This window comes from Enoplosus armatus, chromosome 16, assembly GCF_043641665.1.
Source record: "Enoplosus armatus isolate fEnoArm2 chromosome 16, fEnoArm2.hap1, whole genome shotgun sequence".
NCBI classification, from domain to species: Eukaryota; Metazoa; Chordata; class Actinopteri; order Centrarchiformes; family Enoplosidae; genus Enoplosus; species Enoplosus armatus.
The window spans coordinates 15,544,280-16,113,213 of record NC_092195.1 but is presented as its reverse complement, the minus strand read 5'-3'; the positions used below and the strand labels follow the sequence as shown (position 1 = coordinate 16,113,213).

Here is a 568,934-nt window from a genome sequence, read left to right as displayed (position 1 = left end):
AAAAAAAAATGCCTTTGTAGTTTTGATGAAGCTCTTTGGTCTTCATATTAACGCTGTTAACGGTCAATGTAAATGTTCTCCCTTCAGGTTACAATGTTTATTATTTGCTCTCACATCCATTTTTCAGTCAAACGTGAGCGTTTCATTATGTCTTGTTTATTTGTTTGTTCTCTTCTCAGTGTAGCCTTTGTTTTTTTTTTGTCGACAGCGTTTTATTTTCATACCAGGTCTTCAAAAGATAAAGTAAGTGTGTCAGGGCTCGAGAAAAATCACAAATCTCACTTCTGTTTTATGTCTCGCCGAACTTCTTTTCTATTGAAATGCATTCTCGTTCACGTTGCACATTCACTGCTTTTGCTTCCCACTGCTGTCGTGCAGCTTTGCGTGTATGTAGGGTGTTTTTGGGGTGAAGTTTCTTCTCCGTGGCTTGTGGTGTTTATGGCCCATAGCCACCTCCTTCCCCCAATGTGTCCCTGTAGTTTACTGACTGCCCCCAAACTCTGCTAGCACCCTTACATCTCCTCCCCCTCTCACACCTTCTTTTTAATCAGATTGGAGCACGTCCAGTTGAGTTGTCAGCCCCCCACCCCCACTCACTCTCTTTTTCAGCTGTGTGAAGCCACCCGGGTAGCCTGGTGTTGTTGTCCGTGTCCCAGTGTTGATGCTTTAGGCCCAGAGATCTGCTCACTGAAGGCCTGCTACTGCTTTGGACACAAATACACCAGGCCAGGGCCGAATCCCCACATGCAGAGCACATACCTCTGCAGCAAAAACCACCAGAGCCCCCCTCTAGAAATCTAGTTTCTCTCAGAGGGATTGATGAATAAGGCTGCACAGAAAATGTAAGACTCCAGTGTTACGTCTGAATAGTCTTTGACAAGACACTCACGTTGAGGGCTATTCATGTTTTTTTAGTGGTCAGCACAGGCATTTCAAAAGAGCTTCTGTTGAGAGATGAGGTTGTTTACTAGGTTTAAAACCTACACAGGGTGTTTGTTTTGATGCCATTTTGCATCCTAGAAAGAGTTTAAAAGGCCACAAAATGGCTGATGCAAAATAGCCACGTAGCTACATCAAATGAAAACGTTAGGGTACGGTCAAAAGTTACTGTCTCTCTCCTTTATTTTAACATTACATCTACATTAACTTGCTCTAAAGAGACACGTGTTTTGTCTGGCAGGTTTGTGAAGTTGCCTTTTTCAGCTGTACAGTAACGTGAAGTAGATGCTGTCACATCGTCTAAACTCCTAACATCACCCACGTGAGGCTGTTCATCCCTCTACCCCCCCCCCACCCCCCCGTTCTCTTCTTTAAGTCCCCCTGTGATCCTTTGGTTGTCCACTTCCATCCTCTTCTCCCCGTCTCTGTTGTCCACTCTTGTCATAGAACTTAAGGTACTGAACTATACTGAAAAACCCAAAGACTCACAGTATTTCTACTCCCACCATCCTCTCATACCCACCCCCTCCACCATGGCCACATCATGTTGTTTCCTCTTTCTCTTTTTCTTCACTTTTTTTTTTCTCTCTCTCTCTATTAGAGACCTGACCTTTGAGTCCAATTGCTTATTAGTATATGAAAAGATATATAAATATATATAAATGTATATTCACAAATGTTTTAAACCTTCAAAGTGCCTACCATTTGGAAATGTACTTGCTCAAGATGAGCATGTGGCGGGTGTGTACACAAAGGAGGGGTGTAAACGACTTGACTGGCATTCTGTGAGCATGGATGACTGTAATGGTAACTTTTTTTTAGTCTTACAAAAGCTGACAGTATTGTACCTATAAGTTGAAACAACACTACTGAATAAACATTGTGGCCTAATATCCAATTGTTTCTGCCATCTTGTTTTACAATCATTTGTTTTTTTCCTCCCTGATGTATCACATTTTTAATCAATTAAATGCAGGTGAAAATTAATTGCCAACACTTCTGCATTTTTGCTTGATAAATGACTTAATCCATCATACAAACATTAATTCGTAGCAGCCTCTCAAATGTGAGGGTTTGCTGCTATTGCCTCTTAGATAATTGTAAACTGAATATCTTTGGATTTTGAACTGTTGGTCAAACAGAAAACAGTTTCAACTCACTAGTTTTACACTCTAATGTGACTCAGAGTAGATTTACCCTTCAACCATTTCTGTAATTGGTCCTTCAATATATAAAATACTTACACTTAAACATTTAGACATTTTGGGAAATTCAGTTATTTACTTTTTTGCTGAGAGATGAAGATCAGTATCACTCGAGTGTGCGTTAAGTATAGCTGAAGCCAGGCTTAGCTTAGCTTAGCATAGAGACTGGAAACGGGGAAACAGCTAGCTTGGCTCTTTCCAAATTAATAAAAAAACAAAAAACTGATACAACATGTTCATTTGCTAGGTGGCAAATAAGAGGAGTGCTTTGCATTTAGTTTGCATATTTTCAGTTTTTCTATAAATACCTTTGAGAAAGGATTTCTGGGACATGTTAGAGGGTGTTTCTTTTTTGTTTTTGTCTTTGTATTATGGTTCATTAAAAGCTTTTTTACATTTTTACTTTTCTGTTGGTGTACATGTTAGACAAACAAACTACAACATGTTAATTATGCTTTAGAGATACTGGTAGGTAACATTTTTTTAACGTTGGACAGCTGGCTGCTTCCAGTCTGTATGCTAAGATAAGATAATCGCCTCCTCGCTCCAGCTCCATACTTAACGGACAGAGATGAGAGTGGTATCAGTCTTCTCATCTAATACTTGAAAATGCAGTCTCTTTTCAGTATTACTATCAATTAGTGTGCAGGTCGTGCTGTTCTGGTGTAATTATGGAGAGTTTGTGACTTTAAGTTCACATGTTTTCTTTTTAATTATAAATACATTTTGAGCAAAGATTCCTCCTGGGATCTATTACCAAGTGTTTTGGTCCAAAAGAGTTGAGAGCAGACGCCGTGCTTCACGGCTCATTAACTACTGTAAAAAACGTCTCCAACAAAGTGCTCATTTGGCTAATTATTCAAAGGTAAGCCTTTTCTTACTATGTTTACCCTAAAGCCAAAAACACCCCACAGCAAAGCTGCCCTCAAAAAAAGGGCATCTCTCTATCTATAAATAGAATCCAGAACATTTAAAATGTAGGGCTGCTTTTAATACTCTGCAGCACATTTGCTCCCTTAACATTACTTAAAGTCTAAGGGGATTATCAACGTGCAGATGAGTAATCTTTATGTGGTAATGTGCTCCACCATATCATTTTAGTGCCCTAATCTCACCCTGTTACAGAGGGAGATTAGAGTAACGGTGGGGATTAATCCCGCAAAGGATTGCACATCTTGAGTGGTGCCATGAGTGGAATGAGAAACCAGTGAGGCTGACATGAAGCTCTGACAAAACTTTCAAGGGGGAAAGTTTATTCTCATTAACTGGTTTATTCATTCTGAGTTATCACATAAAACACACCAGGGCTTGTACCCATAATGCACTGATAGAGCCGATGTGTTTATCCCTCTCTAGAGTTGCAACGCTGCTCGTTTAGAAAAGAAAAGAGAACATGCATAGAATATCAACTCTTTTTGGACATTTGATCCACGCTGACTTGTGATCTTACAAGCTGCTTCATCACAATGGGGTTATTCATACTCAAAAAAAAAATAATCCCAGAAAGACCTTCATGTATGCAAAAACCACCTTGTGATGTTCTCTTTGAAGATGAGAAAGGAGGAGAGGAACTGAACATGCATGCATCGGTGCATATTCCAAAAGTATGTGTGTCTGCATGAGTGTGTTAGCGTGCCATACTGGTTGTGTCCAGTCTCCACTTGTATCTAACCTGGGGGGAGGCCGATCATGGGGGACAGGATAAAGCTACCTCTGGTTCTTGATATGTTGTTTTAAGTGAATACTCCTCTTTCTACTCTTTTCTAAGGAATCGGGTCAGTATGTTCTAATACGGTATGTGATATTTGCCCAGAGGCAGTTTGTACGAGACATCCCACCAGGATAGAATCCATTTGGGGGGGGGTGCAGCGGGGAACCAATAGGAGAAGCCATTTATATCGAAGCTGATGCAGTAACCAACATTTCCCAATCTGTCTGCTCCACTCTGTGCAGCTATGTTGTAAGTGTTTACCCTTTTAGTCACCAGTTTGTGTCAAAGTGCAACCAGGATTTATATGCTGTTTGTGTTTTGTTTGGGTTAATGTAAGGGGTCAGTACGTGTTTATGTCAGGAGAGAGGACATAAATGTAAACCACATGTAGTCAAAGATAAAGGTGGATGGCTTTTAGACTACTATATAACCTTCTTTTTCTTTCTTACACTCTTTTGCTCATTTTCTATCTTTCCCTTTGTCTCTTTTTTTCTTTCTCTGCCTTTGTAGCTGCAGAGCTAATTCAGTAAAGCTGCCGGCCATCAACTGGTAGTCAGCGCCAAACCATGCAGAAACGTCAAGGAAATGGCGTCCAAGGTAAACAGGCTGTCAGGCCTCATAAGAGCTCATGGCTGGAGACTAAGCCTGGGCCCGACTAGGGTGGACACGTAGCACCTCACTGACCCAAACACAGTACAGCAGCACAGCAAGCAGACACAACACTGCACTGCATCAGGCCAACGCACAAGCCAAAGCCTGGCAAATACTGTGATAATTACAGTATGATGAAGCTCAAGTCTTAGCTCAAGCTTCAACCTCAAATCTATATTCTTGCCTGGCGTTGGTCATAGCTGTCATTGCCACAAGCCTCAGTCTCAACTCTACCAGCTGCAGACATTCCTGCACGGTGCTTTACAGCTTCAAACGAAGATTTTGCTCCGACTCCTGTAGCTGAAATGAGGCATCTATAGGTATCAAAACCAGGCACGTAAATAGAAAAGTAGAAAAAAACCCAATAAGATTTAACTTCCTGTATGAGGCACAATAAGTTATATGTATCTGCATCTCACAGTGGAGACAGAAAACACATCACTAGCACTAGAGGAAAAGTCAGGGGATCACCAAAGTCGGTAGGACTCGTCCTGTAGGGATCAGGAATGTCTGTACGAAATTTCATGGCAATCGATCCAATCAGTCTGATCAAAAGTGGTGGACTGACATTGCCTTCCATAGACCATGGTTAGCTTGCTAAAACTGCAAAATCTAATATTGAACGTCTGTGCAGCACATGCTGACACTATATAGACGCAGGAGTGCCATCACCCAGTGTCACTGGAATCAGAAGCAGAGGAAAAACCCAAACCTCCTCAGTGGAGGTACATGTTGTAGCCATTTCAGCACAGCATCTGAAACAGTTACTGTCAAAACAGTTAGTGTAAATAGGTTTTCACAAATACAGGTACAGGTTATGGAGGTGTAATTATCACATTAACATTTCAAAACTGGAAGATGAATGATTGGATAGCAGCCTGTTTAGTGTGGGAAATAATTACTTGGGACAGATGGGATCAGTTGAAAGTGAAGGAACCTGCATGGGATGGGACAAAATTGGCAGGAGTGGGATGGGAAGAAATAATCAGATCTATTATATATTCATTTATTTAATTTGGTTACTTCTGCTGTAAAGACACTTGGCATTGACAACCTCTGTTTCTGTCCTGCCTGAGTAAATAAAATAACTGCTCTGTGGTTGAATGCCTTACTGGATTTAAGGTTTGACTGCAGGTCAAAGGGGACAAATGAGATAACTGCATGAATAGTATTTGCTCAGCTTTCCAAAAAGCAAAGCAGTCTCAGCAAGTAGTGTAATTCACCCCTGCGAGGGAGGTGAGCTCAGCTGAGTACTTCTTAGGATCAGAGGTTTTAGTGCTCAAAGATGCTTAGGAGGTCAATCACGTCTAAATGTTGCCGCTACAATGTGTTGAATTTGTACCAATTTTGTGTGGGCTTAATCTCCATCTACTTTATTATCATTCCACTTTTTAAAAGCTCTGAGTCATGTATAAAAGAAGTAATTGGGTCTTGAGGTTTTAAAGCTTAATGATGCTTTTTACATTAGTCAGGTAAGCATGAAGTAATTATGCAATAATTTTGCTGGGTTTGGATGATCCACCAGGGAATTTGAGCAATTTTAATTCCTCGGTTGAAAGTATAAACAGAGCTGGTCAAGGTTAGGAGTGCAACGCCCGGCTGCTATCGTAAGTTGGTTGTTGAGTTTGTTTCAAACATTAAGCTATTAAGCCATCACTGCTGCATAAAGAACAGCACATTTGGGACGGAAGAAGAATGTAATGACTACTACTAACTCATTCTGATGATGAGAAAAGAGGCTTTCCAGCACTGTTAGCAAAACGAAAGCTAATATGATGCAGAAATCAATCAAAAGCTATAAAATGACTGTGTTTGTGACTCTACCTTCTCTCGGAAACGTGATTCTTACTTTTGTTTATGGAAATATGTATGTGGTGACGGATTCTACAACAATAAAGGCTTTTTTGTCTGTTTCACAGTTATTTACACAAGACAGAATTGATTTTTCTCTCCCTCGTAATAGAACACAGACAACTTAATCTTCTTTAATGAGCACACTTTTCAAAGAGCAGAATTACATCTTGATTCAGTTTCATCCAATTATTGGTCCACTTTCATGTAGGTCAGTTTAATTTGACAGGCTAGATAAAGGTTTGAAGGAACAAGGTAATATTGTGAGCTCACAAGATTGGCCTCATGCCCTCTTTTTACGTAGAATTTAAGTTTTTTTTTAGCTTATTCACTAAAATAAAAACTGATTTCAGCCATGTCACAGTCAATTAAATTTCATTGATTACACTGATTTATTTTAATGACCTCATATTGTGTTGCCTCAAGACACTGAATTAGCTTTTTGATGAGAAGTAATGAGATTCTTAAGATCAATTTATCAAGGTGGGCACGCAGAGCATATTGTACATAACAGTATGTTTCACCCCAAAGGATGACCAGTCCCTAACTCTGACAAAACATGTTGTACTTGCTTATTCAAACATAGCAGAAGTAGTCTTGTACCATTTACCACAAACCTGCAGAAGATACAACTGAGGACATAAATCATGGCACTCATTATTTCTTCAAGAAGACATTGTGAATGAAAATGAACAAGACGAGGAGTCTACAGCTCTGTGAGGCTGTATTTAGGCACAGCAGTGCTTTGAGCTAAATGCTAATATCAACATGCTTACACGCTCACAACGTCAAAGCTAACATGCTGATGTTTAGCGGATGTAAAGTATATCATGTTTGCCATCTTTTTAGCGTATATGCATGCTAACATTGCTAATTATCATTAAACACAAATACAGCTGAGGCTGATGGGAATGTCATTAGTGTTGCAGCAATTTGGTCATAAACCAAAGTATTTGAGAAAGTACATTTTTGACCTGAGGGGTGATGTGAATACCAAATTTCAGACCAATTCATCCAATAGTTGTCGAAACATTTCACTCAAAACCACACACTTATGGTGGCGCTAAAAGTCAGATCATCATAAAGTCATTAAGATACATGGGACCATGAATGTCTTTAACAAATTCTGTGACAATCAATTTAATAGTTGTTGAGATATTTCACTCTGGACCAAAGTGGTGGACCAACCAACAGACCGACACCATCTCTAGAGTCACGCTGCTAGCATGGCAAAAAATATTAGCTTTCTGAAACCACCAGAAACAAAAGGTGATCCCTATAAAACTGTTGAATTACTGGGGGGACAATGCATGTTACAAAACTCTGACTGGTACAATTTAGAAATGGCTAATATAACCTTCCACAAACACGACAAACTCAATTTAGAGAAACGACAAGCGGCTCACTTTGCCACTTAATCACAGAGTTTCTTGATTAAATGCTGTCTGATAATGAATGCCAATGTGCCAACTTGCGTCGCCTTGATAGGGTTTGGAAATCATTTCATTCCCCTAGCACCCTCATATGAACACACACCAACACACACACGTACACACTTCCCATTGCTAGACTTCTCATCTTCCCTGACTATAGCCTGCAACTTGATATTACCATCGTTTCATTTAAATGCAGCCCCCTCATTGGAGGTCCATTGAGGGAAAATGGGAGTTTTGTTTTTGATTAGAGCGCCCGTGATGGGAACGTTTATAACCATTATATACTAATTAGATCTGAAGCTATGGGGAGGGAAAGTCACATGGATTTGTGCTCAGAGCCCATGGGAACGCTCCATTGGAATACATTGGACTGGAATACTTATTTTGGTGATGGTTTGAATTATGGTATTCCAGGCCCTGTAACATAGACTGCATCTGCACTCATTCACTTTTCACTACATTGAGTATTGTGGGTAGTATGCAGTACAGTGAATAGAGAATGATTTCAGACATATCCATATTGTCAAGGCTGAAGAGGAGAAGTTGAGTTTTGACATTGAAAAATGCAGATTAAGTTTGTAATGAAACACCTATACATTTCAATGAGAAGGTTCAGTCAAGTCACAAACATGCTGACCCCATCTTTTTTATTGTTTGATTATATATTCATCACAGAAAGAGGATACTTTTCAGCCACTGAACTCCGGCAGACCTTTCCGAAGACCTGGCTTTGCACTGCTGCTTTGTTCTTGTAATCATTGAAGCGCTGTATGATGAAAGCCTCATATCTCCAAATAAATCATCTTTCCAGGATGTTAAAACCAGGGGGGTAAGGAAGGGGATGTGTCTTTGATGTCAAATCTGTATGGATAAAAGCAGGAGATGATGTACACTGGTGTAATAGCCAGAGAAAATATTTATTAATGCTTAATGTTGGAGAAACCATCCTGACAACAGCAGTTGGTGGCAGCTGGGCTCCGGAAAAGTCCCGTCACATTAATCTGCTGGTGATGGATGCAGTGATGCGTGGCCGACACTGCAAGCCACTTCTGTGAGGCAAGGATGATTTTGGTGAGGACAGACTGGACAGATCATTAACAGTCAGGGCTCCCCCTGACTGTTAACGATCTGTCCAGTCATTCCTGTGGTTAAAAGCTGCAGAGAACCTGTGGAGCCGCTGGGCCTCAACGATGCTGTGCTCTCTAAAGGTCTTTCATATCTCAAGCATTCAAATCACAGCATCAGACGTCATGTTCAGACATAGACTATCACCTGACGAGCAACGGCTCCATCCTGGCATAATCGCCCAGATCTGTAGTCAGAGTCCGTAGAAGTGGAGCTGCACAAGAACCCACCCTTGGTAGTGGACTCATTCAGAATATGCAAAAAGTGACGTTTTTGCTTTTGCACCTCACAAGGAAAACACAACCCTGTGTTTTTTATAAGCCACCCTAGCATAGCTCCAGGGATAGCAATCCTTTTATCCACCACAGGTCCATCACTTAAGTCCATTGCATTTCCTCTTGCGCCACCATATGGTTCACATTTCTGGTTTTGACTGAAATACAAAATTTGGTAGAGACAATCATGTCCCCTCTTAGGATAAATTCCAATAACTTTTGCGATCCCTTGGCATTTCATCCAGTGCCATCATCAGGTCAAAATCTTAACTTGTCCAGTACTTTGGTTTATTGCCAAATACCTGCAAAACTAATGGCATTCAATGCTAACTAGTACATTCTAGCATGCTTTATGCAAAACTAAGATGGTGAACATGAAACGTGCTAACCATTGCCAACTTAACATGGTCATTGTGAGTTAGCATGCTGACATTAGCATTTAGCTCAAAGTACCGCTGTGGCGTGGTTCAGCATCAAAGAGCTTGCACAGAAACCTCAGTTGAAAACCTCAGACTGGTCCCTGAACTCACACACTCCTTGGCTCTGTATATAAAACTGATCAAATCTTTTAATCAAAATTCTTACCTGAAGCAACTGTTATGGATTACATCAATATTATATGTCGACAACAGCTTTGATGCCAGCGTCGCTGTACTTCTGACAACAAGCGCTTGAATCGTATACCCAGACTGCTACTGATGTGACAGCCTGAGCAAACATTCAAGCAGTGATAAAAAAAAAAAAAAGGCTCCTGGCAATTCAGCTATATCATTCTCTCATTAGATTTTGTCTTTGGTTTTACAGCTCTCTGTCACTGCTTCTATCATGGCTACTGATGCATTTTCATCATTTGTGACAGACAGCGTCTCTGTCTGCAAAGGGAACTTGTTTTTTTGTTATTCCGCCTGACAGATGTCCACGCCTGCACGTCCAGTCAGAGCAAAATGACACTCTCTGTTTTTCTTTGATTCACTATCTGTAGAATGAAGTGTCTCTCAGGGGGATGCACTATATGTGTAGTCTTCATCCGGCTAATGATCAGCTGTGCTGCTCCGTGAATTTTTCCTCAGTGTATATTTCATCATGACATTGATTGGACCTGATGTGTCTGAATGCAGTGATCAAACGTATCAGCAGCACCAAACACATATCATATTATCATATCAAGCTGCTCATGTATGCAAATCCAAAAACAGGTGTTTATTAATTTAGTCAGAATTTTGAAGCATTTGAATGATTAACTAACATTATACGCAGTACTTTTTTGGGATGTTTTATGTGAAACGCATTGACAAATTTCACAGTTCTTAAGTCCTGAGATTGACTTTTTGGGAACACCACATTTTCATGTGACAGCTGATAAGTTATGTGACACATCACCCTGCCGCGGCAGGCTTCAAACACTGTGAAGCATTCGCTTCTGTTTCTATTCTGATTCTTCACTCAAGCCTGTGCACACCTTTTCATCCGTCTCTGACTGAACCATTCAAGCTGCAAAGAAGAAGAGCAAGACAACATCGCTGATTGAGCTTGAGCAACAACAAAAGAAGATAGATTCTAAGAAAAGACATTGCCCATTCGACTCAACCGACGTGGCTTTCTGTTGCCTGCATGGCTGATCTTTCTCCCTTTGTGTCCTTTTGTCTCCTCGTTCTTCTTCTCTTTCACTCGCTTCTCTACCTGCTGTTTTTAATGGCTGAGTGGAGGCAGCGAAGAAAGAGAGAGTGAGTGAGACAGACAGTGAAGAAAAGAAGGATGAGGAGGATGAGGATGGAGGGGAGAGAGAGGGGAGGGAGGGCTCCCGTCTCCAGGCAAGGCTTTAATGAAGAGCCTTTGAAGTTTGCTGTGATTGAGCAGCACCCGTGTCCTCTTCAAAAGGGACCAGCACCTCTCCGAAGACATGCCGTCGTCTCCTCTCCCTTCCCATTTTCCATGTCTCCCTCTTGATTTCCTTCCTTTTGTCTCTGTCAATTCCATGTGAGATCTTCGGCTCCTCTTTCTCCTCTTCCCTGCATCTGCCTCCTTTTACTCACCTCCCCTTTCACCAACCCCCTTCACCTCCTGTCCTCCTCTGTGATCAGGACATGGATCATGTCTCTACTTAACTAACCGTGGTGGTCCCATCCCGTTAGCTTCAGGACTTTGAAGCCCCAGCAGTCACGGGCAGGGGGGTTGGTGGGGGGTGTATGGAAAGAAGAAATAATTGTGTGTCGTGTCAGTGGTGCTTGCATGTGTGCTTCGCTGTGGTTGCCAACGTACATATATCGATATGCACACACAGTCAGGAACACACATGCATGCCCCCAGCATTCAGGAACAGATAGCGATTCCCCCCCATCATCCCCCGGCACTGATACTACTCTGTTATCTCAACAAAGTGGCTCCGTGGGCGATTTCGCTGCTGTCCACCCATCAATCCAACCAACCCTCCTACGCTCTTCCTCTTCCTCCCCTTCTTCCTGCAGGTCATCCTCTTCTCTAGCTTTCTTTTTTTGCAGTGCCTCTCCATTTACCCCTCCCCCAGCTATAACACTCCACAGTGGTGGGCTCCTGCCACATACAGTCTAAGACTCCTGCCTGGAGCAATTTATTAAGGCCATGTGTTATCAAAAGGAAGCTATACTGTGTGTGCACATAGTTTGCATTTGAACGACGGAGGAGAAGTGAACTTCAGATTGCAATACTTTCTGAGTGTGACGTAAACTCTTATTATGTGATATAGTCAATGTTTGACATGTATTAGCTCATGTACTCCAAGTAAAATGTAAAAGTAACAAACCATATGGCCAACGGTATCTGTCCTCGTGTTTTTTGTCTGGGGCTGTTTTTCATTGTTTGGGATTGGCCCCTTAGCTACAGTTAAGGGAAGTCTTAATGCTTAAGCAAACAATAATTATATTTCGGAAGTTTGTGGCAACAATTTGGGGAAGTCTTTTTCCTGTTTCAACATGACATGATATGTGTGAGTGTGTGTGTGTCCAAAGTGAGGTCCATAAAGAAATAGTTTTTTGAATATGATGTGTGTGACTGACCTCACTAATGCTCTTGTGGCTGAATCGGAGCAAATCAGTGTCACATAAGTAAAAGTAGCAATGCCACACCATAAAAATATTCCATTACAAGTCAAAGTCCTGCATTCAAAGTGTATTATATGCATGTATTATGCATTATAAGTATTATAAGCAAAATGTACCATTTAAGTATCAAAAGTAAAAGTACTCATTATGCAGAATGGCCCCTGTCAGTGTTACATTATTATATTATTGGATCAATATTATTGATGTATTATAATTGTATGTAAGTGGGACTTAAATGTTGTAGTTGGTCGAGTTGGAGTTAATTTTAACTACTTTATACACTGTTGGGTTGTTTAATCTATATCAGTGTATCATATTTCATAAACTGATGCCATGTTTTGTTTTTAAAATATTAATCTGAAAAGTAACAAGTAACTATAGCTAGCATAAAAAGGAAATACTCAAGTAAAGTACAAATATCTTAGTTACTTCGTTTCATTCCACCACTGGAAACAACGAATGTAAACATTTGAAAACCTTTAAATTCAATCGATTTCACATCAATCTGTTCTGCCACATGCCATTAGTTTAAAATATGACTTTAATTACATTATGACAGCATTTGACTTGCAGTCATGTGCCGTTGTGTTTGTTGGGGCCGAGGCTGGCATGCGTGAATTCAACTCTGGATTTCATGGAGCGGACAGGAGGCCAGGGACGGTCAGTCAGCCACTGGCAAGCTTAGTCTGTGTGATTACAGCCCCCTTCTCATCCAGGCCCTGTTTTTGCGGCGTGGCCAGCGAGAGATTAATGGGTTGAAAGAAAACATTAGCGCAGCGCTATGGTTCACGCTCACCTCTCTGCTTCTGTCTGCTTGAGCGTGCCGCCCTCGCCCTTTTCTCCCCTCTCCTACTCTCTCTTTTACGCTGAGTTCAGAAACACTGCGTACATTTGTCTTTTCATGTGAAGAGGATCTTTGAAGGACGTCTTAATCACAACCGCTCCAGATCTTACTACTTAATTTGATGCTAATCCTGCTATTTGACATGGAGTTTTGCATACATCATACTCAAATCAAACCAATAAAAAACCTGTTTTGCTTTCTACAGAAAAAAACACAACAAATCATTGAAGTACAGGGAGTGAAAGCTGAAGCGAAAGATTTTTGTAATGTTCCCTCTCTTCTCAATCAGCTGCTCAGCGAGGCAGTTGTCTGAGGTTTTGAGTCCTGCCGTGCTGCCTCATGCCTGGAGAACAACTTTGATTGTTAACCCATAAATGATTCACTGAGTCATATTTTTAGGCTGTAGCCATTTTGAATGATGTATTTGTCAAGTGAGCTGTTCACTATGTGTCCATATTCGACTTGGCATGAATATGTCGACCAATGAGATTTTCGCTTTCAAAATCCTTTGAAATATTTAGTTCACTGCCTTAGTTTTGTGGATGTCTAATACTTTAGAAGGCACGGGGGGGTTTAAAATAAAGGATTTGAATTATATTATTGTTGTTTGTAGTTTGTTGAAACTATAGTTGATGGATGTCAACCTTAAATTAATTTGGTGTTCATTTTGATGTACTTATTAGGTGAAAATTGCAATTAATTTAAATATATTTATTAGTCTGCATTTTTTGTAATGACTTACCATGTCAGTACTAGTAATTTGATTAGTGCAATATTAGTGGGGTAAGCCACTAAAAGTTAGCCTAGCTTACTAGCCTACCTTCCAAGTGGAATGCAAAGTTAGAAGCACAATACGTCCTCCTAAATGTTGCAAAGGGTTAGAAACGCTCTCTAACGGTACATGACCAACACTTTTTGGCCTTGTTGACAAAAGGCTGGAAAATGCCTTTTGTGAATATTGGCAGCCTTTAGACTAGGCTTTGACATGCTGTAAGACAGGAGAGCACCATGGAAGTTTCAGCAAATCTTGCATTTGTTCCTAGCTTTAAACTTTTCAGTGCAAATGATGTTTCTTCGTCGCTTTTTCTTCTTTTTCTACTCAGAGTAGTAAACATCAGAGTAATGGACAATTTACGGGAGAAATCTACAAAAGGTAAGACGACTTGGGAAACACCATTTCTCCAAAGCTCACCACAAAGGACCGAATGATTGAACTGTTCCTTGTTTAGTTTCCCACGCGGGAGCCAGTATGTGGGCGCTAATGTACCTGTCACCAGAACTATGGACCACACTGAAGTCAGACGTCAAAGAGAGGACTTTCAGCACAAACAACACAATTACCTGCCTCGCACACATGCACACACTCCTGACATGTGTAGACCTGTAAGATAAAGTGAAGCCATGCAATCACATTTTACGATGAATGGATGTCTGGGTGAGAACAAGAATATAAACAAAAAGGTGGGTTTTCTTGTTTGGAGCTTCATATAGACTCTGAAAAAGGCAGGTGTTACATTTTACATCCATGCAGGGAAACAGCCTTTTGTACGCCATTTAAAGATAGAGTTTGCAGCAGGGTCTCCATGTCAAAGGCTTTATGTTGCAATGAGAGATTGATGATTAGTGTCAGAGGGAGGGTCACTGAACCTCTCCTGTCCAAACAGAGGCTGTGGCTTTTAACTTTTCTGTGTCCTCATTCTGTCTCTTCAGTTTTACAAACCTGCGCCCCATTTCCTGATATTTGATTATGATTGAAGTGATTGTAGAATTTTCTCCACAGTGTCATTTTCAGCTTGATGATTGGATGTTTCTTGCTGAAATATAACGAAATGTAATGAAAGTGACACACTGAAGCAAAGGAAGGCGTTGAGTGACGTTGTGTGAGGGGCACACACACACACACACACACACACACACACACACACACACACACACACACACCCCATGTACACTCACAGGCACTGCTGTTTTCCTGTTTTGACTTATTGCTTTGCGATGCACTTTTCACCTCCAAAACATCATGAAAAATAAATACGTCCACCTCTTGCGCAAGACCGAGACTGCTGATAATCCAGAGAGCCGAAGATGGGCCCTGCACATTTCTCTTCTCATTGGAGTATAATAGTCATTTTTCGCAACAATTACTCTGAAGAGCAGCAGTTGTTGTATGCAATGACACGTTTCATAAAAAAGAGGAATGAGAGTTGAATGTGCTCCTGGCTTCTCTATTGCTAGTAATTCAGATATGTCATAGAGTCGCACGCTTTTTAATGGAACTTTTCTGTGTTTTCAGGTACCGAGCGCTTCTCTATTTATGATAATGCATTTCTGAGCTCCCCAGTTCTCTTATTACCCGAAGTTAGTGGTAACGACTGACTGTAAATCACATTTGTAGTGTGGGAAAGAGTGGGTGTTAGAATGTGAATAATCTTTTATTCCTCCACTTCCGTGAAAATATGAATATCTCTTCTTTCATTTCACAGGAACATCAGATAATCTTCTAAAGCCCTGCCTCCCTCTTTGTCTCTTCCCCTGCCTCTCATTCCTTCTCCCTCTTCTTTGTAAAATCAAGACAGAATGAGGAAGTCTAATACTCATCACATGAATCTATATTAGGATACCAAGTTGTTCAAAGAAAAGATCACCGCTATAGAGACCTCTCACTTGTCATGTCAGCCTTTTATTGGCAGCAGATTGCGCAGCATAGTTCAGGATATAAAAGACAAACAGAGGAATCCTAGATTGTTTTCCAAGCACTTAAATCACAGCATTTGAGATAGAAATTTCATTTTTTTTTATCAACTCATAATGTTTGAGGAATGCCACCATAGATGGATGAGGGAGGTAATAATGTTGCAATATCTATTTGTGCGTATATTGAAAACATCTCTCAGTAGGCTATAATACCGAGTTCACTATAAGTACAGACTGCTGACTGACTGGTTTACCATAATTCTTCCAGCAGCAGCCTGAGCTGTTAGGGTGAGAGGAGCTACTGGTATGGTATCACAGCAATGCGATTAATAATTTGGTGGTTGCACTACAGCTGTTTCCTCACCAGCGATGTTCACAATACTCACGAGATCTCACCAAAAGGCAAGCGACAAACAGCAGCATGCAACATCACGCAGCCCTCTTATCATTATTTTTATCTTACCAACGGATTAAATGACTTAAATGTAATGTGAAAGGAGCCACTGGTAGTGACAAACCCACTCACCAGCTCCCCTCGGCTGTACGGAGCGTTTTAGTTTATCTTTCAGCTCATTGTTTTGGTTTTCTGGCCCACAAATTTACTGTTTTGGTTCACTCTCCCCGCTCTCATAGTGTTGCTTTTTCCAGCAAAAAAAAAGCTCTTAAAACCCACTGTATGCTACCTGCCCAGCACCAAACAGCAGACTCCAAATGAATGCTAATGTGGCCAAAAAAAATCCATTATTGCATGTTTTTGTAGTATTTGTCACTATTTGCTGTGTTAGCCTTGCTGTGAAGTCTAGTAAGTCTGCTGCAGTAACACACAGGACAATTTACATCCACAATGTTTTCCAGTGTTGTATCTGAAATTAAGAATCCCATGGTATCGTAGTGCTGAAGTCACTTCACACAATGACCAATCTGAGCTCCACCTTTCTGTTCATGTTATGTTTGGGCCTAGTCACAGATTACAGTTTATTTTTGTTCAAGAATTGCTGAAGTGGTTATGTTTGGATCATGACTCCACCCTGAGTCATAACACCAAATCAACCCCCCCCCCCCCCCCCCCACTCCCACTGCCCTCACACCCAACTAACTATACCCTTCTTAGAGAAAATTGCATTTCTTGCAAAGGCACTTAGAGAAAACCACTCCCTTGTAAAGTTCTAGTGGTTGCATGGAACTGCTTATAAAAACAGACAGTGGCCTATTAGCACCAAATTAGGCTTTTACACAGTGTTATGAAATGGGAGGCCGTTCACCCACTTAGTTTCGACAAGCTGAAGTTTAGAGACAGGTAAACGGTGGTCACAGAACATACTGGTGGACGTACTGAAATGTGTTCCTTTTTATTTTCACTCCTCTTCACCTTCATGTCTCGTCTCTCTGGTGCCATCTCCATGGTTTTTGATTAATTGATATTCATCACCACCCACGGCCTTGCTTTTGCTCTTGATGGCCACCCTTGACTCGTCCAACTTATACACATGAGGACAGCCTTGTAACTATAGCGTACTGTCAAACTGTGCCTGTGAAAATCTAACTCCACAGGAAAAATGGTAAAAACATTCCCAGAGACAAAATTCTGTTTATTATTATTTTTCTCTGTGTGTGAAGACAAACTGAATCTCCCATGGCAATGGCAGACTCTGCCACTAACAATGACAACTATTACATAGACATTACTGAAGGTAAACACACTGAATGGCAATTGCTGAAAAAATGTAGTTTGATTTCATGAAAGTGTCAAGGATTATAACTTTAATGGCTCAATGAGAGAAACGCATTACTCGATAAGATGGATATTTATCTGCAGTGCAGTTTTTAGGGAGTAAAATAAAATAAATCTGCATATTTCTTACCCTGCCTCCTCCTGGTATTGGACAAATCTGTCACAGGTACTTTGATCTCTCAAACAAACACAACCTTCAACCTGTTTGCTTTCAAAGAGACTCCTGCTGTTAGAACACCAACACCAATGCACTTTAACCTTCAATCCAGTATTAATGCACCAACAAACCAGCAGGATCAAAGTACTTGCTACATGCTGGTTTTTATAACAAACCAAAAAAATAAAACTGCATATTTATTAGTCTGTCTAATTTGTCTTGTTGCTTCTAGACGTACCTGTCTCTCTATTTTTTCTTATCCAGGCTACCTTACGCATTTCAACCAACTGTCTGAGGCTCACTGCTGAGAGTCAGGCCTCGTATGTACACACATAGACGAGGAGTGTGGTTTTATTGTTATCAGAGTGGGGTAAACTGCCTAGGGAGCAGAAAGACTCCTTTGTTTCTCCTCTAGACAAGAGATGTGGGTGCGCCATCACTTGAAACACTCCTTGTCTAGGCTGCACACCCAACAGACCCTAATAAAGCTCTCGGGTTTTGTATTACATCCAATCAACATACCATGAGGGTGTGCTTCAGACACACTTGTGTGGACCAGAGGACAGAGGATGAGTCTGGGTTTCTGTTTCTAGTTTAAAACGGAGGTTCCACTCAAATGAATCTGTGTTTCTGCGTCAGAGCTTCGTGTTTGCAGAGTGAGATTACCATCTGAGGGAATGTGCCGTAAACTATATACATGCAATACACCTCCTATGGTAAATGCTATGGCTGCATTTACTGGAAGAGAAGCGTGATAATGGTTTGTGGTCGAGGAGGTGTCAGACTGTGCACCAGTTTACGTGATCTATCTGCATACTTTCACGTAAAGCACAGCTGTGTTTTCACATCGGGTAAGTAGGGAAGACTTTGAGTGTGTAATTGAGAATCGCTGGTATTCATGACTGTATGCAAGGATGGGATACACATTAATCAAGATAAACACACACACACACACACACACAGATCTCTGTGGACTTGCAGCATTTTTTAATCACTGCTGTGTGACAGGCAGGGCAAGGGCAGCAGATTTGTGACATGTGTTATGTCACACAGAGACGCTTTCTAATGAGGACGGATGTGATCTCACTTTGGATCAAATGGAAATATACACGACTAATGAAGTCTGACATCAGCTAAATCAAATCTGTGTGGTTATTTTTGTGCTTCACAGGTAGCAACACAGGATGCCCTTAAAGTTCTCTACAATACCTTTATTTACTAACTTCAACTGATTTTCCAATACTGAAAGTTTTTCTGTCTTTCTCAGTCTAAGGGGAAAAGGCACTTTGAGTCCTTTTAGTACTAATGCCAATACATTTATGAGTACATTTGAGTGTTTTTGGTGTATTTTCTGGCTGACAAGTGGACAAATCTTCACTGCAGCTGCATTAGAACTTGCTACTGTAGCACAAAATACAGTACTGTGCAAATGTGAAATACTGTAGGAGTGTTAAATGTCAAGTTTTAGTCTCAGCTCCTTTGAATCAAAGAACGCATGCTTCACAGTGTTAGAGAGGAAGAGGAAGTATATCATACTAGTTCATCATAGCAGTCATTCTAAGAAATGTGGCTTAAAAGTAACTTTAAGTAGAAGAAGGTGAGGTGGGTTGAGGGAAAGTGGATACACCAAGAAACTTCATCAAATACGTTCTAAAATAACTCCTAGAACATACTAAACCTCTAAAAATTGCAGACACATAGCAGTGTGGGTGTACTGGAGAAAGGAGTTTTTGTCTAATAGTTTGGTCTAATACAGCTGTTAGAGCATGAATATATGAATGATGTGATTACATTAATTGGTGCTTGTATTGTCAGCCAAGAGGTGTGAAGCCACAAACAATCAGTAGCAAATTGTGGAGAATGTCTCTTTTATGTGTTTCATCACGCTCCTCCATACAGATGAATTTAATAAAAAATACACAACCCTGTCTCCCAGAAATTATAAAACTAATTTGCAACAGCTAATAAGTTTTGAAGGAAACATAATGTAGACTGGATTATGTTTTCTTTTAACATAATGAGGAAATGTTGCCGGGCAAGTCGCAAAAATATTGATACTGAACGCATCAGTAAAATATTCACTGACAACGTATTTCATTTCTGCCAAAATATCTAATCTCCCAAAACAATATCTGCCACCACTTCATGTTTATGCTGAGGCACTCTTGGTTAAAGCTAGGGAAATATCTTGGTTTAATACAGAAGAAGTCTGCAGTGACTTGAGACACAACGTGTTCATTATCATTTAACTGACACCACGAACTTTCCCTGACCTCAACCAAAGTGCTTTTGTTGCCTAAATCTAACCACACACAGAACTCTGGATAGAAACACTTCATTCACTCAGAAAACATTGCTTCTGAACATAATCCAGGCAGTGATTACATTTAGCAATTTAGTATAAATAAATATGAAGGTAAATGTAATTTCTAGGAGACAGGGTTGCAATACAGTGATTAAAAACATTGGGCCATTCATCTTTGTCACCAAGACTTTGTTGTTTTTGCTGAATAGTGGCCATCAAGTGACAATTAAGGGATAATGCCAAATGCTTAGACGTTTAACAGTAGCACAAGTAGAGAAGGGTCATTAAGTCAGCAAACTGACACAGTTAGTCTCAGTACAGTCAGTTTCACAGAAATAGCTAAGCTAACATTGGCTAACATTAGCCCTCATAAGCTTCTGGTCATACCAGACCAAATAAGACTGTAGCAGCAAAACCTTGTAGTGTATTTCAGTGAGCAAGGGTGCGTTTTATTGCTCATCAATTCAACTTTTCATTTGTACAAGAAAGACCATGTTATTACCTCTTCCAAAAGATGCACAGTCACGCTTTAAAGCCACCAGGCAAAACGCTAACCTGGACTTGCTCCAGTCGAGAACACAGTGGTTGTATGAGGCAGCTAGTATTAAACGATGAAGCAGGGCATTGCTAAGAAGGAGCATGTGTACGCAGACGTTTTAACTGGATAAATACAGGTTAGAGGTACTTTTTCCCCCCCGTCAGCATGCTGCCTATCCATTCCAGCATTTACCACAAAAGTGCCGTTTTCGATCAAGACTTGTTTTAAGGCTTGCAGACACATCTTTGTTTTAACTACTGGTTTGGCTCATGAATTCGTTGTGCTTTAAAATATTTCTGCATAAGATCATTAAAAGACTGTTTTATAAAGTCATGAATGTTCACAGTTAAAATGTTTACTTCATTCAGACTTAGTACACTGAGTACTATCGGCCCCTTCCAATCCAAACAAAAAAGAAAAGAAGCCAGTGTTGTTAAGACAGTTACCCAGACGTGCGGCTTTGCTCTGCTGTAACAGTGCTTATTTACTTCTGCTGTTTGCCATAGAAATGACAGCGTCGACAGTGCTTTGCTGAACAAGTTTTGTAAAAGATGAAAAAAAAAAAGTGCTCATCTGGAATTCTGGAAAAGATGGGTTTTAAGTAGTTTCATAAAAGCAGCCGAAGCAAAGCATCATGGTTGCTCAGTAGGTTAAGGAGCAAACCGTGTATCTGCGATGTTCAATTCATAAAAAAATAAAGTGAAAACGGCAGCTGGAGCCAAGAATAAATCGTATCCCAAGAGGGTAGCTTTTACCCCTGCTGCTGCCAAAGAGAAGTGATGGGTGGACAGTCACAAAGTCAGTACTAACCAGTTCTAATTAAAGTGTAACAAGAATATATGACTATTTCTTTGTCATGCTTGTGATCCATTTTCTGTTTATTTAAAGATCGGTGTAGATGATACATTTGTTTAAAGTCAATAAATGCATTGAGAACACGACTTGTTTGTCACTTATTAAAGCGAGTCAGAGATGCATTGAAGGAGTCAAAGGAACATTTAGTGTTTCAGTCCTTAAAAAAAGATGGACAGACATACTTGGCGGAGCAGCAGGATGCAGCTGATGCAGCACACATGCACACACACAATCTGCAAATGAACAATAAAAACACTCGAGCAAAAATTCACACACACACACACACACACATACACAACCTCTCATAACCCCTTTGCCTGGCTCAATTCCACCCACACACGCACAGTTATACAGCAACAGGCGTGATTAGAGCAGGATGTATGGGGCTGAGCCCAGCTGTGGTGAGCCAGCCAGTGGATGTGGCATATCAGTCTCTCAGCCCGCTAAATGAAAACTAAATGAAAGGCTCTCAGATGGTGTGAGCGTTGCGTAAGCGAGGCACCGAGCAAGGTCCCGGGGTAAGCTGATTACGTGGCAGACTCATATTCATTTCCACATCCCTTAAAGAGCAGAGCGGCGTGGCTTAGCGAGATCCCGTTCTTCCCTGCTCTAGCTCCCAATTTGCTCCTCTCCTCTCCTCTCTTTGTTCCCTATCTTCCTCCATTTCTTCCCTTTTTTAACCATTAGTGTGTGTGTGTGTGTGTGTGTGTGTGGTCAGCATGTTTCTACGTGTGTGTGCCATAAATGATCTCCTCTCACATGCTTCCCCTGACCGCAGGAGTCAAAAGGCGAGTGCTAAATCTGCTTTAGATGGCTGCGGCAACACGGCTAACAAACATGTGCCACTGGCAAAATACACACACGTGGTTGTGCATATATGTTCATGCACACACACACACACATAAGCGCAATACTTCACATGACTTAGTCTAATGTAATGTACACACCAAGGCTTAGCAGCTGTGAAGGTGAAAGCGACAGGACAGCTGGGGATGTTATCCAATTGTCAGCGTGTGTCCTGTATGTCACCGTGTACATGCTTGTGTGGTTAGTTCAACAGTAGCCGTGCTGTCAGGAGGTCAGAGTTGACATCACAGGAGGAGTGTTAGCAGTCTAGGAAAGTGTCAGAGCTCAAGGTGACTTGGTAATAGTTGTTTTTGTCCATGCGAAGAGGGAGAAGGAAGACGGGCTGATGGGAGAGGGAGGCTGTGACTGGAAATGATCTTTAACAGGTGGCAACACTTCATCTGTCCTTTCCTCTCATTAAAGGATAGGCCAGTGTCATGTATGTCATGTGTATTCCTGTGTGTGTGTGTGTGTGTGTGTGTGTGTGTGTGTGTGTGCAACACAGGGTCTGTTATTGTACAGCTAATCCTCTGCTGAGAGGCCACAGAGTGTAAACGGAACAACTGTGCTCACCATGTGACAGACTCACAGGACCAAGGAAACACCAGCGCTTCCTGGTTTACATTTAACAGTGGATGGTTTAGGAACAATGCCTCCATTTTGAGCACAAGGGGCAAATTGTCTTTACGAGCAGTTGGTCTCACTACATGGACCACCAGTAAAAATCTTCATATGTGCACACATTAGAAGAAGAAAACAGAATCTTTGAAAGCATTTTTGTGCTGATGTTATATATGTATATTCATTTTTTTTGTTCAAGCTGGTTGATATTTAACAACAATACTCTCTCATTGTGCCATCAGGCTCATTCATGTCTCCCAATCCCCTCAGCAGCACTTCATATCTATAATAGAGAGAAGCGCTATCATCCCAGCAGTATAACACCCTGTGACACCCAGATGGTTATGCAATACTCAATTTATTTCAAGCATTTCCTCCAGTTTTATAATGTTATGGTACAGTGAGCAGGGTGCTCCTAATACTGTAGTTCCTCTACAGCTGCAACCACACTGTATCCTGTGCAGAGTGAATGAACATAAAGAAAACAACTCTATTGTCCCACGGATTAAGACAATAAACACAGTAGAAACAGTAAGTAAAAACCTTAACACAATAAAAATAAACTCAACTTGCAAAAGAAATCATCAGCCATATTTCAGTATACGTGCAAACGTTGATACAACGTAATGAAATCTCCTGGATTGGGGGCATTTTGTGCTATTTGTTTGTTATATTGATTGCTCATGGTACAAAGCATGGGTGTCAAATTTATTATTTCTCAGGGGGTGCCTCACATAGTAAGCCTGTGATAATTAAAGAAAATAAAAGATATCGCAGGTGACAGGAATCAAAAGAGATGAGAGTGTTACATGACATGAGAAAAACTACAAATTGGCAACAATACAAATAATCTTACTCTGTGGCCGTCCTGGAAGTTTGCGTGCCACACTGGCGTTGTAACTTCTAGAAACATCACTGTATGAAACCACTGATTGGTCAAAAACTAAAGGGGGCTGGATTTGAGAATAACAAAGTCAAAGTTGAACGAGGAAGTCGGCGTGTAAACTGTGATGGATATTTACAACGTATAGAGCACAGTCTGCAACAAGTGAGTCCACTAAGGCAGCATCTATTGACCCTGCTGATTGGCCATCCTGAACAGATTTCGCCTTGGCCCCAAAAAGGCTGGGGTCGGCCCTGGCAGTGTCACAGTAACTGCCCTTCATCCTCACGTACAGATTCACACCAAGCTATTACCACTGCCCAGGTCTAGTTCTGGGCCATCGGTGTCCATAGCAACTGGAGAAAATAAGTTACTTATTATAGGATGGGGGCTCAGCTGGCCGGTGGTTTTCAATGAGATTTGTCGTGTCCTCTTCCAAACAGGTCGACAGCTCACAAGGTACATGGAGTCAGAGGTTGAGGTTGTCAGGTTTAAGGAGTGAAAGAGTTCTTTTGTTCTATTTGAGGATTTTATTGTTTCCTGATGCTCAATCCAAAGAGGAGGCTTAATTATTTCAGTGGTGGTTAGCTAATTTTGACTTTTTAATTTTGTTTATGTCCTTATGAGACGGCCCAAAATCAGAGATATGAGAGCTGGCTATCAAACAGTATCGTTTTCCACAAGATGGTGTCAGAAAATCTAAACCAAGAGACACAAAAATAAGCTAATTTGACTGGCGCCCTGCATAGCCATGCGTTTTCCTTTAAACAAGCAGGCACAGTACAGTAGCACACAAGTCCAAACCAAAGTAAATCCTAGTCACCAAGAGGGTTGGCGGGAAAACTAAGCAGCAGCTGGAAGCTTTTCTACTGAGATGTTAGATTGTTCTGACATCCTATACTGTATTTTGTTGTCTTGTAGCTTGAAAAGTTTTTATTTCAAAGGAATAGTTTGACATTTCCTTTCTTGGCGAGAGTTAGATGCAAAGACACTCTCAAACATGGCGTTACAGTTGCTGTAAGAGTCAATTAGCTTAGCTTAGCAAGTGTGGAGGCAGGTGGAAACAGTTGGCTCTCTCCAAAGTTAAAAAAAATACACCAGTGCCTCTCAAGCTCACTCATAACATACAATACTTTTAATATATTTCTGCCAGAGTACAAATACAAATACTACTGTATAATAAAGCATACATATTACTGCGTTTATGCTTTGTAACAAATAGCTTTTCTAATAGTTAATAAATACTTTATTAATACGTTAAAAAGGACCAACTTCTGGGTTACCAGGTTATGAAAAATCCTTTTGACTGTTTGACCAAAATCTATTTATTAACAACTTATTAACATTTACAACTACACACTTGATGGATTGAAAACCCTTTATTAATGACTTTCTAGCGTTCATAACTTCAGAATTGATGGCTATTAGAATGTGAGAAAGAGTTTTTATAGGGCTGCATTATTACCTTAACCCCACCCAGAAGGTGTTAATCCATGGTTTATAATGGCTCTCTTAAGCAGTAATTAATGATTTAATAACATTAATAAAGACATTTACAAACCCTTTATAAAGGATGACGTATAAGAAATATTTTGCCGTCTCAAAAATACAAATATGAACCTCTCTGAGCACCCCCAGTGCTACATACTTTTCATGTCTGTGTGCTTTGTTCTAACCACCTCGACTGAGTGACACTTCAAATGGCTTCACAGACTCCGAGAGAGTGAAGACAGGAGGGGGGAAGTCGTCTGGTAGCAGCTGCGGGTGGAGATTGAGAGATAGCGTTGCAGATCGTCAAATTCCTCCCCTATTCCCCTCCTGTGCTCTGAAGCACATCTGCGTGGAGGCCAGCAAGCTGGGACCTCAACAATGGAGGACATTCAGTGGCTCAGATAAACTCCTCTCCTGCTCCCACCATGTACCACCATCACCGCTGTTATCTCAACACACTCCCTCGCCTCCTCCTCCATCTTCATGCTCCTATAGTTTTCTCCTCCCGCTTCCTCTGTCCTCCGAATCTCACCACCACCTCTGTATCGCCGCTGCTGTTCCCCCTCAACCCTTGATAAAGTACTGCCTGCCCTCCCCTTCACCACAGTCACCCCTGTTATCGCCCTGCTGTTAAACTGCACCATGAGGGCATTACCAGATGTGACATGCTGCAGCAGCACTTTCTCTTCAATGCTGCATTCATTTTTATTTTGCCATAGTATCATTTTGTGCAGCCAATCTTTCTTTCTTACTTATATTAATAATAACATAAAAACAATCAGAAAATATTTATTCTACATAATTATAGTTATATTTAAGTCCACATTTTGGGGTATTTTTAGAATAAGATTCCAAAGAAAGTATTTTAAAATTAAAAAGTTGCTCCTGGTTCTTACAGATCTCCTTACATGTATAATTTAAATCTCTAAATCATCGTTTGTCTTCTGTCCCTTTGTAAATGGACTTCTAGGCTTTATTTTAGAAGCTTTGATAAGTGTTGAAGTTTGTAAAGAAAGATAATATTTGCTAGTTGACCCACTTTTCACCATTTCTTTACTCAAAAGAGGAATATAATCATTAAACCGGCTACAATCACTACAGAGCTTCATAGCATCTTTCAGCTCATTGTTTTGGTTTTCAGGCCCACAACTTTACTATTTTGGTTCACTGTCTTTCATAGTGTTGTCTTGGTCGCAGCAGGCAGCTGCTTCCTGCCCGACACCAAACGGCACACAGACAAAGAGCCACATATCTCTCTCAAGAGTTGGTAGAGACCAAAAACAGAGCTAAAAGAAGAGTGAATATTGGACTTTACATTAATCGGGTGGACAGAAACACGACTCCAAATGATTGTCTGCTGGATGTGTAAATAGGCAACTGTTTGCTAACACGTTAGCCATCTCAATTTAAAAAGATGACAATAGGTCAGTTTTGTGTTTTTGTTGTGTTAGGTTTGGTAGGTTTTGTGGTAGGTTTGATGCTTTGTAAAAGTGCAACGCCATGACATTTTGATATTTACAGTAATATTTAATATTTAAAGGTTGTATTAAATAAAGAACTTGCATAGTATACAGTATTTTCTCCCTCCTTTAAACTAAAACTTTGACCATAAATCTACCTCAGTCATTCCATTACTGCCCCAAATTTCCGGCAACTAATCCCATTAATTGTTGACTGTTTGTCAGCAGTGCACACATTGAACTCATAGCTAAATGTTTATAGATGTAGGATATGGACTGTCACACAGCACCAAGCTTTAGGACATGACCATTGTGTTTGTTCTGTTCCATTAGAGCAATTAAAAACAGCCAATCAGAGTGGCTGTAGCTTCATTACCCAAATGCTGGATTACATGTATCAGCATCAAAACTGTAATAAACTGAATCCTCCCCATAATGAGCACATTAATCCACACCCCCTCCCCCATCTCCCCTCTCTCTGTTTGCAGTGATAAACCTGTAGAAATACATATAACAGCCAGCCATCAACTGGCAATTAGAATTTAATCATGGGATCTTCCGTATAGACTGCAAACTCCCTTGAAACAATTTCCCTAGGTTTGACTTGTTTAACATTTGAATTAATGCAGCAGGGAAACAGACATAATCCGTCCGATAATCCTGCCTATAGGTTAACAACCATTTAATCCTGGAGGGTGGCTCGGTGTTGTGGCTGCAGGTTATGGAAATTCACTCTCTGGGGAAGAAGCAGGTACAGTAGATCTTAAATGTTACGTTTTGTTATTTTAATAACGTGTCTAGCCAGCTGTCAGCCCCACATACCAACAGCTCTGTTGGTTGGACCTGATTTGAATTAATTACTAACTATTTTATTGTATGTAATCTCAAAACCGTAAATGTTAATGTAGGAAAATTAATTGTGAGATGGAAAATAATGGACAGACCTATTACTAAATGTAATAACGAAAGTCAAATTTGAAAGCTCTTGAATTTTTCAATTCAACTTCGTATTTAAAAGACAAAAGAAGAAAAACAGTTATTTTACTCTAGAGTATCATTAAACTCACATTTAATTAATCAATTCATATAGTTTCATTTATCTTTTCTATTTATTGCTACTTCATTATAATTAAATACTAAAAAAAAGTACGTCATCATTCTGGTGTTACACTCTGGTGTTACACTACCATGGTAGCAATGCCACACATCTTTCTTTATACAGATGTGTTGTTGCAATTGTAATTTGCTTGTTAGCACAGATTGTGACAGCAGAGACAAACATTTAAAGGTTATTTTTACTAACACGACAGGCTGACAATAGACGGACAAGTACGACAGGCTTTTAAACAAATCTAAACAGACAATTTGAGTGACAACAGGGACCAACCAGGTGTGTGCAGCTAATATATTTTCCTTCTTTATCCTCTGCATCTAGTTGTGTATGCTGTATATACTACATGCAGGTGGGCGTGCTGCGACAAACGCTCCTAATCACCAGGCACATCATTAACAGAAGTGTGCCATTTCCACCATCCTCACATAAGAGTGCGGAAATGAGCCAGATATAGACATACAGTGCAACGATGGAGCACACTCGCATTCAGTATTAGATGCAGGGCTGATGGAAACACATAAACAAGCTGCTGATTTCTCTTTATTGTGATAAGTTCAACAACAAATGTTACCGCACAAAACACAAATTTCACAGAGGGAGGGGGTATTTGATCGTAACTCCTAACAACACAGTAGTTTTGTGCAGGTAAATAGAGCTGTTTTTTTGAGCCAATTTGCTCCTCGACTCGGAGAGAATCAGAGCAATGCAATTACTCCATTAGGCCCAACTGGCTAACAAAGGCCATACCCTTGAACACGGGGATGGAGAATGATGTTTCCTATTAGTAGTGCTGTTGTCTCAGGGCCTATTATGCTGCTCCCATGACAACCTCAGGTTTACCCTGCAAATTATTATGTGGTTTATGGAACGAAATACATGTTTTTGTCCTCTGTTTAGACAGCAATGAACACCAATCTGTGTCACACACAAGGAATAATGATGTGTGTTGTGTGTGCTAAAGTAACGGAGTTTGTTTGGAACAAACTTACAAGCCAGCGCTATTAGATTAGCAATAACAGAATGCTAACTGGATAATGAGAAAACAGTGAATCGCCCACATTATGACCCTCAGTGGCATGGCCACTAACAATCCAAGAACTTACAGTACTGTTAGGGTGAAGCATGTGATTGAATCAGCCGTGTGTGAGTTAAATGTTCTATCTGCACAAAAGCTAAGCCACAGACCCTCACCCCCACACATTGTTTGAGTGTATTCGCATGTTTTTTTCTGTGGTGTTTTGCAGGTTTACCTTCGCTCGAAAGTTTTGATGTTGGTTAAAACTTTTGTTTATGCTGGAGATGAAGGGAGGCTGCCTAAATCCTCTCCAACTCTCCTTGCCACTACAGATCCACAGTTTTTCACATTTCTCTCCACAGATGTCATCCAAAATAGAAGAAAATGAATGAAAATATAAAGACAAGACTAAGATTCTACAGCAATGCTAGCGGTTCTGTGAGGCTGTGCTTACCCTCAGCGGTGCTTTGAGCTAAATGTTAACTTTAGCAATCTAACGTGCACACAATGACAATGCTAACATGCTGGTGTTTAGCAGTTATAATGTATACCATGTTCATGGCATATTAGCATGCTAACATATGCTAATTAGCGCTGAACACAACAGCTGAGGCTGATGGGAATGTCATTTTTGAAGGTATTTCACTGAAAACCAAATGCTGTGCGAGTATGAGCTTATGTGAGTCTCACATATGGCGTTCTTGTTATATATCTAATGCCTTCAAATCAAAGCCAGTAGCCCTGAATATTCCTAGCAGGGGTCGTCAGGTAATGACAGCACCTTTCTTATACACATAGATCTAACACTTCCCCTCCTCTTCCTCCCTTTAATCCTTTCATCCTCCCCTCTCCTGCGTTCATCTGACTCTGATCTTCATGCTTATCTTATTCAGGGGGGTCGCTGAGCGATGGGGCCCTTTTGTGGAATGGACGGATCTGAAGATAAAAGGCGAGTTTAAAATGCCGGTGACTCAGCCGAGGCGCTATCAAATAAATTGGGACGACACCTCTCCGGTCCCATCAGACGCTACCTGCTTCCTTTCGATTCCTGGATCAGATGAGTGAGCGACCACTAACGCAGGTGTGATGTTTCTTTCCTCGCAATCCTCACAATGATTCATGTAGTTTAACTCTCTTGCTCGCTCTCAGCCATCCATCTGGGTTTTTTTTTCTCTCGACCTCTCTCCTTTAATCAGCTCTTGGTGCTCTTATTTAGAGTAAGTGATTGCCTGTAATGTGCTCTGGCTCTGAGAGACCAGAGCCCAGGTCCTCATTGAAAACCATAGATCTTCTCCCACCACTATCGCTAGCTCTCTAGGTGTGAGTGATGATCTCCATATGCCCAGGCTTACCCCTATTCTCACCAGTAAGGCTCTGTGTATTAGTCATGCCTGCATGCCATTATCATCATGTGTCAAGTACACACCTGGTATGTGTGTGTGTGTGTGTGTGTGTGTGTGTGTGTGCCCTGCTGCTGCAACGCTACTCGAGCTGGCGCCTCACCACATCACTGCCTCACCTTCTTAGTCATGTTAGCTTTTTGCCACAGCTGCTCACTGGTTGTTTACACTGACCTTGTCTGCACCTCTCAACTCACCTGGGCTGTATTTCCTGCCACACGCAGAAACCGTATCTGTCTAAATGTCACAGTTCCACACTTAGATAGCGAGGGCTGAGAGGAAAAACATAGAATACACCAGGCGCTACATGTACACACATATACTCTATAAAACAATGTTTGCTTTAGGTGTTGATTCAACTTCATAATCATGTTGGAGGATGCAATGCAGTTTGAACTGTATTGCATTATAATGTAAAGTGGTTCTAATATTTTGTCCACCACATTCATATCAATGAGGGTAGACATCATGAAGACAGGATGTATTTCAGTTTTAGCTCAGTGTACCTAATAAAATGGAAACATACAGTTCTTTTAGATAGAACGGATATATATACATGGCTTTGAGTCCTTTTGCAGTGATACTCCCCACAATTCTGTCTTTTGAGCATCAAACACAAGTTTGCTGTAAAAAAGGTTGTATTTTGCTTCTTCAAATGGTCATCATCTTATGGATAAATGTACGTAGAAACTACTGAAGCCACTCCTGTTTTCCTGCTGTCCATGTCACTGTCTATCTGTACTTGTTCCAAACAGTCTTATTGTCACAAAATATGGCTAAAGAGACTCAATACAGACAGTTCTCTGCTTTACATCAGGTACAAATGGCTAGCATGCATGCATATATGAGATATAGGTATAGCAGTTCATGTACAAGGGTGCACACATACAGCTGCACATCAATTTATTTACAAAATATATCGATGATAACGCTGATTTGTTATATTCAGATCTATATGTAAATAAATGGAAATATGTGTGTGGAAATACGTTTTACAATATCTCAAATATATGTAAAGTGGCAATCATTTGTGTATTATGCAAAGTAATATTTTAAGTGCACAATATTTGACAACACATTGCAAATGTTTCATTACGCATGTCAATATATTGTATTATTAATATAGACATATTTTGTTATATGCTGTAAGGGAATTTATCCACTTTACCAGTGATTCTCAGCGCAGAGGATTCAAGGGGTCACAAGATAAATCTCAGGGTTGTAAGTCGGTTGATGGGATAGGAAAGCAGAAAAAAAAAAATCACTTATGCTACACAAAATCATGTTTATTTTTTAAGATATAATCTTTTCTTTCCTTACTGGATAATTTTACCTTTTCATTTAAAAAAAATAATAAAACAGGGGGAGAAATCACTCTGGTTGTCCTGGTCATAACCTGTAGAAATATAGAACAAATGATACTGTGTCACAGGTGGGCATTGCTTCATTTATGGGTTCACAAGCCTAAAAAGGTAGAGGAACAACTGCACTATACAATGCAGTGCTCTGTTACATATGAGCGTCTCATGTGCTAGAAGCATTAGTGAGTATGTCCAAATTTAATGAAAGTTTTATTTGGCAAGACAGATGCAGGCTTCTATTAAAAGACACTTCTTGTTAAACTTAGCATTTCTCCTTTTTAAAAGGGTTATGTAATAGGTAACATGTTCTGACTTGTGCTATGGAACGCTGGTTTTAATTGGTCGATGTTAAACGTATTCTCTTACAAAAATAACATAATAACACTAGTAATATGTGATACTAAAAAAACATTCACATACTTGCTTTAGCACAAGGCACTGGCAGGGATTCAACATCTTGCTCAATGATACTTAAGATGAGAGGTTCAGTACTTCTAAATCACAACACAACCCTGCTGCCTGTTTTATCACTTATCATAAAGAGTCATGGAGATTCCTCTTGCTTTATGACTGCAGACTAAACGTGACTGACCAAAGACACTCAGGGCTGAAAGAAGTGAGTTTTTGACTTTCTTATAACCCAGCATTGTCTGAGAATTTCAGCAGGAAGAGGATTGTCACTGTCTAGTCAAGTCAAGTCACTTATTTATACAGGGCACTTGGGAGCAAACCCAGAGTGATCTCTAGTCGAGGCAGATGAGTTAGAATCTGCTTCAATACAGGTATACATGATTAAAAGGAATAATACATTAATGTTACATATTGTATTACATACATAATGTAATACAATAATACAGAGAAGGCAAGACTAAAATCAAAAAAACATCTAAAAACAACAAAAATGATGAAATCAGAATGAAAGTAATAAAATAGGAAATTAGGAGAAATTGAATAAAACCAAACAACAGATTAAAACGCAGTAAGAGGACGTAAGAAATTATGGTAAGAGTGGACTTTAAAACCATGGGGCAACCTCAGACTGAACTAAAGGCAAGATAAAAGGGGTCTTTAAATTTGTCAATGGAGGAGCAGGTTAATGTGGGCCAGGAGACTATTCCAGAGCACCCTTTGGTTTTGAGGCATGAGTGAGGGACTGAGGGGAGCTGATGTGAGGATGACCTAAGTGATCTAGATGATCTTAACAGTGCGTCTGAGTGTGTCACTGTCACAGGCCAAACAATTTCTTGCTCTCTGAAAGCTTTATACTCCGCTGCTTCAGACATCACAGGCCTCTGACACTCACGGCTGTGGCTCTATTTTGTCAGACGCTCCCAACAAGTAGCGCCAGAGTGGCAGTCTCCACACCGACACACGAAAAATATGAACTTCTGCTGAGGTGAACCAGCCTGAGAAGGAGAGACGAAGAGAGAAACTGGGAGGGAGGGAGGGAGGGAGGGAGCAGCAAAAGGAAAAATAGGATGCAAAGCGTTAGAGACAAGGGAACGGTTTTCACCAGACACAAGCGGGAGAATAACGCAAGAAGAAAGCATTAGGATAGAGGCTCATGAGCAGGAAGAGGATTGTATTAAATAATTTCCCCCTTGCCAATATTTCACAAGGCTTCCAGACTCCAGATACTGCGGCCGCTTTTTCAATTTCTTCGTGGCAGCATTGCTTTACCTTAATGCCCAGACTCCTTTTCAGAATGCTGTACATTTAACTTAAAGACCTGTACCTACTACACATATAAACACACATACACATTTCAGGACACACACATGTACACATTTGCAGGCAGTTTAAAGAACTGGGTTGTGTATCTTCAAGTTATTAAAACCAGAGTATGTGTTTGGTGGAAGGCCAACCAGTGGACGTTTATAGGATCAATCAGAGCGCAGAATGGCATCTACAGCTAATAAGCAGTGAAACACATGCACACATGGTCACACAAAACACATACGCACATGTCTGCATGTACACGCACACACTCATAGAAATGTGAAATTTAAGCCAGTACCACCACACCCTGAGAATGTGCAGCACTACACTCCCTGCCAGAGACCGCATTTAATGAGACTGCAAGGGACCACTAGCTGAAGAGAGTCTACCTAGAGGCAGCAAGCACGCACGCACACCCACACACACACACACACACACACACACACACACACACACACACACACTCACACACTCATTAAGGGTGTATATAGGTCCTCCAATGGGTAATTACTCTGAGCTGTATGCATATCACTATAGAAACACTTGTGCACAGAGGTACTGCAAAGTATTCTGCTACAGAATTCACAGAGCAGGTGGGTACATAGTGTATAATACTATCAACGCAGAGCTAAACCATCTAAACAAGAACATGAAGCTGCACTCACAAGCCCCACAAACACATGTGCTTTATATTATTCTAAAGGGAAACTGTATAGTGCTGTTATATGACAGTGGTAACAAATCATTTTTGTGCATGGTATGCGTAAATATGCCTTTGTCCAGCAGCATGTCTGTTTGTATGTCTGTGTTTACATCTTTGCAGTAAAATACATCATATGTGTATGTATGCGCATGTACTGTATATGTCTGCACATCTGTTAGTAAGTGGAGATGTGTTTGCAGCTGTAAAGAGGTTTGTACTCCAGGGTGGGTTCACCCAAACTGCTTGGAGGTATTTTCCTACCAAAGAAAATAGTCCCTATGGAAATTAATGTGTTTATTATTCCAAAATAACACATACTACAACACTGCATACTAATTCTGAGCAGCTTTTGAGTCTGTGGTTTCTTTTGTCACTGGAAAAGTGACAAAATAAAGTATACTCAAAACAGTAAGTTTTCCCATAAAAAAACTGTTGCTATTCCCCCACAGTGCAATGCTCAGAGGAAATGGAGGAGATGCTCACAGCTGCAAAAAATCAAATAACTAACATTTTTGGAAAAGGAGAAGAGAAGGGGTAAAGGAGGGTTCAGGATAGAAATATGGGAGCAATTGTGGTGGCTGTCAAACGAGGAGGAGGAGAAAGAGGAAGTTAATTGAATAGAGAGGAAAGAAGAAGAAGAAGAAGAAGAAGAAGAAGAAGAAGAAGAAGAAGAAGAAGAAGAGGCATGGCTCATCTCAAGCTCTCCCTCATTCAGTCAGCTTCTGGACTCCTCTACAAGCTGCAGATTGTATTTGTATCATTTGTTTCAACACCGTCACACCATCTTTAGCCTCCATGTGCTGTTAACGTCGCTCAGAACAAACTGACTGGATGTTTCTTGCCAAAATTCTCGCTGGAGTTAGGTCATCACCTTCATATATGGGGGCTAACTTTTTTTTTTTATCAAAGAACCAGATAATTTTTTTAACACAGTTGTTAATCTTTTGCACTGATGATTCAACTAGAGGCATTTCATACTGATCCAAGCCGTGGAGGTGTTCTGTCAGTCACTTAACTTTGTCTATGGAGAAAGTGAATGGGTCTCTAACTTCTGTAACCAGGGGCAACTGAAACCACTGCTGCTATGACAACTACAGTATCACTGCCCAATCCTCACACCACTGTCACTGTCACGGTAAAAGTATCATTAGGTGTACTTTTGAGCTTTTTCTTCCTCATTTCCCGCTCGTCGTCATCCCTCTTGCTACATCTTATCTTTGTCGTAACTCACCCGACATTAATTCCTCCTTCTCCCCTCTGTCTTTATTCTGGGATTTTAAATTCCAGCCCCTCAAGTCATCCTGGGGCTTGGGCAGTCAGCCAGGACAGTGAACAGTGTTTAAATCTGTCTATTCTCTTCCTGAAGAAGCTGTCAGCTGGATCTGCAGATGGAGAGAGAGAGAGAGAGAGAGCAATAAGCAGTGCAGAGGGGTTCACAGCGGTAGGACAAATGACAATGAGTCAGGAAATGGCTTTGTATACAGCCAGTATTATTCATAAAGAACTTAAATTGTTTGGATCTTGAATATTCATATACCTGCAACTAAATCTGCAGCGTGGGGGCTTTTAAGAGGCACTGAATGTATGTGGAAGATAAAGCATTAGAGATGCTCTGGAAAAAAACAAAGCATTACAGCAAAACTGCTTTATGTGTATGCATTCTCATGAGATCATTACAGACACCGCTGCTTAGTTAAAGATGCATTCATGGGTATTATACATGTATAGTGGCTAGGACAAAGAGAATATGAAGCCTTTTCAGTATGAATGCTCTGTAAAAGGGTAAAGTTACAACCCAGATGGCAAAGGAAGAACGGGCTAATAACTTTCCAGTCACAACTGCTCCTTTCCCAAAGGATTTTATAATAGAGCGAGAGGTTCCAGGCCGCTACGGAAAACCTAAACCGATCTATTACTTAGCTTGCAGGTCTTGTGGTCAGCTAAGCCAGGGGGCTGAAGGCACGGTGTTGTGCCAATAGGTCTCAGGTCTGACAGGCTCTCTGCTGGGTATCCGTGTCATTTGCTCACTGCATCGCTCTCTCATTTTGTGCATTCTGTCACGCTCCTTGTTTTTTCCCTCCCTCACTCTGTGTTTAATATTGTGGCTTTTGGGCCTCTGCTGCTGTTGCGGTTCATAGATGGCTCCTGCTGATATTTATCATGCCGTGGTTTCACTGTCTCTCTCTTCATTGCCTTGATGAATGGGTAGTTCACTGTAACCCGATGACCGTCTCCTCCCTGCATACCAGAATAATAACATGTATATGGAGGAAATGTAGACAGGTCACTGGGGCTGTGACCCGCTGTCTGCTCGGGGTCGCGACCTCTGTGTGACTTCATCTAAACATAACTCATGGTGGCGCCTTGGGAAACAAGAGGTTACTGGATTTGCGGTGGCACATCTTCAGACGGTGAATGAAAGTATCTGTAGTAGATGGTATTTTTAACCAAAACGCCCCAAAATAACTTACAAATCATTGCAACATGGAAGTTGGGCCTGACTACAAAAGCCGTTTGTGGCAACATCCTGAAACTTTTATGAGGCAAAATATTTTTCACTCTTTGAAGAAGACAGCCTCAGTAACTCATTGTATCATTATTTTTCTCAGCAGACACTAGAGGAATATCATTGTGTGGCTGACTGATCTGTCATCATATTAAATCATTGTTAATAATGATGCCTTTAACCAATTTACCCTCAAATAACCCCATCTTTAAAGACCGACTAATGACTCATTCATGTCTATTAGTCCTTCCTGTGCTGTGACTGATGATGACCCAGGCTCCGAGTGTCTCTTTGGCTCCAGCCAGTTTGAACTCTGACCTCTGTGACATCATTGTTGACACTGTGTCGGTACCAGCTGCTAGTAGAAATATTTATATAATCACCTGCAATTAGATGATTTTGGTTCTATTTGACCAAGAGAGAGACGGACTAAGACGGAGTGCAGAATGAGTTGCGTCTGTCCTCATGATGTATTACTCAGTGTCTGTCATATATTTTTAAACAGTATATGAGATGGATAGCTTTATCTATGTATCATGAATATTCGTCAGTCATATTCGTATTGTGATAAACTTTCCTGTAATATCAGCATACAGCATAAGGCCACGTTCAGACCAACTTCCTACAAAACTACATCCGCCAACCGCATCACCGCACAGAAGGAAGCGCGCATCTACTCATGGACAAGAGGCTTGTGCTCCTGACAGCGCAGGATGTAAACATTAATGGCGTCCTCCTTGGCTGTGCTATAACGTTAACTAGCTCAGGTGAGCAGGCGAGTAGATGCACGCTTCCTTCTGTGTGGTGATACGGTTGCCGGGTGTAGTTTGGTATCATTAATATGATTAGTGCAGTTTTAACCATATAGGTGCAGCATATAAGGAAACACAGTTTATGGGTTCTTTGGGAAGGCACTGAAAAATTACCCATTTTGTTGTTTAAGTATAACGACTTCAAGAAAAAGGTTGCAAGTCCTGTCAGTGTTAAGTGGAGAACACGTAGAAAGCATTTCTTAAATAAAAGAAGAAGTCTTCCTACACTTAAGTGTACCATCTATAGTTTTGTCAAGTGATACACCATCTACATTTCCCAATTCAAAGTTCACATTAACCTGAAAGATAAGCGTGTTATCATCTCTTCCTAGAAGCACACAGATCTGATTCCAGCTGCCCTCACAGCCTTTTTTCTCCATGTCTTTCCATTTGCATTTTTACTGGAATACCCATTGAAGTAACTGTCCACAACTGTCAAATTCAATTGATTCCATTTACAAGGACTTATTGGAGCACATAATAAAAACAGTGAAAACCATCATCATTACCAGCTTTTGCTCAACATTTATTCTTTCTTACCCTAGCTATTTAACAACCATGACGGTTTTATTACCATCCCTGCACTGTAATAGACGTCTCATTGTTAAGAAGCCACGGGGCCTTGGGCTAGTGGGCTGGTTTAAAGATGGATCTGGTCGATGTGTGCTGTTAATATAATCTTCTAACGTGCGTCTGTGAAAATGTCACCGTGGCCTGGAGGCGCACTGTGTGTTCTCACCGCCAGTGTGCACCTACAGGTAGGAATAGACATCAATGGGAGTAAACTATATTTTTAGGTATATATATATATTCATTTTGCCAGCTAAGGGCTGCTGTCTACATGTAAAATGTAATAGCATCATCAAAAAATAAGTGGAATGTGATTTATTGGCAAATGTATTAAAGATTTTCATCTGTCTCTTTGTTCTCTGTTGAAACATGATATAATGACTCCCTCCATAAGTCCCATTCTCAAAGAGCATATTGCTTCGAGCAGTTTGCTATCCTTCAATGCACTCAGCAGAGGAAAACTAGGATACATGCTAGCTAAATGTGTCGTTGCCCTTGACAAACGGTGAGACATGAGGGGTAGCCTTAGAGAATACGAGTATGACAACTCTTTATCGATCTGTGCTGTTTTTGCTGCTAACTTGTGCAGTGAGGCAAATTCTCAGAATAGATCAGGTGACTTGTCCTGAACAAAATCCATTCACCACCTTGTCCTCGCTGCAACTTTCACCTTTCTTTCAAGAGTTTTGTAGGAGGTTTTGTTAGGTCCACTGTCAACAGTCAGTTATGTCAACTTATGACTTTGGGCAAAATATCCTTTTCTCTTTTATTGTGTTTCAGTTCGATTATTCTCTCATTTTGCCTGTGGTGTCTAATATTTTCTATTTTACAGAGAGCCATATTTCTACAATGAACGTGCGTTTCATGGAAATCCAATAGACAATAAAGAGTCCTGGATTTGAAATGGTCTAGTCTTTGCACCGGTGTCTCTGGGTATAACAGAAATACCAGATGCAGCCAAGTATGCAGTCAGTGCCTCACGCAATGTCAAATGTTGGGGCGTGCTGCTACCGTCCCATGAGACACTGGACAGTCGACTCAGTACAGAACAACAGGTCAGAGTACATTTTGTATGTGTGTGAAAGAGTAGACGGTTTGTGTGTGAGGTCACGTGGATTCAGGTATGTGTGTGTGTGTGTGTGTGTGTGTGTGTGTAGCTTGCAGGAAGCATGCAAAAACATACAGAAGCAATATTGTAAAGGCATGGGGTGGAATCTAAAATCTAAAGCATCAATGCAGCATGTTTCCAAGAAAAAAACCTTCAAGTAATTCAATAGTAAGTTAAGAGAATATCAATTTATGCGGCATACATGGGAAATATATTAGGATGGCTGCTTTGTTGCTGAAGTTATGAAACGTTGCTTCTTTAATACATTTTGTGCTGACGCTGCAGGATTCCACTACTTTGTCCATAAATTTCACTCTACTCAGGTGTGCATTACATTACTATATATACACATTTGGCATCAAAATAACTTACTCTAGTTAACCACAAGGACTAAGATATTAAGTGTGCCACAACAAAACACCCACAGGAATAGTTTGTCATTTTGGGGAATACAATTATTTGCTTTCTTGTCGAGAGTTAGAGGAGAAGATCAATACCAGTCTCATTCGTGTGGGCCAAGTATGGAGCTGAAATCAGGATGTGGTTAGCTTAGCTTAGCATAAAGACTAGAAGCAGGTGGGAACAGCTAGCCTAACTCTGCCCAAAGTTTAAAAATGCACCTACCTATCAAATCTAAAGCTAACTAATGTGTTATATCTGTACACAAACAGAAATGTAAAAATAACAGTTTTTGATTTTACGAGGAGTAACTATTTCTTGTGGTCAGCGTCTTCCTGGAGTCTTGTTGTCACAGTGAAGTTGCCAGGCAACCGGTGGAGACTTAATACCAAACATACCACACAGAAATTAGAGAGGTATCGACCGTCTCTATCTAATCTAAAGGAGCAAGTGTGCCTCAAATGAAGCGCTTGTCAGATTGACAAATAGCTTCTGAAACTCCGCACACACCTTTCTGACACTGGGAATGTGGGACTACATCTCACAATTTTTGTGTCTTTCCAAAGCTGACAATTCCACAAGCTTGCCCACTGACAGCAACTGGCCAGGTGTGCAGAGGTGAGAAAGTAGGGCAGGGGTTGAATTTCACTCTCGAGCTCTATTTTTTCCGTCTTCACACAACTATATCCATGACTTTTTGTGTGTACAACAGAGCACAACGCTATGAATGCCTCCAAGGAGAGGCTGCCCAAAAGTGTGTGCCGTTATAGACAATTTGAACAACTGATTGCACCTCGCCCCTCTCTATGACAGCAGTGTGTGGCCTTTCGGAGCAGCAATAAACACTGTGGACGGATGACACAGTTTGAACTACTTCGATCATACCTTGGCGTCAACTCTCAGCAAGAAAACATGTTTCCAAAATGTCAAGATTCCTTTTATATTGAAGTAAGACAGGTATCTTGAGAAGGTTTCATCCTCAGTGTATTTCATGATCTTAAAACATCGACCCACTAGATTACTGGGCTAGAAACCAATTACTACATACATAAAGTACTTAAAAGTCACACTGTAATGATATTAAGTGCTAGTTTGTTTGCTTAAGATCGTCATATGGTCCCTTTTAAAACAATCAGATAGTTTCACATCTACTAAGGGGATATTAAGTGTGATGTTTGTTAACCAGACAGAGTCAAGTACAATTTCTGGGTGGTTATTCCCAGTCTGATCCTTGTTATTTCAGGGCTGTCCTGATGTCAAACCGAATCACTGAATCCTCTTTGATCTGGGTTCTGTGAAGCCGCCCATATGGCTTAACATTCAGAGGGTATATTTACCTTTCCAAGTGAGGTGAAAAAAATGTCCTCATTAATAATAGTGGATTGTTTTGTCTCTGAGCGGCCTGCCTGCCGTTGGTTGGCTGCTGGTTGCTGAATACAGAGAAGTGCATCAACCCAGAATAGGCCATGATAGGCCAGCGGTAGCGCATTTAGCAACCCTGCTAATCTGAATATCAGACACAAACATTCAGCTTGCATAAGTAGCGGCATGAAAGCTGCTTATGTTTTGAAAGAGAAGGGGTGAGTGGGATTGAAATGGAAAAGGTGTGTTTTGTGTGTGAGCACGCATGTGTGCATACCTGTGTGTTTGCATACGTGCGTATCAGTGTCCCTGCACAGCTGAGGGAAGGGGAGATTTGCAGGATTGAATTTCACCAGTTGAACTCGCCAGTGTAATACGTTTTGGTGAGTGAGGTAAATCACACGGAGGGGTGACTGCTGTCAGGAAGGTGACACTTCGAACAGCACCAAGGGTCATGAGGGAGAGTGAAGAGGCCTGAACACACTGTCTCTCTCAGCTGTTTCATACATGATCATTGTTTTTTTTTTTCTGTGAACTCAAAAGTCATTGCCCCGTAATGTATGCTCTGTAATCCCCTCGGAAGCAGCACAGGACCTCCTGTCTAATCTCCCAGACCCATGACTCATCGACTTACCGCCTCACTACAAGGCAGCTTTTTATTATCAGATTTTTTCCCTTCTCCGTGTGCGCAATGGGAAGCTTAATGCGTCTTATTTGATTAAAATGTATTTATATTAGTGCAGCACTGAGAGAAAAGGAGATACTGAATCTATGAATTTCAATACGGAGAACCCCCAACTGATCTGTGAGCTGCAGCCACATGCCACGGCGGGATATAGGCTTATTGCAGTGGGAGGGGTTGGTTTAAGAGTTCACCGCATGGAGGTATTGTTCTCAAGCCTTACAATTGGCTTTTGTGTTTTCATTACACTAAGATGAGGTGGTCTTCAGAGGGTGTGTGTGTCGTGTCTGAGGGTGGCGCTGCTGTCATTTCAAAAAGCTCGAATTTCAGACATGAAAAGTGACACAGCCCTTCAAATGACGAGCGTGTTTCATAACCCTTGGTATCAGTAATCCCATTTTGAGTGTCTTAACGTTGAAAAAAGAGTTAATCTTAATATATAACCACACTCTTAAGATTTTGACACTGCACTTAGCTTCAGGCTAAGAAAGCTTTCACACTGGCACAATCCTGGCACATTCCAAGTGGGCTAACCCTGACTTTAGTCTAGGACTTGCAGGCCCTGCTCCAGAGCAAAGTTAGCCCAGCGTTTATTAGGATATCCCCTGAAAATCGACTAAATACTGGCCTAAAAGGTGCCAGTGTGAAAAGGGGCTAAGACTATGCAGTGTGAAAAGCCTAACAGTGTAATAGTGCTTGGATTCACAACAGCTGTAAAATGAATGAATCAAGCAAAAACATGTCAAAACATATGCAAACCAACTCCTGATTGGTGGAGACCAAACCTGACTTTAAAACTTTATAGCAGCTTCATAGCCTACAGATGAAGGTCTGGTTGGTAGCAGACTTTCTTGTAATGAGAGGTGTATGATTGTCTTATTGTGTACACTTTGCTTTGCCCGCCAGCTGATATTCTAGGGATGTTTAAGTGTTCAGATAGAGGATTAAGATATTGTTCAAGTCAGTATTTTGTGTGTGTCCATGTGTGTGTGTGTGTTGTCACAGTACGATGGCCCTGAAAAGGAGGATGTCTGTTACAGTGGACCTGTCATAAGAAAGCAGAACTTCAGACACAACATGTCTGCTTCCAGCACCCTTACACGACCCAGTGCACAGTGTGGTGCAGGTGTGTGTCTGTGTGTGTGGCAAATTGTTTGACTGTCACTTTATGTGTGTGTGTGTGTGTGCTTGAAATGGGAATTTATTTGAGTCCCCTGGGTACTGATTGGTTTCCTTTGTCTGATCCTTCAGACCCCATGGGAGCTCAAAGGCTTTAAAGTTTAACTTGACTGTTTCTTACACACACACACACTTGTCCATTATTGCTGTATAGATCTGCCATATGCCTCTTCCTCCAATCGACACCACAAAAAAGGGATCCCAAGGGGCCCCGAGTCTGTCTCTCTGTTCATTCACTCCATGTCTGACATCGATAAAATGACCTGCAGCCACTCAAACACACCTTTCTGTCATTTCCAATTTCCTGCCAGCTTACTGATAGAGCGCAGATGAGAAGGAGTACTGTATGAAGACCAATGTGCTCTGTGGCTTGCAAAATACTGGGCGTGAAAGCAGCTGATTCAAGATCACATTATGTGTTCATGGATAATTTTTTAACTAAACTAAGTTATTATTGGATCCATTTGGGTGGTGATACAGGCATGTTGATATTATGACAGCAAGATAGTTGGTATGAATGTGACACCTCTGAAAATACCCTGAAAATACCCTTTTACAGTATATTAAACTCAAAACACTGCAGGCAGGAAGGACATCGTTACCAGGTAAACAGAACAGGTAACAAGGCACAGGTGGAGGATCTAAACTGCTGAGCAGCAGAGAAGTGACAAAGCGCCTGGTGAGGCCAATGGGAACTTCATAAAACACACTTGAACCCAGGCTGGTGGTCTAAAGGCCCGGAGGCTTGGGGAAAGGCTGGGCGCAAGAAATTCACACACAAGGATTTTATGCACAAGGGAACCGGACAACAGAGGCTGTAAGGACAAGGGCAGAAGACTTGTCTACAGAGACTGCAGACTGGAAACTAGCCGTTAGAGATAGCGCTCTGGATGCACTGGGATGTTTCGCCACATACTGACCTTATTAAGCGGATTGGGTATCGGACATGGCGTGACCAACCCACAGTAAATACACTTTCTTTGTCAATGTCAATATAAACTTCAGTGTTTCAACAGTAACACTGGATTTTTATGTTAAGGGGTTAGGGTGTGGCGACAGACCCTACATATGTGGGCGTCAAAGGTACGCCAGCTACAGAGATACCATGTGGGGGCCTGCAAGAACTGTGATTGGCTGATTGTGCTTCCTCCTGCAAGTTTCTGATGTTGTTTAGAATGAAGACAATGTGAATGAAGTCAAGGAAAGACTGTAGTCTTCTTCTTTTCAGTAACACATATCTAATAAAGCCATCTCCACTGCAAACCTTCTGCCAATCTATCACATAATATACATGAATAAATGTAAAACACAGCAATTGCTCAGGAGTAGGGTCCTATTCAGTAATGAGGCAAGGTGAAATAGAAGTTACCTGGATGTAATTCCCATTATTTAAGGATGAGTGTAGCCCACCATCGCTGTATCACAGTGAGCAGTCACTGTGGGGAATAAATTAAAGCACAATACAGCCGGATCACGTAGGAATTATCCATCTGGTGATGCTGTGGTGCTATCAAATGAAATCCTGAACTATTGACTCTCGTTAACCCCCTGCGCCAAACATACATTCATTCAGTCACATGGACCCCATAAAAATGAGATATACAGATTTTAAATTTAGGGGAAATGGAGAGTGCTGGTAGCGAATCAGTAGCCCATATCAGTAGATACGCTGAGCTGACGTATTGGAATCGGTATAGGGAGTGAAAAAGATAGATTGTGTGTATCCCTAACACAGGCAAAGGGCTGGGAGACAAGGAAGCGCTCATCCAGAGTTTAACTGCTCAGAAAGTGGAAGGTAACTCAAAAGTGCTGGAAGGCTCCAGCAAGGAACTGGAAGACACCAGTGAAGCAGTGGGAGACAAAAGATCTGGAGCAGAGACTGGTGAAGCCATTTCAGCCAGCAAGCAACTTCACAAGCCAGGACCTGAAGACACGAGCCGGGAGACACAGAGTCTGCAGGGTCCATTTTTGCCTGGAGGGTTATTCCTTTTAAAAAGGTACCATAAAAGTGCACACATTTTACCTGAGCGATGGTACTGGTTTTGTATCTGTAAAATGATTATGACTGACAGCCGCTTGCAACGCTCACATGATGGAGAGTCGAGATGCTGGCGTCTGGCATTTTCCACGCTGGGCTGACAGCGCGGGTATATTAGTTTTAGCAGCTTTTCCTTCCGTTTGATCAAAAGCCATCGGTGAGAGCAGATGGAAGGGGAGAGGAAGAAGAGAGAGGGAAGCAGGCGGAGAGAGGAAGAAAAAGAAACACTGCAGTAATATTTTGAGAGCCGTGGTGAAAATATATATCAGCATAAATAGACAGCAATTTGTTGAGATTCATGCAGGTAAGCAGTGAGAGGCTCAGCTGCTGCTTGTCCTGGCAGGAGGACTGAGCTCGGTTTGGCAGGTGCACCGAAGACACAGAGAGCTAAAAAATAGTGAAAAGTGTTTGGCTTCTTTTTTTTTTTTTTTTTGAGGGAACAGCTAAAATTCATAACAGGAATCCTATTATGTTATCAGTGTTGTATAACGTCTACGACGGCATTCCACTGACAGGTGGGTAATCTCACGAAAAGTGTTTTGACAGTCCATCAAACCACAAACACCGGCTGGAGTCTGATCCTTTCGGCTTCATTTTGAATGTCTTTCTGTTTTGATTTTAATCTATTATATGAAAGCCCCCCCCCACCAGCACCACTACCACACACAAACATACACACAAATGTACAAGCTCTCCACATTCACACACACACACACACACACACACAAAACACTCGTATTCCCACCGCTGCACACTCTGCCTCCTTCTTCCTCTCCCTCTCACCAAGAGCCCCTTTTCCGCACTTTTTTTTATTGCTATCCTCCCCTGGCAGGGCCACACCAGATGATTCGTCCATCTCCTAGAGAAGCAATCACCTCAGCACTGCTGCAGCAAACTCTGCCCTCAGATGAATGACACAGAAGTAGTAACAAGAAAAATCCACACAGGCTTCATTACTACAGCTGTAGTAGGAGCATTTCACCTCCACTGCTTTAGGCTTTTTTGAGATTTTACTCTTTTTGGTAAAATAGGCAAATGGGCCTCTGATTATTTGAAAAGAAGCAACCCTGGATTCTTGATGTTACTGAGCTACAGTTTCTCTTAAAAAAGGCTTTGCTCTTGTGTAGGGATGCACCAATCTGAATTTTCTCCTGATACGGATTCCAATACCCAAACTCTTTAATACCAGTGCTCTCTTTTGTCCTAAATCTAAAATCGGTACGACACCTCCTCGCTACACGGAACCTGTTGGTATTATACTAATGTAACATGAGGCTATAACCGTAACACGTCACTTCTTTACTTCCAGCGAGATGTTCACACACCAACAGACCTTTGTGCATCATGAGATTGCGGAGTGCAGGACATAATTCAACTTCAAATACATAGCGGTTTGTGCTGGTGTTGTGTACAAATACAGACCTCCCAAACAGGGCCAAGCCACGCCAACGTTAATGGTGATCCGAGCATCTACTTGATACTAAGATGAACCCTAATTAGAGTGATATGATAATGACATAATAACGATTGGATCAATAATATTAAAACTTAACTCTACAGCAGTACATAACAGTGCAGACTTTTTCCAACTGAAACTAAAAGTGTATATATTGTGCTATCATACATTTACAGCCTCTCAGTCAGTGGAGGCCTTTGATAATTAACTACTCAGTGTAATGTAATTAGAAAAACCATTAAAAGTGAGTGACAAAAAAGGTAGTTCTTTCTTTGTTATGCGTGTTCACATCAGCCTCATTCTTTCTCTTCTCCCTCACACACAAACCACCCACTCGCTCATTTTAAGCATGGTCTCTATAAGGCTTTAAATAGCTCTCTCTTTCACTGGTTCATCACTTAAGGATACAATGTGCACGAGGTCCAGTGAGCACGCTGAATGATGGCATATTTGCCTGTGTCTCTCCTTTCTCTGCCGGAGTTTGAAGTGGCTCTCCTCCTGGGCCACGTTTGCATCGTCTCTGTTGTGGCCAAGGTAGATTAATCATTAATCAGTCCTCCCTCTGTCCCAGCCCATCTGTGTGGGCTCATCCTCAACTGAAAAGACCCTCACCATCCCTCCACTCTTCTATTCTTTGTTGGGACTTCTGTGTTGCAGTTTTTGTTTCATGCTACAAACAATGTCTTTAATCCTCTTTGGATTGTGGACATTTTGTTTCAAGGGCAGAAAATGTTGCAAGATTAAATAAATACATTTACTTTACACCAGAGACAGGACGCAGGACACAAACCTATTTTACTGTAATCTTGTTTGAAAACATTTGACATTTGCATAAGTGTTTACCTCAGACTGTGATTAATGAAAACTCTTAAACTGGGATTTACTGCTACAAAGTCTAATAATCCAATTATCCCAGCCAGTAATGCGTGCATATCTATTTTTCCCACACTTATATGTTTTATTTCAACTCTTGTAAGCCTCTATTTTAAAATCTATCCAATAGCAAGTTGGCATTGAATTCATTTAAATCACAACCTCGCAGTCCTTGACATTGGTGTTCTTGATTTTCTGTAGTTTATATGAACAGTTTGTAGCACTTGTGGCACAAGGAAAAGCCAAAATCACAGTCTAATCAGCACTAAATTACAGTCTGTCATCAGCTAGAGTGTCATTTTCTGGTTTTACTCATTAACCATGTGGTGTTCGTCGAGTTGGCCCTCAGAGGCCATGCAGATTGGGGGAGCACAGCTGCTTTTCACATTCTCATTTCTCTAAGACTGTTGACTTCATTTCCTGCAGGCCTCGCAACAGGACACTTTTGTCTGCTTTTTCACTCCTCTGGTTTTCTATTCCTTCTCTTTTCCTCACTTGTTCTCTCTGAGTGTTTGTTTCTCTCTGCGTGTCTCTTGCTGTGTCTATTTTTCTGACTTTTACTCACTGTTGTTTCTACCCTTCTTTCTCAACTCCTCTCCCCTCTCTGCTATGACCTGTTGGTGGCCCAACCTGAACTTCCCAAATCTCCCGTGTCCACCAGCAAACAAAATACTCAGTCACAGCCAAATTTATCAAAATGAAAACTGAATATAAAGAAGCGTTTGATGAGATTCTATCTCCGTAACTAAGCATGGCAAATTACTTTTTGATTAAAATATGATCCACATTCCTTTGAGCAAACCATGACTTAACCTACTTTATTTTCTTCAGGTCACTGCTGATGCCAGATTTGAACTTTTATTTGCTTCTATTGGTGCGAGTGCACTGTAGCTGCGAAAGTACAGTAGTAAGGTTATTAAGGTTATTAAATATTAAACTTCTGACCTCACAGAAGTGCATGTGTGTGTGTGGCCCCTGCTTTAGCTATTTAAATGACTTTTTGAAAAGCAAGTGGTTCAACAGCAGGTCAACCTCGAAGAGACATAGGGTGATTTATGGTGTCTGCAGGAGGGAGGAGGAGGAAGGAGGAAGGGGTGAGGGTGGGAAGGGCATCTAACACCCCATCCAGAATGGGATGTTTTGGCAGCCTGCATGTTTGGTGCCCCTGCCGTGACAAACTGTGTTGACGCCATGGATAAAAAATAGGCCAAGGTGCTTTCAGGAACATGGAAGTGTGGAAAAAACATTTTACAGAGGGGGGGTCCTTTTTTGTTTTACCACGTCCACCCTTTCCTCTTCTCATATACGACAATAAAGGTTTACTTCTAAACAAGTCTTCATCACATGAGCAGCTGATTTAAAAATTATTGAGATACACAAGCCATTACACACCTACATTTAATTGCTTTAAACTGAGGAAAAAGACTCTGATAAGCTGATTGTTTTATTGGATGGCATTACGATGACAGCCATGACCAGTCAGGTTCACAGCCCCCCTACTGTTCCCTCCTACACTCATGCATTTCTCCCTTTCATCTCGGGCCTCGCTTTAATCACAATCACCCCTGATTTCCTCTCCACTTCCTCTTTTTTTTTTCTCTGTGTCTGGCCCACTCTTGTACTCGTATATCTGTCATGCCGGGGTCTATTAGTTGTGACATTCAGTACAGAAAGCGTAATATTGTCTGTGAAGAGACCCTACTGCCGCCCATGCACTCCGCAGTGAGTGAGCACGGAGTTAGTTTGGGTGACAGTCGAGATGTCAGAGAAGCTTCTGTAAAGAGGAGTCCTTTGTGGGGAGACATGGATGGAAAAAATGAGGAGAAAAAAAAGATGAAATACAGCAGTTCTGTTTTTAAAAGGCAACAGGGTGTTTGTGTTGCAGCTCTTACTTTGCTTGTCATCCAATTAAACCTGTTGCAGTGAAGCTAAAATGGCTGCACACACACACTATTTTATTGCCAGGTGAAACTGTTACCTAGCTAACGGACCCAACTGACAAAACTACTAACAGTAATATTTACATTTACAAAAGATTAGCAGTTTATTGTTAGTTTAATATTTCTTTTGTCCACTTTAAATTGTGCTTTTTGGAAGTTATAGTTACAGTTTTCTGATGCTACAGTAACTTCCTGTTGACATAGTTGATTGCTCTTGATTGGACAGCAGTACAGACGCTTCCTAGGTCTTTACCAGCTGAGACATTTCTTAAGTTTTAGTGGTGCATCCCATTCTAGTAAATCACTAGTTTGAAACTATATTTTTAGGCACAAACGTGCTGATGGATTAACAACCCAATCCTGATGAGGAAAATGACCAAGTCTCATCAGCTAAACTTCACCAAAACTTTATTCTTTAATGTGCACTTAGGAAATGTATTGCTATTTCATCTAAAAAGTAAAAAGAAAGAAAAAGAAAACATCTCATTTCACAGTGATAAACACAGCTGCTCTGCAAAACGAGTAAGCAGTTTTTGCATATTTTCCCAAATTAAAATCCTGTTGACTCACTTTTGGTCCAAACCATTTCCCTAAAAACACAATGAATATATCAGAGTATATTTAGCGCATAAATATTTAGATTCATTTTGGTCTTCACCCGTGGTCCTGTTTACCCTGTATTTTTGTTTTCCTCTCTGGATGCATCAGCTCAGTGCTTTTCCTATGGGTCTAGTGTTTGATGTGGAGTAAAAGGCTCCAGGAGTTTATGAATGAATATTTTAAAAAGGGATTCAGCGAGGCGGCGGGGCACAAAATGGTTCCTCTGTCCTCTCTACAAGCCAGTCAGTCATCCTGCCGCAAGCCCAACTCTGGTATCTCATAAAAGCAAAGCTGCATCACTCTGCTGGGAAGGGGAGTTGAGTACAGGAAAAGTCCTGTGTATATACTGTATGTGTTTTCAAGAGAGAGAGAGTTGAGGGAGAGAGCTGACAGACAGAAAGAGTGTGAGACAGAAAACAGAGATGCAGGTTGTGAGAAAAAGGGCGAAGGAAAACATGTGGGCAAGAGTTTCTAAAATGGGAACCTGTGCTGTATGAACCTGTAGGTTGTTACATCCATGTGTTGATCAGTACAGAGCCACAATCAGATAGCTGTCAGAGATGTTGATGTAAAGATGACTAAGTCTCCTCTCCACTTAAAACAACCATATGAATAGGAAAATTAGAAAGAAAATTAACATACATAACATTGTTTCAGAAGTCCCCTACAGAAAACTGGCAGTTACTTTTTGTGTGAGAGTGTCAGAGACTGCAGCTGTAAAACATGGTTAAATATACTGGATTTCCATATTCTTTGTATCTGTGATTGGTTATGTGCTACTTTTATATTATAAAACTGGGGTCCAATTAGCAGGTTTCCATCCAAATGTAGTGCAAAGTTTAACATATTCTTTCCTCAAAATCAACAAAAGAAAATATATTTGTTTATATTTGTTCATGCAGAGCCCACAGAAGACACAAAATCATGAAATATATCTTTATTTGGTGTAATAAAATCAGTGGGGTCTGTGAGACCACAAACAACGAGGAAGTAAAGCCAATCTCAACAAAACTCAAGGGTTACAATATGTCGTAAACTTGTTTGAGGGTACACTGACTTCATTCAAAGTCCATGTTTTCTGTGCTCCCTGTTGCATAAGCACTTATTGTTAGCCAATCCTGTGTTCAGTGTAAGCTCAAAAACTATATCTACATGCAATGTGATCTCTGCTTTCGTCTCCGATTTTGGCCGCAGTGCTGAAATTCCTCTTTGTCTGGTTCTAACCAGTAATTTTCTGTTGGTATGGAAGAGGAGAGAGGGAGGTCATGGCGGTGGGGTGCTGTAATTCAAGTTGCATAAGACTTTGTCTGTGTCTTTTTCCATGTCCCGTACGGCTACAGTGATAACATCAGAGGGGCGGTTGTGGGATTGTATGAGGGGGCCAACTGGTTTGGGTGGAGGAGTGAACAGCAGCTGGCTTGAACTCTTCAGATGCAAAATGTATCAAAGATTACGATAAAGAAAATCACAGTTTAAATTGGGACATTATGTCTTCTTCAGTAAGTGAGGTTTGGGCCTTGTTAGCACAGATTATTGTGACAAAGGTATTTTTGATGTTGGTGGAGATCAGCAAAAACAAGTGCTTATACGCTCCCTTCCACTGCTGCTGCAAAGATTATCTTGGGGGAAATCCCATCCCTTACATCATTTTGTGCCAAATGTCCTGAGATTGAGTTGAGTCTGGGAATGCCAACATCTCTGAAAGCATCGCCTCAGACATCTCGGGAGAGGCCACGGCTGTCGAGTGGGCAGGTGTGATAAACATATAATACAGGAATGCTACTTTTTCAGAGGAACCTTGCTGGTTCTGTGTCATGATTTGGGAGTGATGTAATATGTTATTCTTTGTCCTCACTGACGCATATACAATATATGTTTGTTAACACAGACTGTCTCTGGTATGTTTAGTCCAGACTGATGAAAACTGTCTGTGGTAGGCCGACTCTTTGCAGTGGACTTTAATGCCTCACGTGGCTTCTGTCTCACTGCATACATACACACATATGTAAACACACCATTTGTGTATTCCTAAAATTTTAACTTTCTATCAGAATGTCATAGCCAAGGCGAAGTCTGTGGTTTACAGTACAATGGTGCATTTTAAATTAGCAGAGTATATAAATGTCTTTATGGGAGTCGCTGGTCAATACCCTGTGGCAACATTTTGAGGCTAAATCAATAGGCAGCATGACCTTCAGCATGGACAGGGGTTGGCAAAAAGGACAAAATCAATATTATATAATATATAGTGTAATGAAAAAAATGCTACTGGACAAAATATGTTGTAAAATCTGATGTAAAAAAATATTACCTGTATGTAAATTTACTGAGAATCAAACATTTTAATGTGTTTATTAATCCTAACACACTGCGGCAAATCCATTATTCATGAGTCCACCATGTAAAATTGTAATCTGTGACACTTTTGATGGATTTTTACAGCTTCAAGATACAAATGAAGTCCAGGGTGTATGATAAAAATAAGAATAATAAGCGAGCCCAGTAATGTCTACTGAGATGCGGGGCAAGTTGCTCCCAGTTGCTCATGTGAAGCTGCTCAGTGACCAAGAGAAGTCTGGTCAACCTGCAGCTCTTTGCTGTGAATGTAAGTGTATCAAACATAATGAAAAGAGCACAACTGAAGAGCACTGTGCATGCTCAGTGAAGTAAATAGCAAAAGTTAAGTCAAGTCCCAAATAGCCCAATGCCACAAATCACAAATTTGCCTGAAGGGGCTTTAAAACCTGTACAGCATATGACACCCTCTATCCTTAGAGCCTTGATTCAGATAGAGCCCTTAACAAAACAAGACAGACCTGGAACAATGTCTGTTCTCCAGGTATGGAACATATTTGGCAGCAATCTGTTGCCTGTTTCCAACCCTACATGTGGAAAGAGTGATAAATCATCTTTTAAACAGGTAAAATACTCCGCTTTTAATATTCACTCTAGTCAGATGATTCTTCTCAGATGTGCTTTAATACCACATGCCTTATATTTTTTGCTACTTCACATTATTTATGGTCATATCAATATCATGGGTCATGATGGTTTTCATTCTGAGGTACATCATCTCCACAACTTTCTTACTGAATTCCTACTGTAAAGTCTGTAAGAAAGTGACAGGAAAATGCTTTTGTGTTAAAATGTTAAATCATAGCTTCATCAACTTCCAGCAGGTCCAAAAGTTTCAGCCTATCTATTCACTGGCACCTTTTCTCCTGGTTTTCATTTGAGAGCACTTGAGGTAGATGGTGTTTTTCCTCTTAGTCTTTCTAAAACAGCCTTTTAAAGACCTGCTGATTTCCCTTAAATGTTTGTTGATTAAGAAAACAGGAAGGCAGGCATGCCTTGGTTCATTAGTTACCTGGTGAGTAAGGCTTTAGGTACGCACCACCCGGGGGCACCTCTCATTTCAAACATACACAACTCAGTACTGTAAACACATGCTTGCACACAGTGTAGTAAAGAAGCAGCAAAACACACACAGATGCATGCTTATGTCTATTAAGGATGCACATAAACAATAGATGAATTCACAAGCTTGGAGTACTTCATACAGAGTATTCCCAAACACACACACACACACACACACACACACACACACACACACACACACACACACACACACACAGGGGTGTGATCTGCCAGGCAAGGCCGTGAAACCCTGCTATGTGAGAAAACACCTCGCAAAGCAAACAGAACCTCACAAGGCAACCGCTTGTTTCAAGGCCAGAACCCGGGGCAGCGCTCCTCACATCTCTGTGAGAAGAGAAGAAGGAGGCAAGGGAGGAGAGAAGAGAGCGAGTGATCAGATGAGACCAGACTAGACACGATAGGAGGCACGACAAACATGTTGAGGGAGCAAGGACCAAGGCAAGAAAAGAGGAAAATAATATGAGAGGACCAGGACGACTGAGGACAAGGGTTCTCAGAGAGGTGGCTTGAAAAGTATTGAGTAGTAGAAAGGTAAGATGAAAATGGTGAATTATTGACAGGATAGAGAATATACTATAAACTATGCAGTATATACATATATTTATACATTTTTTTAGCCAAAACCAAAAACACAAAGTGTTTCAAAAGTATAAGGAAAGAATTAAACAGTGCGTTTATCTGCTCTATAAGCTGCAATCGTTAGCATGTCCAGCTAACTAGCTTTACACTTTCACGTTAGTCCGAAATCAAGGACCCATTGATTCAAAAATCCTGAGTGGGAACGTAAAATCTGCCACTGTTAACATCGAAAATCAGTGCAGGAACAGAAAGCTTTACAGTCGTAGCAACGGTAACTTAAAGGGACGAGGTTTAGCAAACAGTCAGCTGCTAATAGCCACATAAAAACTACCCAGTAAACTTCACAACGAGAAAATGTACATGGAGCAAGGTTTACTGTAAGTCAGGCTGCATCTACTCTGCTGCAGCTCTGGACAGTTCCCACCAAGTATTTGGCATTTCCTTTTTGAATTCTTTGAGGTGACTATGCAACGGGGGCCCCAAATCTTGCTATGCTTTCTGCAGAGACAACAATGAGCCACGATGTCTGGAATTCAACATTCAACAGAATATTTTTTTCACCCCCTTTCTGTCTCTCTCTCTCTCAAATGGCTTCCATTTTCCCTCAAGCAGAAGCAGACTGTTTTGAGAAATGTGAGCTTGTTATGCTTTATGATCTGCAATCTGGTGTCTTATTGACACGTTGCCTCCTCTGCCACAAGAGAGCCCTTCAATAACATACTTCGACGTCCCATGCAGCCTCACACGTAAAAGGGAAAAGGTTGGTCGAGGATGTGGATGTATTTTCAGGCCTGCCTGGTTCTTCTAAAGAGGCTACTTTAGGACGGTTTCCAGCTCAGCTCATTCTGGATTACTGGTATTCCCCTCTATAGATGTGAGTCTTGCTCTGAAATTTGTCCATAAAGGCTGCCAACCTTTGTAATGACTGCTCTGGTGCCAGGGAAATTTGAACACGAGTAGTCTCTCAGACAAAGCCAATCTTTTGTTTTTGCAGCCAGTAAAATACCCAGATGTACAGTAATGACATTAATTCTCTAGTCGCTTATGTTTGTGAAGGAGCCTTTTTTTTTTTCTAAAGTTCTTGTTGAGTTTGATGCTAAATTGCTTTTCTCTCTAAACTGTGATAATTGTTTCCGACACTTTTTCCAGTCTGAAAATCTTTACTCTGATTGGATGCCCAGTGCCCGGTCTCTGCTCTGTTATGTTATACATTTTGGGTTGCTGTGACACCTGGCATCCGGCTTACGGGATTGGTTGTTTATGTTGGCTATGGGAGACCTGCCAGCTAAAAGGTCCTGGAGACCAGCTGTAATGAAATGCTATACTGAATATTTCCCCTCAAAATCAAACCAACATCAATAGCATTTATCAAACATCTAGAAATCCCTCCTCTGTGTTGCTATGCATTGTAGATGTTTGCTTTACTGGCAAGCAGAACTGGCAAACACATCGCTCATAGAGACATGTTTGTAATGTCTGTGTTGTTGATGATGTGCATTAAACATGTTCTCACACTTTGCATCCAGTTTTCACAGCTTCCTGTGTTCCCTATCTGTTCTGTCTCTCCCTAAGCATCTGTTAACCATCAGTGAAACACCACTTCAAAAGCTATAAACTGGGATGAATAAATAGTAATCAAAGTACAGAACAGCAAAAGAAAGGAACACTTCCTTACCCTCTTTACGGTGTTTTTAGGACATATGACTATGTATCGTTATTAAAACTTAAACACAAGGTCAAGTCATTTGTCTTGTGAACAAATGCCACGTTGTATTTGGTGTGTCATTAATGTTTGTGTGTATGAGTTTGTGTGACAACAACATGTAACCAAGACCATATCATCTTATGCCACTAAGGACCTTCAGCTTCTGCAACACACCCCACTCTCATTGAGATCCAAAAACACAGATTATCTCTGGCATTCCACATCTGGAAGCAGTTGAGGGCCGAGGAACCGCTTCTTCTGAGAAATATACAAATATGTAGGACAAAGTGCACATGAATGGAGGGGATGTGGCTCCTTACTGTATGTCACTGTAACTGTGTCCTGATGGGCTTTGAGGTTTGGGCTATAAATATGTATTAGACTTCTTGCTTCATCGTTAGGAACCATCTACAAACACAGCACAGTATATTTGTTGTTATGTGTGTGTTTACGTTTAGGTTAGCTTAGCATAAAGACTGGAAACAGGTGGAAACAGCTAGCCTGGTTCTGTCCAAAGATAACAAAATCTGCCTACCGGCACCTTTGAAGCCGCACAAAAACTGAAGAGGAGTCTCCGGTGGTTGCCTGGCAACCTCAAGGTAACGAGAAGACTCCAGGAAGTCACTGCTCCTGGCCAAGAAATAGCACGGCATCGCAGTAAAACCACAACTTGTCATTACACAATAGCTTTTGTACAAACAAAGGAACAAAAGTTAGTGAACTTCAGAGGTGCTGGTAGGCGGACTTTGTTTCCTTTGGATGGAGCCAGGCAAGCTGTTTCACCTGTTTCCAGTCTTTATGGTAACCAGCTCCTGCATGAAGCTTCATATTTAGCACACACACATGAAAGTGGTATAAATCTTGTCATCTAACTCTTGGCAAGAAAGCGAATAATTCCCATTCCTTTAACAACAGCATGACACAGTAACATCTGATATTTTGACCTGTTTTGACCACATGCACATGCTGAGCTGAATCATCAGCTGTAGCGGCTCCTGATGACTGGGCTAAAACAACACCACATCCGGAGGTTCAAAACAGGCTCATGACCTTTTGTCAGATTGTCCTTTTTTATGATGATTTATTCCTCCATGAATGAAATTACATGTGCAGCATCAGCCAGAGGGGACGGACTAAGACCATATCCATTTCTTCACGTCATACCTGCTTTATGTATGTAATTATAAATTTTAACTGTGCTTAGTAAGCCTCTGCAATCATTCACTCTCAGCTCACAGAACCCAGTCCTCCGAGACAAAAGCTATTTCTGGAATGCAAAGAAAATTGCAGGTTTTTATAAAAGAGTAAGTGTGTGAAGTCAAGTGAAGAGACAAAATGTTCTGACAGGAACCTCTGTGGTTATTATACATAATGGACCAGCATATTCACAAAAACACACCTGCATGAATATACACACACACACACACACACACACACACACACACACACACAATATTCAAACATTTGTGGATTCATTAACACCCTCCCATACATGTGAATTTTCATGCCACGTGCGTATGCTCTCTGGAGTGTGATGTGTGGCTGAAAGCATTTTTTTTTCCATGTGAGATGATTCATGTGAGCACACAGCATGGTGATCACCAGTTAGTTGCTGTGCATCAATCAATTAAGAGAAGCTGTCAAAGCCCCATAATGGTTTTAATATGCCGCTTCCTCCACTGGCTCACTGACTCGGCTGGGTAATTGCAACATAATTACTCAGAGTCGTCTTAGGTAGCCTAGATCTCTACCTGGTTAAGTCAGAGCCTGAATATAAATGCGTGGAAAGTTAGTTTCAGGTGGCTCGTTTGAAAGCAAAGCACTTCTCTGGGGAGGTGCCGCCGCAATACATAATAAAACTGAATTGATAAAGTGATGATTAGTATTACACCTGCAGGAGGAAGAGACTGAAATCAGAGAAATGCTTTATATGTTGCTGACAGATGTTAGATCTGAGATCGTAGCGTTATGAGGCACAGGTTGTTCATAGAAGAAGTATTCAGATCCTATACTTAAGTATAAGTAAGTAAAAGTACTAATGCCACACTGTAAAAAAACAGTACAGAAGTACAGAAAAGTGGCCCCTGGTGATCGTTCTACTATATATTCTTATTTTACTGTTGGTGAAGCTAATTTTTAAAATATTTTATAGCATATAGGTCTGCAATTTTCATTATGGCTTAATCTGCTGATTATCTTCTCGATTGATTGTTTTTTAAACTTGAGAAAGATAATGACAAATGCCCAACATAATAACCCATAGTGACACCTTCACAACCAACAGTACAAACCTCAAAATTATTCAGTTTAATGTAATGCAAGATGAGGAAAAGCAGCATATCCTCACATCTGAGTTTGGCATTATTGCACAATAAAAGTGATTAATCAGTTATCAAAATAGTTGCCAGTTTTTGATTAATAGACTCCAATTTTATAAACTGTTGGGTATTTTAATCAGTATAATGCATCATATTTTATAAACTCTGCATATGCTTTGTATATAAAATGTTGTACAGTAAATGTAGTGATACTTCCCTCTGAAATGTAGTGAGTAGAAGTATAAAGCGGCATTAAATGGTGATGGGAGAAGTATTCAGATCCTAAGTAGCAATACTGCAATATAAAAACACTCAATTACAAGTAGAAGTAAAATGTTATCAGGAAATTGACTTAAAATATCAAAAGTGAAAGTACTCAGAACGCAGAAAAAGGCTGATATACTGGTGACCGATATTATTACTATTACTAATATTACTGATGTATTAATGTGTTAGCAGCATTTTACTGTTGTAGCTGGCCAAAGAGGAGCTAATTGTAAATATTGTGTATACTGTTGGGTAGTTTAATCTATATAATCTTATTTCATAAGATCATCATATGTTTTATATACATTGGCCTCTGAGTTGTAGTGGAGTAAAAGAATAAAGTTATATTAAAGCAATACAGTTCATATTCAAGCAAAGTACAATTAGCTCAAAAATACATTGCAAACAGATCGTAATAAGCCAATTAATGCAGTTTTGGTTGACAAAATCTAAAAGCCAAGCCTAATTTACCTCACATTATCAACAGGATAACACTGCATGCTGAAATATTCAGAGCGAGTGAGTCACAGCCTTCAAAATCTAATAAGATGAGGCTTCGCGTGTAGCAATACGTTGACATTCAATTCAGCTGTATTTGCCTTTCAAATGAGCCTATTGATAGTTTGAAAGTCACAACAGTCACAACCCAGCTGTGCCAGTTGGAAGTGACAATAGCGTGGTTTTCGCTGCAGAGTAAAAAGCACCAAGCAGGGGCAAACCTTTGTCCCTTTCGTGCAATCCCGTCTCTTCCATCTGCTTTACTTTTATCATTCTTCTTTCAACTTGTTGTCAACAGATATGATTCATCGGGAGGGCGAGGATAAACAAATGTCACCCCTAGTCGCCTTGTTTCCAGCGAGTTCGGGCCCAGTAGGCCCTGTTGGTGCTGCCAATTAGCGCTGCCTGTCCTCGTTTGGTACCAACAGTGGTACCCACATTCAAGGCCCCTTAGTCTCTCAGCTAATTAAAGTCATTCATCAGTAATATTCCTAAATCAACTGTTTCCTCTTTCCTATTTGAGACCTAATTGGAAGCATGTGCACTCAACCCAAAGGCCTCCTTTTAACCCCTGACACTTCAAGAATGCGTCTGTTGCGGTCATTGATTTTCCTTTGCTGGTTTTCTTTCTTTATTCTTGTAGCCAACGAGAATGTGCGACTGAGAAACGTTGTCGTTTCGGATTCTGTCTGTGTTTAGTGGATCGCGTTGTAGATGTGGTTTTGATGCTTTTGAGGGAGTTATCTTAGCGGTATCAGCATATGCGTATGTCAGAGTACGGGTCTCTATGACAATACATAACGGTCAGGCTCCACAGCCGACCCCTTGCTTCATGCTAAGAGGGTTGAGCTTGGGTCACGGCATCTGGTAAAGGGAGTGATATTTCACCTGAAGCAGCAGCAGAAACTGTCTCTCTACATGGACGTCTGACAGAAAACATTGACAGGACAAATACATCTGTCTGCAGAAGAGTTGCTCTTGAAATGCAAAGTGCTTTTTTTTGTGATTTCACACCAATTTCATCATCATGATAGTGCCTTCTACAAATTCTCTCTGACACAGACACTTTACTTTGATTTGATATTCCTTGTTTACAACTTTATATTCTATATTACACACATTATTAGAAACATCTCGGGAAGATTCAAGCATCCAGGGATGAAACAATCTTGTGTGTGTGTATTAACTAACTCCTGCATACTGGCACTATAAATCTCAGATGTATTGTACACTGTGATTTACACTGTGATTGTAAACACTCAAACTATACTGTGAGAACACTGTAATTGCTTTTGAAGTGAAATTATTGTGTAATTTCTTTTACATATTTCTTGGCTGTTCAAGCTCCTTTGTTATTCAAATGGCGTCCTCCATTTTAGACAAATTGTCTCCTGCCTGACTTCAAGTAACAAAGCAAGCTGCAGCTTCAAGCCCATTACCAACAAAGACAATAGTTTGGAGTGGTATTGCAAACTTCAGAGACTCGATAATACACTCTTTTCTTTTACAGTCCCGGACCCGACAAGGGTTTTCCCTTTGCCTGCTGCAGTAAACAATGACTTTGGTGTTAATCTACAAAGACTGCTTGCCTGTGAACTTGCTTTAATCATTAATGTCACTCCATTTCAGTGGATCTGCAGGTTGTTATGAAATTTAGCATCCAAGTCTGTTGCATTTTCTCCCTGCCTCGCAAAAAACAACACAAAACAAAACAGGCGTAAAACTCCATTTGGATGTGAGATCATTTCAAAGACAAATGGTGTGATATTTTCCAGGGTGTTCATTGGTTGAATGGAGCGATGGCTATAACTGAGGCGCTGGAGGTTGATGTTTTCACGCGGAAAACAAAATATGCATAGGAAACAATCGGAGGAGAAAGGCTTGGAGGGAGATTGATTTCTTAGCCACCATTTCTGATCCATTAAGCTTTACCTATCCTTTTCACTCCTGATCCGCCTTTCCTCACACACCTGCTTCCTTACGGGACATTAGTTGTGTTCAAAGGGGAGATAAGACACACTGCCTCTCAGCCTCTGTTGGTCAAAACATCCATCTTGCGCCTATAGCTGCTCCGTGAACGGCGAGCTACTGTACCTGTGCAGATTACTGTTCATAGGTGGTGATTATAAGTTTTGCTCAGACAGTAAAGTGAAAGGTAATGCAATGACAGAGAGAGAAAGAGAGAGATTATTATGGTTAGTCTACGCAAGCGCTGCCTTCTGCCTCTGCACAGTAACATTCAATTTGCAGCAACAGAAGATGTTACACAAGGGGCTCGGCTTTATCAAAGAACACTGGAGCTATTGTGATGCAGTCATAACCACGATGCACTAGTCTTTACAAAGCACTGAGCCTGTTTCTCTGGGTGTAAAATAGAAGTCTATATACAATATTAATACAGACAAATGAAACTTCGCAATAAATTACTGTTTTAAGACAGACTTTGTGAACCTTTCTTTTAGCAATACATGCAGTTTTTCATAGTTCACAATCTGCGTCTCACATAAAACAACACTACAGTTTTGAACTGACCTCTGAAGAACTGAATTGTCAACTAAATATCACATTAAGTGTCTCTGCATCATGAGGGTCTACTTGTGACCCGTGCCCCTTTATGCTTATAGAGTTATTTCCTTGTTGTTTTTGTGCATGTGTTGTCATACGTTTGGAGACATTTCCCACTTATTTACAACTGGTGTAAAAGCAATTTGTCTTGCCTTGTGACTCTCTGTTAAACAGCAACAAATACTGCTAAATGCTACATTTGACTCACTTGTGAAGCTGTCTGTAACTGTGATTTTCAGTAGTCACCACCTGAATTGCTGGAGGTGCTTCAGTCGCAAAGTTATCTCATGTAGGAGCAGGGAAGTGTCTCATCTCATCATGTCTCATGACTTGTGCTAATCAAACATAGCCGCAGGGCATTTAATGGGATATTTCCTTGACAGCAGTACAATCAACAGCTTCAAAATGAACACGACAGGTAAAAAAAAAAAAGAAACATCATGAGCAAATTTCCACCTACTGCAGAGCCATGGTGTTGCATTATGAAGAATTTCTGTCATTTCGAGTGCCCGGTGTGCCAATTGCCATTTAGCCTAGGTCAGCGGTGAGTCTGATGTGTACGGATGTCAAAGGTCTTGTGAAGGCGCTTGACCACAGTGGCCTCTGCTGGGTGGCAAGGGTAGAGCATGCAGTGGTAGAGATCAATGATTTAAGTGTGGAGGAATACAGCTGTGATATTTATTCAAGAATGGGCTGATGATCGCTAATTAGCTTAATCCTGTATTAAACTATGTGCTCATGCTTGTGCTTACCTTAAAATAATGAATCACACTCAGCCAACTGTTGTGGTGGATTATAATTGACATGGATGGATCCCAACTGCTTGCTGGGAGCGGCTGTGGGATGCATCTGTCCTGCCTTTGCACAGCTGCCGGAGGGCGATGACAGCGATGTTTGGCTTTTTAATTGAACTGGAATGTGGAAGTGTTTGCAAGATTAAATCAGAAGTCAGTCATGAATGAAGCTCATCAAATTATACCTGAAATGTTTGGGAATCAAGAATACTCTCTTATGCGGTTTTGTCATGGAGAGCAATACTAAATTAAAATCAACATGAATTAGCATCTCTGAGACAACACACTGAGAATAGAAGCTGAGAGCAAGAGGAGAGCTCTCAGTGTGTCCCGACAAACATTACAAGAAAAGAAAAACAAACAGTGAGAGCACACCCAGATGTACCTAATATCTATAAAAGAACTCTTACTGTTTGAAGGCAAGCTTTATGACAATATGGAAACACTTTTTATATTAGTAAATGTCAACCACAAACAGAGAACAAATGAAACTGGTGTTAAAAGCAAAACTCTCACAACAACAAACGCCATTGTCTGAGAGCAGAGCATACAGCCTGCACATACAGTAAGGGATGTTTTCCCATAAACTGCTCCCAAAGACCTCAGTAAAGCTATTTTCACTCTGTTTAAAATTAGCCAAGCTCTGATATAAATCAAGTAATTGCTAACAGAGTCCCATGATGTAATTTTAGCTTTGATCTCCAAGAAGCAGAGATCAGCCATTAAAGTGGAATAAAATGATACCATTTAATTCATCTCTATTGAGTGGCCCGATGCCTTCCTAAGTCAAGAGTGTGTGGAGCTGTTCCATGTTTAAAGAAGTGCATTTTATGTGGTAATTGAAAGGCTTTTATGTCACAAAGTGTTTGGGTCCAAAGCTAGCGCTGAGGGATTAAGCCTGACTCTGACAGAGCAATACACAGAGAAGACATGAAAGTGTTTCTTGGATCGTAAATGATAACTTTAATCTTTGAGCCAAATTTTCCGCAACAACCTACAGATAGACGGGGCTTATGTGTCATCAATACAGTTTTGGCAGATTGTATTACTGTATTGCAACACAAAAAAATACTTGTGTGCATGAGTGACAGTTAAATCAAGATGCCAGCATGAAACTGCTTTTGGTACGTCGTCTTGTTACAGTTGCACATTAAATGGGATTAGAGAGGAAGCTTTTGCTTGGGGGACAACTAAATCTGGAACGAAATGAGGGAAAAAAATACATTTATCATACTTTAAAATGTGCTTTTCTTTGCTTTAAATCAAATTCTGTTACCCGAAGACATCTTGATTGTGCTGTTCCTTCTGTCCCTGATGGAATTTCCTATCAAGTCATCTAAGTATGAAAAAAGTATAACCTTTGAATAAATGGCGAAACAATTCCCATGAGAGCAGAGAAGGCTTAGAGAGCTGCCAAACCCACCAACTAAACCAGAAAACCAACATCACCCTCCGTCACTGCCATGTCATGACATCATCCTGCTTCCTCTCTCCTGGTGTCCCTGTGGTCTGGACTCCTAATTCTCTGGCTCGAATACTGATGCTCTCTAAAGGGCTGGGCGACTTAATCCAACGCTGAGAGACAAGAAAATAATAGCGCTCGGCTTCAGTGAGGCCCCGTTTCTCTCTCGGTCTCTCTGCAGCGTGTCAACGTGAATTTTCTCTCTCGGAAGAGTGCTGAGATACAACCTGACATTACCAGCTCGGATTCCCCTTAAATTAGATAGAGTTAGTTTGCTTTGGCTGCACTCGACGCTCCACAAAAACCTGGACACTGTATAAACTCCAGAAATGTCACTAATGACAGACACATGGCACTGAAATATAACCCCCGAGCTAGAGATAATCACTGTCATTTAGTGTTTGAGCAAATTAGTGTGGGCCATTAACGCTGAAACCAGTACAGACCTACATCAGTAGTAAGGGATCGGGTTAGTAAATAATACTTCTAGATATGCATCTGCTTTTATTACCTCCATTTAGGACAAACAACAGTTCAATTAGTGCAACAGTACATACTTTTTGGCCATCGTTTCATATCAGATTGTTAATAAATCCCCAGGTTAGTCAAACATATTTGGGAGAGAAAAGAAAGGCAAAAGGTGAAATTTACATGCCTTTTTTCACAGCTGATATTCTAAATTGTCAAGGCAGGAAAAGCTCAAGTGGAGCTAATAGCATCATGCAACAAGCCTGGGACCCAGCTGTAATTATACTTAATGCTATTGAATACACCTGTTTTTCCTCCTCACATGTCAAGATGTCAAAAAGTAGCATTACTTTTGATATAAGAAGCATTTTTGAGTGGTAGACATTTAAAGCCATTTTAAGCAACAAAAGAAAAAAAGGGGAAAAAACTACTATATAATCACTTCATTAACCAAGGGCCAAGCACTGTAATTCGGGGTTACGACAGAGAGAATAAAAGAGGAGGGAGGGTAAAGGAGAGTAGGGACAGCCGGGTTAGAGAATGAATTTGAGTGCTCAGGATAATAAAGTTAATTGTAACACTTAACCCCGCAATGAAAATAAAAAGGAGACTTACAGTAAGTAATGAATGCAGCCTGCTCTCCACAAACGAGCCATTCAGAGCACTTTTCACCACTGCAAAACCCAGTATTATCATTATCATTCCTTAATCTTCATTTCATACTTAATCGTTTTTACCTTTTACCTTCCATGGTTTTTGATCCATTTAACAGCATTTGTTCAAACAATTTGTCTCCCACCGACTCTGCTGTGCTCCCGTGCAACTGCCAGAATCAAACCCACGTTTTTTGATCCATGTGAGCTCCCTTACTCGACAGTTTCAGGAAGTAGCTCCGCTCTCACAACAAACGCCGTGTAACGCAGTTTTCTTACCTAATTCTGACTCATTTTATGAAATTGCTAACTAAATCATGGCATAACACGGGATCCTTTCATTGTGCAGACAGTCCGCGATATGGTCAAAGTGTACTACCGGGACAACTTGTACTTTATTTGAACCACTTTGCTAACGTTTGTTGCAGGCTATCAAGTTAGCCAAAACAGCTAACGTCACAGTAACTTCATGGATAAAAACTCAAAGCAAGACTGAGACAAAGGCGACTTTAAATGTGCTTTCAGGCCGTCGTGAAAGTGGAAGAGTGTTCACACATAGAGGTGGGTAAATAAACTAAAGGCTAGTTGCTTATTTACTATATTGTGTCTTTAATTTTCTGCAACAAATCATATTTACGTTAATTAGGACCTGTTTTGTAAATTAATTTGTATTCCATTCATCCCAAGATAAATCTCAAGGGGTTGTGAGAAAAATATATGAAAATATGATGTCACTCAAAATAATAATGATAGTCTTGAGAATTACAAGAAACTTTTATGTCTTCAAATCTTTGTAAAGCACTCAAACTAAACACCATGAGTTGGCCTACGCCTGTAGACTTCTGCAATCTGTGATAAGGGGTCACAAGTAGACAATTCGTTTAAGGGGTTATAAGCCAAAAGACTGCGAACCACCATCTTAGCGCAATTTAAGTCATCTTGAAAGTAGAGGAGAAGAACATTACTCTGTCAACCAAAGACAAAAGAAGAGAGCAGGGATGTGTGTCGAAGTCCAGCAAGCACAAAAAGAGTTTGCACACTCACATTTATCAAATCGTCCTTTAATTATAGAGAGGAGCTAAACGCAAAGACCTTCCGACTACATCGTCTTGAGCGTGAGATGGCTTTGTAGCTTCAGGATTGAGTCTTAACTTTGTGAGCTGTCACTAATGGTGTTTGTCAGTCAATTCATTACTAGCAGGTGTATCAAGTTACTACCTCTGGGGAGATGGGTGTCTTCAGAGTTGCCTTAGCATTGGTTTTTGGAAACAAGCAATTTGATAATATAAGCTTTGGAAAGTAGTGGTAATGTACAATAGTTTTGTCACTATTATCTGACATTTTATAGACTAAATGACGAATCGGTTAATAATCAGCGTATGATCTGATAATGTAAATAATCATTAGTTGCATCCTAAATAGCATATGAACAAATTCTTAAGATCATTAGCATCAGTATGGTTAAAAACACCCAGAGTCCAAGTTACTCTGACATGTTTAGGCACACAAGAGGTGTCAGTTTGCCAATTTGATACATAGGTAATATTTAACTTTTCTTTATATTACCAATACAGGACTATGCCACGCTTGCAGTCCGGTGTTTGGAAGCATTTCACCCCGGCTATCAAAGATGGGAGGGAAACTTTCATGTGCAACTACTGTTCAAAGACATACACAAAGAATGCTACCAAGATGCAGATGCATTTGGATAAATGTAAGGAGTACTCTGTGGTCTCGCAGCAGTCACCGGGCCCAGACGGGAGCTCCTCTGCCTCCATTCCTGTCCCCTCCTTCTCGTTCTTACCATCTGCCATTCCTGAGGGACGGTTCCTCATCGATTCAGTGGATCAGCGCAGCCAGGCGTATGCTGACGAGTGCCTGGCGAGAGCTGTGTATGCCACTTCCTCACCCCTCACTCTCACGGACAATATTTATTGGAAACGATTTTTCAGCGTTCTCCGGCCTGCTTACTGTCCGCCCACCAGAGAGGCTTTGTCCTCTCATCTCTTAGACTGTGAGTGTGACAGAGTACAAAGCCAGGTTCATGAGGCTATAGGGAAAGCAGACTGTGTCACCATCATCTGCAGTGGCTGGTCTAACATAAAAGAAACTGGAACTATCATTTATATGTTTGCAACTCCTGTGCCACTGTTCTACAAATGTACAAAGACAAAGGGGCAGACGCACAGCAGCACGTTTATTGCTGAGGAACTGAAAGATATTATAAATGAAGTGGGACCACAAAAGGTCTTTGCTGTTGTTACTGATGACGCCCCGGAAATGACAGCAGCTTGGGCTCAAATAGAGGAAGCCTTCCCGCACATATCCGCTATCGGCTGCACAGCATGTGGCGTGAAGCAGCTCTTTGATGACGTAATTGCACAGCCATCAGTGAAGGCTCTGTGCAGGAGGGCTGAGCAGGTGGTGAGGTATGTTAGAGAGCGAAAAATATTGGCAGGGACCTTTAGATGCTGGCAGACGACAAAGCTAAGAAAGCACACTGCTAATGGGACAACATTGGCGCTGCCTATTAGCTCTGACTGGACTAGTGTGGTTAACATGTTCAGCAGCCTCCTGGAGGGTCAGAACTCTCTACAACAGATGGCCATCTCACCCACACTGGATGTTGAAGCGTCCATCAGGACCACAGTACAGGATGCAGCATTTTGGAAAGGGTTAAGCAGCAGTCGAAACCTGCTCTACGTGATTGGGAATCATATAGATTACATGAAAAGAGAAGATACTGTACTCTCTGGTGTTGTTGACATGTTCAGTCAGTTAAGATACCACATTGAAGCTTCGCTGTCTGGGTCTGTGTTGCACAGTGCTGAACAGAAAGCCGTCATTGCATCATTAGACAGGTGTCAGGAGTTTTGCGTGAAGCCCATCCACGCAGCAGCATACATGCTGGATCCAAAGCATGTTGGACAGCAGACACTCTCTGGGGAGCAGATAAACAGTGCTTACTATGCAATATCCAATCTGTCACACCATCTAAATCTCGATGAGGGTAAAGTGCTTGGCAGCTTTGCCAGATTCTCAGCCAAGCAGGGACTATGGAAGGGTGCCGGGATATGGAGCTCGTGCCAGCACGTGTCTGCATCCACCTGGTGGAAAGGGCTGTGTTCTTCTGAGCCGCTTTCCGCTGTGGCCTCTGCTATACTCCAGATCCCACCGACAACAGGTGCATGCGAGAGCGTACGGTCAAGCTTTTGCAATACAGAGGTGCCAGGTTCTCTCTCAGCCGACAGGTTGCAAAAACTGGTCGCAGTACAGGCGAATCTCAACCTTTTAGAGCCAAGCGATTCTGAGTATGCGCCGCTGGAGAGTGAGGAGGAGAAGAAAGTTTCATTTCAATCTGAGACTCAATAGTAAGACCACAGAAAGACAGACAGCTTATTAGGTTAAATGTAAAGTTCATATGAAATGTATGGAGTTAGTCTTAACTTTCTCAGCTATGATTGCACTGCGCTCACATTCCTCTCTTCACTCCAACGCCTGTGGAAAAATGAAATTCATCAGGAGTTACAGAATCTGATGCCTTCATGTGTTTAAGTCATATATGCATACTCATGTAGTAAGTTTTATTACAGTTTCAAACAGTATATTAACTTTATTAATGATTTAATCACAATATAAAATATTAACAGACTAACAAAAGGTCTAAATCATCTCTAAAGTGTTTACATGGTGTAAATAAAACCATTGTATTTATTGAAGATAAACCTTGTTCCGAGTTTATACTCGTGTGTCAAGAAAAAGTGTGCTCCTATAGTATTAAAGGAATAGTTTAACACTTTGGGAAATACATTTATTCACTTTCTTGCCAAGAGTTAGTTGATAGGTTTGATAGCACACTCATAATCGTCTGTTAAATATATATGGCTATAGCCAACAGCAAGTTATCTTAGAACTTTCTTGGCCGGGAGAATTCATAGTCCCACACATAACCCCACATAACGTTGTTGTTTTTACATTTACCTTTACTACCTTCTGAGAGAGCCAGGCTAGCTGTTTCCAGTCTTTTGCTAAGCTAACCGGCTGCTGTTGGGCTATAGCCCTGTATTCACCAGGCAGATATGAGATGAGTGGTATTGATCTTCTTATCTAACACTCATCAAGAAAGCATATAAGTGTATTTACCAAAATGTCAAACTATTGCTTCAAGGAACAAATAATTCCCATTTATCAGTCCTGGGGTTGTAATACAACCCACATGTAAGCTGTTAAATAAATTAAAATTGAAATAAAAGGGAAAAACTCCAACTTTAGAACTTCATCAAAGATTTAATGACACATGAAATATAGTCTTAGCTTGTAAGAATGTTAAAAAGCACAGCATCACAAAGAGCTGCTGTGGCGAATCACTGAGGCATAGTGTGTTTTCACATTTCTCACACACACTCTCTTGTCAGCCTCTCCGCCATGTTGTGCTGGTGGTTTGGCGCAGTGGTGGCAGGTTCTGAGGGGAGATCTGGGCCTTGTAAATACTAGCATTATTAATCTTAATAGGAATGAGCCAGTACGGCTCTGGAGGTGTCTCTGCCTCGAAGGCAGCAGACCTGCCGTAAATCTCAGAGACTCTGTTCTCTACTGCGTCGGTCAGTAAATCTATCACGGCCTACATCTTCCCTCCCTCTCTCTCACAGTTTGCTTCACTCTGCTGCCCGTCGTCTGGTCTACGAAGGGATTGTGTAGGCAGTGACAACAGATGTGTGGGCAATAATTAGAGTGATGGTACGCATCATTTTACAGAAGAAGAGGGCCGTTGTCATGATGTGTGCTGTTCATGACAGATGGCAGTGCGTTGGTTGGTTTTAATGTTGCCCTGTGTGAGTTAGTCATACTAGACAGAATGCATGAAATTACTGTTGTGATTGTTTCTCACTCAGGTCGTGGTTTCATCCTTGTTTCATCATTTGTTGCAGGCCTGGATTATCAAGGTCCTGTTTGTTATCAGCCCAAGGAGAGTTTCTGTTAGTTTGCAACAATGTCTGACAGTATAATGCAGTTCAAAACAACACAGCTAATTAGTACTTAAAAGATAAGTCTGGCGTTGTTTTATATTGTCCTTAATGTCAACAAATCCCATAAATCCACGACCAAAATCAACTAGCTGTGGGTCTGTCTTTCAATACTTTGTGATGTCCTTACCCGGTGGCACTCAGCCCCATGCCCATAAGTACCTGCTGAAGATATAAATCTTTAAAAACAGGTCACAAGTATATACAGCTGGGCACTATAGATTTCAGCATACGTTACACAAATAGGAGTAGGGGAATGGTCGAGGACTATTTTCTGCCATGGAATAATACACTTGGTGTGCTAGTGAGCAGCAGGACGTGTATGTGGGATTGACTCAAAATAAACTAGTCCCCGCGTTCATTGTAATGTCACCCAGTGTACAGAGGAATAAGCTATATCAGGCTTTGGCAATGGCTTCGCAGGCAGAATAGAAAATATCAATGAAATCCAAATAAAATCTAGAATATTACCAGCATTACCCTTTAAAAGTTACTGAAGAGATGCAAAAAGAATTAACCATTGTAAGCTTTACAAAGTCAGCATTTGTATTGCGTTATATTTTGCAAATGTTGATGGTATCCGTCAACCTGTAGAGGTAAACAAGACTAAAATCTACAGTCATGATATAAAGCGGAAATTAAAAGTGATAGTCCACTACTGAAGAAACGCATGCTCTCAACAGTATTGGCTAGATCCTACATACACACACAAGCACAAGAATCTCAGAAGGTGGTCTGGCAACAATAGCTAACAATGGAAAACATTGTCTTTCCCTGAGGGAGTTGTGATTGGGATACTGATTGAGCTGTCTGAATTCCCTATCAAAGTCTCTACAGCACATTAACCACCAATTCCCGGTAGAGTATGACAGCAGATTCAGATGTCTCTCTTCACTCTGGACATGTTCAACTGCAGAGGGGCACCATGCAATTTGTTTGTAGTTCTGGGTTGTAAAGCACAGTGCGAGGTTAGCTATACTTATTATGGTCCAATAATTAATGTCAGATGAGTTCGAGTGTAATCTTGTAATCTAATCAGGTGCACAAAGTATGACTGCTCTAACAGCTGGTGCCAATCCAACTGTAACTCCTCCGTCAAGGACCGATAGTATTATCTTGGCCTGGAACAATGGCTGGCTTTAGCAGTGACTGTGTGTATGAGACAGAGAGGGCAAGCGGGGAACTGGTGGGCTGCGTACACTGCAAACAAAAGCCAGCTTGTCTGAGGATGATTGAGAGGAAAAAGTTGTATTTTTACACTAGTATCAATGGCTGAAGGACCTGAATATAAAACCTTGAGAGGAAAGGTACGGCATGAGATCAACAAGTCTTTCGCTGCTCACTCTCCAGGTAGCAAATGCTGTAGCTTGCACACTTGTTAAATGTTTAAAGTGTGTAAAAAATGCATGCAGACACTTCTTTTGATAGCTCGAGTGAAAAAAGTGTGTTTTGGGGCGTATGTACTTGTTCAGCTTGTCCACTTAGATTTACAGTATAGCTCAACTGCTATGTGAACAGTTGTCACTGGGACTACCAAGAAAGAAATAGTGACTCTGAAAACTGTTGACAGCCTGTGGATTATCCAGAGCAAAAGGTGGATGGTTTCTTGAAAGAGACATGCTCATGATTTTTTTAAAAGGAGTTCAATGTTATAGGAAAGACATTTATTTGTTTTCTTTCTCAGAGTTTGATGCGAATATCAATACCCCTCTCACATCTGTATGCTAATTATAAGCTTGCCAGGAAGCAATCATCTTAGCTTTTGAGGTGAAGCTGGGAACGGTATGATTAGCCTCAATACTTAACCCACAGACATAAGATTGGAATTTACTTATTTATTTAAGAAGGTGAATGAGCACATTTTCTAACATTTAGGAACTATTCTTTTAAATAAAATGTTTGGGTTATTGGTAGAAATCCTAGAGGTGGTATCTTCAAACCCTTTTATATACTGGGTGAACCAACCTGTTAATTAATCCCAAATCATTCAATCCATCCTATTTAGGGAAAGTGTTGAGCCATTCTTCAGTGTCTTCAGTACCAATTCCAGTTCACAGGGTCAAGGGCCATGGCATACATACCTTTTGTCATGTAAGGAAATCCACTTGTGGGTAACATGCAAACTCCACACAGAAAGGACCAGGGTGGAGATTTGAAGTCAGGGCCGTCCTGTTGTAGGGGGCCAGTGCTGCCCACTGCGCCACCCTACCGCCCAGTTAGTTAGTCTAATAGATTGTGTCTGATTCTGAAATGCAGACATTTCTGACCTTGATATAAATTTCAATTCGCTGTAGATTCCTGTGTGACTCTGCGGTGGGTACAGCCAAGCTTCAAATTGCCTCCTCCACTTCCCCCGTCTCATCGAGCCCAAAGTGGTCGACCAACTGCGTCAGTAGGCCGAGGCTTTATTTAGAGATGGCCATTGTGTCAGACTGTTTGGCCATGTAAGCGTTGCTAACGTTCAACCTACTGTAATAACAGACCGGCAATAATTTGTGCCTAGAGCCTCCCATCATTTTCTCATTCCTCAGACCAACACCAGCCCACCCATCAACCCACTGCCCTCCAACCCCCGTCTGAAAAACAAAAACAACAGATGGGCTGTGCCAAGGAGAGTCTGACTGCTCCTGGCCATTACCACAGTAAGGAGCCGGAGGGGTGGTGGGAGGGTAGAGCTGCTTGGGTTGCAGATATGTAAAGTAACCTGGTGGCAAGGAGAGTCTGGGCTGTTCCCCCTTGCATGTCTTGTTCTTGCTGCTCTCAGCACCTCATAATGCTTTTATAATTACATTCCAACCCAGCTGAATCATGATTAGTTGATCACAGCATTTTTTTCTTTGGGAGCAGCAGCTACTTTAAACTTGTACATCAAACATCAGGTAGGCTAGTGGTGGAAGAAGTACTCAGATCCTTTACTTGTGTAAAAGTACCAATACTACAATGTAAAAAGTAAGTAAGTAAAAGTCATGCATTCATAATCCTACTTCAGTAAAAGCACAGATGTTTTATTAGCTAAATTAGCTTAAAGTATCAAAAGTAAAAGTACTACTGTCAGTTGTACTTTACTTCATTAATGCTCACGCATCAATGTGTAGGAAGCATTTTACTCTTGTAATCAAGATGCAGCCAGTTTTAACTACTTTATGCACAGTTGTTTAGTCCAGTGGATCCCTACCTGAGGCTCTGTCCCCCTCCAGAGGGTCAAGATAAATCTTCTAAGAAGATTGATAGGGTGGAAAAGAATTAAAAAAAAAGGGGTTAGGGGTTAAATTCTCTTGTCTTTGTTTTTTGTTAAATATTAGAGAGTTTTACATCTTTGGGCGTTGGAACAGTTATTCAAATGAAGCAATTTGAGGTACTTTGGAGGGTGATGGTGGACCTGCCGACAACTCATAGACATCTAAAATGTGACAAGGGGTCCCAAGCCAAACAAATTGGGAAAAGGTATCCTCAAACTAACCAGTAACTTCAGCTGTCAGATAAATGTTGACATTTCTCTGAAATGTTGTGGAATAGAAGTATAAAGTAGCACAAAGTTAAGTACCAGTACCTCAAAATTGTACTTCGGTACAGTACTTGAGTGAATGTACTTGTGTGCCACCGAGGCTAACCCTGTCTATTTACTGGAAATTTAAAGGCAGTAGGCAGCCAACCGAAGAGGTTGATTACTGTCTTTATAGTACTTAAGCATTTATATCGATTATAGATGTTCATGATTATGTCATGGTGAAATATGAAAACAGTTGGCTTGTGAAAACACTCCACCAGAACTGAGTCTGCTGTAGGTATATTACATAATTATATGTTTCAACCACTTGCATCAAGCAACATCTGGATTCTAAGAAGACGTTAAAACGTGTTGTTGTCTGGAATTGGTTTGTTGCTATGAGCTGGTGTGTGATGTTGGTTTGCATGGTGTTGTGCCTCACGAGGACATATCACTTGGTAGGAACTGGCATCACACACAACCTCATTTTATTCCAGCAAACATTGGCTTTAGCTGGAAGCCCAGGGACTTATCTGGGATGAGAAATGGCATGAAATAACCCAAAAAGTAATGGCTCTGTCGGGGATGATGCCATTTGCACTACATAGGAGGTCTATCTATTTCATCATCCAAAAGTCATTTTGCTTGGGGTAATAGCAAGGAGTTCTTATCAGACAAGGTTGTAAAAAATGGTAAAAGATGGGAGGAGAACATGAAACAAAGCCTGTTCAAGACAGAGTATATCTTAGACTCAGCTGCTCAAACACTCTCTGTGCTTTCCCACCATTGGGAGACTGAAAATAACCTGGAATTTTCTCACCTGGATAGAAAGTGTCACAGTGGAAATACCTATTTAACCAAGAGGGAGAAAAGAGCCATGTGACACGTCATCTTCATTATAGATGTGAGAGAGATCTGTGTAGAAGGCAGGCCTTGAACCTGCCTTGCTATTGTCATCATCTCCTGGGGGTGTTTTCATCCCTTGTCTCTCTATCTCATGCTTACACTCCATATCCCTGCCGTCTCCCCCGTCCCTTTTATCCCCATTCTCCATCTCGTGTGCTCACTCAACAACATCCGAGGATTCAGAAAAGAAATCAAAGTACAGGTATGAAGGAAAGCTGGTGACTTCCACATTTCTCGTCTCTCCGCCCTCCTATAAAGACCAAAGGTCGGGGGCTCCTTTGAATCAAACAGGTCTTTTGTTTCTATCCAGGAGATGAAGTGAGCGAACTGAGTCGGGCCCGAGCTGCTCTTGGAACGTGTTGCTGCTCTCCTCGAGCGGCAGAAACCTTGTTGGTGCCAAGTACGCAGCTCTAACTGCTACCAGATGTACAATTATAACCACTTACAACCACCAAGGCCCTTTTGGTGGGCAAAGAAAAGAGGGAGATAAAGTACTTGGCAAAATAAAGAACATTCTGCAGAAATATTTATCTGTTTCAGCTTTAAACTGTTTTTTTAATATGGGTATTTTATTGTTTCTAAGACGCAGATTTTGTGTTCTGAGCCACATAAACCACTACAGAAGTTAGTATGTTTAATAAGCTAATTATAGCCCAAACGCACACACTGAATAAGAGAGGGTGTATTGATTTTCATCCAGCTCATTATTGAGGCCAACTGAATAAGCCAGATTCTTTCCTCTGTTCCAAAAGTGGGGTGAAAAAAAATCTGAAATAGATTACTAACCAGTTTTATTTGTCTCTTTTTGGGGACATAATGTCCACTCAAGTTGACATATAGTTTCCTGAGCCGTGCCAGGAGGCATACAACCTCATCCATCGTGTCAAAATGATTTTACTTGCCTTCGTTGTAATGAGTTCATGAGGTTTTACAACGAGATGGGGCAACGGAGATAGAGAGAATGAGAAGCATCTGTTTCACATGTTTTCGGAAAGTCCCCTTTTCCTTCATATTCTCCATTTCTTGAATGTTTTCCATCAACCCCACGAGCCTCTCATCATTTAGACATGGTATGTCGGACATGTCGATATGTTGACACTTAGCTACCCCCCCCCCCCCCCCCCCCCCCTTAGTTACTGTTGCTATGCCTGTCAAGCTTTCTGTCCTAGCATGACAAAGATAACAGTGGCAGATATGCCACTCGAACATTCTTGGTAATTTGGCAGAATGAGATAACTCAAGGCAACACTGCCTCTGCACGTTTCCCTATCACCTTATATGTTATTACAGACAACCTGTGAGGTCCACACTGAATCATCCACTGACTTTTTATACCTGTGGCAACAAATGCTTAGGGTGAGTCAATGTTATTAGGCAAAGGAAGAATACACATAAATCATCTTTTTGTGACAAAGAATCTTTCACAGCACTTCATGCAGCAAGATATAATGTAGTTTTATGGCAGTGCTGTGGATACTGTCATCTTCATTCAGATTATTTTGGCACACAGCTTGAGTTTAGAAAATTCAGCATGAGTCCAGCATGTCTGTATTTCTTACAGCACTTTCCAGCATTTTGACATGTCCAAAGTCTGCCTGCATAACAATACACGTCTGTAAAAAGATGGAAAATAATTCAACCTCTTGCTGAGCGATCACTGCTGCAATGCCGCAATACCTTTTCAATGGAATGAATGCGCTGTCTGTTGGCCACAGAGTAAAATACATACAGGCAATAATCACCCCAGCTACAGAAAGTGAGGCTATGCAAGCAAATAAAAAGCTGACTCGGCCAGACTGTGGCTCACAGGTGTGCGACAGTGTATATAAAAGGTGGACAGCGTGTTATTACAGGTGTGTAACCACATATTGACGTACCCCCCCACCCCACCCCCTCCTCTGCTGACAGGGTGTTATATGGTTCAGTCTCCTCTGACCCTGAAGGTTGGGTGAGCACACTGCAACCAGTCACTGTAACCTAAGCACTGCAGAGTAGGACATTATGATTTAGCCTCAGCTTTGTGGTTAGGAATGTAATGACTGAAAGGGGCTCAGGGGGTTGGTGCATGATCCTAAATCACTACACTGAGGGGTGTGATAAATATGAATGAAGGCTCAGTCATTTAAGGCCCCCAAACAGGAAGAAGACCATTCTACAAGTTCAACATTTTACAACTTTCTTATTGATCTTTTGTCTGAGAAGAAAAGAAAGAAAATGCAAAGCTCCCTTATTAGAAGTAGCCAACTCTTTGTGGTCTTCGCACTGCTGATTTAAAGCAATAATTGAGGTGAGGGGTTCCAGTCATCAGGTGGCTCATAAAGCCCAGCCAAAGTGATGAGCGAGTGATTGTCTTCCTGGGTGGAAAGAGTACAAAATGTATTGCCAAGAAGATGTACAAGTGCTGTTATCTTGACTTTGTAGTTTACATGAGATAAGAAATAAGTAATAAAAAGTAATAAGTCTTAAATTGAAGATTTAACCCACTATATATAAAGAGACCAGATGAGAACATTGTTTGCAGGTTATGCGAGTGTACTTTTCAGATATACGTTGTATTAACACTTAATTAAACTCAACACAAACTCAGAAATAGTACACTTTTACATGGACTGCACTGTGTAAAATAATTTTGTGGCAGACTAGAGTCTATAATATCTATAGTAAGACTTGACTTGATGCGATCTAAAAAGGTTAAAAAGGAATTTTTCATTTCATCTCGACTTCAAGAATTAGGAGAAGATTGAATTAATTAAAAAAAAAAATGCATTGAACAACAAATAAATTTGGGGAGAAAAGTGAAAAACGCTGAACATCAAATGAGAAAAATTATCCTTTTAAGGAGACAATGTGGGATATTCTTATATTTTATGTAAATTAGTCCTGACTAAAGAGGTCATTGTGAGTCAGGTTTCTAGCTCAAAACCGTTTTTCCAACCAAAATTTGTGGCACAGATGAAACCTTTGCACCATTGCTGTTTGTTTTTCTTTTACATGTTGCTGTAGACCCATTCAAAACTGCATTTGTGGATCCTATGTGCCTTATTGTTACAGCAATACAATACAGTACTGAAAATCATTGGTCAAAAAAATGCTGTTGGAGCTGTTTGTGTAAATCCAAACTCCACAGGGTTAACGAGAGGACGTGAGTTCATCTGTGACATTTGCAGACTATTATCTGCATGAGTCTCCGCAATCTAAATTCTCTTTTTTTCTGAGTCCAATCTGGAAGGAAAATAATCCTTCCAACTGACACTTGTCTCACCAGGCAGGACTAAGAACAAGTATGTGCCACTGAATATTCAAACTTGGAAATGTCGAGTGTTTCTGGTGCCATGTTCCAATATTGTTATGACTCACATTTATGGGTAAGGAATAACAAGTGTGTAGTTCCAAGGGGATTTTTCCGCTCTAAGTGAAAGTGACATGAAGGATTGGGTTTTTTTTCACAGCTTGATCCATTTGATCACTCCTCACTAAAATGAATACATTATATATTATCTCAAATAAATATAAATATCAGTGATTCTTGGAGCTATCGCCAACATCTACAGCCCCCTCTTTCTGGTATCGGCAACCAAACATGTTTAGTATCAGGTTGAAATCGTTTATTCACAGTTTTGTGACTGATCATTTTTTAAACTAATCAACATGCCCGGCTAACTATCTTATTACGTAGTTGTCGAGTGTTACTTCCAAGGCCAGGGAGCACATAGTTAACTAACTAGATTAGTTTGCAGGGTTACAGGTTACCTTAAAAAAGCCCCGTTCATGACTAGTACATCCACATCCGCCCATGTAGTAATTCCTCAGTGCGTGAAAGCAGGTCCTGGTTTCTGTCAGAGTTAGCAGCTCTGTCCCATTAGATTTGGGGAAGATAACACCCCAGCAACCCCAGCCAACATTATCGAACAAACACATTGTTTAGTCCTCATCCTAAAAGCCTTTTCACGTAACGTTAAAAATGAAAACATACTGTTTAAAAAAACAAACAAGTAAGCTAAGCAGACAAATGGGGCTGTGTTAGGACAAAATCACAGTCTAATCTTATCTTATTTTCCCGTTCTCTACATCATCAACTGGTGAGGATGTTTTTGCCTGCGACTTGTAGCTTTAGCCTTAGTCTTTTAGCATTATATTTGGTATGTAGCCATCAAGTGCATATTAAATAACTCTTTTACAGTCTCTTTTTTTCTTCTAGTCGGCTGGAAACATTTCAAAGTCAACTGGTGACGTGAAGCCAGTGTTAGCTTCATTAGCTAACGAGTGACAGCTGTCAATTCAGCCGGCTAGAAAGGAAAACTTATGAATACAATGTTAAACTGCGTCACTAAATTTGTCATATGTCTCATCATATATATATATGATGCTTTATTTTGACACAATGCCTAGTTTTGTGAGAAACTCTTTATTTATTTATGTTTTACTTTTAGCTGAAAAAGCTTCTTTTTGCACCTTTTTGATGGAATATATCTCGAAATGCATATACTATCTAGTAGCAGAGCTGTGGAGGCAGTGACACAGAACCTTTTCTGGTGACAACCCTTCATCCACCTTTTATGCTCCCTGTAAAGCTTATCTGATTTCTCTCTGCCTCTGTCCTGTACGTTTCTAGCAGGAATCAAATTTCCATTGATTCTGCACCTCCTGTGACATGCTGTGGTAATATGAATTTCAGGAAATCTATGTGGTGAGATATGAGGCAGGAATGATCATATGAGCCACTTTCTCATTTGGAATTCATAGAAAACGTTAACTCACATTGTCAGCTCCCTCTTAATCCCTCCAGGATTTTTGTCAATATACGAATATCAGATTTAATGCCATATTTTCCAACTTGCTGTGGGAAGTTACATAACATTCAGCAATATTTAGAATGACTGATGACCAGTAGTAACGTAACAAAGTACATTTACTCAAGTACCATACTCAAGTACAAACTTGAGTACCATTTGAGTATTATATCAATACTCCATAATTTAAGTTACTAGTTAGTTTACATACAAATCATATGAAGAGCTTATAAAATATGATGCTTTGTTATAGATTAGTAGAGCTGAAACAACTTTTGTTAATGTTTTCATTTGTCATGATTTTTTTCAAATCAAATTATTATTATTGCATGAGTAATAATAATCTAATGATATGTAATAGTATAACACTCACAGGTGGCATTTTTCTTTATTGAGTACTTTAACTTTAAATACTATGATTTTATACTTTTACTTCTGTTTACTTCCTCCACCACTACTTTGCCTTTGTGACCAATAAACCATGTTGACATTTAAGATTCAACCATAGAAATAAAGCGGATAAAAGACGCTTCATAAAGATTTTATACATTTAAAGTCTCCTTCAGCTTCTCAGCTAAGAAAGGATGTTATTTCAGTGACACATTTCTCAAAATCCAGCGGCCTTGTAGTTTGTCCTGCAGTACGTCATGTTAGCCTCTTTCAGCGTGTGTGGTTTTTCATGCTAAGAAAGAGCACATTCACACGCTGCCCTACAGGTGCGCCGTCAAGAGTAAAAACTTTGTCAGTTTACAGAACATGTTTTATAGAACTGGAAGGGGGACAATAAAAACCAAAGCAGGGCTGGACTGGAAATAAACAGCGCCACATACCACTGTGATAATAACTTACTGTACCAAAATCATAGTATACTTAGACTGGTCTGCTTTCTCTCTCACTGTCTCAGCTGTGTAGACAGTAAGTGGGATGTTTTTCTTCCAGCCCTGGGGTTACCTTGGCAACCCAGAAGAAAGAAACATGCTCGGAGGCTATGCAAACTGAGGCGTAGGCCGAGTCATGTCTTTTACAGGCTGCAGGGTCCATCTCTGAGCCAGCCGACCCAGTCAGCCATCCAGCCAGCCACATGTCAGGAGACACGGGCACCAGCCAATCCTTCTTTCCAGTAAGGGCTTTCAAACAGAGACCTGCCACTGCTCAGGTCCTCAGACAGACAGAGAAAATGAATGTGAAGCATCAAATCTCTGGAGGACCCAGCTGGCTACATACATTATGACAAATCCTACGCCCCCATGGCTCTCTGGTTTAACAACTCTGATGTTATTTGACTTTCATTCAAAGCCATAGAGGATAATTGAAAACAGAGATGGCAATATCAGGAGTAACTTTCCCATCAGAGACAGCTTTTAAAGAAAGTTTCGTCTGCCATACAAGTCTGAATACACAAGACTTGTGATGACATGTAGTTTCAGTATTACTCTTTTGGCATGTAGTCCTTTTGAAATTGTCCCCTTCAGAGGTCTGAAATGACAAGACTGGCATTATTCCTTATTCTTCTTTTTGTGGACACAGCTCATGAAAAGAGCAACATGTTGGTTCATCTCTCAGCCCCAACCAACATTCAAAGATCCAAAGACTTAAATTCTTAAAAACAGATCACAAGAATATCGTTTTCTTTTTTTTAAACAATGGTCAAGTCCTTTCCTAAAACATCTGGAAACTGTAGTTTTTAGCAAATGTTACTCAAACAGGAGTAAATAGTGCATTTATTAGGGACTATTTTTATCTGCCCAGATGAATAAACATTTGATATTTATCCTTATAAAGAAACATATCATCCAGTGCCTCCCACGATTGAATTCACCAAATAACATTAGCTACAGTAGCTGTGTGGGTAGTCGACCAACCCTAATGGAAAGTTCGCAAGTTACCGCTAAGTTAGCTAACATTACTTTGGGCTAAAACTTTAATACTTTTCCTCGTCCATGAATGAAGATTTCTGCCTGAGTCATGTTAGATAGATAGATTTTTTTTGGCAATGAAAACACTACTTCATGACGTCAAACTACGTCTTTTGTTATTGTTTTGATTGAAACAGACCTACCTGCAGAAATTACATACAGTGCGTTTAAATTCCTTAGTTTAGAGTGATAAAAATGACACCACGTTTATTTTCCAGTAAGAGTGCAGTCAGTGAAATCTTTAATCACATCTTTGAACATTAAACACAGATTTCCTTTAAGGTTTTAAGGTTTTGTATGAATAACAGCCGATCAGCTGCTCACCATGAAATCTCCACCAGCTTTGATTTATAATTCCTTGATCCTTCTCTGTCCCAGAAATCAACTTTCCCTCCTGATTGGCGTTTCCTAATGACGCATATTCACCAAGGCAATGGCTGATGATGGCGTTCTCCACCTGTTGCACTCGTTAATGATAATTGCGTCTCTTTTTTCTTTACTCATCTTTTAAATAAGCCACCAAGGCTTTCTTTCCTCCATGATCCTAATTTCATTTCACCCCCCCTCAGAGCTATTTAAGAAGGCGCTTGAGACTGACATTTCTCTACGATGTCACTTTACCCCCATCCCACCCTCCACTGCCTCGCCACTCTCTTAACCACTATCCAAATGGGATGCCAGCGCTCATGCATTTTTAACAAGAGCAGAGGGATATGCTTGTTGGAAGTTCTACTGCTGTTTGTGTGTGTGTGTGTGTGTGTGTGTGTGTGTGTGTGTGTGTGTGTGTGTGTACTGCATATTCATGTGTGTGCCTGTGCATGTGAGTGCTGCTCATACTTGTTTGTAGAGGAGAAACGCTGATAAAAAGGACCAAAGAGCAGTATCGACTGAATGCGCTATTTTGGATTCAGTCAAGGTCCTTTTTGGACGGTAATGTTGCCTTGCAGCTCACTATATGAGTGAGGATGTGTATGAAAGTTGAATAAGCCACACATGACATTCACAACAACCTATGTGTCAAATCATCCTGACCTCATCACTATAAAATAAACGTGTGTCTGTACAAGAAAACATACTTGTTTACTGTGTGTCCTTGTGAGGTCATCTTGCCTTATGTCATCCTCTCCTGAATTGTCATGGAGCAAATCGCTGTGTGCTGGAAATGGAGAGCAAAGGATGAGCTTTTAGTGAAGAAAACCTGTGTCGTTTCACAGAGAACAGACCTGCAGATGTCCTAAAAAATAAATTGGTGCCTTTATTCTGCTGTCAATGTCATCTTCACCCACAAAAGCTCGCAGGAGATGTGCTGCATCTTCGAAACATCAGCCCACAGTGGTTATGAGAAATATCATTTGAAGTTAGTAAAGTCTGGACCCCGTCTACGCTGAATACAACCTTTTTAGATTAAATATGAAAGAAAAAGATGCATTACTGATGAACATTTCTACAGAGGTCATATGGTAAAAATAAAATATTGATGTGTGAATTGCTAAACTGTGTGCTTGGATTAATAAACAGCGTGCACAGGGTTTTCCAGGATATTTATCTGGCATTCAGAATAATAATTGTAATTCTGAAGAAAAATGTAAAACAATATTAAGTAATGTAATATAGTATTTAAGTGTCATACCAGATCAATATCTGGTGTCAGAAAATACTACAATATCCTGCATTGTACACTTGGTCTCTGTTTATAAATATCGCCTTTCATATAATGATTAAGTATTCAAAATTTAAACAGGACTAATTTGTCTAATTTGACTATTTGTGTCAAATATACACTGTACGCTGCTCTGAGTGCCTGATTGGTAATTACAGTATGTATAGTTTATGTGCAGCATTCAGGATGCATTTTATGATATTATCACTATTTTTCTGACACCACTTATTAATCTGTGTGTTCATTTAGTGGGTATAAAACTTAAGTAACAAATGACCTTCCCTTAGAACTGTTTTACCCTCCACTCCCGTTTATTCAGAGGTCAGAGGTTCATATTGGAAGGTCCTAAGTATTCCTCAAACAAAGTGCATGTTGGATTGTCTAACAATCTCTGAAACTCCCTTTTCGATGGCAAAATAATGGCAAAATTGAGATTTGCGTTCGACAATGTAATTTTCCGAAACAGACAATCATACCCACTTTACACAACATTTTTCCTTTTCGCTTGCCTTTGAGTGAGGCACAGGTATAAATACCTTCAAAAATGGTCAATTCACGTGCTGTACAACCTAGTTTGTTGAGGCTTTTATCGTTCCCATGAACCCATTTTAACAGAATTCACTTACAAATAATTAAAAAATATTAAATTATATTAATTATATTAATAAATCCGTGCACGTTTTTTCAATCCATGCAGAATTTTATTTTATGTTATATGACCCCTTAATAAGATTAATATACAGAAGTAGTCAACAGCTAAAGTAAACTTTGACGTGGCAATTTTGTAATCCCATTCTACAACCCATCCATCCATTCATTATCTATAACTGCTTATCCTTAGCAGGTCGTTGGGGGGGGGGGTACACCCTGAACAGGTCGCCAGTCAATCACAGGGTTGACACACAGAGACTGACAACCATTCAAGCTCACAGTCACTATATTTCTGTTAAATATCTACAAATGATTTCTCTAATGGAGACGAGTAAACTTTAACTTTTTGCTGCTATTAAAGCTGGTGGTCCACTGGGTTCATCGGGACCACGTCCATTAGATCAAAGCCATTTATTCTGGCAGACAATTCATTAGATAGCAGAAAGCAATCAGACTGTCTATCTGTAATTAACAGTAATCTCTCTGATTGCCTCCACACCATTAAATACCACACCAATATGTGGGCCTTGTATTCCCATTATGCACTGCTTAATTAAAAATGCAAATTAAGCTCCTTCTAATTACACATTAACTGACATGGAACTGGACAAAGCAATATGTGTGTGTGTGTGTGTGTGTGTGTGTGTGTGTGTGTGCATGTATGATGGGTATGTGTGTGGGTGTGCATGGGAATGCTATAGGAAGGTGAGTAATCAAACTAATGGTTTGACTCGTGAGTTGTGTGGTTTTATGAAAATCAAATTGCAATTAATGAAACTTTGTTAATGTCAGTCAAACTTTAAAGGGTGAAATGAATTCCTTTGCTGAGTGTGTCAACGGTGAACATTAACATATCAAGTGCTTACAATTCTGTTGAAGCAGTCCATCCACTGTAATGTGTGTTGAGAGAAATTGCTAAACCTAAACGGATCTAATAAGTCAGTCAAAATGCCCTGAGGTGCACCCTGTAGCAGGAAGCTACATATTGTTTTTGGTCAGTAAAAACCTGCAAAACAACTTTTCTATTTCTAAAATATAAAAATATGATGTGTAAATATGAGATGTGTGGGTGTGGAGGATTTGGAGTAGCTGACTAACAAAAATAAAGTAACAAGTAACTGACTGCTTTTGCCATTGAGTAATTCAAGTAATGTCATATGCAATGTAATATGTAAACACTGTAGAAGATCAAGATTGATAGGGTCATTTTGAGTTTTTCCACGCACATCAACCACATCAAATTTAAAGTAAAGGCCTACAGTAAAAAGGAAAAAAAAGGGTCCCTTCAGAATATAGACGACGTGATGTGAAATGGCAAAACAGAAGAGATCCACATATGTGCAGATGTAGTGATACACTGATCACTTGAATTTAAAACATGCAATCTCTCCACTGCTTGGTTATATGGAAATGATTCAAGAGGAAGTCGAGGCTTTGGGATGCTCATCAAATGTAGTGAGAGATGTCAGCACTGCCAAACTGACCACATCATTGTTAACGCTGGCTAAATATTACTTTATATAAAGGATAAAGGAGGAGTTGTCCGAGGGAAAAATAGACATATGTATCGCATGTCATGATTAGAATTGGGACCAAGGTTTTTGCATAAAACAGGAAAATGTTAGAGGAGGACATGGTGGTTCATCTTGAGGTTAAAATTGATTTAGAGATGGACAAGTGGAAACTTTAACTCACCCTGCAGCCAAACTTCACCACGTTTCCTTTAAATCAGACATGACAGGTTAGACAGCCGTCACTGGAAAAATAAGTGATGCAAGGAATAAGACAGAAAAAGGTAAGTGGTGAGAAGTGTTAGGAAGTACTGGTAGGAAAAGAGGAAAGAGAAGATGGGACGCACTCCCTTTGCTCCGTGGGTAGTCACATGTGTGCTGATCGTTCGGCAGATCTCTCATTGTCAGAACTCGCCTCAGTTGGACGACCTCCAGCTTACACGGGCCTGTGGGCTGCGGCGCTCCGCTGTCTCTGCGTAGGCCCGGTTTCCTATTTCTCATGGAAACAACAGGGTTCTAGTCTACCATGGGAATTTGCTTGGACTGCAAACATCTCCTATTTAACCTACACTCAGAGAGATGGATTTGGTTTTCTGAGAAAATCAAGCCCCTTCATAGGTATTCATGGAATTTAATTCTCTCGGCCATGCTCGCTTAGCCTCTCTTTCTTGTTATTGTTGAGGAGATTTTGCCGGCGTGTATTCGGTCTATTATCATTGCTATTCTCTGCCGTGTCATTATAGGCTTTCAGATCCACTCTGTCAAATGTGTTTGCCTGATTTTCACTTTTCATTCCGCTGCTGTCTAAAAGCCAAGCGGGAGAAAATGTTCATCTTTGTGTTTCAAATATTCATTTATTAAATCCTGATTTGTGTCTTATCCCGAAATGGAAATGATCCATCCAAGTGCTGAAGCAGGAAGGGGTCCTGTCACCTCAGCATGCATCATAACATGCCATAATGGAGCTGAAACCTTTGATGTAAAGAGATCAACTTTAGGGACTGTAACAAACTCATAAATGTGCCTCAACAATCTTCTGACAAGGAAAATAATTGACAAGGCTGCAATAAGGAACTAAAGGCAGCAGATTTGCCCGAGGCAAAGCTTTTAAGTATAGCGTTACATATTGAACAACTACTGCCTATCCCCCTGCTGATCTCAAACTTAGAAGTGCTTTCAGTCTGTTGAACTGGTTTGAACTCATCAAGTAATTGTTGTTTAGGGAACCACACTGAATGGATTTTTAAACTACTGTACTATACGCTGTGCAGTATTGAATTGAACTCAAATAGGGTCAGTTAAAGTCAACTCTAATTTACATCCGCTGTCTTTTGAAAAGATCTGAATTGTATTGAACCAACTTAGGAAAACTTAAATGCACTACAATACTACTTTGCAGCCCTGTGCTGAACCACATGACCCTGCCCACTGCACAGAACTGACTGTAGAGAAGCTGTGTAAAGGAGCATCCCTGTGAGTTCTGTTAGTCAGCACAGGTCAGGTCATCGTGTAATGGGAAAGAGCTGGATAAAACTAGGCCACTCTACTGGGATGTAATTTAGCACCGCAGTTTTTGAAAATGGAGGCTAAAGTATTCCTTAGTTAACTTGAAGAAGCCCACCTTCTCTGCTACCCACTAAACCTGTCGACCAGAAGACTTTGATCTCTGCCAGTCAACAACTCGGGACAGCACAAGTCCTGTGCCAGTGTCTGCCTCTGTTGGCGGGGGAAACCTCAGTCCTCTCTCATGTGGCTGTCTGCCCCTCAGCCCAGCCTGTCTGTTTTCAAACCCACCAGACACAAGATGGAGCGAGGCACAAGAGGCGCTCAGTGCAGCCTGCCTGAAAGCCCATGCTCGGCACAGGCATCCCATCAAAGCTCTGGGAACGCCGTGCTCCAAGCTAAGTCAACTTGGCTGCGTCTGAGCTCAAATATTTGAGCAGCGCTCGACAGCCCGGGTGCCACTGGCAGAGCATCACAGGATCTCGCGTCCAAAACAAAAATTTGGGGGCAGAGTGGAGGGGTGGAGAAGTGGGTGGAGAGGGGGTCTGAATGTTGGGAATGTGCATAACGCATGTTTATACACACAAGTGTCTTCAGTTTCTCTCCTCCCTATTCCAAACGTATCGGAGGGACTTTGATAAAGTTTAACATTGAGGAAGAATTTGGACAGTCTATATTTACTCATCTAGTTTCTCTACAGAAGTTATATTAGTTATATAATTATAATAGTTTTTGATTGACAGGCCAATTTGGATAATTGCAACAAACAGTCGTGAGTTCCTTTCATAAAAGTTTTCATCATTTTAAAATCATAAAGTACCATATACCCTTCAAAGGCAAATTACTGTAACTAAATATTGGTCCCAATTGAGTGAAGACCTGAATCTGTCTTTCTTTTTGTTTTACTACATAAAAATGATTATGCCTCAGAAATGTATAATTTCTGTGAAGACATTTCTGTTGACTTAACAGTAAACAGAGCTAAAAGTTCTGTTGCACTTCCTGCTCTTTCTGTCGTAAAGGAACAAGCCTACTAGACAGCTAAAGCAAGGGAGCTATATCAAGCAAAAGCTAGCTGGTGAGAATAGCCACAACTAGCCTTAGAGAAACTGGTAAATTACACTCATGTGATTTGGTGTGGTTAATCAACCTATAAATCACATACTTAAATGTATGAAATTGTAAATTAATTCATTATATTGACTTCAATATAAATTTTGGCAGTAGATGGACACACACCTATGGACCGTAAACAATAAAAGTACCGCTTAGTACCGAGGCAGACACTGGCACAGGACTTGTGCTGTCCCGAGTTGTTGACTGGCAGAGATCAAAGTCTTCTGGTCAACAGGTTTAGTGGGTAGCAGAGAAGGTGGGCTTCTTCAAGGTAACTAAGGAATACTTTAGCCTCCATTTTCAAAAACTGCAGTGCTAAATTACATCCCTATTTTCTCTCTCAAATGGACAAGAAAGCTAAAAGAATACATTCTGTTTGTAGATAGATACTCCATTTTCAAGCATTCCCTGAAGATTATCCACACGTGCAGTATCTGCATTTTTAGGTATCATGTGGGTTCTATGGCGATGACTTTTAGAGGTAAAATAATCAGCCTAAAAGGCAAAAAATTAAGGTTTTACAACCATTCTATAACATCAGCAGTTTGCCAAGCAGCTTGAAAACTTTAAACCATTTTCCTTGACTTCACTGCTTTTGTATTTTCTTCTTTCTGCCTCCATAGAGCAGCATACTACCACGTGTCATGCGGCAGAGTAACTAAATGATGTTATGGAAAGGCATAGTAGACTAAATGCGAATCTTTTTCTGCTCTCTCTATTTCTGTAGACAAATAAATAACACACACACACACACATATGTATGTCTGTAAAGATATAAAATGGTGCTGCTTTTAATAGTTGCTCTGTCTTTTCTCCAAGCTCCAGCAACAACGCAGAAAACATATATCAACTCACTACTGTCACCTTACCGAGCCTGCTGCGAATGCTTTATGCTTCATACTAAAATATTAGGCCCAAAGGGTGTGTGTGTATGGTGAGGCAAGTTCACATTAACTCTCATCTATTCAGATATCACGTTTCAGGTTTGGCATTTATAAAACCCATAATAGAGGAGGCCAATGGCTCTACAGAAGAGTAACAAGGCTGTAACATTAGACTATTGTGTTCCTTCTCCTCCAAAACAGTAAAATAGCCTGTTTTATTCACAATCACATTGCTGGAGGCAGGGTATAGATTTATTCTCTCACCCGTTGTGCCACAGAAACAGGTAAATCTAAAATGTCACTCTCCTCCAAGCATCACCGCAGTGTTGTCACCAACTCACCTGCCGCCCTTGGGAACATCAAACTCACAGAAAAAGCTTTTTATATGCAGATGCTTTTTGCTATTATTCTGCATTTTAATGTGATGTATATTGTCCTCCTCTACAACTGAATGCAAATTAGAAAACATCTGATAGTCACCATATTCTATATGACACTAGGATTAAACAGCAGACTTCCCATATGTTGTTAACATCTTGAGCTTACTTCTTCATATATACTTATCTGTGTATGAGTTATATACAGCATGTGTATACGGATTAGGATGTATGTCATGTTTTTATGTTGAATACTCTAGTGCCATCTAGTGGTTAAGAGATGTAATGGACAAAATCACCTCTCTTAACACACACACACACACACACACACACACACACACACACATCTTTACACACACAAATGTATATACAAAAAATGTCCTCACATATCCCTGTTTGTTCCCACTCATACTGTCTGGTTTGTGTCCAACAGTTCACCAAGGGATATTTTGGGACCTTTTGGGCCTCAGCTCCCCTCTTATGGAGGGTTAGACAGGACACAGGCAGCCTAAACATCAGCACCACCTCTCTGGTGGTGCAGCCTCACAGGACTATGGGACATAAACAAACCAGAGACCTGTCCCTCAGGAGTGAAGTGAGAAGTTTCCTTCAATTCTACTGGGACATGAAGGGGAGAGAGAGATGGATGGAGTGCATTTGGACCATTAAAACCTAGAAAATAAATCATTATTGGACTTAACAGTGACAACCTAATCCTCTGTCTCCACTCTAACATCAGCCCAGCCGTCTCTCTTGAGATACGCAGACACTGGATTTAATAGTCTGTTAGTGTTGACCTTGGATTAATTTGTCTCTCTTTTCAATCACAGTGATCTCAGAAAAACATAATGAAACATAATGTTCTGTATCAAAAATATTACATGAAACTCTTAAAAAATACATATTTTAAAATGATCTGCACCTTGATAAGACAGTCAGGCCAGTTTTCTCAACATCTCCAAAGCGTATCTGTTGAAAGATGATCTTATTTGACAAGATTAAAATCGGACATCAAATTGGCTCAATACAATGGATATGGTTGGATTTACAGTGTAGAGACTATGCAATCAAGTGCTGTCTTTAAAGCAGCTATAATCAATATTTTTCAATTTAATTAACAATGGATCAAATGACTACTCGTATGTGAAAGGGGTCACTCGTAATGATCACTCGACTCTGCGCCTCCTTTTTTTTCTTCACAGCCATGTTGGGTGAACCATGCAGGACTCATTTCGCCCTAAGGTTCAAAATGGCAACAATTTCTGCTGTGGATGTAAACACCCTAAAATTAGAGCTGAGAGTCAGTGTTTTAACCTCATTTTCCACTTCAAATCTAATGTGCTGCAGTACAGAGCCAAAACAAACTGTCCTAATACTTATGGGCTGCAGTGTAAGTAGATAGGGTATTTGTGGAGCGAGTAAAGCAAAGTAAATCCCTCAATAATGCAGCTGCTTCCTCTAATAAACAACATACGGAGGTAGATATTTCCTGCCCTGCGGAGATGCTATGACCATAAACTGTACATACAAATACAAGTTCCTACACACACACACACACACACACACACACACACACACAAGTGTATTTCAAATATGATATATGAACCTTGGCACAAGAATAGTAAAGATATTGTAGCGTAAATCCCTCAACAGTGCAGCGACTTCCCATAATGCCCAAAACATAGAGAGAGACAGCCACAGGCTTTTTATACATACACACACTTCTTCCTATGCACATGCACACACACGTACACACTTGCACAAAAAGTTAATGCCCCTAATAGCCCCACATTTACAGCACACACCCTGCAGCATAGCCCCCTGGGCTGCTGAGTGATGAGCCCTCCTCTAGACAGCGTGTCTGGGACTTGACTCCCGAAGCTGTGACAGAGTTCACAGCTGTGTGTGTGTGTGTGTGTGTGTGTGTGTGTGTGTGCGTTCACTGATCATAAACCCACTTTCTCACTCAAACACACCGAGCCCACACAACCGTTATATCGCCGTTCAAAATATTTTGTGATTTTAACAGATTTTACTGAACTCAGCGAGATGATACATTGATTATGTTGTCGGTTTACTTTATGTTCACTTTGACAGGATTCATGAAGAGAAGTGGAGCTCTAGCTCTAGTGTGACGAGTAGAGGACTGTTTGACTGTGTACAGTGATTTCAGCTTTGTTACCATTTACTTTTTCTGTCCAACAGGTGGCAGTCATGCTTTATTCTGCTTATATCCTTTAACTCTTTTAAGAAACACTAGACCTACATTTATAGCAAATTGCCATGATGAGAACACTATTATTAATCTGGAGACACACACTTTCATTTTAAAAAGTGAAGTGTTATTCTTCTTTTGTGTTTTACTTCTAACTGCTACTTCGCCATATGGGAAGTAGTTTATTTTTACTTGTAACCACATATTCATTTATGGTTCCAAATGCTCATTACCAGAATGAACAATCTCCCCAAACAAATGATGCAGTGACTGATGTTAAATATTCCCCTGTGTCAGCTCATATCCTACTTGTAATCTTTTCCGCAGCTCTGATAAATCAGAAAATCAGAGAGTTGTTGCATTTAAACTGACACTATTCCCAGTGCAAAGATTTACAATTCAGCTCCACGTTCCCTTTTCTTATGATAGATATGGAATTCCCAAACAGACGGATAGAGAGAGAGGAGGAAAAAGATAAGGCATGCAGTTGGATGATTTATGGACTTGACTACTTTTACGGGCTCATGTAGCGTTGGTGGGCCAGCTGAAGAATCGTAACCCAATTCCTGCAATAACTGAAAGAAATCAAACATTCCAGCATCTCCTTTTGCTGACGTTCACAGAGACCCCTCCAAGGATTTCTCCCTGCTATCAGCAGCACTTTCTTTGTCTCTTTGTGTAGATGATATAGGCCTAATAAATACTTTCCAACGTCCTCTATCTTGTCCCAGTCCCACCCCAGGGGCAGCAGCTATCAGAGGCCTTCATGACCCACCTGCCCCAAGGGTCTGTTGGACCATAGCTGGAATACACAGACTCCTTTGATCCCCGCCACAGAGCACTCAGACGCTGTTAACTTCAGATTAGATTCCCTCACAATTTGCATAATGCCTCCTTTAGTCATTAACAGAACAGACAGAGACTCAGGGGGAAAGGAGCCGTCAGCCTGCACAGCAACTGCAACATTTTTTAAACTGCACAAAGGACAATAATCCTGGTGTCATTTAGAAATCACAGCTCATGCTGTGTGTAATTAGTTTTTTAATGTGGACTTATTTTAATGTTTTTCCTTTAACTATGAATGACATTGCAGTGACTTCAATTTCTTCCCTTAGCTGTCAACAGTAATTGACATGTAATGCTCAAAGAGAGGCAAAATTAAATTATGATTTAACTAAAACTTTGACAGAACTAAATTAATATCGATGTTGGATTTATGTTAGATTATCTACAGCACTTTAGGCCATTTGAAAGTGAGATGGATTCTGCATTTCATGCTAAACAAATGGAAACTTTTGATGGGAGGGAAATGAGCCTTGACATCTCCAAGTATACTAACTGAAGTGAAGTTTACAGCAAGGAAAATGTAAATGTAAGACAACCAAATGTAGTTTACTTTAAAGGAACAGTTGGAAATGTTGAGAAATATTCTCATATGCTTTATTGCCGAGAGTTAGATGAGAAGATTGATAGCACTCTCATGGTTGTGCATAATTGAGATACAGCCCAGAGTCAATTAGCTTAGTGTGGTATAAAGACTTGAAACCGGGTACAGCAGCTAGCATATTTCCCAAAATGTCAAATTAGTCTGAGTCTATCTCAGGGATGACGTTTAGGGAGTCTGCCTCAGTCCAGGTGGCACTGTGCTCAAGTATCTCCCAAGTAAACCATGGTTCAGACGTAAAGTAGCCTCTGTCTGCTCTGTGGCCCTGTGCACCGCTATCAGTTGTCTGGTCTGTTTTCTAAACCATCCCATCTGACACACACACACACACACACACACACACACGCAGACGCACCCCTCTGACCTCCTCTGTCGCGTGCCTGGAAACTGATAAATTAGGGGTGCTGGACACCGCAGGCTTGAGTTACCTCTGACGTTCACTCTGGTTTTGGTGCCTACATCCATCGCTACGAATACACACCTACCAACCACACCCATACACACACACACACACACACACACACACACACACACACACGCACACACACACACACACACAATGCAGTAGAAATGTGTGTGTGTGATAGTTTTGCCCTGCAACCATTACATCATTTGAAATAGAGAATCCTCTCTCTCTTTCTGTGTTTGTGTAATTCTATAATCAGTAATCTCTGGAGGGCGGGAACAGTGTTTCTAATCAGACTCAGGTCTGTAGTCGTACAGCCTATAGATCTGACCCACTATAGCTGACCTACTACAGCAGTTGAGGTTCTGTCCACAGCTGCTTTCACAAAAAAATCTGTTTCCCATTGAAAAGCATTGCTTTTAGTCAAGAGAAAGTTGGTGTGAACAAATTGGGACTGCTAACTGCATGTAAACCCACTTGACCACTGAGAGGTGAACTGGTAAGCTGTTTAGCGTTTGTTGTCATTGACAAGAGCGTGAATTTAAAAAAAGAAATCTGGTTAAAAGCGATTCACTGAAACATTATGACAAGGTGGCCTTTAAGGGCAAACACTAACAGAATAGTTCAACGTTTTGGGAAATGTGATCACTTTCATGCACAGTATTTCCCAAAATGTCGAACTATTCCTTTAAATAGTCAATTAAGTAATGCTTTATTACCCTCAAGGCCGCATTCGTTTTCCCCATTTTTGTAGAATGTTAGGAACATAAGTTAAATGTAAGTTAAAAGTCTGCATTTTCAGCATCTTTACCCTTGAAAATACTGTAAGAATATATATTTCCCATTTCTTCCTAATGGATTTATCAGCTATGTATGTTTAACATGTACACTCGAGCTCCAGGGTTGAAGTCGGTGTGGTTCAGTGGTATTTTTGGATGCCGTGTTTTATAGCTGCTATGTTTCCATCAGTGATGACAGATATGGAGTCAGTGATTGAATGAGCACGAAACCCCGTGTTTCACCTCTCTCTCAAACACACAGACACACAACCAAATTGTCAATGTTACTTTAACACAAGTGTTAAAAGTCAGCAGTACGCCAGTGTTTCTGCTAGTTCACACCCATTAGAGTTGATTTAACATGGTTGCTAGTTTGCTGCCTCGGACCCCCATCCGCTCTTTAAGTGGACAAATAACCCTCCAATCAGCACTTGAAATAACTGTAACTAAAAATCAACACTTATTAAGAGTAGAACATTTGCCGTGCACAGGCCGTCTTACACATACTTACACTGCACTTCACAAATCATTCGGCTGATTATGAGCTGCTGAAATTCTTCAGTAATATATTCCAAGACACTTGTTCAAAGAAGCTTAAATCATAGACAGCGACTCTCTGGGCCCTATTAAATTATGCTGCTCAGTGGAAAGTTATTCCTTCACCAGGGGAAAGATGAAATGTCGCTCTGTCCATCCTGTCTTTATCAGAACCCCGGGCAGCATTTTCTACAGGTGCTGCTGTGAAGATGGGGCTGTTACAGTGTCACGTGATGACAGAGCTCCTGTAAAAAGCCCCGTTCATCTATTTATAATATTGTGTAGTTTGAACCTGGCGTAATATTTTGCTAATGCGGCATTCTCAGTGACTGTTCAATTACTGTTGCTAATGTTAATTGTTACATGTTTTAATGTTTTTACTTTTACTCTGGTGGGCTCTATGTATAGTAGATTAATGACTATGTTGTACTTCCTTAACATTGATCTTTCACTGGTGATACTTTGCTTCTTGCTGTCAACTAATTTGACAGCTCTTCTATAATTTTTGTTTTGTTTTCAGTTTCAAAATTGCTTCTAGTAAAGACTTCAAAGCCTGTTGTCCTCAACCTATACTGGAGGTGTGTTTAGCTTGCTGCATAGCTGTGCACCTACACGCATAGTGAGGGCAGAAGACAGATGGTATACAAGCACACACATGGACAGTACATGCAGAACAGGCTCACCAAACAGAAGGTGGTGGAGACAAACACCAGGACTCCCAGCACAGTATAGCTGCTCGTTCTGCTGCTTTTCTTTTATTATATAACAGTGGCTAGGGGCCCAACATCCAAGGGGATACAGAGGACGTGTCCTCAACCACAGTTAAGGCCACTATTTTGAATTGTCTCCATGGGGGAAACACATCTGTGCATTCATTGACTATAGTGGATGTCAAATTTAATCAATTCAATCAGAGAATGGGAATAGCTTAAGACAAAATTTGAATTAATATGACACTCTTGAGCAACATTCAAGGCATTAATTCATCTTTTACTAAGACAACATCTAATTAATTGATGTAAAATAATAATGGAGGAGCGTTGTAAGTTTATTAATTGCCAGAAAAAGACTCCTCATCACTTACGTCAACACAGGAGGTTGATCTCACAGTGTGATCTCTCCAAAAGGAACTATAGTTTGTGTAAATCATTCTGTTAAGGATGAAGCTCTTTGCTGATCTGACTTCATTTCTGTGTCAAGATTTAGCTGCACACTCTATTACAGTTGTACAATGAGCTCCAAGACCCTTTCAGTACTAAACTATGTGCTTATTGTTCGGAGGCTTGAATGCAACTTCAGAGGTGCAAATAGGGGTGAAATTGCTGTTGCTTCAGTTTGGCTGCCAATGGTGAAAGAAAGGATTAGAACATTTTTTATGCCTTGATGAAAGCTGAAGTTTTTCAGTCTAAAAAAAGCTGATTTACCAAGTCAAAATAGTTCAGTTAATTACGATGCTGAATATCATGTGTACTCTTAAAGCGCTCCAACCAGCTTTGAATTACTGAAAACATTACTCACAGTTCTATCATTGCAAGCCATCTGATTTTAAACCAAACCAACGCTAATGACAATGAGATTTGCAACTTTCTTCAGTGCTAACAATGTGAGTCACAACGACAATATTTTAAAACATGATGCCAGAATTTAAAAGTGGCCTTCAAAGGGATGACAAATCACCTACAAGATCTAAGACAGCACACTTTTTCCTCTTTTCCCCTCTAAATGTCCACGCACAAGTCTGGAACTCATTTCAGTCTCATTTTCAGATAAGGACATGAGTAGCACTTTTCGTGACACTCTGCAGAACGCAGGTTTGAGCCGGTCACACAAAGAGCCCATTCAACTACCAGGGCAGAAATATCCTTTCAACGCAGATGCCATCTCTCCAGCCATGTGTGGGACACTCAAGAGAGACGTGGCAATAATAAGCTTGGAAACTTTTTTTGGCAGCTCACAGCCAGACACAGCTCAGGTATGTGTGGTCAACAGAAGAGGGAATAAAACACAACACTGAAATGAAATGAAGCAGCTCTCTGGACTAAACCGCTAAATTGAGGTCAGATTTATTAAGGGCCACTCAAGGGAACGTGTCGGTTTTCCGATTAATCACATTTACTCATGGTTACATGCGCAGACACACACCATGTTGGCAGAGTCAAGGGACTGTTCTGCAATTAGAGTGAAAATCTTTTGCTAAACCTCTTTTCATCGATCACACTGACACCAAATGAGCTTATTGGCCCGAGTTCAGCTTTTCCTGTCACATTAGAGATGTCAAGTAGACAGTTGTGTGCATCCCAATGCCAAATCAAATACATCATTGCATAGGTGGAGTGTGGCATAGTGCAGTGGGCTCATATCAAGGCTTGTGCAACAAATTGACCATAATACCAAGCAGCTGTGAAAGCGATTGTATAATTACAGATAAACACAGACATCTCAGGATCTCCCAAAGCAACACACACACAGAAGGGTGGTCTGTTAACACAACGTGACTTCCTAGATAAATTAGGAGAAATTGGTCATTGAAGTCTATTATTTGGGAAATAAAAAGGAAGCCCGTCTTAATGAAACATGATGGCTGATAGTGTGTTTTTTATTTACTTTATTTTTATTGTAACCACTGAGAAATTAGTTCCTATGTCCCCACAGGTGCAATTCAAACTGATGAGGATGTTGCGGAGGAGGTCCACTGGTCTCAGTTCTACATGAGGCATAAAACCGGGACTATATCAATATTTGAGAATCAATTAATCTGCAGTGTTGGGATCAGAGTAGATAGGGGTCTGGCCCCCAGTTGTTTCCGACCTGTCGGAATAGGTTCCATGTGCTGCCCAGATCCGCTGCACCGTACAGCTGTCAGTGGTTGGTAAAAATAGAGGGTGTAAGAGAATGAAAAGACAGTCACGCTGCTCTGTCCTGACACCTTTCAGCAGATATGAAACACAATTAATAGAGTGGTTCTTCCATACACTTGGCAGTGTGTGGGTATAATCTCCTGTCACCTCAGCGACACCAGGCCTCCAGGAGGGGGGGCTTTACAGTGGATTAGGCCAAACCCCTTCCACTTATTTTGAGCACAAATGCATTGACACACAGACAGCCTTTCCTAACACACTCATCACAAGTTATAAGAATAGAATAGAAAAAGTAACAGAAAGTAATGGAGTACAGTGGTGGAAAGCAGCAGTAATGGTACTTTAATAGAGAGCTGATATCAATTTGGTCGTCCTGCCTTCAGTGGACAGACCAGTCCTGTACTTGCTAGCTTGGTGCGGGGTGGCATTGTGAGAAGGTGGTATCTGCTGCCAAAAAAGGACAAGTCTCTTACTTACATGTTGTGTCTTCTTAGCTAAAGTAATCCACTGGCTGTATTCAGAATTACCCTGCTTTGTTCAGAGTTGTAGCTTCACTGTGAGGATGGGACTTCATGTAGTCACTGTAGGCTGGCTGCTTGTTAAACCACATGTTGAATACAGAAGATGTGACGTGGGCGAAGAGGCTTAGAAGTTGTTTGACGGAGCTAAGCTGAGTGGTGACAATAAAGTAATGAGTAATGTCACTAATTATTTTTGCTTTTGAGTCATTAAAGTAATGTAATTACTTTTTAATGAGTCATATGTAGCCATTTGTCAAGTAACTTGCTCAACACTGGAGGAAAGTTACGAAGTAATCAAGTACAGTGTTTAAGTACAAATCTGATGTACTTGTATAATTGTACTTATTATATTGCTAAGACATTTAGTATTTAACATTTTTTCAGATATAGTTACTTGTTACCTTTCAGATTAACATTTTACATACGAAATGTATAAAAGTGTATTAAGTAGTTGTACTGTATTGCATCCTTAATAATACACGTATTACTCATAGAGGCCATACTGCATAATGAGTACTTTTGAGACTTTGAGTATATTTTGTTGCTAATATAGCTGTACTTTTCCATAAGGGTTAGGGGACTTTTACTTGTAACTGAGTATTTTAAGTATACTTTTGCTTAAGTAAATCTGAATATTTACCCTTAATAGAACAGAATAGCAAATCAAACTGAACTGTTCCTTATCTGAGATGTTTATTTTGCTTTTGAGATAAAGTTTGTTCACTCTATAATCACACAGTTCGCCCACAGCGCCATTGAGACTGCACATTATCACCACCACAAAGACCAGTGCCAGCATTGGATCACAGTTCTCAGTTTCCAGGCAGAAGCTGGATTGCATCTGGCCGTTTATCCAGCTCCAAGGTGACAGTGAGGCTGTGGTGATATCACAAGAGGGTGCTAGTCACCACACACCACATCAGTGAAACACTGCCTGCACTTTCAGGGAGCTTAGTTACACAACAGATACACACTCCAACACTTAATTATGGAAATGAGTCTGAATAATTGCAGAATTCAATGTCAAAGTCAATTTAGTTCAGTCTACATCTAGTTTACAGTTCACACATCAGTTTAAAATTCACTGTGAAATTTTTTATATTTTTGAACCATGATCCATTTTTGGTCATTTTTAAAAAATACATCCATATATGCACTTTGAAAATACTGCCATGGCTGAAAAAGATGCTCCAGATAGAAATCTGTGGTTGTGACAGTGAAAGTTATGTCAACATATTTGGGGGTTTATTTGCAGGAAGATTATCAGTTATGATTCCACTTGCCCTTATATCACTGGGAATGTAATTTATTATACACACTGCTGTATTTCATTGTTATGAAATGTACTTATACATCTCTCTTAATTTTGTTTATAATGTACTACATTAGATTTCTACCGTACTGTGTGTAGCACGAGCCCAGAGCATGCTAAACCCAACTGCTAACAAATAAGCTCCAATAAAATACTAAACATGTACTTATGCTTGTTGCTTAGCATTATGCGTGTTACATGTTAGAAAGGGCTTCCAATTACCACAGCAAATGCCTCTGTGATGAAATTGGTTGTGAGTAATTTGTTGAGCACACCACAATATGTGACTTTGCTGACGTTAACTTGATTATTTTCATGAGTCACATAGCTTCTTATGACATTTGTGTGGTGTAGCTCGCTAACCAGAAGTTAGTTAAATTATTTCTTTCTTTGTTTTAGTACATAGAGAGAGTGCAACACAACGTCTACATTAGCACAAACTTTACAAACAGAAACCATCTGCCTTTGTGAATGACACTTTGAGCATTGACCCCAGGTTAAACTGTACTTGACATGATGAATAGTTGTGTACTTGCTGTTGTTAATCAGTGGTTCTCTAACTATTTTCTGCTGGAATCCAAGCCACTGGGTTAGAGTGCAGCAGACTCATTTAACAAAGATAAAGATCTAGTCCTGGTTCTTAATGTGAGTCGACATTAGCTTGCATTAGTCTTTGTCTTTGCCAGCAGCCTTGTCAGGTTAACATCTGCACTGGCTTGATGCCTATTTCTTCTGAATAATTTTAGGGCTTTTTCTTGTTGTTGAGAATTTATCCCACTTCCCTACATCAAAGTATGATGATATTTTGGAATTACATTACATTCAGATGAAGCTGTTATAGGAAACTAGCTCTATAATGGCTTTCTTAAGTGTATAGGTGATTTTACACATGCAGAGATGAGAGCCAACTGAATTTTACATCTTTATTTTTAGATTGAGTTTCTCTCACACACAAGACACCACTGGGGGCCAAATCTTTCAAATCAGTTCCAGCCTGAGAGCTCATCCTCACGTCGCCAGCCCTCCTGCCACAGTGCCAAATGTGCATGCGTATGTGTGTTTGCGTGGTGTGTGTTAGAGGGACAGATATCAAAAATAACACACATTAATATAATCTCCTTCCCACTCCATCCTGCAAATGTTGTGCTCTGAGGCAGAGCTACTGAGACAACTGGTGCCAGACATTTTCCTCATCTTAGTCTTTACATCTTTGTAATCTTTTGGGGGCACTTAGAGAAACGATCACAACTTCACGGAAAGTCTTGCTTTCATTTGCTTGGGCAGTTATAAACCAAGTCCTTTTTTTCGTTTGCTCATTATGAAACAAACTCCAGGCTACCCTTGTTAGGAAGACAAAACAAGGCAACAGCTTGTACGCTCAAATGTATGTTCTCAGTGGCACTAAACTGCAGATATTAAACCACCTCCTGATTGCTGAAAAACAGCATCCAGTATACACAGACACCTGCCCAATGTGCATATTCTGCTCTTCTTTTTTTCCTCTGGTGGTGTTATTTATAGGTCTTTGACCCTTGGCTCCCCTCTCTTATAGATTGGACACTGACTGCTTTTCCCAGCTGCTTGTTCTTGCTGCATGCTCTTTATCTGTTTGCCCTTCACCTTCTTCACAAATGGTGCTAATGTTACTCCTCTGGGGCTTGAAGGTAAAGAACTAATAGAATGGAGCTGATTGATCGGGTTCATTGATTTTGAGACAAAATCACTAACTGCATTTGTTTTAAGTGAACCAAATCTTTACATGTTTGGCTATTTTCCTATTAAGATTTTCTGTGTACACTGTTGATCTTCAAGAGGTAAGTGTGGTGTGAGAATGTTAAAAGTAGCAGCGTCACATTAACAAAGTGTTGCAAATTTTAAATCTTCAGTGTCGCAGGCTAAACCTTTATTGAGGGTTGATCTCAATAAGTCAACACAAGTCATCCAACGCAGCTTTGGCAAACACGCTTATGTGTTAGGGATGAATGTGATGAATAATTAATATTATTGACATTTAAACAAGACTAAAATTCTACAGCGATGCTAGCGTCTTACATGTTAATGTTTAGTAGGTATAATGTTTAAAATGTTAGCACATGTTAGCATGCTTACTTTTGCCAATTAGCCCTAAACACAAAGTGCAGCTGAGACTGAAGTTTTACGTTAGTTTTGTTTGTATTTAGTCATAAACCAAAGTTTTGGACAAATTGAAATTTTGACCTGATGATTGTCATACACTATACAAAAGGTTACCAAAGGGATCAGAATTCATCCCAAGGAGAACATGAATGTTTGTACCATATTGTACCAAATAATGGCAATTTATCCAACAGTTGCTGAGACATTTCACTCAAAACCACAAATGTCAACCACATGGTGGCGCTAGAGAAAAAGTCAGGGGATCACCAAAGTTATTAGGATTTATCCTCTAGGGACCATGAATGTCTGCACCTAATTTCATGGAAATCTATCCAATAATTGTTGAGATATTTCAGTGATGACCAAAGTGGCGGACTGACAGACCAATTCAGATCAAGACCAGATCAATTCACCGACACCGCTATCGATATCCCCAGACCCACGCCACTAACCACTTGAGACAAGCGTGCAAAGAGGATGGCAGGACGGAGAAATTTGATTGAAACTAGCTTTCTTAGGAATTACAACATGGAACACAGGTTCTATCTGTATGGTTTAACCCGTGGCTGCAGTCTTATGTTAATGGGTTCAACATGGTCGAAACACATACACAAGAACAGCTTCATATATGACAACAATATTACACTCATATTACCTCAACTACAGTATAACATTCAATGAAGTACCAATTAGAGTAATGGGAAGAAAACATTATGTACTTCTCAACATTTTTTGCGTAGTATGTATTTGTGGCATGAACAGATCATTTTCCATTTAAGGAAAATCATTTCTAATGAGTAAAATGCAATAAAATCTGATAGGGAATAATGGCCAAAGCCACAAAAAACGTGACAGATTTATTTTCTTACTAGAAATTACACTGAACAGAAACAGTAAAATTTGATTGAAGAGGATTTGAGGTTGGACCCAAGTAGCAGTCACAGGGAAAGGTGAGCAGTCATTGTTGGTTATGGCTACAATTATAAAATATAACAACCAACGAATACCAAGAAGCAGCACTACATTTGCACAAAAAACCTCTATGCAGAATTTCCATGGCATATGCTGGAAGTCAGAAATACAAATTCCAAGTGTGATCTAACAAAGCTTTACACAATATTCTTAGCTTTTCACCTCTTTCTGTGAAGTGAATGTTTAGCCTTTAGTCATTTTAGATGTTTTTGAAACTTGCACAATACTAACAAAAGCATGCCAGTTTCCCACAAACTAACTTAAATGTTTGAGTGAAGAGCTACATTCTGAGCTCGAGGAGCCAAAATGGAGAGAGCTACGATTTGTCAGGCTTTTGTCATTTTCTGCTAGTTGATGGTTTTGCTCTTTTTAAATCACAGTGATGACCACATAATTCCTCAGAGGTCAAGAGCTCCATTGTAACTATGTCTCTGTCCAGCAAAGGTACACACTGACGAGACAATGAGTCATTCATTAAAGTCTCTTTTCATGCTGTAACCCCCAGAAGAACATTACATTACTAAAATCAAAAGCATATTCTGCATCAAAGGTAGAAAGGACAGCTGATTTATGATCTTAGGAGACGTTCTTGGTGTGGTTTTGCCAAGGACCTCGGTCATCACCCTCTCAAGTTGGCCCACCCTGCTGCAGCATCTTAAGAGTACTACAGTCATCACTGGCAACTTAGGGATTTACACCTATCTTCCTCCTCCTCTTCTGTTTGGACATCCAGCAGAGGAAGGTGCTTGTCAGAGAATTGAAAAGTGGCATTGACAGGCCAACTGCGGACTTTTTAATACAAACCTAGAGAGGCCATCATTTTGGGCCAATCTCCATGCGTGGAGAGCTTTTCTGGCAACCAGAGCGCAGCATATGAAGGTGTTTAGTACAAAACGTCTCCCTCACCATGGCAGGGGAAGCAGTGGGGAGGAAGAAATAAAAAAAGAGCTAGCATGTTAAAAGTTGCAGGGGTTTGATGTAGTGTTGAAAGCCTGGCTGGTTTCCAGTGTCCTGTGTGGTGTTGTGTGACATACAAGCTACGGCTCATATAAAAGGTTCGGCCTCACACATTCGTTGTTAATTATCTGTTTGGAGGGTCCGGGTGGATGCATATGTATTCTACGTTCTCAGATAGACCACAGAAATCGTGGAATCTGGCATCATTAAGAAGACTTATGACAAATATTGTGCGGCCAAATAACGTGATTCCTCTAAGTGTAAGAATATTTCTCTGTTTCACAATGTTTTTATCAAAAAATGGTGCCATCACAGTTTTTGACTCTCCAATTCCCAGTGTTCTTCAGTAACCAATGCTTAGGATAGAAATATTTGAAAAAATACAGTTTTTAATTTTTTTTTTCGGACAAGACAAAAGGTTATCATTGGTTTTAGCAGCCACGAACTCTGACAGATGCATTTTTGAGACACCAAAGCAGACGAACTGCTTTGTTTTTTTGCGTCAAATAAAACTTTGTGCGGTCAAATGTAAGTGAGGTTTGAAAAAGATAAACACACAAACTGGCCAGAAAGGATCTTTTGAGCATTTTAGAATGTTTCTGTTTTGGAGGGAAAGCTATGAAACCTTTGACCTTGCATGCAGCAATGTCAGTCAAGTCATTTTCATGACCCCAATTTGTTAGTTGATTAATTATAAAAACACAATACTTGATCAATACTGACTCCTACTAAAACTCTTCATTATAAAAGCAACTGTGGAATTTACTTTAGGAGCAGCAGCATTGAAGAAACACTTTCCCATCCACAAGAACCTGGGGTGTGGTCAAGTCAAAGTCTTCAAATAAAAGATCTTCAAAACCACATTTTGGCTGCTGCATATTAAATCTTCTGTGAGCTCAACCTTTATCTTTCTACAGAAACATGCTTTACTTCAATCTGTTGGCCTCTGACCATCGGCCATCGCCCAGCAGAGCTCTGAAAAACGTATCCCAGAGAAAAAGTATCTGAAGCGTGACGATAAGATATCACCAAACCACACTATTTATCACTAATTCATCAAAGCCATAGCATTTCAGATTAACACATTTTTCTTCGGTATTTAAAATTAAGATTAATGAATTTATCAGTGTTAAAAAACATTCCACATGAATCCGACTCGGTAATGATTTGTCATGGCCAATGAGAATTCCCGATTCTGATTGGTTGGAAGGTGTGGATCAATTTTTAGCAAAAGGACAGTATAATCAGACACCTGATCATGTCTTAAAAGTCGTATGTATTCTGAAAGGCATTTTACTTTTACTACTTTTTACCAGTTTATTACAAGTTTTACTTACTTACTATGATGGAGGTGTTTTCCTTTACCTGTCACTGATGACAGATAAAGGGACAAAAAGCATCCTCACTCGTCAAGTTGACTTTTGAGACTTTTGGGGTGGTGATGGAATAGACAGCGGCTGATATGTCCCCTCCTGTTCTTTAAGTAAATGAACAGTTTTATTTTTAATTTGTAGTTGCACCTTCCATTATTGTAATGGATTTTGCAGGTAGTTCTTAGCCTCTGTGTCGTCCATTATAATCACGGTACATACTACTTGTTGGCTATAATAATCCTTTACTTGTTCAACAGGTCCAGGACCTTTCATGCGACATTATTACTGAATGACACAGTTTAAATAATTATTGCACTCTATGTAGCTTGGGAGTAAAGGAATAAATATTAGTATATAATATTAGTAAGGAATTAGTGACTTATAACTAGTACTTCACTCAGCGTAGAGTGTGCAGTGGCTAGCAGGGAATGAGCCACAGCTGTCTGCCAATCTGAGAAAAGTGGGAAGCCCTGTGCACCTCCAGGCCCCGATTCTGTCAACTGTTAGACCACTAGGAGCAACAAACAGAACCAGAGAGATCGGCAAGTTGGTCAAACCCCGTGTCACAGGGGTCATGTACCATGTGGTGGTGCTTTTGCTCCCCATTTGCTAAATTAGTTTCAATTTATTTTTACTTGGTAATAGCGGCTTTAAAGCGTGACAAGTTCATAGACACATACTCAAATAAGCGCTAAGGACCCTCACTGGTGCGTCCTGGAGGCGAGGCAAGAGGGCCAGTCATTGATTGTGTTTAGTGTTGGCCTGCTGACCCATACAACAAAGTGACGTGATGTAAACCATTGGTGCGCTTCTGGCTTTATTTGACGTGACAGACCTCTGGTAAACATATACATAGCATGGCCAAGTTTACACCACTTCTCCGCCTTGTAACTAATTTCCTGACGTGAAATTGATCAGGTCACATTATCAGTCATGTGAGCACAAATTACTCTGATTTAAAGGAATCAATTCATCAATCGTGACGTTTTAATGAGACATTTGTTTCTGATCAGCAGCGAAGGAATTCACCTCCAAGAAGCAACTCAAGTGTTTCACTGCGTAAAGTGTGTAGGGGGGACATGAAGGTCTGGTTTGTAGCACAGTCAATGTTTCTGACAGATCACTGAAACTTACCCGCCCAAATCACCAGGTGAATAACTGCCAGTTTGCAATGAGACATGTTAGACACGCTCTCTTGCTATTTGAGTTTTAATAGGCAGCTAATAGCCCTGCTTTCTGTGAGGTGTTTAAGGTCCACGCTACACTCTGTCACTCACTCCCTTGACCTCATTGTGTTTCTAATGGTTGAGGCAAGCGTCGCCAGACACTGACGCAATGATGCCTCACAGGCCGTTTCCATATTCAGAGAACCTGTGGACAAGGGTTCTCTGCCTCCCTAGGTGGAAATTCTCATTCTCTTTTTTTCTCCCCCTGTCTTTATGATTTAAGTCTATAAACGTCTCTAGTTATCAGTGGGTCTTGTCAGGCAAAGCAAGAGGTGCTATCAACATTGGTGATATGTGTTATTTATTTATTCATATCACTTTGACATTACACACGATCCCACGCACTGAGAGAAGTACTGCATAAGATCAACTCTGTAGCATGAGACAAAAATGAATTGCTTTGGCTCTGTGACATTTCACTTTATGAGTGTGCATAGGGATGTGGTCATATCTGTTGGGTGCTGTTTTCCATATGGTTGTCATAAAAATATGATCTTATAAGCTCAAAACATATCCTTTCAGAGTGTTATAAATCAAATTTTGGCACAGTAGCAGGCTTGGCACCAGTCAGCAGAAAATTACTGCAGCGCTATCGCAGCTTAAATGTGTGGTCACCAGCTGATATTTGTGCAAAAAGACAGATAACCACCCTAAATGGTAAAAGAATGTAATATCCTATTATCTTCTTAGTTAATGTTTTGGTGTTGAATCTCCATCAAGAGCTATAGAAAATGTCCTTTTTGAGGCAGATCAACTTCATGTGCCTCTTTAACTGCAATGAGTTTGACAATCGACTTCATGAAATGTTGACATTTTAATCCATTTTTCACAAGGTTCAATCGAGATATGCCAGAAAATGTGGATGGATGTCTATCTATTTTTTTCCTTCATTTTGGCCACAGTGAACTTGTGTCATAGCAACAATACAGTCTGGAGACAAAAAAAAAGAAAACACTTTGAAAATAACTTTGTGTTACATGGAGGGGTCGTCAATGTGGTGAAAGGCAATGAGAAAACAAAAGCAATTCCTTCAAATTACCACAGGAATGCATGACTTGATGTGAAAATGAGCAAAAGGTCAAAATCAGCAATTATTCCAGTGACAACAGACGCAGTTTATTTTCACTCACAGTCTCCGTGTGGTGACATGTCTTCATTATGAGAACCAATACAAACACAGAGACTTGATGACACTTCCACATATGATCATATGGAAATACGTATTTCATATGAAAATATTTTCATAGCGCATTGCATTCATCAAACTTAGTGTAACCTAAGGTAAGTCAATGAGTCTGAGGTGGTGATAGCACATTGTGCAGCAGTTCACCTGGTCGGGTGATGACAAGTATGCCTCACTTTGATTCAATCTTTTTCTTAAAGACATTGGTGGTAGATGTCTAATATGAACTAATATTATGAAAATAAATGTAAAATGTTGGCAGCAAAGACCAAAAAGAATTTGAAGGTAGAAACTTTACTACAACTTCTGCATATTCGATCAAGTACACTGATGAACCGGATGACAGACTGCACGGGCAGCCCAACACTGAGTGGTATCACCATGTGGTACCTACCATCAGCAGGGAAAAAGCAGCTGATTAATGTCAGGGCTGCAGAGAATGAAAATATGAGAGTCACTTTGTGTTGTCATCAGGTGATTCAGATACAGTAGATGTGTGGGTAAAATTGAAAACAGACCATTTCGTGGGTCTGTAGAAGAGACAAAGAGAAGATGGGAGAGACAGAGAGATGCTTTTTTCAGACAAAGTGCATCACTGTACATAAAACAGACTGAGAAAAACAAATTACAGGAATAGAATCAACAAAAATAGAATGTAAAATAAAATCTAAGCTGTACACAGTGTGAAACATGAGGAGATATTAAACTTGAAAATGTAAAATTATTGACAGGCATATTAGGGGAAAAATGTTTCAGAGGGCGATTTTATTAATGCTGAGCTTCTCATACTGGTCCTTCCAGAGCCAAGGTGCCATGACAGAGAAAGCATGGTTGCCTCTACTTTCTCCTGCCTCCTTTCTTTACGAGGACCTCAGGTTGTGCATTGGTTGGTATGGCGATGAAAGAGACAACATTTTGGTCATGGACCTTTGCCTGTGTTGACAGTGTTTCTCTTGCTTGATTTCATTTTCCTACGCACCTGTCTACCAAGTGTACATTAGACAACAGCTTTGGTTTATACCAGTTAAAAGACCACTGCAGTAGTCCAGAAGCATGAAACTTAGGGCATGTATGACAATCAATGAGCATTAAAGCCGATCTAATCTTGGAAATATTTGTTAGATGATAAAAACAGGAGTGGACATGCCTGATAATATGGTTTTCCAAATTTAGGCTAGAGGCAAAAAGCACACAACAAGCAAAATCCGAGTGTCATCAGCTTAACAATGAAAAGCAATGCCATGCCTACATATAATGTGACCAAAATAGGGGATAGCCGATCTGAGTATTGCTTGACCAAAAACAGATGAGGGTTGATGGTAAACAGATGCAGATGCTTCTGTTGGTGTAAAAGTTAACCAACGTTAACATGATTGGTCCCATGGGGCTTGGTGGCCATGTGCAGTTGATTTCTTTTATTTTCAAAGCAAATATTTACGACTTCAGCACATGAAATATGACAACTGCCAAAGTTTTAAAGTTTATGTCTGACTTTTTCTCACAATAGTCAACTTATTTGTTTGTCATTGCCCTGCCATGCATACCGGTTAATTAAAACAAAACAAACAACAAGGATTCAAAAAAGACGGAAGCATTTTTGATGCTTTATGTGCCTTAAACACTAATGATTACTTAATAACAATAATAACCTGTAAAACAAAAATCCATTGCAAATGTTCTTTTCTGTGAGCCGAAGGTGTGCTTGCACCTTTGTGACTTCCCGTAGTATGCTGGCTAACATCAATTTCCCTCCGTGCATGTTTCTTCATGGATTATTTAAACAATTGGTGATTGATTTCACAGACCTTCAGCTGCATTTAGTCACACAATTTAAAGGAACTTTAACCCTTTTTTCTGGAATGTAACAAATCAAAAACCGGTGTTCACCGCTGTGTTTGCTGCAAGTAAGCTGCATTAAGTTTTTATCGTTTTATCACTCCTAGATAACACAGGTTTGAAGATGGATGTTGTATCAAGAACAGTATCGTAACGATCCGTCTTCTCCCAAGAGTCTCTGTATATTATGCTCCACTTGACACTGCAAAGACTTTGTAAGCATTCTTTGGCTCTCAGCAAACTAACCTTCTGTCCATTAAAGGATTACCATTGTGACAGAATCGACAAAACCCTGCTCTGTCTGGTGTTGGCAGTATAATATTTCATAATATTCACAGAGCTGTGAGAAGGTGTAGGTGGACAGTGAAGCACACAGACCAACCCTTGTTCATCAGACCTCTTATCAGATTCCCTACCCTCCATCCTTCATACAGTACGTTAGGAGTGGGCTCTGAGGTGAAGCTGGAGGTTTAAGCAGCCCCTTTCTCATTTATCTCGGATTCATAGACTGCCATGCATCACCCCAAAAGAAAGAAGACAAAGACACAGAGGACTATAAAACACAGGAAGTGTATGTGTGGCAAATTGCGTGTGACATCCATTTTCAACACCGCTTTACTTCCCATGTGTGTGAGTCATTGAATGTGATAGGCAACATGCAATTGAATAGACCAAAGGCAGGGAGTCTTAAGTGGATGTATTTATTGCTCTCACATGTATGATCTCATACAACACACACCTACACACTGACTCAATATGTGTTGTTGATTCTACAGGCAGGTTAAGTCAAGAAAATAACCACGCGCTGATGTCATACTCTTGTTCCCATGTCAGGAGGAGCGACTGGCCCCATTACCACAGAAGAAAATGCAACATGACAAATGGCAGCAAGCTGGCTGCACATGATGAAGAGAGCAAACCACGCTTGCCAGTGGTGAAATTAGCAGAGTAAGTAAGAACATATAGATCGGCTTACTGTGTCTCTTCTAATGTATGACACTGGACAATGTAGCCTATCCGAGGCCAACAAAAAGGGTCTCCATCAGCGACATCATGATTAATGTCAAACAGTGGTCCAAGTAGCCAGGCTAAATTAGTTATCGCTAATTAGAGCTGCATTGCTGCCTCATACCGGGAGCAGATTAGGTTCCATCATTTCATAATGTTGTGGAGCGCTGACAAACACCAAGGCAAGAGGGCCACGCGAGAAAAGCATGTTTCTGTTTATGACCAATATCTGATTGTGTAACCCTACACATCTTGTGAAGGAAACATGGTGATATCAGCAGTCATCGGCTTGCATCAGGTGTCGGCTTGCTGTTGTCTATAATGTTAGACAAGAAGAGGACGGAGACTGTACACAGAGAATATTAGCTAAAGGCTGAGGAATGTGATGGGTGAGGGTCCTATAGTTACTGACTTAAGCTGGGAACAGACCTTGTGATTATTAAAACATAGACTAGACACCCTATACAAAAGAACTGGTTTCTACAAATATACACAGATCTTTTACCCTGAAGTCAGTCTGAAAAATATCACATGTTGAACAACTGAGTAAATACATAAGACACCATACAAGATGACAGACTATGATCAGAGTCGTCTTACTAATAAAAGGAACATTCAGGTATATTTCAACCTGATGTACTTTCAGTAAATGTGGCCTTTGTGACTCTATGGGTTAACTTTGCTCAGAAAGACCAAGTTTTTGTCATCATCATCAACAGAAATCCACTGAAACAGTTTGCCTTGATAATTTATGTTCCAATTATTATGGAAATTGAAAAGACATTGGGGGAAAAGTGCTGAGATGGTGGAGGTGTTTTATTGTCATTTCTCCTGGTATGTTATGTCAGTGGTCATGGTTACAGTAGTAAAAATGACAAAAGTCTTAAGTCGAGATCCACATGTACCTGCTGCACCAGACTTGGTTCTTATGCTTCATAATGCGTGTAGATGGGTACGATTGTAAGTTATATATGTCTATTCTCGTCAGTGTGTCTGTGAGTATCAGTCTGAGACACTTATCAATAAGAGACTTCTGACTGAGAGATTAAGCGAGCAGCATGTCTACTGATCCTACATATACATTGTGTGTGTGTGTCTTTTGACTGTTGTTTTTGCATGTCTCAGTATTTTTGTGTTCTGCAGACCTACATTGTTCAGTGTTTACTCAGCTCTCTATATTAATGGTACCCAGAGTACCATTGCAGATACCCGAGTCTAGCCAAACCCTCTTCTGACCTTTGCAACAACCAAACATTGCAGCAGCAAAGGTCAATTTTGTTTGTGCATTTGTTTTCACATGGGGTTGCTTTTGATTACGAATTGAAAGCAGGGTTCAAGTGACATCATATAAACTTGATTGTGACAAATTTGATCCCAGTGATTTTGAAATTGACTCCACTGTACACAATAGAGACAAACTAAACAAAAATGCACAATGTGTGGCAGGTCATGAAGGGCCTTTGGAAGCATGAGGGTGAGAAGTTGGAAAAGGGCACATCAGAGGGGATCGGTACAATGCAGTGCACAATAATATCCAGAACACCACATAGATTCTGCTATAAAGATAAATTGGTGAAGCACAAAACAAATATGGAGTCTAAACCACAAAAGTTGTTGGAGGCCTAAACTTGAAAATGGACCCAAAGCACTAATCTTTCTTTTTTATTTATTTTTCCCTTTGTCTGTTTCTATTGTTTGCTGATGTTTTGACATTCATTTTGTAGTGCAACCATGGTGCCATGACTCCTACCTTGCTCATGTATTCCTCCCTTTTCCTAACTTCTTGTTCCCTTTGTCTTGCCCACATTGTTGGACAAGTATTGTGAGTGAAAAAAAACTCTCCCCACAATGAAGAACTGGAATAAAAGATTTAACATCATACTGACTGACAGAAACCTCCTTACTTTTCCGTTCACCTCGGCCTGAACTGTGCCTCGCGAGTCGAGGATGGGAGGGATTGAAGTGGGACAAGGATTGGGCATGGCTGCTTCGACAGGAGATAGAGGCCATGCCTGTGGTGAGCACAGACTTGGGAGCCCGGGGGGATAACGAAGAATGACAGCCACCTTGTGCTAATGGCTCCGCGGTGTCACTCTTCCAGTGGTCTCACCCTGATGACATCATTACTCCAGGCAGGCACGTGTCACAGTGGGTTGTTTAGGAAATCCATCAAATCATCTGCTGCTGCAGCAGAATTTAGTCCACTATTGATGACAATGAAACATACCTTTCTAAGAGACTACAGCCACGTTAGCGGCACTGTGACGCTGAACTTACGCACTGCAGTGCTTTGAGCTAAATGCTAACGTCAGCATGCTAACATGCTCACAATGACAATGTTAACATGCTGATGTTAAGCAGGTGTAATGTTTACCGTGAACACCATCACAATTTAGCATATTAGCATGCTAACATTCGCTAGCACTAAACACAAAATACAGCAGAAGCTGACAGGAATTTCTAGTCATAAACGAAAGTACTGGACAAAATTTTGACCTCATGATGGCGCGGGAACAGGAATGTGTGTTCCAAAGTTCATGGCAACTCATCCAATGGTTGATTGATATTGATCTTGATCAGTGTAGACCAAAGTGGTGGACTGACTGACATTGCCATTCCTAGAAACATGCCACCAGAACTGAAACAAAGAATGCTATTTCAGCTAAATGTTCATTGGAGATAGGTCTGCAAGGAATAAAGGGTTTAACTTTTAATTCCATTTTTCAGAGGGCTTCAGTTTAACTCTATACTCAGCTGAGTGTCTACTTTTCCTCTTAATCCTTTTATGTTTGTCTCTACAAGGAAAACCATTGGAGGTTGAGCCTCAGTATTATTTTCCGAAAGGATTTCTGTAAGCAGGCTTAAAAACTGGAGCTTATTATTCTATAGGCTTATTCCAAAGTTGTTGAAGTGGCTTCAGAGAGTAAGCCACCAGTGTAACTCTTTACTCCCTACGCAAGCACCTCAGCACATCCACATCAAAAGCACAAATATATAATTCCTTAACTCTCACCTTTGAGCTGTTGAGTGTGAAAAGTGAAGTCATCACTCTGCAAAATGCTAACAAGGCTATTGTGTGTGAGATTAACGTTCCCTCGAGGCCCCAGCAGACCGGACTGTGGATCTTTCAGAAGGAACTCAGAATATGACAGGTCCGCCCTGAACTCAAAACAGGAGAATAATACACTAGAGTGACCCACATTAGCACTTATATATAAGTCCCTTTGCTGATGACTCAATGGTATAGATGCTGGCACTGGCTCAGTATTACCATGACACTGTGTTTGAGTGTGTGTGTGTGTGTGTGTAAACTTTAATCACCATCACCATGACAGGCGGTGAAGCTTAGGGACGAAAGAAAAGGTGCCATCAGTGTTTTGGCTCGGTTATACAACCCGTTTAATCAAATTCAAATTTTCCGAGTTGAAAGAAACGGGCAAACACTGAGAGTGCTGAAGCTATTCAAGCATGTCTGAATGAGTTGCTGAGGTTTGTCTTTGGAGTCAAACGGAACGCTTTTGTCTTTTACATCCAGTGACAAATGCTTTTATAACCCACAGTGTGTTTCTTTGTGTCCTGGCCAGAGATAGAAGATTAAAGAGTCAAATTGATTAACGGTAAGTGTCACACATTTTTGAGATGTCAAACAGTGAATACATTTTTTTATATGAATTTCAGGTATTTTTCCAGGGAAATTGGTTTGGTTTCTGAAGTGTGGGGAGACAATGAAGTCTGTCATACCATTATATCCTGCATTGTTTTTACCGATGTTTACTAACTTATACGTGTGCGACGTCTTGCACAATACATAAAAAACAGGGACTCGTTTGCAAAAACATTGCTCCATAGCACTACTAGTGGTCCAAAAATCCACAGGGACCTTTAATAATTGTACCCTCACAAAATAATTGCTGTATTATTAAATCACTCACCATACCTAATACATCTAGTTTTATGTGGGTGGATTTGGCTCAGGAGGAAGAGCAGATTCTCCTCTTCCTCACAGGGCTGGCGGCTCAATCACCAGTTCCTCCTATCGACATGTCGAAGTGTTCTTGGGCAAGACAGTTGTTAATTCAAAACATAGATTGAATTATTATTCAAAGAATGAAAAAGAGCAATAGCCCTGAGTAGGCTCATGTGAGAGTGAGGCTTTTACAAGCTCCACCAATAAGGGGGAATGCATGTAGCCTTACAGGCGAAGCCCAGGGCAATACAAGTCTATAAAGCCCTTGCTGTTACTATAAAGCTCGCTGCTGTAAGTGCATGATAGTACTTGAAAGCAACATTTTTTATCACCTCAGAGCTTCTCTCTTTTGGATTATGGTAACAGGAAAGTAAGAGGACGCTGTTGAAACAGATTTTAGTCAGTAAATCAAGCTGAAACTATAAAAGTCATGCAAACCAAAATAGAATTTTGTCCCCATTCCCCAGAGGAAATTGCGTCCTTGACTTTATTTAACCTGTAAGCAGCCGCAACAACTAAATTAGAAAAAGAAAATGCACAAGTTACACCAGGAGAGACTGGAAAAAGATGTAAAAACTCAGATCTTCTATGTTCCCACATCATATATTCAATTTTAGATTACATGCGGAAGGCAGTGTCACTCAGATTGATGTTGAGTTATACAAAATGTCCTCCCAAACCTTTCACAAGAAAAACACAGGCCAGATTCCCATGAAGTCCAGCTGCCTCGAGGCCTCTCACAACTGACATGACCTGTGCTTGACTGTCATCAGCAAACTGATTATTGCATTTTACTAAACTGGGTGTGCATTGGATATATATGTGGGACAGGAAGTACAGGACAGACAGCATGGGACCTCAAGGGTTTGAAAATGATTGTAGTCTGTACTTGTACTTCAGATCTGACATTACACCACTCAGTTACCAACTCATAAATATAAACAGCTTGCGTTTCCTCACAAGTTCTGCTGCCTGACGCGCACACCCCTGTCTACATCAGTGAAGCTGAGGTGGAGCAAGCAAATAGTTTCAGGTTTCTGGGAATCAGCATCACAAAGAACCTGTCATGGTCACATCTCCACCCTGGTTAAGAAAGCTCAGAAACGGCTGTACTTCTCAAGGAAACTTAAAAGAGCAAAATTGTGCCAAGTTCTCGTCAACTTTTACAGAGGAGCAATAGAAAGCATATTGACTGGAAACATTATAAATTGGCATGGACTGTGCACGGTCCAGGACAGGAGGGCTCTGCAGCGGCTGACTAAAACCACCCAGAACATCATTGGTACCCATCTACCGAGCATCAGTAATATTGGTGAGGTGCTTGCGAAGAGCCCGAAGGATACTAAGAGACAATACCCACCACAGCTACAGCCTGTTCACCCTGCTGCTGTCTGGCAAGTGATAGAGAAGTATTTGGTGCCGTACCACCAGGCTCCAGAGCAGCTTCTTTCCCCAGGTTGTGACTTTTAATATAATACGGAAATACTACTAACGAATGAAATGGTCCTCTTTTACTCCTGTAGGTAGTTAGCTAGTTAGCTGGACAAGCTAACCATAGCAGCTTAGAGCAGATTAACGTATTGTTAAATCCATTCTTTACACTTTTCCTTCTGTATTTTTGGTTGTGGAAAGCCCAAAAAGGTGAGACGTGAAGACATTTCAAAGCTTTACAGGCCTACTGTAACTAATTACAATTGCTAACTATGATTGAATAATTTCTGTTCAGGGGAGGGTGTCTAGCAACCTAGTCAATATATTGTTCACAGAAGACTAAATGTAACACCTCCTCTTCTGATTTATTTTCTACGTCAGTGGGTTTTTTTCTGTAGCTGGTCATAGAAGTGATGTGTAGCTTTAATTTTGCACTCTCAAGGTTGCCCAGACGTGGTGATTATCTCTCACTTAGTTTCCCTTGGACACAGTAACTGGCGCCCAGATTTTAGGACACCGGCAAAGTACGTCAACCAAAGACAAGCGCTCCAAGAGATATTTACACATGCTTTGTGTCTTGGCCAGACTGGTTATTCAAGGGGTTTGTTATCTTGGGTCTCCTTCACGCATTCGTTCACACCGGCCCTCTGCTCCCACACAGAGGGCCCAACTTTTTGTAGCCCCCTGCTATCACTGAATACACACCCTCTATCAAACACACACACATGCACGATCATGCAGACATATACAGTTTAACATGTAAGCATGAGCAGGCAGATGGAGACCGTGTGCATAATGCCGCTCGTGCACATACACCACACACAAATAGGAGCAGGGACATGCACACTCAAGCGCATGCACTGTCACACAGATTTGGATGTTTTGGACTGAAGAGGAATGTTGAAGAGCGGCCAGAATTCAGACAGCTGTGTCTCCCCAAATCAGAGATTTTAAAATGGACTGTCCATAACAAGGACTTGACCTTTGACCCAGAGCCTTTCAGCGCTGTTTCCTCACTCTGCTCCTTCTTCTGGCCTAATGATGAAGACACATTCCTTCTTCCCCTGCTCATTCTTGGATTTCATTTTTGTTCTCTTGAAAACACAGCAGCAGAGGGTGTGTGTGATAGAGACATACTGTACTGTACATAAAATGAATGAAGGTAGGGACTGTGCATGTAATGGAGATATAGTGAGTGGATGAAAGACAGAAAATAAATCTTACTGGGCGAGCTTTTTGCAGTCTTTGCAGAATCTCACACTCAAATTTATTCAGCCTTTTCTGGGCTACAATGATGGAAAAAGAATGAGAAATACTTCATCTTTACAATAAAGTTAGAATTCCTCACTATCGATTTTACACATCAAAGAAAAAAGTTTTATGAAGAGATCCAGAGGGAGCTGTACACAAGCTGATAAATCCCCTCAAGTGATGTTATTGTGATGGATTGCCAATGAAATGAGTATTGGATGCCAATGTCAATTTTAATCATGCTCAATAAATGCCACATCAAATAACATTTCTGTTCTGAACAACTGTTAAATTAAAAATATTAAAATGTCCTTCAATCAGAAAACGTTTGCAGCAAATGAATGCTCGAATCAGCAAAAAACCTTATGTAGTGAACTCTGTGTTTTGCGAGCCGTAAACATGCCTCCTGAGATTAGAGCTGTAACCCCGGCCACCCAACAAATAAGAGAGAGGGAGAGAAACAGCGCATCCAATATGCTGGAGGAGTTTTAGCTTACCCAAAATCATGTCCCTCCTCTCAAAGACAAAAAATATATATATGTCTATAATGTCCATCTCCCTGCCTGTGAATGTAAACTACATGCTTTGTCCTCATTCCCCTTTGTTCTCTTGCGTTGTTCAATTGCAACATTTTTGGAGAAGGCCAAGTTTCAGGTTCGAATTGTTGCAATCTAGGCTAGTTGATATATTGTCCTTAGTTGTATGGGCTTCAAAATTTCATTCAGTATGTGCATGCATCGTTTCCTGCGAATAAAATACCATCCAGCGCGGGAATGACAGACTGACAATGCAAACTCATACATAGAGGTAACTAATGAATGTAAATACATTTGATAGCTGTAACAGAGCCATGAATAATAGCCAATATTGGGGGATGATATAATGAAAATATTAAGGATTAAAACTCGGTGCTTGGAAGATATAAGACCTTCACGTCCATTGAAAAGAGGATGACAAAAAAGATGGTGTGTATAAAGATCTCACTTGTCGTGATGATAGTTTTCTATTGTCAGGGGAGAAAAAAAGTTGAGAATTAGACTATGTGCCTATTTGTAATATAGCACCTGTCATTATACAGTATAGAAGGCAGTTGTGTAGTATCTCAGGAGCAGATAAATTAAACACACACGTTTAGACAAGTTTTTTGAGTCAACACAGGCAGGTCAACCACATGAGCCTCCAGTCAGAGCGCCTGTAAACTGATCCTCATAGTCTAAGCACATCCTCTGTGCTGGGGTCCCTTCTCTGCCAGGCTCACACACACACACACTCACACACACACACACATACACACTCGTCCGTGCACACATACTCACATTCCTCTGCAGGCTCTGCAAGGGGCAGGCGCAGAGTGTGCTGGAAGCTTGGAACTGTTCTTCAGAGTGAGCGTCTCTCTCACTCTCCCCAGTCGTTAAGTCAGAGAGCAGAGGAGGAAGGGAAGGCAGAGAGACCAGGGGAGGTCTGACGACACCATCCCAGCTCACCCGGCACCTATTTTAAATGCACAGACTGATAAATGCAAGAGCACAGTCTGGCTTTGATTCACTGGAGGAACATCAAGATTTATAACCAAGCTGTCACTCAAGCAAGAGATGCGTGCAACTTTTCCTTCCAGGACAAAAACTTAAAGGAGCTTTTGAAACATAGCATGTGTAAGTGTCCACAGTGAAAGTCTGCAGTAGCTTTCAATGCTGGAGGTCCAATGTGAGGATGGATGTCGCATGTTCCAGGCTAACGGTGTTTTTCACTGTTTTCTAATCCAGCTTTAAAGGGAAAATCCAGCCAAACCAAGAAGGAGCAGCTAAAGATACAAGAACTTTATTCATCTGCAACTTTTACCCCAGGCTGATATGATGCTGTGGTACAACTTTGGCCACCACTTGGTCTCCCTGGCAGCACTTCTGGTGATTGTGAGCTGTGGAGGGGGGGAGCAGAGGAGAGGGACGGAGAGCAGCAGCACCAGCAGCACAGGTGGCAGCAGCAGCAGCAGCAGCAGCAGTAGTAGTGGAGGAAGTGGTAGCAATAATTATAACAACAGACGCTTTCATAAGATCCAGCATGGCCAGTGCACGTACACGTTCATCCTACCTGAAGGAGAGGGAGCCAGAGGGGGCTCCTGCAGGGAGGCGAAAGCTGGCAGCCCAACAACGCACAACGGCAACTCTCTCCAAAGAGACGCTCCGCCACCTGAGCCAGACTTTCCCAGCCAGAAGATCCAGCAGCTCGAGCACATTATGGAGAATTATACCCAGTGGCTACAGAAGGTAAGGAGGGTGGTGTGTAGCTTCAATGCAGTGCTAACAAAGTTGGCCAACAGAGTGGAACTACTAAAAGAAAATCACTATTTGAACAATTCGGCTGTTGGTTTGCTTTGATATCATCACATCATGTTTTCTTAACGGTAGATGGAAATAGGAATCCAGTTGACTTTTCCTGTTTTAATTAGATCCCTGTTGGGTATTGAAGCGCATCTCTAACAACCCTGCATGAGACTGGATCAGTTTCTTTTGAAGTGGTCACGCTGTAGTATATTTGTGTTTCCGTGGGTGTGTGGTCTCTGCAGAGTGTCTGTTTGTGGCTTCACAACATAACTTGTTTTGGTTTCTGGATGAGGCTCTCAGACTGAAACAGGGCTGTGTTTGCTGTCTTCTCGTAGCTGACACATTGTTTGTCAAAGTGTTTGTCAGTAGGAGAGTTTATGTGCTTTAGGAGTTTCTGTGTGATGCTTTTGTGACCAGTTTCAAACTGGAATGTCACACAGACACACAGATGTGAACATAAAAAACATGCACAAAGACAGGACTAGAAGGATTACAGTTGTAGATCCTCTGTTAGCTGACAACAGTTCAGCATCCTTGGTCTCATGAAAACCTCTAAAATGTTTGGATAAACTTGATTATATACATTGTGGTCAATCTTTGCAGGAAGGCTGTATTTCTTCAAACAAAGCTTCTATCAGACAACAACAAAATGTATTTAATAATCTGGAAACCTGCTTTGCTGTTATGTTACTGTGTACATTATCTGAATTGAACTCTCTGTTCTGGGTGTCACACAGCTGTCTGATTTTATAGTCTCCATAGACATCTTGGACCGTTGAGTCTCTGGCTGCCGCTCAGTATCCGTCCAGCGAGCACATCTACTTTATCGTACTTTTCCTCTCCGTGTTTTCCTGAGTAAACTACGCTTTGAGTAAATTCCACAGATGTCCATTTGAGTTGTGTAGAGCGTCGGTCATAGAGCAGAGGTAGTTACATGTCAGTCACCCACTGTTCTCCAGTGGGCTGTCTCTTTAATGGCAGGAAGTCAGAGAGAGCCCCCCAGAGACACTCAGAGGAGGAAAAGACAGAGAAAGAGAATGCTCCCTTTATTTATTCAAGTCAAGGACGTGCGAGTATGACTTGAAAATTCAGACTCACATAAAACAAAAAAAACTATAACCTGTTTGATTTTCCAATAGAATAAAACAAACACAATCATTTTTATTGAGCTGATATGATATAAAAAAACATTTATTCCTATTTAATTACTCTTAAACAACCAAATTACAATTTATTTATAGAGCCAGCGAGGTGTTTACTATGTTCAAATATGGTTCTACTGTAATATTAATGAGTTGCAAATTGTGAGGCCATCGCTGATATGGCTTGGCAGGCACTCTGCTTTTCTAAGCTTTGAGACTTTGTGTCTCCAAAGGGAGCGAGACTATCTCTCCGAAATGAATACATGAATCAAATAAACAAACTTCCAAATTCGCCATAACCGGCTCTCCTGCTCCTCCACTTTCCACAATATTGTCGTTCTGAAATAAGATTAGCCGGTCCAATCTGTGATTGATTGCTTAAAGCTAATGATTTATTTTTTGTCTACAAAATAATTTGGCGTAGCACAAAGCAAATACATGCAAATACAGCACTTGATGGATTTGATGGATTACAGTGGAACTGGGGAATTAATCAACCTGAACGTCATCAATATACTCCAAGTCTATTCATTACCAATCAGCGTGTCCTCCCAAAACGGTCTGGGCTGCTCTGCTCTGTGCCTGCTTTCCATTTATACTCACAAAGTAAACTTTTCACTCCTCAGGTTGGAGGAAATCGTCGTTCCTCATCAGTTATCCAGGCGTTGGTCACAGTAGGATACAGCGAGATGTTGAGAGTTTGTAATTAGGGAGGTGAAGTGTTGGAGGCTACACCACCCTCCTGCAAATTCAGATTCTCTTACTGAGCCACAGAGCAGATACAAATATGTCCAAATCCAAATGAAATATTGTACGGGAGGGATTTTGAGTTTACAGGTTAGAAATCTGTGAAATATCAGCTCATCATTGGACTCTATATCAGTGGTTTTATCTCAGTGTAAAGGAGGAATTTACTGTATATGGGGTATGTCAAGGTTTAAGACATGGTGTACTGCAAGTTTTATAGAGCTGCATGTGTAGATTCACCTTTATATAGGCAGAAATAAGAAAAATAAGCAAGATAGGCTGCAAAAAACAGCACTGTTTTTCATTTTAGAGGGCTGAACACCAATATACGCTCATCTAATTAAAGAAATATAAACCCTGCACCTTTTACTGAACAGTTCACTACTTGGGTCTGAAAACCTGTGTGTGTGTTTCTGTAGGGCTCCCAAAAGCGTGTCAAGAAAGGCCAGGGGTGAAATAACACCGGCTTTATCTTTGCTCAGTGGACCTCATCCGTCTGTGATAGTACAAGTGATACTATGAAAACAGAACGGCAGCGTCGGTAGACTGAAGGTTTGACTAATGAGACGGCTAGAGTAACTTTCTCCTCAGATGCACGTGAAAACGTCTGCCATCACCACTAATACTATCATGCTTCTTTCCTGACATGCTGGAGTTTTGCTGGGCCACCGACATTTTTCATTTCAAATAGAACACCTTTTAAAATCCAATATTAAAAGGTTATATTATGTAATAGTGGATTATATTTTAAAATGTGTGATGAACAGAATTCGAACAAAATTACAATCCCTGGATGCATGTCACTGAAAAGAGATCAGCACAAGAAAGGAACTGGAGTGGGCATTTCAGAGGGGACACTTTAACGCACACAGTGGTAATTCAGCCTAATTACACTGCAGGGGGGGGAACATCAGGATGCAGTTAACATTTTTCATTGGACAGAAGATTAAGTGTCCTGGCCAGTCTATCTATCTTAATCACGCCAGCGTTTTTACTGCTTGTCTAAGCGAGAGCCTGCCCTGATGTTGCTCCAGCCAGCCCTGATGAAAGAGAAGGACTGAGGAGACCATTGCAGATAGCAGTCCCTGTGCCTGGGTGCTTGGTCCAGTGTGGGGGGTAGACAGAGAGAGTGATGCAGCAAACAGCTGTTGAGGAAGCATTTTAAGTCTGAGATCTTTCCTTCCTCAACCCAGGGTAGAGTATATGGACCCTGATAACATTCCTGACCAGTCAAAGGTGGCGTGTGTTTGTCCAAGGATTACTTCCTTGGCTTGCCTGCAAGGCGAGGAGCCTCGGACAAGCTAGGCTCTGATCTCAGAGAGAAAATGCAGCCGGAAACAAGCAACTTCACATGTAAAACAACATTAACCATTAGTCTTAATAGAACGTACACAGTGCTTTACAAAATTAAGGCTGAAAACAGGAAAACTAGTAGTAGAGAAATAATCAACGCTGTGCGATTTTGGGCTGTCCCAGACAAAAGCTGTCAGTCGATGGAGATCAATCAAAAATGGTAGTCTTAGACTGTGAGAGAGCTTCGTTGCCAATTCTGACAGTGTAAGAAATATAGGACCAAAAGCCAAAAAATCCAATCTGTTACAACTCATGAACCAAAGCCGACCAATCAGAACACAACATGAAAAAACACAGCATACATTGGCGAGTAAGCATAATGCTAATGCTAAAAACACTTAGCAAAATCTGCATTTCATTTGCATAGAAGAGCCAGCCTCATGGTCATTGCACCATCTGACACGTCTCAAAATGGATATCGTACGGTCTGACACAGATTGCAACCACATCTCTATTAGACCCATCTCACACAGTGTGACATTTAGGCAGGTTGTTCCAAAGTCTAGGAGCCACGATGGCAAAGAATTGTGCACCTTTGGTCTTTTAGACTTTTTAACAACAAGAACAGTTGAATCTCGAATGGCATCAGTCTAGCACTGAAGGAGCAACAAGGTCATTGATGTAACCAGGAGCCAGATTCTAGGAAAGGAAGCAAATAATGCATTTGATAAAATCTTCAAATGGAAACTCACAGGTAGGAGTGGTTATTGTTTGAATTTTTTCAATACTAGTACAGATTCCAAGCCTTTCTATAACTAACTAATATTATCTGATTTCTGAACACAGGCAGTCGTACTGGAGCTTTCCCTAAATTCTAAAATTGAAATTAAAACTTTGAGTATGTGACAGTTTCTGAAACATTTTGGTTCACTTTGAACCTAAGCTTTACTCCCAGGTAGCTAGTGGACTGATGAACAGGTTGGTGTAATATGTCTTTGTTTATAGTGCCAGGTAGTCTAGCTGCTGGGCTTTTGGTGAGTTGTAGGGCAATGAGGATCAGTCTCTTGTTGGAAATATGAGAATGGATGCATTATTTAAGATAAAGAAAAGGTTGTAAAAAGTATATCAAGCACGAATCTCACAGCACATTCTGAGAATATCCTTTCTACTTCTCCAATATTTGTAAGACAACGAAACTTTGGCACAGATAGAAGTTTAGCGAGCCAAATTTTGTTTCTGCTCTTGGGAGTGAAAGTAATAGATCTTCTTTCCCTCCTGGTGGAGACAGTAGAAAGTGGTTGAGAGCAGTGTTTCTTGAGAAGGACGGCCTGTGCCAAACTAAGCTGTTGAACAAAGGGGGTGGGGTGGGGGGCTATCGGCGGTGTCTTATCCCTGTGAAATTCCCATCATTCTGCCTTTCGACGAACATCACTGTCCTGCATAAACAGTGGTTTAAAAGGATATACCGACATGTGGGCAGCAGCTTGTTTCCCTTCCATACTGGGAGTTCATTCGAGAGAGGGTGAATATGTTTCTCTACTTAGTGCTATCAGAGGGCCACACAGCATGCCTGGGGATCCAAGGAGAAACCTATCTATTTTAGGGGTGACCGCCTCTATGAGAGTTTATTTTCACTGATAATGTGGGCCAAAAATAACAATCGGATGATGCAGAAAGGCTAGGAAATGCTCGGAGGAATAAAAAGCTCTTCCTTCCTGACCCCAGAACTTGTAAAAAGGAAACCATGGAAATTGCTGAAATACACTACAATAACAGCTCCCAGAAAAGTTGTCGTAGTTGCACTTGCACTATGACTGAGAGTGATACGGAAACAGAGCTTTCTGCTTAGCATGTCATGGGAATAGGGGGAAAACATTATGGCCATGCCACAGTATTTCCACATGGACGTGAAAATAGAGCTCGACATTGTTAATGTTCCTGATTTTCAGGAAAAGGGGCATTTAGTAGATTTGTCACGCTCAATATGGAAAGCCACTTTGTTTTCAGACCCCCCTTTTTTTCCAGAAATCATATTTCAGTGCAGCCTGTGGCCCCTAGCATGCTGGAAGTTTTGATGTTGGCCAGACAGGTATTGTACACCTACATCTCTTTGGCAATTTCACTGTGTCTTAAATCTGTCTAGTTTACCTTATTGCAGCAATAATGCAAGTATGTGGTTCCTTTTCCATCACTCATTTGAGTGAATCACTCTCTGGTGGGTACTTTATATGGGATTTTTTCTTTTGGTTTTAATTATAAGGTCATACATTTGGCTAAATGCATGCAGGATTTATGATAACCCCTTCTGAAAACACTGTAGCTAGCTTGTAGCTTGGCACCCACTGATGCATCTGCAGAATAAATTGAGAGCCTCCTCTGATAGGTTTGTGTTTCCATGCGCCCTCGGGTATATTCACTCCCCGTAAAGGTGCTAATTTTTCTTCATTTGGTTGCTGGAGGTTTTGTGAATGTGAGTGCTCTGCAGGGTGGAAGTGATCTGCACTTGGAGGCAGCAAAACAAGCTATAAAAATAAAACATATTATTACCTTATAACAGATCGTCATTTTGAGACTTGTCTCTGGCTCCCTGTTGAATGTGAGTCCAATATTTGCTCTCTTTTTAGTTGTGGCGTGGTCTCCACCAACGCCTGAGGGAAATATCTGACTCTTTAGCTGCTAAATGCTCCACACTGTTCACCAGCGAGTCGTTAACTTTGTGTGTCTGCTGTCGTTTGAGCTTTAAGGTGTGTTGAATGTGAGTGCTCTGCAGTGTGTTACACAGGTATGGCAGTGATATTTAGATATTTTACTCTACTGTGGCATTTAAATATTTTCTAATGGCAATGAAACAAGAGCAAAAGTATAAATAATATTATTTTGGGCAGGCAAGTGGAAGTCATTAGTACTGAGAGTGTAAGTTATGGTCAGAAGAGTTGCCAAAAGCACAAGGTTCATGGCTGTATCTGTGCCACTGCTAAGGTTGAGTGATTATGAGCCAAATATGAGATAGTAATAGCTTAGATAGAGCGAAACATTAGACATTATAGTCAATCTGTGTGTGCAGTTAGCGGGCAAGTAATGTGGTGTTATCAAAGCCTGCAGCAAATCACAACTGTGTTTGAACTTGTTACAGTCGCAGAACCGGCTGTTATCTTTGTTGTATTTTTGTTTTATAATGACTCGTGATAAACAGAGCAGATGATAATATTACTCACCCGTATCTGCTGCCATTTATTTTCCTCCAGACTTCAGGTTCATTTGGGTTGTGCGCTGTAAATCAAGGTTTGATGAAGGTCAAGGGACCATCAGCCTTGAAAAACAAAACTATGTTGGAGAATTTGAGCTGCTCGCAATGGATACCGCAGGATGTCTACACAGTGTGAATTTACAATAATGTGTCAGTCACTTTTTTTTAAAGCTGCTTTACTTCCAGGGAAAGATAACACCAAGAAAACACGCAGGTCTTGTATTGCTGATTCTGGCAGGGAGCAGGAGAATAAAAGATCGGGATATACCGCAAGTTGTAATGCTCTTGCTACATGCCTCATTTTATGTTCATCCAATTTTTTAAGTGTAGCTGTTTGATCCCCTTGTATGTGACAATTATTAATCCCAAAGTTAATTCTATAAAGTCTGTGAAGTTGGGAGAAAAATTCCTGAAGCCTCCCCACATGCTGCCTCTGAGGCCGACTCTCCCCGCAGCGTCTCTTTGACTCTCCCCGACAGATGTTGCTTTTTGAGAGGATGTCTTTGTCTGTCAGCGCCGGGGAGCCTTCCAGAGGTTCCTGAGGACAGAACCCGGGTTCACCTTTGTTGGAGTTCAGCCCCGTGGATTGAGTGTTGCTATGGTTTCAAATTGAAGAAACAAAAGAATTACAATCAGATGGTTGAAAGAGATGCTTGAGTCTAAAAAAGAAATAGAATCAAGTAAAGGTGACAAGAGAGAAAAGAGATCGGGATAGAGCGCGAGATACTGGGCGAAAGATAAGTAGTTTTTCCTCCCTCGCAGTGAGGTCCAAACAGATCTTTAAATGACGAATGGTTGGCTCCATTGTTTTTGTTTTGTTCTTGTGGTGGTGGGATAGGAGCCACTCGTTCTTAAAGGCTCCGTGTCAATTCCAGGAGTTACCTCACTTATTTATTTAATCTTTTTTTTTTTTTGTGCTTTGATGTGGGTGAGAGAGGAGAGTCGGCGGGTGAATATCGTGTGATTTATTAACTTACAATTTGAGACAGTCTGGAGCTGTGCAGAACGACAGGCTGATTATAGCCCCGTCTCTGTTTTCTGTGGGTGGTTTGGACAATCGAGCGTGTTAGGTCTCGGTTTATCGGTTCAGTGGGGTGATTGGTGTGACACCTCATTCAGCCTGCTCGCATGCAAACACACAAAAAAAGATAAAGACGCACATACACACACACACACACACACACACACACACACCTTAAATCTGCATATGTGTTTTGAAAACCCACTCCCAACCCTGTCCAGAGTTGTGTTTGCCTCGTCTGAGATCAGAGCCCGGTTTCTCACATTCCACACAATACCAGGGCTGCAGTTGGCACAGAGACTGTGGATGTGAAGGGGAGACAGGGTAAAGTGGGTTACCCCCTGACATTTCTTATCCCAAGTACAGTACAAGTCAAAAGTCCTCATAAAATCATTCACATCGTTGTCCTTTAACCACATTACTTTTCAGCTTTTTGCACTTTTGGTGACACAGCAGGTGATTAGCTGATGGGAAACACCTGCTGCACCACTTGTGTTGCATGCTTTGATAAAGATTCAGACTAAGGATGCACCAATCCCCCTTTTACCTAAACTCAGGGTATTAGCAGGGATCATTCTTCAGTGAATAAGATAACATGAGGCTGTAACACATCACCTCTTATCCAGGCATGCTGTGTGATTGAATTTTATACACCAACATTCTTGTTAAGCAGCTTTTAGAGCCAGTTTTATTAGTAATAGTTATAGTGACCAATAGTCACTCTCCTTTTAGTTCTGTTTTGGTCTCTATCAACTCTTGAGGGAAACATCTGACTATCTTGCGGCCAAATCCATTATGTTCTGCAGCTAGTTGGTAACTTTGTCTTCCTGCTTCCTGTTTGGTGCTGGACAGGTGGTGCACAGTGGGTTTATCAGACAGTTTTCAGTTCCCTTGTTTTAGCTTCAAGGTTCTGTTCAACCCTGTTTAAAAGTGTTATTTTACCATTTAGTTACAAGGTAAAACCTTTTGTAGTAATACATGACATTGTTGTGTTGTGTTTGGCATCCATGGCTGTTGCATCAAGCTGTTCCCTGCAGGGACCCGCTGCACACCCTAAATGATGCAGATCATTTTTAGCAATTGATAATGTGCTCAGTAGTAAAGGAGGCTTGTTCACCTCAAATGGCAAATGTGCCTTCAGGAGAGGGGATGCAAGCATTGTTCCTGACTGATTTCACCATGATGAGAGTAATCTATGTGACCTTGACGGCAACATAAGTCAGACTAACAAAGAAGGATACATGTGTGCATCCTCCAGGAAGTAGTTCAGTATTGTATTTTCACAGTTACATCTTCCTCAAAGTACAAGTGTATCACAGTAGCCGACAGACTAGTATGCTGTATGGTGACCTAACAGGAACTCGCTCATAAATCTGTCATTGATCGAACAGATGGATGTGCTTTCTGGTCTGGGTTTACAACCAAAATACGAAATGCTTACAAATGGTTCTTGATGTTTATTTAAATTGACATGTTTGCAGTGGTTCTGAGATGGAGAGGCTAATCCTCCAGAGGCCTGTGTGTGTGTGTGTGTGTGTATACAGACAAAATCTGTCACACTAAGGTCTGTTTCTGCATATGTGTTAGTGCCTGTGTTTGGATGAAATGACCTTCAGTTTAACTGATGGCCTGTACAGGATCAAATGAGATGTTACTTCTCTGGAGCCGTACAGTCATGAGGTGAAGCTCGGACGGAAAAGAGGCTGTCACATTTCCTCAGTGGCTGTCAAACAGCACTCCTGTAATGAACGTAGATGTATCCATCTTAGTGATGAATAGCACAAGACGTAACATCAAACCAGGAAAACCCTTTTCAGAACAATGTCAGGGTGTCATCCAACAGCGAGTGTACTTACACATTTTTGCTTGAATAAAGTGATTTCCCTTATGTACAATAGTACTCAGCTGAGAGCCCTGGAATGTGAAGAACTGTTGCCGAATAGTTGATAAATCCTCACCTCAAGGTCCATTTCATGGCTGTTCTGGAGTTTTCGACCGTATCACATGATCGTGACAGCAGATGTAGTTTGCTCAGTTGTCATGGAAGTGTAGATTAAAAATTAAAAATTAAGTTTCAAAGTTCGTTCTTGACAGCAGTTGACAAATAAATCTCACCCCAAGGTTCATTTAGTACCTGAAGCTTTTTGCCCAACATGGCCCAGAAGTCCTCAAATTACTCTGAACATCTACAGTTCCAAGACAAGTGAGCAAACTCCATCTGCTGATCTGATGTAGAACATGTGACACGATCAAAAACTCCACTAATCTGACCTTGAGGTGAGATTGGAAAGTTAAGGAAAATGACTTTATTTAGCCAAAATTGGTGTGTACTAAAGCATAATACAATGAGCATTCATTTATTTATATTTCCATATATTCTACCTCCTGAGGTACATGGGGCTACTGGATGAGATTGAGATTGTAAGACTGTTTGTGCTGTGGAGATACGGCTGTGTTCTTAAGTACAGTTGATGTTGCGGTGGTCTGTGGAAATTCCTGTGTGATGTGCTAGGATGTTTTGCTTTGTTGTCTGAACATAATGATTCCAGTTTAGTTGCACTGGTTTTGATCATTTCATCCATCCTCTGCTTTTGACTGTGTTTATATGCACATCTTTTGCACTTCAGTCTAAGAAATGCAAAAATAAACAGAAACCTGGGCACATGAAAGATTATACATCCAGTGCACTGTGTATCCTCCACGCTCTTCTAAATCCTCCTCCTCTTTCCTTCTGTCTTATTTAGCAAATATGCTGTAAATTATCCAAAAATGTATGTCTGACAAATTGTGCTGTCAGATTGCCATGCTTGTTTCAACTAATTTTAGACGCATGACTCACAGATATGTTTATCCTGCAGCTTTTCTAGAAAGAGCTGTATCACAGCAAGCAACAGACAATAAGACAAACAAACATGCAAGTTAGCAGCACTTTCATCCATCATCAGCTGAAGGTCAGGCTGCAGCAAACCTAATGTTGCAGGCTGTGAGCTGCACATTATCTTTAACACCCGCACCTATTTTCCTCCTCTCCTCCAGCCGTGGTGAACCGCAGGTCAGACTGAAGCAGCTCCATGTGGAGACGTTAGTCGGGCTACTGCACCTCGTCTTCCTGCTCACCTCTTTTGTTTAGATTGAGTGTCGGTTCAGTATCACTCAGGGTAAAGGCCCACATGCATACACACACACACACACACACACACTCTCCACACTGCCTTAATGTATCACCATCAGCACTTAAAAGTGCCTCATGCAGCCACTGCTATGATATATAGCCCAGTGTCCGTTAGCCACTTGCCAAAGCAACAGTGGGAGTAGAAAATGACTCTCAAGTAACATAATCTGGACCCGATGCGATAGCGTCAGTCCGTCTTTGGTGATAGAAGCAAAGCAAAGCGGAGATTGTAAGAAGGAAGGGGGGAGAGCACAACACAGAGAGATAGAGAGATATTAAGAGCGGCAGGGAGAGAGAAAGTGAGAAAGACTGTAAAGCTGTGTGGTGATTGTAACCCTGGACGACCACAGCGATGGTTTATAAACTCTGGAGTCCTCACTTAATGGGATGTTAGGATGAAAGATAAACACGAATGTGACGTTGAAGGAAACAACTCCTGTCATTAAATGCCCATTCATTTTGATTAGAAGAGACACCCGGCTTGATAGATAGCGTTGCTGGCACACAAACTCGAACACTGGAACCGCTTTTCCCTGACGTTTTGCCCGACTAGGAGGTTTAATATACAACAGTGTGCGTAGTAATGTTTCTGTCATGGCTGAGCTTAAAACAACACATGTCCTTTTGTATCTATTTCTACAGCTTTTTGGCAGAGGAATCCCCTGCTGTGATGTTTAGAGGGTACACTGGAATGCTATCTCAAATATTTGGATGTAAACGCCTCCTCTGTGGGATGGTGGGTTTGTGGGATCCCTGTGTGCTTCAGTAAATGGGGCAGACTGACATGGCCTGTAGCATTGACACAAAAAAGCCATCGTCAGGGACATTCCTGCCCGGATGTGTCCCTGAGGAAAGATTCCCATGTTGGACAACTTGCGTCACAATAACTACAGACTGCCCTTCTGCTGGTACTCTCTGTTTAAGACCTCTGGATGAATGAGCAGGTCCAAGTTTGTTTGGTTGTTTGGTTTTTGTTACGCATTCCCATGTCTTGGGTGAATGCAAGTACTTCCTCTCCCATACGGCCAGATACGCATAATTAATTGGAGTAATTTTTGGGCCCATTTTGACATTAGAGAGCAGGATGGTAACCAGAGGATTTTTGAAAATATACATTAAGTTGTACTTCACTGTATTTATTTTCATTTAACATGGAAAGAAACCACATGACGTTGTAAACGTTGCATCTGCTTGAGGTACGAGTCAAACATATAAAGTGTTTGAGCCAGGATTGTCTGGGAGGGGGTGAAGAGGGTCCTTTAATACTGTTATAAGGGGTTACTGCTGCGTCCAAGGGGGGCTTGCTATAAAGTTTTCCACTTATAGTGACAAACTGATGGTAAGTCAGCAGGGTTGCGACTTGTTTACCAGATGACAGCCAACAATTTAATTTTGTTGTTTGGTTAACTCACAAAACAGCTCATAAAATCTAAAAAGGAGAAGCATGCTAACAGCTTTGATTGTGCCCTTGATTTTATTGAGGACATTTGGGTGCAGGGAGGTTGGAGGTTTGCTTTATTTTCGCAATGGCGTGCTCTCACTTTCATGCGTTTCTCTACAGAGATTTAAAAGAAACCTCCACATATATGCAATCAGTGACTTCAGTTAAATATGCTGCTACTGGAATCTGGCCAGAGGATAGCCAATTTATCCCCGTCTAGACCAACCCTGAAAATTAATTTCAGGAATAAATTTTGATCGTGAAAACAAGCAAGTGTCCACACCACCGTACCAACGTCAATAAAAGAAAAGCAAACATTTCTGTTGGATGTGTTCACACCCGCTGCGGAGTGCAAAAGAACACAAGTTCAAGGCAAAACATTTTGTCCATCTCTTTAAGCTAAGAGAAAGTTCATTCTTTTCATAACACAATGTCAGAACTTAATTTGTGTGCCTCTTTTGACTTTTGAGATGAACTGGCTTTTATCTCACATATTACAGAAGACGTTCTCTGATTCATCTTGCTCTGAGGCCCGTAGTTAATCACTGAAGGTATGTCTTGTAGACATAACACTGTCAGAGTTCTTGATTTAAAAAGGCCTCTGAAGTTAGAAGCTACATTCATGTAGTGTGATTTCTGCTTGTGATGGTAAAGTGCTCATATAGGAGAAAGCTAAACGTAGATCATCAATGTGAAATTTGTCTGAGGAAAAACATGACGATAATAATAGTAAAAGCAAATTGCCATATTCATGTTTTAGAATATGTAATTTATTTTCCCAAAGGAAACTAAAAACAGAAACAGTACACCCAGTCTCTTTTCATTTCTCATGGCTTTTATATTTTTGGATGTTTGACCTCATCCTAATAAACTTTTAAATCTCAAATTGAACTCAACCAGAGCCACATTTCTGCCAATTTGTGTTTCAAAATCGGGATCTTCACATTTTACTCAGACTTTCTTGAAATCAAGCCTTGTTATTTCATTGTGGTTTTCCATTGTTGTAACTTAAAGTAAATTGGCCGTTTACGAAGCTCATTAGTCATTTGACAAATTCAACGCATCAGAATTTAACATCACATTTTTCACTCTGTTTTCACAGTTTGTGGTTATTGATTTACAAGGCCATGCAGGTTGCACATATTCGACAGAATGAACATGGAAAATCAATCCGGCCTAAAATATTTGCCCTCAGGTTCGACATTTTGTTTTGTCTTTCCATAGAAACAACCAACAAATCAACCAACCTTGAAAACTCCACTATTGGCTCAATATTCTCACTTTCTTTTATCGTCTGCCCTGTTGACAAACCAGTGTGACAGAAAACCTTTGAAGGGTGGAAAATGGTGTGCCTCTGAACCTGCCAAACGATTTTGGGCACCTACAAGTGAACACAAAGATTTATCCAGTGATTTATACAGAGGAACGGTTGGTTTGTTTTCAGGTTGTGTACACAGGGCTCATTATCTCTTTGGAAATGCACAACCGAAACGCAACTGACATCAACACAACAGCATTTTGACAGAAAGGCAAAGGGGAAGAAAAGAAGAAAGAAAACTGCAAAGCAAAAAGAAAGAATAGTCTTGGAGTGGCGGTCGCTGGCAGTAGCTGGTTTGTTTTTCAGATGGCAGCCAGTCTTTCTGGCTGAGAAAAGTACTGGGATCAACAGTATTCGGACAGAGCAACAGAGATGAGGGTGGAGCTGGACCACCCACCTCACTGCAGACCCTAGTTTCTACCCGATATGATGGTCGCTAAGCTACACCCCTCTTACTTACTGTTGCTACGCCTGTCGGCTCTCCAGTCCTTCACAGCACATATACCATCTACAATGATGACGATGGCAAATTTACCACTCTATATATTTTGTAATTTTTTAAATCCTTGATTTCAGGCAGAGTTAGACTAGCTGGCTAACTGGCAACCATTGATTTTGCCAAATGAAAAGAAAATGGATGCTGTCAAATTTTTATCAGTAGCTACCTCTCTAATTAAGCTCCGTGAGTTAGTTGAAAACACTGTCTCTCACTTTGTAATGTTTCCAGCGGACTTGTTTTAAACATAAAGAAGTGACCATGACGTCACCTACTGGTTTGTGGACTACGTTTTGAAGCCTTCAGTTTGGCATTTTTGGCCGTCGCCATCTTGTCGGAACCAGAAGTCGTTGGACAAGACGGTAGCTTACATACTTTTTATTTACACAATTTCTTATGGTGTGTTTGACTGTATCCTTGCATTAGAAAAGGCTGGAGAGTAAAATAACTAATCCAATAAAGAACAGGAACATGACCTGAACCTCTGATAGCGTGCAGGACAGGTTTCCACACAGTGGGAAAATACTACACACTGAATGTGCTAGTTGTGAACAGCTTCTTTTTTTTACATAACCTGTAACCCTACAAGTTAATGTCACATAGTTAGTACACCTTGGCCTTGGAAGTAACACTTGTAACTGGTAGTAAGCCAGTTAGCTACATGCTAATGATTGACCAGATAAATACACTGTTTAATCTATTTCTTATACTTTTGTGTTCGTGTACTCTTGTGTTTTTGGTTTTGGAAAGGCTAAAATAAAGACACCACCCTCCAAACTCGTTTAATGCAGAGATGCTGCCCTATGCACACTGCTTCAACACTTCTCAACATGTTTCAGAGTCAAGTTTAAGATGCTATTTTGTCCACTAAGGCATGGGGGGACGTCTGTTTGTTTCTTATATTTTCATCCGTTTGACGGCCACTCTCTCAAGAAATGTGGCATCAATCGAGTTAACACCTGGATGTTGGCCACCGGGGCGAAGGTCAAAGAGGTCAACTGTGAGTTCAGCCTGAGTTGTTACTCACCTAATCTTGACAGAGTTTAAGACAGAGAGCTTTAAAACAGTTTCAAGGCGGATTTAAAAACAAACAAGCCAGTGACTGAGTAAGACAGCTTTCTAAAATACGTACAGTGGGTGTCCATATCTATAGTGTACAATGCTGGAGAGTGACAGGGCAGTGAGTCAGGCTAACACCTCCTAAAGCCCTACTAGTGAATTATAGGCCCAGGTTTCAAAGAGGGGTGTCGTCGGCATGCGATAAGAAGGCATATGTGTATTTGCTGGCGTGGGTCCCAAGGTGGCTTGAGGTGCTAATTCCCAGGGTGGGTTGCTGTGGGTAACAGCCCCCCATGCTCTTGTCCATTAAAGTGTCCTGAAATGGACCCAGGCTTGAGCGTAAGAGATGCATCCCAGAAGCCAGACCGCCCCAGTAACACCATCACCATCACCTCCCCACACACACACACACACAGCCACAGATAAGCAGACATGTGATAGATCTCCAGCAGTAAGTGTTTTATACAGTCCAGGCCCACCGTTTTCTATCTCTCACAGTGTCTCTCAGCACCACCACTGCTGCTGTTTAGAAAAAGATCAAGACCCCTTTTGGAATGGCTAAATGGGAAATGTCAAAAAAGGGGTAAACATTTGCAGTAATCTGTAACAATGATAGCAGGGAGTATCATCTTGAGGGATTATCTTGTTCTTGGCTCTCAAGCGATGGCAATTTAGCAGCTCCACCATGATGATGTACAGAATATGTATGTTGGGGATCTCAGCTGATGGATTTTGTGCCCTGTTACTGGTGATGCTTTCCATGAAAATGTGCACACGCAGCAGGGCTCATTCAGTAACCTAAACACTTGTCCCTCTGCATCATGAGTAGTCCCTTTGCTCTTAAAATCTGCATCCTGCTTTATGTTGTACAACTAGTCATTTATGCTCTAGACAGCCTAAAGCAGCTTGTTTAGTGATTAACAACCAATTGTACCTCATAAACTCTCTAAACGGACCAGTCTGTACATGCAGTGCACTGCATAGTGAGGGTGCAGTTAAGGTACTAATGGTAGCATCATTAGTAAAGTCACAGGCAGTCCTCATGAAGCCAGACTGTGCCAAACACACTACCTTAAAACCTGTATGCCTGGGTGTAAAGTAGCACTTAGGGAAACATAAACTTGTGTTTATGTGACTCTCACTTAGCAAACAGTGATCTTGTGAAACCAGAGGCTAGATTTAGTAGTTTCTGAAAGCAGAGCCTGGTATTATTGCATCTTCTGGAATGTCTCTGAAAAACAGATTTATTTTTATTCTGATGAAAGTGGAGTTTTATTGAAATTCCTTTCTCTTTTAAAAGTGTGAAATGTTCACGCACAGAGAGGAATTGACAAAAGTTTTCGACTTAAAATTTTAAAGTGAGACTAACTTTTGAAAGAAGAAATAATGCATTCTTTCTTTAACCAATGAAAAGTTAAATTTAGAAGCAATAAAACACACCATTCCTCTCTTCAATACACTTTGGAAAAAAAAACTGGGTTTTTGCAGCTACAGCCTTATTTGGTCTGGTATGACCAGTGGCTTATGGTGGCTGATGTTAGCAAACTTTAGGCAAATATGGCTGTTTAACATAAATTACTGACTTAATTTCCTCACTCCACCTGTGCTAGTGTTGAGGTAGGTGTCATAATTTTCACTTGTGGCCACAGTCGCTGCTGTTACATAGTCTTGCTTTAAAGATGCAGTTTAAAGATAATGTGACCCCTTAATGCCTGAGACCCTGTTTTAAGTGTACTGCGAATTGTTTGAATCTCACGACATTCCTCATACTTTGATGGTTACACCTGACTGAAGGGTTAAGGGTGACCCCCATTTTTTTTGTTTAACCCTCAGTTGGTGGGCTCCATGTAGACGTTTACCAAACCATAAAGCTTTTAATCCAAGTGTACTGCTCTGAAACCTGTTTCTCATCTAATTCCCATTCATGAGAAGAATTTACTAGTATCAGACAAAATTCTCACTTGGTTCTGTCATTTTATTGGCTTTTTGACTCTATCTCTTGATGGAAATGCTTAGAAAACAGCACCATGAACTGAAATAAATTGGTTCCAGTTTCATGTAATCTAAAAATGGTTACAATATATTCTTTAGAAAATCAGTCATTGGCATAAGAACCTCATATCTTAGTAGAAAATAAAGAACTACAACCTCTGCATTCTCATTATGCACCCATATTTATTTCACCATCCTAATCCCATTCCCAAATGACAAAATTAGCATTTCAGTTCTGGCAATGAAGGCAAGTATTTTCTTTCATTGCTGACAATAGTTACAATTGGTAGCGCAGACAGGAATAGCACAGCATTTAACTGGAGTCGAGGTTAGAAGCCATCAAAATAACCCAACACCCACATAGACCTATTTTACGGCTTCCCGAGTGGTGATTTTACATGATTGGGCGTGTTTGTGTAATCTTGCTTCTCCTTGGTACTTTCCATTTATGACCCCCACCAGATCCAGCCATGAGTCAGCCACATTCCCTAAGAGACAAACCATGAAGTGATTGCTGGGCTTAAGTTTCCATCAGCCATCTGTCCCTTCGATACCTTCTCTCTCAAGGTGACTTACACTGTGAAAAGCCTATCGCCATGCTCAAACGGTGGACACAATAATCTCAGCAGATGAGTAAACAGCAAATCTGCTGTTGTAAGATGTAGAAAGCAGTGAGATTTTTTTAAATTGAAGTTCAACCTATGCCTAAAAACAACAGGATGTTAAACCAACCTACACCATCCACAGATTTCAGAGATTTCACATTTCTAGATGGACTGAAAACCATTTCCAAACACAGTCATATTCTATGGTTCATTATCAGGCAGAGCAATCCATCATTACTTGAGCTTTGTGGATTCCAGGCTCGCTGTTTTCTTTCCAACTCCTCGGGCCAGACCATTGGAGGTTGTGTGGAAAGTGACACTTATATCAGCCTTATGTAGTTCACAGTTAGGGGAAGCTGTATTATGCCTGAAATCCGGCCCGAAGAAATGTTACATTTGACTTTAATATCGTTGCCAAGAAAGGATATTACATTGAATAGCTGATTCCACTTGGCAGAGCTCTGTAATGGCTGTTCTGACTGTTTCATTATTTGTCAGCCTGGGATTGATTGAAATGTTACAATTCACCTATTCTTTATGAAAGCAAGAAAATTGCTATTCTTTTTCTCCAAGTGAATATATTATTAGAAGTACCTACAGCACAAATATGATCAAGATGTTATTGTACCGACACATACAGATAGGTTGATTTTTCTGTTCTAACCCTAACCCTAACCAACACGGGTCCAAAACCAATATAAATATTTACTATAAACAGCATAGTGAATAATTTGTCCTTTTTGTGCTGCGCTCATCAACTATTAATTCACTGATCTAATCATTAGATCAAATGTAAATTGAAGGCACTCCAACATATGATTGTCAAGATTGAGCGATAATGCAAAGCCCTGACTAACTGGAGATCTTACCAAACCCTTTACTGACTTGTGTAAATTCACCCAAAAGTATGGCAAACATAAAAGGCAAGCTAGTCTTATGGCTAGTGCAAATTATTTAGCCTGATATTTGTCTATTTGTTTCCACTCAGGCATGTGGCCCTCTCGTATGTGAGTCAAATAGTCACAGTTCAAGCATGCTTTCATAGTTAAGGTTCATGTTAAGGTCCCTTTGACTGGACTGTCAGTGGGAGTAAATCACCCGGCATTAGGACTAACACGATAATGGCAACAGTGTGCCCCTACAGAGGGATGGAAAGATGAATTGAGACTTGTGCTGTCACCAGCTGCTTTCTGTGGAAGTGTCTTGTAAGTCACAATAAAGCGTTTTCCTTCACAGACTACTTTCTCAGCAGTTGAATTCAGCCAACAGCTACAGCACAGGATGGGAACTGTTGCTAAGGACACCAACACATGTGATGTTGTGCTGTTTGACACGAATTTGTGTTGGCTGATGCGTCCCTGAAAAAAAAGCTGTTACAGACCATTGATGAGCCAAAGCAAAACTCTGACAACATCTTTTATAAATCCAGTGGATGAGAATCTCCCCACTGGCCGATTATTGAATCATCTCAGTGTGTGTTCAGACTGTGAGCAACCAGATGAACAAGTGCACACTTAAAATTCAATCAAGTTAGATTTATTTATAAAACAAAAGCATGTCTCCAACCATACACAGACAGGCCATCCTATATCTAACAAGTCAACAATCAAGGGAACAAAATGATGTAACCCTGTACAAATAAGACACAAGGAAACAAAGCACAAGACAGTAAGTACGACTTACTTGGGTTACCTAAACCTCCCTTCCTGAGCCTCAGTAAAGGAAAGAAAAAACCTTCTAAAGTTCAATCGGAAGAAAATGAAATAAAGAATCCAAGCACAATACACAGATGGTCCCTATAGTCAATCCATAAGAGAAATCTTATCAAACATAAACCTCTATCTCCATCTTGTCATTTGTTTGCGTTTGGAGATAAGGATGAAAGAGTTCTTTCCAGACAAGCTTCAGTGAATATCTGTTCATCTCTGCCTCTTCCATCCCAAGCTAACCACCTACATCTGGCTGTGCCTATATTGACTAAACCCATTCTTCGCGTCAGTGCCACTCAAATGATGGGAAAAAAATGTTTGTTTGTGCCTTTCTTCAGATGTACATAAGAAACCCTTTCCAGTGTGTGAGCAAAGGAATTCATACATGAATGGGGAAAACCTACAAGTATATTATCACTTGATGGCTACTACACTATCTGTCCATTCTGCACCATTTGGAAATGATCTAATCCGTTCTCTTCAACCTTTTTTTTTTAAAATCCAGATTGAGAACTACATCAAAGAGAGCATGAAGGTGGAGATGGCTCAACTGCAGCAGAGCGCCGTCCACAACCACACAGCAGCCATGTTGGAAATGGGCACCAACCTTCTTTCTCAGACGGCTGAACAGACACGCAAGCTAACTGACGTTGAGACACAGGTAGCGGCTCAAAAAACACACTCGCGCTAATGCTCTCAAACTCATTTGTCTCCATAAAAAACCGTCCCATTCAATTCTCTCTTTACGTCTTTCTCTTTCACACACTAACGCTGAGAGGATCCATCCTACGCTCCATTAACCCAACTACTTCACGTTCAACTGCCAGAGAACTGTCCAAAGACAACACTGATGCTATATAAATGCCTATCCCCTCTCTGACTTATCTGGCTGAGGTTACTTTTAGTGTTTACATGGAGGGGTTTGAGGAGGAGGTGATGGAAACTTGTGATGTTAACGCTGGGTAATTTTTGCTAAAGCACTAAAAAGATAACTGTTTAAATGCAAATTTAGAAAAAGGTAATCATAGCGGAGATGAATATCTCCTAAGTATTACCGTGTGTTGGGTGAACACTTGACAAAATGAAAACAAAGTTGATGGTTTATATGTGCCTCAAGTGTGCAGAGTGTTTTTTCCTCCAGTGTCTAGAAAGCTTTAAATACAGCCCCGTGCTTTTGGTCTCTCTTCAGGCTTTGGTGCACATGTGCATGATATTAGCTAATATTACTGCAGCTAACATAGTATATATACAGGCATAATTTAATCTTTATTATTTTTTGTATTCTGTGGATCTGTGTATTTCTTATCATGGCAGGTTCTGAATCAGACATCCAGGCTCGAGATCCAGCTGCTGGAAAACTCTCTTTCCACAAACAAGCTGGAGAAAGACTTAATGGTCCAGACCAATGAGATCAGCAAGCTGCATGACAAGAACAGGTAAACAGACAACACTTCAAGCTAACAAAACAATACACACTGGATAGCATCCATACTGCAGCAAATTGGACAAGGATAGACTGAAGGAAATAAAGATGATAAATTCACATACGAGGAGCCAGTCAAAAAGAACTGCTGTTCTCTGCGGGATTGCGTAAACAAAATCAAAAGCTTGCTACCAGCTCTCATTGACTACCATATAATTTGTCCATTTTCCAAAACAATATTCAGTTGCATATACAACAACATAATAGGAGGCTCATATTTTTTGTGATGTTCAGAAAATCAGTCTCATATGCATGAGGCTATGCTTTCCCTGTTGGACCACTGCGCATTGGTTGCAAAATCAGCCAGTTAAAATGTGGCTTTTGGATACATTTCCAAGGCTCCAAATCTTGTTCTTTACAGTGATTGGTCCTGTGGGATTGCGTTAGATGATGTAGTGTTTAAAAGGGTTTGGTCCACATCTCACATTGCAGTATCCATAGAGACTCCATGCAATCACTTAAAAAAAAAAAAGATCACCATTTTCAAGCGTAGTCTCTGGTGATTCTGACTTTCAAGTTATTCTTGAGGCTTTTGGAGATAGATTACTGAGGGCAATTTCCCTGAGCTTGCCCAATTTTGACATTATTCCATCTTGTACGTGTCGTCTCTTCTTTTTCCTTCACTAAATCTACAACAGAGGGAAACATAAGATCAGTTAATGAATTTGATGTCAGCTTATATCATCTTTCAGGCATTAGACTGAACAGTGGTAATGTTTATATACTGAGAAGGCTTATTCATTTACCTCAGATGAGTCTCCAAGATGCATTATAAAGCATATGTTGTGTGGGCAACACATAGCAACCAAACCTACAGACATCATTATTTGTGTTTCTGTCTTACGGAAACTTCTTATATTTGTGTTCCCGTATTGCTCACTGGAAAATAGTTGTGAACTGAGCACATCACCATGTTTTGATTGTAATTCCTTGCAGTGTCCATCACAAAGTAACAGCAGGAAGTAAATGTCTAAAGTGGAGGAATTTTATTAATTTAGATTCAATCGGCTGACCTCTATTCATGATGCCTATATAAAAGATGAAAAAGATACACATTACATAACCAGTAAATCATTGGTAACATCATAATAACAATTTCAAAACAATATTCAATCCATTTAAATCTGTGATAACAAATTTCATTCCAGCAGATTTGGATGCCCTGAAGGATAATAATAATAATAATTAACAACTTCTCCATCTTCCATAACAAACTTTTCCTGACCTTTTTTCCTTTCCCCTCAGCCTCCTGGAGCAGAAGATGCTAGAAATGGAGATGCGACACCGTGAAGAGCTGGAGACGCTGAAGCAGGAGAAGGGAAGTCTTCAGGTCCTGGTGGGGAGGCAGAGCGGGGTTATCGGGGAGCTAGAAGCCCAGCTGAGCCGGGCCACAGGAAACAGCACGGCCCTGCAGAGACAGCAGCAGGAAATGATGGACACCGTCCACAACCTGCTCAACCTCTGCTCCAAAGATGGAGGTAAGTTAACTGGAATAAAAACCTTTCATGCTGTGAGGTTTGGAACTTTTTCAGCAATTCAAAGTGTAAATATGGTTTTATGTAAGAGCACATTATGGCAGCTGTGTGCTTTGGCTATGCTAGCAGCGTGGCTCTAAATTCTGTACTGACATTCATGGTCCCCAGAGGATGACGCCTCCTGACTGTGGTGATCCTCTGAGTTTCTAGCACCACCATGAGATTTACATTTGTGGTTTTGAGTGAAATGTCTCAACTATTGGATGAGTTGCTATGAAGCACAGATATTCAAGTCTCCCCCCAGGACGAATTTTAATAACTTTCGTGATCCCCTGACTTTTTTCTTAGCCCCCACTTAGCCCCCCTTATCCCCCATTCTTTTATTAAGTCAAACTTTTAATTTGTCCAACACTTTATGACCAAATCCCATCAGCCTCAGCTGTAACACACGAAAATAACGAAATTACAAGCTTCTCATTAGCATGTTAGCACTGTCACTGTGAGCATGTTAGCCAGCTGCCGTTAGCATTTAGCTCAGTGCTCTGCTGTGTGTACAGCCTCACAGAGCCGCTAGCATGGCTGTCGACTCTCAGTCTTCTTTCACTTTGAAATCAAGAACATCCACTATGCACCGACTTGGTCCAACCAGGTGAAGAAAGTGTTTATGTTTCAGTGGAGGAAAGCACATGTCAGTCATCTGTTGGTTGGTTATAGACTGGTCCTAATTTTGTCTACCCCCACTTAGTGATGGCCCCAACCCAAGAAAATGCCTGCTGACCCTTGCCAGACCACAACGTGCAAAGCAAAGTTTGTGGATTGGCTGTGCGAGGCTTGAACTGTGAGACAGGACTCTTGTTTTGGATTACTTACTTCCTCTGGTCAGATGTTACTGCTACAACAGCTCTGATTTTACAGTCCTCATGAAATTATGATGACACCAGTTCTATAAACCTTACCCCATACTGGGAGACACAGGGATGCACTGGCTATTAAATTCTGCATCATTGAGAGCAGCATGAAGATAGACACACGGTTCTTATTGTAACCTGGTGTGCTCCTGTTAAAGAGGTTTGGAGCCTCTCATAAACCAGCATGGTGCTCTTTTTTTGCAACAATTGCTTTTCACGCTTTAACTTCATAAAGTCTGCGCCCACGGCTTCACTGAAACGTCAAACATGACTCTGGTTATGAAGTAATAGGCTTATTTTATTCCTCTGAGTCTCTCGCTTCTCTTATTATGAGACCAGGGATTTCCCTTTTAGCCCTATGTTTGACCCCACAGCAATGCAAGCTTTCTTGTTCGGAGTGAACTCATTTACCCCTTTCTCAGCCATTTTAACACCAAACCCACTTGATCCTAACATTGGCCTTAAATCCCATTGGTCACAGGAGATTTGACATGAATGTCTGTGTCAGGGGATTGGTTGCAACCTCATTCCATTTGTAGATTTCCTGAAGAGACGCCTCGAGACCCCACAGAGCTTCCCTGAGGTTTCCCATCAGACAGGAAACAACAAGGGTATGAAGGGATGCAAGAGTCACGAGTGGTTAACCACTGCACATGATTAACACATGCTTTGTGTTTATCATGCTGCTCCCTTTTGTAATTTTAATGTTCCATGCGATAAAGGTCACAAGCGACCTCTGCTCACCCTCCATCTGTTTAGTCTGGATTTGTGTATGTTACATTTAATTACCAGAGGTCTTTTGAGACCATTTTGGCCTGACAGGTCATAATGTTTAATCTCTGCATTCTTCATGTTGAGATGTGTTCTGATGCAACGCTTTTGGCTCTTTATTTACTGGCTTTGTAATCCGCCCAGTTTGATTAAATTCACTATTATATTTTACTTTCCTAGCCTTTATTTTGCCACCATGTCTGCTATTTTCAGTGTCAGTAGGGTCAGCAGAGCAGGGTACCACAGCTTGTCCCCCTGTCTGTGATTGGTGGCTGCCTTAATGAGAGGCGATGGAAATGGAACGCGGCCGCTGCTGCTCTGTGGTTGGTCCTTACCTCTTCCTTGGTGGTGTTGAAGGTTGAGGCGGGCGTGGGGGTCAGAGGTCTCCCCTTTCTTCACCCCAGCCCAAATAAGTCAAACTGTAATAGCCCCTGGGGGAAGCCCCGTCCAAAGGAGGTGAAGGAGTAGGTAGATCTCACTGATCATCCGACCACTGCCCCTGTTTTTCGACAGCATTTAAAACACAGAAGCAGCAGAGTTCTCTTTTTTTCCATGATCAGGGGAGGGCTTTTGTTTGTTTGGGAAACGGATTAGTGTTTTCATTCAAGGGTTAACATTTCATACCATGGCGTCTGCTGGCGTTGTTTTGAAAACTGAGCCTGAGCATTTCCTTTAAAGCATGGACTCAAATCACTTCTGAATTTGCTTTGAGGAAGATGACAGATACTTAGAAAAGGGAGTTTTAAAACTAAATCTCCATTAACATACATTTTTTCCATTTGTCCATGTATTGCTTTTACTAGCATTAAGGTTTCCAGTGTGTTTTCACCCATTGTAGTGCACCGGTTGAGGGTTTTGATGTGGCCAGATGCAGGAGTGGAGCTCTTGTTTAGGTTGTAATCATTACCAAAACCTCATTAGGGTGCAATGAGCCACACACTGTTGTTAACAGTAATTGACCTCAGCTTTGGAACACAAAAAATTCCTGGCTGCCAAATATGATTTTGTTTTACAGTGTTCTATTATCCCACTAAATGAATAACATTCATCATTTTTACAGCTGCTTACTCAGAGTCAAAGAGAGTGGAATCATTTTAAGGTCCCATGCAAAACCTAAAAAAAATGGCATTAGTGGGTTGTAATGCCCCAACACGACATTATGGTAAACCACTTCATTAGACATCACTTAACAATCCAGACTGGATTTTTAAGTGCTGCACATGATTATTTTTATGCTTCACTGACCAGCAGAATGAGTTGACACCTATTGTTGCAAAGACCCTGTAAAGTGTGCAGCTATTGCGAGTTACCTCAGTGACCTTCCTAAAAGTATGAGTACCTCTCACCTTTATTTTCTCACAGGGAATTAGACTATTTTATTATATGTAGCATTTGCACACGTCTGTTAACTGGAGCAATATGTTTTAGAGCCATTTACTAAGGCAGTATATACAAATTCTATCCAATCCTATCAGAGTTGGTAAGTTGCCTTTCACGTCTAAATCAATCCATGAAGACTATAGGGCTACAGTACTTTGTATAGACTGTATAAAGTAGGAAAGCTAGACTGAAAGTGAATCTTTTAGTGTGTAACGTTCTTTTACTACACCGATGTCATGGTAGGGAGGTGGGGATGTATGGTTGGGTGTACAAAGCACAGGACTTTGACACCAGAGACCAGGTTTGACCAGGTTTAGGTTACTAAAACACTTTGTTAAGTGTAGGGAAAGAGTGTGGTTTTGGTTGAATACTGAAAAAGTAAATGCACTCCTCACATGCTCAACTCAGCATTGACTTTTTCAATATTTACCCAAGATCTTTCCTTAACCTTCATCAAGCACTGAGTTGCCTAAACCTAACTATAAATACATTACATACATTTATTTCCTTGATATGTTGACAAAAAACATAATCCAGAGGGCATATGATAATGTAAAGTAATGGTATATGTTGTCATTCTCAGCAGATGTGGTTGCATCAAAACTGAGAAAATGTCAGAGATCAGTGTTTGTTCTTTGCTAAGCAGTATATTAAAGAAGTATGATGTCTATGATTAAACTAATATAACTTGAATCTTGGCACACATTACCCTGAAGTTTTCACACAACCATAATCCTCTTCACGTGTTAAGCAAGGACTACACATCATTGTTGTGAAATGTACTGTGGGAATGTACTGGTATTATATTATAGTGCTTTACATCTTTCATATATGAATACACCAGAGAAATTCATTGGTTCTTGTATGGAATCACTTAAACTCTCAGTGGTATTTGGAGACTGATTATAGTCACATGGGAGCTGTGATGTCTATGGCAGTCCATTTAGCTCCATTACTCACTCGCTTTAGTTCTAGTATTTGGGCTCATTTGGCAAGGGTACTGATTTATGCAAACACCCAAGCCCTGCTGATCTTTTCACATGAACCCCCTACTGAATATGAGTCCCCACTGAACCACAAAATATTTTTCTGTAAATAAATATTGGGACATAAATAATATTTGTAGAGCTGGGCAGCAAGCTGTTCAAGGGAGCCGCTCCTACACTGGAGCATCAAGTCCCTCGGCAGACAGTCTTCTTCCACCAGGGGAGATCTCAAAGGCGATTGTGAAATAATTGTCCACACTGCTACAGATCGAATACCTCTGACGGCGATCTTCCTGGCCTCTAAAATGTGCCCCGCAGTCTGCCTGCTTGGGGTAAATTACCGCCTGACAGGGCCGTTCTTTGTTGTATTAGAGTCTGGGGTGCGAGGGCCCACTCTGTCAACCTGTCACAGCAGGAGATTCTTGTCACTGACACTCAATACTTTGTCAAAATGGTCAGATAGTGCACCCAAATAAGCGGCCTGCTTCCACCGGGATGTTCTACGCTCAAGGAGGGGGGGGATCAAAGCGAAGGGCTAAGGACCGCTGACACATTTCACTTTTCTCTGACATCTTCTTTGACTCAACAATTCCAACAATAAAAACAATGGTGTGAAAACTGAGATGAACCCCTCATATGGGAGGAGAGAGGGAGGAAGAAAGGGGAGTGAAAAAAAAAAGGAAAATCGGAAGGAATTTCCATCAATATAACAAGGGCTTGGAAGGTAAATATAAACCACTTGTTATAACAGGAACTTGAAATTTATAGCTTGTAGTATTTTGTCCTTAGCCCCTTGCTTGGTTTCAAAATAGTGCTGCCATAATTATCCACAGATGGAAATGGATGCAGCTGGTCTGTCAAAGTCTGAGGCTGTCTCGCGGAGTGGGAGATCGTCCAGTCGATGGACTGCTTTTCTCTTGCTAATAAGTTAGTTGCTCTCTGATTTTATCTGGCCGTTACAAGATACTCACAGTGAGACCTCACCGATCAGCTTCTGCCTCAGACTCTGATGTACAGATCCGAAATATGATAAATTGACCTGTTAAGGGTTTGTTTGCAATTTGTGACTTCATAAAACATTATAGTATAGACTCTGATTTCCATACTTGTCTGACACAAGAGGTTGCATGAAGGCTAACAGTTTTTAATAGCATGGACTTTTTTTTATAGTGCTATTCTTGTGTCTGTATCTGGTGTATCAAGTGATTATTTGATCCCGTCTTTTATCACAAAATATTGTAGCTTTAACACTTGACTTTTGGCATCCTGTCAGTCACAGTCCAAATTTGCTCCTCTCCTGTTTCTGACAGACAGCTGACATATGTGGCAACAAACTGTAGTGCAGGTTGTGCAAAACTTACAACATTAAACAGTGAAGCCAATTTGTGTGGAATTAGAACATTTCTGACTTTGGTGTTCCCGGTAGCAATATCAAAAAGACTGCGCAGACAGCAATGCAGTTTTCAACAAACAAAAACTAATCACATAGCAAAATCTACAAATAGTGGCTATAAAAATAGTTGGACATCTTGATGAAAGAGTTGTCGTTTTTTAAGTTTCTGTTTGTGCACAGATTAAATAAACAAGATACAACGAGATAATTAATGAGGTTTAGGTGCTGGTGGGCATATTTTTGTACTTTGGAGAGAGCCATGCTGGCTGTTTCACACTACTTCCAGTCTTTATGCTAAGCTAAGCTAATCGCCTCCTGGCCCCAACGCTAAACTTAACACACTAACATGAGAGTGGTATGGATCTTTTCATTTTACTCTGAGCAAGAAAGTGAATAAGTGTATTTCCCAAAACGTCAAACTCAATCAATTTTCAAAACCCAGTCACTCAAAGGCTGCAAGTATAGATTTACTTGTGTTTTATTTACCTTTGCAGAACTTTATTATAAAATAGTGTAACACTGATTCCATTATTTCTTTCCTGCCCACAGTTGTTCCTAACAGTACAAAGGACGTGGATGAAGAGAAGAAGTTCCGCGACTGTGCCGACCTGTACCAGGCTGGGGTCCATAAGAACGGAGTTTACACCATCCAGATCAACCCTCAGGAGACCAAAAAGGTGGGAAACCACAAGATCCTGCAGCCAGCAGTCCCCAATAATGTGAAAATATCTGCCTTTTCATCACTCCTTGGTCTCTCTTCCATAGTAGGTTTACAGGGTTTCACTGTTTTTTTGATTGATTTGATTGATTTGATTTGAAGCGAGACACGACTCTCTCCAAATGAGCTAAAAAGACCCTCAGCCACTGATGAGTGTAAATGATGAGTGCTAGCTGCTGCAGCTGCTAAATACTGAAAGCTGAAAATACACTTGGCAGGTTTGTTAACACAGGAGTTTAGCAGGGGGGTGAGGTGTGAAACAAGGATGTGAAACAGGACACTGAGCTGATCAAGATGGTGACAATTGTGTGTATGTGTGTGTGACCTCTACACTATGCTTACATACTCTTGATTGATGGGAGTGATGATTTAAAAAGTTAGGAGGTTGGCAGAAGGTTTGAGTGTGTTGATTTCAGTGTCTCAAACTCAAGCTTAGTGCTGCTGCACACTCAGCAGTGTGTCTGTCCCACATTATATAAAGAAGGGGGTCTAGCTAGTGTTACCTGTCTTTCTTTCATGTGTTCTGAGATGTAGTTAGCAATGGCAAATGACTGTGAAACCTCTTAGCACTCAGTGGGTTACCCTGTGATTCGAATCACACTACGGAGCAACATGGAGTCAGGGAGTAATGTAGGCAGTGCTCAAATCAGAAATAGGACAAAGCGAAGGGCTATCAACGTCAACCCCTCAGCTGGTTAACTGCCCATTTGGCTCATGGAGTTGAAGTGATACTACTATATTTAGACAGAGACACAGATATTTCACCAACCAAAATACCAGTAAATATTCACGGCCGCTGGAAAATACTAGTCAGATTCAGTTCAGATCAACTTTAAAGGTCAGCATTGTTTGTATATGTGTGTGTTTTTGTGCATGTATACCATGAATGATGAGCTAGTCTTGGGGAAAATGATTCTGTCCAGGGTACTTCCTTAATTGTACCCAGGCTGTGTTCATGTGTGTTCAGCTGTGCGGGCTGGCTGAGGTGAGAGACCTTCTCCACTCCACCCTGAGGTCTCCTCCTCAAAACAAAGAGCAACACTGCAGATAGTGCGCCAGCCCTGCGTTATCACCTTACACACACTGAGGTCCAAGGTTAAGGGCCATATTACACCCAGGACTGCCACTTTGATCCTGCAGAAACGAGGCCCTCTGATGAGGAACATCTCCGGGGAGTTGGTGAGGGATAAGGAGGCGCTGATTAAGTTTGAGGAGGACACAGATACGTTGCATTCCCGAAGATGATTCATCATGAAAGCTGGGAAAAGGAGTGTCTGCGACCAAATAATTGTCCAAGTGACCCTTCATTGTTTGTTAATGCCGCTGAGAATCACGTTGAATGTTGGAATCATAAGCTTGCTAGTTAAATTACATCTTCTGAAAATGTAAAAAGACCTATGGGTGCTATCAGTGTTCCATTACCTTCATACATATGTTTTCCCACCCTCCCTTGCTCCCTCTTTTCAATTGTGTAGGTGTATTGTAACATGGAAACAGCCGGTGGTGGATGGACGGTCATCCAGCACAGAGAAGACGGCAGCGTGGACTTCCAGAGAACTTGGAAGGAGTACAAGACGGTGAGACAAGACAAATACGCGCACACAGACCCTTGCTCGGCATGCAGACACTTATCCATATCCATTAAAAGCCAGATGATAATGGTGGTCCTTTAAAAACACAAGACAGTGAGTCAACACAAGGACAGAAAAGGGGGAGAATACACTCATCCATATCCATTAAGTCTAAATTACGAAACAGTGCGATGAGAAAAATATCCTGTTTCACACTTCCGCAGGAGGATTATGACAAATAGAGAGCGCATTTTTGGCTTCGATTGAACATGCAGGAAACTAAGAGGCAGGATCCACTGATCCAAGACCACTTGGAAACTAAGGCCAAATATCATTCCTCCTCAGCAAGAGCTCCTCCGTCGTATTAGCAATATTGTCTAGGGTGTCTGAGACTTGCTCCGCTCCACAGCTGAGGCTTCAGTGACATGCTGTTATTCTTCCTCTCTTCCAACAGGAAATTATTACCTAAATGTAAAAACAACACATTTGTTTAGTCTCTATGGCGCTTGTGCCAGCTGTTTCATGTGTTTGTCATCAAGGGGAAATCTATGCATATTTACATTGGGAGTGTTAACATTTTCAACCTAAGCTGTGTTTAGACGGTAAATTGGATTTATTATTGCTGGCAGTTTCATTGCTTGTGTTTTCTGTGCAAGTCACCTGTGTATACCTTCCACTAGCTGTCAGTTTATTGTCGAATGGACTGTGTTCATTCGATCCACTGGAATCTGCTTTCCAGTTTAATTATTTCCCCTCTCTCCACTGCTCCTGATGTACAATGTACCAGTCAATGGGAAAGGATTTCAAAGATTTAAGAAGAAGAAGTTAGATCGAATAAAAGCACTTAGCTGGGACTGAACCCTGGTGAAAGGTTTGAATGGTAAAAAAGAAACAGAGAGTGATGATAAAAGAGAGCAAAAGGGACAAAGAAGAAGATAAAAATATGTGAGGCCTAAAAAGTGAGCACCAATGAGGCAGGCGTGGAAACCCTTCAGCTTTGAACAGGTGCACACATAGAGAGCATGGAGTGCATTACAGTACATGAGGGCACACTCACAAACATACACCTACACCGACATTTACAGTGCTGCTCTAACAGCTTAGCGTTACTGTTCTCAAAAGACTGGAGGTGATCGATGGTGTTTTATTGTGTTATTCATTTTCTCATTCTCGGTCTCCTGAGGCTTGTGCTCACAGATTTAATGTACGTGCGGGATTTGTAAATCTCTCAGTCAAAACTGAGATGCTGTTTCTTTGTGGGACCATGGAGAGAGTTTTGGCAACAGGGATGTAGTGCACACATTCAGATGTGAGCTTAAGTCCATGTAATGTTTGTAATTACATTACCAGGAGACGGCACATCACAGGAGACCACGCAAATATATTCATAACTCACTCTTTCATCTTATCAAATGAAAAAAACATTGAAATAGTCAATAAAAGTATGGATAAAAGCTGAAATAGCTAAAAGTAATGATGAAACTGTTTCAGTGGTTGAATGGATAAATGGTTAAAATGTCCAGCTTCTGCCACATCAGGTAGAACAGAATCCACATTTGTATAATTAATATTGTTAAATAACATTCATAAAACTGTGCTAATGAAGGTTATTCATGAGCTCAGCTGTGAGGGTACGTCAGACAAAAAAGTTCGAGAACTTTTGCAAAACTTGCAGAGTTTTGGACACTTACTGTAATTCTAGTTTATCTTTGTATGTGCAACAATTCCTGAGATTTACAGTTCTCAACATTTACAATCACTTTTTTCCCCAGACAAAGTGAATTTAGCAAGTGTAACTGAAATGCAAACCAAGCGCTGAGTCCAACAAAATGACTAACCATCTCCTCATCTTTTCTGAGCTGAGTGATGTAGATCAGGTTTGCGTGTGAGGGATCGCGAAGCACCGGAACTATACAAAGGGAAACTGTCAACAGGGCTTGACTCCAGAGCCTTTTCTCCAGCCAGGGTTCTTGAGATAAACCGCGATCACAGTAGGAGGCATTGGACCAAGCTGAAAGCCAGTCAGAAGGGAACATCTCATCAGGAGTGAGATCAATTGTAGAGAAAGAGAGAGAAAAAGCAGTAATGGGCCCCAGTCACTTTCTCTTCCACCCACTCGGCAGGACATGCCTAAGACCCGAGGAATGCCCCATATTTACTTTCCCTCTTTCCCATTTCTCATCACCACACACGCTTAGCACAAACACAGACTTCTCCCTGACTTTGCCTCCCTAGCCCACTCCACCCCCACCCCTCTTTTTCCCAATTTTTAATGGAGCGGTCCAGACGATCCTGTCAGAGCTGTAATGTCATCCTGCTTTGTGATATTCCCCTCTGCAATCCGCTGCTCTTGCTGCTGTCAGAAGCACTTTGCCTGTGACCGGAAGCCGCTCTGATCAAACACAAACTTTTGCAGTTGTTTGAAGGAGTGTCCGTGCATGCAGTTTATATTTTGGGAAAGAAGACTTAAGTAATAATGAGTTTAGCATGTGTTACTTGAGTGGAAGACAGAAATGGAAAAAGGTGAGTGACTATTTCAGCTGGTACCAATTTAGGCACTTTTATAGGTTGGTAAGTCTATCCACATGGAGGATCAAGTCAAAAGCATGCTTAAAAAAGCTGCATTAAAATACGGTAACGTACAATGTGAGTAATGTCTGCGGCTTTTTCACTGAGGTCTGGAGAAAGAATGCTGGGATGCTATGAATAAAAAATGTCGGTGGATAAACGACCACATTATTTATTATCAGGAACCGTTTGTTCTGATCTAAATTCTGATTGACAAAAAATAAATCAATAAATAACTTTGAAAATTCCTTCCCATCCATTCCACAATTCTCTAGTGCTGAGATTTTTATCATTCTAGGAAAAGAGAAAAGATAGCAGTGAATAATCACTAGTCTATGATTTACAAAAAGGATCTTCAGTGCTATTTCCACACTGATTATTGTGTTTCTCTTCCTTCCTTGCAGGGTTTTGGGAGCTTGTCTGCAGAGCACTGGTTGGGGAACGAGTATGTTTACCAGTTGACCAGCCAGAAGCAGTATGCCCTCCGTGTAGAGCTGACAGATTGGGATGGACACCAGGCTTTCTCCCTGTATGACCGCTTCCAAATCGGCAGTGAGAAACAAAACTACAGGTAATCATGCTCGTATTGCTACAAGCAGACAAAGGAACACACACAGAGCTTTTCATGGTGGCTGGTCAATATCCTCGGGACTGGATCTGTTTTTGCAGAACTCAGTTTCGGTTTGAACTGCAGTCACATATTTTCGCCACATGTTAAAGTGATACAGACGTCAGGTTGAAAAATGAATAAATGAATAAATGAATCTGCTAATAACATTACACAATAACAAAACATTTTTAACCTTACTAGTAGCAAGGCTCTATCGATGGCAATGTTGGTCAGTCCAGACCAAATATCTCAAATACTATTGGATGACATTTGATACATTCATGTCCCTCTCAGGATGAACTATAATAACTTTGGTGATCCCTTAACCTATTAATATAGCACATCGTTAAAATTTAACAGTTGTCCAACACTTTGATTTATGACCAAATACCTGCAAAATGACATTCCCATCAGCCTCAGCTGTACGTTGTGTTTAGTGCTAATTAACGAACGTCGACATTAAACATTTCACCTGCTAAACAACATCATGCAAACATTGTTATTGTGATCATGTTAGCATTTTGCTCAAAGCACTGCTGTGCCTAAATACATCCTCACAGAGCCGCGTAGCCTGCGTAGTAAAAGCAGCACCAGCTTGAGCCCTCCCTCTGTGTCTACACAGCATGCGTCCGGACAAAGTATTGAGTGCAGGGCATGTTTTGGCAGCAAAATAGACAAAATATCCTTCAGATTGCAGTTGCTGTTACGCAGCCTGTGTAGACAGCTTTATAGATTGAATGGAGACATATTTGTTCCATCAGGCGTTCGTGAGATGGACCACTGAGACTCGTGGCTGAAATGCCTCCTATGTATACAAGCCTTTAGTCTTGTTTTGACTTGTTTTCTCGCCTTGATCATCGCATGTCATTTGTGAAACTGTGTCTTAAGCATATGTCACTAACAAAAAGAAGGAAGGAGGAATGAAGGAAGGAGGAGAGAAATTATAGGAAATAACACTTACATGGAGAGACAAAATGTTCAAACGTGTTAAGATTATAAACATTTCTAGTAACTGTGAGCTTCCCAGACACTTCAATCATGTCGATCCTATTATGCAAGTCTGTGGCGAGGTTTTTGTCTTTCCAAACCAAATGTATCGCTAGTCAGCGTCTCTTCATTACAAACTTTCCTTTGATTGACGCTTTGTCCTTGTGTGTTGCGGAGGCGAAGGTTTCTGTTTTCTTTTGAGGGGGTTAATGATAACAGGCCTCAGACTATGGCAGATGCTTGGCCCTCTCAGATGTGGAAAACTACTGCAAATTCCACAGAGTTCCAAGCAACGGCTGGCTTCAGAGGAGAAGGTCTGACATCTCCAATTCTGCAGTTTCACTGGATGGATGGTTCTCTCTGATAAGAGGTCCCTTCAGTTGCGAAATGTCTGGTGTTTGGCTTTGAATGACGTAATAAGGAATAAGATTCTGTGGCTTTAAAGCCTTTACCTCAACTCTTCCATTGTTTACACCCAAGCTCAGGAAAATAAGTTTTCTCTACAGCAGGGGACCGTTGGCTTGTTGCCATATATCATTTTCAGAATTATCCTGCGATGACAGGGGTTTCACTTTACGGGGTTTCCGTCTTGAGGAGCTTGTACCTGGAGTGGGCTCTGTGGTTTTCTCTTAGGATTGGAGAAATGGATTTCAATCAAGCGGAAGAGATCAAGTCGTTTTTTGCATTGAATTTACCGCAAAGTTTTGTGGGGCCGCAATGTGAGGACAGAGTGAAACTCCATCTCTGGTTACCTTTGGTCTTTACTTCTGGCTCTGGTTTGAATGCACAGGCTTGACATGCTTGTCAACATGGCACACAGATATGTGAAGTGCAGACCTGTTTATTTGTAGGGCAATATGTACTGTGTCTAAGAGAAAGGACTTATCAAAATATTAAACAAAATTAGCTTTTCAACACCATCCAACTCCTTCTGTAACTCTCTCACACACACACACACACACACACACTTAAACACATATTTATATTTGCTTTTATATGATCCCGCACTTGACCTTTTGTTCTTTTGTATTAGGGAAACAATAATTGTTTTTGTCCCGCTGAAGCAGGCAAAGGGCATCCCCGGTCTTTCTAGCCTGTTTTGGATGCAGGCTCATGCTGTTTAGGAGTCCAGTCGACACGCTGATCTCTATAAATAGATTTGTTCTTGAAAAATAGTTGTGGTATGATAATCACACATTGCTCCTCTGAAACAGCGGCCAAAACAAACCAGATGGCCAAGCCTTAAACAAGCCGACGCTGCCACATTCTCTGTTCTTTCTGCTTTGGCACCTCCCCGCTTTTAAATGTCAAACAATCTGCAAGTTCTCCAAATTGCATTTATTGCTCTGAAACACAAGAGATAGCTGTAAGTGATATGGCCTTTCTTTTAGTTGGTTTTGGATTATTATCCGTCATCTGCGGCGGTTTACTGGAATACAGTCTGCGTCAGTGTGAGTCAGACAAACATTTATAAAGACCTCATATGGTATAGTCAATCTGCTTCTGTCTGTCTCTCTGTGTCGCTGTAAGAACATAACACATACACATAGAAGACATAAAGCACATACATAACTGACAAGCACCACTTGGAAACAAGGTAGAATAATTGAATAGTCTAAGTCCAGCAATGCACACGACTCCCCATTTATCATAAACAATACTGAGCGCATTACCAGCCAGGAATTGTTTGTCTTACTGCCAGCTTCTTGGTTTCATATATAAATATATACACACTGTGAAACAGAAATTACTCAACTTGCAGAGAGGGAGGGAGGTGTGCAATTATTCCTTTGTGAAATATAGGGTCCTAATCCTTTAGAAATGAAATCATGTACACCGAATAAATGTCATATTCATTACCGCCACTCTAAGTTTGGACCTGTCATTTATCTTTATTCTGTCATCTAATTCCTGTTGGCTTTGTCCGGCATAATAAAACTGTTATATCAGTACATCAGATGATTGAAACCATTTGAACAATATTTTCAAAATAAGGCATTTCAGTACTTTGGTTCCATTCGGTTGATGTTTTCATTTAAATAGTAAGAATGGAAACCCTTTGAGACTATAATGATATTTATAGCTGTGCAATGTCAGTGTCTGACTGTGATAGTTAAGGAGAGAGAATGCAGTGAATATATTTTGATGGTTATGATAGAAGTGTGTGTGTTTAATGTCCCTGAAAACCCATTTAAGCATCAATAGACAATAGTTTTCCCCCAATTTAATGGTAAAAATCATTATTTCTCTCAGTCAATACCATTAGACTATTAGAGTTTTTGCTTGTGTTGAAGACCTTTTTCAGGAAGCCAATCCTGCCCTCAGAGAGTGTGCTTCCATGAATCATAACGGATAAGGTGATAACTGATTACAGCTTGATGTGGAACGCCACTTCATTTCTGTATTTACTGTGTTTAAAGACATTTTATCCGTGGAGATGAACAGAAAATTAATAGTTTAAGTACTTCTTTTAAAATTTCAATGTTTGCTGGTTTCCTGGTTTCTGTGATAGTAAACTGATTATCTTTGCATTTTGGACTGTTGGTCAGACAAAATCTCACATATTTCAAATATCACAACTTGGGCTGTATGTTTTTTTACTATTTTATAACATTTAATAGGCCAACAAATAATTGATTAATAACAAACAAATAAAGTGCAGATTAATGGATAATGAAAACATCTTTTTTTGGGCTATACATTTTGCCAAAACCTTTTGCACCCATGGACTTTTTGTCTTCAGAACAGTTTGTAGAACAGAAAGATACCCTAACTATTTATCATGCCCAATATCTGCCATGCATTGGACAAAACTCACAGAAAAAATGTTCTTAGAAGTAGAGCATTAGAGCAGGGGCAGATCAAGACGACTACTTCAATGCAATAGCAGCCAAATAAAAGAAGAAATCAAATCACTGGCTACATCTGCACAGTGTATGCTGACATCAGCAATGTTGTTATAATGTTGAAACGAACAAATCTTGTGGACAACACTTTGAGGGGTACATTTAGGTTGACCAGAGCTACAAAGTTCCCACTGAATCACAACCTCATAATATTGTGAAATGATCTTTTTTTTTTCTTCATTGTGAGCAGGGTCACCATAATTGCAGAGGTTACTGTCTCTATAAACAAGAGAAAAAAAGTCCCCTATCATCATAGCTAATTTGGTTGCTGTGATATAGCATGGGTTGCAGAAAGGAAAATAATAACATCAAATATAATTTGATGACTGCAAATATTGCTGTAACGATAGCCATCAGATTCAGTTAATTACCCTCATTTATCAAGGTTTCTTTGATGCAGAAATGAGCTCTGTGCTACATATCAATATGAACAGAAGGGGTAAAGTAGAAGTCAATCTGTATGATACAGAAAGCAAAATAGCAAAGAGACGCAAAAAAAAAAGCTGCGACTAATTAGAGAAATACAGATGGAATGAAAAAAGATGAAATAGTGCTGAGTCAGAGGGAAAACAATGGCAAAGACTGAAGAAAATTACCCGTTACACAAAACAAAATTATGTAACAAGAAAAGACAGAGCCACAAACTGAAGTGAATGATATAAAATGCCGGCTTAGATAAACAGTTTCAAACAGATAAACAGTGATTATTGAGAATAGTCTTGAAGTTATAGAGTATGGGTTTTGATTTATAGGTGGCTTGGTACATTTTCCATGATGCAGTTTTCTTAACAAAGGCTTTGTAGATAGATAAATAAATACCAAGGATTATTATGTCTCCAGCTGAACTTGTCTTATACAATGCAGTAGTGTATATTGTAATTATTTCCAGTAATAAGCCTAAAAATGGTATGGTAAGAGTGAAGGCAATTTTCTGCATTTGTAATTTCTCTATGGCTAATTAAACAGAATTATCAAGTAAAAAATAGTATCATCTGCATAAAGATGTATTTCACAATCATAGATGAAAAAGACAATCATTATTATAAAAGCACAGAAAGTTGAAAATAACCAGGATACTCAAAGTAAGGGCATATAAACTTACTGAATGTTGGCTGGACTCCAGCGGGTTACTTAGTGTAACTTGACTAGAGGCTAATTTAAGAGCTATATAACAAATGTGTGTAATCATGTTTTAATAGTAGACCTGGTCATAGAGTTGTAGGGAAACTAAAGAGGCATTTAGTATAATTGTTATCCTTAATAATGCTCCTAGTTGTTTCAGGAGTTGAGTTTGCCCTGAAATAAAACATTAGTGTTGTTGCAGTATGGGCAGAATAAAAGTATGAAGCATGTTTAATGCACTTTAAACATTAATGCGCATGTGAAGATTTAGTGAAGTACCTTGGGCACCAGAGAGAACCACATACATACATGTACATGTATACATGTACATTCACAGCAGTTAAATATATGCACAGACACAAGTTGAGGTTTACACGGAAAAATGTTTCGTATGCACTTTCAAAGTCTCCCAACTGGAAGAAAAGACTTGCATGTTTATTTTTGAACGAGCCATTACATCTTTATTCAATATCCTTCCTTGTTCGGAAGAGCCAAGTTCTTAAATCCAGTGATTTCTCCATATGGTAATGGCCAGATTTCCCTGTGGAATTAGATAGATCTAGTTTAGATGTTTTTTATGTGAGGATGTAGGAAAGAAATTGGCAGAGGTTTGGTATCCAAAACATGGTGACCCTTCTATTTTCCAAGACTCACACTGAGATAATCTTGGATATCTCAAGTTATGTTTTGAACCGCGTCCCTGGAAGCGTCAGGTTCCACAGTTTCCAATGATAAAGAGACGAAGCATCAAAGCTACAGCCTTCAACACGTTTTGTGACAGAAAGAAAGGCTCAGCAGCATGACTTTAACTGTCTGTTAATAATTTAAAGTTTATCTGTAATCAAAGTTGTAATATGGGATCTTCTTCTGCAGACAATATTGTTGTGTGGCTCTCTGTCACCTTCTCAAATTAAATAGCAGAAAGTCCAAGAAATTAGAATAAAATAAAATAATAAATAAACAAAATAAATTACTGATCACATTCAAAACTATCCCACCTACTAGCTTTGTCCAGAGCTTTCAACCATACCACATGGTCTTCATCAGTGGATGGAGTTCGCTCAGTTGTCATGGAGATGGATATGTTGACTAAAAGTGATATAGATACAATCATATCAGCTACTGAACTCACGTATCAACAGATCCATCTCCATGGCAACTAACCAAACTCCATGTGCCGATAAAGTCCTGCAATGCGGTTGAAGGCTGCAGAAGATACTAGTAAGTATAGCTAACCTATATGCATCTATACATACTGTTTGCATCAGTGTCTCAATGGAGCTATATGACACCCAGAGAGCAGCCAAGCGGGTCTCAGCCAGCCAGGCACTGCTGCGGTCTTGCAGTAGGAAGCGAATCGTTGGTCAAGGTGATTAACCTCTGCAATGGGCCAATCAGACTGCAGTTCAGGAGGCTAACGACTGCCAGGTGTGTAACAGCATGCTCTGGACCCTCAGCTGACTGGGTTGTCGCCTTCATGTATGGAGATGAAAGAAAACAAGCAGGCTGAGCTCGGCTATGTCAGTCAAAAGATGAACAGTGACAGATTTTAAAAGTGCTGTAACCTCTTCCATTAAAGTGTCAAGAAAGATTTTTGTACATTATAGTGATCATTCACACCATTTCAGTATTGTATTTCTGCTGTATTCTTCAAAGAATCACTTGAACTTTGTACAGGGTAGCATACTGTAGATTCCACTGCACACATTGTTTTATGGCTTTCCCCTTACCTCTCCAGAGAAATTATTTCATAAAGTTGCTGTATGACAGCAATATCCTCTGTTCAGAGTAGCACAGTGCATTGTGAAATGGGAAATGTCAGATAAATGTGAGACTGCAAACAGGCGACATGTTAGCAGATTTGAGGCCCCACGCCAATCCCAGCCTGCTCAAGTCTAATGCAACACATCTCTCCTCTGTGTGGGGAAAAAGGAGCACATTTTGTGGAGGAGCAGCTCCAAGGAGTCCTCAACGGTCCCTTCTCTGCTCTAAAAATTAAGTGCATTTCTGCAAATATGAAGGCTGATTCATGTTTTCTGATGTTTTTAAGGCGCTTTCTAGGGAGAACAGCTCGGAGTATGATGTGGCAGGTCTAGCAAAACTCTTTTTCCCTTTTAATATTTCAACTCAAAAGTTTATTTTTGTAATATACATGGTAGATAAGTGATGTTACTCTTATATTTTATGTGGAAGCTCAAACATTAAAACAAAAAATTAATGGAAAGAAGGCTTATAACTAAAAAGTGTGCAACCCTCATTGCCCTTGAAAGAACAGTGTAAATTCTTTAATGTTTTTTATCTGTTTTTAAGATACAGTGGGAGAAAATGTCAATCATTGTAACCTAGTTTTACTTGGAAGTGCTCACAGATAAACATATCATATTCATCTGATTCCTCACCTGACCCTGCTACAACTCATTTCCCATGTACACAGTTTGCAGCTGTAATACTCCAGAGCATAGACTCATTATGACTGAAACTGAATCTGCATCAAAGCTTTAAGGCGTCGGTTCACCCACATCAGTCAAAAAAACATTTTCTTACTTACCCTGAGTGGTATTTAGTCATGCAAATAGTTTTGGTTTTATTCGAAGTTTTGATGTATCTCCATTGGAGACATGTGCAGCCACCCCTAATACAATACGGGTGTGTGGACTGTCATTTGTGGCGCTAAACACATTGGATAATTTAAAATTTACAATGTCCCAGCTACTCAAACTGAAATTTGAAATGTGTTAGGAAATATAAACCAAAATGCAGCTATAATAACTACATATTTTGGTGCACTGCTGGAGCTCATCATATCCCTGTATAAGCTTAGGAATGTTGATACTAGACTGTTTTCTCCTTTTTCCACACACGCTGTGTGGAAAAAGCAGTGTGTCCCTTTACAACATTTGGGATGACTCATCATGGAAAATGGAAGGGCTAACTAGCTTACAATCAGAAAGTGGAAGCTAGTTAGCCAAGCTTGCAATTCTTACTTGGCGTTACTTTTCGCTCATGTTCAACACTTGCTGAGTGCTACTGTCAAGCTAGCAAGCAAGCGTGTTGTGTTCGTCGCACATTATACAGAGGAGGGGGGACTAGCTAGTGTTATGACTCCAGTAAACTTAAAAGTTTGGTATTTGTGATCAGTAGTTGTGCTTTTGAGAAATAGTCTCAGCTTGGTTATCTCAAAAGCTTTGGAAAGCAAAGCTAAAACTATCTGCATGTCAACATACTACCAGGGGTAAATGGGAATATATGTTCATATGTGACTCCTTACTGATTGCATGCACCGTTGCTACTTTGAGTTTCTAAATATGTCGCAAGATCACAAACAAGCCGGCATCTGCAGTGGATATTAGAAGAATTAGATGGCAGGACACCAATCTCCCTCCCAAGAGGTGTCACTGAGTAAAACCTAATAATTCCCCTCAAAGCTCAATATTTTGTTACTAATGAGCCTCGACCAATCGCATTACTAAGTTACAGGAACAATCAGATTAGCATGCATTGCCTGTTAAGTCACAGATATGGCTGAGCAGATCGTCTGTCCCCTGATACACTTCATTAACATCAATTACTAGACGCCATCTCTCTGTCAATCTTCTATGTCTCTCTTGTCTTTTTCTTCTCTCTCATTCTTAGAAACAGGCCTCAGGAAAAATATCTCTTCCTCTTGAGTTCATTACTTGGCCCATTTTTGGATTACCACACTTACCATTGGAGTGCATAATGGATCCTGACAGGAAAAACTGCAGATGTCAGTGGAGTTTGGGGATTGTTGGTCTGGTAAATATGCAGCGCAACTGGTAAACACAGCCGCAGACTATTTAAAGCAGGTTGTCAAAGTGTCACGCTGAAAATCCCTCTTGATGATGTGCCTTGGCGATTCGTCAGCACAACAGAGATCGCAAGAGCTTTGGAGAGTAAATGTGCTGCAAAGTCTGTTCTTTATCAGAGCAGTAGCAGACCTCATCCTAGACACTGCATATTTTATTCCTCAGAATCAGGAGTTAGCTGATAGAAGTCATGCTTCCTGTAAGTGGAGCAGTGCGCTGGGATATGGGTTTACTCTTTACTGGAAAATAGACAGCTGTTGCTTTGTAGACAACGGTTAATGCTTCAGCAGTGTCACAGATGACGTACTGTTCACAGGAACCTGCACATTTATACACACACAAGTGCTTATAATATACTAACAGGCTCTTATCCAAACTCGCCATGTCCAGTGGTCGTTTGGTGCCACTGATTAGACACATGACTCACCCTTACGTTGTAGGATTACCCGTATTGGTTTAGTGGCTTCGTGAATTCCCCATTGTGACCTGCACTCACTGCAGCCATTTACACAGCTGTCCAAATACAGAAGTCTTTCACGTTAAATGACTTTCTTTCCTGGGGAGTCTACCAGTCTCTTACTTTGAGGTATTCAACCTGATGCCTCAGAGCAGCAAGCTTCACTGAGGCAGGAGGTGTGTTCGGAGTGTGTGAAAATATGAAATATTGTTTTTGTATTTGTTACTTTCTCATCGGAAAACCCGAACTGGGTGTAAGGTTCACTACACGCCCATGGTCCCCTGGTGTCCAGAAATGAACTCAGGAAATTGCTTAGAGTGAGAGTGAACCATACTTAATAACAAAGACCTCATTGGCATGGTGCTGCAGTCCTGCGCTTTGGATGTGCAATCTCATCTATTGGGAGAAAGTGAGAGAGCGTGAGAGAGACAAAAGACATCAGAAGAAAAAGGCAAGTGTGCGGCAGATTAGGGAAAGGCGTGTTCTGATGTTAATGGTAAAGCTGTCAAAGGGATGTACTGTCAGATCCGCATGCAGCAATTCTCATTCACACCATGAGTGAGTTCACAGTGGGACACACCCTGGAGGAATCTGCTTCCAAGCTGCATATTAGTTTTCAATGTGTGTGTTGAGCGCTGAGTGTGTGAAGAAATTCAGCTTGGGAGTGACGGCTTATCAGTCCCATAAACATGTATGTTGTAATAAGTGAAAAGATGGCAGGAAAGTTTAATGCTAACTATCTCGTCGCCTCTTACATTGGATGAATAATTCCCAGGTGATGCTCAGCAGCTGTTTAGTTGGTTATCGTATCATTATTCAGTATATACAGACCTGTATGGCTGCATCCTCTATGCATTAACAATAGCGTAGGTTTTCTGTAGCATGTTTAATATATGACGTACAGTAATAGTTTGTGACTTTTTATTGCAAATAGATATGCAGAGAACATCTTCATGTGCACAGATAATTATGCACTTAGTAGTAGTGTACATGCACAGCAGGGACATTTTTGGAGTAAAAGGAAGAACCTGGCTTTAGTCACCGTGGCTGAATAGACAAAGGCAATAGTGCCACCTACAGAAATTCAAACTTTATTAACAAAAAGTTAAAAAAAAAAAGAGAGAGAGATGAATTTGTCAGTTTGCTAGAATGATATACCCTTACTTTTAGGGGATTTAATTTGGTAATTAATAGAAAGGTAATGATTACTTCCTGGTAGCAGTAACGTTACTGCCAAGTAACTTTCAGTATCAGCCAACCAGTAGCATCAGTGCCAGTAGATTAGTGTCTACCCTACAACTGAGTTATTCAGGAACAACTTGGTAACTATTTCGCAGTTCTTGATCATTCTTTGGTAAATGCTGCCTTGTGTGCACCTTGTTGTGATGCAAAAACAGCATGACAATAAAAAACAACAAATCTCACCCTTTTGCATCTCGCTCCCTTTCACACTGTTAAAGTGAGTTGCCTCCTGCATGTTGATCCCCCTTTCTCAGCTTCAGTCGCAACCTGGAACTCCGCCAGTGGGGTTTGTTATACATTCAACATGTTCTGTTTAAGCTGAGCAGCCCCTAAGATGACTAACATATTGTAGATTCTGCACAGTATGCACTCTACAGTTATTGCATGCCTGCAGCCTTCTGACATGCTTTTTAGATATTAAACCCATTAAATTGGGCCTGTGGACTGAGCAGTTGTGTGTATGGTTTCATTAAAGGAATGTAACATCATGAAAAGAATAAGAACAGAAGGAACTGTGTCCTTAAACAGAAGAAGACAAGACCAGGAGAAATATTGCATACTTGGATACCAAAGACTTGAGAGTTTGCCTTACCTGTCCAGCTATGGAAGGATGATAAGTTAAATAGGTTGCTTATTGCTCTTTTACTGTGTATAGCTGTTACAGGTGAGTATTTAATGATTTAGTTTGTTGTTGGTGGTCTAAATTTAACGTACTGCGGACCTGCAGATGGAAATGTGATTCCCAGACATTCCTTACACTACATGTTCTGTCCTCTCCCTGTCTCTCTCTCACTTTCCATCTGTATTTCTTTCATATGCTCTCTCCCCTTCTTTCCGTCTTTATTATATATATTCTTTCGACCCTGTTAATGTTGTTCCAGGTGTTCTACATGTACTCAATCACAACAAAAAATAAATATCTCTCAGGAGACATTTCTTGCAGCATGTTATGTCTTCTTTCTATCTTTATTGCTTATACTGTTCACTCCACTGTACTCCTCTCCCCCTTCCTCCTGATGTGTTTCCATGTCCTGACTCCCTCCTCTTCGTCCTCCGAATGTGTTTCAGGCTGTTCCTGAAAAGCCACAGTGGGACTGCAGGCAGACAGAGCAGTCTAGTAATCCACGGAGCAGACTTCAGCACCAAGGACATGGACAATGACAACTGCATGTGCAAGTGCGCCCTCATGCTCACTGGTGGTAAGTGCAGCCAAACAGAGCATTACAGTGAGGATAATGATACGTTCATGGCACACAAAAAAAGGAGATCTAAATCACCATCACCTCCTGGTCTGAGAATGATTCTTGTTTATTACAACTTGAAGCTTTTCACACTGCATATTTATAGCCACTGGTACCTTTTTAGCCCCACTTTTAGTCGATTTCAGTGGCTAACTGCCAGCAAGCCCTAGGATGAAGTTGGGGTTGAAGTTCAAAAGGGTAAGAAACATTAGTGGTCAGACAGTCAGACCAGTTGTAAACAAGCCAACAGTTTAGCCAGATTATCTAAGCAACTTCATTTGGAGGTCAACCTAAATTGTAGCTGATAATACCTGATTGAGCAGGAGAACTGTGTGCACTAGTGCATTAGTTGCTAAATGCACCAGCTAGTCACTAACGTTGACTGTCTATCATTTGATGCTAGTTAGGTAGAGTATAGTCAGTTTATCTGAGCTTTTTCACTGGAAACAACGCTGATGAGAGGAAAGTAAAGTTGCAGGCTGTAAAACCAAAACAATGAGCTAAAAGATGCTAAAAAAAAGTTCCATAGAGCTGATATGTACAGCGTCAGGCGATATTCTTTTTCTCTTCCAAATAAGTTTAGCTAGCCTGAAAGTTTTTGTAAAGCCTGATTGTTTCTTGCCCCATCAGATTTCTTTCCAGCAATGTCTTCTTGCTCTCAGATCTCAGCGGTTAGAGTACAGTGTTATTATTACCAATAGAAATCAAGGGTAAAACTGTAAAAAGTGCACCAACATGTAATAAACCGGAGTGATCCTTTTAAGCATTCGCCTCTATATGGCACCAGTGAGACAATACAGAGTTGCTTTTATGAGAAAACAACGGCATGATATAACCATTCCAAAAGCTATTTTCTCTGATTGGCTTTATGACCAACCCCATAATGTTCATTGCCCAGTCATTAGTTCGGGTCATTATGATTACAACCTGCTCTTGCAAGACATGCAATGGGCTAACATGGCCACTTATACATCTATCTGCACCTATTAGGCTATATTCTGCGTCCCCTCCCAGTTGCGCTGCGGTTGGAAACAAGCACATTATAAAAATCCCTGGGCGCGGCACCAAGTGTCAGAGAGATTTAAAGTGACTCTGCTTCTCCTGCTGTGTAAGTGGAGCCCAGTGACCCTCGCTGTCACCTCATGGCAGCTCTATTGCTGTGGAGTCCTGACCTGGTCCTGATCAAGCGCAGTGCAAGTGCAGATTTAAGATCAGCATTACCTCTTAGGTCATCGTGAACGCAGTAGGTTAAAGGGAACTGGCATCTGATTGCTGATCAACACCCCTATGCTGCTTGATTCATGACTTGCCTACGGCCAGCCACAAAGGACGGGCATGCCAAAATGTGGCCAAGGCTGGTCCGAACCCAGCACTGTGCTAGCTATAGTGTATACAATATATCATTTGATGTATTCCCTGCATTTATAAGAGCAGGGCTGACATCAAATGATGTAAGTGTCTGGAATATACAAGAGGAAAATATTTCTCTGCTACATTTATGAAGACAACTGTAGCATGCCGTGTTAAGAATCTGGAGGAGGATATAATGTGGATACACACATACTGTAATGTAATGTTTACCCAGCACCAGCACATGCATTAGGAGTAAAGCACTGACAGTAGGAGGTAACGGGGATCCCTCTATCATGAGAACAAACTGCACAACTGAACAAACTGGGACTTTTTTTTTTTTTTTTTTCAAAAGAAGACATCCCCACTGTTTTTACAAGTCAGTAAAAATCTCTGGCCTGGAAACAGAGAATATACTGATCATAAATCCCGAAGGATTGCTGCTGTGCTCACTGAATGTTTATGTGTGTGTCGGCGGTTGTGTGGTCTGCGGTTTATCAACAAGTGAGGGATGGCAAGTAGGACACACTTGCTGTATTCTGCTTGAAAGTGAAAAAAAAACACACTGTCTCAATCAAATAAAACAGCAGGTTGCACAACACACACTTCGTGACATGCTATCACCAAACCCCATCCCATCATAGTATCAACTACAGGACATTAGTACCAGCTTTACCACTGATACTTTCAACTGTGTTTTCCTTATAATTGTGGCTGGTGTCGTAAACTTTAATGTTTTATTTTTTTGGGCCACTTGGGGGCAGCCGCAACAAGCCTGTCATGGCAAACCTATTGCTTATTTACACATCCAGTAGATACCCAACTGGCAAATATAAAATCAGTATTCATTTTACTTTTAGCTCCTTTTTGCTCTCCACCAACTCCTGAGGGAAATATCTGGCTGCTAAAAATGTCTGTCGTTTGGTGGCGGGCAGAAGGGTACAGTGATTTTTTAGAGCTTGCTTGCTGAAAGCAGCTGCTGTGTCTGGAAACTGATGAAAGTGATGAAACGGAGAGAGTGAACAGTAACACTGCAAGCCCTAAAACCAAAACAATGGGCTAAAATGCCCTGCCATGCTGACGGAAACTGCAGAGTTGGGTGATCATTTCCCTGAGGGTTCATCACTACAAGCGATCTCTTTTTCATTACACATAATTTAATTGAATTTCATGTAAAAAGCGGAGCAAGTGCAATTTCATATTCGATTCCCACAGGCGCCAGCATCCTGAAATTATATGCAGTTGTGGAAAAGTAAGGAGGTCAGTTTCCATGCTACTTTGTGTACGTGTCTTGTGCCGATGCAGCAATCAAAGTGAAATATAATCTGTGTGATCCATGCCAGCAACAAGGGCAGAACATCGCTCCTGATTACTGACAGGTCTTGTGAAATGTCATACTGTAGGCCGCAGTGGTATTCAGCTGCCATTTGTCACTGTGTGACTGACACATGCCATGCCTTGCATATGTTCTATATCTGACTGTATCAGTGAGTGTGTGTTTTCTAGTTCAGATATAGACTTGAATGACAGATATTACTAGGATGGAATAGATGTTCTGTGAATCTCTCTCAAATATATAATACTGCTTCTCTGTACTTCTGTGTCTTAGCTGCTGGTACATTTCTTGGTTTAGTCTTTGATGACCCAAGGCAGCGGGTAGGAGTATAGAGGGAGAAACGGTTCCTTATGTATGGAGGTGCTAAACCATTTAGAGCCTTGTAAACAAGCAATACAATTTTAAAATCAATTCTAAAAGACACAGGAAGCCAACATGTGGCTTAAAGCACATCTACCTTTTCTCTAAATACCAGGTATACTACAGGGGGAAATTCTGAAACGTGTCACCTTGAGAGTAGAATAAAAGTTTCCCATGCCATTCACCGCGCTGGAGCTCATGCACATGCGCTCGTCGCTTTAAATAGAAAGAGGTACCGAAAGTGTTTCAGCAACAGGTACTGGCATGCCAGTGAACCCAGTGACAGTAACACATTGAGCAGATAGCAGTGTAAAGGGGTCTGAACCATTGCCACAGCCCTGTGGGAGAGGCCATGGGAAACTTTCAACCTTTAGCAAGGACAAAACCTATGATTGAGGTGACTTAATCAATAACTAACAAACAGCAATACTTACTTAGAGCTGAAAGTCATTGATGCTTTGCAAGTTATTTATTATTGGTAACATACGCTAGAATTGCTCAGCTTTTTAATCAGACTATTTTATGTAGAAAGTAAACTCCTATTTTATATATATTTCTTATTCTCTCTTCAGGTTGGTGGTTTGATGCCTGTGGCCCGTCCAACCTGAACGGCATGTACTTCACCCAAGGACAACACGTAGGGAAGTTGAACGGTATCAAGTGGCACTACTTCAAGGGTCCCAGCTACTCGCTACGAGCCACCGTCATGATGATCCGCCCCCTGGACTTCTCCTAGTCTTTTGAACTTGCGAACTTTTAACTTCCAAACGGCTATGTAGCACATTAGAGGGACACTTCGTATTTTATCCTCTTGTCTCATCTCATTTCGCCGGCCACGGGAGCCATCCAATGAATCTTTTATTCAACCTGGTTCTTCCCCAGAGCAACTGCTATTTCTGTGCTACTGTTGCCTCATAGCCTTTCCCCTCAATGAACTGAACAGCAGCCATGGGGAGGGAGACAGGGCAAGACATGACTCACCTAAACTGATTCCTGTTCCCAAGCAGATTCATAAACTTGACCTTATTTAAGGACAAATGCAGTGAGGTGCGTTATCTCAATTTGTGCACATTTTGAGCATGCTAAAAGGTCAGCGTGTATGAGAACTCAAGCATGATGTCAAAGCACAAATTTCTTAGGGACCTGGGTTGTAATAATATGGAGGACTTGAACTCTTCTGAATGGAAAGCAGCTATCACAGAGCAGCACTGACTCTTAAACTGCAGGACAGAACTTATCTGGCACGCTTTAAGGAGACGAATGAGAGATACAGCTTTTTTATTAAAATGTTGTTCACAGAACGCAGCCCACAAATATTACGATTGTATTATATATATTGTGTTTTTAGTATTATTTTTGTTATCCCAACTGTACACAGTATCCAAAGTGAGATGAAATTGTCTTTTGTACTGTACAGTGTATACTGAATTTCTATCTGTATTATGTATAAAACACACAATTTTAAGGTGACCTTGAAATGCAAAGTGATTGGTAACAGTTATGAGGGTCACTTGCAGTATTTGCTGGCAATTACACACGAGCTGTCTTGACAGAGTGTGATTATTTTTAGAGTTCAAGATGTGAGGTTATTATTGGGTTAGATTCTGGACTGAGATCTATTTGCCTTTGTTATTGGCTGAGAAACGACTAAAACCTGCCAAGGTTCAGATTGTGAGTGATCACCTTACCTTTGCTGAATATGAAAAACAAGGACATTAATTCAGATTCATATAATTAGTGATATATAACAACTACAGCTGTGTGCTCACAGGGAAGAAAATGCATGTTTGCATATACAAGTAATGCGTATTTTCAAAAATACACCGAGATATACAGTATATTTCTGAATGGAATGATAAAGTACAACATCATGATCCCTCCATTTTCACAGAGATGTAAATGCATATATTCAGCTGGTGCCCACATGTACAAAACTCCCAAAGAATGAGGTTTCATCTTAGGAGGAGTTCATCTTACTGTAGAGGACATTATAAAACCCCTTCAAGACCTCTTACCTTGAGACAAAGAGCTACAGTTACATCCAAACTATTTTTCACAGACATCAACAGGACACAGCCTCAGGATCCAGCCAGTTTCTGTTTCTCATCAATGCAGCTCTTGGAAAAAAAAAAGGAGCTGGAGTTGGATATGAAGCATGAAATTAATGATTCCACCAAGTGATCCGTGTGAACACATATTTCATAACTTCTAGCTTCTAACAACAGCATCTACTGCGGAGTGTTTACTAAAGGTACATGTGGTGAGAAGATAGAGTATCTGGGACTTGTAAAACTACAATTGACATGTTTATTAGCATACTAAAATTGTATAATTTAATGTGTGTGTACGTAAAGCTGCTTTCCTGAGGAAAGCTCTTTTTTTCTGTTTTTCCTTCGCCCGAAGTACAATGGTGTTTTGAAGTTGAGCATAAAACATAGAAGTTAAGATAATAACCCTGCAGAAATGTGCCTTTGATAATTCTGCTTTTACCTCATTAAATTCCAGATTTGCAGATTTATTTAAACATCTTTTGTAACATGTGGTCAGTGTTGTGTTGCTAGATTAAATAAAAGAGCATGTGATGCACTAATGTTTTCAATCTGCGTTTAGGCTGCGCTTTTTGTGCCAAATTGATGTGATGATAGACATAGGTTTAAAGTCAGAGTTCCAAAAATTTGGCCCACGTTACGTCCTTCTTTAAGCAGACATGCTTTAACTTCAAAAAGCTTCCTCTCATGATAACATCTTCAGCATCAGTTTAAATCTTCCGATACAAATGCTATACTGCAAGCTTACTGCACAGAAAGACATGAGGTAAATCTCACAGACAGACGGACATGCTTTCTTCAGGACCAAACCAGATGGTGCAAACATTAAGACCCCCTCTCTGCCCAGGAAGTGGAGTGGGTATTGTCTCGAGTGGTGACTCGCTCACTTGCTTGCTAGTGGCAATGACAGATTGCCAAAGTGTCAAAACGATGCTGTCGGGACCTGTAGTGTCTCTTCATAGTTGACATTCCTGGGCCTAATCAGAGGTTAAACAAATTACTGCAGCCTGCAAAGCGCTGCGTGTCCTTCAGCACCTGCACTGACCCGACACCCTCGCTGGAATGTGTTCTATAGAGAGTCTGAAGCAGCGGAGTGTGAAGAGAGTCTGCACAAGCTGGCAAACACCTATGTGGGTCTTAAGCTTTGTCTTTTGTTGGTGTGAGGGCAGGAGGTACCGAGAACCACTTCTAAACGGGGGAGGGGGGGTTTGTCTCTAGTGGACATTCAGGATGTCAAGCAAAGTGGCGTTTCACTTGTCATCTCCACACGTACGCACACACACTTACACAACTACTTACATCCACAGCCACGTCGCTCTGCTGAAAATGGCTCCTTTCCAGTTAACTGAGGAAGAGCTGAGGGGCTGGCGAGGCGATGGGACTCTCCGAGGGAGGTGGGACTCCGAGCTGCATGAAGACGGACAGTGTTGGACCCCAACCAAATCAGATATTACAGAGTACAGTACCTGCAGTATGAACACTCTGGGCCATTGAATCCCCTACTGAGACCACCTGCTCACATGGAAAGGAATAAAAACATTGAGGACATGAAGGAAGGAAGTGAAAATAAAAATAGAGCATCTATCTGTACGCTTTGCTCATTCGCAGATTCAATCATAAAGTTCCTTTAGAATGTGCTCTTAATTCCAGTATTATAAATCCAGTACAAAGAGATTTGCACCAGTACAAACCATTATTATATTACACCTTCGATTGTTGGACTTAAGGGAAGAGAAGTCACAGAAAAAAGATCCACTGTGGTGACCTGAGTGCACAACGGGGGATCCTTCATCCCAGGATGAAGAGACAGAGTCAGACAACAGCAGCGAGACTGATGGAGTGAACTTCAACAGCTCTCAATAATCCTCTTTCATTATGTAACCCTGGTGTATAAATAATGGATTAAAATATGAAATAAGATGAAAGTAACTGAGTTTTAAATAAAGTGAGTGAGGCAAATAGCCAAGTGAGTAAATAGATTGTCATCTTCCACTGGGGATACCTTTTTTCTTCCTGCATGATGTAAAAGGAGATGTAGCTACACTGTTTGTATCTGGTTCACTTGCTACTGACCCGCTCCAAATAGTAGCTGAAGTAGCTAATAAACGGTGTTTCTACAAGACGCAGTCAGGATAACTATCTTGGAATAATGCGTGAACAGAATAACGGGAGCCTGCTTTTGTGAACCCAGTTTTCTTGTTATTGTGTTCTTGTATGTTCATGATATCTCATCTTTTTCTGATTTGTAATCTCATTGAATTTGTTGTTTTTTTCCGATATTGTTTTCACAGTTTCATAATTGCCTCCAGTAAAGAGTTTAAAGGCCGATAATTGCTGTCTTCAACCTTTATTGGAGGTGCGCTCAGCTCGCTGCATAGCTGTGAGATGCACAGCATTGAGAGGGAGGAGAAAAGCCCCATATATTGGCTCTCTGTGCCAGTGACGTAATTTCGCCTGTGTTTTAAATGAATGACTGGGTCTTAAATGTTTTCATGTTCCGCATAACTGGCACAGAATCAACCGCCGATTAAGCAAACATTTTTGAAAAGCTGCCACAGCACAGAATATGGTGCTAAAAGGGCACGAGGGAATGATCTCATAAATTCATCAGATACAAGTCAACCTGAAATCATTACAGTAAATGCTGACATCAATGTGTGAAACTCCATCCCATTCATTCTCTTTTTCACTGCAGTACTGCACTATAATCCCAAACCAACAGTGTGTTCTCTGCAGAATTGTTGAGATTTAGGTTGTATAGTTTTTCTTTAAATGTGCAGAGGAATATAGATTTACAAATCGACAGCAACAAGTTATCTGATCTCTGATTTCTCAAGACTACTAAAAGCCAACTTTCATGTGTTATCTTCTTGACTTGTATAATAAGAACGGTTGCCATTGGTACATATCAGTTATCAAGATTATTGTGGTGGTAATTATAAAGTGATTTTGGGTTGTGCAATGCTGGTTTTGAGCAGAAAGTCCTGTGGTTTGGGAAAATAAATGGAGCAGAATAAGAATGTAAACGTGAGTTGAGGTGAGGGACTCCCTCATCTAGAAAAACTGTAAAGGAGGTTGATGTGATTGATGGTCTGTGGGAGTCAGAATCACACCTGGTGTACACAGAGGGTGTGAAGCAAAGAAAGGCTGCATGCCCCGGCAGGAGCCATTCAAACCAATAACAGCAGAAAGACGTCTCAGTTGGATGAAAAGAGCTTAAACGTATCAGCTGTAACTTTCATGTCTCTTTCGGATGTTAGGCGGCTGAATCAGCCAATGTGGATCCCAGAGAGACTTTAAATCATGATAAGACATCCTGGGAAGTTCAAGTTAAAGATCAATTTCTTGTTTATATAACTCATCCAACGAGGTGCTATTTTATTTGTCTATTCCTGTAACATGTTGGAAAATTAGCACAAAAAAACATGGGAAACCAGCATGGAGGTCATAAAGTAGTAAGTTGGATAAAGAAACAGTGGAAGCACTGAATGCACTGGTCCTATTCTGGGCTTTTGATTTCAGAGCTCAGTGTCCTTAACATTATAAAAGTAGGTGTAACAAGTGAGAAGTGCGTGGCCAATTATTGCTCCAGAGGCTGCAGCGGTCAGAAGTAATGAAGTGTGATTGCTGACTGACGCGATGCAAGCCAAAAGCAACATGTTTTTATAAGATCTCCGGTAACAAGAGCATGTCTCAAAACAAATAGCCCTTATGTTTGACTAACACATTCAATATCTCTAAAAAACAGAAGATCCAGCATGCAAATCACGAAGAATCCTCTTAAAATCAGCCCAATGTGCTCTAATTTTCTCCTTATATTTTATTTATATTTATATTTTATATTTTATATTTTATATTTATATTTATATTTTATATTTATATTTATATTTTATTCTGCTCTTTGTTCAGTTTGTGTTTTGCTTAGTCTGTTTGAAAACTGTGTTTGCATGCGCATCTCAAATAATAATAATAATAAAAGTACAAAGCTTGTTTGCCAAACAAAAATCAACATTTAATTACAGGGAAAAGTTGCTTGCTAATCGTGGGCTAACTACTACCACTAAAATGGCCTTGTAATACCTGAAGAAAGCACATTCATATCCATATTTGGATGAACAGAAGCAAGCTTAGCTTTACCGAAGACCCATTCAATTTCAATATTCAATCATTTCAAATGCTAATATTCCAAGTTGTATGACCAATTTCGAGCAAATCAATCACTTTCTGACCCCTTTTGATTTGAACAAATGTTTTCCTACATGTTAACCTACATGGGCCAATATGAATTGGCATGAGAGAGTGTTAGTTCATGATTTGAGTAACCAGAATGATCAACCATTTAGGAGACAGGGGCCCTCAACATGGACCCATCAGAAATATCAGCATATAAGCATTGTTATTGTGAGCATGATAGCATGCTGATGCTAGCATTTCAAAGCACCACTGAAGAACAGCCTCACAGAGCCTCTAGCACGGCTGTAGACTCTTAATGTTATTTAAAGCCATTGGAAGTTGACAGTGACACAGAAAAAACATTAAATTTAACATTAAACAGTACCATTTCAAGCCTCTACAACTGTAAACACTTGCCACTCTAAAGTGCTCCTGGTTTATCTTTTATCATAGACCTTCCTCTTCTGCTTCCATCCCCTTCATCATGTAAGATATTGTCATGAAAACTGTCACATAAATCCAAACCAGGGAGCTTTAGTTCTCCCTCAGGCTCTAATGGGTTTGTCTGGCCCCAGCAGGGCTCTCTGTCATCCTGTCGGTCCCTCTGCAGGGGACGAGGCTTCCTCTCAGCCTCCTGGCCGGCCGTCCCTGACCCCTGTATTGAGCTAGCTTTAATTTACTGTCTTCCCCATCTTTATTTATCAGGGCCAAGTGGCACAGCCAAACAATACAGCCTCTTCGGAAGGAAGTATTAGTGGATTACATCGTGGTTTACTCTTCATGGGCCAGGACAGATTTGTGCGGCTGGCTTCTTTGTTGAGTTCAGCATTGTGGGAAGGCAAGTATCAAAACTGTAGTTTAGTGTAGTTATTTCACATTATTTGTCAAGAGCCATATGTTTGACAGTTACAGATGTTATTGTTGATCAGTCCGGAAATGAAGAAACATTAAATCCATCAAACTCTGCAGACAAGAAGTGAAAAACATCCTGGTTACAGCTGTTTCATTTAGTCACTTTACTGGTCCTGCAAACAAACTCACTGAATTTAAGCTGCTGCTGCAATCAAGATGATAGTTATGAACATCTCTTACATGCTGGGATGTTGATCTGATCACTGCAACAACAGGATCCCAATTATGTGCAAGATCACCGAGAGGATAACACAAATCACATTCGCATCACATACAGAGGTCAGAGAAACAGCTTGAGAGATCCTCACAGATGCATTCCTGCACAATTAATGCACAATAATAAGGCCGGCCAAGTAAAACAATCTCGGAACGAGCGGTGAAAGGTAAACAAAGCAGCAGCAGTGCAGATTTCGATAAGCACCAGGAAACACAGGTGCATTTTTAAAGACTTGGACCTCCTCTGCCTTCAGTGGGGTCGGCCACCCGGTCTATTTGGCCCAAATCACCAGAGTGGCCTTTAATTTAGGAAATGCACTGACTTCCCACCTGCAGCATATGTGTCTTTTCAGAGACAGAATCAAAACCATCTGAAGACATCGCTCCACAGCTTTGCAAAGTCTGATCGAAATCAGCAGTTAATGCCATTTAAATGGACATAATCATCACTTTTAGTACCCATGGATCCAGTGTTACTTGTTTTGTTTTTTTGACAAGTTTGGTAGTTTGTGTTAATTTTGTGCTGTTTTTTATTCAGTTCATTAGAAAATGCATCTCAGAGCCCCTTAATCCCTCTATTCCTCACTATAAAAAGTTTAATTTAAAAGGGTGAGATAGTGGGATAAAATCTTCTTCTATAACATGATAAGTATGATAAACCATGGGATATAGTGCACATCATTGTGCTCTAATTCAACATACAGTGTGTGTGGCTGCTAATTCATTGGTAGAAATGTTTGCATGTGCTACAGTAAGTAGCGAGCTGAGGAGACCTATTTGTGTGGAGTGTCACAGTGCTTCAACAATGAAATCATAGCAACCTCTAGTGGTAGACTGCCACCCTCACAATCCATACCACACATTTAAATTGTTTAAAATCACTCTAAAATGAAAACAGACATTATCCTTTTAGTGGCTCAATCTATTAAACTATACATCTATTTAACAAATCAAATCAAGTCTTATTAGCCCTACTTCGTGATAAAGAAAAGCTCTCCAGCGGTGTCATTATTAGTGTGAAGTAAGGATGAATGATCCTCTTTTTGCCATAGTCTGAATAAGAGACGCAGACTTAGCTTCCACTGCTATCAAAATTGTTCCAGGTCCCTGCAGATATGCTGTCACATAAAGATACAAGTGGCCTCAGAGGTAATATCCAGCTATACTTGGAAAAGGTAAATTTAGGAAAAGCTCCAGGTGGTGCTCCACAAAAGAAACAGGGTTTGAGGGTTGTCTTGGATGTGACAGATAAACTGTGTGTTCTTAATGTGACTTGTGACTATTATTATTATATAATCCAAAATATATAAACCCTAATGGAGGAAGTATTGTCTTTTTCTTGGGCTTCCTTCACTGACACCACTGCATCCATGTCCTGCTGCGTAAACAAACACCAAAAGAAGTCGGTGGTTTCTTATGTGTTGAGGAAAATGAGGAAGTCCTGTTTTGTGGAATGTTTTTTAAGCTGTTGTGACAACATGTCAGCAGGAGTGTCGTATATATTCATGATCACTAAAACATGATGTTTTAAATCTACATCTACATTAGGAAAAATATACATTGCAACATTATTTTGTGTCTTTTGAATAAAACACTTTGATTTCACTAAAGGACTCTAGCCCACAACAGCTGCAAAAAGCAGTTTCATCCATGTATTATATTTCTATCCTGAACCTGAAACCGCAATGAGCCTGTTTGTCCTTGTGGAGGAGCACTAACCCTCCTCTCAGACCTGCATGTGAAACTGAATATATGAAATCCATCTGGAGACGCTGTTCCACTGTTGTCATGACTGCTTTGAAAAGTCTATTAGAAATCAGCAGATGGTTCATGGCATTTTAATGGACATAATCATCACTTTTAGCATCCATGGATCCAGCGTTATTGTGTTAAATGTGCTAATTTTGTGCAATTTAGTCTTTTATTCAGTTTATCAGACAATGCATCTCAGATGCCTATAATCCATCTATTCTTCACTCTAAAAAGTTTGACTTTAAAGGCAGCCAAATACATCAAAAAGATGACAAACAGGGTGAGATAGTGGGGTGTCAGTTGGTTTGAGAAGATGTCCTGATGCTCGATGAGTCACTTCCACTCTCCATGACAGACTGCTAACAGCTGCAACTTCATGTCTGTGTGCATGTGTGTGTGCCAAGTTCTAGTTATAAATAACCCTCCTCTGCAAACACAAACATGAAAAACCAACAAACATAAAACTACGTTATATATCTTCACATAAAACACAGCTTTTAAAACAGCACTAAATACCTTTATCTAATCACCACTATCTGTCAAACCTCAGTTTTGCTAGTCTCACTATTAATAATGCTAATGTAAGTGAGTGGGTGAATTGTGATCTCACTACCAGCTGCATTGCAAGACTAAACCCCTCCATGCGTAAGCAGGAGATCCTCATCTCCTCCAGGTATCGAGCTCCCTGTTTCCTTTTCTCACCTCAGATTAAGTGTCTCCTTGTGTCTGTGATACTCTCTGTTAAAGTCTTGTCAGCATCTCCTTCAAGTTTTGCATCACAAACTCAACCTGGTGGTCATTTATTTCTTTTTAACTCTTTCTGTCTGAGATACAGTAATTTAAAACTGCATATGGCAGCAGATTCTTCTGATTGAAGTGTAAATTATGGAATTATTTCAGTAGTTAAATCCTCTGGAAGAGATGTGCAGGTAAGATTTTAAAGCTGCATCCTACTCGTGGCGTAATACCTGAGGTTGTCTTAATTTGTTGTTTTCTCTGAATCTGTTCTGTTCATCTCATGCCTCTCTGTAAAGTTGTGGGCAATTGGTCATCATTTCATTTATTTCCTCTCTAGTATTCTTAAAGTGTGGTATTGCTACATGCATGCTACATATGCAGCCACTTTGGCTAAACGTAAATGCTAAAATGTTTACGTAAAGGATCTGAATACCTCACCCACCACTGGGAATGAGTATTGTAGACCATCTAAATTTGTGGGGGTGTTTTCACATGTCTAGAAAAACTGAGGTGAGTAATTGTCAATAAATTTCCTTTGATTACTAAAATGTTGTGTGATTTTTCAACATATGTATTTGCACTTTGCTTGAAGATTCTTTATATCTGTTCAAGCTAGAAAGTTTAACTGGTATGTCTTTGATGGTCTTTGTATCTGTGCATTGGCTGATTAAGCTTAGCAATCCCTGGTCTACTGCCCTATTTACCTCTAGTTACAAGCTCTGCAATCTGTGATGAAACATGAGTCCGTAGGGGTGACCAGTGTCAGGGAAAGATGATCAGGACGGTAGCCTGGGATGACTTGAATACTTTCCACCGTCATTAGAGGGTTTGCTCTCCCCATTTTAGAGCTGTTGCTCCAAGCCTGAGGGTAGGAGGCAACAGAGGGAGGAAAAAGTTACAGAAAGCAAAGATTTGAGCAAAGAGGAGATGAATATGTTCAAGCTAATCTGGCAGCTGTTAAGGAAGATTACTTAGTGGGATAAATTGTGCCTTATTTGACACATTAAATACGCATAATTATGTCTGATAAACAGACCGGCCAAGCTTCCCAAAGGAAACCATCCACCAACAAGAATATCAAGAAGCTCCGCACTATTAGCATGGTGTGCAGCCTGACAAGGGGCTGGCAGCAGTGGGTGACAGAGAACGAGACGAAGCAGGCCAGTGAACCCAGTGGCTGGGCTCCATCTTCACAGGAAGGACCAACAGAGCAACCCAAAAAGACATGGGTCCCAAAGAAGCCTTCTCCCGCTCACACCATGCCAACAGAAGCCTGTCAAAATCATGTAATCAGCTCTGGGGAGGTTCAAAAGACCTTAACTCCTCACAAGGAGAACCAAGATGCATCCGAGACTGAGGAGGTTAAGACCTCAGCTGAGCCAGCGGTTGCATCTTGCATCAAGGTAAAGCAAGTGGTGAAGACGGTGATCAGCGGGGTTCAGGAAAAAGGTGCTGGCATTGGGCTCCTGACTGAGAAGATCAAGAAAGAGTCTCTGCCATCAGGTGATGAGATTGACAGGCTTCTGAAGAAGAGAAGCTCACCTACACGCCGTAGAAAATGCTCAAACATGGTATCATCTCTGACTAAAAGCTGGAAGCAGGTGGAGAAAGAGCAGAAGCTTGGAAAAGCGGGAGGAGGACCAGGACAGGGACACACCTGTGGTGATGACAAAGACGACAGTGGACACCCTGAGGCAGAGAAGGAGAGACTGGGAATAGAGGATGCTCAAACACAAAGGGAAAGCTCTTTGAATGAAGCAGAGCAAAAAGACTCTGAAAGAGACTCTGAGTCAGCTATGAAGATTAAAAGACCCTCAATCCCAACGTGAGTACGATCAGTGTGCTTCATTTTATAGTTGCAGAGGAAGTTGTTGCATTTTAAATTTGGGTTTTAAAATGCTGGAAAACAAGGAACAAAACCATGATTCAATTCTCAGTCCAATGAAAGTACTATCTTTAGTATCTTTACTTCCTTCATTTAATATTTCCTTTTGAAACAGGATAATGCGGTTAGACACTTGACAGAACAATGTTAGGTGTAAATGTCAGTGTTAGTTGTGGAGAGAAAAGCAGCTTGATTTGACAGGATGGGCAGAAAGCCAGGACTGACCCATTTCAGTTCAAGAAGTCTTCCAGGAAGTAAAAGTTTCCTTGAAGATCAAGTGCCTATTCCAACAACAACAAAAACACAATCTAATAGAGATTTCAATGGTTACCTTCTAGTATTACAGGAGTGAAACTCTAAATGACATCAAACTGATCACCAAAGCATAACGTAAACAGCCACGAACACATAGTAACCAGTGTGTGCTGTCATACCTTAAAACATGTGCTTCTTGTTTCTTCCTCACCAGTTTCTGTGCAAAATGTTCCTCCATCTTATCAAAATCCAGATCTGACCAGACAGAAAACTTTGAGCAAACAGGGAGATTTCTTTCTTGGGATAATGAGTTTTGATTCGTGCACTTTAAAGCACAAAAACAACTTGTCATGTTCATAAACTCTCAGTCATTCTGGTCTGTTTTTTACCCCTTATAACCTGTCTATTAGGTCTGCATTTATCCTTAAGGCTGAGTACACAAATCAAGTGCTGCGGCAAAAAAAACACCAGTTCTCGCATTCATTTGAATGTGGGTTGTGAATTTAGGCTGTGGGGACTACAGGGGGCCCAGAAAAACAACATGCAGCAGCCCTGTGGCGAAAAGTTGAAACAGAATCAACTGTAGAGAAACGCAGGAAGAAGAAGTATGTACCACTGTGAAGATGGAAGAGAGACTGATTGCCGCAGTGATGACCTTTCAAGAGCTGTACAACTCTGCCATGAGGGAGTACAAAGACGTTAATCTCTGTGCAGCCACTTCAAGTTGGGATTTCTAGTTAGTATTTCTACTTAGGAAGTGACACTCCCACTCTGCTGCACACCCCTGCGCTAATTGCCGCAGTCCCTGATTTGGTGTGAATTTAGCCTAAGACCAAATAAAAAAGCAACATCTTTGCCCCTTGATCAAAACAGACTCACAGTGTATTGTACTTTTTTATTTATTTGTAATATAATCTGACATCCCTCCCAGGTACCAGAAGGAAGCTGGAGATGCCAACAAGATCAATGCTCTCTCCAAGAAATGCAACGCTGTGGGAAACCTCAAGAGCCGCTGGCAGAACTGGGCCTCAGAGCACACCGTGAACCAGAAACTGAACCCCTTCAGTGAATATTTTGACTATGATTACTCCATGTCGCTCCGCCTCCAAAAGGGCCAAGATGGTTACGGACGCCCCAAGGAGGGTACCCAAACAGCGGAGAGAGCTAAACGCGCCGAGCAACACATCCACCGTGAGATAGACGACATGTGTTATGTGATCAGGACTATGGCTGATCCGGACCCAGACGGAAAGACCCGCGTCACGTTCGGACAGCTGTTTGACAGATATGTTAGGATCTCTGATAAGGTGGTGGGGATTTTGATGAGAGCCAGAAAACATGGGAAGGTGGCGTTTGAAGGGGAGATGCTGTGGCAGGGCCAGGATGATGGAGTGATCATTACTCTGCTGGTGTGATGTTAACACCTGGGTCAAAGTTGTAGTAGAAATCCTCTACTCGCCTGGCATAATGAAACTTGAGAAATAACCCCAGTCATTATCAAGCAGAGCTAAAAGGAGGATTTAAAACGCAATTTGACCTGGGTCTGTTCAGTGGACACTTGCAGAACAATATCAAAGGAACATGGAGCCTGCAAAGCATGGTGGATGAGTCGGTGTGGATTATCCAAGGAATATATTGCTGCTATTTTTGTAGATACTTACAGACTCTTTCTGTCAGTGTTGTGGATATTTGAGTTGTAGCTGTCATGCACATGTTTTGAGAAATCTGCTAAGACTTTCAAGTTTTAATTCAGGGGCTCAGGAGAGATAGAGTTCAAAGAGATTCTAGCTTTTGGCTACTTAAGTTTCCATTCAGAGTTGCTTGCAGATTCTCATACGTTTCTTTTTTGCACTTTCTTTATGGCTTATGTTAATACTTGATTATGTGTTAATGTACCAAATAACCAGCAGCTTTGCAGTATAGTGTAACACAGTAATTCAAACACGGATTGGGTTTCATTGCCTGAAGACCTGCAGCTCAGCATTCATTATACTGTACCAGGCACAATGCAGAGGAACAGAGCCGACCACAGCACTTTTAAATCTCATGGCCTGTTAAGACTGAGCCTGTTATGATTAATGTAAAGGGTGACTATGACTGTCTGGGGGAAAAGAAAAAAACTTTCCTTTTCACATCCAGTTTTTGAGTGTTATGTAGAATTATTGGGGGTTTGTAGTATCATACAGAACCAACGTTAGCAGTTATTTTTAGTGTTTGATTAATAAGGCAAATTGAAGATGCTGTTGGTTTTCTTTTTTAAAGCCATTTCAGCAGAAAGGATGCCATAATAAGGCATACTGTACATTTAAGGTGTTTGCTAGCACTCTCAGTAACGTGCTGTAAAGGTCTCATCTATCTACAGTGAGTCAAAACTAAACTACTGAGTCAAATCCAAGCTATTGGTCAGAGGCCATAGCCATGGGATCATTTGTTGTTTTGTCAAACTATATTCTATTATTAGCAGAACTTTACTGTTTTGTTACAATGATCCAAAGTAGAGGCTGCGTACAGAACAAAGTAGATAAGTAGACAAGATAAAGCATTCTGTTATACAAATAGATGTCTGATTCATAGCTTGTGATCAACAGTTATCTGTTGCAAATTAGAGAAAAAAAGTATTCGAATGTTGATGATCATTTTAAAGGTAGAGAACATAAACAGTTGAGGTAGAAAAAGTATATAACCTATTAAATGCAGTGGTGGAACATAACTAAGTACATTTACTCAATTACTGTACTTAAGAACTTGAATACTTGATTGAATTGGCGTCATCAGTGTTTATCAGCCTCGTAGATATGCATTAGAAGAGACCTGCTACACCTACTAGTAGGTTCAGGGGGCCGTTATCATCCATTCACTTGGTTGATGGCATTATCAGTGTTTATCGGGGCCTCCTCCACCTACTAATAAGTCCAGAAGGCTGAGGTTTAGGCAACAAAACTACTTGGTTAAGATCTGTGCCTGGAGCAGATATGAGGACATCCGTGTCTATCAGATAGACACGGCAGTTGAAAAAAGCTTTTGGTTCACAGGGATGTTACATACTTTTACCTCATTATTTGGCAACTTTGGCAACATTTAGTATGAATATCCAACATTGTAACATTATATATAAATATGACAGAAAATAAGAAAAGCATAATAGGTCCTCTTTAAAGATCCCCTCCATTAAAAAGTTCAGAATCTATAAATATAAATATAAAGTTTTCCTGCTGGGCAACAGATGTCTCCTACTTCACTGTAAAGTCCATTCTCAGTGTATGTGTGCTTCAAGTTTCCACATCACACTTTTGCAAGTTGAATATTGGAGCAGGATTGGCTTCCAAATAATGTAGGCCCACCCCTGAAAATGGGATTTTCAATGAGCACATAGAAGCTTTCCACTTTCAGCAGATGAATGTGAAAACAGCCTTCTAGTGTCAAACTCTGCACATACACTATTCTGCACAGTGAACAAGAAGAAAAAACTTATTTTTGAGTGGAGGGGGACTTTAACTTAGGCTTTGAAGGCAAGGTTTTTACTCCACCATTGATTTAATGATGGTAGAAGCAGAAGAAGCTATTCAAAATAACTGAATACTCACAGATCAAATTAAAGGTCGTGCAGCCTCATGAAGCATCAGTGTGTAGAGCTTGACTTTTCTTTCGTGTATCTCTACATGTGAAGGGGTTTTGTGTCTTTGTTATGCTTGTACAGGCAGTAAATTTGAATACATATATACATATATGCTTGTCTGCACATCATTTTGTAAGGTTTTCTCAGATTGCACGATACATACAATACTTCATTCAAATATTAACATTTACAGTATTCTGCTTTAATACACAGAATTGATAGATTTGGATCATCAATCAATGGATCATAGCTTGAAAGAAAAAAAATAAATGTACAATAAATAAATCCTGATCATTTACTTCAAGTGATAATGGACAGAAGGTCAGAATTTCCCTTTTGATAAATTTCCCCCTCAATAAGTGGTTTCCAGGAAGAATCTTCACAAAAACATTCATGAGAAGAGAAATGGAGATGAGGTATGCTTCCTGCAAGACTTCTGAGCACATGAACCTGTCACACAAGAAATGATGGTGCATTTCCTTCTAGTCATCAGCTTGTGTCACAGATACAGACCTGTCATTACATGAGCGAGAAGAGAAACTGTTATTACAAAAATCATAATTATTAACATGTTTTCTGTTTTACCTGCTGAAGTTATCTTTCGATCACTTTTGAAAACAACAAATCAGACAGGTGAGACAAAATTTGTATTCGCCCAATAATTATTCAAAATTAGATGCAGAGTAAAATAACTTAAGATAGAAATAACTACGGGGAGTTTTTAACTGGTTATGATACTGCTTTGATATGTAGAATTAATAGCATTGGATCATCATTCAATGGATCATAGTCCGTAAGGAAAAAAATCATTGTTTTTTTTAGAGAAAAAAATGACACTAGTACAATAAATAAATTCTGATTATTTACTTCAAGTGATAATGGACAAAAGATCTGAGTTTCCCTTTTGATTATTGATTATTACAAACACGCACATACTGGCTGGTGCAGATAAATGAAGCAAAAGTTGTTTTCAGTCATGTCTCTTCATTATTAAAAAAAAGGCACTTCCCATGCAGCACAACAATTTAATAAGAGTCTAGTACACAATAGATCAGAATTGGCAATTATACGGAGCACTATGCTGTTTGAGGTCTGTGCTTAGTTGTGATGTCTTTTGTTGTATTTGTTTTTGTCTGACAACTGCCACAGACCCAAAGGAATTAGACCCCCAAAGGGTCTTAAATCATGCTTTGTAATACTGTCAGTGTCAACTATAACCCTGGTAACTTTTTCCTTGATTCAAACTGTTACAGTGGCTCCCTTTAGCAGTAGTTGCTGAGTAGAGAGCTCTGGTCCACCAGGGAAGACCTTCCATACCAGGGAAGAGAGAGACTGGTGAAACTGGATGAGCAACCCTGCCAATCCTGACAACAAGTGGAAAGCTGTGAAGCTTTTACAGTATTTGGCAGATGCTGTTTTCCAGATGGACTTGCCCATAAATTATTACCGACCTATAATCTTTAGTCTTCCTGTTTTTTTTCCATCATACTTAATACAAGAAAAGACTTAACTGTGGTGAATTTATGACAGTTTTAGGTTCAGGTTAGGCTCTGGTTTCCAGGAAGAGTCCTCACAAAAACATTCATGAGCGAAGTAAATGGAGACGAGGTATGCACAGATCATCTAAAAAAGATCATCGAAGAGCTACTGCCAGTCACACACATCATGTCGTGATAAGAGCGCAAAGGCAGTTCAGCATGTCTATCAGCGATTAGACTGATTTTTTTTACTTCCTGCAGGACTTCTGAGAACATAAATCAGTCACACAAGAATTTATGATGACATTTGCTTCTTTTAGCGGACAGATCTTGTCTCGTGCTGCAGTAGAATCTGAGAACAGGGAAACCTATGGGGACACTACGATCCTCCCACTTACCGAAAACCCAGACCAAACTGAACAGACAACTGCATACTTGTCTGCATACTGCAAAGTTAGCACTGTTGATTTCCCATACAGACTCAATGATCTGTCTGCATTTATGGGAAAAAAGTATGCTTGTTGTTGGTTATTCAGTCTTTTACTCATGAAACAACGTATTACTTGTCAGGTTCACGTTTGTTATCTACACATGACATTAGCAATGTTTTTTTTCATTTAGATATAATAGCGTTATTATAGTTAAGCATCGAGAAAAGGTTGTCAAGCGTAAAAGAAAAGGGATTAAAAAAAATGTTTTTGTGATTTAGAGGAACAGAAGAGAAGTACATGCAGTTTTCGAACATTTTTAAAAGGGTTTTTACCACCGCCACATGTGCATACACGAGAGCAATGGCAGACTGGTCCTGTCACATTTTCACTGATTGACAGATTATGAAAACCACCATCTTCATAATCATAACATCATTAACTGGCAACATCCGCTTCAAAGACGGCCCAATAAAAAGTTTTTTTTCCCAGAATGCAAATCTACTGTCAACTATAAATCAACTGAATACGGACTTCAGAAGAGTTCACACTGATGCTGAGGCTTCATCAACTCTAATGCACATTCGACCTGTAAGTATGATTTTGTACTTTCCACTGATTTTATTGGCTACCAATTTGTTGAACATTGAACAATTATTAACATGTTAATATTTTCTGCCTTATCTGCTAAAGGTATCTTTTGATCACAGCCGAAACAACACATCAGACAAGTGAGACGTCATTTTTATTTGTCCAGTATTCTACAATAGTTGTTCAAAATTAGATGCAGAATAAAATAACTTTTTTATTTCTTTTCACAGGATGCTTTACGTTATCGTCTTTGCTCTTCTTGCAGCCTCTGCTTTAGTTGAGTGTAAGTGTACATTTAATGCCTCATGAGTCGTGATTTGAAAATAGTACAATTTTAGGGCCCTTTATCTTATGCAGATGCTAATATATGTTTGTAATTTTTGTCAGTAATGTGTCATTTTGAGAATGCACACACAGCGAGGGGAAGACTAGAGTAAACATAAGGAATGAGTCCATCAAAATGAAAATAATAACACATTCTTCTCCTATATGTTTATTGTTCATGTTTACTCTGGAATAAATATACAGCAGTATGTTGGAGAAGAATGTGCAAGGTTCATTCATGTTAACAAGTTAATAAAATGTTTGTGTCTCTTCTTCTTGCAGCTCAGACACAGTACTACTCCTTCTCCCCACCAGTGGGATCAGCAAGTGGCAGGTCGTACACTATCACTGGGGAGGGAAGGATCACAGCTGTACGAGTGTGGGAGGCCTACAATAGCAATATCCGAGGGTAAATATCACATGGAAACTTTTTTATCAAAAGTATTGCAGCACCCGGAGTATAGGACACCAGAGAAGCTGCTTTTGATCCACTGGTGGCTGGAATTTATTGGAACATTATGACCATGAAACATCAGCAGTTCCTTCTTACAACATGTTTGTCCGTCTCCCCTTCATTCATCAGCTTCCAGTTCCGCTATGGCGTCATCTGGTCCCCCGTTGCTGGTTTCAAATACAACGAGGCCAAGGAGATTGAGTTGTTTGAGGGGGAAGCCATCGTCCAGATTTCTGGGAAGTATGCCCACTACCTGCAGTCAGTGGTGTTCACCACCAACAGGGGCCGCTCCCTGCATGTGGGTCAGCCTTATGGACACTCCTTCAACATGTATACCACCAACACCCAGACCGAGCTGCGCTTCATCAGCGGCCGGGTCCACGGGGCCATCACCTCCATCGGGGCTCACTGGGCTATCGTTAATTCAGCTGCAAACAGCACTGCTGAGCACTGAGGAAAGGAGCAAATCTGCCGATCAGTTTTTAAACATAGAAGTCTAATTTTGAAGCACATTGAGTCACCTGTCGTATGAAATGTGCTTTATAAATAAACATGACTTTGGCTTTGATATAATGGTTCTGTAGTAGCCGACATTTTAATCAGTATTTCCATAAATCTCTCCGCTGAAGTACCAACATAGAAATAATTCATATTTTGAGATATTGTCTCCTTTTACATTTTGAACTTTATAATGCCGTAACACTCATCTACTGAGCTGCTGAGAGAACTGCATTAATCTAAAATCGGACTTCTTTTTTCCTCATGCTTTTGTTGGTGAGTCATTTTATTTGTGTCTTTTAATCAGTATCAATATCTTATGTCCTTTTTTCCCCCCTTGGGTTTTACATTATGTTTACCTTGTTTCTATTTCAATCCTGCAATCCACAACATCTGTCATGCACATATCTGCCTCAATGCTTGTATGTGTATACATATACGTCTGTCTTTGTGAAGCAAATTGGTGCAAAACAGAAACTTATCATGTCAATAAACTGTAATGAACTGAAATGAACATTCCCAGAATGATTGACACCATGAAGCACAACAGACATTGAATAAAGTGAAATTAAATGTCTATCTCCACTTCCTGACTCGTTGTGTCAGTAAAAAGAAGAATGCCTACAGGAATAACGTACAGGACAGTAATGTATTTTCAGTAATGTACAAATAACTAAAGGTGACTTTTTGCATCCTATTTGTGCTTGAACATCAGTGGCTCTGAGCTCGAGTTGAGAGCCTCTTAAAATAATCTGAATGAGGCTAACAAGTTAGCTAGTTGTTCACATATTTTAGTACATTTCTGCTTTAAGATTAGCTGGGAGTCATTTATTCTCTATATGCATGTTTAGCTCAGTGAATACAAAACACAAGGTGCATTTACTGGCTAATTCCAGCACAACAGCACATCATTACCAAAAGTCTATAGACCAAGGCTCTCAGGGATTTGAATCCGAGTTTTTTTGTTACTATTACCTTCCATTTTTCTTGAGTTTTGTGTTTTAGAAAAAGAGAAATCCAGCAGGTCATATTTTATGTTGTGTATCATTGTGGAATTTCAGAAAAGCTGAGTAAAGTTGCCACATGTGTGATGGTTTCTTTAAAATAGCCATTGTGATAGGACATAAAATCTGATCTGGTGGTGTAATCATCCATCAACACATATAATTTGTTTTATATGCCTACATAAAGAAGAAGCACCAGATTACACCATTCCCAACTAATACTGGCACAATTTTGTCATTCCAGAGGCTTTTAAGTAAGTAAAGTGGGAATTGTTGTTGACAACTTATTTGACAAATTGATTGCTGCACCAGAGTTATCACTATAACAAGTAGCCTACTGTTACAAACAAATGCTCCTTTTAGGCATCTGTGTACAATCAAAATATGATTTGAAGAGTGGCCGCTTTCTACTAATGTTTTCTACTAATCCCAAATGGTGCTTACTCTTTAAACTTCCTACCCCAAATTATTATCAAACTTAAGTATTTTTTATAAGTAGCTATATTATTTATAAAACCAACAATGTTATTTCATATGATCCGAAGAATACCCCCATTTCCTCATAAGTTGTGTTCCCCCCCGAACACACACACACACACACACACACACACACACACACACACACACACACACACACACACACTTCATGTTGAGAAAACACTCCTTGTTTTTTATATTCACAGCATTTTACTGTACATCACAATTATGTAATAGGAATCTGGTGTGTTTCAGAGCATGTGCCTTTCAGTATTGTGGATTTTTTACAGAGATTGACAAGTTGAGAGCCATTCGTACCAAAACATAAAGACTGAACATATTTGCAACTAAATCTTTCACTTTGGGTGTCTCATTCTCATTCCTAATTTTATGCATAATTGATTTCCACTATTTCCACTATTCAGTTACGGTAAGGGGAAGAGCAACCTCACATTTCTTGACATCACCTCACCAATTATGACCTGATAATTAATAACACAATGTGAAGTTCCTGTTATGGACAGCAGCACATTTGCTGCACCACTTGTTTCCTGTCTTTGTTACTGTAAATATGCAGGTGGGAAACACCCCTAAAAATGTGTTCAGGAATGCATCACAGGGCTATAAAAACACCTGCTGCACAGGTAGAAACAGCACATTGAAAAGAGGTGAAACTGCACACACTGATGTTGAAGCCTAGACAACATTGTTCCAAGCTTTGAAACTTGATCTGTGAGTATGCGCTTATTTTGATCCTTATTTTGTTGATTCATTATAATTTCTAATATGTTGAAAAACAAAGTACCTGATGGTCACAAATACTGAATTTTACAACAATCACATTTCAAAAAACTATTTTTAATGTAATCATCTACAGGTATTTCTTGCTCATTGTGGAAGAAATAAACTAAGACAGGTAAGAATTCATGCTGTTTATTTCTCTAAGATCAACACTGTATATTATAACTCACTAACTGCTGGATAAAAAAAAACAATGTTGGTTAAATATTTCTGTACCATTATCAATTTCTTTCACAGAATGCATTCCATTTTCCTTCTCGCTCTGCTCGCAGCCTGTGCCTTGGCTGAGGGTAAGTGTGCATGCTACATTTATTAGTCAAATTTGTGTTGAAGTTTAACAATCCTTTGAAATATAATGTGCACATGACAAATATATATAAGTAAAATGTAATGCTCAAATATGTTAGCAAATAAACACTCACACAGGCGCAGGCACACTTTAATAAACAAACAGCTAATGATTCATTATAATTGAATGTAATTATTTTTAATGAGATTTTCGAAGCAGAAAAAATACAAAAATAGACTATTTCCTACCAGCCTGTCTACAGACTGGGAAAGTGGGCAGGTTCACTCATGTCTGCATCTTTTGTCCTTGCAGTTCAGCCTCAGCACTACTCCTTCTCCCCGTCAGTGGGGTCAGGAAGTGGCAGCTCTTACAGTATCACTGGAGAAGGCAGAATCACAGCTATCCGCGTGTGGGAGGCCTACAACAACTTCATCTACGGGTAAACATCAAACATACTTAATCTGGTCATTTTCAATGCATTTTAAAGGAAACATAATGCGAACTGGATTACATTTTCTACTGACATAAGGAGGAAATGCTGTTAATCAACATATCAGTTGCAAGAATGTTGACACTGAAGGTATCAGTAAAATCTTCACTGACGTCGTATTTCATTTGTATTTCCACTAAAATGTGCCATCTCAAGATACAATATCCACTCGTAGAAGTAATACAGCATTATCCTTTTTTATGGTTATGGTTAAAATAATCTGGTTTAATACATAATATTTATTAACATTTAACCAAAGAAATTATCTTTTTGAGAGGCTTTGACGAAAGGCTACACAGACGATACCTGTTAGGATCAATTCATTGTTGGTTTTGCTGTTTTCGTGGGATTTATTGATAAACTGACTTTTAAGTGGTGCATGTTTGTATTTCAGTTTAATTCAGAGATGGTGTTTAGGTTAAAACAATGGCTATCAGACAAGCACGTTTTCATGTTACACCACATCACAAGTGTTCAGGTTAGTCAAAAAATATTGATATGGTGTCTACAGCGGCACCTGCAGTTTTTTGTTAGCAAGGGTCATATTAATTGAACTAGTATGATACATCACTTCCCAATAATGATACATTTGTCTTTGTCCCCCTCCTCAGCTTCCAGATACGCTATGGCTTTGTATGGTCCCCCATTGTTGGTTCCAAATCCGGTGAAGCGAAGGAGATGGAATTGTTTGACGGTGAAGCCTTCGTCCAGATTTCTGGGAAGTATGCCCACTACGTGCAGTCAGTGGTGTTCACCACCAACAGGGGCCGCTCGCTGCTTGCAGGCCAGCCAACAGGCCACTCCTTCAATATGTACCCCGCCCACATGCAGGCCGAGCTGCGCTTCATCAGCGGCCGGGTCCACGGAGCCATCACCTCCATCGGGGCTCACTGGGGTGTCGTTGATTCGTCTGACAGCACCTCTGAGCACTGAGAAGGACAGAAGAGGAGACAATAGTTGCTGCCAATTCCTCATCCATTTTGCCAAATCAATTATATGAAAAGTTTATTCCAGAGTTGTGGTTTTCAGTTCTGTGGTGCATGTTGTTTATTATTCAACATTTTGACATCACAAAAGTTTTTTTCAAATTAATTTTGCTGAAAAGACTTTTAATTAAATCAAATTTAGTTCTTTGTTCAAAGCTCAGATGTGTGCATGGATTGGGAGAAATTAAGTATTCCAACTAAAAACCTTTCAAACTTTATTTTAAACTATATATTTCAGCAACCACACAAAGTAACAGAGGGCATTATCTAGTTAAAATATTACCTGACCTCATTCATGTTTTGATTTTTATGTATGTATGAGCATATAGCATACAGAAGACAATGTTTTCACAAACAAATGCAACTGATAATTGGGTTATGATATGTAACTTAGATCTGATGTTGTTCCATCTTGCTCTTGTCCTGGTATGAAATATGTAAGTTTAATAAAAACACATCCTTTCCACATCAAAGCTGCTCACATCGTCATTGTGTTTCATAATACATCACTCATTATGCATTATGTTCTCTTTGGATACATGAAGTTAGAGTACTTTTAGGCTACTTGTATCACTGTATCTCTCAGAGGAGTTAACTGAAATTGTTTGCACTGCTTAAATGAATGAAATTTTGAGGAGAAAAAAATCACTTTTTCTTTTGCCAAGTGTTAAAGGATTGATGCTCCTCCCATGTCTGTCCATTAAGTATGAAGCTGGAGCCAGGAGATGATTAGCTTAGCTTAGGCCGCTATCTAATAACTATCATAACTATTTGTCGATCTGGTTCCTTGTTGTCACAGTGATGTTGAAATCTCAGGAAGTCACTGCACCCAGCTAAGAAACAGTTCAAGCATATCACTCCTCATTTCTGTTTGTTTAAGGATTTAACAGATGAGACATAGAGTATTAATTAGTGAGCTTTAGAGGTGCTGGTAGGCAGAATTTATTAAACTTTGGACAGAGCCAGGCTAGCTGTTTCCCTAAGCTAAGCTAATTGTCTCTTGGCTGCAGCATATAAGCACATTTCCGAATGATCAACCTACTCTTTTAATTTAGTGTGGAGATTTTCTTATTGTGTTTTTGTAAATAGAAAATCTTTAAAAAAGATTTGATCCTCATCATTATCCTGATCAATATGTCAAGGTGACAGTGTGATGGAATATTGATATTACTTTCCAGTGGGATGACCTGAGGTCACAGAGTTCACTGTCTCCATTGTTCTACACCTTTCAAAGACACCTAATTGTAGAACAGAACATTTCTGTTGCAACTGTGTTGTGTTTGTAGACCATTAAAACATCAAAACTTGTAGCACAGATGTGCAACTGTAAAACATTTGTACTTGACTTACTGCACACAATACATTGAAAATACCATTCCTCATAGTACAACATATATTATCTCTGATGTTATAGTTGTCATTTATGCGTCAGGCTGTCTGTTGTTTTAAGTTTTTTTTAATGAGCCTGCGGTTGCACCCGTTAATTAAGTATCTGCTATTTTCACATTGTTGATGATATTGTCAGTATGCCTGAGCTTATGACTCATAACATTTCCCTCTTCAAAAATTCAGAGAAGCAGGAAGATGAAGCACAACCACTCACACACGCATGCATGCACACATATGTTTTGTGAATTCTCAGAAAGATCCATTGGAAAAACCCCTCAGACAGGCCGAGCAGACCTTAAAACAAAAGAAGAAACCAGGAAGAGGATGGAGAAAACACTCCAGCATACCGACAGCCACACCTGTCTGAGCTGATGCACGATCTGCACCACACGGAAGAAGTATGCTGAAATGACAGACTTCCCCATACTGTTGCATGAATGATCTGTTTATCTCTCCAGTATGATGACTATGCCAATCAAACACCATGACACACATATGTGAAGCTGACAGCCAGGCAGATGAGTATGCTGCTCCCTGTGTGACACTCTGTCTCCTACTTGCAATACCTGTACTGCATGTTCTTCTCTTGGAGATACTGTTGTTGTTAACTGACATGCAGATGCTACATATGCTTCCTCCTTTTGCTCACTTCCACTTTCACTTTAATATAATGACCTCACAAAAAATATCACACAATTTACAGACAGAAAGAAAAGTTGCATGTTAAAATTCACACATTGAGTAAGTAATAGCACTCTGCATAAGCTGCTGTATAGCTCCTTTTTTCAGGGAGTAGGATACCAAAAGCATACCAGAGAGGATTTACAAGTCTTTACTGTAACTGTCAGTTTGAAGAGCTGATAATTATGGGATGCACATTTTTTTCACCTTTATTCAGGGGGAATTTAACTCTTGCAATGTTTTCATTTTTATAAACTTAATTAACTGTTTCTTTGTGTTTGTTTGTGTCTCTTCTGTTATGGGAGTATGTTATTTTGTATTACTTGTGAAGCACTTCGTAACTCTGTTATGAAACTGCCCCCACTTCACATACACACACAATCATTCTAAAAATAAGCTACTATATACAGTATATGCACACTACAAACACATATTCCCACCTATTACATCCATATATATACATATAAATAGCCTACATATACACAAACACCCAGCGGCCACCTCTCCAGGAGCCCCTGCACACTCAACAAAGTCCGGCCACTTCAACAAAGTGTCCTCTGCCTACAAGCAGTCCTTACATGCACACATACTAACACGTGTACGTGTAGGTATATGTGTTAGTATGTAAATCAAGTCAGTCAGGTGTAAACATGCATGTGAGAAATGGATATTTGGCCAAAATGTGACACAAACTTAGAATAACTTAGTGTGTGTGCATACTAACACACATACCTACACGTACACCAACATATATTTCTAAGTTATTCTCATTTTGGTCAAATATCCATTTTTCACATGCATGTTTAAACCTGACTGACTTGATTTTATCTCTACTGGAAGTCTAATTCGTAAGTCTCAGTCTAATTCCATGACACTCTAGTTGAATGACCATGTAAGTCCCTAACAAGCATAAAACAATTATTAAAAAACTTGGCCCATTACCTTGTAAGACCGTCTCAGTTTCAGCTGCCTTACCCTATTTTCTACCGTCAACCATTTTAATTCCTCCAATTGGGAAGGGCCAACGTGAGACATGGGGCTATGGTTCAATACCACCCAGTTCATTTTGCGCTTTTTGAAGTTTTGTTTTAATCCCCTTAGGTGTGCTACTGTCGTCAAAGTGAGGCTGTATTAAAACTGAGGCTAACATTTTCAGAATTGGGCCTTATGTGCCAGAAATGAGATTTTCTCTTTCACCTTGGTAATAACTCTTTGTCCCATAATCTCTCCTCTCAGGAATCTTTCCAACTCACAGCCAGAGTATTTAACACTTGTGTCTCCCACTGAAATACTGAGCTCCTCCTTATTTTTTAACCAAATAATAGAGATTAAATTTTCCCAAGGTGTAAAGACAGTTCACTTTCAGACAGTCAGTTAGTGAGTTTTTACAATTCATCACTCAACTCAACCACTTTCTTGTCCTTGTGGGAAAGCTGAGTCGTCCGCATTGATGAAAAAGAATACATTTGCAAACAGATTTCATGTCATTAATGTATAACATAAAGAGCAAAGGACCTAGCACACTTCCCTGAGGTACACCACAGTTGATTTTTCTGGACTCAGATAAAGAGCTGTTAATCCAAAGTCTTTGACACCAGTCAAATGGCACAAAAACTTGGCTTTTTGTAAAGAAACCTTGGCGTGTAGCAAGAGAATTGTGGAAGCTATAAATCAACCTTGATTTATAACAACTGTGTCCATGTTCAAAGGTTAACTGGAAACTTATCGATTTTCTCAAACTTAAGTTACTGTGTGTCTGTGTATGTCTGTGTTTGTGCTTTGGGTCTGTGGGTTGGATGCAGTTTTCTCTTCCTTTCTTTTGCCATTGTTGCATTTTTTGCATTTTAATTATTATATTTGTTTTTTTATTCATTTTATATATGTATATTTCTTCTTATAGAAATGTGCTTATTTGATTACTTGCTGCAAGTTAGATGAGAAGATTGATTCTCTCGAGTCTTGTGGAAATGAAGATACTGCTCCTGACCAAGAAATCCTGCACATAACCACCGTAAATACCACAACTTGTGGGTTTTACACAATTAAACAAATGAGATATAGCGTATTAATTAGTGAGCTTTAGAGGTGCTGGTAGGGGAATTTTGTTACTTTTGAACAGAGTCAGGCTAGCTGCTTCAAGTCTTTGTGCTAAGCTAAGTTAATCAGCTGCTGGCTCCAACTCCATACTGAACAGATCCGGTGAGGATGTTTTTGGTTACTTTGGCCTTGTTTCCTGGAAGAAACTGCTTTTCTCTGGTTATTTACCGTGTGTGTGTGTGTGTGTGTGTGTGTGTGGTTTTGTTGCATTATTTTTTTAAATCTCTGTTTTGCTACTTGTTGCTTTATGCATTTTAATTTAAAGCATTTTGAGTTTAACTTTGGTGAGATGTGCTATATAATTAAAATGATAATGCCTCTCCTTTATTACAGTCATTTTCCACTGGGGCACGCGCAAAGCACTACACACACACACACACACACAGTGTGTGTGTGTGTGTGTGTGTGGGGGGGGGGGTGCTTTCAAACTGCCTTCTCTGCAAAAACTGATATTCCAGAAAATCGCTGAGCCTACACTTCCCAGGATGCTTTGAGGCGCGGCAGCAGCTGTGCGCCCCGGCTTGCCCGCAGCAAAGTGATGATAACACGCCAAACAAGGTACAATGAGAGAGCGTTGAGTTTTACATTCCGCCTGCTCCCTTGCGAGTGATGCCCAAATCTGTGGAGTAGCACAATGGCTGTCGAAGGTAAGGCGCTTCTCCCTGAGCTGTCCACGATGGCATTTCCGCTTTTTTTTGTCTCCTTTTAAAGACAACAGACAATAGTTGTAGTTACCATGATGATAGGAGCTGTGTCTCAACCCAGACACAGTCGGGTCAGCTGTGAGAGCCTGTGATTGGGTGGTGTTGCGGCTTCTGCTCTCTCCGCATTACGTACACTGTCCTGGTCATCTTGTGCTGTTGTTACACTGTACAGCTGAAGTGATTCTCCGCTGGCACACACACACACACACACACACACACACACACACACACACCATAAAGACTCGTGTTAAGGCGCAGCCTCTCTCTGTATTTACATTGTTGCTGCCTGGTCGTAAGCTGTGACAGCACTGGTTAACAGGTCTGAGACCGAGGAGCGTCCGGTTCTTTTGCATGATCATCTCCGGTGTGCCGTGCACCCTGGGCTCCCTGGAGGATACTGTAGCCTCGCAGTGCTGAGATTCACCCACCAGGGACTCTTCTCTGGGAGATTAAATTAGTTTTTTTAGAGAATATTCACCGGGCTGGTCTGTGTTGTGGCGCAACAGAGCGCCGTGCGTGCCCCCCCCCCCAGCCGGTTCCATAAAACCGGTCTGGTTGAGGCTGCTCATCTGGCAGCAGGTGGTGTGACATGTGGACCGGGGAAGTGACTGTCAATAAACAAGACAGTTAAGGTGCTCGCTCCGGACGTTAGAGGTGACAGAAGAGTGACAGTGACAGTCAGTGTCTCGGGATGCTCGGCCAGTCTCCTCACCTTATCGGAGGCATCTTGTGGATCCAGAATCCAATGAGAGGTATGTCGGAGAGGGGGGGCGTCACATGCATGCAGTGGGACTAGCTCTCTCCCTCAAAGGCTTTTCCGGACCAGTACAGTGTGTGTGTTTGCCCACGCAGGTATGACTGGTATGAGACGGTGGCACTCCTGCATTCCTACCCTAGATCAGCCATTACACCTGATATACATTTCCCACACATCCTGTTGTTTGACCTGAACCTGTCTCTCCTGTTCCTCCTCTGAGATTTATAAAAGTGGACTTTTATTGTGGACTGTTGTGTTTGCCAGTCAATATTTATATGCGCTGGCATAGATAGCACAGATTAAACGACAGGGAGAGCTGCATGCAGAGCAGTTAGTGTTGTTCTGCAGCGTGACTTCTCATATTTTCACACGTTAAGGACCCAAAAATAGACACATGTGAAACAGCAAACTCCTGTTTTGCAGAATTGAATCCCAGGGGCTCCCTCTCTTGATATTTCACAGATTTTAGTGCAACATTTGCACTGTGGATGGGGGGCAGATCAGCTTGAGGTGCAAATCCTTTGATCACAGCAGTCAGTCCTCTCTCACTGGGGAAACTCATGCTAAAGTCAAATAAGAAAAATAGCTCCCCTGGAGGTCTCTAGCCCCCACTTTAACAACAACAACAACCTCTTTTAAGATCAGGAAACGTCTAGCTTCTTTATGGTGCTGACCTGCAGGTGTAAAGAGAGATATTGCCACCCGTTTCGAAGCTTGAAATATGTCTTTAATTGTAGACAGTTAGCTCAGCAGCAAGCTATAACACTGCCATCCTTCCAGCCCGGTACAGCTTCATTCATGCATCTCTTGAGATTCGTCTTTCAAAGCAGTAAAAAGAGGAAGACGGGTGCTGAAGCTGCCTGCAGATGCACACTTTGTTCCAGAGCTGAATCCAGTTTTTATCTTCTTTTTTTTTTCATCCCCTTCTCGTCTTTTCTCATCCAGGCTAACCCAGATGAATATTTTAACAGTGTCTCTTTGTTAGATATAATAGTTATGGAGAAACGTACTTCATCTTCTCCTCAACCATGAAATTCCAAAATTATGATACCACGTTATCATTTTCATCTAACAATTTCCTGTTCATATATCTTGCAGAATTATAACCTCTCACAACTATTACTGTAAGATCCCAGAGATAGTGTAATGCACTTTTAGAATACAATTTTTGAAAGTTAAAAAATGTAGTTTCTTTTGTCACTGCTGCAGAAATGCACCCACGTAGCGTGAAATACAACATCAATACAATTTGTGACTTGAGTAGTTCAAGCAGCTATAAGACAACTCAGTGCATTCAATCGTGATTCACTGACTTGTGTCATTGAGAGAGATGAGTTATGAGTCATGTCTCTATCCCTCGAAGCTGCTATAACCAACACGTCTGCTGGAATTAGGTACAAAACCAGAAAAAAGAGAACCTAAACACAGAAGGTCAGATCAGATTTCACTAGAGCAGCCAAAACATCCTATATAGCCACGTACTGTGGCTGAAATACAATACTTTGTATTACTCCCTGAAGACAGTGATGATAGCGCTCTTCCTCAGAGAGAAAAGTAGAATTAAAGTCAGATAGGAAGTACTATACTTCAGATACATTTTTAAGATACTTTACTCCAGTATTTCCATGTTCTGCTACTTTATACTTCAACTCCACTACATTTCAGAGAGATAGGGTTACTTTTCAGATTTAGATTTAACATTAAAAAAAACATACGATGAGCTTGTAGAATACAGGCTTGGGACCCTTCACAATAAAACAGTGTCTGGTTGGGGCCCCCAGTCAAATCCAATATTTCACTAAAAAGCAAAGCTTCAGTCCAAAGTCCCAAATATGAGTATAAAAGTAAAGTAGTAGAACTTTTTCTTCTTTCGTACCCAAATGAATCGAATTTATCTTGTTACCCTTTCAGGGGTCCGACCCCTCGGTCAGGAACCACTGGGCTACACTACTTTACTAGTTCCACCTCCAGCAGCTACAACAGCAAAATACTACTTCAGACATTGATGCATCAGTATTAACAACCTAATAATGTAATACATGATAATATGGGGGCCGTTTCTAAGCAAAACAAGTATTTTTACTTTGATACTTTAAGTACATTTAGCTGTTAATGACTATTTGGACTATTAAATCATATTTTCATCAAGTAAAATCACATTACTTTGTTACAGCTTCTCAATTGAGAAGAATTTCAATGACAGTTTATCATTAAAGCTGAGGGGTTTCTGACAATTTTTTTAGGGGAAAAAAACAATAATTTTCATTACGTTTACACATTTTATAGATTAGAAAAGGAATAGGCCTAATAAGAAATAAACAGCTCTATTAAATTGGTATGTTTAAGCATGTCAGACATCATCCTATTTTTGTTGTGTTCCTATCCCCTTCCCTCTAAGATGATACTCTCTGATTGGTTTGCTCAGTGCATACTGATCTCCATTTCTAAATTTGCCACAGTTAGCTAAAAAGTCCTGGATCTAATTAAAACCGGTTTTGTTTATTTCCCTGCGGTACAAGCAAAGCTGTCCCTGTGGATTCGACAAAGCTCACTGCAGCGCCATCACTTTTAATTTAAGATGAGACGTTTGAGCAAAATCACAACAACTCTGCAGTGTCACTGTTTGCTGTTCCACTGCTCCACCAACCCCTCTAAGACAGAGAATATAGGTCAAGTATTTAATAATTTATAACACATGAGAAGACAATAAGCTCTTTGAGAAACTAGCACTTTGGAGAGTGCCTCCATCCATTTGAGCGTTATTTTGGAGGGCACTTTCACTTGACTGTTTGTGCAAGACGGCAAAAAACTCCCGTAACTTTCTGCAAAGCTCTGAACTGACAACACTTAAAGCTGGCAAGTTCAATCACATTCTATGTAGAGAGAGTGAAAATCCACAACAGCTGCTTTTAGTTCATATTCTGCAACATAATCTGTTTAAGGAGCATTGCTCTTTTGTGCAAGCATCCTTTTTGTGTTTGTAAAATGACTACCCCTTTGCATGTTCTGTTCGGAGCTCAAGTCCAGGCTGGAAATGAAATGCTTGAAGAAGATGTTGTGCTGTTGCATCAGAAAAATGCGTGGCTTTCTCTGACAGAACTCTTTTACCTGCAGGAGGTGTAAGAACAGAGGCAAGAGTCTTGGGGATAGTTGCATCATGAGCATGTTGACAGTGAAGCCCTCTTTGACAGGTCAGTTAGTGAAGGTGTTTCACATTCGAGTAAATAAATATTAGTCTAATCTCAGATACATATACAGATTCATATCACTTTTTATTGCACTAATTAGGCTCGGCATTTTCGTTCCATTTACTTGGCAGAGCCTCCGGGTGGCAAAGCTTCAGGTCATCCTGCCTGGTGTCCTCATCACAGTACTCCAGCGCTGTTGCCTCATAACAGCTGATAAGTCATGACTTAGTGACTGATCTTATATTTAGCCCTAACCATGTTGACTAAGGTTACACTAGAAAAGAACTGGTTTGTTCGAAGTCAAGCGTGTTTATAGCTGATCTGAACGATCACACTCGGAGACGGAGTGAGAAGCCGGCTGTCATGGGTGGCGGAGACACATTTTCAGACAGTTCATCCTGGAAGACATTCATAGTGTTGTACTCGGTTGTACTTGTGAAAAGTGACAGAAATAGTTGAGTAAAAAAGGAAAAAAGAGCAAGAGAGACAAGTTCAGACCCTGGTTCCTTTCTCACCTCCACGCAATCTGGCCAATCACACCTTGACGTGGGTGTGAATGTCAGATTGTCGGTTTCGTAAAGTAACAGGAATGGTCAGACACAGCCAGCAGGTGCAAGTAGATTACCTTGTACCTTGAGTCTTGTAGCATTATGTTCATTCTATTGTTTACTTTGAAAATGTCAGGACAGAGGAGCAAATGATGCCTGCTGGGATAACTCTCCAGGAGAGTTTAAACTGTTGTGCAGTGTCTCTGCATCTGATAAACCTTCAAACTCTGATAAACCTTCAATTCATATTTTATGCACTCATCGGCACCTGCAGCAACATACCCACGCTCACACAGCCCCATTCATTTTTATAACAGTGCTATTTAAAATAATCAATAATATATTTTTTTTTTAAAGGGGGGGGGGGGTCACCTTTATTGGACAGTTGACAGCATAGAGACAAACAGGACACAAGGAGAGGGAGAGAATCAGACCAAGAAAGTTGTGGTATGCGTCTCAATCAGCACACAGTGTTATTTTCAGTCTGAATGAATGCTTATGTCATGTTTATGTTATATTAGACAGGCTATACAAAGGCTACGTGACCTTGGGGCAATAATGAAGGTTTCACATAAACATGTGGCAGAAGCATGTGCATGTGTGTGTAGATACATACACACACATAGTGCTGGACCCCATGTCCAGCCACAGCAGTGTTTACCCCCGTGGCAGAGGTTGTTCATTTCACTCCTTCTCTCTTGCCTCTGTGCGTCAAGCCTCCTTGATATGTCCTGCCCTGCTCTGCCTGCCTGTGCACCCATTCAGAAAACTCATTTCAAATCCATCCCCGGGATCTGGCCCAGGAATAGAATTAGTAGAATAAACATGTTTATTTGAGTCGGTGGAATAGGATTACATCTTAGTCAAGTTAATCAGAATTGCTACGGTGAAGGAGCATCTTCCCAACCTTACTCAGCAGGAATGGGATTAAGATGATGACAGAAGATGTTGCAAATGTCATAGGAGAGCAGTGTTGTGTAATCGTCCCTTGGGTGGACCTACAGCCATCGTTGATGCATCACGCTAAAGTGCTGCTGCGTTGAATTTCGATTGAGAGCTAAGCAGAAAATAAAAATAGAAAAGAAAAGGTAGTAGTGGGCACTGAGTTGTCCTCTAGCAATGTCAACAGTCACATATTAGACTTATACTCTCATCAACAGACTTACTTGCACCTCCTACCTCGTACCTGGAGAGAATCTGTCCAACAAACGTCAGGAGTTCACTCATTACGATCCTGTTGGATCTGTCTCTGGCCTGAGTGCTTCAGCCGGCTCAGCTTACATCACTGTGTCTGACTGTCAGCTTGAGAGAAAAGTATCTGAGGGATGGTAAAGCCAATACAGTCTGCTGCTCTGTTGGATAAACCTGACAGACTCTTTGTTTTCAAGCAACTCTAGTTTGTTCTTTACTTCATTTAACCAGAATATGTGGGAATGGATTCAAGTAAAATACCAAGAAAGTTGACACCAATAAAAACAACACGGCAAAAGGCGCAATAAATGTAATGTTGAGCATATAGCATGAGTAAACTATTGTCACTTCTGTTGTAGATAAAATAAATTCTGTGAAAAGGCTCATTAGTTGATTAAATGATTACTCAATTGACAGAACATGAATGGGCAGCAGTTTTGAAAAATGATTCATTGTTTGTCATTTTTTTAAGCAAAAATGCAAAAACATGTCTGGTTTTTCATATGTGGATATTTTTTTTTCATGTCTTCTCTGAGGGGTGGCCATATGAAATATTGCTCATATCGCCCACCCCTATCTTCTGTGGTTGTAAACTGAATATCTTTTGGTTTTGGACAAATCAAGACATTTTAAGGAAACTGTAATTGGCATTTTCCACCATTGTGAAGACCAAATGATGAGTTTCTTTATCAAAAAAGTCATCCGTAGATTAATCAGTATTGACAATAGTCAGTTGCAGTGGGCTCTAAAGGAATAGTTTTAACATTTTGGGAACTATGCTTAATCTTTCCTTATCAGTTTCTAGTAAACCTCTTGTAGTTTAGACATTTCTCAAGATTGTGTTTGTTTCAATCTTGAGAAATGACTTACATAACTACAGTCCAGAATAGTGACAGCCCAGCGGAGAAGATTAATTCAATTTAAAAGCTCCGGTGTTGGGAGTTGTAGTTATCTCCATATTCATGTCACACCTGCAGTAAGGCCTCTCACTCACCGCGTGAGTGTCACCTGTAGCCTCGGGATGCTTTGTGCTTCGGCTCAATCAACTTGAATTGTAAGCCACTTGCCATTTATATACTTGACACACTTGCACATACTGAGGTCGACTCACAGCGATGAAAGAGGGAAGAGGTGTAGTTTTTCCACATTTAGATCTGATGAATATGCAGATGAGCAACGGCAAAATGGTGAGAGGATTTTAGAGTTATGATGTCTTTGTCTTATGCAAATGCTCTGCAGCATCTGACCTCTATTTAGGGCTTTTTTTTTTAATGCACTGCAACATTAACCTGGCTGACAGTGTGGGTCCTTGTCTGTGTCACCAAACAGGACAGAACAAAATCTACTGTACAGCGTAGCTTTATCGACCTTCATCAAGTATGAGCATCAGGCAGATTCGACTCTAGGGGAAGAGATGAATACTGCTGAATGTTCCAGTCATTCATCGACCATTTCACCATTGTAAAGCACTTCCAGCCTCTCTTCTCTCTCACAAACGACGGCCTTTGTGCTTTTTGTGAATATTCTGCATCATTTGGCTCCCTGTTGTGTGGAGCGCAGAAACTTGGCGGCGTGTCAGCTCCAGTCCCCGGTGACCATGAAGTTATCTGGGCTCTGTTCTGCTGACTGATTGAAGCTGCAGATCTGAGAGAGTTTGTGTGTCACTGAGTGGGCACAGATGGAGGGAGTCAGTGTCAGGTGAAGACAGTCATTATGTGGCGTGGTGTAGCAGCGCCGCAGACCTCTTCTTTTGACATATTTTAAGGTGGAACATGTACAGTGTCCAGTTTTAGACAACAGTAATGCTAATATATATTGGTCCTATAAGGGAATTTATTTATATGCTATATTAGAGGATGTACAGTTGGGAAGGAAGGCCATTCCCAGTTTCACCAATGCCTACAATCACTGCTACCATCATCCATTTTCATGTGTTATTTGTTGACTTTCTCCTATGTGTTTTTTTTTTGTCTTCTAATGTAAAGCTTCCTTGGGTCCCCTGAAAGGCGCTATATAAATGCAAGTTATTATTATTATTATTATTATTCTTCAAGTAGGATATTTACTCTAAGAAGCGCTATGCTAACAAGCTTCGCCCACCACTTACAGCAGTGCCGCATGTGGTCTGAAAACAGCTGGATGGCAGTCTGGAAATACTTTAAAGTGTAGATCAAAAACAGTTTATTGTAATTCTTACAGTGCATGTGTTTCGAGAGTACTTTAAACTTGAAGGCACTTGAAGAAAAACAATGTGAAGGAACATGATGAGCTCAGATCAGCTCTGATAGAAAATCTGCACCGAATCATAATGTTTGTATTAATAATTTGAGGTACAAGGTGGGTGCAGTAATCACTATAGTGTCTTCAGTATATTATCTGAGATGCTGAGATATTGACAAACTTTTATTGCTCAGTAAAACGCAAATGCGTGACTCAGAGGCAAAACAGTGGTCAAAACAAAAACAGGGTTCAGCAAAAGACAGGCAGTCAGCACAGGCAACCGGAACAGAAAGGGCAAGGCAGGCAGGCGAAACGTCCACAAAGACCACTCAAAAGGTCATAATGAGCCAGTCTGGCAGGAACAAGACGGCTGGACTGCTGAAGCTGAGTAGCATAATAGACGATCTGGCAGGGAAAGGAGCAGCTAAATAGAGGCTGAATCCAAACTTTCAGTCCGCACAGTTAACAGCAATATAGATGTGACGATGTACAAAAAATGAATAATAATAATAACAATAATAATGTACAATATGTATTTATTACACTATTTATTTTTAATTTGTAACTGATATAATGAGGTTTGACATTGCACATACAGAAAATGCATATGCTGCATCACTTGGATTTTATGCTCACAATCTGCAAAGTTTGCTTTTCATCCACCTACGATGTGACGTTGTTTGATGTAGGGCTAATATTAGCACTGCTTAGCAGCAGCTGGAAATTTTAATTAATATCCATGGAAACTGTTGAGGTCTGAAGTCCCATCTTAGCAGATTTCATCCCCTCGTGGTCCAGCGCCTTTGACAACGAACACATCGCGGTGCGTTCACGTGTCGGCCATACTACACTGATGTCTAGTAGAGGGGCAGGTACCCAGATGGGTATCCCCCCTCAGTTTTAAATATGGGGACAAAGAAGAACATAGACGTGAATTTTGTGATGATATTTCTACTGTGCCTTCATGCTGATACCGTAATTCTTTTTCCTTCAGTGCTGACATTGAGATACTTTCGTCTGATCATATTTATTGAATCAGCAGTGGAAAAACCATAAATGTGACAGCTGACCAACCAAAAAGAACTTGAAGAACATTTGTGTAACGCAATTGTGAAAATAAGTCTGCAGTTGTTGCAGTTAAAGTTGGTAATGCAAACTTTGCAGCAGGTTTAAAAGACATATAAGATACTATTTCACCAGAGTGATCCTAAACTTTCCACTTCGTCTGCAATAGTTCCTGTTGTGGTTGCCAAATAGAGGAAGTTTGTGTCTCTTTATCAAATATTTATTATACGCTACTCAGCTCTAAATTAAGACTATCTATTTCTGTCGTCCTTTTACTGTCTGCCTTTGAAGCCGAGCACGTTAGCAGCTTTATGCCTGGGCTACATGCTTCACGGCGAGCCAAAGTGAACAGCAGTTATATTTAGCTCATATGTGTTTGTGCTGTAAAGTGGGTCATTTCACTCCGTCTCCTTTCTGGCTCCGTCTCTCTTGACTAATTTTGTCTGTCTTTCTCATTCTCACTTTCTATCCCTCCCTACAACTTTTTTTCGTTTCATCCTCTCTCTCTATTTTCTTTTTTTATCCTCCCTTCACTCTCCGCAGCTGAGAAATGTTCAAAGCTGAGCACATCTGCGCCTGCTTGACACAGGACCAACCAATCATAGCTGATCTAGCCCCGGGGTTGGAGAGGGCAGTCTGTGAAGTTTGAGCACAGTTAACTTTTGATAGGATGTCAGGGTGAATTAAGAGCTCCACAGAGAGTCTAGCTGGCCGGATAACTTGTTACATGACTTTAATAGCCATGCAGCCTATCGTCATTGTCTCAGCAGCAGACATATGAACAGCTAGGCTAACCTCGAGAGCATAGAGGAAAAGTTTAGTAAACAAAAGTGATCTTTTAAGTGATCACTGTTGCTTGTTTGATGCCCCACTGCTTTTATTGTAATTTAGGCAACCAGTACTGTAACTGTGCAGGTTTTTCCTGAATGTCCTGAGATTCTTGTATAGGCTTTGCATGCGTTAATGAATGCGCTAAAGCCAGTAAGCCTAAAAAGACCTTGACAAGAATTCCTCCAGGCCTCATGTCTTGTTAGTTATGGATCATTACATGTATATTACCAGGCTACGCTTATGCAACAGTCTTGAATTTAACCCTTTGTTGCACCAGCCTGCTAAGCTTGCAACCAAGACAAAGCTAACAGTTAAATGAAAACACAGAAAATGAGTTTAAGCCCAGTAATTGGCATTTTACTTCGGTCTGTCTGAACTCTTAGCCCACCAATGAAGCGCTTAGTGGCACAAATTCATTCAAACTTATGCTTCAACAGAGTTGACCCACTGAATGTTGCGTTCAGTGAACGTTACCGGAGATCACCTGTGCCTCGAATCAGATTTCAGAGCCAGCTCATGAATTTTAATGTTGCAGGAAAAGCCTTAAACGACAGGTCTGTTAATGACTCGTGGATCCGTCAGGGTAGCAGACTGATGCCCTACTTATTTCAGCGTTTGAAACAGAAACACCTAAACCATGTTCCACTACCTAGCTGGCAATAACCATGTGCTCTCATTCCCCTGAAAGCAACAACACCCTTTCTGTCTGACACTTAAAATCAGCTCTCAGTAAATTGTAGATGTTGTTGAAGGAAGCAGGAAGCATGTAGATTTCACAGAGCCTTTCTCTCTTAGCAGAACATAACATCTGCTCTTTGTGTCTGCAGCTCCACTTAAGCTCAAGGACGTTCCTCCCACAAAAGTTATTACTGAGGTGTGAATAATACTAAAAAGACCTGCACCTTCTCAACAAATCGTGCATCTCCAATTGGCATTTGTGCTTACTAATGTTAAGGGCTTTTTTTAATACTTACTTTCAGGAAAGAGAGACGTTTTTCTACAAAATCCTGTTTTTTCATTTCGCAAAAGAAGCCAAACTTCTGAAATGTTAAATGTTCTCTAAACACAAGCAGCCTTAAAGGAACTTTGCTTATAAAACAGATTAAAATTAGCAACATTTTATATTCAAATTAGGAATTATCACATTAAAGAATGAAAGATTACAGCTCTGAACAGACATTTGATGCCAGCTTTTGGTGCAAAGTTTTTGATACTCATTGCAATGCACATATTTTGATCACTACTAAAACATATTGTGGAACATATTGAGATTTGATACCCAGCCTTAATGATGTGTGTTTTTCCGTTAATGGTCACCTCCAAAGAGTGCGCTGTTTAGTAAATTAATGAATCATTAGACTCAAACCAAGACCCCCATGTTCTAAAGAGCTTTGAAAAAGACTACACAAGAAAGAAGAGATTATCTGTACACATCTCCTCTTTCTCTTGAATTTAATCTCACTGAGCAGCGAGCTCTTCCTACAGGCTCCTGTCCAAAACACCCTACACTGCAGGCGATGCGCTTCTCTCCCGATCTCTTTCCACCCTTCAAAGATATTCTAATTAGTACTTTAGTAAGCGTGTAACAAGGATCTGACTGTTTCTTCTGTCCCCTACTGATGGAGAAACTCTCTGCAAGGTCCTCAGGGTAGACAGCTGAGCAGACGCACTCTCCTCACACACTCACACACTCTTCTCACACATTCACACATTTTTTCTAATTTGGAGAGCAGAGGACGAACTCAATTGACACCCCACGCAGATTTGCTAGGTTTGCTCACTTTCGTAGAGCGGACTGGGTGAGGATCAGCAACGCATGCAGTGCTAGGGAGACATTTTTTCCCCCAGTTTGTGTGTGCATCTTTGTCTGTGTATATATGTACATGCAGGGTTGTGTACAAGTGCATGTAAGTGTGTGGATGCATGCAAATTTGTGCACGCGTGAGTGTGCGTGAACTGATCGGAGAGAGAGATGACAAATGGAGGAAGCCGACCATCTCTGTGAAAAATATGCCAATCCGCACATTCATTCCTGAACTGCTTAGTTATTTTCAGTGTTGGACTGATTTGTGATTCAGCTCGGAGCCACTGTTAACATATAAAAAGAGTAACAGCTGCGCGGATGACTGAAATGTCGTTTCGCTGCGATCCTGCCAGTTTTGGTGCCAGACCACCTCTTCAAATTCCCAAGAGCGTCTGTTGGCACAGTTGGTTTGGTTTGGGAATGAATACACCCACGTCCTTCCTGTCCTGTGTTGCACGCCTATTAGCGGATTGTGATTAGCGTCAACATTTTGCTAAACGTGCTAGAAGCAGGCGAAAGAACAGAGGTCTCATAGCCGCAGTGCAGAGTTGGTACAATCTCCACAGTCATCTGGCCTGGCTTAGCCTGGCCTCTGTCTCCAGGCTTTGTTTCTGGGTCATACAGTTGATTCTCTTCGCAAACAATTCATTCTGCTCCACTTTGAGAGTCAGCCAAAGAGAAAGAGATCACTATAAGCCTGAGCGCCCACACAGAGCAAACTTCACTTTTGATTATGGACCCACTACTGGTTTCACTTTGAACCAGCTCGGGCTGTGAAACAACCGCAGAAAAACAGCATTTGGCTTCTTCCATTGCTCCAGTTTGAAACATGCCTTTTCTTTCAACTGGGTTTTTGCCAACGGTGCAATTTTGTGGGGAGATAGGGAAACATGTCAGCCCAAATAATTGCATATAAATAATTTCCCTCCCTATATAACCCTATTAAGTGTTTAGTTGAAAGAGTTCACTTGGCCATTCAGTCATCTCATTTACTGAAACCTCGCAACATTTTCTAAGTAACCAAACATAACATAACACAAGCAAACTGGGCTGTTTGGCTGCAACCGAGTTACACAACTGATATTAGACCTTAACCCATTAATGACTTAAATGTGAACGTATCAGGTCCTAACATCGACATAAGCGTTTCTTCTGGCTTCTCACATGGTTTAATTCATCGTTCAAAGGCCAAAGAGATCAAATTATCCCATATTACACAAAAAAACAAACATAAGAAAAAAAGTCAAAAAAACGAAAACCGCTTTGTGTTTTTTCTTTCTTCCTCTCTGGACTACTTCTTCCACCACTGTCTGTGGTTTACTTTACTTCTAGAGTATCTAATGCTGAAATGATTAATTGACAGAAAAAAACAACTATTTTTATCGTTTAAGTCTTTCTTTTTAGCAAAAATGCCAAAAAGAAAATCTCTGGTTGCAGCTTTCCAATGTGAGGATTTGCTGGTTTCCCCTATTTAATATCATTGTAAAATTAATCTGTTTGGGTTTTGGACTGTTGATTGTGTTCAGCAGCACTCATCTGGTCCAGAATGCCAGTGCAATAATACAAGATAAAAAATGATTAAGCAGTATATCCTGATTACGTGCTCCTCCGCACACACACAGACAGTGTGTGACACAGTGTTCATGTCGGCTGATATTTTTCAAATTCGACTGCTTGGTAATGGCTCCTTGTTCGAAAACCATGTACAGCAATTAAGAGAGACAGAGTTATGCAAGACTAGTCCAATTCTTTATTCATCTTCCTCTCAATAATAGGAATGCATTTGGCCGTGCAGAGATGGCGCTGTTCTTTAACGCTTCCACGTGTGCTCCATTCATTTTCTCCTTGTTTTACTGGATCTCATTGAGAGAAAGGAGGCAGACCTCCTCCCTCAGATATCTCTCGTCCCTCGCGATGCTTGCACGGCGCATGTCGGGGAGGAGAGAGGGAAGAATGTAATGCTGCTATTTATAGTAACTGTTGCCGTTAAAAAAAAAAAAAGCATTTCTGTGTCTCCTAGCCCCCCATCCACCCACCCCTCCTCCCTTTAAAGGATAGAGAGAAATGCAACTGTCCTCCCTCTGTGTGCAGTGCTCCTCCACTTTCTTAACCCCTCTCATCATCTTGTCATCCATCTCTCCTTCTGTCCCTTTAGTCTGCTTGCACTATTGTTTAGATGCTTTTAGCAGAGGATGTATAATTCATTTCTCATCCCCGAGGTTATTGCACACCCGTCATGAATTGAGTCAGGGTGAGGAGGAGAGGGGAGAGAGTGAGCTGGGAGGAGAGGAGAGGAGAATAAAGAGGCAGTGAGAGGGAGCGATGCTTCGTGCTACGCATCTCAAGTTGGCTTTGTTTAAAACATGGCCCACTCATGTATATTCTCTCTATGTTCATATCCGGGATGAAAACAGAGCAGGTCTGTTTGTGATATTACTTTTATAATAGAGCACTGCGCTCCGTCCGTCCGTCCACAATTAAACCTGTTAGTCACAGAGTTATTCTGCTAAATGCTCCTTTGCCTCTGGAAAACAAACTTTCATGGTGTGCTGTTTTCATCAGTTCTATAGACCCTTTGCACCTCACCGAGAAAAGTACATAAGTGAGAACATTTTTGTACGGTGGTGGAAGAAGTATTCATCTTTTAAAGGAGAAAAACACTCCAAATACTCTACAAATACAAATAAGTGTAAGTATTATTAGCAAAATGTACTTAATGTATCAAAGTAAAAGTAGTCATTCTGAAGAAAAATGCTCCTTGATTGATATTGCTATATATTATATTATTCAATTTTTAGTACTGATGCATCAGAGCACAAGTAGTTTTACAGTACAGCTACAGTTTGGTAGTTTAGTCCTTTAGTCCAGTGGTCCTCAACCCCCTCCAGTGAGTCACAAGGGGGGTCATGAAACAAATGCCTGCTGCGCTGTATTCATTCCATTATTTTTCTTTAAGTTTTGGGAGGGTTTTTGTGAATTATTGAAGAAGTTTTAGAAGATCTTTGAGCCTCAAACAGAATTTAAATGAAACAGTCTGAGAAGTTCAGTGAGAAATCTTCATCTGAAACGTGCCAACAAGATTGAAAACAACTGGTTTAATCTATTGTATTTTATAAGCGTATCATATGTCCTTTAGGTGTAATCTTAGTCTGAAAAGTAACAAGTAACTATATCTGTCAAATAAATGTAGTAGAGTACAGTAAAAAGTGCAGTATTTCCCTTTTGAAACGTAGAGGAATAGAAGTATAAAGTAACATGAACTAGAAACACTAAAGTTAAGTACAACTACCTCAAAACTGTTCTTAAGTGCAGTACTTTAGTAAATGTAGTTTCCACCACTGTAGTTGTATTTCTCTGTACTTGTATTATTTTGGCATCTTGACAGTCTGCAACTTGCAATGAATTCAGAAGCATAAATTCCTACATTTGAGTCCTCCGACAGAAACCTGGGCAGGGTTCAGTGCTCTCTGACAGTATTTCTAACAAATACTCCTGTGTCCCCAGAATAATCAATGAGAGTGTAGAGAAGTGATTTTTAAAATTGGGCCTGAAACGTTTCCAATACAATTCTGTAGAGGAGGCTGTGATTTAAGGTCATGGGGGAGGACGTTTCTCTGAGAGGTTCGCTTTGAATAAATGCAGCTTGCAGCGCATTTGTTCACTGAATCATATTGAGTTTCTATTTTGTTTCCGAGACGTACAGCATGTCGTCGTCGTCGTAGGAGGAGGAAGAGGAGGAGGGCGGGACCACCTACAATAGCTTTCAGGCTCCTGCTCCTGTTATATGGAATGATGGCACAGATGTTCTTGTCTTGTTCCAATAACTGCAAACTGTGTCAGCTGTAATTGCTCGGTGACAGCGGCCTGACATAAGTCTCTAATTGGCTGTTTTCCTGGGCTTCCTGGGCCTGCCAGCAAACAGACTGAATTTTTATTTTGTTTGGCCGATATATGGCTGCCATCTTTTTAAATCCAAGCCAACACCAATTTGTCCATCAAGGATATCAGGGACATTTAGACATTTATTTATTTATATATCGTAGGCTTTTATACGATTCATTGCCTAAAGTGTTTTGTTATTGGCCTTTAATGTGTGTCAGTGTGTCTTAATCCGTGTATGTCTTGCAGATCTTCTATTCAGTTTTCCAGTTCATTCTCGCTCCCTTGAGACCATTAAGCAAAGCAGAATGCGCAGCCATTAAAAAACCATTGCTCTGACCTTTTAATCCACAGCTGCAGCAGAAGCCGAAGCAGCCTTCAGGTGCGATGAAAAAGGGTCTTTGGCTCCCATTCCACATAAATGAGCCGCCGCCATGTTTTTAGAACAAGTGGGCAGATTGCATGATGAGAAATGGCCTATTTCAGTGACGCCTCACAGCTCTACTGCTAGCTGTCGCTTCTGCGCCTGCATCACAGACTGATGGGACTAAAATAGTGCCTGAGCCTGACACTTCCTATGACAAACAAAAATAAAAATCACTTTGTGGAGGAAATGGTAAAGTGGTGTGGTACAAGTTTATAAGAAGGAATTGAAGCCCTCTGCTGATATGTGACTTTTGTCTTTCATCTCCTGAAAGCTCCAGTTTGTAGTATACAGCCTCCACTGAAACATAATCACCTTTACTTAGATAGGAATTGATTCAGTGGATTTAAGGCCTGTCTTTATTTTTGATTTAGATTTGAACTTGACTGCCGTTTTGTCATAACAAGTAAGAGTTTTCAATGGATTTATAGCTGTAAAAATGCTGATCTTTCGTCAATTTGCTTTTTTTTGCCAATTTTTTTATATTCTAACAAATAAAGTCTGGCTGAAGATGAAACCTGTAGTGTTCAGTTATCAATCCCACAAGTTAAACATCCACATGCAAACATGCTGTATTCAATTTTTATTTCATATGTATGCATGTCAAGCTGTGTTCAGAGTGCATGTTGCATGCTAATTCTGTATAAATTAACGTTATAATGTTCTGAAAGATGTGTGTTGACACCAAAGAAGTGACAAAATACTCAAAGATGATAGTATGCATACTATACAGCAAACTAACGTAGTAATATCTAACAGCAGCTAACATTAGCCACCAACAGCTACTGGTCACACCAGACCAGGTAACACTAAAGCAGCAAAACACTTCAGTGTGCTGAATTGAGCAAGGCTGTTTTATTGCTCATGAAAAGTGTAAGATTAGCCTCCTCAAGTCCCAGTTTTACCAAGTTCATCTCTTTGCACACGCCTGGTATCTTTATTAATATTTGCTGGTGCCATTTGAAGGTTAGATACATATGAGTTCTTGTATATTATCTGCGAAAACAGTACACTCTGTTACAGACTGTATGGTAATAGTATGTAGTAATGAACTGAGACTCAATGGCAACTCACCCACCATGTATCATCATCTGCTGCCATCTAGTGGAATGTTTGTAGCATAGCATTCAGTGTGGGAGGACTTGGGGTGATTCAACATGCTCACAGATTGATATATCATCAGTAGACCTCGTAACATGAAATTATAAAGCAGTTGGAAATCACCTCCAATACGAGATCATTTTGGGATACTTTTCAGCAGATCATATAGTGCAATATTGGAAGCCAGAAGTACTGAAACGCATTTATATTTAAGCTTACAACCTACAACCTGAAGTGATTGGAGTTTAAATACATCTGGATACATAAAATGTATACTTACTAAGCACTAATTGAGTCGTACTGTGCACTATTCTACCTTTACCCATCGCTCATCCAGTCATTTATTTTGCCGTCTTGCCCACACAGCTGTTCACTGCAACCTGAGCCAGAATGGCATCGACCACCAGATGTGCCCGGAGGACGTGACGTCACAGCTGGGGGAAGAGGAGGAGTCGGTGGACGCGGGGGCTGTGCTGCTGGACGACGACAGCCCGAGTTACCACGACGTCAGCCCCCCCATGTACCAGCGCCGCTCGCCTCCACACCGCTCCGTCTCTGAGTCTGAGCTGTCACGGGTAAGATTTAGTTCTTTGGGAAAATTATATGTCAGATTTGTATTTTACATCTTTCAAATTATTTGGATTTCAGTGTTTGTTTGTTTGTTTGTTTGTTTGTTTGTTTGTAGAAAAATTAGATAATCCTGGTGAACATTTTCAGCCCATTCATCCCAGTGTCCCTCTGCCATAGTGTCTGTTGTGATACTATCACTTCAGCAAAAACAGAAATGTTCAAATTCTACGCGCAGGGGATATAAAACGAGATTGCATGAAGAAATCAGGTCAGCAATTGACTCTAGTAGTTAATGTTACACTGAATGGTAATGAGTTCAGTGGTGGACAGTAATGAAGTACATTTAAACACTGTTCTTAAGTGCAATCTGCAAATTCAGATTATGAATACAAAATATAATCAAGAAATACAGTATTATTACAGATTAAGCAATACAGCAGTATATAAAGTAGTTAATAGTAGTCCCACCTTTACCAGCTGCAACATTAAAGTTTAAAGTTACATTAATGCAAAGTATAATCCAATTATATAACAGATTATTAGTTATTTACTTTTGATGCTTCAAGTACATTTTGGGGCTATGACTTTTGTACTTCAAATAAGAGTATTTCTACATTGTTGTATTGATATGTATTTACTTAAGTAACTGTGCTGGTAATTTACCACTGTATGTAGGATGGCCTAAACTTCCCAGTTTGTCTTCAGTTCAATAACAGAAGTCTTTAGTCTGATTAAAGCAGCATTAGGCAGCTGCAATAATGAGCCCAAAGAGTTGGAAATGGTTTTTACTTTGCTTTCAAGTTTGAATCATTTACAGATAACAGTAAAAACATGACATTTATTATCTCAGGATAAACCCCTAGAGATGCATCATCTCGTTTTCAAGGGGGTCTCAAACAAACGCTCACCAAGCAAATAGAAAACAGAACAGTACAAGACACAATAATAATATATTACACAACAATGACAAAACAAACATCCAGCAAACAATGAAAAAAACGAAATAAATAATAACAAGACAAAAAAGAACAAAAGAAAAGATTTAAGAATAGACAAAAGAAAAAGAAAAATGATCAATCTATAAATAAAGGAACACCGATAGCAATACTGAAAACACAGGCAAACAAAACATTTGTAAATAAGCCAAACGATGACAAATAATGGATATTTACAGGTAACTTATTCCAATCAGAAGGAACCCGAAACTTCAAAAAAAAAAATCTTCAGATACAAAGGGGACCATGAACATGATCAGAGCGTCTTAGGGAATAATTTGACGAATGAAGAACAAAAATGTGTTTTAGATAATAAGGATAGTTCAAGTTAATGTATTTAAAAATGAATTGATATCAGTGAAAATGACGTGTTATATCTAGAGGGAGTCACCTGAGTATGTTTAACGTTGTGTACCTACTATAAATCTGCAGAGTTATTATATATAACATTTAGGACAAAGTTTTAGAGGCATTCTGGTAAACAATGTCAATAATAGACTACCATTATTGGTTGTGAAGGCTGTTTCGATACAGAACATCAACACCTGCTATTTTTAAGTCTGCTTTTACCTGTTCAGGTCTTCACCAACTCTGAGGGAAATATCTGGCTAACCACCAGCTAGTCGCTAACATCGTCCGGTTGTCATTTGGCACTGGTTAGATACAATGCGTTTATCAATGTTTGAGTGCTGAAACTTAACCAAAACGGTGAAGTTTGTGGCTGTAAAACCAAAACAATTAGACAAATTTCAATTTGTTCAAAACTTTAGTTTATGATCATAATTTAAGTCTACTCCTATCATCTCCTTTCATCCACCGTTGTGCTTTGTGTTTGGTGCTGACCAGCAAATGTTATCCCGCTAACATGCTAAATTTTGACCATAAACCTGCTAAATATCAACATGTTGGCATTTAGGCTGGAGACACGTTTCCATATTAATCACACATATTGGTCACACTGTGGTGGTATCATTGCTTTTATAAAATCCTTATTTGCTACTAAATATATTCTTTGTGGTGAAATTACAGTATATGCACAAACACGTCCTTGTACTGTAATTTGACTGCTTGCCACACACAAAACAAACCAACCACCCACTTAAATAAGATAATCCCCTGTGTTCCACACATCTTCCTCTTCAGCACAAACAAAGAATTTAACGGGGAATAAACAAGGAAAGACAAGCTGTTGTTTCAGGCTGTGTTTCAACTCTTCCTCAGTGTTTCTGATAATAGATCAAAGGATCCATCATCAGCAATGCAGAATAAATTCCTCACTTCCTCTTCCAGAAATAGGCTGTGGTTGGGACAGTGGGAGGAGACAGGAGTGATCGCTCCTGATGCAAACACACTCTCGTATTCTCTTTTCTCTGTGTAAAATCTGTGGTAATCAGCTGTCAATCAACACAAGTGGAAGAACTTTGAGGAAGACGCAGTCCTCTGTGTAAACCCTGGATGAGCTTTTGAAATACCAGACAGACAGACAGACAGGCCTGGGTTCAATTAGTGCAAACACACACACACACTCACTTAGAGGGAGTGAAGATGCTCTGCTCTTTCTGTATCATGTTATAACTTTAAATTAATCTCCTGATTCGATACTATCGCGATACTTGGGTGCCGATTCTGCAAGTATTGCGATTCAATATTGCGATTTATTGCGATTTTTGTAAGCTTTTTTAACACTCGAAAAAGTTGAATCATACACTTCTAGAGACTGTACATCATGAGTCATATTTCCAGAAACAATGCACACTCAGTCTTTCTGTGTTTTATTTCAGTGGCTATACTGCATATAAAAGTGGTAAATAAAATACTTTTTGAAGTAAACTGCCACATTTAGCTGTTCCTGCGCATAAAGCTGGCGCCATAAGAAAATAATAAATAAATCAAGATGTTAGGCCAAAATTAATAGAGTCCCTGAAAAGCATACAGCACAAAAGTGAGCCTTTAAATGAACATCCTTCACATTGAACATGAAAACTGTCCTTTCAAAACCCTGGACTTGACTGCAAATAAAATGTACAATAGAATCGATACTGAACAGATTTTTTCTCCACCCATATAAGTTAATATATGTATAGTATGTATAGTATCTGTAAACATACTCTCTGTGCTGTGTGGTTTTTGCGGGCGTCCTCATGTAAGTTTATATCCAGGCATCGCTCTGTTTGGAGCAGCAGCTCAGTCTGAATTGCATTAGAGACCTGGAGGACGCTAGCTGAAACAATTTAACTGACTAAGCTTTCAGTCTCAGTGTTGCGTCTCTGGATTGCAGTTAACAATTAGTTTTTTCCTCTTTGGGGGAATTTCAATAAATCAAGCGCATAAAGACTATAATTACATAGAACGGCAATCTATTCTATCATGCAACACAGCCATGGGCTGATGGTATGTATTGTATTAATAAGGGTTTGAGCTTAATTAAGAACTAGATGGGAGGTTTTGCAGCTTTGGACAACAGCAGTTAGAGCGTCTGCGGCTTCAGTAATGTCACATATTTCCAAGAGAAAAGGAATATGTGGGCCTGGTATAATTTTGATTTAAATCAAATCATTCAGATTTGATAGGAAGCACATACCACCTCCTATGATATTGCTTCACTAGCTACCTTATGTAAGGCCAGCCCTAACCCTATTACATTTGATTGGATAACTGTATGCATACCGATGTGCCCCCAAGTTTAAGATGATGAATAATATCTCTGTGTTTGTAAATAGAGTTTTTTCCTCTGCAATTTTGATGATAAACCCACTGTAAAAAGCTATTTAGTATCTCATAGTACCTTACTTTACTTTGCTTTCTACAAAGCAGTACAAATAAACTACATTCTAAAATTGCAAACCTAAATGGTCGGTCTCACAATCAAGTTGTTCTTTAAACTAAGCGAAGTGTTGCTGGAGTTTTGTTTCCCTTCTGAAACCCTTCTGAAGTTGTACCTGAGATCCCTTCTTTGACTCAGGAACTGATCAAACAATAAGTAATCAAGATATCCAGCCTTGAAACAGACATTTGATTCCAGCTTTCAGTTTTAGTTCAGTTTCAGTCCAGACCGAGCCCTATATATAATTCAAAAAGTTTCCTTGGCTTACTGGTGGGAAACTTACTTGTCAGGACTGTTTGAAGGTACTCTTGTTACTCTGCCAAAAATATGCTGAGGACTGTTTTGTTGTAGGAAAATTAAAGCTCATTCATCTGGTTTTCATGTAGAGCACAAGTACCTAGTTAAAGATCCCTCATTAAGCTCTGAATAACTGTGAGGACATAATAAATCCAGACCTTTAGAGCAATATGTACCTGTAGAAAAGCACACTACAGGTCATCTCAGTTCATCATGTCAGCAGTGCCCATTTTTAAATATTAGATTAAAGCTGAATCCTGTGCCCGGCTGGATTTGTAATCGAGCCAAGGCTCAGCCTTATATTAAACATGAGGCGTAAAACAGCCATTTAGACTCAGTGGGTGGCTGTAACATCCATAGCAAATCAGCTCATCTCAGTCGTAATCAATATCAAGCTCAAGGTGAATATATCTTGTTTAGTGTTAACGCACCCTGTAATGCTTTATGGACCCTGCCGAATCCCAAGGTCAGGTCCTGTTGAGGGGTCTTGTGTACTTTCTTTGATGTACTGAACTCTACTGAGGAAAACTGGCACGGCGTGTGAGCAGAGGCTCCTTATGAAGGCTTATTAATCTATCCAGCATAGCGTGTTATTCTCTGTCAGCCATCCTCAGCTCTCTGGACACACACACACACGCACGCACACACATAGACACATAGACATATCTCGGTTTCATCCCCATTCCTGTATGTAACAGATTAATTAATACAGAGAATTTTCATCTCCTGCCAGCTCTGGCCGAGAGAAATAGAGCGAAGCAGAGAGAAAGGAAAGTGAGAGAGAGCATGCCAGAGCTGTTAATTAGCAGTGCAGTGGAGATAGGGCAGACGACACAGGGCTCCGTGTCTCAAACAGCCATTTCACTCAGTCAACATGACACTAATGGCAGTGGCCCTCCTCCTCCTCTCAGCGCTTTTCTGTCCAGTCACACTCAAAAAAAAAAAAAAAAAGAAAGGTGGCTGCAGTGTTTAGTTGTGACACTAGAGGGAAGTGTGTAGCAGGGAATCTTACTGGTGTAATGTAGGCAGGTTCAATATATAAAGTGAAAGAATCACAGTCTAATGCAACCTTGCAGTTTCTCTGGTAGAAAAAAAGTAAGTAGAAACAGAATTGAATTCCTGTGCGATACTTTAAATTTACATACTGACAAGTCAGAGTAAAATGTGTAAAGAATACATAAGATATACTGTATGGAAACACTTATTCTAAACTGCACGTTTAGCATTTATAAGGAGCACATAAACATTGAAGTAATGGTCTTTAATACACTGTAATGTAACTGTATGTACACATAAGGTCTATAAGTGTGTATTGATGTGGACGCATCCAGAATCAGAATCAGAAATACTTTATTGATCCCGGGGGGAAATTAGACATCAATAACCGGATGCTGCTATCTGCTTACAACTACATTATAATGTGATATGAACAATGTATTCTATGTTTATGTATTGCTTATAAATGCTAAATAGGGGGGAGTGAAATTAAGTGTTACCATTGTATGCTACATAGTTCAGTACATATGACTTGAACTATCAGTATTCGAGCACTGAATCACAGTGAAAAGCAGTAAATGCAGTGAGTGTCCAACATTTTGTGTTCATGTTTTTATTTTCGTCCTTTATTACCAGCAGCATTTCCAGTTTTACTCTGCTTTGCTGCAGTTTGCTGGTCTGGAAACCTTCCCCCCCTCCCAGCTTGAAATTATGATATTAAATTTAAAATAAAACTTCTTATTAGTAGAGGTTGTAAGAATATAGCAATACTGCTTTAGTCAAACATTTCAATCATAAAGATGGTGTATAAAACTGCTCAAAGTTCAGTTTCTCACTTTTAATGTGATTTAAATATGAAATGAATAAACAACATACAGAAAAAGTCTGTAGAATGACTAAAATGGCTTTGCAGTGTGACGTCTCATATTGTTGTGTTTTTCAAAACCTGATTGGATGATGAATTGCATTGTGTTGATCAGAGCCATGTTTCATCCAACGAACAATATTGCTCCTAACGAAGGCTGCTAGACAGCTGTAATGGTTCTGAACAAAAGCAACAGCTTGTGCTGTCAAAGAGCTATTGAATATTTGTTTTGCCCCTGTACGCATTTGCTCAATAAATGAACTCTGCCCACATCTTTTGTCTGGGGAAATATCCAGGGTTGCTGTTCAATTGTAGTTATTTTTTTAGGAAGTAAACAAAATCTCTGAAAACCTATGAAGTCCATTTGACGTTACCAGGTCTTTGTGGCCGGTTTAATACTAAATACAGTAAATTATTGTACAATGTCATTATATGCGCTAATTGCTGCTGTAGTTAACATTTTTAATTGAGTGTAAAGCCATTTGACCCTGTAATCAGTTTAACAATCTTGGAACCAAAATGAAAACCACGACATTTAGAAACAACTGCTGCTGTACAAAAACACAACTGCCAAACTCACATGATGCTTTTCAGTGCGTTTAATTCCCAGCTCTTTGTGTATTCAAATACTGTATTCACAAAGGGTAGCCATGTGATTGCCTCTTGATTAATTTAGCTGAGTACATTCATATTGGATCTTTAAATGCTTATCAGTGTTGGCGCAATTACATGCTTCATTATGTAAGTAATAGTTTTTCCACTGTGGTCGTTAAATGTGTGGATGTTTATTCTACTCTCTGGTTCATGTTCGGGTTGTGCGTTTCCCCCCCCAAAGGCTTTATTCCTCGTCTTTTTAATTTTTTGAGGTTGTCCTTGCTCTGTTGCTAAGGTAACGTGAAGAATACTGGGAGCTGTGCGGGGCTTTCAGTTATCAATTAAAGCCAAGGACAGCGACACACTGAATGCATGTTGCCACACATGGATACTGGATGGTTTGTGTGTGTGGGTGTTTGTGTGTCTGGGCTGCACATGTGGATCTATGCATGTATATGTGTGTGTGTGTGTGTGTGTGTCTGTTCCCAGACACGTTGCAGTTAGAAATAAAGCAGGCTTCTCCTCTCACCCCTGTGCTGTCACTCAAATCTCTAATTGGCCCGGAGTCTCTTGAACACAGCTCTTTGAGCATGATTGTACTCCTGTTTTCTTCTCTCTGCCTGTTTTCTCTCCGCCCTTTGGCTCTGCTGGCTGGCTGGCAGGCAGGAAGGCATCGGCTCACCTATTGTACCGGCCCCGGGAACACAGCTATGGGCTAAATCAGTGCAGAATGTAAAACACAGATGGCCATTGACTCACAAATGGGTTCATGGAAAATGAGAGTCTCCTGTGTCAAATTCTGCAGAGTCCACTCCGGCTCTCCCTCTTTATTCCTCTGCCTCATCTGTCAGTCCAGCCATCCTCCACACTCCCAGCCTCCTCTCCTTTCTCTCCTGCTAGTTCTACTCTCCCAAACTCTCCTCTCTCTCGCGTGCTTTCACCACACACACACACACACACACACACACACACACACACACACTCTCCTCTCCCTCTTCCCTCCACTCTGTCCCTCACTCTTTCTCCATCCAGGCCTCCCTTTCTCTTTTGTCGCCTCAGGCTCCTAGTCGGGGTTAATTAGCATTGAGTTGAGCTGTGTTTAATGGTTAATGTGGTGTCTTCCTGCGATACTGTTTCCCTCCCTTCCCTGCAGATTCAGCATCTATCCACACAGGCCGCCAAGCAATCGCATTAAGACCAGTGGCCTCACCTACCTGCCTACCTGTCTGTCACTTTGCCTACCTGCAGGGGATTTAGACCACATGCCAAAATCAGCATGTACACCCCCCCCCCCCCAGAAAAATGTCTCTTTCTCTCAGGGATGCTAGATATAGACTGAGTGGGAAGGAGCGAAGGAGAGACATGGAGAGAGTGGAGGTAGTACCATATAATAAGAAACAGGTGAGAGAGAGGGAGGGGGGATGGGAAAGATGAGAGCTACGGTATGTGGGGAGAGGAAGTGAGAAAGACAATGTGATAGATCTGACAGGGACTGAATTGAATACAGGGGAGAGATGGGGGGTGGGGGTGGGGGGGGGGTGAGCTGAGCTGGGCAAAGCTGAGGAAGCGCTGCCAGTACCTGTTATTCTGCTTTCTCTGGGTGGAGAAGAAATGGGCTTCCATTGCTATGCCTCACCACACGGCAGCCAGAGAGCAGGCTGAAGTGGAGGGGAGTGGATGTGAAATTTTAATCACTCTCTCTCTGTTTGTAATTTTAGGAGGCCCTCAATCAAAATCCAAAGCTTTGCCAGCACTTTCAAGAGCAATCCTTTGGCAGGTTACTGCGCCGCCTAAGTACTTAAAATAGAATCTTGCCACCAGAGTACAGTGCAATACAGATAATGTGCATATGTGTCTACTATTACATGAATTCCAATATAAACTATATAAAATGTTGTACTTTTTTGCAGATGGATGAAAGCTTCACTCTCTGGCCTCAATGCTTGCAACTACATAACTAGTGGTGCTGTAGAGCTACCACTACTTTGGTCAGCATGCCCTTGTATTGTTTATGTCTCAGTCTCTGTTAGTACACACATGCGTACACTCCAGAGTGGAGGGACGTAATACGCTTTTCTGTCAAGTTCAAAAGGCAGTGATGCATAGTGGCAGAAATTTGGGGCCGTTTTTGTTTGATTTTTTTTTCTTCTCTTTTTTTGTGTTTAAATCGGTTAATCAGTCAAGTCAAAAAGTCCAAACATTATCTGGTTCTAGCTTCTTGAATGCTGCTTTTCTCTGTTTTATATCATCGTAAACTGAATCTCACTGGTGTTTGGACTGTTGGTCGGACAAAACAAGACATTAGGAGGTGTCGCCTCAGGCTCTGGGATATTGTGATGGGCATTTTTCTATATTTTCTGATTTCATAGATGACGATTAATCGAGGAAATAACAACAACAACAACAAAACACAAAACCAGGAAACAAATCACAGAGGAGCGGTCTGCAGGATTTTCCCTCCTCTGTATTAGGCGTAGCTCCAGTCTTGTCTGCTTTGTATGATGTTATTTTGTTTTGTTGTTTTGCATTATTTAAAAAAACAAACAAACTTTTGGTGGTAGTAACGTGCTGTTAAAGTCTGTTAATAAAAGCTGCTATAAGTAATTCAGGTTTCAAAACATTTGAAAAAATGACTTTTTGTCTGAGGAAGGAAAATGTATTCAGCATGCTCGTCAGCTCTTAAGGATACAATACAATCAGGGGAGAAAAACTGAATGTAAAGAAAAACATTTATTACATAGGGTACTTATATCACAGGCAGACACAGGCACGGATTAAGCCCGTTATTAATCCCCGACTAACTTTAGAATCGGGCTGAATTTCTGCTTCTTAACTTCACAGCAAAACAGACAAGCCATTTATATACAGTGCATCTTCCCAGCCATCTACTACGGGTCCATATTCTTCTTTTGTCCTTCTCGCTCACCGTGTGCCTTTCTGTTATCGTCAACGTTTTGGGGACACGGCCATCTTGTCAGTGGACAAAACCCATTGCAGGGTGTGCGGTCGATCAAACTGTAAAGTGTGAGCGCAGAAGTCGTTTTGACCATTACGGTGAATAAATAGTGCAGTGTGAGTTAACATACAAGATTGATAAAGTTGTACAGTCACTGCCCAGCTTTAGATAGATATCTTAATATTGACTTTGAGTTATGTGTTTTCTTTTTACTCTTAAAGATTAATACTTTATTGAACCTTGAGGGAAAATCTCACACAGCAGCCAATAAATATTATATAACAAAATCAGTCAGGTGGAAGACATGACTGCAGTGTGGCCCATCAGTGGAAAACAACAACAGTGTGCAGTCCTGACATCAAACGCTCGGACCAAAAAGTGGTAGTCCACAAACAATGCCCGCAGGCTTTAATAATACATGTACATACATAAGGGATCTCTAAACAAGAACAACAACAGAGCCACAGTTCAGCAAGGATGGGACTTCCTCTCTGTTTCAGGACATGTCAAAGTGTGATGAATCTAAAGTGAAAATAGCAGATTATCAAATGATGCTGAATTACAATTTTTGGTCTTTGTCTCAGCCAGGATATGTGAAGCTGTCCAAGCCAGTGGCCCTGTGGACCCAACAGGACGTGTGCAAATGGCTGAAGAAACATTGTCCCAATCAGCACCAGATCTACAGCGACTCCTTCAAACAGCACGACATCACAGGTACTTGCAATGACCTGCACAGTGGCTGTCATGGAAGATCTTCTGACATCCTTTAATCCTGCAGATTAAGTGTTATTTTTCTATAAAACAAAAACAGGATTTGTGCCGTAGATGATTAGTGGTTGATGCTTTCATTTACATTGTTGGAAGTCACCTGACAATCCAATCCAAACTATTTATGATTGCGCAAAGTGAGGGTCAAAATCACTCTATTTATCAGGCGCAGTCATGTTCATAATCGTGACATTGGTACAGACACATCAATGACTTTGAACACAGACATTTCTGTAGACAAAACAATGTTTTCAGATCAAGTTAACGGTGAGAACTTGGAGCAACACGGCTCATCTCCCTGCTGCATTTGTCATTTCTCATCTCGATGAGGCCAGCTCTCATCCATAACATCGCAGGTGCTCTCTGCACCCACTGTCTGCCACCTGCAGCCCTGCCACCCGGCCTACCCGTCTGTCCATCCCTCCCTTCCCACTGTCAGCGTTACCACTGACAACAGTTGCCACGTCAATCATTTCGCTAACGAGGCTCCTCAAGGTCACCCCGGCGCTAACGACACTCCGGTCCGCATAGTAACAGACGACCGTTAATTGCCATGCACTCTACCTCTCAGAGCACGACTGATCACATTAATATGTTTATTTGTTGCTGTCGAGGACCTCCTCGACTCAGTGACTGGCTGGCAAGATAAATCTCTCAGCGGCCGTGATGAGTGGCGTAATGACTCACGCTCCCGTTTTACCCTTTGATGCTTTTTGACTGTTATATGTTTGCAATGCTGCGTTTTGAGATTTAGCATCTTCTGTTTAATGGTCTGAAAATGTTGCTGCTTTGCGGTTCAGATTGCACATGTTTCTCATCAGCAGCGCAGAGGTACAGGAGATAACCCACTGTTCATTGCATGCTTTCCGAACCGCTGCTACAGTTTTGGATCCATCTTCAAGTGGAATTTTTATTTTGTTTTCTTATCATTCAAGGTACAGCACAAGCACTGCTGCCATGACTAATCACTTGTGAAACACGAGTTGTTTTTTAAATGGTATTAATTTGGGTCTTGTGTGCAAAATAAATTATTCGCAGTAATAATTCAGATTAAATACAAGACACATAAAACGAAAAGGATTTACAGAGGCTACCACTGAAAACACTCCTCTTATCACATCCGTGCAGTGTTTATTACATAAAACAGAAATCATGTCAAGTGCAGTCATCCAGTCATTCATTTGGCAGGAATTTCTCATGAGGTCCATATCTAATTAAGGAAAATGGATCTAACTTTAAGATTAAACACCTCAGCCTAATGCATTCTGTTAAAGCCTGTAAATAAATTATATTTTCAGTGATTAAAACATTAGAACGTAGCTTCCTAATGGTGTATTAACTTAATGACCCTTGTTTATTATTAAGGTGTAATGATTTTTACAGGATCATGCAAGAGAAGAAGGGGTTAACCACATATGCATGCACCGGCACAAACAGTGTGCACACTCACGCTTTCCTACTGGCACAATTAGGAGATAATGACATGCGCAAAAACCTGCAAGTAATTCAGTTTGTCTTCACATCGAGCATTAATTAACAGAACCCAATTAAAACAGGCCAAGCCACACCAATTGGGCTTACAAGGCAATTTGCATCCCAATCAATCTTTGAAATATTATGCAGATATTTTTCTGTTCCTACACCCTATTAGAATAAACAAGGGGGGAAACAAATGATGAATGGAATATTGTTGTGGGAAACAATCATGCGTAGACAAACAAACAGCGAGTATGAATACATTTATAAGTGCATGCAGGCGTGCATCTGAGAATATCTATTTGTTCAGTGTGCTTGTCGCACACTAGCTCTGACCCTTGGAAATTGGGATATGTGCAGTTGTGTGTGTGTGTGTGTTCGTGTGTGTATCTGCATGAATAGGCCTGATTCTTGGTTTTCAGAACATTGGATCCTCCAGACCATAGCGTGTCTTTACTGTATTTTCTGTCCAATCCATCCATAACAGAATACTCAGCCCCTATTTTTCGGCTGCCAGCGGTACTCAATCTCACTTGTCTTAGCAATGTAGTCATCCCTTCATAAAGTAGCAAATCTATAAACGGTCTCTATTCCAGATCATAATTCAAACAGGCACTTGTGTCCTCCCTCCTTTGACATAAAACAGCGGCGAGGGAAATGCATTTTACTGCGTATCAGGGCTAGTGCAACATTTTTAACGTCAAATGACTTCAGTATGCAGCAGCTGCCTCCCTGCTAGGCTCCTGTAACCTCAGCCAAAGAAATCAATGTTTCCCATCCTCCCCCCAGCCTCTAACTGCCAAGAAACCCTTTCCCTCCCTCAATCTTCACCTCCTACCCCCAACAGAGACAGCGCCAAATTTGACTTTAACACCCAGCTGCCATTAAAAATGCATTAAAGCATATTAAGGCATAATTAGATATTAGTCCCTAATCCGTTGTAATTACAAGGACGAAGCTCTTTTTGGTGAGAATAGCTTGGTAAGATAAATTAGTTCAACACACAATTTCCGATACCTTTAGATGTAATCGGCGCAAAAGGTGTGATGATATGGGTGATCAAAAGCAAGAGGGTGGAAAAGGAAAAGAGGGTGAGTCACTATTAAGTTATATTTTCTGTCAGAGAAGACCATTACATCACATTGTGGAAACTTGGAGGCAGAATGAGATGCAGCTGTAGAGACTGGCTGCAGGAGCGGCTTTAGAAACTTCTGACTGGGTAAAATGAGCAAAAATGTGTGAAGACTTACATTTAAAGCGCTAAAACTGTACATTATTTATAGTTAATTTCACATTAATTTATCACATTGAATAATGAATGAACAGTGTAGCAACTTTTAATATTTCTTCTAATGAAATAATATCAATAAATAGCTGCTACTCGTAACTTGAAATAGCCCACAGCCACGGACAGATTATGAGACAACGGGTCCCTGGACACGGACACATAAAAGACGCCCAGACTGAAAGAGACACAAAACAAAATCTGGAAATTCTGAAGGTTTGATGAAAACAAGGGACAGCGGAGCAGTGCGAATTGGGACGCGAGCATGCAGAGAATACTACTCCTACCTTCCATCAGTTAGACTGTTTTTTCTCACAGAGGAATACAGATACATGAATAACCAGCCTCATAATATATTCGTTGATGTATAGTGTCATAAGGCCTTCCTCTGAATAATTAATAGCCTGTGATATTAGTGGTTTAATGAAGGGTTGCCTGTATCCAGCGGCTTGCACCATACCACTTCAGTTATTCTAAAGGTCTGCGTAACAGCAGCCCGTGTAGCTCAGTTGTGATGTCCTCGTCCACTGGAAGGTCTCACACTGGGTACAAAATGTATATTTGATGAGGCGCAGAAAAGGACGAAGGGTGACAAACGCCATCTTAAAACCCGACGAGGACACCCCGCAACAAGCCTAAACAGCGTTTGAGTGATGAGACAATGAATTCTGAAGGCACCGCAGATTGCCGCCATAAAAGTGCTGCTGTGTAATAGAGGAATAGGAATATAGTAAACGAGTCAAAGGCACTAACATGGCCGCTCACGAGCCACAAAACGGCTCCATTGGTGGCCATTGTTTTGTGTAATTTCCAAAAGGGAAATTCGAACAGCTCGCTGCTGATGAGCTGTTTGGGGGACAATTTGATCCACAGACAGAAGGAATTGTGGTTAATGATGCCATTTGATAGATGATTATATAGCAATGTGTAATATAAAATTAATTACTGTTCTGCCAATTGTTATGAAAATGCCTTCCTTGCTTTTCCATATGGAGAGTTTGGAAATTAATCTTCAGAGACTGTGAATGACATGCGGTAGAGCTGTTAAATAAAGTGTAGTTTGGCTCATTATACAGTATACATTCTTAGTTTCATTGATATACTGATAAATAACCTGTATCCCTTTTTATCCAAATACTGTCTGTCCCCAGTGAGCCTATCGTAATGACCGTAACAAGAAAATTAGAGATGTACTCAAAGACAACCTATCTCATCACCACTATGCCTCCATGTGATTGCAGTCTCAATCACAGTAATCTTCTGGCGCCATGCTTAGTACGTCTCACTACCCTTTTCACCAGTACGCATCAGCAGCGGCACTCCAGCTAACAAAAGCTAAGACCAGGCAGTGCCTCGGTGCAGCCTGTGGGCATGTGTGCAGTTTACTTTGTTTCTGGTTTTGTTTTTTTGCAGTTTTAACTCTCTGGTGCTGTTGCTGCTCGTAACCACACAGACACTGTAAATCAAGCTCGTTGTAACATGGTAGGATGTGACTGCCTGCATGACAATTATCGGTGTACAAATTGCATTCAGAGTTCAACAGCCAGCCTGCGTTACAAACTGGAGATGTGGAGTTTGAATAATGGGTGTTTAAGCAGCAGCAGCTAACATAATATACTGCTGAGTTTCATTGTTGTTGCACCAGGGTTTTTGGAGCTCGACCCATACTCAGGACTTAAAAGTCAGATATCTTTTGCATTGATTTTAACCATTCTTTTATAATCTGTCTTTTTCAAGTCCCTTCAATTTTATGGAAGTACAATACTTCCTTCAATAAGGGTCTGTTCTGATACTATATATATCATAATATGGCAAATGTATGCAAAATCATATCAAACTGATGTTCATAGAAATAAATTGTGTTCAACAATCTATAGAATATCTATAGATATAGATATAGGGTACTGTATATCCCTTTTACTTATTATCACCACACAATACACAGATACAGTTAACATATCATCATAGAAACATAGTACACACACAGTAGGTGCATGATAATGCATGTCACACTTATATGAGGAGGGGGCGAGAGGGAGGAGTCCTGATAGCTAAAAGAAAGAAAAAAAAATAGGACATTTTAAAGCACAATAAGAAGGAAAATATAAAAAATTAAAATAGAATACAATGAGATATAAATATAGAAATACAGTTGTAGTGCAGTAACAGCTCAGTAATGAGATGCCACAAATTCAATAAAGGACATAAAAGTGCAGTAGAGAAACCCACCAATCAAAGGCACAGGAGAACAGCAGTTCTTAAAGATAACATGACATGATCATTGCATCCCGATATAATTCTGATGAAAGTTGACAAATGAAAATAGTGAATAATCTCCCAGCCGCACTTCTCATTTCACCAGTGATGTGACGTGTCAGTCGACAGTGAACATAAGTCAAGGCTCGCAGGCGGGGATCACGACAGGTTGCTGCAGCGCCCACCTGAGTCATCAGAAAGTCAGTGGCACACAACAAGTGTGCATATTAATTCTTTGTGATCCCTTTAACCTATGACAGCGTGTTAGCTCTCTGAAATCACAGCCAGCAGTCATTCCATAATGACCAGGGACATTCAGAGTGCTCTGTTAACTCAGGACAGCTAGTTAGCTGCGCAGTAAGCCTCGCAGTCCACGGCGTTAGAGTCCCAGTGAGCTGTCTACACTGTGGCTAACCAACAGAGGTGCGGTATAATGATCAGCAAACTGAAATAGATCAGTAGTGGTGAAATCAGCATGAGGCTACTGCTGCTGTGACAAGTGGAGGATTGAGGCAGCTTATTATCTGTGTGTGGGTGTGGGTGTGTGTGTGTGTGTGTGTGTGTGTGTGTGTGTGTGTGTGTGTGTGTGTGTGTGTGTGTGTGTGTGTGTGTGTGTGTGTGTGTGTGTGTGTGTGTGTGTGTGTGTGTCTCTCTCTCTCCCTCTCTGGCTGGCTGCATTAGTTTCATTACTTAGACTGAACCCTGTTCTCTCTAGCATCATAGCTGGCCTCCTCTCCTACAGTCAGATATAGCATTAGCATTGGATCACAGGTGCTTAGTGGCTGCAGTTGCCTTTTAGCTGCAGGGCTACAAGCAACTCTGTGACTGAGACAATCAGTCACCATTTACTTTGAGGACTTCAAGCTGTGAACGCCGTTGAAGAATCTGTCCAGTGCTGCTACAGTCCATGTTTTGTCGTCGTCAGCTGGTTGAATCCAAGGCTGTTATCCCACTTTTATTCTTGAGGGGGATCCTATCGCATATGGCAGCAAAAAGTATACTTACTACCCAGCGCTCAACACTCACATCACTTGTTATTCTGTGCTTGACAGACTGTTGTGCAGGTTTGGAGTGCAGTTTGCCAGATGCAGCTCAGTGACATTCATCCCCAGAGGACACACATATGGGCACACAGCTGCGCGGGAGATTTGAGAAATAGGATTTACCTGAGGAGAAGTAGTCATAGAATACATTCTTGCACCGTATTGCCGGCTTTCAGCACAGCTGCCAAAACATGTCAGGACGGAAAAGTGTGATTTTTGAAGTTAGAGGGAGAGGAGGGTTAATTTGCCGCCTTTGTGCTCCTGTCCTTACCCATGGCTGCCCTGCACACAGCCATGATTGGCGTGGCATTTTAACTGTCAACTGTCTGTTTGTGCATATGCATGTGACCATTTGGCAAATATTTCCCATTTGCACATGTTTTTATATCTGATGGATCTATATATGTGTGTATATTTGGGTGTATGTGTGTGTACAGATGCACTTTAAGCTCCCATTCATCAAAGCTGTGGTTGATGTGCCAGGCTATAGCTGTAGATTAATCTGCCTTAGCTCAACACTGCTGCTCACCCACCACTCATTAATCTTTCCCAGGGACAATTTGTTTGCATGTGTACTCACATCAGTGTGTTTTTGTAAAGTATGTGTACACGCATGTGTGCCCATATTTGGTTTTATGTGTAAAAATACAGCTGGTCATACTTTTTTGTTTTTTTGTATAGCTACGATGTAGCTCTTGCCTAATAACAGAATCCTTGGATATGAATGAGAGAGATGTGCTATAGGTAACTGCCAGAATCAGTTAATAGGTATATAGGTGAAGGAGAGACATGTTCAGTGAGCAGTAGCAGCTCATCTTCCTGGGAGTTATTCGTTATAGAAAGAGGGCAAGAAATTATTTACCTCATTCCAGAGGGGCAGAAAAGTATGGTAGTGAAGACGCTATCTGAATAGGTAGGTGGGATAGGAGAGGAAGAAGGAGAAAAGGAAGGAGGGTGGCTAGTTACAGTATTTTGTGCAGAAAGCAGATAGACAGGAATTTAGCTTGGTTTGAAAGGAGGACAAGGTAGTTTTCCACAAACCTCTTTTATGCACATTTTCAACTTGTACATAAAATAAAACAAAAAAATAAAGAAGTCAAACCCTGAGAAGAAATAGAGAAAATGTGGTAAAGGCTGATGGGAATAGATTTTCTTCCTACACCTTGACATTGAGGTGCCTGCTCCTGCTTCTTCTGCTGTAGAAAAGCATGCAGTTCATTCTGCCGCTCCGAGTCACAAGCCACCACTCCACCACAAAGCCCCCAAAATGAAGAATAGAAAGACCAAGGTTTTCAGGGGTCTATGTAATTACAATATCTCCAGTTTGAGTCCAGACAGGGGGCCTTGGTCCGTGTCACCCCCTCTTTATCACCATAGAGCCTGATAAGAATCATTACAGGGCTATTCATGTAAAAACAGAAATGTCATCTTAGCTGCAATGAAACACCATAATGAATCAGAGTTACTGGTGTTCAGTTAATCAGTAGAAGAAAGAGAGTAAAGCTTAATTTTCTTTTTTACTTTTGCCTTTTTATAAATAAATATCAGTTATATTTATACTGCTGGACTGCAGTCACAGGCTCCCCTTTAATGATGGTAGGAGCAAGAGAATTATGTAATCTTGTCACATATTGGTGAAGTATTCACATGTAAGTTGTTGATGAAAACGTGTGCTGATTTACATTTTATGTAGCCTTTTATTTGAAAAATGTACTCAGAACGTGCAAAGCATTTCAGTGGAAATGGCGGGAGAGAGGGAGCAGTGACAAGAAGACTTTTTTTTTTACTCCATCCATTTACTCTGTGGTCCTGTCACTACAGCCTCTTTTATGACAGAGTATTGATTTGATTCAAAAGAAGTCTTTGTGGCCTCCAAAGACAATACGCTGAACTAAATGCCTGCCTGAACTCCTCTGCTGTTAAGTAAGGAGTGGACAACAGTGTCAAATATATGTGTTGGGTCAGGAGTTAATGATTTCCTGCCATGTCTTCTTTTTGACATTGTCTTTTGTGTTGATCTGCCAAATGAACTGAGGCCTCGCTCCATCCCATCATCGTGCTGGAATCTCGTTGAATTAACCATGCAGCACAACGCCAAGCTGACATAAAATGTTGTTTTCACCACGACACGGCCCAGTCATGGTCTATTTGTCATTGTGATGCCTTTTACAATCGATTCTCTATTCACCTCCAGAAATTCAACATTTCATCCCTCCTTCTCTTACCTCATATATTTCCTCTTGACCAATTTCCTCTTCTGTCCTCATCGTCCTCCTCCTCCTCCATCTCCTCCTCCTCCTCCACTCACGGCCATGCTACCCTGCTCAGTGAATTAATTGTGGTTTGAAAAATTCCCAGCTGAGGCTTGGTGGGATTGTCGAAGCCAATGGCTCAGAACTGCAGGGCAAAGAGAGTGAAAGCTTGGACTTCTTTCAGAAGCTGTTCCACCCTGCTGATACTGCTTCGTCGACCGGAAGGAGCGGCACGCTGGCACCCACCGCTGAGAACTGGCAGTTTGTTTGCAGTCATCGGGGTGCTTCTCATATTCCAGGCATCCGCAGTACTCCACCTGCCCACATTAATACCCTTCTTGTTTTAAGCTGTTTGAGGATATCAGGTCTGATGCATTAAAATCTCCACATGCAGGAAGATAGGAAGGTATTTAGTGAATTAAACATTCATGCTAAATGCTTTTAATGACCAATTCTAAATCATAACTGGAAGGTTTCATTAACCCTAATGTTCTGCATTATGAATTGCTTATAAATTTTGACGCATGACGCAGAAAATGGCGCATTACTTCTGTTTGGACTCTCAGAGACTCCAGCTGTAAAACATGGATGTCGGAAAAGTGACACATTTTATTTGCTTTCTTGCTGAGAGTAAGCAGAGAAGAGGAGTGATACTGCTCAAATGTCTATATGCTAAGTATGAAGCTACAGCAGCCGGCTAACTTACCTTAGCATAAACATTGGAAAGAGGGGGAAACAGCTAACCTGGTTCTGTCCAAAGGTAACAAAATCTGCATAGCAGAACCTCTTGAACTCACTAATTAACATGTTATCACTCATTTGTTTCATTTGTACAAAGACTGAACTGTTCAGGTGGGATTATGCACCTTTCTTGGCTGGTGCCAGTTACTTCCTGGTCCTGGTTAATTAGTTTTGGACAGAACCAGGCTAGCTGTTTCCCTGTGTTCACAGTTTGGCAGCTTCTTATTTAACCTACAGGCATGAGAGAGCCATCAGTCTTCTCATTTAACTTGAGTATTTCCCAAAATGTCAAACTTCTCCTTTAAATACAATGTATTTTCATACAGTCTATACCTGTGATTGGTGTTGACAGTACTTTTCACACAGCACTATCCTCCCATGATGTGATTTTGCAATCACGTTATTATGAGGAAGTGGAGCCAATGTCAACAAAACACAGAGTTAAAGGAAACCCTCTCTCCTCAACATGGATAATGCCTCAATAAATGATGGCAATACAAAGATTATGTGTGAGCCATCTGTTAATCTCCTGGTCAGAGAGCTGTGTTGTATAACTTGTATCTGCCGTTATTTAAGATAGACATTACTGAAGCAGTGAAAAACCTCTGTTGCCATGCCGATCTATCTTTGGTTACAGGATGAGGTGCCAAGTGATGGTTGGTCAATATTTATAGACTCATAACAGCATGTTTTATGTGTACATCGCTTCCGTCAATTTGCAGAAGTCAATTCTCCCTCCTCTCCCCAACTTTCCGCCCTCTGCCTCACCTTTGATTCATCAGTCCACTTTCTCTCTCCACCTCAGTAATCTTTGTCTTTCCATCTTCCCATTTAGTATGCTCCCCTCACTTCTGAGCCTTTATGACTACTTAGCTCCCCAGTGTTTATGTAATGGGTACTTTCAGCGCCATTTTGCCATGAAGCATCTTAACTATGTTTGGCGTTTTACCCCCATCTGGCCGTAGCACAGAGCAAGGAACTTCTTTTCTTAAGGCAGGAGAAAATTGGCCTAACACAGTCAACGTTATACCACGAACACTTAAGGGTACTTAGCTTTCAGAACTGCTCCCTTCTGCGCTGTGGTTGCAAAGTGGTAGTTGGGGCTCGGCGTGCCCTAACGATCTGCAATAGATCGACCAAACAAGTCAGGAAACATGAAATTAAGTTTGCTTTTCCCTCTGTTTCGGTCTTGCTACACTAATGAGAGAAGCTACATATTTGTTAACTTTAACGATCTGACCATAAACAGAAATAGAGGGAAGAAAAAGAGGGCGAAGAACGTGACAGACTTCCATGAGCCTATCAGGACTGATCTTCGCCCGGACTGTGAACCAATCAGAGCCAGCTTCTTGCCCAGGCAGTCATCAGGGCAGAGGACCAAAGGGAGCTCTCGGGGTCTAACCTAATGCCTAGCAATTACCCTGAATTATTATCCTATCTGCTTACCACCCCACATGTTACAAAGGCACTCATAACAAGCGTTAATAATGACACCATACTGTACTCGCGTTTTACCAGCAGCACAAATCCCCCTCATAGAAACTGATTGGATGATTAAATTATGGATTTTATACAAGGTTTTCCAATTAAGGACAGAGCTGTGAGGGATTCTTGCTCAAGGGATATACAGTACCCGATATTTAAATAATACGTGTGCTGTATTTTAGAGGAGTATGCCTCACATTGAGTTGTGTTGGGCTTAATAGAAAATTTCAGACTAATTGACATTCCCATAATGGGCAAAGGCTCTTAAAAACAATTTGTTTTTATGTCAGAAACAATATTGCAGCCTTGAAAAGCTCTCTCTTATCGACATACAATGCACGATTTGTGGAGCTGTAATCTTCCAACCATGTTTGTGTGCGTTTCCTCACTCTGTTCTTGCACTGTAACATAAATGCTTTATCCAACCCTTTTTAGAGTTTCTCCAGCTGTGCATATTGCATCCACACTGGCTTCCTGCTCCTTCTGGCCCTTAACCTTCACTTTTCTTTTCTGTTTAGGGCGGGCTCTGATGAGATTGACAGACAGAAAGCTGGAAAGAATGGGCATCATGCAGGAGGCCCAGAGGCAGCACATCCTGCAGCAGGTCCTGCAGCTTCGCGTCCGGGAGGAAGTCAGGACCCTTCAACTTCTCACACAAGGTAGACTTTTCAGCACCATAAAATATATAAAACACAGTGTACACATTTAACCATAATACTATTCATCTCATTCAGCGTATAATTTGCTCACACAAGCTTCAAAACACTGCAGGTCTTCAGAGCACATACTGTATCTGTGTCTCTCCCGGGTAAAGATTATTCACAAGGAGACCGACACCTCACATTCTGATAAATATTTAAATAATTTGGTGTGCAGCATTTATGTGCATGCCATCTGTAGTCATGGCAATCACTGCATGTTTTAAATCTGGCAGGAAGTGATGAATCAAAAATGATTATGCAACAAGAGTTTCACAAACGTTCTCCTTTGGTGTAAAACAATCAAAGACAGCTTTAAGGGCTGGACACGGCAGGATTTCAAACGCTTGTCGCTTGGCAATCAGAAAACCTGATGCTGTCTAGAGTCGGTGAGATGATGGCAATGAAATACCCAAACACAATATCTGTCTTTATCTCTAGTTCCCAAACGTATATGGGAGAGAAAGCCGAACAAACTGTTAAACCACATATATATACACTCTGCATCACAAACAAGTCATAAGCAAGTCACATGTTTCACCAGCTTCTGCTATCGCCCCACTCTCTTGTTTATCTTTAGGGCAACAGGCTCTGCTCTGCGTGCCCTAATCCTTGTGATACATTAGACACAGTACTTGTCTTTGTCTAACACATAGCCACATTGATCATACTTGTGCTTACTCCCCCCATGCAGCCTTTACATCATGTCATGAGTATGTCATATGTCTTACAGTGTCAATAGTACTATCAAGTACTTTTCCAGTCTTCACCCTTACATGGTTATACATATGTTTCTCAACAATCAGTCTTGGATTATATTTCAATACATTTTCCATTTACAAGTACATGAACATTTTAACAGCTCAATTTCCATAACACGCTGACATTTCACAGTAAAAGCAATTCATTACAATGAAATCACCGCAATCAGATTTTACCCGTAGAGTTCAACTTTGATGAGTTCCAACAAATTTGCACTGTTAACCAATAATAAGTCAACTTTTATTTAGCCTCTTCTGTCGGAGTGAAAACTGTTCCACAAAAGAGCAAATGGTTTGCAGACAGTTATGAGAGGAGTCAACAGTGCAAATACATCTTTTGAATGAACTGTGTGAACTTATTGTCCTGTTAGCAACATAGCTAAGCTAACAAGCTGACCGTTAGCAAACTCAAAGTCAAGAAACTGCTGTCAATTGTCACTGCTGTGCAAAACAACAACACAACGAGTATGAGTAGTCTCAATGTCCTTCCAGCCCCACCTATTTTACGTGAACGAGCGAATGTCACTTTGTGGTTTGACTGCTGCTTTATAAGTAGCCTGCAGAGGGGTTTTTTTGTAACTAAACAAAGTAATGTTTAGATTCACTGTTTCGCACCAATGCATTCTGTATATTCTTCAGGCTTAACATACAAGCTGAATACATTTCTCTCCTCTCCTCAGAAATGTGAAACCTACATGATTTACATCCAGCTGTTTTTTTCATCCTTGCCCCTGTTGGCTCATTGCCACAATTCTTGGCACATCAGTGGAAAAGTGTGAAACCGGCGCTGTGTTTCATGTTACATGCATGCAAATGCATGTGTTTGTGCATCACATCGCATCACATATCGAGATAAGGGTAGAGTGTAGAGTCTAGAGTCTACCTACTTGTATGCAAGAACAACAATATGTGTTGGTGCTATTTCACTCCAACGCAAGCACGAGGATAATCAGTGGCATGCTAACAAAAGAACAAATACCTTCACAATTTTATAAGCCATGTTTGGAGACTATTAATACTCAAAAAAGGAAATACAGTCAGTTCAATTGTAAGCAGAGATTAACCTTCCCTGAATTCAGAATGCATTTGCAAAACATTTGCTCAGAAAGTATTTTACTGATGAAGTGTAACCGCATCTCTTACACTAACAAAATGTGTGAAAAGAGGGGATTTCTCACACAGTCTTCATAATTCACTCAGTGTGTTAATGTTGTACTTGTGCTTCATAACACTGTTGGGTTTCTTAATCTATAATAATTTAGAAGCTGATCATATGTTCTGTATGTCAAATCTTACTTTGAGATGTAACTATACCTGTTAAATAAATGTAGTGAGTAAGTAAAAAGTACAATATTTCCCTCTTAAATGTAGCGGAGTAGAAGTATAAAGTAGCATACAATGGAAATACACAAGTCCCTCAAAACTGTACTTCTTAGTTACTTTATACCATTGTCAGTAAGTATAAATCATAATAATAATAATCAGTAATTGAAGATGCTGTATATTCACACAAGGTACAATATACTCATCAAACTGATGATCAAACATTATTACCTCAAGTGAATTTGACTTTTCACCAAGGACACATGTTGATAGGCTCCAACAGCATTCACCTTTCTACTATCAACTATCAACACATTCATTTTCTATTACAAAAGAATCCACCATCATCCTTCCTTTATTATCTTTTCCTATATGCACTCCGTGGCTCCCTGCAGTTTCTCACTTTAACCTAATTTCTTTGCTTTCTACACAATCTGCTTCTCCCTCTGCAGAGTGCATCCTGGGTTTCATAACATGACATTGTTTTCAACCCTCTCCTCGCTTTTTCCTACTCACCCTGTGATTCTCAGTTTCCCTCGTCTCTTCCTCAGCAATTCTAGCAGCTGCCCTCCTCCATCACCGCAACCAGCAGCACTCCGCATCACCTCCACTACTTCCATCAGCACCTGTCTGCCCACAGACTCTCAAACAGGGCTTTGCCGCAGGGGCCGAGAGACAAATTCTAGGAATCTTTGTCACTCCGCGAAATTCTTGGAAAACATTTGGAGTGTTATAAAGCAGCTCCTATCCCCTGCTGCTGTTTTGGTTCCCTAGCAAGTGGAAAATAGAAAGAGAAAGAGAGAGTGCAAGGGAGAGAGTTTAGCTGAGTGATGACACTTTGCTAAGGGCTGCTCTCCCTTTCCTCCCCGTGTTTTCTGTCTCATCTTCGCCTGTCTTCTTCCCCTCTCTCTCCTCTCCTATCTTCTCTCCTCTCCTCTCCTTTCCTCTGTATTGATGATATGAGAGGCGACAGCCCACCAGCCTCAGCAGCGACAGGCCGCTGGCCTCAGCAGGAAGCAGCCTGTTAGTAGAGCCTGTCTGGGCCTCTGGGAGAAAGGACAGAGGGACAGAAAAGACGGTGGACGTAGGGAATGTGGAAATGGAAGAGAGACCATGTGGGGGAAGATGAATGTTTTATCTTTTTATTTGAGAAAATTAGGTGTTCTGCATGACATGAATTGTATATATAAACTCATAAGAATCATCACAGGAAGTAATAAACAATTAGTAAAAGTGAGGATAGGGTTTGTAAGGAATAATAAGCATAAATTGATAGTTTTCTAAACAAGTTTCTTGTATTTACCAGCTGTATCACTGAACGTAATGGAGTGGTGAAGAAGTGGAACAGTGAGAAAAAGAGGAGAAGGAAACAGAAGTATTTTAAGTCTCCTAAGCTGTCGCTTCTGGAGATGCTTTTGGCAGGGAGGGAGAAATTGGAAGGAGAAGAGATGGTGGAGTATTTCTATGCCCAAGGCGCACTTCCTCGAGCTGTTGCTAGAGGGAAATACAGCTGTAGCCAGGGAGAGAGGGAGAGAGAGAGAGAGAGAGAGAGAGAAATGAAGTGAGAAGGTGGCGGGGAGTGATGAGGTGATGAAGAGAAAGAAAGAAGGGGGAGGAGTGGTGAGAAGACTGGGGAGAGACTGAGACAGTAGGTGACAAGAAGGTAGGATGAGAAAGAAAAGGAGAGAGAGAGGCAGTGAGTAGATAGAGAAAAGGGAGAGTGAGGAGTGTGAGAAAGAGAGGAGGTGAGAAAAGGAAACCCTCCTCCCTCTGAGATCTGATGGAAGACAAACACATCTCTATTCATGAAATATCTATATATAAATGATCTTTATATGTGTAAATCTCAAATAAAAGCTGGGATTCAAATAACGGCATAGTTTCAAATAATAGCTGAATTAATAAAAGAAAACACACGGCCAAACTCACCAATATGCTGCTTTGAGTTTTTTTTTTCACAAAATGACTGTTTTTAATTATTATTTTTCCAAATCGCCTCCACTTTGCTGTTAAGCTATCGTCAATTAAATGCAACACTTCCCTGCAGATTTTTCACATTAAAAGGCTACCAGACTTTTATTCCATTTGAGCCTCTGGAAGGCTTTAAATGTGAAACATCAGGGCAGGAAGTGTTCAGTTTTATTGACAGTAACTTAACACTGATCGAAAAAATGGCAAAGTATAAGTGACTGGAATAAGTTGATGAGTTGGAGCTTCATCTCTGTTAAAAAGAGACACTGAATATGATGAATATGATAGGACTATGTTGTTGTACTGATTGAATTGGTGTTGTGGAAATGTAGACTATCCTACATTTGTCTCACATTAGCTTGGTTATTTATAGCCTAAGCTAATTTGCAATGCCCGTCCCTAGATCGACCTTTAGAATACAAAAAACTGAACGGCAGATACACAACAGACATTAAAAACACATACTCAACAATAGGTACATACATTAAAAACACAAAACTCAAATTAATACAATAAAGCAGCATAAAACAAAAAGCACCAGATCATCTTCTCAAAAACTGGTTTATTTTGAGTTTTAAATGATCCCAGTCAGGATCCAGTTTGAGCTCTGTAGGTAAGAAATTCTACATGTTGATCCCTCAAACAGAAAAAGCTGTTTGTCCAAGTTAGATGCTCCACGTGTTACTGAGCCCGAAGCTCTGAGTGGAACCACAAGGTCACTGAGCACCTGGGGAGCCCAGTTATGTAGGCATTTATGAGATTATCGAATGTAATAAAATTGTCAATCCGTACAGGTTGTTGTAACTAGACTTCCGGAAAATGAACTGCTTTAAGTGATGTTGGCTGGACGGATACGTCACTCGCTACTGATTGGTCAGGGCAGAACCAAACAAAATGGCCCCACCCTTCCAACAAGAAATCAGCAAACATGAACACAATGTCAGACAGTTAAAAGCATCAAGGGCAGGAGATTGGAAAACAGGGCTGATGTCCTTGTAAAACATGATAGAAATATACTTGTAGGATTAAAGGTCGGGTGCTCTCTGCCGTCAAGGTAAGGGCCCAGGCACTATTTTAAATGTACTGTATATAGGTTTATGCTACAGAGAGAAGAGCAGAGAGAGAGGTGCAGCATCTATATAGAAAAATGAACATGATAGAGCATGAGAGACAGAGAGACAGAGAGACAGAGAGACATCCACTATCTAGAAAGAGAGAGGGTGCAGAAAAGAGCACTGGAGCGAGCAAGGTACACAATAGAGGGAAAGGCGAGAGAGAGCGAGGTGTTGTAATTACTGCAGTGTACCCAGACAGAATTAGCTAGACGGACAGTGATTAACCTTTAAGGCTTGCTGGGCCATGGGAGGGAAATAATTAGATTTCCCCTGTCTCACTCTCTCTTTCTCTCTCTCTCTGTCTCTTGGGGACGGGGGAGAGTGGAGGCTCATCGCTTATTGCTTACAGTCAACAGAGACGGACTGAGGCACTCCAAATAGAAAGCGATACCCAAACAACAACGGCCTCAGAGCGTTGAGTGGACGGCCTGATAGTAGCACTTTGGAGTGAGCGCAGGGTGCAAAGCAAGGGTACTTAGTTCCACCATTCGCCTCGCTGCTACGCCGGTGTTTGTTGTGTGAAGGCTGAAAAAAGAGAGCTTGATAAAGAAGTTTCACTTTGCCCGATCGCTGCATAAAATGTGCGACCCCGAGGACGAGGTTTCAGACGCAATCCAACAAACACATTGTTTGAAGCATACTGACCCGTTAAGGACGTCATTATATATGATTATATAAATCAAAGTAATTAACAAAGTAAAGTAACTAATTGCACATGACATCATTAGTGCTGTTAACATTAATTGCACATAGTATCTTAACATAATGATGGCACATGAATGACCTTCATAAATGTACCAAGCAATCAAGCTTACACATCAGTCAAAACTGTTATATAAATATGACAAAGCCTAACTTGCTTGTGTCTAAAAAACTTCAGCAAAGTTTAGCTTTCTTTTTTCATTTGCACAACGGCAACTCAAATAACGGTGAAAGAAAACAAATATTATTCAACTTGGCTAGTTTTGTTACAAACAAACCAATATAAGGATTTATAAAATTTAAACTGGTTTACAGGGGGTTAGTAGGGCATGACGTGATATAAAAATTTAAGAAGCCCTAGTTTAATGACAATAAATTGACAGTACCCCTGAAATTTGACACATACAGTTTATTCATATTGCATTCACACACACACACACACACACACACACACACACACATACACACACACATCCAACTTTTATAATTACTCTGCTGGGGTCACACATATAAATGTCATTGATGTCAGGTGAAAACTGTTTTTCTCCTAAATTAGATTACATAAAATGAACATAACATCAAGTATAAATTTGTCCTCTACTGTGGTGCAATGTTCCTTTCCATCCTTAACTTTCCAATTTCTGAGGAAATACAAATAATTAGCCTTGTATTCTTGGTTGATTACCCTTCGCATATCAAACTGACATCTTTTAAAAGTTGTCAAATTTCCTCAACTCATTGAGGAAGTAGCATGTCCTCCTTCAGCTGAAGTTAAAGTACAATTTTCATTGTAAAACAGCATGGAAAAACGTAACGCATCATAAAATGTAAAATAAAACCTTGTTTTTGACATTTAATGGTCAAGAACAGCTGTGCTTCGGAAGACAGGAAATGAAAACAAGATAAAATCAACAGAGCTCCAACAAAATCAACAAAAGCTTTTATAAAACACACATAAAAAAACAAGTTAAATATGAAAAGGAAGAACATTTAATAAAAGATCAATACAGAGAAGAAAACCAATAAAACCGAGTTTTATGAGGTGATTTAAAACATGATACAGGTTTAGTCAGCCCAACAGCTCCTGTCTAGTCAAGTCTTGTGTTTTTTCTTGTAAATGTCTGCGTCTAAGACACACATGCTTGTTGTACAGTTTAAATTTAGCCTTAACATGTGTTTCCATAGAAACAAAAATCTTTCTGCACCTGAGACAAAACATGGAGGGCAGGGTGTTAAACAGAAGCATCTGTGTCTCTTCTGGCGAATTAAAGTGAGTTATGGCTTCATATTAACCCCTCTGACAGCTTAAAAAGTCAGACTCTGAGACAAAGGAGGAGTGGGAATGGGAATGTTGTGATTAATTAGGCTGTTTTCTTGATAATGGCATTTAACCGTTCAAATAGTTGTGTGTAAAAGTCTCTAGTGACTGCACTGAATCTCTCTGAATTAACTCTAATACAAAGATTGGAAGCCGTTGAGCCATCGCGTCTCTCCCCTCCTCAAAAAAACAAAATCTCATTTTACTCTTCTTCTGTATTCAATTTCATGCTTATAACCATTTCAGAGTTTTCAATAACAGGCCTATGCCAGTAAATATGCTATTACTGGCTTGTGAAATCATCACTCTTAAAAGAAACTTGAATTACACAGCTGACAGAGCTCTATGAAAGTGGTTTTCTGAGTACATAGTGCTAATCTGTGAATGTAGACACAGGCTCGACGTTTATGCTTCATTTATTGTAACAGAGTCTCATTTAAAAGAGAAGACGAAGACAACTTTGCAAGAAATTAGACATAGATGCTTTACAGTTTCACTATCCTTCACTTTGTGCATTTGTGCCTGTTATTGTCCACCAGAATGATAACATTCGTTATAAATTGGTTTGCTTCAATCCATGATTTACATTTTCTGGTACTTTGTAAGTGTTAAATATGTGCTTTTCATGTAAATGTTGCCAAGCTATCCCATAAAATATAAAAGCAAACATTCAAATTTAAGTAAATGCTTAAATTTCTTTTCTTAGACTCCTTTGAGTACATACCTTTTTTTGACAAAGTGTAGGTGTTGTTCGTGAGTAAAATATGCTTCCAGATAACAAGAGCAACAACCACTTTTCTGAGCCTGAATCTCAGACACAATAGTATAAATTTCTTATTCAGGTCCCAGGGTGAAAAAGTTCAGAACAGCTTTTTGTGGCCCCGGGGCAGTAAATGAAGGAAGCTCTCCTGTTGTGCTTTAGTAGACCTCGGTTCCTTTGCTCTAGGCACCTTAATGAATTATCTCTCTCCGCTTCATGGCTTCATAAAGGAAATCTCTTCAGTCAGGGAGCTTCACTGAACAGGATGTCCTCCTCTGTCTTCTTTCCAGGGTTTTTAACTAGTTCAACATGTAAAGTTTGCTGACATGAGAAACTTTACTGAGCTAAGCACAAATAAAAGCAAGAACACTGGTGGGTTCCACGTTTTCCCAGGCTAGTAGATTAACACTTCATTTTACAGTCTGATGATTGTGGGATAACAAGCTGCCAAATCAATAACTTTTAACTGGCCTGAAGGGAGAACATTGTTAGCTTGCCTCAGAGGTAGCAAGGCGACCTGTGAGCATTTGAAAGCAGGATTTGTTGAACTATCTCACCATGTCTGCAGAAAGATCCTTTAGATCCTTTAGCTTTTTTACTCCCAAACTGCACTCTAACTATACTTACTATATAGTTCCATATAGAAGTCATGATTTACTTTGCAGATATCCAACAACACTAAAGCTCCACTTCAGATGTTGCACCTCTGACCACACCCTGAAGTACACCTCTACATCACTACAGCAAGCACAAGTCAAACCAGTGGAGGTCAGCAAAAACAAGATTTTCAGTTGTCTTTTACACTTACATTTTAGACTTGTGCCTGACTCACAAACGGCCATATCAGCATTTGAAAGATAGATTTTTAGGTTGGGATAAGGCCTTGTAGATCAAGTTTTGGGCTTGATGGTTGGCAGGGGCAGTTTTATTGGCAAATTCCTGGCTCCTATCCAACCTATCCAATTCATTTGAGCCTCTGAAAGTGGCCCTAAATACATCTGAAAACATGTCCCATCAGAGCCCATTTGCCTTTAACTCTTACAGTCCCAGGCTAAAAACAAAATGTTTGTGGTACTTGCATTTGTCTGACTCTCAAAGTCTAGCTTCAAATATAAATGTATTGCACGCTTCTGTTTTCAGGATAACCAGGGCTATGTGAAAATGAATACATATTTGATGCAAATAACATTTCTGACATAGAGGTCAATGGTCAAAACCTGTGAATGGGAATACTTTACGAAGGCAACATAACCAATAAATAACGGAGGCAATCAGTGAACTCTTGAATTATGGTACCCACACATTGCTTGGACCACCATAACAACCCGTAAGTAGATGTTACAATCCAGAATGAAAGCTCATTTTGCAGGCAAGTACCAGATCTATTGCTTTGTTGACTGATACTAAATTAGATCATGAGCAAGCCTCACACAAACTTTGCTGAAACTTTACACACTGCATCTGATCTGTTGCTCAGTTGAACAAAAAATCTGAATTCAGTCTCTCTGACCAGGTAGTGTCAACGGAGCCGGGGTCTTTAGAGAAGGAAGGCTAACAGCACACATTTTCTTAGCAAAACTAGCAAAAATGTGTCCTGTCGGCCATCACAGTGAATAGAGTGTCTTTACTCCAAAGTCTTTATTGAAGCCATTCACTCTGAAGACTTAAGGAGCTCAGGGTGACTACTGTCCTTCCTTTGGGCTTTGCAGTGAATCAGATTTCTTGCTCCAGTGTGTGGGGAGCTGAGAGCTCTCATTATCTGAGTTCTCTCCTCAGGATCCTGCCCTCTGTGGAGGCACTTCCTTTTTAAACCTCCCTTGCCCCCCACCCCCCGCCACCCCCATCTCCTTCTCTTTTTCTTGCTGCAAGCGAAGGTCAAATTAATTCTTTTTCATAATTTCCTGTCAGCAAGATTCCTCCCTCTGAGACTCCATCTATGGCTTAGTGCCTGAAAGATGTGATTAAGGTGAAGACAAAGTGAATACCTGTGTCTGACAAAGTGAATAATGTTTTTTTCCCCCCTTATCCATATAGATATACTGTAAAAGGTGTATGATAATATCACACACATTAAGTCTCCCACAGTTTCACTTTTACTCTTCTTTGAATTTGAATACAATGTGGGTGCCTTGGGTGACACTCCACATTACGAGCTAATATGGGCTCATACTCACAAAGCAAATGTCATTTAGGAGCAAATGGCTTCAGTGCACAGACAACAGTGTGCCCTAACCTTGCTCATTAACGCTGTGGGTCTCAGAGGGTCTCAAAGCCTAAACGCAGACATCCACAATATAGCTACACACCTCAGATGGTAATAATGCTATGAAATACAGAAAGTAATTGCATCCCCTGTTGTGAAGGCAAAGGCTCCTTTCATTAAGGCATGAATTGAAACTGGTCTCAGTAATGAAGGTAGAGCAGACACCCCATAGCTGGTATGGCATTCATAGAGTCTAGTTGTCTTTTGAAATAAGAAGGGTGGGAGAAAGAAAAAGAAAATAAATATAACTAATGCGGCATATTGAAAATACCCCCCCCCCCCTTAAAAAAAAAAAAAAAAACTTTTTTATAACCTCAAGCTATAATTCTCCTTGACAAGCAAGTGAAGACTCCCTGCTCAGGGCCCCCAATTACAGATTTTCGCCTCACTCCAAACGCTTCACACTGGACTGCCAGTCGGCCATTTTCTTTTTTCTGCAGGGGAAAAAAAAGAGCAGAGAGGGATTCGAGCAACGTCAAGGTTAGGCGAAGCACATTTCATCTAGTTTTACCCAGGGAGTAGCAAGGGATGCGTGAATGCAACAAACCCACCCTTACCTCCAACTCTGACTCTCAAGGACACTAGAGAAGGATGCAGCCGAGTATGAACAACATGTGCAGATCTGTTAATGAAGCTGAATGAAAGAGGGCACCGCCAGAATTCAAAAACAATATGAGAGAACGGAGGAAGGAGAGAAATTTTGCGTGGAATAAGGAGAGATAATCAAGAAGGAAAAACAGAGAGGCAGAGGAAGTAGAAGGTGCACAGGTGGAACAGGTCGAGGCACAGTACCGGCACTTCATAGTCATATGTGATATGTTGTGTGTACACTCACTGTTCTGGCCTCTGACCCAGAGGCAGAAAAAAACAGATTGCTTTGACAGGTCCACTGACATCACACAAGATGTTCTGCTCTTATGTCAGAGTCTCCGGAGAGTCCTGCCCAGTAGGGTTTGAGGCCTTACTGTAGCATGTGCCCTATAATGTGACTGCTATAAAGGGAGATTTGCAGAGAGCTTAGCCGTCAATATAATATTTGTATAGATGTGATCTCACGCCACAAAGGGCAGGTCTCAGCAGAGTCTAGATCCCGTCAGTCATGTAAACTTAATGAAGTTCATGCATCTTGCAGGACTGAACTCTGTAAACGATAGGTTGGTGTGAAATCACAACCTGGACTCTGTGTAACAAAAACGACCCCGCTGGTCGATGAAACCCAAAAGCTCAATAGTTTGCTCTTTTATGCCTTTTTAAACCAGAAGCGGCGGGTAAGGTTTCTCTGCGCAGAGCCACATTCATTAGTTTATAGTGAAATGAGAAGCCATTAAAAAGTCATTGTATCGGTCGCCTGGCAGCACGGCTGGTTCCACTCAGTCTGCTGCCGTCTCCAGCCCCCCTGACCACCTCCGGACATCCAGGAGCCCAGACGGCATGGACAGACCAGACTCCTGAGCACACGCCTCCAGCTTCCCAGCATTCGCTCATGATCTTACCAACCTGGATCAATAGCCATAGGACACTTACTGTACTCTGAGACTAGCCATTACCCCATAAACATGCCTGAGCACTGGCTCCAGACTTATTGTAGGTACGTGTAATGGAGAGCAGAAAAATGGCACTCAAGAAGTTGTTTTGCCTGCTGACCGTTGCCAGGGCGACCGTTAAGCAGTTTTGAGGTAATTCTTATCAGAGCAGACGCCATAATGTGTTAATACGTTACTATTCCCTGCCACAGTTTTGAAAGCTCCAAGCCTGCTATGGACTTACAACTTTACTTGCATTACAGTTTTATTAGTTTTAGTCAAATTGGGATTTTGCACATGCGTGATGGCTTTCTTTCAAAACAGAACAGGCCAAAATGTCAACCACTCTTTCCAAGTAGCACTATACAATGCCACACAATTAAACGTATATGCAAATATATGTTGTGAAAAGAAAGGTGTATGTGTGTAAACTTTTCTTAAAGTAATAGTGTAGTTTATTTACTTTTTAAAAATGTGTTTATACTATTCATGATTTCCAGTGGATAAAATGGATAAGTAAGGACTTTTATTTTGCGTGTTTATGGACTTAATAGACTTAAAAGAGGCTTTTGTGTTGAAGCAGAACAGAGGTTACATACATTAATTCACCTGTATTTAAAACAAAAATACCAAAGCAAACACAGGTATAACATTCATGCAGCTGTAGCACCTGTTCATTTCAAGACCACTTCTTTACATTGGAAACGTTGGAATTACACTGAAAATGATACCACAAGCCTACAGCTATATTCACCATGTAGATCCTCTAATTAAAAGTTCAATATTCTTGTGCTTAACACTTATTCCCTTGCAAGTTACCGCTGTATGTTTATGTGAGCATCAAGCAGACATAGCCAGCTAAGCCAGGAGCAAAGAGTGACAGACATAAAAAGAATATTTATTCACTGAATCACCTCAGAGTGCAGAGTACCATAGATGCATAAAGACGAGCATGAAGGAGAGCGAGAGAAAGGTGTTGAGTAAAACGAGACAGGGATACCAAGGACATTTTGAGGGAAATGGGGTGCAACGAGTGGGTACATAAAAGGAAATGATGTATTTTATGCTAGTCCGGGATCATGGTTTGTGTATCCAGGATTTATGGCGGTGTACGTAGCAACAGCGCAGCACCACACCTGATCATCCATTATTATTGTAACATCTCTCACTTTGGGGGCAGACGTGATTGATGGGGAGCTGGTAATGACTTTGGCTTGAAATTATTATTACCACAAAAGTGACACACAGTATTTAAACATTTGGTGTTTGCAATTGGACATTGTCAGAAAGGAACATTTGTCAACTGATTAATTTCAAAAATGGATCAAGCGAACGTGGAAAAGTATTATGAAGTATTTCACCACTGGAATAGAAACATGTCAGCAAATAAGAAACTTGAGCTTTCCCTTTTTACTGTATGTGTCTTCAAAAATATACATTTTCTACCCAAATATGTATTATTTTGTTCAATTTTACTTTGAGACTGTATTGTGTCCATTAATCTGATGGGCAAATTATAAGCACCCGTGGAATACTTCTATTCTAATTAATGTGATTGTACTCTTGTACACTCTAATAGCCCTCCTCTCTCAGTCACTGAAAAGGCATACATGGCAGTGATTTGATGTAAAACACAAATTTGGAAAAAAAAATCAAAAGCAAGCCTTGCATAAGAAACACAGATCAACCCACCCCACATCAGTTGTAATTGGTGCCATTAGTCTTTTTATGCTTGATTGCCTGCCAAAATGTCAGCCTATCTATTTCCCTCTTGTCGCATTTTTCTTTTTTTCCCCTGAACTGTCAGTAATTAAAAGTTATTGTCTACTTGTCTCAGTGCCAAGTAGGAGACTTTGAAACATAAAAACATAAAACTGGAAAAAATTAAAAAAAATTTTAATCGTTTGTTTTTAACTAGCGGCGAAAGTTCTGGAAAGCCGTGCTTGCTATCGTGAAGCACACCCTCAGCACTGGTACATTGCACAGCACTGTGCCCGCTGTGTGTTGGGTCATGATGGAAGCAGTTAAACATGACAGAGAAATAACACTGTCCTGGATGACTCATGTTCAACATTTTATTGACCCTGGTGGAAAATTAGCCTCGCAGCAAAGAATAGAGCGGTCTGAATCAAAATATACAGCAATATACCCAACAAATTATGATTAGCAAAGGAACAAGATGAAATTGAATATGTAAAGAGGATATTATCTGTTATAGACCAGCAGAGTTTTGGTATATTAAAGTAGTAAGCTTGATGGTTAGGCATAAACCTTCTTTGCACATTGTCATTTCAACAGAGCAGCATGTATTCATGGAGTATTCGGCTGCCATCAAACACACCTTGTATTCCATTTGCTGCTCCTGACAGTTTACAATACCAAGCATGTATACAGAACTCCTGCTTTTATCGTTTTTAGCCGTGTTAGCTGCATGGCTCCAGGGACGGTAATGTGTGTCCATGGATGTATTAAGGAGAACTGGATACCACTTTCAAAGATGGCGCCCCCTTTATTCCTATGAAAATTGCTCACTGGTCAATATGCCGAAAAAGCTTCCTCTCGCTTCCTTGCACTTGTCGTTTTTAGGCCCACAGACGATTTGGACCGGAGTCCGTCTCCAGCCGAGCTGGTTGAGAGCATGCACGTTTGAGACTTCATCTGGCCGAGCTGGCTGACTTCCTGTTGGTGCCCCGCACACATGAATGTGATAAAATAATTGAATCATACAGTTCCTCTAGATTTTCCGAACATTATTAGACTGAATGGATGAAATTTTGATAATACAGTCATTTCAGGTTGTTTGTGACCCCCGAAAAACTGTAATTTTACAGCGAATCATATTCCAATGAAGCATTGCTGCTACACAGAGATGGCCTCGCAGCCCAGCGCTGTTCCTGGGGCTTGTGTTGGTCTTTCGGTCGGTTGGTCAGTTTATGACCAAGTACTTGCTCCTTCCCATCAGCCTCATTATACCTGCTGAACATCTGCATGCTAACATAGCTATTTATCATGAGCATCTTAGCATACTGAAATGTATTTCATTTAGCTCAAAGCACCACAGTGCCTAAGGACAGCCTCACAGAGCAGCTAGCATGGCTATAGGCTTTTAGGCTTGTTTGTTCTTCTTGAATATACACGATGGTTTGTCTTCAAAAGTTCCCTGACTGGCAGGCGTTTGGCATCTATAAATAGATATGGGAGTAAGATTTGTTTTTCACTTCACAGGTTATGGTTTTATAGGTTATTTATGAGCGTAAGGTGCCCTCTAGTAGCAGCATTGGCAGCTAGTAAACCATTCAATGGCTCTGTGATAGCTCATTTTAAACAGAACTTTACTCCTAAAATGTATTTGAGACGGCATTGGTTAAAGCTTCGGGTTTTAAACAGAATTAATTGTAACTGAACTGTGCTTTTTATTCACAACACCACCACAGGACCTCAAGCTTCAGAGGCATTTTAACTTTTATTTTAATTACTTAATAAATATTTAGAGGCAAGGGTTGCCAGAGGGATGAAATATAAATGAGGCTCTTTTTTTTGTAAATAGCTCTAATTCTCTTCACATATCCATTTTTCTCTGTGTTGATGATACTTTTGAGTGTGTGCACTTGTAAAGATAGGTGCTGTATGTGTATAGGTGTGAAGTATGTGCTGTAAGTACAGAATGATGCACACAATCAGTGTCTTTCTGCCCAGCTCTCTTCAGAACGGGTAGCAGTTTCCTTTAACTTTCTCATGCCGCTTACCCATGCGTGTTATGTGCGTGCTACAGGAGAGGAGTTTGGGGCTGAACTTGCCCTCCATTAAAGATTTAGCTTGTTCACAGAGGGGAGTTATTAGAAGCAGGGGCCCCTGTTCCTCAGGAAGAAGTTTCACATCAGGACCAGTTTGTTGCATTGTCAGGAGATTAAAGCCAGTTTGTTGAAAGGTCTTTTTGCTATTCCACATGATTGATCTTCCTCCACCCCTCACCACCCTCCACCCCTCTTTCATATGCCAGCTACGAATGCAGAGCTGGTCTCCTTGTCTCTCCTTCTCTTTTTTTCACAGCTACTGTCTGTTTCATCTATTTACATGTCAATGTCTCATGTATTTCATTGTCTCTCCACTTTTGTCCTTCCCACATTGCTGTTTCATTATTGCAGGAGCCAAGCTTTCCTCCAGCAGCAGCTCGAGGATCTGTGCTTTCTTGAAACTATTTTTCTCTTTCATCTTTACTTTATTCCATGTTTTCTATCTTTCTTTCTTCTCTCTCTCATTGTCTCTATCTGTAAGCCTTCCATGTTCTGTGTCTGATACTGGTCAGCTATCCTTTGCCCCCGCCAGTCGCTGTGCTTGAGGGACACTCCTGATATAATTACAGCTTTTGATTATCCTCCAGACTGACCCCAGGATGGCCTGGCCCTGATGTAGCACCAGTGTGCCAGCCGCTACTACTGCTGCTGCAGCTAATGAGGGACGCCTAGTGTTTCCCACTGCTGGCTGACTCCTTGATTTATTGTTTCATTCAGTTCATACCTGCGGCTGCATTCCTGTATATTAGGAAACAGTAAATAATGAAGTTTACTCTACGACTGATGTACCCATCCTGTGGTCTTTTGCAGACAAGCATGCCGATGTTAAATAGCAGCGTGTATCTAGCAGTGATGTAGCGGTAGGTGTATAATCCCTCATGTGGAAATTGGTTTTACCGTAGCCTCACATGCAGCATCACACTGCATAACTCTGACGTGACATTAAAGCCTGACATATAGCTGAAAATAAAAACATGGTTACCGTACATCAGAGTTAAGCTTAACGATGAGATGCACAGACAGCTTCTACTTTATTTTCTGTTTCTTTATACTTCTACTCCACTATATTTAAAAACAAATATTGTACACTCAGATTACCAATATAAACTATAATCGACAAATAGATTATGATGTATAGGTTAAGATTAGATAAAATAGACTATTGATTCCGGTTGGAGAAATTCACAAGCTACACAGCAGCATATAAAGTAATTAAAATCAGCTCCACCTACAACATTAAAGTGATGCTTACACGTGACGCTCACACTTTTATGTCCAATAATATGATATACATCATTCTGAAATGGACCATTCTGCATAATGAGTATTTTTAGTTTTAATACTTTAAGTATTTTTTAATGCTAACACTTCTGTACTTTTAAAATGGTGAATGTAGGACTTTTACTTGTAGTATTTCGACATTGTAGTATTGCTCTTCCACCACTGCCGACTAACCTTCCAAAAGCTAAAGGTATTTATAATGCCATAAAACAAAAGACAAAAAGGATCAAATCCTTGAATTTGCTCTTAATTTCCTGTTGATTGACAATCAAATAATCTACCAATTCTTTCAGCTCTAATTTTGATGCTCGGTTCACAAAGCTAAGTTTCGAACAAACCTAAAAACATTGGTCATCTCTCAGTCAGCAGAGCTAACGGCCAGTAGACGCGCTAATCCATTGCTACCAATCAAAACATTTCTCATTGGAATGATTGACTTTAGGAGTCGGACCAGTGAACCATAAAGTTGTCAGTGCAGCGGATGAAAGGAAATATGTATGCTCCTACCAATGTAGAGTAGCATTGATATACAGTATCCTCTGTTTCCCTCCTGTCTTGAGTTCTTTCCACTTCTATGAGCTCGTGCTGCATATGCTGCAGCTTTGACTGCAAATATAGGAGTATATGTGTTGGGGCAGGCGTGGTAAACTCTATATGTGTGCATATTATTTAACCTTTATGTAATCAGAAAAGGCTGACTGCACCCCTACAACATGCCTCACAGTTGAATGCATGTGTATGCATTATTCTTCACATTCCCTTCAAAGAACTGATGCGTACATCTCCAAGGCTATAGCTGCCATTCTTTACAGCATATTTATGCTTTTTGCATCGTAATCAGCTGCACAATATCACACATTTTAGCATGAGGTTTTACGGAAGGCAGTATTTTAAACATCAAAGCATTTAGTGTCTCAGTGTTGAGTATTAGGCTTTTAGAATTATAGGTTAGGGGTTATGGAAGGATCAGAGGTCAATTTGACTGCCGAAACAAGAAAGAGACTCATTTAACTTTGATTAAAATCACAAACACACTGCAGGCCTGTGCACACACAGCAATATAGAAACTCATTCACATACGCAGTGACTCTTTAATGAGCCAACATCTAATGATATAGCCACCTGTGACAGTTTTAGTACAGTTGTAATTTCCATCTTAAATACAGTCACTGCTTTTAGTTCTGTGGCTCTGTGTGTGTGTGTGTGTGTGTGTGTGTGTGTGTGTGTGTGTGTGTGTGTGTGTGGATGTGGATGAACAAGGCACTAAACAGTATGGACTGGCTTGTGTAGACACACAAGCTCGCCTCCTTTGCTCATCTGTCATGTACACAAGCTCTTTGTAATTAAAACAGCTCGTTGTGTGTATGCTGATTATGGGGGGAGAAACACGGTTGGTCGGTTGGTGTTTATAACCTTGACAAATCAAAGCAAACCTCTGTGACCTCTGATATTTGCTCTGATGTACGCACACACTCCCAGATCCATAAACACACATGTGGCTAGTGAGCAACACTTTAATTTGAATTCCTCCTTTCACCCTCCATGTTTCACTAATAGTTCCATTTACAGTAAGCACACATACACACACTCTTTTGTCACCTCCTTGATTCTTTACATATTTTACCTCCCCTCCTTACACTTTCCTCAGCTCCATCTCCACCTCCACCTTTTCTACACTATCGATGTTACAGCTTTTGGCTGCAGAAAGTGTAGAATTATGGCATGTCAGTGTTTTAAGTGCTGCCACTATAAAATGGGCGCAGAGAAACCATAAGAAGTAGAATGAGGCAGGCAGGCCGTGCTCTGCTATGCCAGCCATTTACTACTCTGGCACGGCAATATCATGATACAGTGCACACTTGGGGCACATGACACCAAATCTACCCAGCAGATATTTATGAGGGACATATTATTTTTCATTATGCACACATTAAATCATCAGTTGAAATATTAGGCGAACTCTTTTTCTTTTTTTTCTTTTTTTATCTGTATGATTCCACCCCAGAGCCTGAAAACATTCGCAAGAACTCCTGTTTTTGCTTAGAGTTTTATTTGCCCATTACCACAGTGACTTGGAAGTAGTTCACTTTTGAGAGCCTTTAACTCTAACATTTGTCTGTTTGACTCTGACAGACACGGTACAGATTGCTACTTAACCAGCTCCCAGTGGAGAAAAGGCCACTCTTTTGAGGATATAGCCGCTATGTGATCTTTTATGAGGCATTCTGGTTCTTGTGTTTGACTACAGCAGTAATACCTAAGAGGGAAGTAGGAACAGGAACAACGTCAGCATCATCAAAGTACCCATAATCACAATAAAGAACATCCAGAAGGTTATCATGGCTTTTATCCAACAGTTACCACATCACACACTAGCATCCTGGTTCCCACAAGAGACGCCTTAGACGTGTTTTATGGGAATTAACAGCACAGGTTGAGTGTTTTCCTGCTCGTCTTGATTGTATAAATATCTCCTGACAACAGTTTGACCTGTGCAAGTTTCATATTGATTGGAAGATGAGATGCACTGTTAGCTAAATGTTCTACACAAACTTCACCGCCGCATCTCATCTGATTTACGCCTACATCACACTTGCTAACCCTCTTGGAGTTAAAGGTTGTTCTACAGCAACAGTACCTTGCTTCCCTGTCACACATGAACTGAATAAACGTGTCGGAACGAAGGTAACTGACATGTAGGTGTGTGTGAGTCACTGTTTGCTCTGTTGAACACATTGTTGATCCGTGCATACTCATTTGGACTGTGGACCCACAGGACTATGCATTCAGTTTCCCAGAATAAGAATGTTAATCTTGGATCCCTGGCCTGGTTTCCTTCAGCATCTTATTCATGCAGTGATATCAAGCCTCTCGGAAGGGGAATAACAATTTACATTTTGTCTAAATTTAGATTTAGTTTAAAGGCCCCTTAAGTATTTTTGACTAAATAAATTGCATATTCTACTTTCAATACCCAGTTTGTGTGCTTCTCTGCCATAATTTAGCATATAGGCCTGTTTGACCCAATTGTTTTACACACTACACTATTACAGAAAACATTAATAACTCAGATGTAGGTGGTATTTGATTGGTAGCCCTTCAATTAGAAGACCTGTCAGTCAGTGTGGGAATGATAGCACGTTCTAATCCTGTTTTGAGCTCTGCCTTATTGTTTAAACTTTAAGTAACTGACATTTTTGGTCACTTGAGGGCCAGAAAGAAGCTGCAAACACAACATTGACTTATTATCACCTTACAAACCTTGATATGGCTAAAATAGTGCTTAATTAGACATTCAGCAGACATGGGGCGACATTATCACATCGTATGGATTCGTGTCTCAGGCCACCTGGTGAATGTAAGTCCAATATTCACTCTCCTTTTTAGCTCTGTTTTACTCTCCAGCAACTCCTGGGGGAAATGTCAGGCTCTTTAGCTGCTAAATGCTCCACTATGTTCACCAGCTAGTCGCTAACTTTGTCTGTCGTTTGGTGCTGGGCAGGTAGCATATAGCGGGCTATCAAACCAAAGCAATGAACTGACTCACTAACATGGTTGGCTGTTGGCAGCAGAGTGTGCCATTGTACATCCATGTACAAAGACGTTTCAAAAGATACAGAACAAATGACAGGATGCTCTTAAAGGATTAGTGACCTTTTTTTGACCGTGAAAGATAAAACTCATTTGGATCAGATGAATATTGTATGGCTCTCCTTTCTCATGCATTGCTAGATGGAGTAGTTTCAAGATTTAAACCAGCGCATTGTCTCTGGTTTATGATGGTGCAGAATTCCTCTCGGTTTTTATGTTCCTGACAGTAAGCTATAAATTCATGTATGTGAATACTTAAATTTAATGACATGCACATCTGATAAACACGGGCCCTATAATCCACCATCACTGCTGTTATTCTTAGACCCTTCAAACTCACCTGCTGAGTCCCGTCTAGTCATAGGCTTCATTTTGCCTCTCACATGTGTGTGTCCTCTGGGAGTTTCTAACAGACGATGGAAGAGCAAGGCTGGTGTAATTAAAGTATTGGACTGAGGAGCTGGTTGTGATTCTCTCAGTCATAATTTGTCAGGTTATTAAAAGGTGAGACTTACAGGAACGTTTATTGGTATTCAAAATTAAAATGTGCAGTGTCGGTGCAATTGCTTATTTAATGAAGGTATAGCTGCATGAGATATTATCATAGGTGCGTAAGACAATGATATGTGGATGTTAGAGGAAAACATTTTAAATTAGTTATTCTCATAAGTGTGACCATTATGTGTCATGGTAACCATGCACTCGCCTCCGTTGCAGAGATTCAGGATGCACATGTCTCTGGTAAAACAATGTATTTCAAGAAGAGCATCACTAGCCTCCTAAAGCTTTTCAAATAAACTTTTACATTTTACATAAATCATTTAAAACGCTTGTCTCCGAGTCCAAATATAAGTAAACACAGAAAGTAGCCTCCTGAATTAGCTGTTTTTGCTAACTGCATAGTAATCTATTGATGGGGCGACCAGCTGGCTAAACAAGCTAGCAGGCTTTGGTCTTTTTGTCCAGTTGATTTTGGGGAGGTGAAACAAAATCTTGAGCATGGCGATGTTGATCAGAGCCACAAATTTGTTCTAGTTCTGTGGACACATCAGTTTATTTAGAAAGCTTTTGAAGACTCATGCAGCTCATAGTTAATCAACCTACCTGACAAGTTGATTGTTCAACTGTAATATGTCCCACTCAGTATGTATCCATATCCAGGATGTTTATGTTTTAAAAAAGTACTTTTCTGCCAATATATCGTTCAGGTTTTTTAAAATTCCCCAAATATCAGTATCGGCCTCAAATATCCAGTATCGATGGGGTTATATAACTACAGTTGAGAATAAGAGCATACTGGCATTTCCCTCTAACGTACCTATCTGTGTTAATTAAGAACAGATAGTCCAGGAAGGAAGGAGGGAAGTGAGGAGGGAATAAGGTGACGGAGGGAAGGAGGGAGGCAGAGGAAAAGGATGACTAAGTTACCTCCCACCAACATATTGATTGTTTGAAGCAACGGAGAAGAGTAGAAGAAGAAACCCTCATCAGTTGCAAGAATCTATTTCAGGAATTATAATGATCGCTGGCAGACAGAAGATGCTGTTACTGATAATTGAGTCCAAATTTTCTTATTTGTAACAACAAAGTGAATGCGAGTGAATGATTGGTTTGTTAACTAAAGAAAATATTGTAAAAAAAAAAAAAATGATGCTTTGATTGCGTCTTTATCTGTCATCATGATTACTTCTATAACTGAATGAATATTTTTAATGAAGTATTTAATGATATCGCCTCCCTTTCCATTTTGATATAGTGTCAGCTGAAGACAGTTAACTTTTTATTTTTGAGGGTTTTCTCATTATTGATGAGTTCGACTGAATTCTTTTCCAAAGAAAGAGAACATAATAGTGTGACAAATCACACAACGGGAAGACACATCTTTCACACAACACCAAGAAAGATGATAGTCATCAGCTGTTATTATTTCCAGCTCTGGATGTTATCCATCCTTGTTTACCATCACATGGGAATACTGGGCAAATGTCAGACAGATGCTTCAAAGTTCAACACAATGGACCCTTTTATGACAGGAGGTCGTCATTTATACGTGCATGTACACACACTGCCCCGTGTGCAAAGACCTCAAACTACAACCATCATCCACAACCTTTTATAGATGCCATAAAGATGCATTAGCTAGATTATCCTTACTGGCAGCCCTTTGTAAATTAGCCCCTTGTCAGTTGAAACCAGAGGTCCATCAACAAGTGACCTTTTCAAATATCCGGCCTCTGTCAAAATGGAAGTATGCAGCTGCATAGTTTAAATCTGACGAGCAGCCAACAACACAGACTTATTCATCACCTCCATATTTACAGCCCAGACCGTATACAGAAAAGGCACTTAAAGCCAATCTGTCTGACTCTCCCATCTTTGCACAACAGTTTTCACCTTCTGCAAAAGAACATGAGATGACGTGTCAGACTCCTTCCCACACATGCCATCTCTTTTTCATAATCCCTCTTTCCGTGCTTTCTCCCTCTCGCTGTCACTCGCCGTCTTATTCCTCTCCTGTACTTTTGAACTCCCCCCCCCCCTAATCCTATTTCCTAAAATGGCCCTGTGTCTCTAGCTAGCTCGTCCGGGCTGGAGAATTAAGGCCCAGCCGTTCGGTTTCCAGCCAAGTGTAAATGAACAGACAGGCCAAGAGAGAGAGAGAGAGACAGAGAGAGAGAGAGAGGAGAGAAGTAGGAAGGGAAACAGAGGGAAGTGGAGAGAACCACCAGCAAACAGACAAAGACAGAGAGATAGGAAGGTGTGAGAAGGGATTGATTAAAGTGGTTACAGCGCTGGCATTATCATCCCTGAACCAGATTACCACTGCCTGCTTCATAACCTTCACATACTTAACATATCACACTTTTCTTGTTTTGGCCATGTTCTTTGTTGGTTTCTGCCACTGCTGTCTCTCCTCCTCCTCTTGCTATTTAATTTTGCCATGGGGTCAAATTCACTGGTGACATGTCATTACAGGTCCGTAATAAGGGGGGCATTTGTCTGATGCAAGACTGTCCTCATCAGAAAAAAAGATAAAACCTCCTGGGGTGGAGGTCTCCTTTTAGGAAATATACTTATCCACTTTCTTGCTGTGAGTGAGATGAGAAGAACAATACCACTCTCATATCTGTGAGGTAAATATGAGGCTACAGCCAGCGGACGGTTAGCTTAGCTTAGCATTTAGACTAGCTCTGTCCAAATGTGATTTTGTTTATTTAGTACAAAAACAAATATAAAAATGACAAGTTGTTGTTTCACTGGGAGTTACGTGCTTGACTATTTCTTGGCCTGTCGCAGTGACTTCAGCGAGCCCTGACGTCACCCTGATGTCGCGAAGCAACCTTATAGTTGTTGTTGTTGTATGGATTAAAAAAAACGAGATGTAACGTCTTAATTAGTGAGCCTTTGTTGACTGTATTCCCCGTTTCCAGTCTTTATGCTATGACATGTGAGTGGTATTAATCTTCTCATCAAACTCTAGAACTAGTGTTTTGGGTTTTTTTTGGTTTTTTTAACTATCACCATGGTCTTTTATTATCCTTAACCAAGTAGTTTTAGTTGCCTAAATGTATAACCACATACTGTACTGTAGGTGGGAGATCATAAAATGCTCATGTGAGTCATTTTTGTTATTATCAAAGATGTCTTTTGGAAGGCACTGGTAAACAGCCTATTTTGGACTTTTTGCGTCATGCCTGCACATGTGAGTACAAATAAGTAAATGTGCCTCTTCAAAAGTGTGTACATTAACACATTCATTTTCTTGTGTTAAAAATGTTCCCTCTCATGTGTGAGAGAGGGAGAAGGTGAGACAGCCAAAAAGAGTGAGAGAGAGAGACAGGAGAAGAGCAAGGAGGGGACAGACAGAGAGAGAGACCTAGAGAGACTACTTACACTGCATCAGGCTCAAGGGAAATCTAACCAGGCAATATCCAAACCAAGGCACTCTGCTCCTGCCACCTTAGCCCCACACAATTACAATACTATCTGACAAAGATATTGAGCGCAGATCCCTTGCTATTTCTGTGGATGTGTGTACCCGGCCAGAGCCTGATTTTATATAAAAGTACCAAAAATGGCATTAACACTGACTTATTGAAAAGAGAGGCCATGGAGCCAAGCAGAGCGGGCAAACACAGTAAGAATATGTTGTCTCTCCAGAGGCCAGGAGAGACAACACCGAATGTGACTGAGGAGCTTGTCTTCTTGCCTGAGGTGGAGGGTGTGCTTTTGAAAAGGTGACCTATACCTCCACACCACCTTTTTGAAAGGCTCATTGGTGACCTCATACAGGGTGGAGTCTGAGAAGTGAACAGCTTTTGTTTATGAGGGAAAGACACTGACAAATCGCTGCCTTGTCAAAAGTTCAGGAAAGGTTTAGGTTGACCCTTAAAGTCCAATGACCTAAATGCAGGAAGGAAAATGTTTATTTAGAACATATTAGAGTAAAATTACTAAGTTACTGACTTTATTCCTTTACTGTTAAAGTGTTGTAGTAACTTGTATGTACATGACATAACCATAAAAGTAAGGAAACCATAAAAATTAGCCCCAAAAACACTTAAAATGACCAACTCAAGCGACGATTTTAGCGGCTATAGCTATAGAAAAGAGCCTATTGGTTTGCAAAGAAATAGCCACTTTTTTAACTTTTTAACAAGTTTTTCTCTTGTAGATAGAAGTATCTGTTGGCGGTTTCACAAACTCTTTCGGGAAATAGCAAGACGTACGAGTACATTTGTGCACCTCAAGGGTTTCTCCAGAACACTGATAGAAGAAGGTAGTGAAGAAGATGAATCAGGCCCGTGAAGCGCTGGGGAGAAAACCTGTAGAATTTAGGTGGTGTCAGCATTCTTGGTGACAGAAAGTAAGATTATAATACTCCATGTGGGGAGTTCAGTCTTTTTGAAATAGCATGCCATTCATCTGATTTTTGTTCTTGTCTCTTATTGTGCAGTCTGTTATGACGGAAATGCTTTTTGTTTTCTTCATTTTGGGGTCTTTCCATGTAGTATATTAAGCTTCTCTCTGAATATTTTGCTGGTTAGGTCTCTTTTTGAAGCCAACCTGATGCTTTGAAAACAACCATTTCTGCCTGTGAGTCATATCAATTACCTTGTTCTTTTGGCATTGCTCTCAGTTTAATGAATGTCCACAGCCCATATTATATTAAAGAGTCTTACTATTTTCTCATATTCTCCTGAGGGCTCTTTGAGGATGTGTAGTCAAAGGTTGTCCTCAAAATGAGATTCACTTAAATTACAGAGAACCGCACAAGTGTAAAGACATTTTTACAACCTTACTAGACACTGCAAAGATAGACCCTCATATGGCAAAGTGTAAGACATATTAGTATCACTACTAAAATCTATTTGTCCCAAACTCTTTTCTTTCCCTCACTCTCAGTCCTCCTGTGCCTCTCATGCTAAATATTCTTCCAAGCCCTCTTAGTAACTAAGTAATGCTAAGCCTGTCAAGCTTTCCATTCTGGCACAGCACGCAGTTTATAATGATAATAGAGGCAGATTTACCCCTCGAACTTGTTAGTAATTTTTGAAACAATGGGTGCTTGATTTCAGACAGAGGTTAACAAAAGCAGGCTTCTGATTTCTAGACAGAAATTTCTAGCCAAATTACTCCTGTTGGCTGATTTTATCAGCTGTAGCTAGTTAAATAAGTTAACTCGAGCTCCATGAGTTGCTTGAAAACATAATATAATGTTTCCAGTTAACTTGTTTTAAAGGTCCCATATTGTTGAAAGTGAGATTTCCATGTCTTTTTTAATTGTAAAGCAGGTCTAGGTGCTGTATGAATACTATGAAAATATCAAAACGCTCAGTCCACAGAGAAATACACACAGACCATATTCAGAAACTGTGCCTTTAAATGAGCCATCAGGACTTCCATAAGGTTGTGATGTCACAACTATACAGTCACTGCACTCCAGTCACGCCCCCAGCAGTTCATCTGCTCCAATCACAGCACGCCTACCAAGTACAGGGACGCGCTCATCAACCCGCTCAGTCTGTCTAAGTTATTTGACCTCTCTGCTCAGGACGACTCTTAAAGTCGGTTGTTCAGTTTGTCTAAAACGGCTTGTTTCAGACAGAGGGTGAACTGAGGATCTGCATAAAGGGCCAGTGTTGAAGATGAATAAGGACTTTTTTGAACTGTGAATCACGTAAAGCTACTCTAGTGGAGTCCTAGAATAAAAATATAGAGGTGAAATTAGCATAATTTGGGAACTTTTAAAACGAGAATCTTGTAAATGGGGTCTCAGATAGTTTGAATGTTACATGCATGACATTGTGCTAAAGGACTGAAGCTAAAGCTGAATGTCCCAGGCAAAAGGTCGGCACCCACGTGTTGGTGATCCATGTAGTAGACATGTAAGGCTGACATAACCTTTTTTGAGCATAAAATGCAATTTATCAATCACAGTGTGTCAGTGAAACAAGAAAAATGCACCAAACTGTAAGAGAATAAATGAACTAATTTAACAAATAAAAAGGTAAAAAATTTAAATGTTATATTGCCAGTTTACTTTATAAAGTCCTTGATGATAATGAAAGGGGCAGCTATTCACATGTGTATTTAGGAAGCAGACAGATGGGTAAAATCATTATTGTTATAATTAGTATTAATGGTGATAGAAGGGCAGAAATGTGCCCACACTGAAAAGAAATGTAGATGTCCAAGTGCCAAGTTACAGCGCTTACTGTATAATAATGTTTTGATATTTTTTTGGTTCCTGCAAGTAAATTTTCTTTTTGCTTCACAGAGAGGTGAGAGTGCAAGGTCACGAAGAGAATAGCAGCTAGCAGGGATTCAATGTTTGGCTCAAGCACACTTCAGCAGAGTGAATGCTTGCAAACATGGGGGGCCTGAACCTTGGTCGTCCACTGAAGAGCGGTATTCACGCTTGCTGTGTCACCATGCTTCCCACATGCACTGGACACCGTGGATTTAAAAGTGATTTGAGACATCTCCTTCCTCTTCTCCGTCTTTCCCGACTCTTAGACCTTAACCTTAAACCTTAAAAATAATGTCTAAAATGAGCTAAAAAAAAACTACTGAGGCAGCAGAATCAGTTTGATATCTAAATCTATAAATGTTAACATGTTGCCTAATAACCATTAAAAGGCACAAACACTTGTTCAAATATCTGTGTCTTATTCTTGGGAAATATTTTTAATAACAGCCAGGACACAAAAGAAAATCATCAAAATGCCATATGTATGTGTGATATTGACAAAGGAAAGAAATTAGAGTTTTAATTGCTGTTATCTTGCATTACTTTTAACAATGCAATAAAATTTGAGCTGAGCTACTTATTAATGTGGCTATTATAATGATATTTTACAGTCCTCCCATCATAACCACCTTAAAGAGACTATAAGAATCTCTTTTACACTTAAAACGTGAACTCACTGTCTGTAAAATTGATATAGGATTTTAGGGCGACGGTATCTGCGACAGCACTGGGACTCCATGTTCTCTTAGAGATAATATTCTCTTTATGGACCTTATGCCTGTACTGCAAGCCTCGGGTCAAATATATTCCCACTCAATGAATTCATAATGTAAAGCCACTGCATGATGAGTAAATGGAATGTGCAAATGAAAGACCAATATGTGGTTTAGAGAAAGGATGTTCTATACGTTCAGATTCAGTAATTAAAAAATGTAGATGCAGTAGTGCGTCATTTGAATATATCTGGGTTTCAATCTCTGGGAAAGTTTTCACAGTTTACATTTTACTGTATATTAGAGAAAATAGTCCATCCTTGATTTAAATTATGTAAGTATAAATACAATGGATATGAGTTTCTCCTCCTCCTTCTCTGCGTGTCTTTGGTAAAGTGCAGCCTGGTGACCTCCACAGTGTGACGCTCCTGTTGCCCAGTGCATGGTGGGATAACTTCTATAGTAGGTCCCTGCAGCGATGGACTGATGGATAACTAATTGATGAAGACCTCACTATGTTGATATATAGAGAGTGCATGATTAGGAGGGGAAACCACCAAGGAGCAGAATACTCTGTTCCAAGTAAAAGTCCTGCCTTCAAAAGTTTGGCGTTCAAAAGGTTTTGTCAGTAAAATCTACTTTAGTATCAAATGTGCAAATCCCCATTATTCAGTGTGTTGTATTATGATATATACAATATATCCATTTTTGGGTTGTTATTAATAATTAATGTAAGCAGCATTTTAATGTAGTAGCTGTAGCTGTTATTTAATAGTTAAGTTTGCACTTAAAGCATTTTGTCATTTATTTTGGAGGACTTGTTGACTTGTTTGTAATTGCCCTCCATAAGGATACAAATAACCGTTTAAATGCTATGGTTAAGGTCTGGTTAGGTTTAGGCACAAAAACAACTTGGTTAGGGAAAGATGGTGGTTTGGTTAAAAGTGACTATTTGATTTAGGTTAGGAGAACGACAGCAGTCGTGGTTAAAAGAAACCAACGTGGACTGTCGGTAGGAAATGGAAAAAGGAATTCCACTGAAGTCCATCATTTTGTTGACCCATACATCCACCCAGATCTCCTCCCCCTGCTCACTCTGTGGCTATAAAGCAATGTCACATTACATCCTCCTTTTGCTTCTTATGGACAAGAGTTATAAATCCTACAGCCGCTAGAGGGCTTCTCACTTGAGTGTAAACATTTGTAGTTTTGGGACATTTGCTGAAACACCTGATGGTTTTGTTTTTCTTGGGAAGACAGTCTACCTTAAGTATAGTACTTAGGTTTAATTCTGTGGTACTTGTGCTGTGAGGTAATGTAAGTACTTTTCACCACTGCAATTTAGCGAGAGAGTGTGTGTATGCATGTCTGTCCATAAGTGTGTGTGTGTGTGTGTGTGTGTGTACCCTCCTAGTGTCTTTTACAAAAGTGTCATGCACACAGTAATAACACAATTATATAGCTTACCGTGACCACACATGCCCTTTCACCACCACTGCAACTTCACTCGCCATCATCTTCTCTCCTCTCATCCACCCCTTCCTCTGCCCACCCACCTCCACCTTCATAACCCCATCAGAGAGCCAAGGCAGTCCCGGGTGAGCAGGTCGGTGGAGGGGTTTGTACCTGGAGGCGCACCTTCCTCTGGCCTCTGAGAAACTCACTGAGAGCAGGGTGTGTTTAAGTGAAAGTCCTGTTAACCCCCATTACCCTCTGCAGCACTGTACTGGAGGATTAGCAGAATACAAATAGCCCCTCTTGCTCGCCCTGTCCTCTACACCGCAACTCCTACACCATCTCTGTAAGAGTTGCTGACGACGACAAAGAGTGAAATATGATTTGGGGCCAAGCAGGTGTTTACTGCATGCAAAACAGTGTCCTGCTGCTCATTATGCAGGCCTTAATGGTGGGAATACATTAGCGAACAGTGTGAAATTTTAAATTGGGGGGCGGGTGATGAAACACACTATCGAAATGTTGCTACCGCTTGGTACCATGTGACCTTGACTTGCAGAAGCTCAGATCATGGTGTGGAACAAGGGAAATGCCAAAGGGTTCGGAGGCTAATTAATAATTAATAATTCAATTCTTCTTTGTATTGCATTTGGTGGTGTGAAATCAAAAGGCATTACAAATCAAGGGGAGCTGGTCGACTATCAGCCAAAAACTGCCCATACTGTTCAGCCATCTGAAACATTTCTAAATATTGTTGATATCAGTGGATAACAATGAAGTGGGCTCTGTTTTTGTCAAACAAAAGGAAACATTTACTGAATCTCAAAAGCCATCTTTCATCCACAATGTCTCCATCAAATCAAGGGACATGAAGATGATCTAGGGCAACAGCTAACAATTATTTCCTTTTTTATGATTAATTGATGCATTATTTAGTCTAGATGTCAGAAAATACACATCACAATTTTCCAGAGCCCAACATCTTCAAATTGCTTGTTCTGTTTGACCAACACTCCAGAGGCTCAATCACAACAAGTAAGAGTTAACTCAGTGTTGGGATGTCTAGTTTACTGGCATACGTTTGTGAATCCGTGTGAAGCCGTGCAAAAACACGCATGTTGACGACAGAAGACTCATTGTAAGAAGCTGATTGAGGAATGGGTTTTTCAGGGTCCTGCCTACACAGATCTGGTTTGTGATGGTTTTATTCAATTATTTGTACTGTGTATGAAAACCATGCTTTCACGGTTAACAGACTTAAACAATGATCAGCTCTTAACCTTCAGCCTTAACCCGGTTTGAACGCTGAAGGTAGAGTGAAAACCACGAAGAGCGTAACTATTAATTTTCCGTCCACACACCCGCCCTCTGCTCCATTTCTCTTCATCTCTACCTTCCGTCGACGTGCCTCTCCTTCTCCCAAACGTTTTTTTTTTCCTCTCCTCCATTTCTGCTCTCCTCTCCCATTCTCATCACTCACTCTCCTTCCATTGATCCTCCCATTTTCCATCGTCTCCTTCTCTCGCGCCCTCTTTGCCTTTCTCTCCTTCGCAGCAGCTCAGGCCAATATGAAGCAGACCAATATGAGATTTCTTGGTTGATTGAGAGCCACAGCGCCTCTATCTCACTGCCCTTGTATATATGTGTGTGTGTGTGTGTGTGTGTGTTAGCACTCTTGTCTCTGCTACTGTGTATGTGCTGTTTTGTGTGTGTATCTATTTGTTTGGAAAGCAAGTGTGTGTGTGTGTGTGCATCTATTTCTTTGTGTATGTTTGTCACACTGCAGCTCTGCAGGCCAGTGGCTGTCAGTCTAATTCCATTTCTATGGGGGACAGAGATGCTGGAGATAACAGTGTTGTGTGAGCTACTGTACTGCCCGGGCCTGTGTTTCAGTGGAGCTTCAATTATAGTGAACTGGCTCCTGGGAGAGGAGTGGTGGCCATCCGCCATGCTGCAGACACACACTCTATTCCCTGTGACTGATCGAATGGTTCCACGCTATACAACACCGCTTGACAGCACACAGCCTGATGGAAAACAGTGAAGGAGGCAGGCAGGCACCACACACACACACACACACTCATAGACCTGCCAATAGATGCAAACAGTCACTCACTTGCACACACGTCTGAATCCACTCTGATTGCAGTGCTTTGGAAGAAGGTCTGCATGATTACCGGGACTCTAGGAATACCTATATACTGAATGAAAATTACATTTTATAGGAAATGTCGAGCCCACGATGTGCATGACTGCACCTTCGGAACAGAAATTGCAAAACTTTGTCATTGTTCGCTTCACAGCATCCATATTGTTGCCGAGTCGAATGTGTGCATATATTTTTATGGTTATTAATCATAGTGGCATCTCATTTTTACTGGCTTATTCCTCAGAGAGTGTACAGAATGTCGCTGTCGTGCGACATCAGCTCAACACCTCCTGGGGAATAAATGTACTTAGGTTGAGAGCTTGTACGACTCTTACATGGCGGTCCCACGGAGTCTGTTTCTCTCCTGAGGTCATAAACTAAATCTAAATGTTTACAGCCGTGCACAGAGACATAAGTGGAATAAGTCTCAGTGGGCTGCAGCTTTGACCCAGGTTTAGAGGGTTTTTATTAAAGGGAAAGTGATCATCAGCTGCTGTTAGAGTTTATTAAAGTAACGTTATTTACATACATATTTCTGTGTCTGAATTTGTACTGAATAGTAATAGAGCAGAGACATAATACCTGATTTAGGTATAATAAATATAATGGAAGGGGGAATTATCATCCTGATGAAGATCATGTGATATAATCAAAAGCTCCAGAACAGATGTTTCCGAGGTCAAATGTGAACTTCGATACTCAAATTGATGAAGAAAGTAGTTTGCATAAGGCACATTAATCGCTTCATATTCATACATTACATTGCATTTTGCTTTCAGCAAACCGGCACCATTTGCAGTTATACAGTTGGACTGCGGTTGTAAATAAAACAGGGGGACTGAGAGGGATGAAAAGCATTGTTCAATCAACTGCATTTTAATGGCCTCACACTTTGCAGCTAAGCAGAAAACACATTACATCCCTGATATCTTTGGCAGTGTTGTCTGTAGGTGATGTACAGCTGAACATTCAATACTCCACAGTTTGTCTGGTCTAGTTTTCCACGCTGCTGCACCGAAAAGAAGTTGCTTACTTGCTTTTCCCTCCGTTCTCTCTTTGCTGAGCTGCGATGTAAAACAAACCAAATCCCATTGCTCGCTCCTTCAGCATACAGCATCTCGAGTATTCCCCCACTTCACTTGTTTACACATGATAACGTGCCGTAAGTAAACCCTGAGAAGGGCTCCATCAGTATCACATGAAAAGACAGAGTTTACTCAAGTCAGCGCTCCTTAATCTTGACATGTGACGAACGACACTATTTTCCTGTCTTCTTTCCTCCCGCGGGTGCAGCGACGTTTTGATGATGTAAACACCTTAGTTTATCACGGCTGCTTCCAAATTGCCTGAAGTGGCTGCTTCTGTAATTGCAGGCTGGAGCAGAGTGCAAGATATTGTGTGTATTTGTGTGTGTGTGTGTGTGTTAAAGACTTTGCTTGTCTGCACAAAAAAAAGCACACACAAATTTGTGTAGATAATCTTTCCAAGTGCTTCTGCTGTGCTGCAGTGAGAAATGTGCCGTAAATGATCCTTAAACGGTCACCTAGGCTTGTGACTCTATCACATCTACACCTTGATTAAGATCTTTAGGTTGTGACAGTAATTACCTGCCAGCCACTCGTCTCAAACACACTGCCGACCCCCAGGGAAGGGGGGGGGGGGGACAAGAGGAAACAGAAAGAGTCGGGGAAAGGAAATAAGATGATGACATAGCAGTTGGAGTGTGGGTAAATACAAGAGCTGGGGGAAATCGGAAGAACATTTTAAGTGTTTAGTGAGGGGAATGAGGAGGAAGTGCAAACAGAATTTGAGGGAAGTTAAGAGGGGATGGAGGAAGAGGGCTGGGAGGGGAAGATGGCAACTGTTGACACTGAACGGTGGAGTTGTAAGCCAAACCAGTAGTCTCCTCTGACAAGTTCATCTCTCCATTTTAGGAGCAGTGACACTTGTTTCATCTGTGGCAGGGAAAAGCCTGTACAGTGAATGGACTTCCATATTACCTCACTAGCCAAAGCCTGGTCAACATGTCTGCATACTTGAAGGCAAGACTATAAAGACAAAATCTAGCAGCACAGATACAATCTTAAACAAATAAAAAGATGCATTTGAATGCAGGTTTTGGCATAGAATACTATGGCAACAAATGAAGCTTCAAAGCCTTAACCTAATGTACGCTTTATTCATTTTAAATATCAGCCGCTCTGCACAGACTGTAAATTAGTAACTTTGCGTTGGAAGAATGCCACTGAGTTTGCTGTACAAAGACCATATAAGTACTGTTCTTATTCAACCAGGCGTCAGTGCTCTGCTGCACCAACAAATGTCAGCCCGTCTCTGCCGAGGATTAACAATGGATCTCCTCTTTCCCCCTCTCTTCTATCTCCATCTCCTCTTCCTTTGTTCCTGTTTTGTCAGGCATTGTAACTCCCGTCATTTCACCTCCTACAAATCAAGGCCTGCGTTCAGCCATCAATCACACGAGCGCAGTCTTAAACAGAACAAGGAGATAAAGAGGCGAGGGCTGTAAGGCTTATTTGTCCATCAACTCCCTCTAACTGACTAACAGGCTGAATCACGGTTAGCTCGCCAGCGGACGGCCTTGTGCTGTGTGGGATCGGTGCATTATTTGGTTTGATTTCTGAAGCCGTGCTGGTTATTTGGTTGTCAGAGCGAGGTGCGAGGTGGTTTGTGCGCTACCTGCTTGCCTTGCGACCACTGATCCATGAAGACAAACTCATTTTCTCCTCCGCCGGTAATGAAGAATGAAATCCTTTTGTTTAACGGCGGTGGGTTTAGCACACAATTGTCTTCACTTCTGTCTGCGCCTAGAGCAGGCCAAGAAGATTTCGCTTAAGTGCCTTGTGCCCTCGCGATGAAACAGACGATTCATTTAAAGAGGCATTCGAGCATATGTTGTTAGCTTGCTGCCTTTCATACACTGCCTCAGTCACACACACATGCACACACTTTTCTTTTCAAGTGCCTATTAACACAAACATTTAAACTCACACACATGCACACGGATAGTTACATGAATGTATATGCAGAGGGACTCTGCTTTAACTTTTCCGCTCCTGGTTATTACCAATGCAAATTACAAGATGTAATTATATACAGCGTTAAAGCACCTTATAACATTCAAATAGCTTGTTTATGCTTTTTGAATTAAATCATAATTCCTCAACCCACAAATTGAAATTCTCAACATAATTCATTCTATTTACACACTTTCTCATTCAACTTAATGGAATCTTTAGAGCCAGTAATTTACATTCGTCTTGTTTTGTGTTTAACATATGTTCATTAAGATATTTTGTATTCCAAAACACCTTTTAGACATTTACATTTTTCCATCTCAACATAATTCCAAATAGGAAAAGAAAGACATATTAAAGCTACACGAATCAATATATTTATATTAGCAATGGGTCAAATGGTGGGTTCATTTGTTGGTAGTGACAAACCCACAGAGAGTGATCATCATCACACGACACTGTTCCCCTCAGCTGTCTCAGAGTCACAACTTTAATGTTTTGGTTCGGTCTCAACCAAAAAGTGGACAGACAAAGTTAGCAACTAGCTGTGAACACAGTGAAGCATTTAGCAGCTTATTTTTTATCCAGAGCTGGTAGAGCCCAAAACAGAGCTAAAAGAGAGTGAATATTGACTTAGATTCATCAGGTGGCCGGAAGCACAACAGTAGGCAACTATTTTGAGTGCTAACACATTCGCCTCTATAAGGTGATGATATGTCAATGTTGTGTTTACAGCTTGTTCTGAAAGAAACTGAAGAAAGTGAATGCCTTAAAGCGCATATGAATACATTAGAATAACCAATTCTTCTGTAACCTGTTTCGTTTCTACCTCTTCACACACTTGTGCTTGTGGCCACTGTAATTTACTTATCTTCCTCCTCAGGTTAGCAATTAAGCATCCTCCAGTTTTCTAAAATCACCTAATTTCTTGTAGGGAGAGAGTGATTATCATACAGTGGGTGCTTGAGAAAAGAAAAAAAAAAAAGAAAAAGATTTGCATTTCTGTCAGTACTTCAGTCAGCTTTCCCCAGACTCGCCCTTACACTTAGAGAAGCAGAAAAGCCAGGGTTGTTAACAGAAGGATATATAATAGCCCTTCATTAGAGCACTGGCTCATATCCAGCACTACCTGAATTTCATCCGATCCAATTGATATAGCTTACTCTCCTGCAAACCTGGGGCAAATAGCACTTGTAAATTATTCAGTGTTTATTTTAACCTACATAGAGAACTAGATGGGTGGGGTTTTGCTACAACAAGACACAGAAACATGCACTAAATAGACGCTGGAACACTTCTTTGATTCACTTCTTTGGTGTTCTGTATGTTGTTTGATTTTACCCTAACATCTGGCACACATATTAGCTAAACCAATGTTTAAATGCTATACCGAGTCTGCTCTCTTGTTTTAATGCTTTGTATGCCTCCCACTTTGTCTCCGTCCTTTAATACTTTTATTCCATCCATACTTTCTTTCACATTCCCACCCTCCCCGTGTCTCTGGGTCCTACCCTCCTCCCTTGCTTCCATCTGTAGCACTGTTTTGCACTGTTTCTTTGTCCTGATGTTGTTTTTCTCTCCAAAGCCTCCTCTCTTTCTTCCTCCTCCTCCTCTTTCTACTTGGCAAACAGTTAGTACATTATTTGTGCCCAAAGCAGGTGTTCTCCTGTATGGCTGCAAGGGCTCATACCTGACATTTTACTCCAATAACATTCACAGCCAAGACAAGGAATGCTATTTGGGGTAATGTTGCTTATGTTGGCTCTTCATGGAGTGAAATAAAGAAGGATGGATCATTGATTTCTCAGGAATCAGCCACTAAGATACACTACATAATTGTTCAATTGTTTGCACAAAAAGCTTTCTGCAACATCTGATGCTTCCCGTGGTGTTAAAGGGGTCAGTCCTAATCCCTCTGTACTTCCTGTGGCACTCACTTCCTCCCTCCCAGTTGGCTGGCATGGATGTAGGAGGCGACGCTGCCATCCAGTAACATGGCAGATGTCTCTCACTGTGTGATTACTCAGTGTCAAGTAGGCGGTGAGAGCAGGTGACACGTTTATTTGCGGGGCGTGCGCGAAGACGGCTTTGACGATTAGTCATCATTTGTGCAAATGTTCCCTCTCTTCACTTTCACCTCCCGAAGAGACCGGTACTGGTTTAGAATAAAAACGGTTGCCGCACATTGCTTTCAAGTACTTTGGCAAAAGCGGTCGGTTTTACTCCTACACCAGTCGACTGTTCCACACAACTTGACTGCAGTTATCTGTTCAAACAAAAAGCCTACCTGTCGCATGGAGGACGGATTAATATGATAACTATCTCACTCCATACTTGGCTCTTCAATGCAAAAGCAACAAGAATAATGCTGGAGCACTTCAGTCCAGTCTGTGTGTAGAGCACTCATGTAACACTTACTACTCACTACAATAATCTGTTCGGTCTTGCTTTTGTCTGTAGAGGACAACTTCTGCGGCCTTCCTCTAACCCCATTTAAAAAGGAAACTGTCTACATTTAGGTCAAAAGTGTCTTTTTTTTTTTTAGGGCACTGGTCCATGCAGGATGTGTAAACATGTACAACTCTTTACTGAGGCTACAAAACTCATTTTACTAAACTGCTGCTGTAGCAATGCACACATTCATTGTAATGAAGGACATTCCAGTTATTTGATAAACTGTATACTATACCTCTGACACAAGACCACAAGATGGTATGGACCAGAGCTGAAATGATTAATCCATTAGTTGATCAACAGAAAACTAAACTATTTTAATAATTGATGAATTGTTTCAACATTCGCTTGTTCCAGCTTAACAAGTGGGAGGATTTGCTGCTTTTTTTTTTTCAGTTTTATATCATTGTAAGATACAAACATTTGAAGACGTCACCTTGGGCTCTGGCAGTTTTATAGACTAAATAATTGACAAACTAATTGATAATAAATGCTTTTTAATTTAATTATGTGAAGAACATAACTCCAAGAAAAAATAATATATACAGTATGTGTATGTGTATATTTACTGTCTAATGTGATATATCTACAGTATATATATGTGTGTGTGTGTGTGTGTGTGTGTGTGTGTGTGTGACTCTACGGTCTAGATTCAGTGTAGAAGTATAAATCAGGTGCCTAACGATCATTGATCCAAAGTATTTCTCTCTGACTTGCCTTGTTCCTCCAGAGCTTCTCCTCTGTGCAGCTTAACGTGTCTTACACCCTGAAATTTGAGTGAAGCATGATGATAGATTAAGATTCAGGGCTAACTGCTCTCTGATTTGAAGAAGAAGAAGAGTGCTTGATTATAAGAGGCCCAATATTGAGGTTCTTCAAGTATCAGGCAATCCAAACAGATCACATCTCAAGTGTGTCAGATGTCTGATCCCCAAATGGATGCGTGCAGTTCTTTCAGCCAGCGTCGCTCACTGACTGTGTGCCGAATGCATCTGGCAAACAATGCTGATGCTTGCCAGCAGTGAGACAGATACACTATCTGCTTCACATTAACCTCCCTCTGTGTTCCCAATGTCTGTTGACCCAGGCGTATTATAAACCTACAGGTAGGCAGTGGAGAGTGTGTTATCGAGAGACGAGCGTGCCCCGCAAAGACTCGCACAAGAGCATCGGTATATTGTTGCACAGTAGGAACAATATTGTCACACACGGTAAATGTGCATATAATTTGAACACACGTCGCACACACACATGAAGCTCTAACTACTGTGCTCTCACTGAAGGGCATGCTGGGACATGGAGGCCTGTTGCAGCAGCAGAGATGCCAGTATTGATGGCTAATGAATGTATATAGTAGATTCCCCCTTTGACTACAATCTCCAGAGTCTCTCCCCAGATCTACAGCACATATGATGATTAATATTCATCATATGGCTCCTCCATTGCCTGCAGATGCCCCCTCTGTATCCACTGGGACCTACACACCCTGACACTAACATTATATCCATTTACACACAGCTGGTTTGATGCTATGTGTACTCGACTATGTGCTGTGCTAAGGTTAAGGTGTCTAGCTCAAGGGCGATGTGGTGTAGCTGTGGCAGGTATGGTCCCGCTGGGAATCCAGGAGCCTCGTCATGTATTCAGACCCCCAGCTGGTAAATACACGTTTAATGCTACGGAGTCAGCAGGGGCGGGCGGCGCGCACGGAATACACGATCACTTCAGGTGATTTACTTTGAAGCAGTGAGGGTGTGAGGGACTGGTAGGAAGATTTTCAGTGGCAGCTTATGCTTAAGACTGTACACTGCCTTACACTATATGATAGTTAACTTTAAACTCCAGTGAGGAGTTTGGCATTTTGACAGATATTACAGAAATATAATATTAGAAAATAGAACATTTGCTGTATTTGCCCCTTTTTGCCACTGTTTTTCTACTAACTTTTTAGGCTAATTTCATGATCTGACACAGTACAGCCAGTAGGCTGTTTGTCTAAAGGGGCAGTTATAACTTAACCTAATTTAAATTTAGGACACATGTATCATAAAATATGTTAGTTAGCACAGAGTAATTTAATGTAAATGAATATCATACTAATAAGAATAGTTTTCTGATATAAATACACATCACAATATCACAATAGTGTTTGACTGATGATTTACATCAGACAATACATAAAACATGGACTTTAATAACTAATTTTGTTGCTTTTTAATAACAATTTTCTTAATTAATTTGGAAGATACTTTTTTAACAATAACAATAAATGAATAGCATAATTTCATATCATCACCGTATGATTCTAAGTAGTAAGTTAGTAGTAATTAATAATACTGAATTATTGCCTTTATTTCACTTGAATGGTAAACGTCTGGTTTGATGTCAGTTGCTCAGAACTTAAACCTGTATTTAATGATTTTTTGGCCGCTTGGGAACATTGACATATTATCACCTTATGAAGTCATTATGGTAAATGTGCTAACAGCTGGCTTTTTACATATCCAGCAGACAGAGCAACATTATCGTTCATTTGGAGTCATGTTTCTGGCCATGTGGACAAATGTAAATCATATTTTAACTCTCCTTTTAGTTCTGTTTTGGTCTCCACCAACTCCTGAGAAAATGATCTAGCTCTTTAGCTGCTAAATGCTCCACTATGTTCACCAGCTAGTTGCTAACTTTGTCTGCTGTTTGGCGTTGGACAGGTAGTGTGCAGTACAGTGCACAGTTGGTTTTTAGAGCTTTTTTGCTGAAAACAGCTCCCTGCTGTGACACTGATGAGAGCAGAAAACCAAAACAGTAAAGCTGTAGGCTGTAAAACCAAAAGATGCCAAAAGCTGAGGGTAGCTGCAGAGTCAGATCCCAATTCTCTGTGTGTTTGTCACTGTTAATGCCCCTTTTCACATTACACAACTTGTCATTATTCATATGAAAAATATTGATTAGCGCAGCTTTAAGGTCAAAAGCACTTTTGTAGACTCAGCATTTTGTGCTGACATTCAACAGTCGTACACGGGGAACTCTACAAGAGGGCACAGATAATAATTTCCCCACCATCAATAGACAACATGTCTTGTGGCACTGCAACCGCAAAACATCATGTCTATTGAGTAAGGGAAATAATGCTGCCTTTTTTGCCTGGAGATACTCACTCTACTGCAGTTACTATGCTGTTACCATCATTATCTGTATTGCACTCTCCTCCCACACAAATTGAACGCAACAAGTTCGCTCCTGTTCTCTGGGGGTTGTTCAAATGCATTGTGGGAAATCTATGGGAAAGCCAAAGCAGAGGTAGATAAGGCAGTTTGAGTGAGAGTGGGTACGGCAAAATGTCCTTTCCACAAAGTAACCAACAGAAAGCATTACAGACAGTAGGTTTATCCAAGGCAAGAACCTTTCATAAACCCCAAATATTTGAGATTTTACATCTAGTTTTATCTGTTTCAAATGATCAAATTTACCTAAATCTCAAGAAAAAATAACTGTATTTTCTTTCTGTCACTTAAGCATATTCACAAATATATAACGTACCGAGCGCCTCAAGGCTGTCTGTCTGATGACACTGCAGATTCAGGTTCTCTGCTGTCTTGCTTTGTGTGTGAATTGCTTGTGAATAATGTTTAAGCAGCAGCAGCAGACAGCATGAGTAATGTGACTTTCTAAACTGAGTGGTGTTCAGCTTTAGGTATGTCTTCAGGAGCTCAAAATCTCAATTCAGCTCATTTATGTAATTATCAACACGTTTCTGCGTTATTTTCCCACTTTATGTAAGAAATGTCTCGTAATCGTACGTTGTAGTGGCTCTAAACATGGACCAGAATGTGTTAAGATGTGCCTACATTTTCTGCTTTTCTGATTCCCAGAAAAGAAAAACAACAACTCTGCAATCAATCTCAAAGAAGGCGATCCCTCTCACAACACCCACGCAGCAAAACACACTCAGAAATGTGCCTGAACACATGCATATACTGTGTGCATACAGAGGAGCACTTCCACACTCACAATCACACTCACAAACAGAAGAAGTACTACTTGCTTGCATTCACCGGCGGAACTAATTGTTTGTATAATTGACTTCTTATTTAATTACCAGACAAGCAAATTAGTTTAAACTTGAAATCCCAGATCCACTCAAGGGGAATTAAAGTGTTTCCAAAAGTTTTCAGTAGAGAGGAAAATGAAATTTTCTTTTTATGGTGATTGCTTATGTTGCTGAGAGGAAGGCTTTGCACTTCCACCCAGATTTATCTTCCTAGTGTACACAGTGTCTCCCCAAAGAGAATTATGAGGGCTTCATCACTTCTTTAACGCATCTCTTACTCAGCTTAGATTGAGAAGAGAATATATATATTTTCAATACTGCACTTTTTGGCAACTGCATCCAAATGCTGAAAGCTGCTTCTTTAAGTTGTCACTGTGTGAGAGAGGATAATGATGCCATCAGTGGCAATGGTGCCTTCAGGGACAGAACGGATGCATGAGTCAGATTAAATGGAAATTGAGGAAAACACAAAGAAAATGTCTTTCTTTTTCAGTAGTTTGCGGCTTGTTTTATTGTTTTATAAAAGTGACACGGTGCTTGCAACTGTAAAGGTTGGCAATCACATTAAATAAAGATGTTTAAAATACAAAATACATTTTAAAGTTGCAGTAAGGGAGGTTTTCCAGGAGGTCCTTTTTTTCTAATCTGACATTTTTCCTTCTCATACTTATAATAGTAGGAGTAACTAGCGCTGCACTGCAATAAAAGAGCAATGTTTTAGCATTACAAGCCCTCTACATGGATTATCAAGTGGTGAGCATCTGATTTTTTACTTGAGCCAAGTGTCCTTTTAAAACAACTTAGCTGGAAACATTAAACTAACTAGTCAGGGGTTAGCAAACAGCCAATTTTAGATCTACATCAATTAAAAATATATCAAGATAATGCATAACTTTTTTGTGCATTAGTTTCTCTCGAAAGTATCTCAGTTTCATCACTTCCACTTTGTGATGAATGATTCCAGAGTTTGGACAGAAGGCAACATGCAGTGCCGCCTTCTCACCACAGAAGTGCTCACAGTTGGCAGAAGAACAGAAACCTGATAGAGAGAAATAAGATCCCATTACAACACTCACAAAGGGAAATAAGAGTTGTCAGTGTTTATGAGCCATGGCGCCATGTGAGGTCATCATTATTCACCGACGGCTCTCAGGGTTGCTGTTGTGAGAGACACGGAAAGTGAGACAGACAGAAGAGAAAAGCGCTGAGTGGAATACATTGCGACCCCTTCCTTATTGCGAGCCCCACTCCCCTGCTCCCACCGTCTACATCACTGCTGTCCTCCCTGCTGTCGAGTCATCACATTTCTGCGGAAAATGAGATTCGCCGTGCCACGAAGACTGATGATCCCCTTTAACCTCAGCTATTGAGGCACTCACTTCCAAAATAGCAACTGAGCCTTTTTGTCCCCTGCTCTTTGAAGGCCTCTCATATCTTATGTTTAAGTGCTGTTGACTTTGAACATGCCCTGTTCCAGTCTTGATAGGCCGTCGTATCAGCTGAGCGACTTGAGGGGGGATCGTTTCCTTCAAGTGCACTCAAAGTACACTCAACAAGCATATCCCAAGGGCAAATTGGATAGCACAGTGGTAATAGACTCGCTTTCTTCACTTGAGCCGTATATCATTGGCTTAGGAACTTGTCCTAGAATCAGGAGTGTTGTGGTAACGCTAATTTCGCTCGTGTCTGGTGGCTTTGGTTACACTGCATGGAGATTTCCCAAGTAACTACACATCTAAATGTGATAACATGGTTGGAGTAAGCAGGTTAAACATATACTGTGATATTGAGAAACTAGCAGTCAAATGTATAAATGTTGAATTTGCACAAAAAACATGCATACCTCATGTAAACAGGTATTTATAAAGAAAGAATATGCACACCTCACACTTACTTAAGGCCACTTCTACAGCGGGACGAGTATTATATAATGTATGTGAATGAGGGAATCTAATAATAAAGCATTTCTTGTTTAGGTTATTAGCTAATGTAGCTAATATAACTCTGTAATATGCCAATCAAAGGTACATTCAGGGATTTATTTTGTTAAGTACATTTTTTATCTCAATTATGTCTCATTTTATCCTTAATCGTAAAGCTCTTTGTAAAGTCTATTTTGTGTTATAAACTATTCTGACGATTGAGACATTGATGAGCCCATGTTCACGGATAACTGAAGAGTGAGTCATACAAAAAAATTGATCTTTGGATACCTGTTTTCAGACAGGTGTGTAGGAGAATAAGTGATGAGTCCAAGTAAAAAAGAATCCGCTCCCACACACAGTTGACACTTGGTAAACTTATTGAAGAGCTATGTTTTGTTTAAGCAACCTTCATCAGGCATTTCATGTTAATGCATTTCATATGTATATATATATATATACATATGAAATGCCTGATGAATGTTGCTTGTATTGCTTGAAATGTAGTTAACTGCGGGAATGGAAATCAGGCTTATGCACTGAGCCCAGTTTCACATTTATATATATTTATGACAGAACCATGCATACAAACAGGTTCATAAATATGACAAAAGAGTGGATGCACATTTTTTAGTGTTATGCATCTGGCCCCAGATTAGGATAACTGGTTTATTCAAACAAGCAGATTACTATTGCATGTCGACATCTTGCTCTTTATTTTTGTTATTTGCCGTCTGTGCAAACTTAAACTCCCAAATCTTTATGGAACCAGGAACATATCAGCACAATTACAGCAGAATATTTTCGGAATACGTGTTGTGTTATGTGTTATGTGTGGAGTCAAAGGGTATCAGAGGTTCATGTTAGCAGCACAAATGAGATTATGACAGAAATATAACCAGCAGCTGGTTATATTATTGGTTTGTGCAGGTAAACATATAGCCACTTGTTTATGTTTTTAGAGAGAGGGCGAGTTTCCTAGGGAGTGGGAGATTAAGAGAAAAGGGTACGAAGAGGAAGATAATATCGCAGCTAAAATATAGGGAGAGAAAGTGAGAGAGAGGAAGAATCTCATAGATATCCAAAAAGGGGGGAAAAAAACTATTCTCTGGGAACACAATGCCGGATGGCGTGCTCCAGCTAAATAAATTATCACGGGGGCTATTTTTAAGCTGAAGTGTAAATGCAGTAATCCTTGGAGCAGGAGCTGCGAAGAGCCAACACACAGCAGCCACATCAGAGAATACAGCTCTGCCTTTATCTTCCCCTCCCGCCCCACTCTCTCCTCCCTCTCTCTCTCTCTTTCTCTCTCTCTCTCACACACACACACACACACACACACACACACACACACACACACACACACACACACACACACACACACACACGCATACATCCTCCAGTCCCCGCATCTCCACCCTGTCGCAGCACCTCTGTCGTCTCTCGCTTTATCCGTTTCCCGTTCCCCTCTTCATTTTTTTTTCTCTTTCTTTTCTCCCCTGCCTTTCATATGGTAAAAGCCTCCTTTCTGTGTCGGAGTATTTTACTTATCACTGAGCCCTCTATGGGGACTCCACTGAGTTCTATTGTAATAAACAATAACAGACCTTTGAACAAGACAGGGAGGGGAAACATGTAAGTGGCACGCAAAGAAGCAGCAGTCAGAGAATATTAGGCCACAGTGGGTCATTCTGCAACTTGCTAACAAGTCTTTCTTAGCAAATGTATGATGTTGATTTTCTATACTCTCATCCCTGTGGGAGAATGTTGCCCAGGGAAAGTAGTTCCTTGGCAGTATTGTGCTGTTTTGGTATGGGAGAGGAGACCCTCCTCTGCTGCTGTTTAATAGCACATAATGGGACGTCGTTAATCACCAGCGCAAGCTGAGGTTTCACAAGGTTAATGACGGCGTAGCCAAGCTCTCGACTGTGTCCCATTCCTCAGGTATTTATCAGTGTCAGCGGGAACCTGAGAGCTGATGCGTAGTTCATAGTTCTCCCACTCACATTGCCCACGTCTTTCTCGTTCTCGTCTCTCCACCTCTGTTTTACTCCACCCTTCTTCCTTCCCAGGGGTAGGCAATATGGATAGAATCTATCTACGGCTGCAACTAACTAGTTATTTTTGTTATCGATTAATCTGCTGATTATAACCTTGATTAATCAATTTGGTCTATAAAATGTCAGAAAATTCTGTGAACCCAATATTGCCATAATGACGTCCTGCTCATTGGTCTGTAACATAGCCTGTATTGCCCTAATACAACTAGGAAAGGGATAGATACCTGAGTATAGGCCAGGTTTCTCTGTATATATCATCATATCGCCCAACTAGCATGGCCTGTTGCAAGTACAAACAATGATGGAGCACCTACCAGTCTATTAAAGGAAGAGAAAATCTGTTTATTCGCCTTCTTGAAGAGAATTAGATGAGAAGATTAGTATCCCTTTGCTGTAAATATGAAGTTAGCTTAGCTTAGCACAAATATTGAAAATACAGGTGCACAGGCAACAAAATCCATCTACCAGCACCTCTAAAGCTCACTATTAACATGTTAAATATTGTTTGTTTAATCCCTATAAAAACCGAAGTGTAAAAACGACAAGTTGTGTTTAGGTACTGCACTATTTCCCGGCCAGGCGCAGTGACTTCCTGGACTGGCATCAATCATCTAACTCTCGGGAAAGAAAGCACATAAGCGTCTTTACCAAAATGTTGACCTATTCCTTTGATTTTTATACCTCAATCAGTATGTAACAGGTAACAGGCTCTTCAGTGTTGCTGTATTCAGTCAACAGAAACAATTGGAATATAAAATGCAGTGTCATAGCTTTTCTTTGTTTATCATGATGAAATACTCTGACCTCAGTCATGTTTTAAAACCAGTTACCACCAACGATGCTGCTAAAGCCTTGGGCTAATCGCACCATTACTGTCATCATAGTAAAACTAGGGTATTGCACTTTCCTGTTTAACACCATGAATCATCCAAAGGCATATCTACAGAAATTTCCACACGTACAACCGAGCTTTCACCCACAACGACGCGCATACAAATATAGATACATGCAGACATCAGCTTCCACGCACTGGAATAAATGAGGGGCTTGTTTTTACTGTTCCACTTTTTGCTCCTTTGCATTGCCATCTTTAAGCCCTGAAGGCCATGACAGCTCCGTGTCAGGAGAGATATCCTGCATGATAGAGCAGCACAGTAAAGAAATGGTACTGACTGAGCTCAGTTTGACAGTCCCCCGCTGAGCAACTAAAGGAAGCTGAAGCATGGAGGCAAGGTCTGTGTGTGTGTCTGTAAATGTATGTGTGTGTGTGTGTGTGTGTCGTGTGTGTGTGTGTGTGTGTGTGTGTTGGTGGTGGCAGGTGGCACTGGAAAAGGCACAGTAACAAACAAACCCAACTCGACACAAGTTAGAATACCAAAATACAAGCACTTTGAGAACTGCCATCCCTCTGTCTCTTGCTCTGCATAAAATAGACTTATTTACTTAACCTCACTGGGTTACGCTGATGAGGAGCGCTGCTTTAAAGAGATAGATGGAGAGAGGGGGGAAACTTCTCGTCAGTTGTTTATGTTGTTGAAATCAGGGCAGGAAAAGAAGCAGGCGTGCTCGCTCGGAGTCGCAGAATAAGGTGACCTATTTTGAACACATGCTGGAAGACGAGGCTCTCTTAACCTTATCTGAGCGCCACACAGGCTCAAAACTCAACATATATAAATATATATTGGCATGTACGCATCTGTGCTTGCATATATGTATCAGTGACCCTCTGTAAGTTGTCTGAATTTTCACTCAGATTAATTATCTAAGCCTGTGGCAGATGTGATGTGGCTGGACTCAATGACCCCTCAGTTTCAACAACTATACTTTCTGCTGGATGCCACTGAGTCAGACGGACAGCAGACTTAACATAAATCAATATATAATAATAATAATAACAAGCTCCTTCTCCTATTAGTGCAAAGAGTTTTCCTCCTGGCCTTCTTCATTGTGGTCTATTGGTAAGTCATCATAGTCCAGACCACAGCCTTGCACTTTTACAAGTGTGAGTCTAATTATTGAACCACACAAGAGCATGTTAACCTTCAGTAACCAACATGATCATTAACTAATGACTGCTGTAGATCATGTTCTTGTAGGTCATTGGAGTCATGTTTTAAGTATTTGTGTTCTAATTAATGCATTTCTTGCAGTTTCTAACGTGGAGACTCATGCTAAATACTACCTGACCTTGGCTTCCTTTGCATCTTTACATCCAGTCCAGTATCCCGATGTTCATATTGGATGATTCCACACCTCACGATTAACGTCCGATAATAATATTCAGTGCAGGAAATACAGACCATACCTCAAGAATATTGTTTTTGCCATAACCACAGTCTTTCCCTAGTTCAGGTCAATTCAGGAATGTGACTAGGACAATATTGCCAAAGCATCAAGTAATAATGACCATACAGTGGTTGCATTGAAGAAAGCAAGAATTTTAAAAACTTTGGCATTGGATGAAAAAAAGAAAAAGTTGTCACTGATATATTACTATACTAATATTATAGGTAATAGGGTTGTTTCTGTGACACCCTCAAAGATATTAAATATGTGAAACCATTATTTTTTTCTTTTACCTCTTCAGGTCTCTGAAACTCCTTCACATAAAACAATCTGAGAAGGAAAAATCAATCTTTCTTGCTCACAATGCTCACAACTCGTCCACACTCAGGCCATAACCTGTGATAAGTGGTCGCATGCTTCATTTTAAAGGGTCACAAACCAAAAAGTTTGGGAAGCACTGCTCTAAAGAAGGAGTGTTGGCTGAGTTACTTTTTGTTCTGATCATCTATTTTGTGGCTTTCTTACTTGTTGGTGGTGATTAATGGCAGTGAGGCTTGTCAGATTTTGCAGCGTGTGAACTTTGTTTCTGGCATCTACCACAGAGTGTACAGACTCTATCCTTAAGAGCATTTCACTTTCTATTAAAAGAAGGACACAGACAAGAGTGATTATTGTGCAGCCACATCCTAGTTTGATACCTGGTCAAGGTCAGAATGTCTTGACTCTTTTTTTCTGTCTCATCTTCCTCTGTTCCCGAAGGTCTGGATTTTGATTGTGACATTCAGCAATATTTTTATTTTCAACAAATCCCATGATTAGACCAAAACCGATCATTTGTTAGCCAATCTCAAATACTTTCCAACCTCGTTACCTCATCTGTAGCACACAGGCCAAAGCCATTTTTTTCAAATGAAGACGAAAACCTTTAGGTTAAAGATATACTATTTCTTTTCTTTTTTTTAATAATTTGCTAATACATTAGTGATTTTAGCAAAAATATCCTCAAACAGGAGTAAATAGTGCATTTGTTGGACTTTGTGCCACCAGCAGTGTTTTGGTTTTCATTGAAATAGCTCAATAACTACTGGATGTATTGCAGTGAACTTCAGTACAGATATCCATGGTCCTCAGCCTCAGCTGTACTTTGTGTTTAGAGCTAAAAAAAGATGGTGAACATGGTGAACAGTATACCTGCCTAACATGAGAATATTAATATTGTCATTGTGAACATGTTAGCATGTTGATGTTAGTTAGTATGGCTGTAGACTTGACAACTAGGAATAAGGCTTGTCAGGCTTTGGATACACAAACAATACACAAGCAGCATGTTGTTTGGAGTTTTTCCATGGCATTTGTTGACAATGAGAAAAAAATTGTGTATAGTCAACCTTTAAAAACACATCTAAAGGTTTCCAGCTGGGATACACCACCAGGTAAAGCCTGGATCCAGCCTATATAATAGATACTTCAAAGCTGGATGGACAGAATCAGTGCAAATACGTCTTCGTCCACGTTTTTAATACGAGACGCGGCGCACAGCAGAGAGGTGGCAGATGCGGCTGCACGCTGAGGTGTGCTCAGATTAAACAAGCAAGACAGGTCTGATTATGAATGCATGGGTGAGAGCCACAGAAAGAGAGAGGAAGAGATATGAAGCCAGGAGTGAAGTACGGCACGAAGAGAGAGAGAGAGAGATTTTGATGATCCAGACATTTTACTACCTGTCTCTGAAAAGCTGCTCATCTGTTAATACTGGCAAATCACATTCATCATTCGTACCGGTGGCACAGGAGACTGAGCTACTGCAGGCTACAGGAGCATTATTTGTGAGTGTGAGTGTGTGTGGGTGTGATGCGCATGCAAGCATTCATGTGTGAACGTATGGGTATGAGACCGAATCCATGTGTGAATTACACTGCGGAACAGTACATTAATAATAGATCAACTCTCCCTTTGTTTAGGACGTAAACGTGATGAGTGGGCCTTGTAATTGGTTCGTTTAATAACTCAAACCGAGTGTTCTCTGCCTCTCATTCACACACACACACACACACATGCAATTACAAACCACAGAAACACGTCGAAATTGTAATTCTCTGTCAGACGCTGGAGCACACACACTTCACACTCATGTCAGGGAGGCATTCACACGCTGGTCTGTTTAATTTAGGTTTGGCAGATTATAGTAATTATGTTAAAGAAAAGATTTTCCAGAGTAATTTGCCCTTTTTCTGTCCTTGAAGACTAAAACAACGCCAGCTGAAGGATGATCACGCTCGTGTTTTTTCACACTGCTACTTAACTTGTTTAACCAGATTGGAAAATATGTTCGCATAAAGGTTGTGAAAGCATCCAAGGTTTTATTGTTTTGCATGGTTTTTATGACAACAATAATCTCTTTGATCATCCAAAAATGTTTTCCGATCGATATAAGCACAGCCATAACAGTAAACTATCCTTAATATTAAGACACTGAGCATGTGTATTATGTGTCTTTGTGTGTGTGTGTGTGTGTGTGTGTGTGTGTGTGTGTGTGTGTGTGTGTGCGAGAGAGAGAAAGGGTTTGTGTGTGTGTGTGTGTGTGTGTGTATAGTGGCAGCCAAGATAAGTGAAGTGACGCCGACATAAATTGGAAATACAGAGTATGCACCTTGGGGCCTGCTCTGCATTCAGCACTACTACAGAATAATGCGTGTACATATGTGTGCAACTGTGTGTGTGTGTGTGTGTGTGTGTGTGTGTGTGTGTGTGTGTGTGTGACAATGTAAACTACCCATGAAATTAAGATTCAGAACAGAGTTTTCTGTGTTTGTATGACGGTGTAAATGTAGCCGTTTGCGTCTGCGTGTGACTATGCAAACTATCCTTGAAATTAAGATGTAGACCACGAGATGTTCCCGTGTGTGTGTGTGTGTGTGTGTGTGTGTGTGTGTGTGTGTGTGTGTGAGGAAACAGATAGCCGAGTATTCTCACCATTCTCTGAAGAGAGAAAGGGGAGGGGGGGTTTGAAGAATCTTTCGAACATGCTGACAGCTTGTCAAGGCCCTCCTACGACTGTAATGAATTTCAGCCTTTTGTGGTGTGTGGTCCCGCTGCACTGATAAGCCCTGGCACTAATACAGTTAACAAGGAGTGAGAGTGTGTGCGTGTGTCTGCGTGTGGGCTGACATGGTGTTTACATGCTTTGGAGCAGAAATAGCTTGATGCACGGCAGTGTTTGCCAATAATGATGATGAATATTACGTGGTTGAGTTTGCATGGTTGTGTGTGTGTGTGTGTGTGTGTGTGTGTGTTCTGTGTGTAATAATAGCCGAGCCAAGGTGGAATATTTATTTAGGTACTGTACTTGTATTCCCATTTAATGCTACTTTATACTTCTACTTGACTCCACTATATTCATATGACGGCTATTGCTACTAGATTGTGAATTTAGAAATGAATGCACGTCTGTGTAGCAGTACTTCTACCCCATGTATCATCTCATGACCCCTTGATTTATCTTGTGACCCTTTGGAGGGGGCTTTACCCCAGGTTAGGAACCACTGGACTCATTTACTGTATGTACAGTAGTCCAAACTAGCTACAACAGTAAAATGCTACTTACACTTTGATGCAAGAGTATTATCTATCAATGCATCTAATATATAATAATATATCTGTTGCAGGGGCCCTTTTTTCAATGAGTGAAAGAGTGAGTTTCTACTTTTACTTAAATCTGAATACTTCTTCCACCAGACTTTTTCCTCACGACACTTCTTTCACTGTAGCCCCAAGTTTCAAAATGTTAATGTGAATTCTCAGCTCTGTGTTGGTCCTCTGCCCTCAGTTTCAGCTCACGCAGTTGAATAGAATATAATATATAAAAACACGAATCTGTTTCCTCGCACCAAGCTCTGCATCCACACACACAAACACACAGTCGTGTTTCCATCACTTTAGAGGACATCGCATTGACTTACATTAATTTCCTGGAGACTTACCCTAACCATAACCATAACCACTACGTGCCTAACTCTAACCTAACCGTCACCCTAAAATGTAGTGATTTACATTATGGGGACTTGCGTTTTGTCCCCAAAAGGAAGGTAAGTCCCCACAATGTGATGGTGTAAACAGATTTATGTCCCCCACAACATGAGTAAAAACACACACACACACACACACACACACACAAGCTGTTGTCAGTCGGGGCTGGCATGTATCTTTGTGCCCTGTCATCACATGCTCCGACTGAGCTCTAAATGTCACTTGTCTCTCCCCGCTTCATCTGCCTGACTCATCCTCCTTGTCTTCACTCTGCATTTGAAATGCTTCTGTGTGTGTGTGTGTGTGTGTGTGTGTGTGTGTGTGTGTGTGTGTGTGTGTGTGTGACACTGACATGTGGTGGTGTGTATGTGTTTGATGGACACACTGCTGCTCTCCACCTCCCTTTGTATGGCGCCTGCAAGCACAATGATGCTCACTGCATTGATTTTCTTGTGCCATTTTATAATTATGTCTCCTCTTTTTATTCATCCTCCCCCTCTCTCTCCCTCTTTCTCTCTTTTATCCTGTCTCTCTTATCTCCCCCCTCTCCCTTCTATTTTTCTAATTCCATCCCCTTGATCCATTTTTATGCTTCACTGTGCCCATGCTTGTTATCTCGGCCCTTTCTCTTTTTTTTCCTGTTTGATCTCAACTTCTTAATTTCCTCTCTCATCTACGTCACTCCGCACGGTTTCGTTTTGCACCCCACTCCCCTCTCTTCCTGCGCTCGTCGTCATTGTTCCTCTTTTTGCTCCTCTGTTTTCCTCTTATTTTTCTTTCTTGCCATTTCTGATGTTTCTCAACCTCTTCCTCTTTTCAACGGGAGCGCTTTTTCCCTCTTTGTTTCACACCAGCCCTCTTTTTTCTCTCATTAACTTTTTCCAATCTTTTCTGTCTTCTGTTTTTTGTTTTCTGCAGCCTCTCTGGAGTGCACTCCATCTTCACCATAGCCTGACGAAACAGGACTACCAAGTCACAAAAGGACGCCGACGCCCACCGCCTTGCCAACATCCACCCAACATGCGATCCCCAGACTTCTTCGTGGAACAATCACAGCTATCCCTCTCACGCCTTTGGTCTCCATCCTCGTCATCTCCAAAGACCGATCTGGAAACAACTCATGCCTTCTTCCCAGCAACTCCTGAGAAGCTCCCACGAGTTCTGATTTGCAGTTTCCTCGCAGTCCAAACAATTCCTCACAGCTTCCTGGAATCTGACCAACAGTTTCCATTACCAGCGTCCCATCTCCAGACATTTATGACCTTTGCAGCCAAACCTCCACCAGACCTCTCACGCTATATAACTCCTACACTCCTCTCAGACATCACTTCACTCCCTCTCCCTCTAGAACCACGCCGGCAGCCAAGCCCTCGTAACGATCATCTACCCAGAATCCAACACTTGTTTGGCCAGGTTTCCTAAAAGCATTTAAACACAACGATCATCTCTGCACCATTGCCTTGTGATTGGACGATAGTTTTATGTGTGTGTGCTGATTTGCTTTTAGGCGACTTATCCCTCAACATCTCACGTACTTTTACAGTTAAAAGTGACACCTATAATCCACTTCTTCATTCAAACGAGTCTCTTGGTCTGTTTGTGGCATGTTAGCTCCTTCATTGTAGCATTTTAATGTGTATTTTCTCCCATGGGTGCTCTTGTGGTGCACTGCTGAACCTGGTTCTATCCTCCTAAGGACTTTCAATAGTGGCAACACAATGACTGTCCACTAGACCACTACTATACATCTCTCCTTTCCTTATTCCTCCTCCTTATCCCCTAATAGACTATTCCTACAACCGCAAAGGGGTGAGACATTTTACACAACCATGTGTGTGTGTTTTTGTGCTCTTTCTCTCTTTCTCATGCTGTTGCTTAGATCCTGTAAACAGTGAAGTATCCCTGTCTCTCCTCACTCTTTGCCCTCTCCATATTGTGGATCAGTCTCTTAGGCTAGACAGTAAGCCTGACAGAACTTCACTGTGAAAACAACCAACAGTTAGTAGAGGAATAAACACTGAACCTGGCATCACATTAGGTACGGTTAAGTTGGCTCCCTGAAATGAACGACATTGTTGTAAAAAGCAATCTGAAGGAGATGAAGCAGAACCTGGGAAAAAAGGGGAAGAACTGCGAGAAGGAAATTCCCTTGGTGTCCCTAAAAGCACCATGCTAGTAGGTAAACTGAAACAAAGAGAAAGGGAGTGGCTGAAAGAAAAGGAGCAGGAAAAGCAAAAGGGCTTCGTGAACCGAGAGATACTTTGACTTGAAATCCTTTACCTCTAATGAGGAGAAAACGAGAAGAAAAAACATCACAGATAACAAAAGAAGAGCCTTTTTCATTTCCTTCCCTCTGTATCACCGACCCTTTATTGCTTTGTCTGCTTTCCATCTCACTGCTTGAAACTATTTTTAGATGATATATTGAAAATAGTGTAAAAAGGAAGACGTGCTGTGTGCAAAAGCTCATCATGGAAATGTTGTCTGTCAGTCTGTTAGGAAAATACACTGTATTCTATTAATCTCTGGTGAGAAACAAAAATCTCTGTCAATGTGAATAATGGCCACTCACTGTTGATATTATAGGTATTTTAACTGCACTTAAAAGCACACGTGTCTGTCATGAAACAAAACAGCTGTTACTCGGACCATCTTCACCTTCTTCACTATGTCTGTGAGTGTAAATACATTAGAAAATCCTGTAGCCAGTGTAATGACCTCTTATTATCAGCAGCAGATTTCAGCGTACTGGAGTGATATTTAACAAACGCTCATATCCACGCCGGTGTAGCATGAGCTGTTGTCATGGTAACAACATCTTTCCTTTCCTCGATGGGAGCTGTCAATCACAAGAGCGTAAAATAGGGGCTGCGGTTGGAGCAAGGGGCAGGGGGGGGGGGGGGGGGGGCGTTGGCCCCTGAGAGCCATTGCGTTTTAATGGGATTCCATTTGTACACGGGTCCCTGTGTGTCCAGCCATTCATTGTTTGGATAGCAGCTGTAGCCTAATGCAGCAAAGACCTGCAAGCAGATTGAATAGTATTGATCAGTTCTTCAGGACATACAGTCAGTCCTCCAGGATTACAAAGGCCTCAAGGATTGTGTGTGTGTGTGTGTGTGTGTGTGTGTGTGTGTGTGTGTGTGTGTGTGTGTGTGTGTGTGTGTGTGTGTGTGTGTGTGTGTGTGTGTGTGTGTGAGAGAGAGAGAGACAGAGAGAGAGAGAGTGTGTGTGCTGCCAGTCACATTGGAATGGAGTTGTTCAGGCTAAAACACAAGTGGCTATTTCACGGTCGAGTGGAGATGCCGTGTCCATGTCTGTCAAGGCCTCAGGAGGAAGGGAAGGGCTGAAGCTTCCGTTAAGTTTGGAATTCCTCCACACCTTGATTTCCGATTGGAAACTGTAAATATGTGAACTGGGAGAAATGGTTTGCAGAGTGGTAAAAGGTTGGTGAATTTGAGAGCTGGATTAATTCATGCAAACGACCCTTGGCAGGAGATCCTGACTCCATAATATAACAGTTTTTATCAATATAATGAATTGATATTGATGATGATATTGGTCAAAAAATCTATATAACCTCTTATTGGCATTAAAGGAAGATTTTGGCATTTTGGAAAATAGACTTATTCGTTTAGATTGATTCCACTCTCATATTGCTACGCTATATATAAAGCAGCAGCCAGTTAGCTTAGCTTAGCAAAAAGACTGGAAACAGGCAAACAGCCTTACTCTTTCCAAAGGCAACAAAATCAGCCTACCAGCCCCTCTAAAGCTCACTTATTATATTGCATTTGTTTAATTGGCATTTTTGTTGTTTATTTTTTTTGTATGACCTTGTTTTGTCAGGCTCTTATGTTCAAATACTCCTGACCATGTCCAAGCAAAACTTCAAATTTAACTTGAAAAATATGCTCATTTGCTTTCTTGCCAAGAGTTAGATGATAAGATCCATCCTACTCTTATATTCGTCCATAAATATAAAGAAGTTAGCTTAGCCTAGCATACAGATTGGCTCTGTCCAAAGGTAACAAAATCTGCCTACCAGCACATCTAAAGCTGTTTAATCTGTACAAAAACTGAAGTGCAGAAATGACCAACAAATGAGATGTTTATCATGTATTATTACATGATTATCATGTAATCATGTAAGTGAGTTTTAGACATGCTGAAAGGTGTTTTATTACCTTTGGATAAAGCCAGGCTAGCAGTGTCTGTAATTCCAATGCTTATGCTAAGCTAAGCTACCCAGCTGCTGACTGTTGCTTCAAATTTAGCGGACAGACATGAGAGTGGTCAAGTTAAATTCTACGTTTTGCTCGGATTGGGTCAGAAGCATTGAAATTTGCACATAAAAGCCTGACAAAACCAAGGTCCATGCATTCCCAAATCGGGAAGGAAAAGAACACAAGGCTGACTTCTTGTGATCTTACCATATATGAACCACTTGCATTGAATTTCATCATATTTTTCATTGTTGCCCTGTAAAGAAAGTACTGTGTCTGTGTTCTAACTCAATTGCAATTCTGCACTTCAGCGTGATTGTAAAGGATTATTGAAAGCGTTTGTATCAAAATGTATTCCTTTTCTCTCAAAGCCTCTTTGAATTTTTTTTTTTTTCAAAATTCATGCAGACAGTCTAAACTTTGGGTCAAGACCTAAATTTGCTTGTAAGCTCTCCATAACAAATGTAGCAGTGCGTTTTAGTGATCCATAGCCCAGGTTGCAGCGCTGTAATAACCCTCGGTGTAGGCAGTAAAATATTGATTCTTTATTGTAACTCTCCAGAGTGTGTGCTCGCTTTCTACTTGCAGCGAGGGAATAGATTTTCCTCCAGAGGCACGAGGGAAACTTTCCACTGTATTTCTGGCTCCATATCCAGGTATAACCAGCTTGAGATCTGGCAACTGTGCCAAGATGTCCGAGGACTTGCCTGAACTGGCTCAGCCCATAGTCTCCCACTACCTGTAAGAGGTTTGGCACGCACTCATAGACGCTGATACACAGTGCACTGTTACACAAGAGAACGCCAGAACCTCACACAATGTTATTGCACAAGAACTTTCACACATGCTGGCACGCACGTCAGATGCACACAAACCCAGACTTGTGTTTAAAATACACAAGCGCACACACACACACACACACACACACGGTGACACTAAAAACACACGTATTTCTCAACAAATTAGCAGTAAACACAGTCACAGCCGCTCACAGGCTTCACATTAGTTATGCATAAACAAGTGTAGAAGCAAACATGTAAGCAACACCTCAAACACAATCTAAACAGAAGACAACAAATGTACGATTTTTTTTTCTGCCATGTTGACAGCATGTTTTGATTCTGTTCGAGTGTTTTTGTAACCAACAGGCATGCAGACCAAGTCTCTACTCCCAGTCTCTCTAGATATAAGGTGCCTAACGATGGATATTAATGATGATATTGATATCATGCTGAGTATATATAATAAACAGATTAATCTTCATGTATAATGTGTTCTCTGTTTATTCTGTGTGTGATTACCAACTAGGAGGTTACAACTCACACTGTGCAGCGCTGTGTGTGTGTGTGTGTGTGTGTGTGTGTGTGTGTGTGTGTGTGTGTGTGTGTGTGTGTGTGTGTGTACATCTGCTCACACGCAGCGGATGTAGACTGAGTTTGCAAAAAAAAAAAAAAAGATTACCTGACAGATGTTGTGGCTGGAGAGGTGTGACGTTGCAGTTTGGGGTTTTCACACAGCAGCCTCCATCGGGCCTCAGGACCCTGCTGTAGATCACAAATGGAAATGACTGCGAGTACTCACGCATTTTGTGTATTTGATGTGTTTGGTAATGGTTTTAAAGTAACAGTTCAGGATTTGGGGAAATACTTTTATTTGCTGTCTTGCCGAGACTTAGATGAGAAGATTGATATCACTCTCATGTTTGTCCGTTCAATATAGCCAGAGCCAGGAAACGGTTATCTTAGCTTAGCATAAAGACAGGAGAAAAATGGCTAGCCTGGCAAAAAAGGAAACAAGTGTAAAAGGGACTTGTTGCGTTTTTACTGGGGGTTATGTGCGGGTCTATTTCTTGGCTGGGAGCAGTGACACTTTTGTAGGAATTAAACAAAGACCATTTTACAGGTGCTGGGGTTTTTTGCCTTTGGACAGAGACAGGCTAGCTGTTTCCCCCCTGTTCCAGTCTTTATGCTAAACTAAGCTAACTGCCTGCAGGCTCCAGCTTTACACTGAACAGACAGACATGCGAGTGGTATCAGTGGTCTCATCTCAGTCTAGGCAAGAAAGTGACCCAAAGTGTTTATTATTTCCATTTATTAATACTTTATAGATCAGTAACAAGACAAGAGCTAGCTAAGAAGGCAGATATTCACAAGTCAAGGCATTAATAAATGATATACTAACAATTAATAGAGCCATTAGAGAAAACCTATAAACATTTTAATAATTTGACTTTACTAAATGTACTAAAAAATACATTCGATTAAATTTGGGGGGAAATCTGCTTGTTTGCTTTTCAAAGTTAAAGGTTTTACGTCGTTGCAATAAGAGAGGAGACAACCTTCAACATCCTCTTTTTATGACAGGAAGGAACAGGTTGCATGAGAAACATGGTCTTCATTTTGAGAAACTAATTAGGCCAAGGTATCTGAGGAATCCCACATTGAAATTGATGGTTACAAATCCTACACATGCTGTAGTACTTTTGCTACATGTGCTGCAGTGGGGAGGGTGAGGTGAGGGAGGAGGAGGAGGATGATAACAGGCGTGAGAGATGAAGAGAAAGAGAGATATGACAGAAAATCACTAGCACTCAGTCCCCTGCCTGCCTCTCCTGAGACCTGCAACACACACCCTCAGCACTCTGGGCTCGCACCGCCTGCCCGGAGATCTCCACAGTTTTTATTTTGTCTTTGTGTGTGTCTGCGAAATTTCCCTCCACTGTTTTCTCACTTTTCCCTGTCCCTCTTTTTTTCTCTCTCTCAGTTTTGCTGCTCTAATTCTATCCATCACTCATTCTGTGTGCGCCAGCATCTGAGAATGTATCTCAAACATGTGCTCTCTCATCTCTTCATTGTTTTCTCTCCTCTCTCTCTCTCTATTTCTATAATCTTGTTTTCTTTGTCACCATGGATACTTCTTCTTCTTCATCGTCATCTTCATCTTCTTCTTCTTCTTCATTCATTCATTCATTGGCATTATCTCTCCTTTTCTCTATTTTTGTAGCCTCCCTCTCTTGTGTCTCTGAATCATCCTCAGCCTTGCGCATAACGCTTCGCATTCCCATCCTCCTCCGTCACACATTCATGTTGAGCACAAGCAGGCGGCTGTATGAATTAAACATCTTAGACAGTGCACCCGCTGAGCCCCTTTGGAGTGTCAGGATGAGCACTGGTACTCAGATAGGGGGCTCTGGCCACACACCGTGAGTATTTGTCAGTGTGTGAGTGTGTGTGTGTGTGTGTGACTCCGTACTTGACACTGTATCATATTGAGCAGCGAGGGTTATCACATCTGTTTTCCTTCGTGTTTTAATGTCGGAGGGGAGAAGGAGCGAGAAGCCTTCTTTAGAGCTTTGACAAAGAAAAGTTTCTCTCTGTCTTCTTCTTTTCTCACACTCCTTCTCATGCCTTCCTCGTCTCTCCCTGAGTCTTATCTCCCCCCTCTTATCTTGTTTGATTTCTCAGTACGTGTTATTTTCAACTAGTGGTTTGTGTCAAAATTGTTTTTCCTTTAACCCCACTCCGCTATTACCCCTGTTTTATTCTCTCGCTTTCATTTTTCAGCTTTAATCCAACTTTTTTTCTTTTTGATCTCTATGCTTTTTGTCCTCCTGTTGTCTTTCATCTATATCCCACCGTCTCCCCCTCCACCCTGATCCTGTCAATATGACTGATATGAAAACCTTTCAAAGCAATTGATGTTGCTTGTTTTGGCGAGGATCATCCCTGATCTCAGTGGGCTGTTTGTGCCGGTGTCAGTGTCTCTGTGTGCATCATTATCTCTACATGTGCCTGTATCTGCAAGTGGAAACATCAGTGTGCTCGTTATGTACATGCCATATCTTTACAAAACTGTGCACACATGTAAGAGGGCATCAGGAGAGCCTCTTCACCAGCTGAGGAGGTTAAGCCTTCTTATCAACCTTCGCTGTGTGTTGATTCAGTATGGATCAAGCTGACATCCATCCGGTCGTGAACTCCCAGTCCCCACTCTCTGCCGCCTCACTATGCTCTCACTGCCAACAGCCACTTTTTTTATGGGGTTTTATCTTGCCAGCTTTGCCGCGTCCAGTGTCAGCATTGCAGAGAATAATGCGCACTTGCATTACACTGATTTACTGTGGCAACCTTTCAAAGTTTAAGGGGTCTTTTTCAGGTCAAAGAAGAAGGCTGAAAAATGTATTCAATTGGACAACTGCAGAGTATAGAGGGAAATAATGGTTCAGAAAAGTGGGAAGGCTCCATCTAAAGACCTTTACATTCAGTTTAGCTTTCTCCTAAACTAATGGTTGTCCCTTAAAGCGGCACAAATCAATATTTTTATATAAACATTGGGTCAAATGACTACGTGTAATGTGAAAGGATTCGCTTGTTGAGACGAACCTACAGATATTTAACACCCAAGCCAGTCGTTTCTCTCAGCTCTACGGAGCGTTTTAGCATCTTTCAGTTTCATGTTTTGGTTCACTCCCACCGTTCTCATCAACCTTGTTTCCAGTCAGAACAGGCCGCTAAAAAAAGTTCTGATCAATCTGCTGTTTCCTACCTGTCCAGCACCAAATAGCAGACGACGTTAGTGACTAGCTGGTCAACATAGTGGATATAGCCTATAGTAGACATTTTTTTGTCAGATGGACTTACATTCGCCATGTTGCCAGAAATGCGACTAGTGAATGAATGATAACGTTGCTCCGTGTCCGTTGGATGTGTATATAGGCAACTGTTTGCTAAAATGTTTGCCATGCCAACTTTAGTAGGTGATATGAAATGAATGTTGTGTTTACAGCATCCTTTCCCTTGGGGAATCAAATTGTGTGGGAAGCATGCAAAGAAACCAGAACTTTTAATGTTCAATTATCCTACAAAGCGCTTTGAACTACATGTGTGAAATTTCTCTATATACTTATATAGTACTAAATACTATATAATACTTACTACCATAAAAAGATCAAAGTCCAATGGTTCTTACTAAAGACGTAAATCCTTAAAAACGAGTCACAAATATATAGTGTCTTTAGTTTTTAGCAAACGTAACTCAAACAGGAGTACATTTTTAATTTGTTGGGGACTTTTAGCTGTGAAACTGGTGCACTAGTGAGTATTTACAGCCGCAGTTCAATATAAACTACAGTGCCAAGCAACATGTCAGTCAGTGCAACGCTGTAGCTCATTGATGTGTTTTTAATAGTTTTTGGACCACAATGGAGCTCAACAGCACAGCGGAATAAGATATATCAAGTGTTGGAAACTCAGTACTTGTTAGTCGGATCAATTCTTTGTTGGTTTTGGTCTGTGTTGGTCTTTTCATGTGATTTAAACATCTAGACAATCACAAGACTCATCCTTTAAGATCATATTTTCTAATAGCACAGAGCAGTTGGATTTCATTGCAATGGCAGATAGGAAACAGCTTAATAGGGAGATAATATGCAGTGTTATTCTCAGCAGGCCAACCAATTAAAGTAGGTGTCACATTTTTGTTAAGCTTGATATCTATTTATGTCTATTCTCTGGTGCACAGCCAAGAGATGCTCTATAACATGGCTTCTTATTCATCTTAACAACTGTTACTTCTTCTTTAATTTCCCGCTCTTTCTTTCTGCCTGTGCCGCTGGTGAAACTCACATAACCTTTCAGCCTTGTGATTTCAGTCTTTCTCCCTTCCTTTCACTCATGTATTCAAATGAGAATTGGCTCGTCTTCCGAGTCTACAGCGAAATGTTTTCTGGTCAGACTCCCATGGCGGCTGTGCAGTCACACACAGTTGAACAGGCGACGGCGGGGATGCTACAAGCTAGCAGACGCCTGCTGCCCGGTGACTTTTCCCAGCACCTCGCACAGCTGTGTGCACCGCCGCTCAACATCAAGGGGAAGCCGGGGTTATTACCACTATGTTTATGTGTCAGGCAGAGTCAATTATACCTCTGACGGGAGAAGGGGAAAAAAAGAGAAAAAAAGAGGGAGCGCATGCAGTAAGCCTTTCTTCCCTGAGGCTGTAGATGTGTGTGTGTGTGTGTGTGTGTGTGTGAGAGAATGAGATCCTGAGTCAATGTTTCTTTGGGTATTTTTAAGCCTGGGCATGTGTCTGTGCAAATGTGCTGGCTGCTCCACAGGTAGTGAGAGAAAATAAATCTCCATCCTCAGCTCCCCCCTATGTTCAGCGGTGATGGAACAGGCAGGAGCCCCTACTGGGGAGCCAGAACCTGGGGGCCTCCAGCCAGCAGGCGCCACTGAGGATGGAGGGGTGCTGTGAGCTCGCTCGTTAAACAGCCCTGCACCCGACCCTAATGATATCCGCCGGCACGTTTCCTCTCTCCCTCCACTTCTCTCGCACTGCGTCTCTCCTTCGTTTTCTCTCCTCTATTTTCACTTTCACTCTCCCTCCAGTCTTCCTCCCTGCTCCTGCTTTCTCTTTCATTCGCCGCCACCATCTGCCCCTCTCCTCCCCCCTCCTCTGCTCTCCCCCCCTTCTCTGTTTGGGTGAGGAAATCGAACCCGTCTGGTGGAAGGGGGGAGAGGCTCTGTCACACTTGCCTTCTAATGAGCAGTTGCTCTGCGTGCCACCAGCTCTGACGGAGCCAAAATGGCCGACACATTTAACACTGCTGGGCCTTGATCTGTCTGGTTCGTGAGTGACTGGCTTGATGGCTTCGCTGTGGAATAATGTAGAAAAAAAGGAAAGAAAAACAAAAAAAGAACAAAAACACAGAACAGAAGAAATGATGTAACATGCTGCCTTTGGTGAGAAATCGTCTATTCTTGTTTTCACTGTTGCACAGAACTGGGACAGTAAAACATGTGGTGGTGCTGGTGTCCTAAGGGGTTTAAAGTACAGGCCTGTTTGATGGCCTCCTCGCTTTCATCCACTGTGTGTATGAGTCAATATTCATTTAGAGGCTTTTCATTCTCCATTTTCCCCCACCTGGATGGGAGATATTTGATGTCAGGGTATTTCCACTGGCCTGGTGAATGATTAACATCAGTGTCCCATATCGCTCCCTTGCTAAAATTGTTATGGAGACAGAAGCAGTTTGTTTGTCACAGGTCATATTTGTCTTAGAGGTTGATGATCAATAGAAAGGGGACATTTACGGTCAGCAACCTCAACCCAAACAAACCAGTACGTGAGGAAAATGTTTAATCCAGTGCCTCGGACATTCATCGTGTTTTAGTGCCCTCTCTTCTCTGTTGTACAATTGCATTCTATTCTCAGCGAAAATTGGACCCTTTCACAATATCTTTATGCAAAATTCATGACAGCTGCAGGTAATAGATGGGTTGTTGGAACAAACAGAAACATTCCTCCTACCTTGTTGTGCAACCCTGTATGTGGGCTCTGGTTAACCATAGATCTTCTGATAAAAATCTCACAATTCTTAGGCAATCGTTTCCAAACAGTATTATGCAAATCTGATTACCCATCAGGCATTTGTTTCGTTTTTTTAATTGGTTTTCACCACCTGTCATATATCTCTAATGTTGGGATCAGACTGCAAAACACTTATGTCTAGAAAATAAGATGGTCAGTCTGTCAAGTTAGGAGATTGTGTTGTTGTTGTTGAGATCCTGCTGTGACTTTGCCATCAAACACAGATTTCATGTTGAACCCCAACCGATCAAAGCAGGAGGGGGCCTCCTTCTCTTTGTCATGTTCACTGAAGAGTTTGCGGTCTCTTTCTGATCGGTGTCTCAGAGCACTTCATAAATGTTGTCAAATTAGGCAAGAGGTAGTGAGATCCTCAGCAGAAAACCCACAGAACCTGAACTAGTCCACCACTTTGGTCCCGACTGGATATCCCAACAACTATTGGATGGATTGCCAAGTAATGTGGTACAGACATTCATGTCCCCCACAGGATGAACTGTCAGACCATAAGTGACTTCCTCTAGCACCATCATCAGGTCAAAATTTCAAGCACTGGCATGAACAACATTTCCCATTATGATGTTGAACTCAATACTTGAAAAAAGTAAAATTTGAGTATTACTCAACTTATCTTAATTCAGCGTTTATAGACACCGACAACAAAGTCCAGTATTTTGTTTATTAGCCCGAAAATGTTGGAACACGACCATGTTGATTAGTAATTTTATCAATGTGGTGACAGAATTGTATTGTGTGTAGAATATTGTTTGTTTAAACTCGTATACATATTTATACTTTTGCATTGTTATGTTGAAGTCAATAGATTCCGGCAAGATGGTTGCACGGATCGATCTGATGTTGCACTGGGGTTGTGAGTCACTCTGGAGCTCGGCTGGAGCAGAGCCGCAGGGACCGACTATGTGTGTTTTGCAAGTGCTGTCTGTCCTTTTATGCAGGTGTGTGGGTGAGGTAGCAATATCTGTCTTTCCATCATGTGTGCATACTTGAGATTATGTGTGTGAACAGGTAGATAGGACATGTGCATGGTTGTGTGTGTGGGTGTGTGCGTGTCAGTATAGTCCTGTGGCCACTTCCAGTCACACACCAGCACAAACTGGCATCAGTTCCTCACAGTCAAAGCCACGAAGGAGATGACATCCTGTCCACACCTCTGAGGATGAACTCACACACACAAACACAGCGAGACACATCGAGTTTTCTCAGTACCATCCAGCACAATAACCCATGATGACAAGTATTCTTCTGTTCCTAAGAACCAGCGCTGTGGAGCATTTGCAGCTGATTGGCTTGGATGAGATTTGCATAATGCGTGGGCTGAAATAACGCTGAACAATAACCGTTTCAATATGAATGGGCAGTTTAAGATCTATGGCAACAAAACAGTGAATAAACATCAATTCAAGGAACAAAAGTCACTCTCAGCTCTTATCCCTCAGCCACAGCTAAATGTCTTGATTGTCTCGTTGGCCTACATTCTCTCTCGAACATTACACTCTCACATTTATCTCCAAATCGGCCTCTTAATCTCAGCCATTATGATCTTGCATTACCATAATAAATAGTCCACCAAAATTAAAGATGACATCACTTTCTGTCCCAGCAGCAATTACTTGAACACTCCCCCCGCCTCTTTTTTTCCTTAAGACGTGTTGAGCGAGAGGACTGATTTATTGATTGAGGCTGTGTGTCTGCGCTGGTGTGCTCAGGGGGATGAGGAGGATTATGTAGCAGCAGTGTGATGTTGTTGACACTCCTGTCGCCTTTACAGCTCTGACATGCCAAGACTTGGGTGTGTGCCCACCCTGAGTGTGTCTAAATGTGTGTATTGAGGAGGGGGAAGCAGGCAAGTTTGAGAGGTCAATAGAGGAGTTTTTGGGTGTGAGATAGAGAGGGGATTGTGTGTGTGTGTGTGTGTGTGTGTGTGTGTGTGTGTGTGTGTGTGTGTGTGTTTGTGTCTCTGTGAGTGTGTCATCGAGGGGTGGAGGGGGGGAGTGTTGGGCCAGCTGGCAGCCTCTGGCTCCACTGTGCCCCGTGGGTATCCGGCTTGGCGCAAATTCGCTCTACTGCGACAGCTGGGTCCTGGGTGCCAACCAAGACAGAACTCACAAACACACAGCAACACACACACACAGACAAACACATGCACACCGTAGGAGGACACACAGGATTGGATGAGAGGCAAAACATGGGATGTAGTTTCAGAAAGCCCGTCACGAGGTGGAGGCTGAGTAGTTTTGTGCAGTGTTAAATTAGGCTGGAAGTAGCTGTAGCTGAGCTGCACCTTTTGAAATGGTCAGTTCCCCCAAATCACAAAAAACCTTTTCTCACTAACCTCTAGTATCCATTTCATGCAGGAGATGTGTGTATAATGGCTGGCTGTCACTGTTAGACTCCAGTCTGCAGTCTAGTTCTATACATTTCACTGATAAACTAAAGAATAACGCTGAATTACATCAAATAGTTAAAGTTGAATTTTAGTTTCACCTCTCTTCGTCTGTCTTCACGGCCCACTGTGCAAAGGAATTATTATGAATTAAGCTGTGCATCATATATGTCTTTCAGGCAGAAAGTAAGGGTGTAACATGAATGGGAGCGTACCATGTCTTTCATGAGGGGGGGGGGGGGGGGGGGGGGGGGGGGGTGAAGTTCATCTTTTCAGACCTGTAATCAAAATGTTTTTTATTAACTGTAATCACAATCTTCGCTAACCTTAACCAAGTGTTTTAGTTGCCTGACCTTAAAGCAGCTATAATCAATACTTTTATAATAACAATGGATCAAATGATTAAGTGCAATGTGAAAGGGGTCACTTGTAGAGATAAACCCACAGAGAATTACCAGCCAATGTTTTGGTTTTGTGGCCCTCAACTTTCATGTTTTGGTTCACTCTCGCAGCTCTCGTAGCATTCATTTCGGCCACAGAATTCAGCTGTTTTCAATGAAAACGTTTGAAAAAACCCTGAAACATTACATCAGAGAATTTTTAAAACGTTGGCAATGGACGTTAAAAAATGTTGTCATTGAACATTAAGCAGGATTTTGCAGAATCGTCCATTATCGACAGTCTTGTCTGGCGATAGGATTGAAGTCTTTCAGAACAGGCTTCTAAAAAACCCAGACAATTAAACCCAAACATTCTGCATGGCTAGATACTATATGTTTTTCCATGATTTAAGTTTAAGTGCCCTTTTAAATTCAACTTGTCGGGGGTCTGTTGGAGCTCCTCGTTTTAAAGGTTACATGCACTTCTCTTTCATAATTATCATACATCTTATGTCCATTACATTTTTGAATCGGCTAATATTCCACATATTTCATCCCAGAGTTTAACCAGCTTTTGAATTGCTCTCCTATTTCAATTCAGTGGGTGGTGAATAAGTACACAGATAAGAGAAGAAATTAGCTGCAATTCGCTTTAGTAAGAGGACGTTTCTTCCATTATAGGGATAGAAAAAGTATTTAGCATTAAATATGCTTAAATAGGAAAGGCAGAGATTAATGTTTAATGTAATGTCCTCGCATTTCAAGGCTACAAGACTTTGTATTTTCACTTCATTAACTACCACAGATTAAGATGTATTTCAGCCTATTTCTTCCTGATAAATAGCTTTCTCAAAATCAAAAATTAATATGATATCCACATTATTCTCTTAATGTAACATTTGTGGTCATCGAAGTACTGTAGGTCAGAAACTCACAAAGGAAACATAGTGCCTTGTAGGAACCAGTTTCACAGGTTGTGGTTCCAGGCATCAGGGAGCAGAAAACGAGGACATGGTTTTTGGAAAGCAGGAGGCTGAAGTCATGGAGGTCGAAGACTGCCGCGAGCCGCTGAGGGAGGGAGGGAGGTTAATGGGAGTAAATCAGGGAACAGCGGAGGTGATGTGGAACCTTTGAGTTTTTTTATGCTGACTGTCCGACTCGCCTCATTTGTCAGTGTACTCTGTAACAGCTGGCTACCGAGCAACGGTTCAAAATAGAAAGAACCGACTCGGGATCTGATATTGTTTTCCACTCTACTACTCAGTTGTCATTTTAACACTTTTCATTAGTCATACAGTATTGTACCCTTTCCCCTGAAATGGGGTTAGTTCATTGTCTTAATATTTCTTCTTTTAAAGGTATTAGTTCTTCAATTTTACACATCAAAGTCTGTTTACAGGTCTTGGGGAGCACTTCTACTTATGTGAAAAGTTGTATATTTGTGGCTCACAGTCTCTATACTGAGTGAAAATTGAGCTGTAGAAGGAGAGGAGGGAAAACCACAGAAACAAGAAGAGAAAACAAAAAGTGACCATGTGTTCATTTAGATAGGAACAGACCTCTGATCCCTCCACCCATCCATCCAGTGTGAAGAGATATTACCACTAACATATCTCTCAACAGGGAAAAATGTGCCTCACCACATAACCAAGCACATTGTACCATAATATGCGTTATCGCTGATGTGTTTTGACAGCTCAGAGTCCTTCAATATTAAACTCTACTGAATAGGGAATGAAAACAGCTGAGGCACAAGGTTAGATCAACATTTCAGGCCTTCCCCTCTTGATGATATATACTTACACACACAACGGCATTCATGCATTCAAAATGGCATTCATTTTTCACACGTCCACCCACGCATTCACTCTCAATAACCCTCATGCATTGTGACAACACTTGTGCAAATGCACCATTGCATATCAAGCCTCAAAAAACAGCATAGTGAAACAATAACACAACAAACAGCCCATAAGAGGGTAAATGTGTAGTGACATAAGTGCAGTACGGGTAGTACGAGTAGCAGGTGGGTAGGCTGGGTGACCTACAGGTGTGGTAGATTAATAGATTGGCTTGTAGGTACCATATCAAGACAGGCAGACAGATAAAGATGACGCATTTTATTTATGAGCCTGTCTCTTCCCATTGAGCTGTAATGCACAGAGAAAGGTGAACGCCCTCCTGCCGTACACATACTCGCAAACACAAAAATCCTCAGTGGAAATATAAGGCTGGCATGATGCATACAGCGCCTATCATAATTTCTTGTGCCTTCCCTTATCTGAGTACCCGGGACAGTAGCACTTTGTTAGGACTCATTTTGATTAATTGCTGATACAAAGAACCGCTCTATTTACTGCATGTAGGTCAGGTTGTACCTGCTTAACCATTAGGTGGCAAAACCTTGATGTGCCCAAAATATGTAGAAGTTTACTTTTAGTGTACTTACTGTGAGACGCAGCAGGGTGATGTTGCACCTGGCGTCTGACCATGTCCAAAAATATTTACTTGCTCCAGAAATGCAGAAATGTGTTGGTTTTTTTTCTTTTAACTGGAAAGACCACTGTGGGCACTGCTGCCCAGTCAAGGTTTAGTCTGTTTTTCAGTGTGGTCTCTCTGTGCTCAGAGAGACCCCACTGACTGGTCCAGGACAGGTCTTATTCACATGTGTGTTCTCAGGTGGCTTGCTAACGCCACAGGTAAGCCTACGTTCAGGAGTCACCTAGTTTTATTTAGAGTTAGAGGATGTGTGAAACCTGCAGCTGAGGTCTGGACTTCTGAAGAGCGGCATGCAGTCACCGCGGCTAAGCTAGCTGCTGGATGGTCAGTAAACCCCTCCAAATAGTAGGGCTGCCTGATTGTTAAACAGCAATGTCTCGATTTCTACTTCTACACTTGCTGAATATTTCTATGACCTGTTGCAACATGTGGATTCAAATAATGCTTCTTATTAAAGTAATTAGTGAAGTAATGTAATTACTTTTTCAATGAGTAAGGTGTAAGTAACTGATTACAATTTTTAAGTAACTTGCCCAACACTACTCAACAACCATTGGATTACCATTACATTTTGTACAGACATTCATGGTCCCCAGAATATGAACGATATTGACTTTGGTGATCCCCTGACTTCCTCTAGTGCCACCACGAGGTTGACTTTTTTGTTTTTTTAGTTTGATATCTAACTATCTCAACTATTGGATGGAATACATTACCATACAGACATTCATGGTCCCCAGAGGGATGAATCCAAATGACTGAATGAATGATGATTCTGAACTTCTCATGTAGTGCCACCAGGAGGTCAAAGTTTTCACCTATCCTGTGAAATATCTCAACATCTACAAAGTGGACTGGTACAAATTTCATTCATGATCCCCAGAGGATAAATCTCACTCACTTTGATGATCCCCTGACTTTTCCTCTGTTTCCACCATGAGGCTGATATTTGTGGTTTTCAGCAAGCTCATGTTAGCATTTAGCACAAAGCACCACATAAGTACATCCTCACAGAGCTGTTAGCGTGGCTGTTACTCTTGTTTGACTTTCCTACCATTAGTTGACACATAAATGACAGCTAGTGTTACTGGGGTGCACATTAACATTCATAGCTATCAATATTATGAGCCTTTAAAAGTCTCTGACATGCATGCCTTTAAATTACATTATTATTCTCTTTATTAGGGTTACTTAGGTTTAGAAAAAGCAATGTCAGATATGAAGAACCTCTCTAAAAATGTGACAGTTAAAAAGTCCATTATCTGCTACTTAAAAGTTGCCGGCTTTGTGGAAACTCCTTATCGACTCTCTTTTGGACTTTAAATGTCCCAGCTGGGGAGGTGGACTTTGGCTTTGGCAGACATAATGGCATAATGATGACTGCACAGGCCTGCTGTTCTTATAGTGAAACCCATGTTATTTAAATCTGTGGATGTTTTTTAATAATACCAGACATTGACACCATTACCGGATAATTTAAGCTCAGTTTACATTTAATTTTGACAATTTTGCCTTAATAAGCTTTTTGTTTGTTTTCCTGTGGATGACAGTGAGTGTAATTTAGACGACAGGGTCATTAAACTACTACGAATACTCAATTGTTTAACTCTCATCCCCTCACTCCCATCCAGTGCAGCTCTGCACTTTATTAGTCCACCGTCAGTCAGTTTATAATATGTTTTTGTTTGCTTTTCCTCATTTTGTGTGAACACAGTCTCAAATACATTTCCCCCAGTGGAATCCCCCCTCCTGCCTTAGGCGTACACACTCACGCACTATGAACTTTCAAACAGTGATGCACTTCTTCTTCTTACAGTCTGTTACCTTCTGTTTCTCTCCCGTTCTTTCTGTACCAGCCCTGGTCACGCACATAGTCATGAGAAGCAGCATTTCATAACCAGTTCCTTTGGTCTACAAAGTCTTCCTTGTCCTTCACCTGCAGTTACTAGACTTTTTTTTTCTAATTTACTCTCAGTGGAGGTAAAATAATTTGTTCCACATTTCACACACCTTCATTTCCCCTTACTGGGGCATGTGCTACAAGATGTATAATATCCCTAATAACCTTAATTTGAATCTACTGCATGTATTGACAGGATTTGGGTGAAGGCCATGTCTGCCTGACATTACTTCAATTTTGACAATTTGTCAGGGATTATTCAGTTTGGAAATCCTTGAAACGTGAGTTTGCAGGGCTGTTGGTAGATGGAATGTATTACAGCGATACTTGCCAAGCTGTTCAGGCAAGCTCGAACTCAGAGCTGAGCAAGACAGGGGGGAAGACGAGGAGACAGGAAAAGACAGAGATGAAGAAATTTCTGCAGATCTGTATCAGCAAATGTACTGTAGATAAAGTTACATGTCTAATATTAAAGGTAGATAGGGAGACACACACATAGAGAGAGAGAGAGAGAGAGAGAGAGAGAGAGAGAGAGAGAGAGAGAGAACTGAATGCACAAAGTATCTTTCTAAGAAAAGGTCTTGACACTTACATGGTCTTCTCAGAATTTGTCTGTTTACCCAGCACAAGCCAGCTGTCCCCAAAAAGCTCTCTCTTGTACTTTTCTCATCCTCCATGTCTGTCACAAACATTGATGCACTCGCTCCTCTATCTCTGCACAATCTATTCTCTGCACACTTCTCGAAAACTAAGCCCCGTCCACTTGCACGATTTCCTGAGTTGCACAGTTCTCTCAGTATGTCTAGATGGAGACTGGATTATTTTGAATATCCAGATTAAAACTGTCAGTTTGAGTAAGGCGTTTACATAGCAACGGGACTTTCCCAATAACCACAAATTACATAACTTCTTTTTAAGTCAGAGTTCTATGACTAGTGCCTTGTTTCGTTCTGTTGTATGTTGGGTTTACAGTGTTACTGCCAATGACTGGAACAGGAGCAACAAGTTCAATAAAAAGGCTGAGCCTATAATAGCTCTGACTCTTGATTCAATGGAGGAAAGAATCAGGAGGAGAGTTCAAACCCTCAATCTGAAAGTGTTTTAGTGGTAGTAGTTGTAGTAGTAGAAGTAGTGGTGGTCCACAGAATGATTTAGAAGGTCATAGTGGTGAAACTCTTGAATGGCATGTGATACTTGTTTCTGGAAATATGGGATGTGTTTTTGACATAATTTGTTGGTCCTGCAACGCTTATAATCGGCCTTCTGTTTGACAATTGCTCAAATTGTATCCAATACCTTGTTTGTTTATTTGTTTGTTTGGTTTGATTTAATGGCTAGGCAGGCTCCTAAACATTAATGTCATCTCAAGCTAGAAACACTTGTCTAAGAAATTTTTAAAGAAGAAGTTGATTTAAATTAAAAATGTCCTTACTGCAATGACAGTTTCACTTGTGTTAGACTCAATCATACAAAAAAAGACACCATCAAAGAAGTAATTTCTCTGCATGATGAGTACTTTTGATACCTTAAGTATATTTTGCTGATACTATTTCAGTATTTTTCCTTAAAATGTAAGTGTGGTATTACTGCTTCTACTAAAAGCTCTGAATCCTTCTCCCCAATACCATGGAGCTGAATGGAATTTGTTTGTAAGGTTCACAGCACTGAAAAGTAAAAAAAAAAAAATCCTCAGAATAATATACAGACCTCACTGTGAAGATTTTATGCAAACTGCAGCCACTTCATGTGAACATTTGTGGCGTACATGCAGAATAAAACACCCCAGAGCAGTTTACAGTGTAAGGATACGAGATATTTTAAATTTGACACTGACAAGATTCTCTTGTTTACTTTAATTTTTAAGTTTTGTTTACTTATCTTCTGACCATGACCGCAGTAAGATAACCTGGTTAAGACAGCTGCAAAAATCTCTTTCTCAACAATCTGTTCTTCTGTGTGCTGTACACTGATCTCAGCTCAGACATTCAGGAGATCAATTTTGTCCAACTTTACTGCTGCTCTTTTCCCCACTCTCCTCTTTAATCTGTCTAGTCTCTCTTCTTTCATCTTTCTTTATTATCTGTTGGTTTTTCTCCCCCCCCCCCCCCCCCCCCCCCCCCCTCCTCTACTCTATTTTAGTCTGGCATTTTGATAAAAGGCAACACCAAATGTTCAGGTTTGGAATGAGTCCCAATTTCACAGAGGTTTATGGCGGACCAAGGCCAGGTGATTTACAGTGGGAAGACCCTCCCCCCCCTTTATTCTGCCATGGAACAGAAGAAACAGCTGGATGTTGGATATCAGTAACCCTTTGTCTTTAGCAGAGAGGAACTGGGCAATATTCACACAAAATTGGCGATGGGGTTTGATCTGTGTGCCTGTGTTTCTCAGGGCCCTGATAAGCCAAGCTAACAGTCAGAGTCGGGAGCCAATGGGCCATCCTTGAGCTTCTTGAGTGTACTTTTTGTGGGTTGTCCAGCACCGTTGGCCCAAGTCATCCCTCATCAGCTGCTGTTAAATTGGTTTTCAGAGGCAGTTGAAGAGAAAGAGCTCTCTGATTGGCTCTTCAGCCAAGAAAAAACAGGGATTGTACACTAATATTCTAATCCAGTAATGACCCTAAAGTAAAAACCATCCTTTCAACATGCAGTGTGTGTCAACATGTCAAGGCCTTATCTTTAATAAATTAAAAACTTGTTTTCACTCACTCGCCCGACATGATTTTAAGATGGCTGTAAATGCATTTTGAATAGCTGTTTTGATCAAAGAGACAATCTACAGATTTAAGTGTACAAACCCATAATTTAAATACTCAAGTGCAGAGGCTTCCAGCCGTCAGTGTGCAAGTGCTTGATAATATCTCTCACTTGCATGTACGTGTGGCAGGCAACTCCTTTGAATAGAGGTTGATGGACGCGCACTGCAGCATCAAACTGGGGTTTTGTTTTAACTTGGCCGACTAACACACCACAGTTATGTAAGTGCTAATGGCTTCAACGTGCAACTCCACTTTGTCTGTGATGCAGGCTATTGTTCAGCACATTGCATTTAATTCACTTAATTGGATGACTCCTTGTCCTTGTGTAAGTGCAAATATGTGTTCTTATGTTTGTGCCTGCCTCTCTGCTTTGATTTGATTCAATTTCAGTGTAATGTAGATGCTGAGCCCATTTTATCTTACACATCTGTGCATTATGCTTCTATGTCAATATCTAATATATATAATTTTTTTTTTTTGTACACAAACAATGCCTTTAACCATTCTGCTCATGCTTTTTCAAAAAAAGTTTAGAATCTACCTTTCTCTGAAGCTTTCACACTTGCATAACCATAATAAACAGACAAAATATAGGCCCATTTTAAAGCAGATTTCTGAATTTGTCATGCAATGGAAGACAGAAACAGTTCCCCTCACATCACACAGCAGACAGACTGCATCATCTTCACATGCATCTGTGGTTGTGTCTGAAAATAACCTGAGTACTCATCTTCTGTTGCTTCCAGACAGGTTATGTGTGGAAACAAATGATGACAATATCTTACAATATGTGAATATGAAATATCCAATCAGCTATGCTTTGTCCTGAGAACATCCACTCTGAGTTGCTGTTATTAAAGTCTTGAGCTGTGTCCAGTGGATAATGGACTACTCCTCAAGAAGGAAATTGTCCAGCTCTTTGAGGGTTATATAAGATTTCACATTTCAAATTTTACTGCTGAACTTTATAGAGATTGATTTATTGACATTAGATCTGAGAACCCTGCACAAGAAAACATGGGAATAGAAAATGGATGGATGGAGACCTGGTGACTGAGGCGGTGGCAGGCAGTACTCAAGAAAACCATTACCAAAGCAGGGGGTTAAAGATCATTCTTGAAACACCAGTTAAGAAAACCTCACCGCAATGTCCATTTAGTTCAGTAGTTGATGTGAAGCTTTCAACCATGTCTCATGTCAAGGTCAAGAATTAACTTTGAACCTCAGCTTTTAAACCAACGTGTATGAGCAGTCCTTAAAGTGCTTAGGAAGAAAATGGAAATCTCAATCTAAAATTCCATCTTGGCAAACTCCATCTAGTGATGAAGATCATCCCATTCGATAGAAAGTTCCACAACAGCTACTAAATGGAGAGGAGCATCTAAGTAGTTTATAAGGAGATGATTATGTTACCATATGGATGCATCATGAGGGGACTTTTATTTCACTTAACAACATAACAAATGTTGGAAGCACCTTGCTGTCGACAATAAAGACAAAGGACGAACATTGTATTATTTGCACCATCAGGTGCTGCTTCTGGTTCTGTAAAATAACCTTGTGCATACTCTCTGGCTGTTATACAAGCACACAAAGTAATCATCAGACCTATGACTCCCTGTAGATGGATGCTCAAGCTATTACAAATCTACTGCGGTACCATCTGGCAAACATCTGGAAGAAGACTGCATAAACCTGATGCAGGAAGGAGTGTCGAAACTACCTTATCAGACCTTTATTACTTTCATCAGTTGTTTACTTATCCAGCTTTGCTGCCCGGTACTTTCCCGGTTAAATGTCTTTATGCATTCGTCTTTTGAATGAATGAATCCTGTTATAATTACCGGCTGTGCCCAGACTGCATCATAGAGATGTTGATTATACTCTGCTGGCACTGCGAGTCTCTAGTTTTGCTGTGTTTAACATATGTCTTAGTAAGTGTCCATGAGCTTTTACTTGCAACTGCTGTTCCTCTTTGCCAAAGAAAATCGCCAAATAATGACTGAGCTTCCTGCACTGTAATTTTGGCACTGACTGCTTTGCCTTCATGCTGTTTTGCAACTCACATTACAAAGCCATGAAGGTCAGACTTCTTTTTTTTTTTTTACCTCAGGCGCACTATTAAATCACATATTCAGTTTGATGTGACTTTGTAATCATGACTAGAATGTAACTTATCTTGCTTACTTTCTTGTTTTCCAGATCTTCCAACCACCTCTGACAGTCTTTCTTAGCTGATGGAGTTTGCTCAGTTATCATGGACATAGCTCTACTGTATCTCCATGACAACTGAGCAAACTCCATCTCTTGAGGAAGACCATGAGATGTACTCCAAAAAAAGCGAGTATGTGGGCTTTGAGTTAAGTTTCTTCTGAGGTCAAGAATGAACTTTCCCATATGACTTAAAATGCTTTTTCATTTGTTTTTAAGGTTTTCCTAGTTTTCTCACCCAGCTTTATTTCTTGAGTGTGAGCAACAATTTTTAGTGGACTTTTAATACTGCTAATATCACACACAGTAAATCTCTCTCTGTCAACATTATGAACCGCACGTCCCTGAGGATTGCCAGTTGAGCGATAAAATGTAATAAAGAGTAACAAACATGTCAGCTGACACGACAGCGGTCATGGGAACTTTGTCGTAAAGCAGCAATTTCCGAACCCTGTAAATGTTTGACGGGTGGTGTGCGGGGGCTTTGTCATCTCAATGAATGGAAAATGTTGTTCTTATCATTGTGTTGGTGAGCCTCCGGCAATGTAGCATGTGGCATTAATGTGGATGTGTCACTGCATTCACTCAGAGCTCAGTGAGTAATGAGGAACTCCCTAACTGTTAAACGGCACACAAAACAGATTTCATCAAACTTGATTTACAACTCCGCTCTTCTTCTGTTTTTGCTCCCTCCTCCCTTCCCCAGATCTCTCTCCTTGCTTTCTTTTCTCCCTCCACACCTTGGTCACATTCATTCTCATCCCTCTCTTTCTTCTGCCATCTAAACAAATTAGGGAGCAAATGAGGAGGGAGGAGTGATATGGGTGATGAGGCATGCCAGAATGTCAACAGACGACAAGCAGTGCAGATGGAGGGAGAGAGGGAGAGGAAAAGAAGGGGAAAGAGAGAGAGGGAATGTGATGAAAAGAGGAAAGTATTCCCTGAAAACCCAGACTTGAAAAGAAATGATTAATGAGGCCAGATGTTAGGCTTCTTTTAGCATGAATCATCGCATTCCCCATGACAAAGCAAAAACGACCCCCCCATTTCCCCAAACATGGACGCAGCAGGCAAATTACTTCCCAGATTGTTGACAATTGAGACAAATCCAGTGCTTTTCTGGCTTGAGCAACTTTCTCCTTGCCAGGTCAGGACAGTAAATCGACTAAATGTTTCAGGCTTTTGTTTCATGCTGACATCACTTTATTCCAATCTATAACTCTCAGGAAAAAACGAGGTCTCTTAAATAGATACACTCAGGCTGAGCCACTTCGGAGTGCTTGTTTGCCTGACCAAGCTAATTATGGCATCTGGGCAATCAAATGTGTATGAATCTGCCGTGCCTCAACAATGATGTGAGAACACAACAGATCCTTCAGAGGCACATTTACCAGCCACAGAAGCCTGACATCCTTTAAGAAATCAATGCAACTCAGCTTGTATACCAGCGATGTCAGTTTGGCATTCTTGATTGATTGAACACGTAGCAGCAAAAACGAATAGCAGAGTGGAATGAGATAGAGCACAGGAAGGAAATAGCTTTTTCTTTGACCAAGTTTATAAAATGTAATCTACATATGACTGAACACACAACAAACTGATCTCTGTCCTCATTAGTCCATGTCCACTATCAATGCCTATTCAGATTCCCCCTGTTACTTTCTCAAGTTCTATTAAGTCTGTAGGTATTTCCATTGTTCATCTTTTGACAACTGAGATGAGAACATTGGATGGATTCAGCATGTGTTACGCCTATCTTAGCTTAGCATAAAGACTGGAACGAGAGGGAAAACAGCTAGCTTGGCTCTGTCTGACGATAAATAATAAGCTAACCGACACATGTAAAGCTGAACTTTTTGCACAATGTATCTTGTTTGTTTAACCCATACATAACCAGAAATGTAAAAACAATAATGTGTGATTTTAGGGGGTGTTACCTGTTACCTGAGCTATTTCTTGATGATGTGTGATGTGTAAAGACTGGAAGCAGAGGTAAACAACCCGCCTGAAAGTTCACAAATACGCCTACAACCTGACTTATTAATATTGTATCTTGTTTGTTTAACCTGTACATTAATAGAGATGTAAAAATGACAATTGACAGTGTTCGGAGGAGTTGTGTGCTGGAACTGTTTCTTGGCAAACAACAGCCGGGTGCAGTGACAGTGCACAACTTCCTAAAGTCTTGTCATCACAGCGAGGTTGCCAGGTTTGCTCACCAAGCGTATGCTGTTGTCCATGCCAGAGATGCTGCACAGAAGTGCTGGGCAGTGGGATTAACTGTTGTTTGTCAAGAAATAGCTCCAACACATAACTCCTTCTAAAATTACAAATTGCCGTTACAACAACAAACAAGATACTTCAAGTAAATAAGTCAGCTTTAGAGATGTTTAGAGGCTGATTCCAGTCTTTATGTTAATCTAGGGATAGGGATCTTAACGGAGACATGAGGTTGATATCGATCTTCTCATCTCACTCTCAGAAAGAAAGCAAAGCAAGCGTATTTCCCAAAATGTCAAACTATTAATGTAAGGACATGAGGAGATTTATATCTTATTACCAACAAAGAAAGGACATTTCTGTGTTTTTCTATCAGATTCTGGTTCCTCTGTTCAGTCTGGTTGGCTAAGTCGTTACATCGGCTCCCTGGTCCTGGGAGGAAGTGTTTTGCAAATAACCCGTAAGTAAAATGGGTCGGCCATAAAACATCAGCTGAACTTCGCATGTCAGAAAGCTCGTTTCAAATCCTAAGTGCAACTCCACATCCCAACCTCCAGCAGTAATAAAACATAAGAGGACCTAACGCACATAGCCAGAAGGCAGCCGGGCCTCAGTCGTCTCTGCGACTTAGTGTTGAGCCCTTGCCAACAGAGGAGGCCATCCATAATTAACCCTGCACTGTCAAGTCAAGGCAGCAGTCATAACATGTCCTCACATGTCATTCTAACCTTTTTCCCTGCATCGTTTTCTCCGCCGTCAACTCATCACCCAGATCTGTCGCTCCCTGCATAAGGACTGCTGTGAGAGAGGGCGAGGGAAAAGGCTTTGATCTGCTGTGTTTCCTTCACAGCGTCTCTCTCAAAGGCTTTGGACAGCAAATGATACTCGGAACAGAGAGAGAAAAATGTGTTTCTCGTTTGCTTTTGTTGAGGGTGATTTCTGTGATTTATTCCCTGTTAGTAAGGAGCGATTGAGCTATTTGGCTATAGGGTAATCATTGCTATCAACATCTGTTGTTCTCAGCAAAAAAAATGAAGTGTATTGTTTCGTTTTCTGCTTTCTTCTCTGTATTCCTCTCTCATCCCTCTAAATCTTAATAAATCTTTGTATGAATAAAGATTTCATTAATTCCGGAGATGGGGAAATGGGCAATTAAAATGTGTGAATCAAAGCAGAGAGAGCGGAGCGGTGTAGGGAGCGCAATTGACTGAGTCAAAGGGTCAAAGAGGCTAAGTCAGAGAGAAAGAAGGAACAAGAAAAAGAGCAAGAGACAGTGATTAAAAAGTGAAAGAAGGAGATTGATTTGTGTATCTGACTAGAAACTGAAATAAGGGCCAATCAAATGTGTGAGGGGAAGTAAAGTGAGGGAATTGTCAGAGCAAGAAAGTCAAATCAGAGTCAGGAGCCGTGTGGACACATGAACGATAGAGAATGAGATTTAAAGATTGATTTGCCTCCAACTGAAAACTGCAATATGGAGAAACAAAGTAGAAAAGTGGAACAAAAATCACAAGAATGAAACGCTAGCGGTGTGGCTCGAGGGATGACAATATCGGTCTGTCGGTCGGTTGGCCGGTTCACCTCAGTGGACTCAAATATCTCAACAACTATTGGATGTACTGCCAGGACATTTTATTCAGTCAGTCGTGGTCCACAGAGGACAACACTTTGGTGATCCCTGGACTTTTCATCTAGCACCACCATGGTTTTAAGTGAAATGTCTCAACAATATTGGACGGATTACAATGAAATTTGGTAAAAACATTCATGTTCCCCTCAGAATGAATTGCAGTAACTTTGGTGATCCCAGAGTTTCTACAGTGATTATTATATATATTTATTATACTATATATTGCAAGCACTATTATTACATATATTTACATATATAGAATATCATGGTTTTACACATTAAACCAGTTTTGATACAGACATTAATCACAATTCCATGTTTTAATGTAATTCATATATTGGGTTGTATTTGGACCAAAACAGATGTCCATCATGGGCTGAATTAGGATAAGAACAGATGGACTAAACAAATGTTCATCTTTTTGGGCTGAATAACATCATTTAGCCTATAAAAACAGCGTCTGTGGACTTGGTGGGTTGGATGGGTTGACTTTTCATCTCGTGCCATCATCAAGGTACAAGAACAGAACCACTTTCGTCCAACTATCTCACAATCCTCATGCCAATAACTCCTCCCTCATTACCAAATACCAAGCAGCCAACAGCACAGACGCAGCGAGGACAGTGAAAGCTGGGTTAGAGTTCAAAGGCACTGCTCTGATCTTTGGCAAGGGAATTAAAACATTAACATTCACCCTGCAGAGCCAGGCTTTACCCCTGCATCTCCTCAAAGACAGGAAGGAGGTTCATTCAGTATGCAGAGGGGAGATACATACAGTATGTTTAGCATATATATTTGTAAATATGTATGTACAAAATATGTGTGTGTGTGTGTGTGTGTGTGTGTGTGTGTGTGTGTGTGTGTGTGTGTGTGTGTGTGTATGTGTGCTTCTAAACTTAGAGCACTTCATATGTGTATGACAACATGCTGCTGTGGAGACGAATGATGGAAGGATGAAAAACAGACCATATATAGTGTATATGGTCTGATTTCCACACTCACCGGCTCTATCAGTGAGATTACATGAGTCCATTTATCATTCCATATGAGTGTGGCTTGCATGGGTAATTGTAAATTAAGTGGATTACTGAGCAGTATAGTCCCTGAGGGAATTAGAGAATCTCTGAATGGATGCAAAATCCTATCGTACTGTAGCCAGCAGGTCCCACGGCAACATCAGCACTTTCTGAAGCATTGATATCAGCATGAGCTCCTTTGAAAGATACTGATTTAATATCAGCACGGTAGATTTAATGATACTGACACTCGTTATGTTTCAGCTCCCTGAAGTGGGGCCAACGTTTCAAGTGATTGGCACATTCTCCCGCAAGTGTGCTTCAGAATAGGTGTTTTGTGGGATGTACTGTACGCGCTTTCACAGGCAGGAATACTTTCATTCTGTTCAGCCAAGACAGAGGTTTTGTCTTTAATCACAAAGTTGAAAAGTAAGTGAGGACAGAGTTTATGTAAAGTTGCTCTTTCAGGGCTTTGCGTAAGACGAAACCACAAGATGCATTCTTTTTTTTTTCCTCCTGGCTTCAGTGGCCTTACACCATCCAAATCCCCCAAATCAAAATTCACCTCGAATGAATTGCGGTGGATTACAAATGAGGAAGCTGTGGCAGGGATTTCTTTTTTAATGAGGACAAAAACCTATCACCACATCTAACCTGAAACGCTTCATTTGCTGCTGCCTGCCAGCCGGCACTTCCCAGTAGGATTCTGGGGTTAAAATTGTAGAGTTTCAGCGCAGTTCGCTCAGGGCCCTGGCAACAAACGATGGCCTCCCTCCCACACCCCCGAACATTTAAACTGAGCTCAGTTTGCCCAAAGCAATCTCAGCTCGGGAGTCGAAAGGTCACTTTAAATAAATAAAGAATGGAGAGATCACTAGGCATCCCACACATGGAGTGAGCACCACTTTGAAAGGATGGCCAAGGCTACACCATTTAGCATTCAGTAGCCTGAAGCAATCCACGAGGCTGGCAGTCTGAGAAGTCCAAGTCCAGATTGACTCCCACTCACTTGCCATGGCTACATCAGTCACATTGCTCTTTTAGCTAAACTTCTGGCCTGTTTGTCACTGCACCCTTTGCTGTTGTCAGCTATGAGAAGAGACAACTACATGGAATTAATTCATCGCCTCAGGTTGAGGCCCGGGCCAGTGTTTTGACCAGCATTTCATTACAATATGTTTATATTTCTATCTCCCTCAACTTTTACCCTCACAAAGTTTGCAGGAATTAGCACAGGGAAATGGCGACGCAGGTAAGAAGACTAAAAATTGGACATGAATACTTGAAAACCTTTGTCTTGTTGTTTGAGTCTTCCAAATAAAAGCAATATTGTTGGAATGGAAGAGCACACTCCCTGTGAGACCATGCAGCCAAGATTACACACTACATCAGTGGAAGTCTATTCTCAGGTTTTAGGAGGAACTTCACAAGCCTTTAAAAAGGAAACTCAATTGGATTTGCGACCCGTATTCACACCACATCCACACACACACGCACACACACACAACAACAAAATGTAGTCTCAAGGGCATACACAAGCCAGGTGCGTGGACCCAAACACACACCGCAACCCTGAGATACAGTATTTTTGGGAACGCGTGCATGTGCACACCTTCATACACACACACACACACACACATGCCCTTTGTCGTTGCAGGAGCCCAGCTTGTTACATCATCCAGAGAGTTTATCAGAGACTGATCAGCAGCAGCCTGAAGACTCTGAAAGGCTGTTTTGTCTTCCTCTTGCCTGAAACTCCCTGAACCCACAGATTACCTTCCAGCCGTGGGTATTTGTTTACCACGGCCTGAATTTGCAAGTCTTTATCATGGCTGCCTGCCGTCACTGAGGGGAAGGGCTTTACACGCAGTTTATCAGTGCCAGGAGAACTAAACGGGGCCCACAGGTAATCCAGGTCTTTACTTGACCAACTTCTTAGTTTGTTTATTCTGTCTGGACATGTCACTATTAGAATGATTGTGTTATCTGATGCTGGTTATGATCTTACCATTTAATTTAAATGACAAATGTCAAGGTCAACACATGGAGTGTAGAAGTTTCCCAGGTCCCATCAATCTGCCAAATATATAAACTGAGTATCTCATGACGTCTAAATTTAGGCAAAAGCAGCCTTACAGTGCACAGTAATATCTTTTAGACCTGTTTTTCACCTGTGAATTACTCCATCTGCCAAAACTACCTCATCATTAATAACCAACAGATAAAACCAGGCCTGTTTTTGAAAACCAGGACTCAAAATATGAAAGACAGGGAATATATTTGCCCCTCTTGAGTTCACATGAGGGTCAGAAACAAGATTTTCTGTTTCATAGAAACTAACAGAACAAGCAACACAAAAACTTTAGGTGTGTTTACCGTGTTACTGTTGCACCAAAGTATCCCCAGTCTGTGCCGCTCATTTGTTATCATTACATTCGAGTCATGGAGATAAGCATCCAATTTTCCAAAAAATAAATACCTTTTCTGAAGGTTTGTCCAGAATCCTTGTCTCGTCTAACCATCCGGATAAAGAGAAGAAGAAACAAAAAGATTTTAAACCCATTTTTCAAGTTGCAACTGTAATTCCTAATTCAGTTAGCCAGAAACTACATATGTCCTTGCTCTTTTTATGAAACATAAGAAACAATTGCCATGTTAGTGTGTATGAAAACATATAAAGCTAGAAAGAAACATCTGTATACATGATCATACATTTTTCATTTTGTAGTTCATGTTGTATAAGAGCACAGAGACATGTCATGTCTGGTTACCATCTCTGTTTGGAATAGGAAAACAACTTGAGAAACCGGTTAAAAATTTTCTTTTTTATTGTACAACAAACAGAATATTTTTTTCATCCAGATGGTTAGAAGTGTCTTCAAGAAATGTGGAAATATCTTTAAAACAGCAGTAAGTGTTGTTAGATGACCTTCTGGGTTTTCAAAGCTCACTGAGTATTTATTTTTCAGAAAAACAGTTTAGATCTGTGACTCAAGTCTAATGGTAAAACAGGAGCGGCACAAACTGGGGCAATAATTAATTTAAGTCATCTTGCTAGTTTTCTACACATATTTGATCCAAAACTTTCAACTTTAACACTGTAGGTACCAAAGAATCACGTAGCATGACATCAACATGCAGATGTGTACCATCCCAGTGTGTCATAGCTTTATATCAAAGAAAACTAATGATGTGAGAACTTGCTTTTTCCCCTGTGTGTAAAATTGGTCTCTTCCTGTATATTTCTTCCTCGATTTCCTGCACATGGCCATGCTGACACCATGGCAGAAAGGGAGAGTCCACAGCATAAGGAGGCAATTCTCGATTTCAAACCCAACTCTTTGGTTTTGGCAGATTAAAAAGGGGTGTTTTACATAACATTGTTGCCTAGTCCAGCTTTTAAGGTTTCACAGCTGGCCCCAGGATTTCTCATCTTCCTGTATCTCAGACCTGCTAGAGTCCTGAGACCAAAGTGTGATTGAAGAGGGGAATTTTTCTGGGGTGGAAATATTAGAAGTGTACACAAGAAAGGATGAAGGAGTGGAGAGAGGCGAAGCTCGCTGGAATGACTCCCAGTCCTCACCGCTGTCATGCCGAGACCACACAGCTCCAAAATGTTCCAAAACAGTTGGGATAAGGGGGATAAACTGGGGGTATATAGTGCCTTTGATGGTGCAGCAGTTAACACTGCAGTCTCTGCTGAAGCTCTGCTGTGTCTCTCCCTGCTCACCTGCAATCAAGAGAAATGCTTAATGGTGTGAACAACATACATAAACATACATTAAAAAGACACAATCATTTTTCAAGAGAACAACTCTTTTCAGATTACACCATCTTCTCTGGCTGACGCAATCCTGGTTTCAAGTGTCATTTAGCAACCAGACAGTATTCCCATCAGAGCTTGCATGCAATTAAGAGCAAAGTCCCCCAGGCTTAAACAAAAGCAAGATTTCTAAGAAGAGATGCAGTTGTGGTAAGTTTGCCAGTTGCGTGGCTTTTCTATCAGGGTGCAGAGTCAAGATTCTTTGTGTGAAGAAACTCAGGAGAAAATATAAAATAGCCATAGACAGAGAATTCAGGATTCACATTTTCCTCACAGTCAACAAAACTTTTCCTATATTGACTGTTTAGCATTGGATTAAGACAGTGGCAGCCCTCTGGAACAGCACCCAGGCCTCTTCATCACCAGCATATTCCGACGATGAGCGGTGGCCAACCACAGGATCCTGGCCTGTCTCCCAGCCAGCCCTGCTAATTAGTCCCTCTCTTCTGAGCTAATTGGCCGATAAAAAATGAGGATGGCCTCTTCACCCAGCCCGAGTGTTGTGCCACCAAATGGCAGTGGGGAGGATTATGCGGGCTTATGAGGCATGGTGACACTCTGCTAGAACCACTCCTCTGCTATTAATTTCCTTGTCAAGCGGGTGGCCTCTCCTGTGTCACTGTGGTTTGTTAGTGGATACGAGAAAACTTTAGTCTGGGGTTGACTTCCAACAACTTATTCTCATTAGATGCCTTCATATCCTAACTATTTTTGCTGTGTCAGTAATTAACAGTGAGATCATTAATTTGAGCAGATGCTGAGTCCTGTAGGTGATATTAGTGTTACAGCATGTTACAGGCAAATTGCACAGGGCTCATCTTTCTTTTGTGGCTTTTGATTTTATTTGCACTGTCGGGTTTTGATGGGGCGTTCTGGTGGTCTGGTGGTAGAGACACAATAACATGAGACCGCAACATCCCTGGTTTGATTCCAGCCATTGACCTTTTAGTTGCATGTCATATATATATATATATATATATATAACCCTCCTCCCCTCATTTCCTGTCTGTCTCTACAGCTGTCTGGTAAAACCAATAAATGTCAAAAAACCTAATATTAAAAAAACTGACAAAAGCTCTGAAATGACAGAACATAGTACCCCAAGCAACCTCCAGAACTACTGTTGATGGATGTACCATATAAAAGCATCCATGGACGCATGGATAAAGCCCATAGATTATGAGTAAAAGTATGAAGAACGTGTCTGTGTAAACTGTTTGATCCCGCTGGAACGAGTGCTAACATGTGGCTGTGAGGGTTCAGTAAACCGCTCAGCCTGAATACTATCGGAACATAACTTCTCAGTGGCTCTTCCGCTGAAGGTGCTTTGCTCTCTGGCTCCTCTCCAAACGACTTCCATAGGCTTACAATTAGATAATTTGCACATGCGGAGGACTCCGGTTATGAATGGGTGCATTCCCCTCAAGTCCCGCCTCTTCCGTTCCCACAGACGGACCAATCAGCGGCGCCGATGCGCTTCGATGGGACGTCACGTCAGCTGCCGTCGTGTCGGGATTGGAATGTTACCGACTAACAATCGGAACAACTGAGCACTCGGTAATTGGACACTAGGATCAAGGAATCCCGTCTTTATAAACATTTTCTCAGCTATTTGCCCGGTCTGAGGTTAGCGTGTGTTTCCCTCGTGTCGACCGGATAACTTCGCCTGCTGCGGGGCTCCCCGCCGATCCGGTTTTTATTCCACATCAGCGCGTATGAGGGTATATATATGTGGGGAGGTTGTAATAAATAAGAGAAATGCAGGGATTCGTCAGGTTACAGTTGTACCGCTGAGCTGCTCCTGCGCTACGACGCTTCCGCCGGTTTCTTGCGTCTCCTCACACGGGACCATGGAGTGATAAAAGAGGGGGAATAGGACGAATTCACCCCGAGGCGTTTGGATCCGAGCGCGGCGGCCACACCGACGGGTTTTTGCACTCCCCGGTCAATGTGTTACCGAGTTTAACATCCAAACCGGGGTATACCTTTCCGCCTGGGAGAGCCTCGGGGACCCCTGCCGCTGTTCATCCGGGGGCAGAGAGTTCCCAGACGGCTGTCGGACAGTTTTCCATTTGAATAGCCCCACACAGCCAGCCTGAATGAGGGTGAGAAGAAGCGCCGGGGAAGAGAGTCGCTGCATGTGATTGTGTCCGAGAGGGTCCGGGCAGCACTGGTCTTTTTTAGGTGCACCCAAGCCCCGCTGTAGGCGCCGTGCGATATGGTGAAACTCTACAGAAGAGGGAGAACGGGACAATACTTTTAAAATCGCCCACATGCACTGGATCAATTGCTGGATTTGGGAACCGAATACGCAGAAGGGGGGTTGGGGATCCTTGGAGGCTGCCGGAGGATGGAGCGGTGTAGCCGGGGTTGGTGAGAGCCTAACTTCGGGCCACTTTACATTTCTTATTCCTAAACAACTCGCCCCTGTTCCCAGGACACATGCAGGCCAAAAAACGCTACCTGATCCTGCTCTCCGCCGGTGCATGTCTAGTGCTTCTCTTCTACCTCGGAGGGGTTCAACTTCCAGCGGCGAGCAGGAGCCGGCATGACCGCAGCCGAAATGGGTACCGGCCCGACCAGCCCTGGCCTCACTTTTCGGACCCTTTACACCTTTTCCTGCCCTGGGATCAGACGGACACCGAGGAGTACAACCTGCACATATCTCCGAGGCAGAAGAGGGACGTCAACACGAGTGTTTACAAAGGCAAACGGTGCCGCATGGATTCATGCTTTGATTTCTCTCTGTGTCAAAAGAACGGATTCAAAGTTTATGTTTACCCGCAGCAGAAGGGGGAGAAGATCTCAGAGAGTTATCAGAATATTTTATCGACCATTGAGGGGTCCAGGTTTTACACCTCAGACCCCGGACAGGCGTGTCTGTTCGTCCTGAGTCTGGACACTCTGGACCGGGACCAGCTGTCCCCGCAATACGTCCACAACCTGAAGACCAAGGTCCAGAACCTGCCTCTGTGGAACGACGGCAGGAACCACCTCATATTTAACTTGTACTCGGGGACGTGGCCGGACTATACGGAAGACTTGGGCTTTGACATCGGTCAGGCCATGTTGGCCAAGGCCAGCATCAGCACCGAGAACTTCAGGCCCAACTTCGACGTGTCCATCCCCCTATTCTCCAAGGAGCACCCGAGGACCGGCGGAGAGAGGGGGTACCTCAAGTACAACTCCATCCCGCCTTTTAGAAAATACATGCTGGTGTTCAAGGGGAAGCGCTACCTGACCGGTATCGGCTCGGACACCAGGAATGCCTTACATCACGTCCACAACGCGGAGGACGTGGTGCTGCTCACCACCTGCAAGCATGGCAAAGACTGGCAGAAGCACAAGGACGCGCGCTGTGACAAGGACAACGCAGAGTATGACAAGTAAGTGACAGTTACTGAGATGGTTGATCGGAAAAAGTTATTAAAAGTTTTACGCACCAAATCCGTGCGCGTGGAGCTGTCACCCTCATCCAAAACAGAGCACCAGGCGCGAGTCGTTCAGGGTTCTCGCGCTTTGACGCACAGTGTGTGTGTGTGTGTGTGTGTGTGTGTGTGTGTGTGTTTGTGGAGCCATTCAAATTCACTTACACTATGTCACTCCTAACTGAGAATTGGTGTTAACCAGTAGCATAGAATATAAGTCTACGTCCCCCTTTTAAAGTCTAGATTTATAAATCACACTAAGAAGTGTAAGACTCTGGAAATAGAACTGGTTAACTACCAACGGCTGTGAGCCTTGTAAAGATCCCCAACTGCAGGTCATAGTTAACCAACCTTTTTATGTCCCACTACATGACTGGTTTTTACCCTCCACTCCACCTCCTTGCTCCCTTTCGAGCATGAAGTAAAAGATCTCCAGCCAGTCTATTAGCTCCCTGGACACCCCCGCCCTCCCTCCTTCCTTTCCTATGAAGGAATTCACCCCCTCCTCCCCCTCCACCACCTTCCAGCTCCACTCCATGGGTTCACAGCAGCCTTTGCCAGGATATGCAGGGACACGTTTGATTTGCACCCTGTACTTAGTGCAAATTAAGTGAAAGTCGACGGTGGGAGCTTTTTCTCCTGACATTATTACCAGTGTTATGGTGACCTCGTCATTCCAAAACGCTGATTCCCTTTTTTAAAGGTGGGTGCGGGTTAGTTTACGTAGGCTGTGGAGCGTAAGAAGTTTTGGTTGAATTATGAGGTGATTTCGTGCGAATAAATCAGTCATAATGGGTTAATTATCACCATCATTTCCAGGAGTTAGTGCCATCTTTTCCACTTAGCCCCCAGGGACAGTTGATTACCTCTAATTTTGGAGGTCTCTGTTTTGTCAAGGTGGCAATTAATGATTCCCCCTTGGGATCAACAGCTGTACTTGAATGCTTGGTATGTTTTAATATAGAAGGAGGTGTCTGATGTTTACATAGCTGGATTACGTAGTTAACTCCGCTGTCAGGTTCACTTTGCTGTGAGTGACATTGGTTTTATCTGCATTTATCAACCTGTGGATCCTATGCCTTTTGTAAAGCTTGGATAAACTCAGGCATGTGATAACAGCACTTGTCGACATTGTTCCTAGTGGGTGTGTGTGTGTACCGGTGCACACACCACGTCAAGGTTAAGGGAAAGGACAGATGGGGAACATATGGAAAGTTAACCTACACATATTTCTATTCAATCAATCAGAAAGACGGAGAGAGGAGCAGTGAGGGAGGATAAGAAATATTTTTAACCAAACATACGTCGGGCTGAGGAGGAAGTGACTCTCCTTGAACTTGAAATGAACTTAAAAACCAACTCCTCACAGACAAACTGATCATGCAAAAAAGGGAGCTCTAACAAAACTTCACAAGCATGCACTTGCCTATCCATTCGTCATCCTTTTTTCCCCCCTCTCTCTGTCTAACACACACATTCATTCTCTCCCTGGATGCCTTGGGCTCGGTGTCACCTGGAGAGAGATATGTCATCCATTATCTGACATTCCAGTCGTCTCTTTACAGCCCACCTCTGCTCCGCTCCGCTCACGGCTCTGTTTCCCAACGGACCGGGCCTTGTTTTCCCAGAGGTGCCCCCCCCCCGTTCTCGGGAACATCTCTTTACCGTAATCAGCTGATTGACACAGCTGATCGCAGTGAGTTCAGGGAACCCAGAGCTTTCACTGCCCACTCTTTCCACTGTAGTGTGTTTCACGGTTGATTATCTGGATCAATGCCGCAGCCTGTTAGTCATTTCATTTCCAGAATCGATATTGCATTTGATTTCTGTCGCTGCTAAAACTCAGTAAATCCAATTTTTGCGCGATAAACACTGTAAAAGTGTGCTTGTTATACCGTGCATCTCTGTGATTTTCACACTTCTTTGTGAGTTGACGTTTCTCGTGATTTAGAATTGATTATGTTGGTTATAACTTTTGGCTATAACTTGTTTAGCTTGCTAGCCTGCTTTGGTATTTGGCAACATAGTGGAACCAATACATTTAAAGTTTTTTTCCTGTTATGATTTAACAGCCTAAATTTAATCAAATGGATGCCTTTCATTTTAATCTAATTTAAACCCCTTTGGGTGCCAGCTCGTGCTTTGCAAAAACCCTGACGTAGCTCTGTCAGATAAACGGATCTATATGCGGCTGGCCTGGTGTTAGCGCTCCATTTCCACAGGCGGAGGAGCGGACAGACGATGCCTTGCGGAGACGCTGTGGTGCAGACTCAGGAATGCACACACGTGTCAGAGCAGCTGTTGGCGGTTGAGGAAGGAGCACTGCTAAGGCAGGCTGACTGGCTGTACAGTATATGTTCATACCTGGATGCTCTTTGAATGTAGCCTGACACGTACTTTGAAAGAAGGGATGCGTCGGCTCTGGTCTTATCTACTCAGTTGTTTTCCATCAATATGCATCCACACGCCAACCACAAACACACACCCACACATAAAAACATACATACACACTGCCATGGCTGCAGGACTATGCCACAACCAGGCTCATCTTTGCCTCCTGACCTTTGACCCCGATTGCCTTCCAGAGGAATGCTCCTCTACAAAGGAATGCAGCAGCAGGAGGGCAGACTAAAAGCCAGTATATAGGTACCTGAACCAGCTCCCACCCACACACCACGCACGCACACAAAAGGCGCAGCGCGCCACACATTCAATTGATTTTCTTAGCTGCAATAGCTTTCAATTGGAGTCACTCCGGTCCACTTCCATGGCCAAGCGCTGATGAAAGGGCCCATTCACTGCTACATTATCCACTGAGTTTTCAGGGCTTTTTGACAATGATCCTGGGAGAGGACAGTGAAAGGCTATTACAGGCTCGACAATTGAAAAATTTCACGTTAGGCGGGATTTTGCTGTAATGCTATGCCTTTTTAAACCTCCTTTACTGGCATTCTCCTAACTAGATATGTGGTATTTTCTGTTTTCAGTTGTGGGAAATGCTGTTCTCATTTTTTTTTTAATAGGAAGTCAAATTGTGGGGCACAATACTTCCTGTTTCAGTAATGAATCACTTCAGGCGTGGACTTTCCATTGTACTATTGCAACTAAAGGGGGCTAAACAGTAATTCTAATTTGCCCTACACTTATACATTTCCTCTATACAATGGCAGACTTACTGCATATATGTGGCCCAACATTAAATCCAGTATCTAAGTACTGTAAGTGCTCCTTGTTCACTAGCAAGCAGATTATCCTGCAAAAATCAAAAGCACAATCTCCTCTAATATCACGAGTCAGTTGCTCAAAGCACATCATCATTGCTATTGAGTGTTCCATTAAAGTCCAACTGCACATATTGCTTTTATTTTCTCTTTGGTAAGCCTTTCTCTGGCTAACTGCAGCGTCATTATCCCCCATTTAATACCTAACCAGCTTTGTTGGCTCGTATTGACTTTGTACTTTAGCTACTTCACTGGCAGCTGCCGCTCAAGGTCACCCGGGGGACTTAAAAACAGAAAGAGAGAGGAAGGGCAATAAACAGAGAGAGAGAGAGATTTAGAGAATCAGAAAGTCAAGAGGAGATACAGAATATGTGTCTGTGTTTGCACATGTCTGAAAGTGTGTGTGTGGAAGGAAGAGGAGGAGGAGGAGAAGAAGAAGCAAGTGGGTGTGAGATTGAGTGATAATAGTGCGCGGTGTATGTCGGAGTGTGCTGCGTGAGTTGGGATGAAAGAAATGGAGAGTCCAGAAAATTGCGTGTGTAGTGGGATTTTTTCCCCATTAGGAGTCAATGACAGTAACATCAACCAAGCGCTGCGGCATTTTCATTCTCACAACTGTGTCATCAGCAGAAATTTCCCCACTTGAGAAAATTCTCTCAAAAGCGTGAGTGGCTGAAAGGGAGAAAAAGGGGAAAGAGGCAATCCTCTCATCCTCCTTTTTTTTTTGTTGCATTTCCTTTGTTTTACTTTCCCTTACCTTCCCTCCCTTTGCTTTTGTTCTTTCTCCTCCTCTCCCTCCTTGCCTCCTCCACTCTATCAGAGCGACATGGAAACACTGATGTTATTTGGCTCGAGATGGCTCCCCGCCACATTTCCATTTCCCTCGTCTTCTTTTTTTTATTTTTATTTTAATGACGCCTCGGCGGTTGACATTTTGTTGACACAACGCCACAGAATGAGCGGCAGAAGCTGATCTGTTCCAAGTGAAGGAAACCAGCGACACTTCCTCTCCCACCTTATCTCAGTAAAACACTATTATGAGTGGGAATAACCGACATTCACCTGAATGCCAGTTGCCCGATAGTGGACTCCTGTTGGAGACGTGGAGTGCCGAGCGAGTAGCAAACACAGTCGTGTTGCTACCTGGCTGTTTGTCAGGAGAGGGTGTCACACTCCCCGGGTTGCCATTGTTTGTTTTTCTGTTGTCAGATTAATAAATCATGAATATTTCATGATTGCCTGCTCGCTCTTAGATAAAGTACCGAGCTTGTGATGGAGAATATTAATGATGCGGAGGATAATAAGTTTGAATGTGGTGCAGCTTAATTAGGACTCTTTGATATTTTGGTGTGTGCATGTGTGTAAGAGACAGATTTAATCCTATAACTAGACAAAACCTCTGTTTGTTATTTTATCTTATCAGGCCGCCTATCCATCTCACATCCCCTCTGACATTCACCATCTCTGTCTGTCTCTCTCTCTTCTCATTTTAACCGTCTTGTTTGAGTGTTTGAGTTGCTTCAGCCTCATTTTGGTGTTATCTGGGGCAAGTCACTGGGTCACCGTTACATGAGAGAAGCCAAGTCGGCTTCGTCAGAGTATTTCTGTCGTGTCTCCCGTCTGCCAGTGTGTCTGTTTCCTTTGTAACTGGTATTTTCTCAGCAGTCAACGCTTCTGCTGATCAGTTACAAGCGGTTAACTTTGTAACATTATTGGAAGTCCTATCTTTTTAGGGCTGCGACTAACAACAATTATTTTTCTAGACTTTTAGCTGAATCATTTCATCTAAAAAAAAATGTCACAGAGTAGTGTCACAAGTTCCTAGAGGTCAAGGTTATGTCTTTAAAACCAGTCCAAAACCATAAAATAGAAAAAACAGCAAGTCCTCACATATAAATGTTTGATATTTTTGCTATTAGTCATTTGGAGATACTTCCTGTGTCTAAGGGCACAGGCTTGTCTTAGCTATTTATCAGTCAACCATGTTTTTTAATATACTAATCTCGAGGACTGCAACTAACTAAGTATTGTCAGCATTGATTCAATTAATTGTTTGGTCCATAAAATGTTTGCAATTAGTGACAAATGCTGAGAGCCCGTGGTGGCGTCTTCAGATGTCTTGTATATAAGATATTCACTTAACTGTCATAGAAAACCAAAAGATATTCACATTTGAGATGCTGACACCAGTGAAATTTGGCATTTTTGCTTAAAAATTAGACATCCGATTAACCTATTAATTAATCAATGAATGAATGAATTGATTAATTAATTAAACTGTTAAAGTCGATCAGTTGTGGATCAACTACTCGATTAATCTTCTGATCATTTCAGCTCTGCTAATCTCACATCTGCTCAAGCGTATTCCAGGTTTGTGTTGCTGCTTGTTTTCGTCTGTGTGAGTTTTGGCCGTGTGTGGCTGCTCATCCATCCATGTCTTTTTTGTTTGTGTCTGTGTGTGTGCGTCCCTGTGTTTGGGTCTTTGTCTACGTACGTGGGCGTGTGAACACAAGCGCGCGCGCGCACACAAGTGCACGTAGGATGACTGGGGTCACGACCCCGCTGTCTGTCCCCTTGCTGAGTGACGAAGGCAAAGCCCCACTCGCTGACCCACATTCATTGAAGGATTACCAGCACAGCCAAGCCGCCCCTGGCCTCAGAGGTGGTGGCGGCGGCGGGGGCAAGAGAAGGAAGGAACGGGGGGGGTGGGTGGACATGAACTCTGCTCACACACACACACACACACATCGGATCAGACAGTGAAGCCCAAGTGAACCATCCTGCACCCCCTCCCAGGCCAGCTGCTGGCTACGTGGTGGAGAGAGATTGATCAGCTGGGAGGGTTCCCCCAAAATGAAAATCGATGAGGGTATTAGCACAGCAGTGGGCCAGCCCCTGGAATCATTTCCTCTATTAAAAGCTGCTCACTTCCACTCTGGAGGGAAAAAAACTGGTCCGAAGCCTTGTTGTGCTTGCGGTAACGCTAATTGAAAGAGTGAGGAATAACAAGGCTTCAAAATGCCTTCCCTTCCCTGGACTGTCAGGAAATGTTCAAGGGTTAGAGGAGTGAATTAATAAGAGACACAGTAGTAAAAGTTGTAAAGCCCCTCTCTCTCTCTCTCTCTCCTTTTCTTTCTGCCACTCTTGAAGCTCTCTCATCCTTAACTAGTGCTGATACAGTGATGTAAAAAGTTTGCAGGCAGACAGGTAAGTGAGTAGCTGCGCAGCTTTTGGAAGGCTGTGTGTGTGCAGAACACAAGGAGAGCGAGAGAAAGAAGCTGATTGGGTCCTTGTGAACTCAATTAAACTAGACAGGTATGTGACTGGCTGATGTAAAAAAGTGATGATCAGGACAGACACGTGATTGTGTTCTCATTACATTCTCTGCCGAGGAGGGATGAAAGGAAGATATGGCTGCTGTCTGCAGGTTTGGCGAGCACAATGAGTTCTGAGTTCTGACATCTGTCCTTTTTTTTGTTTTGTTTTGTTTTTTGGCAGAGAGACAAAGTATTTTTTTTAAAAATCTCTCGCGTCTCGGCTTTCTCTGTGTGGTACGGGGCAAGCTGAGACGGGGCAACACTGCTCTGAGTGCACATTCCCAGCTCCAGCATTCCCACGTTCAACTGCTGCAGTTTCTTATCCAACATTAACTGAGTCAGTCTGTGAACCAACACTTGTTTCATTTCTTCTTCTCACTGCATTTAAAACCCACAAATTCTAATAGCAAACACTTAGCTAATTTTATAAATGGTGTTCAATGCTAGGCTCAATATTAACCATGGATAAATTGACTTTGTGTAATGGAAGTTTGTCCCTCATGACAAACCCACAGAGAATTATTTTTTTGCCCATAGCTCTACGGAGCATCTTTTAACTGATTGTTTTGGTTTTACAGCCCACTCTCAGCTGTTTTCAGCTACAAAGCTCAAATAAACCCACTTTATGCTATCCGCTAAACACCTAGCAGGAAACAAACAAAGTTAGAAACTAGCTGGGGAACATAGTGGAGCATTTAGCCAATGAAGAGCCAGGCATTTCCCTCAGGAGTTAGTGGAGACTAAAACGGAGCTAAAGTGAGAGTGCATGTTGGACTTGTATCGACTCCAAATGAATACTAATGTTGTAGAGCTTGTTGCAGTTCCCTAAAGTGGCCAAAAAATAAAAAACTCCAGGCTTTTATTGACGGTCAACATGGTATCAAACAGAATAAATGAATGTTGTTTCTAGTCGAACAAAATCCGATAAAATGATGCAGCTGCTTGTTGATGGGGCCTTGTCAGGGTTCTTTTTTCCAAGTTGGATGGAGAAATGTCAACTTTTATAGTAAACGTAGCTAGTCTTGTATAGAAGAAATGACATGAATGAATCGAGTCAATCATTCAGCAGCAAGGCTCTAATTTCTGATTTAATGACACGTTTGTGCTCCCGTTCATCCCTCCCTCTTTGCTCGTGACCATTCAAGTGGACACGGGTTTCACTGTGAGTGAATTAGGCTGTAGTTATATGCCTGTTATCTTTTCTGCGGAGTGTAGGGTTTGTTAGTGCATGAGAGGTCAGGGTGTGTGTGTGTGTGTGTGTGCGTGTGAGGGAGCGGGGGGGTTGCCGCTGGTCCCAGTGCTCCCAGGGATTTGTCCCTCTTCCTGAATGACTCTGCTGTTCCTGGGCTGTGGAGCACCTGACCAGAGTTATCTCATCAATGGGGGGCAGTGGGCAGAAACTTTGGCCTATATCTGCTGTGGACACTGCCACACTCAGAGTAAGCACATGCAGAGCTCATAGTTAAAAGATGATCCGATTCAGAGCACAGTCCACCAGCATTGTTGCAGACCTTGCCTCCTGTGAGCTCTGTGACTCCCTCAGGGCGTTTCAGCAGCACCACTGGGGAAACAGGGGGGAGGTGGGGTGGTAGCTAGTTTTTATGTCAGCTTTTATGGCCCCAAGAGGCCGTTCAGCAAGCACCTACCGACGGCACATCAATGGGACGGCAGATCGTTGACGTCAGCTTGCATGCTGACCTCCCTCCTTCACTCCTCACCCCCACAGGAGCGAAAACAAACACTCAAACCCCTCTGCTGGTATTCATATTCAAATAGTAATTGGCAAAAGGGGGAAATCTGAGTAAGGGCAAAGGAGTGGGGGAGTTGAAGAGGGCAATAGCTTAAAAAAAGCATTATGTCACTGAAGAATGTGTGCATGGCACAATGTTTAAGGGGCCAAGATTTCGAGGAGAGAAAGAGGGTTTTGTTGGAGCTGATCTGGCTGCCTGGCAGGCTGATGGAAGGGCTCTTTCCCCCGTCTGGTTCATCATGCTTTATGGCTCGGTTTGACTTCCACTCTTGGGGTGTAAAAGTTGGGGCTGCCCCCAGGCTCTCCAAAGGGGTCCTATTGTGCTAAAGTTTGCTCTCTTTCCAGAGGGAACGCTTGTGCCTTGTTGACATCGCAGCCTCCCCATATGGTCCCCTTTTACTCCCTCGTGTTTCACCCCTCTCCATCAACCCTGACTCTCTCCCACTGCTGCGGCCTGTCTTCCTCGCGTATCTCTTTTCCTTTTGCTTAAAAGCCGGGGCGACGACTGGCAACAATGGCTGCTCTCACAGCTCCAGCCATCGACAACCGTGCCCTGGTTTGGCAGATTCCACGACACTTCACGGATCAGCGGCTAAGCCAAAACTAACTGAGAGGAGGAGGTGGTGGTGGTGGTGGTGGAGGAGGAGGAGGGAGAGGAGGAGGAGGAGGAGAGGAGACTGATACAAGGGAAGAAGGCATCTGGTATCACCAAGGAGAGTCTCAGTATGCCCAGAACGTGGGTGTATGATTGACCAGAGAGAGGAAGGAAAGAATCCTTTTGGTTTATTGCTGTTTTTCCCAGCTTCCCTGGCAGTTTGTTTGGTGGTGCTGTTGCGTGGTGTTTATTCATGAGCTTGATGGGGCCTCCTTTTCAGATAAAGTGGAAGGAGTGCATGCTTGTTTTTGGGAGGCGATGTAGGACAAAGTGCAGCTGCTGGTGGTAATGCTGGATATTTTAAATTAACACCCACTCTCCTTCTTTACAATTTCTTCCTGCCTTTTCTTCTCCTCGCTCACAATTTCTCTCCTTCTCTTTTATGTAGTCCTTTCTTTTGCGTCTCACACTCCCACAGCCTAAAAAGCCCACATACACAACTATTTAAACTATTTAAAAGCTTGCCTGCATTACTTCTCTTGACCCTGGCCTCATTACATCATTGATGGAAGCATCTTAGAAATAAGGACATTTCTTGTTGTATGAGTCATTTCCACAGACATTCAGTGGTTTGGTGGCATTTTTCCACGGGTTCTGAACGCAGTCTGCAGATCCAGCTAGTGTCATATATATATTCTTGTAAGCTGATATTCTGCTACTTTTCCCCCCATTTTTTTCTTTCTGTGATCGCCGATCCATAGGCTTTTCCTGTTTCAGTGGCTTAATTTTTACCCTGCTGCATCCTGATTGGTGGTCTCTATCCAAGCACATCCCTGCCATCAAAGCAAACCCAAAAAACACGCCGTGGAGAAAGAGTTTGAGTGGGAAAAGCCAGTGATCCTGTTGAGAATCTGAGGCAGTGAGGTAAAGGGGGAAAAGGAAAGTAGAAAGATGAGGAGAAAAAAAAGATGGAAGACATGTAGCAGAAAGAGCAGCAGAGCATCCTGGTTTGTTCAGCAGCTCGACAGGGTGTATTTTCTTTGTGGGGGTGAATTGAAGTGTTTATTTCCCCAGAAAGTTGTGACACGACAGCACTTTGTTTTCAAAGCGTCTGCATCTTGTTTGCCTTTGCAGCTCGCTCGCTAGACACAACGTTCTCCGGCTGTCTGAAGTGAGACAGGTGAGAGGAGCGGGGAGACGTTTTAGATGCTCCAGCTTATGCAAAATGTGGATCCTACAGTGAGAGGCATTGTAACAGATATGTTTGTAAGGATGTGTGTTGACACGTCCCCCACTAAACAGTCACTGATGACAGAAATGTCGAGCCAGTGGCAGCAGCACAAGTTTTAGATACATGGGCCAGTTAGAAAATCAGGAAACTTGACTGAGTTTCTAACTGGCCACCATTGAGATGCACTTGACTTTAATCTCTACGGCTCTGCTAGAGGTGCTGAGTGGCCATCAGTTAAAGACTCCCTGTACCAAGCAACTCCTGATGTAACTGCCGATGTAGGAATGTCAAGTCCAAAGCAGGCATGGATGTGGGAAGTAGGGTTAGATGTCAAAATTAAAATCACCCACAAACGCAGAGTGTCATTTGAGGTTTATCCAGATTTGCCTGCTTTAAGAAGGTATACAATGATGAAGACATGAAGATCGTTCACTGGCATCCCACTTACAAAAACATCATGAATTGTGTATGTTGGAGCATTCACTACTTGAATTTGAACCCAGAAGTCTGCAGAGGTGATTTCAGTGTGATGGATATAACTGGCCTGCAAGTTGGAAGAACTTAATCAGAGAGTTTCCGCTGCTCAGGATAAACTAGGGTTGATGGCACGTTGACAGATTCTCAGGGTATGGACTGTACCTAGTGCCTTTCATCACAACCACAATCCAGCCTGGCCCTTTCAAAATGCTAATTTGAACCAGACAAGATGGTTCAATTAATTTGAAATCTACTCAGAGTCCAAAAGGCCTGTTTTCCTCATTATGTGTCTGCATGTCTGTATGAGTGCATGAATTTCAAACACTTCTTACATGTGTGACATCTGTAGTGGATGTCACTAGAGTTTGGTGCTCATTTAATCAGCAGCTGTGCTGTGTGATATTCTTAAAGTGTTTTCAGTATCATTGCTTCTATATTGAGGTGATAGGTCAAATTCTTCTGAGGTTCCCCAGACACAGATGTGTGTGTGTGTGTGTGTGTGTGTGTGTGTGTGTGTGTGTGTGTGTGTGTGTGTGTGTGTGTGTGTGTGTGTGTGTGTGTGTGTGTGTGTGTGTGTGTGTGTGTACATGAGCGTCTGTGTGTGTGAAAGGAAGCGCTTCTGTTTGCTAGTGGGCCCAGTCTGGACTTTGTGGGGTATCTGGTGACTGGAGAGTATTTGCTCAGTGCTACATAGCTTACTATCTATAAACACACACTTATATTCTACCAGGATTGCTGACTTTTCAGGAGCTTAAGGCATGGGCTAATAATGTCTGAATATACATTACGTCTTTTGTCAATCTTCACCTTTCTGTTTTAGTCGTGGAGTATTTTGTCTATGGGCTGGACGGTGGAGGGTTGCTTTTCTGTCTGTATCTGCAAAGTGTTTGCACTGTAGCCGACGAGGGGACAGACAGAGAATCCAGACAAGTATGTGTTACGTTTACACTGCAGTCTGATCTGTGTGTGTGTGTGTGTGTTAAATTGTGCATATGCATATGCATATGTGCATGGCTGTGCATGCTGCTAGGCCTGCGTGTGTTCCCTTTAGCAAAGTAGTGCTGATTCAGTAGTGTGTCCTTCCATTCCCACTTTTTTCCTGCTTTCCTCAGTGAATGTTCTTTTTAAGCCTTCAGGCAACCCTCCCGCTCAGCCTCTTCCTCTCTGTCCACATACACGCATGCACGTACACACACACCCCTCCCTCCCGCATACTCAGCAGCATCTTGTTTGGCCGAAACCCGGCGCTAACTCTAACTGTGGCCACTCATGTGGAACCCCCAGAAGCTACAAAACATGAATAATGTATCAGCAAGGTTTTATTCATGTATTTTTTTGCTCTTCATATTAAGTAGCATGTCCACGCATACCCATGCAGTCGTACAGTGCAGCACAGCCTCCTCATCCTCTCTGCCAGGGTACCGGCGGCCCCTGGATTTCACCAATATTTTCACTAAGCAGCACAGAGGCATCTGACTCCCTGTACTCTCCCTTTGACAGGGAGAAAATTTCATTTGAATTTCATCCAGGATCAGAGAGTGACCTTAAAGGCCTGTTTTTTTGGGTGAACGCTGAGTGAATTTACTGAGTTCACACGGTCTGAGGAGCAGAGGAGATTCATTATTCAATAAATTGCATTTAATGTGAAGTATGAAGCGAGACCAAATGAGCCTCAAAGCCGGCGGCATCTCTGGATGCTGATAAGCTTTTTAGAGGACGGCACAGGGGAGGTTTTTGGGAACGGGAACAGACGGACTACATCTCCAAAAAAAATAGATGCATTGCTTTGCTTTTTCCAGCTGCCGTATCTATTGGGACGGCTGAGGCAAGTAGATCTAAGAGCTCTGTCATTACTAAGTTTGCTGTAGCTTCTTCATTGCTGCCAGATCTGCGGTGCATTTTCCATTTTGAAATCTCCCTAAATAAATCAGAAAATCTCCAGCTACAGAAAAATCTTCAGAATCTCCTTTTCTCATTAATATCTATTGTACGAACTTGATCTGTAACACTTGCATATCTTGAATTTCTCCGAGGTTTGATCAGTCCCTTTTCCCTTGTTGATGTTAGTGATAAAGACGTCCCCCTCTGCATCAGCTCTTGTGTCCACTTCACATTTTTCAGGCGTTTTTTATATAACTAATGTAATTATTACTGTGGAGCAGACACCAGCATCTTCTGCGTAGTGCACATTTGATTAAAAAGAGTGAAAGAGTAAGTTGCTCCATTTAAACAGAGACTCTGTAAACTCGTTCTATGGAACTTACTTTAGCTCTATGAAGGATTTTCACCATGTTTGCCATTTAACATGTGCTGTTCCTCCTGTAGGATTATGGGTGTTGTGTGCATATACCATTACAAACAGCTCTGAGCTGCTGTGAGCTGCTGTGATCAGAGTCCATGCTCTGGGCACACTGCCCTCTGAAAGTCCATAGCACAAGAGGAAAGGCCGCAATCATCCTCATTACATGCTGGAAGTTTGAGGCTCGCCCACACAGTAAAAAGCTGCTGCACCTTCTCATTTAACCACCTCGCCAGTGTGGGACGCCACTTTTTGCTTCTCACAAACTAAAACAAAGCTGCTTCATAGTGTTTCTATTTACTCTAAATTCATTTTGTTCTAAAGATGTAACGTCTGTCTTTGCTTTTTCTTTTTGCTTTCTCAGAGGTGTGACAACATCTACCTCATTCAGTTTTTCAATGTTGCAGTGTTGAAATGTTTTAAACTTCCCGACAAAAGAAATCACCTAACATTAGCCATGTCACGTTAGCCAACCTCGTTAGCATTGACAGCACGTGTTGAGTTAGTATCTACAGTAGCTTTACGCTTTACATAAACATTAGCATACCAAAGTAATACAGTTGTAACAATGCGGGACAGAATGACTGCTGACAAATTAAAATGAAGTGCAATGTTATACACATCTGCTGATAGCTACTGTGAGTGCGTGAAAACAGCAGAAAAGCTGTGTCAAATGTTCCCTGTTCATTAATAAAATGTGGTCTTATCACTGGAGACGATATTGGTCCCTCGTCCTGTACTGTCAAAACAGATAAAACATCTACTATTTTTAAAACCTGTTTAAATCCTGTTTGTCCTTCCATTAGAGGGTCATGGAGCTCTAGCAGAGCCAAGTTTAGCATTAGCTTCACTTTCCAAGCTAATCAGAGTGCAAAGACGAGATTAGCGTTCGTTAGTCCTATTGTCCGCTAATCACTTGAAAGCTGTCCACATCACCTGTTGTTTTCAGTGCCGGTGCATTATACACTTTATCACTTCACATGGTGTTAACTCAAGGTGCACTCAAGGAACTGCATTACTACATTACTTTCATTGCAATGCATATTTTATACGCTGCACTTTCAGATGGATCAACCTCTTTCAGATATTGGCTATATGTACTTCTAATTTCCTTGTGTTATGTTCCCATGGCTAAAGCTCGTTCATTTCATAGCTTCTTCCCAGAGAGTCAGCATTTTATGTGTGACTTGTAAGTGTTAAAGCTAAATTTGGTAGATTTTGAAACCAAAGTGTTATGTAGACTTGTTTTGTTGGCTAGCGGTATGGTCACAGAAGTACCAAAAGTGAATGTTTACAAAATTTCAGTCACCTGGCACAATGTGCGTCAGTTTGGAAGCATATTTTGGCATATTTTTTCTGAGAAAAAGTGAGCTTAATACACACGTCAGAGCAATAGCCAATATACTAGCAGTGTGTAGAAGTACTGTAGGTGTGACAGAGATTCAAAGTGTTGTTTTTGTCACAGGTTTTGTATATTTTTTCTTCATTAACCTCATAAATGTAAGTTTTTTTTACACTTTTCTTACTTTGTGCTTTTTGTCACATCCTGATCAGACCCAGAGGTGTGTCCTCGTCCTCTTCTGGACTTGTGTAGTAAGCGTGCTGTCTTGTTAATGATTGTCAGATAACATTACCCAACATAACCTTATCAAGGCCATATGTGTCAGGCTGTCACTCCTTATAAGTGTGTTACTACATGGATGGATGCACATGTGCATACACACAAATTAAACATGGACAGAGAGAGACTGGAAATCTGTGCTTCAAATGAATAAGCCTGCCAAGCACAGCTGGATGCTGTTTTTTGCTGGTGAAATACAGGCTGCCACGCACAGCAGTTTGGAGGTATGTCCTCATTGGATGGTTTTTCCTCCTCTCTTCTCAGTCATAGTGACATTTCTCATTACCCCATGGTAATTCCTACTCTTATTTACTGCCATGATGATGCGCAGGTCTTTACTGAAAAAAGGCAGCGGGGATTTATGAGCCTTCACGCCAAAATCACTTGTCGCCTCTCTGTGTTTGGTGTATTTGTGTGTGAGTTCGCTCACTGAACCGTTCAAATCAGATCAAACCCTATTTCTCATGTCATCAGAGGGCTCTTTCCTCATATGCCTCTTTTCTTTTTCAAGAAAGTTTCATCACGGCAAACAAGCTACTGCCATAGAGTAAAACAGGATCTGAATACATTATGTTAATGGCTCAGTTAATAGCCAATTGAAGGAAGGAGCACATCCACCATTTATGAATCAATATGGCAATAAGTAAGGGCATATATCAGTGGTCACTCAGAGCATAACAGGGAAATGATCTGTGTTAATGCTGTTGATCTGTGTGTGTGTGTGTGTGTGTGTGTGTGTCAGTTACTGTATTTTCCAACAAATATGTGACAGATTTCTCCTTTTTTAGAGCTGAAACAATTAGTTGATTCACTCATTAGTCGATGGACAGAAAATTAATCTGCAACAGCTGTTGGTTCTATTTCTTTTTCCTCCATGGATGGATTTGAAAGTAACCCACTGTTATTAAATATAATTTATCAGCCTGTCATGTGCCCATCTCTGATACGATGAAAGTTCCTCAGTGACTACAGTTGAAGGCCTACATTGACTTGTCCCTCTTCATGAGTAGTAGCAGGGTTTCCCCCAGGACATTGGTTAGCGGAGGTGGTAAGTGTTTTCCCTACTTGAAAAACTCTTGTATCCCAACATGCTGCTCTGATGTATTACTGCAGAGAAAATGTAATGCTGTGATAGATCAATCACTTTCCTGGTGTGCTGAATCAGACAGATCCTGACACATCTCGTTGTCAGTTTAGGTACCTGATGACTGTTTAACCAATCACGTCACTCATTTGATACTCGACATTTGGTGTGTGATGTTGCTCCACTGCTTGTTTTTCCCCAAAGCTTAATAAGCCTAATGTCATATTTCATAAAAATGTAATCATTTCTTCTGATGTACTTATTTCAGACAAGGCAGGACGCCTCCACTAGACTCTGTGGAGGGACATTGTAACTTTTTCATTTTAGACATTAAAATCAAATTTAAAGACAATTTAGCAAGCACCAACAGTGTTTCTTCAAGCCTAATTATGTTTTGTCCTCCTTTTCCATGCTACGTTTCATTGCAACAATAACAATAGCCACAAGTATTCCATCTTAAAATAGAAACCAGCTTCAGAAATCCATATCATTTGAATTTTTGTGAGAAGTCCACAAGATATGTGACGCTGGCAGTCGTATGTCTTTTCCAGCCACTGTGATATGGGTGCGGTTCAAGTTCCTTCACACAGCTCATTGGATGGGTTTGCAGAGATGTGAATGGGAGGTGTGAAGTGGCCGGTCCCTTGCAAACAATAGGTGTTGTGGCTGCTGGCAGGAAGGGGAACGAGTTCAAATCACAGAATGACAAGGGGAAATGTCAAAGGAGAGGAGTAGTTGGTGCTCTTTTCTTCTAAACAAACTGCTCCCTGTTTGTAGCGCTTTCTCACGCAAATCCTGGGGGGGTGAGTGCAGGGAAAAAAAGTTAAACCAGTCACAGATTAATTCCTGGTCATTGCTTTTGACACAAGACCTGGGACTGCAGCTGTAGTTCTATACACATCACAGAAACACCGTAGAATTGTGTCAAACCTTGTAGAAATATAAGCTAAAGATAGTCGTGACTCAACTATTACTGAGGGTATTAATGTTCTTGTTTTTGTAACCAAGTAAAAGTGATGTATTTCCCTTTAAAACTCCTGAATATGCCATTGCTTGCTTGTAAATAAAGTTGTGTTATTGCTTAGGACTACATTTTGGGTGTACTTTTATGGAGTTCTACTAGTTAGAATTCATGTCTTGCAGAGAAAACTGGCCTTGCAACACCATGTTTATAATGGTATTTGCTTGCAGCGCCATAGTCACAAGCAGTCTGAAAGCACACCATATTTGTTTTCCTTTGGAGTATACCACCAGTCAAACTCTTGCACTCCCCTATCCTCCTCCTATCAACCTCATCCCAACTTTAAGTGGAGCTTGACTTGTTGGACGCACTTGGTCAGGGTGCAATTATGTAACGGAAAAGGAAAGTGCGTCAGGGCTTGAGATAGCTGAGTGGCTCTGATGGTCCTGCCGCGGCCTGATGGAAGAACATTTGTGGCAGTAATTTAGCACATGGGTGCTTCCGCTGCAGGGGTTATTGTATCCGTCACGCTCGGCTGCGACCACGCCGACCCCCGCTTGTGTTTTCAGGCCGACCGGCTCCCCCGTAAACTCACTGGCTTCCAACAATAGACTGCAAAATGAGACGCACCAGACAGAGAGTTGGGAGGCAGACGGAGAGAGAGAGAGAGAAGGGGAAAAGAGAGATTAACAGGGTCAGAAGTGAGTTGAGGCAAGAAAGAGGAATAAATTGAGGCGAGAAAGATGGACTGCATGCATACAAAACTACACACACCATGAACCAATGACCTGGGCATAGCCAAAAGCATGGTTATCTCTGTGTCTGCAACCGAAACGTAAGTAGAAGAGAGTTTTAGAGTAGAATCAATATCTTGAAGTTTGGAGAAAATAAAGTGAGATTTAAAAGTAGAAAGGGACGGCTAAATAAGTATTTTAGAGTGATGTGATGGGGGAAAAGAAAGGAAAAAAGTTGGAGACAGTGAGTATTGGTGTGCTGGGACGGCAGATTGGGTCAGGCCCGGAGCAAGGCGGACCACAGGAGGCCTGTGAGCACAACATAAACAGAGAGCATGTGTGTTGCTGAACCCTACCAGACCACAGAAGCTCGGTTTGCTCCTGACCAAAACACAGAAACAGGCAGGCTCTGTGTGTGTGCGTATAAATATGTATGTATATGTACGCGTGTGTGATGGTGTTTGTTTAAAACCACAACATAGCACAGGCAAACAGCTGTTTTAGCCAGAGTGGTCAAGGCTAACCTCCGCTCCATCCAGACCTCATTTAACATCATATTTTCAGTCTCTGGGGTGTTTTTTTTTTTACTTGAACCAGACACCTCGGCTCTGCCCATATTCATTAAGGATTTCTCAGAAGAGTACTGTTGATGTAAAGGCCGTGATATATGAGCGGGGGTTGTAAGGAACAGCACCACTGCCTTCAGCAAGGATAGAGCTTCACAAATGGGATAAAATCTACGTGAAGGCCATAAGAAACAAAAGTACCAAGATCTAGCGAAGTTGGCTGTAATTGTTGGCATAGTAACCCATCTGCATCATCATTAAATGTCACCCATGCATCATAGGCTAATATATCTTCTGTCTTTTAACACTTTCAGGCGGGGCGGTGGGGGGTGGGGGGTTGTAAAGAGGAAATTCAAATGTTAAAAAGTAGACGTGCAGAGGTGGAAAGAGATTGAAGAGAGACAAGACGTCTGTCTCTAAGTTTTATGTGCTTGTTTTTCTTTTTGTTTTGTATATAACCACATTGAGGCAATTAGCATACATAACATATAGTTTCAGTTTTGTTTATCTCACTCACTGTCTCTCACTCGCCCACTGTTTCTCTTTATCTCACTTGTTTTCAGACCAGTCGGCTACATAACTGTTATCTATCAATAACACCAAGTAGCATCAAGTATCAATAACATTAAATGTCGTATCCACAAATTTCCATTTGTAGTCCTAATGATGGTAGCGACAACAGAGCTTGCTCACAGTCTGAATGAATGCTACAAAGGTTTGACACTGTCAGAAACGTTTAGTTCCTGGACCACTGGAACATACTATAAAGGGCAAGAATGTGCAGTAACTATAAACCAGAGACCAAAACTCAGAGGTCCTTTGTTCCCAAAATGATTCCTGGGATCCTGGAAAAGTTCCTGCAGCCAAAAAGTGCCATGAATTGGAGAGCTGGGGATATACATTCCCCATGGAAACATGGAAGGAGGACCTGCAATATTTCATAGCAATTACTGAGGAGATTTCTTTATGATGACAATGCCAAGCAGAAGGTAGACAGCCCACTTAGTAGACAAAAATATGGTGAAATGGCAACAATTAATGGGTGAAAGATGAACTGTTTTACAGGATCATCTACGTCTGCAAAAGTACTGAATACCTTGATTATTTTTATCTTGATCATAATCACACAAGTCTGTGATTAAACATGCAGGAACAGAGAAGAATTCATGAATAATGCAAAACAGAAACACATTAAAAGTATAGACAAAGGAACAGACCGACTTGAGTTGGACCAGACAGACGAGACGAGAGTCGACAGTTTGATATTACAGAATAAAAAGAAACCTATCAAGTTAAAACTACAGTTTTTATTCAGGCACAAGAGCTAATTGTGGTGAGAATGAAAGCAAATGTTTTAGTTGTGCCAAGTTGCCATTATTCTGCTATCAGTAATGATAGACAACAAAGTCACTATTTATTTTTTAACAGCCCTAATCTGCTGGTTTTCAGGCTCTTATCCCTCCATCAACACTAGCTTCCTGGGAGGGAAGAGCGGATTGGCCCGGGTGAACCGAGCGGTGCCAGGGAAAAATTAGCTGGCCGTCTTGAGGGGAAAGCCGAGGTGTGGACTTTGCCCTGATTTGTTTAGCATTTCAAAGGATGTCCGCTGAGAAAGGAAATGAAGGGTGTGGAGGGATGGCAGGATGGCGGGACCGGAGAGAGAGCGTGGAACAGGCTGGGAGAGACGGGGCCTGCCTCATCAAGAGACATGACCCCCGTCCCCAAGTTAGAGCTCTCTCATATCGATTAGTTATGCCATGTCACCGCCATTGTTCCCCGCTTGTCCGGGAATCTATCTCCTTCCCTCTCTGGTACAGTGCTTCCTGCAAAAGCCCCCAGAGACACTACAGACAAGTCTTAGCCCTTCGTATCTCCTCTGTCTCATTCAGAAAAGCTTTTTAGCCGGCAGTTGCCAAGAAAGAAATGACTTAGGGTTGGGGGGGGGGATGAAAGAAAGGAGTTGAAAAATGAGAGGATGTGTGGTGCCATTTTACCCCCCCCCCCCCGTCCTTTTTCTCTCTCCCGCACACACACAACAATCCCTTTCGCCTTAGTAACCGCCCGGCTTTTCCCAGTCCCAACCCTTTTTTGCCAACCCGTCACTCACTGTGCCGGAAAATCCGACTTTCTCTTCAGTCAGGGATCAAAGCTCAAAGCTCAGCCCAGCCGACGTACGAGAAGTCACATTCTTGGGCTTTCGGCTGATCCGCGGGGACCGGCCTTTACCGCCTGGCAGCAGAAAAAGGCTGCTGTTGCTGCCGTTTGTCCAGGAGAAAACACGCCTCATGCTTTGCCTTTTTTTTCCCTTATTCCCCCCGCTTCAGTTTTCCACGTAAATCTTGAGTCACAGACACACCTCGGTAGTTTCCAGTGAACACATAGCCCTGTTTGCATGCATGTGTGTGTCAGACCAGTGAGGGATTACTCTCCATAGGATCTTCACACGGGGAGGGTAGGGATGAACTGAACTTACCTTGACCTCTTTGGCAAGGTAGGAAGGGGAACTTGGTGGCCTGAGTGAAACAGCGAAAAAAGGCAGTGGAATATCTCGGTCAGCAGTGATCTAATGGGAGGAATGATGAATATAGAGCGTTTGTTATGATCCATGAGGGAGGGAATGACTCCTCTTTTCTTGTTCCACAGTCTCTGTTAGGTCCAAAGCTGATGACCTTTATCAAAGGGAGGACAGCTGGAGTTGGGTTTCCAAGGTTAACAACAAGAAACAGGACCAAAGAATGAGAGGGGAAGATAGAATTCATGTTGAAAGTGAGAGATTCAATGATTTCCCATAGCTGCTTTTGCAATATTAGTGTCTCATTGCCTTTAGAAAACTTTTTGTAAATTGCTTAAATTTTATTCTGCAAACCTTTTTTTGTGCCCTTTTTTCCCCCTGATGACTCACAGAGTTTCCATCAAACTGTCAAGTGCGTTTCAAGGAAACTTTTAAATGTCACAAAAAATGAAAATCAGGTGTGCTTCCATCAGCTTGGATGAAAGGAATAAATTGTCTTCCTGAATACAGAACATAGCTCCATATTCCTCTTTTCAAGCGGCATTTCTCGTGTTTTTCAACTGACAAAAAGTGTGAAAACTTCTAAACTTCATGCATCACAAAGCGCTAATAATTGGACGGGTACCCGAAAAGTTTTGGATTATCAGAGAGAGAGAGGTGGAATAAAGTAGGAGAATGATTACAAAAAGAGAAAAACAGCTTGGTTGAGTATGAAACATAAGAAATAAAGCTTGCAGGGTTTCATTTTCGAAACGCATATCTGCAGCCCTTTATCCATTTAAAGCTCTGTTTCAAAAATCAATTTGTTAAATGGTTATCAGGTTCAGTTATCGATTGAACTGCAAGCAGCTATGGGCTCACTATAATGCAGCCAGTGGCATCCCGACTCTCCGTGTGGGAGATGAGGAATGGTTATGATATTTTAGTTCTTTTTAATGTCGGTTGTGTGTGCAGGCTGTGCGTGTTTATACCGCCTTGGTGACAGACTGTCCTTTTTGCTGAGTATCATTTTTTTGAATAAAACGGTTTAAGTTTCCTAGATCCTTAAGCCGCGGGGAAATATCTCTCTTTCTCTCCCTCTCTCTCTCTGTTTTTAATCTTATTTTTCCCTTCCACAGCATGACATCCAGAAATAGACCTGGACAAAACAGTCTGCTTGCTAACTGCATGACTCAGAGACGGAGAGAGAGAGAGACTGAAGAGAGATAGAGAGGAGGAAGCATAGAGGGAGACAGAGAGAGAGAGGCAGCGGGAGAACGTGAGAGAAGTGAAGGGGAGTGAGGAGAAGGGCAAGCAAAACAGAACGGATCTGACCCATCACGATGCACTCAATATCCTCAACAACCGCCTGTTAAGCCCATCAGGCTCAGACCTTTACTGCGCTAAAAAAGAAAAACCACAATATTCTCAGCTCTCCATCAAGGTAGAGTTTATTATCCAATTACCAGCATATTGTTGGAGAGAGAGAGCAGCTAAACATCTTTGCCGTTCAATTCAGAAACAGCCGAGCCAATGTTTTCTCATTAAGCTCTTCGCCAGCAGCAGAGAGTCATTCCATGGTCGGCCTGTGTGGTCCTCTGCACGATTTTGTAATGAATGCAGCCAAACCGGTTCACATTTCATCTATTATTTGGTCTAGTTTGTGAATTTTGGTGTGGTGGATGGTGCTGTTTACGTTTATATATTTCATTTTACTGATCCCCTATGTATTTGTCCTCTGGTAAAACTTCATTCGTGTGGTGTCAGATGTAGTGCTGGAGTAGCAGGCAACACACAACGCAGAGGCCTGCGTTGGTGGGCCGTGTTGCCTTCAAGACTTAATATGATGCAGGAAGTTCAGTTTGAGAAACAGCTCCATAAGTTTGAAGGCACAGTAGTTTGTAATCCCATGAGACAGGATTTTACAGCTCTGAAAAGTGATCACAGCAGGAATTACTGTATCTTTTGTCACGATGGTCGCAAAGTTAACAGAAATACAGCATTCTCATTTCAAAGTATCCAGGAAGGTGCTCTGTCACGTATTTGACCAGCCTCATTCAAATGAATCGATTAGCTGCGTAACAGCTAGAGCACTGCAGCATTCAGTTAAGCTGTTATCCTGTTGTACTCGCACTTCCGCTCTTCAACCTGTGAAATAATAAGTAAAGGTTGCTTGCTACAGCCGGCTGATTGCTAGCCTGAAGGCCGTTTTAATAAAGGCCAGTCAAACGCCTTTTATTCCTCATTCCTGGTTTTAAAACACAAGCATTAACATGTATTCACATATTTGTGACTCTACAAACTACAACCCGACATGACTTAAAAGCAGACTATTTCCGTGAAATAGAATGAACAATAATGGTGCCAGTGCTTTCCCAACATGAAGCTGTAGCACTCAAACGTGACATACCAGCACACCTTAGGAAGTGTTCAGGGTGTTTAGGCGCTAAATAAATCAAGTGTCATGTTTCCCTGTTTAAGTGGGTTTCACTTCCCCACATTTTAAATGGCGAGGGATGAAGGCGACTTAATTTGCCAAATAATCGACGAGGGATTTTTCAGTGACAGACTGAGCCCATTTATTTATCCGTCCTCCTAACCTTTTATTAACGTGTGTGCGCTTGTGCTCGTGTGTGTACATCGCTGTGTGCTCACATGTGTTTATCCTTCGTAAATTAACACGTGAAGATGTGTGTGCATGCGAGCCTGAAGAACACGTGCATCAGAAATGTAAGTGCGTGATTGCTTGCTTGCCTGTGCGTTTGTGTGTTTTTGTTGCATGAATGCCGGGGCGGCTAGGCCATATGGTACGTGTGGCAGACAATCCGTTCCAGCAACTCCTCAGAAACAACAGAAAGCGAACAGGTCTATCTTCAGGGAGGGAGCCAGAGAGCGTTCCCACAGAGCCTCATTAGGGACTTTGGCAATGAGGAGGAGGTGCGAGGAAGAGGCGACGAAGGCAGGTGGCGGTGGAGGAGGGCTAGAAGAGGATGTATAGGTATCTGGCAGTGAGAGAACAGAGACGCAGGAAAATGGATCTCTGGGGATAATCACATGATGAGCATCGGCTGCTACTTTCTGCTGCATTGGAAAGCGTTTGGGTTTAGTTGGCCAAGGGGAAGAGGGTAACAGGAGGAAGATGGTAAAAGCACACCTCTGCGTCCTATTTTTTCCTCACACTTTACCTGCCTCAAATTACTGCTACCCTCTTCCTCCTTGTTTTGACGCCATGTGATTTGATGCCTTGTTTGGCTCTGTGGGATATTCCCTGATGCCCGTACTCACCATTAGATCTCCCAGAGTCTTACAAGCGGCAGGGCAGCACTCCTTAAAGGGGGAGAGGAGATCAAACGCAAAAGCCTTCGAGCATGGACGCCTTCCTGCTGGAGAAAAGGCAGAGAGAGAGGTGAGGAAATATACAGAGGTGAGGTGGTAATGATAGGTAGTTAGGAAGATGATGGCGCCTTGTGAGACCCCACTGTTCGTTAACACACATGGTTGGGTGTTGATTAGATTAAAAATCATGCTGAGGTCAGTGCGGCTTACGTGCACACATGTGGATATTATGTTTTCAGGTGCAGTATTATAATTGGACAGAGCAGGGCACTTAACTCTGCTGTGGTTAGTGGTTCAATTCCTGCTAATTTGGCATAACCAGACCTCGATCTGTGCAAGGAGTCTGCAGAAAGGTTGGTGTTCTTTTCATGCGTAAATACAGGTTTGGTTTGGCCCTCTGATTCATCCTCTGACCTGCTGTGCAGTAGTTAGGTCGGCTGTGTCACTGCTTTTCATATTTGTGCTTACATTTCTTCACACCTAAATTCCCACTGCAGATTGAACACCTCTACTGTAAATACATGCAGCTCTGGGGCTTTAAGGCATCTTCAAATTTACACAAAACTTGATTTGGCGTCACATATCGTTTTGAAAAATATCCCAGGGAAGCTAGTGCTGTATGAGGGGAAAATGAATTAAATCAAGAAAATAGCAACGCAATCTGCACATTGTAATTGTAATTTGATAAATCGCCTAGTTACATAGCAAACAAAACAGGAAGACCTCCTCCGTGGGGCTCCTTAATGAGCCAATGACTTCCTCTTTGGCCTTATTAACAGATATCTGCTGTCATGGCAATACGACACCCTGATATGCATTTTAAACCTTGTCTGCCAGGCAAAGTTCAAAGAACTGAATCTAAATGAGAAAAGTAATCACCAAGGCTGCGTCTGAAATGACTCCCTTGTTCACTCATTCACTACTTGCTATATAATAGATAGTCAGTAGATTACTGTAATAGCAAAGAGAAAATCGAGATTTCAGACACTTTGTAATCACTGAAGGTGTAGAGTGGCACCGGTAATTTTTGCATCTATAAAACACAGCGTTTTGCACTGTGGGGTTCTCAGCAGGAATGCGATGGACACTATTTCTTTTCTTCCATTGTGGGAATTTTTGATTTCGGACACAGTTCAATTCTTTTTCAGAGGCTGTTGCAGCTCACACATGCCCTCTAGCACATTGTCAACCTTTTTCATGTAAAGGGTTTGTCATCATCGTCATTTTGCTCTGTCTAGAACCAGAGAGTCCTCAGCAAAACAGATTCTTTAGTATTCTGTAGTGTCCACTGTGACGTTTCTGTATAGTAAGACTTAGGAGAGGAGATTGTGTGCTTGAACATAACAGAGAAGCCAGAGGAAAGTGCAGAGAAAGCCTTCACAGCTGCTGTTAACTATTCCTCCCAGACCTGAACAGCATGAGCCAGATGCCTTATATGTGTTCTGTGTGTTTCTCAGTTTGTATCTCTGCTTTAGAGCTGCCCGGATTGAGAAAAGCCTGTGTATGTGTGTGCATGTTTCTCTGTGTGTGGTTGTGGATGTATATGCTTTGAAAGGCCTGGTGGACTGGAAAAAGTTGTGGTGTGTGTGTGTGTGTGTGTGTGTGTGCACGCCTGTGTTGTGTGAGGAAGAGAAACCAACCACACTTCTACAAAGTGGGGGGAAGCTCTTTGCCTTGCAACCCATCAGCCAATGCCAACCTCTTCACACACACATACACGGGCTAATCCTCCAGAGGAAAAGGGGCCAGCGAGTCACAGTGGGGGGGAAACATGTGGTCAGTATCCTGGAAGAACACATCCTGCTCTCTGTTTCCTCTATCTCCCCCTCTATACTGTATCGCTCTCTCTCTCAGTAGAAACAAAGTAAAGGCAGTATCATGCTTCCCATGGAGGTCATTCGTCGGAAGAAAAATGCCACGGTTCACTCAGTTCAGCTGTTCACACATTTTCCCCCCTCCGTGTACTGTATTTGTGTGGAGTATGTAAGATAAATGACCTGGGCGATCACTTATTTGTCCAGTCAATGTGAAACTGGCACAGTACAAGAATAGAGTCAGCCTCCCTCCGCACAGCTGAATAGACCGTCTCACACAGATGTGAATGGAAGGTGCGAGACGCACAATCACGGCGAAACAATAGGTGATGTTTTTGCCAGAAGGAAGAGCAAAAAAAGAAAAAAAAAAAAAAGAAAGCACAAATGAAAACAGGTGATAGCTGCTCTCATGGCCCCAGCAAACTGCTTTGTTGAATTACTTGGTTCAATCTGCATCTATTTTCCTATAGGAGAGGTTGGAAATGTCAGGTTTCAGATTGATTATTTGTGTGGGTGTTAAAGAAAGCGAAGGAGAGGATGGAGCACATAACAAGAATAAATGTTTCTGTTATCCTGCAACCATTTTGTTTGAGTGATTTTGATGTTTTTACTTCACTTGAATAATGAAAGAGAACGCTGAGATACTGACCTCTTTCAAAAACCCAACGATACACTAACAAATACATTTGGCACATAAATGAACTACGCCACGATCGCATTACTTCAACGTCACCACCACTAAGCTTAACTTTTAAGAGAAAATAGATATAGATACAGAGTATAAACATGAGACTGTAAAGGCATCTAACCAAAAACCCATTGACTTCGATACAAGGGAACCGGACGTGTAAAAATACTAACTAATTTCCGGGTTTTAGGACTCATTCCTGCAGCACTCTATTGGAGGGAAAACAAAAGATGTTAGTAGGAAATATTTTATGAATCCATTCAGTATAAACGTTGGCTTGTTATGTTGCTAATAAAAAAGGTAGCCCAGGCAGCATTACTTATGTTTACCACAAAATGTATTCGCTAATAGAAATTTGTTTTATATGAGCGTATTTCTTCGTAGACAGGGATGCAGTGTGACGCCTTGAGTATTACTAAAATAATCATGTCTCCGTGTCAGTGGGAAATCTAAGATTCTTAAGCACCTTTGTGACAACTGCTTGCAATGATAATCCGCTGTGCTGCTTCTCTGCTACGATGACAACCACTCATTATATTATGTGTTCATGTCGCCTGTCTTTCAGCAACAAGGAGAGCACACACAAAATGAGACTTGAAACACTGTTACTGTGAAATAGGACATAAGACGATGACCCAACAACTTCACGCTGTTTTAAGAGGCTGTGTAACTTAGGAAAAGGTGCTAATGCTGCCACAGACGGGAACGTGATTCTCACTGGGGCCACCCAGGCTAAAAAAGGTATGCTGGACTGTCAGACACTTTGGATAGAAGCACCCTTAATTTAGTGGGACTCAAGCAGTAAGAGGTGTGTGGAATAAAACGTGAAAAGATACAGAAGATGTGTGGATGTAAATACAAGAGAAAACGAGAGATTTCCTCAGAAGCATGTAGATAACGTTTATTTTTGTATTCTCATCTGGGATAATGATGTGTTTGCGCACCAGCCTCTCTGTGTGTACACTCAGTGTGTGTGCGTGTGTGTGTGTGTGTGTGTGTGTGTGTGTACAGCAGCAAAGCTTTGCATGTAAACCAGTCCCTGCGTCACATTTGTAGGTGTTTGCTCTCATGCCTGCTGACAGCCACCAGCTCTAAAACAGTCCAACAAGGGATTGACTCTGAAACACCCCTTTGATCTCCCCATGTTCCCCCTCTGAACTCTCTCCCTCTCTGTCTCCCTCTATCTCGTCTTTCCTCGAATCTGTGGAGCCTCGCCCTTTCATCACATCGATATTTAAAGCCATCGTCCGCGCTCCCCTTCGCTGGCTGTCGCTCTCTGTTTTTATAAGTTTGCGTGTGCATGCGTTATTGTGTGTGCACATGTGTGTGTTTGTGTATCTGTGCATGAGCTTAGGCCTATATTGGTGCTGACAGGTAGTGTTTGCAAGTCCAAATGTGTTGCCATGCTCGGGTGTCTAATGTGCAGGCTGACAGCCCAGTGACACTAGAGGAACCTTAGTGAATGTGTGTGTGAAGATTTTCTATCAACTTAAACTCAGTTTGACACCTTTTTTGTGTGTGTGTTTTTATGTCTCTTTGCTTTTTCTCTTGTTCTGTGACTCCATGACCCTCAGTTTGCCTTCACAGCCATTCATAAAGCGTTCTGAAAGTCAGTTGTTGCTTTTTTATTTCACCCGTCAAGTCTCTGAAGGCCCTTTTAAAGCCTCAATCTAAACTCAGTGTACAGAATTCAGACCATGCAGACTCAACCATGATGTCAGTGTCGGTGCTAAACAACCCTTTCACCAGACAAAACGTTGATATTGGACATTTCTTTTTACACCTAATGGCAACTTTAAAAATTAAATTAAATTCAACCTCTACAACTACAGTATTGTAAGGAAAAGACATGGTTATGGTTTGAAATGGTTTGTCAAAGTTGTGATTTGATCATTCAGTAACATCATCAAGGTACAATCACAGCGAAATGCAATAATCATTGCGAAATACAGTACATAGTAGTTTTCATTGTGAGTGGCGGAGTCCACCATTCCCACACTGGATTCATATGGCTAATTTTTGCAAGGAAGTAATGGGAGCAGCCACAGTGAGCTGTTAGGTGGGGAGAGAGGTGATGGGCTACACACCTCCAACTCCTCAGCAAGTTAACGCAACTGACTCACCGACTTTATTAAAACAACATCAGGTTGTTTGGTTGCGCGGTAAACAGATATGCCAGTTGCTCTTCTGTTGAATTTCCTCCTGTTTATTGTAGTATTAAACCGTGCTGGCTGTTACCATGGTAACCATGGGTGTCGCAAAATCAACTTTAAGGTGTGGTAAGGGTTATGTAATTAAAACACTTTAAAATTCAAATGTTAAAAGCAGACCGGCTACATTCACATCCTCCATCTTAACACCTTTACTTTCCGCCTCACTACATAAATGGCATACGGCTTCCTGCATCGGCACTGAGCGTTGGTACTGGATGTTAAACATCACATCCCAAATGTAGCAATGAAACAAACCGCAAAAACATTAAGGTTTTCATTACACCAGTAAATTAAATCAAGCGCACCTTAAGCAGTTCAGCCCATCTTTTATTTCCTGTGCGCTCTCTGCTTGTGTGACTGTGGTCTGACCTTGTTTGAAAGCCTGTGACTCACTGTGGGCCATTGTCAGTCTAATCCCAGCCAGCTTTATTTGTGGGAGCATGTGTATGCCCTCCGTCTAGGCTTAACGTGACTTAATGCCGCTGAGAGCCAAGCCACTTCTCTGCCTTTGATCTGCGGTGGGAGCGACTGCACGGCTAAGACACTCAAAGACCACACCGTCATCTTCGGGAAGTCTCCCTCCCTCGTGTAGTCTTCTCTCTTTTCCCGACGAAGCTCGCATGCTTTAATTTACCGGTTAGTAAAAAAAACAGCCTGACTGGCTCTCCTTTTTTTTTTGGTTTGTTTGTTTCCGTTTTTCCCTTTTTTTTTGTACTGTGACGTAGGTGCACAAAACCTTTCACATGCTGCTAATGCCATGTCTCAATGTCTGCGTGCGCTGAACCATCCCGGCTAATGCTATGTGGTCGGCCGGTTTTCATGACATAAGCAGACGGTGACAGAGAGATCTATAATTTTCTCCCTCTCGCACTCTTTTTTGAGACTTCCTCTCTGTTTCCATCCGTCGACAGAAACGGGAGCCAGGGGCGATGAGGGAATACCCTGTGTTTATCCCCTGCTTTCACAAAGATGGTGCTGGTGTATTTATATATTTGTTGTGTGTGCGCTTGTATATGCTTCTCTGAGAGCCGAATCCACTCTTTTTTCTTTTTTTTCTCCTTTCCAATCAGCCAGACCACAGGCAATACAGGAGATATTTTTCATGACAGATCGGCACAAGTGAAAGCTTCTCAATTCCCTTCCTCACCACACACACAGACATATACAGCCATACATTCACTCACTGTTGCCTATACTTACTGAGTGTAACATTACAGCCAGGGTCTTTCACTATCTGTGTGTTTCGGATGCCAGAACTAGAGTTAGGAGAGGAAGCACTGTCATCATCTAAAATTACCCCTCAACTCCCTCTATACTCGGCACCATAACACGCTTTCTTATTTTCACCCGCATTCCTCTTTAATTTCCTCTCCCTCTGTGTGAGAAAGCAATGAGGTAGGCCAAATATATGGTGAACATATATACATATATATATATATATATATATATATATATATATATATATATATATATATATATATATATATATATATATATTCCTCTCTCATACTTCTACTCACATATACATTTTTCTATTTCTTGCTGTTTACCACAACTTTTTCTTGCTCTGTCAGTTTCTTGACACTTGTCACACATGTTGTTCATATCTCCACCTCCTTCTCTTTTCCCGTACTTACCCATATTCCTCTCTTTATTTGTCCCCTTGTGCATATATCGCCGCAGACTTGGCACGCCAGGCATAAAGGCCCTTTTCAGTCCGATTACTTCGGCCATGCTCCAGAGTTTGTTATTCCCCCCCCACTCGGTCACGCTGCCCAGCTTCACCCTCCACGCCGTTTAATGATTTAGTGTTTTACCACTCCACGTTTTTATTTTTAAAAATGCTTCCAAGTTCCCTTTACATTGGCACTCCTCGGCCAATCTCGCCCATGCCAAGAGGCTGAGGTTAGCACAGGCCAGATGATGTAATGGCGCTGATTTTTCCAGCGTTCCTACCTCACGAGTCAGTCACATGGAAACGGGCTGTGTATGAAGCAAATACACACGGGCAGAGGCCACCGACACGCTTCCAAGTTTCACATTAACTCGGTGCTGATGGGGTAATGATGTTATGTATAGCTACCAGATGAAGGCTGTAAATGCCTGCCGCATGAGTAACACACATCTACACACACATATACATATCGTACGATGCTTGTTTTACGACGCCTTTATCCTTGGATACACTTAGAGTCAGTCAGGTGCTGTTCATCTGTACCCAGTGTGTGTTTGTGTGTTTATGCCCTCACTGGAACAGGCAGCTCACTGTGTGTTGACATGTGCAGTCAGCCCTTGGCTTATGTGTTTACCCACGACCACAGAGCATGACTCTGTCCATAGGCTGCCGAGTTGGACGCAGAAGCACAATAGGGGCTGAGTTTGTGAACTTGTGTCGGTAGGTTCGTGTCTGCGTGTGCGACTTTTGGTGCGCTGGGAGGCGAGGTCATTAGATCAGAGGGAGAGCAGGTGGTCGCCGCCTACTTCAGCCTCGTCCCCCCCCCATGCGTACAGCCTAGGCCTCCCCATTCGCAGTGGCAGGGGTCAAAGGTCGGGCCAGGAAAAGGCTGGCTCGGAGCCAGAGACATTCCAGCATTCCTCTGAAGTCTAAATCGGAGCCAACATGGCCTCTCGCTGAGATCAATGGGCCGCAATGTTATTTAAATACAAGGTGACCACAGGGGAGGAGGGGTTTCAGAGGGGGGGGGGGTTCACAACAGCCGCACTGCTGACAGAAGACACCCCTCAGTAACAACGGAAAAAAAAAATGCCTCTTTTTTATCTCGTCCCAGATGACATCCCTCATCATGAAGTCTTTCTCAGCTCACAGCTTTGACTTGACAAGTTATTAAATGATTTACACCCTCACAAAATACTGAGATTTGAAACCCCCCCCCCCCAACAGAATATTTTAAATTTACTTTGGTCCCAACTGAGTTTTAAAAGGAGTTGATGAATTATTCACTGTGATCCACTTGTCTCCCCATGCAGCCCCAATCAGGAAAAATGACTGCTAAATTCTTACTCTTGTGTCTTTTGTCGAGACTAACAGCGGAGTTGACCTTTAACCCTCCATCATTGTTTGATTCTATTTTTAAGGCTTTGTAAAGGGGCTGGAGACCCTCAGGTCTTTATAGAAGAAACCAAATACAGGAAATATGGCAAACACCGTAGTGGCACCTCCACAGGCTAAAGTGAGAAGTCCTTGAGGTCAAAGTGAGCAGATGTGACTATTTTTCAGAAACAATACTAAAGACATACAGGAAGGAAAAAGCCAGCTAGGACAGTAGCTATGCCGAGCTTGTAATTCACACTGTAAGTGATAGGTTCAGCACTACTTTCAGGTGCTGCTTACAAGGTATCACTTCCTCATTTCTGGTCATTGTTGTGATGCTCTTCCTCAACACTTTTAATCTGAGGACGTTTGTGCTTCTGTAGTTGCCTCTATTCTGTTCCCTGTTCCTCTGTGATTTGTTTGGCCATCGCTGCTCATAAAATCCAGTTCTCCTTTCAAACTGCAGCTGCTGCTGAAACTTTAATGCATGTCACTTCATGTGCACCAAAGGATTGTTTTTATAAAGGAAAGATTTAAGGGGCATGCAGAACAGCGATGATGAAAAATGTAAAAGCTTTCGCACTGCAGGTAACTATTGTGATGCGTCAATCTCCAAAGACAGTAGACCATTTCTTCCTCAAATAAATATAAAATTTTATGGATAACTTCTTTAAATATAAATATCATTCCTCTTATATCATGTCCTGATTGAGTATGTCTCATGCTGGTTGTGCAGCGACTCCACAGGACAGGCTATTTCAGGTCCCCTATCTATTAAAAGGACATTTTAGATTCAGCTCTTGTTTCAGCTGAATCTTGTTCTCGTACACGTGGTTACGTAAACTCTTGTGATCCCAAAGCGCTGCAGGAGAAAGGGACGAACAAGGCTGCGACCAAGGTGTGTGTACTTGTGTGCGTTCTTAGTGTGTCCTCCAGTGTTTGTGTGTGGAGGGCAGAGCAGGAGAACTGAATGATTTATAAAGATTGATGGCTCGCTGCATCAGTGCCGGAGAACGTCACTTGGTCCTGGAAGGCCGTGCAGAGCCCGACTATTTATCGCACAGTTTTCATTTTCGCTGATGCAGGATCAGCAAACAAATGTGTAGCATAATGAAATATATACGTGAAGATATCCAATTTTCAAAATTCCTCTCAGCCCTTGTTGCAATCTGAGTGTAACATGAAAGTGGTCTCAGTCTCTGTTTCAGCTTTCATTTTTCTTGCTGACTTCAACTACAGAAATACTGGTTTGTGTATCAGATTAGACATTTACATTTATAAGCTCTTATTAGGAGACATCCCTTGATATCTTTATTTTTTTTATTTATCGACCGAAATGTGTCTCTAGCACTGAGAAATGACAGCTTTTGGTATTTTGTTACATCACAATTTTAGACTGCTGTTTAAAATCAGTCATATGATTGAAAGCTCCAGAACAGCTACTAAGTGGACCTTGACTGTTTTGTCAGCTGCTGTCGAAGAGTGAACTTCAAACCTCAAATTTAAGACTTAATTTTAACATTTGTAAAGTCTTCTTTTGGTAAATGAAAAGACGGATTTTATAATATGAGTTGTTTATGTTCCTCAAGGTAAGGTTTTTTTTTAATCATTACATTTTTAATGCGAAAATACCAAACATGCTCAGATTCCAGCGAATCAAACCTTTGTGAGTAAACTGAATATCTTTGGGTTTTGTACTGTTGATCGGACAAAACAAGACATCTGAAGACATGACCTTAGGCTTTAGGAAATGGTAACCAGCATATTTAACCATTTTATTATAATTTATTGACAATCAAATAATCGGCATCAGTAACAAAACTCTAGTATTGTATAGACTCCAGTACTGAAACACACATCAAACCAGCCTTGCACATAAATTGAGATCAAACTGAAATCTACTGTAAAACATTTGATACAAATCAAACCCAACCGGCCAGACAGGCCATATGTTAGTCCTGCAGTCCTGCCCCCTTTCCTTTTTTAAACAATGTTCTTTTGGGTGAATTGTACTGTGAATTAAGACCATACGATACTACAGTCACTGACAGTAAATCTCAAACATTTCTGTGTCCATTCCCAATAGAAAGATGCGTCTTCATAATAAAAGAAATGATCAACTGCTCATGTTCATTCATGTAATTGTGGTTCCAAAGGCTGTCTGTATTGTTTTTTTTTTTTTAATAGTTGTTGTGATGACAATCAGAATAATTCATTTTAATTCAAAAGAACAACTGCACTTTTGCATCAGAATGAGGATGATTTGTTTGACCTACAGCAGGAAACTTGGTATTTCACTTTTGCCGATACACTAAGATTGTACAATTAGTAATTGTAGAAGCTAGTCATGATTAGACACAATTAATTTGGCGGCCTCGGGCGAGCGCTGATACTGATGCTGTTTGATGAGAGGGTAGAAACTGGATGAGAAGCGACAGATTTCTAGTCAGACATCGGAAGCCGTGTGACAGAGAGTGGAGAGTAAAGCTAGTGATGTGTGCCTTGGTTCCTGTCCATTTGATTTTGTTTCTGCTGGCAGGCATTTACTTGTGTTTTTTATTTTATGTGGATCCGTGCATCTGTTGGCAGGACGGAGTTTCGCCCAGCGCTGAGTCGGATCGCGCTCATGTGGTCTGTGAGGTTGATTTGTTGCAGGGCGAGAGCTTGTGGCTCAGTGAGGCGTTTCACGTCGGAGGGAGTTAATGTACGGGCATATGGGGGGAATGAATTAAGTGCAACAGACAGCATCTTGCAAACCAGGCGTGTAGATCGTCTAATTTAAGCGTAGGAGGAAGGGGAGGAGGAAAGAGGCACTTTAAGGAGACAGAAGTAGTGAGAGAGAGTGAAGGTCATCCTATCAGGTGAGACCACGCAGGCTGTAATGGATCTCTTTAACAGTCAGACGTGGACAGTCACAATTGCACCTTTTTGTGAATCTCATGTGCTCCCTCTCTCGCTCAATCTCTCTCTCTCAACACACACACATACACACACACACGAACGCTGGCACCTTGGGAAATGAAGATGGATGATGAGCACCTTGCTAAGCAGGGCTGCAAGAAGCTTAGGAGATAATGTGGGTGCACACATACACCAGCGACGACGTTTACAGCCACCTACTTAGTTTACACACATTATGTGAGGCACAAAACGCATTTTACAAACCCCACGGCGCCTTATCTTGCTTGTCATGTAAAATAGATGTGTTTAGCTTCATCATTGTTTCGTGGTTGCATTAAACCATTTGGCTCATTACAGCCGGAAGCTTTAAGCGTTGTGGTGTCCTGTAGAGAAAGACAACACCGATATAAAGCTTATTAGACAGGCAGCAGAGAGGCTGGCAGAGTACAAAGCCATAAACAGGAAGGGCTAATGTACTCCTCTCATTAATGTCGACTTGGGTTTTTCCATTGACCCGTGTGAGCACACAGGCAGCACATGCACTCAAGGACATTTCTGAGGCTAATGTTGATATTGAGTTAAAAATCTCATGATTTATTGGCCAATATTTTTTTTAGTTTTTTTTACATAGCTGCCTGTAATACACATTTTTGAAAAGGAGCCCATATGTATAACAGTTGATTTTAACATTACATTCACTAGAATTTAAATTATTAAATTTTAGTTTTATCGACACCAATCAGACTGAGACGATACTGAGCTGAGAAAAATAAGGGTTAAATATATAAAAATGCATGCAACTGTTTAAAATATCTAAACTAATAAATGACACTGTACTATAATAAACGTTAAATGAAGTTGAGTGGTGTGGGCAAATACATCAGTACAATGAAATCAGCCTTTAAAATCAACGCTGCCAATGTATCGGTCAGGCTCTAATAAGCCCGCAAAACACACCCACACACACACACACACACACACACACACACACACACACACACACACTTGCATCATATACTGCACATACACTCAGAAATACACTGGACCACTCACATAAGCATGCACACACACGCACACACACACACACACACACACACACACACACACGCTTGCATCATATACTGCACATACACTCAGAAATACACTGGACCACTCACATAAGCATGCACACACACGCACACACTCACACAAGGGAAGCAAGGCAGTTATTAATCACGTCAGGGGCTTGTTGTTCTGACGGAGCTCCGCAGAGAGAAATGCTTCATTAATATCAGCCCTCAAGCCCCTTAAGGAGCAGGACTACATACACACACACACACACACATACACATACACACACTAAGCAACATAAATTGTACAGACATACAGCACATGTATGAACAGGCACAGAGACATTATACATTTAAAGGGAACACACACACACTCCATACTGCTGTGTCTTTACCTCATATGCACATCGATCTTGACCTGGCAAGCATACTCCCACTCATTCATGCATAGAAAATGTCTGCATCGATAATCATCTTACACACACACACACACACACACACACATGCAGAAGTGTGATGGCTCTGAGCGTCTCGTTGACTTATTTATTTATTCACCCGCTGCCTTTATCCAGGTCAGGTCATCTCCAGCAGCTTAACACACACAGGGCCCTTCTTTGAAAACATCAGCCAACATCTCCCTCTCTGGGTGTCTGAGGACTGACAGCTGAGCAGAGAAAGCTCAGCACACACACAGAGTCAGGTGCTCATGGTGGTGCAGTATGTTGTTGCTGCTGATTCAGGGTAACTTGGCGAGGCTTTGATTTCCTCTGATTCTTGTCTTGTCAGAGTGGAAGCGTTCTGCTCTCCCGTTTGTCTGCCGCTGATGTTTGAGGTTTTTATAGCAACACTCCCAGTGGAGCTCGCTAACTGACCCTCGCAGGAGGCCAGCAACACACACACACAGGCACACACACACACACACACACACACACACACACACACAGGCACAAAACAAAGTGAAAAGGAAATGTGTCTGATTGGATAAACGGCAGGAAGCACCCAGTTTAACATCCTGTTTGCACAGACTGTTGTATTCCTGAGTAGCAAGAGAGGCCTGGTGAGGATGTATATGCAGGCACAAACACTTAGACACACACTAGACCTGGCAAGATTAAGATCAGCCTCTTGCTGCCAAGCTCCTACTCGCAAATAAATAGATGTAAAGTACACAATAATTAAGTGTCAGACTTGATACCGCATTCAAAAGGCCTCGGCCCAATTTGCAGTTTTAAGCAGACTTAGATGCCGGCTCTGTTTCCTCCCAGTCGGTGTTCTTTTCTAATGGTAATTGGACATCTGAGCATTTCTTTGTTGCGTGGACAGAATTTCTCGTGGAGAAGTTTCTGTTCAGTTTTTCAGGGTTTTCTCAGGGCCGGTGGTTGTTGATCCTTGAAGGCATCGCAGCACACAGATACACAAGTCAACACACAGAGGGCCAATCAACAGTGAGGCCGGTGCTGTTGTCTACTCGTCCAGGTCTCCTCTGGATATCATTTAACTGTTAATGATATAAAAGTAAATATTGTAACAGTAATTTTGTTTATGTCACAGTCATTGTTTAGGTCATTTTGGTTAAGTTGGCATTCATACTGTTACTACTGTCAACTGTTTTTACTTTTAGCTAAATATTTTAACCATTTATTCATCACTTTTAGCTATTTTAACAATTTAGCCATTATATTAGCTAACTATTTTAGCTATTTATTCAATACTTTAAGCTATTTTAACCATTTTGCCCTGGTTTGTACGTATTTGTTAAACATTTTGTTGTGTTTGTTGTAGTTCACTTTTCAAATGCTATCATCAGCTTCTTTTTTTTTTTTTAACTGTGAAGAAGAAACCGGTTACCCTTGGTTAATGAGTACTTAGCCTATTACGTTAACTTATTAACGCGAGCTAACTGCTTCAACTTCCCTGCTTGCTTGCTCAGATATTTTCACACACTCTTAATCGCAATGTGAGGTGTTAAGGTATTACAACTGACTGAACACCACACGTTGCAATGAGGTTTTTTAAAATCAATTTGTAATTTCAGTTTTTTCAAACTACTTTAGCTACTAAACAATCTTTCCACGTACACCCTGGAAACTGCAGAAGCACCCCCTGGTTGGGAATCAATGTACTAGACCCCTCTAACCTGAATATTTAGAAGAGTATTTAGCCTTTGACCACATACTCCGTCCGTCTGTCTATCATTCACTCACTTGCAAACGCAGAGGGTAGCTCTTTCAGTGGTGCCCCCTTAGAGACACCCTCTCAGCTTAACGTGCATGTTCGGATAATCATATTTATTAACTATCAAATCAGTCTTCGTGTGGTGTATCATGACTTCCCCACAAGTGTTGCAGTGCCTCAGAGTGGAGGAAGCTGCGTTTTCTAAATATCACGTGCAGTAAAAGGCCACAGGTCAAGAGTGACTAGAAGCTGGACATGTGGTACAACATTTCTGGAACCAATTAAGTGTTTCGGTGTCCCAGCCCGCTTTTACAAGATAAGGGTACAAGAGGAAAAGCAGCTGAACCTTTGATGCTGTAATTTCACTCTAACCTAACCGTAATGGGAGGTAAATCTGCCCCCAGAATCTTTAGTGCTAACAGGGAGGTGAAGTGGAAGACTAGTTAATTGGCAGCCTTGTTATCCATGCTGGTGCAGATCTCTGTAGAAATCACAGAGTCTCTCTAAGAGTTTGTACAAGCAAACAACACACCAAACAAAGCTCAAAACAAGAAGCTGTGTTTCATTAACAAACCATTAAAGTTGTGAAGCTTCAACAGAAATTATAGCGTCATAGCTTCAGAACAGGAGCCCAAGAGAGTAACTCCAACTTCCCACATTAAAAGTAGAAGTCTTAAATGTTGATTTTCACCCCGCAGCACGCTGTTATCATTTATTGTCTGACAGCACTTTCTGGTGCTCATGGAAACCTGAAGGCCAGAATGCAATGGAAGCAGTAATGGACTTAGAGTATGTGACATTTCTTTGATGCGCTTCAAGCAGGAAATCTGAGGCGTCAGCAGCACTGACTCTGACTGCTGTACATATAACAGTTTGATGTTTGTGTATGTAAATGACATCAAATATGTTCCATGGTCAGTTGTAAAGGCTGCATCAATTATAACAGCCAGCTTGTAGACTAACTAGGTTATGTCCTTACATATGTCCTTGTATTTATACGCGGTGTTATTGTTGGGTTTTCTACTGCTGTTGAAATGACCTACTTAGATAAAAGATGTAGCATTTTTAGTTTCTCTACTAAAAAGAAAGCAGATGTTTGATGCTCTGCTGTAAGGGCTGAGTATTAAACCTCAGTACTTTTTTGTTACTGATGGAAACAGTAGCAAAAACTGTTTGTGATAAACTTTATTCTTTGATAAGACAGTTTGTCTTTTATTTAATTCAATTTAAGGATCCCCTAAATACACTAATATATTAAAGTTGAGATTTAAAAGAGTAGTAAGGCTCAAACATACAAAAATGCAGCTTATAAAACTTCATCATGAAGCATAAGAAACCTTTTTTGTACCATAATAAACATTAAATCAAGTGATGTGGGAAAGCCTGTATTATGAATATAATTCCTTATCGATAAACATATACATCAATGCAATAAGCTAAAATTCGCAAGATCTCTAATTAGTTTACACAAAACACACGCTTGCTTGCATCATGTGCTCCACATACACCCAGAAATTGGGTGGTGTCCTTTGTAGGAAAACATACATATTACATTAGCATGAGTACTGAAACTCTAGTACTGTATCATAAAAAAGGCTCTGGTTCCAGATGTAAATTGAAGGTGATTTACAGTTTCTTTTACTGTTTTCAGTCTGTGAAAAGATTTGACACATTTGAAAATGTGAAAACAGTTCATTGTTTTGTCGGTGTACCTTTAACCAGTGAGACATCTGCTGAAGACATATTGTGGCCTGCTGGGTGGGAGGGCACAGAGATGCTTTGCTGCATGTAAATAAAGAGCTACAGTACAATGTTAGTCAAAGGGCAACTCGGTGGGTAAACCGAATCATTACTTTCCGGTTTCAGCTCGTTTAATTCTGTAGTTATGATCCTTTCATGCTGTTTCGCAACTACAGCATAAAATAATCCAGTTAATCTGAATCTAATCTAATTATGTAGTATCTCGGTTACAAAAGGAAAATGTTAGTCTGATCTGATAATGCTGTGTGTTTTAGTGCAGTAATTAATTGAAAACACAAAGATTGTAGCCTCTCAGAGGGTCTGTTGCTGTTGATAACTGCCCTGCAGCCGGTCCAGCATCTTCTCTGTTTGTCCCTCCAGTTTATGAGTGCATGTGTCTCTGGTCTGAGCTTTACTAGAAGCCATTGCTGGTATGTTGAGGATGATTTCCTCTCTATCTATCAAGCTTCTTCTTCTCTCTCATGCTGTAGCCCACGCAGACTTCCCTCTGCGGTTTGACACCTGAGTCTGTGCAGGTTTCATGTGTTACATTATCTAAAGAAAGTGGTGGGCGGAAGGAAGCAGTGCAGCACATCAGCTCTTGAACAGGCACATATGAAGACACACACACACACACACACACACACACACACACACACACACACACACAGAGGCAGGCACACACACTCCCTTCATGCCGAGAAGAAGACAAAATGTCAGGGCTGGTTCTGGGAGACAACTGCTGGTGCTGCTGTCGGCATGGAGACTGCTGCGGTGTAGGGTTGCAGCAGAAGACCGCCGCGCTTAAATTCATTTAAAATGTCAAAACACCTGAGGGGGGTGGGGGCTATGCCTGGACCTGACAACTATCAACCTTTCTCTGCCTCACGCACTCTGACAAAAACTGGTTGGAAACCTCAGTGATAACTGTGTAACCTTTTCAGTAAGCACTTTGGCCTTTATTTGTTTTCAAATCATATTCTTTTCTGTTTTGCTTTACACCAACATGAATTTAGGCAGGGCATATCCCCCCCTTGGGACACTTTAGGTGGTTTGCTGGTGAATGGTGTGACTAGTGTACCTCTTTACCACCATCCAGCACACTGTACTTACCACCAAAGAGCCCAATAAACACGGCACGCACATATTTCAAAAGAGCAAGACTATTAAGGTTCCCATTAAGGCTCCTTCAGGCTTTTTTCTGTCTAATATATTCCCTGCATGTTAATTGTCAGAAGCTAGCTTGATATTTAGTGGCCATGAATTTCCTACAATGCGCTCTGAACTCAGTGGCGTGGCATTTAACAAAGCCTTAAAAAAGAAGGAGGAGAGTGCTGCTCATCGTTCACCGCCTGATGCAGCTGTTCCCAACGCCGCAAAGATTTATGGGAGGCCTAATCCCGGAGGCCGCTACCGTTCTGGGTGATTTTTGTCTCCGTGGAAATAATGTGTGGTTTGGTGCGTTGCTGTTGTTGGGAGATACCAGGAGTTGTCAGACAGTGGGCTTCATTTTATCCAAAGAGTCCCAGATGTTGGATAGTTGAACATTCAAAATTTGGCCATTATTAACTATTTTGATGATAAATTAATTTTAGTCATTTTTCAGGCAAAAACATCAAATGTTCTCTGCGTTTAAGTCCTCAAAATAGTTTAATTTGATTGATGTATTAAAGGGTAATTTGATACCAGACTGAAAAGCAGTGCTGCACTGTCTGGTTGAATTTTTCAAATGTATGTTGCACCTGTAACCACACCCTTCAGTGATGTCACAATGTACAGACACACCCCAGAGTACACTTGTACATCATTGCTGCGATTTGAAAACTAGAGTTTGAATCGAGCAATTGCAAAATATAATTCACAGATGAATCTGTGTATCAGTTACAGCCCTAATAGTTATCAATGTTAATCTTTTAGTCTATAAAATGTCAGAAAATAGTGAAGAATGCCAATAGTCGAATGAAAATCAGTAAAGGTTTGGCACATTTGCTTGATGAAAGATAAACAAGTAATTAATTATTAAAACTTAATGGACTAATCCTATCAACACTACTTACAATCTTCTGCACTTCCCCCATTTTTCTTTAAGCTTCAGGCAAATTCCTGTTTCTTCTTTCTGAAAATGAAAATGCAACACCAGCATTTGATTTTCTGTTTGCCTGCTCACCACAACACAGTTCCCACAGCTGTTGCTTACAGTGCCACACACACACACACACACACACACACACACACACACAGTTTAAGCATACACACTTCCGGCATGTAGCACAAACCAAAAAATGCTGCGTCTTCTCCCCGTGCCTATTCCCTGTCATCTGCTGGGTTTACTGTAAGCCACACGAGGCCACGTTAGCCTCCTCAGCGAGCTGACTCTCTTTCTGTCTTCCTGTTTTAACCGCAGGAAATTTTCCCGTCGCCGCAGGCTCTCTGAGCGGCTGACTGAATGTCTGACTGAACGGCTGCCTGGCTGACTTGAAAGGGACTTTCAGACCTTAGGCTGCTGCTAAGTGTCCCCAACTTACAGTAATTGGTAGGCTTAGGGCTCTTCAGAAAAAGTTGTCGTTGCCAACGCCGTCTCCCAGAAAGACATTTAGGAATATTTACAGTAAAGAGCGACTGGTCCCTGGAAAGACTGTTGGGAGTTTGGGAGAGAGTGTATGTGTGAGAGAGAACTAGAGTAGGAGCAGTAATATGTCCCTGAAGAGGTTTTAGTGTTAAAGATGCTGTGTATAACATTTTAAAATCTATAAAATATTGCCATAGTTATTATCATAATTGCCGTAAATAAAGGAGACTCTCAATGCACAGAATGAAATGCTGCGTGTATGAATTTCTGCTCTTCGTTTCACATCGTCACCAGATCCAGTTTCACAGGAAATCTGCTAGATTGCTTTATAGCACAAAAGAGCAACAGTTTTACTGTGATAGATGTATGTAATACTCAAGTATTACACCATTCACCCATCTGTTTACCTTGTTGGAAGGCATGTTCACTGTTGTAACATAAGTTGTCATAATCTCTTATCTTATAATCAGCATATGCTTATTTAGTCTGATAGCTCTAAAACCACAGTTCACATTAAGCCAGTTAATAATCAGATTGTTTCCCCCATCATGTATTCTGTTGTCAAACCATTTATTATCATACTCTGTGGTGTTTTCTAATTAAATCTTATTTATTATATGTTATATGACCCTGTCAGTGCAAGAGAGAGTTCTTTGGCAGCACCTGTAGACTGAGAGCACAGGCAGGAACAGGCTTGGAAATGAGACCACAGACATTTGTTTTTTATGTCTGAGGTTTTTCAGATGCTTGAAACTGAGTTCATCTGTTTAGTTTAATACAAATTTGTTTAGTAGGATTTTGGGTTGAATTCTTAGCCATGCCAGCAGCGTGGCTTTATGGGTAACCGTCGGTCAGTTGGTCCACCACTGTGGTCCAGATGGAAATATCTCAAAAACCATTGGATGGATAGACATGCAGTTTGGTGCAGACATTCGTGGCCCCCAGGAGGATGTGATAGTTCAGAATTTCAAGCAGTAGTTTGAATTTCAAATAAAAGGTGATAGCCAATGTGTAGCCACAGCACTACTTACTTTAAAGACACCAGATCAAGGTGTACAGTGTATGTCCAAATAATGAGGCTTCTCCAGCAGAAATCTATCTGTGATGACAAGGTTTTTCTTAATCCTTTAACCTGTAAAAGGAAACCAGGCTTCCCGCTTACATGTTTCTGAAATCAGGTTACTGCCAGAAGCAGGGAATAATGAGATTGCTATAGTGCATATAACCGCATTCAGTGATGCTCGGGGCAAGTAGCAACGTCCTCTTTGCAACAGAAAGGAACAGACTTTATGGGAAATGTGGATTTAATTCTAAAAAAAAATAAAAACTTAGCACATTTTATTTCCTGTGGTTACCATCTCAGGAGTTTTAGCTTATCTGTTCAGCCCACTCCCAATCCACCGTTGTATTTGACCCGTGCCTCTGGGTTTTTATGAACATCCCCCCAAGAGGTAGTAAGAAGAGGAGTATATGTGGCCCTTTGGAGGGCTGCAGACAGGAAAGGTAGGAAATAAAATGATGCAATGTGTAGTGAAGGGTCACCTCTGTCGTGTGGAGCAGTTGCAGGAGGGCCCACCTGCTGGTTTTCATTGTTCATAATTGGGGTTTTCACCAGTTCCTGGCTTCCCCCGGGGGTGTTCTGTCTGTTTGGTACAAGTGGTAAGGGAGCAGAAAATAGGAAGCTGGAGAGTATGAGGAGAAAGAGGAGTTAAAAGTGGAGGTCCAGTCGGAGATTGGAAGAGGAAATGAGAGGAGGAAATGGCTGCAGAGGGAATAGAAGGTAAGAGTAAAAGAAAGCAGAGGAGAGGATAACAAAATAACAAAATTAAAAGTGCAGCTTCGAAGGAATCAAAAGGGAAGAGCTGGCCTCCTCTCTGTCAAGGAGGGGGATCTTTGAAAAGGAGAGGAATGAGAAAAGGGAAAGGCAGAGGAGGAAAAGCGGAGGAGAGGGTGTTGTACCCAGAGGAGTGCATGGTGGATTTGTAAAGGCATACTCCCGGCATCAACCTGTTTGAGCCGAACAAGAGAGAGCAGCTTAACTTGCCGTAGGAGAGGTTACAAGAGCTGAACTCACACACTAATCAAGCTTTCTTCTTGTGTTTTCTCCCTTCTCTCTGCCTCCCTGCGCCTCCCGTCATCCACACCGATCAACACCATCTAGGTAAGAAAACTTTTTACCTCCTCTTCTTCTTGTGAGCTTGTGTGTGTGCACTGTGTTAATGTGTGGGAGGTTGGGTGGGGCGTGAGAACTGGCAGGGTGGCAGGGCGAACATGCTCGGCATATCAATGACGCCCGAATGCACACACAAACAGCTCCCAAACATATAGCGCACACATGTGTAAATAAGAGACAGGGTTCCTGTCAAAGGGCCGCCGTTATGCCTCTCATGGACCTCTTTCAGCTGGCCGAATAATGAGACACTTTCATCCTTCGTTGTCTGCCAAAAAGAGAGATTATCTGCTCCAATGTAAAGAAGGAAAGGAGGGAGAGGGAGTCTTAGAGACAAAAGGAAACTGAATGGAAGGGCAAATTTGTGTCTGTTTTAAAGTTGAACAGACATTTGCATTCTGCACACTTTTTAAGGAGGGAAATAAAATCTAAAATGAGCTATTAGGCTTACTTAAATAAATTTGTTTTTAAAAAGGCCACATTGCATATTTGCAGTGTTGGACTGACATGTGGGAGCTGACTTCACGTTAACTTTTGTGGTTTGTTACCGACTTCAGCACGTCAAAGCTCTCTATAGCTTACAAACGATGATACAAAACATTTGAAGCCCACATAGTTCTACGTGATACAGGCCCTCTGTCCCTTTACAACACGGAACATTAACTTGTGGAGTAGAAGTTAGCAAACTAGGCTAACTTGGGTCCACTTGGAAAGTGGAAGCTAGCAGCCTTTTGGTTCATATTATACATTGGCAGCTCCCACACACTCAGTGTTGTGTTCGTCCTCAATTACAGAGAGAAGGGTGGACTAGCTAGTGTTAGCTGTCTCTCTTTTGTGGGTCCACGTGTGGTGATTGTGACCAGACTGTCAAAATGAGGGCTCAAATCGAAGATGGGAAAAGCAACGGGCGTAGTAATATTATAACAAACAAGTACACAAGTCAAGACAAACAACAAGGATGTACAGTATATGCTGATTTCTTATAAAACATTTTAATCTAAGTTCAATGTAAATGTTGTAGTTGTCACTACAGAAACTCTCTTCTTCTCTTCTCCTCCTGTGAAAGATAACATTATATTACTGTTCACGGCTTCCTAATACGAAGCCTCTCAACTCTCTGTGAGTCTGTATCTGTCCGTCATTTTTCAGCTGTGTGGTAGCTGACAGTTGACTGTCTGAGACAGCAGCTGGTTCGCTGAGTCATTTTTTTTTTAGTGCTGTAGGGAATTAATAATTCAAGGCAATGTTATAGCTTTTTCTTTGTTGTGAGCTTCAAATTTGATTGCTTCTGAAAACATGGGCGGTGATGGGCAGGCTGCAGTGATGCTCCTGAGATTCACCAGGAAATCCCAAATCAGAGTGCAAACAACACAAGTGTGTGTTTGGATTTGTTTTAGATAGAAGTAGTGTGAGATTGTACGTGTGCATGTTTATTTATATGCATGTACTGTACACGGCTGCAAATTAACAACCTTCATAGCTCACAGAGGAAATGACAAGGTCCTCAATTAACATACATATTTGCATGCCCACACAATGGTAATAAAATATACTGTATTATTGCACATTATACTCATGCATGGTTAACTTACTCCCACTTGTTTGGGCGCTGCAGCTCAGACAACATTTGCATATAAACTGAATTCAAAGGGCAACAGTTTCCCTGCCTGGAGTTAATATTTCAAAGGTGTCGCCCTAACTGGCCAAAAGATCAAAACGCTCTCTCCATCCCTCCCTTCATCCCACCATCCTGTCCTTCCTCCAAAGCACTACCTGCACTCGTTTCCTGCCCTCCTTCTCCTCTCTCCTGTGTGAGGTCTGCTGGTTGTTTATAGCAGCTGGTGGGAGGGTGTTTGGCCTGCTCTCTGCGGACTGTTTGCAGACAAACAAAGCTTTGAAGGCCGCCTCACTCGCTCCCACGCCGGTTGCTGGAAACGATGCGGTCACGGCGTCTGCTGTTTGGACTGGAGCAGGACGTCTTGACCCCATCAAGCAGGAGGAAGATGTATGAATATGTGTATGTGTGTGTGTGTTTCTGTGGTATGTTTAGCAGTTAGTAAAGGCTGATTTTCAAAGTCATTTATTAGACGTCCACCGTCTTCCTCGGATGCTTCTTCACAGAGAGACTCTGGACGAGCCGCTATGAACTGCAGGGCGAGGGTCACATGACCCACTGAGACAGCCGAATGCATCATTAGGCCAATTTCGGTAGCCTTGCTAGCTTGTTTACTTGTACTATAGAATAAGGTTGAGAAGCACATGACACAACTGCCCCTTGAAAAATTAATAAAACACGACAAAGCTTGTTATTCAGCCTGCCGCTTTCGTTATTCTTTCACCTCTGCTTAGTTTTCAACAGATTGTGACTCAAACAAAGAAAAAATGTTAAATATAAATATAAATTCACATTTCTGCATTACAGTTCAGTTATTACAGAATTATTACAGAGGACACAGCTCAACGCCATTGTAATAGATAACAAACGTCATTTTCAATAATCAGTTCCCACTAAAATGTGTCCATTGTAACATCTTTTAGATAAAAAAACAAATAAAACAACAGGCTGTGGGGTCTATTAGATACAGTTGTAAATGTCCTCACAGCCAGTAGAGGTCAGCTGGCAGTAAACATGCTAGCATACTAGCTAGCAGTAGTGCAGTCTGCCGAGTCTCCCCTTCTTCACCTGCTCCCTCACTTCTTTCCTTCCCTTCTTCCTTCCTCTTTCATTGCAGTGAATAATGAACTTTTCCCTCATTCTTTATCTCCCTCTCACACTCTTTCTCCCCCCGTCCCTTCCTCTCCCCCCTTCCCTCCCTCCCTCCCCGTTCAATAAACTCCGACTTCATTTGCCACAGTGTTGCAGCAGGCTGTTTGGCAGACCTGACGGCCCTGTCGCACAGCGCTGATGGTTGAATGCGGCGCACCGAGCACACTGGCTGCATTGTGCTTTTGATGAAGCCCTACATCTTAGTCACTCGAGAGCCTGCGTGTGCAACTGTGTGTATGCGTAGCTGATGGCGAGGGCATGCCTGTGTGCCCACGTCGCGGACTTTAACACACACACACACACACACACACACACACACACACACAGATGCAAACACACCATATTGTGTGCACTCTAGCACCTTAGCAGTTACATTTGCCTCCCAGGGGCTGACACAGCGGTGTGGAGATATTTATTAATGCCTGTTGTAATAACGTGTTGAATGATAAACAGGAGGGGTCAGGGCCTGATCGATACTCAGGCACTACGCTGAAATACATCCCTTACAGGCCAAGGCGGATCTCTCTCCATCTCCATCTCCACCTTTCCCTCTCACTCTCCATCTCTCTCACTGGAAAGCCTTAAATCTTTGGCCACTCTCCACCCGCTCTGCCTGCCAAAAGTCTCTACAGAATAACTCTTCTTGCCCCGTTTAATGGTTTAACTACTTTAAAGAAAAGGGCAAGGCTTTCTATTGTCTCTCACTCTTTAATCATGTTAAGTGCTGGCGAAGAACGACGGCTTCATTTTTTGATGCGCACTAAAACAAGCTTCATATCTCAAGTGCTCGAGTGCCCACTCATCATCTTGTGTCCTCTCATATAGTAGATGCTCATTCGTGGCCTGGTGTTGTCTGTAATTTCACGCAGATATGAAAGCATTCCTCCTCTTGCATGCATGCAGTGCAACTATGTTTTACACGTTGTCCTATTGTCTGGTTTCACTTCACATTTCTCTCTTTTTCTTTCTTTCTCACACACACACACACACACACAGAAAACCTTCTTCCCACCTGATTGCTTTCCCATTTTTCTTGCAGAGAGATTTATGGTTAGGGGAATGCTGGAGACAGGCTATTACCATGTCCTGTTTGAACTCATCAGTCAGACAAAGTGATCGAGGTGGTAGCGGCGACATTTGCAGGCCTTTACCGCGACACACTCCCTCCTACATGCCTCCCCTACTCTCGCCCATGTTAACCCTGCTCCAGTGGCTGCTCGGTCTCCCACGCTGCCTTGTTTTTCATCAGCATTAGGCAGCAGCACCGTCCGTTTTCCCCCCATCTGAGTGGAGGCTGGATGTGAAGCACCGTCTGCCCTGCAGAGAATCAGATGTTTACTCCACCGATCAGCGTCACTTCAGTTAGACTGCAATTTGCAACGCATGTACAGGAATCTGCTTTTGATACTGAGACATTTTGACATTTAATTTAGTGACATAGTATTTTTTGGCATATGTTGCACAAGAGTACCAGACTCCAGCAGGTTATGTTGCACAAGAGTACCACACTCCAGCAGGATTTAAAGCATTTTAATAATGTGTTTTTAGTTAACTTGTTTCAGCTTTTAGGAATACAAACTATTACTATTACTTTGCGGTACCCTGGTAACTTCAGGATGGAAGTTTATGTATGTATACATTAGAGCCCAAACAATTAGCCAATAGTCAATCGACAGTAAATGAATCAGGAATTCTTTTCATAATTGATTAATTGGGAAAGTCATTATTCAAGCAAATTGCCTAACATTACCTGGCTTCTCTAATGTGAGCATGTTCTTGCTTCTCTCTTTGGGTTTTGGACTGTTGGTCAGACGAAGGACATTTAAAGATCTGGTTCTGGGGAACTGTGATTGGCGTTTTGTCTTATTTGCTGTCCTTTTAATAGACCAAAAAACGATGATCAATTATTAATCAATAACAAAAGTAATCGTTGTTGCAATAATATAGATTTACATTTGCTGGGAGCTGTAGACCAAATAAGTACATGTTTTTAGTCTGTCAGTGTGCAAGTGCCACACTCTGCTGAATAATGTGCAAGACCACATATGGAGAACTATGTAGAGCAGGCGGACACAATAGCAGGAACACCTGCGCAATTTAATGAAATCCAATAAAAAAGGCCTGCAATAAAGACTTCCTTTGTGAGGCTGAAATTATTACATTTTTGTTGAGGCTGTCAAACTGGTGAAAATGAGTGAATTAGAGAATATGACAGGGCCTGTGTTCTCTCCGTGACATTTTGCTTCTGCACTTACCTCCTTTATTTTCCTCATCTTTCTATCATCATTTTTCCTCATACAGCTTTTTATAAAACACCTTTAGTGTTTGTTTTGGTTCCTTTTCTTTGCTTTCACGGCTTTGCCCTTCATCCCTCTGTTGTGGAGCTCTGTGTAAACAAGCAAATGATGCTTAAAATTGCAGGAATAATGCTTGCGGAGATGTAATGTAAACCATAATCGCCACTTCCTACAGCAGCAACTGTTATAGAAGTAAGGAAGGGTTTATGGCTCTGCTTTTTATGGCTTGTTATTGTATAGGAAGGAAGGAAGGAAGGCTGTCCCCCTTTTTACCCTCAGTGTGTCAGAACTTCCTCAGTGGACTCTATCGCTGAGAGACAAGGGCTGTCAAATCCTTTCAGTTGTGTGATGATCTCTCGTCCTTCCCACTGTACCACACACACTTACTTACAATGTACTGTCAAGCAACTCTGTCCCGTTACTATAAATTTAATTAGAAGTGACTGTGCTTTGGTTTGAGATGTATAGAAAGGAGACAGCAGTCAGCAGTGCTCGCTGCATTGTGTTCAGTAGCTGGGGGATATCTCACTAGCGCCGGCTTAGCCAACACAAGTAATGAAGCCCGCACAGCTCACTGGATCATCCTGACATTGTTAGAGCCCACATATTTCTTTTTGGCCCATGTAGTTCACAATAGTAGGCTGGTTTTCTGCCCGTCCTGTCATAAGAATGTTGATATTGTTTTAAAAGCTTCCATGGTCAGCGCATGCTGCCAGGCCTCAGTCTTAGCCAGCGGTCGGTTATGACTGCCGGTCTGCCTGAGCCGAAGCCACGGCATCCGTTTCACCTCGGCACGCCTGCCACCAAGCCTGAATTCCACACTTATCTACAGGCAGCAGAATGGGTCTCAAGGGACGGGAGAGAGTGAGGAATTTACTCCCCGACGCTCATAAGCCGCCCCCCTCCAGTCCTACACACAGATGTGTTCAAGGAGTGCAGCATTAGCCGGTGGAGTAACCATGTATGTTCTTGAGTACATATCAAAGCCTTCCAGAGAGCCTCTTTCCTGCCTCGTCCTCTTTCTCTCCTCGTCTTTTCTCTCCCTCTGACACTCCTCGGCTCGCGGTGCGTTGGAGCAAGGCTGTTGATAGGGGTGTGTGCCCACTGATAAGTAAACACTCTCCAGGGGCTTATGGAGAAAATGCTGCTGAATATTCCCTCCTTTGTGTTGCGAAGCTAACTCCAGCATAACCGGCTGTCAGCTGGGTGACATAAACAGATAACTGAACCAATCCCGGAGCCACGTGGTCTGTTAAAGAGTGTGGCGAGTGGATATTGGGGTGTCCTGTGGAGGAAGCGTGGCACAGCTTGTTGTGCTTCAGTCAACACAAGTGCTGTTTGTCATCCCTTAGGAGGGCTCATCTAAGAATCAGGGCTGCCTGACAAGTCACAGCGAGATAGTGAAAGAAGGGTGGTGAGCGATGCCAGATTGGCTTTCCACTGCTGCTCCAAAAAGCTTGATAAGTACAGCACAGGGATAGAGCAGCTGTTAACAGCAGTGTTACAGGTGTCATTCATTCGAGTGAGGGCTAGTTTTCTCTCAGAATGACTCCCCTAATCAGTGTCACAGCTCTAGTCCTTGCTTCTGATCAGGGGCCTTTATCTGAAATGCAGGTGTAGCATGTCTGCTCTATCTCCAAACTTCACAAAATAAGAAAACACATTGACTTTCAATTTTCCACCTATGTCCTGTTTGGACTTTGGCGTGTTGGTGTGCCTTATCTGCTTGCCTCTGTTCAGACAAACTGGTGCATTTGCCTGCTAGGTTTGGTTTCTTTAGGCTGGTGTGAAACAACCACACCGAGACAGCTTAAAGAAGTGCATTTGGCTCCACTTTGCAAGAAAATTGTGGAATACTTCGTTTCTGTTTCTGCAAACACCTGAATTAAAAAGCTTTCATTGTCTCAACCTGTCAGTATTTATGATAATCGAGGTCCAGTTGCAGCCTTGAGTAATAACACTAATAGCAGGGATCCACCGATCCAACTTCTCTCCCGACAGAAATTCTGATGCCTAAACTCTGTGGATCTCCTGATACAGAGTACTGACCAGATACAATTGTACTTCTTTTTTAAAATGTGTAAAGCAGCTACCTACCTCACTGTGTGGAACGCAATGGGATAAAACAGTAAATATAAAGCTGTGTGGATGCTGTGCTAAAGATGACGTCAGCTGCCGGCCGTGATTGAATGAATGTGACTTATTGCAGAAACCGTGGATTTTATAATGACATTGACGAAGAAGCAGTATTTATTGTGGCTGGGTCATGTTTGGTCGATACCCGATCTTCTCAGTAAGGTCCTATCAGATCCAGAGGATTGGATTGGTGCATCTGTGTAGCTAATAGCTACCTATTTGAACACATGCATGACTTGCTGTCAATCACTGGGATAAAATGTTTTAAATTTCTTCAGTGGGTCCATGTTTTACTGATGATGCAGGATGACAGTCACCAAAGCTCTTCAATAAATGAGTTATCTGTTAGTCCACATGACTTCATCTTCAGCTCTTGGTTCATTTATACGAAGTCAGTGTGAACCCGAACCAAAGTCGAACTAAAAGGCAACACTGTGACATTGTGTTTCTTTGGTTTGGACCAAGTGAACTGAACTACAGGTGGGAAAGTGACCTTTACATCAGGATCCAATTTGCAAGTGATCGCTCTCTCTTCTTCATTGATAAGCAGGTCACAGATCCTGAGGTGTATTTTTTTAAAAACCAAATACCAAATGCATAGCTGCAGCTCTTAATCACATCACGCCCCTCTGGAGGAGAGGCAATGCATTGAGATATGTGGCACAAATGTCTATAGGATGCATTGAACAAATGTCGAATAGGTCCCCATAGGACTCCCATTGAGCTTGTGTCTCGCTGCCTGAGATTGTGTGTGTGCCCCCCCCCCTTTTCTTGTTTAGTTCCTCTCTCTCTGTCTGTCTCCTTGACCGCCGTGCCCTGCTCTTCCCCTCCACAATAGCGCTCATTCGTCCGTCTCAGCCATTTCCCAGCGGAGGTCTGTGGGCTGAGGAATCCCCTTCAGAGTGGGCCTTTATCTGGAGCTGTGCCAGCGGTAGGAGAGGCCTGATTTAAAAAGGACCCTCTGTAGACCTGCTGTCAAGCACAGAGAGAGGCAGACCTGATGGATATCTGAGCTTCTCAGAGAGGCTGGCACAGAGAGGCCTGGGCCAGCCAACAAAACCTGCTGGCCTCTATCGCACTCTCCCACTCTTGTTCATTTATTTCCGCTCTCAGTCCGTGTGATTCCATCTCTCTCGCTCATATGTTTCCTGTTTCGTCTTTCTCGTGGTGTGTCGTTCCCAGACAGGGCGCCGATTTAACCTGCTTATTTATTTGAAAGCACAAGCAGTAGTACTAAAATCACTCACCATGGCATGCATTTTTATTAGTTTTTAATTTTGATGGTTTTGCAGTAGGTTGCTTACAAGGTTGAGTCAGATGAGGAGAATGAATTAAAACAACTATATATAACTAATAATGAGTTTTTCATTTGAATTGTGGTCAGCAATGCTACTCGCAGTTGAAGGTTATTTGAACTCTCCAGTGTTTTTCTTCAGTACAGCGGAGAGGAATATTTTCCACTGGGGATGCTTTAGTGTGCTGTAGCAGTGGTTAAAACACGAGCAATATAACAATCTCCTTGATGACTACAATATCCTCATTCTCTTCTGGTTTTGCTTTGACCCAGATTCACTGTTGGCTTGTTTAAAATCACGAAAGACACCTCTAGAAAACAACAACATGCCTTTCTGTTCTGTTTTTTGCTGTTTCACGCGCTACAGAAATGACAGGAGTCCCTTCTATTTTAATGCGCATCAAGTGAGTGTCGGCTGAGTGATGAGCCAATTAAGCCTAGCTGCCGAGGTAGTCTGATTACTGGGGCTTACCGCGACGATACGGCCTAATTCGGCTGTAATGAGCATGGCTGAGGAGGCTGGCATTACTCACTTTAAAACCCTCCTTCAAAGATGAGCTCATTCTGTGTACTGTTTCAGGAGAAAACCTGGGGCTTTCAGATATCTGCCAAGTCCATACAAAGTCATTGTTCATCCCCCAAAAGTCGGTGTTATTGTCATAACACGGTGAATCATGGATCAGGCAGCACCCACTGTGTCATGTTGAAAGTGTGTCTGGAAAAGCTGACTGGGAGTTTTTTTTTTAAAGCAGCGACGCCACACACGGATTCAAGTGTGTGTGCGTGTGGACATGGATACTGTCTGCGGCCATGAACACACACACACACAAGTTGGGGGCTTTTTTATTATATGATTTCAGGCAGACCCTTGGCCTGACACATTAAACAAATTATAACAGCTAATTGTAAAACTAAGGAAAGCGCTGGTGAATTAGGTAGCTATAAACCTTTTTAGATGAAGGGACACGCAGAGAAATGAGCTCCACGGTCGTATTCTTAAACTGCTTGTTCTCTATTAAGCAAATGTAGTAACTAGAGAAGACACTCCGGTGCTGAACCTTTAGGGAGTTCTTAATACAGAATTTATGTTGACTCATAGCGTTACTGGTAGTTTTTAACCCTTCATGTGTCATGGATGTCACTCAATGTCCTCTCATTACATTTAAGCTGTATTTAAGTTGATTAGTGAGTTGATTAATTTCCAAATAGAATCACCATGTAATTGGATTACCATGTAATCTATTTTATACACTGGAATATGCAATAGTCACATCCCTAGTTGCTTTGTTACCTCATGTGAACTATATATTAACTGCTCAAGCCCTATTTTAAAGAATAGTACATGCACTTAAATAATAATGATACAATCTTGCTATTGCTGCATATTTAAAACTATTTGTTATTCATCATATTCCACAAGGACTCTGGGCTTTCTGTAAAAAAGAAAAAAAGAAAAAAGCATCTAATTTCACATTTTTTATGCCGTGTTGTAAACTTGAGGCTGAACTACACTGAATCAGCATTGGCCAATATCTTCTACAGCTCCTCGGGTATCCATATACAACAGCACACATCAGCATACAAATATTGAAATAACACAGATTCATTTCCTCCGCCATACTCGTATACTCACACTCCCACCCCATGGTGCCAGTTAGATGATACCTCCCTGGCCGTCAGCAGAGAGCCTTCCATCCTATAAAAGACAGCCGACAGATGGTGCTTTTGACAGGGTTAGCGCTCCATCGGCATCCCATGACTGAAATCAACCGGTGCGTTGCCTTGCCCGAGGAGCTCGGGAGGTGGGATGCCTTCTTTGACTTATTAGAGGTGAATCAGCGCAGCTCAATCACAGGTTAAGAGCTTGCCCCTTTCAGATCTTAAGCAGAGAAGAGACCCACTAGCAAGTCTTAAGCATTAATCACCGTCTGTCTACAAGGCCTTTACTGGAGAGATAGCGGAGAAGACCTCTAAGCCTCTCAAAGCAGAGGAGGAAAGTGAGGCCTTGTGGGCGCCCTCGGGTGTTTTCATGCACCCCAATTAATCCTGTATTTGCCTGAAATGTTCCCTGGCTTTCTCCTCAGCCTAGTCCCCGTGGTGTTAGTCTCATTCTCCTTCTGCATATTTGCTATATATTTTACCGCTCTCTCAAGTATCAGAGTGGTCCCCAAGGGTTTGATTTCCAACACAAATAGTCATAAAGAAGACTGATGAGATCTCTGCTTCTGCAGTGAGAGGAAAGACGTTAACGCCAGGCAGTGCCATCAGCAAATAGCTAATGTTCGTGTACCTACAGCTAAACAAGCCTTTAATGTCAGTTGTCTTCTAAGCTAACATTACCCCTAGGTTAGAGGAAAGGTTAATGTTACATCGAAGATGGACGACATGAAAATGAAGCTCTCAGTGGTAAAAAAGAAAGGAAGTGTTTAACTCTGCTTTAATGAATAAACCTTAGATGTGTTTACTGTAAGAAAAGGGAAGCAGTTGAACATGTTTTACTGCTTTTTCATTGAAGGATAAATCCACCCTGAAACACGAAAGGAATACTTCATTCTTGCAGAGAGCTGATAAGACTTTTAATGTCTGTATGGTAAATGTGAAGCTACTGCAAGCAGCCAGTCAGCTTAGCTTAGCACTAAGAGTAGGGGGAAACGGCCTGACTCTGTCCAAAGCTAACAGGCCTACCATCACCCCTAAAGCTCACTAATTAAATAAAACACATTAAAGGCATCTTTGTGCTAAGCTAAGCTAACCAGCTGCTAGCAGCAGCTTCATATTTACCGTACATACCTGAAATTAGTATCAATATTCTCACCGAACTGTCGGCAAGAAAGTACACTGATGAGTTGATGTTTTTCTCTGTTAGTGCCTTGTTCACATAAAGGATAAAAATGTTGCTTTCTAAAAAGCCACTGCTGTCCTGTAACCCTAAAACCTCACACTTGCGATAGCTGAAAGTAAAGACACACCTCAAACTGCTTCTTCCTTTCAGGTTATATCAAAATTAGAATACAGAGCTTTTATCCTCCTAGCATCAAAGCTAACATGTGTTGATCCCACCAGAGTGTCTTGCCTTTTATGTCAGACTGTCAGAAACAAAACTAGCAGCTATTAGCAGTACAGTGGGTTGCCATTAACACGACATTAATTTGGTTCTTCATAGCGGGCCATTGTTAGCTTGTGGGTGCAGAGCAGAGTGGAGGAGCATATTTCTCCCTGCGGCATCTAAATATAAATCTGTGTGACCTTTTTATTTCCCCAGATGTTCCACTGCAAAGTAGATTGCATCAGCTTTCAAACAGAGCGCCACAGCTTTATTTTCTCTCATCTTGTCTGGTAAATTGCTCTTTTCTCATTTCGAAAAACCAAGTGGGTGATTTGTTTCGCGTCTCTGGTTTTCTAGCAAAGGCAAAAACATGAATTTTCTGTTTTTGTTTTGTAAGTTTTTATTCTGATTTGAAAACACAAAATGATGCTGCTGTAATTTGGCAAGAATAGCTGTTTTTGTTTAACCAAATTTCCTGTTTTTGTCTTGATTACCCTCAGGAAAAAATCTGCTGTACTGTTCTACCAAGAGCTTCCACTCATTATCTGAAATACGCTGCTTATTGGTGGACTATATGTCTTTCTGTCTCCTCTGTAAGCTTGTACCATGTGTTGGTAACAATCTTTCTGATCCATAATTTCCTTAGAAGTTTCCCAGAAAGAAAGAAAATAGAAAATAGGAATTTCCTTGAAAGAGCTGCACCATTTAAACCCTCATAAACATTCATTCACTATTATTGGAAATTTTATTCTTCATATTTGTTGAATTGTATGCTTGCCTGTAGACAAATTTCACCTGCTGTACACTGACAAAATTACAGATTATAGACTTATCTACAGTAAACATCTTGCAATTTGTTAGTGTTTAATTATACAGCTATAAAAGCATTACCCACGTGTTTCCCCCAAAACTGCTCATGCTCAACGTCAGAATCATGAAAGACCACCCTGGGATGCAGTGTTGTTTCTTAGTGCTGTTTTTAAAGGGCTACTCCAGCAATTTAGTGATAGCATCTTTCATTAGACCCTTGTGGCTCAAGCTCAGTCTGGAGCCCAACCTGAAATAACCTTGATGCCATCATTATGACATGGCCAGGCACCCCCCCCCCCCACCCCCCCAGTCTTTGAACATTCCCTTTAAGCATATTGAATGTGCCTCTCCAGATAACTGTTCACTCTCACTGTCAAAAACATGAAAGACCACCATGTGCTTGTGTATATATTGACACTGCGATGTGTTGCTGTGTCTTGCACAGCAGAAACTTTGACAGAAGCTGCACGTTTCAAAGCAAACGGCTCCTCTGTGGCTGAGTGTAATATGAGGAAAGAAGAAGGCCTTTAGGTTGGAGAGAGGAGAGCGCTGCTGGTCTCACACAAGACTCTGGTCTGTGTGTGTTCATTTGTTTTCAGTGCTACAAGACCTTGGCCCAGACCAGTGTAATTATCAAGCCTGAGGAAAGTGTACATGTGCCCATGTGAAAGCTGACATCATCTACTACCATACCATCTCAACTTGTAAAGCAAACAAACCCACACACGTACACAGTGTATACACACACGCACACACACATGCAGTACGAGCTGGTTAGTCCAGGGGGCTCGTCTGTAAGCTGCCAGTAGGAGGGGGCGTGTAGATCCTGTAAGCGCTAATTAAATGTGTTTAACCCAGGGTCATTCACAGAGCCGAGAGAAAGAAACGGACGAGACTCTGAGAGAAGACCAGACTCGTAACAGTGCGGAGAATCATGGGAGAGAGACTGAGGGAGAAGGAAAACAAGCCAAAGAAGCAGATTGAGAGCGAAGGGGGGTGGGAGGGGGGGGCTTAACCACGTTGTAAATGTTTTATTGGGCTCCTTTGAACTACTCCAACTGAAGGCACGTGTGTGTACGTGTGTGTGCATGTGTGAGTTAGTGCAAGTCTCAGGAGAGCACCATGCCTCTCCCACAGATGACCCAGTTAACATTGAGGATGGGAGGAGAGCCAGAGATATTCAGGCTGGATTGATGACCAGAGCAGACTGATGATCTTTTTGACATGACATTGACATATGACATTTTCCATATAACATTTTCTCTTCCAAATAGCCAAAAGTAATTGCAGTATTACGAAGGCTAAATCAATCAACACTCCACCTTCTACTCATCACTTCTGCCTACAGCGTTAAAGACTTGGAAATTAAGTTTTATGAGAGAATAAAGCCAGTAGAAAACAATAATTTGTTCTGGAAATTGCAATATTGATGTGTAATCCTTACGATTGTAGTTGATTTAGAGACACCTGTGGTTTCTGGTGGAAACAGTAAATGTGTTTTATTTATACAGGCTCCCAGAGTTTCATTCGAAATGATAAATGTATGTATTAAGCAGCAAAGCAACTTGTACATCTGTTTACAGTGCAGCCAAACCAACCATGGGGTGGACGGATTTATCACGTCATGTTGTTTTAATAAACAACAGGTAATACTGAACTCATGATAGCATGTTGTCTTCCCCATAATTCGATATGCACACACTCATTTTTTTTGTCTTCTGTATTCAATCCAGTACATGTATGCATCGTTTCCTGTGAATCTCTTCCGTGTGGTTACACAATTTGAGTCCTGCATGGGAAAGGCGGACCCCGCCAGTAAAAATTAAGCTAATACATAAGGAGGCAGTCACACCAAAAAGCAAAAAGACAAAGTTAGCGACTTGCTTTTGAATATAGTGGAACATCTATAGATAATAACAAGTACAAGTAGAGTGAATATTGGACTGCCAATGTTTGTGTCTGTGTTTGATATGTAAACAACTCTGCTAGACTTTTAAAGGAGTAGAGATTGAGAAAGAGGGAAAATAAGAAGGTGAGAGATTGTCAGACATGTTTTTGGGGGAGAAAGTGATGAGTAGAGAGACAGGAGTTGTTGTGATAACAGATTAGATCAGCTGGAGACGCCCGGTTTATGTGTTTAGCTGTAATTGCGCGGCGCCGTTGCCGGAGTAAACCAAGCACCGTGTCCTAGCTAGCAGTTTTAAACCATGATGCTATTTGTTATGATTAGCACTACCATTAGCATTTATAGCTCCTGTAATTGGACTCTCAGTTGGAGGTAAATCCATTACTGTGGGATTAAATGGTGTCCCAGCTCTTAAAATTGTTTTTTATGTATGTGTGTACGGGACGGGGAAATGTGTGCGCATACGTAATAGAGATTGTGTATTCACGAAATGATTTACTGAATGAATATACAATGTTTTAAACTAAGACAAGCAATGTCCCATATGTGTGAGCACATTAACGAAATTGTTGCCTGAGCTGAGTGAGTATAACATGCATCAAACCGTAGCCTGTGTGTGTGTGTGTGTGTGTGTGTGTGTGTGTGTGTGCGTTTCTGACTCGTTTGCCAGACGGAGGTTCATTTGTCGCGGATGGTTAATGCAGCAGCAGTGGTGGGATTGTTATGACTTTCAGGAAGTAGAAAGTGTGCCATTGCCAGAGCGGGTGACTAACAACACAAAGCTGCTGCCCCGGCGTCCCACTGGAGAGAATTACATGCTCGGATTGGAGATGACATTCTCTCACTGAGTCAGATCAAAGCGGCCAGATTATTCTCCTCCACCCTCTTTGGCCGGAGGAAAAGACGGCCATTGTTGAATTTAAGAGAAGTGATGTGTCTGAGTGTGTGCCTGCATAATAAGGTGTTGAAGCTCATCGCGTGTGTGTCTGCCTGAATAAAAATGTGTCCTTGTTTGCCACGCTGCTCTTTGATATTCTGCTAAACATGCGAGTTGAGAAAGTCACGCCGCAATTGCCGCTAATATTTCCCTCCTCCTCGCTCCTCTCCCTCTTTTCTGCACCTTGTTATTTCGTACCTATTTGTCCTCTCCCCTCTCCCACCTCACCTTACCTTTTTTTTTAACGTTTCTGTCTTTGAAATGAAGAGGCAGGAATGCTTTGGTAACTGAAGTCATGGTTCTGTTGCAACAATATCCCTCTGTTACAGGTACAAGAGGAGAAGGCTGGCTCTCTGCTCCGCTGCACTGCAGAAATGCCTGAGAGCAGCGCTTCTCAATGGCAAAGAGAATGAGGGGAAAAAAAGAAAGACTGAGGCCCCCTTTACACCTCACATTGACATTTGTCCGGTACCCAGATTGTATCCAGATACGATTAATCCGGCATTCCACTTATGCCTGGCATTAAAAATGTCTCAGCACTGTCCACATCGAGAGACGAGAGCTCTTTCCCTTGTGAGACACTCCTGAATGTCATGTGTAAACTGAGATACGAGGCATGAGTGACAACAGGTTTTTTTTCTTTTCTTCTCTCTAAAATCTTTTTTGGACACAAGCGCACCTATTCATCGGCGTCAAACAGTTTCTCATCTCTTTTTCTGTTGTCCTCATCACATCCCTGAGAGACAGACAGATATAAAGGCAGCCACAGAGGGAAATACTAACCCTGAGAAAAGACGGATATAGAGAAAGATACTCAGAGACAGAGACATGTAGAGAAAAAAAAGGCAGATAGTGAGACAGCATTTGGAGAAGTCAGAAAACGAGAGATCAGGGAGGAATGTGAAGGAATGTCCCACAGCGCAGACGTATGCCGGCATGTGTCGTTAGATTTCAAGTGTCGAGCCCGTGATTCTCACCAAGAAGCGCCTCTTTTTGTTCAGTCTTGCTTCATTCATATTATATTAGAAAAGAGGGCTTTTGTTAAGAATACAGATTTTGTTCAAAGGACAGAAACTTTTCTCTACATTTTAAAAGCCGTTGAGTTTAACAAAAAGTTAGGACTCGTGTCAAAGGCAGAAGGACTATGATAGTAATCAAATATCTTAAAGTTATTGGATGTGTTTTTTTCACAGTACAATGACGGGTTTGCACTGTTTCACCTGCATTAGGGCTCAGTCACCCCTGCATTTATGGCAGCGCAATTTCAGAGCAAAATCTCATTTACTCACATTAACTTGTGGGGGTTAAGTACTTCTTCTATGCATAATAAACTGAATATCTTTGGGTTTTGGTAGGACAAGACAAGCAATTTGAAATAGACGAACAGAAAAGAACAGAAACATAATAGGCAACTTGATACTTGATCGATCGTTTCAGTCATTTTTCAAGCAAAAATGCCAAACATTCTCCATTTCTAGCGTCTCATTTGTGAGGATTTTCTTTCTGTGATGGTTAATTGAAAATCTTTGTTGTTCGGATGGTTGGTCAGACAAAACGAGGAATTTGAAGACGTCACCTTGGGCTTTTTGGAAATAGTGATGGGCGTTTTTTCACAATTTTATTGGCCAAATAATCGATTAATTGAGAAAATAAATGGCGGTTGCAGCCCTAAACTGAGATGCAGCATGATTTGTGGTCAGTTATGAGAGAGGAGTGGATGGTACAACTCAACTGTGTTAAGTTACTAACACAATAACATGGTAGTATTACAGTGTGCAGTGATCTTGCCAGTGTCTCTTCTTAATTAAAACACCGTTGCATTGCATCTCTCTTTAATTCCAGGTTGCATTAAAAAGAAAACTAGTTGGCTTCCTTGAACTTGTCGACTCCCTGGCACAGTAAATGTAGATAAAGATTCCCTGTGGCGCTGGTGCAGAACCATCCTGACAACAGACATGTCACGGCTTTGACGGTGCATACAGATATGAGTTGGCACAAGATTAACAGCCGCCTCATGTGCATCACTCTCTGTACTGCTCTTGTATAAAGATCTGAGTAAAGCCTCGCTGGGTAGAGAGGTGACACTCTGGCTTGAAAATGCCTACATCCTCTTGTTTTGTTTTTGTGTTCATCCATGTGTGACCCTTAACAAAAGCTTTACACTTACTGAACACATGTGAGTATCAGTTTGTCAGTTACAGGAAATCTATCTTATTATAACGAGCATGTTGCTAGGATATTATTTATTGAATCTAACCCTCCAACACCCCTCCAACTGAAACCTAATCTCACACACACAGTATGTCATATACATATTATTAGAGAGAAAGATGCACACACACCACACACCTCACAAACAGCTACTTTGCAGCCTTGTGTGCTTTTCATTATCAGTAACAGATTCAGTTCAATTATTTCACTTAACACAAAAGCTCAGAGTCAAACCACTTTCCACAAAGGTCACTTCTAACATTCATGTCTGAGAACTCAGCTCCTGTCTTTTCTTTTCCTCCCATGTTCCTTTTTTTTTTTCTTACACCTACGCCTGCTTTTAATCTTTGCAGACTTTTAATGATTTTAGGTTTCAGTTGCCTCACAGATGGCAATCGGCAGTTGTTAATTGAGGCTTGCAAGTGAGTGGATGAGAGAGTTTTCAGAGAAGATTTTAAGTAGCACCTTGAACAACTCTCTCTCTCTTTCTCTCTCTCTTTTTTGAAGGGTTCCACCAAAGCCATAAATTGGCTTTTGGCCTAGTTCCATCTCTTGCTCTATTCCCTCATATGCTTCTATAATGTAGGCTGCAAATATTATTCTTGCTGCAGATATTATTCTTTTGCCGAATCTGTCAGGCAGAAAGGATTTAGTGTTGGGTTTCAGCATAGATGAGGCGTTTTTTTTTTTTTGTTCTTGGAAATGGTGTACAACAGCTCCAATAGTTTTTCTTGGTGCCTCGGAGAGATGAGCCCATTTCTCTCCCGTTGCACAAGGCTTATTAGTTTTCACTGTCAGCCCCCTTTTCTCTGCCGCTAGTTTCTCTCTGTTGGAGCAGGGCCTCTGCTCTCAACCGCAGCTCATGATTGTCTGTGCAAAACTATAAAGTGATTTCTCAGACTTATCACATTATGTGCTGTCCCGAAATAAGCATTATCTCCAATAGTGGGTCTTTATTCGACTTACTCTGCAATCGTGGCCAGTGGGACAATTCTCTACCAGGAAAGTCAACTTGTTTATGAGCTTATGACCGTGATTCATTTTCTTAAACATGAGGGCTTTACTCAGAATGCTAAGTGGCTGTGGTTGATGGGTCTGGATCTGCCTCAGTTGTACGTGCCTCTCATCACGTGTCTCTCTGCGATGACCTTGTGGCCAAAACACGCCGCGGTCCACGTCGCCTGCTGGTCTCTGCTGCTTTTGCTGCTCCAGATGACTTGAGCGCAGAGGGACGTCTGCTTTTCCTTTGTCATTTCTTTTATACTTGTCGTGTCTTCTCTGCTCGTTTTTGTTGTCCTTTGCAGCCTCATTTGGCCGTCTCCTCTTGTCTCAGCTTGTAAAGTTATCTTTTTCCCATTGAATCTCTTCTCTTCCTCTTGCCTCCTCTCCTCTCCCACGTTGTTCAAGCCACAGTTCCCACAAGCCCCGGGGCCACAGCTGTAGCTCGTCCATGTCTCCCCCTGACCTCCCCATGTAGCACTGGAGAACAGCTGTTCCCTGTACACACACACACACACACACACACACACACACACACACTAACCAGCCAAGTGCAGCGCTCTGGGGGAAGCCTGCAGTAGGTTTGCACTTTGGGTTCATCATCGCAGTTACCACACACACAAACACACAGAGACATATGTGGTCTGACATGAACATGAAATCTCACCACTTTGCATGCAGACAGAGAGAAACAAACTTTATATCATAAAATAAAGGTATGTGCACCCACTGAACACACAACTGCACTGACATAACTATTTTGCAGACACGCAGAAACACAATAACCCAGTAACACACACAGACAGCACGACTCCCCCAGTCAGCCTAAATCTAAGCCACCAAGACCATCACTGAAAGGCTTAGTCCTCCCTTTTGTTCCTCAGGGTGGGGACCGGAGTTGACCTTTGACCCGTGCGTCGTGACCCCACCCAGCTTTGGAGCCTAAGTTCAGTCAAATGAGACCAGGTTAGCCCTTCAGAGGTCTGTCACATGACTGAGATGCAGCGGTTGTAGCCGAAGGGGAATGTGAAATGAATGAAGGAATGTAGACAGACAACAGACACAACAGAATACACACAAAGGTTCATGCCTTATTATTATTATTATTATTATTATTATTATTATTACAGTTTCTGTATTAAAGTTGGTCATATTTTTTATGTTTATTATTATTTTGGTATTTGTTAATAATATTTCGTTTATTTTACCTTCATTTAGAGACAAACAAACAAACAAGCGAGAATAAAGAAGAAAAATAAATGACGCTTAGTCAAAAAAACATTCCTGAATGTGAGGCTTTGCTGTTGGTACAGAAACTCAGGTATTGTATTGGCACCAGTATAGAAACTGAATGTGAAAGACTGAAAGTCTACAGCCATGCTAGCGACTAAGCTAACATGCTCACAATGACAAGGTACTGATGTTTTGCTGGTATCTTTGTTTTACCATCTTAGTTGCGCATGTTAACATGCTAACATTTTGCTAATGAGTAGTAAACACAAGGCTGAAGGAACGCTTTTGGCTTAGTAGAATTTTGTCAGAAATCACACAGATGGACACATTGCAATTGTAGAGCCACACAGCGTGATGATGATACACAGCCATAGACACAACATTAGGACTTGCTTACTCAATATCTTTTACATCTGACCATTTTCATACAATAATGGCCTTCAGTCACTAGTCACCATATTTTCCAGCATACACAGCAGCTCTACCTTCACCGACTCTACAGCCATGCTCACCCTCAAACGTGACGGGTCAGGGGTCAGCACTGACAACAGCCACATGGTAACTCACATACAGATAAGCAGATGAATGTGGACACACACACACACACACACACAGATCCGCACAGACACATAGAAACTTTGCTGGTATGGCGGCTCGGGACTGTTGGCTGAATTTGAATGTAGACCCCCAGCTGACATCTATCCATGATTAATGAGAAAGTCCGGGTTAAGTTTTTGCTCCTTAATGAATACAGTTTGAGAAGTTGAAGAGCCTATCAATATTTGACATGACTCTTGAATATGTTTGCATAATTGATGCAGGAATCTAAATTGAATCATAATTGCATCATGGTGGATGTTTCGTCCTCAGTCTCTCATTATTTTTCTTGTCCTTTGTATCCCACTCCCCATGATATTTCTCTCAGGACCAAATATGCCCCCCTCCACTCATTTTCTCACGCGCACGCTCTCAGATGGGCGCCGACAGACAATCAATGTGATCTCAGGGTGTGACTGACACATAGTACTGATGAACCCACTGGGTAGAGTATCGCTTTGCTTGCCTCTCTGCTTGTGATTGACAGCTGTACCTCCTCTCTCTCTCCCACACACACACACACACACACACACCCTGGGAGCACTGACTGTCTCAGACATCATGCTGCTCTCCAGTGTCGTGCGGTGCTGACATACTCTGTGTTTGATGCTGATGTCAAACTCACTCTCAAATGATCGTGTGTGTGTGTGTGTGTGAGACAGACAGAGAGAGAGAGAGAGAGAGAGAGAGAGAGAGAGAGAGAGAAAAGATGGGGTATCTTTTTCTGAATGCATAAGGATGATAACTGAAATACAGTAGCTATACAGTACATATCAATAATAGATGTAAACGTACTGTTTTGTTTTTTATGATAATGTTTGGAAAGAGAGGACAATAGAAAACCCCTCCTACGCACATATATTTGGAAGCTGGTTACAACAACATGCATGTAAACAATCTTTCTTTCCGAGGAGGATTCAGGGAAGAGGGGCGCTTCTTTTTCAGGCAGTTGTGCTATTGTCAGTCGAGGCCACGAGGTGTTGTTCGCTGCTGCTTCCTATAAATACCTATAAATAGTTGTTGGTGGGGAAAACTAGAAAACAGACACAGAAAAATCTGAACTTTTACTCCCACCAAATAAAAATACTCAAAACTCAGGTCTAGGGCTGAAATGAGTGCAACTATTTGGATCATTTATTAAGCGTTTAAGTAATTTTTCAAGTCAGCCATTCTCTTGTTTCAGCACCTCAGTCATGAGGATTTGATGCTTTTTTGTATTGTGGGATAATAAACTCAATATCTTGAAGTTTTGGAGTGTTGGTTTGACAAAACAAGCTATTTGAAGATGTCATCTTGTATAAAAAATGTGGTCACATGGTACCAGATGGATGTATATGTAGATGTAACAGCCTGTCATCATATATGTACTGATGAAATCCGTGAGATGTGGTTGAAAGCTCTGGGAAAAGTTACAAAGTGGACCTTTTGATCATATACTTTTTTTAGGTCCACACGCTCAACAAACTTGGTGACACGTCTCTACAACAACATCACACAGTAAACTATGTTTAATGCCGTGTAATGTGACGTATAACGAACACTCGCTGTTTTATATGGAGTCCGGGCTTAGCTAGTCGCCTAAAACCATAAAATCATGTGAGTTCAGGATGAGCCACCAGAGATTTATAACATTTTACAGGAAGAGCAAAGAGGGAGATTTTGATCTAGAAATATTTTTTTGACATTTAGCAAAAGAATTAACATAACTAGGATTGGAACTGTTTTATATCACTGTGTCTTTACACAACACACATCGGCACATACCTGCCTCCAAAAATGTCATTGTCTTAGTCTGGAACCACAGAGCCAGACAGAAAGACAAACAGATAAATAGACTAGAATCACAGGGAAACTTCACAACTCCAGTCACCGTGATATTGAAGTTCACGTCTTGCAACAGCTGAAGTCTCTTGACCCTTTATTTAAAAGAACTCAACAATGCTCAGTTTTGTGTGTTGAAAGAAAGAAGCCTGTTTCTCCAAATTCCTGCAAAGTGGCTGACATTTCAAAGGGCCAGTCTTGACTGATGACAGTGCATCTCTCCGTGTGCCCAGCCGTCCATTTACTGTGATCATTGTGGCACTGCTCCGGGTGGGTCCTTAGCATTCTCTGATTGGTGGTGGTGTGCTGAGGGACCCAGGTGGCTCCTGGACCGGGTTTATATATTTGATTTAGAGGAGTCTTCAGAGGGAATACATTTGAATGTGTTTGCAGATAAGAAATTAGATGCGATTAATTTTCTACTCACCTATTGGAGGAGAGTGGAACTGGTCTTTTGCCGGCAGATGGGACCCCAATAATGGTCTGTGGTGCTTTGAAAATAAGGGGGTTAGTGTGTGTGTGTGCAGTGTATGCATATTAACATGGACGCAAGAGTGAGAGTGTCTGAATGTGTGTGTGCGCGTGCAGGAATGTTGGTGTGCTGGTTTGTGGCTATGGGTGTGAGTGAGTGTGTGTTTTTGTGTATGAGAGAGTGTGTTGTATTTAGACTCTTCAAGATTTAGGAGAATGATTTGTCATGAAAGAGCCTGCAGCGACCGTAATGTGGATGGAACGAATTTAAGCATTCCTCTCTCTCTCCCCCTCTCTCTCTCTGAGTGTGTGTGTGTGTGTGTGTGTGTGTGTGTGTGTGTGTGTGTGTGTGTGTGTGTGTGTGTGTGTGTGTGTGTGTCTGTCTGTCAATGTGTGTGTGTGTGTGTGTGTCAGATGAAAGGACATCTCGGTGAGGGGTAACTCCGGCCTCCTCTGCGCTCCTCGTTTCAGTGGCTCTGATGACAAAATGTGTCAGTGTTTAAAAAGAGGCCGCCGCAGAGCATGCGCTGACATGTCTAAATCTGAGACTGTCTCACACATATGGATCTACACACATGAACACACAAAGTAACGTGCACAGTGTGGCGTCCCGAGGGCCATCTGGAAGTGCAGAGCGAGGCACAGCTGGTCTCCAGTGAACATCCACGGAGTCTGGACCCCTCATCTGCAAGATCACACAGTGAGGCGCCAATCACTGGCGAAGTATGTGTGTGTGTGTGTGTGTGTGTGTGTGTGCATGCGTGCTAGTGTGTGGCTGCAGCATGATTGTTGCAGCCATCTAGCTTCCCATGAAAACAAATTCCCCAAATATTCCTGGATACGTGTGTGGAATAGGTGTCGCCTAGTTTGAAATCGACCTCACTTCCATCCTCTGGAGAGTCGAGTGTGTGTGTGTGTGTGTGTGTGTGTGTGTGTGCGCAGTTGGGGACTCTGACTACTGCGCAGACACTAAATGTAACTGAAAAATTGCCTCCATCTGTTGGCAGTGGGAAAAATCCGAGAGGACAAATTGAAAAGATTGCAAGGATAAAGCCGTCATAGTGAATTAGTATCGCGGCAGGAAGACTTCTTGTTATCGGGGTATTTGTAAAATATTCAGGCTTACACGTGTGAGCGGAGTGGGGGGGATGGCGGGGATGGGGTAGCTGGAGGGAAGGAACAGGCTGCTGACTTGAACTGATTCAGAAGTTTGTGAGAGTGTGAGTCTGCATGTATATGAGGCACTATCTTTATGAGGATGTGTGGACATGTTTTTTTTATTTAGGCTTATGTGGTTCACACCCACCACCTGCAGCTATACTTACTGCCCGGCTCTTATTTGAATAGTAATATGGATCCAGTGCAGCTATGCAAACTAGCGTGACATCTTAGAAATTCCTTACACCCGGGTTGCTTTCGAATTCAAGCTGCAACACTGGGACTTTCCAGGCTTACAAGTACGGTTCATTTGTTGGCAGCTGAAGAGACTTAATATACATAAGATGTGAAGGCTACAGGTCACCGGTGTAAAGAAGGCCTGTATCAAGATGTACTAACAGTTTCTCAAAGTACAATAACAGGGCTTTTGATTCTTAGTTTTGAAACTGAAAAGGGGATTTTATGTTTCTGAAACATTTTCGAGGGTTGTTATTTGACTGTAGTTGCTCTGTATTCACACAGGGTGAACGTGAAAGAGAGCTAGAGAGAGAGAAAAAGAGATATTACCGTGGACCCATCAGTCAGCTATTCCCCTCAAGAAATTGTTCTTGACGGGGCAGAAAGACCTGTCATATTAAGTCCTTGTTCAGATCTCATACCCAGATATATCCGTGTTCGGTTGAAATCCGTCAAGATCGGCTTCCAAGGTCATGCCTGGTATCAGAATACCTCTCAGGTGTGTCTCTTGTTGAACAGTTGTGGTTGACTTTCACTTCCCCAACTCATTATGCAAATAATAATGTGCCGCTTCTGTTTCTGAGAGCTCGAGATTGGAGTCAAAACATCACAGGCTGTCATCAGATCTGCCATCAACACTTATTTATGCTGCGTCCGCAAGACCACTGGAAGAGGTTGTCAGTTGTTGTTGCTAATTGTTTCACACGTTCAGTGACGACACTGGCACGTGCAGGAACACATCCGTAGATGATGCTGACTAACATTCGGATGCTGTCAGATCCCAGTTCATCCTCAGTTTGTGTTGTTTGCTGCCACACCTGTGACAACAGCTGTCCACCTGTACTGCGGTCTCATCTGGCTGATAATGTTTCGGGGTACATTACAATATGGATGTGTTTGCTTTATTAATTAATTGTTTGATGGCTCTAGACTGCTCTCAGGTTGTCTTTGCATTACAACTTGTTCGTAGAGTTCAATCTTTTATCTTTAATTGGTGATTGTTTAACGCTGATTGTACAATTTAGCGTTTGTTAATCCTGAATTAGCAATATGTATTTTTTGTGTTATCTTAGCCAGCCTCTCGAAAACTGGAATTTTGATCTCACCTAAGCTTTGCCAGTCAGAATAAAGGTTAGAGAACTTACAGAAGATGTAAACGAGGCTCTTTCTAAAAGCTGTATAGGCCTTGTTGTTTCGTGCTTCAACCCACAAATCCACTTGAAACACTGTGATAGTAGTTCAGCTCATGTTAAAATATACTCTACCATATGTGGACGCTTTCATCCAATGCACATTATAGCGCCAGGAGTGTTGCCATCTTTCCTATATTTGTCCTCGGTGGGCTTGTAACCGCTGTGCTGCCTTTTCATGCTGCCACGCATTTTTACATATAACTCTTAAATGTGGCCACCAGTCAAACCAGCCACCATAACATCGTTTTCTTCACTTGCACTCAGCTGTGTTTTATATGTCGAGCTACCCACCGAGCTATGCAGAGCTACAACAGTCTGTGGGGCTGGGCAGAAGAAACTTTTTACAGTCCTATAAGTGGGAGTAATCAGATTTTCCCTGTGCGTGGACGGACCTCAGAGTCGTCGTGGGTTTGACTTCAGAAAGCCTGTTTGTTTGGCCAGGCGGACCTCTGGGTCATTCCATGCTAGAGTGCTAATTGGAACTAGCATAAGCTGGCTAATTAGCGCTAATTAGGCTAATGAATTAGCTGCAGAGTGTACAGCAGTCGTTATGGCAGCGGAGGAGAAGGAAGATGGGACGAAATGGACAGGCACGCATCTGGATGCACACATGCAGATGCTGACACACACTTCTCCGCACAGCTGCAGGGTAAATAAGTAGAGAGGGTGGAAGTTAAGGGGGCACACACTACTGATTCTTCTCTCTTCTCATATCTGTCACTATACGCATGTGCACACACATTATCATCTTCAAACACACACAGAAACATATGTTGATACAACGCACACACACTCTATCTCAGTTAGTCAGGAGCCAAAGATGCCCCCTTTTTTTTACCCACAAGCTCACTTAGCCTGCACATCTGTCGCACTCTCACGGGAACACACACAACAATATGCTTCAACTTAAGACACTTGTGTTTATGGGGAGTACGAGGCTCCTGTTTAATTACTGCTGGAATCTGTCCTTAGTCTGTTTGGGAGTTATTTACCAGACAAATGAGCACATCTGTGGCACGACATCCATAATGACAAATACGTTTTATACTCTTTGATGTACAGCCACTACATCTCCAAGTTCACTTTCTTTCTCATGTGCAGAAGGACACAGCGACGTGAAACTTTCTTTATCACAAATTAAATAAATAGTTGGATGACAAAGTCTTTACTAGAGGGTTTTGTTTTTCCTGTCGTGTTTCTGAGCACACACACACATAAAACCCACCACATTGCAGTACACAAAAAAAAACACTATTGCCTGGATTTTGTTCCAGCCATCAGACCAGACCTCCAGACACCCATTCTTTCACACACTCTTGCAGACACACACACAAACAGGAACCCACTTTGGAAGACAAAGAAATTAGTGAGAGAGTGGCAGAGGGAGACAGGAGAGAGGTCCAGGAGGCTAATGTAACAACAGTCTCAATAAGCAGTAAATTGGATCTCTTTCTCTCTGCTCCCTGGAAGACACTCAGACTGGTTGTGGTTTTATGTTTTCATCACCCTGAAGCTCCATGTTCAGGCGCCTGCTGGGTGCCCACATGGCACCAGAAAGACCAGGTGGCAGCCCGCCAAGTGTACACCTTTGGGAATCTGGACTACAAAGTACATTTACTAAATACTAAATACAGTCGTGAGGTACTTTACTTGACTAATTCCGTTTTATACAACTTTATACTTCTACTTCACTTTCCTTTTTTCGTCAAGATAGAGTGTTTGTCTGCGCTAACTTAAGCTGCTAATGAGCAGAGTAATGCGTGTAAGTAATGCTATACTGCTATAGCATTACTTACAAGGCCAAGGGTATCATTAGCTAACTACATTATTATATACGGGGGTTACAGGAGCAATGATTCTGCTATATCAGTGTTCAGAGTAACATTAGCAGCTCTGTCCACTATTTGTTTGGTTTTATTAAAAGTTTGCACCTCAGCAGCCCAGCTAAATGTGTTACCAAACCTAGTATTACTAAAACTCATCGTTTAGTCCATTTTCTCCTGTATAAGTGAAAGTTTGAAAGTAGAAACAATAAAGCAATTACTAATACTATAATAAAGGGGTGACTAGCTATCCTGCAATACAAGAACAATGCTGCTCCTTATAGCTTTAGCCTCGGCCTTTTAGCATGATGTCATGTATGTAGCCATCAAGTGCATAAGACGCCTTTTACATGGTTCTCCTTTTAAAATGAGTCAGCTGGAAATATTAAAAAGTGAGCTGTAGAGGAAAGTTTTGAACCAACTCGTGGAGTAATTTGCTGGCTAATCTGCCAGACAAAAAAAATCAAAGATTGTTGGCTTTGAGAAATGAGAGGCCTGCTTCTGTCTACTTCTTTAATGATTCATTTAATAAAAGGCCGGTGTTTACGAAATTACTCATCATACTATTATATGGAAAGCTTGACAGGTGTAGCAACAGTAACTAAGGGGGAAGGACTTAGCAAAGGGTTATTCAGTAGTTTTTCATTATGTTAATTACTACTGAATATGTCTTCCACCACTGGCCATAAAGGAACAGGGGGGTTGATGGAGATGTGGGTCTCTGATTACCAAAAGTTTTCCTACCAACTACCAATAACATTAGCGTGTTTATTAAAAAATACAGTTTCCATCCCTCTCCTCTTTCACCCCCTAACCCCGAAGCACTGATCCCATGTAATAAAATAACTGCAAATGAAGGCACTTAATGACAGGTTGCCACGGCAACGGTGTAGGACGTCGCCATCGGGGCTGGCGGAGAAGTGTTTTCTTAACGGCTTCACCGTTGTTGGACATGCTGACACGTGCACTCAAACGTACTCTCGCATGCATTCAAATCAACGGGTGTGCACATACACGAAGCCTTGTTTTCTGTCTGCTTCGTGTTTCCTGCATGCTGACTTTGTTTTCTGCTGTTTTCACTCCAAGCGCGGCACAAGTGAGCTCTTCCAGTAGGCTTTCACTTTCACATGTGCGCACACACTCATATATACAATGGAGAGGCACACACAAGTGTCTGAAAAACATAAATACACACTCACAATCACAGCCTGCGGGCTCGCAGCTCGGCTGTGGTTTCCCTCCACCAGCTCAAGGTCACAAGGACAAAGCGGAGGGAGAGCTGTTGGTAGACAGAACGGGAAAAGAAGAGTTAGAGAAGAAGAAAAAGATAGAGAAAGCAAGCTGTGGCCTCTGAACCGCCGCGTGAAGTGCAAACCAGCAGGAGGTTCGAGGGAAGGAAGAGGAGTTAGAAGAGGCGGGAGGTGAAAGTGGGTTTACGCAGCAGGGGACGTCCTCAAGTAGGCCTCCTCCTGCGACCTGCACGCTTCATTCAAATCTCTAAGCCACTAACACTCCCTCGTAAAAAGGAAATGATCTCTTCTAGGCACAATCCAAGTCGTAATAAGGTTAAGGTGCACAGCAGGTGAATCACATGGGAGGGTTGAACTGGCGCTTTTTCAGTAGACAGCAGTCAAAAATTTGTATCCTGTAAAGCAGCGATTTGCTTGAGAGACTTGGTAGAAATGTACCCCCGTATTGGTTATAAAACATAAAAAAACTGAGAAGAGAAGTTTAGAAGTTCTTGCTGTGACAGATGAGGTCAAATGGAAGCAAACAGAAAACATTTGCGTTGTATTAAACTCACAGGAGACAGAAGAGCTGACACACACCAAAGCACAGTGGTTAGATAAAACATTTTACAGGGCTGTTGCGTGTTAAATCCACACATTGATATTCACTGCCATCAGATGCCAGCCTGTTTTGTGGGCTGTTACACACACACACACACACACACACACACACACACAAACATGCACAAACAGACAGCGTCCAGGCAGACAGCTGGTGTGGAAATATGGGCTAAGATAGCTTCTTCGTCTCCATCGGCAGGTGACGGAACGTCAATGTGAGGGCGTGCAGCTGTCGCTTGTTCGCACTGCGTGTGTGTCTGCGAGTCTGTTGGTGTGTGTGTGTGTGTGTGTGTGCGCACGATAACTGTGTTATGTGCTGTACATTATGCGTGTAGGTGTGAATGAGGGTGGGATTTTTACAGACTGTCATGTCCCCGCACTTCATTAGAGTTCGGCGAAAGAAGAAACAAGGCAGCATTTCGCCACCAACATCAGCAATCACCATCAAGTGTGTGTGTGTGTGTGTGTGTGTGTGTGTGTGTGTGTGTGTGTGTGTGTGTGTGTGTGTGTGTGTGTGTGTGTGTAGTAGTGCTTGGCTTCAAGCTTTGCTCTGTCAGCTTGGTCCATATTCACAGGCACACACAGGAGGCAGCATCAGCAATCGCTGTCATAATACTGTACAAGCTACAGTACATCCACGGCATCATCAATAGAGCAGAATGTCTGTGCATGTAGCGTGTGTGTGTGTGTGTGTGTGTGTGTGTGTCCTGTAACCTTCACCTTGTATAGACTATGGCTAAATGAGAAATGATTTTCTGCCTCACGAGTCTCTTAACTCCCGTCCTGAACAACCCTTAGGGCTCATTAGTGTCACAAAAACTAAATCATTGGTGTCATTATTGTTAAAAAAATCTGTATTAAGAAATGAATAATACAAAATTCTGTATGTAAATTGATTTGTAAATATAGCATTGGCAGCACAGACACTCTGTAGTTTAAATGTTGATTGTTTTTTTTCTTAGCGGGACCCTGGTGCATAATTATCATTTATGCTTTCTCCCAATTTTCCTCTGTTTTCTTCCAAAGTAAAATGCATTTTCTTAGCTGTAGTTGTTATAGTTTACACTTAATTGTTGTGAGGAAACATCATCAACGTTTATGCATCGCAGCATAAAATATATGTGAAAAACAGCTTAAACAGATCTGCTTTATCCTTTTTTTAAATTCAGCTATTTATTAGTGAAAATTGGTAAAAAGAGAAAATAATTACACTTAAAAGCACAGCAACCCCATCATGTCTGCTTCTGCATTGTTGGCCGGCATGTTAGCTTTTAGGTGGCTATTTATTAGCGCTGTAGAGAGATGGAGAGACATAATCCACACAGGGAGACATTGCTGTGTCCACATTTAGAGAAAGCGAGACGGAGAGCAGGAAAGAGAGAAGATATAAAGATGGAAGAGGACAGGAGAACCATAAACATTGGGAGAAACCGTGAGATTGAGGCATTCAGTGACTTTATGTGTGATTTTAAAGGTTAGGCAACAGAGGAGAAAGTACTGTATGAAAGAGATGACCAAACAGAGATACACACCGTCTCTCTATTTCTGTCTTTCGCTTTTCCTCTCACACACACACACACACACACACACACACACACACAGAGCCAGCTGTGTGGTGGAAGCAGGTGTCACTCTCAGCTCATTACCCCTGGCAGGGTTGATCACCCTGTTTGGAGAGCAATAAGACACACCTCACTGGAGAGATGGAGGGATGAGAGGGCAGGAGGAGGAGGAGAAAGAGGCGCTGGGAGGGGGGAGAGAGGGAGCATCGGCCTCCTGCTTTAAGCAATAGAAGGATTGAGAAAAGTGGCGAATAGAGAAGAGGGGGGAGTGCAAAGGCGCATGTGGTTAGTGAGATAGGAGAAGGGAGGGGAGAACGGGGGAGACAGGGGAGGTGTGGGGATGGAGTTTTTGAATGGAGAAAGAAACGGAAGCAAAAGAGGAGATTTGTTACAAACTGGATCATATTGTGTTAGTTTTGGCCATCGTCTCTATCAGTAATAACAAGATTATATATTGTAAGTTAAGTTTTGTGCTCCTGATTTGTTTCTATGGTTCTATGTCTATAAAAAGCTGAAAATGTTAATGTGACAATGGCTGTGTATAGACATAGTTCACATGTCGTGTTTAGCATTAACATTTCTTCAACTATGATAAGCTGTTCACAATTTAGAATATTAGCTATTGATGCAAAATTGACAGTTTGAAAATAGCTCATTAGAGTCGGGCCGACATACCAGAAAGCACCAACAAGTTTATGTTTTTAACCATAAAATGTTCCACTCAAGTCTGTTTGCATCTTGATAACAATCCTTTAAAAAAACAAATCCAAGATTGTTTGTTTATATAAAAATTAAACAAATGCTATCAATATCAGTATCAGCCTCACAAATCCAGCATCGGTCAGGCGATATAGCTCATTACTAATAAGTAACAGAGATGGATTTACTATATGTATTCCTCTAATTACACAACGTTTTCTGAGCATGTTGCTGTAAATACCATGTTGTTGTTTTTGTCAGTGAACTCATCATGTGTGTTGTGTCTCTGCAGGTACGACTACAAGGAGATGCTCCACAACTCCACCTTCTGTTTGGTGCCCCGCGGCAGACGACTGGGCTCCTTTCGCTTCCTCGAGGCGCTGCAGGTAAACAAACAACACACACACACACACACACACACACACACACACACACACTCCATTATGAGAGAAAGCTCTGCATATGCTGTAAATTCATGCCCGCCAGCAATATTACTGGGAAGAACAAGAATCCCTTCCCACACTCAACCTCCCACTTAGCTTTTGTTTTAATGGTGCTACCTCTAGCATTAAAGGATCACTAAATCATTACCACCTTAATTTTCAGACTAATAGTGTAATTAATATAAACAAACCAGACCTTCGCTGAGAAGATTAGCTGCTTCTTCCTGCCTCTGAACTGTATTTTACGTTGTAACACTGGATTTATTTTGCAGATGAACTGTTAAATCGTTGCCTGACTGTGAAAATTGCAGAAGTGAGATGATCAAAGGGCTGCAGGGAAGAAAGAAATCTGTTAGAAACTAATACTAAATATTTAACCCCATAACAAGCACCCCCTTAAATAATGACATTGTCAATGTTAAATGGTTAGAGTTACTGAACCCTTTTGATACAGTCACGATCCTGGTCTCTTCTGAAAGGCACCTCTCTGGAGTTTACTATTTAAGAGTAAGAACACGAGTCCAAAATGGAGGAAGCTTGCATTGCCATCCATTTTCAATGTACCCTTCTTAGTCAGTGTATAAACTGCTCCACTAAAGAGGAATGCTTTCCAGACACTTATGACACAGGAGACAACAGTTTGTCAATTAACTGTGTGAACTTACTGTCCCGTTAGCAGCGAAGCTAACAAGCTTGCATACTTCCCCTCTTTAATAGCGTTGTACTAAATGAAATCATGTACCATCTCACGAACAAAAGACCAGGGGGAAGTAGACGGCCCAGCAGAGGGAAAATAGGAAGAAATTCAGGGAGATATTGTGACAGACAAGCGCTCTCATGTAGCGTGTTAGCAGCTAGCCACAGCTCGAGAATCAGATGATTTTCCCTGTTGACACTCTGGTGTGAACATGCTATTAGTCAAAGTTATAGTGAACCAAATTTACAGCCACAAAGATGGTAAAATAGTATGTTTTTTTTCTCATCTTTTCGGCACTGTTTTGTATGCACTCCAGCTACAAAATAAATAATTGTAATTGTTGCTGCATTTATACAGGACTCTTGAAATGGTTTACAGAGATAGAATCATGAGGTTTCGTGCTTTCAAACGATGTAGTTTGTCAAGGTTAAGTGTAGATTAAATCGGATTAGGTGTTAAAATTGCGACACACAATACCACAACATCTCACCATACTGTATGACTATAAAAATTCCACCCATCTAGAGTTTTCTAATAGTGGTTCTGCATTCACCTCCTCTTTACTCTTTCCTCTTGAAATCTACACACTTCACATCTCTTTTTTTTTTTCCTCCTCCCCGTTCATCCATTTCTATAACTGCACCGCACTCTTCCGCATTACTACTGCACTGTCCTTTACCTCTCCTTACCGCACACCGTCGTCCACAGAGTGCACCCACATAAGTGCGCTTATCTCGCTATCAGCTGCCACATACACATAACAGCGCACTTCACTCAGGAGGGAAATATGCCCTCTTCTCTCTCCTCTCTCCTCTCTCCATTTGTCTGACTCACTCCATCCATCGACTCGCACCGTCCAGAGGAAGACGGAGGGAGAGTATTTACAGGGTTTGCTCTTTGCATGAGAAAGCAATTTCTTATAGAGGTCAACTCTGTCTATGTGTGTGTGTGTGTGTGTGTGTGTGTGTGTGTGTGTGTGTGTGTGTGTGTGTGTATATATATATATCTGTATGCATGGGACTGTGTGTGGTTTTGTGTGAGTGTGTGTTTGTGGAGGAGACAGCAGCAGAGCCCGAGGGCCAGCTCTGGTTCAGCTGACACCTTTATGACCTGGGAGTGACAGGGCCGTCATTACATCAAACTCCCACCACAAACACACACACACACACACACGCACACACACGCACCAGCTGTTCCCTCTACCTCTCCTCTCATCCCTCCATCCCTCTGCCACTCCTTTGCCAAAGGTCACATTCAGCCTCACCACCTCCCCTCTTTTCATCTTTCTTTTTCCTTTTCTTTTTTTTTTTTTTTACATTTATCCACTTTCTTCTGCCTTTTGATCTTTTTTTAATTCCCCTTTCTGCTCTCTTTATCATTCCTCCTGCTCGCCTCCTTTGAGTAATTAACTTTCCAGCACCTGAAGTTTCAATTTTTAATATTGATGTGTTAACAGGTGCAGCTGTAAAAACAAAAAAACAAAAAAATCTTATGGCGCTCACTTAAGATGAAGTGATAACTATCCGAATAGACTGAATGTGGTTGTTTTCTTTGATTTTCAGGCTCATAAATAACTTAAACAGTTTTTAGAAATCAAATAAACACAAACAGAATCAGAAACAGAACTATTAAGTGTGTAATTAAGAAATTCTTTTTGTGAATGTTTGAGTTCTCGTGGTTAGCAAGTGTGAATACATTTTTCTGGTTTATATAAATCCAGGCTGCCTGTTTTTATGAATGTTAGACTCTTTTTGATCTGCTCTCCAGAAAATGGCTGCTAATAATCAGTCATCATTGTACTGAGTTGCTGCCTGCCTGCTTATCTAGATTGTATATTTAAGTGTATTTCTCTTTATCTGATTGCTACGCTGCTTTGTGCTCAGCTCATGTTTGATCTCTAATTTTGTAACTATGATCCAAGCAACATGTATGCCTGTTTAGGTGACATTTGAGCTCATATTTGTGTAGTTGTTAATTTAAATTAAAGCTGCACTGGGTCAACAATGGGTCTGTGTAATGTGAAAGGGCTCAGTGATGAACTCAGACTCTGCAGTTCCCCTCAGCTCCACTGACCCTTTTAGTGTCTTTAATTGTTTGGGACTTAAGGCCCACAACTTTTATTATTACTCTTATTAATAGGCAGCTGTTTTCAGGGTCACTGTGCAGTACCTGCCCAGCACCAAACAGCAGACAGACAAAGTTAGCAATTAGCTGGTGAACATAGTGGCGCATTGTTCACTGAGGCTTATTAGCTGCTAAAAGGCTTATTAGCTGCCAAATGCCACTATTTCCCTCAAGAATTAGTGGCCAAAAATAAATCTAAAAGGAGAATGAATATTGGACTTACATTCGTCAGGTGGCCAGAAACAACTACTCACAACGACTCCAAATGAATTCTAATGTTGCTCTGTGTCTGCAGGATGTGTAATGCCTGCTGACACGTTTGTAATATCAACTTTATATGGTATATGCATATGTTGTGTTTACAGCTTGTTCTGCTGGCCCCAAGTGGCCAAAAAAACATGAATACAGCTTTAAGTACATAATGCAATTTTGTCATTTTACGTTAATAGTTCAGCTACAAGTGTTTCTCACACAATTACGACTAATAATTGTAATCAGGTCTGTAGTGGGGCTATTTTGAGACAGCTGCTCTTCCCTCTCAGTTGTTAAATTCAGCCCTTTGAAGAGATTTCTACTCTGAAGCAGCATCTAGCCTGTATCTGATAAAATTGGCATCTATAAAGACACAAGTAATAAAAAAAAAAAGAAAGTCAGCAGTAATAGGCCTTGTTCTGCATGCATCATTATTGTGACTCCCCTACTTGGCTTCTACAAGCCTCACTGGTGATTTTATGTATCTAATTTTTGCCAAATGGGGAATTTAGGCATGAACACGAAGGGTCACAGACAAACACATACTGATCAATTTTAATACAGTCCAGCCACTGTAATGTTATATGAAAAGAGCCACATGTTGCAGCTTTAATAATCTGAATCAATATGTAGCAACGCAGTCATGATTTAGCTGTAGCTGTGATTGTGTTTGTAAAGGATTGAGTCCAAGCTTCCCTCTCTGTTCCTGTGTGTGTGTGTGTGTGTCAGGCTGCGTGTGTGCCGGTGATGCTGAGTAACGGCTGGGAACTGCCTTTCTCCGAGATCATCGACTGGAACACAGCCGCAGTCATCGGCGACGAGAGGCTCCTGCTGCAGGTAACGGCCCGAAGACAACGCTCACACACGAAAAACCGCATGCTCTATATATCACCTGAAAACTGCACCGGACAGAGAAAAAACAGCAGAAACACTGCACTTTCTCCACTGACATTATACGAGATCATGTTTTGTTTTGTTTTCTGGTGGAGCGGTTGTCCGAGTCCTTGACTGCTTTGGAAAATGTCACTCAAAGCCTCACATTGTTGTATGAGAGGGCAAATAAATAGAATGAGCAAATGGATTTGGCTGGAATTGCTTGAACTTCATGGGAGAAAAAGTAATTATATGCCCATTAAATCTTAATTTGAATGAAGTGTGTAATAATATTGTTTGACATTGAGTTTTATAACGTCGGAGCTTCATTCCAGCTCACTCTGTGCAGCACCAGTGTGCCTGTCCCTCAAACATAAGCCTATAGCCGGCAGCCAGTTAGCTTAGCTTAGCATAGAGACTGGAAACTAACCTGGCTCTGTCCAAAGGTAACACAATTGAAAACAAAATAAAACAAAAGTGAATGTTGTGAAATTGGACATACATAACTTGAGACTTGAAAGCAAAAACATCTCAGGTTTTGCTTCAAGGTTCATTTCTTGACCTCAAAAACAGCAGCTGGACAAAAACATTCTCAACTCAAGGTCCCACAGACTTGTTTTCATCCACATTTTGTGGCCTTCCTCTGCTGATGGAGTTGCTCAGTTGTCATGGAGATAGTTTAGTTGTTACCAGTGGTCATATATGAGGGTGAGATGGCAACGGAGAAAATCTCTCCACTGATGAAAGCCATGGGATGTGGTTAAACAGCAGGTAAGTTGGACTTTATGGTGAGATTTGTTTTGTCTTTTGACCTGTTAAGTTAACTTGGTCTCAGCCAAAACTATAACATACTATACTATAAATACTATATAAATACTTCGATAACTTCTGTAACACTGCTGTAAGCAAAATGTTCAAATGCCATGTTGTTGTAATGGTCAGCAGTCAAAGAATTGTTTTGAGAACACTTGAGTCTTGGATTTGACCCAAATTACTTTAAAATAGTTGTGGCTATTACTCCAGAAATATCTGCTGCAGCCTACAGTTCACCAGGCTTCCACGCCTTCGTGTGCTTTATCTGTTGATGGGAGTTTCCTGAGTGCATCTCTGGGACCAGTTTTAATCTTCCTGTCCCAGATCAGTACTGAGTGCTGACTGACTGCTGTTTGTCGTTTGCAGATTCCGACCACAGTGCGCTCCATCCACCAGGATAAGATCCTGTCGCTCAGACAGCAGACTCAGTTCCTCTGGGAGGCCTATTTCTCCTCTGTGGAAAAGATAGTGCTGACCACACTGGAGGTGAGGATTCAAGACACACATGCGCACATGCATGCACACAGACATACACGCATGCCCTGTTGGCCTCTCTGCCTTCCTCTCTCCTACTCCTCCATCATCAATCTCTGTCTCAGAGGGCTGCAGTGTCACAGCAGACTCTCTGCAATCTTCGTTTTATTCTCAGGCCTCTCTTCGGTCTCTTTGGTGCGAGGCTAAAAGCAAAATAGACGGATGGACAGAGAGCAAAGAGGACATTTCAGCTCATGTTCACAGAGAAATCTTCACAAGCTGCTTTTTGTTTTTGCATTTAGGTTGTGACTTCCTGTTATGTTTTTCTTCGACACTGGAATCTCCAGATTTTACAATGCTCTGTTTCTGTTATATTATTGTTGATTGATGTAACAATCATCATCAATGGTAGTATTTGTAGTATTTGTAGTATTTGTAGTAGTTGCAGTTACGTTGCTCATGGGCACCAGAGTGGGAACTTTAGCTCAATGTTGCTAGGTAGTTTAGGGGATCCAACCCAGTGACATTAAAGTGGTATTCTGCCCAAAATCAGTTTTTATGAGTATCAGACACTCACCCTTAGTAGGCTTGAAAGGTGACTCTAAAACTTTTTTGGTTCACAGAGAACGGAGGCTGTGATCATTTAAAATGGATTCCAACAGTGAGGTGTAGTTTTCAGGGAGTTTTCTAAAGTGTCTTAGGTCTTCAAGGCCCATAGAAACTTCTCAAACAGCCCCTGTAGCATATTTCACGTCACTATAGTCCATCTTTATGATTTGTGAGTTCAAAACATTTAATTTTTTGATCCAAAATATGGCTAAAGGCTAAAGGTATGTTTGTAACCAACTGGTTTAGTTTATACAACGTGTCTAAAGGAAAAAGTGTTTCTAGCTCTTCCAAACAGCCACGCTCAAAGGCAAGACGTAAAGCCAGCAGTGCTCATTCTCAGACAGTTTGAAGGTGTTGCACTCGTTTGTGCACACAAGAAGTGACGGAAGTAGTGCTTGAGAGAAGTTCAACCCCTGCATATTTTCTTACTTGGTGAAGGACAAACCTACAAACTATAAAAAAGTATTTCGTATTCAAAAGACAGATTTAAGCGGAGTTCAGAAGCTCTTCCTCTGACCTCTTCTTGTCATGCGCATCCACTTTGTTAACAACAATCCAGTTTAGAAACATTTGTGACTTGGAAAAACTATTCGTCCATCCAATCCCCACCCCTCATTATTCACTTTAAACAAGTTGTTTATAGATGCAGGGATAACACCTTGGCTTACTGCTAGCTTCATGCTGTGGTTACAAATGTCTTCTTCTTCCTGCCACTTTTCTCACCCAAGTATCCCATCACGCTTTTCATTTCCTCTCTCACTGCGTCGCTAAAGCCTCAGAGCAAGATTCCCCTCAATGCTACAATCTTACTTACAGTACAACCTCCCAAATCTCTGAATTTGTCTTTTCCACACACACACACACACACACAAGCACCGACACACTCTCTGTCAGACTCACAGCACACGTAGTGTGTCATGGCTTCAGCATCTACAGTCTGTCTGATTTTAGCTAGCTCTACATCTCTGGTCTGCCTGTTATCTGGCCCTGTCTCACTGTGCTTTAACACACGCACACACACAGTCAGAAACACATCTCCATATGTCAAGGTGTGTCATCCCAGATACACATGGCACCACCCAGGCATAACCCTGCTGACATGTTGTCACTCTGCACTAAAGAGCAAGGTGACACGGCGAAAGCCTGTGACTCAGTGTAGTGTGTAGTATGTAGTGTGTGTGTGTGTGTGTGTGTTCGCATTGAATACAGCAGAGGCTAAACGCTTAATCCTGACTGACTGTCCTGTAAAAAGAGCGAGGGGGGAGGAGAGTGGTGGGAGAAAGGGTGAAGAGGAGAAGGGGTGACATATGTAAATGGCGTTGCCATGACAGCCCCAAGATAACGAGCGACATGGTTTATTCATCCTTTCGAATCTGAAAGCCCCCCCCCTCCTCCTCATCCTCCTCATCCTCCTCCTCCTCACTGCAGATCTGTGATGATACAAACACACACTCCGATATCTTGACAGATTGAATCTCCTCGCACACGTTCACTAACACACTTGCTTTTTTTATTGACTTCCCACATCCACTCCAAACTGTGCGAGCGAGCGAGCAGGAAACACGAGTCCAACCTATCATGCAGCGTTTCCTGTTAGGAAGCGGGCAACGTTTTGACCAATCACAAGGTCAATATAGCTGGGCCTGTGCTGCCGGCACACCTATTAAACTCAACTATTAAAGCCAAGCTCACAGTGTGCTCCCACAGAAGCAGGATTTATCTATCATGCTCTAATTGGTTGATTGTGGCTGTTCTGGGGTGAGATTGAGTCGTCCATCATGTCCCGACTGAGGGCTGCCGACGGGGGAGGAGCTGCAGCCAAGCGAGCAAAATTGCCCCCCTCATAAGGTGTAAGGGCGCGGGGTTTTTAAGGTGGCAGGCAGTGTTTTTATAGAGAAGTTAACGGATTCCGAGTTAATCTGTTCGGCTGACGCAAATGGTTATCGACTGCCCTCAGGGACGAGGCTAGGGAAAGTAAAAAAAGCTCACACAGTGCTCCCCCCCCCCCCCCCCCTCTCGTTCTTCCCCGCCTCCCTGTGATGAATTTTTATGTTGCTTTGTCAATATTATTACAGTAAGCCCCCTCCAGCTATATCATTAACTTTTTTTTTTTTTTACAATTCAAACAGCTATCAGCTGCTCAGCCCACCTGACTCTCTTTACCTCTTTCTATATATCCATCCTTTGAGTTACCAAGCCAGCAGCCGTCACATCCCGATTCAATAGCGGCCATAAAACACGGCCGCAAACCTGTGTCTGTTTTACTGAAGCAATTTAGCATGGCTCAAGGGCACAGCAGCAATATCTCTTTCCTCCCGCCTGCCTGCTCAGCAGAGGCCCGGCGGCGAGCTGCAGCTGAGGAAAACAGAGCTCATTCTCACGTCTGACCGTTTGACTGACTGCTCTATTTGGGCACAGAAAGGATCGGGCTTTGACCGGCCTCCATCTGTGTGTCTGACCGGCGCAGATGCCTTCGACTTGCTGATCTGTTTACCCAAAAAAAAAAAAAAGGCCTCCGTTCGGTTTGTCTGTGGAGGAAATATTACACAATAACATAGATTTCTTCCAGCTCAGCTTTGTGCTACAGCGATTCACTCTTGACACAATCAATAGCTGCTATTGAGGTGATACAAAGCAAACATTTGAAAAGCTCAGCCAGCTTCTAACTTTCATCTAACGCCTACAGACTCACTTTTCTAACAGTTTTTCTTTTTTTTTCAGCAGCTCTAATTCACTGACCGGGTTTTGAATAATACTCTGAATATCAGTCTGAATTAAAATGGGCATATTGGAAGTTGGAACATTAGCGATGTTGGTATTCATTCACATTTATGACTATCTGCTTCCTGGCGTTTTTGTGTGAAAACTCATTTCACAGTGTGAAATGTTTTATAGGTGTGATTATAAGGCTCATTGATCAAATCTTTAATATTTCGTCCACCATAATCTGAAAGGCAAACGTTTATTCCTTTATCAACACAAATATTTCAGATTTTTACGAGTCCTCAGTGATCTGAGTGAATTGTGTTTTTTTTTTTTGTAAAGTCTGAGTTGAAAAAGGAAGACGAGTGGCCTGAGGAATACAGAGACCCTGCTGCTGTAATTAAAATGACACAAGTTTGATCCTGGCGACAGACTCTGTGTCCGTTAATGACTTTGTGGCTGTCAAGGCAACACAGATCTTTGTAAAGTGCCCATTGAAAGGCTTCGAAGTTAGATCAAACTTATTTATTCTCCACAGTTTGTTGGCATCTGCATCCTGTAGGACATGTGACACACTCTATTCTTAGATCCTTGGATCAGAAATGACAGAAAAAGAAGGAGAAACTTCAGGACAACAGAAGAGAAATCGCTCAAGAATAGATGCCGTATGTACAGAGTAGACAAAAACTGGTTGAAACTCTGCAACATAGAAATGTGACAGACCTTTGATACTTGATAAATTAAAGATAAACACTCTTAAGTAGTTAATTTGTTGTCTAATGTGTGTTTCCTGCCGCTTCCATGTGCAGATCATCCAGGACCGCGTGTTGGAGCACGGCTCCAGGAGCAGCCTGATGTGGAACAGTCACCCTGGGGGACTCTTCGCCCTGCCGCAGTACTCTGGATACCTGGGAGACTTCCCCTTCTACTACGCCACACTGGGTCAGTAACACACACACACAAACACACACAGAAGCAGAGGCACATCATAAGATGTACAAAGTGCTTTTATGTAAGCAGTCACGCATTTACTGTACACACCTGTGTAGCAATGAAGTGATCCGTAAAGGTTGGTCAGGAAAGTTTCTCTTTAAGATATCAATTCATCATCCAGAACCAAATATTCTGACAAAATTTTTGTAGAAGATTTTTGGTCCGGCTGCAGCTGTGGATTTGGACCTTGTCTGAACAGCAGAAATGTGGCCTTCAGTCCTGATCTACTGCCCTCCTCGACTGGCTGTGTCTAGCAGCAAGTGGAGTGGAGGAACGGGCCTTTGACGGATGTTTGTATTAGTCCTGCTGACACACCAGTCCGTCCGTCATTGTTTTTTGAGTCAGCATTGCTACTGCTGCTGCCGCTGCGGCGAGGCCAATTCCTCCCGCTACGGTTCAGCAGCGCCGAGTTTTCCCCCGTCACATATCTGTGACCCAGGAGCCTCTGCATCCCTCACTTCTTCACTCCATCATCATCCAGCGCTGCCACAAACATCCACACACACACACACATACACACTCATACATGCGCAGACGGTACAAACACGCAAATTCAGTTGACAGAGCACCCGGGGTGGAGAGCTGATATTAAAATGGATGAGCACGGTGACAAGCATTGATTACAGCGCCGGCGAGTTTATTTGTTTGTGAAAGAGGAAGCAATTAAAACACGGATGGGTTTTTAGGAGACAAGGTGGCTTGTCGCTGATGGGTAAATGAGTAAAATCAAAGACGGAGAGTTTGTTTCCGAGTGACACTTCTTGTTCTGTGAGAGCCAATAACGAGACACACACACATCATGCATATTAGCACTCGGGCAGACGCAGCGGGAGCACAGTTTGTTTTTGTTGCTTTAGCAAAATGGACATTATTAGATTTCTGAAGCTGATAACAATATGTATACTTGAGAATAATAAAAATATATTTGACCATTGACCACCAACAGTTTGTGAAAAAGACACGTTTAAGTAAAACTATATATATTTAATACCAATAAAACATTTATCACTGCAGCTTTGCAATGTCTTGCATATATGCTAAGACACCTGTACTGATGCACACTCTGTGGCCAAAAGTATGTGGACACCACAACATTACACCCACACGTCATGTTTGGACATCTTATTCCTAAACCATGGGCATTAATATGCCGCTAGTCGCTCTTCTGTGAAGGCTTTCCACTAGATAGTGGGACCTGCCCTGTAGGACGGATTTGCTCCCGTTCAGCCACGAGAGCATGACTGAGGTCTGCCACTGATGTTGGGTGATGAGGCCTGACTATCATCCCTGGGGTGTTGGATGGGGTTCGGGTCAGGGGTATGTGCAGGGCTGTCAATTTCTTTCCCAAACTTTGATACCAAACCGGGAAGGCAGATTCTTAACTGTCCTCAATCTGTTGCCATAAAGTCTGAAGCACACTGTTGTCTAAAACAATGGTTACCAACCTGGGGTCAGGTCCCATTCAAGGGGTTACCAGATAAATTGTTAATTGCGTGATGATTAATGGGATGGGGGGGGGGGAGGTTCTGCCACAAAATTTTATTTTTTGTGGGTTTTTTATTTGGACTTTAATCTTTACTTTGCTGTTTTCTTGTAAAATGTTGGAGAGCCTTGCCTTGTTTGTCCTCTAACAATCATTCAAATGAAACAATATGAGAGTTTTTGAGGGATAAATCACCCTCTGGTGCTCACTGCTTTCAATTCATAGACATAGTAGCCTGTGACTACTTCATTGTGAGGGGTCACAAGCCAAATGGGTTGGAAATCACCGGTCTAAATTATCATTGTTATTTTGTAGCGTTTAAACTTTCCTTAATTGGGACTAAACCAGTTGTGTATCTTAGCTAACCAGTGTCATTGTGGGTATTTAATGGCCACAAATAGCTGAATCAATCCTAAACCATCCGTTAAACCTGTGTTGCTGTAAACATTTAGCTGATGAGATGTGTGACGTGCTCATACAGGATGTGATAAAAGCCACTGAGAATCATGTGCTAAAGGCAGAAAACAGCATGCACCATTCAAAATTTAAAAATCTGCTGCATGACACTAATTCTGCTCCAGGTTTTGTTCAATGTTTCATGAAAGTCTGTTTATGGGCTTGTTACAGATTTACATCCCAGGTGTTTAAGAACTCTGCACACTCTAAACTTTTTCATTAAAAATCGCAAGGATAGTTTACCAAGTTTTAAGACCGTGTATATTCCTCATCATAAAAGTTGCTCGGTGGCGGAAAGGAGACTCCTCTAATGCTTCTCCTCTGCGCCATGCTTTGTTGGTTTGGGTTAGATTAGATTTAAATTAGGAAAAGTTGAACGTCCTCTATGATCCGTCTTGCTCAATATCTTATTTCCTGCTCATTTTCAGCCTCAATTACTTTATTCCAACATCAAGTCAGGCTGAATTTAAAGTCACATCAGCACTTAGTCGTCTGCTCATTGGGTTCCAGATACAGCCGAAGCGTTTCCAAAATGAAATATTCAGTGATCAAGAGATTTGGCATTTTCAAAACACATTAACGTTGTTGAATATTTTAAGACTGGCTTGAAAACGTACATCTCTTACAATTAAATCAGCTGTATTTTTTGAGCGGCTGACAGGCTCGTTTCATGTAACATCTTTTACAGAAAGTAGTTATGAAGTGTTGAGAGGAAATGAGAGCCTTCAGTTCTCGTCCGACTTTATATTCTTCAAAGAGCCTGAAATTACATTGATGGCTCGCCGTGTTCCAGCCAGCATTGTTTTTTTCTGGGTTTGTAAAACTGCATTAATGAGTGGCCATCTTTCTGTTGTGTTTCAGGTATTAAACCGTACCCAAAGTTCACAGCCGTCATCCATGCTGTCTCCCCTCTGGTGTCCCAGTCCCAGCCCATACTCAAGCTCCTGGTAGCTGTGGCAAAGTCCCAGTACTGTGCACAGGTAAAGAATTTAATCATGTGTGTGTATGTGTGTGTTTTCACTGCAGCACGCCCAGAATCCTCTACTGATCTCCACCTTGTGACTCCCCAAATTGCGCCACATTATCTGGCTCATACGGCTGCTTTGTGATTTTCCAACCAGAGCAACAACAGCGCTCATCTTCCATCTGTGTGTGTGTGTGTGTGTGTGTGTGTGTGTGTGTGTGTTTGTGTGTGTGTGTGTGGATTGAATTAGAGCAGCAGTTTGTAGCAGTGCTACATCTGTCTCCATGGCAGCGAAACCCCCTTCAGCACAGCTGGAGACGGCATGTATTGATTCCCCTGCTTGCTCCTTACCAGCTCGGGAAATGAAATGGAATTTGCTCCCCAATGGCTGGTTTGTGTGTGTGTGTATGCGTGTGTGTCTTTGTTTGTTTGTTTGGCCGGCAGAGTGTATGAGTAAGCGAGTTTGTATTTTGTGTAGGAGGGATGCGTTGCCGTGTGAGTGCCGTGCACGAATGTTCAGCTCTGTGATTGTGTGTTGTGTGCACGAGTGTAATTGTTTGGACAGTGGAATATACAACACGAATGTGTGTTTACGTGGGCGGGATGCTTGTCCATGTGTGTATTTGTGTACATACCGTCCATTTGAGCAGTTAACTAGTCGACTCTCTGGATATCCCTGTGTGTAGCACTGAGTGTTGTGATACTGGTGGCGATACCTTGGTTCCAATCCTGATACCAAAACAATACAACATGAGGAATATAAACACATTGTTTTACGAAACCTTTTTCTTTTTTTTCCATTTTTTCATTTAACAAAAGAAGCCACATTTAACATTCCACATGTTAAAGGGATACTGGATCCTACACTTCCCATAATTCAACTTCTTTCAAACTCTACGCTTATAGTTTGTAACTTTCTGTCTTAATAGTGATGTCATCAGGGTTATTTTCTCAAACTTGAAAAAGCTCCCCCAGAGCCATTATATGACTGTTGTCACGTGCTGAGCAGTACCTCTCATGACCATTAAACTGAGTTGCAAAATTGGTGGAGTGCCCCTTTAAATGTTGACCAAACACAAGCAGCCTTACAACATAATGTATGCAATATGTTTTGACAAAGTTATGGATCCTGGCAGTTTATTTTTGACAAATATGGTGACGTGGTCAAAAGCTCCGGAACAAGCGAATAAGTGGACCTTGAGTGGCAATTGTTAACTGCTGTGTCAAGGTCAAGAGTGAACAACCGAGGAAACTTCAACTGCTGATGAAGACAGTGTGATACTTTTGAAAGATGTAGAACAAGAGAGATTTGTTGCGCCAACTAAAAAATGTTTAATTCATCATCTAAATTGCCTGATCAAAAAATAAGTGTGAATCCGAGGAAGCAATCGATTCCAACTGTTAGTGCGTGAAAGTTTTGTGCTGCAGACACATTTTAACAGGTACTGAAGAAGTATCGAGGTTCGATATCCGGCCCTACCTCTGTGTGGTAAAACCCACACCGCACGTCTCATTATCCGCACACCTCCATCCAACCATTCACCGAAAAATTCTCCCACAATAGCAGCTTGAATGATGAGAACTCTGCCTTTGCCTTCATTTTTACAGAGGTGCTTTTGTGTTTGCGTTGTTTAGGCTGCGCATGCATGAGTGGAGAGCCAGGTACACAGCCTGGGTGTTGTATCTTCCCCTCTCAGCGTTCAGAAAAGAGGAAAGAGAGGGGAGGGGGTTGCTGCTGGGCTATGAGCGGATGAGGAAAAGGATATAAATAAATGAATGGGAGGGAGAGAATGAAAGAACACAGAGGATGGAGGAGGCTGAATTGGACACGAGAAAGCTTCTTGCCTTCTGACACAGTGGCCTCCTGCTGTTTGTGAATGTGTGCACGAAGCGCTTCTTCCACTCGTGCACCATTTTCCTCCAGTTATATACACACACACGCAGGCGTGCATACACAACGCCACCATCAGCTCCCTGAGAGGGCTGGTGAGCTGACAGAGACACCATCTGTCTTTCTAATCAAACAGGAATAGAGCCCTGTAAGAGTGGATTAACGCCTTTCTCAGCTCAGAGATCCAGACTATATACCTATTGTTATCTTGCAATGACAAACACTTTCTTGCCCAGATTCAGCCTCATGAATGACGCTTGTTTTGTTTTTGTTTTTTATCTGTATTTGCTTATAATGATGAGATAATTTTGCCATTCATCAAACAGCTGTATGCCATCTTTTTCTTTTTTCACTCCACTAACACACAGCTGCTGTAGTCACAAGGCGACACCTTAACACAGACATCCAAATAGCCCCCAGCTCATAATTTGGCAGGTCCAGTCAGGGTACATGCAGAGTCCCCGGGGGGAATCGCTGCTGCCCTGTGAGGTAGTTAATGTCAGAATAATGTGAAACTTTATTGATCCCTGCAGGGAAATTCTTGTGGTTCGCCTCCATCAGCTACAGCTCCACACGGTGAAACTTGGATGGGTCAATGTATTCAGTTGTTCAAGGACATTTCAGCAGGGCAGATGTTTGCTGACACACAGCAGCTAACTACTCAACTAAATGCCGATGATGTGCTCCTATTGCTTTCCTTATCACTAATTGCGTATTCATTCCCTATAAGTTCAGGCAAACCAATTTCTCGGGATACAAATATGTGAATGCCTTTGTTTGTCTTTAGGTCTCAATTTATGTACATAAATTGTACATATATAGTATATAATAAACTGCAATAACATATTCTTGCACATTGTGTGCACATTGGGGGAACTGGAAGTGAAAGCATGGCAGATGGTGGAGCTACAGCTCCAGGCAAAACTCAGAAAACAGCAAACTAATAAATCTTGAATACAGTTTTCACGAGTTTTCTAATTTGAAAAAGAGGAGTAGGGGTGTTGTCAGCTGAAATGACAACTCTCACTGACAGATTTATTACCTGTTAGCTACCTAATTAAGCTAACGTTAGCTCCATGAGTTGGTCGAAAATGCGGTTTCCAGCTTTTACTTTTACTTTTTAATGTTTCCTCTTAACTCGTTTTCAAAGGAGAATTTTGTAAAAGGGTCTTAAATATGCACTTAATGGCTATAAACATGATATAGTGCTAAAAGACTGAGGCTAAACCTGCATGTCCCAAGCCAAAAGTCAACATCCTCACCAGTTGATGTTTTATCTACATAAAAAAAACCTGCATTGTTCTTGCATTGCAGAGAAGAGCTACTGAGACCTAGTATTACACGTATAATAAGTAAAAACATATGATCAGACTGTTTTCTTTGCTTACATACTTAAAACAGCATGTTGTCACTTTTACAACTGCAAGGGAAAAGGCTTTTAGGATGAGGACAAATGTAACAAGGACAGAGCTGCTAACTCTGATAGTATCCAGGACCAGTTTCCACCCAGTGGATGTGCTAGTCATGACTGGGGGGCTTTTTTTTTGTTAACCTATATAACCTATAACCTATATATAGTCTAATTTCTCCCCAGGGATCAATTAAGTATTTCTGATTCTGATTCTGAACCCCAAAAAACTAATGTAGTTAAATGCTAACTCTTGGCCAGGGAGGTAACGCTCAGCTACTGCTGCTGTAGTAAGCTAGTTATCCACACATGCTAACAATCTGCAACCACCCTCCAAATAATAAATTATTTGAATACCAATTATTGCTTTTACTACAGCCCCATGCACACCAGTTCAACTTCTGGACTTATCCAAAGCCTGACAGGCCTGTTGTGCCTAGTTACGGTTGCTAAGCTATGATTGGACAATCACTGTTTAATAGACCTTTTTTACAGCAGACATTTTGATGTGTCACAGTAGGAAAAGCACAGGTGTATATAACATTAACAAGGGCTGAATTCCATTTAGCTGCTCCCGTTTCAGGGTCTTGGTATTGTGCGTGCTGGTTCACTGTGAGACACTTGAATGGAATGGACCCATTCTTAACGTGGCCCCATTCTCCGTTCAAAATGTCTGCTGTGAAAAAGGCCTATAGTTCCAGATCACATTTAAGATGCATGAAGAGAACTGACAGATATGTGTGACTGTAACGCAATGTGTGTGTAAATGTGTGTGTAAGGGCAGACAGGAGTCATGTCACAAGTGTGTGTGTTCCTCATCAAACATTAATGAGGTCCGCCACTGAAGTTGCAGTGAATGGGGAAGGTTAACTCCTGACCTGCATGTCGCTGAACAGCCAACCAAGTCGTATAAAACACGACTGCGGCTGGAGAACACGAGTCCGTCATGTAAAACATCATCTGGTTGGAGGGTGGAGCGTGACATCACATGGGCTGGAAAATGTGTTCAGCAACGTGTCGTAGTTAGAAATGAAACCTGACAGTGTGATTGGTTATGGACTGAACTGTACAAACCACTCTGGGAACATAATTGGAAATATTTTATCACTTCAGTTGCCCTTCTGGCTCTTTAAAATTCAATCAAGACTGTATTAAGGTGACATTTGCTCTCCGCAGGTCACGTAAATGTCACATGTTCAGCGGGTTGATTCAGCAACAAGCTGGGAAGTGTGCTGCGAGTTGTTTTTGCTTAAAGGAAATCAAATTACTTTCAACGCAGTTATTTGCTGCAGGTAATAATATCTTTCTTCCTTCTTTTAGATCATCGTCCTGTGGAACTGTGACAAGCCTCTCCCTGCTAAGCATCGCTGGCCGGCCACCTCAGTGCCCGTCATCGTCATCGAGGGAGAGAATAAGGTGAGCCCGAACACACGCACTCCTCGTCTCAGTTACCCTAAAGGTGTGACCGCTATCATTTCTAATTAGCTCATCTTATGCATTATCCTCAAACTGTAAAGCTACTGTATCTTGACACATTTTATTCAGTCTGAGAGTTTCTGGGCGTTAATGAGTTTCGATTTGTGCTGCACTGATTCCATTAAGGGACAGTTTGTGTGGTTTTAATTAAAGCTCAGTAATGGGAATAATATACACGGGGGGGGCTGAGAGGCTAATGCATATTGTTAGGAAAGATAAGGAGGCAATAAAGTGCATATGCATAGTAGCGTTTATTTATTTTTAATGTATATCTAAATATCTAATTAACTGAAGAAAGTGGCGAAATCTCTCTGGAGATATTAGTTACAGTCGAGTTTCAATATACACAATAAAATCATGCCCAGAAAACAATCTGCAGCATTAATTCAGGTTTGATTTTTCTTAATGTGTTTAATAACTCATGATGTTCACATTTAAAACTCATTATTGCAAAATCTATATTTAAATCTATGTTTTTTAGGGATGCAACTAAAGATTACCGTCATCATGTGCTGATGTATTGATTCATCGTTGGGTCCATAAAAGGAAAATAGTGAAATAGAGAAAAAAAATAGCTTGTTTTCTTCAACTAACAATCAAAAACCCAGATATATTCAGTTTACAATCATATGAAACAGATCAATTTTTGGAAAAATGACTGAAAGGACTACTCGATTGACGACTAATTGATTAATCATCTATTGCTTTTCAATCTTTTCAAGCACACGTGAGAAAAAGGTTTCAATATGCCTTACAAACTAAATGAAATGTGCATAAAAATAACGTTTTTACTTTTCTCAGCGATAGAGATATCTTGTTTTTTATCCTCTGTTCTTTTGACTGACACTGTCATAAGAGACTGATGTTGTTTTTTTTCAAAGTTAACCCTCCAGGCAGAAACAAGCCAGAGTCCCGGGCCGTGAGCATGCCTCAGTGGCATTTATTATGACAACCATATTAGGCTTTCACGCCGAAAACTCTGCCCTGTTGAAGGGGCTGCTGTGTTTGTCTCGACCTCCCTGTGACCTCTCCTTGTCCGAGTCAAAGGTCAGACGTGGCCACACAGGGTCATATTTACTGATCTGAGCTCAGTTTTTCTTTTCTTTTTCTTTTTTTATGTTTTTTTTAGAGTTTCCTAGCTCACATTTTACGGTTGTTTTTCTAAAGAAAAGGAAACAGGATCTGGTTGCTCGTCTGTATTCCGAGACATCAGACTCATCCGACGCTGGCCTCTCTCCCCTCTCCGGCTTGTGAGGATTTAACTTCACCTGCCAATCAGAGGAAGTGGTTTTCACATCAGTGTCAGTCACCCTGGCGGCAGGCTGGGTTTATGGTTTGCCTCTCCCCGTGGCTCTGAGTGGTTTCTCCCAAGCTGTCAATTACAGCGGGAGGGCCCTGTGTGTAGCTGTGTGTCCGTGAAAGGGGAGCAGGAACAGGCTTAGCGTACTGCCGTTGTGTGTGTGTGCCAGGCAGCCTGTGGTTTGTTGTGGTTGTGGCGGGTTCTGTGTTTACCGTGGTGAGCCAGGCTGTGTTCCTCCACCCCACGGAGGGAGAAAGAGAGAGAGAGAGAGAGAAGGTTTTTCATCCCTTTTTTTCCTGCCACTTATCTTGCTCGTCCTCTCTCTCTTTCATCCCCTTCCTCACTCACAGATCTTCTCTTTTTTCCCTCTTCTTCATCCTTTCTCTCCCTCTCATCTTCTTTTTGCTTCTTTATCACTGCATCGCCCTCTCCTCCTCCATACTCTCCTCAGGACTGCAGCCAGAAGAAATACTGAGGTCATGATTCTAAGTTTCCCTTAATTTTTAAAATCCTTTAGATGTCTCGTATTTTATTTCTTCAGTTGACAGTTTTACAAATTTTATTTCCAAACATGAAGGCCTGAATTCAGATTCAAAGCCTCCACACTGCCAGCTAACTCCTTTATGTTTTTATTTATTTATTGCTGACCTAAAAGAAGTAGAATTTAAATATATTGAGACTAAAAATACCAGACTCAAAAAACCAGCATGTGTATGTTTTTAATTGTATAATGAAAACTTCCCTAGAGGTTTCCAAAACTCCCTGACTGTGTTTCACTTCCTTACTTATTTCTCGTTAAATTCATACATCTTCCTCGCCTCAAATGGCCTGTTGGCGTCTTTTAGTTTAAAGAATAACACGTCGTCTTGCAGCAGGAAACGTAACTTTTGGTGAAAGGTGTGAAAATCAGTTTAAAAAGATCCACTCCTTTTGAAAAAACACTATGAAACTAATGCACCAAAATGTGTATTAATCCACAGCTGAAAATAGTCCCCAACAAATGCACTGTCCACTCCTGTTTGAGTAAAGTTTGCTAAAAACTGCAGTTTTAGGAAATTACTCAGCCTTTTCAAAAAAGGAAATTACTTATTTGTGACCTGTTTTTAAAGTCTTCAGTTGGAACGGATGAGCTTGGGGTTGAGTAACGCAGACATGGTAGCATTGTTAGTTCATGGGATCTGTTAACAATAACAGAAACATGGAATAACTTATCCTTTCTCGTTCCCCTCTGTCCCTCCCTCTGTCATCCTCTCTGTTTCTCTGGCGCAGTGGCCAAAAAGCTGGTTTATGACTGTTGATTTAAGCCGTGTGAGAATCCCAGCAGCTCTTAATATGGTTTACAGACTCTGGTGGTCCTCCTCTCTCCTCTGCTGCTGTCCTTTAGCAAGGAGGTGAAGCGCTGGAGGCAGATTCCTGCTGTAAGAGCTCACATTCCTGGAGAGCACCAGGAAGCCCCAGGCTAATATGTCGCACTTCTAACATTACAAACCATGTGGGGGTTGGAAACACCAGCCTCTCGTCCTCTCTTTCTCTCTTTGTCTCTTTTCCATCTCTTTCTCTTTTTGCTGTTTGTCTCGCTGTCACTTTCTCTCCTCCTGACTCCTTTCTTGCTCTCTCTCCAGCTCTTCTTCGCTGGTATTTTCATATTTTCTATGTTCTGCTGAAAAACAAGCATAGAAAATGGGGCGAAGAGATGGAATTGTTTTGTTTCTTTCCTTATGCCCGCAGGATATTACGGCCGTAATGATGACACTAGAAATGAGAGGGAGGTACCGCCTCTCCTCTTTCCACTCAACTCTCATTTTCCCTCTCCTTTTCTTTGTGAGTAAATACAACTGTCACTCAAACGCCTCGGCTCCTCCACCCTGTTAGAGTATGAGCGACAGTCAAAACTTCTTGTTGCCTCTGGGGAAGTAGATGGTACTCGACCAGCCCCAACAGCTCTGTCAGGACTCAGCTGTGTGAGGTGGCGTCAGCAGGAAATGGGGAGACATACGTGTAGAATTACACTCTGGAAACATGTTTTACATTACATTTTTTGCTGCTTAGATAGTGCACCAGCAGATATGAAAAATCTCAATTTAAGTCCCTAAAACACTATTCAAATTTTTGCCTATTTACAGTTTTGGACATTAACAACTATGTATTTGTGTTCAGTCTGCCTTTTTTCTTTATTCTTCATCACCACATTGACCCATGTTTCTCCCATGAACTCAAACAGTTTGATCATGAACATATACAACTTTGCAAAGTTAGAACTCAGGGAACAGGTGTACTAGTATTAAGGAGTTGAAAAAGAAATCACAGATTCTTAATCCATCCACCCCCGTGTACCATAAGGTCTTAAAAAGGATGATATTATCTCAGTCTGAGCCCTTAAAACACTATTGAAATGTCTTAAATACAGTTTTTCTTTATTATTTGCCTATTAATTGTTTTAGCCTTTTTTCCTTTATTTACATTTGTACAGTGAAATCATGCAACAGAAAGCATTGAATTAATTTAAGGATGCTTTTTAATCAAGTATTGATGTTCTGCTTGTCTCGGGTGTTTGTCTTGTGATTTTATGTCATTGTAAAATGAAAATCTTGAGTTTTGAACTGTTGGTTGGATTAAATAAGCAATTTGAGGACATCACCTTGGTCACTAGGAAATTGTGATGGGCATTTTTTGATATTTTATGACAGTGAGTTTAAACACTTAATAATAAACGTATCATTAGCTGCCATAATACAGTGGATAAAGGGCTTTACGCAGCTCGAGAGTAAATCCATGTACTCTGTTACTGGTGTTTGTTGCTGCCCTCCCCTGTAGGAGTAATGAAGACCTGTTGAGGGTGAGGTCACTCTGCAGGCGCGCAGCAGGCCGACAATGCCAGGTGTTTATAGAGAAAAGAGGTCAACACTGACTATTCTTAAATGTAAATGTAATGGCTTTTCAGTGCAGCTGGAGAGGCCTGACCTTCAGAGCCGCGCTGAATAACTGAATAACAGTCTCCTGCTAAAGCGATGCTTTTGTGAGCTGTTTCTTGTTTGTGTGGGAGGGTGTTTGAGTTCGAGCACACATCCAGTTTACAAAAACGCACACTCTTCCTCAATGAGGAGCTGCTGTTCTCTCATCCGAGCGCTTTTCATCACAGCAACAGACCAAAGACTTTCCCGTCTAAATATCCTCAAGATGTTGATCTTTCCGTCCACCCACCAGGTCCCGCCCCCGGCCGCCATCACTCTCCCTGCTTCCAGTAAACGTTCAAGGGCCGTCATGTGTTATACAGTTTGGTTTCATTTGCCGTTAAATATACATATTCATTCTTCCAAAGTGGTGGAGAAGAAAGGATAAATTTGTGCCATATGTAGGACACATGACTCACGCTGTACGTTTCTTGCTGCATTTATGTGTCGGTATTGATTTTGAAGGAGAAAGACGACTCCGCAGCAGTAATGGAAACTTGTATCAGCACTCTGTCACTGTTGAAAACAATGGGGGAGCAGCGTGCAGTAAAGCGTAGGATATTGGCTTTTCTCTTTTTCTCTGTGTGCTGCTGTTTGTTGATGTCAAGGCTTGTTGTCTCCCCTGAATCCCATGAATTTGTAAGGAATCATTAAAAATGTATGTAGTAGAAAAGAGTTTTTATTTAGAATGTATCTCAAGGGGAAGCTATAGATTTACCAGCAAATCTAATTTTAAACTCATGAGTTTTGGGTGGTGACGAATTGGATGTCAGGGTGGCTGGGCTCACCCTTAAAGCGGCTATAATCAATTTTTCTACGTTGGATGGATCGCCTGACTACTTGTAAGTGAAAGGGGTCGCGCACATTGATGAACTCACAAGGAATTATGTCTCTGCAGTTCATCTCAGCTCTACGGAGCGTTTCTTGCGTCTTTCAGCTCATTGTTTTGGTTTTCTGGCCCACTCAACTTTACTGCTTTCATTCACTCTCACCGCACCGTTTTGTTGTTTCTGCTGCCCTCAAGTGGTCAAAAAAATCAGTTATTGCACAGAATCGCTTCTCCTTCACGGCGGTGGTTTGGGCATCTGATTAGGATGCCTCCTTGTTGCGCCTCTCTGGATGTTTTCCAGGCACGTCCGAGTGGGAGGAGATCCAGGGCAGACCCAGGACATGCTGGAGAGATTGCATACAGTATTTCATCTTGCCTGAAGGACGTGGCTTGGGAGATGTTCACCTAGGCTACCTTGCTAAGTCTGCAGCCACAGCTATCCGAACCTGAATAAGCAGCAGAAAATGGATGGATGGATTTATTTCAAAATGATGTCCATTTTGCTAAACGTTTGCTAGCTGAGAAATGAGAAATTATTGTTAAAAATGCAAACATTTCCAGGTGTTTGATAGAAAAGCCAATATTTGGAACAAAAGACTCAAAAAAATGATTTAGGAGCTATTAATGTTTCCATGGAAATATTCAATGGAAGCTGTCATCTTTGCAAATAAATACATCCACGCTGTTAGTTTGCAACACGATGCAGTTAAATAAAAAAAGGGGACAACATGTACAAGTTTTCAGTCCTCCGACCATAAAGGTTTTTACTCTTTCATCACTCCTTTTTTCAGAGAGCTTTCAGATGCTCCTGCAGCTTTTTTAATGTGTTCCAGGCAACCTAATGATCACAAACGAATGCTGTTTGAAGAGGGGAATCCAAATGTTCCCGTTCTCATGATGTGGTTTTAACCCTTTGTGCTCTGTGTTTCCCTCCGCAGGTGATGAGCAGTCGTTTCTTGCCCTACGAGACCATAGTGACCGATGCTGTCCTTAGCCTGGATGAAGACACAGTGTTGTCCACCACAGAGGTATCTTGTAACATGATAAAATTAGTAGAAAAGAATAGAATAGAAAACTCTCTTCTTTCTCTCCTTCTATCTCCCTCCTCTGTCTCGATAGTCTGGTCCTCTTGAGACAAAACAAACTCTCTCCGTGTCCCAAATGCAACTCTCTGATTGCATTTTGTCTCAATTTTTTATCTCTCTTTCTGTTTGTCCCTGGTGTTTTCAAGTTATCGCTCTGCAGCTCGCTTCTTAAATTGCTTAAGCTGCTTCTAACTTTTACTCCCAGTGCCTTTTTCTTTCTCTGCCTCTATTTCTTTCTCACTCTCCTGATGGAAAGAAACATCTTCCACCTCATGTTTTGGCACTTGTAATCACGCTGGACCCCCCCGAATCCGCAACTCTCAAGCAGCACTGTTGTGGGCATTTTTGTTCCACGTGCTATCGGGACCGTTCCTGCTTTTCCCGGGGACACGTTTTGGCGCAGCACCACGGGAAGCCAGATGCTGCTTTGAACAGTGTAGAAGTAGATCTCATAAAAGCTGTTTGTGCGGAGGATCAAGATGGCAAGGCAGAGCTGGCATTGAAGGGAAAATCTAGCCCCAAAAACCAAATCGACCCGCGTTTCTCCCATGAAGACGAGTTGGATCACGAACACAAACAATTCCCAAAGTTTTTGGAGCCCAGGGAACATCAATGCCAGTGCGAGTTAAAAAATAAATTCAGGCAGAAAAACCATCACAGATTCTCCGTCTCAGTCTCCCCATCTATCCGCCCATCATATAAAAACTTTAAATGACATGAGTGGCATTTTTGAATTTTTGGCCTCTCAACAAGAATAAAATCCTCACTTTGTTCTTCTTCCTCAATATTTTCCATATTTTTTATGGTCCAACATGCCCATTTTTCCAGCAATACCAGTTCAACCATCGAAATATTTTTCCCTTGTGGCTGTATTGTCATTCTTCTACCTTCCTCTTGCACTGAAAGCAAGAGAAAAAGAGAGTCAGAGCTCTTCTTTCCCTTCGGGACTTGTTTGAATGCACACATTCTGGCAGGAGGAGAAGATAAAAATGATGTGTATTGTGTTTTATGGTGGATTTTGACATAAGTATTCATTAATATAAGCACTCTCTCAGTGTAGTGTAGTGTGGTAATATGTGTTGTAATGTAGAGCGAGCTGTTTGTGGAGCCGCTGAGGCCTTTTTGATGTTTTCGTCTAATTATTTGATTGAATGCTTTGATCGCCGCCACAGAAGTTGGCTGCAGGCAGCTGCTTAGGAAAGACTGCTTTGTGTTTGATGAGGTTTTGCCTCTGTTGTACTGTTTGATTGTGCACTTCCTTTGTTAGTTCTCCCTGAAGTCTCTTCTTCTTTTCCTCTTTGTCTTTTTTCTCACACAATATATACTGTAGGTAAAAAATCTTCACTGAATTTAATTTACCTTCAGGGATACAAATTGTCTTGTAATAACGGCTTTATCAATGGTTAATAAATCATTTCTAATGTTTTGTCAGTCAGTTATAAGTCATTAATGACAGCAACTTTTGGGTTGCCAGGTTGTGAAAAATCCCTCTGGCTGGAGTTTGTCTTTTGTATCTGGTAGTGATGCAGTTATGAATGTTGGCAATCCATGAGTTGAAATAATGAGCTAAAAGTAATGAACAAACTGTTGAAATGAATGAATATTGAATGGGTACTGGAGTTCATCTGACAGGGCTGTGGGGTATTTCAGACCAAATAGGTTGGTAACCACGGCACTATAGTGTCTACCTGATGAACAAAGATGTATCTAAAAAGATAAATCAAGTGTCCTGCTTAAGGAGAATAAACAGCATAGGGATTTTTCATAACCTGGCAACCCAAAAGTTACTGTTAATTGTTTATAACTGATATAAAGCAAAATAAATGAGTTATTAATCATGAATGAATTTGTCAAAAACGTATAAAGGGTGAATGTTTATGCATATGTGAAATGTTGTGCATCATAATGTGTTAAAATGCGTATTTCTGTCTGTCCAGGTGGACTTCGCCTTCACCGTCTGGCAGAGTTTCCCGGAGCGAATCGTAGGTTACCCCGCCCGCAGCCACTTCTGGGACAGCAACAAGGAGCGTTGGGGCTACACATCCAAATGGACCAACGATTATTCGATGGTGCTGACGGGGGCCGCCATCTACCACAGGTACAGTGCACACTTCACATTCTCGCCGTGCAGCTGTTTACCGCCATGTGAGGCGGCTCCCACTGTTTCGCTCTGCTCTGCTGTTTTCTTTCAAGTTCCTTACTTCTGTTCTGCTCCCCCTCTGTTATACGGGGATCACAGCTTTGCTCTACTCTGCTCTCCAGTGTTCAGTTGTCTTTCTTTTGATACAACACTTTGATGCAGTGATCTGTAGATTATGAAAGTAGGTGTGATGTTCAGTGTAGCACAGCCTCAGGAAACCAGTATTTTGACACTGGGTATGTTTTATCCAAGAAATGTCAGTTTGTCTGCTACACAGCCTTCCATAGTTCCCACATTTAGTCATACTACCCCCCTGTCAGCTTTAATATGGCTTCACTCAGCTGTGATGGGAGCAGTCCATTAAGCTGAAGTCAGCCAATCACTGCAGCCAAACGCTTAATCACTTCCAATAAGTCAGTCGTTCAATCCGTCCAGGAACTTGAGTCCGTTGATGAATTCAGAGTTCTACCCAAAGGCTTCAAACTGGAACGTAAAGGTGTCTTAAATTTGTGGTGCATTTACATAAAGCTGTCCACGCAGATCTCTGTGGCAAACGCCACTCTTCAGCCATCTTTACAGAAAGTCTGTGGTGTTGTTCACCGTCACAGTGACGTTTTCAGGCATTAATCAATCAATCAACATGCACTTTAATGTGTGTAAATGGGAAAAGTGTAAAGGCAATGCTGTAACATGATGCTGTAACATTATATGGCTAAGTTCTTTGTGCTGCATTTTAGTTGATTTATTGAAAATAATGCTATAGTATCATCAAGTGTTCAGCAAAAGAAGCAAAAACCCCGAAACCCGGACCTCATGATTTTTGATCATAGATGTGCAGTTTTTACAGTGTTCACCTGTAAATCGCCCTTCAGTCGGCTTCATTTTCCATTTCAATGCTTTCACCTTTTGATTCTTAGTCTTTGTGTTAGGTTTTAATCCGCAGGCATTTGTTTGACACCCTGGCCCACATACACACACAAAATGTATTTGAAATTTTGGATGAATGCGCTCTGGCTCCTCTGCCAGCATTTTTCTGACAGAAAGCCTTTCTTGCATCTCAACATAAACACATGAAACCTGCAAAGATTTTGGACATGTCATGTTTTAAGTTTATATGGTGAACTTTGTTAGCAAACAGCTGCTTATTTACACATTCAGCAGCTACGGAGCAACATTATCATTAGACTGGAGTCGCGTTTGTGTCCACCTAACAAATGTTGAAGTCCAATATTCACTCTCTTTTTTAGTACTGTTCTTCACCTCTAACTACTCCTGAGGGAAATATCAGACTCTTTAGCTGCTAAATGCTCCACTATGTTCCCAAGCTAGTCGCTAACTGTGTTTGAAGGCTGTATAGTGCTGAGCAGGTAGTGTAAAGTAGATTTTTAGAGCCTTTTTGGTGTGAACAGCTGCCTGCTGCAGCCGAAAACAACACTGTGAGAGCAGTGAGAGGCCGTCAGATGAGACAATAAGCTGAAACTAGCTATAAAGCTACATAAAGATTCAGGTGATAATTCTCTGTAGGTTCATCACTAGGAGCGACCCCTTTCACATTGTCATTAAAGAATATAACATGCATGTTTGCAAAAGCATGTTTCAGCTCTCTCAGGTAAATGTCTTACTACAGGACACATGGCTGCTGTTGGGAAGACAATTCTCCCCCACCCGGATCAGTTCCCGCCTTCTTCTTATGCTAACTCCTCTCTGTCTGTCCTCTCTTGCAGGTATTACCATTACCTGTACACCAACTACTTACCCACAAGTCTGAAGAGCATGGTGGACCAGCTGGCCAACTGCGAGGACATCCTGATGAACATCCTGGTCTCTGCTGTCACCAAGCTGCCGCCCATCAAGGTCACACAGAAGAAACAGTACAAGGAGACCATGATGGGACAGGTAAGAGTGTACTGAAACCTTTCCATGTCACTTGTTTACTTATTATGGATTTATTTTACTTAGATGAGAGAGCTAATTGGTTTGCATTCAAGAAGAAACTCATTACAGGATGTGATTGAACTACAATCTTACAACTTTGGATTTGAAAAACAGCCTTATTTTATAATCCACTTTGATTTTGTGCTCCTTCTTATCAATCATGCTGAAGCCAGTGTTGTTTTCTTCCCATCATGTGTGTGTCACGGCCTTTCAGCTGCTGCCTTTATGAACAGCATGAATTATTTTCTTACACCTCCTTGGGACGACCCAGGGGTAAACAGGACAAGTCACTTACGGCGGAGAGAGACAAAAGCACAGAAGACAGAGTCGTGTTTGCGCCTCGCGTCATAGTTTCTAGTCGGGTTTCGCTCTCCCAAATATAGAAAATGATCCGGGTAATGACTTATTGAGAAACATTAATGTCAGTCGTCATTCAGTAATGGTTTTCTCTTGTCACAGTGTCTGAAGTTGTTACTGTGACTGAATGAAGTGATTGTTATTGTCAGTCGTTTCTGTCTGGTGTACCCAGACATCCCTGCCAGATAAGCTTAAGTGTCCCCTCATCAACACCACCTCTCACCTCTCATCGTCTCATTCTAAACCAGTTCATTACAGTTCATTGTTAAGTGGATCTAAAGTAGTACAGCATAGTGGACATTGTTATTCAATTGTCAATGTTTAGGTTGATTTTTAGCTAACTATTTCAACTGTTTGTCAGTTACTTTTAGCCAATTATTCCAGCTGTTTATCCATCGCTTTTAGCTAATTATGTCAACTGTTTAGCTTACTGGTCATAATGACAAAACATCTTCTAAAGATCCGCAGCACACCAACACCTAATCCTACTTGGATGTTTATTTTCTTCTTAAACACAAATTTGTGTCAGAATCAGAGCTTAATTTTTCATAATTGAGCTCTACAATCTTTCCATGTACCCGCAAGCAACAGCAGAATAACCCCCAGGTTGAGAAATCCCTGATCTAAAGCAATAATTATTCATAACACTGAATCACAGTGATTAATAACAGTGATAATAACCCTCCTCCTCTTCCTCTTCTTCTCCCACCAGTCTTCGAGGGCTTCTCGCTGGGCCGATCCGGACCACTTCGCCCAGCGGCAAACCTGCATGAACAAGTTCGCCAGCTGGTTTGGCGCCATGCCGCTGGTCCACTCCCAGATGAGACTGGACCCCGTCCTGTTCAAGGACCAGGTGTCCATCCTCCGCAAGAAATACAGGGACATCGAGAGGCTCTGACAGGACCGGCGCCCCCTCGGGGGAGACCCCACGCAGGGGGAGGCGCGAGAGAGAGACTCTGTGGAGAGTAGAAGGAGTAGTCGGACTACAGCAGGATGGACAGGGAGCGACACAGCTCTGTCTTCCACTCAGCACATTGCCAATGACCACAGCGCCGCTGCTGCCAGGACTTGAAGCGGGAAGGGATGAATAGGAAACAAGCAGATGGCGTTTGGATATGAAAAACACAAACAAAAACCGCAAACACAGACAGACAAAGAGGAGTACACAAACTGATGGACATGCCAAACAGCACTGTATGTTTTGCAAATGTGCAAACACACAGCACACACTACTGACGACGAGAACTCTTGGATAGAATATTTTTTTGTACAACACGAACACGGACGACATTGACTTTCCTGCTCTCTCGGCACATGTGCAGGACGGTAGAAGGGGGAAGGTGTCAATGATCGCAAAACCTGGCAACCCCACCCACCATAAATCCCACCGATCGCCCCTAGCAACCCTCCCCAGTCTGCATCAGGACATAATACTGGACTCACTACCGAACCCCCTGGTTTATAGCCCAGGAAACCCTGTTCTTAAGTTGATTTGATTTCTGTACAAATCAGCCCTCTGGTATCACTGTTGGCCCTTTCTCCTCTCTGAGAGGTTTGAAATCAGAGCGTCATCAGTTTAATATTTCCGTTCTCAATACAGAAAATAGTCCAGCCGGTTATTACAGTGGCCCGACAAGGTTTTTATAGCAAAGCAGCCATTATTTCCTGAAGATTCTCAGCCATCGACACACATCCTTGAGCCTGAAGTCTGAAAACATCCCGACTATCGTATCGTCGGCTCATTCCTTGATGTGCTGATGTGGCTTTTATAATGGTCTATCTGCTTCCCTGTTATCACTGAGATAAGTTAGAAAAACATCTCGTTTCATATCCCATTTTCCTCTCATACTCGCCACGGCAGTTGTACTTTTCTCATCTTTTTTTTTTTTTCACTTACTTTCATCATCTTTTATTTCCCCCTTCAAACTCTCTGTACTTTCACTCTTCTGTGTGTGTGTGTGTGTGTGTGTGTGTGTGTGCATGTTGTGTGTACAGAGCCTTGAAAAGTTGGCTCATCCAACCATAAGCTCAAGCGGAGTACATTTTCCCTCCGTTGAAATGAGCGAAATGAACATTTCTGGATGAAATGGAGCAGAACGTTGCATTCTAACCCAAACTCATTTCGCCCATTTATTTCTTCCTGCACAGCCTCGGAGCAGCTTCCTCCTTTACAGGGAGAAATGGAAGAACATTTCAGACCATAGCAGGTCTTTAGTGACCAGCGTCGTTTCACAGGAGTGCTTGTAGAGAGATTTTTAACGCTGAGTGCATCAGTGCCATTCTGACATCAGGGTCTGCCTTTAAAATTGTTTATTGCACATCACGTTGCCTACATCAGTTTGAGATGCCCCGACGCTCTCGTGTTGAAATATTCTAGTCATCAGTCCGATGTGGCTCTGCTGCCCGCCATGATTTCTTTCTTTTTTTTCATGACATATCAGAGGACCTCGGAGCCATTAAATTGACAAAAGGTTTTCTCCTCCATTTGTCAGGCAGAGATACGTTTTTGCTTCAATTAGGTAAACCTATTTCTTTTAGAACGGCTGTTTTATTCCCAGGGGACAAGCTGTTGATGAAACACTCTAACATTATAGACCATTGTGTTGTGAAAGCAGTGACCCACACACATGACCTGCTGGCTAATGCTAGCCTTGGGAGAATAGCCCCCCACCCCTCCCCTGCGTGTATTACAAACAGCTCCCCACATCGCTGTTGTATCCACATCAAACCGGCCTGACATTTTGCACCTTAAATTACCTTATTGGTATAAGACAACCAAGATCAAAATGCTAAAATAACGAGCAATCTCTACTTTTAATTTATCATTTCAAAGAGAGAGAATGGCTGGCTCGTAGTGGAGCTGCTGCACGCTGTCATTAGGTCTGCAGGCAGCATGCGGCCGAGAGCACAGGCAGTCCACTCTCGCATTCAGTTCGCAGACACTTGAATGAAAGCAGCGTGCTTTTAGTGGCCTTTCTGTCAGGCGGGCATCCTGCATAATGTCTCAGCCAAAGCTGTTCAGTGTGTGTGTTAATCAGTAGCTGTCATCAACATCACCAATATAAGTGTGACACATTCAACGCCTGTTTTACTTTAAGGTTTTTTCATTGGTTTGTTCTGCAACTTGTTTGTGTAAAATGTTTTGTAAAGCCTTCAGTGTCAACAAAGGTTACATTCATGCTATGAAGTATCCAAATGCTACTACAGCAAAGCTTCTCTGTCTCAGCGTATCATATCAAACCAGGCAGGACTATCATGGGTTTTTTTTTTCCTCACGTCATTGTTTTGAATATCATGTTTGTATTTACATTCTGGGACTTAAAGTTTGGAGTGTTGTGAGTTTGCCAGGAGAGATTTATGATCTGTTTAATGTGGAGTCACAACAGTGAAATGTTCACTCATCTGCAGCACGTGATTCTGGGAAGAACATACTCCTCACTTGGTCTGCATCTGGTCCCCATTTCATCTTCAGAGAACCATATTGTTTGAATACACATCAATCCTTTTATGTCTGATCGTTTGAATCACTGTTGTTGATCATCTCAAGAAAATCGCGCCCCCCAGCTTTGCACATATTTCACACACACAAGAAAAAAGTCCCCGCGACTCTCAGCACTGTACATAGGCATATATTTATTTTTTTGAAAGAAAAAAAAACAGACCATGTACGATTTGAGATGACGTGGCGAGAACATAAGACTGATCCTGCATCGCTGAGGGGAGTTAATGGTATTTATTCAGTTTATTTTCTACACGCTGTGCACATTAATCCACAGAGATGCCAATATACGGCTCGTATTAAGTTTCACTCTGCATTGGTTTTCCAGGGAAACATATATCACGCTCTTTCTCATACAGAACTCCCCAAGAGAGACATAACATTTTCAGAGTCGTAGTAGTGGAGTCTTTACTCCAAAAGATTGCATACACCAGTGATCTAGAATTGGATTGGGCCGCACCATCTTGGCTCTCTGCGGGAGTCAAATTGCAAAGTCCCAATAAAGACTACGCCAACTGAAACATGGAAAATAATAAGCAGCTGGGTCCCCTCAACCAGATGGAAACATTTTCAGATTCTGCATTACCATAATGGGTCTGAGGCTGTGACACAGTTGTGTTTAAATTGCCTTTTTTCAAAGCTTGGTTTCAGGTCAGATAACTTGGCAGCAGAAACGTCTCCATCTTTCAGTTGGCGTGCTGTACAGTTTATCATCGAGTCCGCAGCTCAGTCAGCGTGATGGACGTGATTAAGGCCACCGGGAAAACCTCTGCATCCGCTAAAACGCCTGTGTCGTGTCTGTCATTTGAACATTATGCAAGATATCATCGTGTGCTTCAAAACAGATGGAAGTTTTACCCAGAATGTGCCAGGCAGTTGGTGTTTATAGTGGCGACGGCGGCGGGTGAGCTGGAAACTAGTCTGTTCTTGATTTGTGCCTTTTTATCAACATGTGAGTTCTTGACATGCCGAGCACTGTCTGTCCAAGACTTGTCATTTCCAGTAGACGGGCAGCAACAGCACCACACGCAGGGCCCGAGCAGCCCTGCCTTCATACACTGGATGAGTCACAGCTTCCATTCTCTTATTATAAACCCCACCGTTTTCATCTTTGTGTTTGGGACACTGTTGCTAAGGCGACAACGTATGACCACTTCATATTTTTGGATTATTTATCAGTGATTGGCTGTATCACATTACCAATCAGCAGTACTGTCTGTTGATCTGTAAGGACTCGGTCAAGCCCAGCTGTCCTGATGCCTTCTCCTCCCTCCTACCTTGTAATTAACAGAAGACTTTTATAGAGGTCACAAATGAAATAGATAAATGCCAATTTTGTAAGAATGATTTATAAAAAAAATAAACTCATATTTGATGATAACTGCATCTCCTCGTGCCATTTTTTTTGTTTGTTTTTTTAGCATAGGTTGTGTTTAAATGTTTACTTTTAAAACAACTTGTGATTTTCCTCTCATGACACTTTTCTTATGTTTGTTTTCTGGTGTAACATCGTGTTGAACTAGTCTCCAATGTGCTCAAATGACCGGGGCTGGGTGTCGGTCCTGAGTACTTTTCATCGACCGTGTGCTCAGATTCATAATCTTGTTTAATTACGCCTTATTCAGAGCCCAGCCGATCCTGGATTTTTGAGGCCAATACCAATCAATATATCTATATATAATATTTATATCTATCAGAGGATGTTCAGGATTATTAAAGAATTGTTACAGAGGGGAACATTTTACACTTCTAAACTTCTGATGGACAAACTACGTAATGGTGACACTTTTTCTAAATTAACTCAAGCATTTTTTTTGGCATTTCTATACAGCTGTTTCTTACTTATCGTCGACATATATGCTGACACCTTGTGGAGCCCAGGGAGAATAACTGTCGCGCTGGTGACAGCTAACAACTTCATGCTAACAGTTGGTTAGTCACAGTCCTCATCTGAAACAATTTTCTAAACAATTTCTATGCTTAACATTTCTGAATGTATCCTTCTTCTGTTAAGTGAAAAATAGCTTTTGTATTAAAAAGAAAATCAAAATAAGGTATCGTTTTGGTGTCGATATTGAAACTTGTGTATTGAATTAGTATCAGTGAGTTTCAAACGATAGCCTGCCTCACCAGCCACAAGGCTTTTTAGCTTTTTAAGTCAAACAAGTCGCAGCGTCTGAGACAGCTCAAGGCGATCCATCGTGAGTACGAGCCCGTGCTGATGATCAGAGGGTTTTTGTCTCGGATTTCGAAAATTTGTCTGCGACAAGCAAACGGTGGAAAAGGGTTCTGCACTAAACCCGACTGAAGGATCAGTTATTTACGTTAAAGTAAATACGAAAACATAGTAATTAAAGGCCTTTGAAAAAAATAGGAAGGAAATTACACGATATTGCATGGAACAGTGTTAGAGGGTTTTGTTTTTATTGTAGCGACATGATTGGAGGATATGCCGACACGAGCACTGATGGTTGGTGTGTGCGCTTATTGTAAACATCAGAGTAACTCTGCGCACTTTGATTCGCTTCATCATTTTTGCGACCATGCGCGTGTGCATGGACAGGTACTCAGCCCCTGACCTCTGCCTCAGCTGGATGAGAACACACTCCATTTGTACAGTAATAATATTCCCTCAATGCTGCATTGCCCTCGGATATATAATAACCACCCCTGTATTAGACCACTGAGGAGGGCTTTATTAGTCACTACTCATCGCATTGATTCTTTTTAACTCTGCTGAAAGCCTTCTCGCTGCATCTGTCCTTCTGCGTCTCCCTGAGGACAATAGCCTCATAACACATCGTAGATACGACCCCGGCTTTGCCCTGAATTATTAAACGCACCCGTATCAGACACCAACATTCTCGTGCATATATCCCTGACTTGACCGTCATATGAGTGTGTGCTCGTGTGCGCGCACGTGTACTCAGATTTTGGCTTGTGTTACATGTTTGTATTGAATGAGGTCGTTTGTGGATTCTTCCTTTTCTTTCTTTTCTCATCTATTAATCAAGGGTTGTTGTTGTTGTCAGGGTAAAAATACAAAATGTAAACAGAGACCAAAGGCTCCTCCTGGTTGAATTAGCTGGCCTCCTATCAAAAAAGGGCTCTTATCACTCCTAAATCACTCCCAACTGACACATCTTTAGTTCTAATTTTGAGCATTAAATCCACTTTCCTAACTCCTGACTCCTATCTCGGCTAATATTTAGGAGAGCTGCAGAGTTGCCAGGAGAAGGCATTCAGAAAATGCACACAGAAGGAGAGATGCTCATTAATGACTAGAAGCTTATTAACATTAAATATTTTTTTGATGGACCTTGTGCAGGATGCAAGTGAATGCTCTCTCTCTCTCTCTCTCTCTCTCTCTCTCGCTGCATAAACCGAGATCCTCACAAATTCACAGCGACAGCAGGGAAAATGCAGCTTTATGATTTGGATCTGTCACAACCAACAGTTTCTGCAGTAATAAATCACTCCTCAGATAATGGTCAGATTTATTTACTTAAGGAAAAACAAGCTGCACTGATGCAAATCGTGGGTTTATTTATTTTATATTAGTTCATTAGTTCGTTTAAATTACAGATGGCTGAGATATGTCAGAGGTGTGTTTATAACGTTAGTAATAGAGCTAGAACGATAAATGGCTGCCAAATGCTGTTTGAGTTAATTTAGTAAATTGGTTTTTACACTGTAAAAAAAAACAAGTCAAAAGGAATCCATATGAAGATGGTTTGTTTATGTGTTTAAACTTTTAACTGTATAATTATCAGATTTTTTAAAAACTCTCAAATATCAGTATCGCCTCAAAAATCCAGTATGGGTCAGGTTATAGTTTGCTCTAAAATGTGATTGGATGAAGGCTGACTGGGATTTAATCAAATTGTCTTCAATTTTATATTGGATATACATTTATTGTTTAAGCTCTCATAGTGTTCACCTACAGCCGAATGAGAATAGCTTACTTGTAAATAATATTATAATTATATTTTTAATTATTTCTGGTATCATATTCTTGCATCATATGCCTATTGTTTTTACCAATACACATAAAAAGTGGTTTCTGCATTTCGAATGTTAAATAATTCAAACTATCAGAGAACTGCAGTACAACGCATCATTAAAATGTCTATTTTGTGGTTGTGTGATGAAACTACTCTGAGGTGGGAGTGTTTTTAGTCTTAGATTAACTTTCTCAAATGCTTGATAATAGATATACTGATGAACAAAACAAAAAATCACAGCACAGAGTAGCGTTGACTTTTTTTTTAAAAATCACAGGAAGATTTATTGTTCCGCAGAGTCGTTAACAAGGCATCGCAATGACATGTCAAGTCCAATCAGAGCAGAACATTGATGAGTTTACATATTACATCAAATAGAAAAGGCAGATCAACATCGTATGAATAAGACTCAGAGTTTCGCCACAGTGTATGTCTTTCTTATTAGGTTTGTAGGGGTCATATAAAAACTTCACACAACTCTAATACTATGAAATGAAAGTAATAGATGTACAGAATTTGAGGATTAAATAGAATATATCAATGTGTCTCTACAGGCATAAACCTGCTATTCAGCTAGTACCTACAAATAGATAAAACATAATATATCAACTCTTCAGATTAATTCAGTCGTCACGCTGATTGAAATGTAGAATATCGAGGTAGACAGAATATATTCTGCCATCGCCCACACTGATGTCACCAGCAGCCTCCCTCCCTCCGAGTGTTTTATCTGGTGTCTCCTCACCTCTCTTTAGCGTCAAGCCCTTTCTTCTTCATTTGTCTCGTCTCGTTTTTTACTTATTTCTTCTTCAGGAAACGGGTTGATATTGCCAAAGTCCCCATTTCTTCTGTAAAGTGCAGCCTCAGCCAGTCTGTGGCACCCTGTCACACTTCCAGTTATCTTGCCTATCTGCCCGTCCATTATTTGTAATAAATGTATTAGTGTGTGTGTGTGTGTGTGTGTGTGTGTGTGTGTGTGTGTGTGTGTGTGTGTGTGTGTGGTGTGGCTCAGCTCCGGACAGCCAGCATGGAGTTGATCTCCCAGATGAGGTTGCGGAGTTGGTCCATGATCTGCTTCAGCTGCTGGTTTTTCTGCTTCAGCTTCTGCAAGAAAAAATGACAAAAAAAACAAACAACAAATATGAATGTCAGAATGCCTTAGCTACCTAAAAAAAACAATTTAATTCCAGGATTGAAAAAGATCAAAAAGGCCAAACAACTGACAAAACACTTCAAAAAACAACAAAGCAATTACATACAAAGAAAACAAATAATTCATGTCTTGCAGGATATTAAAGTTGCACATAGCACTGGTATTTAAAATTCCCATGGAGACAGATTTGAGCTGCTGTACTGCACTACTAGAAAAGTTTTTTCCCATCAGCACTACTTTAGCATCATGCTTTCAACACAGCATAAACTTCACACTTCCTATACCACTGTAGGTCCTTGTAAAATATAATTTACTTAACTACGTAACTGAGAAAAACTGATTCCAGATGTGATCTCGATCCTAATGACTGTGCTGTTTTTGCTGCTGGCATGAGAAAATGAAGAGGGAGGTTTTGCCCAGCAAATGTGTGAGAAACACATTTGAAGACTCTGTTTCCCTTCTTTTAAATGTAGTGTTAGTCCAAGTTATCCTGAAAACAATCTAAAGTGAAGGGTTGGGACATTGTTTCAAGGTTTTTATGCTTTTGTAGTGTTTGGAAATGGAGAATGTTCATTCTTAGGCGAGTATCACAACTAATGCCAAATATGAGTGTGGCCCAACAAAAAAGTATTTTAGTACATTGTAGGAAACAGAGTTTACAGCCATGCTTACAGCTCTGTAAGGCTGTACTTTACAGCACATGACAAAGTACAACTGAGGCTATTTGGTCATCAAACGCAGTATTGACCTGCTGGTGTCGCCAGATGAAAAGTCAGGGGATCACCAAAGTCATCAGGATTCATCATCTGGAAACCATGAATGTCTCTACTAAATTTTAAGACAATCTATCCAATAGTTGTTGAGATATTTCAGTCTGAGCAACATCGCCACACTCACAGCCATGTTGCTAGCGAGGCCAGAAGTACATTAGTGACCTGTTTCTGGAGATTTACATCTTCAGTAGGACTGAATGGACCTTGGGTTGAGTGCCATAGACGACACACGTAAGTCAGAGTAGAGAGACGGACTAAATGTTGGTTTTGTTTTTTTCATGGTCTTTGTTGACAGTAACAAAAATATGAAATAAAAACCCGCCTTGTCCTTTCACAGTACGTTCAGAGTTTGTATGGGGCGAGGATTAATTAAAGTTTGAAAGCCACATTTAACTTCAGGTATTTCTTCCTTCAACATACAATAGACAAAATTTTCCCACCTGCTCACTGACCTCTCCCCAAATACTGAGCACTTTAGTTGACTTCATCAATCCGAGCCTCTGCTAATCGCTAAACTAACACATCTGGCCTCTGCTTCGGTGGGGTGTACAGGTACATCACAGAGGAGCAAACAACCCAATCTCCCCGTCAGTCACTGAGGGCTTTGTCCGCTGATTGCCTCTGAATGCGCTACCAAGATCTCTAAGTCAACAGCTGCCGTGGACTGAAGTACCTCATTGCACAAGCTTTATACATAAACAAATAATGGCTCCCGAGCTGCTGCTGCTGCCGCTGCCGGAAAGTCAGAATAAAAACAGGTACAGCTGCCAAATGTGTGCTGCCTTTGAGTAACTCGGGCAAAACATCTACATTTGAAGGTTCGGGCAAATTTAGCAACAGCAGAACATAACAGCTACTTGCTCAGCTGCTTTTCTTCTGAGCAATAGCCAGAGAGAGAGAGAGGAGGAGGAGGAGGAGAGCTCCTTCACTCAGGAGCTACTGTATCTGCAGTGCAGAGAAATCTATTAAGATTAAATCCATCTCACTCGCTCGGTAACACTCCTTTAGCCATGACTAATTACCAGCCATTTTTGCAGCGCAGATAACACCTTGAGCAATCGATTTCACACAGCTCTCTTAATATCAACTGTTTAGCTGATTGTCCTTGAAGATATTCCAGAGTGGAACATTTGGAGGCCTTCCAGTCTCTCTCTCTCTCTCTCTCTCTCTCTGGGGGGCTCTCCCTGTTTCTCAAGCTCTCTCACTCTTTTCTCTTCTCCCCTTTCTATCTCTCTGTCTCCGACGTTCACTTTGATTTTCTGTGTGTGTGTGTATTAGATGGGATATGCCTCATTACTCTGACGAGCAAGTCTTGAAATAACTCGGTCATCTACTCTTCGTTAATGAGACAATACCACGAGCGTTTGTAATTTCTTAAACACTTTTTAAACAAAGAATACAACGCTGGTCCTTTTTTAAATGAGCAAAACATTTTTTTTTTACATGGAGCTAAAAAAAAAGAGCTGCAATCACAGATTTATTTCTCATGTCGGTTTTCAAGCGTAAACGGGCAGATTTGGCTTCAAAGACAAAATTAGCTACTTTTGAATCGAGATTCTTCCACAAGAATCTAGTAAAAATTCCACATTTTTCACAGTGGAAATAAGACTATGGAGGCAGCCTTCACGGCATATTCATTATAAAAGGCTCACTGGCATATCTTGATATATGAATAACAAGACTGCTATTATCACAGAAATGATTCTGCATCCTCAGGGAGACATAATTCCATTCATAACCTCATAATTAGCACAACTCTAATCCTTCACACCTATAATACGATGTTTGGGAAAAGGGTGTGCTACGGAGAACAAAGCAGAGAAAAGGAGCTCTGAACCATCTCGTTTTTTGTCTCAAGTACAAGGCTCAAGCACACACACACACACACACACACACACACACACACACACACACACACACACACACACAAAAACACCTCTACAGGAATCCAGCGGATGCACTCCCTCATTTCTTGGCCTGCCACTCAACAGCCGGGCCCCACAATAATGTTTTGATGCCTTTTCAATCCACAGTAGGCCCCTTCTGACACGCTCTGACACTGCATCAGCCGCGGCAGGGTGGCCAGTCAACAACTCATGAAAGTAAACAAGGAAGCGCTGTCTGAGCTCCTGTCTCCGAAGGCCTCCTGCAGACTGGCAGAATGCCTACCTTCTTCATGTAACCTGGAAATGCTGGCAGACGCTGGCGGAGAGGGTGGAAAAGAACAGTGACCCGAAATGAAGTGGAAATGGAGATTGGCACGCACTGAGGAAGTGCGGTGAGATGTGGTGAGCTGAAATATGTGTGTGTGTGCGTGTGTATGAGCATGTGCAGCTGTGCAAGTGGTTATGGTCTGATGTGCATATCTGTGTGTGCAGCGTCAGCGTGAGGGTGTGGCTGCATATGAAAACGTCTGTATGTGTTTAAATGTATGTGTGTGTGTGTGTGTGTGTGTGTGCATCAGTGTGTGTTAGTCAATCCACTGGTTAGGTATCGGCTCATACTGGCCATGAGTGACCGATGCACACTTTTCTGTTTTACTGAGTTCATTTGATGCAATGTTACTGCTGATTAGGGCAACTAACGACAATTTTCAATTAAACTGTTGATTATTTTTACAAAACATTGTTTCATCTATAAATTTTTGGCAAATAGTGAAAAAAGCCCATCACAATTTCCCAAAATGAATGTCTTCAAACAACTTATTTTGTCTGACCAACAATCCAAAACCTACAAAGATGTAATTTACAGTAACATTAAGCAGACAAAAGCATCAGTGTCTTCACATTTGTCCTTGATGATTACTTTTCATTACTTTTCTGTTGATCGACTCATCAGTTCAGTCCTACTGCTGATGCTACACCACTTCCTGCATGTGGTTCACAATCAATGTCTTTTAATGTGAAGGCAGTGGTAGGCATTTACTGTGAAATTGGAAGTTTTGACATTGTGACATCTAAGGTTAGCTAACGCTAACAACCAAAAGAGTGTGGGCATCTGAATCAGTATCGGGGGAGAAATAGTTCAATCAGTGCTTGAATTGTCTGTGTATTCAACAGAATGAATGAGTGAGGATGTGTGCATACCTAATATGTGTGTGCAGGTGAGTGTGTGCAATCGGAGAGCCGCAGGAAGCTCTCAGGTGCACTTACAGCACATCTGGGCAGAGGACAAGCCAGGGTGAGATCTGATTTTTAAACACAGTCTAGCTGCAAGTAAACTGGGTCTTGTAAACAAAAGTCACATGGACTCATAAGTAGTTTGTTTATTGGACAGAGTTTTGGCAACATGTCATGTCAAGAGATTAAACATGGCTGTGGGGGAGGGGGGGTCAAAAACATATCCGATTCCAGTCCCTGTAACTTCAGCTAAGCCTGATGGACGTGTCAGAGTAGCTTCCTTTGCTGTTGTTTACGTCTGATTCATATCCAGTAAGAGCAGATTTATTTTAGAAGTTGCTTGTGAACATAGTGTAACTACAGTCCTACTGCAGTCTGACCTAAATGTTCAGATGTCATCATTCGTTCAGCATCGTTTATGTAAAAGTGGAGCTGAGACAATTATTTTATTAATCTATTGACAGAAAATCAATCAGCTACAATTTCAAGTAAGTTATAAAGCAAAAATGCTAAACATCACCTAGTTTCAGCTTTTTTTGTCTTATGTTACAGTAAACTGAATATATTTAAATGAGAAATCTGAAGACGTGACTTGGGCTTGAGGAAAATGTGACGGACATTTGTCACTATTTTCTGATATTTAAAAAAAAAATAATCGGCAGATTAATCAATAATAAAATCTTTACTTGCAACCGTACATAAAACAGCTTGACTGTGGTTAATGTGAACACATTATTTAAGTTGTTTAATCAAGCAAAAATGGCAAATATTCGCTGGTTCTCAAAAGTTCAGATTTACTGCTTCTCAGTGTTTTCTGTTAATTGAAATTAACTATCTTTAAGTTTTAGATGGTTATTCTGAGAAAAAACACATTTGAAGTTGTCATCTTTGGCTCTTAGAACTTGTGATGGGCATTTTTCAAAATGTTTTGACATTTTATGGACTAAACAATTTATAGGAAAAATGATCAACTGACTAATTAATGACTGTTAGTTGCAGCCAGCCCCATAAAAAAGCACAAAAATTTTTCAGAAGGAACTAACAGTCATTCTCTGCCCTAACCATGAAATTGTTTTAACATTGTCTGTTACCAATTCATTTTTGTTTCTAATTACTTACTTGTGTGTCAGTCTTGTAAAGCACTTGACTTGAGATTTCAAACATTCAGAAACACAATATCTGTGTGGGATTCACGTCAGCACGTCATGATTTACTCATGTTCACTTCTACATCTCACTTGTCTTGTTAATTGATAGCCTGTAAAATTGTACCATCTTTCACTCTTTCCTATAGGGGAAACTGCTAGCATTGCTTCAGTATGTGTAAAAGTTTGACTTCTTCCGTTGTCCTCCACTGTTCCTTAAAGAACAGTGTCTTATATGACCTGTGAGTCACAGGCTGAGGAGTATAACTGCTTTTTTCACCATCAATTTTAAAACATCCCTTTCCCCGTTTGGATCTCTGTGATAAAGTAACCAAAGATTATACAGGGATGGGTTGGGCATATCTGAGCAATGATTAGATGTACAAGTGAAGGACAGGAGCTCCATCATTAGCTGAAACCTTTAAAAACAGAACAATGGGCGGAGAGCTAACAGGACAGATGACGGTTTGTTTAAATGACATGGATGAAGGGCTGATACTCATCATCCTCCTCTGCTTCTCCCTGTCTGCCTTTCTCACATTCCCTTCAACATGCTCCCTTTTCTCCTTTTCCCTTTCGTCCAAATCAGATCAAAGAAGCTTGTCCTCAGTAGAGGGGTGAGACACAGAAGTGAAAGGGGAGAAAAAAGAAAAAAAAGCTGAATTTTTCATCGAAATCGCTTCATTAAAATTCTGCTCCACAGAAACTTTGCCACAAGAGAAGCTCTAACTACAGTATCTCTGTGTGTCAAGACAGATCCTGGCTCAGGCCACCAAAAGACATTCCCTGACCTGAAATCAATTTGTCACTATATACATATATATATATATATATATATATATATATATATATATATATATATATATATTCATACATTATCGTTGTAGGCCCATTGGAGATCAATTAAAAGTAAATGGATTTTTCAATACATCGCTGCTCGACGTTCGGTGGCACATCGGATGCACAACATTGTAATCTGTAAACACGTGGGACTTGTCAAATGTAGGCCATCAAACAACAGGGCGTCTCCAGGCTTATCAAGCTTTATAATTGGCATCTCTTTATTAATTAATTCTGTTGCATTATCTCCACATTAAAGCCGATCAGGGAGGTTTTTTTGATCCATTAAACATTATAGAAAAATCAAGCTAATCTTGTAATTATATTATTATATGAATAAGATGAGGTATTCATCTGCTTTTTAGCCATTTAACCCGTTTCATCTACGATTAGAAACATGACCACCGCACTCTCCGAGCACATTAAGAACACTCTCGTCACTTTTTGATGAGGGGCTTTGAGATGATGGCGGGGAAGAAACGCCAAAGATTAAAATACACACACACACACACACACACACACACACACAAGCAGGAGGAGAGAGGAGGAATATAGGAAGTGGAACGAAAACGTGCCTTCACTCAGGATTCCTCCGTTAATCCGCCCTGTCGCTGGCGACTCAAATCTCAGCTTTGACTCCAACGGATCTGGCTGAGAATTACAAGTGTAAGTGTCTGTGAGCGAGGAGAAGGGATTAGGGAGAGGAGAGGAGAGGAGAGGAGGAGACGAGAGGGGACCAGAGGAGAGGCAGAGGAGAGGAGGTGGAGAAAGATGGGAAGAGGAGAGGAAACAAGACAGAGTAGATAAAAGGGGGATGAGAGAGAGAAGAGAGGAAGAGGAGAGGAGAGAAGGCAGAAGAGGAAGAAGAGGAGGATGGAAAGAGTAGAGGAAACAAGACAGAGGAGCGAAGGAGGAGACAAGATGAGTCGAGAAGAGAGGAAGAGGAGATGGAGGAGAGGGGAGGAGATGGAGGAGGAGGAAGAGGAGCAGGATGAAGACGAGAGGACACAAGACAGAGGAGAGGAGAGGAAGAGGACGAGGAGGGGTAATGAAGAGGAAGGGGAGAGTATGGATGAGTTCCAACAGCCAGTTCCATTTTGGATCTGGTTCCAAGTCGGAAAAAAAGTCGGATTCTTTAAACTCCGCAGCCAATTAACTCCTGAACTAATTCATTCACAGTCTCTCTGAGATAGTCTACTGACACTACAGGCATCCGGTGACGTATAGTCTGCTGTTAATATGACGGAACATTCTGAAGAGTGGATAAACCAAAGTCAATGAAACGTCTGTCAAATGCAGCAATTGTGGGAGGGTACTTCCTAACTGACAAAGAGGGGTGTTGCTTTTACTTTATCCTCTATAGCCTCTGCAGCTGCATCACAGCCCCCCAGTGAGGAGCAAAGGGTTAATGAATGTCACAGAGCAGTGACAAAAACATGTGATGAAAGCCCAACACACTTTCAGTAGAATCTCTGTGTGGTTTAGGCACGATACTGAGGAAAATAAATGCTAAGATGCCTTTATTTCATACGTTCACATCGTAGGCAACTATGTACTCTGTACCAAACAAACTACCTAAAAAGATTTGTTAAGGGATTCAGAAGGATTCAGATTTGATAAAATGCTACAGACCCTAAACCCTTAAAATGTTGTACATTACCGGGAACAAAAACAGTTTTTGTCTTTTCGCATGGTTTACAGAGGCTGAAACTCCTTGCTGTCCTCAGACAGTGAGATGGAGTGTCTTGGCAGAAACGCAAGTCAAATTTAATTAAATTCTATGGTTTATAATAAGTGTGACACAAACTTGGAGAGGAGCCTCAGCTTTGTGGAAAGGTGCTTTTCCAGAAAGCGGCGATCCCTTAAATTATGCAAAAATGAAAAATGTCCTCAAGGAAATGCAACTCCCTATTAGGCAGAAGAATTAGGACAAAGCAAACTCCAGGAGCCAATAGTTTTAGTAATGAGCGTGTCTGCAGTAAGAGAACCCATATTCAATACACTAACCTCTGAAACTACTGTATCCCTGTCCAGACAGTCCACATACTGGTCTGCTTCATGGGATATTTATTTTGGCTTCAAGATGAAGTCAATAATGACCTGCGTGGGTCGAACCTCATCACAGAACTTATTTTAAAACTTATTATAAAATTTAAGTTCACCTCTGAGATCCATCAGCTCAAGACTGTAAAACAAATATTTACCAGCAGCTGCTGACAGAAATCCGAGCTCTAGTGCACTCCCTTTATTATGTCAGTCCTTGTACAATAATCCTGAAATCCTAAAATCCTTACAAACATACTTCACGTGCATCTTAGTTGCCAGTGAGTTTGTTATATTTTTATAACTAGTCGCATTTTCTCATTTTGTCATCTTCTGAACAAGGAATACATTGATTTGTTTTGCATCTGAAGAACCTCTTCTACTGTGCGTCTGTATCTCCTAGTCAGAGACTCTCTAGATAACTGTCCTGGGTAATACAACATCACATTCATCTGTTCACACTATGTAATGTTTTCATAGTTCATTTTAAATAAATAAATATTTGAACGTGGTCAAGTGAATCGTGAATGCTCCCAGACTGCACCTCAGCGTGACGTGAGCGCATGTGTGCTAAAAACGTTCCGCCAAAGTGAAATGTCACTTGATGGAAAACACACTGCCCTCTCTGAGGAAACTTGTAAAAAGCACAAGTGAGTTGGGGGTAAGTAAGCTGCTTACTGCTCTGTGCCCTGCCTGGGGAGCCCTGTGACGCTAAGTGGGCCCTGGTTTACCATCTGACAGTGTACCCACAGGGAGCCGGGCCAAGCAGATTTAATTTGCCTGACATCAGTTAAAAAAGCCTTAATTGACTTTATAAACTTTATGGCTTTTTCTCAACGGGAAGGCTTAAGTGCCAGTGTGTTCTGTGTTTGGCATGGGCTTTCCCAGGGGAATGAAGCCCTTTAAAGGGATTTTGAAGGCAGATAAAAAGGGGTGGCAGAAATACAATAGCCATGTTGTCATCCTCGCATACACCTACCAACGGGGTTCTTTCAATACGTCCTCAGCATTCAGGTGGAAAGCCTGCAGTGTCAGCCGACTGTTGCAGAACGGTTGCAATCGATTTAGCCCTTTAGAGGTATCTGAGGCTAGGCGCCCCCTCGCTCTCTCCTAAGCACTTGAGCCTCTGCCAGGTAGCCCCATCGATTGTGCTTTCCTTTGTGATTTGGTTCCCAGTGATAATAAATGAGGGGCAAGAAGGTTGGAGTGCTGTTGCTTTAAAACCAATGATGGGCAGCCATGCAAGCGACTTAACCATCAGCAAAATTGCACATTGAAGCAAAATCCAAGGAATACAGCTATGTTTACTGGGTAGGGGGAAAGTGACATATTAGGCAGAGAACATGTCTATTTCACCGCAGAAGTCACATATTACAGTAACTTCCTTTTTTTAGCAGACCTAAGAAGATACAAGAAGATAATGCCTGAGTGCAAGTTCATACTTAGTTCAGGAGAGCGAAAGGGTTCATTTGTACACAACAGCAGAGCAGCTACAGCAGCATGAGAACTGATGAGGAGACTGAAATTCAAATCACATTCTTCTGTGTTTCAAAATGTATTGGCCTTTAAAGCACAGACATACAGTCAAAGCCCTCAGTTACAGGTAGAGACCAACAAATACGTGATTTTTGAGACCAAACCACATCAACATATGAGACTAAAAAAAAGAAATGATGAAGATATAACTTAAAATATTCAGTTTTTATATTAACACATAAACTCTCTTTTCAATACAACAAATAAACAGATTTCTTTGCAATTACCTTGCAAATCCGGTTATTAGAGTTGTGACAAATCTACAGAGGCAGGATACAGTACAGTTGAACAATAACCTTTACCTCTACAAAGATGACAGTAAAATCTCTAAACTTTCCCAGTAATAAAATCATTATAATTAATATAAATAAAACAACAAATATCATTAAAACTTGGGGTGGGGGTACGGAAAAAGTTGAAAAGGTTGAAATTGTAAAAACGGACTTTTCCCTGAGGGGAGACAACCAGCTGTCAGTTTTGTTGATTTTTCTTTTGTAAAACATCTTTAAATTGTTATAAATCAAAAGAGAAAAATAAGGGCAAAATGGCATACTACAATTTCTATTTGCGTGTTTCCCAACATAACAAAAAAAAAGAAATTCCCAACATAACACCAATATAACTGTCTTAAGTTGCCCAATAATATCAGCACCTATAGATAGATATATATATCGACTCTACGTCAGACAGCATTAAACAGTGTCAAACGGCTGAGGCTTCCTGCTCACTATGTTTAATTAGAGGTCTTTCCTTTTTTGACATCTGCGCCGCTAACTAGCTAGCTTATCGCAGGGACTAAAGGGGAAAGCAGAGCGCAGTTTGAAAGCAGCAGCAGAGAGTGGCTGCTGCTTGAAGGCTTGCTTGGAGGGCTGATTTGTAGACTGGAGCAGATGATGTGGCGTTCCTGAGTGTGCATGCACTGTAGGTATGACTGTGTACTTGTACGCGTGAGCTTATGCGTTCACGCATGCACGCGAGCGTTGAGGGCTTGAAGCCAGCATTTGCGGAGAGTGATACCCCACCGTCACAATCTCAGAGCAGACAGGACGTCTTTCTTTCATCTCTCTTAGATGTCTGTCAGGAGCTTAAATCCTCTGAGACCAAGCTGAACACCTCCTCTCACACTCTACGTAAACATGATACTTCAAGGGTTTTTAATGGGCAGTGGAGGGTTCCTATGAGGTTAAAAAACCTTTGATTTAAATGTTCTTCAGGTGCCCAAAAGCATCTTCTGACGATGAGTGATGTGTTAAATTGGTGCAAACACTCACAAGCACTTAAAATCAGCTCCCCTATGGCACATCTCCAACAAAGTAATATTGGTTCTAATTACTTCTATCGCCTTAAGAGTGACGGCAGCGGTAGGGGGGGAGAGGAAAAAGAAACAGGCAGGCAGATTTCTTCAAAGATAAAAGAGAGGTAATTCCAATTTAAAGCCTCCAATCCGCTCGCAGGAGATGTTGTTTACAGAGTGCACGGAAGAGTTGAGGTTGAAAAGGGAACAAGCGTTTTACTTGTGCCTCACCCCTGTCAAAACTCTAATTGACTCTTCACATACACACAAAGCAGTTTCTTCTCAAGTTCAAGCGTAAACATTTCTGCCAGCACCTGAGCAAGCAGCTTTCCCTTTCCTAAAAAAGAAAAAAGTAGAATGAAAAGTGATGACAGGGTTTGAAGCACAAAAAAAAACCCAGCAGGCTTTCAGGTGATGTAACACGCCCTTTGGCAGTCACAGCGCAGATCTTCAATCAGCTCTTGACAACAAACACTGACCGCAGCTAAATCTGGAAACAAATGCACCTCATCAGACCATTCACAGCCCACACACAGCACACCAGGAAGCGTGTTGTTGTTTTCATTTTTTCTGATATTAGTCGTCATATGTAGACTGCAAAACAAATACCTGTTAGCTAACCCGTCCAGCCAAACCTGTGGATGAACTGACACGTAATTAATTTAATTCAATTTGAAAACAACCCATGTAGCCTAATTCTAAATAGTGTTGTAGATTTAACATTGTTCCATTCATCTGTGGTGCCTTCACTGCCTCATTTGAGTGACAAGCTAACGCCAGCTGCATTTTACAAAGTCAGCAAGCAGTCCTTATCCTTATCTACAAATTTTCCATCTGTGATATCAAATCTAAAATGCTTCGTCACTTCTCGGATGGTGTGCTTGGTGTTATGATTATCTGTTCACCGCGGTTTGCTAGTTTTTTTTTTCCCATTTTGCTGTAAAGATAACAACAATAGCCTTGTTTACCGATAGAGGAAAGGGACATGCATTTTAGAAACAACCCGCGCTGGAGCACAAGTCACGGCGCTTACACACTGAGAATTTTGACGTGCTGAGTAATGTTTTGATGTGCAGGTTCCTGAATAGTTTGAATGCATTTTACCAGCCGGTGACTTCTGCAGAGTGCAGAGGGTCATACCTTTCAAGTCTCAAGGTCTATCCATCAGACTAAAAGTTTTTACGTCTTTGTGGCATCACAAAACTGTGAAATTAAAATCTCAGAAATTATCACACTGTCAAAAAAAATCGTTGTCTTGTGGTCTCTGTGGCTTTTGCTGCTCACACCGGCCAACAGGGAGAGTGCAACTCATCAGACAGTGGATGGTGTCGTGGCAATTTTATAACCCTACTCTGACAACGAGGAACGAGACAAAAATCTCTTACAGTATTGTCACACTTTTAATGCTCAAGAGCACGGTACACAAGACAAAGGTTAGTTTGTAATATACAACCAAATGACAAAGAAAACGACAGAGAGATTTTGCACAGATGAAGAGGTGGCATTGTTTAAATGTCAAGGACACTGATGTGTGTTTAGGTGAGAATCATTGAATTATAACATAAGTGTTTGCTTCCACTGACAACTCCACAGAATACATTTGAAAAGAATCCCTTGGCTGAGCGCCACTGCAGATACATAAGGTGGTGAGCATGTAACTCTGCCTAACACTGCACCAGTGGAGGTGGTACATCCCTGGATAAGACTTGGAGACAAGCCAGAGACCCTGACCTCCTCCGCAGAGACTTGGACTCCAGATTGTGCTTGGAAGTGAGGAGGAAGTTGGGGTATGTTTCAGGCACTCCACCACTTCTACATCCACTGCACCACATCTACTAACGTTGCCACTCCAATACAAACCCGTTTCAGGCATTATCTTCCATGTAGGATCTATAGGATACATAGATAATATCTATGTGTAAAAGATCAGAGAAACTAAAAAAAGACTGTATATTTTGGATTAAGTCTAGCAGCCTGCTATAATTTTATCCTCTCCTGCATGTATTTAAAAGTTAGTTCTGTCCTAGTGTTTAGTATATGTGTTCATTTTTGCATTTTCTTTCACATAAACAATACAAAGACAAAGCTTCTTTCCTCAGGCCATCAGGATTATAGGAGTATAAACTCGGCCTTGTCTTGCACATTGTCTGAAGCAAAACCTTTGCTCATTGCATATTTGCAATTGTGACATATTAGTACATTTAACTTTTTTACATTTATAATCTTTATCTTGATTTTTTTCTAATCCTTATTCTTCACACTACTCTTTTAGCACAACCTTAGGAACACACCACGCCTAAATAAAATGTTAGAAAACTGTTTTAAAAATGCCCCTTGCAACTTCCAAAAACCTGAGGCGACATATTCAAATTGTAGGTTTTGTACAACCAACAGTCCAAAACCCCAAAACACTGAGTTTACAAAGACAAAAAAAGTAGAACATCCTCACGATTGAGAAGGTGGAGCGAGGGAATGTTTGACATCGTGTTTGAAAAATAACAAACGATTAATTGATTGTCAAAATAGTTGCAGATTATTTTTCTGTCAATAGACTAATTGATTAAGCGATTATTTGTTGCAGCTAAAAACATTATTATCACTACAATTATTACTTGGGTATGTTTCAGAAATGTAAAATTTTAAGACAAGCAGTGCTTTGAAGAGACAAGAATTCTACAGAAACTTACAGACAGTGGCTTATTTTCTCTTACCTGTGTAAAACTGCATTATCGTTCATGCTCTCAGTGGACGCCTGATGACCTGAGAGTGCTCCAGGCTAAAACTAAAATTAAAAACATCTCTCTTTACTGGAACCTTTGGTCTTTTACGTGAACCTACCTCTATTTGATGTGTATACGCATCTGCATCCTACATTTCTTTTCCTCTTTAAAAGCAGCCTCAAACGCATCCGTAAAATATGAAGCTTGCCTTGATGTGCCTTTTATTTATGTTACACAAGTGACCTACCTACACCACACCTGCCAATTTATGAGCACAATACAGCAAAAAAAAAAACTTACATCACACCTTCCTTTCATGTAAACAATAGCCCTAAACACCCCGGCACAGTCAGACAATAGTTTAAAAAAAGCTCTGCACCTCTAATTGCTTACATAGCCCTTAAACACTGTAACACAAAGCAGAAATAATTGGGGCTGCACTTGACACTAAATGCAACAAAATACCAAGAAAACACAGTCTCCTAAAAATATCTCTGATTCCTCCTCTCCAAGAGCTTTGCGGCTACACTGCCCCTCTGACCCCAGCAAAACAATTAAAAAGCCCTTGGCATACAGAGAGCGTCTAATGGGCCACATATGAGGCTGCTAATAAGACAGAGGTACGGGCACCCGCTGTGCACAGCCTACTAATTCTGGAGCCTGAACATAGTGGTGGCGGACGGGAAGAGAGGTATAAGAAGGAAGGGAGACAGAAAGGGAGAGGGCGTGGAGGACAGCAGGGGTCTGTGGGAGAGAAAAACTGGGAGAAGAGAAACAGAAAGAAGGAAGGAAACAAGGAATCAGAGAGCAAAGCCAGCGAGATGGAAAGACAGAGAGAGAGAGCGAGAGAGAGAGAGAGAGAGCATCTGCCGACCAAGCTGCGTCCCTCTCTCCCGGTCTTATTACAGTTAGGAGGTTGCGTTTGTTTATCATCAGGCCTCAGCAGACTCCCCGCCTGCTCTTCAGATAAAACTAACCGCCAGTGCCACTGGAATTCATTATACATGCCGAGCCGGCAGCTAGCTCGCACAGGTCTGGAGAGGAGAGAAGAGCAAAGGCAAAGGCAGACAGTGGATGGCTTTTCTATTTGAAATTACAAACATCCCCCTGCTTTTAATTTCTCCCTTTCTCATTTGAATAAAGAGGACAGACGCGGTAATTAACGGGGTATTAAAAAAGCAAGGGGGGGGGGGGGGGCGCAGGAGGAGGGTGAGGGGGCATGGGAGAGAGGAGCAGCAGCAGCAGAGTGGGAGAGATAGTAACTAAAAGAGGGGAGAGAAAGAGAGGAGCTGTGGAGAATTAATAACAGGCCAGATCTCTCCAAGGCCTCCTTAATGGGCTGTGACAGGAATTTATTCACACTTAGGCTGGTATTAAATCAAACGCGAGGCGAGTGGCAGTGGCAGGCTGCAGCAGAGGGGTGGGGCAGGGGCGGGGGGTGGGGGGGCAGGTGCAGCAGAGAAAACAGCGGGGGTCCGCCATGTCGCACAGGTCCAGCATTACCACCCACCCCTCCAGGGTGGAGGGTCATTTTCAAGGCCCTTGAGATAGATAGATAGATAGAAGGATGGAAAGACGGAGCGGGCAATGTATGAAGAGAACAAACGATGAGTAATGTGCCAATGACAAGACAGCCTGTCCCACACCCCAGATGGAATGATTATCAAGTAGTCCGGAGAGCCGCTATGAATCATCCTTCCTCCATTCTGCAAAATGCACCGTCACTCAGCCAGACAGCCAGCCAGTCAATCAGTTGGCCAATCAGTCAGCCAGGCAGGCAGAAAGGAGGCTGATTCCCACCGACTTGGACGGCACTCGCTACAGACAGCTGGCAAAAATGGACGCTGCTCAAAACACAAAAGCTCCATCCAAATTAGCGCTCTGTGAGAAATTCTGCAAGCAAATTTATTTGTCATATTCTTTGTTTTCCTTCATTAATTGGCATGTGACCAGAAACGCAGGATATTCATTAGGGCTGTAATTTGTGGTCACTTGGGTGCCACAGAATTCGGTCTGTTTTATTGGAGCAGAAACAGCGTGGATGACTGGGGACCCTGAATTGATATGCACAATCACATTCGACGGCACCAGAGGTCTGCGGCACAGAGATTGAGCAATCGCAACCCATTAGGCACCAATGAATTATGGCTAATGCATCTTAAACATTTATGCAAACACCCTTGACTTTCACACATGCTCAAATAAACTTTACTTCTTCATATACACACTCACATTTGCATAAACTGCAACTCGTTACATACTACATGCGTATTACATAAAGCCAACAAGGACAAATATCACACTTTCATTCAGGCACATATGCACTGGGGGGATATACACATTCAAACACACTTAAATCCAAAAACATATTGTCACACACAGCATGCTTCCTTAGTAAAGACACTTGTGGAGAGTGATGAGAGTGATGCCCCCCCCCCCCCCCCCGCTCCTCCCCCTCTCCAACGCTGGGCAGATTGCATCACCATCCGTCAGCCAGACTCCGACAAACAGCAATTACCCCAATCGACAGATAACGAGAGCAAGGCTATCACTCACAGTCAGGACACCCCATAAAGCAGCCAGACATTACCATGGAGGAGGCATTTATCTGCCTCTCCTCCAGCCAACCCCTTCCTTCCACCACCATTCCCCCTTTACTTTTACTACCTGTTCAACGCCATCAGCTTGGGGGGTGGGCTTCAGGCTTCAACTGAAAAGAGGTGGGATATGGGCCTGGGGTGATGGGGAATGGGATGAAACTGGGCTGAAGTGACAGCTACAACGGAGGGTCAGGGTCACTTCCTTCCTGGCTTGATGTAGTTCATTTAAAAAGGGCAGCTAGGTTTGACGGCCACTCTTTTGAGTACATCACCTCGTTGCAGCCTGAGTGGAGAATCAGCACCACCAGCTGTTTATCTCGCCCAACCCCTAATATTCACACAACAATAGTGGATGGAAATCACATTAATTCATTATTATCATTTGTTGATATTCAGGAAAATTTGTGCTACAATCAACAAAAATGATATAGCTTTTAAATGTGAACTTTATGGTTTTCTTAGGCTTATATGATAATACACTGAACCTCTCTGAGTTTTAGACTGCTGTTTGGATAAAAGAAGCAATTTCAACCTTGGGCTCTGGGAAATTGTGAAGGACATTTTTCACCATTTTCTGACATTCTTTTTTGACCAAACGACTAACCGCAGATTAACCTATAATGAAAACAATCCCTAGTTGCAGCCTTAATGGGATCTCCAGTAATCAATAGTGTGTTTCCACAACAGGTTGTACTGGCTAATTTCACTAGTCCTAATGAGTGTCTTGGTGGCATTTTCAAAGGTTTTATTAAGGGGATATTAAGGCTTAAAGATGCATGTGTTCAAGCATGTTTGCTTAATTTCACATCTTCTCAGGGCCACACACCAAATCTCAATTTAACTAAAGCTCCACCATACTCGCCAAATTTGGATCTTTGGGAGCAAGCAGCAAATATCAGGCTTCAAAACGTTCCTCCGTGTCGTCACAGATGCTATGTCAATATTTTTCTGCAGTCTATAGCAGAAGCCGGGCTTGAGACGGGGCTGCAGACAAGGATTAAGTAGGTATTGGACGGCATGGACATTTAGGGCTGAGCCAACTCTTCTACTTTACATTATTCCCTCTTGTGAAGACAGAACACACACTTCAATGGCTCTCTTCAGATCTCTCTCTCTTCTGTCAAATGGTAACAAGGGTGGTGTCTGTTCCAAGGTTATTTCACTCAGAACAGAGCGTACTAAAATCCCCATCCATGGATTTAGAATCCTATTACCCTGCCATCCTATCACTCTGCCTATCACCCCTTCCCATGAAGATGCATTATATCGCTGTTCATTATTTACAGCAGTGAGTGAATTTAAATTTTGATAGAAGCCATCTTTTCAAAAAATCTACTTTCGGCTTTTCTAAGGGGAAATATGAGGCCGGCAATCCTAAACCAGTGTGACATATCAGCTGGAGAGTTTGAAGCATGCTTGGACTTATCTTTTCACTTATGCATCAATCTTCGCTCTCTCTCTCTCTCTCTCGGCATCCTGTTACAGAGGGCTCCCTATTTTCCCTGCTGCAGCTGAATTTCATCAGTCTTCTGTTATTCCTTTTGAAGACCCTATCTGAATGGGAACGGCTTAACTCTGACAATCCACAGCTGTCTACACATCTATCAATCCATCCTTTCATCAATCTTTTACCTGTCTATTCTTTGCTGTACATCAACAGGCCGCTGACTCTCTGCTGCCGCTATACTCAGTTTCTCTCATTTCAAAAACGTCACTCTAATGTCTTTTACTTGCATTTTGCTACCTGTTTGTTTCTCTCAGTGTCCCTTCGTCCTCTACCCTCCTCTTCAAGCGTCTACTCTCCCTGACAACACATCTATCTGTCTGGTCATCCATCCATCTTTTTCCACCTGAACAGTCCATTTCCCTCTCTCCTTTTACTCAACAGAAGCTTTCTTTTCATCTTTCTATTCCTTCCATCTATTACTCCATCTCTCTGCCATTTAGCTATCTTCTTCTTTTTTTCTTATCTCTCTTCCTCTTTCCTGCCACCTCTCCCTGCTCCCAATCATCCCTCTCTCATCCAGAACTACCCTATCTGGCTGGAGTGACTGCAGCAGATGTAGCCAGGCCACAAACATCTGCTTCCCCTGTACCGCTGCATCTCTACTCTGCTGATCAGACTAACCGCTTTAACTCCCCAAAGCTTGCTGTCCTTACTGCCGCCTTAATGTGCAGCTGGGCAGTCTGGGCAAAATCACAGCTAAATATGCTGCAAACACGAGGTACACACTGGATATCCGAGAGCCAGGCTGTGTTTCTAATAAGTTCGAGTTCTAGCCTCGGGGTAGGGCTGGGCGGCTAATTAAACACTGATCTTGATAGAAAATGTCCTCAATAGAAAAACTAGCAATGTCAACATACTGTCGATAACTGACAAATGATTACATCCCTTGACAATGTTGATCATATGGCAGAACGCACTTCTTCCAAAAATAGGGAAAATAACAGAGGGGTTGGCTGAGTTAGCTGAACACACCACATGCTAATGTTTTGGTATCAAAAGTCAAATAGCTAGACTGGTGAGAGCCCAGCTGTCACAACTAACTTATTACTTAAATGTAAAGAGCTGTTGTGGATAAATGAGGTAATAAGACGTTGGTGGTGTGGCCACTTAAAGCCCCATTTGGCCACAAAGTGAATGAGACGATCCCAAGCGGGTATGGGTTAAAGTCTGACATAAAATAGATAGATGACGTACACGGTTAATTAAGCCAAAAGCCCTCTGCCAACAAAAGAAAAAACACCACAAGCGCTTGTCACCTGAAGCGTCACCATCCAGTAAAGCATCTCAGCAAGGCAAGAGAAACATCCCTACAACAGGCACCATTGAAAATGAGGGATTTAAACTGGTGAAGACTAGTAAGACTGTCTTTTTTGTATCATTCATTTACTTAAGTAGATTCTCTCTTTGCAGCTCATACAACTCTTGCTTAAAGGAGTCATTTCTGACCACTAATAGCACTATGGAGCAATTTTTTATGTGTGGGTCCCTGTTTTGTTTGTTCTTGTGCACACACACATGACACACATTCTTGCCAACAGTTTCGCATTATTCCACTGTTTCACAGGTGCCAGTAATGCCGCAAGAGATGCAGGGAAAGAGAAGGCTGCAAGATAGTAAACATGCATATAAATAATGCAGGTTTCAAACTTTTAAGAAAAATCTGCTCTGAAAATGTGTTAAGAGAAAGGATATGCATTCAACACTTTTGTTTAGGCCTCAAGGACACACATAACGCGTTTCGATGCATCTTTTGTTTGTTTACAAGAAAACTCCACAGGGAACCTTTAAGGGAACAGAAATCGAAATTATCCCTTAATTAGTCCGCTTATTAAATCAAGACTAATCATAAAGATGTAGATGAAGAAAAGCAGACTAGTTAAAGAAGGATTTGTGGCTATCAACACATCCTCTATATAGTGCATTGAATGTATGGTACATTTCACTTTACAATAAGTGAAATATGCCTATTTACTGCATACACTACAGTATAATGAGCTAGTTTTATACACACACACATACATGCATACTAAGGTGCTAGGATAGGTTGCTATGTGTTAAGGATTGCATAATGTGAGCCCTGAGCGTATTACGGTAGCCTTCTCAATCTCTATATACTTGGATCATTTGACGGAACTCAATTTGCATGCTAATGCCTTGCATAGGGGGAAGGTCATATCATAAACAAGGTTATTAATCACATCCATACACAGGTCTCTAATAGGACAAAATTACGCTCACTTTCAAGTCCAGTATTTTATGTACCATCACTGAAACACACAAAGAAAAGTGAGAAAAGATTTGTTTCTTTTTAGCAGGAATTCTAAAACAAATTTTTTTTGTCCAGTATTGCATTCAAAGAGTTGGAATAAACACTTGGTTATTTATCTGCTACAATCTCAGCAGGCTTTTATCATACTCTTTGCGGGTATGGAGGCTTTGTGTGAAAAGGAGATCCTGTTTGTTTTGGACGGGGCTGAATGCAGTTGAGCGCAGGGTTCACTGCAATGTTTCACTGTAGTGTTAACATTTAAAAGCAGCCAGGGGAGCTGCGCTGAGCTCTTAAAAATAACCAATTCTCATCTCTGCTGCCGACACTCCTGACCTTGGACCATTATCATTGCAGCACATTCAGACGGCTTGGCATGCACAATCTGTACAGAGCCAGCACAATGCACATACAAAGAGAAGAAACAGAGAGAGGGGCTTCAGCAGCACGCGGCACACACACTGAAAGCATGTGTGAAAGCAAATGCAAACACAATCTTGTCTCTCTGAAGAAAGAACAAAAGCTCTCTCTCACTCTCTCTCACTCAATATATACACAAACAAAAGAAATCCATGACAGACGAGGCAAACTAAAAAGGCCTCCTACTGTAAATAATGCATGATGTGTTTTACCTGAACCTTTGCCATGCCCCACTGCCCGAAACTACAGTACTGAGGGTATTGTTTGTGACTGCTGGCTGTTTACCTGCATCTATGCAGGATCTAGGTTTCACCATCCCAAGGCTGATATTTGCGCACTGCGCTTTAATGTCATCTTGATGTGCCCATTTTCCCAGGGAGAGATTAGACCTAATCCTGGACAGAAAAATAATCTCTGATGGCAAATGCTAAAACATCAAGGGGCAGGGTCTGTCAGCGTTAAGAGAACCTGTGTCATGTCCCCAGGCTCAGCTCAACACTGTGATAAAAAAAAACCCAAACATCTTAAGACATTTATTCTTGCATTTTATGTCTTTGTCTTAATAATACTGGAGTGATCTGTCTTGCTCTGCCTTGTCTCTATTGAAACATTTCAACACTGTGCCTCCACTGTAAAAGAGGAAGTAAAGCAAACACATTCGTAAACACATTTTTAGTTAAAATAATTTTCCTGAAATCACACCCCATTTTTGAAAGTTTTTTTGGTCAGCAATTTTCCTGCAATCGCCACTCAATGTATTTACATTCAGTAATTACCACTCAGTATGTTAGTTTTCATAGCTGTGTTAGGTTACTTACTACTGCAAACCAAACATTTACTACTGCTATTTCACATTAAAAGCATTCAAAACAGAAGGTGGCTTTTATTGTGAAGCAGACACAGGGAATGTATTTGTCCCTAAGGTTTTCTTTGACACCTATTGTTAATCAAAAATGCCTCTACAAAACAAGACTCTTATATTTTTGGCATTATTTCACAACGTACTTGCTATTACCACGGTAACCACGGAAGTCCCTAAATCAACCAACCAACCTTGTGACTTTACAAATGAAAAATGACAATCCTTGTAACTTCTTGCAGTGTGAGGATTAGTTTCTTTCACAGTCTCATCCACAACTTATTTTCTATTGTTGAACTCTGTTTAATTACTGTCTGAGAGACCATCTTTCTATGCATCTCCACGCTCAAATAAAAAATGTCTGAGGCGTGTAACTAAGCCATGACTCGGGATCAAATCTTTCTGCAACAAACTTTCAGACTTTGACTGACAACATGGCGTGTCAGTCTGAAGAAAAGCTCTCTGCTCCGCACTTCAGAGTGTCATAAAGCAGCCTCTCTATCAGAGCCAGGCAAAAAACCTATCTGACAGGGAATATATTTGAAAGAACTCTTAGGTGTGTTTGATGTCTTGACACTTGAAACCACTCCAAAAGTGAACACCTCACTCACGAGGTATGAAAAAAGTCAACTCTTCTTTCCTTCTGTTAATATTCAAAACACGATCACCTACTATAAGTCAGCTCTGTGTAGCTAATGGTCAGTTCATCCTCTTTGATATTTGCATTATATTTATACACTCACAACTTCTACTTCTTCCACTCTGTTTACTGGCATACTACAGCCATGCGTAAAGCATAGCCTATACCAACATCTTCTGACAAAACTACAGTTTGCAACAAGCCTAGTTTATACGTCTAATTCGCATTTCTTTTTTGCGACATTTCAAAAGTTGATGAATGAATGCAAACACGGGAGCACATCCTCCAGTTCTTTCTAAAACTGGGAACCTCCATGTAATATTGAAGAGGCGTTTCAACTAAGATAACAATATCCAGAGCCTTCAGCATCCAAGGACGAATCTCATCCCTCCCTGATGCTATGCTACCCTGGAGCTTTCTGACTACTTCAGTGACCTCTGTTGCACAGATGAGCAGGTGTCCTTGGATTACAAATAAAGACTGCTCACAAGTTACAACACAGACTCCACATGCACGCACGTCAAAATAGGTTAAAAGTCCGAAGGATGAATGCAGTCTCCAAAAAAATGTTTTGAAATGTGATACTTGTTTATCGCATTTCCCACCAGCACAATGCTCCCTTTAAAACACAGAAACTCACACAATAAAGTTTATCAAGTGCAGCCTCTTAATTTTGTTTTGTACAAACCTCGTCTTTACAACCCAGATGGTTGTTATCCAAATAATGGGAAGTCGGCTATTAAAGCTTCAGGTTAATGATGGTGAGTAAAATTACTAATCTGTAATGAATATCATGCCTAATAATTATTTCTTATCTTTAAGATGATATTGGTTTCCCTCCAGCTCAGGTAAACGTGATTTGAAATGTCTGGAGGCTCATAGATCTCAGAGGTGAACTGAAACTTTACTGATCTGATATCAGTTTGTGAACCTTTTCTCATTTTTTTCTTCTAGTATCCCCACCTTCTCATTTCATTACCGCTGGCTGGGAATCACACCTGTAATCCTAACAGCGTAGTGCTATTGACATACAGAACACAATACCTTGTTGACCTCCAGGACTTCTCTTCTCTCCTCGGTGGCGGGGCGGCTCTGGCCGGCCGAGCGATCCTCGTGTTTTGAGCCGTCATCCTCCACAAAGGGGATCAGTTGCTGGAAGGGACAGCAAACAAAAATCTGGCTATATTATTTACTGTAAGCAAGACAACTGTAAGAGGATCTCTTCCAAAATGCTGACATATTCAGCTGATTTGCATTGCATTAAGTGTAGCACTTACAGCAGCATATACAGAATGCACACTATGAAGGTATCATAACAGTTTTACTTTTGTGGCAATCAACAACTGTTTAAGTTCAAGTATTCTGGAAGGAAACTCCCAGATGCATTTGTCTCTTCTCCCTCTCTCCCCTTCTTCTTCCCATAGTCCAAATACATTAAAAGCACTGTGCTGAATTTCACATTTTTCCTATATGCCCGCTGAATGCAGTTATAGCTCAGAATCATGTACATATGGGTAATCTCAACCTATGTGGAGTGCTATCCCACACTCCCAGTGCTGTCTCACAATCTTGTTTGCATGAAGTGGTGAAAATGGGGATTCTGTGTAAGCTCTCGAACACAGGCTGAGTCTCCCTCACCTCTCTTCAACGAACAGAGAGAGACAGACAGAAAGCGAGTGGGAGATTAATTCATTTTTCAACGCTCTGTGTGCTTGACCTTGTCTGCTTGACACTACAGTGAGGCTGATGTGCGAGCCTTCAGGCGAGGCGACTTTCCTGAGAGCCGACAGGGTCACTGCCTGCTCCTTTACGTCACACTGCCCCCTAGTGGTCACCTCAGGAGAGGAGGAGAGCAGGAGGCTTGCTGCAGTCACATCAAGCAAAGTGTGAATGTCTTGAGAACACACTGTTCCTGGTACAACTCACAGCAAGGACATAAAGGGCCTTATACTGAGAATGTGTGATTGATGATCTGCTTGATGATCTTTGTGGAGCTACTTCTGTCAAACACTAGCCCGACTGTAATACAGATGCACAGTGTAAATGTAGTCAAATGTCTGTGTTATTGTACATAATTCCCAGGAAATATAAAGCATCAGCTATGTTAGTATAAAGTCAATTTTATAGCTTCACACTCTCAAAAATCCATATACAGATTTTGGTGTACAATTTTCAGACATATGATACCACTTTTAATGTGTTTCAATTAAAGCTGCAAAGGTAATCTGCAGAAGTTTATTACACTGGAAGCAAGGAGCTCCCGTTGCAAGTAATAATAAACGTCCAATCTCCAAAGTTTCCTTTCCAAAACAAAAACTGTCATACCAGACAAGACTACAAACACAGATTAGGCAGGAGACTCTCCAAACAACTAGGAGCCAATAAAAACTGCCATACGGTGGGAAAACACACCTTGCTCCAATAACGACTTGGCAAGATGCTAATCTAAATCATGCAAAGTTCTTCAGATTATTCTGCTTGACTACAATGTTTGACCTGAGGTTATGCAGCTGGAGAGGAGGCCCTATGGACACTAGACAATGATTGGAGTAAGCTGCTTCGTCTGGAAGCAATGACTGACTGGTGTATGAGTAAGGCTGCAGCCGGCCAACAACAAGACTAACATGAAAGAAACAAAAAGAAAAAATGAAGGCAGACAGAGAGAAAATGTAGACAAACAGATGATGAAGAGAGGAGAAGACTGCGAGACGATGGGCGAAATGTCAGATAGTCAGAGAGAAAAAAAAGCTAGGGTTGACGAGGGCAGGGAGACGGGAGGGAAAAGAGCAAGAAAGAACGAGAAAAAAGGGAAGAGAGAATGCGAGAAACACAAAGAGACAAAGACGCCGAGAGGGAGAAAAAAAAGTGTGACAGAGAGATGTAAAAATCTGGATAACTTTCTGTGCTCCTGTCAGTTTCCAGGCCGAGCTCCTCGCCAAACTGTAAACTCCGACTGTTGGAGGGGGAGAAAAGACAGCAAGGACATGTGCAGGATATTATATCAGACAAACTATGAGCTTGTCTCTGGCTCAAGAAAACTTTAAGTAGGAAAAGGGGAAAGTTTTTTCATTAGATAATTTCAGACCGAAGCCAATGACATATCGAATTTTAAAAGGTAGTGGGCTGATTTTGGCAGCTTCTGGGGGGAAAATGAAATGTGCTGAGTAGGGTGGGAAAGATGGATGGAGAGTGTATTATGTGTGTGTGAGTGAGTGGGTGCACGTGTAGCCATGGCTGTGTGAGTCATAACCCCTGCCTCTTCCACAGAAAGATGGATGTGGTTTCCTGCCTGACAGAGAAGAATGGGCTAAGGAAGTTCTCCATGTTGCCTCACCGAGACAAAAGGAAAAGGGTAGAAAAGACAAACCGCAAAAAAAAAACAAAATAATAAGAAAATAGAGGGGTGAACGTGTAAGGGGAGAGGGAAATTAAAAGGCATGGCTGTTCAGAGCAGGAAATGACAGAAGGGAGGAAGACAGAGAAAGAGGAACAGATGAAAAGCAGAAGATAGAGCTAAGATAAAGAGAGTGAAACAAAGCCAAAGTGAACAAATAGATTTAAAGAGAGTGAGAGAGAAGGAAATGGAGAGAGAGTCAATATCGAGCAGCTATCAGAGAGAGAAAGAAGACGAAAGGTGGAAAAAGGAGGATAGGAGGAAGAGAAAAGAAATACAGAAAGAAGGAGAAAAGTGTGAGAATTTGAGAAAAAAGAGGGAGGAAAAAGCTGCAACGGGGCAGCAACGAGTGACAGCTGGAGAGAAAAAGGGAAAAAACGCTGACGTGTGCATTTGGTCCAGCTGTTCATTAAACGGGTCTGTTGCTAATTAGGCTGCAATGAGGTCACACTGGCCGAGTCATTGATTCCACTTCCTGTTTAGGGGCAGCCAATAGTGAGCGGCTGTCGGGCAGGCACCTGAATTCTCTGAGATGATAAATGGCATGCGTGCTAGGGCCAAAATCAACAACCCTCAGCCCCAGACAAACATGGTGAGAGCTGAGCTATTGGTTGGTCAGCACTGGGCTGGGTCTCAGCCCTCAAGGGGAAACAAATAAACATTTAAATAAGGTGGAAATAAAAGGGAGAGAAATAGCTAGATGGTGTAATGACTTAATAAGGGTTTACAACATTACAGCAAAGGAAAATGTCAAAGTGAACCCCTCATAGACTTTGATTTAGGCGCGGAACTGCAGACGAGAGTCATTTTGAACAACCGGAGGATAGATCATTCGAAATGCTTCCGAGCAACTGTATTATTCAATGCGGAAAATGTACACGGTGGCAGCCATCACAAATTTGTTCCAATTTAAGACTGGTCTCCTCCCACATCCTCCTTTATCCTCAGTAGGAGTCTGGTGAGAGAGATTAGCTCCGAGCCAATCTGTAGAAATTGGGAAGGGACTGCCGCAGTCATAAATCCAATCAAACAGTGGTGGATAGTCTAGCTGTAGCCCTGCATGGAGCCTCGAACACTGCATGCCCAGTGAGCCAGTGAGCCAGTGTGTGTGTGTGTGTGTGTGTGTGTGTGTGTGTGTGTGTGTGTGTGTGTGTCCCTGTATGTGTAAGTTGAAAGAAAATGCCTTTGTGACATGCTACAGTGCACCACATGCATGTCTTTGGTGTGTAAGTGCTACAGTGCGCACATGCATGTGTATTTCTGTGCGTGTGTGCAGGCAGGCAGGGATGGAGTGCGGCTGAGCTGGAGTGCTGTTGTTCCTGAAGGTGGATGGTGACCGTAACCAGCGGTAAAGAGACTCTGGAGACTCACCTGAAGCGGCCAATGAATCTGCTGCGAGCGGAGAAAAGACAGACCTAGAGGGAGCAGGTGAGATAAGAGTCCCCCAGGGTAAAGATGTGTGAGTGTGTGTGTGTGTGTGTGTGTGTGTGTGTGTGTGTGTGTGTGTGTGTGTGTGTGTGCGTGAGCGAGCAAGGGGGTGTGGCAGTAACAATGGCCTACTTCCTTTAAACTAACTGCTTCCTAATTTAGCAGGCAGTTTGTGTGAAGAGCTGGGCTGTATGAGGAAGCAGTGGCTGAGAGCACAAAAGAAATTTTGACAAGCATATACAGCATGGGGAAGGATCAATCAGTCACGTCGTCCACCACTACACCACAGCAGTTGCAACCACTTGGTGTAAGATCTAACTGCAGAGGGAGGAGTACAGGATACGTATTAAAAGCATAACTTGATTTGAGGTTGGTTGAGGTAGGATAGCATGTCAGCAGCAACGGAACTGCAATAAAACCTCAGAATATGTCCTTCTACTACAAATGGATCAAGAATGAAGTAAACAATGTTCTCCGTCTGCCTGTGACTGTTCTTCACTGAGTCTGTATCTTATTTCTATTTTATTTATTGACTGTTTCTATTGTTCTGCTGAAGTGTTAACAGGACATTGCTGTAATAGACCGTGCATGCTCAGCCAACCCTGTGTAAATAAAAATTAACTAAATAAAATACAGTTACATTAAAAGCAATTTATTACTTCATATTGGGGGTAAACTATAATATAAGTATGTACTAATTTGTGTGTAAAGTGATGATGTAATAAAATGCAAATAAATAAAAAGAAAGTCATCAGTGGTCAATATCATTACAAAATTATCCTTTTTAGCTAATATAAGCATGTGTTTTATTGCATTATTACATTTCAATCCATTTAAAGGGACATTTCTACTATATTTTACAAAGATGTTACATTTTAAGTTGCTACAATCTCTCATCTAAGCACAAATTACTGAGTAAATCATGGCAATGATTCTTCCAGTAAAGTGTTGTGCCAAACATGCACAATCTTCTTCAGCACCATCATCTTTATACTGTAATATATTTGTGCATGTTACACTGTATTGGCAGCCACAGGGGGACCTCCGCAGGTTAAGTGTCCTAGTCAGGGTCAACATGGCAGTCACTTTTTAGGAAGGGGTGATTTCCCATGCTCGGGTTCTGGGATTTATATAGCATAAATATGGTGCCAGTGCTGTTTGGCTACATATATTGTACCTGAGAAAAGGCAACACACACCTGCAGTGGGCGACAACAGCAACACTCAGAGACACCCATGTATTTTGTGTTTAGGACCGTAACATTACCATGATACTTTGGTTCCTTCTCAGTCAAGAGGTTTTGATCCAAGTCAATAAGACTTCATTGTGTGAATGGTTTAAATTATTACCTTTGTTCAAACAGGCCCAAACAACTGATCACATTTCAGTCATAACCGCACACACACCCTTGCCTTCCAATCACATTAATATTACACAACAAACAACATTTTGTGAAATCTTGTCAGTTGTCGCCATGTCTCACCTCTGGAGGTATGGAGTCCATTCCGGCACAGTTTTCATTGCATTTGTCGTAGACGAGGCGCAGCTTGCGGAACAGCACAGAGAGCATCCGTAGGTGCTCCTGCAGTTTTCCCAGCCTGTCCTGGTGGGTGTTTGGATGGTAAGTGACTCCATTAGGAAGCTGAGAAGCACCACAGAGGAAACGTTGTGTTAAGCGAAGCACAAGGCTACATTTTTGCTAGTGTTAATAAAAAGCAACAGCCATTGATCCCCACTGACTGCCAAAAGCACCACAAACCCTGTGTTATTCTCAAATTGGTAACAGTTCATTAGAAGCACAGTAGATGCACTTTCATTTACACCGATCACAAAGTTTCCTCTCTGCTTATAGAGAGCTATAGAGACCTTAAAAATATGTTTAACATGTTTGTGTTCATGCAACAATATGGTAACTGGTCTTGATAATAATAAAATCACAGTTTAAAATTACCAAACTGCATCAAAGGTTAACTGCTTCAGCTGCTGCACTTTGAATGTTTTCACTCACTCTCATACTGAGGCAGCATCACCAGCTTTTAACTACAATGGATGTAGTAACAAGTAACAAGACATATTTTTTTTGTTGTTGAGAGGATCGACACACCTCTGAGACAGCACTGTCTGATTATAAACATCCTACATAACATGAAACAAGCCTGCCTTCAGGGCAAGTAAAGCGAAGAGAGAGACACAGAGAAGCAGGGGGGAGACAGACAGACAGAGGGAGAGAGAGAGAGAGAGAGAGAGGCAGGCAGGAGAAGATAAATGAAGATTTTTTATGAGTATAAAGACAGCCTGTGATCTAAAAAAACAAGTCACAACAATGCTGTTTGTACATTCTGTGGCTGAGGTGTGCTTGTTTGGCCCGTCTCTGGCTGTGATTTTAACAAGGTGCAGGAGGAGCATCTCAGAGGAGCAAGCAGACATCCATGATAAACTCATGCTGACCTCGTCTTCAGGACATCGTCAGAGCTGAACTACATGTGAACCGCAGAGCAAACTGATAAACAAACTCCTGATATCCTGAATAAAATGCTTAAGTAATCCACGCTTTACTTTTAAAGTAATTCAACAACTTTCCACCATCACTTGATTGCACGTATGTGCCGTGTTATGTACAGTTTCTTTATGACTCATAAGGACTGTACATTAATGTTTCTGATGACATTATGTCTCTGAACAAAAAGATTAGTTTCACCAATAACAAATGTAGAACAAAAAGTTTGTCTGCGGCCCTGATCATTGCTCTTTATCTACAATAGCTCCTTCTACATCCTGACAACAAAGAGAAAAAGCAGTGCCCCTTCAACACAGAGAAATCACTGGAAACCCAAGAGAGCAAAACCCCTGCTTAGCGAGTGTTGGATTTCTTACCATAAACACTTTGACACCACTTGTCATACAACATCACTGTTGGGAAATATGCACGACTACTCTGCCAAAATATTTGATTTCAACAATCTGGCAACACTAAAAAGCTGCTTAGCATATGTGAGAGATTGGATGTTGCTGTTCAACTCTGGGAATAAAAGAGGCACTATTCACCAGCCTCACCTCACAAATGCAACCACTGCTTGGACCCCTTATTCCTTGGTGTTATTTGTACACTTTCAGCAACACAATATGAGCTTGCAGCCCAGCTTCAAATTGTGCAGAAGTCTGCAGGCAGGCTACTGACTACAACCAAACTCTATTCCTACATTATCCACAATTTTAATTTCTTTGCATTTGTTTTCTTTGCACATTTCTGTTAGAATCCATATGAAGCCTTACATGGTCACCAGATTACATGAACTTTAAACTTTCTACTGTCCCTAAATGCCTCTTTGATCCACCGATAAACTAATCTGGTACACTGGTGAGCTGATCCTGAGTTTAAGTTTAAAATCAAGGGTTGGTCGAGCTTTTCGCTGTCCGTACTGATGTCTCGGCTGTGGAACAGCCTTCCATTTATTAATCAGTCAGCTTCCACTGTCTGTTTATAAATCCTGCATCAAAACTCAAATCAAATTTTTAAAGAATTGCCTTCCTGAGTGACAGCTGTTTTGTTATTTGCACAATAGTGCTTCTGTCATATTAACATCAGACCTATTATTACTATTTTAGTCTTTCTAATCTTTTGGCTCTCCATGATTATATTCTGCCATTTTATCTTTTGTATAGATCTGTTCAATAATGTTGTGTCTCCATATTGCAGTTTTTACTCCTCTCATACCCTTGTTTTTTATGGTATTAAGTGTCTTGTAGTGGCGTTAGGGCTATTGGAAAAATGTGCATAAAATATGACAGACAGAAGAAGAGGAACTGAAAGGAGAGTGTAACCACATCTGACAGGTGCGTGGGCAGAGAGACAGAGCGAGACAGACCTGCATGTTCCTGAGGAGCTGAAAGATCTCCATGGTCCTGAGGACAATGTCTTGGACAGTCTCCTGGCCAATGCGACACAGCGAGGCTGTGTTGACATCACGTGCTGCCTGGGCTTGCTGCTGTTGCTGCTGCTGTGGTGGAGGCTGCCCGCCAAAAGACGTCACTAGCGGAGGGGTTGTCATGGAGACAGCAGGTGAAGATGCTGGTGGAGGAGGTCTAGGTCCAGGTGAGGTTACCTGTCAGGCTATTCCACACCAGCACACCCTTACATGCCTTCATGAAGTGTTTTACAGGAATGGGAGAGGAAAATGTAGAGGGAAATCAAAAAGGACGAGGAAGGAAGTTGGCAGTTAATGGAAGTCACTGCACTTCTTCTCAGATGAAAGTGTCTAAAAAGAAAATGGTAGTCACATTAATGTTTAAAGATATTGGCATAACAAATAACGTATCATCAGTAAGCCACAGTAGTATAGTTATTACCATTTATACACTCTCGCTCTCTGAAAGCTTCATAGCTGTTCCAAATCAACTAAAACGAAACGCCGTCAAGCTAAAAACACTCAACACTGATAAAGTCTCTGAGCTAACGTTATAGCATTTAATATAAGTTGTATACCGGGCTTTCAGAAACAGTTAAACGTGCCTTAAAATCAGTACAAGTCCGTTAGATGCGATCCTGGACTTTAAATACCACACCCAAATGCGTTCAGCCTGATAACGGGTTAATTAGCTAACATGTAAAAGTGGACTGCTTGTCACCAAAGCTAAGTGGGCAGTCACACCACACGACACTTCAGCTTTCTCTCGGTTCATTTATTTGTGTCGGCTGATTTTTCCGGCACGACGTGAAACTTAACATCGCAGTGAGTGTTCATATTTATTTAATAGCACATTAGACAGCGTGTAATGTTACCTGTGTGGTGATAATTTATCTGTTTTGTTGACATGTCAAGTTCCCTGCTCTGCTCCTAGGATCTCAGCTGCCGCGAGTATCGCGAGAAGTGGGCTTGACACCGCGACTGGTGGCGGAAAATGATGTAGTAGAGGCGCCACTTGAAAATGTTTTATCTTTTAGTAATTTAATGTGATTTTTAACAGGAGGAAGATATTATGATTTACACGAACTGAAATGTCATATCCCCTAAGATTAAAGTCAACCCATATTTATATTTGAAATTGACATCCTCCCTCCAAATGTTTCATTTAGGGTTATACATTACGGTAAAGCAAGACGCACTGCACATTTCATTCATGCTCCTTAGGGTAACAGCGCCATATGCTGGCCTACTGTTATATAACAGCCATGTCACACATCTGACTTCATCAGCCCCCAGGCCAATTCACGCCACATGATTGCTTCTCATGGGTCATTATAACTTTTTTTGTAAGCATAATTTAAATTCATCCCATAAATGGATATGTTGTCTACTCTGTGTTAAACCAAATCCTTCAATGTATCCATCCATCCATTACTTATGATGTACAGCTGTGCTTGGATTATTTTGTGAGCCAACCGAATTCACATTAATTTGAAATACAAGAGGTGTCAGAAATAGCAGGCTATACAAAGCTGCTTCTTCAGCATGTGCTCTGCCATGCAGCAGAATTACTGCTCTGACTTACAGACACTGGAAGTAAGAGCTTTATTGGAAAAAAAGAAAAGCTTTGCCTTCAGGCTTGAGTGGGGCTGAAAAGTAGATTAGGATGCCTATTACTTAATTTACATTATTCATTCAAATTTGAGGTTACAGGCTGGATTTCAATTTCCTTTTATCTGGAACACATTTTGTGTAATAATAACCTGGAGTCATTTCTTTTCACTTATTCTCTTTCTCTAAAAAAAACACCCTATCTGCAACATGCAACACTGATATGAAAAACGCCGTGTCAAGTTCACTTGACTGCCCACAACTTCCTAATTGCAGACGGAGTGCTGGTTAGCTTGCCAGGATGAATGAGCGTTACTCTTACAATCCCCATCTGCCATATCGCCAAACCAACTGAGGCATGCCATTTGGAAATGAGTTTCTCCATAATCATCCAGCCTGTCTTCTTGGTGTGTTTAATTGGGACGAGAGTAGTGATGGTGAGTGGGTGGAGGCAGGTAGTGAGATGAATACGCTTTTCCCTGCTCTGTTGCTGAATTATACATTTGACATTATATGAAAGAATTAAAAATAAACCAATAGAGAAATGAATAGTGAATAGAGAAACAACAGAATGTATTGATCACATGAAGGCAAGCTGGTGGAGAATGTTTGATTTCAAACAGCTTTTTCATATTGATGTACTCAAACCACAAAACATTATTGTAAATTCAAAAACATTCATCACAAGGCAATGCCATCTTATCATTTTGCTCAACGTCATGTGGTCGCCACAGCCGCAAACCTTTATTGGAGAGCAGCGAGAAGAAGATTCAAATAAAATATCAAACAAAAGCATACTGTACATGGTGCTGTTGCATGTTATTGAGGCCTCGTGCATAAAAAACGGCAGGCAACACAGATTACCTTGAAGCTGACAGCAGGTTCACAGTGCATCATCTCGTCAATGCTGCAGGGGCTTGAACCTTGAACATGAGAGAACAGCAAGAGCAAGACAGGGAGAGAGAGAAGGATGAAGTGAATGGAGAAAGACAAGCAGAGAGGAAAACCAGAAAACAAGGGTTGGAGAAGGAGCAAAAGGTAGCAAAAAAAAACTGAAAGGGAGACAGACAGAACACCCCTTGTGAGGAAACACAAACCGTGTAATAATTATTAGCTGAGGGGGTATCGGGACTAAAAGGGATTATCTAGCCACCTAGTGCATTACTCATGCTTTAATTAAATACGCACTGATCTGGTCCCTCCAGGGCTAAGTTCAGATGGAGAGAGAAGGGAGCACAATGGTCTGCTCTGAAGGCAGCAGCATGTTTAAGTCCATTCAACATCTCACAGCAAATGTCACCTCCTAAAGTCTCTGGACAAAAGAATGAGATTAGTATAGTTAAAGGGATAAAGTGTATGGGTGGGAGATGGGCACATGGGTGCATGTGTACTGTATAAGTGCAAGTGAGCAGTATCTGATATTTCAATACTAATCTCTTTACTATTACAGTGCCTCATATTCCTGTACCAGGGAACATGTATATATTTAGAGTCCTTTTTGTTAGCTCAGGTTGTAATTAAGGTTTTAGTTTATTACTGGTATGTTTTTGTTATTTCAATTCTTCTCTAGTAAATAGTTACGTTTAGATATATATCACCTTTTAAATGAAGAGTGTCACAAAGTGCTTGACAATAAAAGAAAATAAAAGGAACAGACAGAAGAAGAGTAAAAAACAACAGAAATAAATCAAAATTTGGGGGAAATGTGTGTAAAATGATGCATAAGACATCTTGAATATTTCCATTTGATGGACTGGTATAGCCATAACTAAGTGATGAATAAGATGCTTTAAACAACTTTAAAGCTATTCAAGGAGAAAAAAGGGAGGAACATAGTGCTTTATGAGGTTTAACACAAGTGAAACTTTGTTAAATAAGAAAGAATACCTAATATGGAGTAAATAATTTTAAAATATAGTGCCTTAAATGTAGATATTTTCAAAATAAGACTTAAAGTGGGCACCTGCCAGCACCGTGTCAGTTGTTATTAATGATGCCTTTGACCGTTCTACTGTAGTTCAGGACACCCATAGCTCTTACTGCAGGTTAGAAGGAGGTCAAACTCAAACGAGCTGTAAACACTTGAGTGTCAGCAACATGTCAGAGGACCTTGGTACCACAAAATGGCCGCCCAGGTACATTAAAAAATTTTTTTAAAAAAATCACACAAAGTGGTTCAACGTCAAGAAGGTGGGGGACTGTTAACGGGGATCAACATGCCCTTCAAGTCACTGGATCCAGCTTGTTGCCCAGCAACAGAGGAGCTGGTGTTGTCAGTAAAGGGGTTAAAACGCTTCGTCATGAAGGATTTTATGGCATCGTAAATCAGACTTTGAAAGGAAGACTCATAAGACGGAGTATTTGAAAAAGGAATATTTTATTGAATAATTCATTTCAGCTTGTACGTTACAACTGTACAAAGGCAGTGGAAAGGCGTTTTGATAATATATTAAAATACACTCGATGCTGTCCACATACAGCACTTGTGAGGTTGCTGGTGTAATTGTCCATGCATGGAAATATTTATTGATCTGTATACATACCAGACTGTGCACAAATGCCTATGGCTATATCCTATGTCTTAGGTTAATGCTCAAACAAACAGTACTTTAGCATCAACCTGACTGAGTCACATAAGGTCACAAGGTAAACAAACGGTAATTAAAATGTGTGTTTGGGATAATGAATAGAAGTATAAAAGAGACAACTCGGGAATATTCAAGTTAAAACCTCCCTCAGGAGGAAGATGAGGAAAGGGAGCTTTTAAAAATAATTTAAATCATGAGCAATCTTGTCTTTCTTTCAGGCACAAGCTCATTGTTATTTCAATATCAACATTACTTTGGGAATGTCGACACACAAGGCACAGTCATGACACTTTGGCATTAATGTTACAGTAAACCATGAGACCCCAGGGTCCAATGAGCAGTGCAGGACAACTAAATATTGTTATGAACCGAGGTTACAGCAGCTAAAGCATAGCTTGGCCTTATTCCCCTGAGATCTCAAAGAATTTAGGAGGGTTACTACATCTTGGGGTCCTCACACAGGGTACAACCAGGCTTCAGATCGGCCTGTCTCTCCATTTGAATCGTAACAGAGTGGAAGTTGTAGGAGGAGAAACAAGCCTGTGTCATTTCTCTTAGGACAGTCTGAGCATCCACTGACTCATCTGTGGAGGAGAGATGAAAAGGAAATGGCAATGAACAAACGTTAGTCACCGGGTGTTTGAATGATGAATTTTGTGCCTTAAAAACCGTTTCAGCACTTAAAAGAAGAAAAGAGAATAAAAAAGGTCCAGAGCCACGCTGGCAGACCCTTGAGGTTGTAAAGCTCATTCATAGACTGTATAGAGAGATTCTTTGTGCTCATTACACACTGGCAAAGCAAAATTGTTGGATGGCTGATTAAATATGGAGAAACAAGTGCCATTCTTAGAGTCTGAAAAAATCTTTAAAAATTGCCAGAGGAAAGGCTGTAACCAAAATCAAGAGTCTTCCCTGTAAAGTGACCATTTTAGCTCAGTTGTGAGACTCAGCCATGCTAAGAGATAGATGCTCAAATTTAACTAAAACAAGCTATCAGACACACAGGCCTAATAAAATGTTACTGCAAATGTGGTAACAAACCGTTGCCCATTTATTTACACACCCAACAGACAACCGTCTCAACCAACTCCTTCCACTTTCTTTCTCAGCTCGTCCAGGGATACTCAACTTGCTTTGCCCGGGGGCGGCTTTCGCAAAATGACGGGAGGCCAGGGATCAGTTAATAATGGTAAACATGGTTAACGTGAAACGGTCGCAGTCAACGTTGACTTTTGGTTTCACAGGGGACATGAACAGCAGTCTCCGGGGTGAAAGTCCTTTCTTTCTGTCAGAAAACCCCCAAGGAAAACTTCTCCCCATCCAGGTCAGGTCAGCCAAGGGACATTACTGAACATTTACTAATTGGTATAAACAAACAAAAATATACCTAGTGTGAATCTATTTATTTTCCTTGTGAATTAGAATTGGTCAGGGGGCCACGTTGAGTATCCTTGAGCTAGTCCCTAATTTTCTAATCATTTAAAAGACAATTGCAAAACTACATAGAAGGACTACAATGTTAAAAAAATGTGACGAACATTAGTTGAGCTTGCTATGTATATTTGCATAATATAATTAGGATGAAAAGGCTGCCACTCATATTTTAGCCTGAAATTAGTGTCAAAGCATTTCTTGCAAATTCATATCAGCCAAACAAAAGAAACTTGTGTTGATACGCCCACTGACTGTGTTGACTCATTCATGACGTTTGGTTACAAGTGGCACCAAATTAAAAAGTAAAAGACGGTTGAATCGTGCAGACAGCTCGTAGTTTCACAAGAGAATAGGTTTCTACTCACCTATAGCTACGTGTGCAGACAGTACAGCCTGGTTCATGGTGAGAGCCCAGATGTGAAGGTTGTGGACCGCCGTCACCCCCTTCACTTGGAGCAGACCATCCCTGACCTCATTGTATCTCACCCCAGCTGGAGTGCCTGAGTCACAGATGAAAAGGAGGAAAAAGAGTAATTGTAAAACCTTGAGAAATGATAAGGGGCCAGAAAGAGCGAGAGCACACCTACTGTATGTTGTCATTGTTTTTAGGGCCTTACCTTCCATCAGGACAATAAGAATATCCCTCATGATGGTGAAGGTGGTGCACAAGACAAATATGGAGAACAGGAAGGTGCAGATGGGGTCTGCTATCTTATGTTCTGGCTGAAAGAAACAGAAAACTAAGGTTAAGTATCTTCAGACATGTTAATCATCGGTGTAACTAAATAAGACGTTTGGTCTTGGTCATTTGGGCTGTATTGAGTATTTTTCTAAACTATCTTTCAGTGACTGTTACCCAGAAGAAAATAACTAACTGCCTACACTAAAAAGGGACACAGGACAGTGACAATTAATAAGAGAAGCTCATAATTTTACAGTACTGACAGCCCAGGGAGAGGATCAGCAGCACACTGAAATCATTGAGCATTCTCCGGACACCAAGCAACAGAACAATACGTGGACAGAAAATACGGCACCATCTCTCCTGCTGCAAACAGCCACAGCCTTGAATTGTTTTACATTCCTCAAGGGTGAGAAGGTTGGAAGCTAAAAATAATGCAGGAATTAATAAACCAGAGCTACAGTACTGTATGCTGCAGTATCCTCACACCAGCAGCAGCCAGATTTCAGCCAAAACACTAATAACAATCAAAACCAACATCAGATAATTGAGGGATAACTTCCTATTTTAAAGTTTTTGTTTCTTTTGTTCATTTTTTTAAAAGCCCTATCACTATGATGTAATAAAAGACTTGTTTGAATAATAATAATAAAATAGTTCATAGTTGAATTTAATCTTTAATCTAAGTAGACTTTTGAATCTCTAATCGCAAATATAAATAATTACTGAGGACGTTTTATGAAGTTTGGTCTCATTTTTTCATGTATATAAAGAAAAGAATGCAACAGACTTAAAATATTCCTTCTACTTTTATATTGAAAATGTGCTACCCCATTTAAATTCTATTTATGTGGTATTTTATTGATACTTTGAGCCCCTTTTTGTCTTGTTTCCTTTAGTTTCTTTTCCTTGGATTAGCTTCTATAGGTGCCCAGATTGGTTTTGTTTGGTTTCCTGTTCTGCATTGCTTTACTGTAATATGTTGTCTTGTGTTGCATTATGTTTTTTATCCAATGCAAAAGAAAAAGGATATTTTGAAATTTTATTTGATGAAGTGAAATGTATATTTATTGGCTTACCTATTGCTTTATTGGGAAGGAAATGGTTACATAAGATCAACCAAAACTAAAGTATTTCACACCTTCTCTGCACTCCTCACCTCCACTCATGAGATTAAGTTTCACTGTAAGACATGCCACACTTTGTGCACGCCCAGAGAGACTCCTAACCTTAAAGAAGATAATGATGGCGCTGACGAGCACGCTGATGCTCTGGAGAAGGTCTCCCACCACGTGGACGAAGGCCGCTCGCACACTGGCATTGGCCTGCTGCGCCTTCCCTCCTGAAAAACAGAAGTTCAGTGAGATCCATGCTCTAAAAAGATAATTATTCACTGGATTATATTTCATTATAATGTAATTACAATGGATTGTAATGCCCCCCACAGTGCATATTCAATCATAGTACAGACCACTGTGCATGGGGGATTAAACGGTTAATATTTCATTGTTTCATGGCCAATGCTGCTTATATTTGAGAAGACAGCAATGATGACTTACCATGATCGTCCCCTTTTCGCTCCAAGTCTATGTGGTCATCATTCGAGTGGGCGTGGTTTGAGGTCTGATCGTGTCCTTTCTTGTGACTGTGGCCATGCCCGTGTGAGCTGAGACCCCCGTGACTGTGGCCATGGCCCGACTGGTGAAGGGTGAGGGCCATGCTGTGCCGAGAGAAGGAACAAAGTATTTTCAAAGTATGAAACTAATCAGTTCTGAGATACAAGCCGTTTTTGACAAGATACTACAACACAAACTTCTTCAAGAGTCCATGAAACTGTATTTAGTATTGCCCTTCTCTCTGTTTTGGCTTTAATTAAATCCTAAATATTAAAAAAGGCGCACTGTGCCCTGATAAAAGCTGTATAAATGTGTATTTTACTCACATAATATTAGCCAACACAGCACAACCAGAGGTAATGAGCATGACAGTGCCCTCGATGGTGTAGTCATCGTTGATGAGGCGCTCCACAGCCAGATAAACCAATACTCCTGTTACCAGCCAGATGGTGAAAACTGACAGCAGTGCACCCAGGATCTCTGCACGCGTGAAATACAACAAGAACTCTGGTCAAATAAGAACCTGAAAACTGACATTGGAAAACTGTACACACTACGTTCAAGTGTAGGCCAGCTATTCAGCTCTAATTATCAGACTAACACAACATCTTTTCCCAATTAGGCATTAACAGATTCTGTACAGAGAGCAATTTAATTAGCACGGTGTGAAGCCTTCTCTAGTTTTAAATTAGACAAACTGTCCAGAAAAACATTCTGCTGGTAAGTTACTATGTCCAAAAACAATTAACCTCCATGTGATTTGACGGAGGAAGAAATGTTTGAACTTTCCTTTCAGTTAACGTCATAAAAAAATATATATATATTATGGTAAAAGTCTTTTTAAAAAGTATAACAAACTTCATCCTAATTTGGTTTGAATATATAAAAGCATTCCATTAAGTCTCTTTAAGGAGGCTCTTTACTGTGCAAGCACACATCAGCACTTTAGGCTAATTAACTATCACAGTCAAACTACAACCAGCCTTAAATTTAGTGACAAAGTGGGCAATAAAAGGTCCTAAAGTAATGTCGGAAAAGATACGTTTTAACACGTTATGGAAATTGACCTTTACTTTTACCTACTGGAAGAAAATTGACAACATATATGTGATGTAAGCCATTACATATGTCACTGAAACCCTGTTTGTTTGCAAAGTACAGTTGTTTTTCCCTGAAGATGTCAGTAAAAGTTAAATTGCAAATCCTGCGTCCGTCTATCCTTATTACAAAACCATCCAGGCAACGATCGATGTAAACTAAACACAACAAAAACTACTGACTAAAGCATTAAATGCTGGCGAGTTTAGTTTCTAATGCAGCTTTAAAATCTGACAGATAAATCTTGTCAGTCCTGTACCTGCACGATGCCAGCCATAGTTGAGCTTGTGTGTTGCAGGTCTGGAGGAGAGCCAGAGGGATATCAGACTGATGATGAAGCTGGTGAAGTCCACCATCAGGTGGGCGGCGTCTGTCATCACCGCAAGGCTGCCTGCGAAATACCCACCTGCAGAAAGAGAAACAATAATTAATGTAAGTATGTTATACTGTACTGTCGAAGTGCTAGATTCATACTTGTATGGGGACAGAGACAGAAGAAAAGTTTGAATAAGTGAATAAGTCACAAGAAGGCTTAAAATGATCTAATAATTTTATCAAATTTGGTTTAATGGAATAAACCAAAATATATGGAAAGTTAAGAGATCATCAAAGTGATTACAATTCATCCTGAGGGGAACATGATTGACTTTACCAAATTTCAAGACAACCCATCCAAACGTTGTTGAGACATTTCACTTAAAACCACAAATGTCAACCTGCTGGTGGTGCTAGAGGAAACGTCATGTAGTCACCAAAGTCATTAAGAATTATCATCAAGGAACCGTGAACGTCTGTATTACATTTTGGCAAAAAAAAAAAAAAAAGTAAGAGAGGAAAAGAAGAGGAAAAGAGAGGAGAAGCAGAGGAAGTGACAAGAGACAAAGACAGAGGAAAGACAAAAAGAAAAAGGTGACAAAGAGAAGAAATCTGTGTGATGGAGAAGTGTGTGACTGAGTGAATAAATAACAGTTAAATCTGTCTGGGATTAAAGAATGACTCACCGAGGATTTCACCGATCATGAAGATCAGGCAGATGACAGAGACCACGTACAGCCTCTTCCTGGCATCTTTCTTCTCTCCTTCGCGAGCCTCCTGTGCATTGCTGTTGTCATGGCAATGCTTGATGCCAATGGCACCCTCCTGGCATGGCGCACTGGATGTAGTAGTAATGAAGTGACAGCAGATCATTTATTAACCATTTAGTCTTTAAATGTTTAAAAATGCCTATCACAAGTTCCCAGAGCTCGAGGTGTCGTCTGCAGATCACCTGCTTTGAGCGACCAACTGCCCGAAAACCAAAAGATATTAAATTTACAATGAAATAAAAAAAGAAAGTGGCAGATCCTCACATTGGAGGGGCTGGAACAAGCGTTTTTACTTGATAAATGAGTTTATCGATTGTCAAATGTGATGGCTATATATATTAATTCTTCTTCACTTTATATTTGTCCAGGTAGAGGCATGTTTAACCCAATAGTCTGCAGCCTTTTTTGAAAAATACTACAGCTCTTTTTGTTGTGTTTACAGCGTTAATCAGCCTGATTTTAGATACAGATAACAAAAACGAAATTTGACAGTGGATTTTAAAGTTATATGAAGTAGGTTGGTTTTATTTGGGATTTGGGATAAATAAACTAGAAATTACTCTATTTAGTTGTTTACAAAGTCACTGAGGAGCTTTAAACTATTTTAAGTGTTAATTTATAAAGTCAGTCAAAGAAATGGTCAACCTGGGGGTCGTCAAGACAAATCTGTTGGGTCGCAAGATATTTAAGGAAAGCAGAAAAAACACATTTCTGCTACACCACATTGTGTTAAATTTCCAGACTTTCCTTTAATCTTTGCTTTTTTTTCCTTGTAGAGAGACGTTTGTTTCCCCCCTCAGCAGGATACAAATATTTATACCAATTTAAGTTACCACTGGGGAGGTTAATTAATACCACCTAACGCCATGAGTCTGTTACTGGGCACCACAGAGATGGCTCTGACGGTTAAACTAGGAAATATGTGAATAATTCACAAATCACAAAGCTGCACCCTGTGCACACCTCCCTGCATCCATCAGTGTGATGACCGGATATGAGCTGCACGTTTGCACACTGTTAATCCCAGCAGACCCCAGACCAGTCCCGTGTGGAAAACCAGTAATAAATGACCATAACGACAATGGACACTTTTAACTAAAACTCTGTACATGATTAGTGCGTCACTAAAACTCACTGAATAATTCAATTTAAACATTTATAAGAAATGTATTTATGATAATCAATCACATGTTCTTCTATTCCAGTTTGACTTAGTATAAAGTCTGAAAATGATAAAGTATAAAATGAGAGTAATAAGAGTTTACCTTCCCTCCGTGGTGTATGTTTTCTTCACTTCTGACACCAGGGAAAGCCTTTCTGGATTCTTCTTTTTGAACATGATTGACGTCTTGGAGAATATCAGATATTTAAAAAGAAAATGACCAGACTAAAACAAAAACATGCCAAAAACAAAACCGCAACTGTAACTTAAAAGTACTTCTGAGAAAGCGTATCCAGACGTGATTGCTAGTTCTTGTTGTCCCCTCTCGAAAAGTCGTTGATCATCCTCTCAAACCAGTCAGTGAGCAAACAGCTGAATATGTGATTGCAGCCTTGTGACCACCGCCGCCGCCTGCACCGTGTGCAAACGCACAGCCGCCTGCAACGCCTCTGGAAGCCGAGGGATGAGAGGGAAGGTGGCGGTCTGCAGTGATCCAAGGTACAGATATTAATGTGGAGGACTTGCACCAAATATCTCCGCATAAAGGCTGGCGAGGGAAGCACCTCATAAACAAGTTGTCAGCTTCATGTTTTACTGCGACTGTCTCTAAAAGTTGAAGATGAACTCACTAATTGGTTGAGTGAGAGCTACATATCTACTCCGGACAGGCCAGTCAGCAAACACCACACTCCTAAACTCATTCGGGACCCCGCCCACCTCCTTTAGCCAGCCGGCACTTCGTGATTATACAATCAATCTAAGTGCCGTGCGCTCTTTCCCCTTGTGTATTATCACATGACCATTCATTTTTGATTCCAGGCTTGTGCCGAAATGACCTTATCTCAGTCTAGATAACAACTGTTAATGCCATTATTTTGTTGGAAAAAGCTGTGAATCACCTGCTCCCATCTGTCTAAAGTGGGTTTTACTAGTGTCTCCTATAAATGAAAGTGTTTTGTTTATTGTTGCTTACCTTGAATGGTTGCGCTTCACTGTGCAGAGTTTGACACTAAAAGTTTGTCTCCACATGTATTTGCTGCAGGGGGAAAGTTTCTGTGTGATTACCTTAAAAAAAACAAGAAGCGCGCCTGAAGGCATGACTTTGTGACATCAGTTATTATTACTGTAACCATTAAAGGTGAGAAGAAGTAGGTCTAATGTTTGTTATTGTTGACTAGGAAATTGAACTTTTTTGTAGACAAATAACATTTATTCAAAGCAGAGTATATTTTTTATGTCTTTGAACACATCTGGAGGAGACCCTTAACATGGCACATTGTTGTATTTCATACTTCCAGCTTAAAGAACCACACCAGTGGTTTTCAAATGACATGTTAAGATGATACACCCAACCAAAAAACAATTCAAACAGTCTCACATCTAGGTTTGTTAAACAGTGCTCAACATGCCAGAACACATGTTGAGCAGGTTTTATGTCATTGTAACGTTTACAAAGCTTAGGCTACAGGGAAATCCGCTAAAAGAATGAATGGTTCTCCTTCTTCTGTACAGTTTGATCATCTCTGCAGACGGATACCAGTTGTTAACGTTTGGTTCAAAAATGCACCACAAGGTGGAGACACTGAATCGTCTGCAGCACACTCATCTGGCTCGGCCTCCTTCCATCACATACCTGTGGCACTCGTGATGCTTGGCGTTGTGAGTATTAGATTTAATACATGGTCATCTCTATTGTGCATATGTTGCAGTTCAGTGACTGCCACACCTTTGTTCATCCACATCAGGATGACCTCAGTGGTTTAATGACCAAAAATAGCTTAGAGGTAGGCAGGTATAGGTCACAGAAGCAAAAACACAAGGCAAGACAGGAACACACAAGGGTTGACTGGCAAATGACCAAAGGATCTGGGCTTGTGGAGAGTGGCTGATGAGGGAAGTGAAGACAGGTGAGCAGGAGAATGAGGAAGTCTGATGGAAAAGTCTGAGGGCATCTGGTGGACGGCTCGAGGATGGCAGGTCTGGGGAGTTGGAGGAGGGAAGTAAGTGAGCAGGGGCTGAAAACTGGGACAGAGAGTAATGCAGAGGGCAGGGGGTGAGAGACATAAAATGCAAAAATGTCTCTGTTTTATATCTTTTTGATTTAATTTGATTGTGGCAGACATCGATGAAGACCCCTGTGAAAACCGGTGGTACATTTCCCTCCCAAAACACAGTTTAGGATTTTATAGATTTTTATTTAATAACAATGGCGATGTAGATATAAATACAAAAGGATAGAAGGTGAAAAAAGTCAGTTATACATATTCACTCATTCACAAAGCAACTGGTGACGATACAGCTCATACAAGTTACATCAGTGCGGCATTAAGAACATGAGACAATCGCACACTTAAAGAGACTTCAAATGCAGCTTTTTTTTTTTTAAATCCTTTTGAAAGTCGTGACGTTCGTTTTGAAGAGGTCTAAAAGTGGAGTCAGTTTGACTCTAAAAATAGCTTTCAATGTGTCGGGGCTATTTTGGTCGATGTCGTCTGTGGTCTCGAGAAAGTGGGCCTGTGTTTGGTTTGCCACGTTCGTTGTTGTGTGTGGGTCTGTGTGTGTGAATAGGTGGTGCAGTGGGGTTGCTAGGGGCTGCGGAGTGAGGGGAAAATGGCACGAGAAGGGTTAGTTACACATGGCTGTTCACACTGTTCTTTCAGATCCTGACCCTGCAGCGGGCCACTCACCAGATCATGAGAGCTCTGCTTACACTACAGGACTGCGTGTGCATGTTTGTGTATCTGCAAGTGTGCATGCATAACAGCAAATGCCCTAGTATCTTTTTAAAGATACACAACTATTGTTGCCATGGCAACCACCCACCTCCTCCCACCTTCTCCATCCCAATGACCGCTCTGTGTGTGTGTGTGTGTGTGTGTGTGTGTGTGTGTGTGTGTGTGTGCGTCTGGTAAAAGGCCCCCGAAAGTGGTAAACAACTCCAGGTCAGGCATCTGCACAATGCGCCGACGTCAGACACTCCAGTGACGCCGGTTCACTTTGCCAGGGAGCTGCATGGGGTGTAATGTTTGAGAGACAGACAGCAAGAAAAGAGAGAGCGGGGGGGGGGGGGGGGGGGGTGTGGATGAAAGAGAGAAAGAGAGGGTGAGATCCTCATAAGTCGTCAGGACTGCAAGAGATCTCATATCAGATCAGACGAGGCTGCATCTGCACCTGAGAACAACAACAAGACAGAGCAGAGAGTCTAGAAGGAACCCAATTCGGGGTCACTGACTGAATATCGTTGACCTAACATGATGGAAGTGGTCCTAAACAGACTGCGGGACTTCTCCTGCAAGACCTCCACCTTTGACGATTGTAAACCAGCAGGACAGAGTGCATGCAGGGATCCTCTGAGCAGGGCAGACTGCCTCAGTGACGAGCACACAGCTGGAGAGGAAGGCAGAAAACTGGACATCGAGAGTGCACTGGCCTGGCTGCGAAGGGAACTGGTAAGACCGGCGCTCTGATGTCTCACTCTTCTTTCTATGTTTTACATGAAGACCATATCACTGTGTTTTTCAGTAGCAAGTCCATATACTCTGTACTTAAGGACATGTTTGAGGTGTAGTGAGGTGAGTTAGATATTGTACTTTTACTTCACTGCATTTAACAGCTTTAGTCAAATTGATTTTACATACAAAACGTGGTTAAATTATAGAATATAATGCATTATTATAGATTAAATGCTCTGCATACCCACACACGTGTTTTGTGGCTGATTAGACCGACTCATGTTGGAGTTGAGAAAAGCCTCACTTGGTCTGGTATGACCAGTAGCTTATGGTGGCTAACTTTAGCTAATGTTAGACCTGATGATTTTTCTACTTGTGCTACTGTTATGTTATGTTTTAGCATTTATCATTATCTCGTATTTGTCACATGTAGTCACAGTTCAGCAAAAGTTGTATAGTCTAGCTTTAAGTACATTTTGCTGGAAATACATTTACTTTTATGTACTTTTACTCAAGTAGAATATTGAATACAGGACATTTACTTGGAACACAATGTATTTTTACATTGTGGTGTTGCTATTGTTTTTAGTTCTGTGAATATTTCTTCCACCCCAGATGTGTCTGATATGTTGTCCGACTCCAGAGTTCAGAGCAGACTTTCAGTGTTGAATTGAATCTTTCAGCCAAAAATAATGAAATAAAAATAATATAAAAACATTTTATTGTCCATTATGCTGAAGGCCAAGTCATTTGTCACCCCAATAAAATGACGTCCTGGGTCATTCTGAATGTTTCTGTGTGGGAAGTTATTGCCTTTTTGTTCCTAAGATGCATGTAGGTCATGTTGTTACAATGTCAACCCCTTTTAAACCATCCTCTCCAATGAAAGAGGCTGTGTGAGTGTGTGTGTGTGTGTGTGTGTGTGTATTTGCACCTCTGTGAGCCACTGTGTAAGGCTCATTGTTATGGCCTAATATATCACTCAGCATTTAGCGCATTCACCCAGACAGCTCGTCATGGTAACCGAGTGTCCTGAGCACTCAGAGAAGGAGAAACCACGCTTCTGAGTAGGAGCTGGAGAAAACAGTAAAAACAGAGACCTGCTGGTTGGTTTGATAGGTACTCTAAGCAACAGCAATAAATTACAATACCTGGATTCTACTCATCTTAAAGGACGAGCAGAATTCACTGTATTTCACAGATCTTATTAAAATATTATTGTTTCCAATCAGTTTTCATAACCGGCAGCTTCAGTTTTTGAGAAAATCCCCAGGGCAATCATTGAGACCTTTAAAATCCAGGATAAGAATAATATATAACATAATCATATAAACCTACCAATATAAATGGGGCCACAAACCATGTTTTCTATCAAGTTGTATTAATGATTTTGCATAGCTATATTCATGCGGGGGGGAAAACCTGATAGACAGCATGTTTTGTTTCATTGTTTGATTGCGTGGGAAAAACACCATAAATTTTACTCCATTTATTGAAATTTCTGTCATTCAGAAAGTGTAGTGAAAGTAAGATTCTGTCTATAGTTTTTATTTTTCAAACACACCCAAAAGACACCCCTGAACTCCAAATAAACCAACTATTCCCACTTCGCACTGACCAGTAGTTAACCCGCAAAGGTTTTTTGTCTGTTGTGTGAGAGATCCAACTTCTCTGCCTGGTGTTCACAATGCAATTAAACTGGTTGCTGCAATTCAGCACAGCCACCGTCACCTCTAATCAAATCCCAAGGAGCTGTGTTCATGTTCATTCATACAGACAAAGAAATTCTGTAAGAGCAGGAAAGATGGCTGCTGTTTTGTTATCCACACAAAACCGAAACCTCTTGATTTAGACATTGTGGTCTGGATCATTTGCAATGGAACAGTAAAGCACATTATTTGAAAAGGGCTGGTGTTTGGCATGAGGTGGTGGAGCACTGCATGCTCACATCTACAACTGCCTCAAAGAGAAAAGAAAAAAGTTTCTTCTCTCATTCCTCCAAGTGTTGACAAAGGCGGTAAACCCAGCATCTTTCAGCCGGAGCCCAGTCTCAGCCTGGTGCTGTAATTAACAGAGAAAAGAAATGCAGATGGGCCCAGAAGGTTTTTTTGTTTGGGACATTCCTCAATCCTTAGGACAAACTTGGACTCTGAGGTGTGTGAAGTTCTGAATATCTTATTTTACAATGCCGGCAATTAGACAGCCTCTCATAAAAAAAAAAAAAGACGAAGAAAGAGAAAGGCAGAAAGATGCATTTGCATTTGAAAGAAGGCAACGCTCAAATGAAATGGCTGTGGTTTCACACTGAGCATGAACCCGCTCAGCTTCATCAGGAAGGAGTCTTTTGGTGGAAATTCAGTTTCAGTTTCTTTAGGAGTTCTTTATTGATGATTTATTTCCATTATCATATGATATTTGAGCTTGTATGTCTGTTCCTCCTTGTCCATCAGTCAACATGATAATGTATAAAAATACAAACTAAACAGATGGTTTTTGTGTGTGTGTGTGTGTGTAGATGGAGATGCGATCCCAAGACCAAGCTCTGATCCGGCAGCTGATGGAGCTTCACTCCGGCATCCAGGAGCTCAAGCAGGAGTTGTCTGAGGAGGAGGAAACAGACGAGGAGGAAGCAGCGGAGGAAGAGGAGGGCAGCTACTGGGACTCAGAGAGCGAGCGAGGGAGCGGCAGCGTCTACTCCAGTTCAGGGGAGGTGGGCCTTTCCATTTCCTTCCGAAAGATGCCTCCGCCCCTTCACTCAAGGGTTTTATCGAAGAGGGCGTTCAGCAGAAGAAGCTCTGTGCCTTGAAAATTCAAGCTATCAGAAGAAATTCAACTCTTGAAGTCTCTCCTCAACTTCCTCATATCCTCTATGACAGCCAACAAAGACGAGGTGGAGCAAGATAAATACATTTGCAATTTCCCACCATGAATTCACATCCATGTCTGTATCTTCTTTCCAGAGAGAAGCCAAGAGGATGAGTGGAGTTGAGGAAAGACAAAAGAAAAACATGTAAACAGTGGTGCCATGTAAGCTTATAGTGGCTTAAAAGTTATTTTCATTTCAATGCTCACACAAAATACACTCACTCCAACGGCTTCTGTAGTTTATCTTTTGTTATTCTATTTTCATAACAAAAATTGTAAATTACAATACGACTGCTACGAATTTAAAGGAACTAAGACATTTTTGGAAATAATAATAATTATTATTTGCTAAGTTAGCTACATCCAGCATTCGACTAGCTTTGCTCAGCATAAAGACTGGAAACAGAGGGAACAGCTAAGGTTAAAAAATCTGTTGTTTTTGCACTTCAGTTTTTGTACAGATTAAACAAACAAGACACAATAAATCTTTATGCTAAGCTAAGCCAACCGACTGGCTGTAGCTTCATATTTTACAGACAGACGTGAGAGTGATATCAACTTCTCATCTAACTCTCAGCAAAAAGTAAGTAGGCATCAAACTACTCCTTTAAGTTTAAGTATATAAATTTTGAGACAGAGGATGATATACGTCCTGTATTAAGCGCTGACCTAAAGGCAGTCATCACTGTCTTTGTGTAGTGTTGTGTGCGTGTCAGACAGCGAGAGAAGGTTTTCTTCTCTGTGTAGACAAATAGCGATGTAAAGAGCAGCTCGTGACACAGTTCAGATCGTCTTCATTTTTCAAACACTGTACAAATTGTTTGAGTTTTGAATTTCCTGATTTATGTGAAACTCTGTAAAATGTGTGAACCTGTCAGTTATCACTCCTCACAGAGCTGTGTGTGTGTGCGTGTGTGTGAGTGAGTGTGTGTGTGTGTGTGTGTGTGTGTGTGTGTGTGTGTGTGTGTGTGTGTGTGTGTGTGTGTGTGCTGGAAGCTCACTGACCTTTCATGACTGTAATTGCATACAGAACGGATTCAATGCAGCAGCAGGACAGCTTGGAGTTCACTGCATCTTTATGGTGCACATGCTGTGATGAAGCCTTCTGGTGACAGTGTGACATTGTTCCATGTGTTCTTAAATATCTCTTTGAGAAAGTATTATTAGGATCTCTTTAGTTAGTACAGTGAACCGTATATAAAGAAAACTGGTCAGATTATTGTTGTATAGGAAGTATTTGTGAACTGAATAAGCTAGAACTGGGAGTGAGATGTGGATGTATGGATGCATGAATGTATGAACTTCTTGCAGTATTTCAAACAGGTACTGTACTGCAGTGGTACAGTATGCCAGCACAATAAAGACATGAAATCACTGATGGTGCACATTTTATTTTTGTCAAATCGCAAAACACACATTGAGTCAACATGAAAATTGTGACAAAAGTGATTTTCTAATACATTTTTACATTCATAATGTCCTGTTTCCGGGCCTAGAAAAGAAACAAAACATGTACAAACAGGTTTCAAGTGCAAAATATCTAAAAAAAAACAATGCCAGCATCACACCAAAGCAAGCACATTTTGTCTGTCTTTTTTCTCTACCCGGGTTACTTTACATGCAACTGGTGTCTAATGTTTACCATGACACATTATTTTACAATGAGCCATTATCACAAACAGTCTCTTCTGTTCAGATTTTTCAGTTGCATTAGAGCCATTTCCTTAAATGCCATGGGTACCAGTAAGAACGTTTTTCCATTAAGTCTTCCCCAGAGAAGGGGCTCTCTACCGGGGCCAGTTACTGCTGATCATCCCCCTCCACTTCCACACCTCCGAAGCTCTCCCTCCTCAGTCTTTGGATCTCTGTGTTGAGTCCCAGCAGTGTCTGAGCCAGCTGGAGGTCCTGTGAGCGCATCTCCAGCTGCATGACAACAATGAAAGAACTGAGTCAGCATGTTGGAAGCTATGATGTATGCACTTAGATGCAGAGACACAAAGGCACTGGCCCCTCTCCTCCAATGTTTTCTCTACATCAATGATATGACAACAGATAAATCAGAGATATTTCTGGACAACTGATATAAACTGTTGCAAACTACAGAGAAAAAGCACAAAATGTCAAATCTGTCGGTCACCTTACCAGTTCAGACCTCAGCCAGGTTATCGCTCCATCTATTTGCGCCCTCCGCAGCTCTTCGTTGGCTTGGTAACTCCTGCCGATGCTGACTGGTCTGACAGTGGAGCCAGAGTCTTGAGGGTCTTCTCTGGACTCTCCTGTCGTCCTGAAGGCATGAATCAGTTTGTTTTTAATGTTCTCCAGAACCATCGTGGACAAAGTATCCTCGCTGTGACTGTCTCGGTCCATGCTGGGAGGATGTGAATGTTGTGAGCAGGAGCAAGTGTGCCTCACGTGTTGCCTACCAGCACTTTCTTTGACAGGCTGGTGTACACTTTCTCATAAAAGTTTTGAGGAATCTTCTCTGTTTCTTCTCTTCTTTTCACTCCACTTGATCTCCCCTTTACGGATCCTCTCCGAACTGGTCTTCCTCCGTCCCCTGTGTGAACAGGACTCTGCAGCACAAGTCTGTGTGCTTCTGTTCTGCAGCTGCAGTCATCCCTTTTGCCTGCCTGGTGTTGAACTGGCTTGTTTTGTCATTGTTACTATGGAGAGACTGCCCTCCGCCTGCATGCCCCATCTCCTCCTCCCTCTCCTCCTCCTCCTCCTCCTCCTCCTCCTCCTGCTTTCGGTAACCTTAATAAGAATGGTGGAAGATCTTGGACAAAGACTATTGTTGCCTCCAAAAAGAACTGAAAGGACCCCCCCAACCACCGCCACCCCCCTTTTTCTTCCCCCCTTTCTCCCTTTCTTTTCTCAGTCAATCCCGCCCCCATACAATTCTAGTGTGAGAAATGTGTTGAGAGTGAGCTCTCATTTGGACAAAGTGTAAACCTCTGTGTGTGTGTGTGTGAGTGTGTGTGTGTGTGTGTGTGCCTGCATGTACAGGGCACACAAAATCCATCAAACCCCCAGTGGACTTTTTTCAGTGCTTCTCCCTAAATAAGACCTGCTTGTCAGCTTAGGAGACAGACAGGTTGAGCGAGGAGGGAGACACAGCCTCAGTGTTAGCCGATTCAGAGGCATAAAGGCCAACCTACGGTGAAATATAACCAGGCCCTTTGTGCCCAAGTTAAGTCCATTCCCCATGGGGTTTGTGGGATGGGTTTTTGGCAGCTGTGAACAGTTTTTTCCCCTGACTTCTGTACAGAGATGAGACAGGGGTCTAGTGTGTTTTCCTGCCTGACTTATGGGCCTGGCTGTGAGAAGTGAGAGGGCACATTTGGAGGGGGCATCGCACTCGGCCAGTGCTTTCAAGTGCACTTTTTTTCCTCCCTTAAGTAATTCTTTACTTTGGGGAGATGTTTTGGTCTTTTTCAGGGCTACGTCACAGAAAACAAAGACAAGCGGTGTGTGTGTGTGTGTGTGTGTGTGTGTGTGAGAGAGAGAGAGAGAGACCTTGTGATGTCCACCCTATTAAAAAACTCTCAGCCAAGTTCTGCTCCACACATTGACCATTAAATAAATGGCTTTGATTCGCAATTCTGTCATACAGGAATCTGTAAAGACGGATGGATGAGCGTGTCGGAGACAGAGAGTGCACTTGTCAGAGCTCGTAAGATGTGAGCTATGGCTCCATTTGTGCAGAGGTCTGTGGAGCGTGAGAAGAGGTTGGAGGGATTGGGCCGTCAGTCTTGAAGGTCAAGGAAGCAGGGCGACGTGTGACGACAATGACAGGGACAAACAACCTGCCAAATGTGTAGACTGAGCCTCAGGTGGTGGGACAGAGCAGTGGAATCTTTCCTTATGTGACTAAACGAACCCCGTCTCCCACAAATTAGGTTTGCTTCTACTAAATTGGTTACCCAATTAGGTTGAGATGGCAAACGTAAATTGCTGTCTGGATTATGGTCAGTTTTTGACGGTAAATAGTTTTGAGTGAATGTACCACACAGAGGTCGCAGGGAGTCACTGGAGTCCCGTCTGTGGGTCGGTTATGGCAACAAAAGTACTTAATTTAAGAATAAGGAAAGATCGTGGTGTTAATAAATCGTGATTCATGTCACTGTGGACATTTTTTGTATTAAACCAGGTCATAATCTTAACTAAACACATACCAAAAGATGCAAAACAGAGATCTATCCAGTTGTAGCACACTTTAATGGAATGTGGGAATATATGGGAATTGAGAGGGTGTTTTTGTCAAAGAGAGGGGGAGATTTGGAGAAACTGCTCCTGAAGAGGGAGGCGTTCTGGATTTCTAAATTGGGCATTTTAAGCCTTTAAACCCAAACGGGTTAAATGGGGAAATAGACTTCAAGCCAATTTTGAGTCAGCTGGAGTATATGATCTTAAATAACAGATTATTTAAGTGTTAAGTGATGGAAGTGATTTGGATGTTTTGAAAGATTAGTCTGAATAACAAGATTACAAGTTTTGTATCAACTAAGAGTAATGATATTTTGATGATAGTATTTTTGAAGAAAAGGATGATTGTAGCGTTTTGTACATCTATGGTGATTTATTGGTCACATGACGGATCAAAATGAATGTGTATATTTGTAAATATTTGTACCTTTCACTAAATTCAATGGCATTTAAAATGTTTAAACAGTTAGTATAGTAAATTGACAGATATCAGGAATACTATTTATGGAGTCATTACACAAATGGAAAATAATGCAATAATGGTAAGTCAAACTCTTTAAGTATTGGAGAACCATTATTGTCTCATGTTCATGGGATCATATTATCTGAAAGGTGTGTACCTTTCAGCCAACTTTGCTGCCTCCTGGTGGATCTTTCAGCTGTTTACTGAAATGATCCTGATCATACTTGCAGACTATTTAGAAACATTTTTGATGCAGGACTTTTTACAGTGTAGCATCAGTACTTTTCTTAATGAAAGGATCTGAATACTGCGAAACACAGTATTTGCATAGAACTTGCAAAGAAAGTTGCAGAAAAGAAAGTGTTTCACAGATTTAGGTAAACGAGAGCAAGTAAATACAAAACAGAAACAACTATTAGAAAACATTCATATTTACTCCACTACATTTATTTGACTGCTATAGGTGGTTACTTTGCAGATTCATATATAAGCTCAGCTTTTAAGATATGATCCACTGCTGCAAATTAGACTATGCAAGTGTAATAGTTATAGCCTACAGTTTACTCCACCTCAACCAGCTAGTACTTTGACTTTGTTGTGCACAGTAGGATTTTAATACTGTGGTGTTGCTACCTTTGGCTCAGCATCCCTCCCTCTCTCCCACATCAGCACCACTCTGCATCCAGGGGGGTAAGAAAGAGGACGCCATCTTGTTTGTTTTAGTCGGAGGAGGGGTGGAAACGTCCACCACCAGCAACGACACCACGGCCGGCAAAACGAGAAAAGCCAAAAACGGCTAAACGGTGAGACATTTAGGTTTACGTTTGATGTGAACGTGAAATTGTGAGAATTAAACGTGTCGGTGTCAACAAAAACACTGCTGAGGTGCTGAGGTTTTGAATGACAGTGGCTAACGCTAGCTTGTCTGCATCATCACCTGTTGTGGTACAGGCGGAGCGTCAACGGTTACTGCGGTGTAACTGTAACGTGTGCGGGGATCTAACGGTCGTCTCCTTTGAATGACATTAACAGCAGCCCGCCTGCTTTTTCCACAATGCTGGACGTTAACATGTGTGTAACGTTACTGACTCATTATGTTTTGCAGTTAGTCTAATATCTGGGTTTGGTGTAGCAGGTGCAGGTAACCTTTATTATAGTGCTGCAGGTAAGCTACCGTTGTTTTTTTTACTTCAATAACGTTACCTGACAGACATTTCACAGATTGTCAGGGGTTCAAGCATGTTTATCCATCACCACAGTAAAATGTAAACTGACAAGCATCCAGTGGTGGTACTCAGGAAGTAAAAGTACAAAAGAATTAGCATTAAAATGTAGCTGCTTAAAGTACATAAAGTAAAAGTACTCATTATGCAGATTTCAGAATCATGTGTATTAATTATTATTATTATTAATTCATATTATAATTATTGATGTATTAATGTGGACATTCATTTAATGTTGCAGCTAGAAAAGGTGGGGCTAATTTTAATTATTTTATATACTGCTGGGTAGCTTCTGTAATCTGAATCTGCAAAGTAACCAGTAACTAAAGGTATCAAATAAATAAAGTGGAGTAAAAAATATAAAAATATATTTCCCCTCTGAATTGTAGAGTAGAAATATAAAGTACAAGAACCTCAAAATTGTAACTACTTAAGTATTGTACTTGAGTAAATGTACAACAAAGTGGGTAGTGCTGAGATGATGCTACACTCATCCAGTCACACCACAATCTGCAGGGCTGTGCAGGTCCTGATTGGGGCTGTTGCCATACCAGGTAATGGTTTAGAGAAGTCTCAATTAATCAGTCCTGCTATGAACTGCTGTCACTACTCCTATTGAGCTAGACAACCATGTCTGAATCTTCAAAGAGTGTGCTTACAAAAGCTCAGACAACACAATGAAAGTGTCCTTTCAACTGCCATGCTTTGCTTTCAGAGTTGTGCTTTCAATCATATACAGTATGTTGTGTTTCTCCCATTGTGTTGTTTCCTCTCTCCAGGCTTGACGCCTCCCCCGTTCCCCTTTCCCTTGCGGTGAGAAGGCGCTGAGAGGATGTTTTATGCCCACTTTGTCCTCAGCAAACGTGGGCCGCTGGCCAAAATCTGGCTGGCGGCCCACTGGGACAAGAAGCTGACCAAGGCACATGTGTTTGAGTGCAATCTTGAGAGCAGCGTGGAGAGCATCATCTCACCCAAGGTCGTTTCTCAGGGCCTTTCACAGTTTTTAATTGTCCTTTTTTGTTATGCGTTGATCTACAACCACTGTCATAATGTTGTTACTTGATGCACCATTGATGAGACCACATTAAGCATTTTATAAATTGTAAGACAGACTGATAAAAAAAAAAGAAGACAGGCTGATTTGCCATTTCATAGTAGTGACACAAAATTTACTTAAAAAGCTGCAGATTTATTCTACAACATCATCACTGATTATTTCTACACATACCTTTTTATTATTTTACAGGTGAAAATGGCGTTACGAACATCAGGGCATCTGCTGCTGGGGGTGGTGAGGATCTACCACAGGAAGGCCAAGTACCTGCTGGCAGATTGTAACGAGGCCTTCATCAAGATCAAGATGGCATTTAGACCAGGTTAGGGACAAAATGTAACTTATAAGTCAAAACTGAGCTTTTTCTACAGTATAATTATGACATCATTCAGAGTTTTTACATATTTACATCTAAAACGAGAGCATGCAGCAAGTTAAACTTAAAGAAACAGAGAAAGTGCATGTACACACACCTACATGCAATACTTATTACTGTATATACTACTGTACATATACGGTATAAATACACAAATTGATTCCTTCATCTTCCTCCTATATACCCAAAATTGAGTTGAAATTATCATAAATTTTTTCTCACCAATATATCCATCTGTCCTCGGTTTTCTGTACTTTTCCACCCATTTTAGGATCTTTCTTAAAACTGCTTGTATTTATATACATATTATTGAACTAAGCCTGGTTCATTTCCGCCACTTGAGATATGTCAGATGTTGTAACTCTTTACATTGTGGTATTTCAGGTGTGGTGGATCTTCCAGAGGAGAACAGAGAAGCGGCCTACAACGCTATCACGCTGCCTGAAGAGTTCCATGATTTTGATCAGCCACTACCAGACCTAGAGTGAGTCACATTTAATTTGTGCCTTTATTACATACCCAGCAGTAGACGAGAGTAGATGACAGGAAAAAAAACGTCAACTGGGAGTTTGCGGTTCATGGTCGGCACCTTAATCCGTAGACCACCAGGGCGCCCAACAACATGTATTACCAGACATTTTTCTTGTCCAAAAACACCAATTTCCATTTTCTTTCTAGGCTATTTCTGCCTATCATATTGATTATTCATAAATATTGTAGAATCATGTATGTTTTCTTTTTTCACTTGGAAGAATTCTTATGATGGCTCTCACTCTTGCTCTCTACCTGCACGTACAAACCATTTCTACATTCTGGGAAATCAGATATTCACTAATGAATGTTACAAGAGACAACACAGGTGAACTGACAAACACGTCATCATAAAAGAACTGCTGGAAGGTGTTGAGTGAGCATCGAATCGTGAATATATTTTAGCAGCACATTTTTCTTTTCCACTGCTCTCAAAAAAAAAAAAACCATTTGAAGAGAAGTTCTATAAATACAAGCTAGATATTGACTGTGTGTGTGTTTTGTACAGTGATATTGACGTTGCTCAGCAGTTCAACTTGAACCAGAGCAGAGTGGAGGAGATCACCATGAGAGAGGAGGTGGGCAACCTCAACCTGCTGCAGGACAATGACTTTGGTAGGCATCTTTCCTCTGAGCGTGCATGCTTTTGTGCAGTAAGGTCATGCTAGAAATTTAGGACAGTTTGAACACCTGATGTACTTTTCGTTGTTAGTTGACAGTGACTTCCTCCACTTGGCCATATCCCACACTATAAACTGTAAAGACACATTTGTGTTGTGCAGCTGACTTTGGTATGGACGACCGGGAGATGATGCGGGAGGAGAATGCGTTCGAGGTGGACATTATGGGAGCATCAGCTTCCAACCTGCTGCTGGAGGCTGAGGGTGGAGCTAACCCGATGGCTGACAAGTCCAACCACCTGGAGTACGATGACCAGTACAAGGACGACTTCGGAGACAACCCCATGGAGAGCAATGAGGGCGGCATGCTGGGTAGGATCCTGTCAATATTATAGGCACTGACACTGCAGTTAAATGGTGAGATAGATGCAATAATGTTAGCATTAGCAAGTAATAATAGATAGATAATGAGAGCATGACATGTATCTGCCCACAGTTTTCATCTGATTTTTTCGACGTTTCACATTTGGTGTTTTAGCAGGTTCCTGTGGTTTTTTATGCAGTGATTATTAAATATTTTGTCACTAGAAATGATTAGTGATGGTTATTTTACAAACCATAAAGCTTTTTAGTTTTTTGAATGCTGTAAACAATGCTGATAGAGTGCCACACTCACCCTCTCATTTGGACAGACTGTTAATTGAAGTGAATTATCTTGGTTGTGATAATTGAATGACCTCATCTCTCTGTGTAGTGGACAAGCTGCTGAGTAACGAGGATGGAGGCGGCATCTTTGACGACCCTCCCGCCATCACAGAGAGTGTGATGATGCCTCAGGACCACGGAGACGATGAGGACGACTTTGATGCTCTCTCAGGTCAGTTCCACAAATAACCTCAGCATTTTTATATGGTGTTACTATAGCTTTGGTTGCATACGATTGAAATGACAACACAGTTGCCTACACGTCATGACATATATATCCAACATGGTGTGATTGTGTGTTGTTAGCGGGAGCCCCAGATAGCCCAGACTCAGGCCCAACAGAGCCCCTACCAACCATGGCAGACCAGACAGAACAGACCACCCTGGTTCACAACGAGGAAGAAACCTTCGCACTGGAGCCTATTGACATCACAGGTAATGAGACACCCTTAGCATTCCTCAATCCCTTTTAATTTCCATTTTCTTGTCTACACAAGAACAATGTGTTTCTATAGAAATGTTGCTTTTGCTCCAAATATCAGAGCTATTTTTGTTTACTGAGCTGATTCATCTCTCTGCAGTGAAGGAGACTAAGGCGAAGCGTAAGAGGAAGCTGATTGTGGACAGCGTGAAGGAGTTAGACAGTAAAACCATCCGTGCACAGCTGTCTGACTACTCCGACATTGTCACCACCCTGGATCTGGCACCCCCCACCAAGAAGCTGATGATGTGGAAGGAGACCGGAGGAGTCGAGAAGCTTTTCTCTCTCCCTGCTCAGCCTCTCTGGAATGCTAGGCTGCTTAAGGTAACATAATGTTAGAGATGCACAGTTATTCAGGGATACGTGTACAAAGTAGCACTGAAATAAGAATGAAACTACTGTATCTTTCTGCATGTTCTCTCTATCTGCCTCTTTGCTTTCTCTCCTCTTCTCTCTCTAGATGTTTACAAGGTGTCTGACTCCACTGGTACCAGACGAGCTCAGGAAGAGGAGGAAAGGAGGAGAGGCTGACAGTCTGGATGAGTTCCTCAAGGATCTGGAGAACCCGGATGTGCCCAGAGAGGAAACAGCAGGACACCAGCAGAGAGACATCATGGGTAAGAAACAGAAACAGTATCGATATTAAAATTTGTATGCATTACACTTCTTCTATTCTGTGGTGTGGGTTGGACTTGTGCTTCAATTTGGGTTGTTTATGGCTTGGTATGAAATTCGTAAGGTGGCTGTTAGACAATAGCAGTGTGTATGGGTTGCAAAAGTGGTGACGATTTGAAATATAATTATTGAGCCCATATTTTACCCACCAGTGTTAATTTAGACCAGTATGCTTAAAGGAGAGTTATCAACTGACCTTGAGGAAAATTGCTAAAAAAAAGAGGTTGTGTAATTTCAGAGGCCCACAAATGCTCTCAGTGACGATGACGATTTTTTAACAGTATGTTCATTTGTCCCCCAGACCAGACCATCATGGAAGAGGCCAGTGTTCTGCAGACTTCGGCTGTGGAAGGCAGCAGGACCACGCTGGACGAGTCGGTCATGCCCCCCCCGTCCTCCCAACTTGCCCTCAAACGCAAAGCCCAGGACACAGAACCGGCCCTGCCTGTGAGTACAGATGTCCCCCTTAGTAGTAGTGTCTGAATATACAGCTCCACTAACTACCATCTATCTCTGTATCCTCCTACACTCGTTTCTCTAGATGGGAGCTTTGGACCAGCAACAGCAACAACAGCCGCAGTCCGAGTCCAGAGCCTCCAATGTATCCGAGCAGCTGGAGGCATCCAATGTGGATCTGCCCCCAGAGGAAACCACTAATATCAGCCAGCTGATAGAGTTGGACCTGCTTGGCGACAAAGACAAGAAGAAGACCGATGACGACTCTGATGAAGAGGTGATCCGCAAAAACCTGCACAGTACACTTTTATTAGATATTAGTTTTTCACACCCCTTTTTATGTATTTATTCAGGGTAAGTTAACAGAGCATGGACTCTACAGTAGGTAGTCTGTATTAGTGTCTGTAACTGTGTTTTTCTGTGTCAGGAGGACGAGGTGCAGGGAGACCAGGACCAGGAGGAGAGGAGGTGGAACAAAAGAACCCAGCAGATGCTCCATGGCCTCCAGGTATGTATACGCATCTTATTTGAAGAACCAGAGGAACAGGATGACATCTTGTTGCTACAACTTGTCACAGTGGTCACATCCCAAATCATTTTTATATCTCAAGTTAAAACCATAAACAAATGTAACAAATGTACTTTTATGTATTGACTGAATTTTGCCCGCATTACCATAAAAGAAAAGATGCTTATGTTAAATTGGGTTTTTACTTATTTTAATTTGATAACAATTTTATTACTGTTTTATTTAGTCAAATCCACAGCTGTGTGTATTAAGGCAGAAATACTTTGATGCATCTCATATGTTTTTGGGGGTCTATTTTGTTAAATGAAAGAAACGTTTACTCTCTGTCTCTCATCTTGCCACAGAGGGTAATGGCCAAAACAGGTGCCCAGTCCGTGAGCCTGCTGGATCTGTGCAGGAACAACAACAAGAAGCAGGCAGCTGCTAAGTTCTACAGTTTCCTGGTTCTGAAGAAGCAGCAGGCGGTGGAGCTCGTTCAGGAGGAGCCGTACAGTGACATCATAGCTACGCCCGGACCTCGCTTCCACATCATCTAGAAAACTCACCTTTACAGTCTAAAAAGGGAAAATTACTCTGTGCTATCTGCAACACAACACTCTCTGTCTGTTAATTTAATCAAAGTTTTATTTATCTTTTTGAGTTTCGTGTATGATGGCGTCTTATCTGTCTTCAGTATTTTGATGTCAAGCAGTGGTGGGAGGAAAGAGGAGAAACATGATTGGATTATTAAGAGGTGTCTTTCTTGAAAGAAGTGTGGAGGAGGAGGACTGCAACTCCAAACAATGAACACTTTTCCTTTTTGTTATTTATTATTATTTATTAAGTTAAATAAAGTGAGCACTGTGTGTTCCCGTTTTGTTTGGAGTTGCTGTCTACTCATTTTACTGCTTCCCTCCAGAAGCTGTTGTGTTGCACTGGCATGGCACCAAAGTTAAAGGGAGTATATTATAGATATGTTTACAGTGATAACTCAATCAACCATGTCACTTGGAGACTCATCTGTCCCACTACTGCAGGAAAAAGTTCTCATCTGAGGGTTCACATGTACACTGACATTACCCAAAAGGAGCATGCACTATATCCAGTCTCTGCAAGAGTACATTTAAACAGTAACTACAGTAGTGATTTGCAGACTCAACCAGCAAATAATCATTATACAACAGTAGTGTTGCACTTTCAGCATTACAAACTCCCAAGTAGTTGTTTTTGCAAATGCTTTGCTTGCATCGACTGTTTGAGAGTCAGCAAAACTATAGTTGTGTCCGAAATCCATACTACATATTCATTCTAAGCAGGATTTGTAGTGTATAGTAGTATACACAAAACACTCAATATGCATACTAAAAAACACCTGATTTTAGAGTGTGCTGTTCTCCTACAGTGTAATTCACAAAGGAAATAGAGGAGATGCTCGCAGCTGGAAATAAATTAAGCTAACTTGGGAGATTAGTAAATAGTGCATACTGTATATAATTAGTATGTACTCTGGAATTAGGGCACATCTTCTAAAAAAAAGCTTCAGAGTTTCAGCCCATAGATGATGTAAACATCAGTGGTCTGCGATACATGCATGCTGTCCTGAAATATTTTATCAGTGGAATTGCTCCAGAAACTACAATTTTTATTACCGTGTTGCTCTTTTATTCATAAAATGACTAAGTATGTGACAAAGGTTCAATTTATCAAATGTCCCTTTTCTATGTGAATAATCATTTAGTTACGAGTGAGTAACTTATTGTAGTCTTGATAATTAAGACTTTTCAGTTGTTGTGCTCTAACAGTGTCACTTCCTCCACAGTAACTTAACTTGCTGTATAAATCAAGTAGATACTCTTCAGTATTTATTTATTGATGTAATATATAACAAGAGAATTAATTGTTTTTTTATTTAAAAGAAATTGATTTTTAATCTAAAGAATGACTTGATAACAATCAAGTGAAGTGTAAATGGACATATTTGTTATGAACGTTGTCGTTTGGACTCTAAACTCCTCGTACGAGAAAATACAACAGACTGAATTTAATAATCAAAAATCATACAGTAAAATCAAGCAGACCACCGAGTCATTGTGACTACACTTCTTCCTTGTGCTTCTTCAAAGACAGCTAAAAGCATCGATCCACTTCCATATAAACTGTATATCATGTATTGCATCGTTTTAAACCATGTGCCTGTAAACCTGCCTTTTTATTTTGTATAAAAGCCGAGACAAATCTTCTCAATTCCAAAAATATTACTATGTCTCTGAACAGTTTCAGTCCCATGCCTGTAAGTCCTGAGTCCTGGAAACTGTTGCAAATTTTTTCAAAATAAAACAAATACCAGTGAGTATTTTAAATTGGCATTTTGTGCATTTATTCTGTGAAAACGAAGTAAATGTAGAATGTAATTATTTTAGATTGGGATTATATATACCTGAACCTCTTTGACAAATAATATTTAAGCATGAAACAAAAAGGCTGAAGTCTCTGTCTTCCTGCTGTATTATGTATTTGTAACCGCAGTAGCAGACGTGTTGTCTCCTCCCTCCGTCCTTTGTTTCTTGTTTCGACTTCTTTTCCTCTTCTCCCCCTCCTCTGTCGTCGTCTTCTTCTTCAGCGGCGGTGTCGGCACGCCTTTCTTCTTCTTCTTCATGCAGCTCAGAGGGTTAGGATTGCTCTGTTTCCTCTTCCTCTTCTTCCCCCGCCGCTCTCCGTCCTTCTGGCCGATGCCCTGCTCCTCCTTCAGGCTGCGGATGCTCTGCTGCTGGGCCGGGCTGACCAGCTCTCCCAGCTGGACGGCCTGGACGTGGTCGAGGGACGTCTGGCTGGGCTTGTCCAGCACGATGGTGTTGAGGATGATGTAGAGCAGAGGGACGCCAGGGATCTTCTTCAGGCCTGCAGTAACTGAGTGGTCCTGGAGAACACACAGGGGATGACAAATTTATACATGTCAGTTACTTCCCACAGTTACATCAATAGTACTCTATTTGGCCATAATTTAGTTTGCCCTAAGAAACGTCTCTTTCTAGACTTGCAAATGATTATATGACAAGTCCTTAACTGTCCTTAACTTGGCTTCCACTAGTTTAGGAGGTCCAGGGGTTCATTAACAAGCAGCACCCCCTGCAAGTCCTGAGGGCAGAAAACAAATCTCTAAATCAGTGTTGATACTCGTGCTTTTGTGGCAGTTGGCTCCCAAACGTTTTGACTGATATCTCCTTAAAATGAAGCAGCATCTCATCAGGTGATTTTCTCTATACATACTTAGCAATAAACCTGATTCTGATTAGACTGCATTAGTTTTAGCTAGATGGACCTAATAAGCTGAGTGCAAGTAAAAACTCATTGAGTGATGAGCTAACATCTATTGTCTGCTGTAGATGTGTTGCTAATATCTAGTCCATTTCCAGTCAGTATATCTCATTTCATTTTTCCTCTGGGTGGTGTGTGTCTGTGTATGATCTCATATATTTACCTGTGTAGCGACGAAGTAGTGGTGTGGGTTTGTCTCTGCCAGCATGGACAGCAGACACTCTGAAGCGGGGACAGGGGTCTTGAAATGGGGACATCTCCTCACTTGGAACCTCTGCAGGATGATTTTGGCTCCATACAGCTCTTTTCCCAGAGTCTCCAGTTCTTTCAGAGCACAGCTGAGAATACAGTCAGACAGCAGTAAATAATGGGTTATTGGATATGATAGGATACTGACGTTTAACCTGTACATATAGTAAGTAAAGTTACTCACCTTGTAGTGCAGAGCTGCACCTCCCCCATCAGGTATTTGGGCATTTGCTCTTTAATCTGAATCTTGTTTTTCAAAGCCGCCTGACAAAAAGTCCCATCAATGAGGATCTGAAAGGGCTCCCTGAAGCTGAAGTTGTATTTGTAGAAACTTATGGTTTTCTTGGCTTGTTTCTGTCGCTTGATCTTCATGGTAGCTGGTAGGTAAAGAGTGGCTTGTTTTTAAAAATCCTCCTCAGAATATACGAATAACCGTTAGTGACGTTAAAATGTCCGTTACAGTTCAGCTGACGATGTTTCTTCCGGTTAGATCAGTTGACTCGTTTTAAGGACGTCTTTCATACAAATGTTCAAATTGTCACTATCAGGTACTTCAGCATGGACATTTCCAGTGTACACAACACGCTTGCAGTGCCTACTTCTTATGACTCCGGGCGGAAACAAAATATACGACGAAGGTTCCGGCTGTTTAAGAAACGATCCGACCGTTCATTTTGATTTGTTTTATTATGTTGCCCTGTGGCTAAATATTATTTAGATTTTTAATGTTTATTTATGTATGTATTTATGAACTTAATATTTTTTTTTTTTTTAAATACTCAAGTAACTACTATGTTAGTTATTAGTGATATATATATCACGATATAGTGTAATAAATATATACATAAGTCATAGAATTACTGAAGGCCATTTTGGCCAGAAAAACAAAAATATTGACAGAAAAAGTGAAGGAAAGAAATGATGGGATGCTTTGTTCAAATTTTGAGTCAAAATTATAGAATATATAATAATACTGCAAATTTGCTTGTTATAATAGTTTTTTCTGCTCATATGCAAGGTAAGGTAATGAGGTAATCAAATTAAGTGGAGATCATTCAAGTTACTGTGTTTTTAGTATGTATGAGACATTGATTTGAGAACAGATCTCTTCAGGAGTGATTAGCAAGCAAAACCTGTTTCAGTGTTCAAATAGGCAACTGACTATTATATTCAGATTTGAAAATTTGCAAATCCATCCTTTAAGGTAGGTTCTACTGTATCACCTGATCCAAAGGCCCTGTGTCAAAGTCTACTTTTAAGAGCTTCAATATTTCAAATGTTTGCTTAAATTATATATCAATGGTTTTATTTTATTGATATCTATTTTAAAACTGGGGCCTAGTATGAATAGAAAAATGGTATAAATTGAACCAGGAGAGTGTGAGGAACGGAATTAATAGGGGCCCAGCAGCTGATTTGTGCCCTAGGGCCCCCAAATTGGTTAATCCAGCCATGCCTTAGGGGTAGTGATACAGATAATTTCATGAGGATTCAATGCTTTCTTATTATGAGAAAGAAAAATAGCATCAGTGTATAAATTCATGTTACTTTAAAAAAGCAGGTTAACATGGTTTGAAATGAGTATCTCATAATTTTTATACACCATACCGTGAGTATTTTTTGTTTTCATTTTTTCTTCCATATTTTGTTGATAAATTAATCGACAACCATTGTATTATTACCATCACCATTATTATTATTATTATAATTATTATGAGCATGGTGTTTACATTCTCCCCGCCCCTCGCCTCTGTTTATTCCGGAAACGGAAGTCCTCCTTCAGGTGGAGTGACGGCAGCAGCCTCGCTTTGGTGACACTTGTCGTCGCCGCTCTGACTCGCAGCTAACGTTAGCTCGGGTCGGGCCCGTGTGGGTTGGGTTGGTACGTTACCTTCCTCACTTGTACAGTTAATATTATGGCGGCCGCGGATCCCCGGTCCTCGAGTGACGGCGGGCCGGCCAGCAGAGGAGGATTCCCGGCAGGGCAGAGCGGCAATGGCCGCGACGGACCGGGCGGCAGCAGCAGCGGCGGCGGCAGTGGCGGCGGCGGTGGCGGCGAGGGCGAACGGGAGCGGGACCGGGCCACCTTCGAGTGCAACATTTGTTTGGACACTGCCAGGGACGCTGTCATCAGTATGTGCGGCCACTTGTTCTGGTACGACGAGGCGGGGAAAGGGGGTGGAGGGGGGTAGTTTTGATGGGTGAAGGTGGTTGGTTTTGTTTCTGTTCAGTCTGCCGGGACCGGTGTGTGGTTTTGAGATCTTACGGCCTCCTTTTACCGTCAGTTTGAGTTATTTCACGGCGGAATCACGCCCAACGACGCGCTTTACCCGCTGGTTGTCTCCGCACTATACAGGAGATGACAGTGGCCAAGATGGCTAGCTAGATATCACTGAAGAGGGGGTTGGTTTGCTGTCAGTGCTGTAGTTATAAATGAAGTGTGCCTGAACTTCAACCCCTTCATAAACCGTGTTTTTACTGTCTGAAGTGCAGGTGGTCCTGGTGGCTCTGTTGAGGTCTGCAGGTTGCACATGCGATTTTTGATCTTGTGAGGAATCAAGTGGCCCAGGCTGATCATGTCATATGTTTTGTTGTAGGTCAGAGGTCACAGTGACGCACACACACCCTGCTCACTCTCACCCTCTGACACATTAACTTTGCTGTTTCAGTTTAAACTGTCAGCAGCTTTGACATCAGGTCCATGCTCAGTCCTTCGTTGTCCAAACATGCCACTGTCAGGGTTGCAGTAGAGCAAACACAATTAGTTGATAAACAGAGAATCAAATAGTTTCTTCACCCAAAATACCAAATATTCTCTGGTTCCAGCTTCTTAAATGAGATGATTTGCTGTTTTTCCTCTTTCTTTGGTTTTTGGCAGTTGGTTGGACAATACAAGTAATTTGAAGACTTTGGGAACTTGTAATGGACATTTTCTACACAATTGATTGAGCAAATAATGATCAGATTCATCAGTAATGGAAGTAACTGTCAGCTGTAACCTTAGGTTGCACTTCAGCTGTGATTGTGGTCCTTTCTCCTATCTTGGTTTTAATCAAGACTTGTGCAAGACTCAACCATCAAACCACTTTATGTTGAAAATCTAAACATTCACACAGTGACGCACGAGGCTCATTCATGAGTTGTGAGTGTTGACTGACGGCCGCTCGCTCGCAGGTCGAGGCTAATGTGAGATTAGAGCCCAGAGTGTCGGATTGGGGTCAAACCTAAGGGCATTATAATCAGTAGTAAAAGAACACTGAAGGAAATGTAAGTTCTCTTCACCTGTTGTTGATGAATGTTTGTAGTCTAACAGGATAATGATCTGTATGGGTGTGCACATGTGTTTTGGCTACAGAAACAGAGGTGGAGTTTAATGACGTAGGGGATGCTCCTGCTGCCTACAAGAGAAGTCTGTAAACAGCGATCTCTTTGTGACTACGGATGTTATCTCACTTTGTCTCAGGAGAAACCCTCTGTGGCAAACACACCAAAGAAAATCTAAACCAGGGATTTTAAAGACCCCCCATGCGTTTAGAATGGATTGTTACATTTCTAGTAGGACTGCAAAATTAAAGCTTTTAAAGATGGACTCTTAAGCTATGACCAACGGCACTCTGATTTAGAGCAGCGCACCTGACACCAAAATCTCTTTCTAAACCTAAAATAAAGATTAACCTTGAGGACAGACAGTTTTAAGAGATGTGGACAGTTGATTATGTTAACAGGTTATTGTGACTACTTTCTGTCTCTACAAGGAGAAAGTTGCTTTTTTTTTTTTTGAAGGAATACTAGTGACAGTTTACTAAACGTGGAGCAGTATGCTCAGCCTGAAGGAAAAGAAGCGTTGCTCAACTTTTTGTTCTATGCCTGGAGAAAAAAAAATCATTTTATTAGGGAATAGTGCAGGAATCTCAATGTTCTGTAATGTTTTGCTGATTTTTGTTGATTGAATCACTATTCGATCAGAGAGAAGGTGCTTCTCACCTTACAGTTACATGTGCAGTTGCCACACAGCCATGCATCGAAGCTGCCGTGTTGTGAGCTGATGTAACTTAGCTGCCATGTTACGTCTCTCTTCCTCTGTGCAGCGTGATGAAACTGTCGGCAATAAAGAACGGTGTTGACATCAGATCACCTGCTGCAACTTCAAATCAAAATTGCATATTAATTCTTATTTATATTAGAAATCTTTAAATACAATTTCAAATAAATTGTGCTTTAGCAGCATCGATTCAACGGTACATAAAACAAGTGGACATTGAACTTTGACACAGTTTGTTTTGAACCAGTTTATCTGGCATTTCTTTCTATTAGTTCAGCTGCAGCAGAACAACTGAGTTTGTTGCTTAAATGCTCACAATTAAACAGATTTAGTTAATACAATAGAAATGCTGTGTTTAACGTCACAGCCATGAGCCAGTATCACTTTTCTAGCATCAGAAACTGTTTACTGGTATTTCACCTGCATTTTACCCTCAATTCTGTTGAAATGTGACAGAAACTATTCAGGAAACAGTAACAACAAACGATTGTAATTTGACATTTGAAGCGACAAACGTAAGTTGAGAAAGCAGCATTTATGTGAAGAGAGACATTATTGTCACTTCAATACATTGAGGTTAATTAGCATGTGACATCTTTACAATCCCCGAGTGAGATTCCACTTGAGTTGACTTGACTTCGTCGCCGTTGGAGATGCCGGCTGCAAGACTGAATGAGAGCTCATCATGTTTGAGTTAGAAATGGAGGAAGGTGTTATCAAAGGAAAGCGAGAGAGAGCGCAAAATCAGCACATTAATACTGACTGACGAATGAGTAGAGTGATTTTATTTTCTTGGATTATTTCACTGGGATATTTTTTTGAGGTTTTGAGAGGTAAAACTACTTGATATTCTGCAAGAAAATAAGTAAAGATTGAGGAAAAGTCAGAAATCAGTAGTCTATACCCCACTGGTTTCAAATGCTGTTCGGGTCATTGTTTTAACATCTTACTCAGACTTCACCATATACAAGTTTTACATGTGAGCAAGTTCATTTGTGATTTTGAGATCAGTGTGTGATCAGTCCTCTTGCTAGCTTTTTTAGAGATTTCAACCAGGGCTGCAACGAACGATTATCTGTCAGTTATTTTCTTGATACTGAAAAATGTCCCTCACAATGTCGTTTAATTGCTTGTTTTCATGGACCCACACCTTCAAATATTCAGTTTACAATCACAAAAGACAAAGAAAAGCCACAAATCCTCACAACTGAGAAGCTGGAACTAAACTCTGTTTGTTTGTTTAGCCTTTTTGCTTTAAAAAAAAAAATTTTGTTTTTAAAAATAGGGACTTTCCTAATCGACTGATTGTTTCCGCTCCGCCTTTAAGTCACACGGTCTTTGTCAGTAAAAGACTGAGAACTGAGACAGCGGTTATGAGCCCCCCACCCGAGTCCCCCACATATACGACCACTTGTTACCACGTGACCGATGTGCCCCCACCCACCCCACCCCCCCGTGGGTCATGTGATTACACCTGAGGCACTTCCTTTCGCTAATGAAACCTATTAGATGTGCTTGAAAACTCGGGCTGTAGGAGTAATAAAGTTTCCCTCTAGGACTCGGATCAGGCTGTATTTGAACATGAACCTTTGGAGAGACAAACAGATGAGTTGTGTCACACCCTCTCAGTAGATAACAGGAACACGACCTGCATGTGTGGTCCAGAAATAAGCTTACATGCTGTAAATCAGTGGTTCCCAAACTATTGTGTGACGTACCTGATTAAGATCGGAGGGGAGTAACTAGACAATAGTCCAGTCTAGGTTTATGTTCTTATTCTCATTTTATGTTATGAAAATGAGACTTTAATGGCTCTGGTGGCGTCAAGTAATGGAGTCTGTGCGCACACTCTGCCGTCAGACTTCACTGAACAGCTGTTGAGCCTCTTATTGGAAATTAAGCAGTTATTTCCAGGTCACAAGAGCTTGGATATATGCGTGTGGCCACATGTTAAATCACAGCTGAATGGTTTGTTATGTTAACTTAGGCCTTTCGCTTTGTTCAGCTGTTTGCATCCACAGGAATGCCATTCTCAGCAGCAATCTGATAGCTGGTATTACACTAATACTGTACACACTGAGCCGTGCAGTGAAGCCTGAACTGTGTGTGTAAAAGCCTGCAGATTTACATGAGGTCTTGTTTTGCTTTATAGTTTGTTTGGCTCAGCTGGGTATTTTGTTCACATTCATTTTGAGGCATTCGGTTAGGCCCACCTGAGGCAATCAGGGCTTGAATGTTTTGTGGTTATGAAGTACAAAAAGATTTGTAAACAAGTCCTGCCTGTTCCTCTGCATGATCCGAGTTACTTTGTTGTTGAAGTTTATCTCTCAAAGAATCTCTGTCAGAAGCAGATAGACATTAAGAGCGTGGTAAAGTCAGAAATGTATGCATTTATACAGTAGAAACACATTACACCTTATAAAGTTGTTTCAGCTATATGTGCTGCTACTTACTGTACTGTTAAACACACTGGCTGTATTTGTTGCATCCACATATGCCTGAAACAATCTTCTTCCTTCAAGACAGAAACATGTTATCATAGTTTATAAAAAGAGCTCTGCTTACCTCATGGAAACTGTAAACTGTTATATCTGCAGTGTGCTTTAATGAACTAAGGTCTTAGGGCAGAACTCAAGCATTTGAAAACATTTAATGTATAATGTACTATAGACTTGTGCAAGATTAAGTTATAGAGAGCTTCCTTACTTGCAGATTAGTTTGGTTAAGTCCGTTTCCTGAAAAAGCCTCAGCCAACTGATGTGGCGTTTCCTCAAACCTGCATCCTGCACTCCCACAATGCAGCAGCAGGTCGGCCTGGCCGGCAGCTACACACACAGGCAAGACGCTGCTAACTGATGGAGCAGATGGAGCTAATTAATACTAACGATGGGGAGCAGGGACGAGTTTAATCAGCCACCTCGTTAGGAACAGGTTGTTCTGGCCAGGTGGGCTTCCACAGGTGTGAGAAGAAAAACCTGACCAAGTGTCACAGCAAACCAGGCAGACTGTCCATCTATTTTATTTTTCTATTATATTCTCTCCAGGAATGTTGGTGTTGTTATTGAAGCAAGCAGCTATTGCGAGAATGCAAATTAATCTTTTTGTTTCTTCCTGTCTCTACAGCTGGCCATGTCTTCATCAAGTGAGTATTTCCTCTGTCGTGCCCTCCTTTTGCATTGCAATACTGGTTAAAAGGTCCTGCATAGCCACACAGGTGTTTTCAATGTTCTGTCTTCTACTTCTACTGAGGTTGAAGGAGGGGACTCTGTGTAGTAATCAACAACAATTGTAATAACTGATTTGTTGTTCATGTCATTTAGCTAACAAGAAAAGATTCTGTATCATTGGGTTTGGGATTGTTGGACAGTCGATTGACAGGAAATGAATCTGCAACTATGTTGGTTGATAATCAATTAATCGTTTGTGTCACTTTCAACAAAAATGCTAAACATTTGTTGTTTCCAGATTCTCAAATATGAGGACGTTTTCTCGTTCTATGGGTCACTTTCAGCTCTGGAAGTTGTGATACTAATTTTTAACTATTTCCTCACATTGTTTTGACACTTAATCAATGAATCAAGAGATGAATCGAATGACGATATTTGTTAATTGCAGCCCCAAAAAGAACACTTAGACATTAAATTTGGTTCTGGGAAATTGATGGGCATTTTACTGTTTTCTGACTTCCAATTGATGAAATGATTAATTAAAAAAAATGATTGTTGGATTAGCCGATAATGAAAATAATTCAGTCCCTGAGGATATTAACTCCACCTCATTCACTTCCATTGAAGCATAAAACTGATGAATATGTTACCTGTTTCAGTGAGCTCTCCAGCAGTTTCATATGTACAAATGTACCTGTTGTGCCACTGATTCAAGCATTGTCAACCCGTTTTATACAACACAACACTTAACAGACTGATCTGTCTGCTGATCACCTCTTGTTTTGTTGTATGGTGCTGGTCGGTGCAGTCTGTCTGAACTTTAAAACACTCATCGTAACAGCACAGTGAGGGAGATGTCAGCTAAACAGGGTCAGTATGTGCCCACACAGTCCTGTGAGGACACAGTGAGTGAAAACACCTGTGTGAGTGGATTAGGGCCTTTAACATCTAGCACTCATTTAACCTAATCAGTATGTGGTTGTGATGTAACCTCAGTGTGGAAACTACACCTGTCAGTTGACTTAGTGCAGCTTAAACATGCTAATGCACTTAATGCCTCTGTTTACTGCAGCTTTCTCTCTGCTACTTAACATGTAGAGCTGTGCATTGCTCTCAGTATAGGAGCATAAACACTACATAGAGATTACTAGAGATTAAGAGAGTGTCGCAACCATTTGTGGGAAATAACTTATTGTTCAAGTGTTTGTTGTGAATGTGCTGCTGGGCAAAGTATCACAGGAGATCCTTGATGCGCTTCAGTTAACATTCACAAGGTTAAATCTTTAGTTTATTTGGCTTTGAACCCAGCATTTAGATGGTAATGCTCAGTTTGCTTCAGGAACACAGCAGAAAGGGGTTTATCTGATCTGTATTCTAAACATTTTGACATCTTTCTTCCTCTGTTGCTGCTCTCAGTGGTTGGAGACGCGGCCCAGCAGGCAGCAGTGTCCCGTCTGTAAAGCGGGCATCAGCAGAGAGAAAGTCATCCCACTGTACGGCAGAGGGAGCTCCAGCCAAGAGGACCCCAGGTAGCCCCGGGAGTGTTTGCATCTGTAGTGTGTGTGAAGCTTGAGCGATAGCCTTGTGGTCCTTGTGTAGCCTTCTGACTGTTTCTGTTGCTGTTCAGGTTGAAAACTCCACCTCGGCCTCAGGGACAGAGAACAGAGCCAGAGAGCAGAGGCGGGGTGAGTCGGTTTGTTTCAAATGTTCCAAAAGTGACTCAACACATTTCTCATGGCTAATTACAATATTCTCTCTTATGTTTCTGTTATTTTGTAACTTTGTGCGCAGATGTTTCAGGGTTTCGGGGACACTGGCTTTCACATGTCTTTTGGCATCGGTGCTTTCCCCTTCGGCTTCTTCACCACTGTCTTCAACACCAACGAGCCCTTTCACAGAGCAGGTAAACGTGCGGAAAGACATTATTTTCTCACTGGATAAAATCAATCCGCAGGGTCTAAATAGTGTGATCCGTTAGGGGATAGTAGAGTGTGTTTCTTTGAATGAGCGGTTTGACTCATGCTGGTCAGATTTTCTGTGGTTGCACTTGCAGAAAGGATTTAATTTAGAACTGCAAAACAACTGCTATCATAGGTCTCCATTTTAACTTCCCGTTACTATAGTTAATCCACACCTTCCAGCCAATCACAACCTGGGATTTTCAGTGGCCATGTTGTAAATTTCAATAATTATAATAAGTATTATAAGTCAGTATAAGTTGAACACTGCAGAAATGCTCTGATTGGATTATTCTGATTATTAGTGGGTAAAAAGCTCCAAATAAACACAGCTGCTGCCTTCAGGCGACATAATTAGTGTACGGATGCAAACACACCATCCCCAGAGACACTGCTGCAATAACCTTTCCCATCCCCCCCGCCAGACCAGTATGCAGGTGATCACCAAGACAACGGTAACCTCAACAACGGCAATAACAACTGGCAAGACTCCCTCTTCCTGTTTGTGGCCATCTTCTTCTTCTTCTGGCTGCTGAGCGTGTGATGGAGACATGGACGGACGGGATGGTTGGATGGATAGATGGGCAAGTGGATCGATGACCGCGAGAGAGGAGCGCACAAAAACAAAACAAAAAACTCACATTTAACTCGAGAAACGCACACACACACACTCATTTTACATTTCCTAGTAGGTACTAACTTGGGAGAGAAAGCAGAGCGTTGCATTTGATCCCAAAACAAGAAATACAGGACGTTTGTTTTTTCTCCTCCTGGCTAAGGGAGATTGACTTTTCGATACTCGGCCCCACCCACCTGTTACAACACTCACAGTGCAAAGTGGTGTTGCGTGAATCCCACAATAAGTAATGTTAGCCCCCCCCTCTCTACATACACCTGTTGATATATGCACACAGAAGTTTAAGTTTAAGGGGCTCACTGTTGGGGTTCAGAGACAGTATTAAATAATAAGGATGAGCTTTGTAAAGGATCTTTTTTTTGGTGTCGAGCTGCAGAAAAAGGTGGGTGGAGGGGCAGTTACTAATTGTGTTTTGTTTTTTCACATTCCTTAAATAGAGAGAGAGAGAGGCACGTTGTGGAAAGTGAGGTTAAAATGGGGACAAAACAGAGGAGAAGATAATTGGAGTTGCTATAGCAACTACTTCTTACTCTAAAAGGCCAAAGAGTAGCAGATCAGTCCTGTATGATGTCGGGGGTGAAACATGTAATTGAATTGTTCCTGTTTACAGTTTCCTCATGAAATGGATAAGTACTCCTAGAATTTGCGACTTGCTCTTGAAAGGAAAAATGTACAGATAGAAAAAGCAGAGATGGATGCATTTTTTATATACATTTGTCTTAACAAAAAAAAACTGCCATTACACTGTGAAGTCATTTGTAGACGGAGCTGTCCTAAACGTTGGAGTGTGTGCTGGTGTTGAACCACTTGCGTCTTTCGCCACAAAGCTGCACAAACATGGATGGCTGTACCGTTGAAAAGGGCCAGTTTGGGAGATTTTCACATCAACTTGAAAGAGTAAAAATAACAGTCTGACACACAGTTTGTTATTTACAGAGCAAATTGTAAAGAGAGAAAAGTTCTGGCTTGCAAAGTAGCTCGATGAGATGCTGCACAATACGTCCTGACCGCAGGTAGAGTCGGTGTGACACGTGAGGAGAGTCACTTCAGTCAGTCGTGGAGGTGAAAACGTCAGCACACTAAGAATTTAAAGGAATGACGAGAGACGATTCAGTAAACTTTGTCACCGTTGATTTGTGTTTTTTGCCTGACTTTATGTGTCTGTGTCTGAGTGAGTGAGTACATGTTACAGGTCTCAGGCTGAGAGCCTATAAACAGGAGAAATGATGAGACAGGCGACAACAGACGACTTCTCCATACAGCTTCGCTCGGTAGTATTTATTTACACACGTGCAAAATCATCCTAAACTAAAATACCTTAAACTGTCACACAAACAAAACAACCCAACACTTAAATGTACTGAAGCCAAACCTGTATTATCTCTCGACCTTACGTGGGTATAAACAAAATAAAAGTTTACAGCTGGCGCCACACTGGGAGATTGTACTCCACAAACTGCTCACAAACTCATAAATACATACATGTACAAACAATCATCAACAAAACTTTCCAGTCAGTTTAAACTGTAATAAACGTGTACATAATAACACCATCTTTTTTTTCTTTTAAAAGTCCACCGACCTGTATAAACAGGAGAAATGATGCGACAACAGCCGACTTCTCCAAACAGCTTCGCTCGGTAGAATGAGGAAGTAGAGAAGCGAAGCGCCACACTGCCACCTGCTGGTTAAACTGGAAATCTCCCAGTCTATTAAAGAGCCTAGGGGCTTATAAAACGGCAGTAATTGACCTCTTTTACTTAAGTTTTAACATTTCTGTTTTCTTTAAATCACCCTTGAAATAAAATACATTAAATAACATAACATTGTGACCATACATTTTTGTGTGCGCCACATACACATTATATATTTGTATATATGAATATTGTAAATGCTGTTTTTACGTGTTTCTGAGTGGATGAGCAGCCATGGAGAGAGGATAAGATGTGCAAGTTGTCCTCAAGAAGCTTTTGTAAAGTGAGATGTGGTTCCTGGGTTTTCATGAATCCCTTTTACTCAAGAAAACGCTTGCAGCCCAAGTTCATGACTCTTCTGCCAACCTCTCCCATTAAGTTAAATGTGCAAAACAACTTTGTCCTTCCCTGTTTATGTGATTTGATATGAGGATATGTATTCAGCTCATTTGCTCTCGTAACCGACACGGCGCACGTTCAAGATCTCTTATTGATTTCGAGATAACGACATAAGTAACTTGTGATCTCGGGAAAACAAAAAAATTAAGTTATCATGGGAAAACAGAGGAAATAAAATGTTTGAATCCATGGCCGTTTAAGGCTTCCGTACATTCACACCAGGGTCGGAGATGGAAGTGGAGGTCCTCTGTGGGAGGGACAGGATGGCTGCTGGAGCTCCTCATTTCTTGCATACTTGTCTGTTCTACACTTTGTATTACTGAGGCTTATGTGACACTAAAACAAGCGATGACTAAACCTGGAGACATTGTGCAGAACCAAATGGTCTAGGAGATTAAAACTTGATTAAAATGTTGACTTGTTTTGTGTCGTCATTATCTACAGTTTAATATATATATTATCAAAAGGACTTGGTTAATCAATCTAGATTAGTCAATCAACAGATAATTAATTGGCAACTATTTGGATAATCCATTAATTGTTTGTCATTTTTCCTTTGTTTTATGTGACCGTGAACTGAATATATACTGTTTTCTGATATTTCATTGACGAAAAGATGAATCTTTGTGAAAGTGTTCATCATTATCAAATGTAGGTTGATGGCATCTAAACACAGTAGTTAACAAGAGATGACTGGAACACGATGGGTCATGAAAAGTCATATGTACAACTTTATTACATTATTTTCTATATAATCAATAACATTGTGGTCATAAAAATGTTTATATTTATAAAACAACTTCTTTTTTTTACAAATACTATCTAAAAATTTGATGCGTTTTTTCCATCACATCTTAGGAAGGAACTCTATAAAAGATGTTCAGCAAATAGAAAAAGCCTAAATCTTAGTGGAACTAAAAGAAATTTAACTGGATTAAGTGACGGATGATAAATCAGTTTGAAATGTCCGCAGCAGAAATATTGTCTAGCGTTAACTTATGACCAGAAACAAATATTGTTTAATAGAATAAATATTTTGAGCCAAATTAAAAAATATATATTAACAAATTAACAAAAAGTAGAAACAATGTAGGATACCCTGAATGTCACATTACCTGCATTCATGCGTGTCCTTTCACATGTACTGTCATTAATACTACATTACTACATTCACACACACAATAAAAAAAATATATTAAAAAGTGCAAAATCAGCAAATTAGTTTTAGTAAACGTATTTGGGAGAAGATGGAGTGTTAAAAGTTTAAAAAGATGTAAATAAACAGATCCTGAAAGTCTGTGACAGTGTTTGTGTGGTTTCATGAACTCAAGAGGTAAAATGATCTTCAGTCCTTCCCTTTACCCTTTTTTGGTGCTTTGTTGGATTTGTTGAGGATCTTCATGAGGTTTTTGGACATAAAGTACGGCTTCTGTAGAGATCCATCATTACGCTCCAAGTCCTCCACTGTGAGAGTGAAAAGTGATGTGATGAAACAGACCATGTGTGCTTGTTTCTGCGTGTATTGTAGTATTATTCAATTCAAAATAAAATAGATAAAATGCCGTTAACTATTTCAGTATATTTGCATGTTCCACAAATCTTCCCCACAAAAATACAGATCTCCTGTGTTGGCAGCATCCATGCAAACAGGTGCTTTTTGCTCATATGGGGAGAATATGTAGTTATTATTTTACTCAGTATTCCTGTGTCAATGTCCCGGCTTTTATAAACACTCAGTAAACTGTAAACATCTACTCACAGAAGCAGAGGAAGAGTGTGTCAACACACATGTTGTACACACTGAAGAATCCATGAGCTATGAGGTAGCTACCAAACACCACCGTCTACAGAAACACAGAAGAAACGAGGCAAAACAAGATTTAGAATAAACTTCAACTAGTCTGATGTACCTGAAAGACTACTATCAAAAACAGAGACAGATCAGTTTTTACATTTTCTTACTTACAATAATTGGCATCCAGTAGTAGTTGAGGGTTTCAGAGCGGAAGGTGTTGCCTGGCAGTAATATTCGTCCAGAGAAGAAAAAGAAGGACAATACGCCTGGAAAAAGATTGAGATCTCAGCGTCTACTGATGCTTTCATGTGAATTGATGTGTACACAGGCAGCCAAAAAAATCAGTTAATGCAGGTTTAAAGATACTGAATATCATATACTGTATAGTTACAGCATATACAGTTAACATGTCCTGAAACCTAAAACACTGCTTTGACACATTTTTCTGCATTTTCCTGATGCATGGTGTCACCCTCACCTACTCCTGCGACCACCAGGAGCTTCCCAAAGAACAACAGCAGGTCTGTCACTTTATCGAGCACCACGACTCTGAGGGAGACACACAGTCAGAGTCAGAGAAACTTGACACTACTCACTGAGTCTCTCAAACACATGCAAATATATTCATGTTATGGGCAGGCCAGACAACATGTTGCCAGCCAGCATTGAAAACACGGACTAAAACCCCTTTAGAATAAGAAACATGACTTCAGCACAAACCTGATTACATTTCTCATGAGCAGCTTGAAAGCATTTTTGGCTGAGACGCAGAAGTTTTTCCCATAAATGGCAATCTGTCGAGAAAGCAAAATCAACTTTTTTTTTTAAAAGAAAAAATGAGATGGTCAGCGTAATAAAATAATATCCTATGTATTATATTAAAATCACTTCAATCAAAGCATGTTTTTCTCCTTTTGGTAGCACTTTATCCAATTTACAATGAGAGCTACACAAACGTTTATTATTACTACAACAACAATAGTACAAACTTAGGAACAATAATATGCTGTGCTCACCATAATGTAAGCGTTCCTGTTGAGGAACTTGATGAACTTCTCCAGACACCAGAGGCAGCACTTCATGCAGCACAATATGAAACGAGCACATGAATTCTGCGCATCTGAGGACAAAAAGTATAGTGAGTGTATTGTTTATTTGACACCATTAAACTTCTAACACTGTCTCTTTTCTGAAGACATGTGTCCACATGTACACAGCCGGTACAGCTTTAGTATTCATTTACCCACTGAGACACTGAGACCCATAAAGTAACACTTCATCCTTCCTGGTATTCATATATTATACCTTTAAGACAAAAGCTTTCACTGAATGAAGACTTCTGATGTCCGGTTTACACTAAAGCTCAAAAATAAAACCAAGCAGATAAAAAAGGTTCAGTATCCTTTATGGTAATGCAGACAGTGTAATGAGGGTACGTCAACCTTACCTCTTGTTTTGTGGTCAATGTACTCCAGAATGATCCTCACTATCTGCACCAGGGTCAGGATCAAAGCACCAAATGCCAACGAGCCCACATGGTACCTGAAATGTAAAAAAAATGATAATGTCTCACTGGTTATTTGTGTGTCCAACTATCTAAATCTATTCAACAGTAGCAAGTGAATCCCAAAGCGTTATCATTGTACAAGTCAAATGAAAAATGTCTACCAGAGTCAATGTGGCTGGTAAAACACCTTAGCAGCTACAGTTTGTATTGTTTAGAAGCTGAAATCTGCTTTAAACTGTTACGTGTAGGTCTAATGTGCCCTCTAGGAGCCAGAGAGGGAACTGCATTCAGCCAGTATGTCCTGTGATTTACGGTTTATCCTGAGGGACTGCAGGCATTCTGTATCTTGGACACTTTTGACAGGGATGGATCATTTATTGTTGCAGGAATTTAAATGATGCGACAGCAGCTTATTAACCTACCTGAGTGAGCGTATAAAGCTAGCACACAGGGGGAACATGGGGATATCGTCTGGTTTGGTGAAGGCCCAGTAGTAGGAGGCAAAGGCCCCCGCCAGGGTACACTGCCCCAAGGCGATGACGAAGTTGACACACCAGAGAAAAGCCACCACGTTGTAGATCTGCAGGTTGAAGAGGTTCCTCTGGAAGAGACCCTCGTCGTTGTATTTGATAAAGATGCAGCTGGCTGAGGGGCAGCCTGGGTAATCTGATGAGGTGAAGTTCTGAGAGGAGGAGACGGAAGAATGAATGAGAGGACGGAGAACAAGACAGTGAAAAGGAAGAGGGGGGGTGAAGAGTGTCAACAGTAGGACTTTTTATCCCACTCATCATATCAGCCATTGTCTTTGGTGATTGAACATGTTGTATTTGCCTTTCCGAGATGGTTAATTCAGTTTTACAGGGGAAATATTTTCATATTACTAAATTACAGTTGTGTCCTGGTGATTTAACAGCTGACAGCCAAATTCCTTCTCATGGCTAATTCAATCAAATGGAAAAATGTGAGAAGGTTTTCACTGTAGGTCACAATTTTTATCACATTCTGCCCACTCACCTGAGGGTCACAGTCCACAGAGCCACTGATACTCTTACAGTCGCTCATAGTGGAGTTGAGAGCCACCACTCTGTAGATTGGGTTTCCTGAAGTGGCCAAATATCTGCATGCATCAGTTTAAGAGAAGATCTGATACTCTAGACTGTAGAAGTGGTTGTAGAGAAGAGACACAGTGTCTGTACCTGGATATTTTACACAGTGCTATTAACGGCCTGCATACAAACATATACACACACGCATACTTAAAATAAAAGGATACAAAGCAGTGGCACCCCAATAAGCAACACAGACCAGCAGGAGGACAAAGGTGATCAGAGGGTACAGCAGAGAGGACATCATGTGACTGATTGCCCTGTGGAATATCAACAAACACATTATGAGGCCATATGGCCTCTTCACAGTAAGATACAAACCAATTTGCAGGCACTCTGATTGCACTCAAATTGGGTTTCATAAAAAACGCCCTCAAAATTATTATTATTAGTTCTTATACAGGATTCTAATAAATGTTCCCTTTAAGATTAGATACGTAATAAGACCCGTGGACAGTGTCACTCCCCATGACATCATGATCATGACTCACTTGCTGGACTCCTGGATCAGGGCGATGGCGATGAGGATTCTGGTCCGCAAGAAGATGATGGTCAGGAGAATAATCGCCTCCGCCACAGATATGATTATTACTGAGAGGGGAGGAGAGGAGGAGACAAGTGTGACAAGAAGGGAAAAAGCCTCTGGAGGCTCTTAATGCATCCCCCTCTGTCATATATAACCACTACACACCATATATTCTCTCACACACACACACACACACACCCCTGGGTCAATGCACTCTCGCACATGCGCTCTTCCCATGTAAACCGACAAACGCACACTACTGCATACACCAATAACTACTATACTCACTTATTATGCTTTACTATGGGAATCTTCTAGATACAGCATCTGTATTCTACTTCATTTACTTTTTCTCTCTGTGTATTTTTGTTCATCATTTGTCTGTGCAAGTTTTAAAAAGAAGGAAAATGCTGCTACCTGAACTCAAACAGAGAAATATCCAATATGAGCTACATAAACAGCTGCAAGCTACAAGCCACAACCCTTTAAATCTGGGTCATCTTTTATCAGAATAATTTTACAATGTCATGAATCAAGAGGTGTTGTAAACATGACGTGTGTATACCAACAATGGTTTTATGGCATTTATTTTGCAAATGGATCTATTAACACATTTTATAACACTCATTTCCTCTGTGCAGGTATTTGCCCTGAGTTAAAGCTGCTTGGTTGAAACATTGCAAATACAGTCTGACTTTATCTGACCTAATTAAGTTTTTGATGTGCACACAAGTATCTCTGCAAAATGCTAATAAGCCACCGGGCAAAGTTAAAAGATAAAAATGTATCCCTGCACTGTGAGAAATATTTGATGAGGGTGAAATAGTGCATGGTCAAGTCAAATAAGACAGTAAGCATTTTAATCAGACTCACAGAAAGCCAGCCAGGTCTCTTGGACTTGCAGGTAAACGTTGAAGTTGGTGGTGAAACCAATGTCAGAGATGGTGGCAGAGGCTTGCTTGTAGTTATCATACTCCCAGTAGCAGTGCCATATACCTGCAAGAGACACACTCCAACAGCTCACAGGCTACCAGGAACACATAATCTTGTCATAGCAAATAAACGGCACCTGTTGACTTTGTTCGTGTTCAGAAATAATACACAAAACTATAACTTTTAACACTTTCTCATTTAAGAGGAAACAGATCTGAATCTGCTTAATTCTGTACCTGTTTTCTTACAGCACAGGTACAGAATTAAATTGTGGTGGCATGAGAGTTGCATTCAAAACCTAACTTCTAATGAGGAAACTTATTTATCCAGTTTAATAATTGCACCTGCAGCCTTTTTGTTCCACATGCGCACCTGAATTTCCAAACAGAGAGGAATGGAAGAAAGAGCACATATATTCTGCAACTCTGTTTAGATTCTACAAATGGAAAACAATGTTTGCCTTAAAAACAACTCAAGATGAGAGTTTACCATATGCCCCTGCACCCAGGACTCCTATGATGAGCACCCACACCATGACTGGAGCAGTGAACCTCAACAGCAACAGGAACAGCATACTGACCACCATGGCTATTAGCAGACCACTGAGAGGGGAGAGAGGTGGGCAGGAGGGGGGTGAAACAGTTTATGAAGAGATGAAAGTTTCACAAAAGGATAAAGAGGTTTATAAGACATCAAAAAGGAAGCATAAAGTATTAAGACATTGTAAGACATGAGATATATAAAATGTTCAAGTAGACATATGTTCTCATACAGATTCTGAATAATTCATCTATGTTTATTTGATATAGCAAAGAGTTCAGACATCAAACAACTGAGATGTGATTATATTCTCAATTTACTCTCAAGAGTAATTTCTATCTGTATATCTGCCAATAGGTGGCAGTGTGTGTGTTCTTCAAGGGAACTCACAGGAGGATCCACGGCCATGACGACGCAAAATCCTCAAAGATTCGGACGCCGATCTCTCGGGCATTGAAGCCGTTCACAATGTCCCTAATGAAGACAAAAGAAAGGACAAGCTGTGTTGGTGACAGCTCTCCTTTCAAACAGTAAACAGTGAGAAGCAAACGGGTCGGGTAAAACAAATACAGTGAAGAAACAAGGAAAAACTAACACATATGTTTATAAAACAAACAAACAAAGAGAACAGCCTCAATACATTTATGGAAAGCCCGTTGGACGTTACTAAAAGTAATGTAATACACCTCTGATAAGACAGAAATAAAGCAAGACGGGCTAAAAAGACGGAGATAATAGGGTTTTGAAAACTACACATGTATGCTCCAACTCTGCAAGCCCCAAGAGAGCGTTAACAGCAACAAGAGCAACTACAACAAGCTGCTACACTGCGGGTCGACACAAGAACTCACGAGGCCACCGACCCTGTGCTGGTGATGAGGAGGAGAAAGAAACAGGGTTATTGAAGTGTCGGTGTGTCTTCATATGTGCAGTTATCTGAAGAGCAGAGTCATTTTGTTTTTACTCAACACATGATGAGTCAGGAATCCACTGTGTCTTACCCAGTGCCATTCTTGATTATGCTGACTGTGTCATTGACTGAGGAGGGTAAGCCTGGAATATCAGCAAAGTATGAAGGGATCCTCCCCAGGGCTCCGATGTCGGGCAAACATCTCCCCAGCACTATCAGTAGAGAAATCACATAATCACATCAAATCAGCTTGAAATGGATTCAATTATAATTTATGACGAGAATTTACTTTGCATCACAAGCCATCATCCATTGAATATACCTAGAAATAAACAAAAGGTAGCAGTGTAGTTCCTGTTCAGTGGCAGTTAAGTCCACACCAATATTAAACAAGCAGCTGCATGAAACTCATCAGCTTTCAGTACAGTGTCATGTAGCGTCAGACCAAAATTAATATGAGTACAATATAGAAAATGGGAGTGTTTCTACTCACCAGAGATCGAGGGCATGTAGAAGAAAGGACACAGCTCCTTGTCCACAATTTCTTTAACAGTCTGAAAAAAAGTAGATCATGAATGGACTTTTGCAGATTAAAACCATGTGAAGATGGAAAGATATCCAAATGTCGCAAGGGGACAAAAAAAGGGAGACACAAAAAGTTTATACATGGCAACAAAATGGGACATACCAGCTCAGTATTTGCCAGGTCTATGGAAGGCACACAGAAACTTTGATTGAAAACGCTTGCTGGCTTTACGTTTGGAAAATACGACTGTATTTGCACAGCCCCGAACTGAGTGGGACATTTTTCCACACACACCTATAGGTGGTGAAAAGAGAGGATTATTTTTGGGACACTGGGAAAGTACAGTAAATAGTGCAGTATCACTAGGAGCAGCCTTCTCTACCTGTGTGGTTGGACACTGAAAACCATTAAGAGCAGTTGCCATTATGTTAACGGATGTGGCACATTTGAGAATGTCAAAGTAGAAGACGTTGGGTCGGCCTCTGAGAGAGGGAAGACAGAAAGCAAGAGTTACTTTGATTTTGTATCAGTCAGATGCTATAATATAATATATATATATATATATATATATATAATATAATAATAATAATAATAACATGAAAAGACGAGAGAGAGATTAAATTACTCATTTGGTCCAATGCCACAGAACCATCCAGTTGAGTTTCTTGAATAAAGAACATGTCGAGGATCTCCGTAGAGCCAAGCTGACAGAAAAGAAAAACACAAAACACAAAACAGAGATAAGAAGAAAAGGATAATGGCAGTTAGTGACGCTCCATTATGTCCATTTATAATTGGCACTGACTAATGCATGAGAGCATGTTTCAACTTCTACAAAAACTGCACTTTTATTGTGTTTGGGTGTGATGTGAAAAAGACACTCTGCTGATTTAGTGATTGAGGCGGGAGATATGGGTGTGATTCAGGTGTTACCACCATCAGATTCTGTGAGCTGATTAGTACATTTTAGCTGTGTTACCACTGGAAATAATTTTATCATACTTTATCAACATGTTAACCAAAGATTTTAAACAGTCTAATATTCAAATAGGGTCCCAAATTTCGCGTTTTGTTAACACCTGTTTAAATAAAGTATGGTTATTAACTATGATAAAAACATTTGCAGTGGCAGTTAAGCTAAAATGTCCTATACAGGTCACAGAATTTGGTGTAATCTTTGGTGTACACCACAAGAGGGCACAACAGTCTGACAGGAGCCACTTTCAAGCCTCTCATGTTCCTGTGGCGTTTGGTTTGAATGCAGTTATTGTTAGTTGTTGCTGACATGATTGTAATGTAATGTATTGTACTACTAACGCATTGTACACACAGGCTAGAGGCGGTAAATTCCTTGACTATTTTGACTATTACCACTGTTTCTCATGTACAATGTATTTAGGAGAATATTTTGATAATGTGACAACAATATACAACAATCCTTGGCCAAACAACGCTTTTGAACTGCCCCCAATGAAGGAAATAGCTGACCATTTGGGACACACTCAGCTGCTGACACACATGAGGTGACTGTATTACCTATCAGGTTGCTTTGTTGACTCTAGATAAGAGAGAGGACCTGAGTGTTGGAATGAGTTTGATCACACAGCAATAAAGAGTCACTGACTGGAAACATCTACATCACATGAGCTGTTTGTACTTTAACACAATAATAATAATAACAATAATGCAAAATGAATTAGTATATGGATTAAGAATTGCAACAGATGAATACAGAGAAAGAGAGGAGATAAAGGTGAGCTGTTACATTAAAGGAAAAGTTTTAAATTTGGGGGAAATTACAGAAGAAGATTAATACCGCTCTCATATCTGTCCGTGAAATAGGAAGCTGGAACCAGCAGCCGATTAGCTTAGCTTAACAATAAAGACTAGAAACAGGGGGAACAGCTAGCCTGCCTTTGTCCAAAGGTAACAAAAATCCAACTACCGGCATCACTAAAGCTCACTGATTAACACGTCATATCTCAGTCTTGTTGTCGTCCAGGAAGTCCCAGCCCAAGAAATAGTATGGCACATAACCCCCATTAAAACCACAAATTGTCGTGTTTACACTTCAGTTTTTGTATGCATTAATCAAACAAGATATAATGTGTTAAATAGTGAGCTTTAGAGGTGCGGATTGCTGGATTTTGTTACCTTAAGAGAGAGGCAGACTGCAGCTGTCTGCCCCTGTTCCCAGTTTCTGTACTAAGCTAGCACAAAAGCTTCATATTGAACAGATAGATACAAGAGTGGTAACAAAAAAAAACATCAAAACGAGTCACAGAGATATTCAGTGGAACAAACAGAGTGGACAAGAGGGACCCAGAGAGGAGATGGTGCGAAACAATGACTGATGATATCAGTGAGTATGCCGTGGATTCAAAAGGCCTGTGTTGGTGTTGTCAGGTTACTCTCACCTAAAATCCCAACTGCTATGTAGCCAAGGATGACTGCCATAAACAGGATACAGCAGATTATATCAGTGCACCCTCTGACGAAGAAAAAGAGAGGAAGCAACAGGTTTAAGTGAGCAGGCTGAGTTTTGCATTGAAATTTGCCTTGGGGCTGACAAATGTGATTCCATCAGTCAACAGAAACTCAGCAAACATCTCTCAGTCAATGAGACAGATTCACCTTTTCTTTATGGGTCCTTTGAATGTTGGGTCGAACTGAGCAGGGTCTCCTGGGAAAAGAAAAGTTCATCATGCAACATTAATCACCAACTTCCTTGTGTGGTTTCAGACACATTGTCAAGGACACATTGGCTTATCACTCGCTTTTGTAATGGCACTTACACCACCTCAAGGAAATGTACCGCTGATTAAATCTGTGTGTACTGTACAGGAAATATGGGAAAGGTGGTGTGCATAAAAAACTCTTTGGGGGAACTGCTTATTTTGTTCATGGGTGTTTCATGCACGAGTCTCCATGTGTCCTTTTCTTAGAGTTAATGAATGATGGTGCAAGTGAAAGAGGAAAAGGAATCCTTTTTTATGGGTTATGGGTTAGTTGCTCACAGGTGCAATAACACTATAACAGAAGTGACTGTATAACAGGAAAGAAACGTCTTGTTGTTGTTTCCTGGAACAGAGTGAAAGACAACCTGCAAGAACAAACAATGAAATCCAGTAGGTGTCGTTTATATAATCACACAACAAGCTGCTTTCCATAGTTACTTCAATGTACAGTGGACAGAGTAGAAAGAAAAGGATTTGAGCAGAGGGACGGCATTGACACAAGCAGCTTGGGGTTATTTGAATAAGATTTGAAATTTAAAAGGTTGGCTTACGGAGGAGGGAGAGTCACAGATGTTTAATCATTTTGAAAGGCTAAAATTGACAAACTGAAAACTTATTTGAGGAGATCCCAAATGAAAACATTCCTGTCATGAGAGTCAGAGTCAGATGGATTATCCTGTCAGGCAGGAAAAACACCACTGACTGCTTGGAGTACTTGATCATAAGAGGAATAGACACCTTTTGGCAGGTGTCAGGTTGAAAATACCACACATAAATACAAACTAACATTTTGTGCTCCAACACTAATTTACTTACTTACTAACAAATAGTGGCGGAAGGTTGTGACGAAGAGCCTGAACTGTCTAATGGATCCTCAGTACGACATGATGTAAAGCGTGCAGGTGATTTTATACATGTAAATACTAACATGCTGTGTTGATTTCACTGGTCCTCAGCAATGGACATTTTGCCAGGCAGCTCATCATTATCAGTTTTTCATAGCAGCTAGAACAAGATTATCCCCACTGGCTGTAATTTGAATAGGGGTGAATGGAGACTGTGAATCAACACTGCCTGCAGGCTGCTATGTCAGGACTTCTGAGTAGGATGCAAAGTGTTTGTATCTATTAATATGACTCTAAGACAAACAAAATACACAGAAACTAAACACACACATTCACAGAGGCTAAGAAAATATAAAGACTTTCCATGGAGCAGTGGAACAGTACAATCCTTCAAAGGAGGGAGAGAAATGTGAGAATAAAGTCTACATTCCCACATCTTAGATGAAAGGGGCTCTCTATGATACAGTAATATCTGATATGGATCATATGTAAATAACAAGTGTGTGAGTGTCAATGCCACACAAAGGAACATGAATTTGACAGACCAAACGTCAATGCCTCTGTGCTCATCAGCTGTTTCCTAAACCTTCATTTGTGGAATAGTCAGATGAATGATTCAGGCAGCAATATAAAATTTTCTCAACAAAGGAACCTGTTCGTCAGCCTCTTGTAATGCCACGAGTATCAGATTTCAGCTCTGCTAGGATATTGCTGCGTGTTTAGAGTAAATGGCAACATGAAAAATGGCTCACTGTGACTCTGTGTGACGCATATAAAGGATTTTTCAGTTTTTATGCACTCGTAAAAAGCTGACGGAAAGCTTTAAACCTTTAAACCTTGAACCCCAAACAGGCGAGCTGCAAGACATTTTTATAGCCTGGAGATGATGGGTGTGAGGGTCATCATTTGACCTTGGCTGAAGAGGAGTGACACAAATGAGAGAACTAATTTTACTTTTCTTTGCCCAAGTTGGGTAACACAATGAATCAAAACATTAATCATCATTTGGGGCAAGACATTAAGATATTTAACAAAGAAATCTTCACTTGACTGAAAGGATGTTTATTGTACAAACCTCACCCTTCTTTACTGTGAAAAGAGATGGCAACAAAGTTAATGGGTAAGCTGCAGTATATACAGGACTATCCCAAAGGAAAAGAAAGAAACAAAGAAAAGTGCAAAATATGAGGGGAAGGGGCATATTTGAGTGTGATTGATTTGATTGTTGATTGTTATGTGACTCCTGTATACCAGGTTTTAAAGGTTAAAAATGTCAATAGACATGACAGCAGCAGAAAGGATTTCTTATTGTTATAAATATTCAAAAAGAACATGGAGAGTAGGGGTGCAACTAACATTTACGTTCATTATTGAAATCAGTAAAAACAAATATTCATCCTTTAGCCAATAAAATGTCCAAAAAAAGTTATAATGGCGTCTTCAAATTGCTTGTTTTGTCCGATCAAAAGTCCAAAACCCAAACATGTTAATTTTACTTGCATATATGACAGAGAAAAGCATCAATTCCTCACATTTGAGAAGCTGGAACCAGCAAATATTTGGTTCATTTAAACTAATCGCTCACCAAATACTAATTCATCTTCTGTTGATCAACTAATCAATTGTTTCAGCTCTAATGGAGAGAGTTGTTGAACATAGATGTGTCTTCAATAATTAAATTGACGTCCACCAATTTAAATAATGTAAATGCACACCAGATGGCTAACATAAGATATGTACTTTTAATTCTTACTAATCCAACCTAATATCAACATTTTATCGATGGAATATTGTGTTGTGATGATGATATACACAACTTTTCAAAATTAAACCTACTGGTGGTTCTCTTGCTTTATACATTAGCTATATTAACTAGCTTGTGTTTTAAAATCAAACCTAATTATTTTCCCCCGTTGCCTCAAGCAGCTTTAACAAATTTTCTGGTCAATGATTTGCAGCAACAACAACTAGCAGGTCACTTATTTCCCAACACTGAGAGTCTACACATTCTTAAACAGACAAACATGAAATGTGTAACTGATCCCAACAAGAAGAAACCCAGACATACTGTACAACAACATGACCCAACAACAAGCAATTTGAGTTAGGGAGCTTTGTCATGTCCGACATTCAAAAGGATTTCTACTTCCTCATGAAGGACAGTACAACTGTAGAGAACTAGTAGGAAGCAGATTCTTAATTAGAAAACATGGTGATGAGTTTAATAGTTTACATACAAAGGCTGTTTTGAGAACAGAGGTTCAGTTGTTACAGTAATGCCATGGTCAAACAGCTTGTAGTCACCTCTTCTGTCGTCATCTTATTCTCTGGTGTTTTTATAAGTTATTTGAGGAGACATGAAATCCGAGTGGATATTTACCTCCAAGGAGGGTTTGTTTACTGTGGCCTTGCTAAACCTCCCAGACTGTCAATAGACGTGTGACTCTATGAATGCATCAAATACCACAAAGAGTAAACAGGGATGCAGGAAACATGGATCAGCTGAACACATGACAGAAGGCTAAAAATCAAAGAGTCACAAGCAGGTCTGAAATGTGACAATCAGCACAGAATTTATCTTTTTAAAACATTACATACTTTCGCGTCTTTTGTTTGCAAAATACAGAATAAAATGATAATTTCAATATAATACTGTACCAATACGAGGAAAGACAACTTGTCTGCCTGAAGAGGTAGCACAAGTCTTAGATAGTCTGTATGGCTGGCTGGCTGCCACCACCAAGCCCTTTTCAGCTTATAGTTATTTAACCACAACAAAACAACATTACACTTTACAATATGGCTGTAATAAGGTGCTGAGTTGACAGTGTGGTTAATTCAAAGGAGTGGTTCCTGACCTTTCTGACTTAAAATGAAGCAATGTGTACTTATAACCCCTCATCAAATGTTATGACATTAGTTTGGAAATTAATTATGAGCATTTAAATCAAAAAGTGATTTTTCCTTCTCAGATCTTATTTGAAGGAAGAAGTGAAAGTATCCAATATTTTACATGAACAAGAACTCTTATTTGAGTCTTAAACTGTAACGTTATCTACAGTAGCTGATTTTAAATATAAGAAGACACACATCTCATGTAAACACCATGGATTTAAATAGGCTGACGATTACCTATGTTAGTTAATATGACCTAACTAACGTTAACCTATCAAAAGAATACGTTAATCATGAAAAATGACTTGGTAAAATCAATATTACAAACTTTACTTGCAACTCAAAATTTGGGAAGAACACGCCCACAATTAAATATGACGTTAGATTTGCCAAAAGGTGCCAGTTTGTTAGTTAACATTATCTAGCTTAGAGATATTTAGATTTTAACAGTGAACCTCTGAGGTAACGGGCGATGTCCACTCACCGTACTCTGAGTCCGGATTTGTCTCCTGTTTTGTCTCCTGTTTTTTACCCATTTTTCGCCGCAACGTCCACCTTTTCCTCCCAAACTTCTAAAACACAACTTCCTTTTCTTAAAGTAATCTTAAAACTTTACAAACAGGCAGCTAAAATGGCGTTTAAAACGGGCTCCACCGGGTCTGAGCGGACAACTAAGTTCGACAATCTTTTTCTTCGTGGCAGCCGTAACTAGGCAGTGACGACACGAGCGCACCTGCTGAGGGATGCGCACCTGCGCGTTCTATCAAAGATTGTTTGTGAGAGGAGGAATCACTCCAAACCATCCCAACTGGGCTAATCCTGTACTTGCACCTCACAAAGACGGAGCAGCAGGTTAAGGGTTATATCATGATTGTCTGTTTTTACCAGTGGTGGAGGAAGTATTCAGATCTTTTACTTAAGTAAAAGTACTAATACCATACAGTAAAAATACTCTGTTACAAGTAAGCATTGAAAATATTACTTAAGTAAATGTATGTATAGTTAAGTATAATTAGAAAAATGTACTTAAAATATTAAAAGTAAAAGTGCTCAATGCAGGAAAATGTCCCCCGTGACTACTATTATATATTACATTTGACAGCAAGTTACTTGCAGATTTATATTATTGATAAAACATTTAGATTGATAGATTTTTGTACTTTTACCTAAATAATATTTGGAATGCAGGACTTTTATTAACAGAGTATTTTTACATCCTACTGCTACTTTTACGCTGCCCAAGACCCTTAGGGGACCCAAAGGCTCAATACTCACCATGTAGTGTTCGTGGTAACTTGAGTACTATCAAATTTCTTTGGTAATACTTTATGCATCACTAAATGCACAATATGAAGTGAAATAATTGGGGATTGTAACGAAATTACACTTGATCTTGTTAACTTCCTTCAATACTATTGTAACCTTTGACTGAATTAACCCGATTACCTAAACGAAGGCATTGTTGCCCACCTGCAATTCAAAGACAAATTGCAGACAAAAACATTTGCAGAGTGGTACATCTTCCTTTCATTTCATATCCGACTGTGCACAGAGCAGCATCAGGTAGCATCTCTCTTGCTCTGCATTGTGGCCTGTACACGCCCCCTGCTGATCATACAATGATATAGCAGGCAACAGTATTGACGAGAGCAGCCTTTAATCCCCATCGCTTGACGATCTAAATACTGTAAACACATTACACGGATAAGGTAACTTTATATACTGTTAAATGTTCGGCTGCTGTTTGTTAGAGAAAAGAGCAGCTACAGAAGACCCATCCATCACATCATGTTGTAAGCCAGCGAGTGCAGATTTTAAAAAGAGAAGAACGACACACTTAATACAAGAGCCCAAAGATCAACTCATGAGCTAATTTATTAAACTAAATGTGATAAAGAAAACAATACGTAAAAAAACAAAGAAAATAAAGCTAAACACAATCATTCATAAACAACGCCATCCCTTAGGTCCTTATTAAGTCCAGTATGGGCTAATGGTTAACCCCCATTACTGTACTGTGTAAAAATGCATTTGCGTATGTTGGCACAACAGAAAATACATATGTATGATAGTTACATGACGGCAAGACTCTTAATGCACAAAGTTCACGTGTCAAGGCAAACAGCCATAGTGATATACAGTAAACATACTGTATGTACAGAATCACAAGACGCCCTGTTTTCTTCAAACATACCCACACAGTTTTAAGATATGTTAAGGCCCATGTCCTCTACCATAGGGGAAATGATAAACTTTAAGATGGCAAGTTTGGAAAAAACATTTCAAGTAGAAAAAAAAAGAAAAAAAAAAAAAAAAAACAGCACCATGCATCAAACGCAGAATCTTAAACTTGATAAAACCCTCAAGGAGTATCTCCATTGCCAATGTGTGCATGTAAAATGGATGAGGTTAAATCCAAAGGCCTCATGGGTTAAGTGTTTTAAGAGTTCCCCAGCATGGTCATCCCACAGTCAGCTCCCGATTCTGGGCAAGCCTCCAGTCGAGCAAGCCTGCTCTGCTCCAAGGCGATGGCCTCGGCCGAGTGCTTGCATTTCTCTGATCCACACTGACAGGTGAAATACTTGCTCTTAATGTCCCAAAAGCGGTCTCCATAGTCGAACCTAATGAAAAGAGACAAGTGAAGTTAAGGTTATGGCTTGACAAATAAAAACCATGCTCAGTGAGGATCAAGGAGCATAAAATGGAAATATAGATGTAAGAAAGAGGGTGAACATGGAATTGAGGAAGAAATTAAATAAAGGCAGATGGGAGGATGTACGGAGAGAAATGAGCTCTGAGCAGGTGATCATAAACGTCTCACCCAAGCTCTTGTCCGCTGAGGATGTCTCTGGAGCTGAAGAAGGCGATGCGGGGGAATCTCAGGTCCTGGTGCAGCATGAACACACGTACTGGGATGAGGTTTGGGTCACACAGGTGGTTGATGAAGCGGCTGATGTTGCCATAGTAGCGGGCATCAATGCAATACACCTCCCCGTCCTTTGCAGACAACACAAGGAGGAAAAACATACATTGTGTTAGAAACCTATCGCTAATGAACAGATCCTGATATGACATGTAGCATTTTACAAACAGGGTCTGATTTATTGTGATAGATTAGCATTATCATTAGTAAGCACTGTGATTTATTTTGACAAGTCTGTCTTCATTACAATCTGTGTTTAGTGCTAATTAGCAAATGCTAGCAGGCTAACACACTGACCTAAGATGGTTATACCTACCTCATTTAGCTCAAAGCTTTCCAATAAAATTTGACTCCATGGCACAGAAGGCGATTGATTTAAAACAGTAAGTGCAGTGCATTTAGAAATGTCAACAAAGGCAAGAGAAACTTGCAGAAACTGACCAAGTTTACCCCCAACTTCATATCATCTGTCCAAAGTAACACAATGTCAGCTGATTGGGTGTTAACACTGCATTTTTCCTAGAAAATGTTACCTGAAAGTCTACTGTAAGCTGGGAGGTTGACTAGAGCAGCGGTGGATGTATTTTGTATACTGACTGCATGGGTTAACATCTGGCTATTTATTTATTTTAACAGTTGTTTATTGTCAGTTATAGAGTTCTATGTCCATGTTTCCCTCAGAGTCATCTCTTTTTTCCGTTTCTATATTAGCAAATCAAAACATATTTTAAAAAGGTTCACCTTGTTGTCCAGATCAAACAAGTAGGAGTCGTCTTCTCTAACATCTGCCTCTGCGTCAGAGATCAACTCCCCGACATATCTGTGTGGACAGAGACAAAAGCTTCATTTCTAACCTCTGACTTTTCATATAAAAAGCAACCTGTTGTGTGCCTGGCGGACAGGCCTCTCTCTTACTCGCAGATGAAGCTTCCCTGGGGAATATCCTGCAGAGCGCGAACTCCCCAGCCCATCTTCTCTGTCCTGTAGAGCTGAAGACGAACTCTGCGGGAAAAAGGAGGAAATTATGAGGGTTCAGATTGTAGTGGCCAAGAAGACTGAACAATTATAATAAGCAGTGCAGATACACGTCAGGCAAGAGAAAATAAATAAAAGTTGGCAAATTGTTTGCAACACCCATGCCTCTCGCTGCAGTTAGTCATCTGTGATTTATTTGGTTTTTAAATCGAATGGGGTTTGCCATCAATGCCCCGGCATATACAACTGTTTCCTTCCAGCCAAAAACTTAGTGAAATATGTTGTGTTAATTTGTTGAGAAAGCTGCTTATGGTTGATAAATATTATGTTAGATGAGTTATACATAAAGTTCTTACTTGATGCCTGCCTGTACCACCCTGTTCTTGCATGTTCGGTAACAGGAACACGCCATGTTGCATTCAAATATGAGTGGAGGTTCAATTTTGTTGAACTCCTGGAGCAGCCGCTGGTCCTGGAAAAATGGAGTTGAGAAGTTGAGATTAGTGACCTCTTAGATCTCACTGACTTTCAAACCAAACTTCATTAAAATTACATATAATACAGATCTTTAGTGATCCCATGATAAATTATCTTCTTTCTAGTCAGTTATGGTAACAGGACACACTACAGCAGATTACTTTGATGATGTGGCTGTAAAACACTTCTATTTACCTTGTCATACCAGCAGCGGATACTGAGCTGTCCACAGAGGCAGTTACTAGATGAGCAGTCATCAGTGCAGCTACAGTGCTGAAGTAAAAGATAATTAAAAAGATGCATTTTTCATTGCAGATAATATAACTGTGCATTTGAAGTTAAAACGAGATCCTGGTTAATATTTTACCTGTAAGTGTGTAATATTCCTGTCTATGTTCATTGCTGAAGTTTCACAGTTTTCTGAAACATATTTGTAGTCTGAAGGACAGCCCTCGTCATCCACTGCATTCACACAAGGAATCGGTACGTTCTCATAGCCCTGCGCAATGTCACTGGAACAGCAAGCAAGGAGTTAAAAATCAGAAAAAACAGGCAACAACAAGAGGGGAAAACATCTGGTTAAGAAGAACAAGGCTCCATTAAAATAATACAACACCTACCTGCAGATGATCCTTTCAGTCCGAAGCATGCGATTGGTTATTCCTCTTCTCAGCTTCCTGTTGATCTGGAGTGCCACCCACACCGGCGTGTCGGCCCGTGCGAGGGTGAGCGGTGTGTCTCCTTCCCTGTTCATAACGTCAATGTCTGCACCTCTGGACAGGAACAACCTGCAGGAGAAAAAGCCACTTCATCTTCAACCACTGTTTGTATATGGCAGGGGTCCTCTTCTGACTTGCACTGTGGGCTACAACTTGAGCTTCTTAGTCTAGCCTGTATTTCTTAACACTTTGGCAAGCTGGCACCATTAAAAAGTATGCCGAATTAGCTTTTCACAATTCCTGTTTGCAATTTACCCATGGATGTACAGAAAACTATCAGTGGATTACTTTGATACTGATGAGAAGTTAAAAATGTGATGATTCTAAGGCAAGTTCTGGAATTTATGTATTTTTTCAATGATTTAATATTTAAGCACATGGATGTTTATTTAAGATGGACATCTGAGATGATGTCCTCGGGACGTGTTAAGTCACACTGAGGGTAAAAATATGTATATCATGTCTGTATATTCAGATTTGACTGAAGTCTCAAGAATAATTAAAAACAGCAAACTCTCATGTGTTCCCGAACTTCGTTGGTGGAAAAGGTATTACACCAGTGGGTAAGTGGTGGCTAGGTACTGTGGGTTCAAGTTAAAGCAAAAGACACATGTGACTCATGTGTGAGTGACATTAAAATGACGCTACAGCTTGTGATTGACAATGACTCACGTAACACACTCCAAGTAGCCCTCTCTGGCGGCAATGTGGAGCGGCGTGTCTCCGTGCATGTTAACTGAGGCGAGGGAGCAGCCAGAGTTCAACACCAGCTCTGCTATGTCCACATTCCCTGCATACGCCGCCCAGTGGAGACACACGTTCAGCTCCTGAAGGGGAAGAGAGGACTGTTTAAAGTAATAACCTGAAATATTTTCATGCAACTACATCCATTCTGCAATTTTATCTCTGTAACCCTGACAATCTACAGACCAAATGATTAATCAAGAAAGTAACGAGTAGATTAATCAATAATGAAAATAATTGCTAGGTGTGCTGTGGTGTTTTGCATTGCACTTCCCACAAAATATTTCTTTTTCATTGATTCAAGTAAAAATGAAGCAATTCAGTCTGATTAACACACACACATTTATCATGCAACGCATTCTACAAACCTCAGTGTTGGCTAGTAGAAACTTACTTTATCACTAATGGTGACATCAGCTCCTCTGTTCAGCAGCGCTTTTATCACCTCTACGTGTTTGTGTTCTGCAGCCCAGATGATCGGCGTCCAGCCACCGCTGTCCTGAAACCAGCAGGAAGCAAACAAAACCCCATCAGTGAAACGCAAATAATTTACACATTGGAAATAAACTGGCAATAATAATAGACAAAGGGTTATTTGACGGCTTTAAATACTGACATTTCCTCCTTCCTTTACCTGTGCGTTTACGTCAACCTGCCCCGTTTCCAGAAGCATTTTGACAATTTCCAGGTTTCCCAACTTGGCTGCGTGGTGGAGGCCAGTATATCCATCCTCCTCCTGAAGAACAAGGACATAAACAAAGACAGAAATCCAACTAAACCGCTGAAAGTTCACATTTATGTATTATGTATTTTAGGCAGCAACAGACACTCACGACATGATAGACACAACCGCCGTTCTGGATCAGGTAGCGGGCCACCTCAATGTGATTGTTGATGATTGCTTCCAACAGAGGGGTTCTCCGGTCTTTGTCCTGGGCATCCACTTGAGCACCGGCCTGTCAGGATACAAGCAAATATAATCCTTAATTCCACGGCACAAGGGAAGAAAAGAGTTTCATAGCCAAAATAAATACACAGAATAACGAGCTTTGTGTTTTAAGTTGCATTTTGCTTTAAATAATGTCAGCAGTGACCCTCAGTGCAAGGGTTTTAGAGCCACTTCTATCTTTTGTTGCACACTTTTTGCTGTTTATTCTCATTTTAAAGAAGAACCTGTAATACCAGCTTTTTGGCCACTTGGGGACAGCAGAAAGAACAACTCTGACATATCACCTTTTAAGTTTATGTACTTGTTAGCAAACGTAGCAACATTATCATTAATTCTGAGTCATGTTTATGGTCACCTGGCAAATACAAATCAAATTTTAACTCTTTCGCTCGCAATAAAAGTTTCATGAAGCCGAGGTTTTCTCTGGAGGGTCATCACTATAAGCGACCCATTTCACATTGTTTTCCATCATCATTTATTATATAAATATCAATTATACCTACGTAGACAGAATGTGTACTAAGGACACAAAAGAAACCAACAAGATAGATGCTAATAATGCACTCAATTTCTCACCTGTACGAGCATGTAGCAGACTTCCAGCAGACCTCTCTGAGCTGCAGCATGTAGAGCAGAGCGCCTGTTCTGAGAGTCAGGCTGGTATGTTGGATCTATGCCCTCCACTGTGACACACACACAGTTTTATTACACAAATATGTACAAGATCCATCATGAAGCTGACAACACTTGGTCATAACTCACTCAGCATGAGCAGAACTCTCTGCACCTCTCCTTGCTTGGCAGCAGGGTAAAGCTGTCGGGGGTGAAACCTCAGTTTCTTCTTTCTGACAAATCAAACAACAACAATCATCAATTTGGTCTAAACTTATCTGATGTCCTTTTGTCCATTGAAAGAAATGTAATTTCCATTGGAAGAGCTAAAGCAAACAAAACTGGAAATATTGTCTTGCTTAGAGAATTTCACTGTCAGTAAGAACTGTTAGCACAAACACATCTTCATAAAGAGTAAAGTGTACTTTAAAACAAAACTACGATACTGTAAGAAAACAGACTTTGCAGTGAAAGCTAATTTTTAAACAAAACATTACATAAAAAGATCCAAAAGAAATATTTAGAAAATACGGCAACATCTCACAATTATTGTTTGTAGTCCAGTGTTCAATCCTTTAACCTACTGTGACTGAAATTAGTCAAATCTAAATCCAAACTCAAACCTCTCGGTGTCCTGTGTGAGAATGGCCTTCTGCAGAGCTGCCCTGCTGGGCCCCGGTGGAAGTGCGCTGGGGCTGATGGGTTTCCCATTTGGCATACAGAGAGAAGGCCCCACGCTGTCCACTCCCTCCTCTGCTGGGGGGACGGCAGCCACAGTTGCTGCAGAGGCTACAGGCTGCGGGGGCTGCTGCTCCATCGCCAGCGTTACCAAGCCATGACTACGCATACGTGCACTGAAGAAGCAGTGAAGTAGAGCACAGGTAAGAAAGACATTTCATATAGTTTAAAAAAGGAGTCAATAATTCTCTCACACGTCATCCAGTCTTACCTGACGGGTCTTTCAGGCATCTTCCCGTCCTTCATCCCTCCTGTTGAGGCTGTGAGGGAGGGTGCCGTGGGGACGGACGGCGGCAGAGACGGGGTGGTGGTGGAGGAGGCCGACATGGTGACGACGGTGGTCGCGGACGCTGTGGCCGAGCTGAAGGAGGGGATGGTGACCTCCTGGGCCTCGGAGGCATCTTCGCCGCAGTGGGGACAGAAAAGCATACCGCCGCCATTTGATCTGCTGCGCCCGCCGCCCAGCACCGTCACACAGCCTCGGTGGAAGCGGTGAGCGATGCGCTGGTCTGGGCAACACTCAAGAAACGTACCCTGAAAGAGGAAAAGAAGATAGGATATACAGGAAGAGAAAGGAGAAAAAAAGGTATGATTTTATTATAACTTATATAGCCCTGTAGCATCTACAGCATTGGGAAACAGTTCTTGAACAATGTCCCAGTTTCACAAGTAAACAACATTAAATACACTGAATGTATTTTTAATGATGGCAGTGGGTGGTTTAAACCCTCACCGCTATGCAGAAGTATCCACACCCAGGACAGCAGTGGTGCTTGACCATGTGTGAGCGATGGACATCACAGAGCACCATGAGGGACACTCGACTGGACGGCCGCATGGTCTCCCCTTTTATAGTCCGATTGGTACAAGCCCTCAGCTGACAGAGCAGGAGAGAGGATGACACAGTTGACGCGGAAAACTTAATCATATCTGGTCAGTGAAATGATATTACTGTGCTATAAGTAGACCTCGCTCTTAAATCTTTTGATCAGCAATTCTATTAACCCGACACAGACATTACAATTATCGACAATACAAAGCTAAATCTTCACCATTTTGAATACCCATTACTATTGCACATGATGGGGCTTATTTCAAATGGCCACATGTACCTGCAGAGTCAACGCAAACACAATGAAAAGCCAAGGCAGAGACAAACCTCTCCATTGACGCTCTCGGTGGCCATACACTGTCTGCTGACGCGGTGGCTGGTGCTGTCGACTCGAGGAGCCTCCATCCTGCAGCTGCACAGAGGAAGCTCCTCCAGCCGCTCTGTGTCTCCTGCATCACTTCCTTCTGTAGAGCGGAGAGAGAGATTTGATTGTTTATGGAGTTAGTTTAAAACTAATCTGCAACTTGTTTTTATAGTCAATTAATCCTTTAAGTAATTTTCCATGCATCAATGGCAAACTGGTTTTGCATGATCATGGAGAAAAGGATAAGGGAAGGACAGTTAAGCTTCACATTTTCAACCAATTCAGATCAGTGACATGTATCTATCATAACCCTACCATGATGAGGCGAAAGTGTCAGACTATCAGCAGCGGCGATGTCCAGAGCACCCAAGGGAACCTCAGTGTACTCAGTGGGCCTTCCTGCTGAGGACAAACGACAAACTTTAAGCACTGGACATGAGAGATACATGCTCGAAAATGAAGCAGTTTCATGAGATACAAATGTTTAGATATAACTTCTACAAAATGCAAAGAATTCACTCCTCTTATACCTTTTAATGTTTTACAACACTGAATCAAATTCAGGCTTTTTGTCACTGATCAACAGAAAAGATAAAAGAAATCACCTTCTTCAAATCAAAATTTAGTAGCAGTACCTTTGGCAGCAATTACAGTCTTCAGTATTTGTGGACAGGTCTGGATCATCTTTGCATATCTGGACACTACATTTTGTCCCCGTTCTTCTTTGCAAATCGTGTTGCACGGAGACTTTGAGTGAACAACAGTTTCCCTGTCCTTCCACAAATTCTCGATTCTCCAACTCTCCATGTCCTCCAGAGTTCCCGCAGACCTTGAGGTGGTCTCCCTCACGACTGCCTTTTTTGCACCCACTTTTGGACGACAGTCTGCTCTTGGCAGATTTAGAGCTGTACCATATTCTTTCCATTTTTTGACGATTGTCCTAACTGTGCTCCGAGAGATATTCAGCGCCTTGGAAATTTTCTTATATCCTACCCCTGATTGGTACTTTTCAATAATCTTGTAATGAACTTGTTTGGAGTGTTTCTTTTTCTTCATGCCTTTTTTTGGGGGGCAGGAAATTAGCAAAGCAGTGGTGGTGTTTCCAGACAAGAGGAGGATTTAAGCTTAAGTCACTTGTCACCTCTTGATTAGACACAGGTGATCTTCATTCAGCTTGTTATGTGACTCGCCACTTTTTGACCTCAATTGGCTGCACCAGTGATGATTTAGGTCACCACTTGCACAATGTATTTTACATTTTACTTAATTTTGATTTGTTTCTGGAGATTTGTTTTTGCCTTGCCATTAAAGAGACTTTTCTGTTGATCAAAAAAATTCTAACTACATCTAACATGATTCAATGTTGTTAATCGTTATGGGAGATCAGTCTGGTGTCACCCACCTCCGACTGTCTCCACCACATCAGCTGCGTTTCTCTCTTTGTCCTGATCGGACCGCGGCCATGAAGACTCCTCGCTCTCATTTCTGCTCTGGACAGCTCTCTCAGACTCTGAATTCTGCAAGAGAGAAATTCTGTCTGAATAAATAAAAGTGACATCTGTGAAGGGTAGAAAAAAGGTTACAATTCTGGACGATTTATTTTTTGACTGAATTAAATATCGATTAAAACTTCAAGAAACATTCCTGCCACTGTATTCACGCTATTCTGCAGTTGGTGGCGGTAACCAAGAAGTGTAGGAATGCGCTTAAGAAAGGAAAGAAAAAGAAGAACACTGCAAGCTAGCAAACATAAATGTAAACAAAGCATGACTTAAAATACAAACAATCAGCTTTGCAAATGTTTTATTGAGGTGGAACATCCACTTAACTTGTCCATTACACACAAGTCATTTGGTGATTGACACTGAATGTAAACATAACTTTGTTAACAAACTCCACAGGGCACCTTTAAACATGAATTAGTAACCTGCAATCTTTACAGTGCGCATTGTGTTGCATCTACCTCTGTATTCTAGAGGGTTATCATCTGTGTCAACACCATCTTCACCCTCCAAGTACATAAATATGACCCAACTACAACTTCATGACTGCTGCTTTGAGCAAAATGCATGTCATGTCAGGAACTGACAATGAAGACTTAAAACATTTTTATGTTTTTCAATGTCGGTAATTGCAAGAATGTCAATCATCTTTTATACAACCTGTATTTTCAAGCAAGTGAAGATAAGATAATTGTGGGTTGGTATTTCTAGGCTAATAGGCTAGTTGGCTAGAGTGACACCTACAGGTGTGTAGTGTGTGAAGAGTTATAAGACAAAGTAAGAGATTAGTGTCGCTATAAGTACATAAGAAAGTAATTATCAAAGTAGTAAGAAAGATAGAATCACTCACATGATCTGACATGTTCACTGACCCCTCTATGTCTTTAGTGTGCTGCCTTGCTTCTGCCCCATCCTCTAACTACAAAAGAAACAAAAAAGGAATACAAGTTTACAATAGAAAAATTATCATCATTCAGTTTTTATCAAAATCATGCAGCACATTCACATGCTATAGCATGCTCAATAATATGTGCATTTGTTGACAATGCGTGATCACTTTAAATGGACAATAAATACATATGAGCCTCACACCTTTTCTGAATCTTGCGTGGACGGACTGGAAACCTTAATTTTCTCGGCTACTTCCTCCTCTGACTTCACCAAAGTGCTGTTGCTCTTCTCTGGTGCAGTCTTGGTAACAGGCTCCACCTTTTTATGGAATAACGTTTCTTCCTAAGTTTTGAAAGAAATCAGAAAAGACATTGGCCACAGACAACATCAACAACTGATGTAATTTGATTAGTAAATTATATACCTGCAAAAAAGAATCTTACCTGAGCGTTGTCTAGAACCTTGTCAGACTTCTCTGATGTGCTGTTAGATAAATGACCCAGTTTTCTCCTTTTCACAACTATTGCAGAATAAACCACGACAGAGTGAGTTTTAACTGAAACAAGGCACTCTAGCATATTCATAGTCTTAGCAATTTGATTATTTTTACACAACGTTATTTAGTTTAGTTTCACTCTACAGCCACTAACCTGTTTCAGAGTCTGAGGAAAGGCAGGCAGAGGATCCTGAAGGCGTCACAGGTGCAACAGGTGTCTCAATGTGACTCATCTGTGAAACAAAAGTCAGTGACTCAAATGGTCATTGCAACAAAATACGGTATACTATATAGTGTGTGTTGTCAGTGGCTGGGAGATTTCTTCACATTTTAACATTTCACAACACACTTTGAAGACTGAGTAACAGTAACAGTTCAGAATCAGAAATACTTTATTTATGGAAGTTGAAGAATGACTGGGCCGGTGCGATGTCCTATACCGACTGCTGGTACAGAATCAAAACAGAGGAACACATTTGATTTTACTCATCAAATGGAGGTGCTAACTACTTGCTGGAGATGATGTAGACTCACCTGTCCTGCTGGAGGCCTGTTCATGGTCTTGCGGGCCCGATGGATCTTGGGTGGGGCAGGGGACACAGAAGGAGATGAGGAAGCTGTGGCAGAGGAGGAAGAGGAGGAGGAGGAAGAGGAGGAGGAGGAAGGTGAAGGGGCCGGGACGGATTTACTGCTACCAGGTCCAGAAACACTCATCTTTGCACGGCCAGGGGACAACGCTGAAGACGAGGAAGGAGAGGTAGACAACGAAGTGGAAGAAAGTGATGGAAGGGACTTTGCTGCGTGTCCTGTAAGAGGGAGGTATAAGAAATTACTGTGAATTGCTTGGAAAATCCTTTAAATGCTTATTAATAATTAGTATCACATTCATTTTGAAACAAGCAAAGCCTCTGAGAGGGATCAAGGAAAATAAAGCCCTGCAGAAATATAATAAACATGTTCAATATGTTGAATTAATTCATTTATGCTTCAGGATCAAACCATCTTATTGTCAAATTTGAGACAGATCAAATTACGTAACTCAAACAGTCACTGCTTCAGCAACATTGATGGAAGCTGACTGGATCCAAGTCTTACCTGCAGAAGGTTTGTTTGGGGAGGAGGCAGGTGACCACTTCTCTCCCTCCTCTACAGATCTGGAAGCATCCTTCCCCGACTGCTGAAATGACAACACTGATGGCATACCACCCATGGGCTCTGTCTTCTTGGCAACAGCAGCTGTGATGGAGGCTGCATTATCTGGAAAAGTTTTCCTCCATGAGTTTTTGCAAGTAGTACAGACAAAAATTCTGTTTTTTGTGTACTTAAAGGCACAGATTTTTATTAACATTAGCCATTAACATGTATATCTCCCTAATGCATAATCTGCATAAATGAGACATACCTTCCTTTACTTGACTTGGTCCAGCTAACGACTCTGCTGGTGTTTCTGAGTCATTTCCTTCAGGAGGCTCCTGGCAGAGAAACAACACAAAGCAAGAAATATCGAGTCAGAAAATATTAATCTGTCCTTTTAAAAAAGCAATTGCAGTTCAAGCAGCCACAAAAATGTAGCTGTAGTGTTTTTGAGTATGAATCAGAAGAAATGCAGAGGTATACCTAGAAACATTCACAAACCAAAAATCTAAATTAAGTACGTACACCCTCCTGCTTTCATAGGTACAGTGCAACATACATCTATGAAAGCTCGCACTTTAGAGGTGAACCACGTTGTGCTAAAATGTGTATTAACATTTATAACTTGTGCTACCCCAGGCCTGGCAGTGTCTTTCTGCGTTATACCAGGTAAAAGAGTGACACATTTACTGCAGTTCTGATTTCGACTGTTTTCTTTATGACTGGCTCGTCAAGTAGTAATGAAACATTTCATAAAACTTAACATAATTACAATGGACAACTACCATGAACAACTCTCTAAATAACTCTTATTTGTGAGCCGTCTGGTTATACATTACAATACTATCAATTAACGAGTGGTTTCTTATGCATATTATAGACTGGCAAAACAATAACTGAGAAAATACTGCCAGTGAACACATTTCCCAGGAAACAGTTAATACTATCTTAGTGGTTAAGGTTTGCCACATATCGCTGAACAAAACATGATGTCATTTGTTTTTTCAGTGTAAATCAGCACAACTGACAACATACTCTGTAGGGAGATTTCATGAGATGAAATGAGGTAAGTTAACTTACCTAAATTACATAATATCCTGTCACCACACACAAGCACCAAATAATTTTGTGTCAATAAAAGTCAGTTAAACGAGCATAGTAACGTCTGGAAATGTATTTATAACTGCCAATATGCTGTGTTTAGTTCATCTACGTGATTGATTTCCGCCCTCTCCTTTCCAAAATAAACCCTTCAACCAATGGCTGATCTTCCCTGTTGTTACGTCAGGTACCGCCATCAGTCATTCAGCCCATTCATGACTTTTACACAAACCAAAGGAAAGCCTTTCCGCCAACAATAGTCCTTTAAATAAAAAAGGAATGTAGATGTCACACATTTAAAGTAAACTGCTTCAAATCCTCCCCTTTCACTGGGATAACTATCAGTGTACAAAAAGGACAGTTTATCTCCATTTCCTTTAAAAACCGTCTAAACTGAGCGATTCATACAAAAACCTCACAACGTGATAAAAGCAACGCAAGACGATGGCTATACAGTGAGGTGAACAGTCAAGGAATAGAGAAAATATGCAAAACACTAACAACATAATAGAAATTTAGCGAGTTAACACTGTTACAGGCTAACGTGGCTAGCAGTGTAAGTTAGCACAGCTTGCAACAAAGAGCTCTTATAATCGACAAATAAAGACATTTTGCATTGTGGCAGACTCCAACTGTTGCAGCTTTAGTTGCATGGTTTTGCTATGTAGGCTAATGCGTTTACAAGAGGTGAAATAGTAAACTTCGTTAGCATACAATTTTGCGTTGCAGTGGGTTTGTTACCTTTGTCGTTGTCTCAGATGCCGACATGTTTCCCGATGAGCATCAACGTATATGAACGTGCAGCGTCACCGCCCGAGCCCCGCCCTCCCCGTGTCCATTGATTTTAAAACCGCTGATCAGAAGTCAGTGTGCGAACTCTGATTTTACAGCTAACCGCCAGGAGAAGCCTCCCACGAAAACCGATTCAAAGTCAGTTTAGTGGCGAAAGACCAGTGGTTTGTGTTTGTTGTCACGAGATGCGCTTGCTCCAAAAAGAGGCCAAAAAGTAAACAGAAATCGAGGTGGCAGCTAGTGGCTGTAGGGATGTGGAAATAATGTTGGCTAACTAACGTCACCTTAACGTTAGTCAACGGTTGTCCTGTTGAAACAACCATAGGTTTGTTTTATTAGCAAGCCCAGAAGACATTCAACAAAAGGGAAGAAGAATAAGGTGAGTGACGGCAAAGTTTTGACGAGATCTGTGGAGCTTTTGTTTGTTTATGTGGTTGGTCAGCAAGCTAACTAGTAGCTAGCGTTAGCTAACGTTCAGACAAGTGGGTAACGTTAGGCCAGAAGGAAAGGAGGAAAACAATGGTGTTATGATCGATTTCAACCTCTTACGGCAATCACTCACACCGGTCGACCAAATAGTCTCATTTTATTACAGACTTTACTACTCTTAAGATACATGTAATGTCAGTCTTTCTTTGTAGCTTCTTTCACGCCCACATATGTTAGCTAACTTTTCAACGTCCCTCAAGTCAAAGCGGACGATTTGTCGATAAAATATCGCTATAGTGATGTGAGACTAGACTATACTGAATTACATTAGTACGTTGTAAGTATGTGTAGTAAGTAATAAATCCGCGGTACAGTTAAAGTGATGTCTTTTCTTGGTTTTAGAGCTATCACTGGCACTGGCACTACCAGTAATCTGAATTTAGTTTACTTCACTGTTCAACCTGAATTAAATGACCATAAACTGGTTCTTTTTGTTTGGCCATCCCATGCTTACACATAGCAGTATCATTCCTGTGCCCCAGTCAGGTTTTTAAGAGGTTGAGATCAGTTCCAGATTTATGTAATTCAAAAGATTGAATAAGGCAGTGACCAAACAGAGACAATATTGCACTTGTTGTTGCCACACCTCATTACACTAATACATTCCCACACTTTTTTTTTTGCAGTCGCAGTACTGCTCATTATCAGCTTCTCTCCAACACACATAACCTAGATTTCTCTTAGGAAGTAACACTAGTTTATAATCATGCAATATTGCTGGGGGCATATTGCATGATTATAAACTAGTGATAACATAACTGTCATAACATAAACCCTGTCTGACTGCATTCCAAGCTCTGCTCCAGTGCAATTTGAGTTCATGTGGCGCTCAACAGGAACATAGATCTGTGTGTATTTCAGATGAGTTGGCTATGATGTATCAGGCATTGAACACACTGTTTGAGCGACTTTTATTTGCGTTATCATTTTGCATTTTGCATTGAGTTATGTGTAATGAATACTTCTGCATTTCTCCTTAGACAAGATGGAGATGCTGTGTTTCCGGTTACCGGGCCACGGGGACACAACCCTGAAGCACATGAATTCACTGAGATCCCGCCAGCACTTCTGTGACATCACTATTGTGGCTAGCAACAACCAGACGTTCAGGGGACATAAGGTGGTTCTGGCTGCCTGTTCGCCCTTCTTACGGGACCAGTTCCTCCTCAACCCGTCCCCCAAGCTTCAGGTAGGCAGATGTCACGCGGTCAATGTGTCTCACTTCAACGCTCCTCTGCTGAGTAAATACAGCGTTTCTTTATGTTGTTTGTTTCACATTTACATCCAGGTGTCAATGCTGTACAGCTCCACAGTGGTGTGTGATCTGCTTCAGTCTTGTTACACTGGCATCCTGCAGTTTAACCCAGAGGAGATTGTCAACTACTTGACCGCTGCCAGCTACCTACAGATGGAGCATATTGTGGAGCGCTGCCGAGGAGCACTAAAGAAGTACATGCAGCTAAAGAACCCCAGTCCACCAAAGGTCAGTAATCCAGAACAATAATTTAAAATGGTTATCATATTCTCTCTAGGTGATACATAAGTTGTGCAGTGATTTTTTTTGAATTAATTTGGTTGTAATTTATAGACTGCGTCTGGAAAAAAAAGACAGTCAAGTTTGTGTCTTTCATTTTCCCTGTAGCATGTGAATCAGTCAAAGTCTTCAATGTATATATGTGTGTGCAAAATGTGACAAACCTGAGTGTTTCAATTTTATCCTAACTTTAGGTAAATACTTGCCTATACTAACCTCTTTTTTTCATAGCTTGCAGTTTTACAGTTTTCATAGGTTTTATCAATCCCGTAATCATTTTTTTCTGTTTCTTCCCCCAGATGACTTCAGAGGAGAGCCAGTCTTCCCGACCAGTGATTGTCAGTGGAAGCATTCATTCTGTTGCATCTGTGTCTCCTCCTGCGGGCCGTCCCTCCCCTGTGCTCCCCCATAGTCCTGTAGTACGCTCAGTGGAGGAGAACAATGGCGATACGTCTGCTCAGGGCAGCAGTCAACACCACGATGACAGTCCCATGCTGGATGAGCCCTGCATTAAGGTGTGTGAAAGGAAAAACTGAGAACAGAGTACCCTTTTTTTAATCTACATTGGATTTACAAATCAACATTATTCAGGTCATAAATGGTCCCAGCAGATGGTCAGTGAAGTGTGATGTGTGATAAAGGGTGGGTCTTTAGTTAAACAAATCTTTAGTTACAGCATTACACTACTCAGTCTTCATTCCTGTTTCAGGTAAATGCATCAGACGAGGAGGAAGAGGTCAGACAGGAGGACTACAATGTGTTCAGAGTGTACATCTCCGAAGAAGAGCAGATGAACAGAAACAGGGAGGAGGAAAGAGGAGCTCCCTCTGACGGACCTCAAGATGTGTGTTACCCAGAGACAGGAGGTGTTGTGATTGGAGGAGAAGGCAGCGAATATGACTTGAATCCAACAGAGGAAGATCTCGGTACTGGGGGACCTTCAGTGGAGGGGCTCCGTGCTTTCAGGCGCAGGCTGACTGACCCTAAAATTGGCCGGGGCAGAGGGAGAGGCAGGGGGCGGGGTTTTAAGAGGAGAAGGTGGGTGTCATCGCAGGACAAAAGGCCTCCAGGCTTGGATCACCACCAGGATTTGTGGTACCTAGCAGGGATGGGAGGGAGTTTCGGGCTGGACTACACCCAAGAGGGGCTTAAGACAGGAGGCTTTGTCTCAGTTGAATTCCCAGGGTTAGACTTCAGCATGGGTGACACTCGGGGAGAAAGGGTCTCACCAATGGATGCCAACAGTTTGACCCAGTACGCCCTGGAGGAGTCTAGTTGTGGTGCTGGTGAGGGGAGTTCAGCATTGGCAACTGTTGGAACAAATGAGGGAGGGGATGAGTCTGTTGCAGTGGTGGGATCTACTTCAAGTGTAGCTGGGCCTGTAATCTGCGAGCACTGCGGCATGACGTTCCCCTCGGCCCACTCCCTAGCCGTCCACTCCCGCTCCACTCACCTGCTGTACGCCTGCCCCTGCTGTGGCAAACACTTCCACCACTCCGCCAACCTCACCCGACACATGGCCGTGCACAGAGGGGCCGGCAAAACCCACCAGTGCCCCTTGTGCTACAAGACTTTCACCCAAAAATCCACACTGATAGACCACATGAACCTCCACAGCGGTGAGCGGCCACACCGCTGCGCATATTGCCACGCCCGCTTTGCCCACAAGCCCGCCTTACGACGCCACCTGAAGGAACAGCACGGAAAAACCACAGGGCAGAACTCCCTACATGAGCAGGAGGAGAGGGAGAGAGCGAGAGGAGCTGCCGGAAATATACGAGAGGAAGAGCAAGAATGCCTGGTTACTGAACAAGTGTCATAGGCCAAAACACAAAATACAGAAAAGTGTCTAAACATCTAAAGCTCCTCAGGCTCGGCAGTTTTCTGCTGTTAAACATGAGTGACGAGCTGTAATGCTGGAATTCAGCCATCATTTATTTTATTATTTACACCTGTGCTTTTCCTACTGTGACATGTCAAAGTGTCCTCAGTGACAAAAGACCTGATGATTTTAATGTCTCTTAGACTAGTTTGACTCAGATCTGTAATCTTAAACTTGAATATAGGTAATAAATGTTCAGTACGACTGGCCACATTTCAATGAAAAGATGATGTAAATAAAATACTTGGATAGTCTCTTCTCTGTTACATGTAAACATTAGTCAATTGTATAAGACCAGTCCACTCACACAGGTGTTTTTACTTATGTTGGCTTATTAACACTGTGACTACAGACTGTGCTTGAGGGACATCTCTCTCACTCTCCTGTTAGGGCTGTTATCTTTATTAGTAAATGGATAACAATATATAGTTAAGAGTTTGGGGTAATCACAAAATTCGCTCCATAGCTCATCACAGCTTTAATCTGACTAAAGGTCTAATCTGCTAAACTAATTGAAAGCACCTGTGTAGGTGTTCAGGGCCTTTAATACATCACAAAGCAAATGTTTGATAAAACTGTATAAAACCTTTAAATATTGAATATGACTTGTTCCTCTGTTGCAAAACGTATGTTCAGGTCATCCATGCTTTTCTGTTAATACACACACACACACACACACACACGTATATCATGAAACAGTCTCCTAGGCCCTCTTTGTTCAAGGGTTTTCCAGGTCCCAGAGGAATGCATCCAGACCAGGACATGGTCAGAATAGAAAGCTAAAAGTTTTGTATGAAAACATTTTATCTTTTTTCTATGAAAAAACGAATAAGCCCACAGTAAACCATTACCCACTAGTAACTATTTATCTGATTAAGAATTTATTCACTGCTTATGCATTACCAAAGCGCTTCATCCTTAAACTGTACTGCCTATAGTGTGAATATCTGACTCCTTCAGGGCTTTGACTCCAATATATTACTACTAATCTACTTTTACACATTTGACACTGGATATTCCCACTTTTACTGTGTCTTGTTGAAACAAGGCTCATGGAAATCTCACTCAAGGTAACAATGTATGGATATTATTTATTGAGCGCCACAAAACAGTATCTCTAGTTTTATGGGCAAAGCTGCCACACACAGCATCAGATACCGGAAATGTAAATTAAAGTGATGTAATCCAAAAGACAACAGATCATTTTGCATGTATCCTGCAACACAGACACGTTGAGCAGCTGGCTAACGGGTCATTAAAACAAAAACATGACAAGCTATATGTCAAAATAAAAAAAACATTTTTTTTCATCCCAGGAAATCTTCACTGTACACAACTTGGTTCCTCTTGTCCCTGTAGGAGCCTTTAGTGCTGTTCTGCACGGCTGTGAAAGACAGGAGACATTGGTGAAGGTTAATCCACGCTGTGCAGACACAGAGAGTCTGGTCATTGTCTAAACAAACATAAGAGCGCTGTGCTTACCCAGTGAAGCCCACAAAGACTTGCCGGTGGCAGCATCCAGCATGGGCTGCTTCCTGGCGATGCTGACTTTGATGTGAATGTCTCCCACCGTGCTTCCATTCAACTGTGAGACAAAAACAGCAAGGTGAGTTTAGAGGTCGCGGCAGTCTGCTTTGTATACAGTCTACAGGAGCAGGGCATCCCCACAACTTCAGTGTGTCTTCTAGTAAACTAAAAGAAACTAGGTTTCATTAAGACTACAAAATACAGGAAAAATGTACTTTAGAACAAACGTTCCTTTTTGACCATGGGAATATAATTTGACGAAATAATTTCAATGAATTATAGAACAATAATAATAATAATAATAATAGTGTAGGGGTACTTGACATTTTCCTCCTCAAGGACCTAACCTCATGAATATTGACATTAGCCTACCAATAAAGGCAGTCATTCATGGAAATGCTGAAATGTATAGAACTTCAGTGAATTATCTCACATCACAAACCTTCTTTTACATTTTAAACTAATATTTCCTGTCAATGACTGAGTTAAATTACTCAGACAACTACAAGGGAGAAAATACACACGGCTTTGTGGGCATTTAAAAGTCATAAAGTTGGTCCGTAGACGGCCAGCGAAAGATCAAGCAGGCCGTTCACATACAACTTTAATAATCTTTCAAACAGAGATGGTTTACCATCTCCTTGCCTGCAGACGAGCACCATACTTTAGTCAAGCAATAATTGTATTATACATAAACATGATTTTGTTTGTTGTTTGCAGTACTGTTAACAGAGGAAGAAGATCATGTGTATAATTGTCAGTTTTTTCTTATATAGGATAACCCCAACCTCAGCTACAGCCTGGTCTGCAGACTCCATCTTCTCAAACGTGATGAATGCGCAACTAGAAAGAGAAACAGGAAACACAAATCACAACTGTATCATAGAATAAAACAGGAAGGAGAAGACAGTATTGTATACCCAATAGACCAGCAACACATTCATAACAGTAGGTAGAGATGACAAGTGTGTGCACACAGAGTTATGTAAAGGTTCAGTACTTGCGTGGGTTGTCCATGGAGAGGTCGATGATGTTTCCATGTTGAGAGAAAGCAGAGCGCAGGCTGTCCTCGGCGAGCCCCGAGCCATAAACATACACCGTATTCCCCTTTCGCACCCCTCTCCGCTCTGGGTACGAATCTGACCCTGAGAATGAAAAAATAATTTGTGTCCCAGCACGACGCTTGACAACCACCATCACACTACGTTCCTAGAGATATCTGCATCTCTGCCTTCCCTATGTATGTATGTTGTATAATATTGTATAACAACAAAAATTGGTTACTCACGTCTGAAAGGTCCGTCTCTGTCTCTGTCCCGTTCCCTGTCTCGATCCCTTTCTCTGCTTCGGTCTCTTTCTCTTTCTCTTTCCCGGTCTCGTTCCCGGTCTCTGTCCCTGCCTCTGTCTCTATCCCTTTCCCGTTCTCTTTCTCTGTCTCTGTCACGCTCTCTGTCTGGCTCTCGCTCACGCTCACGCTCTCGCTCACGCTCTCGCTCACGCTCACGCTCTCTGTCTCTGTCCATTTCACGGCTGGATGACATGCCGCCCCCGCTGCCACCTCCCTCCTCCTCGTCCCGATATCGGTCGCTTGAGCTGACGAAGCTGCAGGGGCACACAGAGGAAATTATGTTACAGCAACAGATACTGACTGTCAGTGTGTTAAACAGGTTGTTTTGCTTAATCATCATGGTTTTTGGACATTACCTCTCATACAGAGATTTCCTTTGGGCTCTCTTCCCAGACTAGGAGAAGCACAAATATGTTAACATCAGAATAAGCCATATCTTTTGTTTTCTGTGCAACATAAGAGTGCTACAGCTTTTTCCTCAACCTTTATAGTCTTTTTTGGACCTTCTTTTGTTTTTAACATTACCACTAGGAGTCACCTTGATAGAAATTCTACAGAAAGCATTTAACTCTGAATAGAAAACACTAGCTTCAATGTGTCGCAAAGCAATTGCAATCAGCTGCCACAGCAAGATGTAAACTTTGCATTAGTATTTTTTTCCCAATAACATTCAAAATTTGTGGAAGTGATACTGGTCAAGAAAGAAACCTAACAATAAAAAATAGGAGACACCAATTGCAACAGAGGGGTCATGTTTGCAGCCATGTTTGATCATGTTTTACATCCACTATACCTCAGGTTGTTCTTCATCTGTAGAGAAACTCCTTTGGAATGGTAAGAAAGCAGGAACTGGGCCTTTCTCAGGGTCCTGTGACGGATAAAAAGCAACAACTAAAAAAATGAACAAACAAAATCAAGGAAGAAAACAGCTGAACTCAGCAGCAACAACACTGTCTGAGAAACGATGGCTCACCTTGAGTTTGATTTCCAGCATTCGAGAGCGTTTAAATCCAGAGTTCTTGTTCTCTGATTTGATGGCACTGATGGCACCAGACTTGATCAGCATTTTTGCTTGCTCTGTCGCCGTTGCAGTGTCAACAACAGGCTGGTCCGACAAAGCTATTATGAAGGAAAGTGAATAAAAGTATACAGTGTGATGAGGAATTAAGAAAATACATTCTACTTTTGGAGAAATTTTGTCTATTTTGTACAGTTATTTGTTCGTATTTATGGTCAGAATATTTATGATATACTTTACTGTTACTGTGTTTTCATTTGATTTTTAAATTCTTGTGAACAGAACACAGAATCTCAGGTGTCACTGTATAAATTAAAGTGAATTACTTTTATACACACTGGTGATGTTGGCGGTGAGTAAACACAAGTTGTGTTTTAGTTAACAGGGTAAAGACAAATGCTTAAGTACACAAATTAAAGAGTTAAATTCACTTACTCCGTTTCAAGCCACTCTGGTTTGTCTGATTGGTTGAACTCTGCTTCTTCAAGGCAAGCAGCGCCTTTTTCTGGAGAGACAGTGACAAACGTTTAGTTCTGAAATAATGAAGAAAATACTTATTTGGGTTACAATACAGGGGGATAGATTCAACACTTGCCATTAAAACAAATATGATGTGTGATATTGTTACACATTCACGTCTTTCTTCAAAATGCCAAAGTCTTACATTTTATACACTAGTATTTTTAGGGGATGTGACAGCAAGCTTCCAACTACTTACCTTTTTCTTGAGTTTAGCATATTTCTTTTGCAGGGCCTCCTCTTCCTCCGTCAATGAACTTGGAAACACCACCATGATTGCAACTGCTACAACACAGACAACTGCTGGTAACAAATACAGGTGTAGTAACACAAAACAGTCATTAACAAATTCTCGTATTTACTTTCAATCCCTTCACCGCTGCTAGCCTATGTAAGCTAATATGATAGCTAGCCAGAACAAGACTTCCTCCCGAGAGTATACAAATGTGGCTAATCAGACCACACAAAAAGTAAACTGCCAGCCTGCCAGAATAATAAGAAATGTGTGGTCGATTAAACTACTTTACATAACAGCTATTAGTTTTTAGCTAATCAATTCACTTACCAAATTCAAACGGTGGTGTACACAGCTCTCAGCAAAAACATTGACGCGTAAATATGACGACGTTATTCAAAAACACCGACGCCAAAGTATGACGTGATGGTGGCGGTTCGCTTTTTCTCCCTACATAAATGTTAGCTAAAAAATTTAGCAAAGCACACAAAGCAACAACCCTCTGCAATATAACAGTAAATTATACATTGTAGACAGCTCTGTGGACATGGGCGACACATTTGACGTTACAGTTTAGTTTGTATTTTTTTTATTGGAGCTAGCTTAGTTTGGTAGCTACTTCCGCTTGTCAATTTTGGTAACTTCCGAGGCGACAGCAGTTACTAGTTGGTGGCAACTTTTAGCTTTCACTTGCGAGTGGGGACATGGACAGAATAAGTAAGTTGTGGCTTATTTAATGTATAGCCAACTTATATATGTGTAATCGGAAAGCGTTGTATCTTGCTAACATGCCTCACTGGTGTAGCCTGTGTGATGATGTGGCTAAGAGTGTAGCCAGCTTGCTGTCAATCAGTGCTCCATTCAGCAGCCTCATGGCTTATTGATGTAATATTTCGCTAAATAGCCAATGGCTGTAATAATGTCTGTTCAGTCTTTCCTGAACAAATACAGACAATTAAAGAGTCAAGTTAGCATTAGCGTTCATAGGGCGCATCTTCCTGGCTGCACCCTGCATGGATGTGGACTAACCTCATTGTGTTTCTTTAGTTCATTTATACTCTTTGTGATGTTTTTCCCTCCTCTCTACAGATGTGCCCCCTGTGGGCCCCATGGACCTGCCGCTGTCCCTGCTGGAGATGGGATGCTCCGGCAGGTTTGAGCTCATCACACACCCCCTGCCTGGCCAGCCTTTACCTCCACAGAGCACGGTCAGTATGGCGCAGGATGACTGTGTACTTTTACTCAAGTTACTAGTCCAAAACACAAAATATGCTCATAAAACATGATGCATCGTTATAGATTGAACTATCCAATAGTGTGCAAAGTTGCTAAAACTGCTGCATCTCGACCAGCAACAAGAACATGCTGCTTACACATGAAAACATACGTATTAATGGTCCAGTAATTTAATACAACATTCACAGAGGTATTTGTTTCTGCATACGTTAGTACTTTACCTTTTGATACTTAGCACTTAGTACATTTTGCTGATAATACTTTACTTACAGATAATACTGACTCAGTTTTACTTTTACTTGTAATGGTGTGTTTTTGCATTGCTGTATTGCTATCTTTAACCTAACCGATATATGTCTGGACTATTGTGGTTATAAATAAATGTGTTTGCATGTTAAAATGACTATAAATATGACAGCTATTCACATATGCATGTTTTGTTCACAAATGAATTATTTTCATTAGTCTTATTTTTTTGGCATTTTTCAGAGATAGATAGATAGGAATTAATGTGTGATATAAGAATCAAATCTGGGATTTAAGGGTTACATGGTATACAAATGCTGGCTCGCTAAGTCACTGCCAGTTACTGAATATCTGTTATCTCTCCCTCCACAGCTCCCCCATGGGCTTCCTCCCACCAGCCTGAGCCTGGAGACAGAAGTAGAGAAACAGTTTTTACGGGACCCTGCCTGGCTTCCTATACACGACACAGACTTTGCCTTCCAGAGGTTTCTCAAGTAGGTTTTCCTGTAAACAATATTATTATTATTAGTGGTTCGCACTGTCTAAATAATTTATAGTATTTTGAGAATATACCCCAATATGTGTTTAAGAGTGAGTAGAGTTTGCTGTTAATTTAAAGTGTATAATTGATTTTTGAACCCATTTGATAAAACCATTTAAAAAACATAATTTTGTGAACCAGTGGCAGATATGTAATTTTCTGTAAAGTTTCTGTATTTGAAGATTTATTAAATAGCAAATGATAGAATACATTAACCCCTTTATTGAATTTTAATTCCCTGCTTTCAAAATAACCAGAGTATGAAATAAAAATTAGACGTTAAGAAGAATAAGATACGCTCATTATTAAAATATCATACAGTATCTGATGTGAAAACAACAATAACAGAATTTTAACTAATTCTGAGCCTATTAAGTGATCAAATTATTTACGTAATTACTGTATCAGAGTCGTTCAATTTGTTTCAGTTTGTTTAAAATAACCGTATGTCTCTGAAGAAGATGTTGTGTTGTCGTCTTCACCAGGGTGACTCAGAGAGACGTTAATGTCGACTCTCTACTCAACTGCACTCCGTCTCCACTTCACTCTGGTCTCTCTGTTGTCAGAGATCCAACCACAGGGATGCTGCTGGACTTCACAGAGGTATCTCACTGGCTCACTCTTCCCACTGCACTGTCATTCGTTTAACTGTTTAGAAAGTATAATGGCATCAAGAGCTGAAACGATTATTAATCGGCCACAATCGAGTAATCATTTGAGTCATTTTTAAAGCAGGAATTACACAAATGTATGTGTTCCAGCTTCTTAAATGTGAATATTTGCTGCTTTTCTTTGTTTTCCATGTTAGTAAACTGAATATCGTTGGGTTTAGGACTGTCTGTCAGATCAAAAAATGAATTTCAAAATGTAAACTTGCACATTGGAAAATTGTGATGGGAATTTTTGACCAAACAACTAAATATTATTAATTGGCAGATTAATCGATAATGAAAATAATTGTGAGTGGCAGCCCGAGTGTCATCCTGTCTTAAAAACTAAAAGAATAGTCTCTTACCGAGAAGAAGATGTTATATAACTTCTCTTTTTGCCTACTGAAGAATCCATCCATGTCAGTTCAAGAGAAAGCGCCCATTGTGTTACTTTAAGCAAAGTTTAATTCAGCTACTTTTGGGTCCGTTCTGTCTTTAATTCACCTTCAGGTGTTATTGGAGAATACTGGCCTCTCAGCAAAGAACTCACTTTCATTTCATCGGCAACCCGGGCCGCCTTCAGAGAGCCTTCGAGGAAGCAACACCAACTACCCCTTCCTCCCCGGTGAGATAGATTCATTTTCTCTGCAGTAATTAACGTATTCTTCCTTTAGTTGAGATGTTTGCCTGTGAGGTGTTTTCATTTTGTCCTCATAATCTTCAAATATATTTTGTTCACAGGAGGAATGGAGGAGCTTAGTCTGGACCAAATCAAGGAGAAGTCTGAGCTGGAGGAGCACATCGACTTTGAGAATGGTGATTTTTAAATTTCGACTTGCAGTGTTGTAAAATAATGGTGGGACTTCTGTTGTTATTTCAACTCTTTATGGTTGAATTTGTCTTCTCCCCCCCCCCCCATAGATTTACTCAGAGTCCCACCTGGACTTAAAGCTGGGATGGACTTCACTGACAAAGGTTAGATATCACACTTTCTTCCTATGAAAAAAAATCTTACAAGGGTTAAAAAAAAAGATTTAATAATTTTCTTTTTTCTGTATCCTGAAGATGCCAAGATAGCAAAGGCAGAGGTCAACCTCATGTCCCTCCTGTCCACACTGGATGACATCACCGATTTGCAACCTGAGGAAGAGGAGAAAGAGGAAGGCAAAGGAAGTAAAGAAGCTCCTAAACTACCCAGAACAAACAGCCTTGAAGACCTGGGCATCAAGGTACTACAGTTTGTTTTTTTTGTCCGGATAATCAACTATAGATAAATAAAATTGTCCGCTTTTTGTTTCTTCTTTCAGATATTAAATATGAATCAATATGGAGAAATGTAGGGAAATTGTAACTTAATTATGTATTATTTTACTTGAATTGAAAAGATATCTGGATACATGGAAGATTACTGGTGCCTGAGTCATTAAATGCATGTTGTCTCAAACTAACTGTGTGATGAGATAACATTTGGTCATAAATGCACCAAAGAAAAAGAAAGAGATGAAAATGCAGTCCATAATATATTGAATATAAAACACTGTATGTCTTCATCATGTTAATATGCTAATACAGCATACTGGCTTAACACTGTGTGGATTAATCAAAATGTAAACATGTTAACAGATTGTCATATTTGTAGTCCAGTGTTTGAGTGTGCCTGCTGGGGGCACGGTTGTTTATTTTTGTAAAAAAGATCAGATTTATCAGAATGTGTAAAGTTAATATTGTTGGATGTTTGCATGATAAGATTCACAGATGAAAGTGTTATGTGTGTGTGACATGATTCATGGTAGTCTCCTTAAGCAGTTTTCAATCACTGCAAATATTCTACATGTAGTAAAACGATGCAATGTGGATAATCTGTTTCTTTTCCAAACCACAGTAATACAGTAATAGATATGACCTAAACTCCAACTATGCTGTTGCCTCCGGCTAACCATTAACGGCACTGAAATCTGGTTCTCCTCCTCTGTCTTCAGGATGCTGTTTCATCCTCGTCTCCCCCAGTGAAAGTAAAAGATGAGAAATCAAAGCCAAAAGAGAACCCAGAGGAAAATAAGAAATGGGCCATCCCTGTCAACATAAGTGCACCCTGCGATGATTTCTATAAACGCATCCCCAACCCAGCTTTCAAAGTGGGTATTCTAGTAATAAAATATGATATAATGTCTGTTTGAGTCTTTTTGTATGTATGCAATCTTAAAAACGTCACACTTCCCTCCCCATCTGTTTCTCTGTATATGTGATGAAACATCCCATGAAAATCACTTTGCGTAGTGGCTGAGCATCCTGTGATGACTGATCTGTTTCTCTGCCCTCCTCTGCTGCAGTGGCCGTTTGATCTGGATGTTTTCCAGAAACAGGCTGTGCTGAGGCTGGAGGCTCACGACTCTGTGTTTGTAGCCGCGCACACGTCAGCTGGCAAAACCGTGGTGGCCGAGTACGCCATCGCTCTCTCACAGAAACACATGACAAGGTGTGTGTTTGTTGATACAAATCAATTCATTCTGCCTTCCCTGCGTGTGTGGGTGTACAGCTATGCAGCGAGCTAAACACACTTCCATTAAAAGTTAAAGACAGCAGTTTGTCTTTGAAGTTTTATAATGGAATCAAACTTGTTAAAACAGTATTGGATAAAACACAAATGTATTCCATGAGAACGTAGGATGATATAACATAAACAAGACTTATTGGGTTTTTTTGTAGAAATTAATTCTAACAGTTACAAGAAAACTGGAAAAGTATAGACCAGCTGTCAAATTAGTTTGACAAGTGAAACATTAAGCTGTCTTAGAAAGTACAACACAGTAGCTAATTAATGTAGTGAACAGTCCATGAGTGTAAAAGTAAAAGGTGTAAAATATATAACAGCTGTTGTTGTGGTCAGGCATGTGCTCTGTTGCGCCTGTAACCACACCCAGCACTGATGTCAGGGTGTACCGACATACCCTGGAGTACACTACTACATCACTGCTGCCATGTGAGAAGCAGCTTTTTAGGTGGTGTGAAGTTGCTCTTTTAGGTATCATCTTGGAGCCTGGAGCAGGTAATCATTCAACACGTCCAAAATGGAAATTGGACTAATTAAAGATATTATGTGAGGTCTATTGAGGAGCGTATCAAGACATATATTCAAGACATCTTTAAGCAAGACACTTTAGCAACAGCATGCTTTCTTTCAAGCTCTGATGAAGGCCTGAAAAACGTCATCTCATTAAAATAAAGTCGATGCTGCATATCTTCTGCTCTCTCTGCATGTTTTTATACTTGTTTTCTACATAGAAATATTACGTTTTTTCACCTCCCACATATGAAGTAGGACTCCCAAATATCTTAACAGTATCAACATCTCCTTCCTCTTTTTGTGTGTATTTTTTGCACGTGCGGATCATATTCTGACTCTCTCTCTCTCTCTGTAATCTGGTGTTTTGACAGGACCATCTACACCTCTCCTATCAAAGCCCTGTCCAATCAGAAGTTCAGAGACTTTAAGACCACCTTTGGAGACGTTGGACTCCTGACGGGCGACGTTCAGATCAGTCCTGAATCTTCATGTCTCATCATGACCACCGAGATCCTCAGGTACTCGGTCCGCTTGTTACGAATATGAAATTAATATTTTTAATTAAACTGAAAGATGTTTTATATTTCGTGCTCTTGCTCTCTTTCAGGTCAATGCTTTACAACGGCTCAGAGGTCATCAGAGACCTGGAGTGGGTGATCTTTGACGAGGTTCACTACATCAACGATGCTGAGGTCAGGAACTACAGATACTTTCTGTATCTTTCATTCATCTCATTTACTGGTGAAAGTCAAGAATAACATTTGTTTTCCTCTTTCAATATCCTTCTGTATTTTCCTCAGAGAGGGGTTGTATGGGAGGAGGTTTTGATTATGCTTCCCGATCACGTCAGTATCATTCTCCTTAGCGCCACCGTGCCAAATGCTCTGGAGTTTAGCGAGTGGATCGGGTAGGTGCACCACAATGACATCAAGCTTCTTATATGTTGTGCATTTTTGTATGTTGAATAACATGAATATTTCCCTCTCTCCCCCATCAATTGTTTATTCCCAGTCGTATAAAGAAGAGGCATATTTACGTGATCAGCACAATGAAGAGACCTGTGCCTTTGGAGCATTATCTGTACACTGGAAACAGCACCAAGACTCAGAAAGAGATGTTCCTGCTACTGGACGCTGCGGGCAACTTCCTCACTAAAGGGTACAACTTTTATTCTTGTTTTTTTATACTTTTTTGGCATATATTGTTAAATAGGTGCATAGTATGACCGGGGATATGATCTCATTTACTTTAAAGCTGTTCTCATCGAGGACGTTGTGCTTTTTGTTCAGATACTATGCAGCCGTCGATGCCAAGAAGGAGCGCACCAGCAAACATGCCCAATCATTTGGTGCGAAAAACACTTCTCATAACACCTCATCTAGTCAGGTAATTCCCTTCCTTTCTCCTCTGTCACCTCACTGCTTTTAGATTTATCCTCTTGCTTCATGTTTTCATCCCTCCTACTGTGTTCTTTTCCCTCCAGGACCGAGCAGTGTGGCTCACTCTCCTGCACTTCCTGTCCAAGCGGCAGCAGACACCGGTGGTTGCGTTCACCTTCTCTCGGACGCGCTGCGACGAGAATGCCCGCTCACTGGACTCCATGGACTTGACCACCTCCATAGAGAAGGCCGAGATCCACTCATTCTTCCAGAAGAGCCTGAGTCGCCTCCGAGGAGGAGACCGACAGCTGCCTCAAGTACAGAACAGTTTCTCTCCTCAGGCTTTTATTATAGGCGACATCCTGAAGTGATATATTTCTTTTACAATATTTAATTGTCATTTGGCACAGACAGCTCCCTTAGGTACAATTTATTGATCTCAAGGCAAGGATAGGAAAAATATTCTCTCATTTGGTTGTACGTACACTGCAACTAATGTGTTGGCTACAAATAAAAGCTGAACTCACACTCATGTTTACCAACGTGGACGCTCTGTGTGACGCTTTATACCAAAGATATTGCTCACCAGAGTGCTTAACCGCTGTGGTTTGAAGCTGCACTAATCAATGTTTTTATATTAACAATTCATCAAATTAGACAGTAGTAACAAACCTACGCAGAATTATCACGACTCTGCAGTTCCCCACAGCTCTAGGGAGCACTTTAGTTTATTTTAGCTCATTGTTTTTGTTTACAGCTCCTCAACTTTACTGTTCAGTCTCACAGTTCTCATCATCTCGTAGCCAGTTGCATCAGGCAGCTGTTTCCAGCTAAAGAGAGAGCATTAATAACACATATTTCCCTGGGAGCTTAAAGAAGTAGTAATGAATATTGATATAGTAATATAATATAATATATGATGAGTTTTAGGTTTGTGTTTTGCAAGTCCTGTATGCAAGGAGCTGTCTATATCTCACACCAGAATCTAGTTTGGCCAGATCAAGTCATTGTGTAATAGTAAACAAACAAACGTAAGCAAACAAACAAGCATTGTTAAAGCACAGGAAGCATGAGTAAAACAACAGAAGCACCAATACAACTTGTACACACTAATGATACATGAAATATATTAAAAATGCATAAAGTACAACCCCTTCCACTTGCTCATTTAAAGTCAGGTCAGAGCCAAATAGCCCACCAAACATCTGTGACTAGACTCAACAACAATATGTGATGCTAACACTTTTAGATCTTGCTCATGAGGGACCTGTTGAAGAGGGGGATAGCAGTCCATCACAGCGGGATCCTGCCAATACTGAAGGAGGTCATTGAGATGCTCTTCTCTCGAGGTCTCGTCAAGGTGAGTCAGGCGAGAGAAGATATCATAATACCAGTACAGTCTGCATCTACATGTTGGCCCACAGATGGTTAAAACAATTCTCCTGCCTGCTCCCTTCATCTCCCAGGTGCTTTTTGCCACCGAGACATTTGCGATGGGAGTGAACATGCCTGCTCGGACTGTGGTGTTCGACAGCATCAGGAAACATGACGGAACCGGCTTTAGAAATCTGCTGCCAGGTTTGGTGCTCTCTATCTCTGTCTGTGTTTCCTCTCTTTCATCCGAACCAACATTTATTACGCTCCTTCATCTCTGAGGGGTGAATCAGAGTTAAGGAAAACAACAGTCATTTTGTATCTCATTAATGTTTTGAACTGTACTTTCAGGTGAGTATATTCAGATGGCGGGCAGAGCAGGCAGAAGAGGTCTGGACGCCACGGGCACCGTCATCATTCTGTGTAAAGCCGGAGTTCACGAGATGGCGGATCTGCATGTCATGATGCTGGTGAGGCCCCCCATGTTTCAACTCTCAGAACAATGTTTTTATTTTGTAACATTCATATATCATTTGGTGTGGCATTAAATCTCCTCCTGCAGGTTTCTAGGTATCAAAATTCTCTAAAAGCAGAGCTCTGCCTCCTGTTCATTTTGGCCGTGTTTCAGGGACGGTGTTGCACGCTGGGTTACTCATTTATCATTTAATTGCACAGTTGAGTGGGCTATTTTAACTCACTTTCCCTCTGTGCCAGTTTGGAGAGGAGTGTTTCGATTCCAATGTGCTCTTCAACAGAAATAATTCACCTTTATCTCTGATAGGAGGTTTATCTTCATGACTAAATATATACACGTGTAAGTTATTATATCTGTTTGCTATAATAAACCTTTTAATTATACCTAGCATTGCAGACTAGCAGGAAAATAAATAAAGAAATTCCCTTTTGGGGAATTTATGGCATTAAAGGATAAGTCTGGTTGGTATTAAATATTTTTCCGTTTGTCAATAAATCCCATGAAAAGACCAAAACTAATGATCCTACATGTGGGATCAACTGCTTACTCCTCAGTGCCATAGACCTCCATTAAAACACATAAATGAGCCGCAGTGTTGCGTTAGGCAACAAGTCCTTCAATCCGCCACTAATAATAAGTCCCACAAATTTGCTAAACATACATATTGGAAAATCTTAGCACTTAGTTTTGCACTGACTTTTCTTTTCTTGATGTCATCCTCTTTGTGTCGCTCAGGGTAAACCTACCATCCTCCAGTCCCAGTTCAGACTGACCTACACTATGATCCTCAACCTGCTGCGAGTCGAAGCCCTCCGTGTGACCGACATGATGAGGAGGAGCTTCTCTGAAAACCACAGGGACACTCAGGTAACGTACAGCAGCAGAACATAACAGGTGTGATTATAAATGCTATAATGTACATGTAAGATGTATCATAGAAGATTGTTCTGTACAGTTACAGCCTCATTTCACTTTTATTCTTCTCTAATCTTTCTTTCTGTCCTCCTCCTCCTCCTCGCTCTTGTTTCTCACATGTTCCCTGAGTCATGACAACCGACAAATGTGTTTATAAAAGCTCTGTATTTCCTCTTCCTCCTGCTGTAGACTCATGAGAAGAGGATCAGGCAGCTGAAGCAATCGGTGGCCTCTCTGCCTCCTCTGGACACAGAAGGCCAGCTGTCCGACCTGTTGCCTTACTACCACACCGTGACAGAGCTACGAACCACCACCGAGTCCCTCCAGGTATAAAACACACACACACACACACACACACACACACACACACACACACACACGTATATATACACGACAGAGATCAAATTCATACAGCTTTCACGTTGCTACATTTCCTCCCTGCTGTCTGTGGTTTCAGCGCGCTATTCTGGAGTCTGTCAACGGGCTGAAGGCTCTGTCTGTGGGTCGAGTTGTGTTGGTTAACAACAAACAGCATCTCAACGCCCTGGGAGTTATCCTACAGGTAGGTGTGTGTTTGAGTGTGTGTTTTGTGGCAGTCAATGCTGTTGGGTTGTCTCTAAATAAATGTATTATCCTTTTAAGTGCAGTCACTTCTGTTGTGTTTTTTGGCAAATTCATTCATTGTTGTTTTGACTTACTTACTTTCTGCCTCTGATATTTATTTTTAAAGAAACTCTTGATTAAAGTAGAGCAAATAGATGAGGAACATATAGGCAAAAGGGAGATGTGTTCAGGACAGAAAATGTAACAAATGGGAAAATTTCTTTTGTAACGTGACGGTTAAAAGCAATTGAAACATAAGGAAACTATCCCAGCATGCAATGGGCAAAAGGCGACATTCAAGCTGGACAGGTCACCAGTCTATCGTAGGACTAACACTCAAAGACAATCAGTCAGTCACACCTGCAGGTGGTTTAGAGTTTCAATATCACCAGATATTGACAGAAAGGCCAGGTTGTAGCTGAGCCACTGTGTCGCCCCAAACATCATACATAAGTAAACACTGTATTCCTGTTCCTGATTCCCGGTTCCTGCTCCTGTCTTCTCTCCATGCCAGGTGTCCAATGACTCTGTGAATCGCACCTTCACAGCTCTCATCATCTGTGAGAAGGGAAACGAGGAAGGGGAAGGAAAAGGCAACAGCAACGCTTTCGCTCACCTCTACAACACAGCCCTCTTCATACCTGAAGGTCGGTCGACGGACAAGTGGACAGACTGATGCAGACACGCATAGGCCTTCTGTACATTCACTAAAACCACCCACGCACATTTACATTTCAGTGATTTTGTTTAAGCATGTCTGATGTTTCCCTTGCCTCTCTTATTTTTGTCAGGCCCCTGCAGCCACACGGTGCAGAAGTTGAAGCTTCAGGAAATCTCGGCCATCACAGTGAAAACACTCAAAGTGATTCCAGACAGGATCATCGACAACTACAACAAGAGGCAGCAGCCACGATTCAGGTGTGTGTGTGTGTGTGTGTGTGTGTGTGTGTGTGTGTGTGTGTGTGTGTGTGTGTGTGTGTGTGTGTGTGTGTGTGTGTGTGTGTGTGTGTGTGTGAGCTGGGTTGATGTCCTTGTTTAGGACATATTTGGGGTCTAATGCTGCATTCACATGGATTCAGGCTCACTCATGCAAACCTTAATATCAGATATGGATATATTTTATATGCTGAATACATTTTCTTATTTTATAATACAGAGCAACTTCAACACTTACGTTTTGGAGAATTTAACATTCATTTTATAACAGAATATTAAGAGAAAGCTGCATTTTATAGCTACATGAATTACTGGAATAATTAAATGAGAATAATAGACACAAAATGATTTTATTTAATACATTTTATTCCATTCTTTGCAACCAATACGACATCACCATAGCAACATAGAAAGACTGTGTATATTTGTCTGTTTTTGGTGTCAGACATGCTTTATGTATATAACTGTTAATGTACCAGACCACTCAGCACCGTCAGTTTAAAAAGGAGGTTGTCTTTCTCGCTCTTCTCTTTTTCACTGTCTCCTTCAGGCTTGACCCTCCTGGTCAGGCCATCTCCACGGCGACCCAGGAGCTCCTGCGATTGGCCGAGGCCAGCCCCAACGGCATAGCGAGCCTTGACCCTGTGAACGACCTCCAGTTGAAGAGCGTCGATGTGGTGGAGGACTCCATGAGGCTGCGCATGCTGCAGGACAGCCTCAAAGAGTTCAACTGCATCCACTCGCCCACTTTCGCAGAGCAGGTGTGTGTTTGTTGTTGGTCGATGTGTTTAACCGCCGAGGCCGAAAGCGCTCTTTTTAGGTTTTTTATGTGAGTTATTTATATTTTTGAGATGATGCAGATGAAAGTGTTTCATTTGAGTGTTTGTTAATAAAGACATCAAATTCTTTTGTGCATCAATTGCATATTTATGCAGCTAATTAACATCATACCCTTACATAAGACACTTGCTTTGCAATTGGCCCCCTTTTGATGCCTCCTCTCATTTCTCTCTTTTCATTCCAGCATCAGTTTCCTTTTATCCTTCCCATCATTTCTCCTCTAGTTTCACAATAATAACGTCAAACTCCGCCACAAGATTTCTGCTTTTGTGTTTGTGTATCCTGTCCTCCTGGCAGCCTCGTAAGAGGAGATAAGATGCGAGAATCGGAGCCAGCTGTTTCTATAATTACCCATATAGGCTCATAGCTGCAGCTCATCACTGTCTCACAGGCACAGCGTGTCATTTGAGCCATCTCATGCACACACACGCAAGCGCTCTCATTACTTTGCAAGATAACAAGCTCTTACTCGCAGTATCACTGTCTCCTCTCATCACTGTAGATTCACACTTCCTTGTGTCTTCATTGTGGGTATTATAAAACAACAGTTAATGCAGTATGCTCTACGGTGCAAGCTGTTAGTATACAGTAATTGGCCTCAGTGGGTTTTTATGTAACATGTTCACCAAGAGACTCCTCTGTACTGTCAATGAGAGTACAATAGGCAGCGTTTTCCTCTACGCTACAATGCGGGGTTGCTTTTTTTTGTCGCTCTGAAATCAGGTCAAGTGCTGCAGTACTGCTGTTGTATATTCAAGTTAAGTAACCAGATGTGTGTCTGTGTGTGTGTGTTTCAGTTTGCTCGGGTTAAGGAGAGGATGAGTGTGCAGGAGGAGCTGGACAGGCTGCAGTTCCTGGTGTCAGACCAGTCTCTGTCTCTGCTGCCTGAATACCACCAGAGGATCAAGGTTTGGATCAGACGTTTGACTCGCTGCCCTGACCCGTTTCTGTCAGGGCGTTTGAATTTTTCAGAATAAGGTCACTTGCCAGTCCTGCAGAGTTAGGTTTATTTATTTATATAATCTGTCCTATCTTTGATATAGTTATTTATCATTTTAGTTATGTTGTAAAGCATTTACATTTTGGCTTTTAGCTTACCCTTAATACACATGACAACGCCAGAAGTTCAGTTTCAGTTTCTAAACCCTGTTTAATTTTCTGTTGCTCAATTAATCAACTAGACAATTATCGACCGAATCATTTCAGCACCAGTTGCTGGAGATTTAAGACCGATGGCAGCTATGCTACCTTATAAGCTAACATTTGCTTACTAGCACAAATTGCAAAGTATAGTTGAGGATGATGGGTTTTGTATTGAACAAATTAACAGTTTGACCTGATGATGGCGCTAGATGAAAACTTAAGGGATTACTTAAGGGACATGAATGTGTGCACCAAATTTCATGCCATTTGTTGAGATATTTCACTAAAAAAACGAAAAATGTCAGCCTGCTGGTGGCACTAGAGGAAAAATCAGAGGATCGCCAAAGTCCTTAGAATTTATCTTTTGGGAGCAACAATTTCATGGCGATCCATTTAATATATGTTGAAATATTTCAGTCAAGACCAAAGCGGTGGACTGTCATTGTCATCCCCTGAGCTTGCGAGCGTGGCTTGAAACTAACTTAACAATTACAATTAGGATTATTAGAATTAAGTAAAGTCACAAGCCACGAAATATTGAGAAATTGTGTCCACGATCATCGGTATCACTACAAAGCTGTAATATTGACTCCATAGATTAATGCTATTGTGATTTGACCACATTTTTATGATAGAAATTTGGATACAATTCAATCCGTCAGCCTACAAATGTTACTTTCTAAAAAAATTTTTTCAAAGAGTAGTAGAGTATTTTAATTGAGTGCAGCCGATTCAGCTCTATTGATCCTGAACTCAGAGGTTTATTATTTCCCCCCTCAGGTGCTGCAGTCCCTTCAGTACGTCGACAGCGGCGGGGCGGTGCAGCTGAAAGGCCGCGTAGCTTGTCAGATCAGCAGCCACGAGCTGCTGCTGACCGAGCTGCTGTTCGAGAACGTCCTGAGCCCGCTGGCCCCGGAGGAGAGCGCCGCCCTGCTGTCCTGTCTGGTCTTCACACAGAACACACAGGTGGAGCCGCACATTACGAACACACTGCAGGAGGTAAGGAGGACGTGGGATTTTGTTTTAGCAGGTTCTGTCTTGCTTGTATCTCATGAAAAGCACAGATATTAGTGACAGTAGCCGTACAGCCTCCTCCATGGGTGACTCACACACACATACACACACAGTCGCCCTCACATTATATTACATTGTACTTTTGCAGATTTGATGCATAACATCCTCTCCCTGCAGGGAGGAAGACAAGGGCGCTTCACCTGACTCACCCCAGTCCCTCACTCACTTATGAATTCACTCTCTGTCAGATACGCCTTTGCTGTGTCAGTGTGTGTCGTGAACTGCCCCTGATACATGAAAGTGCTTTATGAGGGCCTAAATTAGTGATGACCTGAGCTTAGTAGACCTGCGATAGGAGAGCAGGCAGAGGTTTGTAAAACTGATTTCTTGAGCATAAATGACAAGGTCACCCTGTCAACACCAAGAGGCGAGAGAGCGATGCATTTAAGGGCCACTTGTAAAACTAAAATCTCTGTCCTTCAGGCTTAACTTACTCTTTTCCATTTGTTTCCACATCTCTCTCTCTCTCTGTGTCTCCTTTTCTTTCTCTCTCAGGGCATCGATCGGGTGCTGTCAGTGGCCCAGCGTATCGGAGAGCTGCAGAGGGAGTGTGGGTTACCACAGACAGCTGAGGAGTTTGTTGGCCAGTTTAAGTTTGGCCTGACAGAGGTGGTGTACTGCTGGGCCAGAGGCATGGTGAGGTTTAACTCTGTGTATTTATATCTCGTATTATCATGCAGTCTGTATCTGGATGAGAACAAATCCATGTCTTCTTCCAATGTCTGAAAATAATCTCGGCTCTGGCTTGGAGACGCTATTAAGCATTATGGAAACTGTATGATCCAGCATTTTGGGAGCTTCAGGACATCTCAGCCTCTGCTACGTCGATTTTGAGCATTCCTTTTAAATACGACTCCCCAACTTTATGGAAGTGCAACACTAAATCGCTGAAGTACGTCTTTAATGCGGGTGTAAATGCACGCAGAACGCATTGCGGTAATAATGCTGTCGGATCTGCCAAGCGCATAGACCACATCAGGAGGTGGTGAGCAAAGGTCAGGTTTATCCTGTGGCTCCTCTGAGGGGTCCTGACCAGGTTCCACTGGATTAGTGTCTCTTCTCCACCGTACTTAGTCACACAGTTGTCATTTATTATGCTGTGTGAATTCAGGCAAGTTTTGTCCGTCTGGTTATTTATTTATTATCAGATCAACTGGAAATATTTTATAGCAGATTTTACATAATGTTAAGACTCAAACATATTTGTATTTCCTTCTGGATGTGTGCTATTGAACTCTTGTCCTGCTTGTGCTGCATCATCCTCCATCTCACCATCTCACCTTCTCTGGTCCCGTCCCTTGTCCGTCTCACTCCTGCGGTCCCATCGTAGCCGTTTGCCGAGATCGCCCAGCTGACAGACGTGCAGGAGGGCACCGTGGTCCGCTGCATCCAGCGCCTGGACGAGGTGCTGAAGGAGGTGCGACAGGCCGCCCGCATCGTGGGAGACTCCGTCCTGGGGAGCAAGATGGAGAGGGCCTCCCTGGCCATCCGCAGGGACATCGTCTTCACCGCCTCCCTCTACACCCACTGAGAGAGACGGAGGGCTGAGTGATGCCTGCAGCCAAGTGTTTCTTTGTGTGAAAGGTGTGAGAAAGATGGAGATGTATGGGGGAGGTAAAGAGATGCTGTGTGTTCACATGTTTCTGCTAACAAGTGCTGTATGTGCCTACAAAACATGTTGATGTTTACATGATAATTCCTGACTATAAAGAAGGGAATGATTTTAACCAACAGACCAAAGTAGAGACTGGAATGAACATGAAATCTGTAATTTATTGTACAGTAATAAAAATCTGTATTCCAAAAACATCATTTAATGTCCTTTTTCCCCCTCAGATATTTGTAGAAATGAAAACGTTTGGTTGCATGCACCATGAACGGTGTATTATCCCGGCTTCCTGACATCCTGTGAACAAACTCCTCCAGGAAGAGAAATCATTTGAGGACATGCACGCGTGAGAGGAAAAACTGAGGTGCTGAAATATCACGCAAGGAAAGAAAATGCGTGGTTTTCTTCTGTTGAGCTGTAATGGGATGTTCCAGCACAGTGCATGTGCATTTCCCCAGTCAGGGCTGTCGCTTTAAGACAACGATAGCTTTGTGTCTGATTAATTCTATGTACAGCGACGCGTTAGTGGAGAAACCTTATTAGACTTCCAGCCGCACAGAGAGACAGAAGAGAGGAGAAATACTGCACAGACCTGCGCGCTGCAACAGAACCGGCTACACTTTTTAAGTTATTATCATGTTTTTTAAAGATGAAGACATCTTGAGGATGGGCTGCACGCGTTCGGAGTAAAAGGAAAAAGTCTGCATCATCGCGCACGAAACGAGGGATTTTTTCACCACCAGCTGGAGTTAAAAGACATCCCCTCAAAAGGAGGACAGAAGATCGGAAGGCATGTCGGCGGAAAAACGCGGTGAGGTGTTTTAATTGTGTGAAATGTGGCGAATTTTGAAGCCTAATTGGCAGCCTAATTGAGCCATTTCTTAACCCCCGTTTAGATGTGGAGATAGAGGTTGTTTTAAGATGGACATTTGTGTGTTTGATCCACGGATACATCGATATCAAGCTGACGAGATCTTTTTTTTTGTCATCTGCATCTCCATCCGCTGTTTGTCTGCACAGCGCTGTTTCTATAGGATGATGCGCCGCTGTGTGGGTGCAGCCTGAGGGGGGGGGGGACCCACCATAGGGCCTCATATTATGTACATGATACTCAATAGAGAGTTTAAAGTGGCATTATCAGACTTTATGTGATTATATTTGTAGCTCAAGTCGCGTATTTTGTCGGGATTTTATTCGTTTTCTGCTTTAAAACAAAAGGACTTCCTGTGATGTTTGTTCAAGAGGCGACCGCACAGTTTGTGATGGGGTTATTGTCATCTCTCCCTTTCTGTGTCTCATTATCATCATTACGCACAGGCCTACGTACATCTCTCCTGACTATAGACATTAGTGTGGGTGTCCTCTGCGCGTGCACGCCTCCTCTTGCGCGTGTTCAACAGCCTTAATTAATAATCCTCAACGTCTGGTGCACTAAAGAAAATACACGTTTCTGTCTCGTCTTTCCGGGTTTTCATCCATTCTTTAAGGATGTTAAAGCGACAACAGCTGGTGGAGCTCAAACACCGGCAGAGCCGCAGCTTCACAGCGAAAAAACAAAAGAGTAATCATCATAATGAAACGCACAAAGTTGCCACTGATACTGTGAAAAGAGGAGACGGTACAGTAGACTGTAAACCTGCCGTTATCCAGGGATTCATTGGTGCTAATTAAAGAACAGTCCAACAGTACGATGTTATGTATGAGGATGCACAACATAAACACTGATACAAATGCAAATATCACATGACTAAATCTGAGTGGGGATGATTTTGGATGCTCAGTATTACGACTTTGACATAATCAGAATCAGCTTTATTGGCCAAGTGTGTGCACACATACAATAGATTTGACTCACAGAAGAATTTACAGGGAGATAGAAATAGACATACAGCTGAAAACAAGGACAACAAAGAAAAGTACAAAATAAACATATTACTATAATGCACATATATTACAAAATAGATTTAAATATAAATATATATAAACAACACACAGTGTCTATACACAAGTTATATTATTTCAGTTGTCATGCTTCACTCTGCTGCTGCCATCTAACCTGCAGCTTCACTCACACCTGCAGTGACAGATTAATACAGTTAACTAGCAGGTGGGATAGATAGTGTTGACACAACGGCCCTCTGAGGCAAATTTGGGCTACACAGTATGAATTAAGGTGACTTGACTTAACATTATTAATAGATAGAATAATGACATTAATCAGACTACATTAGTTTTAGGTGAGCCAGGGGCAGGTCCCTGCTACAGTGTGGATGGACTGTATACTGGCTGCAGCACAACAGTCATTCATGATATTAGTCACACCTGTGCTTTTTCCTGCTACTACAACTCAAAATGTCTCCTGTGAGTAAAGTCTGTTCGTAGTTCTTATTTAGTGCGAACAAACAAATTAGTTTTCATTCGTTTTGATATAGCCGTTTTACTATCGATTAATGAGACCTAATATCCGTTAATTACCTTGATCCATCCATCCATTTCACTCTGGCAGCTAAATAGGTTAACACAGACATACAACTAGGCTTTTTTGTGTTCATTTATTAAGATTTCATCCATTTCTTATCAGGATTGAGCTGAAAATCCAGCCCTCCCTCGCGTCTTTCTTCTGTTTAGCCCGATCTTGACAGATTTTGGATTCATCAGACCTTAAAGGGAGGAACACCAACATGTATTTGTCTGTTTGCCAAGCTGCTTGCCACATCATGTCATGACCTTTTAAAGGTGTCCCGTCCCTCGTGCTCGCTCCTTTCCCCTCTGTTTCTGGTCCAGTTCCTGCTTGTGACAGACTTTGGGACTGTTATGTAAAAGCCGGTCCCCGAGCACGAGTCGTCATCCCTCATCACTCACACTGCTCCTCTCTCCGACTGCCTCCCGCTCTCCTTCTTCTGTCCTATCAAACCGTCACTCCTCCATCTATCTCCATCTCTCGTCCTCCTCCCTCCTCATGTCCCTGTCAGAGTGGATCACCGTGCCCTCGGCCACTTCCCCGCTGTGAAAACACGACACCCTATCTGTCATTTTCAACGTTAAGCAAACACAAAGGGAGCAGAGGTGTGAACGTGAAATGTTCAGACGTCCAAAAGCAGATGGACGCTTCAGACAGACCATCAGATTAAGTTCTCCATCTCCGAAATGCCATGTTTCTGACTGCTAATAAACATCGTTGTTGAAGGGAAGAGGAGAGGAAAAGGCCTTTCTTCTTCGTCGGTGAAAATGTCAATCAGTGTCATCATTAGCTCACAGATTGCACAGGTTTTCTTTCTGTTTTTTGAAGTCTTGCTGAGGAGCTGTGTAATTGTTTCCCCACTCCTCAACAGTGAGATAAGACATATTACATTCAACATGCAGACAAATGTGCTGTAACAGTGCTTGAGTTAGATAACAAGCCCTCAGTCTTGCATCTGTTTCTTGTATTGTTCTTCCTCTGCGTTTTCTATTTGTGATTCCTCTCCTACCTACTTTTTTCTCATCTTTCCTCCCTATTTTTCTTGCACTCTTCTTCCTCTCTCAGGTCTCGATGACTCTGGCCGTCAGACCATGCAGCCTCCTCCGTACCTCCCCGGCCCGCAAGACCCCAACGTACCTCAACACCCCAACATGCAGCCAGCACCGGGCACCCAACCCAACTACCCTCCTCCTCCTCCTCCTCCAGGCTCAGACGGATATCTCCAAGAAACCCAGTTCCACTGCGGCCCGCTGGGACCCCAGGGGGCCCCGCAGGGCTACACAGTCCAGACCCAGGGCCCCGGAGGAACCATGGCTCACCCCCCTGTAGGATACCTCCACCCGGGCTACCCGCTTCAGCTGCAGCCCTGCACAGCTTATGTACCCGTCTACCCCATGGCATCGGTGAGTCAGAGACAAGCAAAATGCTTTTTAAAGATTTCACAGGTCTGACATCAGGCTGCTGCAGCATTACACCAGACTCTGTTCAAAATTCAGTATACTGTACATTTCATTCCACCTCATATCACAGATAAGAGTTCTCATGTTTTCCATCCTTCACACTTAAAGGTTTTATGGTTTAATTAATGTTGGTAACACTTTCCTAATGATTTACTAAGTTTCTTGGAAAGACCATTGTAATTTGGTACTAATTAAAGGGAAAATACAGACAGTATTTTGTTATTTCAGTTGGTTGTGTTGAGTTTGTAATAAGTGTCTTGTAAGAAGTGTTTAATAAGCTTCATTATAACCCAAATCAACTAATTCATCATTCTTTTAACTGCATTGTGGCAACACCTGTGCCATTAAGTAACTCAAAGTATGAGAAAAATGACAGACCCATATAATGAAGTTTAATGTCTTCTAAACTACACATTTGTTTATGTTACCATGTTGTTACATGTGACACTTTTATCTCACAGGCATGAAATTTGGCAGCAGCCAGAACCTCTTATGATTTTAGAGAATTTTAGGGACATTCTTTATGAGAATTACTCAAAAACTCAGGAGGTGTTTGCAGCAATGTTTGAAACAGCTAATTTGTTTGATTCTTGGGTTTTATTTACTTATTTGATAAGGACATATACATAAGGAAACAGTAGAATATTCACTGAATCAACTAATTCCACATATCCTCCACCTACATTGCAATGAAAATATTTTGTGTCTGAGCATCAAGCCTTTTTGATTTGTCTAAAGGGAAATGCATTGCTTCATTGGGTGTACAGTTTTCTGTCTGGTAACAGGTAACAGGAAAAGTAATGATACAAATAACAATAACATTTGACGTAAATGACATTTGCTCACCAGAAAGCTTAAGATCATTAATGGATACCAATTTGTATTTTTTATTTATCACAAATTTTGTACAATATAATTGTTTCTTTTAATTATAGCTACATATATTTACACATTCACAGTATGCCCTGAAGTGAGTCGTCAAACAACTGAAAGTGCAGCTGCTGTTGTGCTACCACAAGTCTCACCACCAAGTGTACTGGATTGAAAACTTGGGCTGAGGTTTAACCTCCTCCACCTCCACCTTCGGTCTCTTTTAATGAAATAAATATTTAAAATCCGCTGCAGTATATAATTTATGTCTGTGTCGATACATTCTTGTGTGCAGGAGTGTGGGAAAATGTTATAAAGAGCAAAATCTTACACGCTAGCTGCTATCTCACAAATGAATCGTAGTTTTTTTAGGCATTTCCTGCCACGCTGCCGATAAAGCTTAGACACGCACAACTCTTTAATGCGTGAAAATGTAATACTGTCTCACCTTGTTCCTGTGTCTTTTGAGTGGAAAGTGCTTTGTAAGCTGCTCTACAACGGCCCTACTGTTTTAAAAAGCGGTAGTACTTAGACTCTGTCTTCTTCTCTCAGGGTCAACCCTACATGCCAGCCAGCGGAGGCCACCCAGGGATCCCACCGGGCCAGATTCACCCCATGCAAATGCCACCCAGCATCACCCTAATGGACCGTCGACCGCCGCACGACTACCTGCCCATCGCCGTGCTCACCACCGTCTGCTGCTTCTGGCCGACAGGCATCATTGCGATCATCAAAGCAGTGCAGGTTAATGCCACTTCATGACATCTTTTGATCTTTGAGTTTTATTAACATAATGTCGCCTTTACCGGGGACTTTGTAATGTAAATGAGTTCTGAAGTCATTTTATTTTCCCAAATATACTTGGCATTTAGAGTGACTCTGGGATAAAAATCTCTAGTACGCAGAAAAGTAAAATATATATTATTTTAGTCACATTTTTGGAAAAACCTTGCAGCGGTCACAAATGGGGGGAGTGGTTTTAGACTGTAGGGATGGCAATATTGTTCGGTCCACCGCTTTGGTCCGGACTGAAATATCTCAACAACTACTGGATAAATTGCCATGCAATATCGTGACGTCCATGGTTCCCAAGAGGATGAATCCCAATGACTTTGGTGATCGCTTGACTTTTCCTCTAGCACCACCATGAGCTCGACATTTGTGTTTTTGAATGTCTCGGCAACTTTACGATGAATTGCCATAAAATGTGATACGCACATTCATGTCCCCCTCAAGATGAATTGTAAGAACTCAAAATTTCTTTTTGTCCAAATATCTGCAAGACAAAAGATGTTCCTATCAGCCTCAGCTGTGTTTGTGTTAGCATGCTAACATGATAAACTAAGATGGATAACATGGTAAGCATTAAACAAGTTAGGATTTTCATTGAGATCATGCTTTTAGCTTTCCTGAAAAAAGTCCTCATATGTGTCTGCTTGAATTTGAAAGTTTGGTTCAGCCGACTTCTCTCCATCACCTCCCTAACCATAAGAAAAGGAGCATTACTCCGAGGTCTATTACACATAATGAGACTGTGTGTTTTCAATACTTTTATGTTGTGGTTGTGCAGAATCAGGAAAAATGGTGAACAGCAGAGGGAAACTGCAACTGCAAATGTCAGGACTTACATTACTCATGTAAAGAGAATTTATCTTGGTCAGTGAACCGTCAAGTTCATACTTTCAGCGATGTCATCTATACGCCCTCTGCATTAAAAGGCATAGCTTGCTCTTTTACAAGCCATTTACTGATGTTATTTAACATACAACTTAAGTTGAGCGTGATGTTAGAAATGTAAAGGCTCAGTCTGGTGGCTCTCCTACCTCATGATGCCTGTTGTTTGCCTCTCTAGTGGCAGACTGTGCTGACCAACATGCACACAACAGACCACATTACGTAAGGGCACCATTGTCGGTGCAATGGGATAGAATGGATTTTTTCCTCTGGGCCTGCTCAGCTGGCTTTGAGTTGAGTTGAGCTGACAAGGCATGGACCCACCGGTCTGAGCTGTATATGTTGTTATGGTGTGTTAATGTTGTGTGGAGTGGCCTCTTTTGCACATTCAGGCTGTGCTGCAGTGAAATCGATCCATTCATGGTGTTTTAGACTCTCTCCTGCTCCCACTCGTGCATCTTCTTGTTACATAACGTATATTCTAATTTCTCCTCTCTCCCACACACCCGTCCCCTCTATCCTGCATCACTTAGGTGCGTACGGCGATAGCCAGAGGGGACATGGTGACGGCGGAAATAGCCTCCCGCGAGGCCCGCAACTTCTCCTTCATCAGCCTGGCTGTCGGCATCGCTTCCATTGTGCTGTGCACCATCCTCACCGTGGTAGTCATCATCGCCTCGCAGCACCACGACGACGACTGGGAGCCATAACTCCCGCAGTGTCAGACAGATGGGAAATCATGGCATATATTAGCTAGCTAACTACTCTCAATCGTTTGGAGGAAATTGGAGCACTGAAAATGCACAAACTGCTACTGCATTGCTGGCCCTCTGTGTACAGCTACACACACACACACACACACACACACACACACACACACAGCTCTGACCTAACCTGCTGCCATCAAACACACACCGACGACCAAAAACAACCAATCACAGCTGATGTTCAAACGCCAAATACACGCAGCTGTCAAATGAGGTCCAGTATTGCTGTTAGCACAGCCGCTTAATATTTACACTCAGATATGAGCTGCAAGAGGGACACAAAGCTCCTCGCATTAACAATTCATTTGACGCTGA

The 568,934-nt window shown here is 41.3% G+C and overlaps 17 protein-coding genes and 1 non-coding gene across 20 annotated transcripts; 12 read left to right on the top strand and 6 right to left on the bottom strand.

Annotated features, from left to right (window-relative positions):
• Nucleotides 1–57,089: 57,089 nt before the first annotated feature.
• Nucleotides 57,090–57,191, top strand: LOC139299533 (U6 spliceosomal RNA). The gene has a single exon (XR_011598818.1). It is a non-coding gene; the product is annotated as a U6 spliceosomal RNA (small nuclear RNA).
• A 60,176-nt stretch (nt 57,192–117,367) lies between these two features.
• Nucleotides 117,368–166,507, top strand: angpt1 (angiopoietin 1). Its single transcript, XM_070921640.1, has 9 exons — nt 117,368–117,781; nt 137,586–137,741; nt 138,395–138,516; nt 139,809–140,041; nt 146,026–146,153; nt 147,670–147,771; nt 150,738–150,904; nt 162,553–162,683; nt 166,344–166,507. Exons 1-9 carry the CDS (start codon nt 117,368–117,370, stop codon nt 166,505–166,507), a joined length of 1,617 nt encoding a protein of 538 aa, XP_070777741.1.
• A 10,122-nt stretch (nt 166,508–176,629) lies between these two features.
• On the top strand, nt 176,630–179,165 carry abrab (actin binding Rho activating protein b). Its single transcript, XM_070922350.1, has 2 exons — nt 176,630–177,435; nt 178,682–179,165. The coding sequence occupies exons 1-2, from the start codon at nt 176,630–176,632 to the stop codon at nt 179,163–179,165; spliced, it is 1,290 nt and encodes a 429-aa protein (XP_070778451.1).
• A 4,619-nt stretch (nt 179,166–183,784) lies between these two features.
• Nucleotides 183,785–185,716, top strand: LOC139298854 (zymogen granule membrane protein 16-like). The gene is made up of 5 exons (XM_070921652.1): nt 183,785–183,863; nt 183,966–184,003; nt 184,094–184,146; nt 184,470–184,596; nt 184,771–185,716. Exons 1-5 carry the CDS (start codon nt 183,849–183,851, stop codon nt 185,093–185,095), a joined length of 558 nt encoding a protein of 185 aa, XP_070777753.1. The 5' UTR covers nt 183,785–183,848; the 3' UTR covers nt 185,096–185,716.
• Nucleotides 185,717–187,277: 1,561 nt separating this feature from the next.
• On the top strand, nt 187,278–189,659 carry LOC139299398 (zymogen granule membrane protein 16-like). The gene is made up of 5 exons (XM_070922297.1): nt 187,278–187,352; nt 187,498–187,536; nt 187,659–187,711; nt 188,023–188,149; nt 188,812–189,659. The coding sequence occupies exons 3-5, from the start codon at nt 187,660–187,662 to the stop codon at nt 189,131–189,133; spliced, it is 501 nt and encodes a 166-aa protein (XP_070778398.1). The 5' UTR covers nt 187,278–187,352; nt 187,498–187,536; nt 187,659; the 3' UTR covers nt 189,134–189,659.
• Nucleotides 189,660–193,917: 4,258 nt separating this feature from the next.
• Nucleotides 193,918–287,250, top strand: samd12 (sterile alpha motif domain containing 12). 2 transcript variants are annotated; one of them, XM_070922016.1, is made up of 5 exons: nt 193,918–194,000; nt 211,432–211,640; nt 221,747–221,876; nt 232,987–233,127; nt 285,389–287,250. In XM_070922016.1, exons 1-5 carry the CDS (start codon nt 193,988–193,990, stop codon nt 285,418–285,420), a joined length of 525 nt encoding a protein of 174 aa, XP_070778117.1. In that variant the 5' UTR covers nt 193,918–193,987; the 3' UTR covers nt 285,421–287,250. The 2 variants fall into 2 exon arrangements, with proteins under 2 accessions (XP_070778117.1, XP_070778116.1); XM_070922015.1 differs by lacking the exon at nt 193,918–194,000 and adding an exon at nt 194,749–194,809.
• Nucleotides 287,251–319,284: 32,034 nt separating this feature from the next.
• On the top strand, nt 319,285–424,582 carry ext1b (exostosin glycosyltransferase 1b). The gene is made up of 11 exons (XM_070921350.1): nt 319,285–320,285; nt 395,721–395,814; nt 399,674–399,781; nt 400,997–401,116; nt 405,226–405,358; nt 408,210–408,328; nt 412,932–413,027; nt 419,106–419,195; nt 421,190–421,350; nt 423,117–423,288; nt 424,397–424,582. Exons 1-11 carry the CDS (start codon nt 319,342–319,344, stop codon nt 424,580–424,582), a joined length of 2,223 nt encoding a protein of 740 aa, XP_070777451.1. The 5' UTR covers nt 319,285–319,341.
• A 6,887-nt stretch (nt 424,583–431,469) lies between these two features.
• med30 (mediator complex subunit 30) lies at nt 431,470–463,763 on the bottom strand. The gene is made up of 5 exons (XM_070921717.1): nt 463,704–463,763; nt 462,790–463,063; nt 460,407–460,565; nt 455,146–455,253; nt 431,470–432,291 (listed from the first exon to the last, which is right to left on the bottom strand). The coding sequence occupies exons 2-5, from the start codon at nt 462,970–462,972 to the stop codon at nt 432,196–432,198; spliced, it is 546 nt and encodes a 181-aa protein (XP_070777818.1). The 5' UTR covers nt 462,973–463,063; nt 463,704–463,763; the 3' UTR covers nt 431,470–432,195.
• A 3,702-nt stretch (nt 463,764–467,465) lies between these two features.
• On the bottom strand, nt 467,466–474,281 carry slc30a8 (solute carrier family 30 member 8). The gene is made up of 9 exons (XM_070921741.1): nt 474,208–474,281; nt 472,859–473,010; nt 472,117–472,263; nt 471,086–471,239; nt 470,703–470,863; nt 470,373–470,485; nt 469,079–469,184; nt 468,827–468,961; nt 467,466–467,611 (listed from the first exon to the last, which is right to left on the bottom strand). The coding sequence occupies exons 1-9, from the start codon at nt 474,279–474,281 to the stop codon at nt 467,466–467,468; spliced, it is 1,188 nt and encodes a 395-aa protein (XP_070777842.1).
• Nucleotides 474,282–487,145: 12,864 nt separating this feature from the next.
• On the top strand, nt 487,146–492,276 carry rad21b (RAD21 cohesin complex component b). The gene is made up of 13 exons (XM_070921950.1): nt 487,146–487,289; nt 487,560–487,689; nt 488,128–488,227; nt 488,783–488,889; nt 489,057–489,266; nt 489,649–489,771; nt 489,906–490,034; nt 490,181–490,404; nt 490,541–490,697; nt 491,057–491,202; nt 491,330–491,488; nt 491,639–491,719; nt 492,085–492,276. The coding sequence occupies exons 1-13, from the start codon at nt 487,146–487,148 to the stop codon at nt 492,274–492,276; spliced, it is 1,902 nt and encodes a 633-aa protein (XP_070778051.1).
• Nucleotides 492,277–493,914: 1,638 nt separating this feature from the next.
• utp23 (UTP23 small subunit processome component) lies at nt 493,915–495,739 on the bottom strand. Its single transcript, XM_070922271.1, has 3 exons — nt 495,468–495,739; nt 495,198–495,372; nt 493,915–494,636 (listed from the first exon to the last, which is right to left on the bottom strand). Exons 1-3 carry the CDS (start codon nt 495,653–495,655, stop codon nt 494,226–494,228), a joined length of 774 nt encoding a protein of 257 aa, XP_070778372.1. The 5' UTR covers nt 495,656–495,739; the 3' UTR covers nt 493,915–494,225.
• Nucleotides 495,740–497,148: 1,409 nt separating this feature from the next.
• rnf5 (ring finger protein 5) lies at nt 497,149–507,602 on the top strand. The gene is made up of 6 exons (XM_070921842.1): nt 497,149–497,438; nt 502,449–502,467; nt 503,909–504,021; nt 504,120–504,177; nt 504,284–504,395; nt 504,876–507,602. Exons 1-6 carry the CDS (start codon nt 497,200–497,202, stop codon nt 504,992–504,994), a joined length of 660 nt encoding a protein of 219 aa, XP_070777943.1. The 5' UTR covers nt 497,149–497,199; the 3' UTR covers nt 504,995–507,602.
• A 418-nt stretch (nt 507,603–508,020) lies between these two features.
• On the bottom strand, nt 508,021–522,037 carry slc44a4 (solute carrier family 44 member 4). The gene is made up of 23 exons (XM_070921264.1): nt 521,986–522,037; nt 517,658–517,706; nt 517,441–517,514; nt 515,649–515,727; nt 515,406–515,505; nt 515,186–515,317; nt 514,991–515,051; nt 514,589–514,709; nt 514,451–514,456; nt 513,978–514,061; nt 513,537–513,649; nt 512,988–513,110; nt 512,080–512,179; nt 511,756–511,848; nt 511,497–511,599; nt 510,905–511,164; nt 510,423–510,517; nt 509,992–510,095; nt 509,696–509,769; nt 509,454–509,524; nt 509,147–509,241; nt 508,940–509,024; nt 508,021–508,644 (listed from the first exon to the last, which is right to left on the bottom strand). Exons 1-23 carry the CDS (start codon nt 522,035–522,037, stop codon nt 508,526–508,528), a joined length of 2,193 nt encoding a protein of 730 aa, XP_070777365.1. The 3' UTR covers nt 508,021–508,525.
• Nucleotides 522,038–523,365: 1,328 nt separating this feature from the next.
• On the bottom strand, nt 523,366–536,726 carry ehmt2 (euchromatic histone-lysine N-methyltransferase 2). Its single transcript, XM_070921285.1, has 29 exons — nt 536,700–536,726; nt 535,126–535,195; nt 534,819–534,980; nt 534,258–534,529; nt 533,878–533,956; nt 533,671–533,747; nt 533,429–533,569; nt 533,183–533,255; nt 532,884–532,888; nt 532,237–532,351; nt 531,150–531,233; nt 530,798–530,934; nt 530,372–530,515; nt 529,850–530,172; nt 529,524–529,754; nt 529,051–529,133; nt 528,865–528,971; nt 528,173–528,295; nt 527,974–528,075; nt 527,734–527,838; nt 527,268–527,422; nt 526,497–526,664; nt 526,244–526,388; nt 526,072–526,149; nt 525,756–525,871; nt 525,340–525,426; nt 525,166–525,244; nt 524,323–524,498; nt 523,366–524,122 (listed from the first exon to the last, which is right to left on the bottom strand). Exons 1-29 carry the CDS (start codon nt 536,724–536,726, stop codon nt 523,942–523,944), a joined length of 3,645 nt encoding a protein of 1,214 aa, XP_070777386.1. The 3' UTR covers nt 523,366–523,941.
• A 278-nt stretch (nt 536,727–537,004) lies between these two features.
• Nucleotides 537,005–541,255, top strand: LOC139299138 (zinc finger and BTB domain-containing protein 12-like). The gene is made up of 5 exons (XM_070922042.1): nt 537,005–537,129; nt 538,220–538,428; nt 538,528–538,722; nt 539,073–539,288; nt 539,483–541,255. Exons 2-5 carry the CDS (start codon nt 538,225–538,227, stop codon nt 540,593–540,595), a joined length of 1,728 nt encoding a protein of 575 aa, XP_070778143.1. The 5' UTR covers nt 537,005–537,129; nt 538,220–538,224; the 3' UTR covers nt 540,596–541,255.
• Nucleotides 541,256–541,720: 465 nt separating this feature from the next.
• nelfe (negative elongation factor complex member E) lies at nt 541,721–545,672 on the bottom strand. 2 transcript variants are annotated; one of them, XM_070921812.1, is made up of 11 exons: nt 545,633–545,672; nt 545,267–545,352; nt 544,984–545,053; nt 544,504–544,649; nt 544,324–544,398; nt 543,887–543,924; nt 543,471–543,784; nt 543,183–543,327; nt 542,971–543,025; nt 542,138–542,240; nt 541,721–542,039 (listed from the first exon to the last, which is right to left on the bottom strand). In XM_070921812.1, the coding sequence occupies exons 2-11, from the start codon at nt 545,339–545,341 to the stop codon at nt 541,963–541,965; spliced, it is 1,098 nt and encodes a 365-aa protein (XP_070777913.1). In that variant the 5' UTR covers nt 545,342–545,352; nt 545,633–545,672; the 3' UTR covers nt 541,721–541,962. The 2 variants fall into 2 exon arrangements, with proteins under 2 accessions (XP_070777913.1, XP_070777914.1); XM_070921813.1 differs by having other exon boundaries at nt 545,267–545,367; nt 545,633–545,670.
• Nucleotides 545,673–545,957: 285 nt separating this feature from the next.
• skic2 (SKI2 subunit of superkiller complex) lies at nt 545,958–561,525 on the top strand. Its single transcript, XM_070921495.1, has 29 exons — nt 545,958–546,019; nt 546,392–546,510; nt 547,157–547,278; nt 547,811–547,928; nt 548,486–548,600; nt 548,717–548,791; nt 548,897–548,950; nt 549,041–549,204; nt 549,955–550,110; nt 550,306–550,451; nt 551,411–551,557; nt 551,647–551,731; nt 551,840–551,946; nt 552,051–552,197; nt 552,329–552,425; nt 552,523–552,735; nt 553,668–553,778; nt 553,885–553,996; nt 554,144–554,262; nt 555,003–555,134; nt 555,372–555,509; nt 555,640–555,744; nt 556,300–556,432; nt 556,577–556,703; nt 557,272–557,482; nt 558,359–558,469; nt 559,485–559,703; nt 560,274–560,414; nt 561,109–561,525. Exons 1-29 carry the CDS (start codon nt 546,007–546,009, stop codon nt 561,307–561,309), a joined length of 3,738 nt encoding a protein of 1,245 aa, XP_070777596.1. The 5' UTR covers nt 545,958–546,006; the 3' UTR covers nt 561,310–561,525.
• A 654-nt stretch (nt 561,526–562,179) lies between these two features.
• On the top strand, nt 562,180–568,562 carry prrt1 (proline-rich transmembrane protein 1). The gene is made up of 4 exons (XM_070922367.1): nt 562,180–562,198; nt 564,914–565,251; nt 566,731–566,922; nt 568,386–568,562. The coding sequence occupies exons 1-4, from the start codon at nt 562,180–562,182 to the stop codon at nt 568,560–568,562; spliced, it is 726 nt and encodes a 241-aa protein (XP_070778468.1).
• Nucleotides 568,563–568,934: the final 372 nt, after the last annotated feature.

Bases quoted from the DNA above. Each gene is read 5' to 3' on its own strand.
- LOC139299138 (XM_070922042.1), top strand. From the start codon at position 538,225: ATGGAGATGCTGTGTTTCCGGTTACCGGGCCACGGGGACACAACCCTG. The intron at 538,429-538,527 runs GTAGGCAGATGT...ATTTACATCCAG, and splicing joins ACCCGTCCCCCAAGCTTCAG to GTGTCAATGCTGTACAGCTC. The intron at 538,723-539,072 runs GTCAGTAATCCA...TTCTTCCCCCAG, and splicing joins AGAACCCCAGTCCACCAAAG to ATGACTTCAGAGGAGAGCCA.
- prrt1 (XM_070922367.1), top strand. The intron at 565,252-566,730 runs GTGAGTCAGAGA...TTCTTCTCTCAG, and splicing joins CCGTCTACCCCATGGCATCG to GGTCAACCCTACATGCCAGC. The intron at 566,923-568,385 runs GTTAATGCCACT...TGCATCACTTAG, and splicing joins CGATCATCAAAGCAGTGCAG to GTGCGTACGGCGATAGCCAG.
- samd12 (XM_070922015.1), top strand. From the start codon at position 194,749: ATGCTCGGCCAGTCTCCTCACCTTATCGGAGGCATCTTGTGGATCCAG. The intron at 194,810-211,431 runs GTATGTCGGAGA...TTGCCCACACAG, and splicing joins GATCCAGAATCCAATGAGAG to CTGTTCACTGCAACCTGAGC. The intron at 221,877-232,986 runs GTACTTGCAATG...TTTTCTGTTTAG, and splicing joins CAAACAGCACGACATCACAG to GGCGGGCTCTGATGAGATTG.
- abrab (XM_070922350.1), top strand. From the start codon at position 176,630: ATGTCTGATAAACAGACCGGCCAAGCTTCCCAAAGGAAACCATCCACC. The intron at 177,436-178,681 runs GTGAGTACGATC...CATCCCTCCCAG, and splicing joins AAAAGACCCTCAATCCCAAC to GTACCAGAAGGAAGCTGGAG.
- ehmt2 (XM_070921285.1), bottom strand. From the start codon at position 536,726: ATGTCGGCATCTGAGACAACGACAAAG. The intron at 533,748-533,877 runs GTTAGTGGCTGT...ATTCTGCAATAG, and splicing joins TTCCTCAGACTCTGAAACAG to TTGTGAAAAGGAGAAAACTG. The intron at 526,389-526,496 runs GTAGGTGTTGTA...TTGCTGTTCCAG, and splicing joins ACTGAAAGGATCATCTGCAG to TGACATTGCGCAGGGCTATG.
- skic2 (XM_070921495.1), top strand. The intron at 548,601-548,716 runs GTGAGATAGATT...TTTTGTTCACAG, and splicing joins CAACTACCCCTTCCTCCCCG to GAGGAATGGAGGAGCTTAGT. The intron at 551,947-552,050 runs GTAGGTGCACCA...GTTTATTCCCAG, and splicing joins GAGTTTAGCGAGTGGATCGG to TCGTATAAAGAAGAGGCATA.
- nelfe (XM_070921812.1), bottom strand. From the start codon at position 545,341: ATGGTGGTGTTTCCAAGTTCATTGACGGAGGAAGAGGAGGCCCTGCAA. The intron at 543,785-543,886 runs GTAATGTCCAAA...GTGCCCCTGCAG, and splicing joins AGGAAATCTCTGTATGAGAG to CTTCGTCAGCTCAAGCGACC. The intron at 542,241-542,970 runs GTTGGGGTTATC...TTTGTCTCACAG, and splicing joins CAGACCAGGCTGTAGCTGAG to TTGAATGGAAGCACGGTGGG.
- ext1b (XM_070921350.1), top strand. From the start codon at position 319,342: ATGCAGGCCAAAAAACGCTACCTGATCCTGCTCTCCGCCGGTGCATGT. The intron at 421,351-423,116 runs GTACAGTGCACA...CCTCTCTTGCAG, and splicing joins GGGGCCGCCATCTACCACAG to GTATTACCATTACCTGTACA. The intron at 423,289-424,396 runs GTAAGAGTGTAC...TTCTCCCACCAG, and splicing joins AGGAGACCATGATGGGACAG to TCTTCGAGGGCTTCTCGCTG.
- utp23 (XM_070922271.1), bottom strand. From the start codon at position 495,655: ATGAAGATCAAGCGACAGAAACAAGCCAAGAAAACCATAAGTTTCTAC. The intron at 495,373-495,467 runs GTGAGTAACTTT...CTGTATTCTCAG, and splicing joins GTGCAGCTCTGCACTACAAG to CTGTGCTCTGAAAGAACTGG. The intron at 494,637-495,197 runs GTAAATATATGA...TGTGTTCTCCAG, and splicing joins ACTACTTCGTCGCTACACAG to GACCACTCAGTTACTGCAGG.
- med30 (XM_070921717.1), bottom strand. From the start codon at position 462,972: ATGACAACCCCTCCGCTAGTGACGTCTTTTGGCGGGCAGCCTCCACCA. The intron at 460,566-462,789 runs GTCTGTCTCGCT...GGTGCTTCTCAG, and splicing joins AGCTCCTCAGGAACATGCAG to CTTCCTAATGGAGTCACTTA. The intron at 432,292-455,145 runs GTATTGTGTTCT...TTTTTCTTGCAG, and splicing joins AAGTCCTGGAGGTCAACAAG to AAGCTGAAGCAGAAAAACCA.
- LOC139299398 (XM_070922297.1), top strand. From the start codon at position 187,660: ATGCATTCCATTTTCCTTCTCGCTCTGCTCGCAGCCTGTGCCTTGGCT. The intron at 187,712-188,022 runs GTAAGTGTGCAT...TTGTCCTTGCAG, and splicing joins AGCCTGTGCCTTGGCTGAGG to TTCAGCCTCAGCACTACTCC. The intron at 188,150-188,811 runs GTAAACATCAAA...CCCCCTCCTCAG, and splicing joins TACAACAACTTCATCTACGG to CTTCCAGATACGCTATGGCT.
- angpt1 (XM_070921640.1), top strand. From the start codon at position 117,368: ATGATGCTGTGGTACAACTTTGGCCACCACTTGGTCTCCCTGGCAGCA. The intron at 147,772-150,737 runs GTGAGACAAGAC...CCTTCCTTGCAG, and splicing joins CTTGGAAGGAGTACAAGACG to GGTTTTGGGAGCTTGTCTGC. The intron at 162,684-166,343 runs GTAAGTGCAGCC...TTCTCTCTTCAG, and splicing joins CGCCCTCATGCTCACTGGTG to GTTGGTGGTTTGATGCCTGT.
- slc44a4 (XM_070921264.1), bottom strand. From the start codon at position 522,037: ATGGGTAAAAAACAGGAGACAAAACAGGAGACAAATCCGGACTCAGAG. The intron at 511,849-512,079 runs GTGAGTCATGAT...GATATTCCACAG, and splicing joins CTGATCCAGGAGTCCAGCAA to GGCAATCAGTCACATGATGT. The intron at 510,096-510,422 runs GTAAGGTTGACG...TTTTGTCCTCAG, and splicing joins CATTGACCACAAAACAAGAG to ATGCGCAGAATTCATGTGCT.
- LOC139298854 (XM_070921652.1), top strand. The intron at 184,004-184,093 runs GTGAGACGTCAT...TTCTTTTCACAG, and splicing joins CGAAACAACACATCAGACAA to GATGCTTTACGTTATCGTCT. The intron at 184,147-184,469 runs GTAAGTGTACAT...TTCTTCTTGCAG, and splicing joins AGCCTCTGCTTTAGTTGAGT to CTCAGACACAGTACTACTCC.
- slc30a8 (XM_070921741.1), bottom strand. From the start codon at position 474,281: ATGTTCAAAAAGAAGAATCCAGAAAGGCTTTCCCTGGTGTCAGAAGTG. The intron at 470,486-470,702 runs GTAAGTCATCAT...TCTGTTTTTCAG, and splicing joins GCGAAAAGGGGACGATCATG to GAGGGAAGGCGCAGCAGGCC. The intron at 467,612-468,826 runs GTGAGTAGAAAC...TCTCCTCCACAG, and splicing joins GTCTGCACACGTAGCTATAG to ATGAGTCAGTGGATGCTCAG.
- rnf5 (XM_070921842.1), top strand. From the start codon at position 497,200: ATGGCGGCCGCGGATCCCCGGTCCTCGAGTGACGGCGGGCCGGCCAGC. The intron at 504,022-504,119 runs GTAGCCCCGGGA...GTTGCTGTTCAG, and splicing joins TCCAGCCAAGAGGACCCCAG to GTTGAAAACTCCACCTCGGC. The intron at 504,396-504,875 runs GTAAACGTGCGG...CCCCCCCGCCAG, and splicing joins CGAGCCCTTTCACAGAGCAG to ACCAGTATGCAGGTGATCAC.
- rad21b (XM_070921950.1), top strand. From the start codon at position 487,146: ATGTTTTATGCCCACTTTGTCCTCAGCAAACGTGGGCCGCTGGCCAAA. The intron at 490,035-490,180 runs GTAATGAGACAC...ATCTCTCTGCAG, and splicing joins GGAGCCTATTGACATCACAG to TGAAGGAGACTAAGGCGAAG. The intron at 491,203-491,329 runs GTGAGTACAGAT...CAGCAACAACAG, and splicing joins ACACAGAACCGGCCCTGCCT to CCGCAGTCCGAGTCCAGAGC.